The sequence below is a fragment of the Triturus cristatus genome, chromosome 5_2, assembly GCF_964204655.1.
Source record: "Triturus cristatus chromosome 5_2, aTriCri1.1, whole genome shotgun sequence".
Lineage (NCBI taxonomy): Eukaryota > Metazoa > Chordata > Amphibia > Caudata > Salamandridae > Triturus > Triturus cristatus.
Window position 1 is genome coordinate 362,856,855 of NC_140588.1, and position 576,716 is coordinate 363,433,570.

A 576,716-nucleotide genomic window follows, 5' to 3' on the forward strand; every position below is an offset into this window, starting at 1 on the left:
CAGTTATTGTTTATAGTTGCCTTGTACATGTTTTGCCTGTTGCATCACAGAGACATTTTCTCTTTCGTTCTTTCCATGTACGGCCTGATTCACAAAGGTAAACTTACACTTTATTATAAGCTTACAATTATTTGGTACTCACAAAGGTATTTATTAGAAGTATATTTACGACTGTGAAGTCTCCACACATAAAAAGATAGGACTGTGCTATATTTTTATGTGCAAAGGCTCTGCAGTCGCAAACAAACTACTAGTAACATACCTCTGTGAATAGAAAACAATTGTAAACTTAGACAAAAGTATAAGTTTACCTTTGTGAATCAGTCCCTAGGTCTCCTCTTGCAGACACTTCAAGAATTTTTCGGCTCGAGTCTCAGTTACTGTTTGCCCGATGTTTACTCATTGGTAGGTGCATATGTTTGTTTGAATATCATGGGTACAACATTGAATGGGATTTCTTGAACTGGATATCTTGGCATACTGTGCTCTGGGCAGGATGCTGGTTTGGTGTTGCTGGTTACCATAAGAAACATCATTCAGATGCCTTGGATCTCAAGATAAAGAGGCTGTCACTAGGGAGCTTCAGTCCTAAAAACCTATGATGCACTAATGTCACAAACGTATTCTTTTACCATTGTACCCCTGTGAGTCACACAGCAAAGCTCAAATTGTGAATGATGTCACTCAGACCACTGGGGTGAAAACTATCCCTGTAATTTATATGTTACACATCTACAATTCTATGTTAAATATGCCCCCCTTCAATCATCTGCCCATAAAGCCAATATATAGGGGGAGGCAGAGGAGTAATGAGTGAGTCATTAATAACATGTATATAAAAAATGGTAAAGAAAATGTGGCTTCCTACAGCCCACCCTCACTACAATTGAGATACCACCCTTTGCCAAAGTACAAAATAAATACCTGGCCTCCTACCACCCACTCACATCATCCACTGCATATACCCCTCAGATGCTTCCAATAAACTCTACCGAAAAAAACCTGGCCTTCTGTCATTCACTCCCACTGCTATCACCGCCCTCTACAAAATCTCCCCAGAACTGAAAAAAAGAAACTGGCCTCCAGCTTTTTTCTCTATCCAGTGATCACTGGAGGCGTTTTTCCTACTAATTTCAAGGTTCTCCTTTCTCTCCTCGGTTCTTCATACTAGAGTCTTATATGCTAGGTGATGGTTTACTATATTTTTTGTGAGCTAGCACCAGGATGCTCAGTAGTGAGTGACAATGCGCTCTATAAATACCTTGTATCATATCATTTGTGATCTGGGAAAGGCGTGCATAAGGAATGAGTGGGCTACAAGTAGAAGAGTGGGCACGTCGATACACATTAGGGATTCAGTGGATATTTAGAGCCTGTACCAATGCTTAGGTCACATGAGCACTGGTGGCCACCATCTCCATCTCCTGTATTTGTTCTAATTTGCACATCACAAACACAGCTATTATTTGTAAAATGCAAGCAAATTCCAGATTTAAATATATTTTTCCGGAATGGACATTCCCCCCCAAAATTAGAGGAAAATAATTTTGTGCACTCCTATTAATGCCAAAGGTTTTACATGTTTTACCCATCTGTTGATTTTTTAAAGTTATTTAAGAGTAGGACTGTAACTTGTGCATATATGTACATGTTTAGCAAAGTGTGCTAGGCTGGGTCACTGTGTCACTTTGATTGATTATAGTTGGGTAGGATTCAGTAAGCTAAGTTAATAATGTGAAGCAGTTTTCCTTGTTGAATTTAATAAAGGTTGTCATTAATAATTGTGTCAGTACAACGTTATATTTCTACAAGCAGCCCAAAATGTTGTATTTAAAAAAGGAGAGCCACTATGTTTTTCTACATTATTTTAGCATCATCTCTTCTTAAGACTCTGGGCAGAAACTTGTTATTAATGTCCTGGTTATAAATAACCTCTATTCAAGTGGTTACTTCAGGTTTATTGGTGCCAACATTATTTTCCATAATGAATACCGTTTTATCATAACACTGCAACATACAAATATTAATTGCAATCCAATCATGATCATAATCATTAAATAACAATTCACATTAACAATTATAATTAATACTCCATTTGGATAATTTATAATGAATGTGCAAAACGAAATATGTATTATTAATTTGCATAAATGATAATTAATTTGGACGTTCCTCCATTTAAAACACAATGAAACAGACAGGAACTTTTCTATCCTTAGTAATCAAGAGAACAAGGTTGATGAACATGGAGGTGATGGTAACAAATCTATTTCCTAATTAGCATATGGGACGACATCAAGAAGCGAGGGGGGAATGGGGACATGACATGGGATGAGAGGAGATGGTTAGGATTGAGGACAAGCCTTCCTAGCAACATTTTCAATAAAAAGAGGAAGCCTATATATCAAGCACAAGATGGCAGAGTAAGATTATGCATTGAGTATTTTTGTAATGTCATGGAGGAGGCATAGAATAATAAGGATGTTGCAAAAGTAAGAAAGGAAAGTGTCATATCATCATCCCCAGAGGTGAATGTTCTCCCATGATTGATCTATTCCATATTGTGCTTGTCTTCATGAGTTAGCCTCTGACCCCAACCTTCCTCTAAGCCGTATCCACCATAGGCGGCTGCATGACATTGGGAAACCGATCTCCAAGACTCCGGTGTTCAGTAGAAAAAATACTTTGTGACCTTAAGCAGTTTAAGTCCTTGATTAAAGAACTTGCTAAAATATGTACTGTGTGTGGAAACTAAGAACTCTTGTTCACTTCGGAAAGTGGAAATCCCTCAGTGCCCAAATAAGTCTCTTGGATCTTGCAGCACTTTTAAATTCCAGCAAGATCTCACCGCCATCTTGGGCTGGTCCCTATGCAAAGGGGAACTGTGGCCACATCGACTGCTAGTCAATGCGCTCTTTGTTAGATACACTGGTGGTTACAGTAGCAGTTCTTCAAGCAGTGATGGCATAAATCTCAGATAAGCGCAGAACAGTTTTTCTGCCTTTATCTGCCTTAGAGGGGCTGCTTTGCTGTACTAAGAAGATCTGGTCTTTTGCCAGAAACTCCAAAGGTCTGCCCTGCTGCTTGAGCTCTGTTCTTTTCCTTGAACCCAGGACTCCTTGAATTGACTCTAAAGCCAAGGTGGCTAGCCTCTTGATCAAAGCCTCATGGACAGAAAAGGCTCAACCCATATTTAACTCACACCTAGTGAGTGAGTCCTAACCTTTCAGGTGGTGCCATTCCTGTCCTGGACATTTGGAAGTGGTGCTTAAGGAGCCCAGAGTTGGAAAATCAAAACTGCTCTGAGAACCAAGAGGAGACTGGGACTTACTTGCTCTTTGATCAGCCCAAGGTGCCGGTTGGTCTGACTTTGCAGCAGCTCCCACTATGTTTTTCTCTGCAGCAGTATATCCTGGTCAGCCGCTCCTCACAGAAGGGGTATCCGGCCACTTGGAGCCCTAATCGGCTACAGCCTGCAGCTTCGTCCCACTGGAGATTTTTGACTTCCCCCAAAAAATGAAGCCAGAAAGTAGAAATATTCTCTGTGACTTCATACAGCGGCTACCCAACGATGACACCTCCTCCATGGACATCACCGGCTGCTTTCCCCTGCTAAACGTTACCTTCTCAAACTATTTTTTACAGAATTTCATCTAAGTCCAAAGGTAAGCCAAGATCGGGCCCAATCCACTCTTTGTATGCAAACTGCATTCAATTGCAGCCACCATAACATCCAACTTTGCACCAGTCTCATGGCACTAGACGTCCGCAGTTTGATCTTTTAGGTGCTAATTTTCACTATAAACTTTGAAAATTCATAACTCTGGATCTACTTATTGGATTTTTGAAGTTCTCGCATCATATAGTTTATTAAAATGTATTCTATTTTTCTAAATTGGCGTTGGAATTTTCTTTTGTTATATTTTCACTTTATTACTGTTTGTGTAAAGCATAAATACTTTACATATTGTCTCTAAGTTAAGTATGACTGCTTTTGTGCTAAGCTACAATAGGGTTAAGCACAGGTTAATTAAGTGACGTTTTGTGGTACACCCTGACAGAGATTGTGGATGTTGAGTGAGTAGGGTTTCACCTCCCTAAACCAACAACCCGATTTCTCCAAAGCCTGTCCATTGCAAGAGTTACATAAAGTAGCTAAGGCATAGCCAAAATAATCTTAAATTGAGGAGCCTCTATGAAATCAAAACAAATCTTTTCATGATGAGCCCTAAAACAAATCACAGTAATTTTTTGTTGATGAAATATCACTGGACCACAGAATAATGCAGAACCATCAGCTTACTTCTCTTCCTTTGAAACCTTTTTTAATCTCTGGAATTTGCAAAGGTTGTGTGAACTGTATATCCATGAAGGTAAGCTTTAAAACCTGAAAGTACTGGGATCATATTTTCCTGTCCATCAAACTAAATTATTTTCACTGAATTTATCAGATGACCTCCTACGGAACACATTAACTAGTCATCTTGGAGCTCACTTCATTACTTCACTTAACAAGGTCTCCTTCATTGTCAGGGAATCTAGTTTTCTACCAGTTAATGTCTTTCTATTAGTAAAGTTCCCTAAGCTTGATTCTTGAAAGATTTAGGTTTATTTCTACACATTTTAACAAAATGACCTGACCAGTCACGATATTAACACAAATCCTGTGTATGTCTTATCTCTATTTCTTCCTATGATCGATGACCCTGTGACAAGCAACACATGGTTCCTCAGGAGCAGTACCCTCAAAGCCCACCTTCCAGCAACACCGACTCTGTCTTGCATAATGTCAGAGGATCGGAGTGGCTAGATGAGGGGAAGGGAATTAGGGAGGGTACTGTGGGGAGGGAGACCTAGAACAGATAGTGTCTAATATTAGCACAATATTCCTGTTATTGCATAAAACCTAAAATAAGCTTGTAATGATAATCAGATGATAAGGCTTACCTAAAAGAAAAGTTAGGATGTCAACTGAGCTAGTGACAGTCTTTCACTGATTATTCTCAGAAGTCTAGATTGTCATACTTCAGGGTTTCTTAGAGTCTTAAGAGAAATGTAAATCTTTTCCATAATCTTTTTCTGTAGTAAACATCCTTTTGGAACTTCTTTGATACAAACATCAGCTGGTATCAAGTATATCATAAAACCAAAAACAGTATAAAAATACAGAAAGTCTAGAACAAGAAAGAGTCAGCTCAAATAGTAATATTCCAAAAGACCATAAATGTCACAAGGAATAAACAAACTTTAAATGCACACAAGAAAAGTCACAATGGTAGATCAGACCATTAATCGAAATGCGCACTACCTTCATTGTCATGAAGGAATTTGAATGCAATCTGTTCAGCAAGTTCTATAATAAACAAAAACTACGTGTCGATAAGACACGTCCTACTGTGTGCACATTACTCAGGAATGCTCTGGAAAGCCTTGAGTGAAGACTGAGCCTCTCCAAAACTCTCCGTCCTGTCGACCACAAAACTTCACTGCAAGCGGATGACAACGGGGGTGGCCGGTTTTATAGACGGGTGGCCATTGTCCTGTTAACGGTTCTGTCCCTGTTGTAAACTCCTGCTGCTGCAATATCGTGGGGGCCAACGTAGCAGGCTTTTTTGTCAATATGAAAGCATGCTTCAGAGCACTGCTATGAACAACAGGAACTATAACGCACAAACATATAAATAAAAGAATAAGGCAAGAACTTGGGAGTGTCTTATTTCTGAATATAATGAAGTCTCTGGTAATGAGTCATGGCTGCCTTCTGTCACTTCATGGCAAACATTTAGAGACAGTTGAAAATCAGCAATACAACAGATAGCAATAGTGTTTTGTCCAATATTTGGTGAGTGGACATGACATTACCCCCCTCTCAAGAGTCAATTCACACTGGACAGGGCATGTGTAGCTAATACTTTGCATGGAACCTACGAAGCAGTCGAGGGGAATGTATTGCATCAAGAGGTTCCCATGAATCTGCTTCTGGGCCATAGCCTTTCCAAGCAACCAGATACTATAGTTTACCTCAACGGTGGTGAATGTCTTTGATAGCGCTCACTTCGTATTCTGAGTGTCCCTAAATCAGGATTGGTAATGGATGTCGTCATGGACCTGTATAAGCAGGTTTCAACTAAGATGTATGAAATACCAGATGGATTTTTAGAGAAGCCGGTAATTTAATCTTTAAGTTTACCGGTGTTATTTTCTTGAGTGCTTCAAACAGTCCAGTAAACTTAGGACTAAAGAGTGTCTGATTTTTAAATTGTATGGTTTTCGTTCATAACCACATATTGGTACCTGGTTGATAATCGGGCTCAGGTTGTCTTTTTTGTCCGTAATTTTATTATATTGGCTCTTTGCTTTTATGATGTTTTGTCTCAGTTTAGTATGTATATGTGCAAGTTGAGTGAAATACGGAAGATGATTGTCAAGAGACGGGGACAGAATAGGTAAATAACGTGGATGACATCCATAATTGGCAAAAAAGGGTGACATACTTGCAGAAGAATTACAAAGATTGTTACACGCAAATTCTGCCACCCAAGGAAATGTCATCCATGAAGCAGAGGAGTTGTTTATTTAACACTGTAAATATTGTTTCAAATCCTGATTCACCCTTTCGGTTTGACCATCAGATTCAGGCTGGAAACATGTGGATAGGTGCGTTTTAATCTGTAAGGCATTACACCATGCTTTTCATAATCTGGATGTAAATTGAGTTGCCCTGTCTGAGGCAATTGATTTGGGCAATCCATGTAATTTTATGATGTTTTGTAATAATAAACGTACTGTTTCTGTAGCATTTGGAAAACCAGAACAAGGTATGAAATGTGCCATCTTCGAAAGACGATCTGCTACCACCCACACAGTGTCCATTTTTTGTTCTTTAGGTAGGGCAATGATAAAATCAAGAGAGATGTCTTCCCAGTTTCTGTTAGGTGAGGTAATGGTTGAAAATATCCTCTTTTGGGAGTACGATCTACTTTAGCTCGGTTGCAATTCTTGCATTCTGTAACATGACGTATAACGTCTTGTCTTCATTGTGGCCACCAGAAATTTATGTTTACCAATTCAAGAGTTTTTGTTTGACCTGGATGACCAGCTAACGGGTCAATATGACACCATTGACGAACCTGTTTTTGGAGATCTGTTGTTGGTAGGTAAAAATGTTGTCTATGAAAAGGTAATCCCTCTTTAATAGAATGACTAGAGTCTTTCTTTTTCTATGCCTTCCATTTTCTTTCAGGAAAGATTTTACAGATCTTATCTAAAAAAATCATTGGAATGTATGACACTAATAATTCTCATTGGTGGAATCATGGGGTAAGCATCTGCCCTTGTTTGTGGAGCAGATTCTTAATGTGAAAATGCATCAGCTTTATTGTTACTACGACCTGGACGAAAGGTTATGATGAAATCAAATTCTGCAAAAAACAAGGTCCACCTCAATTGTCTTGGAGTTAAAGCACGGGCACAACGAAGGAACTGAAGATTTCTATGATCTGTGAAGACCGTGACCGGATGTTTTGCACCTAACAAATAGTGTCCCCATTCTTTGAATGCTGAGCATATGGCCAATAATTATTTGTCTGCAACAGTATAATGTTTTTCAGCTGGTAACATCTTTTTCGATAAATAAGCCACAGGATGAAGTTGGCCTGTTTGGGTATCTCGCTGTGATAGAATGGCTCCCAGTGCTGAGTCTGAGGCATCTGCCTCTACAATAAAATGTTGTGTGGTATCCAGATGTTTCAGAACAGGAACTGACACAAAGGTTCCTTTCAAGATCTGAAAGGCTTGTTCTGTTTCTGTATCTCATTGAAATTTGGCCCCGTTTTTTAATAACTTAGTTAACAGTGCAGACTTAGTGGAGAAATGATCAATAAGACATCTGTAAAAGTTGGCAAAGCCAAGGAAGTGCTGAATTTCTTTTACTGTGCTAAGTCTGGGCCATTCCGTTATAGCTTGGATCTTTCTCTCAGCCATTGAGATACCTTGTGCTGTCAAAATAAACCCCCAAAATTCAACCTTGGTAGTATAGAATTCACATTTTCTTAATTTACAATATAATCCATGTTCACGTAAAGTGGTGAGAATCTTTTGAACGTGATAAACATAGATGTCAGGTGTCTCTGAATAGATGAGAATATCATCAATGTAAACAATGATGAAGTCTAAGTACTGATGAAGCACTTCATTAAAGAAAAATTAAGTGCAGTTGGTGCATTGCATAAGCCAAATGGCATCACACAATATTCAAAGAGCCCATATCTGGTTCTAAAGGCCGTCTTCCACTCATCGCCTTCACGGATCCATACTAGATGATATGCACCACGAAGATCCAATTTAGTGTAAATGGTAGCAGTACGTACTTGATCTTGAAGTACTAGAATGAGTGGAAGAGGATATTGATTAGGTCTCGCTGAGCCCAGCGCATGCGCTGGCTCGGAGAGACATTTTGTATGTGGCTTTATCATTGCTGCTGGCTGGCCTAGCGCTTGGCGTGCACGTGAGCATGCACGCGCGCTGCCGCCATGCGCTAGGCCAGCCAGCAGCACTCAGGAACGCCATTAGCACGTCATCGTGATCACTTTCGCTTTCACAGCGATCGTGATCGCGATGACTTTCGTAGCATTGGCCGCGCGTGCACACAACTCCCGCTTCTCCCCCTCCCCCACCACCCCGCGCGCGGCCAATGCTTGTTTGGTTTAGATTCCGTGCTTGTTAAGAGCTACAATCAATACAGATCGTGAGCACTGATTCACATCGCACAAACGCGGTGAATAAGGGCTGGATTAAATCCCAGTCTAGTGTGCTCTGTAGGATGGAAGGCAGAGTTGGCCTTACGCGGATTCAGACTTGTGAGCGTTCATACTTTTCCATCGTGCCTAAGCACAAACTGTGCCAGCATAACCAGGACACCACCAAAAAGACAATCGAAAACTTCTTAAACTAAGGCATCACACATCAGAAATGCTGAAACGTTTTGATAGCAAAAACAGTGTGATCACCAGAAACTGTGCACACCAGAATCTAAGTCAACCTGGGGGACAGCATTAGGAGGGGTTGCGGTGGGATCCCATTCCAATAAGAGATACGCCCCATTAGCTTCTTTTTGTTTCAAAAGTACATGCCATGTCTAAACCGGTGACCATCATAAACCGTGTCCTCCGGAAACATGTCCACAAGAAGTTATGCCCATCAGAAGGTGAACTCAAAGACAGCATGCCCACCGTGTGCCAGATCCCAAAACGATTGTGGTCACATGTACAAGTAATCACCACAGCTGTAACCCAAAACATTACAGTCTCCCCCCATGGATGTGCCCATGTGTGACAGTACCTCTCATGCTGTGCCAAGCAGAAGCACGGCCATTGGCATTCGGCGTCCATGGCACACCTTATTCCTAGGAAAGGGTTGTGGTCCAAATTCCGCGCCTCAGAAGATGTTGATGTACAACTGATACGGTGTGTCCCCTGATGCCGCGTGCTCCTCTAATACCTTGCGCATCAAGGCAGTGTGCTCCTTAGATTGTGTGTCTCAGATGATGTGCGCCTCAAAGGCAGAGTGGGTATTGGCAGCTGTGCCTCCCACATGCAGCGCGCTCCTTGGATGATGCACGTCAAAGGCTCGGTGGTCCTTAGCAGGCACCTGCTCAGATGTAGGGAGCTCCTCAGAGACTTAATGCTTCAAAGGCAGTGTGCTTCCAAGATGCTGTGCGCAACGTTTGTTTTAGTGTTTTGAGTGTGCCATTTATTGCAATTTTTTACCTCTGCGTGTACTTTGTATGCTTTTGTAACCTGCACATGTCACTTTTTCCTTTTGTAACGTATCGTTTGCTACCTCTTGTATTTTGTTTGCTCTTGACACTTGCACAATTGTCACTATTGCCTCATGTAACGTAACGTTTGCTTTTGTAACATGCTCACTTGTAATTTTCTCCTCATGTATCATTACTGTTCCTATTGTGAAGCGCTCTGACACCTTCGGGTAAAGTCAGCGCTATATAAAAACGCATTAAATTAATTTAAAAAAAAGGCTCTTCAGATAGCCCCCCCCGGGTGTTGTGCCCCCTTTGAGGCAGTGTGCACCTCAGATGCCGTGCGCCTCGAAGGCTCCTCAGATGCCCCCCCCCTCGGCTGTTGTGCCCCTTTGAGGCAGTGTGCGCTTCAGATGTTGTGCACCTCAAAGGCTACTTGGTGGCCCCCCTGGGATACCGGGTCCCTTTGAGGCAGTTCACTCCTCAGGCTCTATGTTCCTCTGAGGCAGGGTGCTTTGCTACTCAGATGGCCTTTCCCTCAAAAGCAGCGCGCTCTTCAGAGGTCATGGGTAGGTATATCTGAGGCAGTTTTCTCCCAGAAATCAGTGCCCCTTGGAGGCAGCCTGCTCACGTACGCCCTGCCCCTCGCAGGCAGTGCCCTCCTCGGATGCGGAGTCCCTCAGATAGATTTTGTGGTACTCGGGTGCCAGGCACCTCAAGGGGTGTCCTCCGTCAAAAGAGACGGGAAGGTATGTTTACCTTCTCCCGGGGAGAGTCAGCTAAACTTATCAGGGGTCTTCTATTGGTGAAGGACAATGGGTTTCCCCCTAGACCGCCCCCCACCCCCACCCCCACCAACTCCCCTCGGGGGAGGGGGCCTTCACACTTAACCTAGCCAGCATTAAAGAAATCTTCCGAACTTTTTTTTTTTAGCAAGAATAAAATATATCTGCCAGAAAACAACAGATAACGTATTTGCGGCTTATACTTGTCTACTTATGGGGTGTTTGATATTATTTTCTATTTCAATGTTGCTTTTAAACCAAGAGCCTGTCTGTCTTATTTCAATATATAGACCACGCTCATCCCCAGGGGCCTCTTACTACTCAAAACGTTCTTTTAATCAGATTATTGGTATTTGTAGCGCTCTGCCTGTCGTTGGTGTTACCTCATTGCGCTATTCAGTCATAAAGCCATTTCTCTGTAAAATTAGCGCAATGTTAGCACCGCAAAAAAATTAACTGGAAGCTGGCATTCGGAAGAGGGGCCGGGGTTTTATCATTATTGAGCCCCCCTTATCCCCAGATGTAAACCCATTGCCCCCTCATGTGAGGCCTTCGTAGAATTACTCTCAGTTCTGGTCATTCTGACCCAATTTCTCGCCACCTGTCCTGGCCAATTCCGCAGAGGGTGGATGGATCACAGGGTTGGGGCGGGATACCTTTTTTATGTGCTCCGGGGCAGAATTTGTTAGCAGCTGCTAGGAGAAAGCAATTAAGTTAACTGGGCTGACACTGGATGTAAAAGATGCAATGAATCCACCATAGTGCCTCGTTGTCCGTAGTTTCTATGTTGGCGAGCGCTGCCAATCATGTCATTGTGTGATCCTCGGCTGATGCAGGATAGTAGTTCTAGGTCTCTTTTTCTAGCATGTGCTGGTTTTAGTTTTTCAATTTCCGGTCACTCTAGATATATTGGTTACCAATGCGGTCAATTGCCCACCCCCACCCCGCTGATCACTTGTCTTTGCTAGCACCACCATCACACACCCTCCGGGGAACAGCCCCCAAAATCTTACCTTTCATGTGGGCGGTAAAAGAAACTGAAACAAGCATTGGCATAGCCAATAGGTCTTGCTTTTGGGACCTTATAAGTGTTTAGCCATGCAACAGTTGCATAACTAAATACTTATAAGGTCCCAAAAGCGAGACCTATTGGCTATGCCAATGCTTGTTTTTAATTGCGACGGCATTCAAGGCTCTATAGTCAATGCTAGATCTCAACTGACCATTAGCTTTTGGAACAAAGAAAAGAGGTGATGTTGCAGAAGATTTGGATGGTCTTATAAATCCATTCTCAAGCTATTTATCGACATATTGACGTAAATGTAGATTTTCTTTGTCTATCAAAGCGTAAATCCTGCTAAATGGAATTTTGGCACCAGGTACTAAATGAATTTGACAACTGTAGGTTCTATGCGGGGGTAGGACCTCCGCATCTGAAACATTGAATACATCCTGAAAGGCTTCATATTCTTTGGGTAGCTTTAGTCCTGTTCTGCTGCCGTGCCAATTAAATTATATCAATTGATGGAAACCAACTTCTCCATGCATTTGGTTGTAGGTTCTTACAAGCAATTCTTTTGACACCATTCAGAATCAAATGTAATACTCCGTTTGGCCTAATCTATTAACGGTTTGTGTTCCGTTAGCCATGGCATTCAAACTATAACTCCAAATTGAGGGGCTGCAATGACATCAAACTGAATGTATTCTTTATGTATCTTTGATTCCTGTGAGCACCATAACTCCAAGATATCAGTATGATGAGTAATGAGTCCTGGGGTCAATATTGAACCATCTACTGATCTTACTGATTCAGATTTAGTTTTCTTTGATACGGGTAACTAACTGTGAGCAATAATCAACATCTATAAAATTTCCAGTTGCGCCCGAACCCACCATTAGGACAATGTTTTTTTTCTTGTTATTCACTATGAAGGTGGCATTTAATGTTAGATGCCGACCAGATATTTGTAACGTGTTGGCCACAGCTTGATCAGGAGATAGGGCAGAGTAGTTCAGCCAAAACTCCTGTTTATTTCCCAAGCATTTTAGTTTCCTGTTTTTCTTGTTTTGTAGACTTATTTTGGGCATTGACTGTTTGAAATCATGCTGTCTTGGGTCATGTAGGACATTCTTTGATGAAATGGCCTTTCTTGCCGCAATAAAGGCAAAGCCCATTGCGACGACACTGATCTTTTTCTGTGGGAGCGAGAAGTTTTCTGATACCTCCAATGTCCATTGGGTCTCCTGTATCAACTGGAAGTGGTGTTATGCAATCTTTTGGTCTGATAAAAGGGCGAACGTCCGGTCTTTTACGTTTTCCTTTTCTTTCATGCGCTTGATGATCCAAAGTTAAAGATAGGGCAATAAGACATTCACAGAGGTAGGTTGGGGATCTATTTGAGCAATAACATCTTTAAGATCATCTTTAAGTCCTTGGCAGAAGAGAGAAGATCTCTTCTCTTCTGGCCATCTAGTTTCTGATACCAGTCTATTGAATTTAGTCAAATATGTCACAAGATCTTTATTTCCTTGATGGAGTTCTAATAATTTCCTATCAGCACAACCGTCATCGTTCGGCAATCAAAAATTATTTCGAATTCTTCTCTTAAGCTTCACCAATTATAACGCAGAGGATCATCAGATTTCACTAACAGCACTGCCCACATTGGTGTATCTCCACTTAAATAAGATATAAGGAATGCAATGCGGGATTGAGGATCTGGGAAGGCATTTGGATGCACCATGAAATGTAATTGCATTTGAGTCAAGAATGTATGTACTCGCATGGGATCCCCTGAATATCGTTCAGGAGATGCTAGAGGAAAGGGTATCATCATTGTGACCAAAACCAAAGGCTGTTGATTCTGCGAACTAGTAGTAACCTGACTTGGACCCAACGTTTTTGCTGCTTCCTGACTTTGTAGTTGGGTTACTTGAGTGGCCAGAGATGCTGTTTCCGTATGAGTGGCCAAAACCTCCTTTTGGAGGTTATGTAGCATTTCACACAAATCATCTAAGGTAGACATGTTGGAAATACTGCTCAGGAGGAACCAAATACCGTTGGCTTGCAGTTCGGACAAGCAACTCATGGTTCCTCTGGAGCAGTACCCTCAAAGCCCACCTTCCAGCAGCACCAACTCTGTTTTGTATAATGTCAGAGGATTGGAGTGGCTAGATGAGGGGAAGGGAATTAGGGAGGGTACTGCGGGGAGTGAGACCTAGAACAGATGGAGTCTAAAATTAGCACAGTATTCCTGTTATTGCATATAACTCGAAATAAGTTTGCAATGATAATCAGATAATAAGGCTTACCTGAAAGAAAAGTTAGGATGTCCACTGAGCTAGTGACGTTCTTCCACTGATTAATCTCAGAAGTCTAGATTGTCACACTTCAGGGTTTCTTAGAATTTGAAGTCAAACGTAAATCTTTTCCATAATATTCTCCTGTAGTGAACATGCTTTTGGAACTTCTTTGATACATATATCAAGTATATCATAAAACCAAAAACAGTATCAAAATACAGAAAGTCTAGAACAAGAGAGTCTTTTATCTTTCCCAGATGTGACTTTGCATAGTCAGCTCAAATTGTAATATTCCAAAAGACCATAAATGTCACAAAGGTTAAACAAACTATAAATGTGCGCAAGAAAAGTCACAATGGTAGATCAGACCATAAATGAAATGCGAGCTACCTTCATTGCCATAATGGAATCTGAATGCGATCTGTTCAGAAAGGTCTATAATGAACAAATACTACATGTTGATAAGACACATCCTACTGTTTACACAATACTCAGGAATGCTCTGGAAAGTCTTTAGTCACAACCGAGCCTCTCCAAAACTCTCCGTCCTGTCAACTGCAAAGTTTCACTGCAAGCAGTTGACAACGGACGTGGCCTGATTCATAGATGGTCGGCCGTTGTCCTGGTAACGGTCTCGCCCTGTTGTAAACACCTGCTGCTGCAATAACGTGAGGGCCACCGAAGCAGGCTGTTTAGCACGCTCCAAAGCAGTGCTACAAACAACAGGAACTATTAGGCACAAACATATAAATAAAAGAAGAAAGAAAGAAGAACTCAGGAGTGTCTTATTTCTGAATACAATGAACTCCCTGGTAATGGGTCATGACTGCCTTCTGTCACTTCATGGCAAACATTTAAAGACAGTTGAATATCAGCAATACAACAGACAGGAATAGTGTTCTGTCATATTGCTTGGTGAGTAGACATGAGTGGACATGATACCCTGTCACTGGTTAATTACATGGGTTCAGAAAAGAAAATAACTGTGTCGTACCTTAATTCCCTTAAGTGCATTCCCCTCTTAGCTGCTCAGCCAGCATGAATGTGATGACTTCGTGGAATGTTGGAATGCCTGATGAGAGAGAGAGTGGAATGTTGGTGTGCCTGCTTGCGTGGAGAGAGTGACAGTTGGAGAGAGTGGGCTGAGCAGCAACCATGCTGCTCCTGGTGGGGCCATTGCCATCATCCTGACTAATCTTATCATCTACTGAACTACCTTGTACCATCTGGTAACCAACCAATAAACCTACATGAAATATACCTCAAGGTTACGTCTGGAATTTACTACTATTTATCATTTCTACATTGGCGACGATCTGGTAGAAACCCTGCGTGACAAGGCTACTGAAGGTGATAATAATTACATGTATGCGGAACTTTATTTGTACAAGAAACTACTTAAAGCAAAGCAACTTTTAAAAACAAGGAAAAGAACGCCCTCTTAGGTCCCACCAGTGTCCTTCACCATCTGGACAGCCTACCCAGGGCGCTTCACATTCCTTATATTTGTGGATTTATTCTTCAAAGGAAAATAGATACAGCGTTAATCAATATATGTTTAAGACTGGCTAACTTTCAAAATCCTGCCTACCGAACCGTGAACTTTTTAAAAAAAAAAAAGAAGAGAAAAGTTTCTTGATCTTTAATCCACTGCCTTCAGCAGGATTTAGCAGTGTGTTCAAGCATTTGGAGATGCCCTTATCTGCAATCTTTTGAAATGGTTACGGCGTATTGTACTATCTATGGGTGTGTAGAGACCACCATCCACTCGTAAACTTTTTGTAATTCACCTGATGTCGGAAGACACCGTTCATCTTTGTTCATCTCTGTGGCTTTCACCTTGGACATTACTGTGGCATTGGATAACTTGTCTATGGCGTTTGGAGATAAGCGCTCCCTGACTGACAATGGGCTTTGTCTACTATGGCTGCTTGAATATTTCAACTGACATGTCAGCATTTGCTTTCCACCAGATTGGCAGCTACTGGACAAGTGTTGCGTGTCTTGAGTCATGGGCAATTTTGGCACTATACCTAAGTCTTGGGTGAGTTTTTGTCAGTGTTGTTTTTTTAAACTTTGAGCCTTGTGAGGGTGTGAGCCGTTAGCAATGCGCGTTGCTGTTTGCCATTTGAAATTGTTGCGCGTGGATTCCTCAGCGCGCTCGAGCTCACCTGCATTCCCTCGTGAAGCGTCTCTGCTTCCATGCCTGTCGGAGCTGCTCCTTGTCGCCTGTGTGCACGGACGTACTGCGAGCCATCCGGCACTGCGTCATGAAGCGTGCCGCCATATTGCGTTTCCACCAGAGCCAGGAGCATTAGCTGCGTTGTCTTCTGCTGTTCATTCAGCGGTGCTCCTTCTGCCAACCACGCTTGTTTTTCTTTTTGGAGGACAATAACGTTTTTTCTTTAATAAAAAACACCAGGACATCGTATTTCTCAATTGCTTGTCAGCTCAGATGTTCGGTGGAGATCGAGTATTGCGGAGTATTGAAGTCACATTAGTGAACTGTCGCATTGGTGGAAAAATCTTCTGAACTTATTTGATCATTTTTCAATCAGAAAGCAGAGAGCCAACCATTGAAGTGCACACAAAGCAATACAAATGCCGATGGTTTCCAGTCTGAATGATTTGGTATTATTGCAGTGAAGTATCCTTATAAGTGGAACTACGGTGACAACTTTATTTGTTTTAGTTTATTGTGTTTCAATGGACAGTGTTTCATGATATGTGTTTTGCACTGTGGTTACTTCAAATGTTTTCATGCTTCCTTTGAATGACAACTTTATTTGTTTTAGTTTATTGTGTTTCAATGGACAGTGTTTCATGACATGTGTTTCGCACTGTGGTTACTTCATATGATTCATGCTTTGTCTATGTGTAACGCATGCTTTATTTGTTATATTACTATGTTAGTGACATCTCACAGTTGTGAGTTGCTCTTTCTTCATAATATTTACAGTATGATTTTTGTTGACACTTCATTGAGAGTTACGCTTCGCCTTATTTGTTTTCTGACTTAGATACTTTCAGGGTATTTGGCATTTTCTTTGTAGGGTATTTGTTGTTTAGGAGCTGGTCTCCTTACACTAGTTTCATTCTTCAGTGGGGGTAGTGCGCACACCCTTCACACTGATTTCACCCTACACAGTCTTTGGTGCCTAGCAGCAGTGTTACGCTTGCATTACCCTTTAGATTGTTATCCATCAGTGGTTACTTGCGCAGTGGGCGGTGTACCCATCTTTAGTTAAAATGCGCAGTGGGCAGTGCACCCACATTTTATTAAGTAATATGTAACGGGCGGTGTACTCATTTGTAGTTTAGTTGAAACACGCAATGGGCAGTGTACCCATCTTTAATTTAGTTAAACGTGCAATGGGCAGAGTACCCATCTTTAATTTAGTTAAAACGTGCAATGGGCAGTGTACCCATCTTTAATTTAGTTAAACGTGCAATGGGCAGAGTACCCATCTTTAATTTAGTTAAAACGTGCAATGGGCAGTGTACCCATCTTTAATTAAAATGCGCAATGGGCAGTGTTTCCATCTTTAATTAGAATGCGCAATGGGCGGTGTACCCATCTTTACTTGTAATAAGCAATGGGCATGTACCCACTCTTTAGTTCATTATACTCAGTGGGGCTTTAGTATATTAGTACATGAGGCGTGCAAAAGAGGATGAGTGTATAGGTATTTACATCTCCCGGGGTTCTTATTTAATATATTAGTATATGAGGTGTGCAAAACATCTCCCGGGGTTCTTCACTCTTCCAGTTCTGCACTATTTCCTCCATTGTGCTGTGTGTAGAAATGTAGTTGGGGTGTCAGATCTTTTGGTTTCCTTTGCCCCAGCTGTCAGTTACGCTACCGCTTTGCACCTTTTTACCCACTTTATTTGTTCTGCCTTCTCTAATCTCTGTTATTATCTCCTTATATTCTGTTTTTCTCTTTACTTTAATCACACTTGAATGTTTTACATGCAAGGTTCCAACCTGTTCTATTGTTTTTCCCAAGGGAAGGGGAAGTGCTATTTGTATCTTTTGAACTTGAATCCTTGCTAACTACCACTCTTCTTTCATTCTTGTTGCTTTTTGCTATTTACTCATCTCTTATTTATATCTCACTGCATTTTCATATTTATTCTTCTTATTTATTGTGTGCGATGTTACATGCATACTTATTCTTATGTTTGCTGCAATGTCGCAATTATTATTGTTGTTTATTGTTGCCAAGGGAAGGGGATGTGTTGTACCTTAATTCCCTTAAGTGCATTCCCCTCTTAGCTGCTCAGCCAGCATGAATGTGATGACTGCGTGGAATGTTGGAATGCCTGATGAGAGAGAGAGTGGAATGTTGGTGTGCCTGCTTGCATGGAGAGAGTGACAGTTGGAGAGAGTGGGCTGAGCAGCAACCATGCTGCTCCTGGTGGGGCCATTGCCATCATCCTGACTAATCTTATCATCTACTGAACTACCTTGTACCATCTGGTAACCAACCAATAAACCTACATGAAATATACCTCAAGGTTACGTCTGGAATTTACTACTATTTATCATTTCTACAAACTGTATTCACCTCAGATTTTGACTGCGTTGCTGATTCTTTATTTATTTCTCTAAGTGCACCACAAGGTATGTAGGTTCAGCAGTCAGCACATTTAGTGGAAGGATTACCTATGTGCACCAGAACGCATTTCAATTCATTTTATAAACCTTGATGGAACAATGGCGCTCTTTTCTCTTCTAGCCACCTTGTCTTTACTACTAAACAACTGCATGTAGTAATATAGCTTATCAAGTCTTGATAGCCTCAAATCAGATTCAACAACTCATTATCTAAAGAAAGACCCTGTGATTTCCTGTCAAACAACTTTAACATTTGATCACAGAAAATCAACAATTTACACTACAGGAATACTCAAGCCAGCAGCATTCCCACTTAGATATGACACAAACAAAAAGTCACTTAAGTTTGATCATCTGAAAAGGTGGTAAAATTAGATTTAAAATGTGGCCAACATTGATTATGGACTAATGCAAATGTTTGGGGATCGCAAAATAATGTTTCAGTCAGTGCAAGGGTTTGGTCTAAGTCACTACTGACTAGGAATGCATAATGGTCTTGGCCTTTCTCATAGAATGTATTAGCATTAAAGGACATGAATCCTTTGATTTAGAAAGCAAAGTTTTTGACTTGTATATGTTCTATCTCCTTGTACCATGGTGCACATCTCTTGGTTAACAGTGACTAGTTTAGCCCTAATTAAACTAACCTCTTGCTACACCATGGTTAAGCTATCAAATATGTGAGACACTGTCGTGTCAAAATCCTTCACATTAGACAACCACATGGCTAGGCAATCTGTCAGAAAGCACTAACCTTGTATGTTGGATAAAACAGGAGTGGAGAGCTTTTCCTTTCTCTACCGCAGACTCTGCTGACCGCACATGATAGGGGAAATATAAATAGATAGACAGACAGACAGATAGATAGATAGATAGATAGATAGATAGATAGATAGATAGATAGATAGATAGATAGATAGATAGATAGATAGATCGATCGATCGATCGATCGATCGATCGATCGATCGATCGATCGATCGATAGATAGATAGATAGATAGATAGATAGATAGATAGATAGATAGATAGATAGATAGATAGATAGATAGATAGATAGATAGATTTGTGTGCCTTCTGTAATAGTTGGTTCTGTCCGACAACCCGATACAAATAAATGTGGAGATGGACGTCATCCGAGTAGCGGCATGCGCTTTCCAGTTGTGGCTGCCCCCCTACCTGAAGAACATTGCTGAGCCTGATAGCATTTTGCTGTTTTTGAGCTGCCGCTCCTGCAATGCTTAAATAAGGCAAAAATCCTCGCTGGGGGTAGTGAGTGAGATTTCTGGGAACCTTTCGGGTTGTGATATTTCACAATATGATGATATGTAACTAAATGAGGCAAAGGACAGAGTGGGAGTGAAAGGAGGATGACGGCACAAGGAGAGAAATTACGCTCTGTGGTCCAACCTGGCCTAATACTTCAGTGAAAGCCACACCCGGTTACTGGAGTGAATGAAGTAGTGGATTGCTATTACTGGAGAGAGCCGGAAGAGATGGTGGTAAAGTGTGGGCCCCTTTGTGATATTGTGAGATTGGGGGGAGATGCTGCCTTAACTATCTGCGTGATTTTGTTTCAATATATACATGGACATGAACATGATATTGCCCCAGTGAAGTAACGGAAGCTCTCCGTGAAATTGGTGATTTTCACTATTACTTTACTTTTCTGGGATTAGTTTGAGTAGCTTGTTTGCCGTGGTCACTATTAGTCCCAACATGTTGCCCTCCTGCTTGACTCCACCTTGCCCTATCCAGCAGACCTAGAGGTGGGATTAAGAGGCCAAACAGTGGCAGTAAATATATTTTCCAGGCGGCTGATACAAAAGGAACTAATATATGAAATTGCCTCATATCTGCAGGCTCTGCAGTAGAGAACGCATGCACAAACCATGCCACCAAAGGTCTCAAAAGTGCAAATAATGAAGAATGGGAAACAATGGCAGGAGGTAATCTCTAAATCACCCTCAAATTTATTTGAGTTCCAGCAGAGGTTAAAAGGCCTGGGTCAGAGCATGCTATCTGCTTTATTATGCTCCTCCCAGTCATCACAAACTTTGGACAAGACAAGAAGTTTAAGTCAGAAAATAATTCGATATCTCAGAGCCAGTGCTTGATGTGGAGGATATTGATGAAGATCCTAAAGAAATCAGAGCTTAAAAGATTCCTTTATTCGACTATGCTCGATTTTACTAATTCTAATATCATGCCAGCCAGAAACTGTCCCTAAATAACTGACCTTCCACATTTAACAAATGGAGCAGAGAGTACAACCTAATTAACTAAGCATGGTATAGATGCAGTGACGGCTCTGGGGATGACAGACAGTGTTTCTTGTTCTTCTGTGGTTAGTATTATGACCATGATTGGCTGGAAAGCGGTCAACAACAACACTTCTTCATTGTCTGAGGAGAGAATTCTATCTCAGCAAGACACTGATGCAGCTTTCACAAGTACAGCAGGAATAGAAATAGAGCTAGTGGCATCAGCTTTGAATATGCCAGACATCCTGGAATATTCTAGGTGGGAGCTCTGCAGTAGATGTTTCCAGTTTATTAATGTCATTATTAAGAATAGTTCTTAGAGAAATTAGATGTATGAAATAGCAAATGAATCAAGCAGCGGATGAGCAACATTGAGGGGCAAATGACTTAATTCGCAGGTAGGTGTAAGGAGTTGGAGCAGCCAGCATCCTGCTGCGAGGACAAGTTACAGACTGTGTCAGAACAAACTATTCAACTCGAGAAGCAGATCATGTCATACTTTAATATTCGGGACCGCGTAGGGGACAGGGCCCTACCCCTGTCTATCTTGGTATTAGCGAACCGCAAATGGTAAATGCGGCATGTACGAGTGCTTTATATACCGTTCTAGCTATGAATGCACTGTGTACACGCTATTCTGCTTCACTACGCGGGTTCCATTTTGGAAGCAGTGGCCATCTTGTCATTGCCCTCACATAGGCTATAATGGAGTAAATACGGGCCTCACAGTACATGGGCTTCTCTTCTGACTTCTCTGTGACCTGGGCAGCTGGCTCTGCTGCCCCGGGTCAAACTGGTCTCACGAGCTCCCCTTCCTCCGTCCACCTGTGATTAGCATCAGGGCTTGACCCGTCATAAAACCCTTTCATTCTATACAATCCTCCGGCTAATCTCTTTCACACCTGCTTGTTCCTGCTTTATGACTTGTTTCCCAAAACAGGAGATGCTCATGTTTATTGGGGGGTCTATTGACATCCGATGTGGGATCTGAACCTTACTGTGTAAATCATTGTGGGCTGGCCGAACTGGAATGTGGGATGGTCATCATGACTCTGCTTTTTCGTTTGTAATGTATACCTTTATATGGCCATATCGTAAACCAAGGAATGTGTGCCTGGAGCATGATATTTTGTATTTAAGATGAAGTCCGTTCCTATGATTTTCAGCAGTCTCCTGAGAACATACACGCTGTTGTACTTCTAGGATACCTGTAATTGGTCTGCAGCCAATAAACGAATCTTTGACTTCACCCAGAAGACTCTGTGTTTCTGTAGGTCCGGAACAGGGTGAACCCAGAAGTCATAGGGTGTGTGCCCCTGCACCGCTGGGTCTAAAATACCCAGTACTTCAGTTTGGCGCCCAACTCGGGACGATTTCAGCGGTACCAGTCCAAGCCAGAGGTTCGTGAGGAGCTTCGTGTGGAAATTCCGGAGGAAGGCCGCCACTTCATCGACCCCTGCATGTCGACGTGGTCCGAAAGTCTTTTCTGCGAGGTTCTCCGCGTCCCGACGGCTACGAAGGACTGCTGCCCTGATTAATCGACCTGTTTTGGACCCTTGACGAGTTTTGAGAGAGCGAAACAATTGAGAGAGTCTTCTGGTGACGCCATCGATCAACAATATTCAGTTAAGTATAAGTGGAGCGTCTCCTATTTGTTTTTGGTATCCTTCGGGATCGTTTGATTTGGTAATTTGGTACTTTGGAGTTTGCAAACGCCAAAACCAGAGGACTCGTGTATTCACGAGAATATCGTAATCGATAATCCTTTGACGTTTGGATCTAGACTAGTGAGCAAAGATGCCTGGTTCTGGACTATTTGGTAGATTATTCTGTTTGGGTTGTGGAAAAGATTTCCAGCTAGAGGAATCATGTCCGGTTCCTCCGGTTGGAACTCCAACTTATGAGCTCTATGTAAAACATGGCGTAGGCCCCATTGCATATAACGAAGTGTGGATCCACTACACCAGGAAAGATGGTGTTTTAAAATGGCCCCAAAATGGTAGTTTCGATACCGATATTTTAGATAATTTGGAAATTAAATTGTTTAAGAAGAAAGCCCGGCCGGCGATGTTTGACTCTTTCCGCTTATGGCGAAAGGAAGCCAAACAGAAGGAAATTAAGCTAGCGAAAAAGAATAAGAGAGAGAAAGGTATGACAGTAATGCAAGCAGCTGTACAATTTAAAGACAATGAGGAGGAGCAGATGAGTGAGCAATTGCACAGGCAGCGCAAGTTAGGGATTGACAAATGTTACCCAGCTTTACCACATTCTAAGCAGAATGAGTTAGAAGAAAAGGAGAAAGATCCCCTGATGTCACATTTGTTGAGTTCGCCACCCCCGTATGCTCAAACTGCCACGGCGCCTCCCCAGCTTGTAAATATGCCGCCTCCAGTGCATATACTGCAAGCCTTGCCGCAACCGCCAGTTGCTTTGCAGCCAGCTCCTATTCCTGTAGCGCAGCCCTCTCAAGCGCCGCCAGTTGTGCTTCCAACTGCCCCCGCACTTCCTGCGACTTTGCCTAATTCAGTAACTGCCTCCCCTAACACTCTTCCTTCCACCACTCCAGTACCCGTCTCTACATCCTCTTTTCTTCCCTCTGTTTTTCCCCCTGTTCTCGCCTCAGCTTCTCCTTCAGCGCGACAGCGCTTAGCTAATGTGGTTACTACATTAATGTCTCCTCTCTTTGAGTCATCTGGTGCGACTCCTGGTTTACAGCGTAAGCAGTTGCGCAGCCAATTGCCTAACCCCGATGAGAAAAAGGTAATAGATAACATGGCGCGTAGATGGATCGTTTTTCCTTCACTGTATAATGTGGAATCAGTTGTTAACGTTTTCCATCAATGGGATGCCCCAAAACAGAGATATGTGTTTGAGAAAATGTGCGAAATTCTCTGTGAAGAATTGGAGGATAGTGGTAAAAATCCGAACCCGCAGGAATTGTGTAGAGTGAGGTTCGATTTTGGAACTGGTATAATTGTGGACCGCGAAGTAGATAAAGCAGTTGCGGTTGTATTGTCCTTCAAGAATGATGATTGCCAACAATCATTGTTTGAACAAGATGTCCTTGTGGGGAAAAAGGCAAAAGCGCGACAATACCCTATGAGAGAAGTTCCCCCGGTATGGAAGGAAGCAGTTGCAGCTGCCGGTGGTAACCCCGCTGTGGCAGCACATTTCCAGCGTGTTTGGGTGCATGTTCCATGGAAGCGCTCTGAGGTGTTAGCGCTTAAGCAGTCCTTGCCTGATCCCCGTAAAAACCCAGCAGGTTATTATAAAGAGTTATCACAGTCGGCAGGGTCATGCATTATGAATCTGGCCGACATAGACATGTTGTTTGGTAATGTTGTTCCACAGCCTCTATGGGGATCAATTCGTAATGTAGATCACAATGCAGAACTAGGGGATACATGGGCTAACATTGTTGCTGCTGATACTAGACAAACTGGTGGTGCGAAACCAGAACCTTTGGTAGCTGAACTGCCTGGTAGAATCATCACGTATATGAAGACAATAATGCCTGCGATGCGCGTAAATTGGGACAAGTTATCTGCATGCAAGCAGAAGAAAGATGAGACAGTGTCAGACTTCTTTACTAGGTTTGAAGAAACGTTTATTGATCACAGTGGGCAAGATATGAGTACTGAGGGTGGCCAACGGTTATTTGTGGATAAGTTTGTGCAGAATTTACTTCCTGACCTGTGTAAAAAGTTAAAAGATTCAGAAAGTTCTTGGGCTGTTTCTTCTTCAGCGCAAATACTGGCTACTGCACAGTATTATGAAAACAGAGATAAGGACGAGAAAGATAGAACAGAGAAGAAAACGAAGGAACTAAAGACAAAGGTCCTTTTAAAGCAGGCCTATCCGCCACGTGGAGGTCAGAATAATTATAGGCAACCCCAAGGTGTCTATCACCAACCCCAACAGTTTCAGAACAATCAGCAAATGAACGGGTATTACCAACCACGTATCCCTGTAGGTCCCAACCAATGTTCATACTGCAAAGAGGAAGGTCATTTTAAATATAGTTGCCCTAAATTAATGCAGCGGAACGGTAATATGTATGGCGCAAGAGGTAGAGGTGGTCAGCAAGCTCCAAGAGGCAGAGGGCGTGGAAGTGTTCCCCAGAACGCGCGTCCTCTGCCGCCTCCAAGTACCATCAATAGCTTTGATCAGCAAGCTAACGCGAATAGTAATACGGCCCAGTATTATAATAATGATTACTATGCAGAGGACGATGATGCAGAGAATAATGATTACTAGGACAGCCGTAGACAGAGAGAGGGAGTTGTTTCAGTGCCAGTGGATCAGAGTGGACCGTATGTTGAGGTGACTACAGCAAATGTAACGGAGCCTTTTCTGCTAGACACTGGTGCTGCAAAGAGTTCAATTATGCATTCAAAACTCCCTGGCGCACCTTTGTCTGGTGATATAAATGTTTCAGTAGGTTTTTCTGGCGCCCCAGTTAGGAACCCGATTTCTAGTCCCATGTCACTTTCTGTTGGACCTTGCGAGCTGAAAGCACCCCTGATCCTGACAACAGGTTGTGGTGAGAATTTGCTGGGATTAGATTTGTTGAAAAGATTGCACGCTACACTGTATTGTTCTCCTTCAGGAGTACAACTTACATTAGGGAAGAAAGTGATTTCCCCAATGTATTTGTCCAAAAATACAATGCCACCTGAATTGTCATCCCTTCCGGATGCCCTTTGGGCTACTGGTCCCAATGATGTGGGCCTCTTGGAGATACCGCCATATGTGGTGACTCTAAAGGCTAATGTCAGACTGCCACGTATTCCCCAGTACAAGATCTCTAATGAAGGGCAGAAAGCATTGTTAGACATTGTCAGTGACTTGATTAATAAGGGTGTGATTGAAGAGACAAGAGGCAACGTTTGCAATAGTCCGATTTTACCTGTCTTAAAACGAACGGATCCTCCACAGCCACCTGTTTACAGATTTGTGATTGATCTTAGAGAGGTTAATAAGATTGTTGTGCCACAGTTTCCGGTTGTCCCCGATATAACTGCCTTGTTAACGATGATTCCAGCCTCTGCTGCATGGTTTTCAGTGATCGATTTAAAGAATGCTTTCTTTAGTATCCCAATTGCAGAAGAGAGCAGAGACATTTTTGGGTTTAGTCTGGGAGGCCGAAGCTTCCGCTTCAAACGCGCTCCCCAGGGCTACTGTGAGAGTCCATCCATATACAGTCAGGCTTTGAAAGCGCAGCTTGATGCACTTGTTTTACCTAGTGGCGCTATCCTGATTCAGTACGTGGATGATTTACTAATCGCCGCGGATACTGAAAAGATTTGTAAAGAAGCCACATTGTCACTGTTGCGCCATTTATCCGCTTTCCATCACAAGGTGTCTCTCTCTAAGCTACAATATTGTCGACAAGAAGTGACCTACTTAGGTCATCTCTTATCGAAGGAGGGAAGGAAACTGACCCCAGAAAGAATTCAAGCCATTGCACAGTTGAGTGTGCCAAAAACACAGAGAGAAGTGCGTGCTTTCTTGGGCATCACTTCATACTGTAGGCATTGGATCCCTAGTTTTTCTTTATTGGCAAAACCTTTAGTAGCCTTAACATGCAAAGACACACCGAATCCTATCCCATGGTCTGAAGAGTGCCAGAAAAGTTTTGTGGAATTGCGTAATGCATTATGTTCAGCACCTGTGTTGGGTACTCCTGACTACAGTAAGCCTTTTACATTGTATGTTCACGAGAAAGATGGATGTGCGTTGTCAGTGTTAACACAGCCTTTTGGCGACAGACCGCGCCCATGCGCATATTTTTCATCAACCTTAGACCCTGTAGCGAGGGCATTGCCAAGCTGTCTGAGAGCGACAGCTGCTGCAGCGATGTCTATCCGACAATCCGCTGGTTTGGTAATGGACAACACATTGATTGTTATGGTTCCACACGCTGTAGACACATTATTAAATAGGACCAAGACGCAACACTTGACTAGTGCGCGGCTATCAGGTTATGAACTTACACTGTTAGCTAATCACATACACATAAAGAGATGCAATAGGCTGAATCCAGCCACATTGTTGCCAATTCCAGCAGACTCAGATGAGATTGAGCAACATGACTGTCTGTTCAGGACAGAAGAAGAGACGAAAGGGAGAGTAGATCTAAAAGATACTCCCCTGACTGAGTGTGATGGCACTTTATGGGTAGATGGTTCATGTTTTAAACTCCCTAATGGTGACACGACTGCTGCATATGCTATTACTACTTTACACACGGTTGTGGAAACTGCACGAGTGCCACATAATTCGGCCCAAGCAGCGGAATTAATCGCCCTCACGAGAGCATGTGTGTTGTCTGAAGGAATGAGAGTGAATATATACACAGATAGCCAGTACGCCTTTGGCGTGGCTCATAATTTTGGGCGTTTGTGGAAGGAGCGTGGGTTCCTGACGTCGCACGGAGCTAAAATTCAGAATGGCAAGTTGGTGAATGATCTCCTTGAGTCACTGACCCTACCGTTGCAAGTTGCGATCATGAAATGCAGTGCGCACAGGAAAGTCACAGATGATGTTGGACGTGGGAATGCGTTTGCTGATGAGACCGCGAAAGAAACAGCACAGAATGTGAAGACTAGAATGTATGTTGCAGGCCCCGCAAGATGGGTTAATGATGTGGGAATGTGTGAGAACACAATAGAGAGTGTGAAGTCGCTTCAAGCTGAAGCCACAGAGGAAGAGTTAAGCAAGTGGAGAGAAAGTATGGGTAAGTTGGATGAGAATGGTTGTTAGATTGATCTGACAGAACATAGGCGATGGTTGTTGCCTGATGCATACGTGCTTCCAGTGGTTACTATGGCACATGGAATGGCACATATCAGTACGAAAGGTATATGTAAGTTGTTGGCTCCAGTATGGCAGAATGCTGGGATTCCCAAGTGTGCAGAGAATGTGGTCAAGAATTGCATAGTATGCTTGAAGTACAACCCTGGTAGGGGAACCCCAACTCCAGCTGGTCACTTTGCACCCCCATCATGTCCATTTGAAGTTTTGCAGCTGGACTTTATTCACATGGAAAGATGCAACAACCTGAAATATGTACTGGTGGTTGTTTGTGCTTTCTCAAAATGGATAGAGGCTTATCCTCTGAAAGATAACACTTCCCTATCCACAGCCAAAGCCCTTGTGAAGGAGTTTTTACCTAGGTTTGGGATGCCAAGAATGGTGTGGTGTGATAACGGAAGTGAGTTTGTGGGTAAAGTGATGAAGAATGTATGTGAAGGGCTAGGGATAAAGCAGAAGTTCCATGCTGCAAATCACCCCCAATCAGCTGGATTAGTAGAACGCTACAATGGAGCCTTAAAGCTCAAGCTGGCCAAAATCCAGGCGAGCACCGGTCTTAAATGGCCTGACGCTCTGCCTTTAGCACTCCTGTCCACCAGAATGACCATACACTCACGAGTGGGACTTAGCCCTTATGAGGTCGTCTTTGGCCGCCCGGCTAATGTATGGGGCGTGCCAAGACCGGCGAAATTTAGTGAGATAGAACATCCAGTACTGCTCGATTACCTGTATGATTTGACTGTTAAACTGCGTGTTTTGCACCAACAGGTACATGATACTCTTCCCCAAGCCTCTGAACCTCCTGGACACCCTATCAACCCTGGTACGTGGGTGCTAGTCCGAAATTTCCAGCGCAAGAGCAACGACGAGCCTCGCTGGATCGGCCCTCATCTTGTTCTTCTTTCGACAAGATCAGCAGTGCGAGTGAAAGGGAAGAAGCACTGGATTCATGGTACCCACTGTAAGGTAGTCCCTTTGCCTCTGCCATATGACCAGTGGGTCAAGGAGGGTATCGCCGACTCAGAGACAGACATTGTACCTCGTTTTGTACCATTCAGTGACGCACGCATAAGAGGCACAGTTTCAGACCAAGAGAGTGACAATATTCTGCAGGAAGCTGTGCCACCATCAAATCGACTGGACACCACTGAGCCTGAACTTTTGTTTCAAGACCAAACAGCACCTGGCCGTCTCCGCTATAATTTGAGACCAAGGCCCATGAACAAATAAAGATTTCCTCACTATTTTCCTTTTTAACATTTTTTGCTCTCCCATCTGAAGGACTTTCTTGATTTTTGTTTTTCGAACCACCATCCGGGTTCTGCCGCAGGGTCGCGGTGCCAAGACTTTGGGGTACAGGCCGAAGACGCTAGGTCAACGGTTCTGGTTGGTCTAGGGCGTTTCCCTGGATTGACAGGCGTACTCCTTAGCAGAAGAAACTCATCCACCGCGAGCGGCCCGAGTAGAGGATGGAGTTTTTTAAGATGGAGAGACCGATTGAGGAAATGAACTTTAACGCAAGGATGTGTAGAATTATGAAAAGTAAATGTTTTGTCTTTTTGTGCCTTTTTACACTGTGTAGTATCATAATGTTTATTGTAGGGTTTGTGTTTTTCTCCGCTCAAAAGCCCATTGAACCCACTGAACAGCCTATACCTCTTTCTACTGCCTCCTCTCACTCTTTTCACCCTTTGCCTGAGCACGAACAGACCAGACGATCAGAGTTCGTAAATAACTCGTTTATCCAGCTCTTGCACCAGCACCAACTGGTAATGAATACGACCAATTGCTGGGTGTGTGGGTTAATGCCACATACCATTAACAAGGGTATTCCCTACCTGGTGCTGCCGTATAGTTACAATGGATCGTCATGGGCATTCCAAACCATGTTTCTCTATGCTCTAGATACATATTCCCCTCGCCAACCGCGTACCATCAGACCTATCACCAATAATAAGGCTTTGATGAGAGGAGTTGCCGATATGAGTAGGGATATCGATGCCTACTCATCCATTCCCAAAGAAGAGCTGAGACCTTATGTAGGATGGAACGCGACGGGGTATAGTATTAGTCTGGGTGAAAAACAGCGAAAAATCTCATCTCCAATCTGGGTCGTACCCCACATGGGTCGGTTCTGCTTACAGGGTAATGGTCAGAATCCTAGAGCTCAACTGGGAAGGAGTGACTGTACTGAAACGTACACCTTCCCATCACAGTTTTCCCCTGCGTTTTTGGCTGCTAAGGGCACATATTTCATCTGTAATGACCGAGCATATACATGGCTGCCCCCTGATTTCTCGGGCACATGTTATATTGCGAACTTGCTACCGCCGACATTTACTGCCGCCTCTGACTATCACAAGACCAGAGTTGTGAGAGGTGTGATTAGTAAGGAGGACACTGCCGGTCAGGAAGCAGGAGACTTCTTCTTGGGTTTCCTGCCGTTTTGGGGACCTATGGTCAATAGTAGGAACCTGAGACAGCTGACACGTGTGGTTGAATCCACTGTCAATGTAACGGCTGGTGCCCTTAGTAATCTGACAGCTGAGCTCCAAGCGGATCGCCTTATGACTCTGCAGAACCGCATGGTTCTAGACGTTATTCTTGCAGACCGCGGTGGGGTATGCAAGGTCATCCAATCCAGTTGCTGCATTTTCATACCAGATAATGCTCCAACAGTGTATCAAGCCATCTCCAAACTCCATAAAATATCTGAATCCATACACGTGGATAAGGGAGACTGGTCACTGGTGGGGTGGTTCTGGGAATTGATATCTGCCTGGGGTTGGAAAGTTCTGATGGTCAATGGAATGATCTTAGCCATTCTTTTCCTGTTCTGTCTGTGTATACAGTGTGCTCCTGCGATATGTGGTCTCTGTGCTACATTATGTGTAAGGAAACCTGTATCGAGGGACGAACTAAGCAATAGGATGATGCTACAGCAACATCTCCATGACTTCGTGAACATTGACCTAGACTCGGATTAAGAAGAGCATAGTGATTGCCTATGTAAGGGCAAAAGGAGGGTCTGTCGTACTTTAATATTCGGGACCGCGTAGGGGACAGGGCCCTACCCCTGTCTATCTTGGTATTAGCGAACCGCAAATGGTAAATGCGGCATGTACGAGTGCTTTATATACCGTTCTAGCTATGAATGCACTGTGTACACGCTATTCTGCTTCACTACGCGGGTTCCATTTTGGAAGCAGTGGCCATCTTGTCATTGCCCTCACATAGGCTATAATGGAGTAAATACGGGCCTCACAGTACATGGGCTTCTCCTCTGACTTCTCTGTGACCTGGGCAGCTGGCTCTGCTGCCCCGGGTCAAACTGGTCTCACGAGCTCCCCTTCCTCCGTCCACCTGTGATTAGCATCAGGGCTTGACCCGTCATAAAACCCTTTCATTCTATACAATCCTCCGGCTAATCTCTTTCACACCTGCTTGTTCCTGCTTTATGACTTGTTTCCCAAAACAGGAGATGCTCATGTTTATTGGGGGGTCTATTGACATCCGATGTGGGATCTGAACCTTACTGTGTAAATCATTGTGGGCTGGCCGAACTGGAATGTGGGATGGTCATCATGACTCTGCTTTTTCGTTTGTAATGTATACCTTTATATGGCCATATCGTAAACCAAGGAATGTGTGCCTGGAGCATGATATTTTGTATTTAAGATGAAGTCCGTTCCTATGATTTTCAGCAGTCTCCTGAGAACATACACGCTGTTGTACTTCTAGGATACCTGTAATTGGTCTGCAGCCAATAAATGAATCTTTGACTTCACCCAGAAGACTCTGTGTTTCTGTAGGTCCGGAACAGGGTGAACCCAGAAGTCATAGGGTGTGTGCCCCTGCACCGCTGGGTCTAAAATACCCAGTACTTCAATCATCACTCTACGTGAGAAGCACAAACAGCTAGAAAATCATTCACAGTGATCACATTTGAGTATGATCGCAGTGCCCAAAAGAAAGGAAGACAATGTTTCATATGTTGTATCAACAATGTGGACTCTGTTTCCTATGTTGAATCTTTCATTAGATCGTATGTTCTCCTGGATTTCCCCAAAGATTTGACACTAATGTGAGCACATAGGGTTCCATCACATATCCCATCCACAGCAAAATCTTTATGCACCCTTTTTGACAATTTTGCGGATTACAGGACTAAAGAAGGGATTCTCATAAAGGATTTTAAGGAGATGCCCTTTTCTGCTCAGAATGAGTTTTCTTTCCAGTTGTATTCAGATATGACAATTGAGAAGGCACCCAGTAATAAATTAATTTGGAACTATGATTCTCCACTGTTTCAAGCTGCCTTCACTCAGGCCCCTCTTTTGTGGAGAAATCAAAGCTAAAAGTTCTCTCCAAGGGTGATTCTACATTTTTTCACAGGTTTTACACGCACATACCCTCTTTACTGAGATGAAAGGGGGAAATTGTCCAACTGGAAATGGCAAAGGGTGGGATTTCCTAAGTGTAGAAGTGATTTATGTCAATTAATGTGTGTAAAATGATTGAACAGGGCCACATGGATGTAAGGATGGACAGGGACCTGTTAGAAACGGGGTAGCGTGGTGCGGAGCGGTTAGGCTAAACTCCCAGGCATTGTGTAAAGCATCTGCGCAGCACACTCACAGGCGACACCCTAGGCACGCTACAAAAAGAGACCACACCAGGTGATGTGAAAATAACTTGTGTATTGTGAAATAAACACGTCAGAATGTAATCACAGTTGCATATACATGGTGCCAACCGGCACTGGGTAGCAATTTACACGGGGATTATTTACAGGGCAGCGCCAATTGAGCCGCTGCCAGAACATCACCAGTCCAATTAGGGTAAATGAAAGTCCATTAGTAGTAAAGAGATAACAGCTAGTACCTACTGGCAAGACCATGCACTTGGCAGCATCACATTAGCATTAGGCATAAACATCAAACATCATAACGTGGGCATAAATCAGATTAGCATAACTGCATTAGCCATGGGACTCAGGCCTAGAAACACATTATACATCACCACCATAAGTGTAGGCAAATCATAAGCATACCCCCTTTACATAAGGCGAGGCCTATATCAGGCTAGGCATAGGGTAAAAACATCGTGGCATGACATGCGGCATGAAACCATATTGTGCATTCACAATAGTATAAGTACACTAGGTATAATCACATGAGGTCAAGCACCATCCGTAGGTAGGAAAACACATTGGATCAGGCATCCAGTGAAACCATCGTTCCAGGAATACTCTAAGCTTGGAAATACATTAGGCCTACAGTGAGAAGGGCGAACCTTGTACATGTACAACCCCATCACAATACTAATCAGTAACTGTAACACCCCCGGCAATATATGTATAACAGCCAGTAACTACTGGCAAGATAATGAATTTAGCATCATGACATTACTGGGAGAGGCATTTACTCTGCATCTAATAACCAGCAAGGGGTAGACTGGAGCCCCACTCTGGGACTCTAACCATATAAATTGCCCAACATTGCAGCTGCCCGCTCCGGCGGTGCAGCCGTGTGAAATGAGGTGCACAAGTCTCAGGCCAAGGGAGAGCCCCCCACCCCCCTCTCTGGGACACTAAAGTACCAAACGTCAATGTCTTCCGGTGCAGGTTAGTTTTGGACGCCACTGCGTCGAGGGAGCCCCTCTCTGGGACTCTAAAATCAAAAATTAGGTGGCCCAAAAGAGTACTGAGACGTTGGAGTCCCTCTTCTGGTCTATGGAGGTCAAAAAACCGATGTGGCCCACAGAAGAATACTGGCCCAGGGGGCGGGCAGGGCAATGTGCCCCGACTCCACCCCACTCACTGGCTGTCCTGCGGGGACTCTGCTCCTTGGATCCACGGGGGTTCCAATGCGGTGGGGGCAGGCACCAACACTGTGTCTCAAGGCCCCCTCCGCCTTACTTCCTCAGGCGGCTGCTGACACGGTGGGGCTCTCCCTTCACTACAGGAGCCCCGCTGGACCTCCGCAGCACTGCTCCCGATGTCCGGGACCTCTCTCTTTGCCTGACTTCAACCGGGCCCCCTCGTGGGACCCGGGACTTTGACGGGGAGCCCGCGAGGCTCCAGGCGGCTTCCCCCAAGCAGGGGGAGGCGGAGATGGCTTCCACGAGGCTTCGACCCGGCAGGCCCTGCCCACCGTGAGGCACGGGCGCCTGTCTTCCGTCTTCTTCTCCTCCGTGCTCCTCTCTTTGCGGCTCGGCCGCAGCGTTGATTTAGGGCAGCAATGAGGTGTAGGCTCCCTCTAAATTTGTAATACCAAGCAGGGTGGGCACCCGCTTAATTTTAAGCATGAAGCGGGGTAGGCACCCGCTGTATACGATGCAGCCATGCGTGGTGGGCTCCCGCTGTTCAGGAAATAGCGCAGGGGGAATCCCCCAAGGCATGTCGCAGCCTCAGCGCTGCAGGACCCACGCTCCTTCTTCACTGGCCACTGGAATACAGCGTTCACAAGGCACCAGGTCCCACCGGGAGCTTCAGGGACACAAGGCAGCGCTCCTCTTCTCTTTGGAAAGGGCCATACAGCACTTCTCTTCTCCTTAAAGTACAGGCCAGCAACGTATAACGCTCCTCTTCTCCTGGCACTCCACATGTAGCTCTCACCATGCACTGGAAAGCTTCAACAGCTGCAGGGACAACAGATAGCGCTCCTCTCTTCTGGCACCTCAAATATAGCTCTCACGAGGCGCTAGGGTGCAGGCAGGCGAGTATAGTCACTTGAAATATAGCGCTCACGGGGCGCTAGGGGCCAGGAGACAGTTAATGCAGGGCAAGATCAGCAGGCAGTCGGGCAGCTCACCAGATATGAAGCAGCAGTTGCTAGGAACAGTCATCCTCCATTAGGATGGCAACCCTGCTAGCGCAGCAGTCTCCACTCTAGCAGAGTCTCTCACTAGCCATGTGGACAGTAGAGGGGTACAGATGGGCACAGGTCCAGAACACAGGCACTTGTGGCGGTACCTCCTGGCAGGGTGTCCCCTCTCAATCAAAGTCCACGCACAGTCTGAGCACATGGAGGCACAGCCCCCCTTTATATACCCCCCTCACCCCCCTTACCAGAAAGGGCTAGAACCTTCTAGGAAGGCTCCTGGCAGTTCCAGTCCGAACTGTCACTGTGGGGGAGGTGTAGGGCACGCTGTCACTTCGAACACTAGACCGCCAACCCACCGCAGGCAGGCGGCACAAAGCACACAGCAATGGCGTCCATTTTAAAAGTGACATTTCTTTAATGGTAGAAATAAAGGCGCGCACACCATTGCACAGCATTTATTATTTTCCTCTCACACCACACATGGCATATACATTTCCTACCATGGGGGAGATGTCCCCTAAAGGGGGAGGGGGTTCCTAATAGAAGCCTATGTAAGGCAGAAAGCACACACACTTGGCACTGCTAACCAGCGCTAAAGTGTCCCACGTCCTACAACCACTCATTCCACAACAGCAAAAAGGCTAGGGGGAAGGCAAAAAAGTTTGGGATGACCCTGCAAGCAGGGCCAGGTCCGACACGATCCCCTCCCAGCCAAAAGCCAGGGTAAACCAATCAATGCCTTGATGGGCTTCCCTGCTTGGGGCGAGAAAACATGGACGCGGGCCCACAACTGCAGGGGCACCCGTAGGTTCTCCGCCATTCTGGAACCCGGTGGTTCCCTTGGTCAACACTCCCTGGACACACTAAACCACCCCCCTGGCACTCTCTAGTCGGTTGCGGCCAGGACCGGCCCCTAGGCCATCCAGAGGTCTCTGGCCCTTGCTGTCTCACAGAGTGGGGGGCAGTAGCCCCAAGGCCGTAGTACCCGTTGGCCACTCTCCTCCTTCATGCAGTTCCAAACTGCCACTGGTCCTTCCACCTGGGGTCCGCACCGTCAGGCTGACCAGCTGTCAGGGGCGAGGCTCTCCTCCCCTACCTCTCCTTCTGGGGTTCCGCCCTCTCCTCCTATGCAGGGCACCCTCAGAACACCACTCTCTCACTCGTCCAGGGCCGTGACCCTGCAACTGATCTACTAATCCAGGGTCTAAACCCTTAGGTTGCACCGGAGCCAGAGGCGAGTCCTCCCTCCCTCTGCACCCCCTCCCAGAGTTCTGCCCCCTCCCACCTGGAGAAGTACCCCTGGAAGACAACTCCGGGGGGACACTGCTTGTAGACGTCCCTCCTGCCAGGTCAGGCAGTAACTGTCCCAGGCCTCCCAACCCAGGATCTAAGCCCTGTGGCTGAGCCGGTGCCAGGGGTGAGTCCTTCCTCCCTCTGCACCCCCTCCCAGAGTTCCGCACCCTCCCACCTGGAGAAGTACCCATGGAAGTCAAACCGGTAGGGACCCTGATTACAGGTGTCCCACCCTCCAGGTCAGGCAGTCCTTGAACCTGGCATCCCAGCCCAAAGTCATACCCTGTGACTGAGCAGACCCCAGAACCCCTGGAGCTCTGATTGCAGACATCCCTGGTGCTCCTGGCACTAGGGGCTCCCCTTCAATGGGCGGCCTATCAGGACAGCCTAGGCTCCCTACCTGGGGCTCCCTTATGGAACTCTCCAGGCCCTGGGACTGCCGTTGGGACACCTCGGGACACCTCCCCGTCTCACTCCTTCTTGTAGATAGGACATAAGGCCCTACAACCCACTCACTACCCCGGGACCAAGCTGGGCTATTCTGCACCTCTCCCACCTCACTGGATTTGGAAGATCCCTGCAGCACTCCTTTCAGGATCACTCCCCAATGCTTTCTCAGACTCTCTGGCACTCACCCAGAGGTCTGCCTCTCGTGCATGCTCCCCAGGGTCAGAGAGCCCACGGTCAAACAGGTGGTGGCGTAACCTTGGGTAGCAATTTCCTAGCATGTGCTCCTTGATAACTACATAGAACAGCCCTTCCCAATCATTCACCGCTCTACCCACCATCCAATCCTCCAGTGCAATCCAACACACCTCCACAAACTCCTCCCAGGACTGATGAGCCAGTTTCCCACTGCCCTTGAGCTCCAACCTGTCCCCCTCTTCCTGGGAATCAGGCACCGTCTTCCGGGCCCTGGGAGTGGGACTCCCTACACTGGATTCACTCTGGCTTCCACCTCTGGATCCCACCCTCACTGGTGAATCCAGACCACAGAAACCACTCTCGGGGGACAACCTACCCTCCCGAGCTAGACTCTCCCTGGCGAAGGCCCTTTCAGCCTTAGCCATCCTTTACTGTGCAAGGACCTTTTCGGTCTCCAGCTTTTTCTCTTGCACCCTCAGCCGCGCTCGTTCCACTCTGAGCCTTTCCAGCACCAGCTGATGCTCCCTTAGTTCCCTCCTATATACCCACTCTTCTGGGGACAGGGAAAGGGATGGGGCAGTGGCCCCGGGACTGGACCCAGCAAGGGACTCCCTATCTATGGGGTCCTCACTACCTACTGGTGTCCCCGCCCTGTCATCTTGCACCTCCTGTTCAGGATCCTTAGTGCCACCCACCTGGCATATACGGCCAGGGCCCTCTCTTGCTCATAGTGCTCTTGGTCCCTCTCATCCTCTTGCCATTTAATCAGGAATCCCTGAAGGCCAGGCTTGGTGTCTGACCCACTTACTATTATATCTCTCTCCTCACAGAACCCCCTCAACTCCACCACACTGTACTTGAACAGATGGACAAAAACAAAGGCAGATTCCATTTTGGCAAGACACCAAGACGCAGTGCAAGACAAGGGACCTAAGTGCAAGAGCTGCCTACAGGAGTTCACAGTTCCCAATGCCACTTTCAGGGCGCAACAAAATCAGGAACAATAATCCCCAAAACCTGTAATTAGTCTACGTGTAGAATTTGTAGTGCCACCAGTTGTCGCCGTGTAAATGCGCAAACACAAGCCCTATCCCACCGCTGCCACCAATGTTAGAGATGGGGTAGCATGGTGCGGAGCGGTTAGGCTAAACTCCCGAGCATTATGTAAAGAAAGCATCTGCGCAGCACACTCACAGGCGACGCCCCAGGCACACTACAAAAAGAGACCACACCAGGTGATGTGAAAATAACTTGTGTATTGTGAAATAAACATGTCAGAATGTAATCACAGTTGCATATACATGGTGCCAACAGGCACTGGGTAGCAATATACACAGGGAATATTTACAGGGCAGCGCCAATCGGGCCGCTGCCAAAACCATCAGCAGTCCAAGTAGGGTAAATGAATGTCCATTAGTAGTAAAGAGATAACAGCCAGTGCCTACTGGCAAGACCATGCACTTGGCAACATCACATTAGCATTAGGCATAAACATCAAACATCATAACATGGGCATAAATCAGATTAGCATAACTACATTAGCCATGGGACTCAGGCCTAGAAACACATTATACATCACCACCTTAAGTGTGGGCAAAGCATAAGCATACCCCCTTTACATAAACCGAGGCCTATATCAGGCTAGGCATAGGGTAAAAACATTGTGGCATGACATGCGGCATGAAAACATATTGTGCATTTGCAGTAGTATAAGTCCACTAGGTATAATCACATGAGGTGAAGCACCATCCGTAGGTAGTAAAACACATTAGATCAGGCATCCGGTGAAACCATCATTGCAGGAATACTCTAAGCATGAAAATGCATTAGGCCTACGGTCAGAAGGGCGAACCTTGTACATGTACAACCCCATCACAATACTAATCAGTAACTGCAACACCCCCAGCAATATATGTATAACAGCCAGTAACTACTGGCAAGATAATGAATTTAGCATCATGACATTACTGGGAGAGGCATTTACTCCGCACCAAATAACCAGCAAGGGGTAGACTGGAGCCCCACTCTGGATCTCTAACCATATAAATTGCCGAACGTTGCAGCTGCCCGCTCCGGCGGCGCAGCCGTGTGAGATGAGGCGCACAAGTCTCAGGCCAAGGGTGAGCCCCCCCCCCCCCCCCCCCCGGACACTAAAGTACCAAAAGGCATGTCTCCCGGTGCAGGTCTCTCTGGGACTCGAAATAAAAAATTAGGTGGCCCAAAAGAGTACTGAGACGTTGGAGTCCCTCTTCTGGACTCTGGAGGTCAAAAAACCGATGTGGCCCACAGAAGAATACTGGCCCCGTGGGCGGGCACCGGCAATGTGCCCCGACTCCACCCCCACCATGTAAAGCCTGAGCCCCACTCACCGGCTGTCCTGCGGGGACTCGGCTCCTTGGATCCACAGGGGTTCCAATGCGGCGGGGGCAGGCACCGACAGTGTGTCTCGAGGCCCCCTCCGCCTTACTTCCTCAGGTGGCTGCTGACACGGCGGGGTTCTCTCTTCACTATGGGAGCCCCGCTGGACCACCGCAGCACTGCTCCCGATGGCCGGGACCTCTCTCTTTGCCTGACTTCACCCGGGCCCCCTCCTGGGACCCGGGACTTCGACGGGGAGCCCGCTAGGCTCCAGATGGCTTCCCCCAAGCAGGGGGAGGCAGAGATGGCTTCCGCGAGGCTTCGACCCGGCAGGCCCCGCCCACCGTGTGGCGCCGGCGCCTGTCTTCCATCTTCTTCTCCTCCGCACTCCTCTCTTTGCGGCTCAGCCACGGCGGTGATTTAGGGCGGCAATGAGGGGTAGGCCCCCTCTAAATTTGTAATACCAAGCGGGGTGGGCACCCGCTTAACTTTAAGCATGAAGCGGGGTAGGCACCAGCTGCATACAATGCAGCCATACGGAGTGGGCTCCCGCTGTTCAAGAAATAGTGCAGGGGGAATCCCCCAAGGCACGTCGCAGCCTCAGCGCTGCAGGACCCACGCTCCTTCTTCACTGGCCACTGGAATACAGCGTTCACAAGGCGCCAGGTCCCACCGGGAGCTTCAGGGACACAAGGCAGCGCTCCTCTTCTCTTTGGAAAGGGCCATACAGCACTTCTCTTCTCCTTAGTACAGGTCATCAACTTATAGCACTCCTCTTCTCCTGGCACTCTACATGTAGCGCTCACCATGCACTGGAAAGCTTAAACAGCTGCAGGAACAACAGATAGCGCTCCTCTCTTCTGGCACCTCAAATATAGCGCTCACGAGGCGCTAGGGTGCAGGCAGGCGAGTATAGTCACTTGAAATATAGTGCTCACGGGGCGCTAGGGGCCAGGAGACAGTTAATGGAGGGCAAGATCACCAGGCAGTAGGGCAGCTCACCAGACATGAAGCAGCAGTTCCTAGGAACAGTCATCCTCCATTACGATGGCAATCCTGCTAGCACAGCAGTCTCCACTCCAGCAGTCTCTCACTAGCCCTGTGGACAGTAGAGGGGTACAGATGGGCACAGGGGCCAGCACACAGGCCCTTGTGGCGGTACCTCCTGGCAGGGTGTCCACTCTCAAGCAAAGTCCACTCACAGTCTGGGCACATGGAGGCACAGCACCCCTTCATATACTCCCCTCACACCAACTACCAGAAAGGGCTAGAACCTTCTAGGAAGGCTCCTGGCAGTTCCAGTCCCAACTGTCACTGTGGGGGAGGTGTAGGGCACCCTGTCACTTCGACCACTAGACCGCCAACCCACCGCAGGCAGGCGGCGCAAAGCACACAGCAATGGCGTCCATTTTAAAAGTGACATTTCTGTAATGGTGGAAATAAAGATGCGTACACCATTGCACAGCATTTATTATTTTCCTCTCACACCATACATGGCATATACATTTCCTATCATGGGGGAGATGTCACCTAAAGGGGGGGTTCCTAATATAAGCCTATGTAAGGCAGAAAGCACACACACTTGGCACTGCTAACCAGCGTTAAAGTGTCCAACGTCCTACAACCACTCATTCCACAACAGCAAAAAGGCTAGGGGGAAGGCGAAAAAGTTCAGGATGACCCTGCAAGCAGGGCCAGGTCCAACAGGACCCATGCAGGAATACGAAACATTAATAACACCCTGTCATGGTGTTGGTTCCTTCAAGTGTGGGGAGGGTGATACAAGTGGCAGGCAGTGCAGGACTTCTGCTATAGCTTCAAAGGGAGGGGTTCACTAGGGTGTGAAGGGATTTGGTTGTATCGCAGGGATGTAAAAGGAGGTACTAGTAGGAAAAACATGAAGATTAGGAAAAATATGAGTTGTACGTTTAGTATGAATTTTGATCACATAGAATATGTCCCATGTTGGTTTAATGTCTTATATGGTTAATGGGACAGGAATTAAGTCCAAACCAGAGTTTAGATGTGACACATTTATTTTTTATGAACTTTAATCACAGTATGTACTTTTACTGGTATAATTAAGCACTTTTGTATGCACACGCATCTATATGTATGTATACATCAGTACTTTCGACACTTCAAGCTTGTGGCAGGGGAATTGCGGCATGTCCAATATGGCAGTCATAGATTGCAATCAGAGGTGGTGTCTCTAGTTGCGCACGTCAATGAAGAACATGAAGAACGCTACGCCATGACATCATGACCAGAGCCGGCACAAAAGAAAGGAAGGACGATGAAGGAGTGCACAAGAAGGAAGACGCCAAAATGCCGAGGAGGACAGTTGAACCAAAAACAAGGACACAGCGAATCAGAAGATGCTGGGACAACGAAAAAGAGTGCTGAGACCAGAAGCATCCCAGGGGAGAAGGAACGAAGGAGAGATGAGGCGTTTATAGGAGGAGGTTGGGAGCAGCTGGAATATGCCAGGAGAGTCCAGGAGCTGAGAAGGAGTCAGCCGAACAGAGTGAGACAGAGAAACCTTGCACAGCCCCAGCAACCAAAGGGAAGGAGGTGTTGAGGTCCCAGTGGCTGAAGCCCGAAGTCAGGGCCATAGCACCAGGAGAGTGATGCTGTGCATATTGAATAAGTGGCCCTAACAAAAGCGGGTGTTTTGGGCTCATAGTAGGTACACCACTCTTGATAAACTTCCATTATTGGGCTCAGGAAGCATGAGTGATACCTTAAAAGCACCATAAATACACCCTACAAGTTTGAGCACAGAAGTGGTGGCTTGTGAAGGGAAGAGAGAGAGGTATAAAATAAAATACCTGCTCAGAATCTCTTTTATTTTCCTGCTACTATAGAGGAGATTCGGAGAGTGAATACCCATGGAGGGAGAGGACCTAGGGAGACCCAAGAAGAGTGAAGGAACTTAACTGTATTTTCATTACCTTTAGTCTATCATTCTTCAATGCTTCAATGTGAAACATACAAAGTGCCAAATAAAGAAACAAATAAACCATCAATGCTGGTTTGGCTCCCTTCTGACTAACCCTGTTACAAGCACTTTTTTATGGTTTAAATCTGTTTTTATTATCACAACTTCAGTACAGAATGCAGTGCCCATCTTTAGTGTTAGAGGAAACCTCTACAAGCATCAGTACAAGTGTGACATTACATTCAGCAAAGACGAAAAAGGAAAGAACAACAATACCCCCCAAATAACATCCCCCCCCTCGTACCAATGGCTATGCAATGTTCAATGTCTCAGGTTCTGAGTATAGGTCATGCATTGGGTGCCCTCTTTTCTTTCATCTTGGGCTGAGTCTGCGAGTCTTAATTATCACGAATAGCGTGGGCAGGTCAGTTCTCTAAATTTTTGGGATAGCAGAGCTATAAAGGGTCGCCATGTGCTTCTGAATGTGTCGCCTCTGGCTGTGAGCGTAAGGGTAAGTTTCTCTATCCCCAGAATGCCCACAGGCGATGCAGCCATCCCAGGTGTGTTGGTGTGGTGGCGGACCCCCAGAACGACAGGATGGTCGGATGAGCAGCCCCAGCGCAGTAACTATTTGACGTCTTTTGTGAGATGCAAAGGGGTAGATTAGTGGGTTAGGGCGACCCAGCAGTATGTACGATGGAAATCTTGGGAGCTGAGTTAAAAGGTGGGTGTCGATGTCATCAAGGACTGTGTACCAAAACAAGGTTATCTTTGGACAGTACCAGAGTATGTGAGTGAGTGTGCCCTTTGCCCCACACTGACGCCAGCATATGTTGCTATGAGCCGGGTTACCCCGGTCGAGCTGTACTGGGGTTAGGTACCAGTATGATGTGATTTTCATGGCTGTTTACGAACCTGCTGAATTATAGTCTCGTGTGTCAAACCCTGTGGTAGATGTCTCGCCCCTCCATCTGGGAGAGCTGGCGTACGATTTCTGCTTCCCAGAGGTGTTGGGCTAGGCATTTGTCCTCAGGTTGTTTGGGTCAGAGAAGAATATACACTTCTGAAAGGAGGCGTTTTTCTGAGTGTTTGCCTTAAATCTATTTCTTGTATGGGGTCAATGGTCGCTCTGCTCCGCTTCACATTGATGGGTGCAATAGACAGTGCCTAATTTGAAGATATCGGAACCATTCATCCTTGGGGATGGAGTAATCCTTCTTAAGGGTGTCAAAGGGGATGCGGACCTCCTGATCGAAAAAATGTCCTGCTGCCCTGCAGGCCGGCCCCACCATACCTGAAAGGACAGCCCAGTCCCGGGTTTGAAAGCAGGGTTATCGACAGCTCCGGTCAGAGGTGACAGAAGAGCAGTTAACTGCCCCCTGTGAGTGAACCAATCTCACACCCTCAGAAGGGAGCTTGTGACTGGGGCGATCAAGAGGCTGGGTGCCCGATAAGCTCGCTGTAGGATTGGAACCTTCTCAAACTAGGTACCGGCTATGGCCCAGTCCATACAAAAGCCAGTGTTTCTCTGACTCTGCTCTAGACCACTCAACTAAGTATCTAAGTAACTAAGTTGGGCTGCCTGAAAGTATTGGAGTAGGGAGGGTGCTCCGAGTCCACCCTCTACCAGGGGGGAGCCAGCTACGCTCCTTGCTCATCCTGGATTGCCTGCCCATCCAGACAAAGTGGTGGAACACAGCCTGCATGGCCGGGATTCTACCTGCTGGACGGGTCAGAGGCAGGACTTGGAATAGGAAGAGTATTCAGGGCAGGGTGGTCATCTTTAAGGTTGCAATGCAGCCTAGCAGGGAGAGTGGGTAGTACCACCATTGCTCCTGCTCAGTGTGTACTTGTTTCATCAGTTCTCAATAGTTGAGGGTGTTTGTTTGCTCCAGAGCCGGGTCTCGATGGACTCCGCAATAGGAAATGGAGTCGGCGGGCCAGCTAATCGTATAGGACCCTTTCAAGGTCTCAACTGAAGAGGGGGAACCGAGACATTGAGGGCCTGGGACTTGTGAAGGTTCATCCAGAACCCAGAGGCTACCCCAAATTCCTCCATCTCTTTTAATAAGTGGGGTAGGCTCTCATGAGGGTCATCTAGCATGACCATTATGTCATCTGCATACAAGCTGATACGATGTTCCTACCCGCCGAAAGGAACTCTCTTGATCCTGGGATGATCTCTCACTCGCTGCACGAAGGGTTTGATGTAGAGAGCGAAGAGGAGGGGTGAGAGAGGGAAGCCCTGCAGAGTGCCCCTACATATAGGGAAACTCTCAGAACTATGTCTCTTCACCCGCACTGAGGCTACTGGGGACCTGTAGCCATTCAGGACGCAGGATCAAAACCTTTCCCCTAGCTCGAAGTGCGCTAGTGTCGCTTCCATGAAGGACCAGTGATCCCGGTCAAAAGCTTTCTCAGCATGGACCGAGACTAACATGCTAGACCACTCCCTAGATGGGCTTTATCAGTGATGTGTAGGAGCCTTTTGGTGTTGTCCACGCATTGTCTCTGCGGGACAAACCCAGCTTGGCCCGGACCTATCAAACCCTGCATAAAGGGATTAAGGAGGGCTGCCAGGATCCCGTAAACAGCTTTGCATCCGTGTTCAAGAGTGAGATAGGGCGGTAATTGGCGCAAGAACGTACTGCAAGACGATTCTTGCATCGAAGGCGGGAGGGTGGCCGTGTGTGCAATATCATTAAAGAGCCGCGTGAGAATTGGGGCTAAGTCTGAGAAAAGGTTTTAAAGAACTCAGAAGAGAAGCCATCCAGACCTGGGGATTTCACGGTTTTCTGCCTGGAAATGGCAGAGATGACCTCCTCTATTCGGATTGGGTCATCAAGGGAGGCTGCTTGGGCCTCAGTCAGGCAGGTCATCGCTGCTGTGCGAAGATAGCAGGAGGGGGCTTCTGAGGGGAAAGGCTGCCCTGAGTACAGGGTTGTATAAAATTCTCTAAAATGGGCTGCTATCTGAGCATCGTCTTAGATTTGTTCTCTGGAGGGAGTTCAATCCATTAGACTGCCTTTGGGCTTGGAGCTTGGCCGCAAGGAGTCTCCCACATTTATTCCATTTACAGAAAAGGAGTGTTTTAAGACCACCTGGTCAGAGACCTGCTCTCTCCCTAGCAGCTCCGCAGGTGTGGCGCCGCTGCTGCCATGCTAAGGTAGGAGTTTGATGCCTGTTGTCTGCCTTGCACTTTGTGCCCTGTTTCTGGTTTTCTGTCTTGGTTTCTCTTCTGTGACTCTTGTTATTCTACCTTATATTCTATTACTGTATTGTTATTGTGCCTCATATTGTATTACTGTAATTGTACCTGTGTTCCTCTTTTGTTCCTGTGTCCTCCCTGCCTGTTTTTTGCTGCCCTTTTTTCGAAGCTGCTGCCCCCACGGCCCCTCCTCCCTGTCGTTTCCCGCCCCCACCTCCCAGCTGCACTTCCCTACTCCCTTCTCTATTTAATGGCAGTCGTACAGCAGGCGCGCTGAAGGCGCGCCAAAGGCAAACAAGTCTGCCCCCACCAGTGACCCGACAGCAACCAGCGCCAGGGACCCTGGGTCTCCAACCACCTACCCATGACTCCGCTTCCCTCCTCGCAATCAACCCCAGAAGGAATAACAACTGCCAGCTGTCCATGCCGAAAATCACCCACAGACAGTTCTACTGCCATCACTGCCGCCAAACATTCACCACCACGGCTGCTGCCCCTACACCAGATGCCAACCCCACCGAAGCCCTAAGGTGCATTATCCTCAACATGTGCTCCCTGCACAGGCATGATGTAGAGATATGGGACCTCCTCAACACCCTCTCACCAGACGTTGCCTTCTTCACCCCCGACATCCCCAACGGATACACGATCCAGAGGAAGGACCGTCCCAACCGCCCAGGAGGAGGATTGGCAATCGCACACAAGAGCTCCCTTCAACTCACGACCTCCAGCTCCAGTGACAGCCCGCCCGCCACTGAACACTTCCATTTTCAGATCCAGACCAGCCCCAGAATGACCCTTAGAGGCACCCTCGGCTACAGACCTCCCGGACCTTGAACTGCGTTCACCACTGCCATCGTCGACCTCATCGCGCCCCACTCCATTGCCTCCATGGACTACATGCTCATCGGAGACCTAAACTTCCACCTTGACAACCTCAGCGACCCCAACTCTGCCACCCTCCTGGACAACCTCGCCAACCTCGGACTGAAACGACTCATCAACACCCCACCCACAAGGCAGGACACACCCTCGACCCCATCTTTGCTAGAGGTAACAACATCCACTTCACCCACACTTCGCATCCCTCCTGGGCGGACCAACTCTGCATGCACTTCCATGCCGATAAACCCACTGCGGCCAAACCTGCACCCCACCCCCCACGAAGGAAATGGAGCAAGGTCACCAAGGAGCAGCTCAACTCCACTCTCAACCGTGCTTCCCCCTCCACCTCAACCAATGCCAATCTCTCAGCCCAAGAACTCCACAGATGGATCACCAAATGGGCAGACGACCTCGCACCCCTATGTAACCGCAACAGACAGCGCCCCAGAAAGGCCACCTGGTTCACCGTCAACCTCCAATAATCCAGAGGCACCTGCAGACGTCTCGAGAAGAACTGGAGAAACAGCAAATCCTCGGATGACCGCACCACCTACAAGAACGACCTGACAGAATACCACCAACGCATCAGAACCACTAAAAGGACCTTCATCCAGAACAAGATCCTCGCCAACTCCTGCAACTCAAAGGAACTCTTCAGCATCATCCAGGAATTCACCAAAAAACCCCAGCGAAACCACGGACATCACCCCCTCCCAGGACCTCTACAACAAGCTCCGCTTCTACTTCCATCTGAAAATCAAGGGCCTCTATGACAACTTCAATGACCAGACACCTGATGCCAAAACCACCCCCTCCTCTGGCAATGCCAGCCAGCCCACCATCTCCTCCTGGACCCCAGTCACCACAGAAGACACCGCAACAACCATGAAAGGTATCCACTCAGGAGCCCCTATAGACCTCTGCCCTCGCACATCTTCCAAAGAGCAGCCGCCGCCATTGCACCGAAACTACGGTGCACTATCAACGCCACTTTCCAAACCAGCATCTTTCCCGATGACTGGAAATGCACAGAAGTCAGACCCCTACTCAAGAAGCCCTCAGCAGATCCCATGGGCCTCTATGAACTACCAACGCATCTTCCTCCTCCCCTTAATGGCCAAAGTCACCGAAAAAACCATCAACACCCAACTAACAAAATTCATCAAAGAAAACTCCATCCTCAACCCCTCCCAATCCAGATTCGGCAGCAACCACAGTACTGAGGCCGATTTACTCGCCACCACAGACGACATCCAAACCCACCTCACCAAGGACACACCGCAGCCTTGATCCTTCTCGGCCTCTCTGCAGCCTTCAACACCGTCTCCCACTGCACACTCACCGTCAGACTTCACGACGCCGGCATACAGGGAACCGCCCTCGACTGGCTCTGCTCCGTCCTCACCGGCAGAACCCAAAGAATCAGACCTCCACCCTTCCTCTCCAAACCCACAGAGATCAACTGTGGAGTACCATAAGGATTATCACTCAGCCCCACACTCTTCAACATCTCCATGGCCCCCCTCGTCGCCATCGTCAAACAGCATGGACTCTGCATAGGATCCTATGCCGACAACACCCAGCTTATCCTCTCCCCCACCAAGGAGCCCCTCACTTCCAGATGCAACTTCCAGGAAGGAATGAAGGGCGTTGCATCCTGGATGAGCAGCAGCCGCCTGATGCTCAACCCGGAGAAAACAGAGGTCCTCGTCCTCAGACCCTCGCCCTCTGCATGGGACAACACCTGGTGGCTCACTGCCCTCGGCAGCCCCCCAAACCCACAAACCACACCAAAAACCTTGGCATCATACCCGACTCCTCCCTCACCATGACCTGACAGAGCAACACCGTCACTTCGACCTGCTTCAACACCCTCTGCATCCTCCGAAAGATCTTGGAATGTATCCCCCGCGAATTAAGGAAGACCGTAACCCACGCACTCATAACCAGCAGACTGGACTACAGAAACGCCCTCTACGTCGGGGTCAACAAGTCTCTGCCCGCAAACTCCAGACCATACAGAGCACCGCAGCCAGACTCGTCCTCGGCATCCCTCGACATGAGCACATCTCCCAACACCTGCGTAACCTCCACTGGCTCCCCGTCAAGAAGAGAGTAACCTCCAAGATACTTACCCATGCCTACAAATGCCTCTACAACACTGGACACCAATATCTCAATGATAGAATCTCCTTCCACTCACCCAAGAGGAACCTCCAATTCTCCAACCTCGTGCTCGCCAAACTACCGCGCATTCGCAGAGCAAGAACGGGTGGAAGAACCTTCTCCTACATAGCGGCCAAGACCTGGAATGCACTCCCAATCGACATGAGACGCGCCCCCACCCTGCACATCTTCAGGAAGACCCTCAAGACCTGGCTCTTTGACTGACGGCATCGCCGCGGAAACTCACTAGCACCCAGAGACTGTCTGGAGAGGAAAGATTCCATTCCGTGTTTTGCAAGGAGAGAGAGGAGCGAGAGGAGCAGAGGAGAGGCTAGTCGAGAGTGGCTGTGACCGGCTGTGAACGCCGTGGAAGCTGCCGAGCCGCTTACAGGATACAGGACCCAGGGACCCTGAGACCCAGGGACCCGCTTAACAACAACTGCAGCTGCAACTGGCGGAGCTGAGCTGTAGGTGGTATTGATACCACAAGAAAGCAGCAACTACTGGTCTTCTTTCTTTACTGTTTGGAGACGCAAGCTGGTTGCTGAATACAGATCTTAAAGTGTACAGCACAAGCTTGGACTAAGTCCCATAAAGTTCAGAAAACTGCGAAGTGTCATTTAAGAAGACAAAAGACTAAAGGCCCGTGCGCATGCGCAGTGTGTGGCGGAGGCGCGCTTCCGTCTGTGGTGGAAGCGTTCCGGTTGCAGGGGGTTGCAACGACCTGCGGGTCCCCGGCTCTCCGAGGGCCAGGAGCAGGGACTGCTGAGCCTATTCCGCCAGGGGGTGCGTGCGCCATTTAACAAGGATCGCGGGCGGCGTAAGATATTGAAGTTGCCGACAGATGTTCCTTCCTCAAAACTCGCGCTGTCACCGGCCCGCGGGCTGCCTCTGATAGGCTTCTACCATCGACACATTGCGGAGAAAGCGAGAGATGGTGGAGGGAGATTAGAGATGCTCCGGAGCTGAGGAGGAAGCTGTTGACCGAGGGAAAGGTCGAAGCATATGCAAGTCTCATTTAGATTGCAGCCTGGCAGCACCAGAGAGGAAAAACAAGTGCCCTGAGACGCAGCGCAGAATCACCAGGGGCCCAGCTGAACCGGCGATCCAGGACCACAAGCCCCTGCAATGGTGGTCCCGCCCCTTGAGGTAACGGACAATTCACACAGGCCCCACATCCCGCCACGCTAAAGCCCGGGCAAAGGGGGGGCCGTCTGTGGCCGTCCGGGGCAGGACGTGGCAGGGCAGGGCCACGGACTTTGGTGATTGATGCTGAGACTTATCCCTTTCTATGTGAGATATTTTTAACGTATTTAGTTTTAAGTATTTTGATTAATTTTTCTCTATTTTCATTTTTGTGTGTTTCGTGACAGCCTGGCCGTGTCTGGCCGTGTCTGTTTTAATATTTGTGTAGCAGGTTGTGTTTGTAGTTGTAAGTATGTCCAAACTAAAAACCTCTAAATCCTCTGTAGCGCCAGCAACGCTAGATAATTACTTAGTTAAAGTTGTTAACAAAATTAATAATGAACGTCGACTTTCCCTAAGTCGGGGTAGTCCCCCTGCTTCCCCGTCTATCCTGTCCACCTCTCTAGGTGTACCAGTGTTAGATGTTAGCTTTGACCATGGCTTACAGGTGGTGACAAATAGCGATGACTTAGTTTCACCGACCCTTAACCAGGCTGTGGTAAATGATCCCTCTGATACCCCTGGAGAATTTTCCTCGGCGTGTAGAGTTGTCAGGCCTTGTCGGAAAATACCTATCAAGCGAGGGGGGAACAAAAAGGTCAAGAGAATTCAATCACCACCCAAAAGCATAGCTGGGGGGGAGGAGACCCTAGAAAAGAACGGTTCAGCCCAATTGAATTCTGAGCAATTCAATTTGCTGGTTAGCATCATTGACGCTAAATTTGATAAGATCATCCTACCGCTGGTGGCTAAACTAGATCAGATTTCGAAAGAAGTAACTAGATTGGGTGACCTTTTGGATACCCACATTACTCGGGCTGGCACCCCCATGGCCTCTGATGTAGGTAATAATGTAAGGAAAGATGTAGTAATTCCATCAGATGAGGGGATTAAGGCTAACCAAATAGTTATACCACTTCAACAGCACACTGAGAGCCAAGAGAACCAGGCTACTACAGCAGCTTAAAGTAATGTGGGTTGGACGGAGGTGAGGAGAAAGGGTTCTATCAATCTTCCGCCAGATTGTGCCCCCTATGTGGTTGTTTTAACTAACGTTCCACGGGTTGACTCACTTATGACCCAGTCCCAGTATGAATCTCATGATTCTCTGAAAAATAAAACTGTTTCTTGGCTGCATAAGCAATGCGGGTTCCCAACGGCCTTTTCTAATGATATATTAACTACTAGAAGGGTCAACTGGGTTGGTAATTCTAGAAAGAATTGTAGGGGCGACTGTGTTATTACTAATTTTAAACACCCTCAACACGTCGCTACAGTCCTGCTCAGAGCAGCTTCCCTACCGTTCACTGACAATGGTGTCTGTGCACGCCCGCTTGGCTTCTTCTATAGCCACCTTATTAATATGCCTCCCAATGATAATAACCATCTATGGCTACCCCCGCCGATTCAGCGGCGGGGTTTAGCCATCCCATTGCACAACCGTTTTCATGCCCTAAACAGCTTGGATTCTAACGACTGACTCAGCCCGGAGAGCCCGATACCCTCGGGTGAGGCTATCAACAAGCGGGTTATCGAAACTACTAATGATATCTTGGTTTCGGAGTCAACCAGGGTGGAGGATTCTCCTGATAATGATTGTAGGGGTCCATCTAGTGGAAATCAAAGGGAGGAAAATAATCCTAGTGTAATTGTTACACTAGATAGGACCAACATAAGGGGTAAAGGAATAATTTTAGCCAGCTGGAACGTCACAGGATTGAAATCCAAGGGGAAGGTTCTGGGCTGGCTGAATTTTATCAACACCTATGATATTGTATGTTTCCAGGAGACATGGTGCAGGGAAGAAGTTAATTATGAGGGGTTTGCTTCATACAATTTGGTGGCGAAGGGTACTGGGTCGGGCAGAGCTAAAGGTGGTTTGCTGATATTAGTTTCAATCCACCACCCAATTCTAGTAAAAAGGTATATAACAGTGGGAGAACATGTTCAGATTCTTTGGTTGTTAGAGGAACAAGCCCATAACATCTTATTGATAAATTATTATAATAATATTTTTGATAGTTCCAGGGATGTAGTCGTCCGTGATTTGGCTAGACCCATTGAAAATTTAAACCTAGAAGTTAATGTCTTTTTTGATTTTGTCTGGGGTGGTGACTTTAATATCCCATTATGTGAACTGTCAACTGAAAAAGTTTGTGGATTTACCAATGATGCGGGAGTGGATGACCTGCATTTCTGTCATAACAACTATGGAGATGTACTAAATTATTTTATGGGTTACTATGATTTAGAAATTCTAGGTCTCCCAAAAGAGGAATCTGGACAAATTATCCCTACTTTTAAGGGCCATCATTCTTGCTCAGTTATTGATCATGTGATCGTTTCTTCTAATAATTTTTCTTGCTGTGCTCCCCCCAGGATTGAAGTAACCACTATAAGCGACCACAACTGTATTATTTTGGAAACAACTTTGTGGGGTGATAGTTGTGTTAAAGTGGGCGCTTTGGTCTCTAATATAGAACCACATAGACCAAATGGTGTTCGTATGAGATGGGTAGGGGACAAAGCAAGTGATTTAATTGGTTCCATTGTGAGGGATTGCTTACCAAATATTAGCCTTATTTTTGATAATAGTACTGATGAAACACAGGTTTTAAATGCTTTTAAGGATATTAACAAAATTATAGAGGCTAGATTTACTAAACCTAAGGGTGGCCAGCGTAGTAATGTACCAAGATGGTTTGATCATATGTGTACCCGTTTATTAACTGAATTAAAACTTGCTCTTGCTAAAAAGCCTAGGGACACTGAATCTGTAACCAAATTAAGGCTAGAATATAAGCTTGCCCTAAAACGGAGGAAGAGCGACGGCATGGGACTCTCTTAATCAAACATCTGAATTATCTAACAGTACTTTGTTCTGGGCTACTGTTAACTCTCCTTTTCTTAAGGATGAGAATATTCCAATGTTAACCTTAACGTCCCGAGCGACGGCTGGGTTGCCAATATTTTTGATTCTAATAGCTGTATGGGCACTTGCCATAATAGATGGCCTGTCTTACCCTTGAATATTACAGTCAGTGAGGTAGAATCTGGCATTTGTGCCAGCAAGGGGGGGAAAGCTCAGGGCCCGGATGGGGTGCCCATTGACGTGTACAAAACAGCCCCCGAAATGTGGAGCCCTCTGCTAGGCTACAGTTTTTAATGCTGCTATATGTACAGAGACCCCCGAAACTTGGGGGGAATCTATTATTATACCAATACATAAAAAAGGCAGCAGGTCTGATGTAAAAAATTATCGACCCATCTCTCTCCTTGATTCATCTGTCAAAATCATGAGCAGAATCATGTTAGCGAGGTTAGAGGAATGGGCGGAGCAAGAGGGTATCCTAGCTGACAGCCAGTATGGATTAAGAGTTTAAAAAAATATATATATATTCTGAACATAAGAAAGGGCAGGGGCACACTCGATCAGTGCTTAAATCTTGATTTATTGATCGGGAAATACACTGAAGCTAAGCCAGGCTCTCTTTACCTCTGTTGTGCAGACCTTAGCAGTGCCTTTGACATGGTTGACCATTCAACATTGTTACAGTTAGGTGCTCCAGAAGGTATAATTTATTTTCTCGCTAGACTGTATGGGAATTTAAAAACCTGTGTGCCTTTTGGGACTAAAGGAGAATGCACCCCAAAATTTAGTGTAAAAAGAGGGATTAGACAGGGCTGTGTACTGGCCCCCCTCCTTTTTATCTTATTTATTAACAGAATCGACACAATTTTAAAAACAATTAAAGCAGATGTCCCACAGATCAAAGGTTCCCCTGTGCCAGTGTTATTATATGCTGATGACGCTGTCTTGCTTTCCAGAACTCCATTAGGATTACAGCGCTTGATTGATAGATTTTCTACCTTTATTAAGGATAGGAAGTTGACTATCAATAAGAGTAAAACGTACATCATGACATGTGGGGCTAAAAGCAAAAAGAAAAGCAACGTTTTAAATTCCTTTTTTATAGATAAAGACAAGGTGCATCAAGTGGATACTTTTTGCTATCTTGGTATAACCTTCTCTAATGATAGAAAGTGGCTCAATGAATTTAAAAATATTCGTATTAAAATGGCAAAAAATGCCCATGGTGTTTTCAGATGTGCTGCGAAGATTGGGGACCGACGTACCAGGGACATGCTTAAGATCTATCAAGCTAGGTGCGTTAGTATTGCTCTGTATGGGGCGGGTGTCTGGGGACACTTTCATGCCCATACTTTGCAGTTGGAGGAAAATGCTTTTTTTAAAAAAAACTCCTGTCACTGCCATCTACTGCTTGTACTGAGCTTACCCATCGAGAGCTGGACACTAATTTTCTTACTGATCAACTATCTTTGAGGCCACTCATGATCTTGCGCTCTATCTGGCTCCAGAAAGAAAAATCTTTTAATAGATCGGTCATTAAGGATTGTCTCTCGTTGGATAAATTCCTAAATATACCCTGGTTAAATTATGTTGTTAGATGTTTTTCAGAGATATTTAATTTAAACATCTTGGTGGACCCTAACGCAGCATCTTTAATACCGAAACAAGAGCTGAAAATAAATTTCTTGGCATTTGCTGCAAGGAAACGGGCTATTGCTAATGGTTCCCTATCTACTGTTATGTTTTATAATAATCACAACGTTGTTGAAGGTTTACCCATTTATCTAGTATGGGTGACAAGGCCATCCCATAAGTTTGAGCTGACCAGACTGAGGTTTGGTATAGCTCATCACTTAGTGGCACTGCCAACACTTAGGAAACATCCGTAGGGGCCCTGCATGTGCGATGGCGTCTCCAAACAGAGCGCTAACAGGCACATGCATCAAGCACAAAACCGGTCGCAAACGGGCAGATTCTCAGAATCTGCCCCTTTGCGACCGGTATTTTTGCATTTGGGATGCATCATCCCAAATGCAAAAATCGCTATTTAAGGAATCTCAAAATAGCGATTCCTTAAATAGCGATTGCATTTAAGGAATCCCTAATTGAGATTCCTTAAATGCAATGCATTACAGTTTAAAAAATAGCGATTTCGCTATTAGCGTGAGCAAATTACCATGAGGCTGGACCTCATGGTAATTTGCGATAACTTAGAAAAATGCACTTATTTGCATTTTTCTAAGTTTCATGTTGCCCACACACATGCCCTTAGAGCATGTGTGTATGCAACATTTGTGCAGAGTGAACATACATGGGTGCAATAGGGTGTCATTATGACACCCTTGCACCATCGAAATTGCGGGAGCAATTTGCGAGTACCTACTGGTACTCGCAAATTGCTCCCGCAATCTCCAAGTCATTCCTATGGGCCCGGAGGCCCATAGGAATGAATGGGAAGACATTCCTTAATTGCGACTCGCAATTTGCTAGTCGCAATTAAGGAATTTGTGGGAATCGCTATTTCCTTAGCGATTCCTACATGCATAGGGTTTTGCTATTCCTTAATTGCGATTCCTTAATAATCGCTATTAAGGAATCGCAAAACCCTATGATGATGCATGTGCCTGTAAGCACTTTCTCTTAATCTGTAAACTGTATATGAATTTCCGTATTGCCTATTTAAAACCTATGTTTTTTAAATATGGTGTACGTACAGTTTATCAGGCTATGAGCCTAATTTTTCACTTACAACATGTCGATATCTGTTTTTATACTGCTATGTTTTTAACCCAATCTATTAAGGCCAGGAAAAGTATGTGTTTTTAACCTATTATATTTGTAATAATTAGGTTTTGTCTGCAAACTTGTTGTACCTGATACCCAAATGTATGTTTTATTCTTTTTTGCTGTGCTTTTATGGTCATTTTATATGTACCGAATAAAGCTTCATGAACTGAACTGAACTGAACTGACTGACGGGAGCTACCCCCAGCGCTTTCAGACACTCACGGGTAAGTAGAGCACTTAAAACTCCCTGATTGCTTGATTGATTGAAGGGTAGGAGTGAGTACTCAGCCCTAACTAGGTCCAGGCTCACCAGTTGTTTCCGTGTGGCCTCTAGCAGGTGCCATATCTTGGGGGCTCCAGTGCAGTGGTGAATGTGTTCCAGTTCTCGGACCTGCTCTTGGAGCTCCGCCCTTTTGAACATTCGTTCGTGGTTTTCAGCCACAGAAATAGCTATAAGCTCCCCCCTGATAACCGCTTTTAGGGCGTCCCAGAGGGTGTTGTTAAAGTCTATATAATCGCGAATGGCTTTCTTGATCTGCGTGACCACCTACGGTCTTTGCAGCAGGGTTTCCCGGAGTCTCCATAGCCACAGCATCTCTCTCTTTTGAGGATTATGTATCTTAAGTATAAGAGCTGAGTGGTTGGAAAGAGATCTCGGTTCAATCTCCACCGTCCAGAGTAGTTGCTGGATGTCATGAGTCCCTAGAAGTAATCTAGAGGGGCATACGATTTGTGGGTGTATGAAAAAAAGGTGAAGTCCTGTGTATGGGGATGGGATGCCCTCCACAGATCAATCAACCCCACCTACCTCAACCAGGATAATCCCTCATCTGACAGGGCCCCCGCCCCACCCTCTCTGAGGCCCGAGCGATCAAAGTTGTTGTTGAGGACTATGTTAAAGTCACCTCCTACGAGGACTAACCGATCTTGGGATGTGGGGTCTCTTCTAATTCAGCACAGATTAAATGTTCTTGTCCCTCGTTGGATGCACAAAGGGAACCCAAGGTGAGTATCCTAGTGCCCAGTTGTACTTGATATACCAGAAGACGGCCTTTAAGTTTGATTAGTTTAGGGCCAATCGATCCTTGAAATTTACTAGAGACTAACATTGCCACCCTAGCTGCCTTGTGTCCTATGGAGGAACGCCTTGGATTTAAGCCTATGGGAGTCCCTTGCAAGGAGATGAGTATCCTGAAGGATACAGATGTCTGCACCAGTGTGTTCGAGGTATAATAGGATGGCCATCCTCTTGACTGGACTACTGAGCCCCTTCACATTTAGAGAGATCACCGTCAGATAATCACCCGATGTCATAATGTGAGTATGCTGTCCTTCTAATAGCTCCTCGTGGGTCCCTCTGTCCCCGGGGGTTGTACTGTGTCATTAAGTAAACCTTTGAGGTGCGATGGCTTCTGTAAGTTAGGCACTAGTTCTCCTGATTATATGACACTCCATGATATTGCAGTTTGGTACCTATTTAACATAAACATTTGAACAAGAAACAAAAACAGAGTATTTGGAAGGGACAGGACATCCTGGTCGGCCTGTGCCACTTCTAAAGAAAAACAGAAGATGGGGTCCGTGTTGGCCATTAGCTTCCATGGGGGATCTCTCACCCGCTTGGCCTTGGGAAGCATCTGTCTTGCACCCATGCATTGATTGAGTTTTAACTTTGACCTCTCAGTCAGTGTTTCCTTGTGTCAGGTCTCCAGCTAGGCGCTCCATCACTGCCTTCCTCTCTTGGGCCATTGTGGCTGAGTTTGGCCTAGCGAGACCTCTGCCCTGAGATCTCCATCTTCATCGGGATTGTCTATTGGTCCCAGTTCCTTATTTTTCCGTTTTCCCAGGTAACCCCTCTGGTGGTTCAATCTAGAGAAGATTGAATGCTGATTTGAAGGAGCGCAGTTGGTGGGGTTCCCCTTCCCAAGTAAAGATCAGACGGAAAGGGTGACCCCATGAATATGTGGTATTATGTTCTCGGAGGTAGGCAGTCAATGGGCGAAACTCTCTCCACTTCTGCAATGTGATGCCGAGAGGTCCTGAAAGAGTTGAAGTGGGTGGCTGCGAAAGTGTGTCGGGTTGGCATCCCTGGCCCTACGAAGAATGCTTTCCTTCAGAGGAAAACTATGTAAACACAGCAGGATATCTGTGGGGGGGGGGGCAGGCTCGTCGCTCTAGGTGGACCAACCAGGTGAACTCTGTCAAGTTCAAAGTCAGAAGCCTGCTTATCCCCTAAGATCTGTGCGAAGAGCGGCTGTCGGGGCGTTCCTGATTCTGATATTATTGCACCTTGATCTGTTTTTGAGATCCTCAGCATGTGCCTGGAGGTCGATCTGTTGATGAGTGAGGCGAATGAGTTCCTGTCTGAGCTGCTCAATTTCTTTGTCCCTGGTGATCTCATGGTTTTCTATGGCGTCCGCCCTATCCCCTGCAGGTCTTGTGTCAGGTCTCTCTTGAGCTACTGTAAGTCTTCTCTCAGGGACGAGTACAAGGTCTCAATGTATGTCCGAATGACAGGTGCATCTCCCCCTGCTTCATCGGAGGGGCTGGGGCGATCCATGGAAGGGGGGACGGAGTGTTTGGCGAACATATCCTTCAGGGAGCAATCTTTCTTGGCACAGGGCGATGCCATAGCTTCTCCTGTAAGGGGGACTTCGGTAGCTGCAACATGCCACGTGTGAATAAGGAATCCCACTCGCTCTTCTATGTTCGGAGGGGGAAAGTAGCACCCGGGCAACAATTTCAAGTTCAATTCAGTGTGGCATGTTTCAACCCTTAGGGGTTGACGGGCGAGTCTAATTAGGTAGGCCGAGGATGTAGCAGGTTCTGGGGTCACAGCTATGCATGTGAATGTTCCTTTGGCAGATCCTGGGAGGGGGATCGGGCCACCTTCTTCATAGGGGGGATCTCCGGCCTGCATGCTCTAAATGATTACTTTGGCTGAGTACCAGCCTGCCCCACCATCGCTCAGCAATCACCACTCGCTGAATGCTGGCACACCCGGGTGATTTATGTAGGTCTCAGTGGCCCCCGTTCGGATGCCGGCTCCTCCGGTTGCAGCACTGGACCCCAACTGTCTCTGGGCAAGGGCGCCATGCTGCCTGTCGTCCTCCGGTGGGCTGATCAGAAGTTGTCACCAACAGTGCCGGTCCTCGCCCCTCGTTCATTAGGTGGGCACCACCCTGTGGGCCTCCCTGTCAGGCACTGATAGCCCAGTGGGGTCCGTGATGTCCTACAGGGGCTTCCCATGCTATCTATGCTCTTCGGGCTCACCACCCACCAGGGGAAGCGGCCTCCACTCTCTATGCTGCCTGGACTCTCAGCCTTTCGGCCCAGTGGGCACAACTCTCGTGGTCTGTTCTGGAGGTCCAGGCGACTTAGTTGGTTACCAGACTTCAGAGCTCCTCGGAGCCCCTAGATGGTGTCGTCTGTGGATGCGCCGTGTCCGCACTGGGAGTATCGATGCTGTGGCTGTGAGAGCCTCCCCCACTGCGGTGGGCCCTGCCGGTCAATCTTGCACACCACAGGAGCCCTCCCTCCACTTCCAGGTGGAGGTGCCCCATCGGACCGCTCCTCTCTGCTGCCTTTTGTCGTCAGCTAGGCCGGGTCATCGCGTCTCCTCCGGCAGCTCTCCTCTAGGTCATGCACACTCTTTGCCCGTTGCCTGCCGGTGCTGAGTCCACTCGCTTCCTCAGTCCTCCGGGGTAAGGCGCTCACGTTCTGGATGAGCACTGCCCCGCACGTCTGACTCCGCCGACTGAGTGCCCCCAGCGAGGTACAGGGGCTCCTTGGTGCTGCAATACTTCAACTGCCCCCTCCGGGAGGCATGGGTGTCAAGGATTCATGGAAATTTTTTACAAGTCAGTCGTACATTAGTATAAAGGGATACAAATTCTCTTGAAAGGTTCAATGTCCTTGGATAGTGAAGGAGGAGATAAACAAAGAACTTAAAAGGTAATAAGCATCACAATGAGCATTCTAGAGCAATTGCTGTCCCCCCTTTTTAATTATATATCATGGAAGATAAATGAAAGAATTTTTCGTTCAATTTCAATGGCATTAATAATAAGAGGAAACCCCAGGCTATTGAAATGTGGGGAATTTCAATGGCATTAATAATAGTGGTAACCCCAGGCTATTGAAATATGAGTTCTCACATAATAATCCTGCAATTATTTTGTTGCAGGAAACCCACAACCCCCAAATTAAGCTAAATACGTTTTAAATCTTCTCAGCCTGGTTGAACTTTAAGTGTTTTTCTCAATTGGTGCAGTATATCAGGCAGCAGCAATTTTTATAGCCAAGCAGGAAGACATGCAAGTGCATTCATGGTGCCATGACAAGGATGGCCATTGGGGTTGGGTAAACTGCACAAATATTGAAGTTCATAACTCTTTTGTTAGTTTATATGCTGTTGTAATGACTTTCATATGTTATTTTGAGAAATGCCATCTTTGACATCTCTGTGAGGTGTTAGTGTTCTAGAGTGTCAACTCACCATGAGCTGACTGTCAGAATGTTGAGGGAGTCTGGAGATGAGCCTGCTGACAGTTGGGTGGCTGAGCTGTTTCTACCTGCAACTTTAAATAAACTTCACTAGAAATCCACACCTTGATTCTGGTTCCTCATTCATCGCAAGAAGTCTCTATTTAACACTGGCGACGACTGGGTTAAACAACAGCTCAACTCCAAGCACCAGCAGCGATTTTGAAAATCAACAAAGTGAATTCACCTTTCTTATATGGACAAGACTCTCAAGTAAGACATTTCCTTATTTTAAACAACATTAGTCAACTTGTGACTCTCTAATCTCTGATCTGGCAGCATGTGGAGTGCAGGGCGCATCGTCTGTTTGCTTTGACGTCTGCGTTTTCATCTATCAACTATTACAAGCTTTCCTGCGTTTTCTCTGCGTGGTGTTCTACTTTTCAAGAGTACGATTGTATATCTTATGGATTTCATACATCACTGATGCACCATTGCATGCTTGCCAGTTGCGCTGTTTTTATTTGAATAGACTTACCCACCCTGGCACTCGCACTGTCACGCGCTCCATTCGTGTTTGTGCCTCTCATCGCTCCTTTGCTGACGTGCCTTCCATTCTGCCTTCCCTCTTCACTTTCGACTGCGACGCACTCTGTCTTGAACTAACTGCTTCGGCACACACGCTGCACATGGAACGCAACGTACAACGTCGCACATTAGACTCCTACTGTGTCAAGTACAGCATGTCAATCCAGCCTGGAACGCAACGTTACGCATTGCGTCGTACATTTTGGTTCTTCTCGTCTCCTAGCAACGCTTCGTTTTGCCCTGAATCGACGCTGACACGCACAGCCTTTCCTTTCCACTGTGTGACTCTTTTTGATTTACACCACATTCGTGGTCAACAGTCTTTGAGGCGGTCGCACCCATTTTGAACCCTGGGACGCACAATTTAGGAGTGTCAAGTCAGCGCTGGGATGCATAGTTGACTTATCAACTGTGTATCGTCTTCCCAACAAATGCAGGAACAGCGCTGACATGCACAGCTTATGTACATACAGCGTGTCTTTTGTTCTTGTCAAGGCCAGTACAACGCTGACACGCACAGCCTATGCATATACAACGTGTCCTTTGTTCTACCCAATACTGGTACAATGTTGACACGCAGGTGATGTACATATAGTGTGTCCTTTATTCTAATCAAGACCAGTACAGCGCTGACACGCACAGCTTAAGTATTTAGTGTGTGTTTTACTTTCTTTACTAGTGGTGCCGAACAAATGCACACAGCTTACTCTCGTTTTGTGCTACAGCCTTGACACGCACAACGTATGCATGTACTTTATTCTAATTAATGCCAGTACAGCGTGTCCTTTATTCTAATCAATGCCAGTACAGTGCTGACACGCACAGCTTAAGTATTTAGTGCAGGCTGTTTATTTTCCTATTATACAGCCCATGGTTTGGTCTCACCTTCTTGCGCTGTTTTTAGTTCTGTGTCTCATACACCTACACATTTCAGTCTTGGGACATCAAATTTTGCATCTTGTATACTATAAACTCCATTTTTTTAAAAAAGTTTTTTGTTAACGTTTTCTTTTGTTTCTCATTCCATTTTCTATATAAGTATACATTGAGTCATGCAGAATGTTACAGCTGCTCCGTTCTTCCTACAATCTCCAGGTGATCCACCTATCAAATGGTCAAAATGGAAGAAAGTGTTTGAGCGCTATGCTCGTGTATGTGGCACCTCTCAGTGTTCAGAGGAAAACTGCTCTGCTTATGCACTGTCTTGGATCTGAGGGACAAGACGTCTTTGATCACCTCCCAGACGTTCCAAGCAGTGCTGCAGCAAACTTGAACGAATTTAAACAGTGTGTGTATAAACTAGGCCTGGGCAAAAATTTCGTTCCGTTCGCGGAAATTGCGATAATTTGACATTTTTGCGTTCCGCGGAGAGCGCGAAAATGTCAAAAATTCCGGTTTCCGCAGCTTGGCGATAATTTGTTTCTTGCTCGCGCTGTAAAATGATACATTCTTGCGCGCGCGCGATCGCCTTACCTGAATCCCTGCGTTCGCCGACAAGTTTTCTTGATCCGGTCGCGTTCTCCATGAGATGTTGTATTGTTTTTAGCCATTTGCGCTGTCTCGCGACAGTTCGCGCCCGCAGTGACGTCATGCGTCGCGCGATCACGTCTTTCTTCTCGCGATCATGCACCGCGAGAACAACTCAAAACAAGATGGCCGCGCCCGCAAGCAACCACATGGGTAAGTTGGCGACCCGCAACCATGCAGAAAATCTCGCGAACATGCCGGAAAAAAACTTCCGCATCTTCGCGATATTTCTGCTTGTTTGCGATAATTTTAAACATTCTCGCGATAATTTGCGAAGGTTAATTCCGCAAATTCCGCCCACCCCTAGTATAAACATGATGCACATTACTTACCGAAAGTCAGTACTATTTTGGAGCGTTACCACTTTGGTAGGCGTATGCAAAAAGAGGGTGAAAGCATAGAAAACTATGTAACTGATCTTAGACGCTTAGCCTCCACTTGCAAATTTGATATCCTTATTGAGGAAAGAATAAGAGACCAATTCATGCTTGGTTGTGTGTCGGAAAAGGTGCGGGATGAACTTTGGTTAAAAGATGAACCGTCTCTTGATGAAGTTTTGGTAGTAGCCAAGATAATAGAACACTCGCTGGAGTGTGTGAAAGAAATCAAAAAAGATCTCAACAAAGAAGTTTCGGTGGTCAATACTAATGTACCCTCTAAGCCAACTGATTCTTTAATGAAATCTCAAACTGAAGATAAACTGATTAGCAAGTCTCGAGCTCAGTTCAATAAGGGAAGCAAGTGTTATAGATGTAACAGCACTAGTCACTGGGCCAATGATAAATCTTGTCCTGCTCTGAATGCCGTGTGCTCTTATTGCAAAAAAAAGGGTCACATTGTTAGTGCTTGCAGAATCAAAGCTTAAAAAAAAATGTAAATGAAGTTTCTCATGAAAATATAACCGAGCAACATGATTTTGAATGTGGACAAATTGTAGTCCAAGTCGGAGGTGATCGGCCTCTAGATTTTATATTAGTAGAAGGCCATAGAACTAAAGTGTTATTCGATTCTTGTGCAAAAATTACCATTGTTTCAAGTAAATTCTTTAGTGACAAATTGAGTGCGAAAGTCAAATTGTTAAAACCTGACATTCGTCCCACTGCTTATGGAGGGGACCCCATTGAACTGAGAGGTTATTTTGTGGGCTTGATAGAGTATGAGGGTCGTTTCACGTCTGGGAAAATTTACGTCTCAAGGAAGGGTGATAGTATTATTATCTGGTGGCATCAAAAAGATCTGGGTGTCATGTTAGACCCCAATAATACTCCTCCCATCATTGTCAAGGAGAAGAATACTATCAGGTATGTGGATAACTCTCCTTTGCAATCTCAACTTATGGAAGAATTTCCTCAAGTGTTTGGAGATAGGTTAGGTTGCCTGAAGGGTTACTGCCACAAAATAAAGTTGTCCCCGGGATCTGTTCCTGTATCTAGCAAGGTGCGTAATATTCCCTTCACTGTTAAAGAGGATATGTTTAAAGAGTTGGACAAACTCAAATCCCAGGGCATCATTGAGGAAGTTGAAGGAACATCATGGTTGGCTCCGGTTGTGGCCGCTAGAAAAGCTGATGGGTCCCTGAGATTGTGTGTTGACCTCAGACAGCTCAACAAGTGTGTACTTGTAGACAAGTACCCACTTCCAAACATATCTGAGCTGTTGAGTATGGTGGCTGGTGCAAAGATTTTTAGAACAATCGATTTGACGTCTGCGTATCACCAGATTTTGCTTGATGAGTCCTCCAGGGATTTGACTGCTTTTGTTACGCCTTTTGGGACATTTAGATTCATAAGACTTCTGTTTGGGCTAGTTTCTGCTGCTTCCATATTCCAACGAGTTATGGAGAAAGTGACTATACAGACACATTTATGGCCTGCAAACTAGGTAAAAGAATGTTAAAAGCACTATTAGCACCTTAATATGTCCTATAACAGGAACACTGCACTTGACTCCACAAGTCATTTTTAAATCATTACAAACAACTTTATGGGCAGGCTCAAATAACAAATCTGAAGAAAATTAGACTATTTTTTATATAGCTGCTTATACCAAACTTAAGCCAGGATCAAATGGGTCAGACTTGCACAGTGCAGAGCTGGAGGAGGTCATTTCTAGCTTGGCTCTTGGGAAAGCCTCTGGGTCTGATGGCTTTCCAGCGTCATTTTTTAATAACTCCTCCCATGTTTTAAATAAGCATTTATTTGATTTGAATATTTCCGTTCTGGCAGAAGGGGGGATCCTGCCATCATATTATGAAGAGGTAATTGTTAGGTTTTTTTTTTCAAAAAAGGGACAAACACCTACAAGACATAAATTCGTATCAACCTATCACATCATTACTCTCAGGTTATAAAATGTTTACAAACTTAACTGCAAATAGATTGAACAAGATTAACCATAAACTGATTCAATGGAATCAAAATTGTTTTATTCTGGGAAGAGACCTGTACACCAATACCAATTATCTGATTGAGGCCCTGAAATTTTTTCTGAACTTTAAACAAACCCCTGCTATGATTTGTATGTTACATGATGAATTCAGACTAGTGACCTGGGATAAACTTTGATATATTTTGCAGGAATTTAGTTTTCCTGAATGGGTTATAAGTATTAAGCAGAAGCTATATAAAGGAGCTGAAGAAAAACTAAAGATTCAGGATCAAAACAGGTACACGGAAGGTGGGCTGATGCCAGCAAATTTCAAAATGATTTATTTTGCCTATTTTGCTCAATATTCTGCCAGACTTAAACCAAGGCACTATTCAGGATGTTATTATGACTCTGAGTGAATTCAGATAATGTGGAAAGAGAATGACATAGGGACCCTCTTTGAGTAACTAAATATCAGGAGAAAGTCAGATACAAGTTTAAAAGTGGTTTATAAAGAGGAAGGTACAGTTCTTTATACATTTCAATATTTTATATGCTAAAGCAACAACTCATAGCCATTACCCAAGTGATAACAAGGTGGAAATCTGATATATTTTTGAAAATTACAGATTGTATGTGTGCTGACCGCTGGACAACGTAGATGGAAATAGAGTTAAAATTGGAGTGGATGGAAAGTCTTTCCAAAGATCAAATAATGTGATATGTCTAATTCTTAAGGACATTAGCCAGCAAATTTATTTACCATAGAATGAGCCTGTGCTATTTCTGAATGAAAAAGATGTGTTTGAACAAATCCTGTTGGATAAACAGATTTTAGCACAGATTAAGCTAATTGATTATTTTTTACAACTCTCATCTAGGTGGGCTCAAGTGGGAAATTATAGTATTAACAGCTCCAGTAAGGAACAAAAAAATAATTCATTTATTTTTTGACCCTGTGGGAAGCTAACTTTAATAGGATGCAGTTCTGTGCAAAATGATTGTTATGTTAGAGGCCCGCTCAAGTAAGTAGAATCAATCCAGAATATCCGATTGTGTGCTTTATATGCATTTGGTCTCTAATAATTGGCCAATATCGTAGATTAAATGCATTGTGGGACTCAATGTGACTTCACCTAGAAAATATTCTGGTTGTCCAGATTGAATTGGATCTAATCACTCCTTTATTAGGAATCCATTCTGGGCATGAGATTGCTAGTAGACACCATTAGCTAATTTATACTGTAGCTAGCACACAATGGCAGACCTGCTCGATTCCACTATTTTTAGAGTGGCTATGTAAAGTTTAGAGAGTTTGTAAACAAGAAGAACTGTGGGAGCTATGTCATATTTGGAAATTTAAAACAACAATTGCTTTGGTTTATAGACTTCTCATGAATTTCAGGCTACTATTTTGAGATATTTTTTGGGTCTGTGTGGATATATTGATGTCATTTGTTGCCTTTAATACTTTTAATAACTATTTATGGTAACAACTTAAATTGTGAAAGGACATGGATGTTGTGATGAATTGTTGATGTTATTTATTATTGTAATTTTCTTTAATATGTACCTCCAAGCAAAAATAAAAATGTTTTAAAAAACCTGATACAAAATAAAAGTAAGTGAGCAAGAAACCATGTAGACCCCTACCCTAGCAGCACTTATATCACTTTCTAAACATCATTGATGTCTTAGCTCCCCTAACATGTAAATAACATCAATAATGAGTGGCAAAATAATTCCTATTATTACTTCCCAAAACAATTCAATTTGAAGTCTCTCAGTGTTTCAAAACATCTCTGGTGATGATATAGAAAGCAAGTCTACTAAATGTTCTAAAATGTCTCTGGTGGAAATATATAAACAATCAGTCAAGAGTCCAAATATTTACTAAGCGTAGTTCAAAGTTCATGCTATTATCATGTACATTTCCAGAGTACATGATTGTAAATGTAGTTATCTTCAGAAACTTACAAGAAGAAAAATTCCATAACGGCGTATCCATGAAGCTAGGGTTCTGACTGCATCAATATAACAAGTTCGTTGTCTAACAAGGAGGCTGTGTAACATGAGGAAAGTTATACATAGTAAACCAAGAAGGAAAGCGCTATTAGCAAACATCTTGTCACTGACATTGCAGAACATGTGTGTATTCTTCAGCCAAGCACCAGCAACACTTTGTACAAACTGCCAGCCATTCTGTGAATGCCACAACCTAAAGACAGGTGGTTCTTCAGCCCCTCTCCCCAACGCTCATTGGACCACAAAGTTTTCCACCTTGCTTCTGACAGCAACATTAGGAGCATACACATTTAGAAAATCACCAGTTCCCCATCCAACCTGCCCCTAAGCCAGACATATCTACCACCCGAATCATCTTTAGGTGCGCTGCACAGGAGTCAGAACCTAAGCTCAATCCATATAATCACACTCCACACAAAATCAAAGATGTGTGTATAGTATATCTCAACCCTCCAGCATCTCTAGATATTTCACCCTTAGCAATATTGATCTCATGCAAGGCAACATGGAACCTCTTCAACTCAAATATGCATAAACTGTATGTGTCTTTGCTAGACTGGCCCTGCCAATAAATTCCAGGTTAGAAAAGTGTACTTGGTATTCCAGGCAAAGAATAACATCTTAGTGAGGCCTCTCTTGCCTAACGGGTGTCCGTCCATTATCAATTGTCAGTTTACCCCTTAATACCCTTCCAATAAACTGGAAGTCCATCTGACGTACATGTCATAATGCTTGAGACAATATTCTCCGCACTGGGCAGGGCAAAAGAAAGCCCACATCACACACCCCAACCTATCGTAATACACCCAACATCAATTCTCCAATGCATAATAATGAACAGTTCAAATGCGCGCAGAGATTGAATAGATGGAAGAAAGGAGAGGTGGTCGAGCCCACACTAGCTCATTCTAAACTGAGTACTGCAATAGTATACTGGTGTCATCATCTTCATGCTCATCTCTGGGCCCACGATAGCTGAGGGCACAACAACGCATTGGGCCTTATTACAAGCCTGGCGGTTCGCCAGACTCATCGGGCATTCCAGCTACCGTCGCACCAGCGGTCCAACCATCATATTATACATTTTGCGGTTGGACTGCCATTTGACCGCCTTAACCATCAGGGACCCACATTTGCTGGTCGTGGTGTGGCAGTCAGGGGCTCCGAATGGGCTGTTGGTGCTGCTGTGACACCGTCATGCATATTTTGAGTTTACCAGCCTTCAGACGTACATTGCGGTCAGCACCGCCATGTAAAAGCTGGCAGTGGGGAAAGGAAGAGGGCCCTGTGGGCCCCCCTTGCCTCATGCAGGTAGGTGCATACAGGAGGGCACATGTTGTGCCCCCCTGTGTGCAAGCACCCCCCCAGTACGGTCCGGCGGCAGTACAGTGCTAAAGGCTCATAGAGCCTTTTTACTGCACCACTGTGGGAGCACCACGCAGCCTGCCTGCTAGACAACGATTTGTATCGTAAGCTGGCAGGCAGCATTCAGGCTTGGTGGTGCGGACACAGGTTGGTGATGAATCGCCCTGCTCTTGCACTGCCAAACTCATAATGAGGCTCATAGTCTTGGCACCTTTCCAAGCGAAGAGGTCCCATACTGTAGACCATGTTGTCTGAAGTCATTAGGATTAGAACAGACCCCTCCCCCCAAGCCCCTTAGATACTGTTGTTGGACAGTTCTGACCAAAAGTCCCTGTCCTTCATGGAACCCTTCATTTTGCTTCTATCATCTCTTTGTGATTCCTGCCGTGCTTGTTTTATAGCTTCCAATAATGCTGCTCTGTCTGCTACAAGTTAAGCTGGGGGCAGTTGTTTGGGTCTCGCATGGTAGGTTCTATGCTTGCAGACCTTCTGATGGCCCTCACTGGGACAATCTGTAAATTCAACTTGCATGTTAGTGTTCTGATTCAAACAATCACTTGCCTCTGCTGGGCCTATGACAAAATGAGACCAAGCCAGTATCTTCAGTTTTACCAGAAACAGAATAAACATACCACAGTCCCATTTTCCACAGCCTCCTTTTCACTGGCAGGAAGGTTTTGCAAGCATTCTTCACAGCAAGCATGTAATCTGGGGATAAGTGAATGGTAGCACTGTAGCATGTGATGCATCCCACCTGCCTGACTCTCTGTAGGATAATATTGCAGGCTCTATTGTTTAGTAGTTTTTCAATGATCTGGCTTGTTTTGGCTACAGGTTTAGGAGGAGAATCCAGAGCCCTTTTAACAACAAAGAATTTTAACAGGCTTTTCTGGTCTGTCAACACTTTTTCAAGGAACTGTTTCATCGAGAAGCCCGCAACTTCCTTGAGCAGCACTGCAATGCTAATGTTTTTTCTCCTTGAGCATCCTTCTGCATCTTCTGCCTTATATTCAAAGTACCTTGACCGTTCCTGGAATAGGTCTTGGACCAATTGACATGATTCACCTACTACATGGGCTACCTGAGACCCCTTGGATTCAGTGTCTGTAATTGTGTCTGCCCGTTTCTACTGCTCTGCCAGTTGACTTAGATTGCAACAATGTCAATCTCCTGCTCCATTGCTGATCTGGCATCCTGGATGGCTAGAAGGATGTGATGGAGCTTGTTTCAAGTTCTTTGAGGTGAGCAGTGTCAGGAGCTGGCAATAGCTCCCAGTTTTGGCAAACATATCCATCAGAGGTTTAGAGGGGGCCACTTTGTGCCCCAGCATCCACATTCATAGATGTAGGTTTGACCCCAATGAAAAGGGATCACATAATTCTATCCAGCCTCTTCACCAATATGAAGGCAGATGTGGTTGTCAGGGTAAACAGTCCTAACATTTAAGCTCTGGAGAATAGCTGCTATAGGCACTCCTTTTTATTAGATATAGTGGGATCGCCATCTGCCTCCAGATGACAAAGGACTCCAGTTGTCTGTGTTTTGCAAAGTTTAGAGACTTAGAAATCAATCAATCAATCAATCAATCAGGGGAATTGTAAGTCACTACTCACCCGTGAGGGTCTCAAGGCGCTGGGGAAGGGGGGTCAGCAGTTACGTTTCAGTCGAAGAGCCAGGTCTTCAGAGTCTTTCTGAAGGTGTCCTGGGAGGGGGCACATCTGATGTCAGTTGGAAGCTCGTTCCAGGTCTTGGCCGTGATGTAGGAGAAGGATTTTCCCCCTGCTCTGGCTCTGCGGATGCAAAGCGTTTTAGCGAGGAGGAAGTTAGTGGAGCGGAGGTTTCATTTGGGTACGTGGAGGGTGATCCTGTCATTGATGTACTGGGGTTGGTGTTGTGAAGGCATTTGTAGGTATAGGTGAGTATCTTGAAGGTAACTCTTTTCTGAACAGGGAACCAGTGGAGCTTGCGTAGGTGTTGGCTGATGTGTTCATGTCGAGGGACCCCGAGGACGAGTCTGGCGGCGGTGTTCTGTATTGTCTGGAGCTTGCGGAGTAGAGACTTGTTGATGCCAGTGTAGAGAGCGTTTCCGTAGACCAACCTGCTGGTAATTAGTGTGTGTGTGGGTGACTGTCTTCCTTGCCTCTGGGAGGATCCGTTTGAAGGTCTTACGGAGCATGCGAGCGTGTTGAAGCAGCTGGAGGTGATGGCGTTGACCTGTCGATTCATGGAGAGGGAGGAGTCCAGTATGATGCTGAGGTTCTTGGCGTGGTCCATGAGGGTCGGGGGGCTGCCAAGGGAAGTGGGCCATCAGGTGTTGTTCCATGCTGAAGGGGTGGTTCCAAGGACGAGGACTTCAGTTTTCTCTGAGTTGATTTTGAGGCAGCTGTTGCTCATCCAGGCTGCGACGTCCTGCATTCCTTCCTGGAAGTTGAGTCTGGTGGTGGTAGGGTCCTTGGTGAGGGAGAGCATGAGCTGGGTGTCATTGGCGTAGGAAACTATGCTGAGACTATGCTGTTGGACGATGGCGGCGAGGGGAGCCATGTAGTGTTGAAAAGGGTTGGGCTGAGTGAGGATCCCTGTGGGCTCCGCAGTTGATTTCCATGGGTTCAGAGAGGAAGGGTGGCAATCTGATCCTTTGACTCCTGCCAGGGAGGAACAATCTGATCCAGTTGAGGGTGGTGCCTTGTATTACGGCGTCATGTATTCTGGCTGCGAGTGTGCAGTGGGAGACGGTGTCCAAGGCTTTCGACAGGTCGAGTAGAATAAGGGCTGTGGTATGGCCTTGGTCGAGGAGGGTGCAGATGTCTTCGGTGGCTGCGAGAAGGGCGGTCTCGGTGCTGTGGTTGCTTCGTAATCTGGATTGAGAAGGGTTGAGGATTGCGTTGTCTGCAATGAACCTTGTCTGTTCTGCGTTGACGGTCTTCTCTGCGACTTTTGCTGCAAAAGGGAGAAGCAAGATGGTCCTGTTGTTCTTGAGGTTCATCGGGTCTGCTGAGGTCTTCTTGAGCAGGGGCCTGACTTCTGTGCGTTTCCAGTCGTCGGGGAAGGAGCCGGTCTCGAAGGTGGTGTTGATGGTGCGTTGTAACACAGGTGCGATGTTGGTGGCACTGCCCACTCCAACGAGGAGTGGAAGTTCTTCAAATGTTCGTTTTCCAGCTTCACCGCTGCAGTCTTGGCATGGACTCTACTACTAGGATTAATTCGATCCTGCAATCGAAGGACCTATGGGCCTTCTTTTATGAAATATATCAACAAAAGACACTCATGAGGCTATCACAAGGGTTCCTCGGTGATCAGAATAATATAATCTGCACTCTCCGCTAGATGTTATGGATAAGGGTATGTAGTCTTTATTCCGCAGTCGTTACTCCACATGACCTTTACCCTGACAGTCTTTAACACACAGTTAAGTACCAAGTAGGAAAGTATATTTAATGGGTTTCTACCTTTAACACACATCCTTTACCACATGGTAATATACTTCACAGGTATTTTTTTTTTCTTTTTACAACATTACTCTAATGTTATAAAAAAAAACAATACCTGTGGAGTATATTACCATGTGTGATTTTTTATTTTTTTATAACATTACTCTAATGTAGGTCGAGGGTTTTCGTTCTAGAATCAAGGGCCACATCGAAGCCATGCATTTGCAGTCGCACATGCGCGTGCTTGTGCGATAGACTGGAGGAGGAATATGGCGGCCGCTGACTAACGGCCGCGGCCGTGCTCCCTCGGGTTCCGCATAGGGGGCCGAAATTGAAGCCCGAATGAGTTAAATATTTCTTTCACCTACACTATTTTTCCTTTTTCCTGCTTCCCTGACCTTTGTGGCATGCGGGGGACCCCGCTCCTTTTATGCCGAGACGGTTCGGCGATTCCAGCCGCCCTCAACACTCACGATGTTTGCAGTAGCAGAGGCGGCAGTGGAGCTGAGTCGGGAGCTCGGAGCTGGAGGTGGGGAGAGGCCGTGCACGAGAGGAGACGCTGGGGTATTGCTTCCCTGTTGCTCCAGTTTGTGGGAGGAAGGGTCAGCACCAGTCCATGAGCATGTCCGGGTTGCCGGTTTGAATGGCGTTTTGAGGAGGATGGTGAGCAGGTAGGGGGATCTCAGAGGCCGGCTCCAGATGAGGAGATTAAGGACACCAGTTTTTTCTTAAACCACCTACCTGACGGTAAGTCAGTATTGGGAAAACTGACTGGGAGAGACAATTTCACGAGCAGTAATTCTCTAGCGTCTTGCCAAGGGGGTGTACCCTCAGTTCAGGAGGGGGAGTCATCTTCAAATTGTATGGAGTATAGTGATGGGATTAAAGAGGGTATTTCCCCCCTAAAATAAGTAGATACACCATGCGAGCCAGAGCAGCTCACTTAGCATCAAATACAGTGATTACTCAGTCAACTCTCCCTCCAAGGGTCTCCCCCTCCCATTTCTGAAGTAAGAGCATTTATCAAAGACCGTAAGCAGGGTGGGAATACAACTAACACCGGTACTCCTGCAAAAACGAGAGGGACCAAGGGCAAGGGAAAAAACCGGGACAAGAAAACGCTAAGTATTAAAAACAAAATCACCCCCTCTCTAAAATCCTTCTATCAAGTCATGTCTTTGTCCACGACTTCACCAATATCTATGTCCACGTCCTCCTCCACACCTATGGTTTCAACAACTTTAACGAAGGGGGCATCATTCTCTAAAGGTAGTGAGCCGTCAAACAACATTACGCAGACAATCCGGGTGCTAATGGAATCTCAGGCGCCCTCCATCGCCAGTACATTGCATGATACCGAAACTGAGTCTGCGGTTCATTCGTCGATTAATCTTACTAACAGATACTCAGTTTTGGGGACACATGATGAACAAGTGCAGGAGCGGGAACACGAACAGGAACGAGGGGTAGAAATCGCTCACCAAGGCGGTAGCAATAGTTTAAATACATTTGGCCCCAAGGATCATATGGTAAAGGATCATATGGTTTCAGCTCCAAGTACATATTCATCAACTGAATTACTTCTGGCAATGAAAGAAGAGATGACCAGCAGGTTTACTGTGTTGGAGACGAATCAAGCAGAGTTGGCTAGTAGGTTCTCTGTATCAGAAGCGAATCAGGCTGGAATCCGTTCATCATGCGAGGTATTGGCTCAGAAGCTGGAGGAAGTCACTCTGAGGACTGAAGCAATTGAGGCTGAAATTCCCCAACTAAAAGAAGCGATCAAAACAACCTCTGCTGACCTGGCAAAATTATCACCCCAAACTAAGGAACTGAAGGACGATCTCGAGCGATTGGAAAACCACTCCAGAAAAAACAACTTGAAGTTTCTAAATATCCCGGAAGCTCTTGAGGGGGAGGACTTAAAGGGGTTTCTGATTTCCCTATTAAAAGGCTCCGTTAGCAAAAAATTTCCAAACATTGACCTAGCATATGAGATCCAAAGAGTCCATAGGGATCCCTTTAAGAGGAACCCAGGGAGACAGAAATCCCAGAAAATCCTAGTAAATTTTCTGCCCTATTCAGTTAAGGAGATGATTTTGACCGCTGCACTTAAGGAAGGGATATCTTCCCCATTCTCGGATATGCCCTCCTTTTCCTTCTCTATCAGATCCGATATCTCACACACAACGGCTACAAGACAGTGGGAGTTAGGGAAGAGGTTAACAGAGTTAAATAGTCTTGGGGCAAAGGCCCAACTGAGGTTTCCCGCCACACTACGTGTGATGTGGAATAATCATATGCATATAATTTGTGCAACTAAAGAGGTGGATGCCCTTATCGCTGGGATTCAACACAAAAAGGAGGAAGGGAAATAGGGGTAGGTTTAGAGGTTCAGGAGGGCTTGGTTTCAAGCTCCCAAATCTCGAGTTAAATATTAGTAATATAGAACCCGAGGGAGTGGTGACCGAACAGGCTTAGCCTATTTGAAGGGAGGGTTCCTCAGGGTGTAGGGGGTCACAGGGGGGGAGACGGGTGGGTGGGGGGCTTCACTGGGTGGGGAGCAGAGGGTGAAAAAATAATAAAAGATTCCTCATCTCATCTGTATTTTAAAGAATGCCGTATAATTCAAAGAAGGGGCGCATTAGCTGATGGTAGGTAATACTAAAAGGTACAGTAACATTTGTTTTATTTCTTGGAATTTGAATGGTTTGAGATGCCCACGCAGGCAAAGGTTGATATTCAAGTATCTAGAACTCTCCCCTGTCCAGGTCTGTCTTTTACAAGAGACACATCTGACCTCTTTTGAATCACAAGCAATTTTTTCAAAAATTCCCTGGATAAATTCCTTTGGTCATTCGCAGCAATTGATTAACAGCAGAGGTGTTGCAATCTTGGTGAAGAAAGGGACCTCCTGTGTGGTCAAATCAGTACAGACAGGCCAAACAGGGAGATGGATTGTGGCCCAGATGGATTTTGGGGGATTGGCCTTGACTTGTTCTTCCTATTATGGCCCCAATGTCGATGATTCCTCATATCTAAGTAAATTACAAGATAAATTAATGATGGCAACCTCTCCTTTAATAATAGGGGGCGATTTTAATGTCCGTCTAGATCCATCTAAAGACAGGACTAATGTTAGCCGTGTAGCAGGGACCCCGCGATCTCACCGAGCCATGAAAAATATGTTACTTGATTTGAACTTGGTAGACCTTTGGAGGGCCAAGAAGGGAGATCTCCCAGGGTTCTCTTTTTATAGTAAAAAAACACCACCATTCATCTAGAATAGATCTAGAATAGATAATATTTTAGTCAATAGGGAAGTGTTCGATAATCAATGTGATATATCTTTCCTACCCAGCCACCTTTCTGACCATGCCCCTGTCATGTTTTCCTATTCTAAAGAAGGCAACAGTCCACAAATTAGATGGACATTGAACAGATTAATGTTGTCAGATCCTGGTATTGTTCAGTCCATCAGATCCTCCACTTTAGAATTTTGTTCATTTAATTTGGGTTCCACGTCTATTGATTATGTATGGGATGCTTATAAAGCTAGTCTGAGAGGCATGCTGCATGGTCTAATAAGCTCTAAAAATCGAGCCAAGGCTTTGGAACTACATTCCATTGAGAGCAGGATAACTGAATTAGAAGTGGAAAGGAACAGTCTTAATCAGGAGAACTTAGGAAAACTGACACAAGTTCAGAAAAACTTGGAGAAGGCTAGGCAGCAGCTTAGGAGCTTGATCGACCAGAAATGTAAGGCACAATGGTTAGCGAAGAACATGGAAAATTTAGAATATGGGGAAAAAGCAGGTGCATTATTATCCTGGAAGGCTAGGACTGATTGTTCAAAAAATAACATCAATTAACTAATTATCAACAACAATGGAGATAAATCCAGCAAGGCAGAAGACCTACAAAAGTGTCTCCTATCTCTCTTTTCAGATCTGTATAAGGAAAATGTGGTTCCTTCTCAGGATAAAATACTCTCCTGGATAAGGAACAAATCTTTACCCACTTTAACTGAAACTAGTCGGGTCTCCATTGATGCCCCTATAACTACAGAAGAAATTAGGGATCAAATAAAGAGGTCTAAAAACAACAAAGCCTCCGGTTTGGATGCTCTTCCGAATGAAATTTATAAACTTATTTCGGATGAATTGACCCCGGTACTCCATACCCTATTTAACACAGTTTACAGTTCAACAGGTGTGATACCCAGATCCTGGAAGGAAGCCACTATTGTTCTGATTCTGAAGCCAGAGAAGGATCCTCTAAAGGCTGATTCCTACCGCCCGATCTCCCTGCTGAATGCCGATTATAAGATCTTTATGGGCATTTTGGCAGGGAGAATGGCGAAACTGGTTCAGAGTCTGATTAACACCGATCAGAAAGGTTTTATGGTAGGGAGGTTCATTCAGGAACAGACTCAACTCCTGATTGGGAATATTGACTTGGCTATGGTGAGAGCGGACACTTTAGCACTAGTGGCCTTGGATGCAGCTAAGGCCTTCGATCGGATCTGTTGGAGGTATCTCTGGGGGGTTCTTGAGGGACTGGGCATGGGCCCTCTTTTTGTCCAGACTTTAAGGAATTGTTACCAGGGAGCTTCCGCAAAGATCCTGCTGAATGGCACCCTGACTCCCAGTTTTGACATCCAGAGAGGGACTAGACAGGGGTGCCCCTTATCCCCCCTTTTGTTTAGTATCTACATTGAGCCCTTGGCGCAAGCTATTAGGCTAGATGATTTAATCTGTCCTTTTAAATCATTAAATTATCAGTGTAAAATAGCACTGTATGCTGATGATGTTATTATCTATACCAGCGACCCGGAGGCAACTATCCTACGGCTTGGAAATCTGCTGGAGGAATTCGGCTCAATTTCTGGATATCTAGCCAAGTCCGCTAAAACGGAAGTGATGTGTTGGAACATCGACTATAGGGGACGCCCTATTAGTAATGAATTTAAGTATCTGGATATAAAATTGTAAAAGACCTGAATAAAATTCCCCTGATTAATCTGGAGAAAACCATAAAGGAAATTGATCACCTCTTCACCAGATGGAAAAATCTCCCCTTGACGATCTATGGGAGGGTCAATCTGGTGAAGATGACTATTCTCCCTAAATTGACGTACCTGTTTAATGCTATTCCCTTAACCTTCCCCAGTAAGATCATTAGTAAAATTCTGGGGAAAATCGGGAGTTTCATTTGGGGGCATAAAAGTGCCAGGATGTCCTGGAAAAAGCTGAGGAGGAAGCTCTTAAAAGGTGGGTTGGCCCTCCCTGTCATCAGTTGGTATCTAATGACCTTTCAATTTAAGGGTGTTAGGATGGTGTTGTCAATACCAGAGGATACAACTTGGGGTAGGCTCCTGGTTGAGATGGCAATGGTCGAGGGGGGAAGCAGAGGTGAAGGGTTTCTATATTAGTTTGGGGCCCCAAGATACTTCAAACGTGTCCGCCTCAAGGTCCTTAAAGCCACCCTAGAGACATGGCATAAAGTAAGATGTATTGGATACTTCTCTGATTTTGCTCCCATATAGGATTCCCCTGGGACCCCACTCTGCTTGAGAGATAGCTTAGCGATACCAATCAAGAGATAAATGGTCTGATTTGTTGGATGTAGAAGGGATTCTTCCATGGGTGGTCTTAAGAGCCAAGATAGGCCCCACACTCTCTAAGTTCAAGTATCTCCAAATCAAATCATGGTATGAGGCAGAGGTGGGTGAAATATAAGGGAATTGGGAACTAGAGCGGCTATTACAAAATGTTCAGCCAAAAAAGAAATAAATATCCATGTGGTATACAAGGCTTCTTGAAGCAGATGATACAGATATTCCATCTCCATCATCGGTTTGGAATCAATCACCGCTTGGCCACAATATTGAAGACTTCTTTGAGCCATCTTTCAAATTACTTTATAAACATATCAAACCAGCCAGCTTAAAAAAGAATCATCTTTTTGTCCTTAATAGACTCGACTACACCCCGGCCAAGATAGCTTGCTCCGCCCCCCCCCCCCCACCAAAATACCCTAGATGTAAATTACCAAATGCGGACGACATCCACATCTTTTTTGAATGTCCAGAGTTAAGATCTTACTGGAAAGATGTGGGGGACTCCTTATCGGGCATCTTTGAAATTAACATCAAGACTAATCTTCATCTGGTGTTTTTGGGGGGTAACGACTCTAATAAAGGGGTGTTATCCCAGATTCATAGGGGACTGTTGTTATACCTTATACTACTCGCTCGGAGGGAGATTCGTATAAAGTGGAAAGACCCTACCCCCCCCCCGAATAGAGAGGGCTGGCTTAAAGCCTCATTTGGTATGGCATGCATAGAACAAGAAGAAAGCAAGGAAACCCCGCTTAGCATTTGGCATCCCCTGCTAAACTGAGGCCGGGATCTATGTTTGGTAACTTTTTAAGAGTGCTGTTTCCCCCCCCCCCCGGGGCCTATGATTACACCAAGCCTCTACAACCCGGGGCAGGTCGGGCCGACCTAGACATATGCAGATAGCCGTGAAGCGCCCAGTTGTAAAGTATGACGGCTTGTTAAATCTGCAGATGTCTTTTGGTGAGATGAGGAAAAAAATAAATAATAATAACATTACTCTAATGTTATGTTGTTTTTTTAAAATGGTAAAGCTGCACATAGAAGTAAAGAGATATTAGGGGTGATTGTAGGGTTATAGGGTGGGTAACGGTAAAGGTGATAAGGGTGATTTTATTGTTTCGGTGGGTAGTGGAAAAGGGGGATGGGTGTGTTGCAGCGCGGAAACCTGGATAACGGGAATCAAGACAAAAACCCCGTACCTCATATATATCCTCCCTTCGTCACAGACCAAATATCACATTAACACATTCACACGTATAATCATTGGTGGGGCCCATAACACCAACATTCACACTCCGTTTTCCACCGGCCTGTACTTACGGGAGGGATGACTGTTTCCAAGCGCTGACATGAAAGGAATACCTTATAATCTATAGAAAGAGAACTTATTTACACTTCTATACACTAATACCCTTATTAATATACATCTTACTTCTAAACATCAAGATACTCCTTCCACGTAGTCGACAGATCAATTTAGTTGTTTTGAGTTTAGTGATTTAGTCCAGCTAAATATACTAAAAATTCCTGATCTGCTCCCCTTTAATAAACGACTAAACACATTTTCTTGTTAATCAATAATTTGTTTATCTAAATAATGCAAGAATTTTAGTTCCATCTAGTAAAGTTATTAATCATTATGCAAATCACAGAACACCATATTTACCTATTCTGGCTATCGGTCGTCCTCTAAGTCATCAAATTTAGTCGTCAGCACGCTACAGTGCCAAAGATCGGGTCAAGGACCAGAGTCGTGCAAATATCAATCAGTGCCCAGAGAATGTTCGATAGTCCATAGTTAATCAAGAAATTGGGCAGCAATTCAGTCTGTCAAAGATTCAGGAGCACAGCCGTCACGTAACATCACCGTCGTCTCCGTCAGCATGGAATCATGCCATTCAGCATCAGCCAGAGCTATTCCCTCTCTATTCTACCGTCTTTTATAATAAAACTAATGACAAAATGTAACATTTGCTTAGTTTGGGCTCTTCCAATTGGTTGGTTAAGATCGTCCGTTTCGGTTTCCCAAAGTCTATGATGTCATATTGTCAGGCATGATCCATCCGGTTTTTATAAATGTCTATTGTCAGAGCTCTTGGCAGGCGTCCCGTCGTGACCTTGCTAAGGCTCATCGTGTTTGGGGTCAGGCTGAGGCTACTGGTACGGGTGCTTCGCACATGCGCACTTGGTCTGAAACCTTGTGGAATGGTAGCCGTCCCGTCGTGTGTGTCAGGCGGCCATCTTGTCTTTTAGGCCCAAAGGGTAACTTAAGCAAAACAAACACAAAAATTAATTAAAACATAGAAATAACGAATAAAATGTTAAACCCTCACTAATTCCCCTATGTGCTTGTAATTATCTAGCATATGGCGACATTTAAAGCGTTCATATTCACCCAGTGATGTCATCTGGTGCAACATACGAAAAACGTCACAAAAGCAATATATATCATGCGATATTCTATTTTTCTAGTATTAGTATGCGTCCATAGGTTAATTACAAATTATTTTAGCCATGCAAAATGCAAATCCCACGTATGTTTCATACATTAGTAAGGTTGATTTAGTTTTACACAAACACATTAATAATATTATAATTAATAGATTATTTTAATTAGTATGAACATGAAGAATGGGGGGGGTATACAAACTTTTGTACTACCCGCTCCATCAGGTGATTAGCAAAGGCTGGTAAACATCATTTTAGGGTCATGGGGCGGGTTGAGGTGAAGGGGTTAAGGGAAATTTTAGGGTTTACGGTTGGCGAGAGGTAAAAGGGTAAGGGCGATTTTATGATTTAGGTGTGGGTAGAGGTGAAGGAGTTAAGGGTGATTTTAGACTTTATGGGTGGGTAGGGGTAAAGGGAGGCAACAGTGATTTTAGCCTTTAGCGGTGGATAGAGGTAAAGAGAACTAAGGGTGATTTTAAGGTAATGTGGTGGGGAGAGGTTAAGGCAGGTAAGGGTGGTTTTGTGGTTAAAGGGGGTAGAGCTTAAGCAAGGTAAGCGTGATTTAATGGTTTAGGGGTGGGTCAAGTTAAAGAGCAGTAAGGGTGATATTATGGTTTAGGAAATGGATATCGGTAAAGGGAGGTAAGAGTAATTTTAGGGTTATGGGTTGGGTAGAGGTAAAGGGGAGTAAGGGTGATTTAAGGGTTAAGTGGTGGGTAGAGGTAAAGGGAGGTAAGTTTGATATTAGGAATGGGTACAGGTAAAGGGAGGAAAGGGATATATTAGGGTTCAGGTTGGGAAGAGGTCAAAGGAGATAACATTTATTTTAGGGTTTAAGCTTAAGCGGAAGCAAAGGGTGGTAAGAAGGGTTTGAATTAAAGGGGGGATTTGCAGGGTTACCCTCTAAAAATACACACACACACATCCCTTAGACGGTCGCCATGTCTCTGCGGTTTCCTTGCCATGCACTGCTAATTACCTCATATTACATCACTCATAACAGGTTCTATGACATCATTGACAACATCACTGCAGCATCTGAAATAACATAATTGATGACAATACTGTGCATGGCGGGAAGTGAGTTTTAGTTACTTTAGGGCATGATTATATTTACTTGTGATAACTATAGCGGATGAATTTTAGTGTGTTTTTTTATCCTTTAAAACTGTATGCTTTAACTGACATTTTCACCTAATGTCCCTTTAACCTTTGCTTTTTTTCGGTGAAAATATATATACATATATGTTTATATACATATATTTAGAAAAGATGAAAAACTGCTATTAAAAGCTTCAGAGAAATGATAACATTATTGAGTCATGGAAAAAAAAATGGTGCTAGTCAAGCTTACTGCAGAACGACGATGGTTCCAGTACTTGGGGCCAGAATGTTATGGTTCCGTGTCAGCAACAGGTATAGCTGTAAGCAGGTACCCCTTATGGGAGACACCAATTGTAGGTGGCCATTAAACAGACTCAATTCAAAGATGGCCATTTAAGATAAAGAGCTACACCTCATTTTGGAGAAAATCCAAATTGAAGAACCTAACCTGACTAACCGAAGATGGTAAAGCCTCATATTGGAGAACTTCATAAATAAAAAAAAACATTTTCCTGCAAAAAATTTAAAGAAATCAACCAAAAAGTCCAATAAAAGAAGGAGATAAGAGGGGCATGGAAATTGGGTACCAACACTATAAAACAGGCAGAGTTAGGGACACAAGGATATAAATAGGGCTGGAAGTACTAAGATAAAGATATTTGCAGAGGTATAGGGTATCGGGAAGGGCCGAAGTAGTAAGGCATAGGTAGTTGAAGATATACAGGGAGATATAAACTAGGGTATATGTAGAGGTGCTTCGGCCAACATGAAGTGGGGGGAGAGGTTCTAAGTAAAGGCATGGGAAACGATAAACAGACATAGGTAGTGGAGAGGGCAACACAAATGGATATAGGATAGTCTGGGGTATTGTAGTCTAATTAGGGGGTAGAAGTACTAGGGTATAGGTAAAGATACTAGCGACAGGGCAGTTGTAGATGTCCTAGGGTAGAGGTAGCAGTACATGGCTTATATGTAGAGGTACTAGGTCCAATGTTCAGAGGCACAGGAAAGGGTGTAGATTCAGAGGCAGTAGTAGAGGACGAGGTGAAGAAACAACTTTAGAAAGAAGGGGAGGAAGAAAGTAAAGAATAGGGGGGGGAGGAAGAGGGTAGACTGCTACGTAAAAGAATCTATGAGCTCCTGCAGGGATTTATTTCGATAATAGGAACACTTACCACAATGAATTAAACGTTTTAGAAATACCACTAATTAAAAGAATTTCAAAGAAACAGATTTGTGGACAAAGTTTCTGCAGAACAGGTTTCCTTGAGTGAGTTATTCTCCAGAATAACATACACCCAACATAAACACTGTCTCAGTATGTCAATATCTGAGACCAGACCTTTCCTTTTAACGTGATCCTTGGCCTGGCTCTGAGCCCCTTCCATTTGGGCGGCTCCTGTTCAAGGCTCTTCCTGTACGGTGGTTTCTGTTCAACCAGTACATAAATGATCTCTAAACAGTGTAGCAGTGCATTGCAACTCCTTATCTGCTGGGGTATTTTGAACTCCTCTCAGTTACATCTCTGTTACCATCCTACCAGCTCTATCGTTGTTCTAATTATAACAGCTCCAGCTGTACTCCACTCCTGCCATTTCCAGTTCTGCTTCAGTTCTGCCACTCTAGTTCTGATACAATATGCCCTCTACAGCTCTACTTCAGTCCTGCTAGATACAGTTCTGTTGTAGTCCTAGTCTTTCCCAGATCTAAAACGTCACCCTTGCAAAAACTGGCTTGCCTCTGGGAAGCCAGCACATTCTGGGGGTTGTGCCTTTGGTCTATTTCTTCCTGGTGCTGTCAGGTACTACTTTCAAGATGGTATCCCTTCTGTAATCTTTGTGACATCTAGGACAGACACTGTGGCTTCTGCAAGTGGTTGGACCTTTCTCAGATACACTAAGAAAAGGGTGAAACATTCACCCGCATTTTAGCCCACTTTAGCACTTGGCAAGAATAGAACAAGAGCTAAAATGGGAGGGGGCGTGGCTTGATGCAGATGGAGTGAGCGGCATTGCTCAGAGCTCCACTCGCCCGACCTGCTTCCAGTACCATCCTGATACAATGAGACCGGATCAAGAGCCCCAATATGAGTAGCCGCGGCAGCGGAATCCATTTCTGGGGCAAAATCACTGTGAGTGAGCTAAAATACTATGCCAGCAACGCCCAAGCAAAAAATGGCAGTGCTTTCTCGGATCAGAGATACATAGAGATACATGCAATGGGGAGCTCTGGCTGAGGATGGCAATGGCGTAGCGAATTCAAACTACCCCAGTGCATCAATCGAACAACCCTGTACCTGGCAAAGCTACTATGATCGAATCTGGAACCGGAATTGAGCTTGTATGACAGAGAAAGAAGCACTGCTACAAGAAGGTACACGCAGACTGCAAACTGAGCATAATTTGGCATGATGCCCAAGAGAGATATGCAACAGACGTAGCAGTGCTAACTCTGTAGCCTGAGTGCCCTCATTGGAATGAACACGACAGCATAATGGCCACAGTGAGCAGTGCAGCTAGATGTTCCGGCCCAAGTGGGGCCTTGCCGGCTGGGGACCACTTTGGTATTAGGAGGATTCATAGGGCCCTGTAACGAGGAAACACGGTGAGACCCCTGTAATGTAGCCCAGACCAGACGGTAGTGCTAAGGTGCAAAGGTATGCTTGGCGGAGAACCCTACATTGGATGGCGTAGAAGTTACCCGTACTAGAGGCCGCTAGGCCCCTGCATCCGTGGGGGTACCGTTTCCTCATCTTGGGCCTGTCAGGCCCTTGACTTTAATATTATGGGGATATCTTGCAGCAATATATAAGAGGCCTTGGAGATTACTGGATGCCGCGCCCTACCTCCAGATCTGCCGGCGACCTCGGATGGTGGCTGTGAGGTTAACTTAGACTCCGGCCTGAAGGAGCAACCTACCACTGCCCCACACATCACCATGCAGGCGACAGCTAGAGAGACTGTATCGATGAGGCCCTGCCCCAGAGCTGAGAGCGGGTAGAGGGCTAAAGGCTCATGATTTAAAAGCACTTCTCCGTCAACATTCCTTTAGAAAAATGGGACGACAGAGCTGTCCAGGGAACGTGAGAAGTTAGTACCTTTGAAGAGACTGCTGAGGGGTCTGCCCTGGCAATGGCTATGAAGCGCTTGCTCTGAGCAGGATATGAGGACTGTGCCTGAGGGATCCTTAATTGATATGATATGAGTTTGGGTCCCTGCTACCCCTGGATAGGACATAATTGCTGTGTGTGGTCCATTGCTTCCTGATTAAAGCTCCTTCTGACTCTCAATCAGCACTTCTAGCGGAGCGATGTGAGAAGACTCCTGCCCCGGCAGATTAAGGGGGCTGTAATTGGCTGTGTGGTGGAGAGCGGAGAGGGAGAGCAGAGAAGCATTAGCTCACTATTGAGAATCGTGGGCAAGACTACCCACAGGCACAACCAAGATCCTGAGAGCACAGCTGACTCGTTGGACAGATTTGAGAACATGTTCTAGACCACGGGTACTCACAAACATTGGCCTAGGGGCCACAAAATACAGTCTGTAGTGTGACCGAGGGCCGTATTGATGCCAGCAGGTTGGCTTTAGGGGGTCTGGGTGGGTCAGGGATTGTGTAAGGAGAACTGAAAACATGTTAAATAAACAGGCAAGCATTTATTTGTAGGTTAATAAATGCTTGCCTGTTTATTTAAAAATAAATCCTAAAAATTATTGCTCAACAACTGAACAGCAGCTGGAGCTGCTGTTCACCGGGGGCCGCATGTAAAGGTCAAGAGGGCCGCTGTCAGACTAACCATGCGTTCTTCTCCTCAAGGTTAAGTTTCGCCGAGACGTTATGGACCAACTTCCCAGTACCCTACCTTATAACCTGTGTATTCTTGGGATCAATGTATATGATCCCAAGACTACTCCTTTTTCCCTGGCATTGCCCGTACAATTTAAGGGAAGCAAATGCTCTATCATGAGGTGGGTTGGCAGACATGAGGTGGGTAATCATGACAGCCGCAAGCGCCCCCCCGGGCTGTACTTTGAGTATCACTGTTCTAGCCAGTAGAGTCTCCTAGAGATCCCATGCTACAGGACATACTACAAGACATACAACAACCTCCCGTGAGATACTGGAATCCAAAAATAGACACTATTAGCACAGACCTGGGTCTTCTACAAGATGTCAAAAAATCAGTAGTAGAGTGGATCACTGGTCCTGGGAAACCAGGGTATTGCATGGTTAGTACTTTGTACTGTTTAAGAAACCCTCATTCACGTTTGGTTAAGGATCGGGATTAGCGGTATATCTTGATTCTCCGCTGGATTTGGTATTAACGTGATCGCATAATCATTGGGTTAATCCAATGCTTCCTCCACCCGGAGGCTTTTACCACTGGTAATCACAGTAGTGATCGTGAATAAAAAAGGTGAAGTGATTGTGGTGAAGAAAAAAGTTGTTTAAAAATCTCGTAAAGCCAGTAGATTTCTTTATTAGTACTGGATTCGGGATAGGTTAAAAAAAGTTTTCTAGTTGTGCACGTATCCGACTTATTATGGTCAAGTGCACTTTTTAAAAAAATTGTGTCCAAAAAAGGTCGACATGTTTCAGCCCTCGTCAGCCCCTAGGGGTCAAGTGGGCTTTCTTCAGGACCTGGTGCAAAACAGAGTGACCTTAACTACAGGCACCCTTGTGGATGTGCAGGAATGTTATTTCCTTCTTGGTTGCACATTCAATCTGGTCTCCTTCGTTACAGGCCACAACGGGTACTCTAGGGGGGTCGCTTCACGCTCTCTTTGGCGTCGGTCTGTGACCTGTGCTGACTCTGCCTCCAGTCAGCACAGGTCACAGACCGACGCCAAAGAGAGCGTGAAGCGACCCCCCTAGAGTACCCGTTGTGGCCTGTAACGAAGGAGACCAGATTGAATGTGCAACCAAGAAGGAAATAACATTCCTGCACATCCACAAGGGTGCCTGTAGTTAAGGTCACTCTGTTTTGCACCAGGTCCTGAAGAAAGCCCACTTGACCCCTAGGGGCTGACGAGGGCTGAAACATGTCGACCTTTTTTGGACACAATTTTTTTAAAAAGTGCACTTGACCATAATAAGTCGGATACGTGCACAACTAGAAAACTTTTTTTAACCTATCCCGAATCCAGTACTAATAAAGAAATCTACTGGCTTTACGAGATTTTTAAACAACTTTTTTCTTCACCACAATCACTTCACCTTTTTTATTCACGATCACTACTGTGATTACCAGTGGTAAAAGCCTCCGGGTGGAGGAAGCATTGGATTAACCCAATGATTATGCGATCACGTTAATACCAAATCCAGCGGAGAATCAAGATATACCGCTAATCCCGATCCTTAACCAAACGTGAATGAGGGTTTCTTAAACAGTACAAAGTACTAACCATGCAATACCCTGGTTTCCCAGGACCAGTGATCCACTCTACTACTGATTTTTTGATATATTGAGACAAGGAAGCTGAGTGGACCTAAGCCCTTCTTTCTCCCTCCTATCTGATTTGTGAATCTTCTACAAGATGATCATAAACATCTTGCGGAGAGAGTAGCCATGAATGAAAGGACTCCGGAAGAACTCCCGCCTGCCATTTCTGCAATGAAGGAGCAACTGACTGTAGTGGAAGCTAAGATTGGGACACTTGAAATACGGGTGGAGGATGCAGATAATTGCTCCCGTCGCAATAATTTCTGGGTGATGGGACTACCTGAAAAGGTGGAGGACACCAGTACGATGGACTATCCTGAGAATTGGTTACGCACAGAGGTTGCGCCCTAAGGCTTTTCTGCCTTCTTTGCACTTGAGAGAGCACACCGAATCCCATCGAGACCACCTCAGCACGGGGCCCATCCATAACCAGTAGTGGCTCGACTACCATACTACGAAGATCGTAATCATATTCTGGCGCAAGCCAACTAAAATAGGAGCTCGGGATCGTAAATGCTGTTGTATGGATTTTCCCTGAAGTCATTCAGAGAAAAAGAGCATTGATCCAAGATGCTAATAAACAACTACGACAACTGGACTTCATGTATGCTATGCTGTTCCCCACAAAGCTGAGAGTGACAACCTCGGAGGGGGTGCAATTCTTCCATTCCCCAGAAGAATCTGAGACTGGCTTGACCGCCAACGAGTAATGAGTTCCAACCGGAGTCCTCAACAGCAGCGAGTTCTTCGCACCAGCCTTCGACACAAAAGATTGCAACACGGCTCTGATGCCCCTTCACAAACCAAAGTGGAACTCAGAGAGCAGAGCGCAATGTTAGTGGTGGCCAAGATGAGTGGGAGGAGGACGGGTCCTCCATCACTAGAGCCGAGTCTTCCCACACAAGATTCAGACTCTGATCACTGCTCCAATGCTTCGGACAGTTTGAGCCTAGAGATGCCATAGGTGACACCGAAATCATCAGATGACATCATCAGAACTGTACTACAAACTGGTAACGAGTTGGGGGAATAGTATAGGACAATAAAATACGGTTGTTTCTTATATGGGGCACCTGAGAAACGTACTGGACACTGAGCAGTGGGCTAGACTTGCAATGCTATTGAAATAAGCTGGATGGGGGTTTTGATAAACGGGGAAACTCATTGGCCACCCCCTTCACACATAGAGTCGAGGAACTTTCACAACCGGTTCAGTTTTATTTTACTGTTTGGATGGGTGGTATTGATCTGCTTGGCCTGGTGAGGGGGAGTTGGTGCACTATTGTAATAAATTGTTTAACATTGTGTAATATGCTTATACTGTGCATGCAGGGGCTGCAGGTTGGGAGACTGAAAGAGAGGCTGTGTAATGGATTTTTCCTAAATGTCACCCATGACAGGGCAGATTGCATATAAATGCTTATCGTTGAACATCCGGGGAATGCAAACGTTACAAAGTGTTCTCTTACTTGAACAGGAGAGCTGTCCAAATAGCACTCTTGCAGGAGACACATTTGACAGACAAAGAGGGAATTGCACTACAGCGCCACTGGAGAGGCCAGGCATACAACACAACATTTTCGACCTATGCTAGGGAGGTCCTAATCTGGATTAGAGCGGGAGTGCCCTTCCAACTGGTAGAGAAATTGGTAGACCCAGAGGGTATGTATGAGGTTGTGAGGGGGCGACTTGAGGGCCAAGATAGTGAACGTATCTGCCCTGAACGTAGAACAGAGCACATTCTTAGAGAGCTTTTCGGGACAAGGAGCACCATATCTGACTACTTTGTCCGTAATAGGGGGGACTTTAATTGCGTGTCCGATGCCCAACTGAACCAATCGCACCCTCCCCTCCCTGACTCCCAAACCGTCCACACAGGCCATGCGGTTAGGGAATGGCAACAACATTGGGGGCTCATTGACTCATGGAGGCGGCTATACCCAACGTGCAGGATTGATCCATCTTTTCTGGGCTCCACGAGTTTCATGTCCACCTAGATTTGTTTCTCTGTACCCCGAATTTTCATAGTTTGGTACACACTGTTGAGTATCTCTTCCTCACCATATCGGATCATAATCCTGTCCTATAACATCTGCAATTGGCTCAACCGCTACCCTCCATCCCTACGTGGATGCTTAAACCAGAGTCGCTGAAAGTCCAGGTCTTCTGGTAGACGATCAGAACCAAGATAATCCAGTATTTCACCGATAACACTGCTACAGCTTCCTCCCCACAAGTAGAATGGGACGCCTTCACAGCAGGTTCTCCGGGGATATTACTTGGCTGAATTGAAAGGTATCAGGCACAAATTACTGGGAGAAGTCCAAGCTGCTGAGAGAGTCCTGAGAGAAGTAAAGACCCGGCACGCGGGAAATCCTGAACTACAATCTGAGCTCCTGGAAGCTTAAGAGGAGATAGCGGTGCAGGTAGAATAACTTAGATGCTTTGACTACAAACAATATATGGATAGAATGCATGCTGAGCAAGATAAATCTGGTTCCCTACTAGCTTGGATGGACAACCCAGATAAGCGTAGTTTGACAATAGTGGAATTGGAAGACGAAGGGGGTAACAGAATATACTCGCAGGATTGTATTAATGACACTTTTGCCAGTTAGTACTCAACCCTCTACACTAGCTCCAACTTGCAAGACACTGCAGCAACACAGACATACTTTGGGGCCTTGCCTTGGCACCGCTTGGGGCAGAGGAAGCAAGAGCCTTTGGAGGAGACATTACTCCACAGGAGAAGCAGTGATCGTCCCCATCCTAAAACTGGGTAAACCTGCCTACGATCGATCAACCTATGGAGCACTATCGATTACAAAATTCTGAGTAAAATTCTGGCAGCTAGGCTCTTGTCCTTGATGCCTAAATTGATCCACCCAGATCAAGCAGGATTTATCCCAGGCTGCAATATTTCAGGTAACATCCGATGACTACTGGCTATTCTAGAAGCTAAAATCGATTGAGGGGGGCCGCAGTCTTTGCTGTCAACATTGAAGTGGCATTTGATAGCGTGGAATGGCACTATCTGTTTGAAGTGATGTCCTGCATGGGACTGGGCGAGAGTTTCATAATGTGGACTTGGTTACTTTATACTAGACCAACTGCTAGAGTATGCACAGGGAAGGCTATCTCAGCTCGTTATTTAGTGGGTTGGGGAACACATCAGGGATGCTCCCTTTCTCCCCTGTTGTTCGCCCTCGCCACGGAGCCCCTAGTGGCTTCTGCTAGATCTGGGCATATGTATAGGGGTTTGTATATTGGAAGGCATCACCACAGAATAGCGGTCTATGCAGATGATTCACTCATCTTGTTGGGCAACAGGGGGGAGGACCTGAGGGGAGCCCGATCCATGCTAGATGAGTTTGGTCTATTATCTGGCTTAAGAGTCAGCTGGCAGAAGTCCTAAGCTCATTCCTATGGTGCAGAGCAACGATCCCCCAGAAGGACTGACCCAGCTGCAATGAGAACCCCGATGATTGGCTCACCTTGGGGTAAAGATTTATCATGATAGGGCTGACCTGTCGGATGGGAATGTAGGGCGAGCTATTAGATCCCTGAGGACTTCCATTGATTTCTGGAGGACGCTACTGCTTTCGGTGGCAGGCAGAATAGCGCTCCTGAAAATGGTGGCTCTCCCTGCCTCCTATATTGTTTTATTACACTGCCCTTAGGGGTCTCGAAAGCATCCTTTAAGGAGCTGGACTCATTGATCACTGTGTTTATTTGAGGAACAGGACGCAAACAAGTTGAGCTAGCGATGATGCAATGTGCAATAACGGCAAGAGTGTTGGAAATTCTCGATTTCAAGACGTATTATATTAGAGCCCAATTACAATGGCTGATTCAGGGACTGGCACTTAGGCGGAATCCAGACCGGACCCTGGGCCCCTTTGTACTACCACTGCTTGACCCCCTTAAAGTGTTTCTGTGGGTGAAAAGGTCGCCTATAAATGACTCACAGGAGCTTATAGTGCTGGCTAAATGCTTGGGTAGAGGTTTACAGAAGATATGTACTAAAGCTTCTTACTCCCCAGAATTACCTCTAGGATTATTAAGGGCACTTCCGCATGGCGACAGCTGGTGGGGTCTTGACCTCTGGATCAAGGCTGGGGCAACAAAAGTAGGAGCTCTCTTTAGAGATTTGCAACTGCTTCCGTGCGAGGAATTCCGCACAGAATTTGATCCACCCCGGGGACATATTCTACTGCACAGAGTGTTCACAACAGCAATACGCAAACATTGGAACATGGGAACTACTGAACCTCCTATATCGCAGAGTTGTCAACATATAGCTCTCTCTGCAAGCACCATTAAGACTGTCTCCTGCTTATATAGAGCGTTACGTGCAGACCAACAACAGCCGTTAGAAAAGATGGGATCTAGGTGGGAGGACGAGTTAGGCATTCCTAATACTGCTCAGGACTGGGACAACATCCTAGACAGAACGCTCAAGGTCTCAAGGAATGCACGCTTCAAACTCATTAATTACTATGTTCTACATAGGTCATATCTGACCCCAGAGTGCATCGGCAGATATTTCCAGGTAGCTGATGCGGCATGCCCTAGATGCAGAGGAGGAGGAGCACACATCCTACACATGTTTTGGGCACATCCCATGCTGAACATATTCTGGGAAGAGGTCTTACACATGGTTGACGAGGTTATTGAGGGAGAGGTTCCCTCCACCTCGTGGCACTGTTTACTGGGATGGTTTCTCCATACATCTATGTCGAAAGTTACAAGCAAGTTTGAAGACTTAGCGTTTATACTTGCCAAACGCGAGATAGCAAGTAATTGGAGAACACCTGGGGTCCCCGAATACATATGTGGAGAAGAGAAATGATAATATGGGTGAACTGTGAGGGGAGAATACTTTTAAGAGAAGCCCGAAGAGGCATAGGAAAGATTCAAGTAGCCCGAGCCTAGGGAACAATGGTGGACAGTCTATCCAATTGGAGCCAGATACAACCTCACGGTAACCTGCAGGATTGCTATGATTATTCCCACATGGTGATATACCACCTGCCCTAGCCTGTACTGTGCACTCTTAGATACTTGCTAGGAATTGACACCTAATAGTGAATATTTCATGTCTCCCTACTAGGCATGCTGGAGCACTTTATTGATCATGCAGTTTAATTTCACCTCTGTAACTTGGGGGGGTGGAGAGAGGGAGTCGAATATGTGTTATTTACATATTATTAGAATGATTCTTCTCTTTCATTGTAATTAAACATACTCAAGCAGATGTATGATAACTGTAACTACCACATTGTATAAAAACCAATAAAATCTGTTTACAAAAAAAAGAGGTGAATTGGGAAGACACACAGGTAAAGGATAACAAAAATATTGAGAGACAGAGCAGAGAGACCTTCACAGTACATCAAATGAAACAGGTGAAGGCAGGCAATGGGGAATATGCCATTAATATATTTAAACGCAACATAAACAAAAATAGAAAAAGAACAAATGGAGTAAGCCAAATTATATTAATTGTCTAAAGAGGAATGGGAAACAGAAGACAAATGACTAAGGTAAGTGTGGCTCAAAGAGGGGCCATCACAATGGATCACTGAATTGTGCTCTTCGGCTCTAAGCTTTGCAATCCAGTATCATCGTCCATGATCTTGTTATTTTGGCCCTCATTGGTGCTGGGCGAGAGTAAGGTGACCCCCCTGTATCTCCTTTGACTCATTTACATCCCAAAGGGCGACGCCTGGAGTCAAAGAGGAGAGTGCAACAGACCACCAGGCTGCAGTGAGTGGCACAGGCCGCAGGCTGTGGTGCTTACCTCGACCGGTGTCCTTCCCTCACTGGATCTTGTTGGCGACAGCCGCATGGGAGGTTAGTCCAAGGCCGCAATCAGCCAGAGAGCTCACGTCTTGATAGGCCTGCCACTGACTTGCAAGGTTCAGTGAGGTAACTTTATACACAAGTGTTTGCCTATGAGCCCATAAATCACAACGTTATTTTGGCTTTCAGTCCTTTTTATTGACTGAGAGTATCAACCTTATTTTTCTTTTTTACATTTGCTTCAAACAGAGTAAAGACTAAGAAATTTGAGGACCAATCTAGTTAAGGTCCCTAAGGTGTAAATAGTTGGACATTTATGTACTGTATTGTGAAGAAAAACAAACCGTGGAGATTTAATTTGCACAAACGTCACACCATTTGTTTTATGTTTATGTCTTTGTCAAAATGTGTAAATAATATGTACAGGATAACTGTGTGAATAATGTAAGATACAAAAAAAAGTCTAATGATGAAGAGTTTACTCTGTTTGAAGCAAATGTAAAAAAGAAAAATAAGGTTGATACTCTCAGTCAATAAAAAGGACTGAAAGCCAAAATAACGTTGTGATTTATGGGCTCAGAGGCAAACACATGTGTATATAGTTATAAAACTGATTCCGGCCTCTGTAGTCCTTACTGAATCAATCCCCCCATTCCTTATCAGGTTCAGTGAGGTGGCAAGGCTTCACCCTCCCTTCAATGGGGCCTCCAATCACCGCAGGCCTAGTCTGTTCTCATCTGGACCTAGGTACAAGTAGGAGGGCCCACCACAGCCAACAATGCCAATCACCGCTTCTTAAAGGGAAGTGTTCTTTGGTCCTATAGTCCAGCTAGGGAGACGCAAGCGGTGACAGGAAACTGCCCATCCCCCCTACAGTCTTGACTGGGCCTACCCCATTGGGCCTTGTGTCTGCTTCACCCAAGAGTACAGACCCTGGGGGGGCATTTTGCGCAGGCTTCCTTGCTAGAGACTTCATTCACAGCCTTCACCTATGGGACCCTCACCACATGGTCAGCGCCAGACAAGGTTCAAGCTCAATGTAAATGGCCCACTAGTCATTCAACCCACCCAGGCATAGCTGTGGCTATCTTCTGTGTCTCAGCACCACCTCTGCTGCAGACTTCTGCCAGACATCACCATCACGGTACATGAATGAGTCTGTTGTGTGACTTTTGCCAGACATCACCATCAAAGTACCTGAATGAGTTTGTTGTGTATTGGTAGCCAAGGTGGTGCAGACTTTTTTTCTCCTCCCTTTGGACCCCGAATACTTGCCATGGACAGAGGCAGGCCAAGGTACAGGCTGCTCATGCTGAGCCACTAGGAAAAGTCAGCCTGGGTCTGTGGCGGCTGTAAGCGGGCCTGTGAGATAAATCACTTTGCTCCATCACTAGTCAACTTCCGAGATGGGACGCACTTAATCTCTCAGGATGGGTGCATGTTCCTCACTCCCACCTGTCTTTGAGACCCAGCCAAGCACCCCAGTCACTGATGGACATTATCCTTAGAGCCATTGAAATGTCCTGGGTCTTTGTCGAAGCAAAGGTGGATGCCATGTCTACCAATGTCAACCTTCTGTGCAATGATTATAGGAAGGTGGCAAAATGGGTTAAAGTATTCGTGAAGACCTTGTTCAATCTGCAGCTTCAAACTGCAGATCTCTAGTGACCACTATGGGAACTGACCAAAAGAGTCTGCTTTTTGGAGGAGAGGACGGAGGATGCTGAGGATCACTCCCACCACAGTAACATCTAGATAGTGGACTTGCCAGAAGGATTGAAGGGATGTGGCATGCTAGACTACCTAGAGTCCTGGCTTAAAGATCTTATCCCCCCCCAAACTTTATGCCTCTTCATAGAAATGGCCCTCTTGGTGCCAGCCCATAGGCCTCCTGTGGGCAGTCCCCCCACACCGGTCATGGCTAAAATACTCCATTCTAAAGACCCCATTTATATCCTTATAATAGCATGCTAATCAAACCCTCTCCTCAAGGACAACAACCGCATATTGGTTTTCCGGAATTACACCTTGGCTGTGCAATCACAGCAACCCTCCTTCCTGAGTTTCAAAAGGAAGCTGAGAGAGATACGGATACTGCACATTAAACTGTACCCACCTTTTGTCTATTTATAAAAACCTTCAATCTTGTGTACCCCCACTTTGTTCATCCTCATGTAATGTACTGCTTGTTGTAACCAGAATTTTGCTAAAACTAATAATCTTTTCTTTTTTTTAAAACGTGGATTGAGGAGGGGCAATGGTAACAGGCAACAAAAATGATAAGCAAGGATGAAGTATATTCAAGACAGGAAATAAAATGTTTTGTGATGTTAGAGGTATTTAGTGAACCTATTTGACAAATACTATAAAGCTTAACATGTCAAGTATCTGAAAGAGATTAATTATGCTGCGTTTTTCCAGTTACTTACAGATGGAGCCTCTGAAATGAAGGCAGGCAAGCTGTCATATCCAGTGAATACTGTTAACCAGAGAAAGAACCAGCACTTTAGCACTGGTAGTTGTGCTGGAGGATTATGTTGGCATTTCAACCACTGTCTATTTAGGGTTAAACTTCTGACTACTTCCACTATGACAGTGCCAGAGATCCATCAAGGAGAGTCAGAGGTATGGCAATGAGTTCTGTAAATGCCAAACGTAGAAAAGCTAGAGCTGGTAAGGAACTCATCTAATATGGAGAGTGCTCTAGTGGGAACAGAAGTTCAATCCCAGCTCACACTTCACTGTAGCACAGCAGTCAGAAGTCTGAGTATGACAAAGGAGTTTAGTGGTAAGCTGAAAGACTGTAGTGTGCAAATCAGAGGAAAGAAATATTTATGTCCTTGTGGTGGGAAGGTCCTTCACCAGAAAAGGTTTGCATACAGGATTGAGACATTATTCATAAGTAACATGGCAAAATGGTATTTTCAGTCTAAAGTAATCAGCAAGTGGATGAGAGAGAAAATGTGGCTAAGCTACTTGCTTATACTGTCATATGTTTAAGCAGGTTTCTACATAAAGAATTTAAAGCATATTTTGGTATTCCCTTTGCTGCTTTTGCTTGATAGTCCCTGTCATGAGCAGCAAGAATATGTAGTAACACTGACCTGTTTTCATCATTTTTACATCCTTGCAGTGGTGCAGTGAACACACCTAACCTAGGTCCTGTTGAGGTTTCAGCTCTTAGCTGAATAAAAGTTTATGAAACTGCTACTAACTCTGCCAAGGAGATATTTTCCTGGGCTGCTGGTGACGTATCTGTCAGTTGGAGTTCCTGATGCAAGTTCTGTGACAATACAGCTAGTTAGTAATGTTTAGACCTCTTCTTTAATAATGGCTAGAGATATGCTACTATTGTTTTCTTTAAAAAAGGATTCTGCCCTGCCTTAATTATTAGACTCTAATGTTAGAATAACAGCTCGCTAGCCTACTCCTGAGAGACTCCTTCTGTGATAATTCCCTTCCCTGCCCAAAGTTAATCAATGTATTATTCCTGTTCTCAGAACCGTTTTTCAATAACTAATATATTCTAGTCCATAGTATTTACCATAAATTAGCAAACTGCTGTTGCATATGTCCCGAACTATTAACCTAGACCATACCTCATTCGTGATACTACATAACCAAGCCAATCTTCAGCAAAACGTATTAGTGCTAGTTCACACTTAGTTTATACCAAGAAAATGCCTCACTGTGAAAGATGACAGTCACACCTGGGAATCCCTAAACTTCCAGGATTCTAAGTGAGTAAAAGCTATTTTCTAATTACTAGAAAGAAACCAGGGATAGAATAACAATACATGTGATAACCAGTAGAGAGCCAAGAAAATCCCTCTGAGCTATCATTGGAAGTCATCAACAAACCATGTAAGTTTTTAAGCATGAGACAAGCATAAGTCCTCAAAACAGAAAGTTCTGAAAATAATCAGGCACATTCAATAATGGGGTATAAAATCAAGGAAGTCAAAAGGTGAGGTAACTTCAGTTAGTTCTCACATGAGTGAGAAGACAAATCCAGTGTCTCTACTTAATATGGCAGACTCTGACAGAGACCAGGGAACGTGATACATACTGCTACATATTCTCTCAGGGGTTCACCCAGTGCACTCTCGCACAATGCTGCATTGCTGGCAACAGAATATAGATGCGGAAATGAAGAAACAAACCACATTGTTGGTTAGTAAATTACATGTTGCACAGAAACACAATTTCTACTAATTCAAATTGAAACTAAAGACCAGCACCTTGCTTACCCAGAGCCTGCCATTACAGACATTTCCAGGAAAGCTTCAATCAGTTTGCCATGTCCTAACAGGAAGTGCCATCACAAGGTTCTCATCAGAAACAAGTGGAACTGCTGAAAGTCAACACAGAACTAAACGGCAGCCATTTTCTAACAAGTTTTAAGCCAGTTCTTCCCACTAAAGGAGATTTTATTTTGAGGTGTTTTTTATGTAATCATTTAATTAGCCAAGTCGCAAGTACAATTTTTTGCAGGCTCTCATGATCGTCCTTCAGGACCATTGCCCTTCCGGTCGATCACATAGAATAATTTACATCTCACTATTTCTGAGTATAGAATTCGTTGAACCTCAAATTCTGGTTCCTCTTCCACTGTAACTGGTTCTGGCACTGTGTCAAATTGTGTGCTGACAGAGAAGGGGCCAATGCATTTAGGATTACATTTGCTTGCTCTCTTAATTCTAACAGTCTTTTTAGATAACCACATTTGGTTACCTACATTATATTATGGTTGGGGACTTCTTACTTTGTCATATGATATTTTATAACTAGCTTTGCCTACTGATCCATTTGATTAGTGTTTCTCAAATTGACCACAATAATTTAAGATGTTCTTGTGCAGCTGGTACCTTGTTTTCTTTACTAATTTTGAATTCAGTGATTTGATGATGATAACCTTGATCACAGAAGAATGGAAACAATCCTAGTGATTAGAGGCATGGTTATAAGGAAAGTAGGCCAACCATCAGAAGTATTCCCAGTTTTCTGTATCTTGACAATGTAGATACTGTTCTAGATTTTGAGTTACACTTTCTGTTTGGTCATCAGTTTGAGGATGTTAAATGGACGATAACCAAACATCAATTTCCAATTGAGAGCATATATTCTTCCAAACTTGGGATATAAATTGGTAATTATATCTGTAATCAAAATGGAGGGAAGTCCATGTAATCTTACTGTGTGTTGTAAGAATAACTTAGCTAGGTTAACAGCAGATGAACTCCTTTCAGAGGCAAAAAATGTGCTATTTTAGTCAGGCAATCTACAATGACCAAAGTGGTATTAAATCCACTTTTAGAGATGGATAATGTAACAGTAAAATTGACTGATATTGTTTACTAGGAACCAGTAGATCTTTGAAATCAGATGAAGGACCCCAGTAGATCAGGAACAAGGAGTATCAGCGTAAGCACCACTGGTGTAAGAAGCTACAAAGAGTTTAAATTCTCTTTTAACAGTAGGCTAATAAAGGTCTCTTTAAATTGGAAAGCCAGCTGAAGGGGAAGAATGGTACCACTTCAAGGCTTCCTGTAATATTTCTTTCTGAGCCTTCACTATACAGTAACCCAACATTAATATTTTGTTATAAATGCAAGAAACCTACAGGGTTATTTTTGTGATGTGCCCTTTGTACACCTTTGAAAAGATAATTCCTAATGCTTGCCATAATTTTTCAGATGTGGATTTTATATATGAATATCCATGTTTCCTAAATATCATATGCGAGGTAAGTTGTCATCATTCCCATTCCTACGACTTGGATGAAATTGTCATAATTGTGTGCCTGATGACGCTTCTGCGGATTTTGGAAATACCTAATTTCAATGTCTATCAGTAAAGTAACAATAGGCCAAATGTATCAAGCCCATTTACCTTCGCAAACAACCTGATTCACTGAATCAGGCCGTTTGTGAATGCAAAAAAGCATTTTGGTATGTAATAATCCCAAATTGTGATACCAAATTGCTATTTGGGACTGAGAATGAATGCCAATTCGGTATTTGGACGGGACGTGTTTAGGGTGTCCCTTCCAAGTGCCACATTGGAATTGTATGTATTATTGTTTTGCAACTCAATCCGGTGGCAAAACAGTAATACTTTACCACTAATTCTAAATTTGTGGTAACCCATTCGCAAATAAGAAGGTGCCCCTATGGAACCCCCTCCCCTTTGAGAATGTAAAAAAATTAAAATGTAAGAGCAGGCACTGGTCCAATTAAACTTAAACGTTTCACTTTCTTATTTTGAATGCATCCCATTTTGCTTTCATAAAAACAGGCAACATTTCAAAAGGAAAAAAATTGCTTTATTTAACACCAATCACAGACATGGTGGTCTGCTGAACCCAACAGGCCACCATCTCAGTGATGGCTGCAATTCCAAATGGGTCGCGAATTTCGACCTACCTCATAAATATTCATGAGGTAGGTCTATTTGCAACCTACTAGGAATCTCTATTTTGAAATAAAAAGGTTCATACATTGGGAATACTGATTTCCTAATCGCGATTTGCTGCTAATTGCAATTGGGAAATCAGTATTCCTAATGTTAGTGCGTCTGGCCCCATATGTCTAGCACCTTGTAAGTAATGATGCCACTCCTGAAATGCTGTTTTAATTGCTAATAGTTCTAGATGTGCAATAGTATAATTTGCTTCTGTTGGTTTTACTTTTCAAGAAAAATATGCTTCAACCAGAAATGGCGAAGGAGTGTATGGATGTTGTAACACTAGAGCTGAAGTGAATTTGACTTTTAATTGCTGAAACGTTCTTTTTGCCTCTGAGACACGTTCAAATGTAACTCCTTTTCTGGTGAGCCAAGTAATAGGAGCACAACCTCTGAGATCTAATTTAGTATAAAATTATAGCTGACTTGACTTGATCGAAAAATATAGAAATGAATGCCAATGGAATACATTTTTTATGGTTACCTTATTTAAAGCTATGTAATCGATACAGATACAAAGCTCACTGCCTTTTTCAAGGACAAAGAGTGAGGGAAAGCCGCAAGGGACTTTGAGTTTCTAATATATCAGTTAAACAAATTTACCTCTAGTAATTTCTTAAGATATTCATTTTCCCTCTCTATTAGAGCATATAATCTTCCACACAAAATCTAAATTGATTTAACAATGCACTCCACTTGCTTCATAGCTGCTGGACTTCATAGCTGCTCCTCGACTTGTATGCTTCCCAGTCCTCAGGTTCCCTAAGGTTTACCAGTACTATTGGCCCATTATTGACACTTTCTGACTGAGAACCTGGTAAGCCCTGGACTGGAATGGGAGTTATTTATGAAGGTGGTTCTGCCTTAGGTTAACTATCTCCTCTGTCCTTTATCTAGGCGGTATTTGGAGGACGTGTGCAAGTAGGTGTGTTCCTGAAGAATTACCAATACAGGTGAAGCTCGGTCCACTAGAGGAAGATGGCTTCTGAGTAGCACCTCACTCGAGACGCTGCTTCAGTCGGACTCCCAGCCACCAAACAACCAAAAGCTTATGCTGCGCTATGATGCTATGGTGTTTTACCTGAATGTTAAGATCAGGGAAACACACAGACATAGTCTTCGTCCTCGTGGAATCTCTGGAACAGGCTGCCCTGTGGCGAACCCCAGCTTCTGAGCAACTCACTCCGGCATCCACTACGTCCTTCTGCCTGCGACTGCTTGCCAAGAATCAGCTGTTGTCTCGGAAATTTTGACATGCCGGCTCAAGCGGAACCAACAGCTTCTGCCCTCATTTATCCCTACTGTATTGGGGAACTTGTGGCGCTGGCAAAGGGACTTCCTGGCCGTATTCTTATTTTCACAGCAGGGCACCTCAAAATCAGTAATGGCAGGATGTGGCGGGGAAGCCGCTAGGAGCACTCAACCTGCTGCAACCACAGTAACAGCAGCTGCACAGCCCCCCCACGGCGAGAAATGCCCCCAAAAAATCGCACCAGCAGCAAAAAAATGGAAGGTCGTGCCGGAAAAAGTGGACAAATTTGAAAATATTAGGAAAGTACCTCAAAAGAATCCCTGTGAGGTAGAAGGCTGTCAGCCTTTGATTACTAAGATGGCTGAAAACTGCCTAAAGTTGAACTCCGACAAAACTGAGGTCTTGATACACGGCAATCTCAATCCAGTCTGGTTCCCCGTCTGGTGGCCCACTGAATTAGGCCCACCACCCCCCCCCCCGGTGCCTAAAGTTAGAAACCTCGGTGTACTTTTCGACAATAAAATGAATTTCAGCTCACACGTCAACTCTATTGTCTCATCCTCCTTTAACACCCTAAGGATGATCAAAAAACTTCTACCCTTCCTTCCACTTAACGCAGGGAAAACCCTCATCAATACCCTAGTCACTTCCAAAATCGACTATTGTAACGGACTTCTAATCAACGCCCAGACAAAAGTCATCAACAGACTACAGATGGTGCAGAACTCAGCCGCACGACTGATAACAGGCACCCCCAAGTATCACCCTATCTCAGCAATAGTACGAAGCCTGCATTGGCTACCCATAACAAGCCGGATCAAGTTCAAGGCCCTCTGCCTCGCATTTAAGGCCATTCATAGCAGCGGACCAGTATTTCTTAGGAAAGCCCTATGTGGCTACACACCCAGTAGAACCCTCCGCTCCTCCACGGCCAACCTCCTGCACATCCCCCGAACAAAGAAAGTGGGTTGGGGTGACAAAAGATTCACGGTCGCTACCGCTAAACTATGGAACACCCTACCCCATCATATCAAAACATGCCCATCACTTCCAGCGTTTAGGAAGCAGATCAAGACCTGGCTTTTCAATCAATAGACCTTCCACCTCCGGCCTTACCTCTATCTAGTCCGCAGCGTGGAGACACTCTTGGGTATTTGCGTGCTCTATAAATTGTTAAACTAAACTAAACTAAACTAAACTTTTCTGCACCACGGGTGTTGGTCAGCAAGCTGTGGATGGCCAGGAGAAGAGAGATGGAGAGCAAACTGCTGTTGGTGCAATAACTACCCCCGGTGTGGAAGCCATGTCCAACTCAACTGCAAACCCGGCGCAGAACATACCTTAGATGGGTCAGATTCTCTTCACCTAGAACCCCATTAGGACCTCATAAATGGAGACAAAATAACCGAAAACAGGCAGGCAATAACCAAAACCACAAGCTCTCATGGGGATACGGCCGTTAGGAATAAAGTAGCAAACACCCCTTCATTACGGGCCAGATCCCCTGATATAAATGAAAAGTTCTACTCTCTGACAGATGAATCAGAAATCTCAGACACAAGCATATCAGCATCTAGTGAGGGAGAGGGGGCTAACTGGAACAGCAGTTCTGGGCCAGAAGACTCAATTAAGCCAAGGAAATCTCTAACAAAAAAGGGGAGGAAGAAAGGCCTACATGAGACCTCCGACAGTGGCAGCACAGGAGATCTGAAATGGGACTATTCAGCCTCACAGCTCACTGCTCTAACAAATCAAACAAATAGATTTGAAGAAAATCTCAAAATGGCAAATAATGGGGAGATCTCAGAGATTGGGAATCAGATCCATCACTCCCTTTCAATGGTTCTGCAATTGATTACAAGCTTCCAGGAGGAGTGAAGATGGACAATCGAAGAGCATGTTTGGCTGCAAAAAAACTGCAGGGTGCTGTTAGGAAAGTAGGCAGAACATGCGTGGACATACCCGAGAGAATGGCTTTCGTAGAAGTCTGGACTGAAAGCCTGGAAAAAAAAGTTGTGGCCCTAAAGACACAGAGCGTTGCGCATGAGGGGATTGTTAAAGACATGATGTGGAAAATGAAAAATCAAGAAAATAGGCAACGCCGTAACAATTTACGATTTTTGGGAATTCCAGAGGGGGCCGAAGGGAACGATCCCAGGAAATACATGGTCTCCCTATTGAGAGGTGCCTTTCCGAAGCTAAGCACTTGGGACTGGGATAAAGAAATTCAGAGGGCTCACAGATTCAGTTTAATGCTGACAAAGCGTTCATTGAATACTCCTGAATGGCCACGGGCAATGTTGTTATATTTTGGTAATTTTTTGCTGTGACAGGCCCTCTATGACCTAGCCTGACCACCACCCAAGAAGGAACATGAAGGAGTGACTTTTCTTTACCAGGCCGGATTTCGCACATGCCACCGTCGAACAAAGGTGGAGACTTAAGCAACTCTTTCCCCTTTTCAACAGCTGGGGGCAGAAGTTTACCTTCAGAATCCAGCCCGACTAAAAATTGTCTTCAGGGGGAAACACGCAGCTTTATTTCAGAAATCCAAGCCCAATCGTATTTAAAGGAAATTCCTGGTAGATCGGAGAACGGGGTCTAATGGTGTATAATAAGTCATATTATGTGGTAGTATGGTACTATAGTTTATGATTGTGGGTGTCTCTAGGTCTTACTCAATATGATTGGTGGTGGTTCAGCAATTAATTGATATATTGTTTTGGGGTGGCAGACAGCAAAGATTGGAGAAGTGGCGAGGATGGGATTACTGGATGACATAATCCTGGCCCGGGCTAAACCAGGTCACCTCAGGTATAGGTGGTGGGATGTGGGAGGGTATAAGGGGGGCAGGGGGGATTTCGGGGGGTGGGAGGCTGGCAGATGGGAAAGGTGTCCTATAAGAATGTTTTTTTTTATATCTTTTACCTCTGGCTTTTCTCTGTTTTTTGTTGTTTTCCTTTTCTTCCTTTTTTTTCCTTCAGCATATATGGTGTAAGCCATTGTCTAGACACCCTTATCCTATAAGATTTGGGTAAAATACACATAGCCACTATCAATATCAGTGGCCTTAATGATCCTAGAAAAAAGCGGAATACTGTGGCAGGGTTACGTCTACTGAATGCAGATATTGTATGTGTCCAGGAGACTCATATAGAAGGGGCCCAACTGTATCTTTTGAATTCACTACGATATAAGTTAGTTGGGAGGTCGACACAGAACACCTGGACACGAGGGGTAGCGATTTTGACACACAATACTAATTTGCAATTCATCCGAACATTAGCCGACCAACTAGGCCGATGGGTTATATCTGAATGTCTGAAAAGCCCTGGAGAATCCTTTACTATCTCTCGATCTATGGCAGTATTTTGGACAATCCAGGAGTTTTTGAGCAGGTAAACGGCGAACTTGTAGCTTGGCCTCTCCCAGTTGTTCTCGGTGGAGATTTTAATATAAACATACCTGCTAACAAGAAACTGAGCTCTGAAACAAATTGGACATATACTGGGAGGAAGCCTGAACTGTTTCAGCATTAAGGGCATTATGTAAGGATCATGGGCTAAGCGATGTATGGATCTGGCAAAAACCATTGGATCCTGGTTTTACCTTCTTTTCCATACCACATAAAGTTCATGCTCAACTTGATTTTATGTTAGTCTCCTATTCCCTGCTTCATGAGTGCTTGATAGAGAAAGCCCTCTGCGTACTTTTGGACCATAATCCCGTAGTGGTTGAGATCAGGGAAAATGGCTTTAAACCCAAAGAAACAATTTTGAGCTTTGAGAGACCCTTCTTAATTAATGAAGAGTATTGTAATCACATGAGGAGCTGGAGCCCGAGCCCGTCACATGAGGAGCTGGAGTCCTGAAATAGATAATATTTGGGATACACTGAAAGCCGGCATACGAGGGGAAACTCTCAGATACTCTTTGAACCTTATTAAGAAAGGCCGGCAGCAAATATACGATCTACAAGTCAGGCTGGCTCAAGCAGAGGAGGATTTAGTTAAAATTCTACAACAGGGTGGGGATTTGAAGGAAGCTCAGGCACAGGTGGCACTAGCGAAATCCTCTATTCTGGAAATAATAGCTAAAAATGCTGCAGATAGACTTACTGTCTGGAGAGAGAAAGCATATGAATGTAGTGAACAAATCGGGCACCACTTGGCGATGAAAGCTAGGCAAAAAACTACGCAAAATCTTATTCGGGAAATGTGTTTAAGGGGGTAAGCCTCCGAGCTCCTGGTCTTCAGCAAAAATAGTGACGTTTCTTAAAAGAAAAAACAGAAACGGATCCTAGTTCATATCACCCAATAACTTTGATCAATAGTGATAGCAAGATGGACTCCAAAATCCTGGCTTCCCACTAAGCGCCATTTATCTATAAGGTAATCCCAAACCGTCAGCATGGATTCATTCCAGGAGGGGGGGACAATTGATCATATAAGGAGGGTTATTACACTTTTAGATGCCACAACAACACTTAAGGCCCCAATGGCTTTAATTCTGCTGCATGCGGAAAAGGCCTTTGACAGGGTCTCTTGGACATTTTTATGGGAGGCCCTGGCAAGGGTGGGAGTCAAGGAGGGCTTTACAAAGATTTTACTACTGGGCCACCACACTATTGCATAGCTTGGTGCTGTTGCAAGAGAAACCGGCTGAAAGGAATTTTGAAGAGGTTCTGACCCCCCCTTGAACTCATAATGGGGGCAGAGGCCTGGGGATGTCTGTGGCAATATCTAAACGATAGCCATTATAAGAAAATAAGTTTTAAGACACTACTGGGGTTTTTTAAAGTGTAGAAGATAGTTTGGATGGTAATCGGAATAGGCAGGCTTAATTTTTACACGCCGCTACAATTAACCTAAATCTACCAGGGATTTTTAAGGATCAAACGACTAAAAGATGGGGGAGTCTGGCCTAGCTAGACTAGGGTCCTTCTTTTCTCTAGAGGGCTTTGTCTTCTTTGAGGACCTTAAGGATATGTCCGAGATAGATTGGAGGGATTTATTCAAATATCTTCAAATAAGGGACTTTTTAGCTAAGAAAGGAGGACGACCGATAGGATTCTCCAGAAATGTTATAGTTGACAAACTGGTAGAGAATAGGGATTTGTCAATACGGGTTATCTATAAACTCCTTAACTCACTGATGAAAGATGATTTGGAGCAATGGTCACTGAAAAGGAAAATTGGTATTTCGGATGCTCTATTCCAGCAATCATATAAAATGGCTCAGAATATTCGAATACCTGCTTGGCTACAAGCGCAATATTATAAGACCTGTCTTTCTCTCTACTACACTCCACACAAGATTGCTAGTTGGGGGAGGGGTAAAGGGACATATTGTCCTCGCTGCGCATTATACCAGGCAGACCTGGTTCATATTTTTGCTTCTATAATATGATCATGAAGTTAAAGCAAGATATCATCACATTTTTAAGGAAGCGTTAGGAGTAGAATGTACCTTTTCTTCAAGCCTGATTTTGTTAGGGGTGGCAGATGAGGGGGTGAGTGTCACAGGGCAAGATCTAGTGTTCCTTGGCATGGCGGTTCTGCTGTTGTGCATCACATCAGCCTGGCGGGACTCTAACCCCCCGGATTCCAGGAGTGGCTTGTCCGGTTTCTTGCAGTTTATAATCTAAAAAAGGTTGTTTATGCGAGGAGGGGGATCCAGGCACGAATGAAAGGCTTAAGAATATGGGCGCCACTGACAGAATGGGTAGAGGAGAATTGTTAAATGGCAAAACCTAGAAAGCAGCTGTTATGGCACATTGCACTTTATGGGTTACAGGGGGAAACAATATAAAGGGTCACTGGATATTTAAGATTTTTAGTCTTAAGAATGGAATACATATATATTCAGGATCTCACCAGTCATCGGGGGTGTGTTTAGGGTGGGTTTGGGAAAAAAAGAAAAAAAATGCACGTCTTTTGAACAATTCCTGCTTTGCAATCTTTTATCATGACCTTTGTTTCTAACCAAAGAATTCTTTAATGTACTTATGTATATGAAATATTGTGCAATAAAAAGCATTAAAGAAAAAGAAAAGTACAGGAGAAGCTCATATCGAATCACAGAATACTTCTCTGATTTTTCTCTAGCCCTTTCCCTCATTTCCCTAATCAACAACATGTGCTCAGAGCTCCTGTCACTCAGAACTGTATCACTCTCTAAGGAAGAAGTCTCAAGTAGTAGCATGGAAATCAACCAATTGTATCCTTTTCCGTCTCTAACATCACAGTGTGATCGCTTTACTGAGAGAGTCTCGTATTGCAGTCTTCCCCGAAAAAGAGGAGAAACCCATCATGATGCAATTCTTATAGGTGAAATACAATTATTAACACGTCTAAAGTTTATGCCAAAATGTTGGCCCATCATGAATGGCACAGGTTATTACTATTCATAAATACCAATCAACTTAGCTTTGTGAAGGGCAAGCATATGGAATTTAACCAAAATTTCCCTTAGCAATTATGGTTTTATGTAGTGTCAAAGGATTTCACCTCACGGTTATTAATATTGGTAGTTAAAAGGCCTTAACTATCTTATGCTATCTTATGGAGTGCAAAAGGATTTCCCCTCTTCTTCATTAATACTGATAGTGAAAAAACCTTTGATCAGGTAGAACGGTATTAACGCTGGACTGCTTAGATTTGGTATCAGTGAGCAATTTTTTCAGATGGCCCAGGAGTTATGTTTTTTCATCTTACATTAATTGGTGCATATGCTCAATAAAATAGGAGTCAGCCTCTGTTTCTTGGTTTAAATCATTGGGAACATCCCAACAGGTCATGACGTGTTATTTGCTTCTTTGAACATCATTATGATGCCGGACGGTCGGACTGCTGCCCGCCATCACAGTGGTCCGGGGACCACCCGACAGTCAGGCGGTGGTTCGACTGCCCAATCATGATGTGACTGCCGTGGTGGCAGTTGGAAACTGCTCCTATACACAGCATCTTGTGCAGTGACCCAGAAAAAGGGCCACAGCACAAGCCGCTGTATACAGGATCAGTTTGTGCACATCCATGCACCGTGTGCCAGGCACCACATGGTGCATGGATGTGTGTGTGGGGGGCACTTTGCAGTGGGCCACGAGGGATGGGGGTCATGTTTGGGACACCCCCAAAGTCCCTTTCTGATAGCTTTTTCATGGCACTCGGACCGTCACAAAATGTTACACGTCAAGCGACCTGTGCACTGTCTATGCTACAGCCAACATCACTACAAATCCCATAATGCACCCCCTTTGAGATTTAGTGTCCTTGATTGTGTACTCTTGCATATTACACCGGTGACATATGGTCAGGTGACTGTGTGGGTATAAAAAAGGCTTGGCCGTTAACCCAGATGTTTGGCTTACTTCCTTCGTGAGGACCACGCCCCTTGACCTGGATACTCTGTGATTGCACTTCCTGTGGCAACCTGAAACATTGCTGGACCCGCACTTCTGCTGTGGATACTCTGATCTATATTTAAGGACTGGTAATTACCCTCTTCGAGAATTCTTCTGCCTTGCTGCGTGGGATAACTGCTCTGGTTTTTTTTTCTTCTCCTCTGCGCTTTGATCAGCTGACACGCCGTGCTTTCACTCGCGGTCGTCAGCATCTCGTAGTGTGGCTCCGGGCCATTCTCTGCCTCCTTTAAACTGTTGTCAAAGGATAATTTATCAGCGTGAGGAGGTGCTGATTTGCATGGCGACTCCTTCCACCACCAAGCAGTGTATCGAACACCTGTCTCGCTGCGAAACGCGTGGCCTCCAAGGAATTCGCCTCTGCCTTCCAGCGGGAGTCCGCATTTAGTATTTCACAAACCTGTTCACCCCTATGGCTGTTATTTTCTGGTGAGCCTGGACAAGAGCAGCGTCTGAATTTTTTTTAAGATAGCGTTAGATTACGCTGGGCCCCGGGACATTGTCTTCTTTGTTTTTCTTATTTTTTTATTTTTGGGGATGCCAAAACTTTATTGGGAGCAATCTGTTGCCTGGCAAACAACCAAGGAAGCTCCTGTTAAGACTGTGCTAACTTTTCTGTCGACCCTTGGAAGCACCCTTCATTGAACTCCCCAGAAGACAAACGTATGTCTCTGGCTCTTCTATGGAGGATCATCAAGCGCTCTGCTAGCTGAAAGAGTTGCTCATTTGGATTAATTTTTGTTCATTTTTTGAAGAAACTTCTTTTTGGTTTGGACTCACCTCTGCCTTAAAAGTGAGTATGTGAGAGTACACAATCAATGTCTATTGAGATCCTTAGCAAACTAGTTCTCTTCCGCACTCTCTTAAGAGGAGTCTGGGGAAAAGTGCTTAACGCTTGTTCTTTCTTCTTTGTTATTTTAGGTTTATGCAGTATTGGGGCAAAGACATCAGGAATTCACCTTTCGTCCAACCCTGTCCTGTTGGAGGTTTTCCCCTGGTGGTCCTTCTATCGTCTCGTCTCTCCCATGAAGTATTAGTCATTTTTCTAGTCATATTAATTGCTTGGGGTGACTATACCTTGTAGGACAGTAGAGAAACATCTTCGCTCCTGTGGATATCGGTTCTTCTGCCATTCGGAAGTAAGTCCTGACAAGAAAAGTCTGTTGGAAAGGGGAATCGTAGTTCCGACGGCGGTGCCTGCCTCGGCACCGCCGCCATTGGGATTGGGATTCCAGCTGCAGCCCCACCGGGATCAGTATATCCTGTTGGAGGTATCAGTCATTCCCCTGATGGCTGATGGTCCAACTGCATGCATCCAAATGTGGCAGTTGGACCGAAGAGGTGGACTGCCATTGGCAGCCTATCGGTGGCGGTCCACCCGACATTCTAATCAGCCTCTTTGTTTTGAATACAAAATCCTGGGTGTCACACAATGTTTTGTGGGCTCCATGAAGTACCTGTTTGTATGATTAATTCCACCAAAATTACTCTTTTCTACATGTTGTTGGTTTCCTAGATTAAAATAGAATTTAGATTCAATGATATGATTAAATGTAATTATGGCACAGTCATTCATTAATTAAGAAAGAATATGAGATAATAAGACAAAATGTATGTTTGGTACAGTGAGCATTTTGAAAATGTGTGAACACCCACATATCTCATATTTGTTCCAAAGTTTACCCATCTGCTACCTAAGTAATGAATGAAATTAAATAAACATTAATTGGAAAGTTAAAAGAAGACAAGGACGTTAGCAGCAAATTACACATGAGAATTGCACAAATCATTCAGGTTTTTCAAGAATATTATGGTAAATTGTATGGGGAATAGACTATAGCCTCTTCAGCAGAGTGCCGGCACTATATATCTTTGGTGACTACGAGTATGATCACTGATTCTAAATGTAATATCACAGAATCAACACTTTCAGCCCATCAATACCAACAGGTAATGCTACCGGGCCAGATGTGATCCAGTTGGAATTCCACTGCGTTTTTTAAATACTCTTTCAATCCCTTCGCTTTCTGGGGGTTTTTGAGTCCTTGGAAGAAGTTAGGGAGATACCAGCCTCATGGTGTGAAACACTGATTGAAATATTTCCCAAAAAGGGGAAAGACCCCAGGCTTGCTTCTCGTATAGACCCATGTCTTTGATCAACTGTGATGCTAAAATGTACTTCAAAATATTAGCAAATCACATTGTGCAAAGAATTGTAGGCTGGGTTGACAGTATGCAGCATGGGTTTGTTCCTCAACGAGACACCACACTCCACATGAATTTGGCTATCTCTATTTTTGATGCAGCAGGCACTCTTGGGATTCCAGCAGGGATAATTTTGCTGAACAGGGAAAAGGCTATTGACAGGGTCTCCTGGTCCTTTCTATTAGAGAGGCCCTGTGAGTTATAAGATTTGGCATATAAATGTTGAGGATAGACTTTGAATGTATCTGCTAGGATAATTAGAATGGGAGCAATATCTGATAAGGTATTGGTATTGGTAAGGAAAGGGATCTATCAGGGATGTACCCACTAATCTTTGCACTTTATCACAAACCATTTCTAAGACATCTGAAACTTTTTACTAATCTGTATTTCCTTAAAATTAACTCCGCTGGTTTAAGACTGGCTGCTTATCCAGATGATGTACCAATCTTCCCCTCTAATCTGCAAAAGGCTATTTCTAAGCTCAAAAAAGCGGCCACTGATTATGGAGAACTATCTGGTTATAAGATTTTTCTATCCAAGACTCAGAGTCTTTACAACTTTCCTAGAACATCCGGGGACACCCATTTTGTTGATTCTGCCACCTATTTAAGTGTTCAGCTATCTCCTCAATCCTTGATATATTACCATTGACCTATAAGCTGTTAATCGCCCAGTATAAATTACTATTCAAGTGGTGGAGCATACTGCCCTTGGGTCTTATTGGTAGGTACAACCTCATAAAGATATTCATTTGTCCAAAATGTCTGTTCTTGTTTAGAGCCACACTGCTATATCTGCTATATTCTTTTAAAAAGTTAAGAACTCTTTGAGTAAGTATATTTGGCACTACAGACGTTCTCAACATTGACTTAGCTACTCCAACTTTCAACTGATATGGGCAGTTAGTCTCTACCAAATCTTAGAATGCATTATTGGACTTCCTTTGCAGATTGATTTAAACTTTTAATCTATCATGATACATGGTTTTTGCAACCAGTTTATCTTGAGAAATGCTGCAAAGTAGATTACATGAATCCCTCTAACTTCAAGTGCACCCGCTTCAAGACATTGTCTGTGTTTTGTTCAGTCTGGAACAATATTAGGGACAAAATGGATATACCTCATATTACAATATACATGACTCTTTGGAATCATCTGGATGTTCCATCGTTTTCACATGATTCTTTCACTTTGGAGTGGGTAAAATATAGCCCTCAAAATGAAGGGCAGCTATTCAAGGATGGGAAGTTATGTACCTTTTCCATTCAAATATTTCTATATACTATTCCTGGAATAGGCTTTTTTGAATATATGAAAATGAAGCTTTTTGTTCAATAAAATGATTGTACCCCAGTCCTTGTCCAAGATGCCATGCACTGAATTACTGTACAATGATCAACAGAAGCGAAAGATTGGCAAATTATACAGATTATTAACTCAAAGCCAAACTGGCAATTTAATTATTTTACCTCAGAATTGGTCTAACAAAATAGCTATCCAGGTTGATATATCTAATATCACTGAATACATTCGGCTTAATAATAATTGTGTAAATGTTTCCAGGCTGAAACTACTATGAAGTCATACAGGAATAGTTCATTTAAATGGGACTACTGGCCTAACTCTGTATATTTTTGCTGCAGATAAATGAGGGCTGATACGTCTCATATCATTGTTACATGTTGTAGTATATCTCAATCCTGAGAAAGGGTCTTTGATGAGATATCCGGAGATGAATATAGACCCAAATTTGCAGTTAATAATATTGAGTTGCTCTGCAGTAGAACAAAACCAAGGGATGCAGTTCCTCTAGGATAGAAGGGAAATGGGAGGGGGGAGAGCGATTAGTCTCTATAGAATGCCCTCACACACCTAGCAAGGTGTCATGCTTCATCATAGGGCTGTGCTCCTCGTCGGGCCGGCGCTGCAATGCCCGACGGGCTCCCGCGAAGGGGCTCTTTTTCGGAGATCTTTTATAGAGACAGCCGTATGGGTGCGTGGGGGTCAGTGCAACAGGTGTAGTGAGTGGTGGTGTAGTGAGTTAAAATAGGTATGGTATTGCCAGACAGTGAACCATTTTATTCTGATGGTATACCAGCCTAAGTAAAAATAGGTAGATCCCAAGAGATTATAATGATCCCTAGGGAGATCAGACGGTCGACATGTTTCTTGCTCTATGCCCAAACGGGTCGGTGGCAATTCATCAGGACCAGGTGAGAAGGTGCTCAAAAAATATATATGTAAACTCTACTACATAATTGGTGATGCATAAATTATAAATACATCACCATGCAATCCATTGGGTCCCTAAGAGGAATGGACCCGTTGTTGCGGTACCTAGAAGAAAAGGAGAAAAGAGAGGAGGACAACACATACACATAAAATTTAACAGAATTGGAGAAATAGGTGCTACTGGGCTCCTGAAGGGAACCGTGCGTATGGTGTGGCTGCCCATTCAATGTGTTCACACAGTGACTCAGAACAGAGTCGTGTCCAATCCTATAAGTGTTACCACAGATACGATAAGTACAGAAGCATGACGAATGCTCAAATGTGCAAAACAATGTGTACAGCTGGCCCAGAGGACTAGCAGACGTGGAGCATGCCTTAACGTAACAGACTTAACGAGATGCGTGAGGCTAGGTGCACACCATATATGCCAATTATGCACAATGCTATACTGTGCGTTACAACATGCTCTATGGTGGGCGGATAATGGTGAAACTACGTTCTACTGTTCAGCCCTTCGAAATCGTGGAACACACTAAATTGGAGGTGTTGGGAGATCGAAATGACAATAGTAGTGGAAACGCTGTATCCACGGACACTAATGCTCCTGGCTCGAAGACCAAGATCGTAATGAAAGTAGAAGGTCCCGTACGGGGCAAACTCACCCCCTTTGGGACAGAACTTGTTGTACGGGTTCACCTGGCAGCCAGGGAGCGCCTGTCCTAAATCGTAGGAAAAGACAAGGGAAGGTTTTGATGCCTGGCACGTTGAGGTACATGTAACGGAACCCAGGAGAGGAGGAGTACTTACAGATTGTGGGCGCATTCACGGCCGGAATCCTACTGCGGCTCAGGCTTCCGTAACGCACCGCTGGGGGTGTGTTACTGATATAGGACGCGATATGACGTTGCCCAGGCAAGAGACTAGACCGCAACCATTAGCGGCCATATTGGAGGTGTCACAAAACTTTATTGCGCACGGGGTGTAAAGATCGACAAATCGGCCCGTTTCAAGTCATGACACGAGCGCGCTGGGGGACAAGGCGTGTATGGGATATGTAGTTAATTAAAAAGTCAGAGTGTGATAATACTAGTGTGTGGCTAGATATCCCCTAGTCGCACATATGTATAGGCTCTGTCAGGAAATAAAAGTGTGTTAACTGAATGTCAGACTGACAGGCCCATGGGTCTTGTCTAGGGTATCCACAATAATGTCTGTAGATCTTTGCAATTATCTGCGCTAACACAGGTTAGTCACCTTAATGTGGTGTGTAAGTATCAGGTGGAAATCGGCCATCTCATGTATCCAGAAGTTCATGTATTATTGAGAGTGGCCCAAGGTATATCATCGTTGAGGCCGTTAGTATGGCTCGAAATTCTAAAAATCCATTGTTGTTCCTTGCGGAAGAGGGCTTCCTTACTGATCATTGGAAATGCTTGGAGAACTGTCCATGAGAGGTCATTGGCAGTGTGATTAGTTTCCAAGAAATGGGTGCACATTTTCGTGCTGATCTTTTTGCACCTAATGTTGCTCCGATGCTCGGAGATCCTGATCTTCACTGGACGTGTCGTCATGCCAATGTACATAAGGTCACACGGGCACTGAATTAAGTAAATGCAATTGCGGGTATTGCAATTGGTGTGGGATCTTTGTTGCCACTTCAGAGTCTCTGAGAAGGTTATGGATTTACTCATTTTAGTGAGGTTACATGCTGTGCATTGTCCGCAAGGATGATGGCCTGTCACAGGTGGGAGTCCCCACAGTCTCTGCTCAGTTCGTGGAGCTGGTTTTGGTCTGGTGCTGATAAGCATAGTTTTCAAATTGTCGGTTCTTTTGAATGCGAAACGTGGTTTGGGAGCTTCCCAGCCTCCTACCGATAACAGCTTCCAATGTCTTTTGATTATTTTTTGAAAGGTGTTTGATTCAGGGGTGAAGGTGCTAACACACGTAATTAGGTCGGTTTTAATTTTCTCTGTGGAGACAAGCAGGACATCTCTGTTGGTATTGCGTGCCCTTTTGTAGGCCGTTTGTGTAATTGTGCCCGGATATTCTCTGCGGGCCAGGTGGCCAGTGAGCTCATGTGCTTGTGACTTGAAGTCCTCCAGTGCGCTACAATTGCGTCGTAGTCTGAGATATTGCCCGTATGGCAAGTTGTTACGTAAAGCCTTAGCCTGCAGTAGGTCAACAAAAATTTGCAGGAATTGTATTCTTCATGATAATTTCTGCCAATCTGTGATTAACACATTTGTGGCTGGACCCCAATCCTTCTTTGGCTAATTCTTGGTGGCATCAATGTTATGATATATATGGGTTGAGTTATCCTTTAGCAAGTGTAACCCAGAAAGGAACTGCTTCAAATAGGTGTGGGACCCACTTGTTAAGTGGCTGGAATTTTTACACCTTTATGTTTAGGGGAAATCTGAACTTAATTTTGGACATGGCAGTCCCTTTCTGTAATTGCTTTTTATTTTTCTAGCCCCGTCCTTTAGTTCATAGTCACTTCCATGCTAAGATTAATTAATATATTTTTGCAATGTTGAGTATATTTTGTGTGTATCATCCTTGTACTCTTTCAGAAAAGCAATAAAAGAACTAAATGAAGAGTATGTTTCAGAATGTAAGCCTGTTGGTGGAATTTTCAGACACTCACCCCAGCCATAGATCTGGGTTGATTCAAAACCAGTCCCAGGATGCTTGTTTCTGGTCCAGGGAAGACCTGGCTTGGCAGTTCAGGCTGGACTGTTCCCATGAGGAACAGGGTGAAAACAGATTTGTATATAGCTGGGTCTGAACTGGGATGGCGAAGTGAGCTAAAGAATGATGATGGATTCAACCCAGATCTGTCACTGGGGGTGAGAGTCTGAAAAGTTGTAGTGCTCTGTCCATCATCTCCTTGTGTTTGCTTTGTTCCCCCTAAGTTGGTAGGGTATGCCCAAACGTGGGTCCCTTGCTCACTTTGCCACTGGAATCGAGCTAGCCTAGCTGATATGGAGTGTTGCCCCAAAACCTGTCCCAGGATGCTTGTTTCTGGCTTGGCAGTTCGGGCTGGACTGTTTCCTGGAAGGTCCTAGTTAGGACCCCGAGAGAGTCCCCTTCTGCCCCCTGGTTCTCAGCAGACCTCGGAGCAGAAAAGAGTAGATGTAAAGGGCTTGAGTGGCACTGGAGGAAAGATAATAGCTCAGTGTTCAGGCAAGCTTATAAAAAAGCCTTGAAGAAGATCCGTAAATTGATGGTGGCGGCGAGAAGGGAATACTTTGTCAAGCACATAGAGAGTGCAGAGAATTTTGGAAAGAACATTTTCAGGACTGTTAGATCCTTTACCAATCCATCAGCAATAGAGGGAATTATATTGCCCTCTCCTTCCATGTGTGCAAACTTATCTGACTTCTTTGAGGGGAATATTCTGAAAGTATATGCCTCTTTCACAGCTGGGGAGGAGACTGGGGAGCCACAACCATCTGGAATCACAAATTCCAATGGCACCTTCATGGATTTTCTCCCTATAACTTTTCAGGAACCACTGTCCAAAATCCTAAGATGTAAGTCTGGCTCCCCTGAGGATCCATGCCCAATTGAGCATTTTAGGTCCCTGGCGTACGTGATCAACCCAGTATTAAACCACATTTGGAACACCTCGCTATCCACCTGTACTTTCCAGATATTTGGAAACATGCATTCCTACTACCCCTTTTGAAAAAACCAAACACTGACCCTACGGAGCTTGGTATTTACCTCCTGATCTCACTACTGCCGGTGCCTGCAAAAATGCTGGAAAAACTGGTACAATGTCAACTCACCAATTTCATAGATGCACACGACATCCTGCATGACGCTCAGTCCGGAATTCGGTCAGGATATAGCACGAGTCAGCATTGGTGGAGGTGGCGGAATTTGTGAGACAGTAGACGCAGGGGCTGCTGCGCTGCTGGTCTTTTTAGATCTGTCGACAGCATTCAACATGGTTGAGCACCCCATTCTACTGGACGGACTCAAACAGCTGGGCTTGCGGGGGCAGTACACTCATGGTTCCAGTCCTATCTCAAAGGTCACTCTCAAAGGGTCTTTCTCCAACCCCATCAATCTGAACCCAAGCCACAGTGGTGCGGAGTGCCTCAGGGCTCTGTTTTGAGCCCATTGCTCTTTAACACCTAAATGGTGCCACTTTTTACATTCATTGCATCCTGGGAAGGGAAGGCAGTCTCCTATGCAGATGAAACCCAGCTGGTGTTTTCATTTAAGGATCACTCTCCTGATTTGTTTGCCAGATTCAAGGGGTGTCTGAAGGACATTGCAAGCTGGTTGAACAATAACAGCTTAAAACTAAATGAGGACAAGACAGAGGTCCTGTTCTTTGGTCAGGGTTCCCCTCCGTCCCCAGGGTGATGGTGGCCAGCAGAACTGGGTCCACCACTGTCCCCAGCAAATACAGCAAGGAATCTGGGCATCAAATGGGATACGGACCTATCTTTTGCGGCCCAAGTTCCCCACATTTCATTGTCGTATTTTGGAAAGCTGAGAAGCTTAAGAAAATTCCTGCACCTATTGCCAGAGGAAAGCGGCAGGGTGATAGTCCATGCAACGTGACCTCCCAGTTGCACTATGCAAACAGTCTGTACCTAGGGCTGCCTTCTTACCTCATCAACAGACTTCAGAGGGTACAGAATGCGGTAGCGAGATTAATTTGACGGGTCCCTTTCCGTTATCATATCTCCCCTCATATCAGACAACTTCATTGAGTCCCTGTTGTTAAAAGTATGGAGTTCAAGTCCCTGACCCTGACCTTTCATGCCCTGCATGACAGAGGACCAAGGTATCTCAGACGCAGGCTATGCCCATATCAACAAAAACGCACACTGAGATCCAACTCCCAGCACCTGCTTTGTGTACCTCATTATGCTAGGTCCCCAATGGGAGGCAGGTCCTTCACAGTGAGGAATGCCAGGCGGTGGAACTCTTACCCTCTCGTATGCGCTTGATTGAATCAATACTCCTGTTCAAGAAGATCTTGAAGACCTGCCTTTTTAGTCAAGACTAGCTCCTCTGTTGGACCTGATCCTCACTTACATCTACCACTAAGCGCCGGGACACCTCTGCATGAGATAGCTGCTGCGCTCTACAAATGCCAGTATTATTACGAGGAACAGAGTCAAGACTGATTTGCATATAGCTGGGTCTGAACTTGGGTGGTGAAGTGAGCTAAAAAACGATGATGGATTCAACCCAGATCTATGACTGCAGGTGAGTGTCTGAAAAGTTTTAGCGCTCCATCCATCATCTCCTTGTGTTTGCCTAAAATATATACAACATAAGAATCTCCTAGGAAAAACATATGGTTCTTAAAATATTTGCAGCAATTCATATGTACAAAAAAATGGTCACTCCACCTAAAAAATACTTGCCTAAAAGGACAATTAAACTGCAAATGCTACTTTGTTACAAGATAAATAAATAACATCAACGCATTGCTGTTAATACATGAGAGCTACACTAAAACAGACAAAAATAAAAACAGATAAAAATCCAAATATAAACAGATTAAAACAGCAGTGAATTCCTTCTTTTCATAGCACATCTTAAAAAGAGCATACATTAACAGAAATCATTGGGGTCGCCAAAGCTCAGAGGTACTCCAGTGAAACCAGGGAAAAATGAATGCCCCACTTTCTGATGAATAGGAGTAGGTACATTTTGCTGAGCTCTTGATAAAATTTGAGATGAAACTTCTTTACATGGGCATATCACATTGATGGGCATGTCATACTGACCCAGAGGAAAGTTCAAATGCCATCTTACAAAATCTAAGTGGAAACGCGTTAATAGCATTCTATCCCAGGGAGAATCAATCCACTCCAGATATAGGGCCATACCCAGGGTGTCATGCAGGGTTATGTACTCTCTGACAGTGTTTTGGAATGACTCAGTTGCGGCTCTAAGGTTGTGTCTATAAATTTTAAACATTGATTTAGCCCAAGCCACGTCTTGTTTAGACAAGGTTTCAGGGCTGTAGAAGAACTGCAACTCCCCCAAGTCCTCTAACATGAGCTTTACATGGCAGATCCAGGGGATATTTAGCCCTTTATCATAGAGAGTCAAGAACTATTTCTCTATTAAAGGCTGTGTGCAGATTACTCCATATCTAGCACCAAGACAACAGTGGAGCAAGATTAATGGAGTCCTTCGCATATTCCATCCCTAGCTCCTAATGCAAAAGGAAGGTGGAACAGGTAGGTTGAACACCCAGGAGTCTTATCAGTGCTCCATTCTGCACCCCCTGAAGTGGTTTGGGGTTACAGTAGCCCCATATGCCTGCACCATACAACAAAATAGGGAGGCATTTCCTCATATACACATCCATTTCGTGGGCCACTGTTTTTTTCCCGCCTGGCCAGTTAACAAAATAGTGAACCAAGCCGGAAAATTGATGCCGTCCTGGGCCCCCAACTCCCCTTGGACTTAAAGACCACACCCAAGTGGGAAAATCCTGGTTTAGTGCCACAGGGTGGCCTTCCAGCTTGTTACCCCTCATCTTAGTGTGCGTTAGGTTGCATGTCATGATAAAGGTTTTAGACCGGTTAGTAGCCAACCCCAGGGAGCCCATAAAAGTGAAAAATTCCTGGAATAGTATCTTTAAACCACTGGGTAGCAAAACTGCATCATATGCACATAGTAATATGGGAACTTATTTGCCACCTATAACAAGGGCATTGGAAACTGGCAGACAGGGCCGGCTCTAGACCATTTATGTATAACAGAAACAGCAGGGGGGCTAAAACACACCCCTGGTGTACCCCACATCCAATTCTGAAGCGCTTTGTCCTCTCACCAAAGGGGCTAAACTGAACTGAAGTTGAAAGGTCATAATGGAGAGCTCTCAAGAACTGGACCAGGTCGCCATCAAACTCCATGTCAGTTAATAGTTCCCAGAGCTTGGACCTCACCATGCTGTCAAAGGCACAGGACAAATCCATGAAGGCCAGACAAACAGAGCTCTACTTAGAGATGCTAAATTTGCTTATCAGCAGTTACAGGTTTAGACATTGCTCCGAAGTGCTTAGTCCCTCACAGAATTCATACTACATTTCTGACAGAGATGCAGTAGCCACAACCCAGGCCAGAACTATTCTACCCAGCAATTTGACAGCGCAATCCAATAAAGAGATTGGGCAGTAGCATTCCAGGGACTGGGGATTGCCCTTTTTGAAGGCGGGAACAATAACATCAGAACACCAAGATTGAGGTAGGCCCATCTTGCAGAGGTCATTGAAACTGTTACAAACAAAAGGGGCCCAAAGGTCCAGGTCAGTTTTATATACAACACTCCGTCCATTATTTCCTTTGGTTTTTGATTTGTTCGCCATAAGTTGGCAGGGTATGCTCAGATGTGAGTCCCTTGCTCACTTTGCCACTGGATTCAAGCAAGCCTTGCTGAAGACGGCTGCAATGCCAGAAACAGGTCCAAGGAAGCTTGTTTCTGGTCCAGGGAAGACATGGCTTGGCAGTTCGGGCTGGACTGTTCCCATGAGGCACAGGGTCAGACTGATTTGCATATGGCCATGTCTGAACTGGGGTGGCAGAGTGGGCTAAAGAACGGTGATGGATTAAACCCAGATCAGTTGACTGGGGGTGAGTGCTTGCAATGTTCAACACTCCGTCCATCATTTCCTTTGGTTTTTGCTTTGTTCGCCATAAGTTGGCAGGGTATGCTCAGACGTGAGTCCCTTGCTCACTTTGCCACTGGATTCAAGCAAGCCTTGCTGAAGACGGCTGAAATGCCAGAAACAGGTCCGAGGAAGCTTGTTTCTGGTCCAGGGAAGACATGGCTTGGCAGTTCGGGCTGGACTGTTCCCATGAGGCACAGGGTCAGACTGATTTGCATATGGCCATGTCTGAACTGGGGTGGCAGAGTGGGCTAAAGAACGGTGATGGATTAAACCCAGATCAGTTGACTGGGGGTGAGTGCTTGCAATGTTCAACACTCCGTCCATCATTTCCTTTGGTTTTTGCTTTGTTCGCCATAAGTTGGCAGGGTATGCTCAGACATGAGTCCCTTGCTCACTTTGCCACTGCATTCAAGCAAGCCTGGCTGAAGACGGCTGAAATGCCAGAAACCGGTCCTAGGAAGCTTGTTTCCGGTCCAGGGAAGACATGGCTTGGCAGTTCGGGCTCGACTGTTCCCATGAGGCACAGGGTCAGACTGATTTGCATATGGCCATGTCTGAACTGGGGTGGCAGAGAGGGCTAAAGAACGGTGATGGATTAAACCCAGATCAGTTGACTGGGGGTGAGTGCTTGCAATGTTCAACACTCCGTCCATCATTTCCTTTGGTTTTTGCTTTGTTCGCCATAAGTTGGCAGGGTATGCTCAGACGTGAGTCCCTTGCTCACTTTGCCACTGCATTCAAGCAAGCCTGGCTGAAGACGGCTGAAATGCCAGAAACCTGTCCTAGGAAGCTTGTTTCCGGTCCAGGGAAGACATGGCTTGGCAGTTCGGGCTAGACTGTTCCCATGAGGCACAGGGTCAGACTGATTTGCATATGGCCATGTCTGAACTGGGGTGGCAGAGTGGGCTAAAGAATGGTGATGGATTAAACCCAGATCAGTTGACTGGGGGTGAGTGCTTGCAATGTTCAACAATCCGTCCATCATTTCCTTTGGTTTTTGCTTTGTTCGCCATAAGTTGGCAGGGTATGCTCAGACGTGAGTCCCTTGCTCACTTTGCCACTGGATTCAAGCAAGCCTGGCTGAAGACGGCTGAAATGCCAGAAACCGGTCCTAGGAAGCTTGTTTCCGGTCCAGGTAAGACATGGCTTGGCAGTTCGGGCTGGACTGTTCCCATGAGGCACAGGGTCAGACTGATTTGCATATGGCCATGTCTGAACTTGGGTGGCAGAGTGGGCTAAAGAACGGTGATGTATTAAACCCAGATCAGTTGACTGGGGGTGAGTGCTTGCAATGTTCAACACTCCGTCCATCATTTCCTTTGGTTTTTGCTTTGTTTGCCATAAGTTGGCAGGGTATGCTCAGGTGTGAGTCCCTTGTTCACTTTGCCACTGGATTCAAGCAAGCCTGGCTGAAGACGGCTGAAATGCCAGAAACCGGTCCTAGGAAGCTTGTTTCGGGTCCAGGGAAGACATGGCTTGGCAGTTCGGGCTGGACTGTTCCCATGAGGCACAGGGTCAGACTGATTTGCATATGGCCATGTCTGAACTGGGGTGGCAGAGTGGGCTAAAGAACGGTGATGGATTAAACCCAGATCAGTTGACTGGGGGTGAGTGCTTGCAATGTTCAACACTCCGTCCATCATTTCCTTTGGTTTTTGCTTTGTTCGCCATAAGTTGGCAGGGTATGCTCAGACCTGAGTCCCTTGCTCACTTTGCCACTGGATTCAAGCAAGCCTGGCTGAAGACGGCTGAAATGCCAGAAACCGGTCCTAGGAAGCTTGTTTCCGGTCCAGGGAAGACATGGCTTGGCAGTTCGGGCTGGACTGTTCCCATGAGGCACAGGGTCAGACTGATTTGCATATGGCCATGTCTGAACTGGGGTGGCTGAGTGGGCTAAAGAACGGTGATGGATTAAACCCAGATCAGTTGAATGGGGGTGAGTGCTTGCAATGTTCAACACTCCGTCCATCATTTCCTTTGGTTTTTGCTTTGTTCGCCATAAGTTGGCAGCGTATGCTCAGACGTGTGTCCCTTACTCACTTTGCCACTGGATTCAAGCAAGCCTGGCTGAAGACGGCTGAAATGCCAGAAACCGGTCCTAGGAAGCTTGTTTCCGGTCCAGCGAAGACATGGCTTGGCAGTTCGGGCTGGACTGTTCCCATGAGGCACAGGGTCAGACTGATTTGGATATGGCCATGTCTGAACTGGGGTGGCAGAGTGGGCTAAACAACGGTGATGGATTAAACCCAGATCAGTTGACTGGGGGTGAATGCTTGCAATGTTCAACACTCCGTCCATCATTTCCTTTGGTTTTTGCTTTGTTTGCCATAAGTTGGCAGGGTATGCTCAGACGCGAGTCCTTTGTTCACTTTGCCACTGGATTCGAGCAAGCCTGGCTGAAGACGGCTGAAATGCCAGAAACCGGTCCTAGGAAGCTTGTTTCCGGTCCAGGGAAGACATAGCTTGGCAGTTCGGGCTGGACTGTTCCCATGAGGCACAGGGTCAGACTGATTTGCATATGGCCATGTCTGAACTGGGGTGGCAGAGTGGGCTAAAGAACGGTGATGGATGAAACCCAGATCAGTTGACTGGGGGTGAGTGCTTGCAATGTTCAACACTCCGTCCATCATTTCCTTTGGTTTTTGCTCAGTTTTATATAGGTCCATTGGCAACCCATCTGGACCAGGGGCTTTTCCACTTGGGCTTTTGATGATTGCTTCTCTTACTTCTGCTACAGAAAATCCAACTAGTTAGGGAAATACACTTCCTCCTAAATAGCCACAAAAACACTTAAAAAGCCATAGATTTTTTCAAGTGCTTGAGCCAGGATTCCTGGCTTATGGTGGTGATAACGGAGTTTAGTTTTACCCCTGCTGACTTGATATTTCCTATGACCGCCCAGAAGGCTCTGATGATGTTCAGTCTACAGGCCTTAATCAATTCTCCCCAGGACGCATCCTGAAGTTCCTTCCACCTAGCTCTTATCACATCCCTGTAGACCTGTCTGCAATTGTGCACTTTCAGCGCATCCCTTGGTTTGGCCTTTAAGGCCTCACTCAGATGCTTAGAGGCTTTTCTACAAGCCTGATCAAGCCATTTAAATCCAACAGGCCTTGTTCCAGTAAGTTTGGTCACTAGGCCACTCGCCACTAAACCTAATTCTACAAAGTGGGTAGACACTGTGTGCGAACAGTCGGGAAGCTTAAGACAAGCAAGTACCAAGGGTAGATGGTTGTAGCATAGTTTCTCCAGAATAGTAGACATGTCCACATTTCTCCGCACCAATTCCTGCTCTTGCGTCTTGGTTTCTAGGGATTGTGAGGTCAAGCTCAACAGGCCTCCCTCCCTCTTTGGGATAAATAGTTCAATTCACAAGGGGTTATGATCACTATGAGGGCTTTTGTCTATTTTGGCTACCGTGACCAAAGCACCAAGCTCCTGATTTGCCATAATATAATATATTACAGAGGAATACTCTCCCCTCTCAAAGGTTACTTTGGTTGGATATAGGGGATCGCAGATTTCAATTATATTTAACTGATTGTGCAATTTAGAAAGGTGGTAGAGAGCCTGCCCCCCCCACCCCTGCCTCTAGGTTGTCTATCACTCCCAAGTATTCCCCCTTGAACACTCTGTAACAGGAACAGTTGGGGCACACCGTGGAGCCCGGATACATATAATCTTCAAGGGCTGACCCCTCTCCTCTTGCAAGATTTCCCTGCATGCAGATCTCATGCAGAGGTGGGGGTGTTAGAGCCAGTCAGCTCCTGAACAACAGCATTTACATACCTACCCCTTCCACTCCCTACATCCTGCTGCAAACCCTTCTACAGTACATATCAACTAGTTTGGTCTTAATTCGCCCCAAACGGTCAAGCATCCCTGACATTTTACAATCGATAGCATCCACAATTTCTTACCCCATTTGCCTCAACATGTCCTCGATCTTCTCTTTTCAAAGAGGGGTGCCAAAATGTGATGGGAACAGAGGGGCAGTAACTTTGGAGCTCTTACAGATCTTGAAAAGTTGATTGGGGCAGGGCTTTTTTTCAGCTTCACCATGTGTGGAGATGATTTGTCAGATATAAGTACCAAGTGGGGCAAATCAGGGCTAGAGCAATGGGCTAAAGCCTCACATTCCGGTCCGTGAGGCTGACGTGGGTGTTTGAGGCAATGCCGAAAGATACTTCCCTGCTAAGGGAATTTCTTTGTTGAGTGCACCCAGCACCTTTTCAATGTAGCCGTCAAAAATACCTGTTTTCCTGGCTGCTGTCCCGTCCAAGTTTGGGCCGCCCAAAACTGATGATAAGTGCTTGCAAATGAATCAGGGCAAATGTACTAGAGGCAGGTGCACAACCAGATGAAAATCTTAAGTGAAATAAGAGAGGACCACACAGTACCTAGGGGGTAGAGCCAAGGGGGGTAACCCAGCACACCCTCCTCTGGACGTGGACGGGCATACCCTTGGCTCGGGCACAGCCCGCACCTGTCCCATGCCGCAGTACTCAGGATGCACTTTTGTAGTGCTACGGCCCCAGGACCAGGTGGCAATCATTGCAGGGCTCCTCCATCTGCCCTGATGCTAACTAGGACTGGTAGTCCCACTGTCCAAATAAACATGGCTCCCACGCAGCGGGACTCAGGTTGGGCTTTCGTAGTGCTACAGCCCCAGCAACAGAGGACAATAATTGCAGCGCTCCACCTCCTGCCCTGATGCTAACTGGGACTGGTAGTCCTTCTGTCCAAACAAACACGGCTCTTGCGCCGAGGGACACAGGATGTGCTTTTGTAGCGCTATAGCCCCAGGAACAAGTGGCAGGGATTACAGTGCTTATCCTCCTGCCCTGGTGCTAACTGGGACTGTCCAAATAAACACGGTTCCTTAACAATTTTTTAGGTTAATTTTGTAGAGGTCCGATGTAGGTTTCATAAGGAAAAAAACTGGCGAGTGTTTTAGAAATAATTATTTCATTAAAAAGGTTTTCTAAAAACATTATTACTTTTTTATTGAAAAAACATTTGTGATATGTTTTATATAAGTACATATTAATTATAAGTTTTAAATATTTGTATTTTATTTAAATGTTTGTTTGAAAATTAACAGTCAGTATAGTTTTAACATTTTGTATGTTGTTTTTAAAAAAAATATTGTAAAAAGTAAAAACAATTACATAAAGGATTAATATTTTTCTAGCTAACATGATATTTTTTTTTTTTTTTTTTTGAAAACCTTTATTTCAAACTTCAGGACACAGCTATTCAGCCGACAGCCCGGAGGTTCGGCAGCATTGAGAGTTGGATACAATGATGTGTCCCCAATACAGTTCAAAGAGTAATGCAAAGGTCCAATTTTAGGTAAATACAGAAAAAACTCACAACAAACCCCAGCAAGGCAAGGACATTGAAAGCCCATGGCGAAAGCCCCCAGGGGAGGCCGGACCCCACTCGTCTACTAGTTACAAAACTGTGTACGGAGGAAGAAGGGGGACAGCAGAGGCCCAAAACGGTTCCTAGAACCCAACTGTGCTGGAGAGTAGGTCAGGGGGAAAGCTGTTCCTCGGGAGGTTCCAGATCCGGGGCAAGACATATTCCCCCCCTGTATTGGTTCCACCGCCCCCAGATGGCATGCCACTTCCGGGGGCGACCTCTAGAGCAGTAGACCGTCTTCTCCCTAAACATGCTCCAGTCCATGTTCTCCTTCCACGCGGTCAGTGTAGGGGGTCCCGAGGAGCCCCACAATCGCGCGATATCCCTTTTAGCTACCATGTTACCCAGAGTCACCCATTGGGTCTGCGCCTCATCGAGGTCAGTGGGCCCCCAGACGTTCAGGAGGCAACACCGCGCCTCCGGCTGTACCGCAGTGCCCGTCACCTCCCCCATAACTGCATGGACTCTCCTCCAGAACTCCACAATGGCACTACATTCCCAAATGATGTGCAGGAAAGTACCCACCATACCACATCCCCTTCTGCACAGGCCGTCCTCCGAGAATCCCATGTGGACCAGCCTTGGCCCCGTCACATACACCCGGTGCAGTATTTTAAGCTGCAGCCTCAAACGCGACGGGATCGCAACCTCCTTAGGAGAAGAAACCGCTGACTGCCAGTCCTCATTATCCAACTCAAGGCCATCCCTAGTCCACTGTTCTCTCAGCCCCAAAAGCATGTCTGCCCGGACGTTAATCAACTTCTTATATATAAGCGAGATCGTGCTCTCGGGCATATGACCATCAAGGACTCGGTCCTCAAGGGGAGAGGACTCCGGCACCTTCTCACCCTCCACGAGGACTGATCGGAGGGCGTGACGCAGCTGGATATACCTGAAATACTCTGAGGGCCCTAGCTCATACTCAGTCTGCAACTCCTCGAAGGACTTCACCCTCCCCTTAAGCAGCACATCTCCCACCTTGGATATACCTATCAGGTCCCACTTATCAAAGCCCTTCGTATGCCAGAGTCTTCCCAATCTTTCCGATTCAAACAATGGGGTAGCGAGGGTGAGCCTATCCTTCCAGCCCAACGAATCAGTCGCCATCTTCCATACACGCACCGCCACACCTGTGGGCCCCGTGAGGGACGAGTCTAAGGACCGCGAATACAACGCCCTGTAGTAGGTGCCGCCACGCAGCAGCCACCTATCCATGGCATACCCAGGGCTGAGGGCAGGGCCATAAAACCCATGGTTGATCGCGCTCAGCTGCGTGGCCCAATAGTACCGTCGGATGTCTGGGAGCGCAATGCCCCCATCGTACCATGGGAGCGTCAACTTTGAAATAGCTATTCGCGGCCGCCCATCCCACAGCAACGTCCGTTGGAGGCCTTCGACTTCCCGAAAGTATTTGGCCGGTACCCAGTCCAAGGTGTTCTGGAGGGCGTAGAGGAAGCGGGGAAGAGACATCATTTTGAACAGGGCCGCACGCCCCACAAGGGAGAGCGGCAGCCTCCGCTAACCTTCAACATCTCGCCTCAAGCGTGCCAAGGGGGGGAGCAGATTCCTCTCGTAGCGCACAGCAGGATCCATGGATATAAAAATCCCCAAGTACACGAAGCCCTGCTGGGCAACCTGTATCGAACATGTTCTAGGGATCGGTGGGACCTCGCCACTAAGAACGTACAAGTACGATTTGCCCCAATTAATCACAAGCCCCGAGTTCCTACCGAACGATGCGAGTACGTCACAGACCACTATAAGTGACTTCTTAGGTGAGGCAAGATACAGCAGGATATCATCGGCATAAAGCGAAATACGGTCCTCGTGATCAGGCGACCACCGAAGGCCCCGTATATCGGGGTGCCAACGTATCCACGCAGCCAACGGCCAAAGGGCGAACAACAGAGGCGACAGGGGACAACCCTGCCGAGTACCCCTACCAAGCTGAAACGGAGTAGATGCCCGACCATTAACCACAACATTCGCTAGTGGCCCCTCGTACAGCAACCGAACCCAACTCACAAAACCGCGACCGAAACCAAACTTGGCCAGCACGGCCCATAAGTATGCCCACTCCACCGTGTCAAAGGCCATCGTGGCATCAAGAGATGCCACAATAGCCGGTTCACGCAGCGTGCCCGCCTTGGCGATGACGCCATGAAGACGCCTAAGGTTTAGTGCTGTGTTTCGGTGCGGGATGAAGCCAGATTGATCCGGGTGTACCAAATCGCCAAGTACCCTAATCAAACGGGTAGCCAGGAGTTTGGCCAGAATGTTCGGCTCAGCGTTGAGGAGTGAAATGGGCCGATAGGAAGCGCACCTATCTCGGGGTTTACCCTCTTTATGTATGACCACGATCGACGCCAGCCGCTGATCCAACGGAAGGATCCCATCCCCCCGCGCCTCCAAAAACATGGCGCGCAGGTGAGGGGCGACCCTATCCGGGAACAGTTTGTACAGGTCGATCGGCAGTCCATTCGGTCCAGAGGCCTTACCCGAGTTTAACGCGCGAATCGCCCCCGCCACCTCGTCAACCGTTATGTCACCATCCAAATCGTCCCTATCTATGTCAGAGAGGCAGGGCAACTCGATATCACGGAGGAGATCAGACGAGTCCTCGGGCGGCCTGTCCGACACCGAGGAATAAACCCTACGAAAATACTCCGCAAAACACTTCACAATCCCCTCAGGTTCCACAATCGCCTCTCCCCGCTCCCCCGTCAACTCTGGCACCACTCTATTGACCCGTTCTTTCCTGTCCAACCACGCCAGGAGTTTCCCTGCCTTATCACCAACGTCATACAGGCGGCCCTGTTGTTCCCTACTGAGGGTCTTAGCGGCGTCCGTCACCAGGTCCCTATACTCCGCCTGCTTCAAGCAAAGCTCATGCAGTGAGGACTCTGTAACCTCCTCCTCCATAGCCCCTTCAAGGGCCGCGATCTCCTCCTCCACTTGCCGCACCTCGCCATCCCTCCGATTCTTGGCAGCCACCACCAGGGAGAGGGCTTCCCCCCGAAGGACGGTCTTAAAAGCTTCCCACAGCGACACCGCCGAGTCCACGGTTCCCGGATTGTCCTTAAAGTAATTATCTACCTTCTTTACCAGGGCGCTGCGCATCTTGGGGTCTCGGAAATACCATGGGTTGATGGGGGCCACCCTCCCTCCTCCCTCCCGACCTAGATCCAGCCGGATCCACACTGGCGAATGGTCAGAGATACCGCGTGCCATGTGCCTCGCCTCGGATATCAACGAGGCATGTGCGGCCAGAGTGAGCAGGTAATCAATCCTGGAGAGGCTACCATGCGCCCCGAAGTGAAACGTGTATTGACTCTGTGTGGGGTGCCGGAGCCTCCAGCAGTCTATCAGACCAAACGTATCCAGGAAGTCTGGAAGCCATTTCTGAGCCCCCCCTGTGTCCCTGGGCGGGTATCTATCCAATAGTCCGGAGCCCACAGCGTTGAAATCCCCTCCCACCACCAGCATTCCCCCCGGGAGAGTCAGCAAAGCCCTGCCCAGTTCAGCAAATGTGGAGGCCTGCAGGGCCGGCGGGACATAAACCGAAACCAAAACCAAAGTCCTTCCTTTCCACCGCCCCGCCACCGCCACAAACCTCCCCCTATCGTCAACAATGGTGGAGTCCACCTCAAAAGGCAACGATGCTCTAACGAGGATGCCCACACCCCTAGACCCAGAAGAGAATCCCGAGTGTGCAATGAATTTATACCCCTTCCTATTCAGGGCATAGCACGTATTACCTATGAGATGCGTCTCCTGCAGCAGGACAACATCTGGCATTGAGCGTTTCAAAAATTGCAAAACAATCCCCCTCTTGATGCGATCCCCCAAACCATTAACATTCCAGCTTATAACACTTAAGCCCCTACCCCCCATCCTCAAACGGAAAGAGGCCCACCCCACACCCGAGGAGCCACCATGGAACAGCCCTGAGGATAATCATCATGCCTTGCAGAAATAAACCCCCCAACAACAAACTCAAAATCCCCAAAACTCCCCCCACCCTGCACCCCTGCTGCAGCTTACAAAGCCCCCCCAACTTGCAGTGTGCCTGTCGCCCTACAAAAACCAAAAAATCTACAAAAAGTACCCTAAGGGAGGAAAAGAGCACCCCTCGTCCTCCCGCAACCCTCCACAGTTACTGCACTCCGTTCAAATCTTCAAGTATGGTCAAATCAAGTCAGGCCGGCTCTGAGATATCAGCCCTGTCCATCCCGGCCACTGTCTCCATGCTCGGCTGTGTCGTCCCCCGTCCGTCGCCGGGGCAAAGCGTCCAGCCATTCGTCGGCCATAACAGGAGAGTCAAAAAAGAATGTCCGATCTTCATGCACCACCCGTAGTCTGGCAGGGAAAAGCATGGCATACTTCAGATCCAGTTCCCGAAGTCTCCGCTTCACCCCCAGGAAACTCTGTCTCTGTCTCTGCACCTGCTGGGTGAAGTCCGGATAAAATTTCACCGACGCATTTTGGAAGGGGACTGGGCCCGTCACCCTCGAAGCTTGCAGGATAGCGTCCCGATCTCGAAAGTGAAAGAGCCGGGCGACAATCGGCCGCGGCGGGGCACCCGCCTTGGGCCGCCCGCCCGGCACCCTATGGGCCCTTTCCACCGCAAAAAACTTTCCAAGGCCCTTAGGCTTCAGATGATTGAGGACCAAATCCTCCACCAGCAGGTCCGCCGAGGCCTCATCCGAGGACTCCGGGACCCCGATGACGCGCACATTGTTGCGCCTGGCCCGGCTCTCGAAGTCCTCCAGCCGGCGGGCGGCGAGGTCACTCTCGGCCCTCAACTTCCGAACCTCGGTCTGCAGATCCGCTACATCATCAGTGAGGCCCGTGGTCCTGTGGTCCAGGTTCCTAACGCGTTCGTTCGTCTTGCCCAGGTCCGAGCGGATCAGATTGACATCCACCAGGATGGTATCCACCTTATGCGCCAGGGCCTCGAACTGTCTCCCCATCGAGGACTGCATCCCGTCGAGCGCGCCCATGACATCCTGGAGGGAGAGCTCCGGTGTCCCAGGCGAGTCCTCCTTCTGGGCATCCGGCGCCTGGCTCGATCCACTCGGCGATGCTTTCAGGAGGGCGTAGCGGTCCATACTGTTGACTTGGGAATACGTTCCCCGCCTGGTGGACTTAGTCTTCAGTCGATCCCCTTCTGCTTTGCCCGACATAATGGACTCCAGGCAGTCCAATGCAGTTAAGACTGTTCCCTCTCAGAGAGAGGAATAAGGAGTGAGCAGGTCCGCCTTGTGCCGCCAGAGTAGCCCGCCGAGCGTCCCTGGGGTAATAAAGCCACCCAGAGCTCTACAGTGTCCGGGCAGACAAAGGGAACGAAACCGAAAGTGAAAGAGCGAGGACCTCCGTCCGACAGTTCACACCTCGCCAGGCCGTTGTTGATCAACTAGGAGTCGGGCATCCTGCCAACTCTAGCCCCTGGCGTCCCCGGGAGTTAGGCCGCAATCTTCCGCCCGTCGTAAGTCCGGTTCCCGATGGGCGATCCGACCGTGGGTAGCATCAATCGCCTCCCTGACAACTCAGCAACACGGTGCCATGCATACCATCAGGATTAGAGACAGGATAGTCGACGGAGGGCGCGAGGGTCTCGGGAGCTCTAAGCTCACGCGGCCATCTTGGTCAAGCGCTAGGCTCCTCCCCTCTAACATGATATTTTTAAATAAAGGTGTAATTAAGAAGTGATTGGTAATTTCTATAGTTACTAATATTTTAAACTGTGATGTTGAATTTGTTATAAAAAATATTAATACTTACACAATTATTTGGGATGTAATTAATACATGTATTTATTATATTTATATTTTTTATTGGATTAGATTTTTTACATACATTTTAATTCTAATCAAAATATATTCTTTATTTCTTCAAAATAATACATTATTTATATTCTGGTTCCTTTAAAATAGTTATAGTTTATATATTCCATTAACATTTTAATGTTTTTTCCAATTTAGCGTAGGCTGGGGTGGGATTAGTTAATGAAAGATTTTCCTGTTCAACATTTTCCCAATGTACCTTAGATTGGTGTTGGAATAGTAATTTTCAACCCTTTTATGCCCAATGCTTTAGCGATGTAGCTTCAATCGGAGTAAGAATAATAAATCTATCAAATTTAAAGTCCAACACTTTCCTCCATGTAACTTAGACTAGAGTAGGAATAATAAATGTAACCTCTTCAGTGTCCACAACTTTTTATCAACGTAGCTTAGAATGGAGGGGGAATAGTAAATGTAACCCCTTCAATGCCTAACACTTTCCGCAATGTAGCTCAAATTGGAATTATAATACTAAAAGTAACCCTTTTAAAGTCCAACACCTTCCCCAAAGCAGTTTAGGTTGAAGCTGGAGTAGTAAGTGTCACCCCTTTACTGCCCAACACTTTCCTCAATGTAGCTTAGATTAGAGGGTGAATAGTAAAACTAGCCCTTTTAAATCAAACACATTCCCTAATGTAACTTATATTGGAGTGAGAATAGTAAATGTAACACCTAAATTGTCTAACACTTTTCCCAATGTACCTTTGATTGTAGTGGGAGTAGTAAATGTTAACCTTTCAATGTCTAACACTTTCTTCTAAGGAGCTTAGAATTTAATTAAAATCATAAAATTCACACCTTTAATGTCAAATCCTTTACTCAATATAGCTTATATTTCAGTGGGATTAGTAAATCTACCCCTGTTAAAGTCCAACACCTTCCACAATGTAGGTTAGATTGGAGTGGGAATAGTATATTTGAGTCTTTCAATATCCCACACTTTCCCAAATGTAGATTATATCAGAGTGGGGATAGAAAACCTACCTCATTTAAAGTCCGAAACTTTCCCCAATGTACCATAGACTGGAGTGGGAATAATAAATGTAACCCTCTCAATGTTCAACCCTTTCATAAATGTAGTTTAGGGCCTGATTATGATGAGAGGCGAACCGATCGTCTGACCACCGTGATCCCATTCTGACTGCCGAGGCCAGCATAGTTCCCCCCGTATTAAGATGCACCCACTGCTACTGCGGAGGTCTCATTTAAGGTGGTGAACATACCCCCAAATATGCTGCTGCAAGTGCATGCAAACACAGTAAAAATGTGAATTGTACACACATGCCTGACATATGTGGGTATATGCTTTGTGCACCATATACCCCATTGCTGGAGTGTGGCGATCTGCACAGTTCAGTCAATGAGGATACATGCCACCTACGAACTTACCTGCATTCCGACGCCGACAGAGTCAAAGTCTTTGGGGTTCAGCTGTCGTGGTGTAGGGGGGACCTGGAGGAAGGGATCGATGCCAGAGACTATTGTGGAGAAGCTGATATGGGTGAGTATGGACTCCAAGTTCATCATTTCTAATGACTTGAGGCAGGCGGTCGGATCGTCAGAAACCCACATCGTAATCCGGACAGCGGTCGGGTATCCCTGTGCTGCCCTATGGATGCTGTTCTTCTCCAAAGGCTGATGGCGGTAATTCACCAGTCAGTTGGAGTACAGGAGGCATGCATCGTAATCTGGCAGTTAGATCGACATCACAAAATAAAATGATGGACTGAGTGTTTAAACTTTTCAAACACTCACCCCCAGTCACAGATCTGGGTTTAATCCATCGTTATTTTGCTTTCCACGTCACCCCAGTTTGGACCCAGCCATACGCAAATCAGTCTTGACCCTACTCCCCATGAGAACAGTCCAGCCTGAACTGCCAAGCCAGATCATCCCTGAATCAGAAACAAGCATCCTGGAACCAATTTCGGGGTATCACCACTCATCAGCCAGACTACCTTGAATCCAGTGGTGCAGCAAGCAAGGGGCCCATGTCTGGGGCCCATACCCTTAGCCACTTGGCAACATCACAAAATAAAATTATGGACGGAGTGATGAAACTTTTCAAACACTCACCTCCAGTCTCAGATCTGGGTTTCATCCATTGTGTTTTTGCTTGCCACGACACCCCACTTTGAACCCAGTCATCTGCAAATCAGTCTTGACCTTGCTCCCCATGGGAACAGTCTAGCCCGAAATGCCAAGCCAGGTCGGGCCGCCTTCAACAGAAACGCAAAAGTCGGTACGACTGACATCGTAATCAGGCCTGCAATTTGGAGTTGGAGTAGTAAATGTAACTCTTTTAAAGGCCAACACCTTCCGCATTGTATCTTAGACTGAGGTAGGAATAGTGAATCAACCACTGTTAATGTCCAACACTTTCCCCAGTGTAGATTCAATTGGAGAGGGAATAATTACATGTACCCCTTCAATGTCAAAGGCTTGCCCTTGTGTAGCTTAGAATGAAGTGGGAATAGTGAGTTTATCTACTATAAAGTCCACATTTCCCAATGTAGCTTAGATAACAGTGTGAATAGGAAATGTAACCCCTAGAATGTCCACTTCCGCCAAAGTAGCTTAGATTGGAGTGCAAATAGTAAATTATACCTTTTCAATGTTTAAAGCCTACCCCTATGCCCCTTGGATTGGAGTGAGAAGAAATTTGACCCCTTAAATTTTCAATGCTTTCCTCAACTTAGCTTACCTTTGAGTGGAAATAGTAAATACATCCTCTTTAAAGTAGACAGGCTTCAATTTGTAGGTTATGCTACAGTCTTGTTGCAATAATACAAATAATGTTAAACATTTGGTTTTGAATGTTAGTTTTATTTTTACAGTAGACACGTTTCTACATGCATTTCTGCACATCACATACTTTTAATGTATTTTTCATTGTTTATTTTTTACACACTATTTAACACGCATTGCAATACATTTATATTTTTACATTTGTTTTTCTTTTTTTAACAAAACATCTAACATGTACACTTCAGTATATTAGGTTTTTTATGTATTTTTAAAACAAATAATTCAAGCGAACATTTTATTTTTTACATGTACAATTTTGCAATTTTTGGGGAATCATAGGCATACTTATATATATATATATTAATAAGTAGTGCAAAATCAAAATATACATTTTTTGTATAATTTTTCATATATTTACATGTTTTACAGTGCATAGTATGTGAATACGTTTTAAACATTTTTTTTAAAAAATTATACAGAAAAATAAAATATTTTTACATTTTCGTTATTTATTCCCATTTTCTGTGGATTGGTAGTTTTTTTTTATTGCCTTATAGCGGCAAATGTTTACCATTAACTTGCTTTTTTAGTCTATTTACCTTGTGTTTGGATCATTCAAGGTTCTTGTTGGTCACAGTTTCCTGATGCTGCGCTACAGATCAGGTAAGAGTACTTTCAAGTAACTTTTTGGATAGCTGATGATTGGGGGAAGTGTTAGGTTTAGTATTGTTATATTGTTAGTGTAAGTTAGTCTTTTGTTGTGGTTTAGTAGTAAGGTTGTAGCTTTAGGTTTTGTGTTGGTGTGGTAGACCTTAGAATGTTATGTATGGTTTAATGACATGTTTTGGTTTTTGTATTCTTTGTATACTTATTTACAATGAATACTATGTTATTTGAAATGTTTATGGGGTGTTTGTTTTGTGAGAGTGGGTATTTCATGCTTTTTTATAGGTTTTTACGTCAAAGGAATTCGCCTATTTTCAAGTGCATTTTTTTTTAAAGGCAATAAGACCAGTTATATTTTAACCAATATTATTTTATATTTCCTTTATTTTTGTTTTCAATAAACTTTTTTAATTCACTCTTTGGGGTTTTTGAAAATGTCCAGCGATTGGATTTTTCCCTGTTGATATGTATTGTTGTATCTTTTGCTTTTTGGGGATTTTTTTGTGGATTTATTTCTGATCACGGACACCAGTGAAAAAACTGTAAATTATATTTTTATTATCAATGGGTGGGACATTTTTATTTGCTTTATAGCAGTTTCTGGTTTTGCAATAATTTATTAAGGGGCTTATTATGAGTTTGGTGGTCCTCTTGTGAGACTGCCACCTCTGCGCCCACAGGAGGACCGCCAAGTCCGTGGTGAACCTGCCTGCCGGAATCCGAGTGGAATCCAGAGTGGGCGAGCGGTGCAGTGGTAGACCCACGGAGGCATCCTGGTTTGGCTGAAGATTCCAGCCAGCAGTCATGCTACCACTGTAAGGCCGGTGCCACGTTGTATGCAATGTGTGGCTTGCACCATGTCATGCATGCCACACAGTGCACGCAGGAGCATGGACTTGTCTTATGCCGCTTGTTCCAACCCCCAGGGCCAGATTTGCCTGAGGGCCCTGCTTGGGTGCCTTTCCCTATATTTCTGCCAAGCATTTCATGGCAGACTCACTTCCAAGGAATGCTTGGTGGAAAGGCAGGTCGTAATTCGCTCTGCAGTGCTAGCATCGGCACCAGTGAATTCAATCCGCACTGGCCTGGGATCCTGGCAGTGGCAGCAGTCCTGTGGCGGTCCAACCACCACATTCCTAATAGAGTAGGTGGGCCCACAGGGGTGGCAGTGGTTGGACCACCACCGCAAGTACAGAAGTCCCAGGATAGCTGTACTCGTAATGAGTCCCTTAGTGCTATGTATTGTATTTATTTATTGATAATTGGCTATAGGTGTTGCATTCTTAAGAGGTGTGATCTTTTTATTTATATTTATTTATTAATATTTATCGGATTCACTACTCTGTTTATTAAAATATATAGTTTAACTGAAAAGTCAAAACAATTAAAATAATATTTATAAATAAATTAGTATGGTATGTTTTTTGTAAGTTATACTTTTATTTTTGGTGGAGTTTGAATATTGAGATTTTCAGAGCAGTGTTCTTGCCATGGATTAAACCCAAATCTGTAACTGGCGGAGATTGGTTGAAAAGTTTCAGCACTCCGTCCATCGTCTTGTTAAATTTGCTACGTTCGCCCTAAGTGGCCAAAGGTATGCCCAGACGTAGGCCCCTTGCTCACTGTGCTACTGGATTCAAACTAGCCTGGCTGATGAGGGGTAATACCCCGAAACCAATCGCAGGATGCTTGTTTCAGGTCCAGGGAGGACCTGGCCTAGCAGTTCGGGCTGGACTGTTCCCATGAGGAACAGGGTCAAGACTGATTTGCATATGGTTGGGTCCAAACTGGGGTGGAATAGTGAGCAAAGGAACGATGCATTAAACTCAGATATGTGACTGGGGGTGAGTGGTTGAAAAGTTTCAGCGCTTAGCCCATCATCTTGTTGTGTTTTCTATGGATTCTAGGAATAGCAGGCCTTGGTTGTCTAAAAACGTCTGTACTTTGCACTGTAGTATTTGAATATTTCTTTGGTTTGTTTGGATACTTTAGGTTGTAGTTGGGTAATAGTTTGTTTTATTCTAAGTTGTTGCCAGGTATTTTCTTTTTTTTCCGATTTTTAAGACTTGATAGAGGGTAGAGTAGCTTCAACCTAGTATACTTTGGAAGGTGTTGTACCACCCTTTCACTGTGTTCTTTGTTGTGGCTTCTTTAGCCCTGGTGCTGTCATGTATGTTCCACCATGGTATCTGATACTTGGGTTGGGGTTTGTAACCAGAACAATGTACTCTGCCAACCCAAGTATCGTCAAAATATTCGAGTAGGGAAATTAGTTTGTGTTCGTGTGTTTGGTAGTAGGGAGACTCTATCTAGAAGGTCTGGAGGTTTACTACTTCTGTAACTAGTACATACGATAGGTCACTTTTTTGGGGGAAACTTGTAGACAAATGTAACTTTTATTGACTATTCCACACCGTAGAGTTTTGCAGGTGTCTCCAAATACTCTGGTTGAAATGATAGAAACAGCCTTGCATAGCTGTAGGGGATATGTTTTTTATACAGAATTAATCATTCCTTATTTGAAGCCAATGATTATTTTTGGAGGATAAAAATTGTTTTGCCATTTATTTGACTGAGTAGTTGGTAGTATGGATCGTTTTGTTAGGCAAAAGTACATACACTAAAAGTATGATTGTGTTGTGACACTCATACGATTTAAATTTACTATCCATCATCCACACTCTACTCTGTGTCAATCTTAGCTGGTTGTTTTCTTTTGCATAGATTATTCTTCTGTTGTTATTAGTGTTATCATAGAAAAGGAGGGTTCCACATTGAGTGTAGCAGTTAGGTTATCAGGGATATTTATGTCTTGCAGTATTTAGGAGCAGCAGGGGCTTCAATTATAGATAACCTAGCTTGTCATACAAGTCATTTTAAGTTTTGAGATACCTGGGTGATGCCCTGTAGTGTACTTAGGAATTTTTAATATAATTTTTTTTTAATAGCTCAATCAGGTTCTACGGAACTAGTGCTTGCTTCCCTATGGTCTTGTAAAACATTTCTAACTTTTATTTCTGTGACTTTTGCAAGTGCTTAAGTTCTCTAATGTTTTGTGCTAAATCATTTCTAGATGCAGCTCTCTAATACCATTCATTTGAATAGTAGTTTGTGCGTTTCCAGTGCATGTTTTCTATGCTTGTACTCTTTTGACTGTTAGTATATCCAATATCAGACAATAACAGTTTTTTTTTTTAATGTGATGTAAGTGGATCTTTCCTGCACTTTATCTGTGAATTTCTGAGTTATATCTTAAAACGTTGTCATAACTAAACTGCAATTACTATTAATATTTTAATGTGCAATACATTTTTTTACATTTAATACTTAGAGATTTGCTGTCATTTTTTATACAATATTTGTTGAGGTCTTAGTTTATTTTTCCAAGTTTTGAAACAGTTGCTTGATTTATGACTGTTGCAAAAAGGTTTGTCAGAATTATGTTTTAAAAATAGTTTTACTTATTTCTAAGGCTTATTTTATGCTAGTTTCATTTTTAAACTATAAACTGTTAGGGTTTTATTAGCAATGTCATATTTACCTATGATAGTATGTTTGTGGAATATGCAGTTTAGAAAAGTATTGTCAATATTGTTGTTTTTGATGTTTGGGTAGTGTGTTATATGTTTAACCCCTTGAGTGCCCCGCCCTTTCCACGCCCTGTGCCGGGCGTTTCATTAGCGGGCGGGGTTCATGACGAGATAGTCTCGTCATGGGCACAGCGCAACCGCGCTCCATGACGAGACTATCTCGTCATGGGCACTGAAGGGGTTAAGGAGATGGCGATATTTTGTATTTCTATAGTTTTGCTATTGATATTAGGGTAGTTTAGATATCATTAGGAGTGATAGTTGTGTTTTTCTAGTTTGAGTAAAGGATGAGAGTATTTTTGTTAATGATATTATTTTGGTGCTGATATTGTAAATCAATATTGTTGTGGCCGATATTATGTCATACAACCAGACTGCTACAGGACAGGCACCTGCAGGGTGCCCAACAGTTCTGTCCTGGAATAACCCCATATTTATTTAAATATTTCTTCTATAAAATCTCAGGTGCCATTTTTTTCAAAAGGATTAGAGCTAAGGTGAGAATAGATGTAAAAGATGAGATATTTTGAATGTCTTCAACAAAGCCTGCAGAACCCTTTGTAGTATATTGAGTTGTTACCTCAAGAGTTTCACTAGCTCTTTTAAATATTCACAACCTACTGGCTATCCAATACATTGGCGATCATAAGAAGATTATCTCTCAGCAGTTTTTGTCTGATAAGATGGGGTATGAAGTGTGTCACAATATGTCTTGATTATTTCATAATCGTAAATACTGTATGACATTTTGAATACTTTAATGATTTTCAAAGAGGAACATTCTTGTCTCCGGAATATTCTTGTCTATTATTTTTCCAATACCAGAGCCTGGCATCGGTTTTTTTCTTATTTGTATTAGTTGCTTTCATAAAAACAAACATGTCACTACAAATGCCTGGGCCAGAGAGTTTAAAATGTTTCAGCTTTCAAATGTAGCTTATTATTTACAACATTTACTTGGTTAATTACCACCAATTTTGATAGAGCACTTTTTTTACAAGCATGAGAAATAGTACCCAGTAAAACTAAGTACATTTTTTACTATGCTCAACGTTTACAGACATAGTACCAGCAGTGGAGATGATAAAACGTTAACTGACCTCTTACTTTTTTTTCTGTTATCAATTTTTTGACTAACCCCTTTCAGAAGATTTTCAATGTATTTATTTTATAATCTATGTTTTTTAATTGTAAACAAGATCAAACATAAGCCTACATACACAAAAGAAAACAAATAATGTTTTGACAGACATTGAGAAGAATGCAGTTGTTTAATAAAAATGTCATCAATGAGCAGTAAAAATAAATGTTGTCAGACTGAGACCACATTAGGACAAATCATTGTACATTGCACCTGCAAGCAAGCAGTATTCCACAGTTGTCCCAGGAAACCAGCAGCTCTCGTACAAATAACAGATCAGGGTTTTTTAGATTTTTAAATTGTGCAGCGTATGTGGGCCAAGTATGCTGTTTGTTGGGCACGCAAGGAAGACAAAGGAGGCTGGGATTATATCTGTGTAATTATTACTATGAAAGTCAGATTTCTGTTGTAAAGTTATTGAGTAGAGTTTAATGAACCTTTGTTGAAGGAATGGTGGTGAATATCTGTTTCAATGGGCTACTGTGAATTTAAGTCGTAGGGGGAGAATGTTTAGGGCTAGCCTGTCATGTATGGAATAATATTTTTTCTTTTGATGTAGTGGTCGTTTCTTTTCAGTTGACTTTATCTATAATTTAATTCATAGAATAATTTGCCTTTTTAACTGTACTACTGTGTATTTACACCACTCTGACTTTATTATTCTCTTGTACTTATTCTAATTTAGCCGCACATAAAACTTTGGAAAAAATTGCAATGTGGTATTAAAAAGAATAGGCTGAATGGAAACCTTACTAAAAAGGAGGAGGAAGAGAAGGGACCTCAAGAAAGAGGCAGTTAATGAACAGTACATCCGAGTTGGTCAAAGAAATACATGACTAATGAGATAAGATGTAACTCGGAGGAGACAACAGAGACTAGTGAAGCTTTCTTAAATGAATGACATATAACAGCGTGCTTACATACATTTGGGAAGCTACAAGGTGAAAAATTAAGAAAATCTGTAAGGTAGAGAAGAAGAAAGCTAATATGATTTCCCTCTCTGTCCAGTTTTATGACACTTTACATTAGGCGCCATATACTAAATTGGAATAGTAGTTCAACATAGTACAATGCTCCTGGGTTCCACCTATACTAATATTGACACCTTTTAAAAATTGAATGAATCTGAGATGGAACTTTTTCTGATTACCAATACATGTTATCAATTGTAAACTCCTTGACAGGTACACTATCAACACATGAAGTGGCTTCAAATTCCAAACTATTGTGATTGCAATATGGAGCAGCAGTTCGTAATCTTTGGCTTCTGTGGCCACCCACTAAATTGCTACTGGAAACTAGGGACTTTGGCCTAAGCAATTTCTACAATCTGAAACTCAAAAAATTGCAAAAAATCACAGAAACAAGTATTCATCAAACAAATACACAAATTATTAAATAAATATTAAAATCACTAAATAATAATATATGAAAATGTACATTTTAGTTTTAATGGGAAGGTTGGAGCTTTTCAAAATATGGTTTTATTTCTAAAAGATTAAGCATTATGGTAAACTCCAGTTTATCACTTTGTCTTTTTTGCTGCTAATGCATGCTCTCATTTTGTCGGTGCATACCATTTGAGCCACCAATCATCCATATTACATTCTGTTACTGTACCTGAACTGCTCCCAAGATTCGAGCTAAGGATACCAACTTCATTTTTCAATTTCAAATGCCTAGATCTTTACAGAGCATATAAAAAATGTTAATCTTGCATTTAGTTTTTATGTGTACATACTTTCTTAATCTGCTAATATTATTTAATTTTCCGAACAGTCGTGGACCCACTGAATAATCTTCATGGACCACAGGTTAAAAACCGCTCACATGGACATTCACAGTGCAGAAGCTATTTCTGTGACAAAGTACACAGTGGCACAAAATAGCAAAGGTTCACAAGATTTATAGTAGACCACAGCTATCAAATGATTTGCGCCCGGCTGACTGGGGAGATTGATTTCAACTAAGCACCTAGGTCTGTATATGCACTATCAATCAAATTTTGCTCTAATGAAAATATGAATTTGGCTCACTGTTTAAAGTTGTGTAGTGGCTTTTTAAGCTTCCAGGAAAGGATGAAGAAAATGACTTCAAAGAATAACTGCATATGCCAATAAATAAACAAACATCAGAACGCTTTTACAAATGTTCTGCTAGACATGTTATTTAGAAAATGTTCATGATTTAGTGATATATTTGATGGATCTGCTTTCCTGAGCAAGACCATGAAAATAAAATTTTGGGGGCAGAAACGACTGTCAACATATTTCACTGGGAGAAAGACGAGTGTTGAAGGTAACAGATCATAATGCTGGTGACTTACCTAAGCCAGGGAGGAAGGGTGAGTGTTGCTCCTACTCCATTGTAATTACAATACTTTTTTTAGGGTGGATTGCTCTTTACACTAAAAAGAATTCTGTGATACAGTCATCAAAAATAATAGTACCACTGAAATATAATGATAATGAGTTTTTAAACTGGTAAATATTTGTATCTGTATTGCGCATAGTTTGTCTGATATTTAATTTCCCTATGGCTCCCAAAGTTTGGTCTGGCTCCATATTGTTTTCGTGTTAACCTTCATCATCTTGAAAACTGTATAGTGAGAAAAGAAAAGCCTATAATATGTTATGATATACCTGTTCTCTATATTGTGACAGGCATGGTATTCAAAGACAATTGACTAAACGGTATCTATCATGGGACCAACGTCGATATATATGAGATTTACTCAATTTTTAATAGGCATCAGTATTTCTTTGGATTGGATTTTAAGATTTTTTTCTAATCTTCTAAATTTGTCAACATCAGTCACAAACTTCCTAAGAAAAACAACAAAACAAAGAAAAAAAACAATGGATCATTACCCTGACATATCAGCCCAAAGGAAAAACACTATATTATTACTTATATTTGTTCAAGCACAAAGTCAGAAAAAAACGGCTGGAAAACCAGCTGATGATCCAGAGAGGGTAAACTGAGGCACCAAGGTGAAACAATCTTTAATTAAAAAAGGGAAGAGCACAAAAATCATCCCATTGAACAGAAATCCGAGGATAAATAATATTTTCCCCAAAATACATCACTATGGCACTTCCCTCACATCTAACCTACCCCCTTACAAGACCAACCTGCACACATCTATCACACTGAATGAAAATATGCAACATTCAAATGTACAATATGATAGTCTTATATTTTGCATACAAAGTTAATTAGGCCGAATGTAGAGACCTAGGTATCGTTAGTGTAGACGGTGCAGTGGCACTGGGGCCAAGGATGCGAGACGTATACTGCACCGAAACTATGGCTGTCTTATACTATCTAATGACAGTGCTTTAAATGGGCTGGTATTGTCCAGTACTGAGTACCACAATTTTTTTAAGAAACAGTACCTGCACTTCTCAAGAGAGACGTAATACTTTTAATTGGAGAGTACCGACATTTCTCAGAAACAAGCAGGTACTTTGATACAGATTACCCACACTTTTTTTTTTCATTTCAAACTGCCTATCAATGAGAGGGCAGTAAATGTCCCATGTTTGCATTATGGCTTAGAGGACCAATGGCGAAGTTTTTAATAAAATACGCACCGATAAACGTTTCGTCACATTTTTACATGAGTATTTCTTCTGGGAGGAAATAGTTTCCATTTGTCAAGGAAGGAATGCGCAATGTTGTTCGTAGTCTATACAAATGGTTAGTTCCACAATATTTGGAGACTTTTTTGAGTGCTAGAAATTGAAAATTGGTGCTGCAGGACCGCCATTTATTTAAAGAGTTTTGCAAGTGACCTTACCACATTTGGCGACCGAGAAACACAGATGAAAACCAAGTGTTGGTTGCTTTATAATGAGGGATCAATACAATCTGGTATGACTACGATTTTGTACTTGGCTCTTTCCAGAATAGAGAGGCGTTTCCCGTGTGTTGAAAGTGATGACTAAGCACAGAAAGATGACTCAGAGGAACGGTCAATCCCAGCACAGGAAGTGGGAGCATGCTCTCTTGAATTATTTTTGATTGAGAATCACTGGGTAGATTGTCATCAGGGTACATAATGAGAGTCTCTTTTTGTGTATTCTCAAAAAGACTAATCAAATCCAAATCACAAACACGCCTATCTCATTCATTTATTTGACAGTCCCAGCTTAAAAGCATTTCTTTTGATCACGGGGATGTACACGTTTTGGTGTCCTTTACATTTGGTGGGATTAACTAAAGGACTGCAGAGAACGACGTTTTTTTTAAAGTAGAATGTTTAACTGAGTAAATGTGGATCAAATGTTGATGAAAGTTAATTTGGGGACACATTTAGGTCAGGAATCATTTCAAAGGGTTATTTGGTGGTCAGAATGAGTGATAACTTATATCCCTGCTTCATTTTCAGTGCACGCAACGGATTTCCGGAAGAGGCAAAGGGGAAAAACTCAAGGACAAGGGCATTGATTCTAGAACTAGTACTCTTCACTGATATATCTTGATAGCAACACTTTAACTTCAAATCTAGTTTTAGGAATACCCATAATTTCCAAGGCGCCCGTTCGCGGTGTTTAACATGTGCCAGAATTATTTTAAATATGACCCCCAGTCTTAAATGCATCTTGACGTCGGGTGTTAAAGCATTCTGGACAGGTTTTACAGTGTGTGCTGGTTTTAGGGTTTTAACAAAGTACCCTGGAGCCACCATGTGGCGGGGAAAGGTAAAGGTGGCCACGCCGGCAAACATACAGCATACCATTGCATAAGTGACATCATTACGAGGTTTTATTTCAGGTGCCCAAAACAATTCCATTAAACATAGTGACGTCGGCTTTCGCAATATTCCATTTCTTTTCTTTCTTTACTGGTGAATTGACAGTAACACAAAAGTGTCATTGTGCAGAGTGCCACTACAGAGGGTGAGGAAAAGAGCTGTATATAGGGTGGTGCGGATGGCTCGCAACTTTTACTTGGCTGGCTTATACGCATTTACATTAACTAGAGGGGAGTCGGGTGTTGGGAGTGTCGGCAGCCGCGGTGCGTCCATTGGGGCGTAGGGGCGTAGCCCCACCAGCCCTGCTTGCCCCACTACACACGCGGTGCGTGCTGCTGTGTGCAATGAATTTGAATTGGTAGCTTCAAATGAAATCAATACCGGCCGGGAGTCGGGACATGAAGGGGGTGGGGCCGGGGGGCGAGCACTAAGGTTGAGTGACAGTTTCACCTCACCCACTGACTGACAGCGGCTCGCAATTTGCGCATGCTTGAGTTTGTTTCATGACCAGCACGAGCATGCGCATTCGCCGCACTCTCTGTCAGCCAGCCAGCCACTAGTTGTACTGAGAGGGAGGGGACCCGAGAGGTCGAGGGTTGCCTCATGCAGCAGCCCCCGTCTCTCGGTATGGGCGAGCCCTATCTGTGCTCTTTAGCCAATCCAGGGCAGGCGCTGCTAATGCAGCGTCTCTGGATTGGCTGAGACAGTCTCAGACACCGAGCGGCACTGTTGAAGGCGCCAACGGACCCGAGGTGGCGCGGACCAGGTAAGATTATTTTATTTACCCCCCTCCCCCGCGAACCCCCTCCCTCGCAACCCCCCCCAACCTCCACCCCCAAGATGTAGACTCTCCGCCATTTGAGTTTGTGGGCCGCTTAATTTCATACTCCAACCGTCCCAGGCGGCGGCTCCTCCGGCTTCCTGGAGGTGCCGGGCCAGAAGGACAGCGCACCGGGCCTCAAGCATGTCGCCTCCGAGGGAGAGATGGACTGGCAGGCAGCGAAAGCCTTCTACGAGAGCATGGGCACCAAGAAAAAGCCCCGGCCCGTGAGTGCGGGGAAGAAAAAATGCATAAATAAGAGCGGTATTATGTGGTAGAGAGAGGAGGTGGGGTGGCATGAAGGGGGTAGTGAGGGCGGAGGGATGCGGAAACGGGTGTTGGCAGAGAGTGAACTTAAAGTCTTTTGTGTCGTAGATAGATAAGAGTGGTGGGGAGATGTCATACGGTGAGAGACTGAGTAGTGGAGAAGGGGCGGGGGCTTTGGGGAGGGGGCAACACCAAAGCTTGCGTGGCTTCGAATGTTTGAGTTTGAGCACATTGAAGACTCTGCTTCCAAGGTTTCAGTTGGCCTACATTTCCATGCTTTCAGTGTGCGTGAGCTCCGAAGACAGCTGCCACAGTTTCACTCTTCTTATTAATGTTTTCAGTGTACCTTATTTTTGTGATTCACGTAGTGCCTTTGAGTGATACCTCATCGCGAATTGAATTTATCGAATTATAGATGGGTAGCAGTTTGCACTCAGAGCCCGGAGGTGAAAAACGTCCCTTGAATTTACTGTTATCTATCTGCTGTAATTATATGTTATGTATGGCCCACAAAATCATCTGCCTTTGCTTGCTACATGCAGGCAGAGGAGGGATGGGGGAGCTATACATCAGTCATGGCTGCTGCCAAAGCAGTGGTGGGTCAGCGGCAGGGGTGACAGGGAAGCAGCAGCGGCAGCTGGGGTGATCCTACCTGTTATTGTTGGACGGGTTGGTCCAACCCGTCCAACAATAACAGGTAGGAAAGCACCGCTCTTCCCTTCTTTCATTAACAGAGGCCTTTCGGAAATGGCTGGTGCGGGCCCTTGTCGCGGGGGCGCAAAATCACGGCACAAATGCCAGGGACCACTGGTCCCTCGCCAGCACTAACTTTCAATTTCCGTCAAACCTTTCCACCCTGAGATCTGACGGCGGACGACAGATAGGTTACCACAGAAACAAGACAGGCCTACTCGGAGCCGGAAAATCCAGCATGTTGCCCCATTGCACTCAACTGGTTTAGAGGCCGAGTTTTTTTAAACGGTGCCCTGCGAGGCCCATTCGCTAATTAATCGTTCCTAATCTCGAGAATGCCTTTTGCTTTGTTTGTGGTAACTGCCAGCGACAATTCACAGGAAATGGAAATATAGTATTATCTCGTTTTTTCTATGCATCGCGTTATTGTTTTTTCCCCCACTGTGTGCCCATGGTAGATGGCTCTTGATGAGTAACTTTGCTCCTTTCTTTTTAGAGCAACATTAAAAACTTTTTTTAAGGAAACAGTTTAATAGGATGTTTATGCGCTATTTATGAACTGGGATGCATTACGGTATTTAAACCACAAACGAAACTTGACGTATTTGTGTCAGAAGTAATGCTAAACAGCTTATGAAGGGGTCTCCTATACATTTAAATGGATTCTCCCAACCATAGGGTGACTAGAGGTTGAAAATCAAAAACCGGGACATTCTACTAATATAGAAGTAGGACTGCACTTTGCATAGACAGAGGGGCACAGAATGATTCAATTCACAGCGCTCTCCAATATAACACACAGTAGAACAAACAGAGAATGAGGCACTGAGTCCAATGTTGAAGATACTTTTAATTTGTTTGCATAAGGAATATTCTGTAGCCTGCTCACTTTTTCACATGACATTTTATACAGTCCCTCTTGCACGTTGCATTATGGGTTTCTAAGGCCATGTTTATAAAGCTCACATTAACCTCATCTCAGAATGCGAAATGTCCGTGGCTAAAATGCCGACATTGCTTTAGTGTGTCACAAGTGACGAGAACCCACTTGACGGCGATGTCTCGTGCCATTTTTTCGAGGCTAGATAGCCTTGCGAACCCGAGGGCAGTTTGGAGATGCTGTAATGATATTGGTTGAAAGTAAAAGTGCTTCCTGCTGTGGCTACAAAAGATTTGAGAGTTGATAAATCGAAGGCGTGGAAAACATCACTCCAGTCCCATGCAGCACACAGTCAATGGTTTAATCACCTTTTTTGTTGATTCAAATGCACACCTTGGGAAACACTTAAATAAAATGGCGGTCTTTCTGGGTAGATAATTACTTGCCCTCCTTCGTTTATTTGCAGTTGAATGTGGCTCAGGGGGAACTGCATCGCCCCAAGGTTTGAGTGCAACCTGAGGCATGAATGAATAACAATATCACGTCATTGAATGATTGGCAGTAGTATACGCCACATGCCATTATGGGCCAAAACTTTGGTGTTTGACTTTGTTCACCTGGGAGCTACTCAGAGGTCGGAGATAGGATTTTGGGAGCAATCTCCTAATAAAAGGTAAAATGTGAAATTGGCACACTCTACGTCTGATGCTTTGGGTCAATAATTGAATGTTGATTTCTTTTTTAATGCATGTTGTACTTGTACTACTAGAGCCAGGTGTGGCAGTGATTTCACACAGCAGCTCTTGTTTCCAGATGGTTTGACACAAGCCAAATGTAGCTTCTGTGTTGCTTTGTAACTGGTGATAGCAGTGGTGTGTTGCCGTGAGCATATTGGATATAATGATTGCTCTTCTATGGGTGTTCAAATATTAGTTTCCCTGGTATATACTTGCAAGTAAATCCTTTGACTTCATATGATGAGAATATTGTCCTATAGGCATCTTTTCTTGTTTGATGTACAATGCAGCAATGTACATAGCATCTCTTGATTAACCGAAGTGTATGTTTAGTGATGCCAATTAAGCATTATTGTGTTGTAGTTTATTTGGCACTGCCCAGTTCTTTTCTGTCCCGATCCTCATCCATGTTCACTTTCACATGTATTTGGTTTTCTCTTTCGATATTGTTTGCATAGCAACTTTCAGTTCAGCTCAACCAGAATCACGGTAACAGCGCATTGCGCTGCCTCTTTTATATTCAGTATATTGTAAGGCTGTTTTTCTTCCCCCGCCTTTCCTTGTTTTGTTCCCAGTTTTCCCCTTGCGTGCCATTCGTTACTCTAGAGTCTAATAGAGTCGGAAGGCCGTAGGGGAAGACTGTGGACTTTTCTTCAAGTTCCTGACGCTCCTGCGGAACGAACCTGGCAACCATTACACTGCTGTGCAACTTCTTCTACTCTTAGAGCTGAGATTTCCATGAGTCTTATAGTCTGAATTCAGCACCTGAGCATAATAGGACAGAATGTATGAAGCTCTGTGGTAATACTGAATAAGCAGCTACCTATGTTATGCCATCTATTAATGTAATAACTGCACTTTCACAATTGCTTTATTAACCTTCCGGCTTTCTCAAATTTGCTTGAAAATGCACGATTTTTCTTCTTTTTTTCAAAATTTTCTTGTGGGGGGTAACCCCCCCAAACCCCCCTTTTGGGGTTCGGGCTCGCTCGCTGCGCTCGCTCGCTACGGTGCTGTATGCTCATTCGTTTGCGCCCCACCACTTTCAAATCTCACCCACCGCCCCTGAGTGTCGGTAATTTGAACGGAATTCCACGCTCTACCCCGAGAGGGGAAAAAAACCGTCGAAGTTCCGAGACTGCCACGGGGCGGGTCATATGACGGAGAGGATCGATGTGTGTCGGTGAAAGGGAGGAGTGGAAAAAAGGGGAGGGGGTAGCAAGCGATACTTGTAACTATTATTTCGTTAATTAAACAAAGCTGGGCAGTCAGCACACTCCCACCTTCTTAAATAAATATTAGCACTTGAGACACGGAAATCAAGAACGACTTGACCCAACCAACAGCTAGACTCCGTCGGATGGGATTGAAGGACAATGGGACGGGGGATCGGGGACTGTAGGGGAGGAAGGGTGGGGGCCGGAGAGGGGAGGAGGAAGATGAGGAGGAGGAAGAAGGGGAGGGCGGGCTCGGCGGCGGCTGAGCTGGTAGAGGAGGGAGAGGGAAGGCTCCGGGGGGGCGGTGGTGCTGAAAGGAAAACGGAACCGTGTGCGAGTGCGCTGGCAGGCAGGCTCTGCGCTCGATTGAGGATCCTGGTGAGCGGCCGGCGGGCGCCACCACCAGTACCACCGCTGCATGGAGCTATGCGCCCGTGTATGCGAGCGAGGGGCAGGAGCTGCTGCGCAGCTGCCGTGCGCACTCACACCGCACACTGGCGCTGAGTGACGGAGCTCCGAGTTCCGCCGCTGAGCGAGAGTGGAGGAAAGAGGAGGAGGAGCGGAGGCCAAGCGCACAAGATCCACAACTGCAACAAAGTAGCTCCAAACCGGCAGCCAACTCCCGCCCGCCAGGCGGCCCCCGGCATGGCCTCCGAAGAACTCTACGAGGTACCGTACACCCGTCTGCAGACCACTAATACCCCTGCCTTCCCATGTCAAAAATCAGGGTTTTCACCGACACTTGCTGCTGCCCCCCCATCTCCTCGCTCCCCATTTTCTGTAGTAGACAGCCCCCCTCCCTGTTCATGCTCCTATTAAAGACGGTCATATGTTGTTGGTGCGGGTCTGTATCTCTGTCTTTCATGGGGGCGGCCTCAAAGTGTTAGATTGACCTGACATACTTCTGACTGAAGTCGAAAGGGCGGGGGTAGGGATGATCACTGCCTGGGGGAGCAGGAGGGGTGGGGGCATGCTTCTATGGTCCTCGCCATCAAAGAGGTTGACCACATTTGATTGGAGGGTAGGCGGAGAACTCGGCTGGTTGTACAGAGTGGGCAGTGCCACCCTGTTAATTGCGAAAGTAGCAAGGACGCCAAAGCGACGCAAAAGATGTGCACTAAAGAGCTCATAGTAATCTGTGTGCGGAAGCAGCAGATTCCACTGGACAAGCAGGAGTTACTTTTGGTGAGAGCAGGGCTGGGATACCCTTTGGGTGCTTAGCCGTGAAAGGTAACAGCCCTTGACTGCATCTCACTATTGAATCCTTTAGTGTGAATAATGAAGGCTTCGGCAGCTGAGTATCTTTCCAGTTGGCATTGGAAGAGGATACTGGACAAGCACTGTTGTATGGCGAACCTAACTCATGGTGCAAGTGAGGTTTTGGGGCCTGACACATCTCATTTGTGCATGTCTTTAAGTTATTGGGAACGCGCAACCTCATTATGATCTTTATTCATTTGGCCGCCTTTTAATTTAGTAGTAAACAAGGGTTGTAGTAATAGACACCTAGAGTAATGTATTTGTATTTTAATGTCCAAGAAGAAATGTGTTTTGAGTCTTCATTGTTGCTCACGTTGTCCCCAAAGAGTCTTAAAGAACATTCACTAAAAATACCAATATTGTATGGTCAATGACTGAGACTTTGACACAATTGCACTAGTCTGTTGTTAAATTAGATAATTATTAATCCTGTCCATGAACTTTTTAGATTCTGTTATCAATAATCATTTATTTTTGTCTATGTGCTGCGGATTCTGTCACTACCCAGAAATAATATACACAGTAAGATGATTTATTCAACGTGGCCAAATCTGTCTCAAGTGTAAAGCAGTAAAGGAACCATAGCTATCTCTGAAAATGTTAACCCATTTTATGTTGCATGAAAAGGAAGGATATGTTTGTTTATTAAACCCAGTAAGAGGATACAATGAATATGCAATGGAGAAAAATGCCCTGGTCATGAAGGATCTGGAATGACTTGACGAGATAGGGTATGGCTCTCAAATGTCATAACTAATATCATGGATAATTAGCTCTTGTGAAGAACGTTATAACATTGTTTACTCTTCTTTGAAACTGGGTGGATTGAAAGAGGATGGCTCAACTTCAGAGACCATGTGCAACTGGAGAAGACATGAAATGACCTGATCAGTTTTACACTTTTTGGATGGTTTTGTCAACAGTATTCTCCTAATGTCATTGTTTATCTTCGTGAATGTCACCAGACATTCTTCTATATGGTGGGTGGGAGGGGAGGGGGGGGGGGAACAACACAATCTTAAACACGAGGAATACTTTTTAAAATGTAATTCTAATAATTAGCTGAGAACAATCTTAAGTTCCTTCACAGGCAATGAGTGTTAGTTGTGTTGAGTGTAATGTTGGTCCTGCTTTGCTGAAGTAGGGCAGACTTATGGAAAGATAATCTGGGGACCATGCCTTTGTAGGAGTCCACATGTGTTACTACAAAGCAGGCTTTAATTTTACAGAGGCTAAGATAGTTTCAAACCTTGAATATTACTGCTTCTATTTGTGGACCAAATGCTGAACATGCATCTTATACCTAATTTATAAGTGTTTTGATATTTACAGTTGGCTTAATTGAATCCAATTTGCTTAAGGCTACACCGTGCTTCATAATAACATACGTTTTTCATTTTTTTACTGTGAACACTTTCCAGTATTTACAAAATGCTTTCAATATATCATGTGAACTTGCTTACAGAAAGAGTCAACAGCACACATAGCATAATATTCATAGTCCGGGTCTGTGGATTTTTATGGAAAGAACGTCTGTCACCTATGGAAGACAAAAATGAAAAGTCATGATTGATTCCTTGAAGATGCCTAAATGTGAATCATATAATGAGCTTTAAAGGAGAAAGAGAAGTCAATTCCACTTTAATGTCACGTCTGTGAACAAGAGGCGAGCATAAAACATGATGCCTATCATACTCATGGTCCTCAGAAATAGGGCAGGACAAAACTGTTGCTCTTTTATTTGTTTTGGGGACCAAAGAATTTGAGTATCATTTTACACCTTTGGAAATTTCTTGAGTGCAGATCAGGTTAGTTCAATTACTAAATCAATGCGTCTACAACACATTGACAAGTCTTTGATTGGCACTTATTGCTGAGAAAAGTAACTAGGACTTCAAGTTGCATTTTTCATGCCAGAGGTGGTTTTTTGTAAGCAAAAAGAGTCTGTTGTTTAAAACACCAAATTTGGTTGTTTTGAAAAAGGCCACATTTTTTCCAGCACACGATGAGACAAATGTTTGTCCTGGCTGGGAGCCGCAGCATAACAGTTGCTTGCCATCGCAGACGACGATCCCTGCAACACCTCACAGATTGGGTCAATTGAGCACAGATGATCTTCTGTATTATCTACAGCCAATGCTGGGGAAGTCTGTGACATCCAAGGCCTGAATATTTGTTGAGGAGCCGGTATCCATTCCAACAGGAGCTGAAGCAGCCTGCGGTGGCTCTAAGAATGCACACATCAACATGGGAATACGCTGAGGATACAGCAGAACTTAGGCCGTTATCAGGTCCAGTAAAGCATCAACATCCGGTGGCGCAACCAATGGAAGTGTTAGACAGAGATAAAACATGCATTCTTGTCTGCAGAACAGGCATCGGAGGACAGGCAGAATATAGTCGACCCAGATTGATCTAAATGACAGGAACCAAGACTAGCCCAGTTCGCGAAGACGAGGTATGGCCATATGGAGTACCCTGCGATCACGATATCTGCGTTCAAGGTTTGTTTTTTCCATCTCCTTGGTGACTGGGACTTCCATTGTGTAGCAGAAAAATTACAATCCAGGTTCCTGCTAATAGGATCAGCAGAAGTCCTCCAAAAATGCTTCAGAATACGGAGTGTATGAGGTTTGGAATCACTCCGAAGACTGTCTGAAAGGTGCTTAACAGTCCAGAACCTATGGTCTTAAATAGGTGTACTATACCCGTTGTATCAGACATGTTAAAGATACGTTGTACCATTTCTGTGAAATGGAAAGGGCAGTTTGTTCGTACTAGTGCGTGTATCTCAGCTGAGGACCTTGGGATCAAAAGTCTCTCGGGCAGAGGTTAAGGGCACGGTTTTCTGTAAAAGCATGGCTTTCATTCGGCTCCGAGTATTATACCGTATAAAGGAAACATTCAACAATAACGGCGCCTCCCTGACTGTGTGGATCAGTGGAAACAATACTTGCCTGCAACAAGTAACCCTGGAGTCTATAGTGACAAGATATGCGATGCCCGGAAGCATCCCACAACAACCTTGATCATTGGGCAACTCATAACTCCCATTTGAAAGCAACTTGAACACCGGATTAATCACGGCAGCGGGGGACCCTTTCAAATGACAAGATAAGTTGGCAACCGAACCGTTACAGGCCCCGTGAAGCATGATATCCTGGCATATAAGACATCCACTTAAAGATTACTCGCAGTTTGTACCGCTTAGAAACACTTCCATGTCCCCAACTCCTGCATCAAAATCTGTATGGCAATTTCTAAGATTCCTTGATGAATTCCCTACCCATCGCTTCATATCTGCCTGCCTGTTGTTGGTCTAGGCAATACTGAAACTGGAAAGTTGGGACCAGTAATGTTACATGGCCATGGATTAACCATTCCGTGTATGGTGACCGTGCCACAGTAAAAGGTAACAGGTCCAGTTTTTCAACATTGAGCATTGTATATTTTGCTCCCCTTTGTGCCATTGTTATCTGTTTTTTAGTTCTATTGTATGGCGAGAACAAGGACATACTGTTGATAAATCGCCAAGGCACATAACCTGCACGCAATGTATGCAGCTTCCAACTTAATAACATAATAGAACGTATCTGAGATTGTCCATGTTGTAGTATGGACAAGTCCTGTTCTAGTACATCTATAGAAGAAGATACAATGTTGCCCAGTGAATAAATCCTGAATGTTAAGGTAGTCTGTCAACTACAGCTAACACCTTTTCTAGGTTAATTCTATCTATTTCACAAAGACTCTCCGCAGTTTCTTGTTGAGAGATTTTCCAGATTTCATTATTAGTATAAGAAACGTTTCTGACGTGGCTTTCAGGGACCTAATAACAAATACCTTACATCCACCTCATCTGAGAATAAGGGTAAGTGCTGTTTCACCTGGGACAGTGTCGAGGGTTTTAGCCAATTGAGGCATAACTTCCCAACACTGTATGATGTAACCACCCCCGGATGTTCTCTTTGTACAAAGCTTTGGTCTGGCCTATGGATACTAAACCCTTTGGTGGTTCCCCTGAATCTTGTTTGACATCTGTTTGTGTCTGTGGGCCAAACTAACCATCCCTTCCAAATTGGGGTCTGATGAATTGTACTTTAGGACATCATCTATTGTGTACCCTCCATGTGAAGTAAAGTTTAGCCAACCCTCAAAGTGTGATGATGTTGGAATCCGAGGTTTGTTCAAATCCTTGTTCTTGGCTATTCCAAGACAGGAAGTCTGTTGCACAGTGTCATTCAGAAATATTTTCTGCTGTGGAATGAGGCACGCTCTAAATAGTGCTTCTGTTCCCTGAACTTGCCATTCCTTTGACCCCCCCCCCCCCCCCCGACCGATTTTATGTCTATAGCATCTTTTTGTAAGTCGAAACCCTGTTCAGACAGTTGGGAAATAAAGGGTGCAGAATAAATCTGTTTGGTGTTTGTCAGCATATTTTTCTGTGCAGTTGTAGGTGCAACCTTATAATAATGAGGTTGGGTCAGAAACGTTAAACCCTGAAAAATAAGGACATTTCTGTGCAAACGTTTCGAAACTACTTTATGGTGGTGTCGGGCAATGTTCCCATTGGTGGTATGTAAAAACATTTTGTGGGATACTGAATTTGTGTAAAAATTGATGACCATAATGATGGTAAGAGTACATAATATTATAGTCTGATGTGTCTTCTAACATTTCAATGCTTGAACATGTAGCGGATTGTTCTAAATCAGACAATATATTAATTACAGTTTCAAAATCCCAATCGTCAGAAAATGTAGTGGAGGAAATTTGATTTTAGAGACATTTTAAATACAAGTGGTGTTTTAAAAGTTCAGTGGGACCAAATACATCGTTATCCACCTTGTCCCAAATTATACCATCAGGAATTCGAACAGCTGTAATGTTCATGAAGGACAGGTCTCTTTGTTCACGATGAGAAGATGTATGAGGTTTCAGGACCAAGTTCACATTCGATACTGCAGAGCGTTCTGGGAGATAGTTTCCATTCATGAGTAAGCAAAAGACAGTCACTAGACCGATCCACAACAGAAGAAACAGTATTCCAGTTATTATCCAGAGCTGGAGCCAAGGAGATACTAGGTATGTCTTTTTCATAAAAATGTAGAAGTCTCAAATTTGTTGCTTACAGGAAACTGGAACTGGCGTTTCGGGTTCACTGGGATCCAGAGGAAGGTATCAAAATCGATGAAGTAGCCAGATGCAGTTTGATCTATTTTTAGCAGGTTTTGTTGAACTGCGAGACGTCTCTTGTAGAGGCGCATTGATGTAGACATCGGTGTTGGGCCGAATTGATATTTGTCTTTCATTTATGTTTTGAAGTTCTGTTTCTAGATGAACGAGTTTTATTTCATTGTTGGAAATTCTGTTATTTGGTATTGGTGACTCTTCAAACGTTACGAGTCTTTCTGTCTAAACTTCCTGTATGGTAGCACCGGCTACCCAGGAGCCCACAAGGCCTACTTTTCAGTATCGGCCACATAGTGTTGTTTGATCAGATAAATGGAGACAAATCTCGTTTCCTTTTTGCCGGCTATAGGCGGAAGAAGTACTGTTCTTGTTCCTTCGACAGCCATGAAATGGACTGGCTTTCTGTATGATGGCCCAAATTCTTTCTTGTCCACAATCTTTTCTCTGACCAGATCCCCAACTTTTGAGTTCCAGGCAGGTCTTGCAGTGACTGATTTGACTTCCCCAGTGGCGGTGCGTTTTACTTGCATGTTGCTTTGTAGAGCACGGAATTCTTTGAGATCCTGATAAACAGCCAAATGGTTTTTCATCCGCAACTGTGCTTTCACAATCGAGATCGGGTGCCCACCTTCTCGTCCCAAATAGGACCTAGTAAGAAGTGACCCCTCCTAGGGAACTTCTTGGCATATTGTTAAGGGCTGTTTGGACCCCGTATTAGTGATTGACCCAACTACCACCCGAACGGAATACCCTTGCTGTGGAAGATTGCTTTAAGTCTCGGGTTTTACTCTCCACGACTGAATTTCCCTCGGGATGGTACAGAGAGGAGTACCCTAATGCAACACCCAAACTTCCCATGGCTTCCTTCTAAGCCCTAGAGCTAAACGTGGGGCCGCGGTTAGAATGTAATGTGCCAACTGCATCTGTCCCTATAAAGACTCGCAAATCTTTGATAACAGTTCGAGCGTCAGCCGAGCGCTAAGGCCATACTATAGAAATCTAGAGCAAGAATCCACTGCCACCAAGTTATACTTGTAAGCCCCATCCGATTGTAGGGGGCCGCAGTGGTCCAAATAGACACTAGTGAGTGGTCTGTCTGATGTAAGTAATGGTGTCTGCTCTGGACGTGCCCCGGTGGAACCCTTCATCTGCTGACAGATATCGCAATTTAGGACAACATTCTCTGTCTGTTTAGTTAATCCTGGCCACCAATAGCGTTGCTTCATTAAAGAAACTGTTGCGGTAACTCCTGCGTGTGCAGAACCTAAACCCTCATATCCAGCTAGAATTAAACCTATTCTGCAATCCATGTTTGGCATTACTCTATTCCCCACTTCTGGAATTTGAGCATACTGAATATTATTTGCATCTAACTTGTAGAAGTACTTGAGTGGAAAGCCTTTCAGTAAGGCTGTGCTGTTTTTCGGTGAAGCAATGACAGCTACCAATATCTGTCTATTTTCATTTTTGAACGAGTGATTGCTGCTACGGCAGCAGTTCGTACTGCCCCCTTTACGGCTTCATCAGCCAATGAATTACCTTCAACGTGAATGCCATCACTGTAATGACTCAGCGTGTGTATCACATGAGTTCTTGGTAGTTAGTTTTTCAACTCCGCTACCTGTTCCCATAGCATTTTATGCCTAATTGTGCTGCCTTTCGAGTCTTTAACCCCATTCTGACCCCCTTATAGTAAAGATATTCATTGTTTGACTGGACACAGTAAAAAGAATCTCACACAATCAGTGTGGGGAATTCTCGATCCGTATTTATCAGTGCCAGTAATAGGGCTTTTAATTCTGCGAGCTGTGCAGTCTCCTAGAGACTGTGTCTTCGTACTACTAGGATGGAACTTGCCTTCCTGCATATGTCCCTTCACAATTGCACACACGGCTCTGTATTGCTGTTTACTTCTACGGCCAGTTGAGCAGGTCCGTCAGTGTAAATAATTTATTCATGCTGATCTAGAGGCATTATTTCATCCAGGAGAGGATATTCTTGTTCATATTGCAGGAATGCTTGTGTTTTAAGTGCAGAGTCATATCTGTATTCTACATCTGTTGCAGTGAGAGAATTAGCCCATTGTATCCATCTTGGATGTAAGGCTTTAGCATTAGGAACGCTAGCCTTTGTAAAAGCCTCCAAGGCTGGTACTGGAGTTACGACAATTATTCGTTTCCCCTGAGCCAGTGCTCTTTCACTCGCTACAGTGGTCTGTATTGCTGTCAGAAATTTTTATCTAGAAGCAAAGCGCATTTCAGCATTTGTGTACAAGTGTGATTTGTATGCAATTGGGACTGTATCACCTTTATTGAAAGTGATGTAGGTATATCCTGATAACCCTGGGATGACCCGTATCACCAGGTTGCAGACATTCACGCGTGTCTACAAGTGTTTTGATGCTATTATGTCAGCTTGTAGAGAACAAAGGATATCTGTGTGTTCCTATGTCCAATGCCTAACTGAAAAATTAGGTCTTATTAGGTCTTAGAAAGGTTTCACTTTTTCTGCGTAATCTAAAATGTATTTTCTGCGAAAATTTAGGAATCCCAATATGGATTATAGATTTTTCAGCAATTTAGGAGGTTGGAGCAGCGCACACTTTTCTAAAAAGTTAGCTGCCAGGCTTTGCCCTTCACTTGATAACCCATATCCCAAAATTTGACATTGAGGTGGGCTATTTTTGATTTTTAAAAAATTAAATTTGTAGCTCTCGGAGGCAAACCCCCAAATAATGTTGCTCACCCTGGTGAAGTGATCCTTTAAATCATCATCAGATAAATGATATCTACATAGGACAATGCATTTTCATCCAAATTCTGAAGTAACTCTGTTACCCTAGCGGAGAACAACCCAGAGCTATTCTTGTACCCTTGGGGGAGTCAACAAAATTGACTCTGAAGACCGAGCGCAAAGAAAGCTGTCAAATATCTGCTCTCGGGCACTATATTGTGGCAGAAAAATCCATTTAAGATATATAATGTGGTTTTGTATTTTTTTCGCACAATGTTATTCATTAATGCGGCACTGTGTGCATTCTGTACTGCAAATGTTTTAGTGTACAATTTCAGGCAGACAATTTTTTTCAGTGATAAGTATGTCATAGCCGTAAGTCAGGTTCTCCCAGAAGAGACCTTTAATTTTCCTGGGTTTTTCCCCCTCCATTTGGAGTGTTATTTCTTGTAACTTATGCAGGACACCCTTGTATCAGATGTTTCCACCGTGATATGCTCATTCAACTCCGCTGTCAACAGAAATTCCATCTGGTTCTGGCGAGCTATTGTTACTTTTGCTGCGTTGTCTAGCATCGTCAGAGCCCATTCCCTGTTCAGAAGTTGAGTCCTCAGATTTCTGGGCATTTCTAACTTTAAGACCTGTTACTTTCTTCTTCTTAAATTGAGGTTTTGATTTATCTTCTTTTTTGATATTATAGTCCGAAGTACGCTCTGTGTCTCTGGACTTTGTCTGTTCTTCTTGTCTGTGTTCTGACCGTCCTTCCCTTTCAGAGTTTTTTGATGAACCCTGAAAGGAACGAGAGGAACGTGTATCAGTATCCTGATACCTGTCAGTTTTTTTTTATGATATCACAATTCTTAAGGTTGTACCTCCTTTTGGAGGGCTCCTGTTGAGGAGACCCACCCCTGGATTGTGATCTATTCTTTTTTGTTATCCCATTTCTTCTTGGAATAATCGGGTGCTTGCTTGGTGTTCTCCTTTTCAGGACCACCCATGAGTTGAGGTTTTGTTGCTCTAGCTCCCAAACTATCTCTACCTAATTCATCACTGGTGTCTTCAATAATTTTAGGTAATTCACGTTCCTGTTGGAAAGGAGTGTAATCCCTCAGGTGTTGGCATATTGCCACGGCTGCTGCCTCCCCTTTTATGTTTGCTACTACTACTACTTTTATGTTGGCTGATTCCTTGGCACAATTTCATAACTATTTCATCCCTAAGTTCATAGCAGGTTCTACTCCATACTCACTCTGTATTTGTCTTAATACATCTGGTATTACTGCTAATGAAGGGATACCATGTGTTCTGGTATATATGGCAGTGAAAACTGTACCCCAAGAGCTACAATCGTCTATCTGGGGAGCTACTCCCATTGGCAAGCAGATTGTTGGCATTCTGTGTTTTCCTTGAGGGCTAGTGTGTGGAAATACTGCCTCTAACTGTGTTACTTTTTCATTTACTCACATCTAGTGGGCATTTTACCCATTTTACCCATAACTGCGTGTAGCATTTGTTGTGTTATTTTAGTTGTAGATCCCTGAATTTTTCCTGCTTGTATAGCCCTTGCTGGATGAAGTGTGAGTGTTCTCATCACAAACTTGTCAGGTTTCTGTAAAGTTTTATTATTTCCTTATGAAGTGAACGTAAGTCTGCTACTGGCATTGTGTTAATGTCTGGATGTGGTGTGTATGCAGCTCGGACTGGCCAAGTTGCACCATCTCTTCCGAGCGGACCGAGTCTCACTTTCCCTTTTGTGTGTGGGAGGGCGCCTTTAAACCAGTTTGTGCTCCTGGTAGGTGAGCAGAACTTCAGTGTCCTCATACGGACAGTATTTATTTGGTGTTTCATCTTCAAAGTAAGAATGAAATGTATTTGATTGTGCGTCTGCTTGTGGGAATTTAACCCATGAATAGAAAACCTCTGTTCTATATGATTTGTGTGCCTCAATCAGGAATGTTACTGTCCCACCCCTAGCTGTGACTCCATAGTCTGCTAGTTTTAAAGTAAGAGCAGTTCTAACATTTTCTGAAATGTTGATTTTCCCCTTCCTATTCTTCTTCCCTAGCTGCAGCACGTTGTGCTGGCAAACTGGCGTCTTCGACAGACATTATTTTGAAGAAGGAAAAAGTTTCAAGGAAACTGAGAAGGTTTTATGCACAATAGGAACTGTTCATCCTCAAGCTTCATAAACCTACAGCCAAAACATAGGATATGCCTACTCAGCTGTGGTGGATTGATCCCTTCCCATTCCAGACATCTCTGGGGAAATGTGAGTAGGGGTCTCTGAGAACAGCACAACTGAACTATTCAGATTTGACAGTTATGTACTAAACCAACGTTGGCGGCACCATGTAGTGTAGTTTCTATAAACCTATATAGGATCTGCACATTTAGACAACATACACCGTAGGATTGGTGTCCAGACTGATTCTAGACACCCCCACCGAGTATGTTCGCCTGTATACAAGCTAGCTCACAGTGCCACTAGAAACCCCTCTTATCAAGGAGAGAATAGTACCTAGCAACTATCGAACATGACAACTCTGATCCATCAGGGATCGTGGAAACCATGCAATACTTTTTGCTCAGTCACCCGTGCTCGCTTTGTCTCAGAGAGATACACAGAATAAACGGTGGGGATGTTTTAAATAAGCATTTATTGAACTAACGTCATTCTAGTGTAAAATAGGTGTGCTGAAACAACCATTAGACAGAAACATATATAAATGATTATAAGCACCAACACACAAAAAGGATGGTAGATTTTTACCATAGTGCTAAAACGATCAATACAAGCAGGTATAAAAATACATGAGAATAAAATGCGTACTCATACGATGCAACCCTAACTAGATGTACCTAACATGTATGTAGGTGTAGAGCCAAGAATCCCTCTAGGATAAAGTCAACGCCGTTACCTGAAGTGATAGACTGTTGGAACCTGTCTTGGTCTCGAGATGGACACCCCGTGAGGGATGTCAGACCACTGCGAGATGGTGTGTCTGCGTGCAGGAACCTCGTCATCATGGAAGACCTTTTTTCTCCTCTGCCTACCCCAGCAAGATGTGATGTTTATATACCCAAAATGGTAACCTCTGGGGTTCGACCTTGCTGTGTCATGTCGGACTTAGGATGACTGAAGGAATGAACCTTATACATAGTTATTATGCTGGAGATGGTAGTCCTGCTGAGGTTCCAAGAATCCTCATGCATAATGGATGAGGCTGGTTTTCAGGGAAAACGCCACGTCCTGTAAGCAGTACCGTAAGTAGGTAAAAGGTAAGTCCCAAGAACTGTCATGTAGTGTAATGGTAGGAGAAAATATAGGTGAAAGGTTAGGTGACTACCTGAGCCTATTGGGATACCTATATGAAACCTTACAGGTTGACTAAAATTATGTGGCAAGAAAATGCAAATAATGCCGCAAATTTTCTGGTTTTACTTCATTATTTAGATATTTGTACATTTGATAACACTATCTGGGAATATGTTGCACCTCCAGTTTAACACTCCGGCATAGCCATAAGCAACAAAAAGAAGAGTAGTCTACCTCTACACAGGGCCTTCCACTGCACAGCAACATGTGTTTTTAGTAACTTTTGAACCGTTTGAGCTTGAAACACATTGTGTCTGGGTTAAATCTGCAGATTATGCAGGAGATCCATAGTCTTGCGAAAACGCCACAGCCGCCCAATAGCATAAATCCTGTGCCTTTGCCTATATTCCAAGAATGAGCCCGAGTATGTAAACCACAAAATAGACCATGTAGCCACATAATTTATTATGAAATCTATAACATTTGTTTTTTGAATGATAGAACAATACATAAATTGTTTAATGGTGACAGTACTTTAAGAATGGAGATTATAAAGTGCTCTGTGGAGCATGCTGGGTAATAGGAAATGTTATGTTATGTTATGTTATGTTATGTTATGCACTTTTGTATTGCGCACAGCTGCCCCAGCTAAGGGGCGTCCTGGCGCATGGCAGGCAAAGTGCAACAGAAAACAGAAAACACAACACCAAAAAAGAACTAATTAAAAAGAAACGTTTTCAACGCCTTGCGAAAGGCCAAAAGGTCAGTCCGAAGCCGCAAGTCTACTGGGAGGGAATTCCAGAGTTCGGCCGCCCTCACCCTAAAAGAGCGACCACCCGCCCGACACAACCTGTAACGGGGGACCAGCGCAAGCGCATGGCTTCCCGATCTCAAAGCGCGGGAAGGAACATACCACGACAGGAGGTCAGCAAGAATTGGCGGACCAACTCCCCTCAAGATCTTAAACGCCAGACACAACGCCTTGAACTGGATGCGTGATTTGATGGGGAGCCAGTGCAAGGATCTCAAGACGCCTGAAACAGAGCTCCTTCGGGGTAGGCCTACGATGGCTCTAGCCGCAGCGTTCTGCACTCGTTGAAGGCGGGTAGTCTCCGCCATATTGGCCCCTACCAAAAGCGAGCTGGCATAGTCCAGGCGAGATAATACCGTGGCCTGGACTATCAGCTGCCTGGTACCACGGTCAAAGAACTTAAGAATGGGCCTCAGCGACCGCAGGATGCCAAAACAACCGGCCGCGATTTTCTTCGAATGGCCCACGTAACTTAGAGCGGGATCCATCCATACTCCAAGATTCCTAAGTTCAGTGACCGGGAAAGGGGCCGGCCCCAGTTCAATGGGCCACCACTTGTCCCCCCACAGTTCCGCCTTCCTGCCAACGATCATGATCTCAGTTTTCTTCGCGTTGAGCTGGAGACAGTTGTTCTTCATCCAGCTTGCCACCGCCCTAAGTCCACTCTGAAACCTGGGGGCATCCCGATCTGCATCCCCGCTGATAGTCACCGCTAGCTGAGTATCGTCAGCATACGAGACCATAGTCATGTCCCATTGCTTGACGATCTCAGCCAGCGGTCTCACATACAGATTGAAAAGAGTGGGACTCAGCGAGGAGCCTTGCGGGACCCCCTGTCTCAGAGGGAGAAATTGGGACTGGTACGGAGGCTGCGCAACGCTAAAGAAACGATCGTTTAGGAAAGAGCGGAACCACTGGAGGGCAGAGCCACCCAGCCCGACCTCCTCCAGGCGATGCAACAGGATAGGATGGGACACGGTGTCGAACGCGGCGCTCAGATCTAATAAGACGAGCGCCGCTGTCTGCCCCGCATCCATCACTGTGCGTAGATGTTCGGCCATGGAGAGAAGGGCAGACTCCGTGCTGTGACCCGCACGGAAGCCATTTTGGGTGGGATCCAAGATGTTAAACTGGATGAGGTGGGCCGAGAGAACTTTGTTGACATAGGCCTCCATTACTTTGGTAGGCCAGGGAAGCAAAGAGATGGGCCGAAAATTTTCAGGCTTGTCTGGGTCCAATGAGGGCTTCTTAAGGATGGGAGAGACCACCGCCCGCTTCCAGCTACGGGGGACCGTGCCCGACTCCAACGAGATGTTAATCAGGGAGTGTATCACGGTCCGACCCACGAACGACTCATCTCTAAAGAGAGCCGAACTGAGAGGGTCGGCGGGGGACCCAGATTTCACCTGCTTTGCCAAGATGTTAAACCCTTCTAATGTCAACAGGGGAAGCGAGTGCAGGGCTGCGACTCCACAGATGGAAACTGGAGACTCAGCTGGAGGTCCTGTGGAAGGAAAGGTCATATAGATGTTTTGGACCTTTTCCTGAAAGAACGCCGCAAGAGCCTCACAGTGAGCGGTAGAGCCCGTCGTAGGAGCATCGGGGCGCTTAGCTAGAAGATCCTTCATCAACTTGAAAATAGTTTTCGAGGGGTTAGAGCTGTGGCCTACTTCGGCCGTATAATACAAAGCCCGAGCACGGCACACAGCCCGATGGTATACTTTGACGGAGGCGAGATAGATAGCTTTTTTACCCGAGTCATACGCCTTCCGCCAAGCCCTCTCTGCACGCCTGCAACTGCCCTTGAGCGCACGTAGGGCACCATCGTACCATGGGCTAGATTCTCTGGCACTGGTCTTACAGGCAGTAAGTGGGATGAGCGCATCGAGCGCTTTAGAGATCCACGCGCAGAACCCATCGTAACCTGAATCAACGGTTACAAACGGCTCTAATGGCTCTGCCGCGAGGACACGGTGCAGATCTTCCAACCGTAATTTGCCCCAGTGCCGCCTTACAATCAACTTTGCAGGAGGGGTGACGGTCCTACCTGACAAAGGGGTACTAATGGCGACCAAAGAATGGTCAGTCCAACCCAAGGGCGAAACGGCAGTGACAGAAGCATTTGTCAGATTGGTGAAGAAGGGATCCAGCGTATGGCCACAGATGTGGGTGGGCTGCTGAACAAGCTGCAGCAGCTGTAAGGCCTCCAAATCCATGAGAAGGCCGCTGACCGCGGGTAGGTCAGGTCTATCGAAATGGAGATTAAGGTCCCCCAGAATCGAAAAGTTGGGGCACCCCACCACCAAGGAGCTAACCACATCCGGGAAAGCGGCGCGAAACGCCGCCTCGCTCCCTGGGGGACGATAGACAACCATCCCCGAAAGCGAAAAGTGAGGAGTGACCAGAATCTTAAACAGCGCACTTTCACATCCCGCAATGGTCAGTGCGGTCCAGGAGCACGTAAGACTAGAACGAATAGCCAGGGCAATTCCCCCTCCCCTAGACGATCGATTAAGGGTACGGACTGTATAGTCCGGGGGGAACGCCAGATTAATAATGGCTGCGTCCTCGTCTTTCAACCATGTCTCGGTGATAGCCACAATGTCCGGGCTTGCATCCTGCAGCAGATCAAATACTGCCTGATAATGTGCCACCAAAGACCTCGCATTAAAACTGAAAATGCGGAGAGCATGCTCCGGGCGGGTGTAACGAGCGGCTGCCACCGGACATGCGGGAGCGATAGAAATAGCTTGCTCCAAAAACCACTGACAGCCAGCACAAAGATAGGGGCCGTCCAATGGATGAAGGAGGGGTAGACTACAGCCAGCAGTCCAACGCCCCAGGTCACGCAGGGTGTCACAAGAGTATGTCAGCATGGCTGGAAGAAACCAACCGCACCTCGTACCAGCAGGGCCTAGCCAGAGTCCAGCGCGTCCCTAGCGCGGACGGGCGCAGACGGGCAGGACTCTGGCACGACTCCGGCCACGCGACGGCGTCCCAGCTGCGCGTTCTTGCTGCGCGGAGAGGACGACTTTAAATAGGCGTCCCCTGTACTGAAGCGAGCGTCAGGACGCTCTAAGATGGCGCCCGCAAAAGCGCCAAAGCCCCAATCCAAAATGGCGGCCAAAGTTAAGTCGACATGCCCCCTCGGGACCCGGACCCACCAAAACGGCGGTGCATCAAACAGTTTAAGTGCAGGTAAGAGGAGACCCTAGCCCCCCGGCCAAGCAGCAAAGCGCAGGAAGAAATACACGCTGATAAAAGCACTCTAAGTTAAAATACAGCGCTGAGGAGCAACGCGCTAAAACGCTAGGTCACAAGTAGCAACAGAGCCTGACCGCCGTCAAATCCCCGAGTCCGCCTTAAATAGGCGTCCCCTGTACTGAAGCGAGCGTCAGGACGCTCTAAGATGGCGCCCGCAAAAGCGCCAAAGCCCCAATCCAAAATGGCGGCCAAAGTTAAGTCGACATGCCCCCTCGGGACCCGGACCCACCAAAACGGCGGTGCATCAAACAGTTTAAGTGCAGGTAAGAGGAGACCCTAGCCCCCCGGCCAAGCAGCAAAGCGCAGGAAGAAATACACGCTGATAAAAGCACTCTAAGTTAAAATACAGCGCTGAGGAGCGACGCGCTAAAACGCTAGGTCACAAGTAGCAACAGAGCCTGACCGCCGTCAAATCCCCCGAGTCCGCCTTAAATATGAAATATGAAAATATCCACAGGTTTGATCACCAAAGCAAAAAACACACTCAACAGTTAGTTTTTATAAGTCATCAAAAGTAAGGAATCTCTACATCACATAAACTGGCGGAGGAATGTTTAAACATCAATCTTTCACCATAGAATGTTGATGGTTCAACTCTAAATATTCAATTAACAGGGTCTGCATCAGGACAGAATACTATGTAGTGGGTTATGACCACCATTACAATGGGAACAATATGACCATTAGTTAAAGTACTCGTAACTGACCTAATGTGATTTATGAAATGACACTAGTGTCTTAACAGGTAAGGATACATGTTTATTATAGTAGCCAAATAATATAACTAGAAAAGTCATTTATATAACTAGAAGAAATACATTATAGAAAGCAGAACAATACTATGTGTAGTAGATAATGTTTGAAGTTAGCCTATCATACTTCTTATTTTGAACATATCTGCTAGTAATGCCATTGACAAAAAATGTTGTATTGTAATTAGTGGGAGTTGGGTGCACACAGTATTAATGTAGTCTTATATTTTTGTGCTGCTGGTTAAGTTGCATACTAGATATTTGCCTCTTTTAAGTGTCTGTGATTGATTCTGTCTGTGTGGCAGTGGTACGCTGTAACCAGATGTACTTTTAAAATGAGAAATTAGGTCATTCAACAGGAAAATGCGAGGCTGACAAGATATTAAGGTGCTAAGGCAAATATTTTTGATGTAATTAGTTAATAGATTATCCCTGGTGACACGGACCAGTTAATTGTTTTCTATGCCTTGGCACTAATAAGTCTTTAAGGGGGCAAAATTAGACCCTAATACCAGCCCACCAAACAAGACAGCTCGAGTAACCTCTCTTGAAAAGGCATGTGAATACCTGGCCAGAAGGTAGACTCTCTCTCGGACTAAGAAGATACTGACTTGAGTGTTGTAAAACTGAATTTACTTCAGTCAATTTTCTGTACAAGGTAGTAGACCTCTTGTTGTCGGAGACCTTGGTCTTCAAATCAGCGTTACTGGCAGTTATCGCTACTTTGTGAAGAAAACTTTCAGTGCTGTGAATAATGAGCCTTCCCAAGAAGACCTCCATCTCCTAAGCCACACAAAATCATAACAATTACATCAGTGTATCGCCATGAGAACAGGATTTGCTTGAAAAAGTGTTATGTTCTAAATGCATTCAATTTACTAAAATTTGAGAAGAGGGCGTGGCCTAGCTGCCAATGATGTTGGGTGCAGTTGGATTGGCTCTGCGTTACCGCCCCTCAAAATCATTCAAAGTCCTTCTCTTAGGTGCTCCTCTGGGGTGCACCACTGACTGTGTTGCCTGTGGATTGATTGGTGCCTTAGGGAGAGACAGCGAGGTCTCTGTGGCAAGGAATGCAAAGACGGCGAGGCCTGGTGGCGTTGTGGCTGGCTGGGAATCCCTGTGGTGAAGTATGGGCCTTTAATTTTGTGCAGAAAGATGATTCAGCCTGTTGACTGGGTCTGTTGCCGAGAATCTGGTGAGAGGGGGCCAATAGTGGATGACTTTGGCCTTCCCAGTACCTGTCAGCCTGGCCGTATGGCCACCGAGGGCAAGGTGTTGGTCCCAACAGCCTCACACAGTGGCCGATGCCTCAAGGAAGGCCTAAAGACACTCGGATTGGTTGGAGAGGGTAGCTGTGCTTTTACTGTGGGGGAAGAGTAACCCCACTTGCTGAGACCCCTGCTTTCTCTTGAGTAACAAGAGATGTAGCCCCGGTAGTCAATTGTGAGCCTTTCTTGCCTCAGAACCCTCTGGTCACATTGTGGCTAAAGACAAAGTGTCCCTTGGCGTAAACAGAACAGATTGGATCAATACGCACTCACTGGCGGACCTGCTCAATAACACAGTGCAAAAATGGCAGCTTCTCCACCTACTGGAGATTCCACAATGAGCAAGGCAAACCCAGACACTACAGCAATACTTTCGGCCATAACTCAGTCGCAGGGCTAACTAGAGGCGAAGGTCAATGCTTTTGGGGCAGACAATATGCTGCTGCCCCTGGATCGTCGACCGGCAGTAGACAGGATAACAAAAGTGGGAGACTGAGTATCTGACCTTGAAGATAAAGTAGCCTCACTGCAACAGACAGTCTCCAAGTAGTAAGCAATGTTAGAGAACTAGTTGGGATGGTGAAGGATGCGGAGGGGAGAGCAAGAAGGAACAACCTCTGCTTTGAGGGTTTTTTGAGGGCTGTAAAGGGTCCTCCCCCCAAGAAATTCCTTGTCCACTGGTTGCGATCTATCCTCCCAGCGGAATTCTGATCCTAATGCTTTACAATTGAGAGGGCGCATAGAGCACTCAAACAGAAATTGCCTCTGGGAACCCTTGCTCTACTATCAATTATATGACAGTGACATGATTCTCCTATTTGCCTACAGCCAAGAACCTCTGCTCCTTGAATCTAACAAAATTATGCCCTTTTCGGATTACATGAGGCTTGTCCAGCAACAGCAGAGGTCCTTTGTCGAGGTCATATAGAAGCTCCGCAGCCTGAACATTCACTGTATGTGCCTATGTTCGTCAGAGCTTAAGGTACTCGTTCATTCTCGCTCTTTCTTCGTGAGGCCAGAGGAGGTGTGCTGAGGAGAGGGCGGACCCCCCCCACAGCTAAAGACCAAACTCCCTCTCTCGTCACCATTGTGGAGCAGGCTAACGTCTCCCCGGAACCGCACCAGGAACAGAAGTAGTTTCCTCTTTGGGTGACGCTGGAGGTAAGTTGCGCCACCCATCCAAAAAGGTGGATTGCCAGAGTGAGTGGAAGCCAACACTATGATTGTGGAGTGAGCAGGGTTTGGCTGAGGATACACAGCTGCTCTAACTTGATCGGCTTCCTCTATCTCTCCTTTAGCTTATTGTGACTTAATCCTCTCCCCCACCTGATCCACCCCCTGTTTTCACTCTGCTCCCCACTGGCCAAAGTCTCATCATTACATATATGTAATGGAGTACCAGTGGAACTCCAGGGGTGGACTGGTTGATGGACTTAGAGGGGCATGTACTGTGTGGCGTGGTGGTGAGGTCTCGCTCCAAAAGGCCATCCTTTAATGTTGTGTTATTTGTTCCCATTTACTTTCTTGCTGGGGGACTTGTTTTGGCCTAGTGACCACATCGGGCATAGTTTTCTATATTGTGGTACATTTGGAGTTATGAATCAACGATCGCCCGGTTGGTGGTGTTCTTTATTCTTTTCCCCAACAGTGCTTCTGGTTTTCTAGGTGTATGGTGGTGGTGTTGGGGTTATGTTGTTGTACTTTCATTTTGAGTCACTGTGGCTTCCCTTTCCAATCCCTAGGTGCAAGAATGTGGCAGACCTTACAGTTATGTACGTTGCTTCTAGTCTGTTTCCCCCATCTGATGGCTGACTGCAAACCGGGACAAAGCTGGTCCAGCTCCACACAATAACCTGGAAAGTAAATGTCTTACTGGATAAAGTCAAAAGGCAGCAGTGTTCGAGACTGCAAAGAGTCTTCAAGCTGAGGCGCTCTTTCTGCAGGAGATACATCTGGTGGAAACCAAGGTCCATTTTTTTTTTTTACTCAACAGGAGTTTCTTGAAGTCTTTCACTCTGGTTTGTGAGGAGCTCAGAATTTACGCTATACTCATTAAATTCCATGTCCTCTTTGTTGCATCACGTGGATAAATGTGGCAGATATGTGGTGGTTATGGGTCTTCTTCAGAGCGAGCCTCTGACTAGTCCATATCTATGCCCTTCTCCCTAAGATCCTTGTTCTTAGAGGTAATTGGCCATCTGATTGGTGAACTGCTAGTAGGCCCCTGGTTATGAGAGGCGACTGGAATGGGATAACGGATAACTCCAGAGACCCACCAAAGGGGACTGGCGTGTCCTCCAGAGGCCACACGCTAATAGCTAGTTTTACAGAGGCCCTGTGAATGTCTGACATATGGCACACGTTTCTTGCATGATGGACGGGTATTAACTTCTACTCCAGAGCCCAAGACACACACTCTGCCTACCGGATTATTTCTTGCTACCTAGGACGGAATGCCACAGTGTTATCAAAGTCTGAATTCTTGCTTGTGGCCTCTTCGATCACTCCAGTGGAGCTTTCCCTTGCCTTGGGTCGTCCACGGCCCAAAAAGAAGATGAAGATTGAGCACATGGCCCATTTGAGATAAGGCATGTAGCAAAAAATAAGAGATGCTGTAGATACCTACCTTAGACATAATGAGGCCTCTGTTTACTCTCCCGGTAGTAGTTTGGGAGGCTCTTAAAGCGACTCTCAGGGGAGATATTATAAGCCTCTTCACTGTAAATAAACACAGATGACACCAAGCAGTGACCAAACTTGAGCCAGAAGTATTGCAAAAACAAAGAACCCTCTGCTTAGAATCATTCAACGCGGCAGGGAACACAAGTTAAAATATACACGTGAAACATCTCATCTGACAGTATTCATTAATCACCATACATCTTCAATTCAAATTGCATGCGCTAGAGGCTCAGAACAGTTTTGATTAACATCAACACTTTTATTTCATCACTTCTAATGGCACATCAGTTTATTATTTAAATTGAGGTAATCTTTTCCTGTGCATACTATGCATGACTAAACACAGGTCTTTGATTTATGCAGAAAAATTAAAAAAAGTATTGAAACGCATGCATGTGCATTATGGGTTTATGTGTGACCCTCGGGGCAGGTAGGGCTGGTCCGGGCCCCAGGCAAGTGTGATTCCCCCAGTATTTCTGGTGTCCCAACGTCATCCCTTCCTACAATAGGTGGGAACCGGCAATAGGGGATCCCAGTGGGGACGGTATAGGAGTGTTGGAGTCAGGAGATTTGAATGTGTCCACTTGGTTATCCCAGGCTCTGGCCATATCCAATGTGTCCACTCCCCGTCTAGCTTTTTGTAGGAGCAACCTTCCCTCACACCCTGGCCATTTTTCCACCTCCCTCCTCCATGTTGCTGATCGGGGCCCTCCAATTCCTTGCAACTTCTTGCTTGGCTAGTATGAATGCCAAATCCTGAAATTTACTTGTGCCTTTGGTTTTGGCTGTGTGTGGAAACCATACTAGGAGTCAATGGCCTTGGTAATCCAGAATCTCCTTTCCCATGATGTCTGCAACAGTGGTTAAGATTCCCCCCTCAGCAAGGGACATGACCAGAGCATATGTAAGAATTCAGCTCCCATTTCACCACATCGGGTGCAGGCCCCATTGTCACGTAAAAGTATCTCATGATGCGTTCTGGGATGAGGTATGATCTGTGAAGGACATAATTGATCAGCTTAAAAGGTGCGTTCCCGGACACCTTCAAAGTTCTCTCCAGTATGGGTACCCAGTTCTCCCTCCCATTGCAATCGTAGGCGCTCCAGCGCTCGCTGGAGATCCTCCCGTATGGCCTTGTACACATAGGAGACCGCCTTTATGGTGTCAGCAGAGAGGGCTATATAATGGCAGGTTCTCAGCACCCTCAGCTCCGTGACAGTAGCGCCCCAGTGTTTCCGCAACGCTGACGTTAACGCTCTGTGTAAGAGGAAATAGCCTTGCAGTAGATCGAATTCTGCTTGGAAGTGCTCGAACGGAAGCATCACAAATTCTTGAACTAGGTCTCCTACTCTTGTTGCCCCTGCTTCCACCCAGGATTCCAGTCCCCACAAGCTTCCGCCCTGGGGCAGCTCTCTTAGAAGGAGACGGTATTTATCCGGAGAGTTAGGACCCCCCATTATTTGTTTTTTGCAAGCATCGGGTCCAGCATCTAATAATCACCTGCAGCTCCTGCGTGGTGTCAGGAGAGGTACACATCACTCTAAGGAACACCCGAGCGAGGACAGTGATGGTTGGCACAAACAAATTTTGGTGCCTGGTTGGATCTCGCCTACTTGCCATCCACTGTACCAACTGGGTAGAAGAGATGTATGGATGCAGTGATTCACAAGATGTAGTTGATCATCCTATGCAGCAAAGGAAGGAGAATAATACAGTTGGGGATTTTCTCAATTTGCAGTGTGGTAAGAGAAGTAGTCAAATGAATTGAAGAAATAAATAAGCCTTTGGTCAGACAAGAGTATTTGAGATTGCAAAATGTTTCACAAAAGTTCTATCAGACGTTTTACGATAACGGTAAGAAAGTAGACAAAGCATGTTACGTTTATCTCTTAAGCCATTTCTCTAAAATGGAAGCACTCTCGAACAATAAGTGAAATGGAAATGTCTATTAATATGTTGTTCATGGGTAAAGTGTGGTGAGAACAGGCTGGGAAAAAGTCTATACTAAATCTGATCTTCTTTGCTGGGGGCATTTATTTGGATGTTCCAGATTAGAGCTTACCCAGTCCTCTATAAAAGATGGATTGTACCAATTGTCCTTATGCCTGTTCAGGAGCTGGACTAATGCTATGCTCATTATTCTGTTACCTTGCTCAACCCTGACTCCAAAATACTCCTCAAAATGTTTGCGCGGACATGTCCACAGCAATTTAAAGGACTATATATTTTATCAGACTCTGTTAATTCAGTGGAGGCAACTATTCCCCCAATTACAATTTCCAATTGAGGCAATAGCCTAAGAACTAGAGAGCTTTGTCTTCTATATTGCCATGATGCTTGATGCCAAAAATACTTTTCACCTGGTGGACTAGTGGTTTCTGTAGATAGTGGTGTAGATAGTGAGATTATCACCTATTTCATTGGGTTCCTTTCAGAGATTTGTCATTCTTTGGTGGCGCTCATAATTAAGAAGGCTGGCGGAATAATCCTTGATAGAGGCAGGAATAACTGCTTTTCACCATGTTCAGTCCTTGATGATCTCTGTCTGGGATAATACAAGAATTAAAAGATGCATTGTATGCTGATGTTGTGGTGCTATTTAGCAGTGGTACAAGACATTGTGGAGGAAGCTTGCTGCATCTAAGTTTTTATATAGCTTCAGGCTATTAAATAAGTGTAGTCAAAATGGAGGCTACCACTGTATGTGTCTCAATAATTAATTGGCCTAATATAACATAAATGAGTCCCTAAATCCTATTTGGGAGTATTAGTGACATATGATATTGATGATACCTATAGGCTTAGTTATGCTTGTCTGAATAAAAAAGGTTTATGGGGATGGCTAAGATGGTGAGCTAGGCAGATATGGGTTCTCTCGCTTCTGTTTCCACCCCGCACAGTGCTGCTTCCATGGCCCATATCCGTTAGAACTGCGCCTAGTAAAGCTGGTGTATCTTTCCTGTCACTGCTTGGCATTAAAAGTCTGGGATCCAGTGCCTGCAGACCTGATTAAGATGGATTTAAGCTGGATCCGGTAGCGGCAGGGCAAGATGGCGGCTGCTTGCCCTTAACAAGAGACCAAAGATTGTGCGTAAGGACCACTAAAGCATATGTATGGGAGTTGGGATCGGCTTACCCTTGCAACGTGCAAGGAAGTCTGCACTGTCAGAGGAGAGGTGAAGACTGAGCTTTTGGACCCCGGCACACTACGAGGTGGAGTGGCTCGAACATCTAGTGAGTCATGGAACCGCTGCAAGAGGCCTACGTCTGGCGCTGCAGACGCCCAAGTGATCTGTGGAGCTCGGATCATGTGGAGGAATGTGGACAAAGCTGCAGGGAGGAGGTGAAAAGCGTTGTGGGGCCTCAAGTCTGGAGACAGATGAGGCACAAAAACCCAGACGGGTGTGGTGGGAGTACAGCCCTCTGGGAGGACTGACTGCAGGAACACATACTGTACACGGTCACAGGCATCTGCCTCTGTGCATTTATTGTCCTTTTGTTGATTTCCAAGCACCTATTTTAGGTCGAGCCTAGCGCAGCGCACATGCGTTCGGAGATGAACTTTTGGAATCGGTCTGCACCTTTCTAACACTCGTGCGTGTGGCGGCATCCACCTTGCAGGAGCAGGCAGCGGCGCAGGGGCCATCTGTTTCTAATTAGTGTGGCTGCGCTTGTTCTCTTGGTAACAGAAGGAAGTCGTTGCTTAACACATCACGCGTTTCCTATTGTAATCCCTCTCTCCTGTTGTGTTCTGCTGCCACCTGTTGGCGGAAAGCACTCTTGTACACAGTAGGCTACGACCTCGCATATCACGTTTGGAACAAGGGCATTTACTGATGTATCTCTCCATTCGCGAAAATGGATGTAAACTGACTCTTTCGGCCATCATTCATCATTATTATTATTATTATTATTATTTTTTTATAATGCGCGTACTTTACCCGAAGGTGTCCAAGGCACAATGCAGATTTTCCCTCGCAGTGATAGTGATACAACATATTTGCCTTTATGTACATTTGTTTTGCTACCATCATCTCATGGCATTTTATTTTTCTAACCGTAACACGTGGTACTAACACTAAACTCCAATTCTCATTTTATTGTCCTCGAAGCAGTTAACGACTGATTGTTTGGACTTCACGGCACTTGCCTGAAACTGCCGAGCTCTCGTTCTGGCTATCTTATAGGCTCTTTAGGAACCATTGAACAGGCACGTGCTTCCTCTCAGAAGAATGCATCTACTAATGCAGCAAATTACCATTGTTGATTTGATATTTATTTTTTCACAAAACGTGTACGAGCCTCCCCCCCCCCCCCCCCCACCCAAGTATAAATAATAATTCTGTGCACAGCATATTCGCAATGGTGGCTTTGTGTGAATCATGCAGCAGCCCCCTGTGAACTTGCTCGAGGATTTGGACTCCATTCACAAGCACAAATATGGACATTTTGCCTTCACTATCACCCCTACATAATTCAACTTCTTGAACTCCGAGTTAGAATGGATTAAAGACAGAAAATCAGTGTGTAAATCATTGCATGCGTGTGGTGATTGAAGTTAAATTATTATGAACACCATCTAAAATGCACACCCTCCTCCTGCTTTTTGCTGACATTTTGCTTTAAATTACCTGCAGGCCCATAACTGCAAAGGTGAAAAGTCCCAGACGGCAGAAAGAAGATTTCTTTATTACACACCTTTTATTGTTCGTCATGGAAAAAATGCGCGAAACTGGAGCAGAGTCTGTGGACAGTTTTTGCACGCAACTTTTTCTCTCTTTTTAGACCTCTTTGCAACCTTTGTGATTTAAGATATCTGGCTACCCATTTAAAAAAAATAAAAAATTAAGTGAACATGTGGCATTTGTTTATTGCAGTAAACTTTGTTGTGGTTGTTTGCAATCGCATTTTAACATGCTGCAGCCTCAAGTCATTGATAAAGGTAGTTAAGAGTGTCGGGGCCTATTGTTCTGTTATGCAATTTCCTGTGATGTCATTAGGGGGTAAGTGAAGCTTGATGCCATCAGCTTCACAGTCTGTGTACAATTAGTCCTCTTTTCTACTGACCGAATTCAGGGCCTATACTGTATTTTTGTTCCGAAGGCTAGCTAGCTGTGTCCTTGTGTCGTTCTGATTATGAAGAGAGGGACATGTTATATCCTTTGTTGGTAACTTCCCTGGGTACCTGTGAGTGCTGGCTGAAGTGTCTGGGTTCATCTGTCCCTTGGAGGTATATATGACGTCCGAGTGCACCATGTCATGGTATTGTAGGAGTATTACATGCAATTGTGACGTGAGCGCATACCATAATCATTTTGTGAACGAACACATTGTTTTATTCAGTGCTTCACATTATTTTATTCAGTGCTTCTTCCGTTTTTAAGCACTGTAAATAGGTTGAAGGGTTGAGTTGTCCTTGTCAGGATTCAAACCAGTGACCTGCAGATCACAGCAAGTGTTAGAAGTGACAAAGCTATCTTGCCTCCATGTCTGGTGATGTCAGAGGGATCGATGCCTTGGTAATTGTTGAGTATTTAATGCTTTGGTGATGACAGCATTCTATCTCATGGTGATGTTAAAGTTGTTCATGCAAATGTGATGGACAAGAGAGATCCAAGACAGAGTGATGTCCGAGTGTTGCCTGGCACGTTGATGTCAGGGGTTTGGTCCATGTCGATAGCACAGTGATCCATGCCACGTTTACTCAGACCTGCCAACTAAAACAAAAAGTTCACAGTGAGGAGGGGGCATGACCGAGGAGAAGGCGGTGCCTCGTGCCCAGAAGTACCAAAGGGGCACCTTTGCCCCTCCCTACTCCCAAATCCCCTCCTTCACCAAAAAACAGAAGCTTCATCAGGCTGGTGGCGATGTTCTGGGGGTGTTTTCACACTCCTTAATGGACGTCTGCAGTTCAAAGCCTCCCAAAACAAGCTGGAAAACCACTGTTTAGAGTAGTTTTCAGCTTGTGTGCCCTGCCACCATGTGATATTGGCTCCTCACCGGGTGACCGTGTGAATGTAGCTGATATTGTGTGGCATTAGGTGGCACCATGTGAGTTGCCAGGTCTGGCATAGTGACGCCTGGAAACAGGCCAGGGTCAAGGCACTTTAAAAAAAGACTAATCTTGGGGGCGCTAGGTGGCGCACATCCAAGATGGTCGCACACCTGTGAGGTTCGGGACGCTTGGTGAACATATCTGCAATTTATCCTGGTCTGCACTGCTGTGGCACGATGTATAACGCTGTCTAGTTGCTGCCTGACTACTCCGCTATCACTGTGCCAGAAACCGGGGGTCTCGAGGGTGGCTGGCTCCGGTTACGTGGTGGTTTTGATGGCGGGGATCCCTCTGGGTCTGCCTCCTGGAGCCTGGCGCTGGCTGTGGTGACTACGCGAGAGCCGCGGCTTACCACGAGGCAGTGGGCCTCATCCACATCGGCGGGCCCGTGTCGCGGCCCTGTGGATCCCTGCCCCTCGCCCCCGCCTACGGAAACCTGCCGTGGTCCCGGACGCCGGTTACCCGAGGCGAGACTCCTCCGTACCTGCTTCCCGCCATCTCTGCCAGTGGACCTGCACCGAGGGGCGCTTCTTCATTGCTGGCGGACCTGAGCTGTGACCTCGCGGCCCTGTCTCGGGCCTCTGCTGTGGGGACCTGCCGCTGTCCCAATCATGGGAGCGCCAGTGACCTGAGGTGCGTCTCTTTTCCTGCCATCCTTTGCCCTCGGACCTGGACCGGGGGGGGGGGCTCCTCCGTGTTTGGTGGACCTGTGCTGTGCCCCCGTGGCCCTGTTTCGGACCTCCGCTGCTCATCGCTGAGTCTGGGACTGCCGCTTGCCTGTGGCCGTTTCATGCATTGGAGCGTCTGGAGGAGCGATAAGCGGCGGCCCGCCCCGCTACCCTGCTGTGCTACAACTCTGCCACTTCGCCTCTGCTGGCCCCTTGCTGCATCAGCCGTTGCCTTCCCTGCCGCGGAGGAGCGGCGTGAGTGGCCCTCGGGTTGCTGGCTGCTCTGTGTGCTGTGACCTTGCCTTGCCTGTCGGCGCCATGACCTTGGGCCTCTGACACAGTCTACAGTACCCATATTGTGTCTCCTGCGGCCCGCTTGTTTGACAAGGCTCCCCCGCGCTGAGCTGGGTCCCTGCAATTTGCTAGAGTGGATCCTGCGGCCACCCCACCCCCCCCCCGTCGTCCTCTACGACAGTCGCTGCACATTGCGCTGGGTTCTCTGTGGTCTTTTGCCACGGTGCTCCGGCTGGACCTGCAGGCCACGCTGCAGGCACCTTCCTAAGTCCCGCCAGGGCCTCCTCTCCTACAGTACTCCTCAACAGCATCATTTATTGACACGCGGCCCCTTCATCTTCTGTAGTGCCCGGGGCCTATCTGATCGTCCCTGATGATCCCAGGCAGGTCCTGCTAGAGTCCTGTATTGACGCAAGACTGTGTGCGGTGGTGCTTATGGTCACCTCATTACTGCCCTGCCAGTTCAGACCCGCTCCACACACAGCGGCTGGCCCACTGTACAGCTTGGTCGCCTCACCGCTCTGCGCATCCAGGTGGCTTCCCGCGCGCTGTGGGGTTGCGGGCGTGGCTGCCGGCTGGGATGGGGAAGCCCGATGGACGCCAGCCTCGCTTGAACTTTGAGGCAAAAAAAGCGGCGACGAGATCCACTTCCGCTGGGGCAGAATCTGACACTATGGATCGCACGCAGCCCGCTCCGCCATCTTCGGAGGATGATGTTAAAGCACTGCTCTTGGCAGTCCAACATAGCTTGTCGGATTTATCGGGAAAAATGGAAACCATGAACACTAGGCTTGACTTCTTGGTGCACAAGGTCGACAAACATGATGGGCAGTTAAAAGAGGCGGAAAGGCGCATATCGGAGAACGAAGAGGTCACTACTCGGATGCAATCTCAGGTCGCTCAGATGGATAAACTCCTCAAAGTTATTGCGGCTAAGAATGAGGACATCGAAGCTAGGAGCCGCCGCAACAACGTCCGCATTCTAGGCATTCCCGAGAGCACCAATATTGGGCGCATGGAGGTATACATCGAACGTCTTCTGAAGAGCTCCTTTGGCGAGGACTCCTTTTTCGCAACACTTGGTGGTTGAACGTGCGCATCGCTCCCTGGGCCCACGTCCCCCTCCTGGGGATGCTCCTCGCCCCATCATCGCGCACCTTCTTAACTACCGAGATCGTGATGTGGCATTACAGAAGGCAGGTGAACTGAACCCGCTGCAGTTTGAAGGTAATGCTTTCACAATCTATCCAGACTTCACCTTGGAGGTGCAGGAGGCGCGCCGAAAGTTCCTCGCCGACAAGCAAAAACTTCGGAACGCTCAGATTGAATATGCTCTCTTATACCCTGCACGGCTTCGGATTACATACAAGGGGAAACTGGTCTTCTGCACCAACCCTCAGCAGGCCTAGGACTTCCTGAAAACTATTTCGAGACGCTCTCCCCGGCAAGTCAGTTCCTCTAGATATTCTTCTCCTCTGCTTGGTTAACCTTGTGCTGGGCTGCCCCCTAACTTGTACTGCTCAGTGCTCTACAATTCGTGTTTACTGTATGGTGGGCCACTGTTAATAACTATGATACCATTCTGGTATTGTTTATCTGTTTGGCACTCAACGGGCCGCCGCCCCTGAACAGACATTTGACTAGTTCAGCGTCCTAAGAGATTCCTCTTTTGATTGAGGCCCAGCCGGCCTGTTTGCATTGTCTGCTGCATGCTGTGTAGATGAACAAATAGCCGCTTTGCCAAGCACCCTTCCCGTTAAGCGCCACTCTTTCCCGCCATGGGGTGACACCCAGGGGCTGTGATGTAGCTAGAGTTAGGCACGGGAAGGGAGTACTGTCCCCTGGCGCCCTCCTATGGGAATTCCCCTATGTTGTTGGCTATTTCGTTGGGTTGTTTTTGTCACATGAAGTCCTCTCCATGCTGGCCGCAGTTGGTTGCAAGAGACTGCTGGCCATTGTTTATTTTTTTTGGGCGGGCTATGCTATGCCGGCATGTTTGGGGTGCCGGTGGGGGTGGGTAGGGTGGTATTGTTTCCCTGTAGGGACGGTTTACTTCAATGCTTTGTTGTAGGCAGGAAGGTATGTGTTGGAACTTGTTTTATTTGTTTTCACGATTGAGGGACACATACGGATGCGCAGGGTCTGATATGCGTAATTGGTCACATGTTTCTGCGAAACTTACAGCATTATCGTACTACATTATCACGCCCGCATAGATGACGCAACATGACTCTCCATGCCTCAAACTGCTTACGTGGAACGTCGGGGGACTCCGCGACCCTCGAAAGCGCCAACAGATATTAGCGTACCTAGATAGGCATCACATTCACATAGCCCTGCTCCAGGAAACGCACATGGACCCTCCACATCCTCCCTTTTTTGGTACTAAATGGGCCTCTACATGTGTTTATTCGTCCTACTCCACATACTCCTGTGGCACGTTAATTCTCATTTAAAAAAAACCACCATTTATTGTGGGGGGAACATATAGTGACTCCGCCGGCCGAAGTTGTATACTCTGGGGCACGCTGGCTACGCAGTCTGTCACGCTTGTTTGCAGTCATGGTCCTAACACGGACGATCCAGGCTATTTCACTGCCCTCTGGGGTCAAATACTAAAAATAGGCTCCACGCATGTCATATGGGGTGGGGATTTCAACACTGCTCTGTGCCTCTCCATGGATCGCTCTAATCCTCTTCCTCATCACTATACTAATACTCGAGAGACTCTCAGAATTATTCGATGACCATGGGCTCGTTGATGTGTGGCGATATGTACATCCCGCTACTAAGAAGGGCACCTTCTATACGGCGGGTCACTCCACATGGTCCCGGCTGGACTACTGGGTATGCTCCCGGGGGGTTATGCCCTGGATTCGCAGTGCTGCTCACTTGGCCCGCACACACTCTGACCATGCACCGGTATACCTCGGACTGTTACCCCCTAACTCTATTGCCACTCCCCGCTGCTGGAGACTCCTTCCCGAGGCACTTCGCGATGCGGTATTTCATGCAGAGCTGGGGGAGGAGATCGCTGCTTTCCTGGGTAGGAATAAGGGTACTATCGACGATATGGGTATATTTTGGGAGGCCTTCCAGGTCACGGTCAGGGGCGTTTGTATATCCAAAAGTTTTGGAGTGCTCCGCGACATTAGAAACAGACTGCGTGGTCTGGAACTGGAGATCAGGCAGTTGGAGCTTCATATGTGGGAAGCTAACTCTACCAATCAGCGGGCTACCCTTCGCGAAAAACTCACTGATTACATTGATACTGCGTCTCGGGAGGTGAAGTTTCGAGGCAAATACTTTACTGCCCGTAGGTACGGGGAGGGGGAGAGGCCTGGGCGGGCTTTGGCGAGTACCATCAGACAGCCTAGGTTCTCTAATTATGTGCTGGATGTGGTGGACGGCGATGGAAATAGACACAGGGACAGTCTCAGCATACTTAATGTCTTTGTTAAATATTATAAAGACTTGTACAGCTCGCAGCGCTCTTCACCTCCAGATTTTACTCCCTACTTGCAGGATATAGCGCTTGGTTGGCTGGGCGATTCTCAGCGTGAATTCCTAGCGGCACCCTTTGAGGATGATGAAATACATGAGGCCATAATGCAGACAGCGTCGGGGAAGGCTCCAAGCTCAGACGGCCTCCCCATCGATTTTTATAAAGCGTATATAGATCAATTACTTCCCGTACTGAAGAGCTTTTTCTCGAGGCCCAGAAGGCGCAGACCCTGCCCGCAACGATGAGAGAAGCGTTGATCACGTCATTGCTGAAACCTGGCAAGCCGGCAGATAAATGCGAATCGTATAGGCCGCTATCTCTTATCAATACAGACACCAAAATCTTGGCTTAACTGCTGGCTAACCGTCTCCGTCTTCTTATGGATAAACTGGTGCTGCCAGACCAGTCTGGTTTCATCCCTGGAAGAACCACGTCCCATAATCTCAGAACGCTGTTCTCCATTTTACAGGCGGTTGACCCTAGACTGCAACTGGCAGCGGTATTCCAAGACGCCTCCAGGGCCTTTGATTCTGTGGAATGGGACTACCTCTTCACCATTTTACAGAATATGGGCCTACCTGTCGGTTTCGTTTCATGGATTTGTTTGTTCTACACCGCCCCCACTGCTAGGGTCTTAGTTAATGGCCATACCTCCTCCTCCTTTTCGTTATCCCGTGGTACGCGACAGGGGTGTCCGCTGTCTCCCCTCCTGTTCGCCTTGATCGTGGAACCCCTAGCAGCGAAAATTCGACAGCACTACAATCATATGGGCCTCCGGTGCTTGTTGCGACCGATCCTCATTTCACTGTATGCGGATGATGTCACGTTATATGTTAAAGACCCGCAACATAATCTTAACTCCCTACTGCGGGAATTTATCAAATTCGGTGGTTACTCTGGTATTCATATCAATTGGACCAAGTCACTGTTGTTCCCCTTGACTAGCGCTGTTTCTCCCTTTGATATGGATTATCCGATTAAATGGTGTGATACCGAGGTTAAATATTTAGGTATCCGGGTACCGGCGGATCGTGATGAGTTAATGAGAGCAAATTATGGGTGTGCAATGGAACACATCACGAACTGCATCACTCGGTGGATCGCCCTTCCACTATCCATGGCCGGACGGGTTTCCCTTATAAAAATGGTGAGCCTTCCTAAATTTTTATACCTCTTCATCAATATTCCATATGATCCTGGTTGGCATTTTTTTTTGCCTCGCTGAGGTCGGAACTGATACGCCTGGTCTGGGGTGGCAAGCAGCCACGCATACAATGGGATACCCTTATGAGGCCATATTCCCAAGGAGGTTTTGACATACCCAACTTCGAACTGTATTATATCAGTGCTCAGGCCCATTACGCTCATTATTGGTTCCACCTGCCTCGATATACCGCCCATGTCGCCACAGAACATTGGCTGGCTGTTCCCACTCCGCTGAATGGTGTTCTACTGGCCGATGTCTCCCCTCGGACGCGCAGCCCCTCCTCAGTGGACTGCACGATTATGGCCCGGTCCCGTATCCGGGACCATATGCACGCTCCTTGCTTATCTTTGCCCCCCCCCCCTCCTTCCGCTCACGTATCATCCTGATATATCCCTACTACAGGAGGGTATCTTTAGGAAGGTAGCAGGCACAAGGAAGCTCCATTGCTGGGGAGACCTGTATACTAACGGTAAATTCCACACGCTCCCACAACTGTGCTCTGATCCACCGCCGTCTGTCATGGAAACATTTTTGTATGCTCGTCTCCGACATGGTGTTCAGGCTTGCACCCCATCCTATCCTTCTGAGCCGGCGACACTGGCCCCTTTACACCATGTTCTAAGGGAACCCTCTGTGTCACACCTTGTGTCCACTCTTTACCATGAGCTATATAGTGATGTTGAGTACCCTCCGAGTGCAGCGCGAGCTAAGTGGGCGCAGGAACTGGAACAAGATATTACTGACTATCAATGGCTGTTTTGTTGCAAACAGACAGAGCATATCTCCTCTAACTGCAGGCTTCGACTGATACATTATAGGTTCCTGCACCGTAGCTATCATACCCCAGTTAAGCTTCACAAATTTGGATTGCGGGACACAAATAGGTGCGGGATGGACAATGCGGACTTCCTGCATCTGGCTTGGGAATGCTCAGAGTTCCACGCCTATTGGGGCCATGTGCTTGCGGCTTTGGATGCTATGGTCCTTCTACAAATCCCCAGATCCCCTCTGGTGGCCCTGCTGGGGTATACTGCGCATATTCCCGCTCCAAGTCGTAAGTTTGTCTCCTTTAGCCTAGCTATTGCCAAGCGGAGAATAGCCTGCAGGTGGTGCAGGGGCAGAGCTCCGAAGTTTAAGGACTGGCAGTCTGATATGATATTTTGGCAGGATCAACTTCACACTTATGCTGAACTACTTCCACACTCTTCCCGCCCGCGTGACATCTGGGGCCCGTTGCAGGCATACTTACTACAACACCCCATTAGTGACACTCCCACAATGTAGGTATCTGCTGGCTTCCCAGTTTATGGTACCTCGCTGGACATTCTGGCACCGCCGGGAGGAGAACGCACCGTGCTACAGCTGCCTCCGGTGCTTCTGTGTCCAGCATTTGTCAGTTCCCCCCCCCCCCATCACCCCCCCAATCGGGGAACACTGCTGTACGCAGCGCGCATGTATTGGGTATATGATGATGGACCACCTCTTCTTGCTTTACAGGGGCTTATGGTTGCTCCCCCCCTAATTGGCTACTCAACCATGAAACTGCGCTGGATTCCGGATTGAAGGCCTCACGGCAATGTGACGGGCTGTGTGGGGTGGGGTAATTCTCATGTGTTATTGTCAATTAGTTTTCCTATCTTCGATATGTTCCAGTGCATGCTATATCTTTAACGCAGGGTGAGCTTACTTTGTTACGGGGCTACTTTCTGCAATAAACAGTCTTGTGGAGGGCGGAACCCTTTTGACGTCCACGAGAAATTGTAGCATTATGTGGATATACAGTGTGAAGGTGCTGCTGCACTTACGGCCCCGATTTACATTGTCTCCCAAATGACTTTCCGCAAATGTGGACATGTTCATGTACGTGTCATTGAGTGTTTGTAGGCCTTTAGGCTTTGAGCCATGATGTGGGCTATATGTAGTCCCGCTGTGTTTCAGTTGTGCCCTTATTCTTGCTGTACTGCACTGTCTACCCTACAAAAAATTAATAAATAAATAAATAAAAAAGACTAATCTTGACCCGGAGGACTGGGTGAACTACCGGCCCATTTCCTTGCTGCCTGGAATCAGTAAATTAGCTGAAAAACATGTCAACTCGGCCTTGTCTTCATCTCTTGAAGACAATAAGTGTCTGCATCCTTCTCAGACAGGCTTTAGATGCCAACAGGGTACTGAGACCGCCCTCATTGTTGTAATTGAAGAGACCAGGAAGATCTTGGATGACGGTGGCTGCACGGCTCTAATATTGTTGGATCTTTGCGCAGCCTTCGACACTGTCAATCACCAACTTATGATTCAGAGACTAAGGGCCTTATGTAGGTAAATTACATTTACCACTTCATAAATACCGAATGTTACCGTTTCGGTATTTATGAATCGGTAAATGTAATGTAGGTAAAAAAATACCGAATCGGTAAGTGTCGGTATTTTAGAGTCGGTATTTACCGATTCGGTAATGGCAACCTGTATCTCATTGATTCCTATGGGCCAGGAGGACCATAGGAATCCATGGGAAGCCAGTTACCATTACCGAATCGGTAAATACCGAATCGGTAATGGGGGGAGCTTAATCAAGGGTGGCAGGGTGTCACATTGACACCCTGTTGCACCCCTGATTTCTGCATGTGTGCACATGTGGCACACATACATGCCCTGAGGGCATGTGTGTCTGCCACATTGCACACATCTAAGGGCTAAAAAATGCATTTACTGAGTCATTTGTCATTTACCACCAACTTACAGTTGGTGGTAAATAACGACTCCCCACACCCACCACACACTCCCCCCTACATCTCATTTCTGTATTCGGTATTTACCGAATCGGTAAAATTACCGATTCGGTAATTTTACCGATTCGGTAAATTAACGAATACAGAAATGAACCCCCTACATGTCAAAAGCCTAAATACCGGTCGGTAACGGTATAATTACCGAAAATCGGCCGTTACCGACCGGTATTAGGCTACGTACATATGGCCCTTAAGGAGGTGGGTGTAGCAGGATCTGCGCTTGACTGGCTCCAATCCTTCCTTGAAAATCGCTATTTTTGTGTCTTTGAAGGCGAAGTTGCATCAGAGCATATTCCTTTGCAGTGTGAAGTCCCCCAGGGATCATCTCTAAGCCCCACCATGTTCAATATTTACATGAGTTCTTTAGCTGAATTGGTATATCCTTGGGGGATCCAGATCGTCACTTATGCTGACGATAACACAATTAGTGTTTTTTCTTAGCCAGAAGGGCAAATCAGAGCCTGGTCTTATATCATGTTTGGGAAAGATCTCTGAATGGATGGACTAGTCATTTTTGAAGCTAAACGGAGCAAAAACAGAACTTATGCTTCTTGGGCATACTGTTCCTACCAGTATTGATGTTTCATGGCCCAGCTGTTTGGGTCCCCCACCTGTACCAAAAACGAAGATTAAGAGCTTGGGAATTTGGCTTGACTGCAAGCTTGATTTAAAAGTACAGGTGCGTAAGGTTGCAGCTAGCTGCTATGGTCAGATCAGGATGATAAGGAAGATTCATCCTCTTCTTCCTTTTGATGCTAGACAGGTGTTAGTCCAGGCGCGGATACTTTCGCGTCTGGACTATGCAAATGCCGTGTGCCTTGGCGCACCCCTGGGTACTACCAACAGGTTACAAATTGTCCAGAACTGTGCTGCCCGCCTTCTAATGAACATCCCTAAACACAGTTCAGCCAAACCAGCACTTATTGCCCTGCACTGGCTTCCTATTCAGGACCGAATCAGTTTTAAGGCGATGTGTATTACTCACAAAGCCATCTCTGGGAAAGGTTCCCCTCTGATTCAGTTGCTGGTTCAACTCTATCACCCTAACAGGATGTTGAGATCTAAGCATAAACGCTTACTCATAGTGCCTATGATTAAGCGAGTTCGTTCTGATGGATACATCTGCCAGTGGATTCCTCACCTTGTGAATAGCCCCTGCGCCAGCATTCCACGGAACTTTTCTTTCCCAGCACTCCACGTCGACGTGGGTGACGTCATAATGCATCGGCTCCGCTCGGGACTCCGTACGACGTCACCGGAGCCATTAGAAGCCCACGTCGGCGTGATTACGTCAGTTCCCTTTTTTCCGCGCCGTCGACGCGCAACGGTTTTTTCCAGTGCTCTCTAGCTACTTTGTAGTGTTGCTGTGTTACTGTTGAAAATCTGGTATGTCTTAGACGAGGAAGTCGGGCTTTAAGCCCTGTAGGGAATGTGGAGGTCTAATGTCCATGACTGATCCGCATCAAGACTGCTTGTGGTGCCTTTCTTCGGACCACGATGGGGAAGATTGTGCGTGCTGTAGGAGGATGATTCCTAAAGCACTGAAGGAGAGGAAGACTAAACTCTTTATGAAAAATATCGGTGAGGAGAAGAGAGGGAGGAAGAAGGAGAAGTCGAGGCGGGAGTCGTCGACTTCGAGGTCGTCGAAGTCGAAGAAGCATCATAAAAAACGGAAGCATTCTTCTCGACGTCGGTCCTCGAACAACAGGAAATCGAGGTCGACTTCGCCCCGTCGGCGTCGAAGCAAGGACTTGTCACCTTCTCCTTCTACTTCGAAGTCTCCGAGAGGATCTCCTTCGCCGAAGCGGGCTCCAGCGCGTTCATCGGCGCAGTCACCGGCTCCGTCAAAGGTGTCGTCTCCGGTTCGAGTGGAGTCTGAGGTTTCTATTGATGAGCAGGAACAGGAAGAGCCTACTCCGGTGCCTGAATCTGCGGCTCCGGTAGAAGACACTGCGGAGCCGACGCCGGATACTCCACAAAGGGATACAGGTTCTGTTCCTTATCCACAATTCCCGGCTCCAGGTACCGATTTGACGCAATTTCTAAATGCCATGTATGGTATATTTAATAGGGCGGCCTTCCCATCCGGAGCACCAACTGGTCCCGTGGGTCCTATGGCGTATACGCTAGGGGTGCGCAGCATTATGCTCAGGCCCCCTTTCTGCCCTTTATGCCGATGGCGCCTTCGTGGCAGTTTCCGGCGCCGACTGGGGATCCGTCAAGGCTTCGGATGGATCATCCTGTTTCGGAGCCTTCTTCGACGCCGTCGGCGCCGCTTCCGGCGCCGCCGACTCCTTCTGTGGCTCCACCGACTCCGGTACCTCTGGCTCCACCGACGCCGCGTACAACGTCGACGACGCCGGCTCCCCGGATTCGATCAAGAAGGGAGGCCCAAAGGGTATTGGAGGAAGGAAGGTATAGAGCAGAGGTGGAGGAAGGTGAAGTGGACACTTCTGATGAATTTGAGGGAATAGAAGAAGCAAGTGGTTTGGATACGACCCCAGAGTGGGAACATACTTCTGCAAGATCTTCTTCACCACAGGAATTGGCACCCTACCATGTGATAATTAAGAAGGCCGCAGATCTGTTAGATTTGCAGCTGCCCTCTGTGGAGTACAAGTCTAACTTGCTTACGGAGGTGTTGCACTCTCCGACATCAACTTCGGAGCCTTTGTTGCCTTTCAATGAGGCCATCTTGGAGCCGGTTTTGGAGGTGTGGAGGAAACCTCTTTCTTCTCCGGCGGTTTCCAGACAGGTGGCAAGAAGGTACAGGGTGGCACCTGGGGATCCTGATTTTTTTGTCAACTCATCCATCTCCGGAGAGCCTAGTTGTGCAGGCTTCCTGTTCGAAACATGCTTCGGGTGCTTTCCCTCAGTCTCCAGCAGATAGGGAGTCCTAGAAAATCGACCAGGCGGCTAAAAAGTCTTTCTCTTCAGGAAGTATGGCACTGAAGTCATCCAATGCCACGTGTCTGCTGGGACGTTATGTTCATGCCTTGATGGACTCTATAAAATCTTTAGCACCTAAATTGCCTGAGGGTGATAAGACATCCTTCTTGGAGGTGGTTGCGGACACTCAGGCGGCTGACAGACAGGTGATCCAGTCAGGGCTGGATACGGCGGATTCGGTGGCAAGAATTATGGGTTCATCTATAGCCGCGAGAAGACAGGCGTGGCTCCGTTCCTCTGGATTCTCTGCGGATGTTCAGGCCACATTGGTGGATCTGCCATTCGACGGACAGAAACTGTTTGGGGAGAAGTCAGACTCTGCCCTACAACGTTTTAAGGACAGCAGATTGACGGCAAAGTCCTTGGGTCTGCAGGCACCTACTAGGGGTTCAGCTTTTAGGAAGTTTAGGGGTTTCGGAAGATCATCCTTTCGCTCCTTCCGACAGCCTCAGCAGCAGCAACAGAATCCCCTCTATATGTCCTATAGAGGGAAGCAAAGGGGTCGGAGAGGTTCTGGTCGCAACCCCTCTTCTTCGTCCTCCTCCTCTGCTCCCAATGAGGCTTCAGGGAACCAGCCCTAGATCCCCCATCCCGGATCATGTAAGTCCTGTGGGGGGTCGGGTGTCCTACTTTCTACGGGGTTGGAAATCTATTACAACAGACCTTTGGGTTTTGAACCTCGTAGAGACTGGGTACGCCCTTCCCTTTCGGGAGTTTCCTCCCCCTTACCCTCCTTGCCAAGGTTATTGCTCGGAAGACCATCTGCTTCTCCTGCAGAAAGAGGTTCTAGCCTTGCTTCAGAAGGGTGCAATAGAGGTGGTTCCGGAGCAGGAAAGGGGTCAGGGGTGCTACTCCCGGTATTTCCTGATTCCCAAAAAGGACGGCAGATTGCGTCCGATACTGAACCTCAGAATCTTGAACTTTTACCTGAAACAGGAGAAATTCAAGATGCTGACCCTTGCGCAGGTTCTTCAAGCGTTGCAGCAAGGAGACTGGATGGTGTCGCTCGACTTGCAGGATGCATACTTTGTCCCAATCCTGAAGTCGCACAGGAAGTATCTCCGTTTTACGGTTGGGTCGCAACACTACCAGTTTGCGGTCCTCCTGTTTGGTCTTACTACCGCACCTCGAGTCTTCACAAAGGTGATGGCAGTGGTGGCTGCTCATCTCAGGAGGTCGGGGATTCCAGTTTTCCCCTACCTGGACGACTGGCTTCTGAAGGCAGTGTCCCCAGAGATGGTGCAGCATCATCTGCAGGTAACATCTCGGCTGTTATTCGACTTGGGTTTCTCGATCAATGTGCCCAAATCTCACCTGGTGCCCTCTCAACGCAGCCTGTTCATAGGGGCGGTACTGGACACTACTGTGTGTCGAGCATTCCCTCCTCCTCAAAGGATTCTCGACATTCAGGAAATGGTCCCTTTATTCCACAATGGAGCGGTTGTTCCAGTTCTGAAGGTCCTTCGCCTGCTCAGTCTGTTCGCCTCCTGCATTCTGTTGGTCAACCATGCATGCTGGCACATGAGGGCGCTCCAGTGGTGCCTCCGCAGGCAGTGGTATCAGCACAATGGAGATCTCAGGGAGTCGATCAGGATCTCTGGAGAAGCTGCAGCGGATCTATCTTGGTGGAGCGTGGAGGGCAATCTGTCCCAAGGAAAGCCCTTCCATCTTCCTCCATCGGTGGCCACAGTGATAACGGATGCATCCACCCTAGGGTGGGGTGCTCATCTGGGGGATCTGGAGATCAAGGGTCTTTGGTCTCCAGAGGAGAGGTTGCTTCACATCAACCTTCTGGAATTGCGGGCGATTCGTTTGGCGCTCAAGGCCTTCCTCCCTTCCCTTCGCGGTCAGTCGGTTCAAGTGCTGACGGACAACACTACCGCGATGTGATATGTCAACAAGCAGGGAGGAGTGGGGTCGCGTTGTCTCTGCAGAGAGGCTCTGCGTCTCTGGTCCTGGGCTCAGGACCATCAGATTTGTCTGATGGCAAATCATCTGGCCGGGGTGCTGAACGTACGTGCAGACAGTCTCAGTCGGCAGTTCTCCACCGACCACGAGTGGAGGCTCCATCCGGAGGTGGTTCGTTACGTCTTTCGGACGTGGGGAACCCCTTGGGTGGACCTGTTCGCCACCTGCGAGAACGCGCACTGCCCGTCATTTTGCCGTCTCCAGTATCCGATGCAGGGGGCGTTGGGGGACGCGTTCCAGTTGAGTTGGGGCTCACAACTCCTCTGCGCGTTTCCTCCCATACCCTTGATTACTCGGGTTCTGAGGAAGATTCGCCAAGACCGGGCCCAAGTTATTTTGGTCGCCCCGGATTGGCCAAGAAGGGTGTGGTATACAGATCTTCTCCACCTCTCCTCGTGCCCTCCGCTCCGTCTCCCTCTGAGGGCAGACCTCCTCTCGCAGTCGGAGGGGCAGGTTCTACACCCCCACCTCCAGAGCTTACACCTTCATGCCTGGAGATTGAACGGGGCAACCTGAGTTCATTCTCTCTCCCGCCTGATGTGGTGGACGTTATTTTATCGGCCAGGCGACACTCCACCAAGTCCATTTACTCCTACAGGTGGTTCAAGTTTGTTAAATGGTGTGAAGAGAGATCCATTGACCCTTTAAAAGCCCATCTTTCTGATGTGCTCCAGTTTGCTCTTTCCTTGGCTCAGCAGGGCTGTGCTGTGGCCACGGTCAAGGGCTATCTTTCGGCCTTATCGGCTTTTCTATGCCCTCCTGATCAACCGTCACTATTTAAATCTCCGGTTGTTCTGAGGTTTGTCAAGGGCCTTACAAACATGTTACCTCCCACTCCTTTTGTAATGCCTCAGTGGGACCTTAATCTTGTTTTAACCTTTCTGATGGGGTCCTCTTTTGAACCTCTACATAGCTGTCCGTTGAGGCTGTTGTCCTTTAAGGTGGTTTTTCTTGTAGCCATAACCTCGGCAAGGAGGGTGAGTGAGCTCCAAGCTCTTAGTTCTAGACCCCCTTTTCTCACTTTACATGCTGAAAGGATGGTACTTAGGACCAGGGCTGCTTTCCTGCCTAAAGTAGTTACTCCGTTTCATTTGGGGCAGTCCATTACTCTCCCTGTTTTTTTATCCACCTCCTCATCCTTCCAAAGAGGATGAAAGACTCCATCGCCTGGACCCGAAGAGGGCTGTGAGTTTTTATCTGGACAGGACTAAAGACTTTCGTCTACATGATCAACTCTTCATTGGCTACGTTGGTCATTCGAAGGGTAAAGCGGTGCACAAGCGCACGCTATCTGCTTTGGCCCGGGGTTTTCCTGTGGCAGATATTTGTAAAGCCGCAACTTGGGCCTCCCTCCATACATTCGCAAAGCATTATTGCTTGGACTCTGAGATGAGGAGGGAGGGCCACTTCGCGCGCTCTGTGTTGCAAGGCTTTCTGGTATAGGAAGGTGGACACCCTCCTCCGGGAGTGGGGACTGCTGTGGGAATCTATTCACAAGGTGAGGAATCCACTGGCAGATGTATCCATCAGAAGAACAAGTTACTTACCTTCGGTAACGCTTTTTCTGGTGGATACAGTATCAGCCTGCGGATTCCTCACTGGCCCACCCGCCTCCCCGTTGTCCACCTTTGTATACCATGAAGTTAGTCTTTTTGGTATGCTGGTACATTTATGGGAAATGCTTGTTTATTTAGCATCCTTTTCCTTTGTATACTGTGTATATGTGTTGGTATTCTGTATACTGTGTATACTTGGAGTTGTTGTTGGTTCGCCTGTTCGCCTCGAAGGCTCGGAAAAAATGGGTGGAACGGACGTCATCACGCCGACGCGGGCTTCTTATGGCTCTGGTGACGTCGTACGGAGTCGCGAGCGGAGCCGATGCATTATGACGTCGCCCACGTCGACGTGGAGGGCTGGGAAAGAAAAGTTCTGTGGAATGCTGGCGCAGGGGATATTCACAAGGTGAGGAATCCACAGGCAGATACTGTATCCACCAGAAAAAGCGTTACCGAAGGTGAGTAACTTGTTCATCAGGAGGTCGTCTGTTCTCATACAATGTAGCCAAGCTATGGAACCGATTGCCTGAGCATATTCGCTTGGAACCTAACTATTTTAGCTTTAGGAAACAGCTGAAGACCTTCCTTTTTCCCCCCCGAGTTGTGCCTGCTGAGTGAGGCGTCATAGTAAGTGCTGGGATGCCTACGGGTAGCCATGCACTGTACAAATGCGTATTCATTCATTCATAGCTTGGCTGACAGTTGGTGCTTTTGGCCGCTGTGCTGAGTTGAAGTAAAACCATTGCCCCTTTTTGGGCGATGGCCTACCTGCAAGCTGAAGTAGCTTGTATTAAAGAAGGTCTGTGCCTGATATAGGGTGGTCCAAAAACCATAACAAGACACAATAGGGACCGGCAGATAGAAGTTGCCAGCATTAAAAGAATTTTTTAAAAAAAACAAGACATTATTTATTGTTAATACTTTTTTAATATGGTTGTTCGGTTGTACATAATGCTTTCTTGGTCATATATAAGGTAACAAAAATGCTTCTGATACTTCTTAATTATAACTTTTCAGCATGCTGCAGTCTTCTGTACAGCACAGTTTAAAGGCAATGTCAATATCTCTGGCTAATCACTTATAAGGTCCCAAAGGCGAGACCTACTGGCTATGCCAATGCTTGTTCTCCATGGAACTTACAGGCCCTTAAGTGAGGTAACTGCACCCTCTTAAAACACACCAATAGATTCGGGGGGAGGGGGGAGTTGTAAAGAGGGTAACGCCCCAGCTGACCCTCTAAACTAATCATGCAGGTGAGTACCTACAAGTGTGGGTCTCCACAAACTGTTGCCTATGGGCAGCCAGTGACACATCCACTGCTAGCTCAGCCCACATCATCAGCCCAACGGACCTGCAGGGAGACTGCCTTTGTTCATCCAGTAGAATGAGGTCCGAGATACTAGAAGTGGGAGGCAGAAGAGACTATTGTAGTGGATGTTGGTGCTTGTCAGGCTCTCACCCAATAAACCTTGTTCAGTGTGCGCAGTAGCTCACGTTTACACTTTATATTGAGGCTGGAGCCTCTCTTTCCTGCATCCCTCTGGGCAGTGCTCCTCAAGATTCCTTCAATGAGGAAACAACTGATGGTACTCACTTGGGGGCAACATCTTCACCCTCTTCCACAGCTAGGCATTGACCATGGCATGCCGACTTGAATAGGGCTCTGGGCCAATACAGTCCCAACCCCTGAAGCAGCACTTCCAGACTTGATAGTTGCTGAATTTCACCTGCATTTAGCTTTGCCTACCTACAAATGGCTGGAGTTCTCCTCATACCAGACTGATAGCAATTGGAGAGTAAACCCATTGGCCAATCCATAATCCTGTGGAGAAACAAAAACTGCCTAGATCCTGTAGAACCATTAACTAAGGTTCCTGCTTTGAAGCTTGTTTAACCACATAGCACTCGGGTTGTCGAATGCTCTAGGGTGAAGACTACAACATTGAGAAACTCTTATCCAAGAACACCTTAACTGATGCAGAATCATCTGAAAAAAACAAAGATAGGGAGACACAAAGTAGATCATGAAACACCACCATCATTCACCAATACATGGAAGAGCTCTTCACTGACATCAAGGATGACCTAGCAGTATTCACATAGGATCTGAGGCAAGAAATTCATGAAATTAAAGATGTTGAAGAGGTAGGGGAAAGAGTCTTCACTCTGGAGGTGCACAGAAATGAACAGGAATTTATTAAACCAGACATAATCATTCTGAAAGGGAGAGCACTGCTTTTCAGGGTAGATTAGAAGATCTTGAAAATGGGTTTCAACAGAAAAATATCAGCATTCAAGCCGTCTCATGAGACGTAGTGGGCAAGGACCTGAAAGGATGACTGTACAACTTCTTCAGAAGCATCATCGGCCCCAATGCCCCAGAGGTCATTGAGCTGCCTGCTCAGAACCTACAGACAAGCAACCCTTCCCACCCCCAGAAGTGCACAGTTTCATCTAACAGAGAGAATAAGGAAGTCTGCACTTAAATTTAAGATAGCACTTAAGGGACATCATTAATACAAGAGGGGGATGGTGTAGAGTTGTTCAGTTTTCCTTTTTTCGTGTGGTGAGGGCGGAAAAGCGAAAAAGGGACCAGCACCCGAGGAGGATAACCTAGGTATTTTGTAACCTCAGAGAACCAGTGCATACAAACTCAAACTGAGCACACTTCATATATACTGTCACAATCAAAAAATTCTCTAACCATAGATAAAATTAGTTTGAATGTGAGGGGTGTGAGTGCTGCAGTGAAAAGAAAGGCTATCCTTAACTTGCTATGAGACTTAGGGGGTGGCATTACTTTCATCCAATAAACACATTTCCTATAGACAGACTGTTTTGGACTCCGCTTATGCTGATTCCCTAGGCAGTTCTTTGCTAGTGATCCACTAAGAAAGAAAGCAGAACAACTGTAAATTCCTAGAGAAACAAGTAGGGGAAGTAGGGAGCATACACATGAGAACCGGGACATAAAAGTATGGAGGAAGCTTAGGGTGGCCAGAGAACTACCACCCACATTGGATAATGAAAGGGCAGAATATGCGCTACTAAGAAGTAAACAAAGGTTCTACAATGGAAGCAATCGAGCATACACCATAATTGATGCTTCAGGAAAGCTGTTAAGGGTAGATAGATAAAGAGATAACAGATTCCTTTGGCACATTTTATAGCAGATTGTACTTGCTGAGGTTGCATCAGATGACGAAATAGAACAATATCCAACTCCATCCTCCATCCAGCCACTGACATGGTGCCAGGTAAAAGTGCTAGATCAACCCATGAGGCCTGAAGAAATAATCACTTGTTGTCCTAAGCTAAAAACAGGAACGCCCGAAGGTAACAAGAATTTCTATCCATACTTTATAAGACCAGCTCACTACTGGTACTGATTCTATCTAAATTATGTAACTCCTTAAGTGAGGACGAACAAGTGTCCTAGTCCTCCCGCAGCAAGGAAAATACATCACAAGTTGTTGCTCATACTGTCCCACTTTGTTGCTGAACATTGATGTGAAACAGTTCATGGTGGTGTTCGCGTGCTGGAAGATAAGACACCCACAGTTAACAAAGTATGTGGTGGTCCTCAATTTGACACTCGCAGATCTGACAAACTCGATACTAGTACTGTTATTTGTTCTAAGATATTATGGGTGACTCTCTGGCTTCAATGTAAATATGGCAAGATTGGAGGGCCTTACCCTCTCCATCTCATAGAGAAAATTAGTAGAAAATGATTACATTTAAATGAGCTTGACCAAATTTAGACTATTTAGGAATCAAGTTAACATTCTCACTACACATTCTAATGGAAGCCAAATATGCCACCCCTGCTACAAAATATCCACTCTGACATGCAGGCATGCGCCTCCATGGCTGGGTTGAAACGCCATAGCAAATTTTAATACACTTCCTTGGATCCTGCATTATATGTACACAGGTCCCACCCTCAACTTTATCTAAACTTCACAAAATAGTTTCAAGCTTTATATGGGCTGGTAGGTGGCCAAGGTTAGTGAGACTCAACCTCTATAAACATTGACAGGGAGAACTAGGAGTCTTGGACATTGCTAAATACTACCAAGCAGTTCAACTACTTTTCATAGTGGAGTGGAAGAGACTCAAATCAGAGAAGCACTGGTATTTCATAGACCAGTTGATCTCTGGAACGCCCATATGGAAATTTTTCTGGCTCCATTACAAACACAGAGCTTATTGTGCTCTATTAGTCCATGGTAACTAGTGTCACAGGCTCAATTGGGCGCTGCAAGAAACACTGCCATGTTAAAATGAACATGTTTCTTAAGTTGCCTGCTCTTTCACTTGATTACTTTTGACACACATTTGCATGTGACAGTGCAGGGTTAGTTTCTCGGAAACCACTTTGCTTACAAAACCACCTTGCAAGTGTACACTCAAAACACCTTGAACATTTCGTACAAGGCCAAACACACATTGTGCATATGGTATTTTGTTCATGAGGCGACATGTTATCAAAGAGACAATCAAGAATGTCAGCTCAGCTGAAGCATCGGCACAGAAGCATGGATGCCATTGTTAAAAATACTTCCGTGCTCCACAGAGGATCACTTGGCTGTCATTTGCGAGGTCATCACTGTGTTTGCGTTTCAGCTTAGCTGGTTTCTTTTGAGCCCTCTGCGAGGAATGATTTCCAACTTGAGACCTAAATACTTTGCCTCCAGGTAAAGGGGAGTTAGATCATCCTATAGGGGATTCTTGGCAGAACACACACCCCCTAGACTACTAGGTTAAGGAACGCATAATAAAAGTACACTATACTCAGTACTTGTATGCCAGCATATTTACACTGTTTTAGCATGATGGTAGAATTCTTCATTCTCTTCACCATCTTTATACTTCTAATCACTTTTATCCTTTTCTGTCTATTGATCTTTGCAATGCATATATTTTATGCAAGCATCACAATGTTTCAATAAACATTTACAACGCCTCTTCTTGTCGTCCTTGTATATCTCTATAAGAGTGTACGAGTGACTGAGCGAAAAGGTGCTAGATCTGTTATCACTATTCCTGGAAGGGATCAGGATGGTCCTGTTCTGAGGTTGCCCAAACCATTCGCAACCCGTCTCGGATAGGGGGCTTGTGGAGCTAGCTGGCCTTTAGGACAGCGTATCCTAAGGGGTGCACGTAATCAGTCTTGCACCGATCCCAAAATGTATCTTGCCCAATAAACACGCTGTTCCTACTGGGAAAATGGGAAACCGTATGACATGGCGCTGCCAACGATAGTAGTTTGGGTTCTTATTTAATGGATTGCCTAAGTAGTTGTCTTGTGCACACTCAGAGACCCCCTGCTTACCTCCTAACTGGTGACATCCGTGGTGATAAGGAGTATTCTCCTCAGGTGAGAATGTAATACCCAAGTATTGGCTGTAAGTTGTTCAAGCTTGAACCCTTCAACAGATTTGTTCCTATTGTGTTACCCTCTTTGAAATTTATACAGAATATTGTCTGGAGATGAATGTGATTGAGCACTTATCATTGCTGAAAACTGCAGACATGCGGTTACTAGGAAATGATTACAACATGGTCTTACACTCTGCGGTGGAGATGTTACCTTCGTGGTTGAGGCACATGAAGTATATAGGACGGAGCTGTTCCATTCATGAGTTACACTCCCGGCAGCAAACAACACAACAGGGCTTTTTCACAAAAGAACTGAGATGATGTTCTAGACAACTACACATCATATGAAGAAATAGAGATACCTTTAACATACCAAGAAATCTGAAATTGGTTTGATGGCGCCCTTCTACACACAACAGAAAACGTTAGCCTAAGTCCCCTTAGCAATGATGGAGCCATATGGCCAATTTTAGCCCGATACACACCACTTCCTAATCTTGATCATTTATCAGCAGTAGACCTGCAGACAATATACAAACACTTAGTGACATTATACAGATGTTTGACATTCAGTACATGCTGACATAATAGCTCCGAAACACTTACACACACACACGTAAACATGACCAACCTGGTGATCTGAGTCATTGAGGGGTCATCGGGGTACACCTACGTGACATTCAATGAAGGTGATGCTGTACTAGTTGCATATAAATCACCTTTATACACCAATGCTGAAATACATTTTGAACCTACAGAAAAAATACTGACAGCAGTCCAGACTGCTGTGGTGAGATAGGGCACTGGCTCAGAGAAAACTCATTATTGTAGTGACTCCAGTAACGAACCTGGAGGCCGTTACCAGAGCAAGCCTTCCAAACGCAAAAGCACTACATCCACGTTGGATACAGTGGGCTAACTCATTCACTGCAACAGATGTAGACTACAGATTTGACTCTACACTGCACACAAGCTTTTCTGCAATATGAACAAGATCACCCTCTGCCTAATGAAACATGGCCCCTGGAATAGTATGATTACATCATATACAATGATGGTTCTACCCAGCCTGCTGTAGGGATAAAGCGCCAACACTCAGCAGCGTTCGCAGAAGTGAAAGGACGCATGCATGGTGTAATATTCCATCCTGAGAAAACCTACACGTAGTCACTTGATGACTGCACAGCTGGTTAAACTCAGGGCTCTAATTCTGGCACTAGAGAATACAGATCGTACTACTGTGTCCAGTCTTATAATGCATATTTACACTATTGGACGAAGAATGGATTCAGAGACTCAAAAAGGTGCACAATCGAGCACAAGATGCTAAGGGAACAGGTGGCAGAGCTGAAAGATTGCTTGCCATGGATTAATGTAATACACACATTGAGTCATCAACGTGCTGGTATACACGTTGCAGAGAATTCCATGACTGATGAAGCCGCTAAAGCAACAATGCAAGCTGCTGCAGTCACTGCAATACCTTGTTCAAGTACAAGGACATTCACAGATATAATGGTGGCTGTCAACGCTGTTCGCAATGACACCCTGTCGACAGGGTTTCCACTCAAGTACTCCTACAAGTTAGATGCCCAGATCATACCATATGCCCACATTCCTGGAGTGGGAGATAGGATAATACCTAATTCAGATCGCAGATTAGGATTAATTATAGCTGCACACGAAGGTCTTGTAGAGGTGGCTTCTACAATTTCACTATTGCAGCAACGCTACTTGGGACCTGGTCTTTGCAAACAGAACAAGGACTTTGTCCTCAAATGTGACATCTACCAGCAGATGAAGGGTTCCACCATGGCACGTCCACCACAGACACTTCTATTGATTCCTAACAAGTCTATGGCTTGTGTTCACTTGGACCACTCCGGCCCTTTCTCATCAGATGGGGCTTACAAGTACGTCTTGGTGGCAATGGATTCCTGCTCTCGATTACTACAGGTTTGGCCACAGCGGCCGGCTGATGCCCAAACTGTTATAAAGGATCTGCGAGTCTTTGTCGGGACATACCCTGGAAAGGTCCGTTTTTATTGTTGTACCTTTTAAATACGAATATTTTTAACTTTTTCTTGCTGTTTTATTATTGGGGGGCTTGCTACTATTGTGTATTTACATTGCATCCACCAAGAACGTGATTGGGAATTTATTGGGGGGCTCTGACAATTGTGTTTTGAGACTGATTCTAGCTCTCATTAGCTCGGAGTGTGTTAAACTCCGTTCTTCCTTTTTACTCGCACTTTCAGGAGGCCAGTTTTCGTCTCAGCGGCCATCTTGGGCCGTTTGACTTCTGCGGTTAGCGCTCTAGTCTCTGCACGCTACACGCCGCCCTGGGTAACGTTATTTTATGGCCTTTACTCGGACGCGCAGCGGGCGCGCCGGCGGCGTGCCAAAGGCAAGCCCATATGCGCCCAGTCAGCGGCCAGGGCCAATCATGCTACCCGAATAGGGCCCTCTGTTGTTAACCGCTTGCAATTACAGGGGGAGTTATTGAAGTCTCTTCGGCCTCCCCTGTGTCGTTCACAGGGAGGCCTTTCCTTGATCCCTCAGTTGGACTTTGTGTGTCCTGAGTGTGGGTTTACATTGATGCTGGCCAGGCCTCCTGACCAGCAGTCCAAGGGAGCTGTAAAGGCCTTGCGTATTAGTGCGGCACTTATTAACGCTAGATCTTTAAGGAAGCACCATATGGATGAGTTTGATCTGGTCGTTGACAATGCCTTGGATTTGTTGTTTGTCACTGAGACTTGGCTGGATTTTGCTTCCAATCCCACGGTGGCGCTGGTAACACCGGCAGGCTATAAGCTCCATTGCGTGGACTGCCCAGCTGGAAGAGGGGGCGGTTTGGCTATTTTGTATAAGGCAGGCTGGGTGTTACATGGTGAGGCCTCCGCCGTGTGAGGCGAGGCGCTGGACTTTAGTATATAGTTCTCACCTCACTTCACTCTGGGGGGGCTCCCTTATTTATCGTCCTCCCGGTCCCGCTGAGGCGTTTCTTAAATCTTGTGGGGATGCAGTGGCAGAGCGAGCATTACTCTTTTCTCGCTACTTGGTTTTGGGTGATGTTAATCTTCATCTCGACTAATCTGATACAGGAGACTCGGCCGATTTCCTTAGATCCCTTCATTTGGCTCATCTCTCTCAATGGGTCTCTCATCCTACCCATCTGGGGGGGCCATATTTTAGACCCTGTGTGCTCTAATTTCCCGATTCAGGTGGCTAAGCCTTTGCCGGTATCTTGGTCTGATCATTTTCTTGTCTGTTTCTCTTGGGATATTACCCAGCAGGCTACAGGTCGACTGCCATCATCTAACAATATTTAGAAAAATTGACCCTACTCAGTTTTCCATTGCTTTGGCCGTGTCTCGGCCTACTCCCCAGGAAGATCTCGAGGGTAATCTGTCCAACTTTACTGATTGGATTGCTGCCTTTGTGTCGGCTCTTTCCGCACCTTGCCGGCCCAAGTTGGCCAGAGATTCTCCCTCTAAACCATGGTTTACCCTGGAATTGAAAGCCTTGAAACACGAGTGTAAAGTACTGGAACGGGCATGGCGCACTAGCAACTATGGCCTCCCAGCAAAAATGTTACTTGGAGTCAAACAAAAAAGCTACTACACCGCTATAGCAGCCGCCAAAAGTTGCTATTTTTCTCTACGGATTGATCAGGCCAACAATAACTCTAAAGAAATATTTTCCATCGTGCAAAGTTTTATGTCCCCGAGTGCCCAAGCTCGAGCTGCACCAGTCTCAGAAACTTGGTGCAACACTCTTGCAAAGTTTTTCTTGGATAAGATCTGCTCTATACAAGCCAGCTTTAATCTATGTACTTCGGATTTCTCTGGCTGTTTGTCGGGCTGGCTGGCTGCCACTCCTATTAACACTGTTTATTTTTGAGCCTATTGAACCAGCTTGCTCGCTTAAAATTCTTAAGTCTCTGAAGTCGGGTTCTCCGACCGATCCCTGTGCCGCTAGACTTTTGGCTGCAGTTGCGGACATGATTAATCCCGAAGTCAACAAAATTGTTAATATGTCCTTGTTGGAGGGTCGGGTTCCTTTAGCTTGGAAGCAGGTCAAATCCTTCCCCTTCTTAAGAAGCCGTCCCTCGACCCAATGATAACGGGAAACTATCACCCCATATCACTGCTTCCAAGCTTGGCTAAGGTTTGTGAGAAGGTCGTCACCAAGCAATTGACTAATTTTGTTTAGGGATCAGGCCTGTTGCATCCGGCTCAATCGGGATTCCGTGCTTCGCTCAGCACAGAGTCTGCTTTGCTGGAGGTGACAAAGGCAATTCGCGGGTGTCTGGATGCCGGCGGGAGAGCGACTTTGGTTATGGAAGAACGCTGACAGCAGATCTGGCTACCACCTTGTGTTTCAGAGCCACAGCGGGTAGCTATAGGTGTCCCTCAAGGGTCATTCCTTAGTCCCCTTCTTTTTAACATCTACGTGGCTCCGCTGATTTATTTAGCAGAGTCACTAGGGGCTAAGGTGATGGCCTATGCTGATGATACCCAGCTCCTGTTTTCTTGGGATAGGGCAGTGGACTCAGTCCTTGCAGCGCAACATTGTCTTTCTTCGGTCTTTGGCTGGCTTGCTCAGGCACAGTTAAAATGTAATGAGGAGAAATCAGAGGTTCTCTTGCATGGTGCTTTTCCAGCTAACTTCCGAGAGATGTTATGGCCTCCTGGCTTCCCCATGCCTAATGCTATGGGTACGGCTGCAAAAAATCTGGGGGTCTGGCACAATGAGAATCTGCCCTTCTCCATTCAGGTCAAAAAGCTGGCAGGGACCTGTTTCAGCACATTAAAAGCCTTGAGGAAGTTCTTGCCTTTTCTCTCTAGACCTGCCAAAGAAACGGTTTTCCGTGCTTTAATTTTGTCTCGCTTGGATTATGCCAATGCACTTTATGCCGGCATCCCTGGCTACCTCCTGAACAAATTGCAGGTTGTTTAGAACGCAGCTGCTAGACTCCTGCTGGGTGTATCTTGCAGGTGTAGTGTGCGCGCCTTCTTGCGCTCTTTGCATTGGGTTCCGGTGGAGGCACAAATTAAATTCAAAACCCTGGTGATCGCCCATAGGGCCCTATATGGTCAGGGTCCTTCCTACCTCCAGAAGTGGTTTGTTTTTTTATAAACCGGCGAGAGAGCTGCGGTCATCTTCTCAGCTTCTGATGACCCTAGATTCAAACGCCAGAGGCTGGGCGGGAGCTCCTTCATGCACAAAGCTGCTTTGGCATGGAACGCTCTACCCCGGACTCTACGCAGTATTCATGACTCTTTGATCTTTAAAAAAAAAAAAAAAAGCAAAAAACTTTCCTGTTTGAATAGTGCTCTGGTCAGTGTTTCCTTTCCCTGAGTTCGCGCCGGGACACTCTACTGAGTATCTGCGCGCGGTACAAATGGATTTAACATAACATACCCCGTTGGCACATTACATTCCGGCCAGAGTCCAGCATTTAACTCTAGGGCTTACAAAGAGGCCATGTGAAGTTTGGGTGTGACACTGTGTTACTCCACCCCGTACTATCCGAAGGTGTGGAGAGGAAAAGCCATGACTTAAAGCAGCCTTTTAACAGCTAGGGTACTAGGCTCAGGCCGCAGTTGGACCCGTCATCTATATGGGGTCCAAAGGGCACTCAACATTCAGCCTAGAAAATCTCTAGGTGGTTGGAATCCCTATTAAATGCTGTTTGGGTAAAGATGTTGGCCCCAGACCTCGACGAGTCCCAGCACAGTGGTGGCAGAAACACCATTTGATCTAAATTAAAGTTTGGCTGTTTTACAGGAAGTTAACAAATGCACTACCTGGTGAAGTGAAGGAAGTAACTGCAAGGGCTGGCTGGATCTCGAAGATCAGGTATCTGGTCAGGGAGAAAATTGTGGACAAGAAAGAATTTGGGCTATCCTACAGAGTGCCTGTGCCTGTGCATGTACTGGCTGTTGCAGGTACCAGAACTGTACAAGCAACCAGTACAGAAACACAGGTTTCAATTTGGAATCCTGAAACTAATGCTGCCTACGTTAATGTACCACAGATTGAGTAATCTCCCAGTTCTACCAAGCCTGCTGAGCTGCCAAAAATAGATTGGACTGCCTCTGGCTACTTCATTGACTTCGACTTTTCATTGGATTCATCTGATCCACCACAACCGCCACCTCTTCCGTTTTAACTGAAACTGCGTGTTTTCTATCTTCTATCTTTCTGTCTGTCATCGTTGCACCAAGAACGAAGAGCCTTTCCCTGGTGAATCTTTTCAGCTGTTTTAGTTCCTGGTGAGCTTGTTTGAAATAGGGTATCGTACGTTCTGTATGGCCCCATTGAACTTTTGCAAATTTAGTATTCGTTCAAACTTTCTTTAAATGACATTGTCACCCTTAGCACTATCTCTGATGTTTGGGATGTAGATACAGTTCATGAAATTCCAGACGATCTAGGACATTCTACTGTTTTTTGTCTGAACTGTACGAAGGTACATCTAATTATGATGACATATTTTTTCAACATTACGGCCAATTATTTTCTGCATAAAGGAAGTACTCCAAGTGCTGTTTTTAATTATACGTAATGGGAATATTGCCCTACACCACCATGGGGTAGTTCAAAAACATTTGCTCAGACGTTTGCTTATTTTTCTGGTTATCATACATCTGACCCAGCCTCTTATTATAGGCTTACACCATCTCAGGCAAAGAAAAATATGCTGGCAAACACCAAACTGATATATTCTGCTTACTTTCTTTCCCAGCTGTCCACACAAAGGTTTGACTTTTGGATGGACACTTGATAAAATCAATTTGGAGGACAAAGAATTGTCAGGCTCAGTGGAATTAGGCTTTCTTTAGAACTTGCCTGATACCACAACAAATGATTTTCCTGAACAAAACTATGCAACAAACTTCATGTCTTGGTATAACCTAAGATAAAGATTTGAACACACCACACATTCCCACATTTGCACTTTTGAAAACTAGCAGCAGTTGGAAAATACAGGGAGAAAACATGCTATGCAATGGTACATACAATTAATCAGACACTAATTGGAGGAGATGGTTAGTGTGGCCGGTAAATACTGAGGTCAAGCACTCTTCCTGGGCAATGCTGAGGGCTTTAAAGTCCGTAGGCCTAACCAGCGTTATGTGCAGATGGAACACTCTCTAGGTTGGTGACAACTCAGTGTGGTGAAGTAGTTCCTTGAACCTCAACACTGTCCCTGTTGAAAAGGCACTTCTTTCTGTTGACCTGAAATTATGGGACTTCTGGTTAGGTCCTTTAAAACCATGTCAAAAACTCATCTTGTATGCAATATACAATGAAATATCGAAGGTTTCTCATCAGGAAGCTGTTGAAAGACTGAGATAAAATTGGCAGGGCTAATATAGAAAAGGCTTTAGTGGTGGTTGCAATGTAATTACAACATTATCCTTTAGAATGTGCTCCCTGGCAAACATAGTGTCAGCAATTGCATCATACAGCATGCTATGTCTGCTTTACAAAATGGGCATTCAAAGCTTAGATCCATCTTGCTACTGAGTTGAACGTTTCGGACACTTCGTTCTGGTCGCGTACCATGGCGACATATTAATGCTACAAGCTTGTTTTCACCATACCTTTAACAAAACAGCAGGTACTCATGGCACGCAAAGATGCGGCACACAGAAATTAGAGAGGTTGCAATTCACGGCCGCTAAAACATCTTCCGCAGATTGGATAATCCACGAATTTGTTACTCTGCCGATTTCGACATTTCATTTCCAGCACTGCTTTAAACACCAAGGCAGATATGAAGCGCTCGGGAAAGGGTATGTACAAGCGCATTGGGAATTACCTTTTAAATTCCGTTGTGGGAATAAGGATACTGAAGACGTCCTCAGTGGCTCGGGCTGGGGAATGCTTTGAGTGGTTCCTTAGTGTGCAAGGAGGTTTTGCTTCACAGGGCATGTAATGCTTCGGAGCAAATTTATCTTGCTACTTGAAGGGTTCTCTAGAGGCCGTGATTCCTCCAGCTTCAGATTGCTCTCGAATGGGAGTTATTTGATGTTGAATGATCAAGGTTGCTGTGGAATGAGGTGTGGCATAGCTTGTCTTGTCACGGTTTCTTCCATTGTGTCTTGTACACAAGTATTGTTTCCAACTGCCCATACAGTTTGGGAGGCAATGTTATGGCCTTCGATAAATCTTTTGAATGCGCACTTTGACTTCTTCAGCAGACTGAAAGCCTTACCGTTTCATAAAGATGTGGCCTTAAAATCTGAAAAAAGGGGATGTTTGATCTTCAAATTACAAGGGCTACATTCACAGCACCCTGCCCACAGGGGTACCTTGGGCCTAACTTAGGGGTGACTTATATGTCAGAAAAGGGAAGATTAGGGCCTGCCTGGTCGACATGGCAGTTACAAACTGCATGCAGACCCTGCAGTGGCAGGTCTGAGATACCTTTTCAGGGTTACTCATTTGGGTGGCACAAACAGTGCTGCAGGCCCACTAGTAGCTTTTGATTTATAGGCCCTGGCACACTCAGTGCACTTTCTAGGGGCTTACTTGTAAATCAAATATGCCAATCATAGAAACACCAAGCCATAATAACAATTTACAACTGGAGCACTTGCACGTTAACACTGAACAGCAGTGAAATAGTGCGCAGAGACACTAAAGCAGCAAAAACAGTCAAATGTGGGAGGTCAGAAAGTAAAAAGACAGGGGAAACACTGCAAAAGATGCAAAAGATGCCAGCTCTAACAAACCTTGACCTCCCTCTTGGTCTCCATGGGTGCCCTTTGCTTTCAGGAGATCTGTGGAGTTATTCTGAGCTGCCACCTAGCAGCTTTGGTCGTGTGCCACTTCGGGTATTTACAGCTCAGCAAGCACAACCCTGGGTGCTTACTCTGGGGTCAGTTCCCCTAGCACTGTGAGACAATGACTCTCTTGGCTCAGTTCTGGTTAGCAGATGACCGTTTACTATATTTTAATTTTTGTTATTTGTGAGCATCTCTTTGTATTGCCTGCCATCTGGTTGATCTCTGCCTCGCAGCCCTTCTGTTCCCTGCGTTATTATTCTGCATGAATGTACAGCTTTGAGTTGTGGAGTAGCACAGTACCTCTCTTTATGGCCTTCCTCGCTGGTTCTCAGCCAATAATGCATATGCATCTTCGGGAAGCTTTCATTATCTTTAAACGGAACTGGGACTGCGCTTTGAGTCCACATACACCAAACGTCAATTCTGCACTTAAATGGAGACATGTGGCACGCACGTGCAGTTTGCTGGATCACAGCAAACTCTGGGAGAGCACTGTCGATCTTGGGGTTACTTATCCCCTATTTCGTCACCAGTTGTATCCTGCTCCTAAGCCCTGGTACTTGCCAATGACAACGCCACACAAAAGGAGCTTAGTATAACATCTTTATTTTTCTGTGTGTAGTCGCAAACTCAGCATTCTAAACTTGTATTCACTTCCTATGCTCTAATGCTTACATCATAGTTCTACAGAGTCCATCAGGAGCCCAAAGGTTATCGTCATTGCAATCTCACACAACACAACACTTCCCCCTTGATTATTTTAAGGAAGCCCTATGCAAATTTATGATCCATGAAAATGTGTTTTTCCTCAAACGATGCATACAGTTTCACTGGTTGGGCACCCTCTCACTTATTTTATTCTTAAAGAGGGTTAGCGTTTTTTTTTTTCCAATTTCAGTTGCCAAGATCAGGGATAACATTCTGTGGTCTTTGGTCTTGCAGTTCTATCCTTGAAATGTCTCCGTCTCTTAAGGCAGACACTTAAAGATCATTGTGGGACCTCTATCTTCCCCTCTTCTTTTGGTCATTGTCTGTCAGATTTTATTTATTTTCTAAATTAAGGTTACAGTGGTCTGTATATTCTTATACACTAGGAGTACTGTCAAGTCCGAAGAAGATTGGAATACACACCTAAGGGAGTTCTTTGTTTGCTCTCCTCCCTGATAAGAGGAGACACATGATGGTGTAGATGATAATGGGTAATCCAGACTACTTTACGGAAGAGTCCTGTATGCCCCATTTGAAACTCCTGCCGTCACTAGCCTCCTGTTACTCTTCATTTTCACTATCCCTACCTTCTTGTCAAATTTGTGCAACATTTTCAAGATCAAATGCACATCCATGTATAATCTTCTTCGAATACAGTTCACCCAACATAAATAGAGTTACAAGCGATCAAAAAAAATCCTTTTTAGGTCTCGCCTATGCAGCGCGCATGCGCTGCATAGTACGACCTTTGTGCTTCGAAAAAGAGCAGAACGACAGCTACACTTGTGCTTGTGGCAGTATCCACCTTGTGGGAGCGTGCAGGGGCGCGCCACAAGCACGAGTATGTGCTTCCAAAAAGAGCAGACTGCGCACATGCACACATCACTCTTGGGCTTGTTAGATTAATTTTGTAGCAATCGCGGGTGAATTGCGGCCCCCGCGCTTTACTTTAACCGTGTTAAAGGTCAAGCGCGGGTGCCGCGATTGCTACAAAAGTAAAGAAATAGAAAATACCATCTATTAATTTACTTTTGCAGCAATCGCGGCACCCCAGCTTTACTTAGCACGGGTGTTGCGATTGCTGCACAAGTCACATTTGCACCCGCAACAAATTCAGACTGGTTCTTTTTTATTTTTTACTGCTTTCAACCAATTTTTTCTAGTCCTTACGGATTTTGACCATCGATGATTAGTACTAGTTTGGGCTGATAGCTGTGAGGGGTTCCTTCTTGCATTAGTCCATTTTAACTGATGTTCAACATTTTCTATCAGCATAATCCTGTTACAACTGCTTCTTAGTGGTTTCAACCAGATTCATGTTGTTTCGTCTGTTTTTCACCAGTTGCAACTGATTCTTACAAGTAATTATTACTACTTTGGACAAGCTACAAATAGTTCGTATGATTTTAACCAGTTTTAAAATTTTCTGGCTGGATACAACAAGTTATTCCATTCTAGTTTTATCAGTTACAGATGGTTCTCACACATTGTACCCAGTGTTTTCACTTACTTACAGCTTGAGAGAGGGAGTCTGGTCCCTACTGGTTGTGACCAGTTTCAACTGGTCCCTGATAGTTGAAATCAGATTCAATAGGTCTTCACTATATTACTCAGTTCCAACTAATTTGTACTGGTTTCAAGCAACTAGTTCTTGGCAAGTTGGGCCCTGCATGAAGTGAGAAATTGTGGACATGGTAAATGGCATGGTCTTAGTTCAGGCATCATGTCCTCATGTCATCAGGAGGAGAAGGGACAAGGCAGCAATGCAGACTCATTTTTTGAATGATGATCTAAAGTCTGTCATTATTCCACGTGGAAGACTTTGTTAATCAGTTACAGAAGATTATTATTCAGTCTAGTTGGTGGCATATGAGTTCTGAACATCTAATGAACGTCTATTAAATGAATTCCGGTTGAATAAGTTTGCATCTTGGAAACGTCTCTTGGTGACTAGTGGCTTTCCCTTATGTTTTGCTATCTATATAAATATATTATGCAATATTTAAAAACTCCACTAACACAACTGGATCCAGTAAAATAATTCTAATCGCGATGATGACATTTTAATCTGTAATAAACACAGTTGAAAAAATTGCCGGACGTTTGCAGGTGTTTTGCTGTTATTCTGTGAAACTTTAAAAATTGCGAAATTGAGCCTATTTCACTTTTCATTCAAATTTTTAAACTTAGTTAAAAAAAAAAGTTGTAGGGTGATGGCATACGTTTGGTTAATTATGGAGCTCCTCAAAGTGCAAAGGTTCCTCTAAGCAGAGTAATAAACAAGCATTTGCAATGCAATAGGTCTCGCGTTTAGGCTAGGTTAAGCGATTGGAATTGTAAATGACAATGCCTTTTATTTAGGTTTTAAAAACGAAAAAAAAATAAAAGGCATTGTTATTTGCAATGTCAATAGCTCAGACTCACGTAACTGCAAGACCTATTGCATTGCAAATGCTTCTTGTATGGAGTAAAGGTCAGAGTTTCTTTCACTGATGCTAAACATAAATTCATAAATACCTGTTTTCTTAAGCTCTTACAACCCACTGCAGCTTGAAGCACGGGATGACTTTTGTGAATGTATGTGATGGAGATATTTATCTGATTTTATGGAATTTAAAAGAGGCCTGTTGTCTAGATATCTGGGTTAATCATTCTACCCCTGGGAATTTAAGCAAGCAGTCTGATGGGGACTGGACTTGGATTGCTTCACTCCCACTAAGGACTAGATTCCTAACAATGCCAAGACAGGGCTGAGAGGGGCTTGTGACCTGTGCTAGAGAAAGATTTCTGCACACCAGTATTGTTAAGATTCTGTTTCTGTCGCACCTAGTGGTTATTCTTATAATTTTTAGTAGCATGGCTGCAGACCCTTTGCTTTCGCAGCCGGGCTGTCTACGCGTCTATTGCATCTAGGGCTTCTCAGCTCCTATGGCCAGCACTTTGAACCATTTATTACATTTTTATTGGGGTTTAGTTGGTCTGCCATCTGCAAAATACCTGGTCCCCAGCTCACATTGGCTGCACTTCCTTGGTAGGTCTTTCGGGCTTAGCTGCTATTTTTTCTTAAACCTCTCATACCAGTCCACTGCTGGTGTTTCCAAATTTGATAACCTGCCTCAGGAACATTATACCTTTCTACAAATTCCCCAACTATGATCATCAATGAGTCTGAACACTTAAGGTGCCCATCTAACTCGGGCCATTACAGACACTGTTCCTAGTCCTGGACTTTGTGTGATACCTAATACATTCTGTGTTGAGTGTTGTGATCTTGTTTTGCTACCATTGAACTGATTAAACTAACACACCTGAAATCATTGCTTTGTATGTGAAAGGTTCAGGACTGGAGACAGTGTTCATAATGACCTGGAATACGATGGTCACCCTACAAATACAGGGAAAAGAAGTGTACTCCTTTTAGGCTTGTAGGCGTGCCAAATACGTGGGCCCTGTGCTTGGCTTGTAAATCTTTTACTGCACTATAGAACCAACATTAGCCTACCAACCGATAAGACTATAAATGTTGTCTCCTTCTCCCATTCACTCCCTCCTTTTGGTATACCCTATATTGCTTTTTCTGTTTGTTTGTTTGTTATGCTTGCGTGTTACTTGTCAGGGTTTTTTCCCTTTCGGATATCTAGCGATTTGACTTGGCCACAGCCAACCCATCTGTCTGCAAGAGCATTATCTTTGGTAGTGAGGCACAGTCTCATGCAGCCAGTACCAGCGTAGGGAGTCCTGGATAAACTCCCCTGAAGGCGCTCTTTACATTCCTTTCTTCCTGCTATAAAATACTCATCCCTCGCTGGCCCAGATTTTCTCTATTAGAAGGTTAGGGCAGAAACTCGGTAAGTAATTGGTGATAAACAATTATGAAGCTGGTGAATGATCTTCCTTCACACAAGTGAATGATTCAATATTAGCGGGCAGTCACAGTGGTTTCACTGCTAAACCTAGCACAGTTCCCAAGGTTGACAGTAAACGTGTTAAACCCCAAAATTGGTTTTGAAGAGGAGTCTGAAGAAAGTGTAACAAGATGGAGTGAATTACACCTACTACAGCGCTCACCAGAGGAGAGTACCATTCCTTGGAAACTGTAAAGTAGTGGCTGCAGTGGCAGTTCAGACACGTTTCCTTTTTCAGCAGTTGCAGCCTGGCTCTTGAGGGTTGTAGATCAGCGGTGGCCGACTGGCTGCGGTTGATTATGCGTGTACGAGGTCTACTCGAAAATACTGCTGCTAATATCTGGTGAATGAAACTACCCGCTTGACCCGGCTTGCAATAAAATATAATTCTCACAGGAGTCAAAAGCTCTTTATGGTGACCTATTTGTAAACCACGGTTTCTGTTTTTTGTCTGTCTGACATAATGGACTTGCCTATTCTGCTTTGACATTTTGCTCCTAAGCCTGTTGGTGCTGGACAAGATAATTTTGCTGTTTAATTTTAAAAGAGCACAGGGACACAATAATAATAATTTTAACGTTTATCGTTACTTTGCATTGTGGACTGTAGAGTGCGGGAGCAAACTGGTAGGCTTTTGTAGGCCCACCGTTACAGAATATAGACAATTTTGCTAGAGCAGTTCATAAATATGTGTGTGTTGCCATTGCAGGGAGTTATCCATTGAGGTCCATGACCAGCAACTGTGGTGGAAGGCCTTCCTGTCAAAAATAAATATATGAAGTGGGAAGAGGCTGTGCAGTTACCTCGCTTTATATTAACCCGAGAGGACAACTGAGGCCTTATCCAACTGCACAATCCAAATAGTTTCAAATAGTACGGTACACGTTGCTCTCCTTCATAGGTCCGTTGTCCACAACCAACAGATATCCCTAGATGCAATACAGAATGGGAACGCAACAAAAACAAAATAGATACTGTTTCTTATTCGCATTCAGAGACCAGCGATTCAAGGTCTACCGCAAAAACTTGAGTCCACATCCTTATTTCAATTTACGTTCTTGATCATAAAAATAAGATGACAGCAAATGCGTTTCACTCCCACATCAATGATCAATAAGCATTGTCTAAGCCAGTAGGTTTTGCCTGAGGGAGTTCCTTTGGCTTTGTCAATGTTTTTTTTTAATGTTGCTCAGCGGTGTGAGCTGCTGTGCCACATAGTTTAAAGAAAAAAACAAAAGTGATATGACGTGGCCAGAACGTGTCATAGTGCTTGTTTTACTTAAAGCTGTGCAACTACAAACAAGTTAAGCATTTTATTTTCCCTATACTTAATATGCAGTTTATATTCTTGAACAAATATCCATTGCAGTTACCAGTGTGTCAAGGTGTAACTAGTTGGAACACTGAGCATGAAGAGGCTGTGGTGTTACGGCCAGAGCTGCTGACTTTGGAGCTGGCGAGCTAGGTACGAGTCTCTGCACCGACTCAACATCCTGTGATAATGAGAAAATCACTTAATTTCCCAGTGCCGGTAAATTTGAATGTGTCCTTGTGTAATGTAACTGGCGCCCATGTAAAGTGCTCCAAGTCCTTCTGGTCGACTTCCAGCTATAAAAAAAAAAAAAACTTCAGGATGTGGAAAGGGCGTGCAGAGATGGGAGTGAGATGGTGAGAGGGTCAGGCCAGCAACGAATGGGGAAGGGACATGCTGGGAAGGGGCATGAAGCGACCGAAATGAGGTGGTGGTACGGATGGGCAAGCAACGAACAGAATGTGGACGCTGGACAAAAAAAATAAAGTATGTTACAAGTGTGCGGCCAGTGGAAGGACACTGGCTGCCAGAAGAAGGGCTTGGTCCAAGTTCCACAGCAAGGACAAAGACGTGAAGCTGAGCAAGAAGCTGGAGGCAGGAGGAGGCACTGACCAACAGGAAGAAAGGAAACGAGTGACGTGGGAGCCTACAATTGATAAGTAAAGGTAAGTAATGGGTGGGCTCTAAACCCCCTTAAAAATTTTTTTACATTTAATTACAAGAGATTTCGCAAGTTTGGCGCAAGCGCCGTGTAGGCGTAACCTTGAAATCTTCCGATCATGAACCTAGTTTACATCCTATTAATGCCGGTTTTGCAAGGACAGCTAACCTGGTAATTCTACTTGTGGCATATTTTGTGCTGTTTATGGTACTTGCCCAAGATTTGTATAATTCTACGCCTAATCTGCAAAACCGCCATTGAATTTGGGACTCGTGCAATAAGAGCGTGTACTTTGTTGACCTACTATTAGTATCCCTGAAGAAACTCTTTAATGTGTTATTAGCTCTTGCCTGAAGCATCAGGACAAGTATCGAAAGGCCGTGACTTGTATGCCTTTAAGTGTCAGGAAAATAGCTAAAATATTGTTAGTTTTAGGAGTGTTCCCTTGTAGGTAAGGGCATATTTAAAGTCAGAGAATCGTAAAATATATATAATATGATTTTTGTTTTCTATTGCTTCGACCCAATGTAACTAAATTTGCCATGGAATTCTTAAATTTTATGTCAGTTGAAAACCTTTTGGTAATTTGCAAACTAAGATTTGATATCCATTTACTCATGTTGTATTGACTATCATATTATTGTATTATATGATTTCTATAGGATGTGTACTAATGTAGTTCTCTAACAAGAAAAGGTAGTGTAAGGTCTTCATAGTCTTCGTTTATGGAATAGCACATGCAAAACCTTACTTGCGTGATATTTTATTCCCGTGTAAGAGCTTAATGTTGAGTATTTGTAATTTGAGGAAGGAAATTGTCGGCCCCGCTCAGCACGTAAAGAATTCTTTTTTTTCTTCATGTTCTCCCCTTAACTTGTAAAATACTGTTGCAGACAATGTTTTGTTGGATAGTGAGTAAAGACCTACCTACCATATAGGTGTTCCATTCACAAGAGGAGAGAAATTGAATTGACCTTATGGCATCCAGTAACTGATTCACGGTAGTTCTATCATAACCCAGTATTTTGCGTGTATAGTGCTTTATAATACCCCTAAGTCTGTTTGAACTCTTTGTCTACATCTTGACAAAATCAGTTTTTCTTAACACATTTTAGTCTGCAGCACATTTTTAGCTTAAACTCATAAGTTTGAAAAGGTGTCATCACTGCGATTGCTAATCAAAATTTGTGTGCGTCCCTGTCTTTATACAGTAGCAAAATTCAGTGTGTCACATTGGTTTTATTTGTTTGCCCTTCATCTATTTTAGTTCTCTTACTTGATGTCTGAACTTCGGTCTGTTACTCTGCTACCTATGGACAAAACTGGAAACTACCTACTACAGCCTTTAATGCAGAACGCAGTGCAGCTGGCCCTGTGCATGCCTATTTTACTTATATGCAACTACATCCCTTTGTCCATGCACACCCACAACAGTTTCCCTTGTTTCCTCAATATGCTTTTAGTGGCACCTGTTTCCTTAGTGCTCCACCATTGCATATTGCGGAGTTTCTTCTCTGCATTTTCCTCTCCTTTTTAGGTCTCGCCTGAGCCAGCACATGCGCTGCTCTGCGAAACATTTAGTTAGTGGATTTTGAAAGTGCTACCAGAGACTTTTCCTGGCCTCAAGCTTGCGTTCACGAGCGCGTGCACGTGCGCAGCCGCCATCGGTCTTTCCTCCGTCACGGGTGATCACTTTCGCGCATGCTTCTTTCCTCCGTCACGGGTGATCACTTTCACTTTCGCGCATGCTGTCTGAGTGCATAGCAATGATGGCTGCTTTTATATCCAGCCCGACAATGCCCTGCCTCTTTAAAGCAGCGCTTTAGCGTGGCATCCCCCTCCCCTTTGGATTTTAAATATTAATAATTTTACGCAGCCCTGCATCCGTGCTTCAGCATTGTTGGCCGCGTATATGTTATATACAGCCCCGGGGACTCTGCGCTTGTTTTTATTTCCAGCGTGCCATGCACACATTCAAAGTGGCAGGAATGCACCTTTCTTTCTGCGTGGCTCGCTTTTTTCCGGTCCAGCCACAAGGAGCAGAGGCAGCGTCGGCTCCTTCATATGTGAGGAGGTAGGCGGGGCGTAACGCAGCTCTTTTCGCTCCCTCAATTGCAATGCAAAAGGTTTTGTTTCCAAGATGGCGTCTTCCCAGCTCATCAGCACTGTTGCAGATGGCTGTCCTTGAGGTATACAGTTGTCCTGGTAAGTGTGGGAATCTCCTGTCTGCTCGAGTGAATGGTGTCACTGCCTTCTGTCAAACTGGGTGCGCAAACCATGTCACCTCGATGTTAACTTTTTTCTTTTAGGCTGTTCTCTTGTCACGTTCATTCAGTCTCCTCATTTCCTCTTACCCAATATTTTTACCTGTGTGTTCCGAGCTTTTGCCGGTCCGAATGTTTGTAAATCATTTTACATTGAGTTTGCAAAAAGTTCAATCATAAAATCAAACAAACAAAAAAATAAATGACGTGTGTTTATGCCGGCCACGTTCCCGGGGAGGGTAACACGGATTACTTTCATTCTTTACAGCTTCCCCCAAGGGCGCTATATTAAACCTTCCAACAGACTCCAAATATATTTCGCATTCCTGCTCGCAAGAAGCTCCTCGCAGCCCAGGTATAAAGCACTAGCAAACGCCCCTGATAATTAACCCCTTCCCTCCTACCTCTCCAAATAAATGAAACCAGCATTGGCATAGCCAATAGGTCTCGCCTTTGGGCCCTTGTAAGTAAAAAAAAAAAAAACTGAAGTGGAAGACTTCACGTTTACATTTACTGCATCCAAAATATGAAGTAAATGTAAACGTGAAATGTTATACTTACTTACAAGGTCCCAAAGCGAGACCTATTGGCTATGCCAAATGCTTATTTCTTTGAGTCAGACCGATAATATCACAAAGTATAGTGTTCCAGCCATGTGTGAGGTGATACAAGTCATTTTCTTTGTGGGCTTGTTGCATGTTTTCTTTCTGGGTGTGTTGCCTAGCTAATAATCCTCTCCTGCACAATAGTGCTTCTTGTGTGACATAGGGACGAGGTATGTGAAGAACTGCCTTGTGTGCTTGCAAAGCAAGGTAACCCCCATAACGCAGGAGGGTTCTGATATCATTTTTTCAGAAGAGGAGTTGTGTAAAAATTGATATCATCAAATAGGCAAGTGTCCAAGTGAGTCTTACCCATTTGCTCCCTGTTCAAGAACCCCCAATGTCAATGTTACCCATACTTGTTCAACACAGTCTGTGTTACTAACCTTAAGAAGGGTGAAGGCACTTTGACAGGACCATCTTCACAGTTGGTACCTAATAACATGTTCAGTGGTTCTTTTTTTAAAGGAAGGAGTGTTTACTTCGTAGGAGCTGAATTTTTCCCCTGGACAAAATCTTCACTGGCTTCTAAGACTCCATTGCATCATGTGACGCCTTACTCCCACTATGAAATTCATCTGCCAAGTGTGATTTCCCAAATTACTTTATGTGGTGTGGGCTTGAGTTCTTTGCCTCGAATACTTGCGTTATCCTGCACATTACATCTACATACATTTCTCTGTAGGCCCCATTTCACTTGTGGCACAAATGGTGAACCAAGGTTATACCCACTGAAACCTATTTAGCTCTGCAAAGTACTATGATGGTGAGTGTCAATTCAGTTTCACAACAATTGTGACCTGCATTTCATCAAAACTAGTAAAATGGAGCACTTTTTTACTGAGAAGAGAAGCTTTCCCTAAAGCTTTTTTGGGGGGGTAAACAGTCTCTCCACCACTGAAACTCTTGTTCATTTTGGTTTGGGAGTGTTGCTCTGTAGAGTCAAGCCAGTGCCTTGCTGTAGGTGCCATACTTTTTATTTATAGCCTGATCAGTTACACCCAGTAATAAAGGTAATGCACCTTTTTTGTTCCCTTTTTTCCTGTGTTTATCAGTCCAGATATCTAGATCTCCTTTTAAGGATCATAGAGTATGTGGCACAACCTTTTGTACCTTTCTCTTTCCCTCACTAGGTGCCTTTGTCTTCTTCTCAATAAATACTTTAAGGCAGGAATTCTCTAGCACGTTTGTTTAAAGTGTTTAACCTTTCCCATCATCTTTGGTACAGGGATCTCCTTTGGCCTTACACTACTGTGAAAAGGTTTTTGTCATAGTGGATACTGACAATCCGTCCGAACTAAAAGTCCTCACTTCGCGTTATAGCCCTGAAGCCAGCCCTCCGTCCAAAAGGGGGATACGTGTTTACTCGCACCACTTTCTAGTAAAGAAAACAAAGGTGGACTACTCCCAAGCACTCGATTTAAAGCCATCACCTCATTCCAGATTTTTAGGAATCTGGATCTTGCTTGTTATGCTTGCTCTGTAGGCAAACTGGGTGTGTGCTGTCAAAATTGCATTAAGCCACCTTGGGAAATCAACCTATCTAGAAGAAAAGATTGCACTGGGGCCTCTGCTCTTTGCCTCAGCTCTTTGCGTATTTAGAAATATTCAGGCTTTTGTTCTCATTGAACTTCTCAAAACTACTCAATTCCATCCAAAAATTGTTTGTGTGGTCTGTTTTGAACATAGGTCTGTAAGAGCTTTCTCCTTCCTCAGAATTAGTGCGTCCATCAAATAGAACATGATCCCCTTCCTTAAGCACTGGTCCTCGCCACTTAGTTGTTCCTTAATCTCATGTAAGGAAATCCACCACTATGTCTCAAAAGCAAGTAGTGGCAGTTTTAATACTGATCTTCACCCAAAGCTATTAATCATCAAATTTGTTTGGTGGATGAAATCATGTTATTTTTGAGACGCACAATAATAATCATACAAGTGGATTTGTGTAAGATCTCTTTAGCAGATATTGGAGGCCTCAGTAGGTGGTTTTGTAGGGTAATGGTGCTCCTAGGCAATACGCAGGTAAGTGTAAAGTTGTACTGTTAGAATTGCTGTGCAAAGGTGGTAGGGAGAACCACCCTCCTCCCTAAAATGTGGAAACCCACTGATAGAACACCACAGCAATCCTCTGCACATGCTAAGAGTATATAAAACATATGAATAACAGTGTGAGAACATTCATGATTCGTTGCTGGATCATGTAATTCAATTTATTGTTCTTCTCGTGGTCAAACGTAATCAAAAGCCTTAGCCAACACATGTTTCATCGCTTTCTACTGCTGAGGACAGCGACTTCTTCAGGGCTAAGAAACAAATGAGTATACAATATGGGAACGATAGGCATCCAACAATTACAGCTAATAGCAATTTCCCACTGTGACATTCCATCTGAAAACGTTTGGTTCATGTTGCCTACTTGAACCTGTGGAAACCCATGCTATTGTAAACATATCACCATAATTGTCTATGACCAACTGGTACGGTAAAGACTCATATTTAATACATATTATTTATTTTTCCCCAGAGGTTTATATAGCGCGAACTTGACCCGAATCGGGTATTGGAGCGCTTTACATAGCACCAGTTGCATTACATGAGGACACATTCATTTTTTTTGTTAGGCACAGGCAGATTAAGTGATTTGCCCAGAATCACAGGATGTTCAGCGTCCTTGCCGATACTCGAACCCAGTTCCCCAGATTCAAGGCTGACCACCCTAGCCGTTAGGCCAACTCCTCTCTCCATATTGGTCTTTTGTTAAGGCCATGATTCACCGGTGTCATATCATGCATGTTCCTTTTTTAATAAAAAGGAAAACACAAGCGCTCTGAAAATTATAGTGTGACATTTGTCTCTGTCCAGTAGACGGTGATTTCACTACAACTAGATCAAGTGAATGACACCCCCTCAATGTTGCCTACTATCAAAAAGGTTGATAAATTCAGCAAAAAATACCTAAATCTCTTCGGGCCTGGTATAGACATATACCGGAAGTAGCCATGGTTTCTAAATGTTCGCCAACATACTCCAATCTATTCTTGGGGTGTTTGGAGGAAAATTGGATTTGGGGTACCAAAGGCAGTAAATGGTGCGATTCCATTCTTTTTTGGGGCAGGTACATTGACGACTGCCTCCTAATTTGGACGGGAAGACAGAGAGACTGAGTAAATTTGTGACATACCTCAACAGCAATGATGCTAACATCAGGTTCACCCACCATCATAGAAAGAGTTCTATAACTTTCTTAGATTCGGAACTCTTTATCTCCAATAACAAAATTGAAAACCGACTTTACAGGAAGGCTACGGCATGTAATATATATACTACATGCCACCAGCACGCACCCGAGACACCAGATTAATGCTATCCTCTACGGGGAGTTTTTACAAGCTAGGCGTAATTGCAACACTGATGGTGATTTTGTTTCTTAGCCCTGATGAAGTCGCTGTCCACAGCAGTAGAATGCGACTAAACACGTGTTGGCTAAGGCTTTTGATTACGTTTGACCACGAAAAGAACAATAAATTGAATTACATGATCCAGCAAAAAATCAAGAATGTTCTTACACTGTTATTGATACGTTTTATATACTCTTAGCGTGTGCAGGAGATTGTTGTGGGCTCCTACCAGGTGAGATGCTGTTGCACATGCTCTTCGAACCACTGTTTTTTTTTTGTGGCATAAAGCTGATTTCATGGAAACATTTATTGCCATTATATTGGACAAGGCCATAAGCAAGCTGTGAACTTTGTGCGTCAAAACTGCACGGCTTTTAAAAAATAAAAAAAAACTCGGAGAAGACGGCACTGTGGTCTGACTCCAGGATCATCACAAAGGTGTGCACCTAATATGGCTTAAATTACATTATCATCGATTCTTTTTTTTTGTCTGCACCCTCACTCTTCTGCTTAGGAATTGTTACAGGACTTTGGTGTATTGCAGGGTCTTAAGTTCTACCTGTACTGGACAAGTCATCTATGTTCTGCTGACTAAAGTTTTGCACCATAAAGAGTCTTAAAAGAAAGAAATCCTACTTCAAAATCGATCTTTGGTAAATGCTGTACCATTAATCCATTTCTTATATGGAAAATCCCATATGAATGTCTGTGGGGGTTTCGAGTCACTAGCTTTCTGTTTAAACATTCCTGTGGAGGAGATATGCATGAAACCTTTGTGGCCGCAGCCCCAAGCATTTGTCTGGTACTGAGGTCTTAAAGTCTCCTCACTGAAAGTAATGCACCATTGAGCCAAGAGGTCTTAAGAAACTGGTTTGCTTAAGTTATTGACTGCCCTGTTCAGCTTTTCCCCTCCTTCCTTTTTTCTGTTCACTTGCTCTGAAATGTACCACAGGTTATAAATGAGAGAGACAGGATTTTGGAGAAGGGTGACTGTTAGTCCTAGTCTATAACCTGTCTTAGTCGCAACACCTTCCTGGCTCCCTCCGCTTTTGCTGCTGCTCAAGTCAGTCACATCTTTAGGCTTCATTTTACAGAAGGAGATGGTTTTGGTGTACAAATATGCTGGGACACCCGTGCAGTGGTTGTGGAATTTTAATACACATAATAGTGTGTGGTTCTGGTGCTGCAAAGCTCTGTATTAACAGCTTTGAGAGGCAGTTTCTGACACAAGGTGGAAGAGTACCCAAAGGTTTGGAATAGGAGTGATAATATTGACCACGTAATTTAATTGCCATAAAGGTAACTTTATCCTTATTAACATGTCCAGTATATATATCTAATTGTTAATTTATGTTAACTTGAGTATCTCCATAAATCTTGAACTTCCCTCTTTTGTCCTTGTAACAGGTAGAGAGAATTGTTGACAAGAAAAAAAATAAAAAGGGGAAAATTGAATACCTGGTGCGGTGGAAAGGATACGACAGCGATGATGACACATGGGAACCAGAACAGCACCTTGTGAATTGTGAGGAATACATTCATGAGTTTAATAGACGACACAATGACAAAACTAAAGATGGCACATACACTAGACCTAACCGGACTTCCCCTAGCAATGCCAGAAAACAAATTTCCAGATCAACAAATAGCTCTTTTTCTAAGACTTCTCCAAAGTCCGTAGTTTTTGGAAAAGACAGTGAAGCTAAACCTAATCAGCTGTTTGCTAGTAGTCATAAGTTCCGTCGGAGTCCTTCACATGCACTCTCCAGCAGGAAAAGTATGGATTTATCTAGAACCGGAATTAAAATACTTGTGCCCAAAAGTCCTATGAAGAACAGGACTTCTGTTGATAGTTTTCAAAATGAAGATTTGCATAAATTGGACCATATGGAACAGCACCAGGACTCAACGGTTCCTGAGGTGGCAGCAGAAAAACCAGTTGGAGCATTATTAGGCCCTGGGGCAGAAAGAGCTCGAATGGGAAGCAGACCTAGGGCGCACTCATTAGTGCCACGGCTTCAGATGCCACGGACAGGGGCAGAAGCATCGACGTTAACCATGAATGGGAAAGGTAAGTGTACATTTCAGTATGAAGATTCATTTTTTAGTTGATTGTGCCAATATAGTAATTTGTTCCAGTCTTCTAAGGATTTAAATGTGTTGCTGTTATTGATTTTGTAATAAAGGGTTAATATTTTATTTAAAGTCATGATCACTTTGCCTCCAGGAGTTCTTGTTGTAGTCCACATAATGTCAATTTCTAGGAAACGTGTGTACCGGACAGTGTTTAAATATGCCATCGCCAACTTTTATATCAGGTGGTTTATATTTTTTCCAATGTAGTGAATTTAGTGACTTCTTAGATGAAATGTTTTTTAACAAGAAAACGTTAAGATTCAAACTATCTGAATTATGTTATAAAATGAATAATTGATGTAGATGCCTTATTTAAAAAAAGGCTACAAATGCCATAATATGACTTGATAAATGTACGGAAGCATTTCTAGTCCTATTAATTGAAAGCTTAACCTCTATAAAATCTGGGAAGGAAATTATATCGATGTTCAGACAGCAAAATTTCAAAGTAGCCATCATTTAATATTTAAATCCAGATTACCTTCATATGTCCACAAATACGAACTTGTGTTTATGAATTAGGCGATAACATGGAATAGCATATCCTCCAAGGCCCAGTAACATTCATAAGAAAAACAATAATCCACCTCAGTTAAACAAGCATTGGCTAAGTCTGTAGGTCTCGCCTTTTGGCTCTGCTGATGCTTTTTCCCTACTCTCTTTTCAATTGGAAAATGAAAAATCACAAAATTGTTGGTGCTGAAAATCAGGGCTGGACAGCCACATGGGAAAAATAGCACAGTGATCCATACACGTGCATGCATCAATACACTACAACGTCACCAGCATGATGACAAATACACACGCTTGCATCAATCACCATGCATGTATGCATCACGTTCCAAGATGATGAACATTTATTTTAGAGCAGTCAAATAAAAGAAATCTTCTTGCTACAGGGGATGAACAAACAAGAATAGGAAGTAAATCCATCAAATATGCAAGGAAATGAGTCTGATAAGGAAGCTAACCAATGGTAAGCAGTTGGCCAACCCACTCGAAGTGTCTGTATAGTACAGAGTAGGTCTTTCGACAACCGACCACAAAAAGCTGTGTGTAGATGAGATCTAAAAAACACCAGTGGTGGAATCCAAATTACATGAGCAGAACAAGTGATTATGAAATTGTAACTTTGATAGGCAAATAGTAATTTTGTTGTAGATAATCAGAATAGGGAAATATGTGGTTCCTCATTAGACTTTCTAGATTTGTGCACTCAAGGAAAGCACAACCACTGCAAATGTGAAAAGGTAGAGAGTCTCAGGAAAGAAAGACTTGTGAGAATTTTAATTAAAGAAAATTATTCACTATAATTCTAGAGGTTAGTTATTTTCATCCCTTACTGGAATTCTAAATCCTTTGCTATTAGTACTGTAATTCGTTGTACTGCAGCATAACAAAACAACGTACGCCAGTTCTTTGGCACTGCTTAATATTGCTACCTGCCGAATTGCACTGGAAGGCAGCCTACAAAAAATAGTGTATTTGTATCTTTGCCCTACTTGGTTTAATATATTAACATGTCGCATAGTTTCAGAAAAATCCTAAATAATATTTAAAATCGATCTGCTGCGTTTTGACAACCTGTTGCATTTGCTACTTACTCTTGTTGATAAGCAACAGGATAGACTGACGTTTTCTAAGTGTCTGGTGCCTATTTGTAGACTACTAGTTAGCCACTTCAATAGACTCCTAAGCATCATAACTTTTATTTAATGGAAACAATATCTCTTATTCTAGTGTCTCTCTTGGAGAATTCCTTAAATCAATTTTTCCAGTTCAGTTTGTTTGGGTATAAAGTTCTGAACGGACCTTTGATGCCTTGTTCTAAAGAAGTACAGGGTCCATTAATCTTTATTTGAACAATCGGAACAAGTGCAGATATGCTTGCTCTCTAGGAAGATCCTATTTTACTTCTTTGTTGGGTTCAACTGGATTCACATTTCTTCTTTTTTTTTTTTTTTTTTTTAATAAAAGTAAGTTTAAACCAATAAGGTACAACCAGAACTACAGGGAGTGCGCAACAGTTTAGTACTAGGTTACTTGGCTGGTTTAGCAAGAAATTACAAATTATATAGCCTCATTATGCCTTTAAAGGCAAATTATGTGACCATCTGAACATTTTAACACATTGATAGAAAATGGGTCCCAATGTAGTAGAGTATTATTAAAGAAAACTACAGCAGAACCATCATCATTGTAAACGCAAATAATTCATTTCCTCTTGAGCGGAAGCTCCGGAATCCCATTTTAATATGGTCTCGGACCAGAATAGAATATATATAATACTGCGTTCACAAGAAAAACAATGCTGCATGTTCATCCTTCTTGTGTAAAAATAGTGTGCCTTTTTTCCTAAATATAGCAATCAACAGGACAGTTGTGGCCAAATAACGTTTGCAAAGTGTCAGTTTCGTTGCTTTCAATGCACCATTGTTTCGTAAGTTATGCAGTATTTGCAAGCAAATTATTCAGCAGATAGGGGGTTATGCAACAAGCGTGGCAAGTCCAGAAACCGGTGAAACAAACTGTGCAATCACGTAACTTAAGGGGTTCAGGGTAAAACATACTATAAAACATGTTAAAGGGAAAACACAATAATAAACAATTTTGCAGCTATTTAAACAACTCTATCAACATTCTCAGATTATCTCACCAACATGAATAGAGCAACATAGGCAGTCTGTTCTAGAATACATACCTTATCGTATAGAGTAGAGAAAATGAACCGGGCAAACAGTTCTGCCATCACTATAACCGAATTGTAAAATATTCAGCTGTATGACTAGCCGCAGCCATCTTGCCGCATGTTGTGTGTACAGCCAACCGACACACTTGAATAAACATGTATGTTTAAACTTTGCTATGTAAGAATTAATTATAAGACAGAAATATATATTGTTTTTATTAGCCATCTTTTCTGACTAGGTAGCTGAGGTGTGCATTTGATACAGTCTTTTTTGAAGTGAGTACAAATTAGGATTCAGACATGTGCCCAAATACAGAAGGATACATTTAAGATTTTTACTTGTTTGCAGAGCCATGGATATGGTTTGTGCTAGCATTCATACTTCTGAGGCCATATGTCAGTTCAAGTTTGTTTCAAGTTTTTGATCTCCAAGAAGGTCCATAGAAACAACACAATGCAATTAATTAATATTGATACAATTTCATAAGACTTTTAGAAAATATATATATTTCCTTTATTGTTATTTCAACATATGCAACGCACTTGAAGAGCAAGCAACAGCAGGCACGGGGAAAAAATAAGGGAGGGCAACAATTCTTACATATAAATCATGTTGAAGGGAGAAACAGCATTCCGATTATAGCATAGTACACGTTTACATTTCGACAAAACCCACAGTCTCTGCACTTGACAACTCAGTTGTAATGCGGGAAACCCATGCGCCTATGTAACATCAATTTTGCTTAATAGCATTTTGTCAAAAACGATTCATGCCGGGGTGGTATTATTACTCCACTGGCATTGGAGGTGGGGTGGGGGTTTGCATGCACATAAACGATAAGAATGGATCCCTGATATCTTTCGGAAGGGACTGAAGGGGCATCATCTCCCAGAAATGAGCCAGCTGCTCCTTGCAATAAGCAGTGTCTTTCAACCATGTTGACACAGATAGCACCACTCTTCCACCCTAGTGCCTAGCTAAATTGCTCTTAGCTAATAGAAGCATTGCAATGAGAGGGCGTGAGGCTGGTGACACTTCTCTCGCATACCAAAGGAGACATAGTAGCGGGGAAAAGGGGAGTTGATGACCAGTGATTTGCTGAAGGGTACTGTGCACCCCACGCCAGCAGTTTGTAATTGAGGGGCATTCCCAAGCAAGATGCAGTAACGTGGCTTGAGGTGCAGAGCAGCGTAAGCACCTGGCCTCCTCGTGCAGTTCTTTTAGTTTGAGATGGACGGGAGTGTGGTATAGCTTATGTAAAAACTTGAAATGTATAAGGCGTAGTCGGTAATTATTGCTGCAGTCTGCGCACAACTATATAACCATTGTTCGTCAGGTCCAGATTCCATTCAGTCTGAGCGACCGTGGTGCACAACGGTGCTTTATCTTGCATTACCGTATAGAGTCTGGTGACAAGTCTGTGGTGCAAAATGTGTGAGTATATGTTTGAGTGCATGTAACGTCGGGGGAGGTGCTGGGCAAGTGGCATGAAGTGCACAGCGAGCGGCCCTGAGCGGAGTATAGAGAAGAGTATCCATCATGCTGGGTTTAGTGATGTCAGTCAGAGCAGGTATTGCAAGGAACTGATTGTTCGGGTAGAAGACTGCGAATGTAAAAATAAGTTTCTCCTTGTCCTGTCTACACACTCCGCTCTCCACCATTGGGGTTGTGTGCTATAAGTATAGAAGGGGCGTATAGACAGTTGTGAGCCTGTCGTCGCCACAAACGGTCCCAGGCCCACCTCAAGCACTCCACCGTATCCGCTGCAGTACGTGTGCGCTTGTAGGGCCGATAGAGTGCTGTAGCAAGCGGACCGGAGCAATTAAGTCTGGGCCTGAGCGCAGAGGGCACACAACTGCATGTCAGGTGTGTTGAGACCACCCTGACTGAAGGGCAACGTGAGGATTTCCCACGCTATCCTTGGCTGTTTTGCTGCCAAAATTTAAATATTTTAAAACCATACATTTCATTCACTGGTAAAATAGCAATTGTCGCAGTTGTCGGGCTTCATCAAAAGAACACACATTAGATTATAAACAAAAAGTGTTTTTTAAAGATCGACAGTATTGAAAGTGCAGTGCTGAACATAAATTACATGGTTTTAATCTTCTATACCATTACATAAATCGCAAATTCTATTTTAAGCTGGTATATTTTGCCAGACAGCTGTTAAATATCTTTCTGCAGTAAAATGTTCGTTCTTAATAGAAAAACAAAGGTCTGATTCTATGCTACAAATTCCATGTTAAAAATTGTTGCGGTCTATTCTGAGTTGAAGAGGCGGCAATAAAATTAAGTTAAGAAGTCAGTATCATGACCGCTACTTAAATTACCTACCCATTTTTTCAGCAGACATTTTAATTGCACTGCATACAACATCTTTAAAGTATTATGTTGAATCTGAAACATCCCCAGTCCATAAGGCAAACTTCAGACAAAAACCGTATTAACCAATACTTTGAAGAAACAATATGAAACATTAATTTCTTTAGACTGTGCCCCCAACAAATCACGACCTCTGTCAGCGCAAAGGTACTAAACAATTCACATTCCAACCTAATGGCTTGGACAGCTGTGTAAAATCTAGACAAAATATGACACTCAACTTTATCTATGAAGGGCCATTTCTCTACTTTGATTATTTCCATGGCATATAAAAGGGTCAAAGGGACCATAATGCGATACACTTAAATCATATGTTCAAAGTGTCTGTGGCCTAAAGAATTTATAGAGCGAACTGAGGCGATTAGCATGTGAAATTGCCTTACTTGAAAGATGTTGTACATGATCTTTTTCACTCAGTGAACTAGAAATTCTTCCCCTAAATATGGGTAATTTTTCACAACCTCCATGATCCCATTACCTAATTTCAATCTGAATTTAATTTCCTTCTTATACCTTTTACCTTAAAAGTGAAATCTTGACAAGCCCTATAGTGTGCAGGGAGTTGTGCTGCTTTGTAAGCTTGAAACTGCCCTGAGGCAGAATCAAGAGGCTCAAACTCCACCCATGAGTAAAACATCTCATGTTCAGCTAGCAGCAATTACTAACGTAACTCTCCCCTTGCCCCCTGCATCGGGGGCACCTCGTGACTTGAGATGCTTCCCTGGAATTGACTCCTATTGCTATATGAACCGCCATGAAAAACTGATTCAAGTTAAAATGGAATCAAAGAATTAGAACAGCCACAGAATGAGGAATAGCCTTTTTCTCTATAGAAATAGGTGCTCCCTTAGTCCCAGTAAGAGATTGCCTTAATTATTACAGACGTCTCTGTAATGACACCATAATGCTTCACGTGTGTGTGAATATTGAAAAAACTAGCCAAGGCATAATCCCACATAGGGAGCAAAATATTGTGTAAACTATGACTCTGGTGTAATTCTACAAGGTTTGCTTTCCCACCCACAGGTGACACAGGTGAACTTGGTTCAGAACACCTGCGCTGAATGCAAAAGATTGTTTTAGCCCACAGAACCCCACTCAATAATTTGTTTAAGTGTAATGATTGCTTTTGGGTTACTGACAATCCCTAAGCCAGGATCCAAGGGCACCGTGCCCTTTTCATTATCACACACATATGGTACTAAGAAGAATAGACACTTAAGTAAAAGTATTTTTTACAATTGGGTGAATCTGTTACTCAAATAACCACACAGAATGACATACGAACATCAAATAGAACAAATAAGAACAAGAATAAAATGCACATTTCTATCAGTTAAAATGTCATTTAAAACCTATTACCTACTTTTAGAACTTGGAGTCTAGACTTTCGTAGGGAAAAGCAGCACACTGCAAAACCTGTGGTTATCAGTGAGGCATGAAGGCAGTGTTTCCTGCAAAAGGTAAAAACATGCCGCAGTAATGTCCTTTCTCCTGGACTCTGCTCGTTATCCATATCAATCGATTTAGCATATTCTTGGTGTGCTAGCAGCAGTCACCACCGTCGGTGGCGGCCCTTTTATTACATCTTTCACATAAGTTTAGGAATTTCTGACATAAACTACGTGCATCAAGGTGTGCGTCCCAGACGTATCCATATGAACATATAAGGAAAGTGGGCACAATTCAAACTACACTACTTTTTGTTTGTGTTCTTTTTTTATTTGACCTTGACATTGTGATAACTAGACACTTGCCCCAGACTTGAAGCTGTATCAGGTGTGATATCTGTGTCAGCGTCTGAATGACTTGACACTTTCACAGTTCTTGGAATAAGGTAAGACTACATTTGAGTAAATGGCAGACATGACAATGAGTCAGTATTAATTGGGCTAAAAAGGGCGACTCATTCATGAAAATGGCGACTTCTGATAACTAAGATGGAGTTGGGGGGCTACTTAAAATTGAGTTGGACCTAAAATTGAGTTGGACCTAAAATGCTTTACGTCTGTACCAAGATGATTTGTTAAGGAACAAGTTGATTAGCATTTGAAACATTTGTACACTCCTTTTGCTAGCCAACGATCTATTTAATAGATTTTCAACATTCTGCTTCAAAGGGAAATACTTTGTTGTCGTCTGATAGTACAGAATGTAAAATATTATCAGCATTATTCATTATTTTTCTTAGTTTTGCGTCCTTTATTCATCCTTAGACAGATGATTATCTATACTTTCAAATACAAATACATTTTCTCTTTATTTCTTATATAAAATTAACATACCTATAGTTGGGATGGCAGTTCACTTCTTTAGAGCTTTAAACTGTACGACTAACAGTGTTTATCATAATTATGTGTGTTGCAAATTCAACATATATTACTTGTCTGAACATTTTTGAGTAGTTCAAATTGTACAAGATAAATGTATATAGATTTAACCATTTTTTACTCCATATTCAGTTTATAATAAAACTATTATGGATCTGAAGAATGTTTAACAGATTTCAAGGCATTTTTAGAAGAGTCTTATACAATTCAGTTCCAGTGGACAGTCCTTAATTGCTTGGAAAATATATTGCATCAGAAGCAGACTACTTCTAAAGGTTTATTAAACACTGATCCGGAACAGCCAAAAAATCATAATAAAAATTATTTTACATTGGGGAATTTCTTTGGTACAGAAGAATGTATTCAAGATAGGAAGATTGTAGGAAGAAAAAATGCAATTGGCAGAATCATGGGCAAGGGCTATATCAAGACAGTGATGGATAATGTGGCTTCTAGAGTTAGAATACCAGACTATAACTACCCAAAAATAAGAAACTTAAAATCTTGAGACAATACAATTAGATTTATTATTAAACTTGATATGGAAACAGTCAAACCTACAACCTTTAAAAAAAAAAATTGAAATTGTATTCAGTCGGAAGATTTGATAAACATTTTTTCGAAGATAAACCAACTTACTTATAATAGCGCAGGTACCTTATATTGAGTTCTTGTAACTCTAAAAGATAAGTGAAAAACTTATGTTGGCTACCTTTGTTACAAGTGGGTATCTTTAAATGTGGATTATCCATTAGTTGAAAATGCACAAAGCATACACATTTTCAATTTGTTTTGTGAAAGTACAAGTAAAACAGTGATTTTTCTTTGTCATTTTAACACTAATTGTTAGGTTTACCTTATAGAATGTATATGTGCCAATGTGTTGGTTGCACAGTCAGAACTCTAAATAAAGTCGAAGGAATACCAGAATGCTATAAATCAAAAGGGAATCAAATTATCTTTGGCTATACATGTTTGTGAATTTCATTTGTTCAACATAGAAAAATCTGATTAAGTAGTCTATAAAAATTAAAGAGGCAGTAATCTGAAACTTACATTACAGAGCAAAGAACTAATGTGAATTTATAAAATTCAGTGCAGTAGATTTGTGATCTGACAAGTAAATACAATTTTTTGATGATGGATGTAAACATCTTGCTGAAATTATTTTTTTTCAATAGCTTTCTTTCACGTATAGGTTATGTTATAGTGCTTGGTTAACAGGATATGTTGTTGCATCTAAAAAAGTAACCACGGTTTGTCAGTTGTTAGTTATGTTGGTGTAATGCTACATATCCCGGAGGAAACTTGAGAGTTCCAATAGTTCATGTTGTGATTAGTCCAAATGGCTAGCACATAATTAAAGTATGGCCACCAGTGTTGGATTTTATACCTCCAATGTCCACCTTGAAGAATATGCCCTTGTTCAAAATAGCGCCCAGACAATTTGCATATTCACAAGTGGTGTTGTTGCCCATAACGGCCCATCTATTTGTGAGTAACAATTGTCTTCACAATTGCAATCATTGTTTCATAAGATGGTCTGCAGAAATGACAGTTAAAGATATTATGGATGGTCAACTCAGGGTGGCCTTTTAACACCTGCTCTGATGTATTACATCCAAAGTAATATAGAGATCATGTACTGTAATTTCATCTTCTGTAAGTGTTTAAATTAGATTTGTTGTGTGTTTAAGTATTGTTGATATAAATGTCAGAGGATTCTCCAATACTGATCTAGTACCAGAGATTATCGATTTTTATGGTGAGTCATTAATGTGTTTAGTTACTTTGGGCAATCACTATCCGAGTGGGAATTTGGTGTTTTGTTTCTCACAAATCTTATTCTGACGATGTTTATGTCTATCTCTTCATTATTTATTGTTCATATTGCTTTGTAATTAATGATATTTTTGATATTTTGGAGTTCTCTTGATGGATCTGTCTAACTTTGTGTTGGTTACCTTACAATGTTGGCAAACTTGTGTTGACCCACCCTGTTTTATCCATTATGATTTATCAACTCCGTTATCAGCCTCCTTAATAATCAATGATTCATCTTTATTCTGCATATTGAACTGCTTGCAGTTCCTGTGGATTAAAGTTGGTCCTCCTTTTTGTTGCGGTCATATTCAGTCTTACGTAATTCCATCGGTAATAGGTTTTCAGCAGTGCTGATAGTTTAGCTTGTTGTAGAATAATCAACAGTACTCTTTTGTGATTGAGGATGGCAATTTATTGTTGGAGATTGTATTTGTTCTTTTTTTTAAATTTGTTTTTTTTTATTGCGAGTTCCTAGATAAATTGTATAGGGACACCTTTGTTTCTAGAGATTTTTCTAACCTTTATTTATAAGTTTCATAAAGTACAAAACTTGCATTGTCCAAACACATGCTTCACGTCTGCAGCTGTCGGTGGTTCATCTAATACATAGTAATCCTGCATATACAGTTACATGTGCAATGCTTGTCACTACAGTAACATATTCCCACCCATTTTGTACCCCTTTCAAGGTGGGCATCTCAGTCATTCGTGTCACCCGTATGTTAGTATCCTGTTCCGTTTGCGAACCAACAGATGTCTGTCCTAGTAGGTAAGATTTGTAAGGTTGCCATATATCCAGTGGTATAGATACCGGGTGCTGCAACTGGGCGTATATGTCACTGGTGGTATTACAATAGGACATACTGAACAACCATCCCTTCAATGTTGGCGGATATTTTTTCCCCCAATGGATCACCACCTCTCTTTTTCTAACAATAATGCCAGCATAGGTGACGGCCAAAGGCACAACCCAGTCATTTTCGATAATTCGCTAAATACTTGAGACACAGTCCTAGGCCATGTGTGCAAAATCGGCCATCGGGTCACTACATCTAGTGCAGGCATATGGGCGTAATGGGTCCATCGGATGGACCTTGGCAGGTGACACATAGGCTCGCCATAGGAATTTGAAAGGTAATATTTTGTGTTTGTGGTTAAAAGAAACCTTACATGTTTGCTCGCAACTTATCTGCCACTGCACATCAGTAAGAGGGGCACCTAAGTCTCGTTCCCAGGCCCCACGCACCCCCTTGTCCCTAGCCGGGAGCATAACCATTGCTGCTTTATACATCCTAGCCATTAGATGCTCACCGGTTGTGTCTTTTATAAGCAATGTCACCGGAGGAAACTCCTGCGGTTCCAGTAACTTGGCACTAAGGACCGAAATGCCCTCTGCAGTCTACACAAATTGAACTGGTCAAGGAACGTAGCTTCCTCGAATCTCCCACCCTCCTCCCTGGAGAAGATGTGTCCATCCTGGAAACCCATCCCCAAATGTGCCAAGAGCAAATGTAGTGAAGGTTTGTTGCATCGTAGCTTCTTTAGTATTAGGTACCCAGATGTTCCCAGCGAGTGGAAGAGCTGGGGAATACAGCAATTGGGCCCCCGTAGCTTGAGCCAGTGGCGTTCAGGCCCAGCTGGTCGTTGACAGTGTCTGTATATCCACCAAATCTTTTTAAATCTGCCGGGAGTAGTGCGGACAAGGGAGTGGGGTGTGTTAAGTCTGCTTCGGGGCGCAAATACGGGATCCGCCTGTCATCATGGAACTTGTGTTACATGCTACATTGCACAACCAGGTAATATATGCAAAAACTGGGAATTCTAACCCCCCGCACATACGGGAGCATCAACATGTCCCCTCTTACCCATGGCTGTCCACCACCCCACACCAACCGGATCAATTTAGAGCGTAGTGTGGCAAAGAAGGTCTTATATAGCCGTATTGGGATTCTCTGAAACAAGTATAGGAATTGCATTAAAACTACCATCTTAATCAATGCTATTCTACCAGTAATGGCCAGGGGTAGCTTGAGCCACCGTTCTATAACACCATTTAATTTCTCCATGGCAGGACCCTAATTAAGTTGGAGTATTTGGTCCGGATCTCGGTAGATTCTTATCCCCAAGTATTTGACAGTCATCGCACCACTTAAAGCCAATCCAGTAGTACAGTGGCAGGGTGCCTCCATCAGCGGAAAAATGTTGGATTTACCCCAATTCATGTGCAATCCCGATAGGGTACGAAATCGGTCGATCTCCCGCAGGAGAAGCCCCAAGTTTTCATCCGGGCGCCGCACATACAGAATAATATCGTCAGCATACAATGTGACCAACAATGTTCCTGTTTTGAATTGTATGCCCCTATTAAAGTGATTATCGTGGAGATGACGCACCAGGGGGTCTATCGCAATCACAAACATCAGTGGGGATAAAGGGCACCCCTGGCGCGTCGCCTCAACAAGGTGAAGGGTGCTGTTAACATACCATTCACCTGGATCCGGGCTATCTGGCACGTATATAGCAGCAAAATTACCGCAACAAACCGAGGCGGCATACCCAGCCTTATCAACGTGGCCTGAAGAAATGGCCATTCTAACGAGTCAAAGGCCTTCTCGGCATCCAACACCACTGCGGCTGCTGGAAGAGTAGGTGAGATCCTATGTATTGTGGAAAACAAAGTACGAAGATTCAGGGCAGTGGACCTATGCGGAATGAACCCAGCCTGGGCCGGCAAAATCAATTGATCTACTATCAGAGCCAGTCTGGTAGCCAGCATCTTGGCCAGTATCTTTTAGTCGAAATTCAATAAGGACAGCGGTCTGTACGAGCTGCAGCCTCTGGGGTCTTTGCCTGCTATGGGCTATGGGTAGTAAGGTGATAACTGCCTCACGATGAGTCGGGGGGAGCATACCTGTTTCTGTTGCTTCCTGATAGACCTCTATCAGATAGGGGGCCGGTGTTCATTTAAATGCTTTATAAAAACTACCAGTAAAGCCGTCCAGACCGAGGGCCTTGGACACGTCTATTATGTTTATTGCTTGTACTACCTCATCTGTTGGAAAAGGCTCAGCCAGGAATGCCCTGTGTGCATTCTCCAGCCACACCAATGCTATTTCATTCAAGTAAGCATCGCTAGCATCAGCCTCCGGGGAGACTTTAGTAGTGTACAAATCTTTATAATATGAGAGGATTGTGGTTTTGATTCCTTCAGTCTTATAATCTCCTCTCTGTCCCCAATCAAGCTGGTTATGTATGTTGGGGTCCTGTAGGGCCGAGTTAATCTAGCTAGTGTGTGGCCTGGACGCTCTCCCTCTCTGTACCTCCTGGCAACTGCATATTTCCCCAAATAGTGTGATTCCCTTTCCGCGGCTTCATGGAATTCAGCTAGAAGTACCGCCCGGCGCCTCAGCCTGGAGCCTGTCTGTACCTTGCCCCGTTCTCCGTCAGTTGTTTCTAACTGTTTCTCAATCCCTGCCAAGGTGTTATGCAGGTCCTTAAGTATGCCAGCCCCTTTTGAAATACACCCCCCCTTATGTATGCTTTAAATGCTTCCCATAGCATCGCTTTAGTGTCCACTGAGCCCCCATTAAGTTCAAAATAATAATCGATGGCCTGCCCCACTTCACTTGCAAATACTGAATTGTGCAATGCCATCTTGGTGAATCGCCACCGCTTGGCCCTAACGCCGGGGCGGGGGAGTCTCAGTCCTACCGTTACCATGGCATGGTCCAACAAGGTGTGTGGCAGACGCGCAGCTTCAATCAGCGATGTCGCTACAGCAGGGGTAAGGAACCAATAATCCCCGCCCATGCACACATGATCCACCCCCATCTTGTCCATATTGGCATGTAGGTCAATAAAAAAAATTCCGGGTCGTCCATGTTTGGGGCGTATACATTAACGAGCATAATCGTTTTCCCTTCCAGCCACCCCTTCACTAAGAGGAACCTACCAGCTTGGTCAGTGTGTACTTGTACAGCTCTAAATGGAACTCGCTTGTGGATTAAAATGGCAACCCCTCTAGAATAAGAGCTATAACTAGGGAAAAACCGATTTGTGCCCCAGCTGGAAGCGAAAGTGGGGGAACCATGTGGCAACAAATGAGTTTCCTGCAGGAAGGCAATGTCAACGCTATGTCGTTTTAAATAGTGTAGTACTTATTTCCTCTTCCGAGCATCATTAAGTCCACGCACGTACCAAGACATCAACGCTATAGTATCAACAGCATTATTACCATGCATCATTCTTCAATATTGTATCTAAGCTGCTATTTAATCTCACTTTCCATACATTTACTCCGCGCATGTGTCTACAAGGTTTCAATGACAACATATCTTATGAATTTAACCCAACCCAGCCACCCCCTCTCCCATCCCCTCAGGCCTTGCTAGGATTCTCAAACCTTCTAACAATTATAATACTGAAATCTGAAATACAAACAGTATAGGTGCCTAAGCACTGGGGGGGTGACAACGCTACGCCTAGTTCCCATTAGCACTATCAATGACACACATAACAGATTCGGCCCTCCACTCGAACAGCGCACACCCCTATATTCAGCAATGCAGGGAAGTACAGATAATACTCATCAGCCATGGTTATAGCCAGCAGTCCATCAGCTGGCGGAGATTGAATCGGCACTGGTAACAGAGTCCAGTATCCCAGGCGAGCGATCCGGTGTTGTGGATTTCCGTTGACCATTCACTTCTCAGGTGCGAAGAAATTCTTGCACCGTGGCTGGTGTTTCAAAAATTCAGGACTGACCAACCACGTCCAAAAAATGCTGTATCTCCGACCCGCCTTCCTCAAAGCGAGCTTGACCGCGACAAATTTCTTGCGTGTATCCTGTACCTTTACTGTGAAATCTGGGTACAAGGCTATGGTCGATCCCTGCCAGTCTAACGTTCCTTCCTCTTGAGCCACCCGCAATGCAGTGTCTCGGTCCCTAAAATTGAGGAGCCTCGCCATGATAGGGCGCGGAGGACAGCCAGGGTTAGATCGGGGCCCTAGGATTCGATCTGCTCTTTCTACCACAAATGTAGAGGTAAAGGTCTCTCGGCCAAACAGCTCAACCAGCAACCCTTTCACAAAGCCATCCAAGCGGCCCGTATTCGTAGCCCCTGGCACCCCCATAATACGTATATAATTACGCCGTCCTCTGGCCTCCAGATCTTCATTCTTGATAGCTATTGTTTTGAGCACATTTTCCATTCTTTCTATCTTTTTTGTGGTTTGTGCGGCGCCAACTTCCAGGTCTGAGATTCTGCCCTCCGCTGTCTCCAGTGTACTTTCGTGCTGGTACAGCCGGGTCCCCATTTTCTCAAGCCGTTCGTCCAGTGAGTTGAAGCGCGTTTCAAGGGCTTTGAACCCTGCTCGCAACTCAGTCATCAGCGCTTCATTGCTCTGGGGGTTTTTCAGTAGAGGGACTGTGATGTCTCTACCTTCTGCCATAGATGTACTCGTGGCATCCAATCCGCCACCCGGCTTCTCAAAAGTGAGCTTTCTCTGCTTGGGGTCTCCCTTGCCCATGACCCTCCTATCCGGTAAATGTGTTGGGTTGCCGCACGCTTCGCGGCCCACTAGCCTGCACTCATTAACGTTCCGATGTGGTCACAGCGCAAGGATGGGCCAGGCTCAGCAAAGGCCACTTCTCTCCCAGTTGGTCGATCCACCCCTTCCACTGGGGGTGTTAGCGCTTAGTCACACTGAACAACCAATGCTTTATATTGTTATTTAGCAGCTGCAATCGCCCTGTACCCACTCCAATACAGTTCAGTCCCAAAGGTCACAGTCCCCCACCGCACTGCCGCGTTCCAATTTAGCAAGGGGTCCAGGGCCTCACCTAGACATAGCTGGGCTCTCTTGTAGCCAATCTGCTGTGCACTTTAACCCCTGTACCTGGCGGAGCTCCACCGAGTCGTAGCCTCCTCTCTTATCCCCAACATTCAGCCGCACATAAGCGGGAGCTCAGGGACGGCACACCGCTAACACCGGCCTCCTGCTGTTGCAGTTCTCACCCACGTATTCGCCTAGGCCCCGGGGGAAAACCGGTGAAGTTCGCTTAGTTTTAAGGTAAGAGGGGGGGGTATTTCACCGTCTGCCGTCCCCGGCTTTAGCTGCCACTGCGGTCCGTGTCAGTCCAGTGTCACCGCGCGGCCATCTTGTGTATTGGAGCAGCGCCAAGCCTCATGTCAGTCTAGGCCCGCGCCTCCGTGCCCAGAATCTGCTCTGCAAAACCCGAGCCCTTTGGGCTCCACACTGGTCACGCCAATCCTCAGGCCAAGATTTACGTGAGAGCGCTGTTCAGTTTCGGCGCCTTCTCCTGCTGTCAGCGGGGGATCATCACTGCGCCCTTCCCTTCGGTGCGCTCCGGTGTCTCCATATGCTTTTTAGTGTGCCGCTATCTACCAGGAGGCCGACATTTGCTGGGGATTACGGCGGAGCTCTGAGCTACACGGCCATCTTAGTCTGCGGCTCAGCCACACACTTGTTTCTAGATAATTGATATTTTTATTAGGAAGAAATGATAACCCCTTCTATAAAACCTCTATTGTACTTCTTGGAATGTTTTTCCTGGATAGTTTGAAAACCAGGCTTTCTTAATTGCTTTTCTCACCTTCCTTTGTCAAGCGGCCATCTCTGCTTGTAGTTTTATGGCCTCTACAAGTTCTTCTGTGGGAATTGTGGCAATAGTTGGATAACCTGGGTGTAACTCAAGTGTTTGTTTTTTTACTGTTTGAAGTTTGTGCCTGATCATCTTCTAATGTACTTGTCTGCTGAGTGATCTTTATCACTGATATTTTTGAATTACTGATGTTTTTGAATTACTGATGTTTTGGGAATTCTTCTTTTCACATGCATATCTACCCACTTATAAACTTGTTTTTTTCTTGTAGTTATCTCTTTTAACCTTCCATATCCTTATATTTTTGTCAAGAATTGTATTAGTTTTATCCAAAAGTTTAGTCAATTGACATTTGGGTTACCCACTCTTTCTGAATATTCTTGATGTGTATGCTTATGCACTGCATTTCATCAATCTGTTGATGCATTCGTTTGAGAACATGTATAATTGGGGTTTCAATAGTATTCTTAGTACATGGGGAATTTATTTCTTGTGGTATTCCGTCAGTGTTAATGCATATATAGATTTTTACCTTTTTTCCATTTGGTAACCAATGTATTTATATATTGGTTTATCAAGATGCTTGATCTGTGGGTTTTGGTAGGGGTTCCGGCTAATGTGCCTAAAATCATTTCTGCTTCAGCATCAGAAAACACCAGGAATTATTCATATTTCACATCTTGTTTTTCAACTGTCATTTTTATTAGGTCTCTAGTGGGTGGGGTGGTGATTTATATGAAGGGATGATTATTGGTTTTCTAATGACATATGAACATGCCTTATTTTGACACTCTAGTGTTAGCTAAATGGTCCGAGTTATTTGGCAGGGACAATTATGTTTCTTGTATACATTACATTGTTAAGTTAACAAACATGATTCTTTAGCAGCATTATTTGTTCTTGTTCTGTTTTCACAGAGTAATATATGAAGTTGCATCTGAGGAAGGGTACTTTTCCTGAAAGTAGTTGGGGCTGTGTTATAAGGAATGTTTCAATGAGAATTAATTGAAATATATGAAAGATGCAGATTAAAATAATAGACTCTCTATATCAAAACAGATATGAATCCCCATTATTGCCACCACCAAGAAAAGATTTATTGGATTTAATTGCACATACTCATTTTCACCTAAGAGATAGAAGACCAGCATCCTGGAACGCAAAAACTGTATTAGAAGTAACAGAGTGCAGGACACTTAATTGGCCGTAGAGGATGTCACAGATTAGCATGCTTAATAGAAGAGGAAAAACTGCTAGCAGTTAAAGGATTGTGTTAAAAGCCATGCCTTAAATAGTTTTCTAAATCCAAGCAGATTGCAATTTTCTCTCGGATAGCGTAGCAAATAATTCCTAATGATGGATCCTTGTAAATGAAAGGATCACCTTCCCCAATAATCCACTGATGTAGCCTAGAGCAAATTATGCAATTCACCGGATCTGTTGTGAACAGCTAAAAGTTAATATTTAGAAAAGTTAAGCTTCAAGAAGTTTTTGCACATCCTCATTAGTGTTGCCTCCGTAACTAGGGAAAATGCATAAGCGAAGGTACTATTATCATCCAATAGATTAACAGTATATTGAAAGCCTTCAGAAATTCTTGAAGGGAATGGGGGCAGTCGGTGAATTTCTACAATATTTGGTGGGGCTGTCACATAATGTTTTCTGTTTGAAAGGAAATAGCATATATGTTGAGGGAGATCCTTGACTTTCCTCTCCCTGTTAGTTTGAAAGCTTTTGTGCTATGTTTAAGACTTGTTAACTGCGAACACATGTCCTAATCTGAATCATACCTAGCATTGCAATGCATGATAACAGAAAAATCTGCAAGTGCATTCCAGTGAAAGAAACGAGAACCCCCAACCCAGATAACCTAATATCATAGATTCCAGTACATTCTATTGCAGGCTAACTTTGAAATGAAGAAAAAGAAAGGCTCTTCTTGGCGATGTAAAAACAGCTTTTACGGTCACAGCCGGGAGAGTGACCGTCTTCACACAAGTAAACAGCCGATCTCAATTTGCTGCTTCACAGGCAGCTATTTTTATACTTATAGAAGATTAAACATTAAGTTAATTACAATTTACACATTGGCTACAAAACATGAAGTCACCTATGACCCTAAACGTTAACCTTATTCTCTACACAAGCTTTATTGCAGTTCTAACATTGCTTAACAAACTAAGTATTCTTCTACTCATGAATGCATGTGTATTTGTGTGTGTGCTTTATCATTGTGCTCCTAAGACCTCTTCTAGATTCTGTGTCTTGACTAATTCAGTCTCCTGCTCCTATTGTCAAACCATTTTTCAATCTATTGAAAACACAGAATACATGCCAGTGTGCCTGTGTGCTGTGGCCATAAATTCCCTCACGCTTGTCAATCATGTGTTTTCCTGTAACTATGATCTTGCAGGTCATGTAATCAAGTAACTGTAAATAACTCCTCCCACCTTTGTACCTATCCTTCTGCAATATCCTAAAACTAATTGGATAGCACAGTGCACAACTAGTAGGACCACAATAGCTGGCAACAAGGCTCCAAACAGTCCCGACATCCAGGATGGTAGAAAAGAAAACCACCTATTTAGCCAGTTGTCTGGGACACCTCCTCCATCTAACATTTTCTTCTGTAGATTGTGCAAAGTTTGTATAGCCTCTGACAAAGTTCCATTGTCCACATCATTTGCTGGGAGAAAAGTCAGCAAGCAGTTCCTATCTTGACACATACTCCTTTTTGCATATCTGTCATAAGGTCAAGTACATAACGGTGCTGCATTATCATCATTCTCATAGTACATAGCTCTTCCTTTCTGGCATTAAATCCACCTTTTGTAGTGTTGATGCGTTTGAGAAATTCCCATGGAGCAATCTGCTGTTATTGAGTTGTTGACTAAGCCTGAACAGATAGCAAAATGCTTTCAGAGAACAGCTATGCATCATTAAGCAACCAATATTCTTGAGGAATATTGTTCCAGGTAGTGGTACCATAATATTCTGCAGTTCTCATCTTTCGGTGATGATGTAGCAAAGTTGTTGGATGACTCATGGGGTGTTCATGTAAAACTTAATGTGGACTCCAAGAATTACCAAGAAGTGTCATATTTTGTTGAATTGACTAGAAATTGTGCTACTTTAACGTGTGTTAATTGCATTTGGGCCTTAATCCTACACAAGTAGAGATGCAAAAGGCATAGAGCTGTGCTTGGGGGTACTTTGGTTGAATGTAGCCTACCTGATCCTGTAGCATGCGGAATTAGAGAACAGACAAAACATGATTTATTGGTACTTTCTGAACCTATGTCTGACATGTGCTGATAACACATATTATCCGATAATCTGGTATGAACATTATGGCAAACATTAACATATATAGAACGTTCTCTTTGTAGGTGTTTGATGTTAGAGCTAGAAAATACTTTGCTATTGAGATGCGACAATAGAAAAGATAGCATTAAGAGACCAGAGAAAGGAAAACAAAAATACATAACTTCTATTCTATTAATCCCAAAAATTGCCCAGCGGCATAGGTGGAGGGGGGTATTCTTATGACGGCAATCTTCTCCCCCTCCCCCACTTGTTCCATTTACATCGTCTATGATGCTTGGCCTGATGCTGGATTTAGACCAATATCGGTGAGGTGTATCCAAAGTTTCCTGCCATGTACCTGAAGGGCAGTTGCGGTCACTATGGGCACAGTGAATGGTCCATCGAATCAGGGCTGTCTCCATTTCCGGACAAAATTGCATACAAAAACCTTTTCGCCTAAATGCACAACTAGGAGGTTGACCTAATCGGTGGTGCACGTCTCCTTCCCTTCGGTTACTTGTTCAGAAATTAACCTTGAAACCTTAATTAATTGAGTTGTTAATGCATTTCATCACTTTAGATTTCTGCTGTGCTTTCTCCCTGTACATTACTTCTAGTGGCACGTATTTGTACATTCATGGGCTTCCCTGTTACCATCTGATGGGGTGTCAGGTGGTGATCAGATCCAGGTATGTTCCAAATGGAAAAGAGTGCCAGTGGTAGACAATACAGCCACTTCTAATGCAACGTGGTCATTAGCTTGCTCACAGGCCATTTAGACGCTCAGCTAGTCCATTTCTTTGGGGATGATAAACTGAGGATAGTTTGTTTTATCCCTACCATTGTCATCAGATGTGTAAACATTGCATTAACAAAGTGTGTGCCGTTGTCAGATCTTATCCCTTCTGGAATTCCCCAGCGTGGAATCACTGCACAAATCAGGAATGTAGCAGCTGACTTAGCATCACCATGTACGCACAGTCCTGTTTCAATCCATCAAGAAAAAGGACAATCTACAGTTATAAGAAACTGGTAGTGGTTACACCGATCTAGCACGTCTACAAAGTTAATATGGAGGACTTCAAAAGGACCTTGTGGTCGTGGAATTGTAGAATTTATCACTTTGAATGTGGAGGTGGGGGAGAATTGTTGGCAGACAATGCATTTCTGAATGTACATGATAAGCGTATCTTGAAAATTGACTGAACCATTCTTGTTGCATTTGCATAGACAAATGATCTGTTGAAATGTGAGCTGGTAAAGGCAACTGATCAAGAGCTATCATAAGTAAAGTCTGAGGCATCACTGGTTTACCTGTAGATATTTGTCTATATATTAGGTCATTCCATGACTGGGAGCATTCTCTAGCCTCCCATAACTGACTCTTGTGTGGTGGAGCGGCTTCCTGCAGTTCTCATAGATGCAAATGTGATTTCTCGGCCTAATGAGGCGTGAGATTGTCTGTGGGAGGGTTAGACTCCGATTCAGTTGTCAAGGCAGTCTGAGTCACCAAAACAGGGACATATTGTAAACCTGATGGCACAGGCTAGGGTGTGCGTCAATCTGCATCTTTAGCTGCCCAATCTGCTAGTGCATTACCCTGAGACACAAAGTCCTGTCCATTTGAATCTGCTGCACATTTCACAACTGCCACTGCCTTTGGTAAGGTAAGTGCCGCTATTAAAGCCTCTAGGAGATTCCTGTGCATAGCAGGACTTCAGTCTGACTTTAGGAAACCTCTCCGGCTCCATCTCATAATGGTGGAATGTACACTGGTAGTCACATTACCTGAATCTGAATAGATTGTGAGGACTTTTCCTTCTTCTTCCTTTAGAGACCCCTTACTTCCAGTACTGTTCTGAATCTGAATAGATTGTGAGGACTTTTCCTTCTTCTTCCTTTAGAGACCCCTTACTTTCAGTACTGTTCTCAACTGTTTATCTGAAAGACTACTACTGTTTTCTTGGAATTGTCATCAAACAGTTGATCATCCAATATGTCCCTAACCCTTTTGCCTGGCTCAATGAATATAACACATACCAATGAAACTTGGTTATAGTGGCTGGCTATCTGAGCATCATAGGTTGGTGTTACCTCCACGGCCTCTATTTACAATATTCATTCAGTGTCCGGTATCCAAGAATCTTGCCCTTGTCTTTGGAAAAGGAACTCTTTGGGTAACTGGATCTCCCTTCCTAGTAACTCTGGCGTCTCTGCTATGATGATATACAGTGCTATGGTACATGCTTCCATATGTGCAGGCCACGCTCTAATTTGATCTCCAGAGAGGAATCTTCTGTCACTGTCATAATACTGGAAGGTGAAACTCCAGGGGTAGAACAAATCATGGTACCATCGGATTCCAATTGAATCGTCATATTTAACATGGCCATACGATCTCTCCCTAACAGATTGGCTGGGACAGTTGGAAAAAACAGAAAAATGCCATCAATGTACCTCCCTCTGAAGAAGGCACCCACAAGCTCATTCAAGGATAAAAATATTAGGGGTAAGCAGGAGAGGAGGAATGTACCATTATATAAATTTTTCAGAAATACAAAGATGCGCCTTAATTTCAACTAAGCATTTTACAGAGTTAAAATTAACACAGCATTTTGATAAACCCATTTTGTAGTCTGACTGCCAACATGGGGGTCGGCGATTTCTAGGTTCTATATCTTCTTGTGTTATGGGGGAAGCTCGGAGTATCCTCAGGGATTCCCTTCCCTATACTCCAAGTAAGACAATTCTCCAGTACCACAATGTTGCGTTTAACCCATCTGATTCTGTCTGGATTGGAGAATGATGCAAACATGTTATGGGTATTTTGGGGTCTTTTAATCACCACCCATTGTTCTTCCTTCCAGTCACATTTAATTGCTTCCCATTTATTGTTTACCAACTTCTATATCCCTTTTGACTAGTTAGGTGATATTTCAGACAGAGCATCTTTTCATCAGACGTGAACTGCACACCATTGTCCGTTACAATGGTGCAAGGTAAAACATCTTTAGAGAACGTATTAGATAAAAATGCAGTTAACGTGGAAGTATTAATGTTAGTGGTAATCCACTACCACAAACGTGTAACTATTAAATACATTAGACAAATTCATAGGTCCTATTATGTCCAGACCCAACTTGTCCCATGGTTTGTTTGGAACCTCTACTGGAATAAGTTGAACCCTACAGGTGATTTTTGTTTTATCACCAGCACAGCACACTAGACATTCTCTCACCTTTTCTTCCACCATAGTGTCCATGTATGGGAACCAATAGTCATTCCGGATCTTGCTCTTGGCCACTCTCCTCCCTAAATGTCCCTCATGGGCAATTTCAATTATGAGGCCATGGACCTTACAAGGGTGTACACTTTTGTTGGACCTTAATATCAATAATAAATAGCTCATCCCTTACGTTCCAGTAGGGCTGGAGGTTTTCAGGCAGTCCATAACATTTGTTCGCCCACCATTTAGTTGTCTTGTCATTAACCGCAGTGAGAATTTCATCCTCGGGGGCGTGGCCAACCGCCGAGAGTGATGGCCGCTTCTTGAGGCAGCTCCATCCGAGCGCGCTTGTTTCTGCAATCATCCGCCTCCAAGATATCCGCCAGACGGCATAAATACATGTGGGAGCACTGCGCACTCTCCAGGGAACAGGGGAGCCCAGATTCGGCCTGATCGGACCGGCGGTTCTGACGCTCGGACCGCCGCCGACTAACGCTGGAGACTCCTGCCCACATAGGAGCTGGGGCCTCCCTGCATCGCGGCCTGCGCCAGTGGACCGGCCCACCATCGGGGTCTTTGCCGACTCGACCAGCGTTGTGTGCCCGACGGGGCGCAAAATTGAAGACTCATCTTGAAGCTTCCCGCCCAAATCGGGGCTACAGGTGCGGAGACTCAGCGGCGACTGGGCCTGGAACCGTGTGGTGGGGCCCGTTCGGTGCTGTACACCGCGCCTGGAGGGGGAGACCGGTGCCCTGCCTCATACTGCACGTATCGGACACTGGAGAGGCGCCCGCTTCAAAACATGGCTTTGGACCTCCTGCGGCGCTGTGCCCGCTGCGGGAGGCCCGGCGAGACACCGCATTGTCGGGCCTGTGGGCCGCGGTCCGCGCCGCAGATTGGACATTGCCTGTTGGTCGCTGGGGGCGGTGCACGAGGTGCCTGGCGGCCATCTTGCGCCAGAGGAAAATATCGACGCTGCACTGCTGGGGAGAGTCGAACCCTGTTGCCCTTGGGATGCGTGATCGCTGGCCTGGCGTGCAAAGCCCGGTGCATCTGCCTGTGAGGGGTCACGGCTTGCCGCTGGCGCTCGACTTGCAGCCCTTCAACGAAACCTTGCCACACCGGGCCCCAGCACAGAAGATCTGCAGGTCGCCGCCTGGCTTCCATCGGGCCCAGTCTCCCGGCCCTACTGGACTTGAGCCGCGCCTGGCAGGACCGTCTACACCATGGCAGGGGGCCGCAGCTCAAAAGCAGCCCACCAGACCAAGTTAAACAAATACGCATGGGATGGGGATCCTGGAGCAAGCCCAAAAGGAGGGTCAGCCATGCAGGCCAAGTCCGATCCCGGTTGGAAACAGAAGGAGCAGATGCTGCAGGATATCCTTGAATCCATCATGACCGTTTGTACATCATTGGAATTGCGCATTGACACGGTATCCACTGAAGTGTCCCTTATTCGGGCTGATATGCGCTCGATGAATTCGCGATTGAAAGACATTGAAATTAAAGCGAACTCTCTTGTTGAGGACACATCCGCATTACAGAGGAGGATGGAGGAAATGCAGACAAGCCGCGAAACTAGAAGCACAGTTGGATGACTACGAGGGGCGCTCCAGATGTAAATGTAAATGTATGTGTCTTGTAAAGCGCACTGCTGCCCTGAGGCGTCCTGGCGCTGTAGACCGCTGGGGAACCCGTCCTGGCTATCCCTGTGAGATGGTCCCTCCAGGGTATCTCCAAGGTGAAACCAGGCATCCCCGGCGAATGTGGGGGGCCGTTGTGGAGATGAGGCAAGCTAATGCCCAGAGTTGCCGAGTGTGTTCCTGGTTAGAGTAGGTACCGAGGTGAGAATTATCGAGTCCGTTTTGACCCTGGTCCACGACCCTGCCGCGTTGGGAATTGAACCCTGGTCCCTGGCCGATTCTCTGCTTACGGATCTGCCGCCTCTAACCAGTGAGCCACACCTCTCCACAGATGCAACAACGTCTGAATAATCGGAGTGCCGGAGCGAGCGGAAGGACCGTCAGCGGACCTATTCGTGGAAGAACTGATTACTACTTACCCTAAGCCGAAGGGGCTCTCTAACTTCTTTTCGGTGGAACGAGCGCACTGGGTGTCTGGTGGCAGACCGAGGCCTGGAGCTACCCCGCGACCTCTTCTTGCCAGGATCTTCAATTTCCGAGACAGGGATGTTATCCTGCAGTGTGCCCGCTCAGCCCCACCGGTGAAGTACCAGAACAGACGTATCACTTTCTTCCCGGACTTCATCCTCAAGGTACAGGGAATTGAAATATGCTATGCTGTTTCCGGCCAAACTGAGGGTGGAATCGGATGGGAAATCTTGTTTCTTTTCCACCCCAGTGGAGGAATGGGACTGGCTGGATGGATGACGAAAGGCATGCCGCCACAACATCCATACCTGGGGTGCTAGGATGAACAGGGATGCCCGGTTCTCTGATAGCGGCTCGCCACCACAGGAATTGCATGAAGCGGCGGGTGGCATCGGATAACTGGTCTCTGTTTTCCTTTTGGGGGTTAGAGGGTTTTATCATGGACTGAGGACTGTGAGTGGAGTGTCTGCTCCTCTGAATGCACCAGACTTCTTTTAGTGTTGAGCCAGACTTTCATAGATAACTTTGTCGAACTGATCCCTTGCAGACTCGCTTGATCCCCTGTTGCTTATGTATATGCTTCCTGGTGTATTTCAGGTCCTGGCTGTTGCTCCTAGCATATTCATGTAATGTTATTGTGATTATCGTCTGACAATTTTTCAGGGACGGGTGCTCGGTTAGGCTACACAAACCCGTAAGTCTTTTGGGAGGGTGGGCGATAGGCACTCTTTGGGAGGCGGGAGGCTTTGTCACCGCCGACCAGGGAGGCGGGTATTGGGAAATGTTTTTTGGGTCTGCGGGGTGGGTGGGGGGGTGGTATTTGTTTTTGTGTTACAGTATTGTTCTTTCTCAGGAATGACACATTTGATTGGTCTCAGGTACATGTAGATGCAGGTTCGGCATTCGTGATGTTCTCATTGATGAAAGTGCTAAGGGAAGTATCGGGAGTTTCTCCCCATTTGCCTCTTGAAGTGCTTTTCTCTGGGTCACATCACACCTTTAGGATTGAGTGATGGGTACTATGAATTGACAGAAACCCAATTTGCTCTCTTGGAACGTAAATGGACTGGGGGACAAAATCAAAAGAGGGGTAGTTCTCCAATTCCTGAAGAGGCACGCGCCAGATGTTGTTCTCCTACAGAAGACCCATCTGTTGGGTAATGGCTGTAAGGCACTGTCACGGTGGGGTTTCCAGCTGGCAGCTCACTCCGCTTTTGGTTCCGGTTCCCGGGGGGTGGGCATCCTAGTTAATAGGTCGTTTCCCTTGACGGTGAACGTGGTGCATACTGACCCACTGGGTAGATTCGTAGCTATTTCCGGGATTTGGAAGGGAACCACCCTTAATTTGGTCTCCGTGTACATTCCACCCGGCTTACATACACAGGCCTTTATTGACCTTGGCGATCTTCTCCTTGGCTTGCCAGATGGGAGATTACTGATTGGGGGCAATTTTAACTCCATTGTCTCTGACGCCCTGGGCCCCTGGCCCCAGAAAGATCTGCCGCCCCCTCGCAAACGAATCCATAGCTTTCTGGGTGCTATGGGCCTTGTGGATGTTTGGAGATGCTTGCACCCCAAGGAGCTCCAGGACCCCATCGCAGTATGTCACGTATAGATTATGTGCTCACTCTCACACATCACCTCTATACTATCAAAGACATACAACTTTTGGCCAGGGGGATTTCTGATCATTCTCCAGTGCAGGTTGGAAGTAGGGGAACCCACGATCGGCCGAGTGGCGCCGATTAACTCTTGGTATCTCACGACCCCCTCCATTAGGGAGAAGGTTCTGAGTGAATCGGACCTGTATTTTCAAGAAAACTTTGGATCGGCTTGTTCATCCGTCATACTTTGGGAAGCTTATAGGACTGTTATTCGGGGGGGTTGTGTTGCGACAAATTGCTGGACAGCGCAAAGAGAGCAGCAGGCATGGTACGTTTAGAGGGCGAGAGCCTAGATCTAGAACGCGCAGTCCGACTGCAGGACTCGGAGGAAGTGCGTCAGAGGCTCCTTTTCAAAATCAAAGAGTTCTCTGACCTAGCCACAGATGCGGCCAAGGCACAATATAGGGCTACACTTAGTAGGATTTATGACGTAGGCGATAAAGCAGGCAAGTTATTGGCTTGGTTGGACCGTAGAGATGGGGCACGGTGTGTTGTGGTTGAAATTGCCACTGACCCACACTCCCGTATCACCCCACCGCAAGACATCGCGGATGAATTTGGTCGGTACTACCATCCCCTGTATACCTCCCGCACGACTTACTCAGAGGAGGAGGCTTCCTCCCTCCTACGTGATATTAGTCTGCCAGTTCTTACCACGGAGGAGAGCTCCGATCTGGATCAGGATATCACAGTAACTGAAGTAGAGAAAGCCATACATGATCTGCGGGGGGGGGGGAGGGGGGAGTCAGGCCCTAATGGCATCCCCATAGAATTATTTAAGATAACGGCAACCACGACTGCTCCTTTTCTTACAGACTTGTACCGAGAAACCAAAGAGATAGGGGTCCTTCCCGAGGATCATACACTGGCTAACATCATTGTCCTCCATAAAGCGGGCAAGCCCGCCGACCAGTGTTCATCATACAGGCCTATTTCGTTGCTCAATTACGAAACCAAAATACTAGCGAAAGTCATTGCCACTCGTCAGTTCTCACCCGCCTGCTACACCCAGACCAGTCCGGGTTTATGCCGGAGAGAAATGCATCTCTCAACCTGTGCCGGCTTCGCGGAGTATTTTGCAGGGCTGATACAATCAGAGAGGATGCCGTAGTGGTATCCCTGGACGCCGCATCGGTGTTTGACACTATCGAATTTCCCTACATGTTTGCTGTGCTTCACAAACTAGGATTTGGCCCTGAATTTATTAAATGGGTGCGCCTTCTATATTGTCAACCGTTGGGGCAGGTGTTCGTCATACACCGGAAATCTCCCGTCTTTTCTCTTGGTAGGGGCACCAGGCAGGGTTGCCCCCTCTCGACGCTCCTCTTCACCTAAACCTTGGAACCTCAGGCGGTATGGATCCGCCAGGATCTCAGGCGGCATGGATCCGCCAGGATCCCGCCATTAAGGGCCTTAAATGGACATATGGTTGGGAGAACCGCATATCGCTATACGCGGACGACATCCTGCTTTATTTGGCCTCCCCGGCAGCCTCTCTTAACGTGGTATTGGACATATTTCAAGTTTTTGGTAGATACGCAGGATATGAGATCAATTGGTCCAAATCGGTGCTCTGCGTTCTTTGCAGGCAGCGGCCTCTACTTCCTCGGGGTTGCCAGCTGACTGAGGCCGTGGAAGGCTTTAAGTATCTGGGAATCTGGGTTTCCAAAGACTTATCTCGATTCTATGACACTAACCTTCGGCCACCGTTAGCACGTCTCAAATCTGATGTCCAGTACTGGAATTCGCTTCCTTTAACTCTCCTGGGACGTGCGGCCCTATTTAAGATGATGTCCCTTTCCCGACTTTTGTATGGGCTACAGAATACTCCTCTTCCGGTTGCCGCATCGTACTTCAGGGAACTTGAAAGTACTGTTCGTGATCTGCTGTGGAAGGGTAAACCACCCGGCATCGCTACCCATAAACTTACACTGGGTTGGTTTGATGGGGTCATTGGGCTCCCAGACATGAAGGGGTATTATTGGGCCTCGCAGCTCGCTGCAATCAACCAATGCAGTTATAGACGGCAAGATGACCCGGCTTTTCGGATCGACCGGTGGCTCCTCCCAGGGGGTAGTTTTAAGGGTGCATTACATGCAAAGTCTTTGAAACCTGTCCTGTCTGGCCGACCAAGCATGCCGTGCAAGTGTGGAAAGATGCTAATAGAAGCCTGGGTTGGGGGGGGCAAACTCACTCAAGCCACACCGCTCTGGCATTGTGATCAGCTGGGTCGGCTGTCTCGTTCCATGGGTTTCGATAAATGGGACATCATTGGTATTTCCAGAGTGGGGGATCTTTGAAAATCGGGCGAAGTCATGCCCTTTTCCCGACTACAGCAAGATTATGAAATGGCCAAATCTGAGCATTTTCGGTACCTTCAAATTAGGTACACCTTGCTCGCAGTTCTCCCCAAAGGTACTGTCCTCCCTGATTTATCCCCTCTAGAGGACAGGATCCTGGATGGCGACCTACCCGAAAAAGCTAAATCTCTTATCTATAAGAAACTCATTAATAACATGACAGTTTCCCTGACCCGCCTAAGAGGTAAATGGGACCACGATGTAGCCGGCTTGGAGGATGAGGAGTGGTGGGCTGCGGTGGCTTCTCCCTGGGAGGTTGCCATTTCCTCCAGACTCCGACTGGTCCAACTAAAGCTCCTCCACAGAACGTAATTGTCAGGGCCCTCATTAGTCCATATGGGTTACACCCAAGATGGTGGCTGTGTACGACAGTGTGGGCGGGAGGGCACCTTTATCCATACACTCTGGGAATGTGCGACAATTCAGAAATACTGGGAGGGGGTGGTACTCATGATGGAAGAGGTATTCGGACAACAGATACAATGTAATATCAAATTGGTTTTGTTGAATGTATGGGACCCTACTGACCTTAGTGCCAAGGAGAGAATTTGGGTCACTTTAGGTGTCATGGTGGCCAAACGAAATATCGCACGACTGTGGAGGGCTCCGAACCCACCAAGGGTTGTTGATTGGGCCAAGGATATGGACTGGTGTATGGTGACTGAGAAACCCATTTATGTCTCCAGAGGATGTCCGAAAAAAACGGTTGCACATATGGGGGCCATGGAACACATTAGGGGGGATATATGTGAGCCACTGAGGATTCGAGACGGCACTAATGCTGAAATCTGATTGTACGAACCTCCTGTAGATAACCTTATATTACTGTGTTAACGAGCTTGTAGTTGTGATACTGGAATTATTGCTATTGACTACATGAGCAATGCTGTGTTCTAACTGTAACTTGCCATTTTTCAATAAAAAAAAAAAGAAGAAAAAGAGAATTTCGTCCCCTTTGTCGCATTGTTCCAATTCTTCCTTGCAAATAGCTGGGATTTCTATGGACAATATAGATTTTCCAGTGGACTTTTCTGGAGGGACCTTCCTCTCAATGGGTAACCGGGATAGGCAATCAGCTACTTGTGTTTTTTGTTCCTGGGACATACTGAAGTCGTACCCTTGCAGACCTTGAACCCATTTGGAAATACAGGGTGTGTTTTTTTTCTATGCATTTGGTGGAAAACATGAGAATGAGGGGCTTATGATCTGGCTTTAAAACAACTGGTATACTCCATAAGTAACATTTGAAGTGTTTTATGGCCCAGGAACATGCCAAAGCTTCTTTTTCTATTCTTGAGTAATTGTATTCTTCCTCCCTGATTGTTCTAGAAGCAAAGGTAATTACCCTTTCTTTACCTCCTGTTATTTGAGAAGGGACACACCCAACCCTTTTATACTGGCGTCAGTATGGCTTTTGCCTTGGTGTTAAACATACCCAAAGTAAGTACATTAACAATGGCTTCCTTTATGCAATTGAAATCATCCTGAAACTCCTCTGTCCACTCGAATGAGACGCCTTTCTCGAGTGGGGTTCTAAGGAAGTGAACCGTTTGGCATAGTTCCTTTCTTATTTGGCCATGTATTCTACAAGGCCTAGATTTGACTCCTTGATAGTAGGGAAGGTGCTAATTTAACTGAGTCAATCAAACAAAATTTGGGTTTAATACCATATTTCGAGATCATGTACCCCAGATATTAAACTGATTGGACTACGAATTTACATTCATCCATTTTAATGGTAACCCCTGCTTCATCTAGTTTGTGTAGCACCTCTTCAAGTGAACTGATATGCTCTTCTTTAGATCTACCATAGATCATGATGTCATTCTGAAAACAGAGTTTTCTTAGTGCCTTGTAATATGTGTTGCATCACCCGTTGCAACACTGCAGCAGCAGATGGCAATCCAAATGACATTATGCAGAGTTGGTATGCTCCAAAGGGTGTTATGAATGATGTCAACACCCTGGCGGTAAGCGGATGAAAGATCCAACACACTAAAGTAGCTAGCACCTTGTATGACACTCAACATCTCATTAATGTTTGACAGGGGGTGTTTGTCAATTCATATATTGGCATTTAGGTCTCTGAGATCAACATAAATGGATACTCTTACTCCGCCCCCCTCCCCCCCTTTCCCTGGAGACAATAACAATGTGAGCCAACCACGTCACACACTCAAACTTCTCAGTCACTGCTGTGGCCTATAGTCTATTCAGTTCTTTTAAGAGAGACTATCTCATAAGCAATGGTATCCAGCAAACCTTATGTATTACAGGTTTGGCATCTAGCTTAAGTTTGATTTTGTTAATGCATTTTTTTAGTAACCCCAATTTGTTAGTGAAACCCATACACTCCTCTCCGTAATGGACCTGTCAACTAAATAGACTTGCACTTCTACATTAGGATCTAGTTTGATCCACAGGTCTCACTGGTGCTTCCACCCTAGAAGGTTTTAACCTTGCTTGGTGATGTATACCTTTCCTAAGGTGGTCCTGTCCGTAAAATTATTGTGCATGAGCAACATTCCAGATAAGGGAATAGGGTCCTTGTTATACCCTCCTGGACTTATATCTGGAGTTAACATAGTGTACAATTTGTCTAGGAAGTTCTTCTTAAATGTTGTCTCATTTATCAAAGTGTATGAGGAGCCGAGTCTGCAAAAACCTTAATGAACTCCATTTAAAGAAATGATAGATATGTAGTGTCAGAAGTCATCATAGTATCAGAGACTTGGAATAATTTCTTTCCCTCTGAATCTTCCATAATTAACCAAATTATTGAATTTAAATCCCATAGCCTTACAAACCTTTGCGAAGTTCCCCCTTTTATTGCATTTTCTACAGGTTATTCCTCTTGCTGGACATTTAGGGTAACTTGCTAAATTGTTAACATTACCACATCTGAAGCATCTCAGTCTTCCACTTTTTGTCTCTAATGGCTCGTTCATACTTTTGGCTGTGTTTACCGCTTGTGACAAGTCAGGATTTTCAGCTAGTAATCTTTCTTGAACTTTCTTATTGCTTGTGCACCTCACCAGCTGATCTATTATTAAAGAGTCTATCAAAACACTAAATTCACATGTGGCAGATAATCCTCTTAAGGATGCACCCATAAATCGTCACTTTATCATTCTTTACTTGCACCCTCGAGAACAATTATGTCTTTCTAACACTATATTGATCTTTTCTCCAAATTGATCTTCTAGCTTGTTAGTGTAACATTATAGGCATCTAATTGCACATCTTCCTGTGCTTCATCCCCACCATCTTGTTCAGTAGTGTTTAAATCAGGCAGGTCATCAAAAAAACCCTTGCACGAGTCCCTAAGTTATGTAAAATTATGTGCTGTTTCCTTACAGAGGAGAACCTGTCTCCACCAATTGCGCTGAGATATAACTCCAATAACTTTATCCACCTCTTCCTTGGAATTATAGGTTCTCCTAGCTCATTTAGGAAAGGTGGTCGCTGGGACATTGCAAATTATCCATATTAAAAAACGTAAACAACCTTCTTACACTTTTACACGTAAGCAAATTTAAGCAGTACAAGAACAATAATGATGAATCGACACTAAGAAAACTGTTTCTGTATCCTAGTCGGCACCAAAGTAAGTTTAATATATATGCACTGAGTAGCGATATTTATACCCACACCTCTGTAATAATAGAATATGGGAATTTCCCTATGATTAGTATCATGTACTGTATTCTCATGTAATAAGATTTTATTCCCATAGTTACTTAGCTCTCATAGAAGTCGATAATCATGGACAGAAGTTGCCCTTTGCCTGCGAGGAATCGAACTGCAGCAGGATATGGCCTTTTCCTGCTTTGGCTAGAGCTGTGGAATCCACACTGGAGAAGGCAGGCGACAACCCTTTTACAATAGCAGTCAAAAGAACCACAATTTACAATGCCAGCAGACAATTCTCCTGATATTTACTTCCACTGAGGTAAACAACAGGTCTTGTTATAGACTCCACCTCTGGCGCTCTGTCACTTGATTTCAGCTGTTCAAAAAGAAGGCTGGACCCTGCCACAGGCTCCTCCTCTGGGGCGGAGAGTAGGCGTGTAGACATCGTAACAGCTGGGGAGGAGTCCATGGACTGTTTTCGGATTTTACAGTTAGCTTGTCTAGTGCAAATTGACTTGGCCCAGAGACCGGAAACATAGACCAGAGAGGCAAAGCCAAAACACCACCATCTGGGAGGCTCAGTACAATGCAGGTGCCTTTTAACGGGCAAAAAATAAATGAGCTATTGTCCCTAAGCCAGAGACATTCGCAGTAATGACTGTGGAAAGTCTTAGTTCCATCGCATCATGAGAGAATTTGTGAAGAGGAAACAAAATTTCCCACGCTGGAGTAAGGCAGGCAGATAATAATCAGGGGAGAGGACTCACAGCTGCTGCCTGCTCAACAACCCTATCCTTTTCGCCAAATATGAAGATGGCTCGCACTAGCTGAGGTAAGTAGAAAGCTTTACTCAAGGAGAGTACTCAACAGAGCTGCCTCAACTGCCGCCACTCTGTCTCAGCATTCGAACATGAGCTTCATGCCAACATTCTAATTCGGAACAAAGGAAGGGACAAGGGAAAGAAGGGCAGGGGGTGAGCAGAAGTGAAATATACTAATATATAAATTACAATACCCTCCTATTTCCATCTCTACTGGTTTGGTAAATGGAACCCTCATTACTTCTCCAGGGAATCTGTGTGTTCATTGATCTATTGAAGATTGGATAGTCTCCTGCTCTAATAAAAGATCAGGTTACTCCTGTATCTATGAGGATTGCATACCTCTTGCTATTGATAGCTACCGTCACAGTCGGTTCCTCATCTGGCCTATGCGTCGCTGATAAAACTGGACACCTGGAAATACTCTATGGGCACCTTCATTGCATATATCCTCCCTCATAATTAGTCTGGAGAGGATTTTCTCCTCTCACAATCGCACCTCCCTGTCCAGTTTGAGGTGCTTGTCTCTCCTTTGGGGGTGCTTTGTAACTTTGCTGTGGCAGCACTTTGTTTTAGGCATTACTGATTGCTACACATTATGTGGTGGCATCTGAGGCACATATAGTTTTTGCGGGTTTGACTGTGGCTGTACTGCTGTATTTCCTGGCTGATTGTAAACTCCTGTCCTTCCACTTTGTTCATCCCATCCCTTAGCTCTACAGTCTCTGATAAAATATCCATATCTGTGACACTAATGACATACTTGGTCCATCCTTTCGGGACCTATCCTGCCTCTTCCTATTCCTCCTCTACTAATTGCGCCCTTAAATTATCCTTCTGTTGTGGGTACTGTTGTTGGGTGGTCCCTGGGGCCAATCCCACAAACATTGCATATGATTGGTGGCTGCAACTACAGCTCCTTCCACTGCTCCTTTCTTTGCCAACTTTTGCTGCACCAACTTAGCTGTTGCTTTCTCCGTCACTTCCTGCTGGTTTCTCTCTTTCTCTTGCTTTTTCTGACAAAAATTAATGTGTGCCTGTATCTCTGTCCAGGGCTTGGCTTCCAATGCTACTATAGTATCAAAATTATCCGGTACTTCAGAGGGTAACCCTTTCTTCACTATGTTGTAAAATTACACAGCATTTCTTCTTGTTACTTCCCAACCCTGACCTACTTCTTGAGTCCACTTTTCTTTTATCCTGCTGTGAAACTGAGCAGGGTCCTTGTTTGGATGCATTGATTGAGCCATGAAGGACCCAATGTCTGGCCTGTCAGGATACATTTTCCTCAGCTGATCTCAAACTACTGTCCTAAGTTAAATGGAGATCCATCATTTCTAGCCTCAGTCAGGGTAACATTTCTCTCTCCAGATTTCTGAAAAAGTGTCAGTTTCATGTCCTTTAAGAGAGCCAAGCAAACTCTTTGTCTCCTACCAAGGTAATGACTGCAGTTTGTTTTTCAAAAGCTCTAATCCATTTCCCTCCTCCCTCTAAGTGCGGTTATCATCTCTTAAGATTGTACCTGTACATCTGTGGCCAATCAACATAATGGGTGCCCCAGGTCCCTTACATATCAGGGGTATCTGATTTACTCACCTGGCAGAATGTTGGGGATTGTGCTGCCTGGCATATTTTTGCCACATGCGCAAATATTTCCACATGTAGGGATAATCCCAGTCTGGATTTCCCTCCCCTTAAAGAATGAAATCCTCAGCACATGTCATATCACATGGATCAAAGAACCTTCCTTGTGGCCATGGACTCGTATGTGGAGCTAACCCTTCAGTCCATTCTGCCAAAGTATCGACATATGGCACAGCACTGTACCAAATATTCTTTCCTTCAGCAACTATCTCACTAGGGGTGAGATCTGTGCTGTGCTAAACTGATTGAACACTCATCTGCTGCATTGGCCTTTCATGTAGTGTCAATCCTTCCATAGTCTCACAAGGTCCCATCATGGGGTTTGGCTGGCCATGTGTCCTCTGAAACCGCTGTTGCTTGGGGTTTCCTAGCTTTGGAGAACATCCTGCTCACAGTATCTAGTGTCAATGCAATTAGGCAATCCCCTTGCACCCTTTGTGTGAGATAAGGGGCTTTTTTTGAGTGTTAATATCATAAGAGGAGTGCCTCGCCTTTTGGGATCTAAGTATTTCACCCAGATTAGCTACACATCTATGGATGAACTCTATTCTATATGTTATCCTCCCAAACCTTCCCTTAATTTGTTCTGAAAGATGCAGTGCACCAAATATATATTCAACTATTTCAGTGCCACTTCAGCTTCTTTTTGTCCTAACTGGTGGATCCCATACAGGATTATCTAAATGTTCTACATGATAATTCTTCGGATAGACTACTGCCAAGGAACATGTGCCATGTCACCCTCCGGGTAGTGTAAAATGTGCGTAATCTCCATAAACATTATAGACCCTGGAAATGACAGGATCCTGACTCCCGTGAATAATGGCCAATTTCTCCCATATTAAAAAATGTGATCACAGTACCTCTTTCCCATAAATGTAGTGTGAACTACAAATGTACATCTAAGCGCACATCATTTTCCTTTGTGTTTCCAATCTTAAATTAGTGCAGGCGTAATTCCTGAGGTTCTACTTATTCTTTAGCATACTTATTTCTATAATGTTAGTCCTTCCCTGATTTCTATCTATCATCAATTGTCCTTCTTCTATCCTCTACAGAATCCAAAAATGTATTTTCTAGATCAGTTAAGGAACACGTGAAATTGTTTTTGTGAGCATATGCAGCATCTAATGTCATTGTGGGTTGAAAGAAACAATCAGCCGTTCCCATCTCTTTTGCATTAGCACTAAATCATGAATATAAAAACTGGAAATTACTCTTCCCATATAGAAGAAGCCACATTCACTCGACTCTCACACCAGCTATGCCAGACATCACATAATCAATTTCTTGCCGCAATCTAGCACACAACATACACTCTAATAATACTCACTCCTCCGCTCGCCGAACATCAGACTCCGTTAGTCTCCACCTACTTCTGTCGCTCTCTGTTCTCGGTCATTGGGTTGTATTTTAGGGCTCTAGGTTTCTAGGTTCCTCTTTTCTAGACTGATTTTTGAAATCTCCCCTCGCTTCATGTGCTAACCATCCTATTCTGCTACCAACTGAAAGGGCCAGGCCCATAAGTTCTGGACCTATTCTAGAATCACAACCCAACAGGAATTTCTCTGAACACACCGTAACTATAGACAACTACGTAAGGTTAGTGAATTTATTACTAAGCCAAAAAAAAACTGAACATAAAGACACCGCAAGTTGGGGCGCTAGGTGGCGCACAAGCGGAATGGCCTTACTCTGGTGAGGCTCCCGCGGGCTGGCTCCTTTATCCTGCATCGTTCGACTAAAACGATTAATGGCCAGTGAATACACACACATCTTCCCCTGCTGATCACGGAGGTGTGGGGGCGGTGATCTGGAGACTCTGTTTTGCAGGCGATCGGAGGAGGAGGCGTGAGGCCCGGACGCGGCAGCTCTGTCTTGTGGAGCATTGCAGCGGCGAGAGACGTTACGCGAGGCGGGAGACCTGAGGCGCCTGGCAGGGCCGGAGGCGGAGGTCCATACCGGATGAGAGTGGTGACTGGGCTGCCCAGCGATCGGAATTGCCCTCGCATGGTGCGTGCGTCTTTGAGGGTCCTGTAGCAGAGCCACATCTGTGGAACGACATCGGGGGACGGAGGAACCGAGAGGTGGCAGTCTAAGACGGTGGTGGGGGCTCGGCTCAGCCAGACAAGCAGAGGAAATTTAACCCCCGGCGGCGGCCTACAGGCACGAGGTGAGCGGGGAGTGCCCTCATCCCCAAGGAGGGTAGAAGAACGGCTCATGCGTCTCTCGCAGCTGGCACAGCACAAACGGGAGTACGGCCCTGACTGTGGGGGCTGGGCGCGCTGCAGCGGATCGACGGGGAGAGGAGCTGCGGGCGGGCCCCGGGATCCGGCGGAGAGGGCGCATCCCGCTGCTGACTCCACTACGAGGCATCCAGGCGCGAACTCACTGTTGGCATTGAAGAGTTGGGGGTGGAGGAGCTCTCATGGCTCCCTACGAGTAAGAAGAGCAGGAGTGGGGGACTGCCACTGGAAGTTGCGGTTAAGCTGAAAGTGGGGCTACGGCCCATGCATAACTGTCCACCAGACGCAAGACGATCTGGGGAAGCTGGGCAGGCGAGGAGAAGAGCCCGGACGCTGGGTGCGCTGCGAGGCCTCCTCCTGAGAAGCAGTGTGGGGGCAAGCGGTACTCTCAGTGACCTAGGAGGCGGGCCGGGTGCGCCTCAGCACAGAGGCGCCAGAAGAGCACAGCCGAGCAGAGCAGCAGGGGAGAGCCCCAGAGTATCTTACCAGCACACCCCCTGAATATTGCGGCTGCGCTTGAGACTCGATGGGGAAGACGGACGCCCGCGGCTTATGTTCGACGCGAAAAAACCGGTGCGGCCGCCGACCTCGGAGACGGGCACCGGAGTGGAGGCGACCCAGGCGGGGCCGGAGCCCGCAACCACGGATACCATGAGTGCGCTGTTGCTCGAGATGAACCGGGGGTTTGTGGATATTGGCAGAAAAATGGACGCTATGGCGACAAGGCTGGATTCCATGGCGCGCACATTGGAGGGCCACGAGACTCTGCTCAAAGAGGCAGAACAGCGCATATCCAATGTAGAGGACACCGCAGAGCACGCACAGAAGGCCACGGCACAACTGGATAAGCTGCTCAAAATCATCGCAGCTAACAATGAAGATTTAGAAGCGCACAGTCGCAGAAATAATATCCGCGTTTTGGGAATACCTGAAAGCACGAACACAGGGAGTATGGAGGAATATATTGAGAAGATGCTAACCAAGGTGGTGGGGGCAGACTGGCTCTCCCCCCACTTTATAGTGGAACGTGCCCACCGCTCCCTCGGGCCGCGGCCGCCTCCGGGGCGTGCGCCCAGGCCCATAATAGCTCGCCTGCTGAACTATAGGGACAGAGATGTAGCCCTGCGAGTTGCTAGAGAGCGAAGAGACTTGTCATATGAGGGAGTGTCCTTCACAATGTTCCCAGATTTCACAATGCAGGTACAAGATGATCGCCGCAGTTTCCTGGCAGTCAAGCAGAAATTCAGGCAGGCGGGAATAGACTACGCCCTCCTATACCCGGCACGTCTCCACGTCACGCACCAGGGTAGACAGACAATCTGCACCACGCCGCAACAGGCGGAGGAATTCCTGAAAAAAATAAAGAAGCAACCGAAGATGGCGTCGCGTCTGGTGGAAGCTGGATCCACTCCGACTCCAGAAGAGGACTAACAATGGAAGCAATGGACGGTGTCGCTGACATGCGGTGGCTTGCGAGACTCCACACGTGCCAACTGCGGGAAAGGCCTGCAGAGGAGGAGGCAACCACCTGGAGAGGGCGGTGATTCGCCTCTGGGCAGGGGGAAAGTGCGCGATGATTCACAATGTAAAGACACAGTCAGCCACCCTCGACTGCTGCCCGGACGCTTGAGGTTTCGACAGGCAAGCCGGATGGTATCGAGGTAGCCGTGAGTCACCTGGGGAGTCACCCCATTGGGAAATACCCTTTTTGTATGGTTTACAGTTTAACTTGTTGGTACTTCCTGTGGTTGATCTCGTGGGTCTCACGCTGGTAGGGACAGTACTGGGATTGACACGGGGGGCCTCTAGGGAAGTGGGGTAGGGGCGGGATGAATAATTCTGGCATGATTGGGGTGCTTCAGTGGGAGGGGGAGGGACAGGGGTTGCAAAGAACTTCACAGTCAGACGAGAGACGATTTCGGGTAGGGGAGACGGTCTCCAAGATTATCCAAAAATTCAGACACAAAGATATTACACCAGCAGTTAGTATGGAATGGAGTAGTAATGGAGATGCAGGGTGATAACAGCACACTGAAAGTACTAACCTGGAACATCAGAGGTCTAGGAGATGGGAGGAAGCGAAGGCAGGTGCTAGCGTATCTGGACAGACAACAAATAGATGTAGCAATGCTACAAGAGACACATCTAGCTCAGAGTGCGGGTAACGGTTTTGCGAGTAAATGGGCAGGGCACCACTACTTCGCCTCGTACTCTTCATACGCTCGAGGAGTAGCGATAACTGTTTAAGAAGCGGATTAGATTTGAACAGGCTGGAGTGTTGGAGGATGCACAGGGCAGATATATTATAGTGTGGGGGAGAATGGGTAAAGAAACTGTTACCTTTGCAAATTGCTATGGGCCGAATGTGGATAGCCCGCTATTTTTCAACGCCCTGTGGAGTGAAATACTAACTATCGGCTCCAATCACATAGTTTGGGGAGGGGACTTTATTGCGGTACTCCAACCTCATCTGGATAGATCACACGCTGCACCACATCATTATAACAGAGCGCAGGAGGCACTACAAGGCATCCTCACGGAAGGGGGTCTCATAGATAGTTGGAGGCACCTACATTCCCATGGGAGGGAGGGCACACACTTCACCTCATACAGAGGGATCTGGTCCAGGATTGATTACTGTTTGCTATCAAGGGAGCTGGGAACGGGCCTACATAACGTGACACATTTGGCCAGAACTTTTTCTGACCATTGCCCGGTGAAGGTGACGCTGACCATGCCGGGATATGGCACCCCCCGGCCGAGGTGGAGGCTACAGCCCACGGCCCTCCTGGATCTGGTCTTTCAAGCTGAACTGGGGGAAAAAATTCAGGATTTCTTTAGGAGGAACAAGGGGTCAGTAGGCAGCGTGGAAGTGATATAGGAGGCTTTCAAAGTGACCATACGCGGCTTTTGCCTCTCCAAGATCTTCGGAGTGCTGCGAGACCTGCAACACACACTACAACGGCTAGAGCGGGACCTGAAGGGTTTGGAGCGGAGAATGGGGAGAGGAGAGGTGGGGCAAACACAAAAAGATTTCCGGGAGAAGATATCGGAATATGAGGAGGCGTCACAGCGGGAGGCGAAACATAGAGGGCGATATTGGGTGGCTCGTAGATACGGTGAAGGAGAGCGGCCGGGCAAGGCGCTGGCGGCGTTAACCAGAGTTCCCCGTCATGCCTCACACATCCTGGAAATACAAACCCCCAGGGCCGCACCCGCGAGGGATTCGCTGGCAATTCTAGACACATTCTATACACACTACAAAACGTTGTACACTTCGCAGAGGCAGGGATCGCTGGACCTAGAGGGGTTTCTGGGAGAGGTGGCACTTGGATGGTTGGGCGACTCACAGAAGGAATTCCTGTGCCTACCGTTCGAGCTAGACGAAATAAAAGAAGCAATCATGCAACTGCAAAACGGGAAGGCGCCGGGGTCGGATGGCTTACCAGCCAAATTCTTCAAAAGTTATATTAGTATAATGGCGCCCGTGCTCAAGGAGGTTTATGAAGAATCACTGGAGGTGGGCGAATTGCCTTTCTCAATGCGGGAGGCAGTGGTCACCTCTCTGCTGAAACCAAGGAAGCCACTGGAGTCATGTGACTCATATAGACCACTGTCTCTGTTGAATTGCGATATGAAGATTTTGGCGAAAGTATTGGCGAACCGCCTGGCCCTCCTCAAGGACAAGCTGGTGCTCCCAGACCAGTCCGGGTTCGTGCCAGGGAGGGCGACGTCCCATAACCTCCGGACCCTGTTCTCCCTTATACAGACTGTGGCACCGGAGCTCCCGCTAGCCGTGGTATTTCTAGATGCCACCAAGGCATTCGTTTCAGTCGAATGGGACTACCTATTTGGGATATTGCAAAGGATGGGCTTTCCTAGACTTTACCTCTCATGGCTCCAATTATTGTATGCCCGACTCGTAGCCAGAGTTTTAATCAATGGGCACTTATCTCAGCCGCTACCGATAACCAGAGGGACTCGTCAGGGATGTCCGCTATCCCCGTTATTATTTGCCTTTGCGGTGGAGCCACTGGCCTCCCGTCTGCGGCAAGTCCACCAGGATAAGGCGTTTCGCTGCTGTCTCAGACAGATACTGATATCACTATACGCGGACGATATCACGCTATACGTGAGGGATCCCCAGGTCAATATTAACCCCTTGCTGAGGGAGTTCATACGCTTCGGAGTGATGTCTGGGGTGGGCATTAATTGGAGTAAATCACAGGTGTTCACTCTCACGGACGCAGTGACCCCGTTCCCCCTCGATTTCCTGCTGGAATGGTGCCATGACGACCTCAGATATCTGGGGATACAGATTGCTAGGGACAGAGAAGAAATTTTAAGAGGGAATTATGGCACGGCCATAGAACGCCTGGGTACGAATGTGACACGCTGGATCTCTTTGCCTCTCTCGTTGGCAGGTAGAGCATCCATTATAAAAATGATTGTACTCCCACAATTCCTTTATTTATTCCTAAATGTGCCCTATCATCCTGGAAGGCATTTCTTCCAGCGCCTGCGCTCCGAACTAATCAGGCTGTTGTGGGGAGGTAAGCAACCGAGATTGAAGTGGTCCATACTGACTCGGCCATATGAACAAGGGGGGTTTAACATCCCTGACTTCGAGGTGTACTATCAGTGCGCACAAGCACATTACGCCTACTATTGGATAACTCCGTCTCGCTATATGCCGCAGGTCGCGGCGGAAGACTGGCTAGCGGACCCAATACTGCTGAATGGCTTTATTTACAGCGTGGAACGCCCCGAGCAGAACCGGCCACTACGATCACTGGCACGGTGGATGCCTGGCGCCAGATAGCGAGGCGCCTGAACATACCTTTCATATACTCCCCTAGGTTGCCCCTTACGTACCACCCTGACCTTTCGCTACTGCAGAAGAAAGGATTCCGGGACCTCTGTCAGCGTGTCCATGTTGCTAAGTGGGGAGACCTGTTCCATGAAGGTCGATTGCGCACGCAGGAACAGTTCATGCACGAAACGGTATGCTCCTCCCTGGACACATTCCTATACACGCGCTTGAGACAGGGAATGAGGGCGCTTCTCCTGGACTTCCCGCAGGAACCAGAGTATCTAGAGCCGTTGCATCAGATGTTAGGCTCCAAGGATGGGAAACACCTTGTATCTGGGTTATATGGCAGAATGCACACACACGGAGTGGAGATGTCTACTTCAGCCAGGCAGCATTGGGAGGAGGTTATAGGTCAGGACATCACGGATGAACAGTGGAGATATTGTTGCCTCCAAACGGCGCAGATATTGGCGAGCTGCAGGCTGCGAATAATACATTATAAATACTTGCACCAATTGTATTTCACACCAGTGAAGAAACTTAGATTCAAGTTAGCGAGCAGTGATCGGTGTGAAAGATGTGGGCAACCGGGAGTGGAATTCCTACATTTGGCATGGGAATGCGCACAAGTGCAGGACTATTGGGGTCAGGTGTTCATGGCACTAGAGAAAATGGTAGCAATCAGTATAGACAGGGACCCACTTATCGCGCTCTTAGGATACACAAAACATATACCCATTAAACACAGAAAATACATATCAATATCCCTCTTATTGGCAAAGCGGAGGATAGCGTGCCGATGGGGGAGGGGCCGCGCACCGAAATTTAAGGAATGGTTAGCAGACTTATTATTTTGTCATGAGCAGTCCACCACATATGCGGAGCTGCTACCGCACGCCTCTCAACCTAAAGACATTTGGGGACCACTACAGGACTATCTAGTGGCCCAAAGCACGGAAAGCGCATGCCCTTCACAGATGGAGGCATAGATGTAAGAGATAAATGTACAAAGGGAGAACGTGCACTGTTGGACTATGCTGCACATGGTTCCGGGACACTAATGTTATTGATTTTTGGAAATCTCCATTGATAGCAATATGAAGGTTTGTTATGCGCAATCAGACACGTTGTGATACATACGGAACCGACTACCCATGTAAGAAGTGGATTATAAGACCTACTGTGAGACAGAATTATGTTGTATTGTTAAATAAACTGAAAAAAGTTTTTTAAAAAAAGACCCCGCAAGTTGAGAGTGTAGAAATAATCGGAATCAGCATTAGGCCAAACCTGCGTATTCAGTATAAACGGTGTAACATAAACAAAACCATTAATTAACAAAACAGGATACAGAGGATCAGAAAGCATAAGTCCAAGTTTCCCTGCATCAAGGGTTGATGAATATAAAGTATTCATCTATCCCTACAAGAACCCTAAAAGGACATCCCTACTTAAGCATCTTCAGGGAAAAGAAATAAAAGGTGTCAGCATAGGGAGTCTTCCTAAGAATTCTCTCCACCATCCATGGGTCAGATAGCATAAAGCTATTGAGACAGAGCTTGTTCTAAGATTCTCTCTCTCTCCGAAGGCAGAAGTAGTGGGCGCTTTCCCTACTCTCAAGAAAACAATATTATGGTGAACTTTACCAAGGTCCTTTGCAGGTCTCGCCATCTGCTCTGGGTAGTATCCTAAAGGTAGTTTTCCATGGGACAGCTGTATTCTGCTTCTCACCACATTTGTCCTTGGTTCCCAAGCCTACTCCTGTGCGAAGGACAATGGCCTTCCTTTATCGATTCAGACCATCCGATGTACCTTTTTATGTTCTTGCCTGACTAATATAACAAAGACATTATTCTAGCTAACGAGCACTTAATTCACCTGCTACACAAAACGTGTGAAAGAATGAATTCCACAGCATACATGAAATTCAGCTATTAATTCTAAAGAACGAGTTTCCAGGGAAATGCATTTCAGGCCTACCAAATTAAGCTAACATAAGAAAATGGCATGAGAGCTTTACAAAATTGCATAGGAAAATAAGGGACAACTGCAACTGCCTACATTAAAATGACACAATTAACAAACACATTTAATACATGAAGAATAATTATCAGTTTCACAACACAAATTCTTCAGGTTAATGTCTTCTGCTGGTCTCATTCACTTTCTACTTTAATTCTCCAAGTTACTTTTCAGTGGCCTAAACACATCACGTTTCATGTTATTACATTTAGAAATCCAAACACTTCACGTTAATACGACAAAGGATTATATGCGGGTGTGCTGTGCACGTGTGATTATGATTTAGGGCTCCCGGTTTTATGGTATTTATTTTGGGAGCATATCTATCTGCATTTATCCATATTTATTTTTTGGCCATCTTATTGGTATTTATTCATATTTATTTTGTGTTTTGTAAACAGATGATGGGATAACTCGGATATTTCTGCATTTATTTAACGGGTGAACGTGGACTCATACTTTGATGCCCGTCAGGTTTTAGCACATTACACAGCCAAAAAGAATAAAATAATAAACCCACACCACAGAACTAGTGTAATAACACATATACACGTTGAGATATGCAGTAATTTAAGTACATCTCATTGAGCTTTCTAGCTACCCATGCTGTCATTATGTACAGCTACTGGCCTGAAAGTCATTAATCTCAGCATGGGGAATCACTCAAAAGAAGCTAAATTATCCCTATTTTCCGCTTTTAAATGTCAGGTTTGAGTGTTTTTTGCGTGTATTTATCTACAAAGATCTGTAAAAACGGAAAACAGGGAGCACTAATTATGATGCACCCCTATCAATAAAATAGGGTTTCAGCTACATCACAAGCGTAAAACAAAACGCTAAGAGAGTCAACAAATAACTTGTCGGCTCCACTCAAGGAATCAAAGTATTCAATCACACAAGAAATGGTCCAAATCACCACTTTTTGACCTATTCAGACACAGACTTGAGTGAAATCGTGACCAGCTAGGATCATGCGAACAGGTGAAGATTCTCTTTTGCGCAACAGGATACTCTACACCAACCACATCCTACTCTCAAACAAATGTATATGTCCCTATCTCAGTTGTGCAGCTAATTATACCTCAACATTAGCACCACAAAACTTAGCAGCCAAATTACAACACCGTGCATTCCACGCTTATATATCCATGAATCTTAGGCTACGTCCTGTCTGATATCACCTGCTCGGCATTAAGCGCATTCACATCTGTACCACAACTAAAACATCATTGCATCGCACCACGCAATCTTAGCGAAATACTGCAAGCTTCACATACACAATTACAACACGTGACCCTATTGATACTCACTCCTCCGATGTTAAAAGTCTATTCCGAACCGCTGGAACTCCGCTGATCCTCAGAATCAATACATGGGCTTTAGGGGGTAGTGCTGGGGTTGGGCAAGTCTAGAATTTCTACAGTGTATCCACTAACTACCTTTGCTTCAGTAACTAACCATCTGCAAAGCTACCATCTGGCTGGAGTGCTGGGCCTTGCAGCGTAATCTTAGTCAAATCGTTAAAGATTTTTCTCCATTGGTTGCATGGACCTATGGTAGCTGATGTGAAGCACTGAAAGGTAAAAAACATCAATAACAAATATATAACTTGTGAAGCCCATGTGACTCCACAATAAGGTCTGGAATCGCTGAATTTGATGAAAGGGTTTTATTTGGATTAGCAGCCAAGCCAGTAAATATGCAAGCCAAGCGTACATTCAAAAAAGTACATCAGTACAATAGGTAGCATGAAATATCTCAGTTGAGGCACAATAGAAGAAGATACAGAATTGTGATAGCCACAATAATACATAAGGCAAGCAGAGAGGTCTGTTGTTCTCCAAGTCTAAAAGGCCACCAATTTAAAATGAAAGGAGACTCGGTCCTTATCTCCCTATACACTATCAGGGACCAGTCAGACCATTACTTGAGTGCATCTTCAACATACCTCCACTTTCTCAACGCCACAAGCTGAGACTGCTGTTCTCAGCTTTGAACACCTTGCCATCCTGGTAAATGATGGACAGAAAGCTTCTTTCGACTGTTGTTTCACCACGTTCACTGCCAAGTTTCCCTCAAGCCTCTCTATCAGCAGTTTAATACAGACAATAACCCTTTCTCTAACTAACAAAATAATAAACGTACAAGAAAAAAAGCACATGCTGACAAAGTAAATGCATTTCAACTGAGGCCTGTAGTTAGGCTAACTTTAATTAAGCATTTAATGTGCACTTCGAATACATGGTTATACCTTTAAAAAGTTATGTAAAACTTGAGTAAAAGCATAAATGTTTACATATGCAAATATAAATTGAACTGTAGGTGTGAAAACGCAAATAAAGAATACATGCTTTCATGTTTAAGCTAAACAGTTCACACATATATAAATCTCTAGTTTCTACACAAAATAGATTTCATGAATGTTTTTAATGCTTCACGCACGTTAACGAAGTTAAGGCACACAGTGAATATAATGTCAAATGCATGTATATAATTGCATTTCCGTGGTGTGCAAGGGTGGCAGTAAAGCTTTTTTTGTAAGTGAGATAGACTTATGTTTTCTTATATTTATATAAAATGCCACTCTAATAGGTTTCCAGATCGAATGTTTAGTTCCGTTTTGGATTTTCCAGATCTGGTATTTACAATATTCTTGAAAGTATTTGCATGATTGATGAAACTGATAATAGTTTTTTTTTGTTTCACCAAGAGCTATACTTGCATACATTTCATGTAATCTACAGTAATTTGCAATATCCTGGGAAAATGGATGTTTGCATTTTTCGATCTTCATTAAGAGTTTAGTATGTGTTTTTCTCCGGGCTTCTATATGTTTTTGTGAGCTTAATCTTTCTACACAAATTTTAGGTACTGTGAAATTAACCTTATTTGATTAAGTTTAATCCTGCTGAAACAAGAGCTTAATTCCAGCAGCATTTATTTATTAAAAAAACATTTCTTTTTATGGGTGCATCAAATATTGGAAGTCCCAGGCGAATGTTAATACCAGAGATGATTGTCCAGCAAATTTCAGTTTTGGAACAAGTGGAAAAGTGTTTACAATTGTTAACGCTGTTGCTTTAAAAAGTAAACCTTCGCATTTCTGAGAAATTGTTTAACTAGTAATCCTTACATAATAAAATCTAGGTTATCGTTGACCTCTCCACAGCACCTCTGTTTATGTTCTTACTTCCCTACCATGTGGCTTTGGTCTGTTTACTCCCTGTATTAGTTATTTTGATATACACATGATTGAGACTTATATTAGTGATTCCTCCGTCTCGCAATTGCGGTACTACTGCCTTATGATTAACACTGGAAATGTCTATTACTTCTCACTGTATCGACTCATTGTAACTCTCCTTATAACTGTCTACTGCAATGTTAATACTATATCTTATAGAATGTATGCCATAGAATGCTCCAGTGATGCCTACGACCACATAATTTGCGACTTCTCTGATGTTAATTATTTATTATGCCAAAAACCTTGATAAAAATATATTTTAGAAAATCAGTGGAAAGTATTTACATGTTTAAAGCTTGTTTAAAACCTGTGTTCATGTCAAGGTCATTGATCTCTACTCTGTTTGATGTTTTCCTCTATATCAATCCATTCTAGTCTACACTGCCTTCAATGATTTTCAGAGAAAGGATATTTTGATTCAATGTTAACTATACCTTCATGTTTGGTACGGTAGTCATTGCGACCTTCCCTTTCATCTGGCACAGTTATGTTATTTATATTTAGATCAGTGGTAAAATAATTTTATCTCATGACTCTTCCCATTCCATTGTCCGCATTTGAATCACTGACAAAATCTTTGCAGTTACCAGTATGACTTGATCATTTTACTATTGAAACAGTCTCAGCACTGCTTAATTTGTGGTGGTGTTTACTGGTGCTCAGCCCTGGCATTTATTTTTAAACACTCTCAGCCTATTTTATTACCACAGCATGAGTAATTATCATTTCAATGTATTACAAATAAAGAACTCTCTTTTCCAAGTCATCCCTACAGCTTGGGATGACCTGCAATAGTCCTAAATGTTTCTCTTGTTAAACTGTTATGGTTATTAGGTAATGCTGGCAATGGCGTTCGGCAGCAGTGGCTGGAGCTGTTGGTGGTGCCAGTTTGAATACCTTGGGCCCTGGCACTTATATGTTTACAAATTGAGAACGGAGTCTCCGTCTTGCACACCTTAAGTTACTGTTCCCCATCCTGAGCGGACGTCTCCTGCCTAAATTCTGCATGTGTGACCTCATCACTCCTGCCTTGGCTGTCGATTGCTAAACCGGTCAAATGCATTCTGTCTGCACTGTTTTATTATATTTTTATCAGGTCTCGCCAGGCGTTAGCAGCGCACATGCGCTGCTCTCGCCAGGCGAGGGCTCCTTGGAAACGATACGATTCCAGAAGCTCGCTTTCTGCTCCGCTCGTGTTTTGCATTGGTGCGCGTCCTTTTGCATCACCAATTATGCAAAACCTGGTGTTATGATTGTCCAGGAGGCTTTTTAGTCCCTCCTGGTTACCACCCTGTCTGCTTTTGGCCCCGCCCACCGGGATTGCATCGTTTACTGGCGGCGGGAGACAGTGTCTCCTAATTAGCCGCTACACACTTTTTTGTTCTCATTGGGCTTTGGCAAAGGCAGCCGTGTGTTTATTTTTGCATCACACTTTCACTTAAAGTGAAAGCGCGATGCAATTATAAACAAGCGGCTGCCTTTGCGCAATGCAGAGAGCTTGTTATTTATTTTAGTTGACACGCTTGTCGTCGGGACAACAGTATGTTTCGTGAAGTGGCCGCTGTGTTCATGAAAAAAAGCTGCCTGGTCGCTTATTCCAATTGGCCATTGTCCTTAACAGTATTTACATTCTCGCGCTGCCAATGAATTGTTACGATTTTGAATGACTATTGCCCTAATGTAAGATGGTGGCTGTTTTATAAAGTTCATACGACAGCCGCGCAACTTTATTATCGCGTGCGCCACCAAAATGCTCTTCTTTTCAAATATATATGCTTTTAAAGTGCGGCACGCCAAGCTTTTTATTCATGGCGGCCGCACACTTATCTCCCGCTTCGGCATTAGTACGAGAGTTTCCCTGGCTCAGCCGTGGGGTTTGGCACACCCACCAGTTGCCATTGGCTGTTATCTGGGTCATTTACAAATGCTGGCTTGTTATTGGTGCATTTGCTTAAATTGCCCACCTTTGTGGGCTTAGCTCCCTCACTGGCGATTTTACTAAGAGATCGCTTTGTCTGGCCATCACACTATACAGCGTGTGATGGCCCCTCCTCCCTCCTACTCGCTCTCCCGTCACATGACATTGGTGAAACCTATCAGTTTTACGGTACCGTGATGTTGACTGAAAGCTTTTGGAGTGCTTTACATGAGCACCAGTAATGTTAAACTACAACACATTTTTTGGGGTTTGGCATGGGGAGATTAAGTGCTTTGCTCAGAATCGCCAATGTTGAGCGGACGCCGAAGCTTGAACTGGGTCCCTAGCTTTAAAGTCGTGAGTTTTGGCCGTAAGGCAATATTATCTCCTTTCAGTATTTTAAGTAATGAAAGTTGGTGTGAGCTTTGGCTGTAAGGCTATATTCTCTCCCTTCGATATTTGAATGTAATGAAGATTAGGATTCCACAAACCGAAAATTAGGACCACATTGAAAAAAGTTTACATTTGAAGAGTTTTTATTTTATATTTGTAACATATTTTATTTTGCGCGCGTATTCGACTGGAAGGTATTGGAGCGCTTTACATGAGCACCAGTGATGTTACACAACGACACCCTCCTTTTTGGTTTTGCACGGGGATATTAAGTGTTTTGCTCACAATCACTGATGTCGAGCGGACTCCAAGGCTTGAACCAGGTACCTTAGCTTTAAAGTCGTGAGTTTTGGCCGTAAGGCGATATTCTCTTCTTTCGGTATTTTAAAAAGAGATTCTTTTTTTTTTCATTTAAATACGGGCAGTAAGTTTTTTTTTGGGCTACGTGCAGCTGGTAACAATATTGTCCTAAATAACTATATAATATACATATCGTATACATATGTTTGCCTAAGTTGAAATTTTCTCACAAATCATGGTGCATGTACTTTTGAAATGAGCGCTTTATGGTGCGCTGGGATGCACACATTTGGTAGTTTTAACAATGCGTTTTACACATTGGCCAGCATCCACAATATAAACGTAGCCTGAAAACATACCAATACTCCCACACTCCCACCATACAATTATCCCACTTACGTTTATGCATGTAAATATTGCAAAAATGCACTTTTTATTTATCACAAATTCGACTGGTAGGTATTAGAGTGCTTTACATGAGCACCAGTGATGTTACACAATGACACCCTCATTAGGTCTCGCCTGACCCAGCGCATGCGCTGGTCTGGCGAGACTTATTGAGAGGGCTCCAAAAAGTGCTACCAGGCCAGCCTAGAGCTACAGTGCATGTGCGCGGGCGCGCTTGACCGCGATTACTTTCACTTTCGCAGCCGCACGGCCGCTTTGATGTTTGATCGCGATCACTTTCGCGGCCGCTTGGCATAGCCAATAGGTCTCGCTTTTGGGACCTTATAAGTATTTAGTTATGCAACTGTTGCATGGCTAAACACTTATAAGGTCCCAAAGGCGAGACCTATTGGCTATGCCAATGCTTGTTTTAGGTTTGGCATGGGGCGGTTAAGTGCTTTGGCTAGAATCACTGATGTGGAGCGCACGCCGAGGCTTGAACCGAGTTCCTTAGCTTTAAAATCGGCAGCTCTGGCTGTAAGGTCATAATATCTCCCTTCGGTCTTTTAAAGTAATGTAAATTTGGATACCACGGACAAAAAAGTAAGACCACATTGAAAAAAGTTTACATTTGAAGAGTTTTAATTTTATATTTTTACTACGGTTTATTTAGCGAGTATTTGACTGGAAGGTATTGGAGTGCTTTAAAGTCGGGACTTTAGGCCGTAAGGCGATATTCTCTTCTTTCGGTATTTTAAAGTAATGAAAAGTTTGATTTTATGGACAAAAAAGTAAGACCACGTTGCAAAAAGTTTAAATGTAAAGAGATGTATTTTTTTTTTTATAAATCTGGTCAGTAATTTTTTGGGGCTACGTGCAGCTGGTAACAATATCGTCCTAAATAACTATATAATATACATATCATATAAGTTGAAATTTTCTCACAAATCATGGTGCATGTACTGTTGAAATGAACACTATGGTGCGCTGGGATGCACACATTTGGTAGTTTGTAGTTTTATAACAATGCGTACATATTGGCCAGCATCCACAATATAAAAGTAGCCTGAAAACATACTAATACTCCCGCACTCCCACCATACAATTATCCCACTTACGTTTATGCATGTAAATATTGTAAAAATGCACTTTTTATTAATCACAAATTCGACTGTTATTAGAGTGCTTTACATGAGCACCAGTGATGTTACACGACGACACCCTCATTAGGTCTCGCCTACGCAGCGCGCATGTGTTGCATAGGAAAGGGACCTTTAGCCGTCGATTCCCTTTTTGAGGCTAAAACGTGCACGCGTTGCATTGCTTTGAATGGCAACGCGTGCACGTTTGGCGATTACCTTGCGGGAGTGAGCGCCGCCATCTGGTAGCAATTATCGCGCTCGCTCCCCAAGGTAAACGCTGCCTGCTCTCGGCTGCGCGAAGCCCCCCCCCCACCCCCTACTTGTGTGAGGCGCACGCACTTGCTTTTTTCTTTTAGCGCGTGCAACTCCCGGGCTTGTCCTTACTGCCACACAATATGAATGCTCAAACTAGCTTGGTGGCGGCTTCTTCCACACTCCTTGCGCGTCCGCTCCCTCACAAGCAGTTCCCACTGACCTCACCCTGTTATTGCGTCATCTCCTACGCCAGAAGCCCCTACTGTGCGCTGTTTAATGCAACATAGCTAGAGGCTAATTCAACGCACCGAAACGGTACCGAAGAAAACAGTATCTTCCCGGGGCTGGACTGTCAGACCACTTTGCTAACAGCAGTAACGCGGCGATGAGACTTGCCTCTTCGTGAAAACTGATGCTGCAAAGTTCAGTCACCCAGCACTTTTGGAAATGACAACCCAAGCCAACCCGGAAGCGATGGACCTGCCGCACGCGTGTTATGTTATGTTAAATGTATTTTGTATAGCGCAAAATCACCTTCAGGCATCCAAGTGCTTTTTAGAAAGAGTGACCGGAAGCACAGACGGCAGTCGGCAGGCAACAGAATGATACTGTGACTAGCGTCTCCCTAAATAGGAGCGTTTTGAGTTGTTTTCTAAATGTGAGAAGGACCGGTTCCCTACGAAGATGCTCTTGTAAATTGTTCCAAATTTGTGGAAGCATGACAGAGAACGCTCTACCCCCTTTGGAATTGGTGGTATAAAGGCGAGAGACTAAACGGCAGGCCTCAGATGATCGCAGCGTCCGGCCAGGAACATAGTTCTCCAGGCGTTCTTTTATGTATGCTGGGGCTTGGCCATAAATTGCTTTATGGGCAATACAGAGGCCTCTAAAATGAGCTCTCTGTCTGATTGGGAGCCAGTGCAATTTGTGTAGAAAGGGGGGTAGCACAAGTCTTTCTAGGAAGTCTATAGATGAGCCTGGCTGCATCATTCTGCAATACCTGCAGTCTCTTAATGAGTTTCTGTGGGAGCCCAATGTTAATCCAGCCTTGAGATGACAGTAGCCAATGCAATTGCCTGTAATGAGGCAGTTGACAGAAGGGGGGCAAGTTTCCGCAGCTGCCTCATCAACCCTATACAGGTTCCCACCACCGAGGTGATCTGGCTGGACATAGACAACTCTAAGTCAATTTTTATACCCAATTTTACAACCGGGACTGGTGTGGGGGCAGTCCCCAGTTCCGGTGTCCAGAAAAGATCACACCAAGGGCTAGTTTTGGTTGAGATTACAAGCACTTCGGTCTTATCCAGATTTATTTTCAAAGAATTGGCCGACATCCAGTTTACCGTGAATCTGAGTAACTTTTGCGCCGATTCCTGGGCATGGCTCCAAATTAAGCAGATAGGCTTCGCCCCAACCCACAACAAAGGTCATCTTCTTGACCCAGTCTTCAGTAACGATCAGAAGCTTACGGTCGGGACCCCCATCCCTTTTCCCTGGACAGACCACTCGTTAGTACCCCTCTACTGGGAGACCTGGGATCCTATACCCTTAACCAAGTCCTCCTTGACCCTAGAGAGGAAATGGTCAAACCTATCGGTCAGTCTATGGATAGAGGCTCTCAACACAACCAGACCCCTGGTCGCTCCTAACCCAGAAGCGGCTAACAGCAATTTTAATTCTTGGATCACTAACTCCCTGGATTTGTTGCTCCCAATAACACCTTCACTTAAAAAAGCCAGGATGAAAACCTCCCCTTGGTTCACCCCTCAATTAAGAATCCTTAACAGTCCTGTCGTCAGCGGGAAAGGAGATGGAGACAGAACTATGATGTAGCTAGGAAAATTGAATATAGAGACTCAATACGGACCTATAAGGCCAAGATCAAATTGGCACAACTAAAATTTTATGAGGGAAAAATCAATGCAGCCGCCAATGCCCCTAAAGAGATCGTCCGCATTACCAAATCTCTAATTTCCCTACCACAGGAACCCCCCAGAGAGGAGGAAGCCCCACAACGCTGCAACGACCTAGCAGAATACTTCTTAAACAAAATTCATCTGATCTGCTTGCCGTTCACCCCCCATAAACTCGACCCCTCGGCCATCCGCTCACTGGCCAACAATAAGTGCACTCTAGAAAAATTCCCTCTCATCAATGCTAAATCCTTGGACTCTCTTATGTCTACAGTGATCTCTGGCTCCCCTACTGATCCTGCCCCCCCTCAACATCTCTCACATGTTTTCAATATAATTGGCCCTGTCATTCAAGAAATACTGAACTCCTCTATCATGTCAGGCACGGTACCCATGGCATGGAAATGCGCCCAAGTCAGAGCACTTCTGAAAAAACCCAATTTGGATCATTCTAACTTGGCTAACTACCGCCCCATCTCTCTTCTCCCGTGGATAAGTAAGCTAATCGAAAAACACATCAACTCCACTGTATCCAACTATCTGGAAACCAACGACCTGCTTCATGGATCCCAAACAGGGTTCCGCCCCCAGCTGGGAACCGAGACGGCCCTGCTTGCGGTTACCGAAGAAGCTAGAAGACTTCTGGACCTAGGCGGTTCGGCAGCCATCATCTTGCTGGACCTCAGTGCCGCCTTCGACACTGTCAATCATAACATCTTGCTGGAACGTCTAGCGAACCTGGGTATAAGAAATGGGGCCTTCACATGGTTCCAGTCTTTTCTCAAAGACCGTTCATTCCAAGTGTTTGAAGGGTCCACGTCATCCATCTGCTGGCCTCTCAGCTGTGGGGTTCCGCAGGGCTCCTCCTTAAGCCCTACTCTTTTCAATGCTTACATGGCCCCGCTCGCTGAGATAGTCGTCCCTTACGGTATTAAAATCATTACCTACGCAGACGACACCCAACTGGTGGTGGCACTAAACCACCCCGATGGTTCCTCCAGCACGCTGGGTGTCTGCTTACAAGAGGTCGCCCACTGGATGAACCACTCCCACCTTAAATTAAACGGAGACAAGACGGAACTTATGTTCCTGGGCAAAAATTCCTCATCCCCCTGATCTCTCACTTGGCCACCCTGCCTTGGCCCCATGCCCATTCCTAAGCCTCAGATCAAAAGCCTCGGGGTGTGGTTGGATAACACTCTCTGCTTTAACCATCAAGCCACTAAGCTTTCTGCCACCTGCTTTGGACTAATGCGGATGCTAAGGAAGATCCTTCCTTTGCTACCTTTCCAAGCTAGGAGAATCATGGTGCAGGCCTTGATCCTGTCGCGCCTGGACTACGGGAATGCTCTTTATCTAGGTGCCCCACAGTCCACTCTTCACAAACTTCAGGTGATCCAAAACTGTGCGGCGCGACTACTGCTCCAGATCCCCCGTAGACACACCGCGAGACCTGCCCTGAGAAACCTCCACTGGCTGCCCATACAAGCCAGGATCCACTTTAAGGCCTTATGTCTGGCTCACAAGGCCCTATGGAAATCAGGACCCTCCATACTGCAATCCCTGATTACTCCCTATCATCCTGCCAGAACCCTCCGCTCCAGTTCTGCCTTCCTTGCCACCCCCAGGAAAGTCCGAAGATCTAGATGGGGCGGGCGCTCATTCTCGTTAAATGCCTCCAAAATAAAATTTCACCCAGCTGGACCCTCTGAGTCCGGTCTGATAGAAACTAATCTAGCCATTGATATGCTAGCCTGCTGATGCCCAGATCTAAAAAGCAGGACAACCGCTTTTTATGGCTGACCGTATAGAATGCCGATGATAGATCTAATAAAATCAGGGCACTCGGTTATTTGTTGTCAGCCATAGTTCTGAGCTCGTCAAGGACAAACATCATCACTAGGTCTGTGCTATGATGGGCTCTAAAACCCGCCTGCCATGCTTGGAGTAGCTGGTGGTCCTCCAAGTAGTTCGAGAGTGTCCTCAGTACGTGTTGTTGTGAAAACTGTTATGGTGGTTGGAGGTATACCTGGGGCAACCTCACCACAAATTACATTCTTTTGGAAGTCACTGATCACATAACATGCAGACCACCCAAGGATTTAGGAAGTGAGGTGGTCTTAGGCTACTTTATGTGCTATGACATCCCCTTCCAGATGGTACATTATTTTGTGCGGATCAAAACACCCCCAGGCTATCCATTCATTCTATGGCCAGGATGTCTCCTTGGCACTGTGCATGCCATATGTGAAGGATATTTCTGCTAAGACAGCAATGAGTCGTATAGTTGGTGAATGGCCCATCTGCACTCAGTGCAAATGTTTATTTCGTAAAATTACGCCAGAGACAAATGCTGCTTGGTGAGTTGTAATTTTTGTAATTAACTTACGTAAAAGAGGGTTGCAAGTTTGGTTTTATATGACAGGGAAGGAAGAAGGAGTGGCCTGTGCTTTCAAACAATGTGCTCTGCCCTAGCTTTCTGCTTTCTAAAATGGGGTTGTCACACACGTACCATCCTACAAGATAGTAAGCAGCAAGTGGCATACCCATTCAGTGTAGAAATATTTTCAGGATGTTGCTAGATTTACCAAGGACACGGATGTCATTGTTGAGGCATACGGAATCGGGAGTTTAAGCTCACTCAATTGAAAGCGGCATGCCTCTTAGCAGCACTCCTTATTAGGTCTCGCGCCTAGCGTTGCAGTGCGCAGCACTGCTCGCTCAGCGCGAGACCTCTTGTAAGGCGGTTCTGAAAGCTGCTCGTACGTGTGATCAGGCTTTCTCTGCCCGCCATTGGCTTTAGTGTTTGTTTGTTTTTTAAAAAGGCACGCGATTGGGCAAAGGCCGGCGCATGTCCCGCCTTTGCAACGGCCATTCCCGTCCGTGTCTAGCACGCGCAGTAGCGCACGTTCGCCTCGCTGCCGCGCTCCCTCCCCCCACTCCTCTGTGTTGCGCGCGCCCCACTGTTTATTGCTGCATTGAAACATCGGCTTGTTTGGGAAATGAAAGCAGCAGCCCTTTCCGCACATTGTATTTAGGCACTAAGCACTTTTAAATCGACATTTTCACCCGGCGCATGGCAAATAATTTAAGCTTGTCAGGGGCAGCCTACTGCATGTTATGTTCTGGGAAACAAAGTCCGTTTTAATCGTGTTTAATCTGTTTTCACATATTTACATGTCTTCCTTTTTACTGTAACACGAACACGGTAAGATTTATTGGAACCTAACGTGAAATACAAACGTAAACTTTCCAGAAGATATTCATTACTTAGTTTCTCGTTAGCGGTGGTATAGCTCGTGGGGGCGGAGGGGTCGTCACACTTTTGAGGGGCGACAAAGGACAGCAAGTAGTCTGCCCATCCTCTCCCCCCCCCCCCCCTCCCAGCCTCCCCCAACCCGGGCGGCATCAGGTCTTGGTACGTCACTGCTTCTATATAAATATATGCAGTGGAGTGTTAAAATGAAGACTGTTATTGCGAGGTGGACTTATTCGACACTTCCAATCCACTTGTCCGGAGCATATTTACAGAGTAACTATATTTAGATAGGTCGCTGATGTGTCCACGTGCCGGAGGATGAGCTTGGAAGTGAGGGCGGCGGGCAACAATATTCAGAGGCACAGGAGGTGCAATATGAGGGTACGAGTGAACTCTGTGCAGCAGGGGTGTTGCACGTTGCGCATACAAAAAAAGATGTGAGCAATACAAACCCAAGAAGCGGGAGTCACATAGTATTTTTTTTAAACTCAAGATCACACAGGCATTGGACCAAGGTGTGAATTACTGGCTGACATTTGGATTATAGGATGACAAGCACGTAACGCTTCAACAGCTGGCACTAGCCAATAACCCGGTTCCGAGCAATAATACCTGCTGGAACGGGAATCCTGCACGTTCTCACAACATAACAGCACTGCATACTGGACCAGTAAGTGAGATCTGGGGACTACGGATAATGGATGCCTTTTTTGCCTCCACAGTAACTGAGAACATCGAGCAAAGCTGCCAAAAAGTGGCACACTGATTATTTTGAATGGAGACTGATTTTGCCTCTCTGCCACTGACTAGCTTACTCCTCTCACTTACATAGTATTGTGAGATTGTGTCTTTCATTAAACGCTGCATCAGTAGCCACTCATGTAGAAGCAAAGTGGAATTCTCTTCCAAGAAAAGTACTGAAAAGTAATGCCACACTCCACGGCCTTCTAGACTCTATACTGGCACCCCTTAAAGGCATCCTAAATGACACAGCATGTTGCATCCAGAGCCTGAAGAAATATGATCACCCCACCTCTTTTGTGATGGAACTCCATTGGCTCCACTCATCAGTCCGGACTAGCTTCAAAAACAGATGCATAATTTACAAATTTATCACAGAAAGCACCCCGCTTATCTTGTCGACAAGCTCACCATGTCTGGTGGTTCTCAGTATATTCACAGACAGAACACCATCGGACTGTAGACTAATTAGCTTTGTCAATGTTTTTTTTTGACATGTTGCACAGCTGCACAGGCTGCTGTGCCAACATAACTTGAAGCCAAGTAAAAACAAGCATTTGCAATGCTATAGGTCTCACATTTACACAAGCTTAAGCTATTGGCATTGTAAATGACTGCCTTTTATTTATGTTTTAAAAAAAAAACATAAATAAAAGGCATTGTCATTTACAATGCCAATAGCAAAAAACTCTGGTAAATGCGAGACCTATTGCATTGCAAATGCTTGTTTAAACAGATTTAGGTGCACATACTATCAAGTATTAACACACTAAAGAGAGCCTGAGGAGGTTTAGAGACCTTCAGGGATCACCTCCCCAAAACTAGAAGTAAAACACAGCAGGGCCCCTGTGTCCAAGCAAAAATTGAATGAAGAAAAGTGAGAGTGCTGGAGAATTCCTTTTATAGGACGGTTCCCCTCACCCACCTGTATGTGGCATGCTTCATCATAGGGAAACCTCCTTGCATTGCGAGCCTAGTTGCAATGCGGGCTACAACCCCCTCTCTGAGAGGGAGGAGCTCAGGGATGTTTTCAATGTGATGGAAGAGGTCTTCTAAAACTGATAGAGTAGCATGGTGTGGTGAGGGAGGTAGAATGAAGTGAGTAATATGTGTGAGATAACATTGACTATACGGTACGTCAAACAGTTTTATTGGGGCGCCCATAGTTTAGATTAAAAACAAATGCTGTGAAAGGAGATAGTTCAACTTTTCATAGAGCAGTGGTGGTCAACATGTTTCTGCCTAGTACCCTCTGTGGAGGTGTGACAGCATTCATCAGGACCAAAAAAGAACAAGCATTTGCAATGCAATAGGTCTCGCAGTTGTGAGAGTTTGAGCTATTGGCATTGTAAATGGCAACACCTTTTATTTATAATGAAAAATAACAGGGACCCCCTGTCCAATTGATATGGCAATTCCTAGGGCAGGGCACTACACAAGTGAAATGTATATCCCTAGGCAATGTATACAAAACGTTCTAAATCTCTTAATATCTATGCCTATCTAGTGCAAATTAATTCCAATAATTTAATTTGCACTAGATAGGCATAGATATTTAGAGATTTAGAACGTTTTGTATACATTGCCTAGGGATATACATTTCACTTGTAACACCTTTTATTTATTCATGTTGGTTTTTGAAACATAAATAAAAGGCATTGTCATTTACAATGCCAATTGCTTAAACTCTCGCAAATGCGAGACCTATTGCATTGCAAATGCTTGTTTTAAAGAGTGACTGTCTCCCTTCCGGTCCTAATGCACACTGAGACTGCATCACAGAAGTTGTTGTTTAAGTCCAAATTCGCAGAAAAATAAAAATGTATTTGGAATACTCAATAAGTGGCAATCCAGAATGCACGTGGGGGATGTATAATCCTACCCTGTGACAGCAGATTGTCACCCTTGGCCAAGCCTGTATTTCTAGCCAAGATAAGTGTGCTTTCGTTGACCCATTACTTCACATTTTCTAATACAAGCAGAAACTGAAAGCCCCTGAATCCGAAGTGATGATGGCCAAACTGTCAGGGCATTGAATGGGTAAAACACAAGGCTGATGAGTGGCACACCTTGAAAAATCTCAGCTATTGGCAATCTCTTGGGACTGCACTTAAGTCCATCGTTTTTTTGCCCTCTGTCACTTCTCATAGGTGGGGTCACCTTGTTCTGCCCCAAGAGTACCATGCAGCCTGAACTGCCAGGCCAGGTTCCTGTGAACGGAAATCCAAGGAGCACCAGATCAGTTTTGACTTGAGTGGGCCTCATCATTGATGTGCAGCGTGAGGCCTGTGGCACAGTCCTCATGGGATCCCATGTTTTAGGCTTACCCGTTCTCTGTAAGACCGAGGTGATGGGTGGAATGCTTGCATACATTTACGCCACTGGCAATCATTCTACTGAATAGTCTGTGTGGAAAATATATTTTTTACGTTTTTCATGAATCGTTTCACAAATTGATATTGACTTTCATTCTCATGATCACCTTTAGTTATTTCTACTTTCTGTTGTTCACAATTTGTCTGTGTTGTATCCTTTCTGAAGCACATGTCAAACCAGATAACATATGTATTTTGTGACATAACATAGATAACATAAACTCTCAAACAATCATTTTAATCAAGACTTCCTGTAGTGTTTTTCTTTTTAGGAACATATATTTCACATGCATTGAACCCCCAACAACCAACTGGCCTATTCAAAAAGTTAAAAAGACATGTATTTACGCATTTGTATATTTAGTACTACATCTACGTGTAATTTTACACTTTTTTAGTATTAACTATTTCTGAGTTTAGATTTACACTTGGGTTCGCATATCTCCGCCCATATTTTTCATTGGCTTGTGTCATTGTCCTTTGTAAATGCTGGCTTCTGATTCAGTAATAGGCTTGTTAGTCCCTCCTTAGTATTGCCTTGTCTTTATATGCTACCTCCCCGGTGGACTGGCCCTTTTACTTCTGTTGTTACACAGTATGTCTTATTTAGTCTGTAAGCACTAAAGCACTATTTTCTTTAATTAGTTTCTCCTATTTCAGGCAGGACATGCTTTTCTGCAACATTCAGCATGCTATGCACGCTTTCACTTTCCAGGCAGGCCGGGACAATGGTGGCTGCTTCTTTGAAATGAAATAGGTCTCGCATTTACAAGAGTTTGAGCTATTGGCATTGTAAATGACCATGCCTTTTAATGCCAATAGCTTAAGCAATTGCAAATGCCAGACCTATTGCATTGTAAATGCTTGTTTTTGGTTTAGTATGGGGAGATTAAGTGCTTTACCCAGAATCACTGATGTGGAGCGCACGCCGAGGCTTGAACCGAGTTCCTTAGCTTTAAAATCGGCAACTTTGGCTGTAAGGCCATAATATCTCCCTTCGGTCTTTTAAAGTAATGTAAATTTGGATACCATGGACAAAAAAGTAAGACCACATTGAAATAAAGTTTACATTTGAAGAGTTTTCATTTTATATTTTTAACTACGGTTTATTTAGCGAGTATTTGACTGGAAGGTATTGGAGTGCTTCAAAGTCGGGACTTTTGGCTGTATATTCTCTTCTTTCGGTATTTTAAAGTAATGAAAAGTTTGATTTTATGGACAAAAAAGTAAGACCACGTTGCAAAAAGTTTAAACGTAAAGAGATGTATTTTTTTTTTCTTATAAATCCGGTCAGTAATTTTTGGGGCTACGTGCAGCTTGTAACAATACTTCCCATCGCAATTTTATTTTTGGGCGACGTGAAACAAAAATACCGATCGCAACTACATGGCGAGTTGTGCACTTTCTTTTCCAGGCTAAACTTTTTTTTCAAGCAAATGGAAACTCAATGTTACTCGTTCACACCATCAAAGACTTCTTGTCTCGGCCACTCTTATCTCTTTCAACAAAAAAGTCTCTAAATTACCTTCACAATGGCGTTCTTGCCCACCTAACACCACTATTAACCAAAAAATGTGGCTTTAGGACTTTAGTATCCAGGTGTGCATCACTGGAGAGTTTTTACTATTCGAACCACTTTTAGAAAAAAACATTTGTTGTGATTTGTAACCTTACTTTATTTATCTGTGCTGAGAAACAAAAACTCGGCACAGACTTTTTGTCGTACACAACCTTTTCTCTTTTAGTAACAAGGTGCCTGTGGCTTTGAAACAGCTTGTAATCACAGTATAGCCTGAGGAAAACTGTTACTATTGTAGTCAATACGACGCATATTTAAAGTAAAACCAACTGCTACCACTAGCATAGACTTCTTAACGTTGCAAGTTTTTTAAATTTTATTTTAACAATACGGTGCTGCAGATTGTAAATAGCTTGTAATGTAAAGGTTGACAAACGCAATCTGATAGCCAGAAATATACCGATTTTAACTACGAACACCCACTTCTTTCTACACATATAAAGACACAATTGAACTCCTTCACACTGCTACTAATGCTTGCAATGGCCTTTGCTTTCCTTGCACAGTTTTCAGTGTTATAACCTCAAACTGCAGCAAAGCTCTCCATATTTTGTATAGGAAGTGCGCACTTGCATATTACACTTTCAAAATACCTGATTTCGCTGTCTCAACAGCTTCAGTGATAATTTTATTTTAAACGTGCTAGCTGCCAGTGCTTTTGTATCTTGATGCTAGTAATAAGCAGAACAACGGTGTTCAGCTTGTAATAAACATAAACATCGACGAACAGACTCGAGTTATGTTTATTCTTACTGTTGTATACACACTAACTGCTTATTGAGTTTAATTTGTATTTACTCTTCCTTCCTATACAGTCAATGCCACAGGATATTGAGCACATTTAAAAATACATGCGTGCCCAGCCTTATGCTATATGTTATTTCGCTCTAATTTTTTTTCGTTATACAGAATTTTTATGGGACATGAATTTTTTCTTTGTCCTAAATGACTATATAATATACATATGTTTGCCTAAGTTTAAATTTCCTCACTAATTATGGCTTGTGCACTGTTGAAATGAACACCTTATGGTGCGCAGGGATGCAAACATTTCGGTAGTTTTAACATAGCAGTTTACGTGTCTTACATATTGGCCAGCATCCACAATATAAACGTAGCCTGAAAACATACAATACTCCTGCACTCCCACCATACAATTATCCCTCTTATGTTTATGCATGTAAATATTGTAAAAATGCACTTTTTATTTAGGACGAAATAATTCTTCTGGTGCTTTATATGAGCACCAGTGATGTTACACAACAACACTCTAATTCGGTCAAGCTTGATGAACCTGTTATCTCTTCTGTGGGGTTTGGCACACCCACCAGTTGCCATTGGCTGTTATCTGGGTAATTTACAAATGCTGGCTTATTTTTGCATTTGCCTACATGTCCCTCCTTTGTGGGCTTAGCTCCCTCGCTGACGATCTCACTAAGAGATCGCTTTGTTTGGTCATCACACTATACAGCGTGTGATGGCTCCTCCTCCCCCCTACTCGCTCTCCCATCACATGACATTCGTGAATCCTATCAGTGCTGGTGTTCATCAAGTGCATTTTCCCCCACGGCACCATCAAGTACTATTGAATTATTAGAGGAGAATTGGTGAGTTTGCAGTGCTTGTTAAAATGTGCGCCTCGCTTGACCTTGCACCTCTGCTAAAACTTGTTAATTAGTAAAAAAATGTTTACAGCGCAGCACACTTTACCAAAAGCGGCTGCGCTTTAGTTTTCTTCAGAGTAAGCAGTGGGGTGGGACCAGTCAATCACCACAGCTTGAGGAAGAGTCCTCAAAACACGCCTAAGGACGCTGCTACCCGCTCTCTTCCACGGCAGCTGCGGTTGTCTCGGAGCACTGCTATTGCCGCAGCAACTCTGCATGCCATGACCATGCAGACTCCACCGCCCTCTGGTTCTGACATTGTGGGAGCCACAAACTTCACGTTTTCAAAGCTACTGGACTCCAAACCAAAACACTGGTTAAAAAAATGAATTTACAACTAAAATAATTAATTTACAACGAAAATCCCTCTAACTCTCGCAAATGTGATAACTAATGTTTAATCTTGTCGCTCAAGAAATGAAAAACAAGAATGTTGGCGTCTTCAATACCATCCCTTGTTCTCTTCTCTCCTACTGCCTCATAGAGCCTCCATCTCGAGGAGGTCAGCTCTCTAGTTGCTTGGCCAAGTGTCTCCTCATTCCTCTCTCTCCCATATAAGAAAACCCATGATGCGGGACGGGTAGTAAGGGCTGCTGGCTCATTTATTTGTATATTTTTTAAAAACTGTATTGCGTGATTTAACATTTCTTTATTATTACTTTGTGTAAATCTGTGGAGGACTCTTATTTTCTTCGCTCTTCACTGCTCTGCACTCTGTGCTTCCTGCCTGAGAGTGTGTTTTTTTCCTTCACTCACTAACGCCACTTTTTAGGTCTCGCCTAGGCAGCGTGCATGCGCTGCTCTAGGAGATGACCTTTTGAAATCGATCTGCTCCTTTTCAAGCACACTCGTGTTTTTGCTGGCATCCACTTTGCAGGAGTGAGCAGCTGCGCGCGTGCTATTTGAAAGCATATGGCTCTCACGCCGCCGCTGCTCGCTCCCACAAGGCGGATGCCAGCACAAGCACGAGTGCTTGACTAGGCTTGTCATCTCTGCACGGCTGTCCTTGCCCTCACTTCTCCGGCCTCCCAATGCGCGCGTGCACCACTCCCGGGCTGGTTAATAGATAGGAACGTATGTAATCTAAGAGGCGCATCTGGTTAATTCTTATCATTTAAACACACACCCATTTGAGATGGCGTCATTGATCCCAGAATGGCCGCTCTGCATCTTGCATCCCTCTCATGTGTTCACAACTATTGGCTTTTAGTTTACTGTATCTTTAGGCTCAAGGTATGTGCATGTGCTTAGGCGCATGTGGGCTCGCGCACGTCAGACAGAGGCAATTAATCTGTCAAACCTGCTTCATATGAAGGCATGACAGAGGCCACACTGCACATTTTACAGGGTTTGGAAACTGCTTTACAAGGTTTGAAAAGCTCCTTTTCACATTCTCACTTATCTACTTTTCAAACGTGTGGTGCTGATGATGATTGACACTGGTTTTCCCAGTGCGGACGCTCTGCTTTCTCAATCAGTTGGATCATGTTTTGGTGGCAGATTCAGCGAGCACTGTACGACTGCGAGCTGTAGGTATGAGTTAAAGGTGGGGTGAATTATGGTCTGCTTTCAGCTAGTAGACGCCACTATAGGAACCTCGATGATTTCCTCAGTAGTTGACAGCCTCCGGTTTTGAGTTTGCTGTTTTGAGCCCCCAAACCGCCGCCTCTCCGTCCCATGCTGGCCGCCGCCTCATCCCCGACATCACACTGTGCACATCTAAAATCTGGGATCCTGGCCAAATGTTTCTTAGTAGCACAGATACAATCATGCACTTGCCTTGCAAGTGTCTGGTTTCTGGCCACCTGTTGAGATCTCAAGCTTTGTTGTTCATAGACATTTTGAGGAGCCAGCAACTTTTTTGAGGAACATAAAGCTCAAGTGGAAAAACTTTTCAGGTTTTTTTAAAAACGGAAGATAAAGCCCATGATTATAGGAATGTAAAGTGTCCACACTGCTGTGGATGCGCGCTGCTTCCACGTTGAATTATAGCATGGGAGAACGCGCCTTCAATAAGTTCGAAGTCAAAGTTCTGAGGGATAGGCGCAATGCAAACATACCTTACTTCAGTGCCAGAGAAAATTATCGTCTCTGCAAGTTGACAGTTTTACCGCCGGGAAAAGTGCTTTGGTCCGGTCAGCGCTATCATTACAGAAAATCATTACTAAATGTAAGGTAGTTCGGAATGCTGTACAGATGGCCCTATATGAAAACTAATAACTTGTAACTTATTTGGAGATCCGCGATTTTAAAGTACAATAATTGCTTTATTTTAGCTGCCTCCCACATAAGCTCCTTCTACATCAAAATACGTGAATGGTAAAAAATACATTCCCCGATTTTCTTTTTCAAAATCTCCCACTTTGCGGTTTAAGAATGTATGGGAATGAAACATATGGCAGCACTCGCCAACATATACAACGCATGCAACGATGAAACCATGACATAATAATGGTAATTCAATTAAACGTTTATACACAGCGTTGTTTGTGTTAAATAAACTGCTTGCCATAGGGGCTACTAACTGATCCTGCACTGGGACATATGAAAACTTGTCTTAGTCTGACTTCAGTCAGACCTCTCTGACAACCGGGTAATGAATCAAGTTTACCTACTGGATTGGCCAGGAGAGTCCTGGCAAAAATCCGTGACTGTCCTGACAAATCCGTGACACCTGGTCACGCCATAGATTGTGATCTAACAGTCATGCAAGGGAAGCCCCTCCCCCTAGAGTGCTTCTTGCCCAAGGGTCCCTTCCTCCAATGCCTCTGCAGCTTTGTCCTGGCAGGGTCCCCTCCAGCCTGCTCACACAGCTTAGAACACAACCTAATGCCTGTAATGTCCTAATTGTCTATCGATTCACAGAGCTGGCCTCCTGCTGGGTTTGAATTGGCCACAATCACTGTGTTAACGGTGCAACTACTCATTTGATGACTACATGTACCAGAGTGCACCGGGAACATTTATTTGTATTTTTTTCAAAACCTGTGAGCGTAACTGGCCGCTTCAGAGGGAGCTGGACTCCGCATAGTTCTGCTTTGGCTCTGCTGTGTGACACAAATAAAACAAATTCTGTGAGTTGGTCTTAAGTTTAACCTTGTGTTCATCCACAGCAGCCTGAAGGTCAGAGCTGGGTTTCTGTCCAATCGTCTGTCTTTACAGTAAACGCATGATGTAGCTGGGAAAGACGCTTGACAACAGATGTATCTCCCTTCGCTTAACATTATTTATCTTGGGTGTGTTTGGAAGAGCAAAGCAGAAAGGATCATTTTAATTACACAACACATACACAATTACGCTGCACATTTTCCTTTTGTCAATGTATTACTGTGGGACATGCTTGCCACACTGGTGCTTCTGTACACCTTACACTCAAGGTACGGGAAGGCAATGGTAGTCTATGCAGGGAACTTTCTCGTTCCAACATCGGCCAACATAGCTTAAAAACATTGCCATACAAGGTATCAGGGGCGGTAGAGTTTCAGGCGAGAAAGAAGCGCTGGAGAGGCCTGCTGGGAGGTCGGTGATCCTGGGCCTTACACCCTCTGTTTGAGATTCCTTTGGGTCCCATCCCCTGCCAGAGGACTGGTGAGGGGAGATAGGAACCTTGCACGAAGTTCGTCGGACCCCTTGAGGAGCGCTATGTCCACCTCCAGGAAGCGGCAAGACAAGACCCTTGACCTGTTCTCCAGGCCTCCAACCGGACAGATGGCCTTTGGTGTGGAAGCGGAGGCCCCGGGACAGGGTACGTCGGGGGCTAAGGGATCGGACCCCATCACCAAGGCCTTTCTGGAGTCGATGTTTGTCGCGTTGCGGAGCGACATTCATACTCTCAAGCAAGAATTTACGTCCGAGCTCAAGGAGGTCCGTCGTGACATGGATGGCATCGGGGAACGGGTTGCGGATCTGGAGGGCAAGAGCGACGGAAGGGACATGGAGATCGAGGCCTTACAAAGCAAAAACCAAAGGAAATGATGGACGGAGTGTTGAACATTGCAAGCACTCACCCCCAGTCAACTGATCTGGGTTTAATCCATCACCGTTCTTTAGCCCACTCTGCCACCCCAGTTCAGACATGGCCATATGCAAATCAGTCTGACAGAGATGCAGTAGCCACAACCCAAGCCAGAACTATTCTACCCAGCAATTTGACAGCGCAATCCAATAAAGAGATTGGGCAGTAGCATTCCAGGGACTGGGGATTGCCCTTTTTGAAGGCGGGAACAGTAACGGCAGAACACCAAGATTGAGGTAGGCCCATCTTGCAGAGGTCATTGAAACTGTTACAAACAAAAGAGGCCCAAAGGTCCAGGTCAGTTTTATATACAACACTCTGTCCATTATTTCCTTTGGTTTTTGCTTTGTTCGCCATAAGTTGGCAGGGTATGCTCAGACGTGAGTCCCTTGCTCACTTTGCCACTGGATTCAAGCAAGCCTGGCTGAAGACGACTGAAATGCCAGAAACCGGTCCTAGGAAGCTTGTTTCCGGTCCAGGGAAGACCTGGCTTGGCAGTTCGGGCTGGACTGTTCCCATGAGGCACAGGGTCAGACTGATTTGCATATGGCCATGTCTGAACTGGGGTGGCAGAGTGGGCTAAAGAACGGTGATGGATTAAACCCAGATCAGTTGACTGGGGGTGAGTGCTTGCAATGTTCAACACTCCGTCCATCATTTCCTTTGGTTTTGCTTTGATCGAGGCCTTACAGCAGGAAATCATCAGACTTCACGATCAACAGGTCGATCTCCAGGTCCACCTTGGGTCCACCTTGAGGACCTAGAAAATCGCTCCCGTCGCCACAGCATTCGAATCAGGGGGGTGAAAGTGGATGACACCTCGAGGGACCTTTTCACTTACACAAGGGAGCTCTTTCATCACATTCTGGGCCGGCCTCTGGAAACGGACCTGTGTATAGATCGGGCGCATAGGGTGGGTCCTCCTAGGGCGCTAACGGCTCCCCCGTTGGACATTTTACTGTGCGTGCAGGACTACCGCACTAAGGAATCGATACTGCAAAAAGCGCGTCAAATGCACCCCCTGCAGTTCCGTGAACAGAAACCGGTGTTGTACCAAGATTTATCCGCTCTCACGTTACAAAAAAGGTGCCTTTTCAAGCCCATTACTGCGCACCTCCAGCAACACAACATTCCTTATAGCTGGGGCCATCCCTTTCGTTTGGTGTTTCGTAAGGATGACAAACTGTACCAGTTGCGCTCTCTGTCCGAGGCCAGCAAATTGTTGGGGGTAGACCTCCCGGAGGGGGAGGGTGGAGAGGGGGACTCCCAGCATGAACCGGAGAACACTAGGCCTCGTTGGCGTCAGCAGGGATGTAAACGCCGTCCTAGGAAACCACCGGCTGCTGAGATTACGGAGGGCCGACAATCGGCGCTGGGGGCTGTGTCCGCGGACCTTTCTGGCCCCAAGCTTGGCTGAACTTGATAGTTCTACTGTACCCAAGGGATTTCTTTCCAATTGTACAGATCATCGGCGGGAGAAGGGCTTTCTTCCACTGTTGGTGGACACACCCCGATGACTTTTCTCCGGTCACTGACGAGTGATGGACTATGTGTTCTTCGTTATTCTAGTAGTTTGTTCCTTTTTTCAGGGTTTTTTGGGGTGGGTTGGGGAGGGAACTTAGTGCTCTGCGTCCACCTTTCCTTTAGGGTTAGTGCGACCCACTGTGACCACGCGCCCCTGGTGCGCCTGCACACCGGACTTCCCGATGCCCCATTGCACGCCTCCTCAATATTGCTGCATCTCCTATCTGATACATATCATGCCCCCCCACCACACTTAAGATATTGACCCTAAATGTGCGGGGTCTTATCAACCCAGTCAAGCGCAAGGCAGTTCTATCTTATTTAGAGAATTCACAAACAGATCTCTGCCTTTTGCAGGAAACCCACCTCCTACTACGCGATTGTCACCATCTTAGATCCCGAAGGTTCCCCACCCAGCTCTTCTCCTCTGGGCCTACCAAAACAGCGGGAGTGGCGATTCTGCTGGCTCAAAGGTTTCGGGGGGGAGGTCCTGCACAAGGTGGCTGAGATTAAGGGACGGCTATTGACATATCGCTTTGCACTAGCGGGAATGACGTTCACTATTAGTTCCCTATACGCTCCGAATGAGGGGCCCGAAAGGTTCTTACACGCCGCTCTTACAGAAGCCACGGCTACGCCTGATCGTAATATTATTTTAGGGGGTGATCTCAACCTGGTTTTCGATAATGTTCAGGACCGATCCAGTCAGCGCACTCACCAGGCGGGGGCACTTTCTGCGGAGGGGCTTGTGCGATTGCAGGACTTGGGGCTATGTGACCTCTGGCGTAGCATTCACCCTCAGGACAGGGAATACTCCTTTTACTCCAATGCACACAAGACCTATGCCAGACTAGACCATTTCTTAGTGTCTGCCCCGGTACGGGCACTCACGACCGTGGTCGACATAGGGGTGGCCTCTCTATCAGATCATGCTCCGGTACTGGCAACCCTCACTCTCCCGCCCATGTCACAACCGGCCAGGGTGTGGCGCCTTCGGGACGCCCTTCTGCACCGGGAGGATGTGGTTCAACGCATCCAGCACTCCATTTGTGATTATCTCAAGCACAACGCTAATTCGGACACCACGCCTGCCACGCAATGGGCAGCGTTGAAAGCAGTTCTTAGGGGGGAGTTTATCTCGATTTCAGTGGCAGATAACAGGGAACGAGGGTGCAAAAGGGAAGAGCTTACACAGCAGGTCCGGGATTTGGAGCGGATGCACCAGCGGACGGGAGCTCCGAGAGTGTGGCGGCAACTTAAAGCCGCTCGCCAACAGCTAACTGCAGTCGACCAGGATAGGCCAGAATTTGCAGCACTGAGGCTGCCGCATGCTTATTATGCGGGTGGGGACAGATGTGGGCGCCTCTTAGTTCATAAACTTAGAGAAGTCCGCCAGAGACACGGAGTCAAAACGATCAATAGGGAGGACGGTACATGCGCTACGGATGATGGTGCTATCGCAGAGACGTTCCGAGATTTCTACACCACTCTTTACGCGGGGGCCCCCTTGGAACGTTCTGCTGGGACGGCTCTTTTAGATTCTGTCACCTTGCCGGCTTTGAATGCGGCACAGGCCGAACATCTCGACAGAAGCATCCAACTGGAGGAGGTAGTATCCGCAATATCTCGTCTCAAACTGGGGAAGGCCCTCGGTCCGGACGGCTTTTCCGCTATTTTTTACAAGAAGTTTTGCTCCCTGCTCGCTCCGATTCTCACTCAGTTGTTTAACTCCTTTGCTGAGCAGGGGGCGATCCCGAGTGATCTCCTAGAGGCCTCTATAACGGTCATTCCCAAACCCAGAAAGGATAGTTCATATCCCTCCTTAACATAGATTTTAAATTATACACAGGGATATTGGCCGCCCGTCTTAGCCCCCATATGCCATGCCTCATTGACCCGGACCAAGCGGGTTTACTTCCTGAACGCCAATCTTCGGACAATACAAAACGGATTCTGCATCTTATCGAGAAGGATACCCGGGTTCCGAGGGAATTTATGATGCTGGCCATCGATGCCGAAAAGGCGTTTGATCGCGTGCACTGGCCGTATTTGGAGCAGGTGCTGGAGAAGGTCGGGATGGGAGAACGGTTCCGCACATACATCCTCAACTGTTACCAGTTTCCTACAGCTACGGTCTGGGTGAACAGCTATACATCCTCTCGCTTTCGCATTGAGGGGCACGAGGCAGGGGTGTCCGCTGTCCCCCCTTCTCCTTGCCCTGTACATGGAACCTTTAGCTCAGAGGATGAGGCAAAACCCGGAGATCACGGGGATACGATTTGGGGGCTTTGTCCACATGATTAGTCTGTATGCAGACGACGTGTTAATATCGTTGTCTGACCCGACGTCCACTCTCCCGGCCTGCTGGGCGGAATTGGATGCCTTTACTCGGGCTGCCGGGTTCAAGGTGAGTGCAGAGAAATCCTTAGCCCAGGACCTATCGTTGTCACGTCCCACCCGGGACTATTTGCAAACCAAGCTTCCCATTCGTTGGGCGACGGACACGATACCGTATCTAGGGATTCAACTGGCCCCATCTCTTCGTAAGGTGGTTCACACAAATTATACACTGCTGCACGGCAGAATCCGGCGGGAACTTGATCGGTAGCGGCACTACCCCCTCTCCTGGTTAGGCAGGGTTGCGGCGGTCAAGATGACCATCCTCTCACAGATCCTCTACCTCCTTCGTACTATACCTCTCAGACCGCCTGTCGGATGGATTAGAAAGATGCAAACCGACTTGGCCAGGTTTATCTGGAACGTTCCGAAACCGCAAATGCGACGGACTCTGGTGTCGTTAGCGCCGGAGGATGGAGGAATTGGGGTTCCGGATCTTGGACTCTACTTTCAGGCAGCTCAACTGAGATATCTGGTGGAATGGAGCAGATGGGAATCGGAGAAACACTGGTTGTTTCAAGCCCAAGTGGTAGCGGCGCGACCCTTGCAAGAAATCCCTTTCATGCGTAAACCTCACAGGCCTCCTAATCTGTAAGCCTCTTATATTACGCGAGTCCCTTTAGAAGTGTGGGATGCCACTAACCTCACCCACGAGCTCACATCTTTCCCGTCTCCACTTACCCCGCTGATTGGCAACCCTGACTTCACTCCTGGGATGGAGGACGCCGCCTTCGCAGGCTGGAGGGCGGCTGGTTGCCGGTTTCTGTATCATATTTATGGGAAGGAGGAGGTAAATTCGTTCACTCAGATGCGGAACGAATTCGGACTGCCGGAGACAGAGAGGTTGAGATATCTGCAGGTGAGGCACTGGGCGCTGCAGCCGCTGGTTTGCTCTGGGGCGAATAGACGCTTCTCCCCCTATGAATGATGGCTCATCACACGCACGTCAGGCAAAAATCTAATCTCTGATCTCTATAAGCGGCTGCAGCTTAAACACAAGCACTCATACAACCCTAGCAGGGAACGGTGGTAACGGGAATTAGGAAGAACACTGACTCACAAAGAATGGGAGGGTATTTATTATAGGTCTCGGCATTCTGCATACCACATGGGGCTTACGGAGACATTTACATGTGATGGATCGCTCCCGGGAGGCGACGTGCTGGAGGGGTTGCGGCCAGGTGGGAAGTTTAGTCCATTTGCTCTGGGAATGCACACATCTCCAATCTTATTGGACCCAGGTGCTGGGTGAAGTGGACAAACACTGTGAGACTGAGATACCGCGCTTTCCAGCCTATGTACTATTGGGACTTCCCAATCCTCTGACTTACCCACTGCGATCTAGGAGGGGCAGGCAGATGGCCATCGCATTAGGATCAGCTACACTAAACATACTCACGCACTGCCGCTCCCCACAACTGCTGACCTTCACTGGCTGGTTGCATCGTTTGTGGCATGTCCTGGGTATGGAAAAATTAGCACAGACTATGGCAGGGAAGGGGGACAAATTTGGTAAGTTGTGGCAACCCTTCTTATCGCTTTTGGCCTCTGAATTTCGGGAAGTCACGTGCCCCCGATATCTCCGATTGTTGCGTATCACAGAGGTCCGGAAGGAGGATTGACGATAGAAGTGGCAAGGTTTGGGGAAAGACGTGGAGCACTGGGAGGGGGGGTGGGGTGAGGGCAGGGTAAAGGGTTTGTCAGGGTTTCTGTTTTTTCTTTTTCATTTAAGAGTCTCTCCTGGTTGAGGTTATGATTCAGCTATGCGCACACTGTTCATACGATACTTAACAACGACCCGATCTAGGGTTATATCACTGCAGTGTATGATGATCGTTACGTGTACTTAATCTTGTTTTGATGTCTGCAAACCAATAAAAACATTTAAACCATAAAAACATTGCACACTGCCCCGCTTATGTGTGCAAATAAAAAGTTTTACTGAAAATATGCAGGTAGATCACAGTCTTTGACTCATGGCATTTCGACTCAAGGCCTTGTATGTTGATCAAGCTGCACCTTTACCACCTTCTACCACCTTCTACCCTCCTGCTCTCTGGCCCTCCCATGCTGTGTTGCTTTTCTAAATTCTTCCTCTTCTGCTCGCCCCTGCAACGTTTTTCCATGGCTTCACGTTCGTTCCATTCACATCGCTTTGTTCATATTCTCCCCCCTCTCTACCTCCTCCTTGTTTTCCTCCCCTGCTCCTCCCCTCTTATTTGCCTCCGCCATTCTTTCTCTCTTCAGCCGTCTTTTTTGCCTCCTGTCTCACGCCGCCACTCCTTGTCTCATGCCTCCCTTCTCCCACGCTTCCCTTCCCGGTTCTTTCCATCTCTCCCCTTCTTATCCCCCAGCTGCCTCTTCTCTCCCACTCTTCTTCCCCTTTCTTTTGACCTGGTTCTTCCCTCTCTTTCCCCGCATATTTTTTTCTTATTTTTTTTCCTCTTTTAATCCTCTCTCTGATCACTGCCTCTGCACATCCTGTGTTTTACTCTCCCATTACTCAGTCTCACCATTTCTCTCATTCTGCCTTCTTAACCATCGGTTCTGTTTGATAAGCAGATAATGAAAGTAAGCAAAACATATCTGTCCTGCTTACCATTCACTTTCTCCTAATGGTCTCAAGTTTAACTCCTTTCTTAAAAAAATGTTTGATTTTTTTAAAAAATTTTTTTTTACAGTATTGCTCCTTTCTGGTTACGTGTCCTCTGCCTCAACATCAGTTGGAGCCAGTACTATTTAACGGTTTTCTTCAGTGGCCCTGTGGAGTTGTAAAGGCATGTCCATTAGCCACATAAGGTACTTGTGCCTTAATGCAATCTTTCTCTTTATAATTGCATTAAGGGTGCAGTACCTTGTAAGGCTAAAAGAGGTGCCTTTATAATTCCCCAGGGACACCTAGTAACAGTCTATAGTACTGCCCCATTTCATTGCTTCATGCCTTTTCTTTGGTAACACAATCCACACAAATACACTCCACATCATGCCACATAATTCCAAACAGCATAATTTCACTTGATGCCACATACTTCCACGCAACACAATTCAACTCTACACATTTCCATTCGACTCCACATAATTTGACAACAAACCGCATTTTTCAAGTCAACAACATAATTGCACAACACACCAATACATCCAATCCACACCAAGGAATTCCACATCATGCCACAGCATTTAACAGCACACCACATAATTAAAGTCCACAACATACCACTCCACACCACAAAATGACATTCCACATAATTACACTGTATGACACACAACCCCACTCCACATAATTCCAGTACACTTAATACCACGTTATTACTATCCACATATTTCCAATGCACACCATGCCACATAATTTCATTACACAAATCCACTACTCCTCACTGCATACATCCACTCCACTCCAAAACACATGGGTAAAATACTAATTTACAACGCCAATACCTCTAACTTTAATAAATGTGAGACCAATTTGCATTGCAAATGTTTGTTTTAATTTTAAATTGTACCAAACACTCGGGGATCATTATTAGAAGCTGTGTAAAATGCTTTGAGTGGTAGCACTTCTTAGTCTCCTTGAAATTGTCTTTAACTCTTTGTAGGTACCTCTACACTCATGGAAGCATTAGCAGCAAATGGAACAACTAATATGCAAACATCAGTAACAGGAGCGGCAGGGAGCAAGCGGAGGTTTGAGGAGAGAAGAGATCAACCTTTTGATAAGAGACTTCGCTTCAGCGTACGACAGACGGAAAGTGCTTATCGTTATAGAGACATTGTTGTCCGGAAACAAGATGGTTTCACCCACATCTTACTTTCTACTAAATCATCGGAGAACAATTCCCTTAATCCAGAGGTTTGTTTTCGATCCATGCACCAGCATCTTTAAAACAATGTCAAATGATACTGAATGCAATTGAGAAGTACTAAGGTTAACTGTATGCCAGTGCAACGAGCACTGCTGTAACCACTCCAGCCTAGCAAAGGGAACAAAGTTTTCATTGCATCTCCTTAGTGAAGTAGCTTTTTGTATTCAAATATGAGTATGACAACAACTGCAGCAGTGTGGTTTTCTGTTGTAATCCATAATTGTCATTTTAATGGCTTTTGGTTTTTACGTAATGCTGTTTTTCATAACCCTGGCGTATCAAGTGGATGCTTTTATTATTATTTGTGAAACAGATAATGGCTATATTCGCTTCACGTGTTCCTCATACGACATACTGATTTTTTCAAAACAAAAGCACGCCATAATTGTACGACTGATTTTACATAGCTTTGCAAAAAAAATGGCACATTTGCCCACGCGCTTGCACATAAGCACACACAACCACGCCTTTTAACATAGAAGAAAATCACAGGCAAAAGGTGTAATAAGTGCAGTCTGTATTGCAAACAAAGCACTTGTGCTTTTATTGGTCCAGCCAGACCATCACACTAGTTGTGTTTTAAATGTTATGTAATGGTATGACATAGATTTACATCCTGCACTATTGCCAGCATCTCATCCCTGAAATGAATATAAATAATCAGGTCCTAGGTTCAAAGGACACAAAATAAAATTACAAAGACATGTTAGGAAATATTTTAATGATAATTCAGTGAAAATGTAATGGGTTCCTATTTGCAGCAAACCTTACTAGATGAAATCTACTAATAAACGTATAGTACCAGAAGACTTCTTAAAAATCCCGTTAACCCAAAAGGATGCGTACAAACAATATAGGAATCTGCAACAGAACATGCTACAAACTAATGTACAAGTAAGTAACCATTTACTTATTTAAGGCGGTGCGCAGCTTCCATTAATGGCTTACATACAGTAAACAAAAAGGTTCAGGGTAAATTTATTGCTCTAAAGCAAACACATACATTGTGAAAAGCACAAATTAAGTGTACATCTAAAAAGTGGAGAAGGACCAGACAAGAGTGTCATAACGAGGAAAGACGCATGGAAGCCGGAACAGGTAAGTGCTATTTATTTAATTATCATAAGTTGAGCCATCACGGGCAAAGCAGTCGCGGCGTCGACAACCACCAACTGACCTTTGCTCAACGCTCGTTGCAGAACACTCACGCAGTGAGATTCTGCGCCGATAAACATTCTTAATAAACACAGCACGGGTTACTACATGGGTCTTTCCTAAAAATATAAAGAAAGAAAGAAATAGAATATGGAAAGAGAAAAGGGAAGAAAATAGAGTAGAGACACCACTATAAAGAGCCGGAGCCTATAGAACAAGAAAAGTAAAACACCAGAATGTGCAACAAATACATAATGTCAAAATACACAGTATAATAACAGTTCCTGTGAAGAAGCAGACACAATCCTATTTAATCAGACTTTATAATGTGCAAGAACTTTTCTTATCCCAGAACTACGTTTCAAAACAGTCTGTCATGAGAGACACCACCCAGACTCCTACCACAAGATGGTTCATCAATCACACTAGATTTCACTAAAAAACATTTGTTCCACCACTAGCCATTCGCCACCTTCACAGAATCACCCATGACTTTTACCACCTCAATAGGAGGGCCAAACTTGGAACCACTCTTCCTCACATGAACAGGTTTCTTCACTCATACACAATCACCATCCAACAACTCAACCACCTTGACATTCTTCCTAGAATCATAGTACTTCTTTTGCTTTTCCTGAGTAAGACTCACTCGTTTATGAACACACGCATCAGACCACTGTCTGCCTTTGATCCATTTATTCATCCAACAAGGAGAGAAAGCAATGGTAGCTCTACGTCCCCGCAACAACTCAATAGGTGACACACCTGTAGAAGAATGTGGCGTGGTGCGATAGAACCACAGCATACTTCTGACTGAATTGGCAACAACACACTTGTTGGACAAAGCCCACTGAATACACTCGCCCAACACGCTGTTCATACGTTCTACAAGACCATTGGTCTGTGGGTGATAAAGTGAACTCTTAAGATGTTTAATACCACTATAAAGAAGAAAGTCCTCAACTTCACTAGCAACAAATTGAATCCTATTGTCACAAGACACTCGGGAAAACCTTCTTTAAAAAAAACATCTTTCAAAAATTCAACAACCTTCGTTGTCACCTCTTTTACAAGTCTGACTTCCGGCCACTTAGAATAGTAGTTTATCATGACTAAAGCAAACCTTGAGGAAGGATCAAGCTCATGGAAAGGACAAACGATATCAAGCCCCAACTTCACCCATGGTGCAGAAGGCAATTCTATAGGAGAGAGAGGAGGAGTGCGCAACTTTGCAGTTTTATTACAGCTGGAACAAACTACACAAGACATGACCAATTCATCTAACTCCTTGTCCATTGAGGGGCCACCAAAATGAAAGCCTGACACTTTTTTGTCATAGTAGCTCCCAGATGTCCTTCATGAGCACGTACAATAATATCAGATCTGAAACAAACAGGAGGAACCAATTTATCACCCCAAAGCAACAAAACCATCCTCAGTAGACAATTCGTCTGCAACTTGTACAAACGTTTTCAATTCAAAACTGAGGTTCCTCTCCTTGGGCCAACCTGTCTCGACATACTTCATGACAGTCAACAAAGACACATCTTTACTAAGGGCACTACGCCACTCATTCTCAGTGATGGCACACTACTGAGGGATGTCAACAGAAGCAACAATACATTGTTCCGTGTCCTCTTCATCAAGGACAAACTCATCTTCCACAGTGTTGGAAGAACGAGAAAGATAATCGGCACAGCCATTCTTGTTTCCGGGAAGGTACACAGGTGAAAAATCAAACTGGAGCAATTTAGGCGACAATCTAGCTATGCAGGGAGTAAAACCTCTGACGTTTTTCCCACTCAAGATAAAAACCAATGGCGTGTGGTCCATCTGGAGACAAAACCTTCTTCCCCAAATAAAATTACGAAACTTCATCACTGCCCACCGACAAGCTAACAGTTCTTTCTCTATGACAGAGTACTTCTTTTCAGTAGGAGAAAGAACTCTGGAAGCAAATCCAATGGTTCTGACTTCATTATCTTTAGTTTGACTCAACATAGCCCCCACACCTACATTACTCGCATCCACAGTCACTGTGCAAGGAAGATCTGGATCGTAATGTTTCAACACTTTAGGTGCGATAAGCTGCTTCTTGACCCACTCAAACACAGACTGACACTCCGAAGTCCACTCAAACGGAAATCCTTTCATAAGCATTTGAGAAAGGGGCCTCAATTTGGTTGCAAAATCCTGAATAAAACGGGAATAGAATTCACAAAGCCCTAAAAAAGACTTGAGGGTAGCCTTATCAGAGGGCGCTTTTGATTTAACAATATAATCTACCAAACTAGATTTGGGATGAATGCCTTGCCCCGAGATAAAGTGTCCCAAGTCTGACTGTCACGTGTTGATGGCCAGCACTCGTCGCCAATGAAACTGTGTCGTAACGAGGGAAGACACATGGAAGCCGGAACAGGTAAGTGCTATTTATTTAAATATCAGCTGATCCATCACGGGCAAAGCAGTCGCGATGTCGAAAACCACCAACTGACCTTTGCTCAACGCTTGGTGCAGAACACTCACGCAGTGAGGTTCTGCACCGATAAACATTCTTAATAATCACAGCACGAGCTACTACAAAGAGGACAAGAACATGTTACATTAGCTAGGACCACAAGTAAATACAATCATAGCATAAGATAGTAGAAGGAAACTGCTAGATCTGTCCAGCTCACTGAGTTGCACATCTTGTTTTGTCGCAGAATGCCCTAGAATTACCTTCAGTTTGTACCACAAAAAGATGGCATGTCTGAAACGTAGCATTAAAAGCTGGTAAACAATTTCTTAACTGTGCTTTTGTTGGAGGGAAAGACCCGTGAGTTCTGAAATTGGAATCAGTCCTACTGATTTAGTAGCGTGATATGGGGTTGTCCTCTGCACCAGCAGATGGAGCATTTCTGCTTTGCCGTGAGAGCAGTGCTTCATTTGTGAATGAATGAATGATTGAGTGCTGGTGATGAACACTCTGATCAAAAGCCTGCAGCAGGTGCAATTAAATGTCGGCGCACCCAATGCCAAGGTTGCCTATCACTTCATGCCTCTTTAATCAACTACCAGACACACACTGTTCCTTTATCTCACTCTTGCAGCTTCCTGGTGTCTTTCTCTTACTCAGTCTTTACGCTTTGTGCGTTTTACCTTCTCTTGCTATCAGTAAATGTTTGCTATGGAAAAATTAGTGCCTAGTGACACCCGGCTCAAATTAAGCAGTGAGAGGGGCCTGCCTTTATTTTACCAGCTTCGAGGTCGACTGCTCTAGTCGTAAGGCTACATCCTCTCCCCAATTAAATTAAAGCTTAAGCCATTGTATACCTGTTGTCCCTAAGCTGGTATTTTCAAATTCAAGTAGGCAAATGCAGATTGTAGATTTGATCTGAACTAATTTAGATGATCCTGCACAGAACATGCTTTGGCTATATTGATGTGTTATGCAAGAAAGGAAAGGTGTATTGATGAATCATTTTTGTGTCTCGTCTGCCAAACCACTTTTAGATGTCTGATAGATAAAAGCGTATTATGGACTTTACCAAAAACTTTCAGTGGTCTTTGGCCTAACCCATTACTTGCCAGTCAGTGGTTGTCTTTTTTTTGTCACTGTTATTTACTTGCTATGTATTTAATGTCGTCTTTGTCTATCTTCTGTTTACCTCTCCTCCTGTTTGTCCCTCCCCTGGAAAATAACCTCTTTACCAACGGGAGAGGTGTGGCGCAGCAGCCAGAGCAACTGACTCCAGAGCGCGGGCTCACGTTTCAAATCCCGGCGCCAGTGGCACCTCAGCTCAGTATCTTGTGACTCTGGGCAATAGCTTACTTAATCCCCCCAACCGCCCCCTGTGCCTTGAAACCCTTAAGGGGTGATATATCCGAGCTGTACAAATAGGAATTATTATTATTACCCCTTTTACTGGATTGCTTATATACTTCTGCTGTTCACATTTAGGGGTGATATTTTTTTCTTTTTATTTCAGCACTATACGAGGGTGTGGCTGCTTTCCAGTGCTTTACCTCGTGTGAAGCTTCCCTTCTCCAGACACCCGCCCCCAACATGTGCTTAGCGTCACTTCATATCCCTATCTCCAGTTGCTATCCCCACCCATCCCTGAATGTTTTGTTCTATTTTGCTCCTCTCACAACCTCGGGTGCCTCCATTGCTCTCTTGGTCCCCACCCCCTCCACGTTTCTTCCCTACCTTCACTGACCCTACTTCCCCGCGGTCCTTCCTTTTCTTTTAATGTTTTAGAGGGCTTTGCAGGAAATTGCTTCTGGCCTCCCTGCCTTTCAAAAGCACTGTTACGATATTCCTGTTTTCATTTTATGTATGCGTCAGTGCATCTTGGATCTTCTATTGAGGCAAGTATTCCACAAAACTGTGCCTAACCTATTTTGAATCTGGGATAAAGGCTATTTCTTTAATTTATTGTTGTCATTGAGTTGTGCTACTAGACTTCCTTTTGGACCTATATTGTTTCCCTACACATTTTCAATATCTTCAAACCAAAGGCTTTTAATTCCACTTTTTTGTGGAAGAAACAGCGAGCAACATATACACTGGGCATTCCTCAGCACCTTTTCTACTCATATGCTGGACTCACTTCCTTATTAAAGGTATGTATAGCACTGCAGTCCTGTAAGTGAGCAAGCCCTTGAATGAGGGTGTTCTTTCTATGTTTTCCCATATCTCACTTCAGCGAGTATTAGCTAGGAGTTAAACCACATGTTGGACAAACAATTTGATTGGATCTGATAACCTTGTAGGGTTAATGGAGCTTTTCATAGATTTTATTTCCATGTACAAACCCTCCAAATTAATATATGGCACATAAGGTGGCTAATGATGACAGGGCACACTAGTCAAATTTTAGTCAAAAGTTAACCTCAATGTCAAAATTTCGAGCAAGATAGCACCAGACCTCTCGTAGATGTGTTTGGAGAGTTGGGGGGTTGAAGGTAAACTCCCGGCAGACCAAAGACTGGCCACCATAGTGCCATCCACAAAAGTTGTAAACCTAGAAATAGTGCTCCTCATACAGACCGGTATCCCTGCTCAACACCGAGGTTAAAATCTTGGCTAACTTATTGGTCTCCTGGTTGCTAGGGGTCATCATGAGACTAGTGCACCCTGACCAGTCGGGCTTAATGCTGCGGTGGTGGCCACATTTGACGCCACCATGGCGTTTGATATGATTGAGTGGCCATATATGTTCGCGGTACATGAGAAAATGGGATTTGGTCTCAACTTTATCAGCTGGGTGAAGCTTCTGTATGGAGAACCACTGGCACAAGTAGTGGTAAATAACAGGAAATCTGGAGTGTTTAATGTGGAGAGGGGGGGCCAGACAGGGCTGCCCCCTTTCTCCACTGCTCTTTTCCTTGATGCTGGAGCCTCTGGTATTGTGGATAAGGAAGACCCAATCATGAGGGGACTTCGGTGGGCAGAGGGCTGTGAGGATCGAATCTCCCTGTATGCTGATGACATACTGCTATTTCTGGCATCACAAAGAGCCTCGATAAATATTGCACTTCATATTTTCACAAATTTTGGGAAGTACTCGATTCGTCCAAATCAGTAATTTACGTATTGAGGGGTGATTTTCCTTTGCTGCCTAGTGGGTATGTATTTGTGGAGGCAAGAGAAGGATTCAGGTACCTGGGCATATATGTCACCAAGGACCTCGTACAATACTACGATCACAACCTCCTGCCCCCACTGTGGAGACTCAAGATTAAAGTTTAGCACTGGAAATCTCTTCCATTGTCCCTAATGGGACGTGCAGGTCTGTTCAAAATGATGGCACTCCCTCAATTTTTGTACATATTGCAAAACTCACCAGGTCCAGTTCTCGCTATTTCAAATCCATCGAATGTGAAAAAAGGGAACTACTCTGGGAAGGGAAACCGCCATGTACAGCGACATAAAAAATGGTAAGGGGATGGTACAATGGTGGTGTAGGACTCCCTGATGTTAGAAGATGCTATTGGGCGGCTCAATTAGCAGCTATTAACCAATGCATATATAGACCCCGGTTACAAAATGAATAGGTGGCTTCTTCCAGGTGGGAAATATTCAAAGGTACCTTAAAGAGCAAAATTAACAGGCCCAACTAACCATGCAGTTCAGATATGGCACACAGTTAACAAGAGCATGGGATGGGCAGGGAAAATTACGCAAGCCACCCCCCTGTGGGATGCGGAGATATTAGGCACTCTGAGAAACACCAAGGGCTTCGATCGCTGGGACTTGATTGGACTCTCCCGGGTCAGGGACCTGTGGAAAGCGGGTATGTGATCCCTTTTGCACAGTTACGGGAAGAATATGAGATGGCTGAGATGGAATCATACAATTACCTGCAGTTCAAACACATGCTTCAGGCGGTTATTCCGCAAGGGCAGTCACTCCCGGAGTCCTCCCCTCTTGAGGACAGGATCTTCGAAGAAAACATGCTGACAAAGCGTTCTCTTTGACATACCGGAAGTCAATAAACAACATACCTGACCCCCCTCCTACAACTCCGCAAACATTGGGAGGAAGACGTTGTGAACTTGGAGGACGATGACTGGCAAGAGGCCTTGGCATCCCCTAGGCAAATTGCAATCTCTTCAAGATTAAGGGCGGTACAGCTCAAGGTGCTGCTTAGAACTTATCTATCAGTACTGCTCTGGTAAAAATGGGGTATAGAGACAACCCCGAGTGTGGGAGGGGATGCGGGCAGGAGGGAACCTTCATTCACATCATTTGGGAGTCTACTCATATTAAACGTTATTTTCCAAGGGTGACCCAGTGTATGGCAGAGGTGCTGGGGGCGCAAATAGAACCCAAGATAAAACGATGTCTTCTGAATGTTTGGAAGCCTACAGACCTTAATGGGAAAGAACTAATCTTGGTGTCACTGGGGATGATAGTGGCCAAGCGTAATACTGCCAGGCTTGGGAAAGCACAAGAATCACCTACATTGACTCCATGAAAGAGAGACATGGACTGGTGCATGGTAATGGAAAGAACCATATATGAGTCGAGAGGTTGCCCCAAAAAATGGTCAAAGATTTGGGGGAAATGGAATAAATACAGAGGGAATATATGTGAACCCCGCAGGTGGCACTGCACCCAGCCTTTGAGTATAGAAAGAGAATAAATCTTGATATTTGGGTGTAGTCTTTTCAGCCATAAATGCTAGAGATAGGACTGTTAAAACATGTTTCACCATAAATTGATTGATCTGAATGTATTTAGCAAGTTAATGTTGTCATCAATAAAAAGAGATAATAAAAAAAAAAAAGTCAAAGTTTGGTATCATGATTTTGGTTTTGCAGAGCAGTCAAGCACATGCCTAAAAGCCTAGTCTCAAGTTACAAATTTTGATTATTCAGAGTTGGCCAAACATTGAGCTTGAAACTTGCTTTTTCAGTTTTGAAACAGCCACAATACGCTCTTCCCTTTAACAAGTTGGCATAGAGTAATAACTCTACATTTTCAATAAACGTATAAGAAAAAGTAGTTGGCCCAGAAGACTACAGAGCTCTTTAATAGTAGTGGGATATTTGTATTAGAAAATGACATAAACCTGTTTCTTTTATAGATTTAAATCTTCTGCAGTAATCGTGATATTTTTAAAATGACATTTTCACACCTGTTTTTTATGATTGAGCCACAACAGATCTAAGGATATTGATGAGCTCCTCAACAGTATGTCCAATTCCTAGCATATCATCTACCTATCTATCTATGCAATATGACTGCTTTGTGAATTAGTTGCCAACATTTTCTTGATGAAAGCATTACATTTGCCACAACTATTGGTGTATCCGAAAGGCATTTATTACCAACAAAATTGTTGGTTCTGGAAGCTAAACTGGAGCTTATCCTATTCCCTCCGTGTCACTCCTTCTTTGCCAGTATCCATTTTTTAAACATAATGTATTCAATATCCTGGCACCTTGTAGTCGGAATGAACTTTGGTCTACATATGGGAGTGGCCACCATTAGGCACTGATTTTCTTGTTTGAGAAGTGAGCAGTTTCCATATCTCAAAGCTGATAAAAGCAATATTCATGGTTCGCTCAATATAATCCAGGAATTAACCGCGGTGTGTGGCTATACGTTCATCCACTCAAAGTCAGAAGTTTTATTGTTTAAGGGTGAAGCGAGTGATCTTCCCCAATATTTGCACCAACAGCTTGCTCCTCAACATCCAGTTCGTTACTTGTGGATTTTTGCAACTCCACTTGTTACATATCTGTTCCATCTTAATTTTTTTAGCTACTCTGAGAAAAATCAAGGATTTATTAAATAGGTGGGCTCTGCTTGTCCTTGTTGGACGTGTTTCACTGTTAAAAATTCAGATTTTAACATTATTTTTATTTCTTTTTGCTAATGTGCCAATGAAAGTTAATAGCTCATATTTCCATGAAGTCGACCCCCTCTTTAGCAAATTTATATTGACGAATGAGCATTCTAGGGTCCGATTGGCAGATTTACAACTAAATAAGGAGCAGGGGATATGAAGTGGTCCATGTCATGCTAGCTCGCAGCAAACTGTTTTTTACGAAGTAGGGCATTCCTTCATACCATGTATTTACATTGCTGAAGGATTACAGATACATGGATTTGGTGATCTAAAAAAGTCTTATAGCATGACCGAATACTGAAGGGCTTTGTTTGGTTGTGTTTTTCTTTTTTTTAATACCAATCAAATGTTGAAACCTAGGCTGAGCTAGAGCTGCAGTTTGCACATGTTACTCAGTCCCTCTTTTTTAGCTTCCGACATATAACTAGTTTTTTTTAAAGATAACTGTACAGTAATGAATAAGGGTTCTCATACAGTGATGAAGTCAATCAAAGTTGAAACCTAGGCTGAGCTAGAGCTGCAGTTTGCACATGTTACTCAGTCCCTCTTTTTTAGCTTCCAACATATAACTAGTTTTTTTTAAAGATAACTGTGCAGTAATGAATAAGGGCTCTCATACAGTGATTAAGCCATTTGTTAAGAGGAGAATACTGGGTGTAGGGTATTGGTATAGAGTTTTATAACAATTCAAATTCATCATTGATTCCTAACTTTTTGAAAAAATGTAGAAGAGCACTGGTTGTAGAAAAACACCAGGTGAATGGCAAACTATTGCAGATATGGGGGAGGAGCCAAGATGGCGACCGGGACGGCAGCGTAGACTCCCGGCTCCGTGAACCTCCGCACCCCGCACGGATATCCTGCCTGAGATCCTCAACTTGTGCTACGTGGTCGTGTTTCTGAAGGAGAGGGGCTCCCGACTGTGTGACTCCGAGGTTTCTAGCCGTGCTATCGCCGGAGAAAACTGCATCTGAACTTTGCGGCCTGTGCGGCCCTGGAGCCGGGACATCGAGTGGACGCCGTGGCCGGGTGGCAGTGCGACAACAGCGGCCGGTGGTGACTGGGTGGAGTCGGCCCACCGAAGCGGTGTTAAACTCGGCCTACATTTCGGCGTGGTCACTTCTACTGCCCAGTGTAGCTGACCGAGTGCATGACCGGGGGTGCAAATCTTAGATCCTCCGGTGACTGCCCCTGCCTTGCTGGTGAGCTGCCCGGCCGCCGTCCGTATCCTGCCCCGATCATTGCGGGCCGCCCCCGGATTTCTACGGGAGCTGGTCCGTGGTGGGGACGACTGTTGCCCGTGACCACGGATAGTTTTTTGCCTGCCCCCGGAACCCGGTCACCCGCGACGTGGACATCGCGACGCTTGTCCCGGGGTCCCGGCCCCGGTGAGGGTCGGGCATACTTGGCGGCCATCTTGGGTCGATGAAGCCTACCATCCTGTCCGCTGGGCCGCAGCGGGCCTGTGAGCGTACGATTCTTGGGAGTGTGGCGGCGAGATCACAGAGAGCTGAGCTGGGGTACGGCGACCTCCTCGAGGCTCTTGGTACTCTTCACTCCTCCTTGGTTCATGGTTTCGTGATCTTGGGGAGTAAGCTCGATGGTGTGGCGTCGGAGTTGGGGCAGTGGCGGCCCGCCTGTCCGCACGAACACAGAGTCTACCCACACTGCGCGCAGGAGGACGCTGTGGCGGCCCCCCCTGAGGTTAGTACACGACTGGACGCCCCGGCCAGTATGCTACAGTGTGTTCGACCTTCTGAGGGCCTGATCTGTCCCGGAGGCGTTGGACCTGAGTGGGATGTGGTGGCCTCATCCCGTGCATGCCCTCCTGCGACCCAGAGACAACTCCAGCAACTAATGTCTGTTTTGGCTGCTTCTGCCTTCCTGAGCCTTGCGTGCAGTGCAGACCCTAGGGCAGCACTGGGAAGCCTGTTTCCTCACGCGGCGGACTGTGTTGATGCTCAGAGACTTCCACCCCACCTGTGTGCGTCGCTTCTCTGTCGTTGTTGGACATTCCTCTGCCTAGGAACATTGGGTATGGTGCTGGGTCGAGGGGTTGGCATGGGCAGAATTCCACAGAGTGGTCAGGGATGAGGCTGGCCCCTCGGGGGTGGTCGCCTAGTGGACGGGCGGGCTTGGGGTGGTGTGCTCTCCTGACATGGCTACTGGCACAATAGGTGCATAATGCTCCCCATCGTGGTTTGAGAAGATTGTTTTTGTGCTGTTCCTTGTTCACTTTAGGGGAACCTTACCGTGCGGGAGGGAGAAGCCGGGGGTCTGTTATGAAGGCCCTCCTCCAGTTTATAAATGCTTTCTCAACCCCCCCGTCTGGTGGGGGTCCTTTCCTACTTCTTTTTCCCTATTCTCCTACATTTCGGGTCTGGTTCCAGGGCGACAGGCACACTGCTGGGGGGGGGGGCCGTACTCATCTGCAGAGGTGCAGGGTGGGGGGTTGGGGGAGGGGACTCTGTATTCCTTCATCTTTTTTCCATGGCCTCCTTTTTCTTCTCTGATTCTTTTTGTCTTTCTTTTTCTGGGATCAGCGTGATACACCTCCTTTTGCTATGCCTTGTTGCCATGTGTTCACAACTTCCGGGGTGTTCTTGGGGAGTTCTGGCGGGGGACTGCAGGCGCAGCTGTAGACTATGTTTTTCTCCATCCTGATGTTCTTGTGTTTGCGCCATTGACCGAATAGATTGCTGTAAATCGCTAACGTTCATTACTCTGCATATCCGTGATCGTTGTTTTAAAATTGCTTGTCACCTGATCCTTCTGCCTTGTTTCATCATAAAATGAAAACCTCTTTCTCCTGGTGCCCTACTTACGCTGTCCACAGTATAAGCAGTACGATTTTGCTCCCCGAAGTGCTGCCTGTGTTTATACTTGTCGTTCTTGCTCTGATTGCTTAGCGGCCGGCCCTGGGGGGTTGTAGGCCCATACTTGTTCTTCTTGAACTGTCAATAAAGGTTTTCAAAAAAAAAAAAAAAAAAAAAAAAAAACTATTGCAGATATGGGGTATAAAGCTCTATGAGCAGAGAATTTTAAGAGAATGTCTTTCCTTTCTAGATGGTTAGTATATTATCTTCCTGGTGCTCTTTCTGAGGATGTATCCAGCAACATCAGGTCAATGTTTCAGGGGATTGGCTTCCTACATTTTGTTCTTGTCCAGTACTGCATGACTTTTGGTATCACATTTTTCAATGCTTAAGCAAAATGCTAGGTTTGATTATCCAACCTGAGACAGTTTTAGCTCTGCTCGGAATTTTGAGAAATATCAATACACTCACTGGCCAATATTTTATTTCTATGGCTATATTGGTTGCACCTTCTTTGAAATTACAATGTTGTAAGGCAAACAAACCTCCTACTATACATCAATGGCATATTAAGATGTCTACAATTAAATCAGTGTAATATGTATATGCTTTGTGAAACCAGAGCTTATCAAAGTTCCATGTAATTTGAAGGGCTTTGGACTGTGATCAGCTGTATACTTCAGTAGCTAAGTAGATATTCTTTTTAGAATTGTATTGATAAAATATTCTTTTCTGGCATGTCCTCTAATTACTTAACTATCTCTTGTAGAAGCGATTTTAGGATGGGAGTTTGGGTATAGTCTCAATGTTAAGATTTTTAGAGCTGGTTTATCATGGCATAATTAACTAAAGGTACATTTTCCCATGCTATGAGCACAATGCACTTCACTGATAATATTTCTATAGGAAACCTTTCTGTGATTGGGAGTTTCAATGTTACATCAAAGGTACTTTATTTTTTCTTTCCTTTTATCTTCTGTATAGTAGGATTATTATTGAATTTTGATTATAATTCACGTTATTTGCACAATTTCACTCCTCCGCTTTATTCAGGTTTGAGTTGGTTAATTCAGGATGCTGTTGGTTTGGAAAATGTTTTGTTTTATGTGATTTGCTTCCAGTTTCCTTATTTAAAGGACTTGTCATTTGGTTACTGGTCCATACTGGTCAATATAAAATAAATGTTTTTTTTTTAAAAGTATGTCGGGTTCCAGGGTTCTAGAACACCACTGATAAGATTGTGAAATGTACTTCATAAGGGTTCGATTCCTCAAGACTTTAATCTCTTTCAAGCTGCGCAGCCACATATAGCTGTGCCTGCAATTAATCCAGTTATTTTTAATGCAATTATGGGTAAGTTTCCCACCGTACAGCAGGAGATTCTGTTCTAGATTGCACAAAAATCAAACCAGCTTGAAATAGTATTTACCTATACAGGACCCCAAGATAAACATAGAATTCTCACAATCTGTCTATCATATAGGATGATTCCCCTGGTAGTCAAATGTGCCACATGTGGCACATTTTTTGCTGCAATATAGACCATCACACATAGTACGCCCACCTATAGCTGTTTTGCCTGAAGTGCTAAAAGAGATTTAAAATTAATACAGGGCTGCCCCTGCCGTGGATTTAGGAATGAAACTTATAGACAACTATGCCACAGTCGCCTCAATTATTTTCAATAACATAAAAGGGAAAGCCGCAGCATTGGCACTACACCAACGGCTCGCGCAGATTCATTAGTTAACCAAGAGAATGAATTACCAAACATTATTGCTGAGACCTGTACTTCTATAGGTCGAGATAATTTGGGAGCCAGACCAAATAAGCCACAGCTTAAGGGTAACTCTGAAAAGGATAACTCTCGGACACCTGAGTCTTCTAAAAAGTGCTGGCATGAACAAAAGAAATAGAGAAAAAACAAAGACAAGTGGTGGATCGCTCCAACCTAGTCAATTGAAAAGCAATATAATCTGCATAGCTGTGAGACCCTTAAACAACCTGATGGGTATCAGTATACTAATGCACATTCATGTTGTTCATTTTAGGACTCACCTGACAAACCCTTGGAGAGAGTATGGTGATCAGAGCGCAGATTAGAAGAGTACGTGAAACAGACAAAGTAATCACAACTCTCGTCTGATATCATAAATAAGAATTTGCAATGCAATAGGTCTCGCATTTATGAGAATTTGAGCTATTGGCATTGTAAAGGACAATGCTTTTTATTTGTGTGTCGTTTTTAAAACCGATAAATAAAAGGCAAATGCAGACTTATTGCATTGCAAATGTGTTCACCTCATGTGCTGTAAAACTTTTTAAAGCGTTATGAGAGTGTGTCCTGCCTGCAACAGCAGGCAGGACAAAACTATTTGAGGAAATGGTGCTCGGAGGCTGTAATTCAAAACTACAGAGTAACAACACACGTAGCAGGGGGTGTCACCATGGGAGGTTACAAAATGAGACGAGGCGGCACTAAGGATGGACTATTAAGCCTATTGACCAATGAACAGCCACAGTTTACAGTAGACAATGACACAAGCCAATGAAAAATATGGGCGGAGAGGGGGCGAAGATTCAAGTCCCTACCTGAATACAGCATGGCTCGCAGAGCAACGCATGCGCTGCCCAGGCTGGACCTAAAAAGTTGGAAAAACTTCCACAGGTATCTATGTTAAATATGTCACACATATTGAGCACACTTCTTCAGAACAAGGAATGGGCACTGGCATTGCTACACAGCATGGCAGAGGTCACAATAGTTCACCAGACTCTGTTCAAAAGCTTCTGGTGGCAAGAGCAACTAATGAGTTTGTTCAGTTGGAAACACCAGATCAGTGAGTTAGCTTTCCAGATAGATTGTTTGATTTGGACATCCAAATTGAGGGTGAAATACCTCATACCATTGAAGTCATTTTTGGGGAAAATGTAACACTTACCTATTTCATTCTCTTGGCTGAAGTGGACTGGCCACTTGAGTTTGTTCAGAGAGTCCCACAAGGGGAAGATATAATAATATAATCTTTCTCTTTCCTTGTTCCTGAAGCTGTTAAACAAGTGTATGCCATGGAGTGTGCTCTTGCACAAGTCCCAGCCATGGCATTATACTGCAACCATGTAGACTGGAATAAACATTATCACATTATAACTGAGGTCCAGCCCGCAAGTGCAAGTACAATGCCCAATAAAGCATCAAGCTAAACGCCAAGTTAGAGAATTTATACGCAACTAGAATATTTAGGCATCATTAAGCCTTGTATCTCACCAATGAACAATCCTTTGTTTCCAGTAGCGAAAGCTGACCATTCATACCATCTAGTCTTAGACTACAGACATTTAAACAGTCATACACACACATTTGCAGTACAAAATTCACATAGTGCAGCACTAATGAATAACTTAGTGTACAAAAAATACAAAACGTTAGACATTTCAAATGGCTGTTTTCTGCCAAAATATAGAGACTTAAAGCAGGGATTTAACAGCATTAGGCTCACAAAAATGATTTTGTCGACACTCCAGGGGTATACGAACAGCCCTGGCCTGTTCTCTGCATGAGTAACATCAATTTTACGTGAAATTGACTCAGAAGCATTGTACGATGTCTATGCCATATCCCTTACGGATGTTGACTTAAAAACACATCTATCCAAGGTAGATTGCATTGTTGTGGGATTTGCCGAACATGGTTACAAATTCCCAAAAACTAAAATTGCCTTTCCCATTGTCCTGTTCTTGGGATACAAGCTATCAAATAAAGGCAAAAGGTTAGCACAACGATTCCTGGAGAAAGGTGCACTCCTACAATATCAAATACAAGTTTTCTCAACTTTGGTAGAACATACATACCAGATTAGGCACGAGGGTTAAAACGGTTTCATGAACTAATTCATCCAGGCGTTTAAAGCACACATTGGACATCAAAACATGCACAGATTCTGAGAACTCTGCAAACAGGCATGCTTGTATCCAGACACTTTCACATGTGGCAACACCACAAATTTGGTGATCCACATAATTGCATGGGCCACTGGCTACACTTCACTATCAATGAAGGTGATACTGTACCGATTGCTTATAAATCGCATTAATATTCAAACGCTGAAATGAGTTTTGCACCTACAGAAAAAGTACTACAGAAAAATACTGACTGTACTTTGAACAGCTGTAATAAAGGAAAGATCACTGGCTCGGGGAAAGTGCATAATCGTGGTTACTCCCTTTACAGCCTTAGAGGCGGTCTCTAAGACCAGTGTTCGTAATGCGAAAGCCATACATCCTAAATGGATACAGTGGGCCACCTCCTTAATGACTACTGATGTAGACTATTGGCCTGATTACGACTGCGGCAGTCGGACCACCATGAAACCGCCGGTAAAACCTGGGCTGGCTGTCTTTCATCAGCAGGAATATGCTGGTGGTGCTGCCGGACTTATTCCAAGTTGACATTTCACTACCCGTTTCAGGGTGGTGAACTTGCAATGAAAAGGGTGGGAAAATGACAACAAAGGGGGCCCCCTGCTGGATTAGGGCCTGGGGGTGCCTGCGGGGGTACATGTAGTATCCCCTGGATTTGCACCCCGTTTCTGCATGCTGTGGCATATATGCCACACCGTGCAGGAAGGTGCAGTCCGCTCACTGACTGTGGCGGTATGCACAATATGCTCTTCTACGAGCTTAACAGACTGCCATTTTCAGACTGCTGCAGGACCACCTGCCAGACCAGGATTTAACTCCTAATTTGGCAAGCAGTCACACCTAGGCTTTGGCGGTTCTACAGCAGATGATGCGTTGCACCATCTGCTGTAGGACTGCCAAAGTTGTAATCGGGCCTATATCTTTAACCCTTCACTACAAACACAAGAATTCCTCCAATATGAACAAGAATACCCTGTGCCCAGTGATGTTTTACCTCTTGGCTAGTATAATTTAATTGCCTTGGCTGATAGTCCAGCCCAGCCCGCTGTTGGACCAAAACAGCAATACTTCGCCTCTTGCGCAGCAGTACACAAAGTGATGAGAAATGAAGAATTCCATCCTCAAAAAACGTTTACACAATCTCTAACTCAAAGCTCTGATTCTGTTATAAGAGAATACTGATCCTGAATTGGCCACACTCATAGTGTGCAATTTGTATTATTGTGTTAAATCTTTTATTGAGCATCTACACTATTGGCGCTTGAATGGATTCAGAGAATCAAAACGCTATCAAGCATAAATTGCTTTGGGGAAAGGTGGCACATCTAAAAAGAATTCTTGCCACAGGCTCATGTTATTCATACATTGAGTGTCCAGCGTGTTGGAATACACTTTGCAGGGGGTTCACTGGCTGAACACAGCAGGTCCGACTGCTGTTGTGGATGCAATTACTCGTTCTCATACAAGACTGTCAATGCTTCATGCTCTGGCACACCATTACCTAAAATATTTCCAGCAAAATACTCCTATCTGCTGAGTGCCCAAAACATACCTTTTGCTCATATTCCCGGAGTGAGGGATTGTGTTATATCAAAATAAGACTGTAGGCTGGAATTGATCATAGATGCTCATGAGGGGTTAGCCTCTGCCCATGCAGGTGTGGCGGCTACAGTTTCATTACTGCAGTAATGCTATTGGTGGCATGATTTGTACAAACGGACAAAGCAATATGTCCTTAGTTGTGACATTTGTCAACAAATGAAAGCTTCCACCGCAGCTCGCCCATCGCAGACACCTCTCTTGGTGTCAAACAAACCATTGGCTTGCGTTTATCTTGACCACTGCAGACCTCTAAACTCGGACGGTTCCTTTAAGTTCATTTTATTAGCAGTGGATTCATGTCCTAGATTTCTGTGGGTGTGGCCACAGCGATCAGCTGACTCTCTGTTCTGAAAGATCTGCAAGTCATTATCAGGACATATGCAGTAACTGCATTTTGCTTGGACCAGGGATCAGCATTGGCCTCTAGGGCTTACAGGGGTACCATGGGCACCCTGGGTGGGACTGTCAATTATTCCTCCCCCCATCATCCTGAGGAAAATTTGATAGTGAAAAAGAAAAACTGTGACTTAAATCAGTCTTTAACAGCTAGGGTATTAGGTTCAGGTCATAGTTGGATCCATCATATGTATGGAGTCCAGAGTGCTTTAAATAATCTGCCTAGAAGATCCTTGGGCAGCGGACTCCCTATGAAGTCAAGTTTGATGTCCAGATCTATGTTCCAGACTTCATAATTCTGGCACCATGGCGGGAGTTACGCTTTTTGACATCCTTTAGTGTTTCGCTGTCTTACAGGCACTACAAGATTTGTTAGATGAACGCTCATATACAATCACTAAACGTTCTGCCACTGAGGAAGTGAAGGAGCAACCAACGACTCCTGTCTGGATTCCAAAGACTGGTGATCTAGTTTGAGTAAACCTTGTCGACAAGAATGAGTTTGGACCATCATATAGAGCACCAGTGCCAGTCCTGGCAGTTCAAGTTATCAGAACAGTGCTTTTGCCAACTCTTGCTGGTTGTAAAAACAAACGATTCGTCTCAATAGATCTTGTCAAACCCCACCATGTGGCCAGTCCTACACAGTAGGCCAAGAGGGCTTCTGGGTAGTTACCCATCTCCTCTCACTTCCACTCAGGAAATCCCGCTGCTAGCATTAATTAATGCAGAAATTGTTACTCCCTGGCTGGGAAAATCGGATAATGAAGTTCTACTACTTCCAGTTACATCTACTAACTTCGTAAACATTCCATGTGTGAATTCAGTCTTTGACTGCTACACCTAACAACGAAGTTGTTTATTATCAACCACCTTTGGAAGTACCAACTAGTTTCACTTCGCCCCATGAAGCCCCTGTTTTTGCACAGACTGCCGCTGGTGATTTTCTCAATATTAATGATTTTTCCTCTCATTTGTCAGACACACCATTGCATTGAAGTTGTGTATTTATGTTTTGACTAAAACAGACTTACCTTTTTGTACCATGGATATATGTTTGGATTGCTATTTCATTACTCTCTCTCTTCATTTGGATTGGATTTGTCTTACTTTTCATTTTGCTGCTGAATGGACATTATCTCCCAGAACGCTTTACTGCTAAACTGGTAGCTGACGTATTGAAGCCTCATAAAGGGTAAATAGAGCTGTTCCTCATGAACATTTATGCTTTTCCCTTCCCAGATGGAATTGTTTGGGATAAGGTCCATTTGATAATTTCGGTCCTACAGAAACATTACAGATTCCTTATGTATTTAAAATAAGTATGGATGATGCTATTACGACTGGCAGTTTGATGATTGGGATGTAACTACAGTGAAATCAATGCTTTGTGAACTAGAATGCTATACAGTATTCAATACTGAAGATATGTACATAAATTCTGCTAAATATGGTGAAATGTTTTATCATTACACACAACATTATTTAAACAGACCTAGTACTCAACGTGCAGTTTTTAATTATATGCATTGCCAGACACCCCCATGGGTAGTTCAAAAACATACCTGCAAAAATGTGCATATTTGTCTAGCAACATCCCTTTAGACCCAAAGTCTTGTTATTATAAACTTACCCCCTCGCCAGCGAAGAATAATATGCTGACCCAAATAAAATTGATCTATTCAGATTACTTTATTTCCCAACTGTCTGTACAAGGGTATGAATTTTGGAAAAGCAACATTGATTTAAAATTAATTTGGTAAACAAGAAATTGTCCAGGGCAATCAAGTTTTGTTTAGAACGTGTCCAATACCTAGATAAATTATTTTCCTGAATAAAATGAAAGACCTGAATACAGCAAACATTCCCTCCATTGCACGTTTTGACAACTGACAGCATTTTACAAATTGCACAGAGGAGCATCTCAACAATATGACACAGAATGGTACATATAATTCTTTTCTTTCAGGTTCAGAGGGATGGTTAGTTTGGCCAAAAGATAGTAATGGCTGTCATGCACATTTTTGAAACGCCACAAGGGGTTTAAAAGCTAGCAGACCAGACCCATGTTATGTGCATACACAACATTCAGGAGCGGTTATTACCTTTATCTGCAGTTAAGGAACTCTTGTCTCTCCTTAATGACATGGATGTACAGGATTTCTTGTTGGGTCCTAGATCACCATGCTCTAAACGGTTTCTGTGCAACATAAACAACAAACTTTGTACTGTTTCCCAACAGGAAGCTGCTGAACCTTTTTGAGAAAGTGACAGGGCTAATTTAGAAAAGACTATGGCTGTTGTAGATAACTGCATGACAACATTGTCCACTCGCACTTATTCTTTGAATAATATTGTTTGATCTGCATTCAATATAATACAAAGTGACATGTCCCTCTCAACATGGGATAGTCAGCTTAGATCGATTATGCAATTGAGTTGCACGTTGCAGATTTTAAAATCCAATTGCGTGCCTTGGACTACCTGAACTCGACTGATTTATTTTTGCCTTATAATTTAACATGCTCACAGAAAATATTGGCAAAAAAGGCGTGACTTACACCATGCTAAGCATTCAGCATTTAGAGAAATTGCCATTTACAGTAGTTAAAATACCTTCTGCCATGTTGTTGATCCATGGATTTATTTCACTACCAATTTCTACGTGTCATTTTATATCTTGTTTGAAACATTTTCAAGTGGGTAGATCTGAGGTGTGGGGGGAAGATTTGTACATGAAACATGGGTCCTGCCTTTCTATTACAGATGTCAGAATGGAGAAACTCAGGCCTTTGTTTGGCCATTCATTACTCTGTCAAGAGGTAACACTTGATTGTCCGTGTAATTTGTCCATAGCCAATTTGCTTGTTTTCTGAAGGGTGCCCCATCTGCCTTGATTCAGGCCAGAGTTCAAATTACTTTCTAATGGGAGTTATTTGTTCTGAATGACCAAGGTTGTTGTGTAATAAAACCAGGAGTACCATATATGGCGACCATTTCTACGATCGTGACCTGCTGCAACAATGTATTGTTCCCATCTGCACACACAGTCAGAGAAGTTACAGTACGGCCTTCAATTGCTATTTGTAATGTGAACTTTGATAAGTTGAGTCGAATGAAAGACTTGTTGTTTCAAATGGTCATGTTAGCATCTGCTAGAGAGACATTTGTCTCCAAGTAACAAGGTCTTCCTCTGAAATACAACCAATACTGAGCTCAAACCTCCCTCAAAATGTTACTTAACTTGTGCACCGCATATTTAATGCTTCAAATACAGTACAAGTGGTGCATTTTTTTTTAATAGCAATTAGGTCTGGCTTCGTCAGCACGTTCCAGACTGAATTTGGAGTGATTCCGTCCTTTATGCACTTTTTGTTTTCCAGGGTATTTGGAGGCATACCTTTAGTGTTATTCCGGATTGTTGGGATTGTGGTCCTATTTTTGTTGATGTGCAATAGTTGTTGCACCTCGAGGCCAAATGGTGATGCAACTACCATATGTCCTGCTGTGTCAGGAATAACCCCGGGCGGAGACCTCCGCTCCACTCACGGAGTGTGCGGAGATTTGCCTTTTCCGCGTTCCACGGAGAAGGCAAATGTCTGCACACTCCGCAGCGGAGCAGAGTTGGCCAGCCTCCGCCTCCACCCCCCTATTAAGAAGTAAGTTAACAGTAATTAAAAATAAACTTAAAACCACTTACCTCTATACTGCGGCGTCCCCGGGCTGCCCTCCTCCTCTTCCTCGCCATCCCAGTAATGCTTGAGAAAACTCACAAGAAATGCGTGGGCACGCGCGCATGCTCAGGTTTCTCAAGCATTACTGGTACAGCAAGGAAGAGGAGGCGGGCAGCCCGGGGACACTGCAGTAAAGTGGTAAGTGGTTTTAAGTTTATTTTTAACTACTGTTAACTAACTTCTTAATAGGGGGGTGGAGGCGGGCGGCATAGCGGAGCTCCACAGAGTTTGTTTGCAACTCCGTGGACCTCCGCGTAGCCCCGCTTTGCCCACAAGACCCAGGGTTAGTCAGGAATGAATGATACAGTACTTTGGAGCGCTTTCACTACAGGAAGTGAAAAACAACTTGTCTCTGTCCTTCCCACCTATATGGTTACACTGCGTATAGCCTGTGTTCTGCTGTGCACTAGATCTGTGTCTTGGAATGCAGTTGGTTAGATCTATGGATATGCAGGTGTGTCATCTTCAGTTTTGCCCTATAAGACTACCGTTGCTACAGGATGCGTACTATGAACCATTCCTGGATGCTTCTCTCTTGGATTTCTGGATCCTGTCTCTTCCCCTGCAGCTACAGTGCCGGCAGGCACACCATCAGCAACTGCTTATTGGACTGGATATGACTAGATTTGTTCTTTGGAACCTACAGTCTGGGCCGCCATGGAAACATTGTCTACGGCAGCGGGTTCCCTCATGGATTCCATTGACTCCCCAAACGTATAAAACATTTCGGGAGCTCCCATAATTTTAATTCGCCACCATGTTTTATTTCATATTGATTTTATTATTAGTTTATTTGCGCGTTTTAATTGCTATTTTTTAACTCAATATGGTTTTCATTCGCTTGTATTATTAAAGTGCATTTTATATTAATTTTATAAGATATATATATATTACCTACTGGCGGTCGCCAGTAGGTAGTTATAGTTAGGACCACGTTTCCATAGGAAATCCGCAACATTCTATTTTGAATAACTTTGGCGCCGGTCGACGAATCCTCGCGAATTTTTCAAAATAGGTGGGGCGCTACGCTCCGCTCCTACCCTGAAAGTCTCGGGGGGATTCGTCAAGCGGGGGCTGAGATAAAAGGGGGGTCCCAAAACGCGTTTTTCCCATGCATTTTTCCATAGGACCTTTAGACACAGCTACAGCCCGAACGGCTGAACAGAATTACTTGAAATTTGGCAGAGAGGTAGCCATAAGGTCAAGGAAGTGCCTTTTGCAGGTCTGGTGTAAATCTGTTCAGTATTTCCGGAGAAAATAGCATTTAAAAGCATATATATATCTATATGCGCGCAGGGTGCGCGCACCGTGCGAGCACCGTGCGAGCACCCTAACGTGCGCGAGCGTAATTCTGATTGGTGGTTACATGTTAGTCAACGTTCGAATCGGTCGAAATCAGGAAGTGTCGGCCGCCATTTTGTTTGTTTTCAGTGCGAGAGTGAAAAAGGAAGGTGGCGAACGTGAAAAGGGGGCAGAGTAGAGAGTTCCTGACCCCCTAGCCTTTGTCAGGGGGTCCCTGAAGGACCCCGAAGGCAAAACAATTTTTTTTTTTTTTTTAAATCGCGGGGGTGCGCGCACAGTGCGCGCACCCTGAAAAACACAAAAAAATAAATAATTTTTTACAAAAAAAATAAAATAATTCGCAGGGTGAAAACCAAAAAAAAAACAAAAAACTATTTTTAATACGTAGTTTATTGTAAAATAAATATATAAAAAAAAAATACATAAATAAATTAGCATTTAAAAAACCGTACAAATTCACTGAAAAAACCATAGGTTTCACACACGTTATAGTTAGGAATTAGCATTTAAAAAACCTTGCAAATTCACTTAAAAAACCATAGGTTTCACACATGTTATAGTTAGCTGGACATTTCACTCATAAAAAACCAATGAAATTCCCCCGTTATAGTTACTGCAGGCAACTATAACTCACGCGACCGCAATCCTCTGCTGATGACGTCAGATATTACATCACTGATGACATATGTGTCTTTCTGAAAAATAAATATTTGTAATATATGTATAGCTAAAGATTAATGGAAGAAGACATGGGTAAATAAGTGTCTAAATACAGTATTAGCATCAGCAGAGGATTGCGGTCGCGTGAGTTATAGTTGCCTGCAGTAACTATAACGGGGGAATTTCATTGGTTTTTTATGAGTGAAATGTCCAGCTAACTATAACATGTGTGAAACCTATGGTTTTTTAAGTGAATTTGCAAGGTTTTTTAAATGCTAATTCCTAACTATAACGTGTGTGAAACCTATGGTTTTTTCAGTGAATATATATATATATATATGTGTGTGTGTATATATATATATATATATATATATATGTCCTTTGCCACGCTGCTTAGAACAGCCGCCGCAAACTCCAAATCAGCGGGTGCGTCGTCGGGCGGACCTCCAAGCTTGGTCCGCTAAATATAAACCGCACTCCTCTCGTAACAAAAGGACACGACGCTGTGTCTTTGACAATTCCAACCAGGGTTTATTCAGTGGCTCTGTCGGACGCGTTTCGCCTGAACCAGCAGGCTTGTTCACCAACAAAGTTTTGCCAAACAACTTTCGCCATTTATGCTGTGCACGTGATACGATCATGTGAGGACTACAAATTGAGTGTAACAGAAAAAAGACTCGTAGTTTTTACCTATTACAATTGATAAAGCGATAACAGGATGCAACTTTAAGTAAAGTATAACGCATTCACGATTGATCCACATTAGTAGATCTCTATTTACAAATATATTATAACATATTTATACACTTTTTTATAAACCACGGTCCATTTTCTAAAAAAGTGCCCTGCAATCAGTGGCAATTGCCGTAAAGAGACCATTCACCCATGTGGGTTTGCCACATTGTTTTGACACTTTGCTAAAATTCAGCCCCAGTGGGCATACCTGATTTTTCTGGCTTATCTTGTCTAATTCAGCCCCAGTGGGCATACCTAATTTTTCTGACTTATCTGGTTCCTAGATACCTCACATGAATCAAAATTAAAGTGATGTAACACAATTCATTAATTCCTACTTAACAAAACTAATAATCCATACATTTATAAATACTCCAATGTGCTATTCATAAATAAATAAAAACGGAGAATCCAGAAAGGGTATAGCAGGCTCTACAAAGGCCCTATAAATGTGTATACAAATCTTCTTCAATGTTCAGGCCCATTGGTGCTTTACTATTCAATTCCACAATATAACGTGATTCTAATTTTCTTAAAGCTCTCTGTCTGTCACCACCTCTCACATTGGGTGGGATCGCATCAATGACAAAGTATGATAAGCCTGTCACATTACTATCATGGTAAATCGCGAAGTGGCGTGCTACCGGATATGTTTTATCCACGTTTTTGATGGCCCTTAGATGCTGCAATATTCTTTTGTGAACAGGGAGAATTGTGCTGCCCACGTACCGAAGATGGCATGTGCAACTCAGTACGTAGACGGCAAACTCCGTTTTACAATCGAACTGCCCTCTGATGTTTTTTTCAATTTGTGAGCAGCCTGTTGTGAACTTCTTGGTGTTCACACCATGCTGGCATGCCTTGCACTTCACGCATCTCAGGAAACCATCTTGTCGTTTTAACCATGAAGTTTTGAGGGGTTGTTTGCAAGATTTCGGTGCCATATTGCTGACCAGCAATTGTTTAAATGATTTGGCTCTTCTAAACGTTATTAGGGGTTTGTTTGACACAATTTTTCCTAAAATGGGGTCATTGCGTATCAGATGCCAATGTTTCGACAGGATGTTACGTACTTGCCCATGTTGCTTGTTATATGAAGTCACCAATCTACATTCATTAGAATCTAGTGATTGTTTCTGTTTGCGTTTATTTGTTTCAGAGGGCTCAAATAAAACTTCTTCTCTTGTTTTGCATTTGACCTTATGGATTGCACTCTGAATGCATTCAGCTCCATACCCTCTAGATTTAAAACGGGAACGTAAGGTCTGGAGTTCTTTTTCCCTCGTGTCTACTTCACTACAATTACGCATTGTTCTTAGACACTCCCCGTAGGGGATACTCTTTATAAGATTACTGGGATGGAAACTTGTTGCATGTAGCAACGTGTTTCCTGCCGTTGGTTTCCGAAATATCCGTGTCTGTAAATGGCCATTCTTCACATAGACTGTGAGGTCTAAAAAATTCACTTCATTTTGACTTATGGTACTGGTAAACTTTAGATTAAGATTGTTCGTCTGAAGTTTCTTAACAACATCATTGGCTGATGTTTCTGTTCCCCTCCAAATAATAAACAAATCATCAATAAAACGATTCCAATGGAGAATATTATTGTCCCATTCAACATGGCACTGCTGACGGACCACCTGCTCCTCCCACCAGCCCATGTGTAGATTGGCATAACTGGGGGCGAAGCAGGTGCCCATCGCAATGCCACAGAGTTGGTGGAACAATTCCCCATTGAAGAGAAAGAAATTGTTCTTCAAGCAATATTCTACCATAGAGCATAACATTTGACTATGAGCCCATAGTGAAATAGGTCTTGTTCCTAGATAGTATTTTATGGCATTTAAGCCATCTTGATGTTTTATACTCGTATAGAGTGTGGTGACATCAATCGTCATTAACAACATGTCATTTTCCCATGGTACATCATAAATGCTTTTTAGGAAATCACCTGTGTCTTGAATAAATGACGGGAAGAAGAAATACTCCAACTTGGTCTGTCATTTTGCCCTCCTGCAGAATTTAATTATGTTTCCACCAGAATTGACACATTCAAATACACCAGAATGTTGAAATTAAAAAAACATTTCGCAATGTATCCTAACAAATATAAAGTACCAGTAGTTCAAAGGGGCACTGGGCTCCAGAATGACATTCAGAACTTACAGGTTAACGACATGAACCTAATATTGGAACTAGGACAAATGGGCAATGAAGAGGAGTTTGAACAGGCAGACACTGCAGAAGTACCATTCCAACATGCGGAATCAACTGCATCAGAACAGGGTTTGGTGATCGGAGAAAGTGTGTCGACAGGTTTTAGACCTCGGTCTAAATTTATTCCCACTACTGCAAAGGATTCAGTGGACATTTTTCACGAATTGGTGACTAATGATTTAAAGAATTTGGAGAAATGTACAGGTTCCGTGCATAAAAAATGGTCACAGCAACAAAAAAATTGCATGGATCTTATTAAGAAACTATCTTTAAATAACGATTGTATTGTTCAGAATGCTGATAAGGGCGGCAATGTAGTCTTGTGGGGTAGGCAGAAATACCTTGATGAAGCGTATAAACAACTAAACAATAGAAATAACTATGCAAGAATAACATCGAATATGATGCAAAATAGCAATTCAGTGTTTAATACCAAACTACAGCAATGGTACGATCAAGGTCTGTTATCACATGACGAATTCCGTTATTTAGAGATTAAAAATCCAGTGACCCCAGTCTTTTATCTCATACCAAAAGTACACAAAGATCTCAATAATCCCCCAGGAAGACCGATTATTTCGGCTATTGGCAGTAGTTTGGAGAACACGTCTAGATTTGTTGATTCATTTTTATGCCCCATGGTGAAACTACTCCCGTCATTTATTCAAGACACAGGTGATTTCCTAAAAAGCATTTTATGATGTACCATGGGAAAATGACATGTTGTTAATGACGATTGATGTCACCACACTCTATACGAGTATAAAACATCAAGATGGCTTAAATGCCATAAAATACTATCTAGGCACAAGACCTATTTCACTATGGGCTCATAGTCAAATGTTATGCTCTATGGTAGAATATTGCTTGAAGAACAATTTCTTTCTCTTCAATGGGGAATTGTTCCACCAACTCTGTGGCACTGCGATGGGCACCTGTTTCGCCCCCAGTTATGCCAATCTACACATGGGCTGGTGGGAGGAGCAGGTGGTCCGTCAGCAGTGCCATGTTGAATGGGACAATAATATTCTCCATTGGAGTCGTTTTATTGATGATTTGTTTATTATTTGGAGGGGAACAGAAACATCAGCCAATGATGTTGTTAAGAAACTTCAGACGAACAATCTTAATCTAAAGTTTACCAGTACCATAAGTCAAAATGAAGTGAATTTTTTAGACCTCACAGTCTATGTGAAGAATGGCCATTTACAGACACGGATATTTCGGAAACCAACGGCAGGAAACACGTTGCTACATGCAACAAGTTTCCATCCCAGTAATCTTATTAAGAGTATCCCCTACGGGGAGTGTCTAAGAACAATGCGTAATTGTAGTGAAGTGGACACGAGGGAAAAAGAACTCCAGACCTTACGTTCCCATTTTAAATCTAGAGGGTATGGAGCTGAATGCATTCAGAGTGCAATCCATAAGGTCAAATGCAAAACAAGAGAAGAAGTTTTATTTGAGCCCTCTGAAACAAATAAACGCAAACAGAAACAATCACTAGATTCTAATGAATGTAGATTGGTGACTTCATATAACAAGCAACATGGGCAAGTACGTAACATCCTGTCGAAACATTGGCATCTGATACGCAATGACCCCATTTTAGGAAAAATTGTGTCAAACAAACCCCTAATAACGTTTAGAAGAGCCAAATCATTTAAACAATTGCTGGTCAGCAATATGGCACCGAAATCTTGCAAACAACCCCTCAAAACTTCATGGTTAAAACGACAAGATGGTTTCCTGAGATGCGTGAAGTGCAAGGCATGCCAGCATGGTGTGAACACCAAGAAGTTCACAACAGGCTGCTCACAAATTGAAAAAAACATCAGAGGGCAGTTCGATTGTAAAACGGAGTTTGCCGTCTACGTACTGAGTTGCACATGCCATCTTCGGTACGTGGGCAGCACAATTCTCCCTGTTCACAAAAGAATATTGCAGCATCTAAGGGCCATCAAAAACGTGGATAAAACATATCCGGTAGCACGCCACTTCGCGATTTACCATGATAGTAATGTGACAGGCTTATCATACTTTGTCATTGATGCGATCCCACCCAATGTGAGAGGTGGTGACAGACAGAGAGCTTTAAGAAAATTAGAATCACGTTATATTGTGGAATTGAATAGTAAAGCACCAATGGGCCTGAACATTGAAGAAGATTTGTATACACATTTATAGGGCCTTTGTAGAGCCTGCTATACCCTTTCTGGATTCTCCGTTTTTATTTATTTATGAATAGCACATTGGAGTATTTATAAATGTATGGATTATTAGTTTTGTTAAGTAGGAATTAATGAATTGTGTTACATCACTTTAATTTTGATTCATGTGAGGTATCTAGGAACCAGATAAGTCAGAAAAATTAGGTATGCCCACTGGGGCTGAATTAGACAAGATAAGCCAGAAAAATCAGGTATGCCCACTGGGGCTGAATTTTAGCAAAGTGTCAAAACAATGTGGCAAACCCACATGGGTGAATGGTCTCTTTACGGCAATTGCCACTGATTGCAGGGCACTTTTTTAGAAAATGGACCGTGGTTTATAAAAAAGTGTATAAATATGTTATAATATATTTGTAAATAGAGATCTACTAATGTGGATCAATCGTGAATGCGTTATACTTTACTTAAAGTTGCATCCTGTTATCGCTTTATCAATTGTAATAGGTAAAAACTACGAGTCTTTTTTCTGTTACACTCAATTTGTAGTCCTCACATGATCGTATCACGTGCACAGCATAAATGGCGAAAGTTGTTTGGCAAAACTTTGTTGGTGAACAAGCCTGCTGGTTCAGGCGAAACGCGTCCGACAGAGCCACTGAATAAACCCTGGTTGGAATTGTCAAAGACACAGCGTCGTGTCCTTTTGTTACGAGAGGAGTGCGGTTTATATATATATATATGTGTGTGTATATATATATATATATATATATATGTGTGTATATATATATATATATATGTATATATATATGCTCTCTCCGTGTTAGTTCCATTTAGTGGAAGGCACCCTTTATTTGTGGACAGTGTATTACCCCTCCGGCCAAACCACGCCGGTTTTGCATTCCGGATCAGTGCGAAGGCACTAACAACGGGTGCACTCCCAGGAGGTCAGCTTTACAACATTTTATTACAGCACAATTACCCAACGCTTTTCGGTCTCTCCTCAGACCTTGATCACGGGTCCCATGATCAAGACACAGAACCTTCAGAAAAAGTGATAAGTGGCCTATTGGTGGAGTTAATAAAAAATTCGTAGAGGTTGTTTATATTTTGCCCCCATTCTTTCAGTAAGCTAGGGAGGTGGACTAATCTATCTACTGCTGGTACATTTCACCCCATGATCTCAGGTTGAAATCCTGGTGGGTCCACTCAGCATTTCATCCTGCTGAGATTGATAAAATGATTACCATTGAGCTGGGCAATGAAAAAACACCACTGTCTGTCAGTAGCACGAAGAAACTTCTCAGGTGAATGTAATCTACCAATACTGAAGCCTTGGGTAGAGTTGCAGTGTCTTTCAGTAGTGCTAGAACACATTTTAGAGTGGGAGTGCAGGCCCATGAAATTACTTCACTAAAAGCATAAGGAGTTATGTGACAGTCCGTCTATAAAAATCTCAGTTCAGGTTTTATGGAGGTGCTGATGCGCCTCAGCACCCCTAGTTCCAGTGCCTTCTTCGTGGTTGCTGTTTGATAAAGTGGCCAAAGCATGAGTTAATTAGTATAAAGAATCCTACCTGAATTCTTGTCTTTGACTCACCAGATAAACACTGTCTCTGTTATAAGGTTTTAAAGGTTGCTCACGATACAGTATTGGACTGCACATGTATCCAGACCTGCAGAACCTCAATCATTTTTCAGAAACGTTTTAATGACACCGCCCTACTCGCCACCACAGACGACATCTGCACCCTCCTCGACCAAGGACACATCGCATCCTTGATCTTACTGGACCTCTCTGCAGCCTTCGCCACCGTCTCCCACCGCACACTCACTGCCAGACTCCACGAAGCCGGCATTCAGGGAACCGCCCTCAACTGGCTCCGCTCCTTCCTCGCTTGCAGAACACTAAGAATCGGACTTCCACCCTTCCTCTCCGAACCCACGGGAATCATTTGTGGAGTACCCCAAGGATTGTCACTCAGCCCCACGCTCTTCAACATCTAAATGGCCCACCTCGTTGCCATCGCCAGACAGCACGGACTCAGCATAGTATCCTACGCCAATGACACCCAGCTCATCCTCTCCCTCACCAAGGACCCCATCACTACCAGACTCCACTATCAGGAAGGAATGAAGGGCGGCGCATCCTGGATGAGCAGCAGCTGCCTGAAGCTAAACTCTGAGAAGACAGAGGTCTTCGGTCCCTCCCCCTCTACGTGGGACGACAACTGGTGACCCACTGCCCTCGGCAGCCCCTCCCACTGCTATGGACCACACCCAAAACCTCTGCATCATACTCTACTCCTCCCTTTCCATGACCCAACGGGTCAACGCCGTCGCCTCCACCTGCTTCAACACCATCTGCTTCCTCCGAAAGACCTTCAAATGGATCTCCTCTGAATCAAGGAAGACGGTCATCCATGCACTCATAACCAGCAGACTGGACTACGGAAACGCCCTCTACGCCGGGATCAACAAGTCTCTACTCCGCATACTTCAGATCATACAGAACACAGCAGCCAGACTCGTCCTCTGCATCCCCCGATGCAAACACATCACCCAGCACCTGCGCAACCTCCACAGGCTCCCCATGGAGAAAAGAGTAACCTTCAAGATACTCGCCAACGCCTACAAATGCCTCCACAACACCGGATCCCAATATCTCCATGACAGAATCTCCTTCCACATATCCAAGAGGAACCACCAATCCACCAACCTCGCTGAACCCCCGTGCATCCACAGAGCAAGTCTGGGTGGAAGACCCTTCTCCTACATCGTGGCCAAGACTTGGAACGAGCTGCTGATCAACATCAGATGTGCCTCCACCCTGCACATCTTCAGGAAGACCCTCAAGACCTGGCTCTTCGATTGACCGGAGCTGCTCTCCCCCTCCCCCAGCGCCTTGAGACCCTCACGGGTGAGTAGCGTGCTTATAATTTCCCTGACTGATTAATGATGAATAAGTCCAAAACGAAATTAATGAACCCCTAAGGCTTTTAAATCAAATGTCTTATTGAGTGGCACCATGTTAGACATAGTCACATAATTCAATTTTCTTACTGGATTGGCAATGACATCAAATGGTCCAGGCTGGTATCTAAAAGTGTACATTTCTTTCACATTGAACAGATGCGGTTAGATGCTTTAGTTCCATCATTGGGGATGATGCCAGATCAGAATTTACCTACAACCTAAATAAAGAAATCTTGTGGCTACCTGCTTATTATTGACACATGAGTCTCATACTAACTGCTGTATTATTTAAATCGTAAGCAGACAGATATATTGCTGTGATATGTACATATTCTAAGATGCCTACGGTAGTGTGCTACAGTATCATTCACTTGGTGATTGTAGTACATATATAAGGTTATTCATGCATGTTCTGATAAAATATTTTAACCTACTTTAATAGTAAACTAGGTTTAAGCACAAGTTTCTACTATCTATTGCTCCAAAGTTTGGGCTTTTGTGAATTTTGGGGTTGCGGATATAACCGAAATCAGCCTAAGAAGAATTTACTGAAGCTCCGAGTAAGTATCTCCAACTGATATGTGCACCTCATTCTGCAGTTTAAACCTTTGCAGTTGTAGTACGTGCAAAGGCCTTTCCTTTCTGGGTCAAAATTGTCTTAAAATAAAGGGTACTATAAAACTTGCATGTTTTTATTAGGTACTCTCAGTCATATGCGCATTAGGTTAGGAACACTTATGCTTTGACCCCCCTGTCTGTTTCTCCTCACACTATCGCTTTCTTAAAAAAAGAATGGAAAAAAAACTCTTGGGGTGAGGTTAAACCACTCATAACTTGCCATGGATTCTTGCATGAAAAGTAAATTACCTGTGAATCAAACATTACCTTATCCGCCAACCCTATCTAGATTGGAGACCCCAAGAAACTACACGTACAGCTCAGCAGGAGCACCATTTGTCATAATTGGGATGCAAATTTAAATGCATTTGCTCATTGCCCTAGGTGCGACCCTAGGGATGAGTTTTCTTTTCCGCCTGGCATATTCCGTACTACACTCCAAGTGGATCATACAGTTCCAGACAGCTTGATTCGGAAGACTGTCTTGTTTACTGTACTGGTTTTGCCTGGTCTATAAATGTATCTGCTTGGTCAGGTTTCCTTATGCATGTACAATTAGCTCAGTGTTAGAAAAATTATTTTTAACTTCATTTTTTTTACTTCATTCATTATGTACTATAATGCACATTTTGTACATTGGCTCATCAATGTTAGGGACTTTGATCCTGCAGTGTAGAATGTACTTTTTATCATTAACATGCACTTCATTTAATTTTTCCAGTTATATATTGTGCTTTTCTAAGTCTAACTCATTTAAAAAAAATCTATACTTAGTTTTTTTATTTATTATTTTATGAATAATTGAAGATTTTTAATGTGTGCTTTGTGGGTACACAACCTGAAATTAGCTTTTGCTGACCGACTGTAACCTTCATTTTAGGATCCCACTATTTTTGGGACTTGGAATGTTTAGTCAACTTTATATACTGATTGTTACCGCGTATTCTGCAGAGTAATTGCTCTTCTTTTTTTTTTATATACCTTCATTTTTCAACTGTATCATGTTACATAACTTCTCAGCATTTCCATGATACCATAGTTTCATGCATAACATCACATTTACAATCTGAATAAGTACACACATAATAAGCATGGACTCCTACTTTCTTAACACATTTCCACATTTAACATGCATCTTTCTAGTGACTTGCTCGACATGCTATGATTGTACATTTTTGTATATGACTTGAGTGCCCTCCGCGTTATCTAATGTTGTGCTGATTCTCCCTGCCTTGTTCCCCCTCCTCGTCATCTATTGTAAGTAGGTAGGACCTCAATGGTTGCCAAATGTCCCATGGTCTGGATGTGCATGGCTGTAGGGAGGGTTAAAGCTAGCTTTCTGATGGATACATCTGCCAGTGGATTCCTCACCTTGTGAATATCCCCTGCGCCAGCATCGTTCGGAAACTTTTGTAGAAGTCCACGCCGATGGGGTCGAAGACGACGTCACAGAGACACGGCTCCGCTCGCTGACGTCACCGGCTCCATAAGAAGACCTCGTCGGCCTGATGACGTCGGTTCCCTTTTTAACGCGCCGTCGACACCAAAGGATTTCGGGTATCGTTGCTAGTAGCTTTACTGATACTTTGTGTATTCTTCTGAATTTCATCTGTTTCTCTTCAAGAAGATGTCAACAAAGAAGTCTGGTTTCAAGCCCTGTCGGGAATGTGGCAAACACATGTCAATTACAAACCCACATGAAGACTGTGTTTGGTGTCTCTCATCCGACCACGATGTGGATGGTTGCTCTTGCTGCCGCAAGATGAGCGCCAAAGCTCTAAAAGAGAGGGAGGCGAAGCTTTTCATCGCTAGGATGAAAAAAGAAAAGAGAGGAAGAAGAAAGTCCAGATCGAGGTCGGCGTCCAAGTCGACTTCGGGGCATGCTTCGCGAAGCAAGAAGCATTAGAAGAAGAGGAGGCATTCTTCTCATCATCACTCCGATAAGAGTTCGGCTCCGAAGTCGAAGTCACCGGCTCGACGCCGGAGGGAATCCGTGTATCCTTCTCCAGTCCCGACTTCACCTCCAGTTCCATCTTCTCCAGTGGCTTCGCTGGCTCCGGCTCCATCTCCAGTTCCGTCTCCGGGCCCGGTTGAGGATCTTCCAGTCCCGGGTGAGCCTGCGACGCCGTTTGCTCCACCGTCTGCGCCGGCAGGCCCGAATCCGGTGATACCTGACCAGTACCCTGCATTCCCTGGACCAGGTTAGGACCCATCGCATTATCTAAATGCCATGTACGGGGTGTTTTCGAGGGCCATTTATACTACTGGTGCACCTGCGGGTCCGATTGGTCCAATGGCTTTTAATTTGGGAGTGCCGCAGGTCTATCCTCAAGCTCCATTCATGCCGTTCTTTCCGGCAACGCCATCTTGGCATCTACCGGCGCCGAGGACGTCGACGCCGCTTCACCGGCACCGGCTCGACCTCGTTCGACGCCGGCTGCTCCAGCGGATCCATGTTCGACGCCGGTGCCGGCACCGTCGGATTCGAACACAGCGCCGCCGACGCCGCTGGTGCGGATTCGATCCAGAAGGGAAGCGCAGAGAGTGGTGGATGAAAGGAGGTATCTTTTGGAAGAAGCTGAAGAGGGAGAGCTGGTTGAGTCTGATGAGGTGTTTGAGGAGCTAAAGGAGGCTAGTGGGCTGGATTTGTCTCCTGAGTGGGAAATCACTCCACCATCAGATGAGCCCTCAAAGGATGCAGCGCCGTATCATGCGGTCATCAGGAAGGCTGCGGAGCTGCTAGACCTCCAGTTACCAACCACGGAATTCAGGTCTAATATTCTTACTGAGGTGCTGCATTCGCCTACTGCAGTCTCGGAGCCTTTGTTGCCCTTTAATGAGGCCATTATTGACCCTGTATTAGAGGTATGGCGTAAACCTTTTTCAGCTCCCGCGGTCTCTAGGACAGTCGCAAGGAGGTATAGGGCGGCTCCAAGGGATCCTGAGTTTTTAACATCGCACCCATCGCCTGAGAGCCTGGTGGTTCAGGCTGCTTGTTCGGGAAAATCCAAGGGTGCGTTCCCTCAGATTCCGGGGACAGAGAGGCCAAAAAGATAGACCAGTCGGCCAAAAAGGTATTTTCATTGGCCAGCATGGCCCTAAAGTCGACAAACGCAACTTGTCTGTTGGGGCGCTATATCCATGCGCTTATGGACTCAGCGAAAAAATAGGCACCAAAGTTGTCGGAGGAGGATAGGGCCGGCTTCAATGAAGTTCTGACTGATGCCCAGGCGGCTGCACGCCAAGTAATTCAAAGTGGACTGGACACAGCGGACTCAGTTGCCAGAGTCATGGGGTTTTCTGTCGACACCGTGGCTAAAGTCCCAGCCAAGGGGATCTTTCAAGAGATATAGAGGCTTCGGAAGGGCGACTTTTCGCTCTTACAGACAGACCCAGCAACAGCAGCAGCAACAACAGCAAGGTTCTTTGTCCAAAGGATACAGAGGAAGAATCAGGAGTCGCTCACATGGTCGTCAACTCTCCTCTTCTTCTTCCTCCTCCTCTGCCCCTCCCACCACCGCAAAGCAGCCCTAGATCCGACATTCTGGATCATGCTGGTCCTGTGAGGGGCCGGCTTACCCATTTTCTACAAGATTGGGAATCTGGAACTACAGATCTCTGGGTTCTGGATCTTGTAGAAAATGGGTACGCCCTTCCCTTTCGGGAATTCCCTCCAAATTACCCTCCTTGTCAAGGGGCTTGCTCGGAGGACCACCGTCTTCTCCTGCAGGAGGAAGTCCTGAAGTTGTTTCAGAAAGGTGCGATAGAGGTGGTTCCAGAGCAGCAGAGGGAGAGGGGTCAGGGATGCTACTCCCGGTATTTCCTGATTCCGAAAAAGGACGGCAGATTGCGTCCGATATTGGACCTCAGAATCTTGAATCTGTTTCTAAAACAAGAGAAGTTCAAGATGCTCACCCTTGCTCAGGTTCTTCAAGCGCTGAATCGGGAGGACTGGATGGTGTCAATCGACTTGCAGGATGCGTACTTTCACATCACCATCCTGAAGTCGCACAGGAAGTATCTCCGGTTTACGGTAGGATCGCAACATTATCAGTTTGCGGTCCTTCCGTTTGGTCTTACTACTGCACCCCGAGTCTTCACGAAGGTGATGGCAGTGGTGGCAGCCCATCTCAGAAGGTCGGGGATCTCGGTTTTCCCCTATCTGGACGACTGGCTAATAAAGGCGGAGTCGCCAGAGAAGGTGCTGCATCATCTGCGGGATACAACTCCGCTGTTGTACAAATTGGGTTTTTCGATAAACGTGCCCAAATCTCACCTGGTGCCCTCTCAGCGCAACCTGTTCATAGGTGCGGTACTGGACACTACTGTGTGCCGAGCATTCCCTCCTCCTCAAAGGATTCTCGACATACAGGAAATGATTCCTTTGTTCGCCTGCTCGGTCTGTTTGCTTCCTGCATTCTGTTGGTCAACCATGCACGCTGGCACATGAGGGCGCTCCAGTGGTGCCTCCGCAGGCAGTGGAATCAGCACAAAGGAGATCTCAGGGAGTCTGTGAGGATCTCCAGAGAAGCTGCGGCGGATCTGTCTTGGTGGAGCGTGGAGGGCAATCTGTCTCAAGGAAAGCCCTTCCATCTACCTCCATCGGTGGCCACAGTGATTACGGATGCATCCACTTTAGGGTGGGGTGCACATCTGGGGGATCTGGAGATCAAGAGTCTTTGGTCTCCAGAGGAAAGGTTGCTTCACATCAACCTTCTGGAATTACGGGAGATACGTTTGGCACTCAAGGCCTTCCTCCCTTCCCTTCGCGGTCAGTCTGTTCAAGTCCTGACGGACAACACTACTGCGATGTGGTATATCAACAAACAGGGAGGAGTGGGGTCGCTTTGTCTTTGCAGAGAGGCCCTGCGTCTATGGTCCTGGGCTCAGAACCATCAGATTGGTCTCATGGCAAATCATCTGGCCGGGGCTCTAAACGTGTGTGCGGACAGTCTCAGTCGGCAGTTCTCCGCCGACCACGAGTGGAGGCTTCATCCGGAGGTGGTTTGTCACGTCTTCCGGACGTGGGGGACTCCTCGGGTGGACCTGTTCACCACCCGCGAGAACGCGCATTGCCTGTCATTTTGCAGTCTCCAGTATCCGATGCAGGGAGCGTTGGGGGACGCGTTTCAGTTGAGTTGGGGCTCACGACTCCTTTACGCGTTTCCTCCCATACCCTTGATTCCTCGGGTTCTGAGGAAGATTCGCCAAGACCGGGCCCAAGTTATATTGATTGCCCCGGATTGGCCAAGAAGGGTGTGGTATTCAGATCTTCTCCACCTCTCCTCGTGCCCTCCGCTCCGTCGCCCTCTGAGGGCAGACCTCCTCTCGCAGTCGGAGGGGCAGGTTCTACACCCCCACCTCCAGAGCTTACACCTTCATGCCTGGAGATTGAACGGGGCAACCTGAATTCTTTTTCTCTCCCACCTGATGTGGTAGATGTAATTGTGTCTGCCAGACGTCATTCCACCAAATCTATATATTCCTATATGTGGTCTAAATTTGTACTTTGGTGTGGAGAGAAGTCAATTGATCCTTTGTAGGCTCGTCTGTCTAACATTCTACAGTTTGCCCTTTCTCTTGCCCAGCAAGGTTTTGCTGTGGCTATTGTAAAGGCATACTTATCGGCTTTGTCGGCTTTCCTTTACTTGCCGGACCAGCCGTCATTGTTCAAGTCGCCTATTGTGCTTAGATTTCTCAAGGGCCTTACAAACCGGTTTCCTCCTCCTCCCTTTATTGTGCCTCAATGGGACTTAAACCTTGTCTTGACTTGTGTAAGGGCTCGTCCCTTGAGGCTGTTGTCCCTTAAGACTGTTTTCCTCATTGCAATCACCTCAGCAAGGAGGGTAAGTGAGCTTCAAGCTCTTAGTTCAAAACCCCCGTTTTTGACCATTCATGCTGAAAGAATGGTACTCAGGACCAGGGCTGAAGTTTTGCTTAAGGTGGTAACTCCCTTCCCTCTGGGGCAATCCATTACCCTTCCTTCCTTCTATCCTCCCCCTCACCCTTCCAAGGAGGAGGAGAGACTTCATCGCTTGGACCCTAAGAGGGCGGTGAGCTTCTACCTGGACAGGACAAAGGACTTCAAAGTTGATGACCAGCTCTTCGTGGGCTTTGTTGGCTGCAGGAAAGGTCGAGCGGTGCACAAGCGCACCCTTTCTAGGTGGATTGTTTTGTGCATCAAGATATGCTACTCTTTGGCTGGTAAGGAACCTCCAGAGGGTTTAAGAGCTCATTCCACTAGAGCAAAGTCTTCCACTTCTGCTTTGTCTAGGGGTGTTCCTGTGGAGGACATTTGTCGGGCGGCAACTTGGGCCTCCCTCCACACCTTCGCAAAACATTATTGCTTGGACACCGAGGTGAGGAGGGACGGACATTTTGCTCGTTCCGTCCTTCAGGACTTTTTGGTTTCGAAGGGTGGACATCCTCCTCCGGGAGTGGGGACTGCTGTGGGAATCTATTCACAAGGTGAGGAATCCACAGGCAGATGTATCCATCAGAAGAACAAGTTACTTACCTTCGGTAACGCTTTTTCTGGTGGATACAGTATCTGCCTGTGGATTCCTCACTGACCCACCCGCCTCCCCGTTGTCCATCCTTCTATACCTGCAATTCTATTATTGGTATTTCAAAATGTGTTTTGTTACTGTTAAAGGCAGTGTTATTTCTTTTGCCTTTCTACTTATTCTCCACACTGTGTGTGTTGATTTGCATATTGTGTACTGTGTTTGCTGTGTAAATATATTGCTGTCAGTCCGTCCGTGTGCCTCGAAGGCACGGAAAAAAGGGGCGGAACTGACATCATCACGCCGACGAGGTCTTCTTATGGAGCCGGTAACGTCTGCGGAGTCGCGAGCGGAGCAGTGTCTCTGACGTCGTCTTGGACCCCATCGGCGTGGACTGCTACAAAAGTTTCCGAACGTTGCTGGTGCAGGGGATATTCACAAGGTGAGGAATCCACAGGCAGATACTGTATCCACCAGAAAAAGCGTTACCGAAGGTAAGTAACTTGTTCGTTTGTGTCGCAATACATCAAGCTCTTTAGCCAGGTGTGTCTGTCTGGGATTCGATTGCTACCCCAGCATATGGCTTATTCTCTTTTCCGTAACAGCAGTGCTATAGCAGTATATCTACGCATGGATTCGGGAAGTTCATGGACATAGTCCGATAGCGCCACTAGTGGTGTGGGATCTAGATGGAACGGAGTCATTTTGGACAGAATTCTAAAAATTTCACCCCAGTACACGGCCACCCTGCGGCACGTCCATGTCAGGTGTAGAAAGTCAGCCAAGGGGCCTTGGCATTTAGGACAGCTGTTCGAGCGGCTATGGTCTATCCTATGTAGCTTGGCCTGTGTGATACAAGCCCGGTGAATACATTTAAAGTGTATTAGCTTGTGTCAGTGGTTCATTCATAGGAGTTTTGGTTGTGCGCAGCAGCTTCTCCACACTTGCTCTGATAGTGTGCCCCAAGTCTTGTTCCCATGCTTAGCAGAGTTTCATGTCTTGTGCGGGGAGTAGCGCTATGCTAAGGTGGTATAGCTTTGAGATCAGGTGGTCCCCCACATCATCTTTGATTAGCAGTGTGAGTGGTTGGAATGCCTCAGGTTCCAGCGGATATATTGGTACGTGCGCTGCATGCGCCTGAGCACGAAGTGGTCATTTGCTGGAGCGTTTCTGAAGCATGTGTCCTCAGTCACTGGTTGTGTTGCAGCTGTTGGGAAAAAGTTCTGATTTGCCCCAATTGTTTTAGAGGCCTGACAAGGCCCCGTGTCTTATTGCACGAAGCAGCGGAGCCATATTACCGCTTGGATACCGTACATATCGTATAATGTCATCTGCGTCTGCTGTGATTAATAGAGGGCCAGGCTTAAATTGTAGCCCTCTGTGCAAGTGCTTCGCTTGTAAATGTTGCATCCAAGGATCTAGGGCTATGATGAACAGTAACAGCTATAGTGGGCAGCCCTGCCTGGTGCCCCACGATAGCTGGAATGCAGATGTGTCGTACCGTTTAAACGGATGTGCGCTGTAGGTCGTGTATATAGCAGTCAAATTAGTGCGGTAAGCCCAGCGGTCATCCCCAGCTTTTGTAGTGTGGCATGTAGGAAGTCCCACTCCATTGAGTAAAATGCCTTTTCGGCATCCAATAGTGCCGCTGAGATGGAGGGCTCAATTCTGTTTATGACCACAAACAGGGAACAGAGATTCAGCGTGGTAGACCTGTGCGGAATAAACCCTGACTGTGCCGACGAGAATATTTCCCCATGAGCAGTGAGAGGCGTGTAGCCAGCATTTTTGCTAAAATCTTAATGTCAGTGTTCAGCAGTGATGGCAGCTGATCTAGTTAAAATTTTGAAAACATTGGAAATACTTTGTGATTGCGCTTCAAGCCATCTACCAAGGCTCATTCTCAGTCATTGCCTCCTTTAACCTGGTTTAGAAGTGTCACCAGAACCCCTTGATGACAATATAGGCCCCTGCTACACAGTTACCCGTTATGTATTCTGTTCCTCAGTGTGTGTGTGAGGGTGGGTGTGTGTATGTATGTATGTGAATATATATATATATATATATTATATGAATTTTGACAGCACTGTACTATGAGATCTAAATAAGGAACATTTTATAGTTTTTTGCAAGTTATTTATGGGTCTCCTCCGATCAGGGGAATTTTATATTTGTATTTAATGATTATTTATGAGTATTTTAGTAACCATTTTACACAATTTTATATGACCTTTTATACATGTGAATATGTGTAGGTTTCTTATTTTATTCACGGCCAATAGAGGGATATTTTATCTCCAGCCTGTTATTTGATGATCATTATCTATATTTACATTATATCACATTTCCTATATTGAGCTTTCGGGTATTCATACCGTCAATCTATGAAGTTCCAATTAGAGTGAGACCACCACCATCTACTAATAGGCATTGCACTTGCACTTTATTAGGTTACGTGAGTCCCACTGTTCTTTGAACAACACATCGCTGGGGATCCAGTGTGTATTCAATTATACTCACGTTTCCGGTTCCTTTTCCTACCCTCTTTCTTTCCCTTTTCCCCTCTCCAATCCTCCTTTTCTTTCCTTTCCTCCCTCTCGCTTCCCTTTCCAATCTTTCTTTTTCTTTTTCTTCTTTTCTTTTCTGGTGCTTCATCAGCCAGCAATATTTTGATGCATTTAAACAGATATACTGGTTTTTATATCATACCAAAATGAGCTTTGTATTGGCATTTATGCTGCTTAAAGAAAAATACAAAAAATATATGTTGTATATATTTTATTCACCATTTGCACCATTTTGCACTTCTATTATTTTTGCATTGATTTAATTATGGACGACATTGAGGGTATTAATATGCATGATGGTAAATTAAATTAGAAATTGTGTATGATTTAGTCATTTATGCAATTAATGAATATTATGGACTCTCAACAGAGATTCTATTGTGATATTTCACACATTTTCGCTTTTCAAAAAGACGTAAAGTGAAACTAGAAAAGGAAAAAAGACAGATTTGTAGTTCACAACGTGAATGTTTTCTATTTTCATCATGCTCGTATGCTTCTGTATCCAATGAATATGTCGTCATGCTCAAACTATTTAAACCAATGCATTGCTTTCACTGTGTCATGTGATAAAGGCCCGTGGGAAGGGCTGAAACGTGTCATGGCGACTAACCACTCGAAATATAATTCAAACACTGAATTTTGGTCCGTATCCGTTTGGTCTTTTTGCGCTGGATTGTGCATTGGAAGCGGAATATCAGGATATATATATACATATCTATCTCAACAACCCGCTCTCAGTCAGAAAACCAGTCCCATCTCGCTCGGGTTCTCAGTTAATGGTTTATTGCAGCTTGAGGTAACTCGTTTCGACCGTGCTTGCGGTCTTTTTCTCAACAATGCCCCATTGCCATTTTCTGTGTTAAATACTTCCCCAAATATTTAAAGTGACAGTGCAAATTTTCTACTCACAATGTGCAGAACAAAGTTTTTCAACAACCAGTTGACACTCAAATAACAACTCCTTGTTATCTTAAGTCTATTGATTTGGACCCCTTGCGTGCTCATGACGGCTCCACGCCGTCATGAGTCACGGTAGCAGTGTGCTCATGACGGCGTGGAGCCGTCATGCCTCTGCCGCTCCGCCGACGCGGCACTAATTCCCCGCCTCTGCGAGCAAATTACTGAATGGGTGGAGTCATGACGGCACTACTCCGTCATAAGCCCACGCCGCCCTGACTCAAGACGGCGTGGTGCCGTCATTAGCACCGAAGCGCCGCACTAGCCCCCCCGCGCCACAGCAGAATTCGCGCTGCGGCGAAGGGATTACATCACTGTTACTAAAGCCCTGAGTTTGAATAAATGCACAACTAAATAAATAAATTCCTCTATTAAAAAACTATGTTTAAATCTCTCTCTCACCCTGTGTGTTTACATCCTCAGGAGCAGAATCTGATACTACTTGAACGTTGTGAGTTCTTTAACCTCAATTTGCAGTGATTTCATTTATTATATTAGCACTAGATAGCACTGCTGTACCTCACGGGGTTCGGATTTCAGAATAATCACCTAGCAACTGTGCATTATTGTGACCCTGATTTGGTCCCCTATAAAAAGTGCCTAGTGCAATTTCAATCTTTCCCCATTATTCACTGCCAATCATTATTCAAGACATTTTACATCAAGAGCAAGTGCTCTGACTCCCCTAGGTTCTTCACTTCAATCATAACAACCCCTCGTAAGGTTAAATATCGGACAACAAGGAACATAGTTCCCCCATGCACTTTGTATCATAAATATACGGCAATTACTGCTTTCAGCACACGCCGCAGTGGAACTACAGCTCCCAAAGTGCACCTTTAAAGCGTGGGAATAATAAAAAATACACAGCATGCACAGGGGGAGAGGTGTTGTTTCACCCAGGGTTTTAAGTGGAAGGTCTCTCAAAGGGACGTGGTCAATATAAATAAGGACGTGGCTTAAAAACACATAAGCTAAAAATCTGTGCTTATCATTGTTTGCCGCCCAACTTGTATTTTGCTGTTTCTGTCATTGCATCCAGATATAGGATACAACAAGTAACATCATACCTACAACAAGTCAGGACTATTCGCTTTGTCAATGGTTGTTAATTACATATGATAAATAAGCAGCAACTATGGCTTGTATATAATATTGAACAAGCATTGGCACAGCCAATAGGTCTCGCCTTTGGGACCTTATAAGTGTTTAGTTATCCAGCACAATATCCTTGGTGCAACAACATCAACTGTTGCATGTCTAAACACTTATAAGGTCCCAAAGGCGAGACCTATTGGCTATGCCAATGCTTGTTGATACTAAGGTGCCACTCGCAAAACTCAATTTAACTGTCAATATACGAATTATCGGCCCATCTTGGGAGAAAGTGCCTTGTGCCTCTTTTAATGGACAAGTGTCCCAAAGTGCAATGTGATTGTTGTCCATCCCTTCTGCCCCGTCATAGACTTTTTTCTCATTATAAAGTGACATGTGCTCAAAACTAAAACTTAGTCTCCATCCTAATACTGATTCGCCTTTACGAGTTGGCCTACAGTCTCGGTTCATTATGAATTAATATTCATCTATAAATGTACATGTAGGTCCTCCTCAATATTGAGGCTTCTAGGGACCTTCGTATTAAATCTCAAAATGTTTTGATTCCAGCTGTCTCAGGCACGGTTCCCTGTCACCCCCTCTACTACGAACTGGTACCTGGTCTATGGCAAAATACTGCAAATTCTCCAAGTTGCCATCCTGCACTTGCTCAAAGTGTCTTGCTACTTGGTAGGAGGAATCCTTATTGACAAAATCGCCCTAATATGTTGCAGTTCTCTAAGTTGGATATTCAAAATTGTGCTGCCTATATACATCTTTTGGCAAATGCATCTCAAAACCTACTACATGGTCACTTTTGCAGTGAAATTAATGTCGAATAGTCCACTGTTGATCTGTCGGAGGTATTTGCAATTGTCTAATATTCACTCCATATTTACATGCTTTGCAACTGTGGCATCTTGTAAAATCTCCTCTACCATTCAACCATGATCCACCTACCCTCATCTCTGGGCTGCTCACCACCTGGTCATCTCTCATTGATCTTGCCCTACAAAATGTCATTAAGGGTATTTTACTTATTTTCTGGCCATTTCGCAACAAATGACAATACTTTAGAAAAAACTGTCTTGTGCTCAGTGTTGAATCTAGTTATAAATCTCAGTTTGTGTTCAGAGTTGTCCTGCACCCTCTCAGAGAACAATAATTTCTCTCTCTCTCTGTAATGTGCTTTAGCTTTGGCTTCTTTCAGTACTTCCTTACTGTGAATCTCTACTCTAGTTCTCATTGTGCAACCTCTAGTTGTGTACCCTCGCTGCAATTTCTTTGCACTCTTAAATTCTCTGCTTAGGGAATACTTTATTTTAAGTTGTTCGGAAGGGAGTTCTGTGCATGCAAAATCGTGTTCCCTGCTGTGCTCTTCCAAAAGATTTTCGTGTGCAGCTTTCCTTGTTCTATGTAGACAGATCTAAAAACTATACTGATTGTTGGCTTATATGTGAAGTGCAAATTGAGGGTATTGATATTTATCTTCTCCACAAATTGTTCTGCTCATCTCTGGGAACCTCACCAGATAATAAATAGGTCATCGATAAAACGTGACCAGACTATTATATTGTCAGATAGTTCTTCTGAACATGTGGCGAGTAGCACCTGCTCCTCCCACCAGCCTATATGCAGATTTGCATAATTTGGGGGTGAAGCAGGTGCCCATCACAGTCCCTCTCAATTGGCGAAACAGGTCTGCGCCAAACAGAATAAATGTTGTTAGACACCAGTGAGTCATGTCCAAAATAACTTCTGTGCGTCTATATAAAGTCAGGGGCCTTGAACTTAAAACATGCCTAACTGCTCTCATACCATTATCGTGTAAGATGCTTGTATGAAGTGACGTTACATCCAACGTCATTAGAATGTAATCATCCTCCTAGTCAATATCATAGATATTTTGTAGAAAGTCCCCTGTATCTTTTATATATGAGGACAGGTTTTTGACTGACTCTTGGAGAAAAAATCCACGTATTTTGTCGCGTTTCAAAAAGACTGCCAATGGCTGAAATGATGGGACGACCAGGAGGTTTTGTTACGCTTTTTTATGGATCTTCGGAATCCGATAACACATGAAGTACAGGTTCATTACTCTTGAGAAAACAGAGTTCATTCTGTGACAGCAAACCCATCATCTTCCAACGAGACAATTCGTTGTGGTATTCTGTTTTAATTCTTGCTACCTCACTTCTGGCTATTTTCTCATAGCAATCATTTGCTCTTAATTGCTTGCATCCTTGCTTCCTCCATATACATCTCCAGAGGCCAGAGAACAATATTGCCACCCTTGTCTGCATGTCAAAGCATTATGTATTCTGTTTCTCAGTGTGTGTGTGCGTGCCTGTGTGTGTGTGTGTATGTGTATGTATATATATATATATGAAAACGAACAGGTTGCCCCAAATGGAGTAGTCGCACGTTGAAGGGAAAACGCACACAGCCCCTGGCAGCAACATCGCAGCGCTCTCTGCTCACTTCACTGCAGTCTGCCAAACGCGTTTCGAGCCCCAATGGCTCTTGATCACTGGCCTGCATGAAAATAACGAAAGCAGCATAGTTTAGCTGGGTAGCCATTGGGGCTCGAAACGCGTTTGGCAGACTGCAGTGAAGTGAGCAGAGAGCGCTGCGATGTTGCTGCCAGAGGCTGTGTGCGTTTTCCCTTCAACGTGCGACTACTCCATTTGGGGCAACCTGTTCGTTTTCATATTTAGCGGCTGGTCCGGCCGCGGAGTGGTCCCGCCGCATGAAGTGCGGATCCAGTGCTCTCATTCGTGGGCACCTATTGGAGTTGAAGGGGCCTGACCCTTGGACTGATATTGGTGGTAGAACAGCGCTTTCACCTGCCATTTCCGATCATGAACAATTTTGAAAATTTTTCCACTTGGTTTTAACTTTAAGCGAGGACAGCATTACCCATACAAGGGTTGGTATTCAGGTCCGTTATCATGTGGACTACCGCTACCATCATGCAATGTTGTTACGCCCTGATGGGCGGGACTTATGGTGCAATAAAATGGCTACCCAGCTAAACTATGCTGCTTTCGTTGTTTTCATGCAGGCCAGTGATCAAGAGCCATTGGGGCTCGAAACGCGTTTGGCAGACTGCAGTGAAGTGAGCAGAGAGCGCTGCGATGTTGCTGCCAGGGGCTGTGTGCGTTTTCCCTTCAACGTGCGACTACTCCATTTGGGGAAACCTGTTCGTTTTCATATATATATATATATATATATATATATATATATATATATATATATATATATATATATATATCTTGAGAGAGATTTATTTTACTAGTAGTTATAGTTGGGACCTAAGTTCCACAGGAAAAGCATTTTTTGTTTTGCCAATAACTTTGGCGCCGTTTGACAAATCATCACCAAATTTTCAGAATTAGTATGGCGCTCAGTTCAGCTGCTCTGTTGAAAGTTTTCAGGGCGATTCATCAAGCAGGGGCCAAGAAAAAGGGAGGGCCCAAAATGCATTTTCCCCATCAAAGTTCCCATAGGGACTTTAGAAACAACTACAGCTCTGACCACTTAACGGAATTACACCAGATTTGGCAGAAAAAGTGTTCTTGGTCCAGAAAGAGGCCTTTTTCGATCTCGCCTGAGACAGCGCACATGCACTCCTCCGTGAGACTTTAAGTAAGGGCTTTTAAACTCTAAACACACGCTCGTGCATGTGCTTTTTTTTTTTTCACCCGCTATTGGCCTTTGCATGCGTCTTACTAAGAAAGAGAGCACACAATTGGCCCAAGGCAGGTGCATGTCCCACCTTCTGTATACTGTGGCCTAGGGTGCTAAAGAGCGAGTAGCAGCGTGGCCGGGTGCCAGCTGCATACCAGACATTCCTTTCAGTGCGAGTCTTTAAGCAACCAGAAACTCTGTCTCTTAAAGCAACCAGTTTATCGCAGCAAGTCTTCACTTCAGACACCAGAGCGCTTTTATGATAACAATTGCACGCTGCACAAACTCCGATCAGCAGTATTATCAGTCACAATGATCACCAAGATGGCGGGTCCAATGACGAATCGAGTGACGACTTGCGTTTGGTACATTTAAAGGGACCGCGTCACTTTACTTTCTGTTCAGCTTTCCTTATCAATTTCCCTGGCTGGTCACGACGTCTGCTGCTAGCGCTAAACTATCATGGCCAAAGGTATTTTATGTTAAGTGTGTTGTGGGTTGAAGGATTTTTGGAACTCGGTTCAGGTCCTTAAGTTGTAATGAGAGTCGGTACACTGTTCCCCAAAAGAGGACGATGCCTAAAGTGTGCGAATTTATGAATTGCTTTTGTTGCCGGACGCTGCCACTCGTAGGCATTTTTTAATAGCAGCTGCGGGAATTCCACAAACTGAGTTGATTCATTAAACGGATTATGTGTTCCTACAAAATGGTCCAGTATCGAGTGGGGCGCCATCGCCCAATCCTGGCATTTCGTGTAACCGTATTTTGTGTGTTGTTTTTTTGGCATGAATGTGCAATTTAAAATCGAAACCACGAGTCCCAGAATGCCACCTTCTGTTCGCTATAAATGGTTGAATGATAGAATAGCTTCTTGACAACTGCCGCACCCCGAAAAGCGCAAGCCTAGGAACATTACACGTGAAACCGATGCTGCCCACTTAGCGGGAAACGAGTTCCTCCTCCCGCCTAAGAAACTAATGCAGAGGACATTCCATGCGAGCATAGAAAACGTTTTGCTTTTTGTCCAGTAGCTGTCTGGTTTCGGTCGAGAATCTTTGCACGAGTCTCTGTTCTGTGAAGCAGCGCCCTCCTATCCGTTGCTTTGTTCCTGTGTAGTCTCCAGGTAGTCCCGCCTTCTCAAATCGTTTAAAGGACCATCTAGTGGATAGGAAACAGCAGTTCCCTTCTTCAAACCTACATTAATAGGATTGCATTAATTTCTTACATGGCGTATGTATAGAGTTTGGGTTGCTACTCTTGAGTATTCCCCCTCCCCCCCCCCCCCAAAAAAAAAAACAGGCTGTGGATGTGCGTCCTGGGGTTGCTTTTGACTTTCCAGTGAAACCAGTCAGAACTTTGATATTGTAAAGGTCTTGGATGCATAATGTTGGTTTTTGACATTTGTTTTTGTGAGGCAGTGTTGCAAAGTAGTTGCCATTATTTTTGGTCCTCCCATTCACACATTAATGCTGTCAGGGCTGATGATACAGTGCAGTAAGTAGTTTGCCACAGTGGAATGTGCGACAGTGTAGATGGCGCTAGCTTCTCACTAGTGATAATGGCCACCCGATTTAGGGATGTAATGTTATCTTACCACATTTGAGTATAAGAACATTGGAAAAATGCCTGATGACCAAGCAAGCCATTGTCACCTCTTTGTCTGCTATTTCAGATTTTTGCCCCATCGTTAATAAAAAGTTGGACTATAAACCTCGGCATGCAAGAAGCTAAATAGTCCAGACTGGCGTAATGTATTGAGCTATCAAGCAGTAGGGTGCTGTACAGTATTAGGGCCGAGGGTACCATGCATAGAGGAGTTGTCGCATCGATTGTTTACCCTTCTCGGTTGTTTAAGCTGTTGTTAGGTATGAGAGTACATTCTGGGAGGAGGGCTGTGGCAGGGCTACAAGATGAGCATGGGGGTAGGATCGAGGATGTGTTATGGCTGAACATAGCTTAGGTACTCGGACTGGCAGTTGATGTAGAGGAGTAGCTAGGAGCGTGCTTGGTTCACCTGAGTGAAAACTATTTTACTACTACAGTGCCACCCAACCACAGCTGTTAGTTAAAAAGCCAGAGGAACACATGGTGTCCTTGAAGAAATGGCAGGATCTAGTAACTCTGGTTTTACTTGATGTCAACTGACAGTCACACAAAGTTTTTGTTTTTTTCATGCCATTAGGTGACTTTACAAACACATCCGTGAGGTGATTAAGAGTGTAGGGAGATAGGCGAGGTTAGCTGAATAACCAGCATTGGCATAGCCAATTGGTCTCATCTTTGGGACCTTATAAGTGTTTTGCCATGCAAGGATATTGTGCTGCATAACTAAATACTTATATGGTCCCAAAAGCGAGACCTATTGGCTATGCCAATGCTTGTTATTTGGTGTATATCCGTTCAGTAGTTTTAGAGGGAAAAAAGAAAAGCCAAATTTGTATGTATAGATGCGCGGACCCTCTACAAAGCTTATCAATTTTGTGCAGAGAACTGATTGACTGCCAACACTTTAACCAGGATCTCAGCCGAGTCCCAAACAGAAACATTAAAAAAAGAGAAGGGGGCAGGGTAGCAGTACACTGACCCCGTAGGCCTTGTTGTGGGGTTCCCTCAGGGACCCTGCCAGGGCCAAAAACATTTTTCTTGAAATGTTTTGTGGTGAAAATCGTGGAGGTATGCGATTCACCATGGCGAAAAAAAGTGTGATCTCCCGTGCTTGTTTGTATTTCAACCCCCAGTTGGGCCAGGTTCCGGGGGACAGGAGTTAATTAAACAGAAGGGGAGTGGGGTTGCTTCTGACCCCCACCTCAAGGGCAGTTTAAGCCCCAGGGAACACCCCCTCCCGGGGTTTATTTTAATAATTTATGTGAGGGAGGCCGCACAGCCCCCCTACTTTGGCCGTTAAATGCCCCGGGGACCACGACCTCTCTGGGGCATTTGAGCATAAAGAGAGAGGGGGCTGCATTTAATAATGCCTCCTTGCACAGTAGTGTTGATGTTTACATCAGTCATTACTGGTAATGTTTTGTGCACTTAACCTTAGCAGGTGATGCGAGGTGAAATGTTTACACTGTTTCTCCTATTAAAGACCTGGTTATATGCATGTTCTACAGGCTGCACGATTTTTTTGATCATATATTTATTTTTGTATTGTATGTTCCTTGTGCTATTTTTGTGTACACCTAGACATACAGGAAGGCTTAATATTTTATTCCATTGTATGAACAATGAGACTCCTCGATTTCTAGTTCACTCGCCTATGTATGGCATGTATTTAGATTTGACTCTATGCGCCTTTGATGGACACATTAGCGCTTAGATAGTTTGAGGCAGAGATTTATTGGTTTAATATGTATTGGGCTCATTTTATGTGTATGGTTTTTATTAACTAATAAACTAAATTTGATTGGAAAAAAAAAATTACCCTGAGAAGGCAAATGTCCAAAATCATTTGCAAGGTCTGCCCATTTGACCCCGTCCCATTTTCCTTAGTAGTATGCAAAGGTCTTCCCGCCTTTTCCCACATTAACTGACAGCTTACCAAAATTCCTCGAGCACGGTTCCCTCTCATTTTGGTGATGCGTTCTTGATACAGAGGAATTTTTCAGACATTTCCACCAAACAAAGAAGCACTTACTTCATATAGTTAGGTGGAAGTACTCTTTTTTGGTGGAGATTCCCCTGTTTGTAGTTTCGACCTCTTCTGTAGACAAGGATTCATGTTATCACATGTTTGTGGATCAAGATGCTCGAGGAACAATCACAGTGCGGAAATTACATGCATACAAGGTCATTGGAGACATTTCCTGGTAGTCCATTACGGAGCTATTGTACATAATATGCACTAGTTTGCATTTACTAATTAACCAGTATAAAGTACTCCAGTTGGGAAGACCTTTTCTGCAAAACTGTGGACTCTTGTACGGATAAAGGAGCAGGTGAGGTTCCATTCCAGCCCAGTCGCTCACAGAGCTAATGACACCCACACTGATTCTCAGACACCTACTCACATACCCATTCAGCTACTCACACACACACAGCTACTCACAGACCCACCCACTCACCCACCCACCCACTCACACACGCACAAAACCACTAACACTACCCCCCTCACAGACCCATCCAGCCACTCACACCCCCAGAAAACTATTCACACACCCATACAGCCAACCACACACCCACTTACAGGTCCATAATCCTTTCACACACCTACTTACAGATCCATACAGCCAATAACACGCCCACTGACAGCCCCATACAACCACTCCAAAACTGGTCACTCAACAATTCACAGACCAATACAGCCACTCACCCAGTCACAACCTATACAGCTACTCACAGACCCATACAGCCATTCACACACCCACTTGCTGACCAATACAGCCATTCACACCCACAAAACCACACACACACCCACAAAACCACACACACACCCACTCGGCTATTCACACACCCACTCGCTGACCAATAGTCACTCACACACCCACACACCCATTCACAGATCCACACAGCCGCTCACACACTCACTCGCCGACCTGTACAGCCACTCGCACACCCGCTCTCAAAGGTTACAGGTTACAGTTACGCAATAAAATTAAGGATACCGTAGAAATTCACAAAAACAAATCAAAGGTTACAGGGCCATTATAGTTCTAAAATAAATTAACAAAACATAAAAATTCACTTTAAAAAAAAACAAAAGTTATAGTGATGTTATGGTTAGGAAATAACATTAAAAAACATTGAAATTCACTGAAAAGACCCAATGTTTCAGGGATGTTCTAGTTAGGCTCAGATTTCACTCCTATAAAACCAGTGAAATTCAGCGGTTATAGTTAGAGTTAATTATAACTTACGTCCCTACAATGCACTGCTTTTGACCTCCCGTATTAAATCACTCATGACCTGGTCAGTGACATCACTGATATCACTGATGACATCTCACATGACATCACTGATGATATCACTCACAGAACCACTCACCCACACAACCACTCACACTCTCATTGAACCACTCACAGATCCATACAACCTCTTACACATACAACCACTTAAAGACTCATAAATCCACTCATACGCCCAAAACAACCACTCATTTACCCACACAGATACTCAGATACCCACTCACACATCCATACAACACCACACACACCCAACTATAACTGCTGAATTTCACTGGTTTGGTATGGGTGAAATCTGACCTTAACTATGATGTCCCTGTAACCTTTGGGTTTATATCATCTCACAGTTCTCCATTACAGGGAGCCACCAGCCCTGACAGGATGGCCCAACTGGCAGTGTATGGACAGCTGCTATAAGTCCAAACGTTCTCCTAAGAAGGAACGCCAGTCACCAGTGAGTTTCAATGCAGGTTTAATTCTTCGTATTTCATGATTGGCAGAACGCCACAAAGTCCTAACTCGTTTCCGCTAAGAATGAACCTTGTTCACAGGATATCGTGCTCATCCCCCTTCACTTTTAAAGGTAACCACATTCGATTTAAACATAGATGAAAGACTATCCACTATGTCCCATAGTCTTTTCAAATCTTACATTTTATTCTGCGTTGTGCTTTTTACACAAGTAGCCTTTCTCTTCGACAGTTGTCACAATGTTCTCATTTTGTTTTAGTTACTTTCCTTGTGGATCACAATGCAGCGAAGATGTACTTCAGTTTTCACTTCCCACACAGCGTGCTTCGGGTTATTCCTTCTTTCATTTGGCCGTTCCATCTTTTGTGTTCACTTTTATCACCATTTTCCGAGAGTCACCGGAATACACAAGTGAGATTGGCAATCTCCTCCTGTGAACCCTTACCTGCTGCCACTTACAATTACGATTTGAGTACAGTCACAATAGCTTTGGTAACAGCAAGTGGGCCATGTGCTCCTATAATCCACATTAAAGCCACAGTTTTCCGTTACAGGGAGCCACCAGCTTGGACAAGACAGCCACAGTGGGCGGTGCACAGACAGCCACTATAAATGTAAACATTCTCCTGAGAAGGAATGGCGTAGGCCTGTCACTGTTGATTTTCAATGCAGGTTTAATTCTTAGTATTTCGTGATTGACAGAACATCACAAAGTCCTAACGTATTTTGGCGTGCATTAATGTAAATATTCACTGTATTCTGATCCACAAGGAAAGTAACTAAAACAAAATGGAAATTGTATCACAACTGTTGAAGAGAAATGCTACTAGTGTAAAAATCACAGCGCACATTCCAATGTAGGATTAGAAAAGACTATGGGACATAGTAGATAGTCTTCCGTCTGTGTTTAAATCGAATGTGGTTACCTTTAAAAGTGAAGGGGCGGATGAGTAAGTCTTCCTGTGAACAAGGCTCACTTAAAGCCAAAATGCATTCGGTCTTTGTGACATTCTGCCAATAACAAAATACTAAGAATTATGCCCGCAATGAAATCCACCAGTGACAGGTGAACAGTGTTCCTTGTTAGAGTGTTTGCATTTGTAGCGACTGTCTGTGCACTGCCTGCTGGGGCTGCCCTGTCAGGGCTGGTGGCTCCCTGTAATGGAGAACTGGAGCTTTGATATTGACTATGGGAGCATGGCCCGCTTGCTGCCACCAAAGGTATTGGGACTGTTCTTAAATCGTAATTGGAAGTGGCATCGGGTGAGGGTTCACGGAAGAAGATATTGGCAGTCTCACTTCTACAATATCACTTGTGTATTCCAGTGATTCTGGTAAAAATGGTGATAAACATGAATACGAAAGACGGAACAGCCAAATAAAACAAGGAATAACCCGAAGTGCTCTGTGTGAAAGCACAAATTGAAATAAATCTTTAATGCATTGTGATCCACAAGAAAAGTAACTAAAGCAAAACCAGAATATTGTAACACAACTGTAGAAGAGAAATGCTACTAATGTAAAAAGCACAACACGCATTACAATTTAAGATGAGAAAAGTCTATGGGACATAGTGGATAGTGTTCACCTGTGTTTAAATCGAATGTGGTTACCTTTAAAAATCAAGGGGGTGGATGAGCACGCCTTCCTGTTATTAAAGCTCACTTTGAGTTGAAACGTGTTAGGACTTTGTGGCATTATACCAATCATGAAATACTGCATTCAAAATCACTGGCGACAGGCATGCAGCATTCCTTCTTAGGAGAATATATATATATATATAATATCTCTCATGCATGCTCTGAGTCCCGTCTTACAGATTCGAAAAGTGGAACCCAAGAACATAGGTGGCACAACTCCGATTCAGTAACGAGTAATGTACTTTTTATTTATTTAACCATCACAGATAAGAGTAGACCTACGTGTTTAAGCTGTAGCCTTCGGCCGGCTCATATAGAGTATGTGTATAGATCGTCCCTTTGAAAAGGGAACTACCACAATTGTGATTTCAAAACAATTTAAAGAGCAATTACAATCTTTTGTTGTTTTTCAACGCTTCAAAAATTTCAACTTGGTTTACAGTTATTTTAATTTTGTTATGGTTTAACTTTTCACTTGTAAAGTGCTCACAAGGAAATTTCCCAACATGAATTCTGTGTGATTACAGGCAATGGAACAATATTTCTCTTCAGTTTGTCACAGTTATCAGAATTTATAGATACACTTCATTTCAAAAGTAAATCCTTTTGTCCTTCAACATGTATCAAAGTGGCAAAAAACAAAAATATTAAAAAGGTAGAGTGTTCCTGCAGTTGTTGTTATTCAAAATATCATGCAGATTATAAAATTCAATGGTGCGAAATGTATAACAATTGATAATGGTGGTATATTTGCAAATGGTGACCATTCAATTTGTTTGAATTTCACATTTGTCTCCTACATATTCTAGTAAAATACCAAAATAATTCCATGCATAAAGAAACAAAGAAACACATTCCAAAATACAAGGTCACACTCAAAAGTAAATCCTACTCTTTTTACCCAAAATAGCAATGTGCAAATTAGCCAAATAGTGCAAACTTGATGTTGGTCATAACAGTGCAAAGGTCATGGTTAATAAATTGATCATAAAATTATGCAAATTGGCAAGAAAAATGTGCAAAATAACAATCATATCACATTTGATGTCAAATATATCTTGCACCTCTCCAATTTGTTTACTTTCTAATCTGCCAAGATATCAAGGTAGTTCTATATATTGAAAAGCATTTAAAATGTCAAGATTAGATTAATATATAAAACCCTTAGTCTTGCACTGTTCCTGTTTTCAAATAGTTATATATATATATATATGTATGTGTGTGTATGAGTGTGTATATGTGTATATGTGTATATGTGTATATATATTTATATATATATATATATATATATATATATATATATATATAGTCATTTTTTATATTATCACACATATTGTTAAGGTTGTCATTTTTAAGACATGCTAAATAATGACAAAATATCAAATGTATATGTTTGTACAATGCTTGTTACTTTTCCTGCTGAATGACAGCAAATAAGGCCTGTGCAGAATTAATAAGGCAGTGACCTCTGTCATTCTCATCTCGCTAACTTGAACTCTGACCAACTTGGTTTCTCAAAGAGTCTCACAATTGCCAAAAGGATTATCTTGTATAGCTGGTAAGCTAAACAATTATTGCAACTTCTCGGACATGGCAATCAAGACCTCCTTGGAAAAAGTGGCATACGATATGTTAAAAAATCAATTTTACACAAAATTTGTGCCAGTAACTTGGGGGTCAGTGAATTCCCCACGTTTGCCTTGCTCCAAGATACTGTAACTCATGTTCTCTCTCTCCTGTGCTTATTTTACTTTTCCCTATTAGATATTTTCAGTTTTCTAATCCAATGCAACTACACCCATGCAAAGACACCCATTTGTAATATTCTGTTAATTCTTTGTAATCTGCACAGTGTTTTCTAAAAACGTTTGAATGTATGTTGTTAAAAGAAATTGGATGTGAAATCTGTTGATTTATTGATTTTTGGTATTGTGCAATTGTGACAAAATCTATATTAAAAAAGAATTAGTGAATTTGATTTTGTAAATCAAGCCATTTGAGTCTCTAATGACTGTTTTCAGCTTCATTATGGAGAGGACTGAAAGTCATCAATTGTGATTGCCAGTTTAAAGTCGGAGTATGCTTTTTTATTTTTTGTTTAAGTCAGAAATGTTCAACAGTTCATAGAAATAAATTCATATGCAGAATATGCCATACTATGTTTAGCATAATATGGTTTGGAGCATGGAGATGACAAAAATTAACAAATTAATAACAATTAACCATCATCTAAAGAAAAGCATAGTCAATGGCTTCCTTCTACATGATAGTGAAAAATGTCTTCTTAATTTTTTTTAATTGATTATAAATCATAGATTTGATCAAATTTCCTCAAAGAAAAGGGGCCTCTACATTTAGCCAAGGCCATCTCAGACTCTTAGACATGTCTCAGGAGAACCCACCATTCCACTACCTAAAGCCTTAATATGCTTTGTGTCCGTTTTTCTTACGCAGCTTTAGAGGCGACTCCAAAGGATCACATACTACTGCGGAAATGTTATCTGCAAACATTATTAGTTTGTGTATGTCACTACGATTGAGCTAGTGTCCCTGTGTACCAGTAGCTCCAAGAACCAGCACAAACGTACTAGAGACTAGACCCATATCAGTCATGTTCCCCTTTCAAGTTCACTATTATCAGAGAAAACGTACTTGAGCAGTTGGGACTTCACAACTGCCTTGGAAGAAGTGCTTAAACTTGGGACTAAAACAAACCGCTCTCAACACCAAGCTGTATATTCTCATTACATAAGATCAACTGTCTATGTGGCTTCTAGCAGAAGTTAAATTACTGGCATGTATTCTTACTCCGCCGTGCCTGAGATTAACCACGTTCCGAAGCCATAGGCCTAGTCGTGGAAGCATCCCCCTATAATACAATACAAAGTCTTAACATTTTACTTCCTGCCTGGCCCTGCCTTTGAATGTGTTACCTTCCTTTTATTGTAAGTCTTTAATGCTCTCTTATGATGCATTGTATTTTTGTAGGCAGGGAATTGATGGATTATTTTTTTAAATGAGCCATTGTTTATGAATAAATAATCATGAAGCTCGTGAGTTTTTAGAAAGTGTTATATATCAGGTCTGTTTTACAATGAGGTCACCAGTGCATTCTGTAGTTTAAATAAGAGGGACTTTAATTTGATCAGAGTTAAGATGCTTTGCGTACAATAAACGACTCGAACACAAGAGGACGACTAGAAATGTCTGACGCATGAAAGCATATTCTATCGATTTTTTGCAATGCTTAGTAGGCTGTTTTTATTACTTGTGTAATTTGCGTGATTTTATGCATTGTACTTGACAGTACACGTTTGTACTGCATTTTTTGCATCAGTGTTGCAGCCTTGCTTCTCAGCTAAAAAAAGAAAATATCTGCATGGTCTGGAAGAAGCACTTTTCATTTATTAGGGAACAACCCTTAACTATCCAAAAACCTGTAAAACCTCTTCCTTTAGTAGCTGCTTTTCGACATGTTCTCCATTCCACAATATTCATTGGAGGGCTGTCAGTAAATGAGGTGTATCAGTCTATTTATCGTAAAGTACAAACTGTATTTTTAGTACTATGATACTACGCTCAACTTTTGGGGCATTACATATTAAGGGGGTGGGAGGTTACATAATACCCAATTTCTGACAAATGTAATTCATTTCTTAGGTAATGAAGGAGGTCCAGAGTGCAATGACTACAGCAGCTGCAGACGACAGCAAACTTGTGCTGCTAAGTGCAGTTGGCAGTGTCTTCTGCGGTGGCCTTGATTTTATTTATTTTATACGACGTTTGACGGATGATAGGAAAAGGGAAAGTATTAAAATGGCAGACACAATTAAGTAAGTAAACTGTACGTAATCCTCTGTTTGTGGACGTTTTAAGTATTTTGAAAAGTAAATGCATTCCTTCATGACTGCAAAACATTATGGAAATTGTAGTGTCTAAGTGCCAGATGTACAAAGCCATTTTGTGGTTGCATACCCTGCGTTTCACAAAATTACATGATTTGCAACCCAAGTCAAGAGCATTTCCAACTAGGAAAATAAGTTTATCAACCCATTTCAAATTGCAGACAAGAAAGGTTGTTCCCTCCTAAGTGCAATTTGGAAGGGTATGTAGCGAAAATTTGCAACTGCAGCTGTAGTCTCATTTCATTGACAATTTCTGACTCATCAGATGAAGTGGTAAAAATGGTTTCAGAAAGGGAAGTTGCCCCCTTTGGACAGCTCCCCTTTGGAAATTGTGCCTGCTGACCTCAGAAGGGATATTGGGGGAAGCCGCTAGTGGTCCCAGGGTTTACTTCCTGCTTCTACTTATGTGTTTTCAAGTAGAAAACATTTTATGAAATAAGCACCGGATTCTTTAACAAACACAGGCATGTTGGTCGGCCACCACTCCCTATGCTTGTAGCCAATCACTGGAGGTCACAAATAGCGACATGCCTAATTAATATTCATTAAGCAAGTGGTTTTGTGACTGGAGATTTTGCAAAGCTTAAATCTATGCACTTCATTTTGCAAAACATTACAATAAAATCTGTTTATACAGACAATCATCAGCATAATATCCAGAAGAAAATTATAATTGGACAAAAATCATTCTTATATCTTTAAGTCAATAACCACGAGATTAATTCAATAATAACCCAATGTTTAATTTATCTGCCACCATTAAGAACCTCCATCCAGCATGGCAAATGAAGAGAGAGGATACTAGAAAAGGCTGAGCAGCACGTTCTATAATAATTCTGCCTTACCCCCTTCCCTGCTAGGCATCCCCCCCCCAAGCCTTTATTTGGCTATATGGGGTAGTTTGCACTTAGGCCTCTAACTTTTTGTCTACATAAGGTATACAAACCAAATGTGCGTCCTTTTCTTCCAAAATCCTGAGGATTCTAAAGATACTCAGGGTTTGTGAAGAAATTAGCCAAAATATAGCTACATTTTTTTGGGAAAGATGGGAAACAAGTGCTGAAGAAGAAATGTTTTGATTTCTTTTTCCATGAAAATCGTATTAACAAAGGGTTTGTGGTGCTGAAATCATCAGCTTTCTGGAACAAGCAGACTTTTGTCAGAAAACAAAAAATGTCCACACAGTTTTTGCATTTTATTTGAACATAGCCTATTTTTTCTATTTTATGTGCTTTGAACCTCCTTCTAGTAAGTGATTGGTGTGAAAGCAATAATGGATACCAGAAAGCTATCTATTTCTATAAAGTAGACAAAATTCTGAATTCAGTAAGGGATCAATAGTGTGTATCCTTCAAGCTTTTCCTATAGAAACAAAAATATTGCCATTTGTGCCAACGTTTTCACCTGCAACTTCTTGTAAGAATGGCAGATGTTTTAAAGCAATATACCGTTAAGTCTGCTGGACCCTTTTTGTTGGAGGGATATTGAGGATTTTTAGGTTCACCAAGAACCCGAGGTACCCAGAGCCAATAACTAAACTGCCCCATGCAATGGTTTTTCATTGTGTACCGGGTATATAGAGTAAAAAATAGGTATTGAGGAAACCTATGTATTTCTGAAATGGGAACAAAATATAGAGTTCAGAAGCAGTGGTTATTTGCACATCTCCAAAATTGTGGTTACCCATACTAGAATGTAAAATACAGGAAATGTTTTTAAATTCCTGCTTTTTCTCTTACATTTGGAAGGCATAAATGCACAGCAAGTCGATTGGTAATAACATTTGTTGTACTATTCTGTGTTCCCCTAAGTCTCCCAATAAAAATGGTACCTCATTTGTGTGGGTAGGCCTAGTGCATGCAACAGGGAACTGGCCAAAACACTGCGTTCACACATCCTGAATTCCATGCAAACCTCAAACTTTGTCCAAAAAACACAGACTTCAAAATTATCAATTACAAAAAGACCTTGCTTTGCGAGGGCGTCGCCTGCGTTTTTGAACCACAGGCTTGGCCGCCATCGTACGAAACCTACAAAACCCAGACATTTCTGAAAACTAGACACCCGAAGGAGTCCAGGGAGGCGTGAATTGTGTGGATCCTGCAACGTGTTTCTACCCAGAATCCACTGTAAACCTCAAATTTAGCTAAAAAAAATCTCATTTCTGTGTGGGAAAGTTGTGGGATAGCAGGGCTGAGACAAATTTCCTACCACCCAGCATTTCTCCAGGTCTCCTGATAAAAATGGTACCTCACTTGTGTGGGTGGGCCAACTACCCACAACAAGGGCCCAAAACATATTGTGGAGACATTGAAATTATCTGTCACAAAACAACCTGGTTCTGCAACGGGGGCATCCAAGTTTTTGGTCCTGGGCTCGGCGGCCATCTATGGAAACCTACCAAAACCAGACATTTATGAAAACGAAACACCAGGGGAGTCCAGGAAGGTATGGCTTGTGTGGATCCCCTAACATTTTCCTGCACAGAATCCCAGGCAAACCTCAAATTTAGCTGAAAAAAATCCCCTTTCATTTCTGTGTGAGATCACTGCGACAGCACAAATGTCCTACCACCCAGCGTTCCCCTTGCTCTCCGAGATAAAAAATTATATCTCACTTGTGTGGGTGTCTGTAGTATCCTCCGGTTATGTATATATGTTCCCTTTCTCTGTGTAACTAGCTGCTCAGCCAGTGTGAGTGTTCCGTGTAGAATGTTAGCGTGAGTGACATGAGTGGAATGCTTGGGTGCCTGGTGTGTGTGTTGTCAGTTGGAAGATGGGCTGAGCAGCTAGGAGGCTGCTTCTGGTGGGGCTCTGTAACTACTCTACTTATGGGCTTGCTGGAACATCTACTTATGGACTAAATAAACTACATCAACTTCAACTCGGCTAAGTCTACTTTGTCTCCTGTACACATGGGGCCAGCCCACTACAGTTTTCAATGCGGAGTCAGCCTAAAAACGCATTTATATAACATATAGTGCTTAGTACTCACTGTGCTATCCCCTCAATCCCTATGTTTTTGGTCCTTCCCAGTCCCTTGGCCCACCCACACAAGTGAGGTATAATTTTACTTGGGAGACTGAGGGGAATGCTGGGTGATATGACATTTGTGCCGGCGCGGTGATCCCAAGCAGAAATGTGTGTTGTAAATTTCATTGTTTAGCTATAGTTGAGGTTTGCAGGGGATTCTGGATAGGAAAACGTTGGGTGATCCACGCAAGCCGTAACTCCCTGGATTCCCCTGGATGTCTCCACAAAACGTTTGAGCCCTTCCCTGTCGCTGGTACTTGGCCCTCCAATGCCAGAGAGGTATCATTTTTATTGGGAGACCTGCGGTACTGCTGGGTAGTAGGACATTTGTGTCAGCCTGGTGATTTAACAACTTTCCCACACACAAATGTGTGAGGAAAATTTGATGTTTTTTATATAGCTAAATTCTGGATAGGAAAACGTTGGCAGATCCATGCAAGTCACACCTCCCTGGACTCCTAGGTATCAAGTTTTCAGGAATGTCTGTATTTTGTAAGTTTTCCTAGATGCACACCGAGCCCAGACCAAAAAAGCAGGTGACTCCCTCTCATAACCAAGTCTTTTTGTTATTAATCATTTTGAAGTCTCCACATTACGTTTTGGGCTATTTCCTGTAGCCGGCCCCACCACACAATTGATGTACCATTTTTATCAGGACACTTGGGTGGGGGGGGGGGGCGGAATGCTGGGTGGGTGGAAGTTTGTGGCTCACCACAGATTCCAGAACTTTCGGAAAAAATGTGTTTTTGTTGTTTTTTTTTTGTTTTTTTTTACAAGGTTTGAGGTTTACAAGGAATTCTGAGTAACGAGACCTGGTGAGAGCCACACAAGTCACCCCATCCTGGATTCCCCTGGGTGTGTAGGTTTCAACAATGTACAGGTTTGCTAGGGCCCAAAATCCACAGCTAGGCAAATTGCAAAAAAAGGTCAGTGCCTAGTGGCGTGAATATACAGATATATGTTGTAAGAATGGCCATAAGGAGCATATGTCTGCTTTTGTTGCTGCACTTCTTTTTGAGACCTTCGATGGACCTTGAACTAGTTGTTGCTATATACATTTCCACTCCCATTTCTAGAGGCTCTTAAGTTACATAGTCCCGGAGGCAGGTTTTCCCTCTGCAGGGGTTTTCTCCGTCTGAGAGTGGTCTTTCCCATCTTTCTCGGTTGATATTTTTTGCAATGTTTTTGTTTGCCATTGTAGAGGTGTCTCTCTCTTACGCTCTTTCCCTTGTTGTGGGTGTGTTCTGAGAATCATCTCCCGCTCTGATCTCAGGGAAGGGTTAGATTCCACAACAACGTGCTATTGACTTAATTCAGGGGTACAGGTTGATGTTCTTGGCCGCTAAGTTTTGTCCACTTGAAGGATTAGAGTTTGATCACATACTCAGTTCCACTGCATAGAGCTAATGCTCTAATTTGGAGGCATGGATTGATGTATTTGGCCTTCTAGCCTTGTACAGTCATGGGTTGATTACCTTTGACAAGGATACATTGTGTTATTTTCATGAAGTGTTTTTTTCAACACTTCCTTATCTCTCTGTTGTGGGTTGTGTTATCCGCATGTTTCTCATGAGTATTTCCCACAATACTTCTGGGGGAGCATTTTGTTTGCTTTGCTGGTGATTCTTTGGACAGCTTAGTTGCTATGACCGGCTAGTCTTATTTAGGGATCTTGTTTTGACCCACCTCCAAGGATGGTGTTGCTTGGGTATCTAAGATAAAGAATTTTCAGCTAGATGACTTTATCAAATGAATAAGTTACTTACCTTCGATAACGCCTTATCTGGTCAAGACAGGATTGAACCGCAAATTCCTTAACGACCCACCCATCCTCCCCGCACTGCGAACTGTTGGTCCTGTTACCTACAAGATCCCTGTCTTGGCATTCTAATGTCTCTTTTCAGGACTTTTCATTTGTTTAACATTGTATTTCTTTCTTTTTGGCACACTGTTTCTTTATGAAGTGGCTTCGCGTTGTGAGCAATAAGGGTAGTCACAGAAGAAACTGAGCAGCATGTTCATCAACATCACATCCGAAGGGCAACGTTGCTTGACGGCCCCTACTGGTATGCGGAGGTACTGCTGTACAAACATTTCCGGTTCTAGTCTGGCACCTGGGGAGAATTCTAAGATGAGGAATCTACGGCTAGATCCTGTCTCTACCAGATAAGGTGTTACCAAAGGTGATTAGCTTATTCAGCATGCTCATTCCATCAGATTGATCTATGCTGGGAGAAATTCATCAATCCTAACAAAGTGTCTAAGAAAGACCAGGTGTCTTGAGAAGCTAGAAAACGGAATTTGCCCCTACAGTGTGCCCACCCTTGTAGACATTCTTCAAGCCAGGCAGCCAAATAATCAGCATCAAAAAAGGCATACTAGCTACTCGGCCACCAAGAATGGCAGCAATATGTGTAAATGGTTACAAATATTCCATGAATTGAGGTCTACGTGTTGCATCTTCAACATGTTAACTCAGCAAGGCACAGTTGACTGTAGGAGCTTTACCCTGGCAATATTCAACTTGCTGGAGTCCCATGAATGGAGACCTAGCTGGAACAAGATGTTAAAGGCATGTGTGGCTGTAGATGCACATGCTGTGTATACTCCTACTATCTAGTATTGGGCCCAGATGTGTGCAAGTTGTTTTTCTCTAAGAAGTCTTTTGAGTCACAAAATATTGGGACTCCCCCTTTTGCTGGTAATGCACATGGGCATCAACTCCATTGTCTCTTCCCTCCTTCGGTATTATGCAGTGATCACTTATCTTTCCCTTTTTTGTCTCTGATTGACAACCACAGCTCTGCTCGGGAGACTGTCGAAGTCGGGCTCAGCCCCATGTGTGGGCTTCGCCCTGCAGGGCCTTCTGCCATCTCTCAGCCTTGTCTTCTCTACCATGCCTCCATGGTGATGGAATAGACGCCTTCCTCTACTGTCCTCACTGCTACATGAAATACCCTCGGACCGCTCTCCATCAGGTCTGTAATCTGTGTCTCTCACTCGAGCATAACAAGGTTGCCTGCGACATTCCACTTAAAAAAGACTCTCTGCGACTCTTGAGTGCGTTTACTCGAGATGTCGTGTAGGAGCAGTGAATGCTCTCAGGACCTCTTCAGCCCGAGGACACTGAATGAGCGCCACAACCATTGCGGTCAGCCACGGATGAATGAGTTTTCTCCTCCAATGACAGCTGTGGCTCCGACCTGGAGATTGAGGATATTCCAGCTTTTCAACAAGCCGCAAATATGGTTCCCACATGCCAAAGATTGTGAGTCGAGCAACCCACTATGAAGGTCCATCCAGCCTCTCTGCAACATCAGACAGGCTGCCGGACCACCACTGCCTCCGGGCCATGGTGGCACTGACCACCATCTGCAGGCGCAGAACTCAGCTCCGGCTATGAGCAGAAGAAATCGCTGAGGTTACCTGCTTTGGCACTGACCAATCACTCAGAGCCGGCATCGAAACCAAATGTGGAGTCGACACCTTATGTGGCAAAATCGAAATCCCCCGCAGAGCTGACACGCTTGACATCTAAATTGGCCCCGGATCCAAAAGCCATAGAGCCTACAATCAAGAATGGCTCAGACTGTGACAATGTCAAACCGATTCTCCACAGGCTCCAGGAGGAGATTGATGCTTGAATAAGACACGTGGTCATTCACCCCCATATGGGCGGCAACTATTCCCACCAGGGACTGCTGCTCAACCATTCAAACAGCAGTTGTCCCTCAAAGAAGCCCTCGACAGCACAAGAAGGTAGACCAGGCCACTAGTCCTTTGCCTGCGACACACCCGTCACAACCCCCTGTTCACAGCATTCACCTTTTCCTGCCAACTTCCCTTGAGGCCCCTCTCCTATACACCTCAGGGGTCTTCACATTCTGACACAGGGGAGTACAGGGGGCACTTTCAACATTTCTTCACAAGGTGACCCATGGAAGTCTTATGATGCTGACACACTGGGGCACACTGACCCTCACATGTACCCTGCACATCCCACCCCTCCAGATGACTCCACCTCCTACCAGAAGCTTATTGGTAGGGCTGCCCTCTACTATAAGGTGGATCTCCACACTGAACCTATTGCAGAGGACTTTTATTTGAGACTCTTTCCTCCACCCACCTCTCCACCTACTTCCTTCCCATACATAGAGGTATGCTCCACATATCTTCCAAGGCCCCCTCTGCGCCAGGGTCATTACACCCATGGTGCACAAGAAATACAAGTGCTCTCCTGCTGACCCTATTTACATACGTCGCCAGCTCCCAATTAACTCTCTGGTGGTTCCTACTGCCCACAAGGGAGGTAACTCTTAGGCCATTGGTGATGTTCCTCCACCAGAAAAGGAAAGTAAGCACACTGACACTGTATGAAAGAGGGTTGCCTTAAAGTCAGCTGACCATTGATGTATCACCAATTCCATTGGGTTGCATTAGCGCTGCAACCAAGGCCACTAGAACTAGTTGGAGGATCTCCGCCAACATCCCCCAGAGGAGCACAGAAAGAGGGGGCACAAAATTGTTTCAAAGGGCAATCAGATCTCTAATACCACCATCCATGATGCGTAGACTCTCCCGACACTGCTGCTTGTGGCGTTCACTCCAGCATCCTGTTGCTCAGGCATTCATGACTGTGCATTTCTGACTTCAAGCCTGAAGTCCAACAAAATCTGCTCAACCTCCCGTTCGATGGATACCTTAGCCTTCCACCTGAATGCATGAGCATCCTTAAAGAAGAGTGCAGGGCTACCACACAAGCCTGTTATGCTGCCAAATGGAAATTCTTTGTCCATTATTGCCAATCTAAGCAAATCAATCCTTTATACCCCCAGGTCCAGAACATAGTCTGCTACCTCCTCCATTTGCAGAAGTGTGGTCTGGCCTTCACTTCCATTTGCCGTCTCCTGATCGCAGTATCTGCCTATCTTCAGAGCAGACAACACATTTCCCTCTTCTGCATACCAGTCATCAAGGCTTTCCTGGAGGGCCTCAAGAGTCATCCCACCTCAGGTCCTCCCTGCCCTAACGTGGAAATTCAACATTGTCATCACAAGACTAATGGGTCCCCCATTTGAGCCCCTCCACGCCTGCCCTTTTCAATTTCTTTCTAGAAAGGTGGCATTCCTCGTTGCCATCACTTCACTCAGGCGTGTGAGTGAGGCTTCAGTTATAACACTAGAAGAACCTCTCTTTCAGGTGCAAAGGTACAGGGTTGTCCTCCTCACCAACCTTAAATTCCTCCCAAAGGTAGACTCCCCTTTTCACTGGTACCAGTCCATTAACCTTTCTGTGTTCTTTCCACAACCTGACTCGGTTGCATGGCTGGTGTTTCTGCCCTTGAATGCAAAAAAAGCTCTCATGTACTGTATCAATAGGACAAAACCTTTCTGGAAGATGCAACAACTCTTTGTTTCTTTCTCTAAGCCTCATAAAGGCAAGTCCCTGTCCAAATCCGGCATAGCTAGATGGTTAGTCAAGTGTATCCAAACATGCTAGCAAAAGCCAAAAGAGTTTTGCCCATTACCTCCTAGAGCCCACTCTACAAGGAAAAAGGGGCCTATAGCTGACATTTGTAAAGCAGCTACTTGGTATACACCACACACCTTCATGAAATGCTACTATGTGGATGTACTGGCTCCGCCCACAAGCCAACATTGGTCAGGCAGTACTCCGTACACTGTTTAGGTCCTCTGCAACACCCACAGGCTAGCCACCATTTTTTAGGAGGGACTGCTTTACAGTTCATGCACAGCATGTGTATCTACAGCCACACGTGCCTTTAAAATGTCACTATTTAAGCATCTGTTCATGGCATGAAGTCCTCTGGATTCACATTCGCCCTTCCTCCTCCCCAGATGCCTGTGGCCATTGCAGTAATCACTCTTTCATATTTTTTCTATCTTTTTTGCATGGACATCTCTCTTTTCATCAATTTCTTCACTCCATTTCATCATCACCCACCATGCAGGGAAACAATATAACAATGGAGTCGTTGTCCAATCGCATTACCAGCAAAAGGAGGAGTCCCAATACCTTGTGACTCAAAAGACTTCTTTAAAGAGAAGCAAATTGCACGCATTCAGGCCCAACACTAGCTGGCAGGAGTATGCACAGCATGTGCATCTACAGCACTATATTCCACAACAGATGCAAACGGAAGTCCATCACAAACATTGCACATACTTTCCTTGATTGAAAATATTGTTCCAAAAGTAGAAAGACCATTTAAGGCAGTCTAGTCTCAACAACATTGTACTACTCTATTTCTACATATGGGAGAACATTTCCTCGGGCAGCCCAGTAAATTTGAAGTGAAAGTACTACTGCTGCAACTTCATATGACCCAGCAGCAATGAAAAAGGCAGCCTGAAGCAATCTATTGTTACATTCAGAGAAGCACAGTGAGTGTGGTCACAAAATAATGCCCAAGGCAAACTTATATTAGTGGCATGGACACACTTACTTCTATGTATCTCCCATCTGTCGTTTCACTCCTTCGCACTCTGGGGCCATGGTCTAGTCAACACGCTTCAGAAATAAATGTGACACGTCTGCGAAACGAGAAGAGTGGAACATGCCTGCAAAGACTTGAACTTGAATAAAACTTTCATCAAGATCAGGGTCTTTTTTTCATAGATTTGCCCGCTTTCCTATTCATACCATTCTAATCTCATCTCTCCGCCTCAGCACGGGGAGGTTCCAATCCCCTTTTTTCTTTTTCAACTTGTTAGCATGTTCTCAAGCGTTTTCACGTTTTGTATGCTTGAGCGCCTGCCCTCTGTGTGATACAAAATAAACAAATATTTGTCATTTTTAAAAGTTTGAGATCTGGTACAGTTTATCTCTTTCAATCTACTTCAAAACCACTTTACAGTCACTTTAAAAGTTAGTGTTCAGTGTTGGCGGTGGGCAAATCTATTGTTCTTTGCCTTGTAAATATACACATAGGCCATGCTATACTGATGTTAGAGGTGTGGGTGCATTCATTTCCTTAACTAGAAGTTGTGGTTCCAAAAAGGACTTGTATTTAAGAGTGTTTTTTATAGTTTTTATTTTGTGAAATGTAAGGAAAACATCTGTTCTGTATCAAATATTAAACAAGTATCCTCGACAGGGACAATTATAAAAAGAAAACTATTTACACCACCTCATAAAGTTTAATCAATCAGGTTTCTTGTAAAGCGCGACTACTTACCCATTAGGGTCTTAAGGCGCTTGAGTTGGAGCCTCGGTTCAGTCGAAGAGCCAGGTCTTGAGGTCCTTTCTAAATTGTGACAGTGATTGCCTGAGATGAAGAGGCAGGGAGTTCCAGGTCTTCGCAGCGAGGTAGGAGGAGGATCTTCCTTTCACCATGGACTTGCAGATCTGTGGGATGGGGGGCAGGGCCAGAGCTACTTGGGCGGAGCGGAGATGTCTGGTGGAGTGTAAAACGAGAAGCTGTGGTTGAGGTATGCAGGCCCTGCGTAGTGCAGGGCTTTGTAGGCGTGCGTGAGGACCTTGAAGGTAATTCTTATGTTAATAAGTAGCCAGTGACGATCTCTCAGGTGGTCGGTGATGTGGGTGGGGCAGTGGATGTTCAGGATGAGTCTGGCTGAGGTGGAGAAAGTTCTGTTTTAACATTTCTGTAGTACCCTCCCATCTTAATTACACCACTGAACAACACTTTAGAGCGCCGTTAGTAATCTTACAATGATTACACCGAATTTTAGAATGCTATGACCCTATTAATTGTCAGCCTACCCATGCAGATTCACATCAATACAGGTGATTATTTAGTTCTAGAATACATTGCTTTTTCAAAACAAGCGAACAGGAATATGTGTATTTGGCAACATGAAATTCTCTACTGAAATACCAACAAGCATTTGCAATGCAAAAGGTCTTGCGTTTGCAAGAGTTTAAGGTATTGGTATTGTAAATGACAATACCTTTTATTTATGTGTTGGTTTTCAAAACGGATAAATAAAAGGCATTGTCATTTACAATGCCAATAGCTTAAACTCTCGCAAATGCGAGACCTATTGCATTGCAAATGCTTGTTTAGCCATGTCACCCAACTAATAGTCGCACACAAACACTACTTACGAATACAACCTACTACTTCCCTTTTAAAACCCATTCCCATCATTCTAGATCTATTCTAAACTCAACTAAACACACAGGTAATCAAGAGCACAAACCTAACACAACTAAGGCACAAAGGAAAGAAAAGTGTTTTACTAATCTATTAATTATTAACCTTTAATCTTGGGTTCCGGTGTAGCGTGCTACTTGCTGCAAAGAGCTTCAGCGGCTTGTCGGGGTAGTAAGCGCTATATAAATTCAATACACAATTACACTGACCAAAAAAATCCTTGCAAATGAAGCACTTTCTCTTGAGAAGAAGGAACTTATAATGGGTGATAGGGGTTTAAGAAGAAGTACATGAAACGCAACATCCGCCAGTTAAATACGATGAGGATATTGTAACGAGGTAAAACGTGAATGGAAAGGGCCAAGCGGGTAGAGAAAACAATTATAAGAAATTTAGAATGAGGACCATGGTCTCATAGGGGCAATGGCTTCGATAATGGATGGATTGCCAGAAACCGTGGCTAAAAAAAGGCTATAAATAAAAGGGGAGTGTTAAATGATAGGGGCCTTTTAAAGGCAGCAGACGAGGAACATGTTTGAATATAGAGTTTCGAGAGAGAATGGGATCTGATTAATAGGAATAAATAGGGAGGGACAGGGCAGCATACAGACACAGGGCTACTGGTGGGGGGGGGGGCTTTATAAATAGGAAGGCCTTATAGATGGAGAGAAGAGAAAAACTAACACAGTAGCCGAGGCTTATACCGAAAGACACGGTGAAGTAAACCATCCCCCTCTGTGCCTCGGTATCTCCCCTTGTTATAGTACCTCAAGGCGTCCCTGAGGTGCCCTGGGAGTCCAGCTCTACGGTCCCTAGGCGCGGGACTCCGCAGCCATGCGCCAACCTCAGTCCTCAAGACTTCGAGTTGGGGGCGGGGCCGCGAGGAATACGTTGCATTTCAAGCCTCGATTTCGCAGGCTCATTATGGAATCTACGGAAGTACTGTTAAGTAAGAGTCCAGAACAGCGGTCATGGAAGGGTCAGGCACTGTGACAACATTTAAATAATCCACAACGTCATAATTATGAACCAATAAATGCCTGAAAATCGTTAAGTAGTCCAATTCTGTCCCGGAAACAGTTGCTACATTGCAATAGGTCACTTTCACAGTGACACATACTGGTTTCATAGAAAGAGCTACGCAACTATGACGTTACTATGGCGGTATCACAAACTGCGCCCTGCAACATCACCCGTCACTGCATTTGAAGATGCTCCAGTTTGCCTCCAGCTCCATGCGCCACACCGATGATTCGGTATTTAAGCTCAGCGTTTTGAATCTTATGTGACGTCTAACCAGGAAGGAGTGTGGTGGTTGGCTTATGGATTTACGGTCTCTGATGAGATTTGTGTGTGCCTCAAGGTTAACTGCAGGTCACAACAATTAGTCCCTAAATGAATAGATAACAGCCAGCAGCGGAACTAAACTGTAGTTGGTCGGTGCTGCTTCCTGCAACACGGAAGAGACATTTGGGCTCAAACGCCAACCATAAGCCAGATAAAAAGACCAATGCCAGAATCAACCAATGGCAAGCGACAGGAGAAATTACCCTCCAAATTGTGTTTACTATAGGTCTTGCGACAGCGCATGCGCTGTCTACACGAGACCTAAAAAGGGGACTGTATTCATGGACGCTTCAAAGAACCTGATAAATGCTTCGACGTAATGATAACTGGGGAGAAATAGGAGCCAGTTAGGTCAATAAATAACATGGAAAATGAAAAATAATGGATTTAAAAATCTCATGGTACTGGGGAGTTTATATGTTTTGATCTGCCTTTATTTATAATTTGATAAAATGACTATAAATTATATATTTGATAAGTATTTTTTCTTGCCGCTGTTATTAGGAAATCCGAGATCACACAATGACGATAAATACTACTGTTTTATGTCCCATAAAGTATAATGGCAAGACACAGTTTGGTGTTTGCTAAAGGCAGAGAAGCAAGAATTTCACTTTAAAGTTCAATCAGGGGGGCTGACCACGGATATTTAAAATAACTTGTTTCTGTGACATTTTGACTTGGGGTAACAAAACATGAATTGCTCCATCTTTTTATTAGCAAAACAAAAGCATGAACTTTGTATATGCATATCTAGGTTATTAACTTGTTTCAAGGTGGGTGATGTAGAATATTGTGGCAACAGAGATTAACGAGTTGGAGGTACCCGTGTGTGGTTGTCACTTGTAAGATTGTTGGAATGGCAGAATACGAGCGACGTCAGCCCTTGTAATGTGCTTGTTATTAACGGCTGGGATGATTTCCATGAGTGAAGAAGTTAAAATGGTTTAATAATTACTTATTGTTTTATGCTCGTGAGGAAAAAGACCCCACGACTTGTTTGAATTGTGTTGCTTTCGAAAATTTGATTTTAGTTAACATTTTTGCTGGGTTACATTTTGTTGGCCAACAGCTTGAAATAATTGCTATCCTTTGACAAAGACTACATTTTGCAGTGAGTTACAGTGGAGGTAGTATCTTAAACCATTTTTCCACATTACCCTCTTAAAGCAAACCTGATTTTGTATTTTACAGTTAAAAGCATGTTTGCGTTTTAGCGACATTAGATACATCAGTCGTAATTGTATGCATCCTTACTGATACAGATAATCTGTGAAACCTCCTTAGCAATACATGAGTAAGCATAGCGAATGCTGCTGCATTCCAAGACCTTATGATAGTTTTCTGCCATTCTGCTTCGCAGTTAATGACATTTTATAGTTAAACAATTGGCTTACTTTTTATTATGGAAGTGTGAAGCTCGTCTTAGCTCCAGTTTTTGTTTCTTCTGTTTCTCTTATCTAGCATAATTGTGGTGTCATTGCACTTTTAATCTGTTTGGTTAATAATATTTCCTGTTTATTGCATTTCTGCACCACATAAGATGTTTTTTGGTGTATTTTAATATTGCTTGCAAATATTGGTTATTAATATTAAAATAAAGGTTCATTTGAAATGTTAGTAATATGATATTGCGGCACTTGTGAACTCTCACATTATCAATGTCTTCCATGTAAAAAATACCTTTTTTTATCCAGCTTTAGTTCTCCAGCTAAGCCGGTTTTGTTTCTAAACCATATCATGTATCGGCCAGATGTTGGGAATATTTTCCAGTAGCCAACTGTCAACTGAATAAAGATAGCAGTTCTTTTTGTCTTTCTTTTTTTTAATAACACATTTTATTGAATTTTCATGATACCAGCTGGGCCGTAGCCTTACATACATTCATTGACACCATGATGGTCTGGATATGCAGAAGTGTTATCCATTTTTAACTGCGGTTGAGACATAAAACTACAAGAACTTTGCGCGGACAGTTCCAAAACCTATACATTTGAGAAAGTTTAGGTGGGTATTCATGCATACAATATTAGTACGTGGTGTGCGGCCCGTAAAGGTCCAGGGAATACTAGTAGCATCATCCATCAGGGGGTCTGAGGAGTAAGGGGGGGAAGGTCGATACCCCGGTAAGTAGCCCATCGGGACCAAATTTTCCTATGTTTCCGGTGGCAACCGCACGCCTTGAAAACTGCCTGTTCTGCGTCCATACACCTGTTGAGTTCCTGCTTCCATTTCCCCATAGCCGGAGGAGAGACCCCCTTCCATAGTTGGGCGATGTCCCTCTTGGCGATAGTGAGGGCCAGGAAAAGCAAGTGCTGCTTGTACCTATTCCCACCCCCCCACCCCCATCCCATCTGTACTGTGTAGTAGGAATAACTGCGGGTCATATGGGAGGTCCCAGGCCAATACCCTACCCAAAACCTCAGAGACCCTGCGCCAGAAGGGCTGTAGGCCTGTACAGCTCCACACTGTGTGGCTGAAGGTACCCTCATCACTCTCAGAGCTTGGACATTGAGGAGATTGGACAACCCCCATCTTCCATAAACAGAGTCTTGTGTAGTATGCCCGATGTATATACTTAAATTGGATGAGGCGATATCAGGAGGACACCGCCGCACCCCGGGGACTAGCTATGACCTCGGCCCAGTCATCATCGGTTAAGTCAGGTATGTCGTCCTGCCATGACCTTCTGGCCTTGTGTAATGTTGTGTTGGAATGCGTCGTAAGCGTCTGATGGACCTGCCTAATTTTATGGGCTCCCAGTTCCCCCATGAGGAGACGACCCTCAAAGGGATGGAACTCTGGCAAGCTGTCTAGGGTAAGGATCATAGGAGTCAGGGCATGCCGCAATTTGAGATATTTATAAAACTGAGACTTGTGCAGCTGGAATTCCATTTGTAACTGCTGGAAGGACTTTCGAATCGTCCCCTTCATAACATCTCCCAACGTGGATATGCCCACCAGATCCCACTTGCGGAAACCCGTCAGAGCCGCAACTTGGTGCAATTGAGTCCCTTGCTAAACGGGGGGAGGTTTAGGTCAATCGGCCCGCCACCCCATTTGCTGAACGATATATCGCCATAGCCAAATTACCGTCTTACAAGCAAGAGGTAGGGAGTCCAGGCTCTGCGCATTATATAATAGTTGTAGAAGAGGGGTGCTCGCAAATGCCGGATCCAATGGTGAACAGTACCACCAGCCGTTTATAATCAGTAAGTGGGAGACGGCATAATAGGAAAATATGTTGACTGCACACAGGTCTGAAGCGCAGCCCGGACAGTCCCGCCATTCCATAGCAATTTGTTGTGGATGGCGTTAATATTCGCGAACCAGGATCATGGGATGTTGTTTGGAAAGTTTTGCAGCCGATATAGCAATCTAGGCAGGGAGACCATCTTAAAGATCGCAGAGCGCCTGTACAATGACAGCGGGAGGGGGGACCATAAAGTCGTCTCATCTCGGAGGCTAGTGAGAAGGGGATTAATGTTGTGTGCCCATGGGTTCTGTGGGCAGGGTGACCCAAGTATCTAAAACCCTCTGTTGCGTGGGTCAGCTGAGCTGCCCGTGCGCCTCTGCCCTGATTGCCACATACCGGGAATAAGACGGATTTGGTGGAATTGGCATGAAGCCCTGTGGTCTGCCCGAAATCCTGTAGCATCTGTAGGACCCGTGGTCCCGAGATCCACGGGTCCATCCTGAAGAAGAGGACATCATCCGCGTATAAAGCAATGCGGTGGAGTACGACCACGGCCACTCAAACTCCCGGAGCACCGGATCCCTGCGTACCCAAGCCATTAACGGTTCCACTGCTAAGGCAAATAAGAGTGGGGACCGGGGGCAGCCGTGCCGCGTGCCCCAACTGATAGAAAATGGGGCTGAGATATGGCCCGCTATGCGCACCCTGGACGTGAGGTTTGTGTACAATAATCGAACATACACGAGGAACAGCGGCCCGAAGCCAACGGCCTCCAGAAGCTGGAAAAGGTACTCCCAACTAAGGGAGTCAAAGGCCTTGTCAATATCCTCGAGTAGTATAGCCGCGGGACACCTTGACTCCGGAGCCATCGCCATGGCGTTGTGAACCCGACTAATGTCTCTGGTGGCTCAATGCGGCATAAAGCCAGATTGAGCAGGCTGAATTAGGTCGAATATGCAGGTGCGTAGGTGATCGGCCCGGACTTTACCCAGCAATTTGGGCTCAAAGTTGATAAGAGAGATGGGCCTGCATGAGGACAGTTCTTCTGGGGGATGACTGGGCTTCAGGGAAAGAGCGATCTCGGCCTGTCACCGGTCATGGGGTAGCTGGCGGTGCTCAAGTGCTTCTTGTATCACCTCAAGCAGGTGGGGGCAGAGGGCGGACATGTGGAACCGGAGGAATTCCTCAGGGAAACCATTGGGGGCAGGGGCCCGTCCCGGCAGCAGTGCCACAAGCGCCATGCTTAGTTCCTCAGCTGTAATTAGGACATCTAGGCCGTCTCTCACCTGGTTGCTAAGCGTCTGGGGGGGGCGATGTCTCTAAGGAACTCTGCTATGAGGGCCGGCAAAACTGTTCATGTCGTGCATACAGCGTGGAGAATTATCGTGCAAATTCAGCGCCGACCCCCCCCCCCCCCCCCATCCCCCGGGGAACGAATGTAGCGCACCGTCTGCGCCTCTGATGATGGGGACAGCAGCTGGGGACCTCCCCACCTGGCATAGCCTATGCAGCATCTTGCTCGACTTCTCCCCCATTGATAGATCCGGTATTGCGATGCCAGCTAGATCTCCTTAGCCTCATCCATGAGGTGGTGCTGCAGTTGTCGTTGTGCATGCAATAAATTACGTTGAAGGGTGGAGTCGGGATCCAAGGTGTATTGTGCCTCTAGAGAAGTCTGATGGGTCTCAAGCTCAGCTCGTTGGGCTGAGCATTAGCGCTTCTCTTGTGCACTGTAGCTAATGTCTACAGCTCGAATTGTGGGCAATAGGGCCTCCCAGAAGGTTACCTTGGATGAGGCGGTATCAACATTTATGCCTATATATTCCTGGCTCGCTCCGGTAAGTGTTTCTTGGTAATCAGGATCACAAAGGTGCCATGGGGATGTTCGCCACCTAAAGGGTTTTTTTTGGGAGAGAGTGTGCAGTTTAACAGAGATCAGGGAATGGTTCGACAAACCGCAAGGGAGGTGGGAGGCTTGCGAGAACCTATAAATGTAGATATGTGGTGTGAACAGGTAATCCAGCCGAGAGAGGGAACCATGGGCCGCGGACATGTATGTATTGGCCACTTCAGTGTGATGGTGGTATTCTCGCCAGATATCTGCCCATCCCAGTATGGAAGCAAGGGTGTGTAATTTGGATGTGTCGGTCACCGGGCCAATGTCAGATCGACGTCTTCTATTGGTTTCATTATGTTTTTCCAGTCTCCACCTAAGTGTTTTTCCATGTGGGAGTTCGCCCCAGAGGCGTGAGAGTTTATCAATTAATGTGTTCCCTAAAGGAGGGGGTGCATAGATGCTCCCGATGTTGATGTGTTCGCCGTATTACGTACCCGATACCAGGGTGTATGGCCCCCCTGTGTCCTCATAATGCTTCGTATGGATGAAGGGGACTTGGTGATGAATAAGAATAGCCGTCCCCCAAGATCCCTTAGTAAATCCAGCATGATATTTTTGGTGATATCCAAAGCGGGCCATGCACGGAGCTTTGGTACCCAGCAGATGAGTTTCCTGTTGAAGCAGGATATCTGCCCCATATCGTTTGGGCCGGCGAAGGACGGCTCCCCGTTTGACTTTAAGTAACCTCCTGATGTTCCATGATACTACTGTAAGGTCCCCGAGCGGGGGAGTGCTAGCCTGTGCAGCCATCGGGATCCATGTACGCTTGAAGAGTATAGTGTGTCGTGGGATTTAGTTGAGGTGTCCGCGCTTGTGAAAACATTAAAACAATCTTTCCCCAAAAAAGTAACCCCCCCCCCCCCCTTCCCCTTGATATTGCCATGAACAAGGAGCATTTATCGTGGTGAAGTAGATTAAGAATGCTCTGAGGCTGTTTCAAAGCACAGTTTGAGTTTTCACAAGCTAGTGGTGGTTGTAATGCATGCCCTGGCTCAGGTACATTTATCTACTGTTGGGCCGTTCACTGTACATCATCTTATCACTAGGCCTGGGCAAAAATTTCGTTCCGTTTGCGGAAATTGCGATAATTTGACATTTTTGCGTTCCGCGGAGAGCGCGAAAATGTCAAAAATTCCGGTTTCCGCAGCTTGGCGATAATTTGTTTCTTGCTCGCGCTGTAAAATAATACATTCTCGCGCGCGCGCGATCGCCTTACCTGAATCCCTGCGTTCGCCGACAAGTTTTCTTGATCCGGTCGCGTTCTCCATGAGATGTTGTATTGTTTTTAGCCATTTGCGCTGTCTCGCGACAGTTCGCGCCCGCAGTGACGTCATGCGTCGCGCGATCACGTCTTTCTTCTCGCGATCATGCACCGCGAGAACAACTCAAAACAAGATGGCCGCGCCCGCAAGCAACCACATGGGTAAGTTGGCGACCCGCAACCATGCAGAAAATCTCGCGAACATGCCGGAAAAAAACTTCCGCATCTTCGCGATATTTCTGCTTGTTTGCGATAATTTTAAACATTCTCGCGATAATTTGCGAAGGTTAATTCCGCAAATTCCGCCCACCCCTACTTATCACCCTTCTTAATGTGTGACGCACATATGCCTTGTCGATATAAGGAGGCATTGAATCTCTTTGTGTGTTCCAGTCCATGTGCACAAGGCTTTAAAGGTATTTTAAACAGATTTAACTCTCTAACTTTCTTGCAGGAGAATAAAATCAGTGTATCCTTATTCTATGTTCATGAGAAAACAGTTTTCTTCAATGCAAATCCATTTAAGGGCAAGTCTGAGTTGTGCCTGCAAATGTACATTCCTTCCTACGTTCTATCAGCAGTATGTGCAGTTGAAAACGTAATTTTTTGGTTGCTGTCATTGCTTCCTATCTTTTAATATTCCTCCACGATCAGTCTAATTCAAGAATTAACATTATATTTAAACCTGAGCTCAGAATCAGTTTAGCTATATCTACATGTCTCTTGTTTAAGTTTGAGTTCGTTCAGTATAAATTCAGTAAATACCCACCTGCCTCGCCTGTTGTTGAAGTATACTGAAACCTATCAAAAGGTTAGATAAATCTACAGTGGCACGTTCCAGTCACTGAGGCCATGGACCATTCTATTCCCATAAGTGAGTGCCTTTGGGTACAGCTTTGAAAAACGAATTTAAATTTCCAGTTGCACACGTCTTCGTGCATTTAAATTGATCCATATTTGTGTTCATGTTTTGTTGGAAGTGGTGGTTAATTTAAAAAGCACTATGATTCCACAATCTTAATTTTACCTTCCCAGTGTTATTGATGTGAATGTCTTTAATAAACGCTTCAAATTAACAATTAAATGATTATATATTAAGTATCTTTTTACAGTATTCATTTTCATTCAAATGTATTTACAGTACGAAAATTCATTTCTGATATTAGACCTATTAAATCTAACAATTTTAATGTGAATTTGTCTTTTAGGACTTTTGTGAACACTTTCATTCAGTTTAAGAAGCCCATCGTTGTAGCAGTTAATGGACCAGCCGTTGGACTAGGAGTCTCCATCTTACCTCTGTGTGATGTGGTGTGGGCAAATGAAAAAGCTTGGTTTCAAACCCCATACACTACTTTTGGGCAGAGTCCTGATGGATGTTCTTCGCTTACATTTCCTAAAATAATGGGCCTTCCTTCTGTAAGTAAAAATGTTGTCCGTTTAGTGCTTTCAAATTCAAAGCCTCCACTTGACTAGGTTTCCTGAAGCATTTTTGTTGGCTCGACTACATACACCTGTCGAATAGATATTTATGTAAAGATAATCATCATCACATTGTATGACAGCACTGCTGAACAAGAACATCCTCTGAATATTCAGAGACTTTAATTCAAATATTCAGGATGACGAGCATTTTCTGTGAATGCACAGCAAGTCACAGCAGTCACATTTGTATTAAGCTCATGTTACAAAGCTTTTAAATATAGCCGGTTGTTGGATCATTTTTCGAATAGAGAATTAGTTTGTCATTTTTATGATTTTTCAAGATAAACCTACAAACTGCTAATTCATATAAAATAATACAAGAAGATAGCACCATTTTCTCTCTGATAGGTTGTTCAGATTTTGATTTTGTTTATGGCTGAGCCTGCATTCTCACATTCCGTGTCCATGTTGGTACATTTATAACCTCTCCAAAATGTTTCTCTGTTACTTTGTGAAATCATAATGTAGAAATACAGGATCGAAACATCTGCTGAATGCTTAAAACCAAGATTCCAAACTCCCTTTTCTGCCAAGGCAAACAGAGTGAAAATGAAAAGCCTTTTTCTCACCAGAATAATTCAAGTTACTGGACTCTACCCCTTGATCCATATCCAGTACAGATGACTATGATGATCAGTTCTTCCCAAATACCAGGAATGTTTGTAATATGGAATTGATGGAGCTTTACATTGAACTTGACTTCTTACTTAAAACCTGGTTCTGAGAGGGACCTTAACAGACTGCTTTAGGCCACAGTAAATGAACTACCCATTCTGTTTTTTGCTCAAACTATTTTAGTGGTTAAGAACAAGGAGTTCAGAGGGATACCAATTAGACGGCACCACACACTTAATCTCAATCTACGCCGATGATCCTCTACCTACGGGACCTCTCTGCCCGGGCGGAGCCCCTCCCCACCATTTTTCTACCTTTCAACGTATCTCAGGACTTGCTATTAACGAAGGGAAATTGAATGCTTTCTATCTCCGTGACGGTCCTCACCCAAACATGTTACACTTTGGCACATCTACCCTACCAGTAACCACCACACATTTAAGTACCTAGGTATCCAGATATACAGATCACAGGCAGATTAACTTGATGGTAATCTGTCCAAGGCAATTACTGCAATACGCTCCAGTGTATCCTTTTGGACATCCCTGCCACTGTCGGTGATGAGACGTGTTGCCATCTCGAAGATGGTGGTGCTCCCCGACACTTATATTTTTTTGTGAATTTACCTCTAGTGATTCCTCATTCCGCCTTTCGCACACTCGACACAATCCTCCTAGAGCTTATTTGGGGGACGGGCCGACGCAGGGTGAGCCTCAAGAAATTGCAGTTAGAACCCCACAAGGGCGGATTGGGGGTTCCAGACTTTAGAGCTTATTATTATGCTTGTCAGCTTCAATGGCTATCGTATTGGACAGCAGGCAGGAACCTGCAGGAAATAGGGTATGAGTCCCGAGACTTAGAGAGAGGAAATTTACAGACCCTGTTATTGCCGAAGGTGAGAATTCCCCCTGCAGTGCCTCCACTACTTAAAACAGCACTTCACTGCTGGAGGAAGGCTCTATTTTACACCTCAGATGCGATCCCATACGCCAGTAATGTTCCCCTATTGGGAATACCAACCACTGGCGGCAAGCTTACTAAGGCTCGGCTATGAATCTGGGCGGACGCTGGCGTAGAGGAGGTGGGGTTGCTGTTTGGCGATGGAACCCTCCTTGACCATGATGCCTTTGTACAGGCCACTGGTGTGCCGGATCGTCTTTATTTAACTCATGCAGCAGTGTCTCACTACGTTAGGAAAACATGGGCACCTCAACGTAATGAACCTCCGCAACACAAACTGGTACTATCTCTCTATTTCATGGGGAGGGAAGCCATCTTATTAGATGGTTATACGTTGGTATTTGGTCACAAGTTTCCATCCCGCTCACTGACCTTAGAGCAAAATGGTCCGAGACAACTGAAGCTGCCCTGATTGATAAAGCATGGGTGAGTATTCTGGAACATCCCAAGCGTGTTTCCGCAATGCCAAATTTAAATTCATACAATGCATGATGTTACACAGACCCCACTTAACCCCAAAAAGAATTCATCGCATATTCCCCGACACACAACATCATTGCCCACGTTGCAGGTCCGAAGAGGTTGGCTTTAGCCACATGCTATTGGCTTGCTCTCATCTGCGTGACTACTGGGAGGGGGTTCGAACTACACTTGGGTAGATCACACATCTACCACTCATGGACAATATACTGGAGTGTTTGCTGGGTCTCCGCAGGCGCACGAGAGCTTTGAAAGTGCAACTGCGTTTCCTGAACCTTGCCCTCATATTGGCCATATGAGCGATCACCATGAGATGGAAATCCGCTAAATGCCCTACTCTATTTGTATAGCAGGAGGAGGTGGTATGGTGGTGCGGTGCCGAAAGTGCGGCACTTAGACGCGAAGAGGCTCACTGACTACGTAAACACCCCATCTCAATGGAGTGGGACCTTATGCTGGAAGGTTTTAAAACATTAGGTCTTCACCCCACACATATCACCCCTACCCCATAATGTATCCAGTTGTATGCGGTCCTCGATTCCAAGGGTTGGTGTAGGTCATATTCCCTTTTCAACTGCTCATTAGGAGTGACTCGCAACACGTACTAAATACACACACACTAGGTCGTATGGCACGTAGGAACCGACAGGCCAGGAGGGAGGGTGGGGTTGGGGGTCGTATGTTAACGGGTTTGTTTAGGTATATATTATGTATTGTACCGTAGGGTACTTGCATCTTATGTATGCACTCATCTTCCTTTTTTGTCTCCGATATAGTCACAAGGTTATCCTATTTATTTTGACATGTGCAAGATCTTTCATTTCCATGAATGGAAATTTGTATTACGATTTAAAAAAACACAAAAAAAACAAAAAAAAAGAAAATGGTAGGTTTACTTGCTATGACAACTTGAAATCACTTTTGGTGCTTAATAAAGATTGTTTAAAAAAAAAACAGAACAAGGAGTTCAGATTGTTAAATGCCTTTCAAAGGTGCCTCAGATGTACTTTCTCTTGGGCATATTTCTGTTCCAATCTCATCTGAAAATAAGGCCAGTGCTTGAGTGTCCAGTAGACCGTTAGAGCCAACACTCAAGAAACTGGTAACACTTGCTGGGTCTGGTGGCCATTTGGTCTGCTCCATGGTAGGCCCAGGCCAGAACATGTTGGAATAGATTGTTTTTCACAGAGTTCCTGTTAGCTCTGCATTTGTAGGAGCTCACATAGATCACCTTCCGATTCAAAAACTGGGTCTCGGAGAATCTGTTGGAAGTGTGAACAGTCCACCTAGCCCAAATGTAAACAACACAATGGTAACATATTGCTTTAACATGCTGGAAGAGACCAAGCAAGGTTGAGTACTTTACCTTATGGAGGTCTAAGCATTGCCATTGGTTGATGACTGCGGATCTCTACAGTACAGTCCACAATTACTTCAGCTGAATCATTTGCAAAGAGACATGCAGAGTTGGTTTGAAAGCCTTAATTCCAGACAAATGAGTGATTCTAAGCTAGGAAAGTATAAATAGCTACTCTCTTCACACCAATTGATGGAGTAATTGTCTCAACCATCGAATCTCAAATATAATACTTGCTAGTCAAGAAACAAAATATCTGAATTTCAATACCCTTGGGGGAAATGCTCTGAACGCTGTATCTAAACACTGCTCTGTAGGAACTTAATGTAAAAATGTCTTTTTCTACCTCTTCGTTTGTTTATCACAGTTCGCACAGCTTTGGCTTAAAAGCATTTTTTGATCTCTTTTTCCACTTTTGATTGCATTTTTTCCAAGCTTCCAGTGTTTTGTCTTAGTTCTAAGATTTGTCATCCATGTATTTATTTTGTATAAATGGTTCCATTTAAGATGCACAGGTGGTTAAGTTTTGTTAATGACATCCCCTTTAATGTTTGGTATATAGCTTTCCACTTATTAAATCTCCCATTTGTAAAGCTTTGATTTCACAGCAAATGTTGAGTAGGCACATTTTGAATCACTTATTAATTACAGTGGCAGATGCTTCTACAGTGATGGATACACATACTTTCTTTTCATTGCCAAAGCTTTCCAGTCATACTTGTCATAGTCCTTTCCAACTATTTAACCAGCACTTTCATTTGACCTTTTCTTGCCAATTGTCTGGTCTTCATACTAGTCCTCTTCAAGATTAAAACACATTTAAATAGCAATTTTTAAATGTTTCGTTTGCAGCGTTATCTTGTACTTGTGTTTAAGCACTTTTCACCCCAGTAAAGGCTTGTTCAGTCTTTCCGCTGTCAACTTTTTTAGGTCAGTTAACATTGAGGAGTTTTTTTCAGTATCTTCAAAGTTCATGTTAGGAGTTACACGAAATAGGACATTAAATGGGGTTATTTCACTTCAATAGTTGCTGCAGCCAATGGTGGCTATCTATCTGGCCTGACCAGTAGAATTATCTCTGGACAATTGTCTGCTTCCAATTGCACAAACAACGCCTGACTTGCTTGGCTAAGAGTCACATGGTACAGTTCTGTAAGCATGCCATCAGAATGCATGAATACTGTAATGATCGGACAGCGCTGCAGAAGACGCTGCCCACCACTGTATTTGTCTGCTGTACTAACTCCTCTCAGACTTGAATGCATTTATAGGATCTTTTAGTGTCCATCGTTGGAACGTTAATCTGTGCTTCACTATATGGTAAACTTTTAGAGATACCAGAACAAATGCGTTAAATGCAGTATTGGGAAATCAGACCCTATTAGTAGACCTACACCTACTCATGTTGCCTGACTCCACGAAGAGAATATCCCACAAATCATTCAGAAATGTAGTTGCATCCTCGTTTCGGTCTTGAAGTGCTGGCTAACCTATTCCCCGCCTCATGCAATTTAAGAAAGATAAAGGCAGATGTTGCTGCAACTGCAGCTTCTGTCCAAGGAAAGAAGCCCAGTCAGCGATAGAGACAAAATCCAAAAGAGAACCACTCAGGCCATTCCGCTAATAAATTTGCTTCTAGAGTGAATTACTACATCGTCATTTAGAAATAGCACTTCCTGGCTCCTGGTGCACATGTGCTAAATTTTGAAAATTATGAGGCAATACTCTGCCATGCAACTGCAGTATTATCTTTCAAAGTTCATGTTAAGAGTTACTGGAAATATGGCATTAAATGGACTTATTTCACAGCTGTTGTACAAAGAAGAAGATAAATAGTGCAAAGTGCCTGAGAGCAGAGTTTTTCACATCTGCATATCTTACTTCAGCGCTATGTCTCCTGAGAAAAGTCGAGAGTACGGAAGGATTCCATGTTTCTGCCTCTTGTTGTCCTGTCTACATTGAATATGACTGGGTTCTAATGGGATAAAATGTATGGTGATTGATATATTTTAGGAAGGAAAAAACTAAATAGTAGAATATTTGCTTATGGGTGCAACAGAGCTATGGCATAATGTTGCATGAGGTAACTAGACCGGCATAAGACCATGTGGGGTAACTGATTAATAATACTAGTGGGAACAAATGTATCTTGATGTCAATTTGGATGATAACTGAATGTGAAGTACTGGCATAAATCCGAGTGGGGGAACTGAATGCTCGCATGTTTCCTGAGGGGTTCATTTGAGTACTAGCATAATTCAGATGAGAGCAAATGAATAATCATTTCAGTTTGGGCAAAGTAATCCATTTTGGATGTAACAACTGAAAACTGGCATATTCACTGATAGGCAACTGAATACAGACATGCACACTTGGGACATTTTCTTTATCAGTAGATACTCTGATCGTTGTGATTACATTTATAATGTTTTCGGAAGTGACAGGTAGACACAGTAGGTCGACAGCCATCTGTAGATGGCCATAATGGTATCTATTGAAAGCATAATTTATTTGGAGGCCACAAATCCAAATATTGCTGTCTTGATAGAGGTAGTTATTATAAACTTAAATATTTGCCAAGGCAATAATTACTGCCATTATTCCTCTGCCTGTATGTGATACTTGGCATAATAATTGCTGAAGTCATAATTTGTAGCACAATGCCAGACATGATTAGTGAATAAAATGTTAATGGCATGATTACACTTACACAGACTGTATCTGGGGGAATGTTCAGAGGAAGAAAACTGTGCTGATAGCATTGTCAATAGCAAGAGGCCATTTAGGTCCATAGTTCCTGCCACAAATGCCAGTGGAACCAATAATAGCACACACATTATTGGGGCTTGATAACGAACACAGGGTTTGTTTGAGTGATTTACCGGTACAAATACTGCTGGATATATAATTACTGACATAACAGCTGTTTCTGGAATCTTTATTGGCACAATAAGGTCATATATGCTCACTGCAGAAGGCCATCAGAATTGCAGTAAATCCACCAAACCCTTTCCTCTAGTTTCTTATACTGCCATCAAAAGGTTTGTGTCACAACCTGCTACATACATGACTGCAGTGGATGGAATGGTGAGAAGCAGCCAAAATAAAACTATATGCACTTATGTTGATTTGCCAGGTAATTAACGTTAACCATTGAAAGCTGCTTTAATTTGATGACCTCAAGTTGGAATCCTTGTAGGGCCAACTCATCTTTCCACCCTATTGAGTTGGGTGCCAGAGAGTGCCTCTAAATTGGATAAAATGAACACCTTTTATACACATCTCTTAGACGTGACTGAAGTGTGGTCTGAAGTGATCCATAAAAACAGATTTTTATTGTATTTTAACGGTTTATGGTATTAGCCTAAAGTTGAGCTGTTAACATCCCCATAAAGGACCCAGCAGATGTTTTGCACACTGCAGTACTGTAGGTTATAGTGCAGTGCGCCAGCTTCTTTAAAAGCTCAATAGTTGTGCTGCTTGTATGTATAGTCCTCTAGCATCTGCTGAAAGTGCTAAAACACACCCTGCCACATTTGGTCAGTGTAGTGTCTTAAGACTATGAGCGCTGGCCAAACTCAATGAAAGAATTACGTAACCTTTTGGGAGCTGCTAAGGTGTGACTGTAACGGGTATGCGATAATGAGAAGAATAGTTGAATGTTGTACTCTGATGAATAAGGACGTCTGTTACGCGCTCCAAATGTAGTGTTTTTATTTGCATGCTCCTGGGCTGGGGAGGATGCTACAACTGGCGAGGAGTTTGGGATCTGTGCTCTGAAGAAACACAACAGTCTCCCTGGAAGTTTGCAAAGCTACAGCAAACTCCTCGTGTGTGCCTCGTGCACCTTTTCGATGAGGAGTAGTTTGAAGTTGGCATGTGTGTAATCGAAGCCCCGCTAGAGTCTACATACAGTTCTCAAAGAAGTGGAAGGCCCTTCAGAGCACTTTCAAAAGCACACAGAAAACCTCTGGTAAGGCCAAAGGAAGGATTACTGTTCCACAGCTGTAACGAGCCATCATCGATAACAAAGCAAATCGCTCAAGGCAGTAATAACCAGGTATGAGAGACAGAGATCCACTTCAAATCAAAGTGCATTACCACTTCAAGATCAGGCGAAACAATCCAAGTGCAATCACAGAGGTTGTGCTTGCTGAAGATGCAACTTCTTGTCGATGCCGTGAAGGCCTATGGAATTGTGGTATTTTTTAATGGCTGCTGAAAAAGCGCAAAGTATGACGTAGCAGCATTTCTGAAGCCACCACCACCATTCAACACTTCTAAGAAGCAGAATATTGGCGCCAGTGAACCAGCACTAATCATGAAGAGCAAACACAAGCACAAAATAGTTGCACATAAGTCGACATCCTCAAAGAAAGGAAAAGTGTGTTTTCTATGTATTCCAAATGAAAGTAAATAACCAGCCATCGGACAGACGTGCAAAGTTTGCCGAAAGGAAAACCACTTCATAATGGTTTGCAAGGCAAAAGAGAAGCCATTTGCATTACAGCGAAATGAGAAAATGGAAGCCAGAAAGTTTCAGAAGCAGTCTTGCCACGCCTACAGTGACAAAAAGCAAACTCAATTGCGACAGGTGGAAACTAAACGAAGTCGATCAATGTCAAGTTCATCCTACAAACGTTCTTCTATGTCACAATCGAGTGACAGTGAAGAGGGTGAATGTGCAATGATCATATTCGCCAGAAAGTAACATGCCCACGTGGGACTTGACATAAACAAGTGAGCCAATGAAACAAAAGAATTCATATGAGCGCTGCCCCAAAATTACACTAAAGGTCAACGCTTGCCCCATAACATTTATAATCGGCAGCGGTGCGTCGATCAACATCATGTCAGTCAAACAGTTTAACAGGTTGTCACCCGTACCACGACTCAACATGTCAAATACGAAGATGTACACATGGGCTGATTCCAAACTGTTGTAAAGTCATGGATCATTCACAGGGACCTTACGACAAAAAAAGTAGTTTGTGCAAGCCTCAATTCATGTTCTTCAGTGTACTTCGGCCAGTGCATGTCTACTCAGTTTTTCACATGACATGAGACTAATATCTATCAATTACAACCTACATGCGCAATTTAAAATTGTGAGTCAGTTCCCATTGTTATTTCATGGCCTAGGAAGGCTCAAGACAATGAAGTAACAACGTCATATCAATGAAGAGATCCGGCCTGTTGCACAGCAGCACCACAGAATAGCATTTCACCTGCAAGACGCTGTCTCAAAAGAACTAGAATCGCTGTTGAAGCTTGACATCATGAGTGCTCTACTGGTCCCACATCATGGGTGTAGCCCATAGTGGTAGTGCCAAAAAAGGACAGTGGAAGTGCAGTGCGCATTTGTGTGTCTATGCGTCAGGCCAACATAGCAATCAAGAGAGAAAGACATCCTGGTCAACACATTGCAGACCTGATCCTGCAGCTGACCGGAGCCAAAGTCTTCTCGCGTCTTGACCTAAACAAGGGATACCATCAACTCCAATTGGAAGAAAACTGTTGGTACATTACCTCTTTTTGACTCATGTTGGATTGTTCAGATACAAAAGGTTGAGTTTTAGAGTGTCATCTGCTGCAGAAATATTTCAAGATGTTATACATAGAATTCAACCTGTTTTGCATGCTTTCAACTCCAGTGATGACATACTGGTGTTTGGTACAACATGGAAGGAAAATGATAAAACTCTCAAACAAGTGTGTCTTTTACTTACAAATGCAGGTCTCACTCTAAATGCAGAAAAGTGCTAATTTCCCAAAACCAAATTCAGGTTCTTTGGACACATACTCTCTGATGGGGGGGATTACTCCTGACCCAGATAAAGTGCAAGCACTGTCAGCCACAAAAGCCCCACAAGATGTCACCATGCTACGATCCTTCTTGGGCATGGCCAGTTCAAGGTACATTTGTGATTGTCTGTGAAAGTCTGTCTGACACAGAACATGCCTATTCTCAGCCAGAGAAAGAGAATCTAGCTGTGGAGCTGTGAGCAACTTTGTGTTTCTTCACAGAAAACATTTCGCGATTGTTACATACCACCAAGCACTGCTCACCATATTCGGAAACCAAAAAGCCAAGGTGCCTCCTCTCATTCAGAGGTGGGGGTTGCGTTTATAAGAGTATGACTATACAATTGTGCATAAGCCAGGCAAGAACCAAAACCCTGCAAATTACTTCTCACAAGTACCATTACATCTGCATGGGTGAGCATCGAAAACAGCTTAAAAGTACATCGATTTCATTGCAAGGTCCACAGAATCCCAAGGAGAACCTCAACCCTGTGATACGTGAAGTTACTCCGTTCGGGGAACTGTCCGGAATAAATATCAACTGGTCCACATTGATACTGTTTCCCCTAACTGACGCCACACGCTCCCTTCACGCTGGAATATCCTTAAACTTGGGCTGAAGCCCTGTCAAATATTTGGGAATCTGCCTCAGCCGCCATACACACGAACTCTGGAACAGGAACTACGGTCATGCAGTGGATTGGTTGGAGGGGAGGATATCCGCTTGGTCTAAATTCCCTATGTCATTGGCTGGCAGTATCACCATAGCGGAAATGGTAGTGTTGCCAACATTTTTGTACTTATTCGTCAACCTACCCTTGCCACTCAACCACACATTGTTCAAGCAGCTTCGCTCCCTTATGGTCACTTTGGTTTCGGCTGGCAAACAGGCTTGAATAACCTCTGAATTACTGACCTTCTGCTTAAGCACGGAGGTCTAGGTGCACCTGATCTCACTTTATATGCTTGCTGCGCACAAGCCCAGTTATTACTCCACTGGCTCTACCCCGACCCCTTTCCAGCCCCAGGTTGTGGTGGAAAAAGACAGGGCGGCTCTCACCCCTCTACAAGTTGCTGTGTATCAGGCTTACAGGAACCTGGGGAGAGAAACAAACACTTGTGATTCCAAGATGGGCCTGGAATGGATTGCGCAAAAGAGCTAATCTTTCGACACTTTACGCTACATCTATTCCATTGGCATATAACCCACTACTTCCCCCATTACAAGACAGTGGACTACAGGCCGGGCGCACCGACTCTGCCTAACCACTTTCGCTGATGTACATCCTGATCTCCCCGCAGGCAACAAGGAGTCACTCTCTACTATTACAGATCTAGTTTTATACTACCAAATCCGGGCCTCCAGTCATCAGTTGCACAACACATTCCGACTCCCCTGAACCCGTTCTTCCTGCACTCAAGCACATGCTTAATGTCCTCTTTCCTCATACTCATTGCACACCTTTACAATATCACACAACGAACTTCCCCAGTGACTATGGCTATGGCACAAGACAGCTGGCACTCAGAATTAGACCCGCCAATCACTGACGAACAGTCGCTTTTCTGCTGTAGACCGATTAGAGCTCCTCTCCCCCAAACTATCCATTAATTAAGATTCATCCACTTTAAATTTCTCCATCGTATCTCCTGCACCCCACTACAGTTATATCGGATGGGTCTCAGGTCAGATGCTAATTGCTGGAGATGCCGACAACCGCAGGCCACGTTCCTACATCTAGCATGGCATTACCCCATTGCAGAGTTCTGGGTCTACAACGTCCTGCACGAGGTTACTGTGCCAGTTTTGGTGCGCACTCATTGGTGGGTCTGCTGGGCTATGTTAGAGATGCCCCACCTGCAGCCTGATACACCCCAAAATATCAGTTTTATATCAAATTGTTGTCTGCTCTTATACCTGATTTGATCCACCTTGGCTTCCGTATTCCACTTAGGATTTTCATGTTGCAGACGTCTTGGGCTCAAGCGTCGATCTGTTTGGAATATACTATTCCACTTTTGAAAACTGGCTCAATTCAGAGAAATATAAGAGATATCGTTCTATACCCCTTTTTCTAGGACCCTTTCATATATCCTTGTCTGGGCCATACAATAATAAGGACAATGTCTTGTTTCGTTTCTATTGCTGTGGACAACATTTGTCAAGGTTTTTACACTTTGTTGTTTTTAGAAATCCCAGTGGCTACTCCTGAAGAAGGCATTTTTGTTACGCAGTAACGCGCGTAGAGATTTACATCTCCATCTACTTGGATCTAGCCACCTCCTTTGTTTGTTCTTGTATTTTTTATGTTTTGCACAACAATATGTTTTATGTATGTCTAGCAATATTAACATATATGTATGATTCTATTGATTATTATAATATTGTCTTGCTATTTGTTTTTTGATGGTGTTTTATTTTTATTAATGGATAATCAAGAATAAAATGTATTGTTTTAATGAATTTTGGCAGTACACCGAGTCTTTGTTTTGATGTTTATTACCTGATCTTCGCCAGGTTCTGTGTTGCCTAGGAGTTTTTATTCTTTTTAGTATTATTGCCCTGTCCTAGGAACCACTAGTAATTACAGGGGGCCCTTGTTTTGTATGCAATTCATCCTCTCATGGTAGTCATTGACGAGTATTCCTGTTTTCCTCTGGTGGAGAAATATCATCAGCAATCCATGACAAAGTCATTGAGTGGCTGGATGACATATTTGCAGCCTGGGGCATCCCAGACTTTCTTAAATCTGACAATGGTCCACTGTTCGATAGTTAGGCGTTAAAGGCGTTCTAACTGGACTCAATGTCCAGCATCAAAAAAGTACACTCTTGTGGCCCCAAACTAACGTTGTCGTGGAACAATTTATGGGCACCCCAAAGAGAGTGGTCCAACATGCATCAATAGAGGGAATCAAGCTAAGTCAGGCCTTATGTCAAGCCCTCCGTGCGTATCATTCAACTCCTCACTCCACCACCGGTGAGAGTCTTGTCACCTTGTTGTTTGGGAGAGCTATAAGAACCAAACCACCACAGTGGACCGCTGAACGAACTCCGAATGCTAATGAGGTTTGTTCCACTGACACTGCTAGAAAATGTCAAATTAAGACACAAGCAGAAGGGGACTAGAGTTGTAGACTTAGGCTATGCGAATGTGGCAAACTGTGAATTAACTAGTCTCCAAATATCCGTAAAAATTGCAGACTATTAGGCTTTAAGTAAATAATTCAAAACATTTTTGATTTAGTTATTTCCTGTTTTTTTCCAGATGCCAGGTGATTTTATCTCTGCTAAAAAGCTATTTACATGTGATCAGTGCTATGATGCCCTTTAGGAGCCTTTAGCCTGACATAAATGTGAATGATTTTTTGATTTGGTTGCTGTAATTTCAGTGGGAATGTACCTTGTCACTGGAATTCTGATGGTTAGAATACATTTGTTGCAAAATTTTTATAAAGATATTGCCTTTTCTGGCACAGGATTACTTCGAATTCGTACACTACATACATTTTTCCTCTTCCTCAGATTTCTGTTTTTTAAACAACTTTATTTAAATTTTCTGATCTGAAAACAAAAAAGGTAGTCTTGTATGATCTTAAATCAATTAAATATGGAGACGCAAAGCAGCTTATTTTGGAATTCTCACTACATATTAACGAGCTACCTGTTGAAGTGTTCCTCAGTCCATCAAACCAGTATGTGTAAAAACCATCTATCAGTTACATCCTTTGATATCACTTCACATAGTATCTTCGGTACAGATCCACTCTGTTCCATCAGCGTAGCAGTAACTGCATAGCAAGTGTGAGCGGTTTACAGTTTTTGCTGTGCCTTGTCATTCTTTTGTAGCAAATGTGGGCATGATGTACCCCTAATATTACTTCTCGGTGGTAGCCCAGGAGTTGGGTGGCTTGGGGACGGTGTTAATCTCAATGTTGTGAGTCAATGTGTTCCAGAGAAAAGGTCCAAAAACAGAATTTCAAAGTGCAGTCAAATAAATAAAGGGCCGACTCAAAAAAATGAGTTATAGAGCAGAAAATTAAAAAGGAGTACAATATAGAAATAGTAAAGTGCTCGCATAAAATCATTGGCATGAAGGTTCTCAGTAATAAGAAGAATGCAGAATATTATATATATAAATGGATTGAGAGGGGCTGAAATATTATCACCCGGAGGTGTCAGAACACACTACTTACATAAACAGTAAATCATTGTGAATGGATGCAATACTGCATACAAACGGAAGGTTCTTGAGAAAGTGATTCAGTTGACTAGAAACCCTTCCTTTGAGAACATTGGCTTTCAGAAATAAACAAACCCGTATTTTGCTTGACTGCATGTAGCAGAAATATAAACAAAGAATGAACATGATGTAGCATATATTTTCAACAATATGGCGTCAATGCCTAAATGAGGCCGTGTTACCATAAGCCAGGAAACGCACAATTAGAAAGTCCTAGAAAAATCTTTTCAACTGCTTTAGCTCCATGTCAGGACACAAATGTAAATTCTCATGTGATTATTATGTACACCATTAATAATGCACTTTTAAAATGATAACGCATATGCACTTCGTCACAAGTATGATCTAAGGTGATTCTCCAGAGTGTCTAGATCAAGCCATCAGCAGCATCAGCCCAGCACACAATTCTGCATATCAGTCCTCAATTCAGAAAGTAGCATTTGGTTTCACACCCTTTCAGTACCTCATTACCAGTCACCCTTTACCCAGAGGCAGCGCTATTGCATCAGATATTTGGTAGGCGTGCCCCTTGTGTAGTCCACAAAACCTAAAAATTGAGTCAGATCTAGTGTATAGTTTATTATGTGGAGAAACGGCACTTACAGCCTAGTTCCATGCATTAGTACACACGTTAGTTTTCACATGCGCAAAAGCATTTCTCCATGTTAGCATTTTAACAAAATTTCTTCACAGCACTCTGTTAATGTATGTTACCGAGGGTTTAAGCAGACCAGGTTTTATTTACTCAAAATTCAGCTCCTTCACTAGCTATCAGCGCCACCTCTTGACCATGTCATAACCTTTTACAATGTGCCTCTTCCTCTTCATGACCTTTGACAAATGCCTTGTGGTTCACATGACATTCAGTCAGTGCTGTCGAGTTGATTTGTAGAAAGCTATATGCATTCTTTTTTTCTGTTTTATAGTTTGCACATTTCATTGTTTAGTTACGAAGAATGCTGTATCATATTTTCTGTTTGTTTTAAAAAAAAGCAAGTTTTTTTTTTTTTTTAAACTAGCTTTGTTTTGAAATAGGTCAGGTTTGTTTTCCTTAAAATGGTGGCACTCCGCCGATTCCTCTACCTGTCCTAGAATATCCAGATTCTGTTTTACATTAATACTTCTGGGGCATATCTGGAAGGTGTGTACACATATTGTTTATGTTGTGGTTCATTGAGTAGCCTCTGTGCATATTTGATGTGATGGAATTTATTTTAAGTGTGTGTTTGTGGCAACCTTAAATAATAAAATGGTAGAGAACTTTACTGATGCTGCCTAGGCCTGTTCTGACTGGGCTGCATGCTCATTTGCATTTCTTGCCCCCACCCAGCCTAAAGTGACCTTTGGATTGAAACTTGCCACATGTGGAAAGGAGGCCTGCTGCTAATTCTTTGAGTATGAGAGATGTCTTGTGGCAATTGCACAGAAACCTCATAAACTCTTTCAGTGCTAGTAAACTAACTGAAAGTATCCGAAGTGTAAGCATAGATAAATGTTTCTTGTTTGAAGATTCGGAGCTTGAGCTGATACCCACATCAACTGTATGGAGTGAAAGATTGAGTGTGCATTGCGCTTTTTCAAGTTGAAGCAGGTGCTTTCAACCACACTGTGAAATGATACCAATTGTCTGTCAGCATTGGTTCCATTGTTTGCAAAGTCTGCCAGTGACCCCGAACATTCCCCCAGACACAACATTAGAAATGGGCTCAAATGTGAAGGGAATTGTAGCGCTTAAGTAATGTAATAACATTTGGGGTCGGATCCCTGGGTAGGAAGTGCTAGAGACCTCTGTTTTTCCTTTGTATCTTTAGTCTGTGTATAATAATCTGATGATAAAAACAAAAGCACAGACCAGACGTTCATTTTGTAAAGAGATATTTTGCTGTTTTTACTCTGTTTGGACTGTCTAATCCTTATTACCTCCTTGAGTAAGCCTTGGACTGCTACATCTCATTACCATTAAGGGTCAAGTGATAAAGGGGAGTACTTGGATATCCAGATTTGAGTCCTATAGTATTGTCAAAAATATTACTCGCACCCCAAATTCAATGCTTATATCCTCTGCCTAATGTGCCAGATGCAATTACAAATATAATTTATCTTGCAGGTTAAAATATGCATCACATTAGCGTTAATACTAGTTAGACAACTGTTAATATGATGTTGTTTTTACTATGTTTTGTAAATTAATGTTCTGCTTTTACGTGTTTTTGCTTATTTGTATACATCTTGTAAGGCTTTTGTGCGGGCACTGCATGGTTTGCATGGCTAGTGTGTGAAATGTGGTTGCAGAGCTACCCATTTCGGTGAATTTCAGTGGCATTTTGGTTTTGATTCGTAACGACAACGGTGCTTTAGCTATATTTGTAAGTAAATTTTAGATTTTTAAACATATGTCAAGGTCTTATATACAAAAATAACCTTGACATCAATTTAGTTTTTTCCGTCAATTTCTTTTGCTTTGGTAGTACACTTCATCCAACTTCAATGAAAGCGCACACTTGATTTTGACCTTAATGCTTGCTGCATTGCACATATATTTTGCACAATTTTTGTTGTTGTAGTAATCTTCCATCTTTTTGTTATAGGGCTTGGTTTATGTTGTCCACTCCTGAAATTTGAAATACATGCAATGCAATACATAGATTTTTTTTGGGTGTGAATTGTTCTCCTGTGCAGCCTCTGTTCAGAACCAGTCTGTGTGTTTGAGCATCTGGCCTCTCTGGTGTTTGGTTTGTTTGTTCTTTCTGGAATTTTAGAAGCTGCTCTTCATGTTTTGACTACAGATTCCTTGATATTGCTGGTAACACTTCTTGCATTTAATTTCTTCTCTCCTGCAGGATGTGTGAAAAACTCCAGCCCTAAGGTGTTCTTTTGATGTTTTTCACACATACTCTCTCCATTGCAAATGCTTTATTCCTCTTCCTGAGATGCAGGTGATGGTCCACGAATATTGTCAGCTGTATCTACATGGTTCAATTGTGGAATAAATCACTGACACTAGATAAGTGATTCTCCTCCTTGTCATAGAATATGTGTAGCCCTTGTTCCTTTGAAACAGACACTTTTTCTTTTGTTGGAAGGCTATACTAATTGTAACCAGTGAAAACCTCAAATACTTTTAAAGTCCACAAACTTCATGGGGCATTCACAACCTTAAAAACCTTGAAGAAAGCCCTGCCCTCTTTGCAGGGATCAGACTCAGAACGGTTGAAAAGATTTAAGTTCAAAGTATGATATAATGAAGTAATCCTGTATTCATAATATTCTAAACCGCAATCAAATGTGCCCACAATTTGCATACTTTGAATTGAGTCTGTGGACTCGAGGAGCATTGAAATAGCAAGTGTAATGGTTGGGCTCAGCTCAGATTTTGTAAGCTCTGAGCAAAGATCCAACCTCCCTCCTGCGCCCCCCCCTGGGAAGCCGTTGCCCTGAGTTACAGGGGTGAGTGCCCTTGGAATTTCCATATCACAAAAATTTGACAGTGGAAGAGAAACAGGTTGAAAGTCTGGATGAATGATCAGTTATGAGTATATTGTAAATGAAATAATGCATGCTTGCATTTATGCATACCACATGTGAATGACACATGAGTGAAAGTATACTGGAAGTACTTTGGATACAATCACTAAAGCAAGTTGCTGAGAACTTGGGTTTACAGGGTGCAGTATACCCACTTTTACCACAATATTGGACCTAACGGGATCAGTGTGATAATGGTGGTCAAACGGAAATTCCAACTTGCATGTTTTGTGATATGCATATATTATGTTTTTTTCTTTCTTTACACAGGTAATTCCTCACCAAAACCAGTGCAAGTATTAGGCTTGTTCCATGTTTTTTACTCACGTAAGAGTGCTTGAAACAAATTGTTGACACGCACGCACGTCTTTGGGGAATGTTACTTATTTACATCCCACCCTGACGAAAGCCCAGGACCTATTTAGGCCAGATAGTTAGGGCTGAAACATGTTGGTCCTAGAATAAGGGTCATAGGACCATCACATACTTAGTCACCTTATTTGTGTATATATTTTAACCTTCTCTCCCACCCCATTGTTAAAGATTTCTTTAGGAGTAGGGGAGGAATTTTATCTTTAATAGTATGCCCCCATACACAATACCTTTAAGTGCCCCCTGAAAACCGGTCTAGCCCACCCCGACTTTTAGCAGTCTGGGTGAGTCCTATGATGAAGCATGTTACTATTAGAGTGAGTGAGGTCTATTTAAAGAAAAGGGTCTCTTTCCCTTCCCACCCATAACAACGGGTTGGACACTATTCTACTGTTTCTCTTGTGAACATGTTCATAAGAGGATCACCATCACACATTTTGGAACCTCCCACCCGATTGGGATTACTCTTGTGTCGTTTGATTTACATAGAGAGAAATCAACCATTCGACTGAAGAATCGACATTCTCGTGTTGTTAATTATAAACTAGGGAGGGCATGTCCTTTCTATCCTCCGATGTGAGGACCTCTCAACCCACATGGGAACTGTGAATCCCAGGTTTTGTGTATTTATTAAGAAAACAATACAATTCCTTTTCAATGTAACTCTGTCCTAACCATAGCTATACTGGCGCTATTGCAGCCCCTGTTATCATTATACATAGATCCATATGGATATATATATATATATATATATATATATATATATATATATATATATATATATATATATATATATATATATATATATATATATATATATATATATATATATATATATATATATATATATATATATATATATATATATATATATATATATATATATCCCCTACTGGCGGTCGCCAGTAGGTAGTTATAGTTAGGACCCTGTTTCCATTGGAAATCCGCAACATTCTATTTTGAATAACTGAAAGTCTCGGGGGGTTTCTTCAAGCGGGGGCTGAGATAAAAGGGGGGGTCCCAAAACGCGTTTTTCCCATGCATTTTTCCATAGGACCTTTAGACACAGCTACAGCCGAACGGCTGAACAGAATTACTTGAAATTTGGCAGAGAGGTAGTCCTCATGTCAAGGAAGTGCCTTTTGTAGGTTTGGTGTAAATCTGTTCAGTAGATTCTGAGAAAATAGCCTTTAAATCAATATATATATCTGAGCCAGCTTACGGTGCGCTTACGGTGCGCTTACCGTACGCGTACGGTGACGTGCGCGAGCGCGATTCTGATTGGCTCTTAGATCTTAGTAAACATTCGAATCGGCCGAAACCAGGAAGCGGCGGCCGCCATTTTCTCTCTCGCACTCTGAGTAGGGCAGCATAAATGAAGCCCAAAAATGGGTAAAGGGGCAGTATATTGAAATAATAATCACCCAGCAATGATATACGGGCCCCCAAACAACCCACAAGGCCCAAAAATTTTTTTATTTTTTTTTCGAAAAATCGCCGATTACGCTTACCGTACGCGTACGGTAAAAAAATAAAAAAATAAAAAGTATCCACACTCTCCCCACCCCATGTGCAAATGGTGCCCGAAGGGCACCATTTGTGCATGGCTTATGAAATAATTGAAATTAATAAACAAAACATTTCACAACGATGCGCATAATATGTCCCCCATGTGCGCACGGTGCGCGAAGCGCATCGTGCGTACATGGCCCATCTCGCATAATGTGGGCACGCGGTGCGCGCAGCGCACCGCGTGACCACCGTACGTGCATGGCACTAACTGCGTAAAGTGGGCGCGCGGTGCGCGAAGCGCACCGCGTGCTCACTGTGCGCGCACGGTGCGCGAAGCGCCCCGCGCGCTCACGGAACGAACTGCGTTAAGTGGGCGCGCACGCCACGAATGGCGCAAAGTAAGTTAGCATTTAAAAAAACGTACAAATTCACTGAAAAAACCATAGGTTTCACACACGTTATAGTTAGGAATTAGCATTTAAAAAACCTTGCAAATTCACTGAAAAAACCATAGGTTTCACACTTAGCTGTACATTTTACTGATAAAAAACCAATGAAATGCCCCCGTTATAGTTACTGTAGGCAACTATAACTCACGCGACCGTAATCCTCTGCTGATGACATATGTGTCTTTATGAAAAAAAAATATTTGTAATATATGTATAGCTAAAATTTAATGGAAGAAGACATGGGCAAATAAGTGTCTAAATACAGTATTAGCATCAGCAGAGGATTACGGTCGCGTGAGTTATAGTTGCCTGCACTAACTATAACGGGGGAATTTCATTGGTTTTTTACGAGTGAAATGTCCAGCTAACTATAACTTGTGTGAAACTCATGGTTTTTTCAGTGAAAATATATATATATATATATATATATATATATATATATATATATATATATATATATATTCACTTAAAAAACCATAGGTTTCACACATGTTATAGTTAGCTGGACATTTCACTCGTAAAAAACCATTGAAATTCCCCCGTTATAGTTAGTTCAGATAACTATAACTCGCGCGCCCGCAATCCACTGCTCATGACGTCACATATTACATCACTCATGACATGGTCAGTGGCATCACTCATGACATCACTGATGACATCATCCTTGTGATAGAGTGGCGGTCGCGCGAGTTATAGTTATCTGAACTAACTATAACGGGGAAATTTCAATGGTTTTTTACGAGTGAAATGTCCAGCTAACTATAACATGTGTGAAACCTATGGTGTTTTAAGTGAATTTGCAAGGTTTTTTTAATGCTAATTCCTAACTATAACGTGTGTGAAACCGATGGTTTTTTAGTGAATTTGTAAGGTTTTTTAAATGCTAAGTTATGTATGCTTTATTATATTTTTTATATATTTTTTTTTGTTAAGGTTTTTCACCGTGCGCGCACCCCGCGATTTTTTGAAAACAAAATGTTTTTTTCGCCCTTCGGGGTCCTTCAGGGACCCCCTGACAAAGACTAGGGGGTCAGGAACTCTCTACCCTGCCCCCTTTTCACGTTCTCCGCCTTTCTTTTTCACTGTCACACACAAAATGGCGGCCGACACTTCCTGATTTCGACCGATTCGAACGTTGACTGACATGTAACCACCAATCAGAATTACGCTCGCTAAGGTGCGCGCACGGTGCGCGCCTATAGATATTTATGTACTTTTAACTGCAATTTTCTCAGGAACTACTGAACACATTGACTCCATATATGGAAAAGGCACATCCCTGACCTGAGGCCAAATAAACTCTTTAAAAAACTCAAGCGGGGTAATGTGGTTTGATGTAAAAGGACTGCTGCATGGGCCTCTGATGAGAATCACAAGGATTCGAAACGCGTAAGGCAAGGGACGATACGTAGGAATGGGAAGCTGCAGGTCTTTTGAACAAAAAAAGTGGAAACTTATCTGTCGTGGAGCGCGACCCCAAATCTTGGGATGTTTTTGTGAATATATATGAATATATATATATATATTGAAAAAAACCATAGGTTTCAGGGGCGTTATAGTTAGCTGGACTTTTCACTCGTACGAAACTATTGAAATTCCCCCGTTATAGTTAGTTCAGCTAACTATAACTCGTGCGCCCGCAATTCACTGCTGATGACGTCACATATTACATCACTCATGACATGGTCAGTGACATCACTCATGACATCACTGATGACATCTCAAATGACATCACTCATGATATCATCCAGTGAATGTGTGTTTTTCTGAAAATTACATATGTTTTATATATGTATATCTCAAGGTCAATGGAAGAATAAATGGGTACATAAGTGTCTAAATGGATGATTTGTTTTTGAAAAATTGAGTGTATAACTGACTAAGTGTATTTTAGTGAATACATGGCTTAGTGAGTAATGTTTAAATATGTAAATATCTGTATCAGTCTCACTTTGTGTATAAGTGGCTGCATGGGTTGGTGAGTAGCTACATGAGTGTCTATATAGGTTATTAGTTGGTTTTTTGAGTATCAGTATGAGTGTCTGTATGGTTCGGTGGGGGGTATTACGTAGTGTATAGGTGCATGAATGAGTGACTCACTGTATGTGTTGAAGACAGCATGTGTGCAGGACTGTATGGGTGGATGAGTGTGTGCATGGGTGTTAGTGAGTGAATGACTGTCTCAATAGTATCTTTATGAGTAACTACATATGTTTTAAACTAGTATATGTGACTATTGGTGTATATAAGTGAGTATATGTGAGAGTGAGAGATTGAAAGAGTTCCTGTATGAATAAGTATGTGTTTCTATAAGTGATTGTTTAAAAGACTAAGTATGTGTAAGTTTCTGTAGAAGTAAGTGTGGTGGTGTGTGTATAACTGTATATGCAAGTAAATGTATGTTTGATTCTTTATTAGCATGAGTGACTGTGTGTGAGTAACTCTATGGATGAGTGGCATTGTGTAACAGGATGTATAGGTGTATGAGTACATATGATGAGTGAGTACATGTATGAGTGACTGTATAGGACTGTTGGTGAATGAGTGGATGTGTATGTGGATCTTAGAATTACTGAATAGGTTGTTGTAACTGGTATTGGTATGGCCATTGTTTTGAAAATGTTAGTTTCTATTTTTGAATGTGTGTTTCAAAGGTTATATTAGGGGGAGAGGAGGTCTGCCACTCTATCACAAGGTTGATGTCATCAGTGATGTCATTTGAGATGTCATCCGTGATGTCACTGACCATGTCATGAGTGATGTAATATGTGACGTCATCAGCAGTGCATTGCGGGCGCGCGAGTTATAGTTAGCTGAACTAACTATAGCGGGTGAATTTCAGTGGTTTTGTACGAGTGAAAAGTCCAGCTAACTAGAACGCCCCTGAAACCTATGTTTTTTTCACAGAATTTTTAAGGTTTTTTAAATGCTAATTCCTAACTATAAGGTGCCTGAAACCTATGTTTTTTTCAGTGAAATTCAAAGGTTTTTAAATGCTAATTTCTAACTATGCCTACAGAGATAGGACATGTGAAGAAAGAAGAAAAAAAAACAGAAAGAAAAAAAAGAAATGCAGAAAGAAGCAACAGAAGTCCTCAAAGACGAAGAAAAGTGCAGGAAGAAGGATAATGTGCAGAAAGAACAAACAGAAGAGGAGAAAGAAGCCTTGTTGCAAAATCATCCTGTACCCTCAACTTTTTCAGACGGATACTGGTGGTAACTGAGTCTGACTAACCAGTCCTAGAGCCAGTGCTATGTTAAAAGACACTCAGAATACAGTGAAAACACCTACATACACTAGGGACCACTATGCGTTGGGGTCCCCCTGTGATTAGCATGACCTCCTCTGTAAGCCCCTAGTATATAATAGGGCAGGGGATTAAAACTACCTCTTAAAATGCGCCACAGGGCGTGTTTGTACACGTCACCTCAGGCCCCATCCCCTCCCTTCCCCACTGTGTAAACACGCCCTGTGGCCGTTTTAAGTTGGGAGGTTAAGTCCCCTTGAATCCTGAGGGTCCCTAGGGTCCAAGTAGACCACTAGGTACCTCCAGTAAGCGCCACAGAGCTGCGTTGCAGAGAGATGTAAAAAGGGGCACGGCTTAGACCACATCCAGGGGCCCTCAGGATTGAAGGGGAATTATTTCCCCAACTTAAAACGCGCCATAGGGCGTGTTTGCACACGTCACCTCAGGCCCTGTCCCTTCCCTTCACCAATGTGTAAACGCGCCCTGTCGCCGTTCTAAGTTGAGAGATTAAGTCCCCTTGAATCCTAAGGGTCCCTAGGGTCAAACTAGCCCACTAGGTACCTCCAGTAAGCGCCACAGAGCTGCGTTGCATAGAGGTGTAAAAAGGGGCGTGGCCTCAGAACACCTGTCTGCAACGCAACTCCCTGGTGCATATTGGAGATACCTGTTGGGCTAGTTGGCCCTCAGGGACCCTCAGTGACCCTCAGTATTGAAGGGGAATTAATTTGCCAACTTACAACTGGCCAAGGGGTGCGTTTGCAGAGTGCTGCAAGGAGGGGGCGTGGCCTCCGGCGCGATGCTGATCTTTTATTTATTTTATTTTTTTAAGGAGGAGGGCTGTGTGGCTCCCTTCTTTTTCTAATTTATTGGCCCTGGGGACCCCATCCCCCAGGGCCTGCACCCTAATTTATTTTCTTTCAAAAATTAATTTGGTCCTCCCAAGGCCTTAATCGGCCCCGGGAACCCCAACCCCCGGGTCATGGCCTTTTTTTTTTTTTTTTATTCTTTAGGAGGGGCGCTGCGTTGCCCCCCTCCTCAGGCCACTTATGGCCCCGGGGACCCCATCCCCCGGGGCCGGCCTTTGTTTTTTATTATTTAAAAAAAATATATATTTATAGAGACACCTAGGACATGCTGGACAAACCTTATGTACCCATCACCATGACGATTTGCGTAATATTCATTAAAAGGCGACTATGCATACAATGAATCCACGTGGAATGTATTTACACCGCTAGTGAAGCTCTGACGTGTCTGACGCCCTACCGTGACTAATCCCGGCGCCCCCGCCGGTGGGTACTCTCCAAGTAGACACCCTTGTTGTTTATTTATACAAACATGGGTAGCTATTGACGGGCACATTTAATACACACGCACACCAAGCCATTTAAATGGGATTCGACAAAAATTTGACCAAACTATGCAAAAAAAAACCCTCACAGTTAATAAAACACACATCCACCGCCGGATGTGTAATACTTTTTATTTTACTCTCTGGAAAGGAGACAAACCTCACTTGAGTCACAGCGTGCTCCTGGCTGAGCCCAATGCTGTGTTACACCCACCAGTGCCCGCCAAGTGCCACACACCTCTGTGTTGTATTCCACCAGCTAGTGCGTATGCTATGACTCTCTCTAGCCCATGTGCACTGTAACACCACCCTGCAAATATGTCATACCACACTTGCCTTCGCACGGGTTATATTGCCCCATCTAACGTGCCTTCCTCGATGCCTATGTTATAACGCACAGCGCTATGCCATACATATTACAATCTGGGATCCATATCTTTGTCACACTGCATATGCAATGTTAAACTCCCCAGCACATATTTTATATTACAACTTTAGAGACTAGTTAGGTTACACAACACTGCCCTGTGCATATTACACTCCAAGGCGCATATCGCATAGCACGCGCTAGTGCCTGTGCTATCTCGCACTCTCCAATGAATCTGTCATTGCGCACAATGTATTGCATAATATATTTCACGCCCCGGTTCATCTTATATCACACTTTTTGGTGCATAGTTTATACCATATACTATATCTAGTTTTCATTTTCAATCGTGCTCTCAGGACTATGTTCTATATAACACTGCGTCCACCTACCCTTTTCACAGGCATTACATTTTGCGATGGGGGTGGAGGGTCAGGGGGTGTTTCTGCCAAGTGAGCCGGGAGTCAGTCACAAACGTCCTGTTCTTCCTGAATAAAAGTGAGATTATGCTACATACTTGTTCATGTTTTAAGTAGTTCGCATAGACACACATTTTAAAAACAATAAAGTTCCTAATACCCACCTTCTCTGAACAGTTAGCTTGCTGCCCCATCCACCTCCTCCCTATCCTCTGTTGTCTGAATCCTTGGACTAGCCTTCTCCCTCCTGCCATGCATGGTCTGATAAGCTGCCACTGCCCTCCATTTAGCATGATGTACCAGTCCACTCCTCTTGCCCTCCATTGCCCAATTCTATGGCCCATCATTGACCTCCTGCTTAGCCTCTGTGCATAGCTTGCTGCCCCTATTCTCCTTCCCCCTGCCCTCTGATGTCTTTGTGTATGCCCCTGCTCCATCCTTTTTGCCCAACATGTTCCATGGACCTGCCACTCCTATCTACTCTGAGTGTTCTGTTGAGCTGCCACTCCCCTCCCACCTGCCTAGCATTGTCAGATGACTGTAACCTGTCCCCGCCACCTCCACACTGCCTGTCCACATGCCATGCCCCTATCCCCTTCCTCCATGGTCCATTTTACTGCCACACCCTTCTGCCCTCCCTGGTCTGTTGTGCTGCAACTGCTCCTGCCTGCCTGCCCCGCGCGGTCTGTTGTGAGGCCCCTTCCCTTGAACTCTCTTGTCTGTGCCCAGGTCCTGACCCTCCCTTCTATCCTCCATGGTCCTTTGTGCATGCCCCTGCACCCTCCTTCTTGCCCATCATAGCCATTGTGCTGCCACTAACCCTCCCGCTTGCCATGCATGGTCTTCTGTGCTGCCATGGCTCCTCCCACCTTCCCTGTGTGGTCAGCTAGCTGCCCCTGACCCCCTCCCACCTTCCCTCCATGGTCTGTGTGTATGCCATCATAGTCTCATTGTTGCTCTCCATGGTGTGTCTGGTTTCTAGTGCCCATCCTGCCTGACCTCCATGGTCATCTTGCTGCTCCTGCCCTGCCCCTTGCCCCCAGCCCTCTGTTTCCATGTGCAGACCCCTATTCCCTCTCTCCTGGCTTGTCTGTTACATTGTAATGCCCCTGATCCGTCCCTCCTGCCCTTTATGGTCTGTTATGCTGCAGCTCTCTCTCCTGTCTGTCCATTATGGTCAGCTAGCTACCATTGCCTCTTTCCTCTCTGTTCTCTGTTGTCCATGTGCATGGTCCTGTCCCCTCCCTATTGCTTTCTATGGATTGTTGTGCTGCACTCCCGTCCCGCATGCCCTGTGTGGTGTATTGCGCTACTGCAAACCCTGATGCCTGCCCTGTAGGGTCAGTTTGGTGCACTTCTCCATGTCCCTCCTGTCATCTGTTATCCAAGTCCATGTCCCTACCCCAATTCCTCCTGTCTACCATGATCCAATGTTACTTGCGAACATTTTGAACTTGGTAAGAGGGAGATTTTGAAAAAAAACTGGGGTATTGATTTTCCCCTTTGAGTTACATTGAAAAAGAGGAGATTGTAGACAGGAGACAGATCAAATAAAGCCCATATGAGCTTAAAAACATTGGACGTTTCCTGGCTGAAACGGGTCTGTTGGCATGTATGGTTGTACTACCACTGCCTCTTCCTTCTGCCCACAATGGTCTATTACATTACCACAGCCTCTCTTGCCAGTCCTGTATTGTTGGTTTGTTGCCCCTGCCCCCCTTTCCACTGACCTCCTTAGTCTGTTGTGCTGCCACTGCCCTTCCTACCTGCCCAGTGTGAAAATTGAAGGCACGTAGGAGAGTGCAGAGGCAACAATTTGACCAGAGTCCGTGCCCCTGGCCTCTGCCTTTCAACAGTATCCCAATGAACAACTAGATTGCTAACATTCTATATTTATTACAAAAGTGTGGAACGCCTGACGTCATCTTGATGTAATCAAAACTGTAATACCTAGAGCATTTCCTTTAGAAATTACATATATGAGAGGGTCTTATTTGCTTCAAAATTATGGTTAGTGCTCTAAAAAACTAAAATGAGGACATATTTTCTGAGTTTTCAAATAGCGACAAAGAACTTTTAAATTATTTGTAATCTTTGTTTTGTTATCCAGTTGACCACTTGATTAAATGTTGCACCTAGGGGAGAGGATGTGGTGTTACTTCCAGAGCTGCAGACTTTGCAACTGGGGAACCAGGTTGGAGTTTCTGCTTCAGCTCAACATTCTGTGATTCTGGTCAAATCACTTAATCTCCCCATGTCTACAACCAAAATGAATTTGATCTTGTGTGATGTAACCAATGCTCATGTAAAGCACTCCAATACCTGACAAGTCTGCACTATACAAAACTGCAAATACACAAAAAATAAGTGTTTTGCACACTTCTGTCATTGGGCTACATTTGGGCTACATCTGGGTGATATTTGTGCTGCATTTGGGTTCTTTTTTCTCTGGTGGCCATCTTGGGAGATTTATTTGTTATGAAGTTTCCTAATTTCCTCATTTACTGCAGTCTCCTCAGTAGGAAATGCTTTCAGTTTTTTACTTTGATTCCATCAAGAAGGTATTCAGATATGTCACACATTTGCCATAAATTCTGAATGTTAGCACTCTAGTTGCTCATTAGATCACTGTAGTAAAGCTACTGCTCACCACGGAAGTCTACTGCTGGTATTAAAAGTGCATGTTTCACTCTGCCTATCAGAATTTTTTAATGAAATAGAAGAGGATTTGAGAAGTCACTCAAAATGTGCCCTAATTTTTCTTTCTTCAACACTAATCATAATTTCTATGGCAAAATGAGCCCCCTCACTGTGTTCCTTTTAAAATTAAATGTTTTAAGTGTTACCAGTTTATTCCAATCAAGATGGCTTCAGGTGTGCCATACTTTTGTCATAAGTAAGACAGTAAGCGCTCTAGTTGTTCTTAAGAACACTTTGGGACATTCTGTCATTGGGCTATACTTGGGCTACATCTGGGTGATATTTGGGCTATATGTGGGCTCTTTTGTCTCTGGTGGCCATCTTGGGAGATTTGTTATGAAGTTTCCTAATTTCCTCATTTACTGCAGTCTCCTCAGTAGGAAATACTTTCAGTTTTTTATTTTGGTTCCATCAAGAAGGCATTCAGATGTGTCCCACATTTACCATAAATTCTAAATGTTAGCCCTCTAGTTGCTCATTAGATCACTGTAGTAAAGCTACTGCTCACCAGGGAAAACTGCTGCTGGTATTGAAAGTGCATGTTTCAGTCTGCATGTCAGAATTTTTTAATGAAATAGAGGATTTGAGAAGTCACTCAAAATGTGCCCTAATTTTTCGTTCTGCAGCACTAATCATACTTTTTATGGAAAAATGAACCCCCTCATTTTGTTCCTTTTTAAATTAAATGTTTTAAGAGTTACCACTTTAATCCAAGCAAGATGGCTTCAGGTGTGCCATATGTTTATCATAAGTAGGACTGTTAGCGCTCTAGTTGTTCTTTAGAACACTCTGGGAAGCTGCAGTAGAACACAAAGGAATCAACTGACAGACTCTGCCCTTGTTGGATGTACATGTTTTACTGAGAATGTCAGACTTCATTCTCACATGACTGAGAAAGATAATGTGAATATACAGAAAATATGCTCTCAGTTTAGCTTATAGGTCACCTTCCAAACCTCTGTGGGAAAAGCATTAGAAAATAGTTTTCTTTCAAACATGATTCATGATATCACAGCTGAAGGCTTTTTCACATGGTAAAATCACCTTCGAACACACCACAATTCCTAAAATGAGTATGGTACCATCAACAAATGATTTATAATGTAACTAAAGTCTTAAATCCTTCTATTAACTGCAATGCTTTTTAATGAGGTGCTATCATGTATATTGGTCCCAAGATGGCTGCCAACACTTCTTGGATGAAGTACTGACAACCAATCAGATCTCACGATGAGATATGTGGTTAGGCTCCGCCCAGATGTATCTATCTTTTTAACTCTAATTTTCCCAGGAACTACTGAACGGATTTACACCATTTAAGCAAAAGGCACGAGTCTGAACTGAGGACTACCTCTTTGCCAAATGTGGTGTAATTCCGTTCAGCAGTTCGGGCTGTAGCTGCGTCAACAGGTCCTATGTGAAAATGTATGGGGAATACGCGTTTTGGGACTCCCCTTTTTTCTCGGCCCCCGCTTGACGAATCACTGTGAAATTTTCAGGATAGGAGCGGACCGGAGCTGGCCAAAAGTTTGGAAAATTTCGCGAAGATTCGTCAATCGGCGCCAACGTTATTCCAAATAGAATGTTGCGGATTTCCTATGGAAAATAGGTCCTAACTATGACTACCTACTAGCGACCGCCAGTAGGTAAGATATATCGATAAAGATATCTGTGTGTGTTTTTATGTACTCTATATTTATGTTAATCACTTGTATTTTTTTCTTCAAGCTGTTGTGAAATGATATTCCGGTATTTTACTATTATAGTCTGTTTGTTTTTCCCTCACTTTAATTTGTCCATCAGTGTCTTTCCCCGAGCGCAGAGGTAATTTCTTACTGTCCTATTCAGTTTTTATGAATAAACATCCCATGAAGGAGTTATCAGTTCTCCATGTTCTTTGAATACAGAAACATCACGTCAAGAAAAGCGTCATGATGATGGAGGGAGAATTCAGAGTGTAAGACTAAGCCTCTGTGGTTCAGCTATCAAAATAACAGAGCTCTGCTCTACATTCTGAGTTGGTCGAGGTCCGCATTCGCTGCCTTAAAAAAAACTGTGCATTTTGCCTTATTTTTGGAATGGTACTTACTGCCTATTGATCTGTTTTTTCACAACTTTCTTTACTTTCTCTGAGGAAGAGAATTACAAAAGAGGCCTGTTTTGCACCTTGTTTCCTACATCTAAAACGATGAAAGAAAAGAGAAGAAACCAGAACAGCAAAACATGCATTTGCAATGCAATCAGTCTCGCCTTTGGGACCGTATATGTATTTAGCTATGCAGCACATTAGCCTGGGTGCTGAAACATCTACTGTTCTTTAACATGGAGGCAAAGTAAGCAACAAACTGCAAAACACACCAGGTATGGAAACACATGGAAGGAAATACTGCCTAACAGGGGGAAATTGTATTGTCCAAAGCTCTGTTTTTAATATAAATTCAACCCCTTCAGTGTTCATATCACTGAAAATACAAGATTTAAAAGAATATTATTGTCTACGGGTGCTCGTTGAATAGAGGTTTCTATGGCCTGAAATCTAGGGAATGCTGAAGTGATTCTGGTAATTTACTGACCCTTGCTGGTCATTTTCTATCAAGAAAGTTAAATAGAGGCAGTTGCCAGAAAAATAAAAAAAGAAAGCACCCTAAGTAGAAAGCAATTCTGGTATTTTACTGACCTCTATGGGTCGTTTTCTATCAAGACAGTTAATTAGAGGCAGTTGGACAAGCAGAAAGCAATTCTGGTACTTTACTGACCTCTACTGGTCGTTTTCTATCAAGACAGTTTAATAGAGGCAGTTGAACTGACAAAAAAAAGTCCCAGAGCAAAGGCAGAAGCAGACAAGTCCTAGGGCTGAACTCCAGATCTCACAAAGTACATACAACAGATCTTCCAGACAGCGCAAGCGCTGTCTAGGCTCAACCTAAAAAGGCATTTGGATAGGCATTTCAAAATGTATGTTTCTATTTCACCAAGGTGTTTCGGGATTACACCCACAGGAGGAGCTATACGTTGTTTATGAATTCAAAGAAGGTACATGTGATGGAAAACGTTTATTACAGGTACGTAACTTACTTCTTCCATCGCTGTAATGGTGTCTTGAAGACTAAAGTTTATTTTGGATTTGTGCATACATCATTTTTTTTTTCTTCTTTCACTTCCCCTAAACTATTTAGGGGAAGAGAGGAATATCTGAATATTTGATATCAAAACAAATGGCAGTACCTAAGAAAGATCAATGTGGGAGTGGAGCTTGTATTGCTATGGTTTAGATGCATCTCTGTAAGGCTGTGCACTGCTCAAATTCTGGGGCTGGTAGATGCCATCAGACAGCTCTCGGAAGGTGAGGCAATGAACACCGGAACCTGCTGTCCTGATGGAGTGTGAGGACTTAGACGTTCCATTCTCCCACAAAGAGTAAAGCCATAGTTGTCCATGGTACGTCCTTCTACAATGTAGCTGTACAGCAAGAGGGTGCCAACCACACTGAAGCCTGTTCCTGAGCTGACCCTGACTAATGGTAGTACTGGAATCAGAGTGTGGGGTTAGATTCACCTTAAACATACTTCTAGAGGTGAAGAACATCTGCAGGCAATCACAGTCTTATATTAAGTATTGTGTGGTAGAAACAGAACTGTATCATGTTACCCACTGAACCCCTATCCAATATGTCAGTGGGAATAGCTGGGTGAAGGCTTTGCTGGAGGAATAAAATGGACGATGACACACAATCATCTTTTTTTTTTTTCTTGCTGATGTTGTTCTGCATTGGTAGACCATTATTTCTTTTCCTTCGCAAAACTCATTGGCAAAGTCAAAAGCTTGGCTTACCTCAACAAAAGGAGCGCCTTTTGACCTTGCCAATGCTTGTCTAATTAAGCATCAGTGAAAGAAGATCAATCCAAAAAAGCATGAATATACAAGTTCCAATCTTTTACAAGCAAAAAATATCAATCCCGTTAAACACAACTAATGAATCATGCATTGTTTCAAATTAAATAATCTGAGCGGAGTGAAATCAAAGCAAGGGACCTGTATGTGAAATACATACCTGGCAACACTTCTAACTTTTATTGCTCATTAGGTGCTTGAATCTCTGTATGAGGCATGGCATAAATTACTATAATTGTTATAATGTTTTTTTATTTATGCAGCAAATATATACAGCATAGTCTGCTTAGCATGGGTAACAATGGCTGTCTTATATGCCCCTAGTCCTCCTTCAGCTTGTATAGGACGTCATTATTACAGATGTCCATCTATGTGCTAAGTAAACAAAAAAGCATCAAATTACTTTAAGTAAACATACTTGTAAAAGTACTTTGAAGGCTAAAAAGTAAATATAAAATACACAATCTATCTCCCATCTTTAAAAAACATAGGTTTGAGTTTTTTTACTTTTACTGATGTTTCCACAAATACCAGAATTGAAAGATAATTCAAATTTCAAATAATACTACGAACTTCAGGATACTTTCTCATGAGGTGTACAAAAGTAAGAGAGACACATTTTGCAGACCACTAGTAATAACATAGTAACCAGGGCAAAAAAGAGGACTCAAAGTATTATAAGGCTAACCTGTTAATACATGGATACAACAAGCTGTAAGATGCCTGTCCTGCAACTGCCCAGCTGATCAGTGGCATTTGGACCTGGACTGGACCCTGCCTGCCTCCTTGTGAGTCTCTATGTGCCTCCCATGAGGTCCTTTGAAAGTCAGGGGGTTAGGAGGGTACTCCTGAGGTGGAATGTAATTCAAAGGACTAAAGCCAGAAGGTACAATCTTTGACCAGGACAAGCCTCTTTAGTGTATCCGACCTGCGCTCCATCAAGGTCATCGTCAAATTGAGCATAGGACCTGTTCCACTACCACCATTGACTATCGGTGTGCTTCTTTTCACTATTCTTACTTAAAACTTTAAAAAATCATATCTCTGGTTCTCCTTATTTGATTTTTGTCATTTTGTTGTATGCTTTCTACATTTTACCCTATTTTTTTAAATTAATTTTGGGATTTTAAAAAATTGTTGGGCATTGAAACTTTATTTCTGCATAAACACTTTACACATTGCCTCTGAAATAAGCCTGTCTGCTCTGTGCCACAGCTACAAGGAGGTTGAGCTTGTGTTTTTAGTGACTGCACTGAGTTACTCTGACAAGGATTGTGATTGTTACTTGAGGGGGTTACTCCATTCAACTAATAGCCTAGTAGCTTACAAGCGGTAATATCAGGAACTAGGAATCCAATTCAGGCCATCAACTTCCTATGGATAGACAGGACCACATCAAAGGAAATACCTACCTTGTGGAGGCTAAGCTCTCCCAGGAGGCAAAGCACATTTTCCTCAGCACACACTTAAATCCTCACTATTCCATAAGGCTAAATCAGGAAACTGACTGCTTTTCACTCTGGACCCTATCATTGGAGCAGGAACTCAACAAAGCACTTAGGACACATTGTCTACTGTTCCTTCAAAGATAGATGGGGAGTCTGCAAAGTAAGATAAGCCTTTTCTTCTTTCATATAATTTGCAGTCCATTGATAAGGGACATTCCATACTACCCTACACCAGTTACACAATATACTCTCTTACATGTCAATCATTGTGATCGACTTTCAAGCATAATTAAATCTTAATTAGGAGACACTCCAAAACAATGTGGATATGAATACATTTATCTGATAACTCCAGCTATTAGAAAAGTTACTTTTATTGATACAATAACTGGTTTAGCATATATCACAAACATATTAGTACAGCTGTCATAACTTAATCGCCATTATACTGACCTAGGCAGAGTCACATGGTATTGATTGTACTTTGACATTTACTAAGTCATGGTGTTCCAGTTACTCAGTGGAAAACACTGTCTCAATCAATTGTATTTTTACATCCTGTTTTATCATATAATTATTCACACCTATATATTTGTATTGTTTACTTCAGTCAAGGTGTGTACATAGGGAATTGATTAATTGAAAGAGCTTTCCTTCATCAGGACTGCTAAGGGCAAACACTTAATTATGAAAGAACCATGATCTGACAATGTAATGCAATCCCAATCTGGAATTAAAATATAAAACATATAGCGTAATTGGGGTTATTATTGACTAGGATTTGAGGCCAGGGCAGCGTAACCTTTCTCACTCCTGGATGTTAAGAATCAGGGCAGGTTTTTATTTTTTGCTATTACACAAGTCAAAATTGACAAAATTAACAATGAGTTCTCAGTGCGTGCCTGGTCAGCATCATCGGTTGTTAGCAGGGCATGGCTGGGCCAGCCCACACCTGAAACTTCCTCACCAAGATTCAGAAGGTGGTTGTACTGATCAGTAGTGAAGATAGTAGGAACTGGTTTGCACAAGAACAGATCTTATCCCTACAACTCTCTTTTTGCAAAATAATCTAAATTCTACCAACTGGAACCAAATTAAACTCTTGTTCATTGCATGTAACTATTAGTCCAGCACCTACTCCATGGCTTGTTCCATTTACACATTTCCTTACCGCTCAAAGATCGGAAAATCTGTGTATTTAAGAGGAGTTGTACCATCAGATGATCTTAAAACATCATTGCAGAAAATGCTGTATGCAGATATATAAAACTCCTCCCTGCTTCTCATGACAATGACTCTGCTTCTCTGCAAGCCAACATACTTTGTGTATTAAACACTAACATGTAATAAGCTTATTTCATTTTCAGATTTAAAATGTTACTGACATTTGTGCAGCCGAGAGAATCTGCAATGTCTCCATTAACCTTACTTTAGATACTTTCAGAAACGTTTCTATTTATTATTTTTGAGAAAGCAACATCGTTTTTTAGGAGTGCACTCTTTGATATTGCTGTTGCTTGTTTGTTCTTTGTCTTCGTAATGGCATTGTTTAACTATAGAATATTATGTTGATAGACTTTCCGAAGAGCTTATTTTTGTTGCGGTTAGACTTTTGTGCCGGAACCCCACATTTAGGAACAAGGAGATTGCTCTTACATTAGATTCTACATATTAATATTGTTCTTAAATTCTGTGGCCCTTCAGTATTCATGATATTTAAACAAAATCACGTTTTATGTTTGTTTCAGGCAAATGAAATGTTGTTCAGCGGAAGAAAATTGACTGCGCAGGAGGCATGTACTAAAGGTTTAGTCTCTCAAGTTTTTTGGCCTGGGACGTTCACGCAAGAAGTAATGGTTCGAATTAAAGAACTTGTGACTTGCAATCCAGTAGTAAGTCAGAATCTTTTTTATGTGTTGTAAACAAAATGGTGTGTTTGATTACATACAAATCATACCTTTGATGTAGGTTGATCTTACTCTTAATGGCCCCACTTTTATGTCAATAGTTCTGGACTCTAAGAATGCTGTTTGTGCAAAGCTTTTTCAGCAGTAGATACTTTCCAGAATATTATTGATTATAGACTTCTTGTGCTACAGGTCTACTAGAGCATTTTGATCAAGCACTTTGTTTGCTGTCACCGGACAATTATGTGAGAACCACCAGAAGAGGGACTTTAGCTCCACCCACATGTTGGGAGCCAGGAGTGCATGTCTTTATGAGGCTGAAGTTGTGTGCTTCCACAAATAAGTGCTTGTCCTCCACGCAGCTTTGATCATTTTGTTTATCCAGCTGCCTGAGATTTAACTGTCAGGGCACACACATTACATTGTAAAGCAGGCTGTGTTTTACACATGTTCAGTTATTCATTTCTGTTTGTTCACCATGTCCATTGTTTGTCCTGCATCTTTCAAATAAGGGAGAGTGGTGTCAGTACTTTTAAAGATGTATACTTTGTGGTGGATAAATAGCGCTTTTGTGGCATATGCTTCTGAATTGTCAAAAATCTCATTATTCCTCAAGAAATGTTGTTTTGTCAGTGACTACTGACAACCACACATCTCTTGGATCCCCCAGGTTAGGACTGCCCTTTGTTGCAAGATGGGATTGTACGCCAATGGCGTGATGTTGTGACCCTCTCATTGCGCAGTATGTCCCATCTCATGGCATGATGATTTCACCCCCTGGAATGTTGTCGTAGTCCCCAAATACCTGACCCTACTATGACATGTTGTATTGCCTTAATGGTAGTCTGTAGTGGTCCACAAAGGGCAGTTTACTGTGATGCTCACATGGTAGTACATTGTAGAACCCACACGGCAGTACAACATAGCCATTCCAAAGTACATTGTGCACTACCCCGTTGCAGTATGTGCTGCCTCCCCCTGCTTAGCAGTATGTATTGGGCCAAGTGGGAGTATTTGCAGGGTCCACATGGCAGTATGTGGTGGATCCCATGGCAGCTTATGGTGGGGTCTCCATGGATAGGGAACAGACTGCCTTTGCAGTGCTTTGTAGCCCTCTCGCAGCTGCCCATGGCAGTATGCTGTGGACCCTCCTATGGAATGAGTTTCACTCCACTCCCACCCCTGGAAAAGAGGGAACCCCTTTTTTAACCAAGAGGGATAGACTTGAATGTCATTGAGTAAGGAGGTCTCCCATTTGGAACCCAATCCACAAGGCTGCGTTAGAGGGAAAGAGAATGAAAAAACTGAAATCCGAAAATTATTTGCCCCTCCTCTCTCCCATAACACCACATACACAATACTGTGACATCAGTGAGTAAGTAATCTAAACTCTTTTGGATGATGTAGCCACTAGAAAGTTTTATTTTGACTGAGACCAATTTCGAAAAGTTATTTTAAAATGTTATAACTGAAATGTGAAGAACTCACAATGTCATAATTGTTCTGCATTCACAGAGAGGCTGAAGTTCTTTATTACAGTCAAATACACTTACAACTATTGTCATAACTACAGTTGTGTATTTTGTGAACATATACAGTTGTGCATAACTAAAAACTAATTTGGCTGTAGCTCACTCAATGTTTGTGTCTTAGTCTTCTGTGAATAGGTTGACAGTAAGTTTCTTCTGCACCAGATGGCCAATTTCTTATTGTTTAAGTTCAGTCTGACAGGAGAGCATGTATTGCAGTATATTTAAACTAGTCCTCTCACTCTCCCACTTTTTGTGGTCTGGCTTGACTACACAGCTGTCACCAGAAAATAATGTGAGAATCACAAGAAGGGTTTTTGCTCCACCCAAATGTTGGGAGCCTGGGGTACATGTTTTGATTGGGCAGAATGTATGGTATTACCTAAAAAAGTGTCTGGTGCTCTCATCGATTGGCTCATCCATTTATTTATTTCCGCCTCCTGTCCCATGGCTGAAAATCTTTTTGGCGTCCATACATCATAATAATTATGGTGATCTACGAGTGGAGTACTGTTGGCACATCAGCCGATCCTAGAGTGCTGCGTTCAGTTCTGAAGTGCCCTTTGGTTGTGGAGTCTGAGCCTATATCTATAAGGCATAAATAATGCAACGGTGCTAGTTTGTGGGAGCCACACACCCAATCAAAGAGTGCTACATAGAAATCTGAAGCACATATTCGCTATGGAGTCCGTGCTTGCCTCTGCAGTGTGTGTACGCGTGTGTGTAAAAACTGTACGAGCCACCCTCTGATTTCAGATACCCTTTGCATGTGCTTGAACTGTGTAGTAACTGGTGGAAGGTGGAGGTAGGGGACAAGTCCGGCAGAAACTGAAAAAGTAGATATGTACCCCATAACTTCCTGGTAGAGCAACCGCCATGAGTAGCCCGACCAAGCATGTAAATTTGTGTGCACTTCTAGGTGCCATGAATTCAACATAGTTGACACTGGTAAAACAAAATAGTTGACACTGGTAAAACTGTGTTTAGAGTTTAAGACACGCACAACAAACTTGAATTATGTCATAGTTTTAACAATAACTGTTATTATTTCTCAGCATCATAGTAGCCCTTTTATCAACCTTTGAGTGTTGAACAGATGTTACTCTGTTCTAGGAGACAAAGCTGTGCCCTAAAGGCAGGGTCACTTGATATTTGTTGAATGGAGGACCAGCTATTGCAGCAAGAAAATGCAAATATAATTTACATTCTTTGACGTATTAATTCACTGTTTTATTCTTTTAACGCATATTAAAACTGCATGGGCACAAATCTTAGCTCATAAGTACCGATTTAACAGCTATACAGCAGCCCCTACAACACAATACTCCACTGAAATAGACTCGGTTGTTCAACTTGTATTTTTTTCACCTCAACGTCCCTTGGAGGTGAATTCTTCAAGGTGAGAAGGGTAGCCTGTGAAGAAGATGCCGATATCTGAGGAAGCTTGACGTCCACCCAACGAAGCAGAGATGTGGGAGATTGGTTTGAGAGGATGTGAGTGCCAGTCTGTTTTTGTATATAAACCAACAAACTCTTGCTTTTAGGCAGTGGTCGAAGTGGGCAGGATTTGAGTGGCACAACGTGCCCTTACTTTCTCAATTTACGGAAAACAGTTCCCCCTACTTTTTGTAAAAAGACAGCTGCACCAGGATGGTTAATTCTGACAGTTGAAACGCCTTAGCAGAAGTGTAAGGCAGGGAGTCTTCTATGCCCTTAACCCCTTCGGTGCTCATGACGGAACGGTTCCGTCATGAGCCACGGTTGAGCTGTGCTCATGACGGAACCGTTCCGTCATGACCACGCCCGCGCAAGATTCCGTCAGCACAGCGGCGGAATCTGCGCAGCATGGAAGGGGTTAAAACAAGGGAGGAGCAGCCAGCTAAACAAGCCTTCTTGCGAGGGTGCTTGGAAGTCTGTATTGGCTTTAATTGATGAAATCTCTTGAAGCTTCCTAATGGCACAGATTTATTCTTTTTGAGTGGTATTACTAGGGAGTTACCAGTTGAACTGTGAAATATGTGCTTTTAAAGGACAGTTATAAAAAACAATTGCACTATGTACTGTCTGGGTAATACTAAAATCTATATTTTTATCTTAAACCCTTTTGTGCATTTTTATAGCAGCCTATTTTATACTGTGTGTAATGCAAGTTTAAAATAATGACTTACATATTCACGGTGCTTTATATCACAGACTGGGACCTCATAGCACTAAACATAAACACGTCACTATTCTCCACTGCACCAACCAGGATTCAATTCTGTGGCTTCATAATGTACAGTAGTGCATTTCCCACTGCTTAACTTAACTTGCATTTAAGCTGTGCTTTATTTTCTATGTGGTTACCTGAAGGTGAAGGCCAACAAAGTTACAAAATATTTTACACTCCATTGACTCCGCCCCCACCCTAAGGCCTCCCTCCCTCATTTAACAAGGCATCACAATTTCCATACTTTTTTTTATTGCACTTTGACTACTGAGTATATTTTACAAATGAAATCAGTACAATATGTGGCTTTCTTCAGCAAACCTTTAAGCCTGGGCCTCCTCGGCTACCCATGCCACTTCCTGACCATGCATTCACAATGGGCCCCGTTTGTAGAATAGTGGGCACAGTTGCCACTAAATTAATATATTTGCACCTGGAATACATTTTTCTTTATTAAGTGCCACATTTAGGGAACAGAATTTTTCATGCTATTTTTGAACCATTATTTGTGATGTTAATAGCCAAATAACTTTGGGCAGGTTGTAAGTTGCTACTGGTTGAAAAAAGTAGGACTGGCAAAAAGTAGGTAGCATAACGCAGAGGCACTTGGCAGCAGCTATGCAACTCTAACTTAACTACACTTTGAACTTGGCACATTTGAGGCACTTGGATACACTTTAACATGTTGTGGTTTTGGGCATTATTTGCAGTACATCCATGAAAGGAAGAGTTTGTTACTTTTAAATATTGAGGGTTTCGAAGAACAGGTGGTTTGTTTGCATACATGCCTCTAAAAATTAGCAGTCTACACCACTTTTATGGGGGAGGGTGGTTGCTATTTGGTTGAGTTTGCCACAGTTTGAAGAATGTAGTGGCAATTTCAATGTGTTATGTGTTTGCCTTTGATATTAAGTCCTTACCCCAGCTTTAGTATTGGTCATTTTGAATGGGTTTGCAGGTGTTTACTTCAGATTAAAACAGTTTGCATTTGTTAGCAGCTTATGCTGTATCAACGAAACCCTGTTGAAAACCTGTCTTCTCTGCTTGACCAACATGCACAACAGAAAACATGTTCTATTAGTAACTGACTGATGCATGTGTGCTGTAGATACACATGCTTTGCATACTCCTGCCATCTAGTGTTGGGTCCGGATGTTTGCAAGCTGTTTTTCTTCGAAAAAGTCTTTCCTACTCATGAGGTAAGGTGACTCCTCCTTTTGGTGATAGTGCGCATGGTTGTCAACTCCATTCTTAGATATTTTTTTTTTTCCACCATCGGGTTCTGACGTGTATTGTTGCGCTCTGGTTCGAAGCGGTTCTTCAGGTTCCCCTTAACGCACAGTCCTCGCTACCCTCAACGGTATTGTTTTGTACGCGTTTCCTACTTCTCCGCGTATCGTTACGGTCAACGAAATCTACTTTGCGATCGAAAAGCTTCGTGGATGGCCTTCGGGCCTAACTGCGTTGGTTCAGCTCTGTCAATGGAACAGACACCGTTCTAATTCTGCCCTCCGTGATACGCAAAGTATCCGTGCACTGACTCACACGAAGTGTGTAACTTGTGCTTGTTTCCAGAGCACAAAGAAGAAGACTGTGACGCTTGCAGATCGTTTGGGTCGAAGATAACTCTTCGCGATCATCGGACTCAACGTCGGGAGATGCAGTTTCAAAGCATCGAAGACACGCTGGATATCTTTGGTGAAGAAGCCGGTCAAGATGATGTTGGTGCATCAGCGACAGAGGAGAAAGAAGCCTTCTTCGAGCAAGACTCCGACTCGGAGCTAGAGATCGACCTTGATGCCAAAGAACTGCCGCAGTGACATGGTGACGTGATTACAGAAGACCCCTTGCCCCACCAACTCACCTACAAAAAACATAAGGCTTCGGCAGCACCTCTGCCTTCTGGTCAAGGTCGGCACCAAGGCGACGTTTCTGATGCTATGCCTCCGGGCTCAGCTCCGAAACACCCAGTCAATCCTTCTGGCTCCAAAACAAATCCGGCTCAGAGCCGAAGCCCTCGCTGAAATTGAAACAGCCTTCGAAGCCAAAATCTTCCGTACCAAAAGGCCAGCCCATGCTGGCACCTAAAACGCCGGCTCTGAAACCGAGGGATGTCCCTTCGGATCTGAATTTAGACATTGTTCAGCCGAAAACGGATCCCAACAAAAGAGACTGTATATTAACCGTGAAACAGGTCATTTTCATACTAAACTTCCTCAGAAACACAAGCTTCCTGATGAGGACACTCTTTTTATAAGATTCCTTTAAAAGAAAAAGTCTGTTGCTACCAGTCCTTTCCATCCACCATCACCATCCCCTCCACCACCCTCCAACCACCTTCAAATCCTTTGCAGATCACACCTCCAGATTCTCTACGATCTCACCATGATTACAATGATATTTATGATGGGGGTTCACATTTACCAGTAAATCCATGGACTGATTACACAATTGACCCTCTAGCAGACAACGATCCAGACCTTTACCCTGCCAAGCCCTCTCTTCCTGATGACAATGTATCTTATCAGGAACTCATTGCCAGGGCTGCACAATATCATGGGGTGGCACTGCACAAAGAATCATTAGATAAGGAGATAAGGATTTTTTGTTCAAGACTTTAGGATCCATACATAGGTTGTCATAAACACTTCCTATGCTTAAGGGCATGATGAGACACGCTGACGACATTTTTAAAGACCCCGTGCCTGCACGCATCTTGACTCGTAGAGTTCACAAAAAGCATAAGGCCTCCCAACAGATGCAGTATTTATCAAGGGCCAGTTGCCATTAGATTAACTGGAATTGTCCAATGCTCGTAAGCGGGCTAATTCCCAAACATCAGGGGGTGCTCCTATCCCCCCCCCCCCCCCCCCAGATAAAGAATCAAAGCTAATAGACGCTTCTGGCATGCGCATAGCTGCTCAAGCTGCCATTCACTGGTGTATTGCAAATACGCAGATCGTTTTAGCCAGGTATGACAGGGCACACTGGGATGAAATGGAGCAATTGCTTCAATATCTGCCGGATGAGCATAAAACAAAAGCGCAAGATTTGGTAAATGAAGGAAAGGTAATAACCAGAGGTAATAACCAGACCTCTTCCTCAAGAGGTTTTTTTCGAGGAGGTTATAGAGAGGTTATAGAGGGAACAACTCTAAAAGTAAGGGTAAGGGCAACACACACCAGAACTCCCCTTCCCCTAATAAGCAGTAACTTACCCATGCTTCCCCCCGACTATACCACACCTGTCAGGGGAATACTTCAACAATTTCTCCCTGTTTGGCAATCTACAAGAACCGACAAATGGGTGATTGGAATTATCCAACATGGTTATTGCCTGGAGCTTACCAGCAATCCTCCAAACATTCCAACACACTCTCACAAATTGCCTCCAGAACACATGCATTTGCTTGAACAGGAAGTGCAATGTCTCTTACTAAAAGGAGCAATAGAATCGGTTCTAGTAGAGTACCAATGTTCAGAGGTTTACTCTCTGTATTTTCTGATTCCCAAAATGGACGGTTCCTTAAGACCTATTCTGGATCTCAGAGAGTTAAACCAATATATACTGTCTGAACACTTCCACCTGGTACCCTTCAACAGATACTTCCACTTTTACAGAAGGCAAATGTTATGTCTACTCTAGACTTAAAAAATACACATTTTCATGTTGCAATTCACCAAGCTCATCGCAAATACCTCACATTTGTGATAGGCAAGCATCACCAATTCAAAGTACTTCACTTTGGAGTGACTCCAGCTCCCAGGGTATTTACCAAATGTCTGGCAGTAGTCGCGGCTCATCTCAGAAGACTGCATATTCACTTCTTCCCCTACCTAGACGACTGGCAGCAAAGCGAACACTTACCAAAACTGTCTACGGCATACTCAAATGACAATAGAACTACTTCATTAACTGGGCTTTATGGTCAATGCACAATAATCTCACTTGCATCCTTCGCAGATGCTATCTTACCTAGGAGCCACTCTAGACACAGCCAACGCTCTAGCCTCTCCGAATGTAGCCAGAATTCACAACATTGTCTATGATACTACAGTTTGTCCAACCAAGCCTTACCAGCCAGAGTATTCATGCATCTGCTGGGAATTATGGTGTCTTGCATTGCAATTGTACCCCATGCAAGACTTCACCTGCGTCCCCTACAAAAGTGCTTGGCACATCAGTGGAACCAGTCGCAAGGTCAATTAACCGATCCAGTGTTGATAGATGGCTGTCCCCATCTCTCTCTGCAGTGGTGGAACCCACAATATGTATGAAAAGGATGGCCTTTCATCAACCCTATTTCACAGATCGTGCTCACAGCAGACACATCTCTGACAGGTTGGGGTGCCCATCACCAATAGTACGCAATACAAGGTATGTGGAACAACAAGCACAAAAGTCTCTACATCAACTATCTAGAGCTTCTAGCAGTTTTTTTTGTGCTCAAAGCTTTTCAAACTCACCCGATAGGCAAAACTGTCCTAGTCCGAACAGACAACTTAACAGCAATGTATCATGTGCAAAAGCAGGGAGGGAGGCACTCTCTCCAACTGCCACGACTTGCTCAAACCATTTGGAAATGGGCAATCCATTACAGTATTTACCTTCTGGCAGAACACTTCCCAGTAGTAAACAATCAGATAGCCGACCACCTCAGCAGAAGGAGACCGCAAACTCATGAGTGGGAACTTCATCCCCAAGTTCTCCTTGCAAACTTTCAACAATGGGTATTCCCAAAAATAGACTTGTTCGCCACAGCTGACAACACAAAATGCCCAAGATTCGGCTCCAGGTTCCCACACCCGCTCTCAAAGGGCAATGCCATATGGATGAACTGGTCAGGGAAATTTGCTTACACTTTTCCGCCTCTCCCACTCATTCCGTATCTAGTTCAGAAGCTCAGGCAAACATCTCTCACACTAATTCTAGTAGCTCCCACATGGGCCTGTCAACCATGGTACACGACCCTGTTAGAGCGGTCACTAGTTCCAAGCTGCACCTTACCTCCAGGCTCCTCACACAGAACCATGGAGAAAAATCAGACATCCAAACCCAAAGAACTGAATTTAGCGATCTGGCTCCAGAAGTCCTAGAGTTTGGTTATTCAAATCTACCACCAGACTGTATGAATATTCTAAAAGAAGCACAAAAGCCTACCACCAGAGCTTGCTACACAGCAAAGTGGAAAAGAGTTGTTGTATACTGCAATAACAACAAAATCAATCCTCTAGATGCTTCTTTACAAAATATTACCTGTTACACTTACAGCAAATTGGACTACCTTATACATCTATTCGTTTGCACCTGGCAGCAGTAGCTGCTTATTTGCAGAACAGACATTTGTCACTATTTAGAGTTCCAGTAATCAAAGCCTTTATGGAAGGCTTGAAAAGGGTAATACCACCAAGGAATCCTCCTGCCCCACTATGGAATCTCAACATTGTCCTTACAAGGCTCATGGGTCCAACTTTCGAACTATTGCACAAGTGCCCTTTACAGTTTTTCTCATGTAAAGTTGCTTTCCTCATAGCAATCACATCATTAAGGAGAGTTGGTGAGCTATAGACATTAACCTTGGAAGTTCCCTTCTTTCAGCTACACAAAGACAGGGTAGTTTTCCTCATGAACTCCAAATTCTTTCCCAAAGTGGTTTCTGCTTTCCATATAAACCAATCGGTTGAGTTACCTTTGTTTTTTCCTCAACTTGATTCTGTAGCAAAACACGCTCTTCACACACTTGACGTCAAAAAGAGTTTTATTGTACTACATAGATAGGACAAAAGACTTTCTCAAAACAAAACAATTGTTTGTTGCATTTGCTCCACCTCACAAAAGCAATCCCATTTCTAAATCTGGTATTGTAAGATGGATTGTTAAATGCATTCAAACATGCTACACTAAAGCTAAAAGAACTTTATCCATACCCTCTAGAGCGCATTCCACTCGCAAAATAGGGGCTCCTTTGGCCTTTTTAGGCACATTCCTCTAGCAGACATATGTAAGGCAGCTACATGGTCTACACCACACACATTTACCAAACACTGTTGTGTAGCTGTGTTAGCACGTTAACAAGCTAATGTAGGCCAAGCAGTACTTAAAACACTATTTAAAACAATTGCAACATCTACAGGTTAGCCACTGCTTTGGGAGTATACTGCTTTGTAGTCTATGCAAAGCATGTGTATCTACAGCACACATGCCTCAAATGGATAATGTTATCCAGTAAGCATCTGTTCTTGGCATGTAGAGCTATAGATTCACATTCGCCCACCCGCCTCCCTGGATACCTATAGTTGTTGCAGTTCTTCATTATACATTCATGCGCATGGACATCTCCATACTACACTTACTTACTCCATTCTCACCGTCTTGTTGGAAAACAATCTAACAATGGAGTTGATGACCATGCGCACTATCACCAAAAGGAGGAGTCACCTTACCTCGTGACTAGGAAAGACTTTGTTGAAGAAAAACAACTTGCAAGCATCTGGACCCAACAATAGATGGCAGGAGTATGCAAAGCATGTGAATCTACAGATCTGCATGCCAAGAACAGATGCTTACTGGGTAAGTTACATTATCTTCTGTTGCAGCCCAACAGCCATTCCTTGGTTTGCATTCTGGTACTTGTAGTCCAAATTTAATAATGCAAAAATAAAACTACTGGGACCAGCGTCAGAAATGACGTGAGCCAGAGCCAACGTAGTCTGATTATCTCCACTCCTGTCAAGTACCACGCATCAGGCGTTAGACTAACACATGCTCCGCATCACCGCAATGAAATACATTGACGCACAAAATGCATATCACCTCAGCTGTCACTTAAGACAGGCCATTTTATCAGCGCTGCCAAAATAACACTAAATGTGAAGTGGTAGCTGAAAGTGCTCCGTGGCTTGCGTGCGCTGCTCCTGCAGCTTGGGGCTTGCTCTGCTGGCAGGCTGCTTTAATAATGCTACAATGTATCATGAAGTTGAAGGAGATTGTGAATTCCACTTCGGCGCGGCTTTCAGATGACATCGCGTCGAGGTAGTACCCAATGGTTGCTACTGAGACATGACAGCCCAGTCAGGTTGTGTAATACAGCACTGACTTAGGCGCCGTGAGGATCAGACGTCCTATCCTGCTGCCGGTTTTCAGTTAACTTGTGTGAGACAGGCGTTGGGCTACTTTGTGGCACATTGTCATAGCGCACCGGCAGTGCTCTCTGCTTACACTACCAGCTGGCGCTGCGTGGCTCAACTTGAGCAGCTGTAGTAAATTTGACCTGCGGCGGCGAATTCAGTTGCTAAGAGATGGAGTGAGTCACACTGCAGCAAGTGAAGTTGGTAAGTCATTGAGGCAAAGTGGAGTGCAGCCACGGCCCTGAGAGTGTGTATAGAATAGAATAGAATAGATGTGCATTTATAGAGCGCGAATTGCTGCCCAGGGGCGTCCAAGCGCTGGATGATATTAGAAGGAACCTAATATGGTGGCTGAGAGAGACTAGTAGGAATGGTTGAAAAGGAAGGTTTTTAACTCTTTACGGAAGGACGTGAGGTTGGAGTTAGCTCTGAGATGCAAAGGAAGAGTATTCCAGAACTTAACAGCGTTGTATGTGAACGACCTGCCGCCTGACCTGGTCTTTTTTATTCTCAAGGGTGTCGCCAGAAAGGTTTGACTAGAGCGGAGGTTTCTGGTGGGTGTGTAATGGGTAACTAGATCGCGAGTGATCATGGGGCCTGTGTCCCAAAAGGACTGATGAGCAATGCACATGGCTTTAAAATAGATTATTTGCCGAATTGGCAGCCAGTGCAGTTTGACCAGACCGGCCCTCACAGGGTGACTGCGAGGGAGTTCAAGTAGTAGGCGGGCCGCGCAGTTCTGCACTATCTGAAGTCTGCGTAGGGTGTAATCTGGGGCGCCAAGGTATAACACATTATTAAAGTCAAGGCGGGACTGTATCAGACCCTGAATGACTACCTGTTTGGCTTCCATTGGAAGAAGAGGCAAGATTATTTTGAGCATTTTGAGGAGGCCAAAACAGGTTGCCGAGAGATTGGTGGCTTGGGTCTTAAATGAAAGGGAACTGTCCAGCCATACCCAAAGGCTTTTGATGTTGTCTTTAGGTGCTGGAGGGGGGCCTAGGTCGGAGGGCCACAGGCAATTAAAAAGAAGGGGGTCGGAGGGGCCCAGGAGCATCAGCTCCGTTTTGTCCCCATTCAGTTTAAGGGAAGATGAGGACATCCAGTTAGGCAGTCTCTAAGTCCGCCTGACACCGGGGGATTGCCTCCCTGTGCCAGTGAGACCACCAGCTGTGTGTCGTCCGCGTAGGAGATGATCTTAATCCCAAATGGGCGGACGACATCAGCCAGTGGCCTCATATAGATGTTGAAAAGGGCGGGACTTAGGGAGGAGCCCTGAGGGACTCCGCACCCCAGAGATCTGCTGGTAGAGACGGCCTCACCGTCAAAGACTCAGAAGGATCTATCCTCCAAAAAAGATTTGAACCAAAGCCAGGCTTTGTTCTTAACTCCGACGCTGGACAGACGATGTAACAAGGTGTCATGGCTGACCGTGTCGAAGGCTGCACTGAGGTCGAGGAGGATCACTGCCACTGATCCTCCCCGGTCCAGGATTTTTCTGGATTCCTCCGTGACCATGAGGAGGGCGGTCTCAGTCCCATGTTTAGGTCTGAAGCCCGTCTGGGTGGCGTCTAGCAATTGGGCATTTTCCAGAAAATTTACCAAGTGACAGTTGACGTGTTTTTCTAATATTTTGCTCAACCACGGGAGCAGGGAGATGGGCCGATAATTACTGAGATCTGACGGGTCAAGATTAGGCTTTTTTAATAATGCACGAACCATGGCTTGTTTCCATGGTAGGGGAACTCGGCCAGATATGATCGAAGCGTTCAGTACATCTCTGATGATAGGCAGTGTGATTGAAGATACAGACATGAGAATGTCTGGAGGGGCTGGATCTTCTGGGGAACCAGTTTTTACTTTCCGGGCTATGGCTTCCAGGGTGAGAAGATCCAGGAGAGGGAAGTGGTCCAGAGTAAAATGAGGCTGAGGGAGGGAAATGGTTAAAACTGCTTTAGACTGAGTAGGGGAGGGGGTATTACTGGGAAGAAAAGTGGAGTAGATGTTATTGTTTTTTTGATGAAAGAACTCGGCTACATCATTACAGTGGGTTGAAGATTGTGTATCATGCAGACTAGAAGGGGGTTTGGTTAGTATTTTTACAATCTGTGTGTTTGTTTAATAAATATTTAACAATTATTTCATATTTAATAGGGTATTGTGCTTGTAATTGCAGGCCGGACGGTGTAGGTATAATATGATCAGGAGAATCCTTATCTCAGCCTGCCTGGTTGAGATACAATTCTGGGGCTTGAGCAAGAGCCCATACTGTAGCATACGTTGTTTTATTCTTCAGGAACAATGACCGAAAAGGAAGGTATAATTACGTCCTCTCCTTGTGGGTCATTTATGACAAACTCATGTTCCCAATCCGTCTCAGTCAAGAGAATGTCGTATTCACTACTTAAATTCTGCCAGAATATACTTTAATAGCACGCTGTATATCACCCTCAATTTGTAAGTCTATTTCATAGAGCCTGTGAGAGAGGGCTGAGATGCTGATGACATCAGAAGAGCAGTGCGAGTCAGTTTTCGGTTTCACATGTTCCTCCTGTCTGGTCGCCTCATCCCCTTCTCTAGGACTATCTGAAAAGAACGATAAGGACGTCTATCAGAATACTAAGACTTATCGTGCTGTTTAATTGTATCTCTATTACGTAGATTGTAACATTTTTAGTAGGACTCCTGTTGCGGAGATCCACTCAGGGCAGTTTCTTTAGCCATATTTTTATCCCATCGCTTTTTAGAAGACTCAGTTGTCTGCTTGGTAACTTTTGCCCCAGATTTGCCTTTAAGTTTTGACTTATTAAGCCTGGTTCCTAGACTGTCACGACCTATGGTGATATAGGTTTCAGAAATGACTTTAGGAAGCTCAAATTCCTGGTTTGCCTCTGGAACTGTGCCAAGCTGTTCGCCAATTGCCACGGTAGCTACCTCCCCCTTAATATATCGTAAAATAACTGAGAACAGAGTGGCAACGTTTCCAATAAGTTTCATCCTCAAATTGAGGGCAGGGGCTGCTCCATGCTAAGCCTGAATCGGATTAAGTGCTTTAGTAAAACCGCAATGGACACAGTATGGTATAAATAGCTGCAAAACCTGTACCCCATGTATTACATTCCTCCACCAAGGGAACCATAGCAAGTGGAAGACACATAGTGAGAATTCTGAATTTATGATGGAGTCCCATATGGGGAAACACTGCCTCAAGTTGATCTGTTTTTTGTGCAATCTAAAATGGACTTTTGTTCCGTTTGGTAGGGATTTTACCCAATAGCTTTAATAGTTTTAGGACTAAAAGTAGGCATATTTAATTGAGCCTGTCCAGCTTGAGGAGCCCTTGCTGGGGAAGTAGTGATGATATGGAGAACATACTGTAGAAGACGTTGCTACAGTCTAACTAAATGGTTTAAAAGACCAATTGTGTCACTCTGTTGCAATTGTTGTGCATTAGGATAAGGTGTAAAGTCTGCTAAGGCTGGGCAGGTTGCCCCATCATTACTGAGAGGACACAGTCTGACATTGTATTATCTGTGTGGGAGGGTGCCTAGGAACCAATTATGAAGTTTCTGATATGCTGAAGGAATTTTCATATTGTATTATTATATAGTTTTTTGGATTCAAAGATCATTAAAAACAATCCTAAAATCAGCAGATAAAAGAGAATCATACCACAATACGTTCATATAAAATCACCATAAACAGCATATTGGCAAATGTCACTATATCATTTGCACATTGACAACATAATCATGAAAATCCCAATGGGCTATTTGGCAGTGCTCTATAAAAATTATATTTAATAAAGTTTAACAGTCTTTATGTAAAACTCACCAATGCAACAGTATTTTGCACGTAATTAAAAAGCGCAAGAGAATAATATACTATAAAGTGTATTATTATAAAGTGCAAGAGAATAATATATAATTAAGTGCAAAGTATACAATAATATTAAACCCTGAACTAAATATCAATCACACTACTACTACTGAGCGCTAATATTTTCTTACGTTTGATCCATGCAGAAGATAAAAATATAGCAGCACTAATAAAAATCATTTCATTCGTACCAGATATCATAATTATCAATGCATGTTCATATTGCCTAATACCTGAAAGAAGACCCATTGGCTTAATCCATCTCATAGGAGGAATTAAATAAGCCTTGCAGAAGAAGAAGAACAGGTGGAAAGTTTCAGTCTCCAGGTAACATGATGTACAAAATGTGCTGACACAGTAATTCACTCCACACAAATGCAAAATCTGTTGATAGGTAAGGTTCCATGTCTAAATCTAATGTACAACTGTCTGGCTTAAAGGCAAGTAATCTTATCCTGGAAAGGCTAGAATGACTGAACCACTTTAAAGTCTAGCAACTGACTGCCCTATTTACATTTGTAAATATTCATAAGGTCTATATGCAGCTGGAACGGCTGCTTCATCATATGTGTAAAATGTTTTTGAATTGACATCAACAGCAGGAGGGTCAACCTAGGAATAAAAAAAAACTCACATCTGTATGCTTTGTGTGCCTCAACCATGAAGGTAGCCTTTCCAACAGTATTGGGGAGCCCATAACTAGTTAAGTGTGCAATTACTGCATGTCTGAAATTAAGAGGAATAAGTACTGCTTGCACGATATTCAATTTTTGGAATTCAAAGCAAGGAAACTACTATAGAAGGTGAAATATTTAAAATAATCAAGCTTGATTAACCTACAGGCATAAGCAAGTGCTCCCTATTAAGCTGAAGGAGGATAAAAACCCTTATTATCACAAACCTCTCTGTGTTGAGGTAATAAAGGTGCCTTGGTCAAGAGAACCATGAAATGGGTACCATACCAAGAACGTTGTTGATGCAATGTTATATGGTTCCTACAAATTTAGTGGGACTGTGTATTTAGAACAACACAACTTCATAATATAGAGACTAAGTCACCTTATATAATCAGTAAATGTTGGTCTATTTGGCTAGCTCACAGTACCACATCCAAACTCGTAAATCTCCACAGTTATAGATGTCTGTAACCTAGAAAATGACTCTGATTCCCAAGGAAACTGTGGAAACAAATCTACCCTTTCACTGTCGCTCACAATCGGCTATCGTCCTTCTCGGCATGAAGGTGAGAGGCTGTGGGACTGCATACTCTAGCAGCGTTCTGTGATGACTCTGCAGAAGTGCACCTCTCACCGACTTTCGCACAGATGCGGTTTATATAATAAAACATAAGCTAATCAAACAGTCAAAGGTGCAGGATATCATTTTATTTTGACTGAGGCAGAAGAGTTTGCGAGCACAGAATATAAAACAATGCCTCATGTTCTCAAATATCTGAAAGAGACAATTAGTTATGGATTCCTTACCATAGAATCACCCCCAGGCGTCAGACTGGATCTGGAGAAAGTTTTTCGTAACAGTACACCTGCGCGTCGGTAGGTGCCGTCGGTCGACTCCGCGTTAGTCATTGGCGTTGTGATCGCCGGAATGATGTTGTGGTATCTACTTGTACGCCGTACTTGCACGCTGACATCTGTTGTTTCTTTTTCACGCCATCCAGCGCAGATCCAGAGAGCGCGGTACCTCTAGTCACTTTTTGAATACTCTCTTTCGACTTTTGCCGACTTCTTTTTGAGTCCTGCGACTCCTGGTGCACTTAGGGATGTCCCGTCCTCGAACCGGCTTCTAGGCCTGCGACTCCTGTCGCAAATTAGTGTCAGTTACGGTCGAAAAAAAGTCAAAAAGTGACGAGGTACCGCTCTCTCCGGATCTGCACTGGCTGGCGCAGAAAAAGAAAGATCTGACATCCGTGCCCAAGGGGGGCGTCAAAGTAGATACAGCAACGTAATTCCGGCAATCACAACGCCAACCACGAACGCGGAGTCGACTGACGCCACCTACCGACGTGCAGGGGTACTGCTACAAAAGAATTTCTCCGGATGCAGTCTGACACCTGGAGGTAATTCTAAGGTAAGGAATCCATAACTAATATATGTCTTTTACAGACGTATAGTTACCGATGGTAAGTAAATTGTTCTTTGCGACCCTGGGTCTAAGTGTGCATACTACCAGGGGTAAATGGCTATCTGAAAAAATTGTGCATAAGGCCATTCTCGCAAAATAGATAAACATGAACAGAGCACTATTAGGAATTGAGTTTAAGTTAACACGAGAACTAAAATGGAAGCTAAATGCTATCCGCATAACCAGAAAAGCATGCCCTCAAAATCAGAAGGAGAGGGACAAATGCGTTTTACAAGAAAGTTTAGAATCGAGTCAAACTTAACATATCATTTTTCTCCATATTCTTTGTGCTTGGCCAATAAAGCTCTCTGTGACCAGACACATGATTATCCCTGTTCCGATGCTTCCAGCTGGCCAATTGCATAAGACTGGTCTTCCTGAATCACATTTCCCTCTCTAAAATGGAAACAAGCAGCAAGAGGCCTGCTTTACGTAGAACCTGAGCACATGATGTTCAGAAGAGCTTTTAAAACCAGACTGCTTGTCACTGAATAAGGCCTTAAATTCCCTGTGATCAATTGTCCACATTGTGATTTGGTCCAAGAGCTTCAGTGACCTCCAGTCTCTCTCCTTATTTACTTTAACTTCTTGCACCTGCTTTTAGTTTTTGGGAAACTCACTCATAGTATCATGGCATACACATATCTGATAAATGAAAGGGTAAATACATTTAACTGACACACCCTGTTCATACTCTACATTTAAACCTTGCATGAATCACACATGTCTAACGATCAAATATCTTTTATTTTTTTTATTTTATTTTTTTTTTGTCCTCATTTTGCCCTTGGAAAGTCGCATAGAAGCTCTAGGAGAGAAGAGAAAGGTAAAATACACTGTCGCAGGTAAACTGGTAGTGCTATCACAGGCAAGGCCAGCACTCAGTGTTATTCAAACAACTCTCCAGAGGATGCACCGCGAGATATGATCCATACAGGGGCAATGTTGCTGCTATTGAATACCCATGATCGGTTTATGAAAACCGTACTCTGAGTATATCCATATCTAGGAGGGAGAGCAGACCAAGCAGCGTTAATCATCGGACGATGGGGAAAAAAAAAAAAACCCCAACACACACCTAGGACCAATACAGAAGGTGCCAAAAATGTCGTTTTTCGGGGTTACCGGGTCTTACTAAGTCCATTTTTGACGTTCGCAGTACTGATGAACGCCAGTCTATCAAGGTGGGTGGCAGTGGATCCTTCCATTTCCTGCAGATCTCTCTTCTTGCAAGTAGGATCAGATCTCTCTTCTTGCAAGTAGGATACAATAAAACAAGAGTTTTTTTAACAGGACCTTGAATTTCCAATGATGTTCCAAAAATTACAAGCAAGATGTTGATTGCAATTGGATGCCCCACTGATGTTGTCAACAGAGAGCTGATAGCGTCCCAATAAGGTAACACCAATGGGCAGTCAAAAAACATATGTAAATCAGAAGCTTCTAACAATCCGCACTTAGGGCATGCCACAGTGGATTCAGTAGAAAATTTGGATAACCTTTGTGGGGAATAATAAGCCCTGTGTAGCGTAAAAAGGTGATTCCTACGCAACCACGATGGCTTCACTGTATCCCATAAGATTTTAAAGGAGGAATACCAAATGTTCTCAAGATCTATCCCGGGGAAAGAGGAAATCCACAACGTCTCAGGTAAGACGAACTCCCCATCAACCTCATCTAGTAACAAGTTATACCAGAACGAAATCTCTTTAGGTGCGGGAGGTCTGTCCATCATCAGGGTCACTATACTACTCTCACCACCTATTTGAAATCTACCCTTGGCAGAGCTCTGAGTACGGGCCCAACTTGCCATCTGTAAATATTTGAATTTAGAGAGACCCGACCCCACTCTAGCCAATAGGTGATCCCAAGATAGCAAAACTCCATCAAAAAAGAGATCTCCCCAAATTTCCAGACCAGCCTCTCTCAAAGGTGTTGCCAGACTATCAAGAAGCCATGCCGGGGAACCGGGAGAGTTCCATAATGGTGACCTACTTGAAAAGTAGCCCACCTTTATTGCACCTCTTAGTTTGACCCATGTTTTTATAAAACCCAACAAAATCTTCAACTTAATCTTTTTTAAAAACTTAGGATCCCCAAATTTAAACAGAAAACCCTGCTGGTCTACACCCCCTCTTCTCAATAATGCAGCAAACATGCTTCCTATACCCACGTTAATCGGCATCTTAAGCAGCATCCTAGCATGGGAAAGTTGGAAAGCCCAAGCATATAGTTGTAAATCGGGTGCTGCTAGTCCCCCCTTTTCTCTACGGCGCCTAATCTTTTTCCATGCTATCCGAGGTATACGCTCGTTCCAAATAAAAGAACTAATAAGACCTTGCAACTTTTGTAGAATAGAAGGTTCAAAATACAACGGGATATTATTAAACAGAAAAGAAATCTTGGGCAAAATAAACATTTTCACCAAATTAGCTCTACCCAAGATGGAAAGGGAGAGCAGAGACCACGACCTCATAAGCCTTCTACAATCTCTCATGACTATATCTAGGTTCAGCGGTACGATTTTATCTATGTCCCTAACGATAGTAAGTCCGAGATACCGCATGGAACAATTTGGCTGGGCCCCTGCCACTGGCTCAGCCTCATTCCATGTCATCATCTCTGTTTTAGATGCATTAATCTGGTATCCTGACATCCCACCATAGTCATTAGCCTGTGCAATGACCGCAGGTAGTGCTGTACACAGATCGGAGGAAAAGATGAGAATGTCATCTGCATACAGGGCTACCTTCCTCTCCCATCCCCTATAGATAAAAGGCTTGATATCCACATCATCCCTCAGTCGTTGGGCAAAGGGCTCGATGTATAGATCAAATAGGAGAGGGGAGAGTGGGCAGCCCTGTCTGGTACCCCGGGTCTGACAACTCCCCATTGACCAACAAGGAAGCTGTAGGGTTCCGATACAGCAAACTGACCGCTCCACGGAAAGCCTCCCCAATGTTAAACTTCACCAAGACCCCCGACAGGAATGTCCAATTCACCCTGTCGAAGGCCTTGGTGGCATCCAACGTGATGACAGCTAAAGGCAAGGAATCCGCAGTTGCCATGTCGATAGCACCCATCAGATCATAAGTCAGCTCAAAGAGCTGGCGACCCTTCACAAAACCTCGCTGATCCTGATGTAAAATACAAGGTGCCACCACCCCCAGTCTTTTGGCCTGGACAGATGTAAAAAGCTTATAATCTGAGTTTAGGATGGAAATTGGTCTATATGACCCACAACTATCAGCCTGTTTACCAGGCTTTAATAACAACGTAATAGAGGCATCATTCCAAGATGAGGGAGGGTGCACTCCCTCCAAGAAAATCTGATTAAACAACTCGGTTAAGAAGGGAACTATTGCTGGTAAAACCTGATAAACCTCCGAAGGGAGGCCATCCGGACCTGATGCCTTACCCTTCTTACTACCTAAGATAGCTCCAGTTACCTCTTCTTTTGTGATAGGTCTATCCAAGAGATTTTTCTGAACAGAAGAAAGAGAAGGAAGAGATACTCCATTCAGCCAGTCCTCGACTTGTTGTGCATCAATGCTCTTATCCTCGTGATATATGTTCTCAAAATAATCACGAAAGGCATTTCTGATATCCTTATCCGCTGAATGGACCGTACCTTCTACCGAAATTTGATCTATATTATTTCTAATACGATCTGTTTTCGCTTTCCAAGCCAAAAGCTTTCCTGCACTTTCTCCATATTCAAAATGGGCCATCTTACCGGCCTCTCATCTCTGAAGAACTCGTAAATTCAAGATGGAGCTCAGTTCCCCCTTTAATGCAGATAATTTATTTTGCCAGTCTTCCAATATCTCTGGTGGAGCGGCAGAATGTAGCAGAATATTCTCCTGCACCTTAGCCATATCAGCTTCCAACGAGGTGACCGTGTCTCTATAAATTTTTCTTTTATACGAGACCTTGTTAGTAAATAGCCCCCGCAAAAAAGCCTTGAACGCGTCCCATACAAAACCGGAGGAAGCTGAGCCAGTATTGTTATCAAAAAAATACTGTGATTCGGTTCTTAAAAAAGAGATATCGTCTGGAGCATTGAGGAATGAGCGGTCGAATGACCAAGTTCTAACTGTGGTCTCTGACAACCCAGCAAATTCAAGGCATAGAGCAGCATGGTCAGAGAGATGAAAGGGAAGATAATAAACCTTTTGTACCAGTTTAACTAGTTCCTGACTGACCAATGCTAAGTCTATCCTTGACTGATGTTGATATTTATAATTACGAAATGAGACGCCCTGTCTTAGACCAGACTTAAGTCTCCATATATCCACATATCCGAACTCCTTCATTTTATCAAGTAAAAAAGACCTAGTTTTAGATGGAGATATAGGTCTGTTAGATGAAGATTTATCAATAAGAGGGTCCAAGACCACATTAAAATCTCCAGCCAGGATAATCGGTTCTGGATAAAGAAGCAGATGGGAGAACACAGTACCTAGAACTGATGGGTCATCCTGGTTAGGCCCATAGTAACCTACTATGGTAACTCGGACCCCAGCTATAATTACCGAAACAATGAGCCACCTCCCACTAGAGTCAGTAAGTTTGTCAACTAGCCTTGCTTTTAATGATTTTTTAAAAAGAATTACAACACCTCTAGTATTAGAGTTTTGTGTGGTAGATACGCAGAAATCAACCCATCTATTTTTCTTAACTAAAGAAAGAATCTCTTTTTCTGTAAGATGAGTTTCTTGTAATATAAGTATTTGAGCATCGAAATCTCGAAGATACTGCATAATATTCCATTTTCTTGGACTGGAGCGCAAGCCATTAATGTTCCATGAAAGAACTCTAAACTTATCCATAACAGCAAATTCCACTCCCCAGCCAGGTGTTCACCTCATGGTCACAAAAAGAAAAACCTCTACCTCTACTAACAGTACTACCTTTCCCCTGCAAAACTATGATTCTCCATACCAGTGAAAGATAACACTGGGCAAAAAAAGAGGACTTTTTAAAAATTTTAACTTGCACCAACCCCTCGTGCCCCCCCAAACCTCCCCCCACCCCATGGAAAACCCTTGCCTTATCTATCTGGATAAACCAGTAGATAGCACTCTTACTGAGCTCCTGTCCTATCCTGACCTATCTTTGCTGATATATTTACGCCCTCAAGGTGTGAAGAAAAAAAAGAAGAAGAGTAGAAAAAATAGGAAAAGCCAATATATTATAAATCCTGCAGTGTACAAAAGAAATTCCTTTTTTTTTTTTTTTTTTTTATAGCCTTCCCTATAGCAATGAATGGACCCAATGGAGGAAAACATGGCGGCAGCTAGGTGAGCTGTCGCAACACTCTAGCCGAGCTCCTGTCCATGCGGATAAGCGGATAAACGTTGGCAGCAGGATAAACGCGAGGACGCGTGTTTGTATCGCGGGTCTATAAAATGACACCGCTCCTTCGTTAATACCTCGGTGTCTTATGCGCGCGAGGAGAAGCGTCTTTTTGGCTTTTGGCTCTGGGTCCGACGCCGTCATTGTTGCCGCCGGAGCTGTTGATCTGCGGGCTGATCCCCGCGGAGTTACTGCCACTGCATATGCTCCTCCCTCCGGTCTCAGGTCGGATGCTGCGGGGGAGAGGCCAGGACTGCCAGGACTGCTGGTTGACTGCCGAGTCCCGGGGCAGGCCATTCTCGGCTTGCAGCTGTGGGGTCTTGCTGCACTGGAGCTGCGCCGAGGAAGGAGGGCCCGTAGCCTTCTCCAGGGACCTCGCAGGGAAGAATTTCACACGGATATCGCCTCTGAGCTTGGTAGGAGGGAAGGGGGGGGTGTGGAGGAGAGAGAGTGGGCTAAACGCGCAAGAGATGTGTCGAGGTATGTGGAATCTCGGGGGGAGATAGAGTTGGTGCAAGGGGGTTCGGGCAGGTCTAGGAGCCCATAGGAACCAGTGGGATTTGTGCCTGCTTGTTTAGAAGCCCCTGACATTAGCTCTGTTTTCAGGTTGCTGCCTCCCCCGCAGGACGTCGTTAAAGCTAGTATTTCCCCTGTAAACTTGGAGCAGGGGGTAAGGAGAGCGGGGGAAGGTGCTTTAAATATAAGGTTAAAACTGTTGGTGTGACCGTTGAATCGATCGAGGGAGGTCTGATGCAATTGAATTCAGAGGTGTCTTTGAACTTGAACCAGACAACTCAAAGGACTCAAGGGGCCCTCTTTATAACAAGAGTCTCCTCATATCTCTCAGGTGAGGTTAAGACGAAATGTGTTTTTTCTAATAAAACAGTAAAAAACCCTAAGATCGTTAAAAATATCAAGGTAGCTAAAAATACAGCTAAGAATACTCCTAAAAGTACAGAATCTAGGATAACGCCGTCCTTGCGGTCCTACTTTAAGGCTACTCCACAAGTCCTGCGTCTTCCTGATCAGCAACTACTTGAAAATACTTCTTCCATGATGGCGTTGCAGAACAATCTTGAATTTTCAGTATTGACTACAGACCCGATTATTCTTTCAGGGCCTGCTAAAATAAGCGCCTCACTGTTCCCGGTTGGAAAGACAGATACGAATTTAGAGGAGGATGTCGAGGCTGGGGGTAATACTGGTACTCTTTTAGTCCTCCCTACTCAAAGTTCCACACCCCCTGCTGTGAGTCTCAGTGCTTTGGGACAACCGTCAGCCTTCTCGTCCAATATCTCGTCCAGTGTCTTGCTCCAAAGTACTAATGATGGGTCAAATTCGATGGGTTTACCGAGTGTCATACCGTCGACTACCTTACTACAAAACTAAATAGATCTTCCATGCTCCACAGAGCCTTTGACCTCCTTGTCATCCTCAAAGCATTCGGCTATGGAGCTTTTACCAACGATGAATATTCCTGAGTCTTCGTTATTAGGGTCATCACATAGTATCGATTTACCACAGGAAGATGGTCGAGGGGGTACAGCTTCTGCTTCTGCTTCAGATACGTACTCAGCTGGCGGGGTTGATCCATCTTTAGCTTCATACCTCCAGACGATGTTTTCATCTTTATCAGCAGACATTAAAAAAGGCTTCGAGGCCTCGGCAACTATCCAATCTGAAATTCGAATTTTTGCGAGTCTCTAGATAGTAAACTAGTCAGCCTCGCTACAAGAACGGAAAGATTGGAGGATAATATGACAGTCATGTCTTTGCATTTGGATGACGCCAAATTAGATATTGGTAAGCTTAAAAAGGAGGATCTGATGTTGGCTGAGAGGATGGAGTCTTTAGAGAATAATGCACGCCGTAATAACCTCCGTATTCTCAACATTCCGGAAGGTAGTGAGGGGTCAGATATTAAGCAATATATCACTCAACTGCTAAAAGAATCCCTGAGATTAGATCAGTCGCTTGAGGATCTATCTCTTGACATCCAGCGTATCCATAGAGACCCCTTCAGGAGGAACCCTCAAAGGGAAAAACCAAGGAAAATACTGGTGAACTTCCGTACTTACACTCTGAAGGAATCTATCCTGAGTTTGGCCCTAAAGCTGAAGTCATTGAGTGGGAAGGGGTTCAACTTTCAGGTTAGATCAGACCTATCAAGGGCCACTCTGGATAAGCAGTGGGAGTTCGGGAGGAGGCTGGAGGCATTCAGGAGCCTTGGCGCAGTTGCCCAACTAGTATTCCCAGCCGCCCTGAAGGTCATGCATAATAACACTATGCACAATATTCGATCTGTGCAGGCGGCTGATGAACTCCTAATTTCTCTGGGGAAGAGTAGAGATAAGAATAAAGATAAGGGGGCCTCAAGTTAAGAGCAGAGCAGAGTATGGTTTTTGTAAAAATGGGTCCATTCATTGCTATAGGGAAGGCTAAAAAAAAAAAAAAAAAAACGATCAAATATCTTATCAAAATTATTTTGTTTCTTTGTTAATGCGTGTAGTTTGTAATTGGAGGAGTGGGCTAGGTAAATCAACATTGAAATTGCAGAGCAGGTTGTTTAGGTGATTGTAATAAGAGAGAGAGGGGGAAAAGAAAACTAGGAAGCAGGAAACAAAGGTTGATTTTAAAAGTGGTTAGAGCTTTTCCAGCTTGCTATAGTGGTATTTATCTTTAAGAGTTGCCGTGGTTAAACAGTGTTTTTGAAAAATGTATAGCCATGTGTTTCATATTAAATATAACTGTTTTTGTGAATGAAATAACGTTTTTATTTTTGACGAGTTGTATCCTACTATTCATTGTATTTTATAATATTTCTGAATCTTTTTAATCAGAGTGCGCTTGCTTGCATCCAAGATTTGGATACAACTGTATCCAGGTGTGACAGTTAAGTCATTTGAACTCATTACACCACACGATTGTAGAAAATGTTACATGACCTAATCCATTCTTACCACATAAGCATTAGTATGTTATTGTATAATGAAAATAAAGCACCAAAGGCATTTTTGTATATTTCTATTTGAACTTCTGCTCATTTTAAAGTGTTACTGCAGCTTTCATTGTTTGTGTGTGTGTGTGTGTGTGTGTGTGTGTGTGTGTGTGTGTGTGTGTGTGTGTGTGTGTGTGTGTGTGTGTGTGTGTGTGTGTGTGTGTGTGTAGATATGTTTGTTTTCAAGAGTTTCTTAGGCTGCAAATTGTAGTATTTTTCATCTTCAAAATTACCATTATAATGAATACTTTCACAGAATACTAAAATAATGTTGTTTCATCTAGGTACTTGAAGAAACCAAAGCTCTAGTCCGTAATGTCATGAAAGATGAATTGGAGCAAGCCAATGACAGGGAGTGTGAAGTTTTAAAGAAAGTGTGGGGCTCTTCACAAGGAATGGACTCTATGTTGAAGTACTTACAAAGGAAGATTGATGAATTTTGATGGACTATGCAAATGTTCTTACGTGGAATGCCACTGGAATTTTATTAATTGGGCACATAGGACGGAGTGCCCAACTATATTTCAAATTCAAGAAGCAAGTTTAAAAACAACCCTAAAAGCTTGGAACTGTATTTGGAAAAACAACTTTCCGTTCTGTTCAGTACTGTAATAGAAGACAATTGCAGAGCTTCTTCCAGCCCAGTGCACACAAAACTTATATGAAATGGATTGCTCTAGCATTCTCATTGAGGAACTAGCTCATGACTCTATGGAGTACTGTAATGCAAAAAGAGGAGGATAATGAAGAGAGGATCAATTGTTTTGACTTTGGACTCTGTGACAAGAAGGTCTGGAATAATGTTTATTTTTTCACATGGAGTCTAAGATTTAGATGGGTATCTGCCAACTCTTACTTTTAATGCTCAACCATACAGTAAAAAACTGACGTTATGCCTTTAAATTGTGGGCAAAGGTTGAAATACCTCAAGCAATTACGCATTCTGGAAAAGTCTGCAGTAAATGCAAAATAAACCCTAATATTATATATTCTTTTGATATACATATCTGCAAAAAATGTATATGTGTGCTCAGGATTTCGAATAATAAAATGCTTCTCCCGTTTTTAAGAACGTCATATTCTTACCCAGTAAGCATGAAGAAACCACTGTCTCTAGGATGAAAGCTTGTTTTTTTGCAGTATTAGTGAATCACTGAATATCTTATCTATGAATATCTATAAGTTATGCATTAGTTTTACATTTTGTATCAACAGTTACACAATTTTTTAACTATAGTGCTTCAGTTGCTGGGTGAGAATGCTTCTTTATAAAACATAGTTTTTCTATTTTCAGGTTCAATCAATGTATTACACCAAAAATATCTTTTTATGTGCCTGTGTATACTTTTTAGGTTCATTAGAATATATTTTATTTAATAAGTTAAATTTTGCCACACTTATACAGATTTCATCCCAAAAATTATCTTATATTACATGTTAATTGTTCTTTTTTTCTCTGCATTTTATAAGGCTGTGCTATGTAAAAATTATGGTGTAGCAGTGTGCCCTTTGTACATATCCTTAGTTTGCATTCCCTTCCAGAGTTGTTTTCTGATTGATAACAGATATCCACTGTTACTGGAAGACTGCTTTCAATATGACGAATGTATGAAGAATTACAAAAAAACATTATTTTTGTACAGTTTTTAAGTTTATATCAGGATCTGACTTCCCTTCTTAGGGGAGCCCTGTACAGTTTGTAAAACTGCCTAAAGTTGGCATTGGTACAGTATTTTTGCATCTGTGGGACCTACTTTTATGTTGAGTAGTATGAACTGTACAATTTGTAAAGTTTTATAGAAAATGCAGCTGTGAAAACTGTTTAAAATAAACTAATATTTCATAACATGTTTTTTATGATTGTAACACAGATGTGTACTGTTGCATAAGGGATTTCCTTAGTAAATTCACATTAGGATGTACCCATTTAGTCCGCTAGTTCCCTCTAGTCAGCGGAAGCCATTTAGTAACTGGCTTTGCTCCCAGCCTCAGCAATATTTAATAGGGCCTCATTCTTAATCTTGAGCCAGAATATAATGTAACCTTTATTGTAACAAATATTGAATTTGTGACGGAGGTCAGCTGCTAATGCCAATAAAACTTTCATGTTAGAAATGTTTAAAATGACAATGAAAGTCATACTTACTGCAATCTTGTAGTATGCTTTTTCTACCCAAACCAGATATAATTTGTATTGTAGGAGGACAATCTCTAGAAAGAAGATTGGCTCTACCCTCAAGTTGTCTGGCATGTCATTAATTTGTTAGATCTTTAATGTTGCAGACCGTGTGATACCAATTTAAAATCACCATTGTGTGAAACATATAAAAGCCATCATGGTTTAAAAACACTCAAATTTTTTTCATAACATAACACAATTTAGACTAGGTAGAAAACATCAGCGACAACAATATCAGTCTTTCTACAATACTAGTCCATTCAAATCCATGTACTGAGTTCCTGATTTTGCATAAAATCCTCATTCGATGCATCCAGCTGTTAATCAGATTTAGTACAAAAAAATATGGCGATGCATTTCGGTGGTATGGATCGAATTTTGCCACCTTCTTGACTTAATGTCTCCCATAATCATACATAAAAACAGATATCTGTATAAAAACATATTAAACCTACAGTTGTTTCATCCCGTCCACTGGGGTCCTGTACACTACAGGTTATTCAACTTTTGATAATTTTTTTACCGCTTGCACATTTCCACGCCTCTAACCATCTATGGCACTCAAAGTTAAATATCGATAAACAACATCTTACCGCATGTACAGATCACATCCATACTCCACTTGCAGCTAGCATTAACCTTCTCCATGTAACCAATATCATACATCACTCCTGTTTGGTGTTCTAACCCACCCTCTGTCTTTGAAACTCACTTATATAATGAGTAATTACCCCTGGTCTGTACTATTACTTGTCGAGCAGATCCCAAGGTTAATGATCCTATGTTTAGCCCATTTTTTTCAAGGTAGAGCTACAGGAGGAGAAACAAGAATATATATGTATTCCAGTTGATATTGTTCCATAACTATTTAGTTTTACTACTCGCTCCATATATATAAGCTGAGGGCTCACATACCTTTGGTTTGAAGTCGAAACTAAGACTGTATCATTTTGAGTCTAGATTCCTGTATAAAATAGGTTTTTAAAATGTTTCCTCAATTTCCACCATAGGCTGCTCGTTAAAGCTCCTCTTCTTAACGGTCTTGGGGCTACTTTAAAGGCATCTTAGCCCTGAAAGGGTTTATTAATATTAGATATATGTATATATATTCAACTTGTCTTATATGCGTATCATGTCCTCTCAAATGTTTAAGGGGGACCCTCCAAACGAGCCACTCACATAGGGTCCAATTATGCCTCAAAACATCATAGTAGTAGCCTAGTGCACTCCATGGTGCGGAGACTACACAACTGGAAGGGAGACAACACTTTTTTTACGAATAAATGTTTCCCCAATACCCGCCCCCCCATTTATATATTTCAAACCTAATATTGTACCACTGCCTGTGTCTACCTATTTCCTGTAGCAACGCACTACAACTTCCGGGGAGAATAAACTTGCATTTGAAGGCATATGCTCACAAATGCCCTATTTAAATTGACTCCCCCTAGGGGCAGCGTATCACGTGCGGGCGTCCACGCTTAAACGGAAATCAGTCTGTCCCATTGCTTTGTCTCCTCCCATTTTTAAACTATTCTTGAGGTGCAGATTAATCATATGAGGTGTTCAGGCATCATCAGGATGAGTGCTGCCATCTTTGAACATTTTTGTACTCTATTGTCATTAAAGACACCCATATATGCTAAAGCACAGGGAAACCTTGTACCCTATGGGGCAAGATATTATATGAGGTAATCTGCCTTCATTGCAGTGTTTTCTCCATCTTATTGTTCCCACACTAGGGAGGTTACAAATTTCCCTTGCATAGAATAACATCTATCTCTGCCTCCCTCTTAGGACCCCCTCAGGTTTCAACCCGAAGTGTAGCCAGTTATTAAACAAAGCCTTCTAACAATACAGCCCTCCCATTTATCATTCACTGTAACTGAGGGATACTCTATTTAATACATTTTTCCCAATCCTCTCTCGTATTAAGGCCCTTACTGTATTTAGTCTGGATATAAACCATTGCTCTTTCAATTTTCTTTTTTTTTCTGTACTTCCGTCTCTTCTATTTCATGCAATTTCTTCCAAGATAAGCCAGAGGACGTCTATGAAACTTTTTTTTTTTCCAAAAGGTTCCGCACGGGGAGCATTTACTTTCGATGTCTTGATGACTGACTTGTGTTCCTGGAGGCATAGTCTTATTTCTGTACCTGTCTCCCCTACATAGCCGAGCCCACATGGGCAGAGTAAGAGATAAACAACATTGTTGCTGCAGCAGTTTGTAAGTGTTCTGGCTGCAGTCTTAATACCATCGTGCTCCATCATTTTGCTCTCCATGCACTGATTGCACACACTGCAGCCCCCACATTTGTGGTTGCCAAAAGCTAGTCCTATTCAAAGTAGCTAGTTGATTGTCTCACCTCTCTATATGTTTGGACCAGGGTGTTACGCAGATTTTAGTTTCACCAAAAAACAGTGTGTTTTCCAACTTTACCTCTTCATTGTCATTGAGTATTTTCCAGTTTTTATTAATAAAAGTTTTTATGCGGTTACTAAATACGGAGAACTGGCTGGCAAAGACAATCTCATCCATCTTTTTATCCTTGTCTGATTTATTGAACATATACTCCCTGTTAAAAACCATGCTTTCTTGAAAGAATAATTGATACGTTTTTTAGGGTAGCCTAGAAGTGAAGGAGGGTATTTTTATCAGTTGCTTTAGTGTATAGTTCGACTTCTAAGTGGCCAGATGTATCCTTAATGGAAACCCCAAATTCCACCAGATCAGAAACTCCTCTAGCTGTTCCCCCAAACCTTGCCAAATGAAAAAGATGTCATCTGTGAATTGATGCCTGCAGACTATATTCTCGAAAAAGGGTGCTAGCTCATTATAAATATGTATATTCTCAAATTCTCCAATGTATTGGCAGGCTAGACTCTGTGCACAAGTTGCTCTCATGTTAGTCCCCTTGCGCTGGAGATACAATTCGTCCTTAAAGAGGAAGATATTATTTTTAAGTACCATGATGACGCATTTGGGGATGAAGTGTTTGCTGCCACCCTGAAGGTCTATGTTCTTTTACGAATGTTATGAATGTTATCAATGACACCTATAGTGTCAACCTGTGGGAAATTTGTATACACAGCCTCAATATCTAATGTAACAAGGAGTTGTGTATTTTTGTTGAAGCTAACCCCTTCTAAAATAGAAATAACGTGTGTTGAGTCTTTCGCGTATGACCTCTGACTATACACCAATGGTTTTTAAAAAACAGTCCGCATATTTACTAAGAGGTTCCAATACTGATCCCAAACAGCTTACACTCGGTCTTGGGGATGGATCTATCTAATTTTTGTGGATGTTTGGTAACCCATAAAAAGCTGGTGTAATCGGTGTCCCATTGTTAGGTAATCGAAATTCATCCTCCCAGATCTACCCATTGTTCTTGGCCTCTTCCAATGCCTCATGGACCTCTTTTTCTTAGGGCTTCCTTTTTAGGGTCTCCAAGGCATACATGGGGACTCTAAGATAATGTTTCTCCACTGATCACAGTTTCATTATTTGAGCTTCATAGTCCCCTGTGTCAACATTACCAGCACTCCCACACCCTTGTCTGCCTGTTATATAGTTTAAACTGGATTCCTGTTTTAGTTATTTCATGGTCTCCCTATGTAGTTTCGATAGATTATGTTGTTGGTAATTTGGGCCCTCGAGTTTTAGGGTGTGAAAGTGGATTTGGGTTTCTGCCCAGAGATATTCTAGACAGATTGTTTGCTGTTGACAACACTCAAAAAATCTATTTGGTCTAACCTTCCTAACGAAGGCCTTCATATATTTTTCCAAGTCAAATGTATTCACAGTGCTTGGTGGGAAAAACTAAAACCTTTTTCTAAGACCTCCTGTGCGGCTCTAAAAAAAAATGTCTTGAATCTGTCACAGCCCTGGTGGTGGCTGTTAAGAAGCCCCAGCATTTGGTAGTTTTATGACCAGAAAAAACAATCTGCCTCTGCCATCTACACTGTGGTCCCTATTCCCCCCCAAAAGTGTAAACCTTGAGTTGTAAACCTTTATCCATCATTTGCATAGATCTATGTCCTTTTATTGATTCACAAACTGCAATAAAAATAAGCATCATCATCTAAACCTTCTGCAGATTTCCTGGCATAGTGCCAGTTCATCATGCACACTACTTCATCAGCTTGTCCACAGGGCAAAAAAACATTCTCTAATTTTAAGTGTTCATCCTTTGCCAGAGTGTTTCTTCTCGCCATGACTCAACAATTTCAATAATCATATTTCATTTTTCACCAGATACCCTTACAGTGAGCTGCAGGCACAAATGCCAACCACGTTGAGACCAGTAAAGTACCCAAAATGGGAGTGGAGCAATCAACTTTTAAAAAGGAAAATGACAACCAATCCAATGGATTGAAAATAGTAATATGCCAGAAAACATTGTGTTGCGTATAGAACAAAGGGAAGAGAAGGGGGTTCAGCTTCTGCACATATGCATTCATCTCATACTCCATGTTATTGTAAAGCCAGGAGGTAGATGTCCAATACTAACTTGTGTATAGTAATGGCATATATGTCCACCTAGTTGCACCCGATTGCTCAATAGAGCCAAGGATTTCACCATTTATTATCCCAAGTGTTCCTCCTGTATTGATTTTAATGTTTTTACGATGAAAGAAGGCTCCACTTCTCATCATGGGATTCTCTCTAGTGTTCTTTGACACTTGAATATCTCTGTGCATGCGGGACATCCCGGAACACATCTTTTAAATATATTTTCAATCATTACATAATATTAATCTGAAAATAAACCTCTTTAAGGCAACTTTTTCTCACTTTTTTCAAAAAGTACTCGCCCATGTTACAAGTTAAATGCATAAAATGAATGTATGACATTACAACACATACATTTACAATGCATGCCTTTACAACAGTTTTTACAATGCAACATCCTTTACAACACATTCTTTTGCAGCGCATGCCATTACATCGCAGTTTCAGAAACTATCTTTACAACGCATTCCATTACATCGCATTATACCTTTACAACGCATACCATTACAATGCATACCATTACATCGCATTTAAGTTAAGTGTTGGATAGTGTTGGGGTATTAATTACTATTCCAACTCCAGTGAGTGCAAAAGTAGGGTAAGTGTTGGATAGTGTAAGGGTACTATGCGTTGTAATGTTATGCATTGTAATGACTTGCGATGTAAAGCCTGCGTTGTAGTGACATGCAATGTAATGGCTGCGTTGTAATGACATGCGATGTAAAGGATGTTGCGATGTAATGACTACTATGTAAAGGTAGTGGGATGTAATGACTGCGTTGTAAAGGTTGTTTCCCGCATAAAATATTCAGTATGCTCAAATTCCAGGAGTGGGAGATAGAGTAATACCAAACATGGATAGCATATTGGGTTTAATTCTAGCTGCACATGAGGGTCTGGGTTCAGCACATGCAGGTATAACTGCATCGGTTTCACTACTGAAACAACTTTATTGGTGGCCAGGTCTTACCCAACAGACCAAGGGATTTGTCCTTCAGTGTGACATCTGCCAGCAGATGAAGGGTTCCACCGTACAACGCCCACCACAGACACCACTACTGATGTTAGACCTGGCATCTTTTGATGCATTTCCCCTGTCTTTTTGCTTTCTGACCTCCCGGTTTTGACTCTTTTTGCGCAGACACTAAACCAGCACTTTCTCACTGCTGTTCAGTGGTAAAGTGCAAGTGCTCCTGTTAACTGTTAGTATGGATTGGTGTTCCAATGATTGGCATATTTGATTTACTGGTAAGCCCCTAGTAAAGTGGATTGAGTGTACCAGGGCCTGTAAATCAAATGCTACTAGTGGGCCTGCAGCACTGATTGAGCCACCCACACCAGTAACCCTGAAAAGTTATCAAAGACCAGCCACTGAAGCGTCTGCGCGCAGTTTGTAACTGCCATGTCAACCTGGCAAGTGCACCCACATGGCAGGCCCTAATCTTCCCTTTTCCTACATATGTCACACATAGGGTAGGCCCAAGGTACCCCTGTTGGCAGGGTGCTGTGCAAGTTAAAGGTATGACATGTACTGGTGTGTGTGACATGTCCTGGTAGTGAATTACAGTGTATTTCATTTTTCGCTATAGAAAGGCTATCTGTCCCATAGGATAGATAGGAGTTTACTTATAACATCTTATGAGCATAATTTCCCATTGGGACAAGATAGAAAATTGAGTTTCATATGCCTGGACTCAAAATTTACCTTTTAGTAAAGATGATTTTTATGTTCTGTGTTTGAAAATACCACTTTTAGAAAGTAGGTAGTTTATTGCTCAGCCATCCTGTGTGCCTCTGCTGGGTTTGAGGATTGACTGTCTGGCTTTGGAGTGTCAGGGGCTGGGGCTGTGCATTCTCTTCAGACAGCCACTGGGGAGGTCGAGGTGTATCCTGCCTTTTCTCGATGTGTCGGACTGGGTTGAATAGGCCTGCGCTGCATTTAGAGTAGTGGGAGGAGAATTCCTTGCACCTGAATTATCCTGGTCTGCCTTGGACAATGCTGTCTCCACCTCCAGCCGGAAACCTGGGCCAGAGAGGACAGAACCACGGGTTTCAGTTGCCGCAGAGGTGAAAAGCAGCCAACTCCGTCACTGACTCTTTGCTGTTTCTGTGTCCTGAAGGCACAGCAGAGGGTACCACCACATCTCGCACCGCAACCCTGGTCTCACCGACGACCGACGCCGTCACCACCGATCTGCTGCTTGCACCGTGACCTGTGGGCACTGCATCCCATACCACCTCGCCGCCCTGGTCTCAACTATGCCGTCGCTGCTCTGCAACCGGCTCTGCCGCCTGCACGACAATCTGTCAGCACATAATTCGTACCGCTTTGCACCACATCCCTGGTCTCACAGACGCCGCTGGATGACTGTCTCCGAGCCACTGCCTGCACAGTGTCCTGATGCTTCACATCGCGACAATGATGGTTGCCACATCCGGCCACATTGGCCGCAACAAAAGAGGTACTGTTTACGACTGTTTATCCTACCGCTGACTAGCTCCGACGGAGTCAGCAGGAACTGTTGGATTCTGTCATTTTCAGTATCACGGTAGCACTGGATGGAGCTACCGACTTCAAGGAACTGCATTTTTTAAGTTATTCTTGCAAAGTGCATATTTTAAGTACTGTATGTTGGATTTTTGTTGTTTTGGTCGTTTTGGATATATGAAAATATTGGATATTTTTCTAAACTGCTGTGATTTCCTTTTGTAGTGTTTTCACTGTATTACTGTTGGTTATGTGCAAATGCTTTACACACTGCCTCTGAGATGTGCCTGATTGCTTGTGTCAAGCTACCAAGGGGGTGAGCAGGTTTTTTTTTTGGGAGTATCTCCAAGGGCTTCTCACCGCTTGCCTCCTGTTCACTTAGTCTTAGGGACAGCAAAGACTTCGCTCACCTCTAGGTACCGCCTCTGGAATTGTGGATTTCAGTTGCTGCAGAGGTGAAAAGCAGCCGACTCCATCACTTGCTCCGTGTCCTGAAGGCACAGCAGAGGGCACCGCTACATCTCGCACCGCAACCCTGGTCTCACCGTCGACGATGACTATTGCCGTCCCCACCGATCTGCTGCTTGCACCGTGACCTGTGGGCACTGCATCCCGTACCACCTCGCCGCCCTGGTCTCAATTATGCCGTCGCTGCTCTGCAACCGGCTCTGTCAGCACCGCATCGAGCCCCGCTTCGCACCGCAGCCCTTGTCTCGCAGACGCCGCTGAACGACCGTCTCCAAGCCGCTGCCTGCACCGTGACCTGCAACGTAACGCAACATAAAAAAGGTACTGTTTACGAGTCTGACCCTACCGCTGACAAGCTCCGACGGAGTCAGCAGGAACTCTTGGATTCTGTCGTTTTCAGTATCTTAGTAGCACCGGATGGAGCTCCCGACTTAAAGGAAGTGCATTTTTAAAGTTTTTCTTGCAAAGTACCTTATGTTGGATTTGTCTTTTTGGTCTTGCTTTGGATATATGAAAATATTGGATATTTTCTAAACTGGTGTGGTTTCCTTTTGTAGTGTTTTCACAGTATTACTGTTGGCTATGTGCAAATGCTTACACACTGCCTCTGAGATAAGTCTGACTGCTCGTGCCACGCTACCAAGGGGGTGAGCAGGGGTTATTTTCGGAGTGTAATTAGGAAGAAGGGTCCCTACTTGGACAAAGGTACCTACCTCTGCCAACTAGAGATCCCCATTTCTTACATTGGTTGTCAGAAGTGAGGTTAGGACTTGTGTTTACACTTGACCTACAGTGATTGGTGTACAGTACTACCATATCGCAGACCATGACGTACCACATACTGGTTCCTTTCATTTTTGACCTATTTTTGATCTTGCCAGTTTTGTTGAGAACTTGAACTTGCTACATCATGCCTTAATCAAGAGCATCATCTGTTGCATCCTTGGAAGTGGCCTTTGAGGAGGACAGGTTAGAATCCTACAACATGAAAGAGTTGAAGGCTATTTGCAAAAATCTAAAGGTCCTAGTCAGAGGCCTCACCACGAAGGAGCTACAAAAGGCCCTGAGGGCCTGGGTAGGGGCCAAACATGCCAGTGAGCAACCTGGAGATTTCAGAGGGGAGGCGGAGGAGCCTCTTCCTAGGGTGGATGTGCTTTAGGGACAGGCGCTCATGCTTAGTAATAGAGTTGTATCACAGTGATGACCCCGCCTCCCAGGACAAGTTGTTAGACGAAAAACTTCACCGTGTAGGAACGGAACAGGAGCACTCCCGCTTTCCAATTAGCGGAACCCCTGGCTTTCAAAACTATTGTTCCCACGGTGGTAAAGAGCAAGTGCTACTGTGGTAAATTGTGTTATGGATTGGTGTTTTCATGATTGGATATTTGATATACTTGTTAGTCACTAGTAAAGTGCACGGAGTGTGCCAGGGCTTGTGAATCAAATGCTACTAGTGGGCCTGCAGCACTGATTGTGCCACCCACATGAGTAGCCCTGAAAAGGTAACTCAGACTCGCCATTGCGGGGTCTGCGCGCAGTTTGTAACTGCCATATCGACTTGGCCAGTGCACCCATTTGCCAGTCCCTCACCTTCTCTTTTCTTACATGTCAGCCACCCCTAATGTAGGCCCAAGGTAACCCTGTGGGCCGGGTGCAGTGTATGTGAAAAGTAGGACATCCCCTGGTGTGTGTGGCATGTCCTGATGGAGAATTACGGCTAATTTAGTTTTTCACCATTGCAAGGTTACCTGTTCCCCGCAGGACAGAATGGGGAGTTTGTTTATAATATCTTATAAACATGACTGGCCCGGGGAGTTAGGTAGGAAAATACAGTTTAGTATGCCTGGACTCAGAATCTATAGATGCATCTTTTCGTGAAGGTGATTTTTACATTGTGTTTGAAACTACCACTTTTTGAAAGTAGGTATTTTCGTGCTCAGTCATCCTGTGTGCCTCTTTTGGAATGTGGATTGTCTGGGTTTTGGATGACAGAAGGCTGGGGAGCAGGAGTGGTTCCAGATAGTCTAGGTGGGTCAGGAAAGGGCTGAATAGGCCTGGGCTGCAATTGGGGAAAGGGGAGGAGATTTCCTTGCACATCAAAGGGCCTGGTCTGCCTCTGACCATGCAGTCTCCACCTCCTGCCAGGAAGTCACACCAGAGAAGGCTGGTTCTGGCTGGGCACAGACACACTCTGCCTAAGAGATCAAAGGATTTTGGGATATAAATATTGGGACCCAGACCCCTGAACTTTAGAACTCTTTTGGACCAAGAAGACTGCTAAGAGGAAGAGCTGGAGAAGCTGTGAGGAGGAACTACCACATTGCTGTGTGCTTTGCTGTGTCGGCCTGCAGTGGCTGCTTCTGTCTTGGGCAGTGAAAGGACTGGACTGAACCTTGTGCAATCTACTTTTGTGAGTTGCTCCAAGGGCTTGAGGTAGAGTCAAGAAGTCTCAGGAACAGCAGACACTTCAAGCTCTTTTGCCCTCAGCACTGGGGACTGTGTTTTGTGCTGCAACAGAAGAAAAGCAACCCAACAACGTCTCGGACGCCGCTGCCGACTTTGTGTCCTGAGGGCATCGCCGCCATGTCACACGGTGACCCTGGACGCACGACGACGCCTGCTGAAGCTGCCGAGCCTCTGCTCGCACCGCGTCCTGTGGGCACTGCACTCTGCACAGCCTCGCTTCACGACGATGCCTTGGTATCCCTGATGACACTGCTCCATGCCGAAATCTACACCGCTGCTTGCACTGTGGTTCGAGTGCACCGCTCGTAAAGTTACACGACGCACCACCCTATCCCGCACCGCAGCCTTGGCCTCCCGGCTCCATCGACTCCAGTTCGTCAGCAACGACGATGACGCTGCTTGCACCACCACCTGCTAGCACCGCGATGAGCACCGCATTCACTTCGCACCATGACCCTGGTCTCACCGACGACACCATCTGACGCTGCCACCGATCTGCTGCTCGCACCGCGACCTGAGGGCTCCGCACGTTGCACTGCTGCACTTTGCACCAACGCCAGCACTCCTGACTTCAACAGAGGAGAGATCGATCTGCAACACGTGTGACTTCGTGGACCCGACAACTCCTGCACCGACCTCCGGTTCCGACGCCTGCAGACACCGTGCTTTCGGATGCTCAACGAGAGGTCGCCAATGCCCTGCATTTCTGAAAGGTACTGTTTGTGGATCTTCCCGACACCGTAGCTGGCCCGCGACGCTGCGGTCAGCCAGAACTGCTATGATTTGTTTGCTCACGACGCCGTGATAGCCCCGGACAAAGCTATCGACATCAAGGGACTACTTTTCAAGCATATTTTGATAACTGAAGATTTTTAAGTACTGTATTGTGGATTTTTATCGTTTTTTGTCTTGTCTTAAGTATATAAAAATATTGGATATTTTTCTAAACTGGTGTCCTTTTGTAGTGCTTACACTGTATTACTGTTGGTTATGTGCAAATGCTTTACACAGTGCCTCTTAGATAAGCCTGACTGCTCGTGCCAAGCTAACAAGAAGGTGAGCAGGGGTTATTTTAGGAGTGGTAACTTCCTTTTCCTGACTAGAGTGGTGGTTTCTGCCCGTCTTTGGCACATGTCCTAGCCGACCAAAAATCCCATTTCTAACACCAAGAAACAATGACAGCAGTGTGAGTGCACAAGATAACATAGTGTGTATATGGACAGTGTAAAACACGTGACACACTCCTTGTTTTCCATAATAGGGTGGGACTACAAGACAGCACCAACCATGTGATCCACATAGAGCAAAATAGGAAACTTCCAGTAGGTAAGCACGAGATCTGATCCTACAATGAATAAGATGTGCACAGTGCATTAAGGTACAAGTAAAACTGTTCACCACTACACGTAGTCCTTATTACTGGACCTTATGTAGCACTAACACAATAACATGACAGAAAGGAGATATATAAAACACCCAGCCCATCATGAGTTTTTGATCACTATTGATGGAATTTTCTAAATATTTCATGATCAATATGAGTAAAATGTAGTTTTGAGAGGTTTGGGTGTGCAGTGGTACACACCACATACAATAGTTGTTAAAGTATAGAAAACACAGTCCAGTATATAGTTAAGGGAGGTATCACAGTGTAATCAGCCTATTAATTAGAGCTGGTTATTGTTTCTTTGTTCTTTATCTAGAAAATCTACTGAAGGCATGTAATTTGTGAACCTCTCACAAGCAGGGACATTTAAAAGTAGAAAACTAGCCCTGACAAAGGCCCCAGACCCATGTGGGCTCAGAGCATGGGCCTAAACATGTTGGCACCTTTAATGGGGTACAACTGAACAGATTTTAGTCGGTATAACCCCGAACCGTGCACGTTTTTATCTATACTCCAGGTACCCTCTTAATAAACATTTTGTTTGGGTATACCTGAAGGTATTTTTACGATCACTCATCTGGTTCCCTGCATGACCAACTTTTGCTTTATATAAGAACTCCCATTAGTTGAGTTCGCACAGGTAGTATCATCTCACCTGGGTGTGGTAGACGCCTATGATGAAGCATGTCACGATAAGTGAGTGAGGTGTCTATTCAAGTATCTTTGGATACCCCATCGCCCAGAGAACTGACAAGGGACAACACTATACTACCTAGGGACCTGGTACATTGCCCCTTCTTGCCTTTAGGAAATTCTTGAGACCCTGCAGGGAACTCAAGCGACAGCAGTTGCTCATACGTGATCAACATTTTGCCTGGGAGATTGCAACTGATCTGCTTTTCTCTCACTCTCTAGTGTGATAAATAGTATTTGTAGTGTGTCTTTCTGATGACCCAGGGGCACATAAACCTTTACCAGAAACCACTATCTCTCCAAGCACTGTAGTATACCTTCCGTTAGTATTCATCCACATTTGTGAGCGGTGTAAATTAAATGATTTATTAAGCAGAATAATCACCCCTCTGGAGACCGTCGGGCACTCAGTGGCTAAGCACCCTATATTTCCCAATCCCCATACATTGACAATTCTTACCTGTTAAGGGTGTCTCCTACAGGGAAACTAAGCTCGGTTTATGGTGTTGCAGGACTTTAGATAACAGTCCTCTCAATTTTATTCTCCAACATGTTAGCGTTCCACGCCATGAGTGTCAAAGCAGTAGCCATAACATTGTGTCTTTCTGTCCACTCACATGTGCTTCCACCTACCACATGGCGGTTGTGTACTTTTAAATGTGTTAGTAACAACAAAGAGAGAGTGAGGAAAGCTAAAGGGAACATCCTTCTCCCTAGATTTAATCAATAAACAACAACGTGGACGGACCCAGTGGGGGATCTAAATATAAGGTTGACACTGTCATACACAGAAATGAAAAAAAAACGGTTGTTGGGCGAGGGTTCTTCTAAAAAATCAACTTAGTTGGTGGCATGCTTCATCATTGGCTTCCCAGCTGGGCTGCCGAGTGCAACCCAGCTGTGCTGTGATGCCGGAACTGCAGCGGAGCGGGTTTGTTTTTTGGGCTGATAGTGTGAAAACAAGGGGGTGATGGAAGTGTGATTTAAAAGTACCCCTAGAATACACAATAACTGCCTTTACTCTGGAGTTTCTAGGGCACGGTTAAAAACAAAGTGGAGATACTGTGAAGATAAAATTGGTCTTCCTTATCCCACTTTAAGGGGTCGACATGTTTCAGCCTCGTCAAGGGAGCAGAGGCTTTCTTCAGGGCCGAATCAAGTACAAAAAGTGTGAAAATCAGCACACATTCTGAGGTGTGCTGTGGTGCAGTGAAGTTACTATACTTGCGGTTCCCACCATCAGGAAAATTATCTGGAACAACAATAGCACAACATGAAAAAGACAAACCATACATATAAAACATGAAATTAAAATTGGTGTAATGGTGGAGGTGCAGGCACCCGCTGTGGATTGTGAAGTTATGCTGGGGGTCATCATTCAAGTGCAGCCATCCATATCAAGGTGGGGATCAACACTTCACACCTTCACTCATAGGCATGCATGAATACACTTTGAGTATGCAGAGTCACGCAAAGTGGGTAGTGCACTGGAGCATGCCGCCTTGTGAAGAGATGCACACACAAGATGGCTGCTGACCCAAGGGAGAGACAGGCTGGCAAAACATGCAACAACCTATTGTTACATTTATCAAAGCGCAATAGGTAAAAATTAGCCCTGCCTACTAAACCCTAAACTGAAGGTTGCGGCAATCATTAGGGATTTTAATTAAATGTGGTGCAAATAGCCGCTCAAGTTTGAAAAGCAATAAATGGCAAGAGAATGTGGCTTACAAGGGCTACAAAGGTTATGTAGCTCAAAATGATACCGGAGGAGGTGGACGCCTGTAGTCACACACTGCAGGCGAGAAAATTATGAGAAGAATGAATCCTCCGGTCACAAATTCAGCCAGAGGAATTTAAGGAGAATAGAGAAAAAAAGCCTGGGAAGAGCTCAGAGGAAGCACTTATTTCGTCAAGGATGTCCACCCGCCTACGATACTTACTACGGTCCTGCTCTGCATCCTGATGGTATCGAAGTGCGGCGGCATCTCTGTGTTAAAAACTGCATCGCAAGCGGTCGGGGGGTGTGGCCACGCACGTAGGTCACGAGACCTGTGTACAGGTGTGCATCCATGCATCACCGGAGGTCAGGAGAGTGGCCACGGCTGGCACGCAGGTCCCGGGACCTGCGTACAGGCGTGTGTCCTTGTGAAGCATTAGAGCGAGTGTTAGTTTAATATTACGGCAAGCGAAAGTGAGGCTTGTGTTCAACAGCACTGGGGCTATTTGGGAACCATGCGTTTACCAGAGGCTCGTGAAATCAGAGCTTTGTTAAATATCGAAAGAAGGTTATGAATAATAAAAAGAGAATTACGCTCACATTTTAGACATGGAAAGAATTATGTGACCACCACAGGGGTCATTCTAGTAACACTAGACGGTGCTCTCTAGAGAACGTAATGCCCGACCTGGATATTGTATACTAATATGTCTACATATTCGAAGGGTGGACGAGTGTAAAACGGGGTAGAGAAAGCCCTGTAGATGTTAAATGACACTGGGCGAATTAAATAAAATAGATCATCTGAGGCTGCTGTGACCTGGGGTATCATAGGCAGTGAATGGTCAGAGATGATCGCAACGAAGATAAAAATAACTCAGTGTTCAGTCTAGTTTGTTTCCCATAGCTGTAGTGGGAATATATGCATTAAAGGGATACATTGGGATGTGTGTAACACAAGTATGTCATGCATGTGTGTAAGGTGTTACCACATACTTTTTAAAGGTTATTAACCTCTTCGCTGCTAGGCCTCCACCCCCCCCCCCCCCCCAAATCCCCGTGCTAAGCCTTATTTTGGCTATTTGGGGTAGTGCGCGCTTAGGCCCCTGTAACTTGTTGACCACATAAGGTATCTACCCCAAATTTGTGTCCTTTTTTTCCCAACATCATGGGGATTCTAAAGGTACCCAGGGTTTGTGGATTCCCCTGGAGGGGTCCCATAAATTAGCCAAAATACAGCTAAATTTTGGTTTTTTGGGGGAAAAAAGAGCTGCAAGTGAAAGCGTCTGGGTTTTTCCCTGCAAATGGTATCAAATAAGGGTTTGTGGGGCTGAAATCACCATTTTCCCAGCTTTTAGGAAAGGACAGACTTTTGTCAGAAAACCAACATTTTTTACACAGTTTTGGCATTTTTCTGGGACATAGCCTATTTCTGCTATTTTTTGTGCTTTCAACCTCCTTCCAGTTAATGGTAGAAATGGGTATGAAAGCAATAATGGATCCTGGAAAGCTATACATTTTAGAAAAGCAGACAACATTCTGAATTCAGCAAGGGGCCATTTGTGTAGATCCTTCAAGGTTTCTTTATAGAAACTAACAGTTAAATATAGGATTTCTTTTTAATCAGTTGATAAAAACAGCCTTTTGTGTCAACGTTTTCACCTGTAACTTCTTCTAATTATGACAGCTCTTTCAAAGCAATATACCGTTACATCTGCTGGACGTTTCTGGTTGTGGGGATATATAGGACTTGTAGGTTCACCAAGAACCCGACGAACCCAGAGTCAAAAACTGAGCAGCAATTTGCAATGGCTTTTTATTATGTACCGGGTATATAGCAATTATGGTGGGAAAAGGTATACATGGAAAAATTGGTATGAAAGACCCCTATGTATTTCTGAAATGGGAACAAATTATAGAGTTTAGAAACAGTAGATATTTGCACATTTTCGAAATTGGGAATACTCATACTAGCTTGCGAATTATCGTCATTTTTTAAAATGACTTCTTTTTTACACTATGTCTTTCATTTGGAAGGCAGAAATGTATCGAAAGTCAATAGGTAATAACAGTTGCTTTACAAATCTGAATTACCCTAAGTCTCCCGATAAAAATGGTACCTCACTTGTGTGGGTAGGTGTTAGAACTGGGATTTCTGGTTGGCTAAGACTTGCGCCAAAGTCAGGCAGAAACCACCACTCTAGTCAGGGCAAGGAAGTTACACGCCAAAGATAACCCCTGCTCACCCCCTTGGTAGCTTGGCACGAGCAGTCAGGCTTATCTCTGAGGCAAGGTGTAAAGCGTTTGCGCGCGCACCCAGCAACAACACCCAAGGCCCACCACAAAGGAAACTCCACACAAGGTATTCTATAAAAATAGCCTTTGTATTATACACAACACATCAGATAAAAACACACACTTTACAATGTGCCAACAGGCACGGGCAGAATTTACAAGGGATTATATGTACAGGGGACAGGGCCTCATGGACCACTGTCAGGAATTAGCACTTTTAGATATTTAGCACAAAAATATAAAATTACTGTAGCACAAAAATAACATTTATAGCACACAACCAGTACTTACTGGTAACAAGAAAGTACCACCTACGCAACCCTAACCACCTTAGGAGACTATCACGTAGGGACTCAGAACCTCCCTAGTACCACCGGTACCAGGGGAACACAACCACCTAAGTATCACAATACCTGTAGGGGAAAACACACATTACACATGATGCATAAAACATTCAGAGGTGTAGAACATGGCACATGACGCATAAACTCATTCAGAGGTGCCGGGCAGGTAAACACATGATGCATAAAACATTCAGCGGTGTTCTGAAAGAAAACACATGATGTAGAAACTACATTCAGCGGTGTCATAAAAGAAAACACATGATGCATAAAACATTCAGAGGTGCAGGTAAGGAACATTAGCGAGAAACTCTCAGGAGCCACCACCTGTGGCAGTCCCTAGGCCAACTGGCCTTGTCGGGGCTAGGACACCCTGTCCCAGTCAAGCTGCGCCAGCTGCGCAGGCCAAAACGTAAATATCCCCAACCTAAACGTGGCAGCTGCCCACTAAGTGCTGGGCAGCTGTAGAATGAACTCAGGCACCGGCGTGCCTCTGGAGCCCTCCCTGGGCTTTGCCAAAAAGAATGTCCCCCACTACGTGGGAGCCAGGGGGCTCTGATCACCAGAAAGGCGCCCCCCTCGCTGAGCCTCAATCGGCTCGGTGGAAATACAATGCGCCTCGTTGGAGCCTCAACCGGCTCTGAAATCAATGCGCCTCGTTGGAGCCTCAACCGGCTCTGAAATCAATGCACCTTGTTGGAGCCTCAACCGGCTCTGAGCACCAGACAATGCCCCCTCAATACATGCGCGGAGTCCCCCAGCCCTTTGTACTCACCGGGCTGCTCTCCGGGGACTCCCGCGTCGTCTCCTCTCTCGGCGGACGATGGACGCCGAGGCTTCTCTGCAACGCGGAGGGGCAGGCACCGACAATGTGCCTCGCACCCCCTCCGCACCAGCTCCGGCCGCACTTCTCCTCTCTCTCTGCTCCGGGAAGCGCGGGGTAGGCTCCCGTCCGCTTCCCTCCACCAACGTACGGCCTCGTTGTCCCGCCCACCACCAGGCGTGACTTCTTTCCGCTTCCGGGTCGCTGCAGGCAGCGCGGCGGCCCGGCTTCTCGGCGGCAGTACGGGGTAGGCTCCCGCAACGTAATCAGACAATAAGCTGGGTGGGCACCCGCCAACGATCACACAATGCGGGGTGGGCACCCGCGGTCGTCCTCACGGCCAAAGGCACGCAAACAAGCGGGGTAGGCACCCGCTATGGCAATAACAGCGCCGGGTGGGCCCCGGCTTCCAGAATTAAAGCGCTCACAGCGCTATGAAGCCAAACAGCGCGCCCAGTGCTATAAAGTCAAAAGAGCGCTCCCAGGCGCTTAGGAATAGCAAGTCCAGCCAAAAGTCTCTCAAGAGCAGGGGGGGCAAAGACTGGGCCCAGAGCCAGCTCACAGGGCCCTCCAGCAGGGAGGCAGTCCCCAGTGGCGGTCTCTCCACTGGCGTAGCTAGGGGGGGGCGGTGGGGGCGGTCCGCCCCAGGCGGCACAATTTTGAGGGCGGCCGCGCGGCACTGGTGGGCCATTGCGGCCGCGGCGGCCTTTATCATTTATTTGGGGACACTGTGTCCCCAAATAAATTATAAAGGCCACCGCGGCCGCAACGGGCTACCAGGGCCGCGCGCGCGGCCCAGTTTGAAAGTGCGCACTGACCTGCTGTTTATTAAACTGCTCGTGCGCCAGCGGCACTGGCAGTCAAAGTGCTTTCCAAAATCGCGGCTACGACGTCCCGCATTTCTATTAGCTCAGCTATAGACCTCTAGTCGCTACTATTGGTCCGTCCTAGCCTCCAGGGCCGTCAATTAATCTTGTAGCGCACAAGCGCTACCAATGACGGCCCTGGCGACATTAAAAAAATGATTTATTATGGCCAGCCCTGCCCTCGCGATGAGAACGACGTAGCAGTGACGCGCTACGCGCTCTCGCGCTCATTCTGGCCGGGGGCTGGGGGTCTGTGGCAGTGCTGATCTCTGGGCAATTTGTTGGCTCTGTAGACTGGTCTGGCTGCTGAAGTTAGAACCAACTCCCCCCCCCACCCCCCCCTCTGCCTGCCATAGAGACTCTGGAGCGAGTCACGAGTGAGGTAAGAGAATAGTTTTGGGGATACTTAGTGAGTGGCAGAGTGGCAGCATAGCTGCCAACAGGGCTTTAAGTGGGGATGAAAAAACTGGGGGGGTCTCTCAAAGGGGGGTGGCCGATTTAATTAAGGGCGTGGCTTTAAAACACTTACCCTAAAAATCTGTATTTAGTATAGTGTGCCGCCTGCCTTATATTTTGCTGTTTCTATCACTGCATCAAGTTATGTGATACAACAAGTAACATCATACCTACAACCAGGCCCGGTTCTAGAGGGTGGGCCAGGCCCACCCAAGGCCATTGTGAACTGGAAAATTAGCGTTTTTCATGATCATCCTAATGTCTCACAGTGGCTTGAAGCCCCATTGCGCCCTGCTGCTCGCTTTTTGAAATACAAGAGCAGCAACATTGTGGTATTGTCACCAGGGCTTTAAGTGGAAGCTTTTTCAATATTATATGTAACAAGCCATAGTTGCAGCTTATTTATCTTATGCAACTAATAACCATTGACAAAGCCACTAGTCCTGATTTGTTGTAGGCTAGAATAGTAGTATAGAAGGTTAATGTGCCTGCAAAGCACATCATGTAATATGCAGATGACAGATTTTTTTTTTAATGTAGCTAGTTAAGGTTACTGCTTTGAACACAGATCCTTTTGTTACTTGCAGTTCATAAATAGTAAGCCTTTTAATATAGCACAGTAAGCTATTTAGGATATGTGACTGCTACAAATTTTAACCCTCACTGACTCATGCGACACATCTTGTACACTGATTTACACGCTTGCATGATTTATATTCAATCTGTATCTTATGTAAATCGCTCTGACACTGCATTGGTATGTGTAGCGTTAGAAAAGAAAGTAAAATAGTGCTATTAAAATTGTGTGTAAATACTGGCACCGACCAACACATCTGAGATACTTCCAGTTCATGCACTTACATAAAGGGGCCTAACAAAGTCAAAAGCCTCAAGTACCTGTGAAGAAATAACCAGATGTGTGTTTTTTTTGTTCCTCCATTGTATTTACATTTAAGTGTGAAGTTCCAGGCCACTCTATCAAAAGGAGGCCTAATGGCCACTCAACTTGCCCTTTATCTTTGGTTCAGCTGGAGATAAATATGAAGAAAAAAAAAACCTCGCTGCCTGCACGTTGCTGCTGGGAATGAAAAGCAGTCACTGTGCAGGTGCTGCTGAACGTGTCTAGGACTCTGATAATGATACCTGGACAAGTTCAGCATATTTCTGTGGGGCCAATTTCTTGGCAGGGTGGACGGCGTTCACCCTGTGAAAATAATGGGTGGACGATGTGCACCCCGGAATTGTACCCTGGTTGGTGTCTTTCAGTGGCTGCATGGTTGTTTCAGTCCGAGTTCTGGCGATTCACAAATAGAAACTTACCTAGACTTTTACTGGCACATCTACTAATGTAACAGACAGGCTAAACCCCTGAGTAGGAACCGAATGGCTATCTATACATCATCCTGAGCAGTAGTTAATGCAAAGTTAATTCACACAACCTTTTGGACTTTGGAGTGTATTTTTATCCAAGGGGAGGGGTTAGTCGACTGGTGGCTCTGACAATTTCTTTTGGTCATAGAAGTCAAGGTGTATGAAAGAATGACAAGTTGGGATGTGTGCAAGCCTTGGCGTTCCATACTTGACACATTATTATAATTTTACTGTTCTTGTAGACTTTTAATACTGTTGGTTACCATGAAAGTAATGTGAAAACAAAATCGCAGAAAAATGTAATGTTCCTTGTTTCTTCTGAATATTCATGGAGTGCTGCAGCGCCGGAGCAGTTTGTCCTGGGCCTTGGATAGAGTTGAACATGATCCCATGGCCCCTACAGCTGTGTTTAAGGATTGTGATGATAATGTCTCACCCCCTCCCTGTTTTTTAGCTTTGGACCCCCGGGCAGGCTGTGCACCATGTGTGTTCTGAGGCTGCTATGAAGGAGAGATGCACTATTACAAGCTGGTTTTTGGTCCCAGGAGCACACGTCTTTTCATTCCCAGGGAGTTGGTTGCTGCTGCTTAGAAGTAATGACAGGGCGCAACCCCTGGTTGTTGCCTTTGGGCCACCAGAGTGGGCTTTGTATCCGGTCTGTGTTGGCAAGGTGGAGCTGATTGACCCCTTTGTGCTGCGTTTAGTTCTAAGGGCACACAGTGAGTCATTTCCTGTGAATAATTAATTTGCTGTTTTTAAAAGATAAAGAATTACAGGCTTCGCCACTGTTAAGTTGGTTTTGGATCCCCAGAGCACTTATTGTTTGTGCAGGTCCCCACTGCTTTAATGGGGGGACCATGATGTATGGTCATTTAATGTCAGCTGTAGATGATGGATCCCTGAACAGTGTCATGTATGTGCATGTTTGCATTGTGCTGAGGGGATTACCAGGGAATTGTTTATGTAGCTCTCAGATGGATGGCACATGTGGTTTTTCTGAGTCCCCAGATGGATCATGCAGTCTGTGTGTTCTCTTTTGTACTGCCAGTCGCCGGTCTATTCAACTGTGTAGCCTTGGACCGCGTCATGTATGTGCATGTAATTTGCATGATCGAGGTAACTATTAGTGGTGATACTACGTGTCTCTCGGACATCTTTCAAGTGCTCGCCGCCCTTTTCCCCCAGCACCCCCCCTCTCCAGGGGCAGCAATCTGAGGGGTAGCCCCGGGCGCCACAAGCTCTAGCTACGCCACTGGGTCTCTCCTGGCGCCCAGCAGCAGCAGGCCCCCCTCAAGTTGATCCTGCAAGAGAGAACCAAATGTAAGGGGACACAGCCCCTTTTTATACAGAAAAAGTCTTTGTCTGAAGGTGCAGGGAAGGGGCGAACCAGTTACAACAGGTTCCTGAGCACTTTGTTTTGCTCAGCCCCTCTCCCTATTCACTGGCAGGCCAGGGTCATCAGACACACCACAGGGGCCGGAGCCAGCAGTGTGTGGGGAAAGCCCTGTCCTATTCAGGACCCAGGTATACTCCTCCCCAGCCATCAGTATGCTAAACTCCCATTCACCACTGGGTGACTCCTCCTGTCCCTGGGGATTTCCCTAGTCCATCACATGACCTCCACCAGCCAATCGCCAGACAAGCCACACATTTCATAATGCACACCGAAGTGCCCACTTCTAGAAGTGGCACTTCCACACTAGGTACATGCACGCCGCACACATCATCGCGCAGCATTCAATCACACGAGTCCGCACATACCAAACTCGGGCCTGCACACCCCACGCATCAGGAACTACCAGGACACATACATTCCCCCATGCATTCCTATGGGAGGGCAGGCCAACCTCACAACACGCACGCACTTTACCCTGGGACACAGCGGTAAAGTGCGCAGAAACCCAAAAATCACTACACCCAGTCACCAATAAAAAGCAAAAAGTTTCGGGGTGAACCTGCCAGAAGGGCCGGGTCCAACACAACCCCCTTCCAGCCAAAACGCAGGGTAGACCAATCACCACCGTGAAGGTCTTCCCTGCTTTGGGCGACAAAACACGGACGCAGGCCCGCAACGGCAGGGACACTCTCCGGTTTTACGCCACTCTGAACCGATGGAATTCTTTCTAAAAGAACTTGGCGGACCAACTGGGCTACCCCACTGGTACTCCTCAGTTGTCCGCGGCCATGACCAGGCCCTAGGCCATCTAGGCGCCACTGGTCCTTGCCTAACCACAGAGTGGGGGGTAGTAACCCCTGGCACATAGTGACCATTTTCCACTCTTCCCCTCATCAGGGCTGTTCTAAACATCCACTGATCTTCCAGCCCAGGGTCTGTACCCTCAAGCTGACCAACAGTCACGGGTGAGGCTCTCCTCCCCCTACCTCTCCTTCTAGGGTTCCGTCCTCTCCTCCTCTGAGAGGCACCCTCAGAAACCAACTTTCCCACCAGCTCAGGACCCCTCCCTGAGAACTGGTCTCCCAACCTAGGGTTTAACCCCTCAGGTTGCACCGGGGTCAGAGGTGGGCTCTCCCACCCTCTGCACCCCCTTCCAGAGTCCTGTTCCCTACCAACTGGGGCGGTACCTCTGGAAGAAGAACCGGTCAGGACACTGGTTACAGTCGTCCTACCCTGCAGGTCAGGCTGATCCTGAACCTGGCCTCCCAACCTCTGGTCTAGAACCTTCGGTTGCATACTTGCCAGGCACTCCAGGACTTCTGGGGACTCACACAGTATCCCCCCAAGAGTAACATATGCCTCATATGTTGCATGACAGTCTGCCTGGCGCAGATCTCCCGTCCCCTGTCCACCTGACAGTGCGCGAAGATCCCCCAGGACAGACGTGTAGTCGCCATGGTCACTTCTAGGAGACTCAGCCCTCCCGGCTGGTCCCTGACCCACTGGCTCCTCCACCGGGGAACACAGCCCCATGCCACTCCTCTCGCCGGACTTCTGTACCCTCCCTACCGGAGCGGTACTGCCTGACACCAGAACCACTGGAGCTCCATTTACAGAGACTCCAGGTTCTCCATACCCTAGGCGAGCTTCCTCAAGTGACCTAACAGGACAGCCTAGGCCCCCAACCTGGTGTTCCCTTAAGAAACCATCCAGGTTCTGAGACTGGGTTTCGGGCCTCTGGGGACTCAGTCACCCGCTCACTCCTACTCCACTGAGATAGGCCGTGAGCCCCTACACCCCTCTCACTACTCTGGGACCTAGCTGGGCTACTCTGAACCTCTACCCCCATCCAAGATGAGAAGATCCCTGAGCCACTGCTGTTGGAAGCACTCTCCCATACCTCATCAGAACCTTGGGCCCTTTCCCAACGGTCTGCTTCCTCTGCCAGCTCCCATGGGCAAAAAGAGCCATCCCTCAACAGGTGCTGGCGCAACCCGGGATAACAACTACCTAGCAGCTGCTCTTTGATAATCAGAGCATACAGTCCGTCAAAATCCCGTTTCGTGTTTACCCTTAACCAATCATCCAGTGCATCCTCACATTCACCCACAAACGTGTTCCAAGACTGGTGAGGCAGTTTCTTACTGCCCCTGAATGTCAATCTACATTCCTCCTCTTGGAAACAGGTACCATACTCTGGGAATGGGGAATGGGCCTCTCTGCACTGGTCTCTCTATTGCTGCCACCACTGGACTCAACCCTCCCTGGGGAGCCCAGAAAATTAAAACTGCGCTCAGAGGACAACTTACCCTCTAGAGCTAATCTCTCCCTGGCGAAGGCCCTCTCAGCCTCCGCCATCCTCTCCTCCACACCCAGCTGCGCCATCTCCTTGGCATGCTCTAACCTGAGCTTCTCCATGGCCAGCTGATGCTCCCTTTCCTCCCTCCTATCTATCCACTCCTCTGGGGACAGGGAAAGGGATGGGGTGCTGCTCCTGACACTGGACATAGCAAGGGACTCCCTATCTATGGGGTCTTCACTCTCTACTGGCGTCCCTGTCAGGTACTCTTCCTCCTCTTCAGATTCCTCAGGGCTCCCCTCAGACCCACCACCCTCTCGGCGTGCGGCCCGGGCCCTATCCTCCTCACTGCGCTCACGTTCCCATTCATCCTTCTGCCAATTGATCAAGTTTTCCCTGAGTTTTGGCTGGGAGTCTGACACACTCACTGCTATGTCTCTCTCCTCACAAAACTCAACCAACTCCCCCATACTGTATCTAAACAGACCACAGAATTCAAAAGCAGACTCCATTTTGGCGGACGTTCCTGAGAAGAGTTTAACACAAGGAACCTGAGTGTCTGAGCTAGCACAGGGGTACATAATTCACAAAGGACACCTTTAGGAGAGGAAATAATGGAACTTCAAAAAAACAATAATCCCTAAAATGTGATTATCTAATGCAGAGTTTTGTAGTGCAGCCAGTCGCTGCTGCGGTACAGCGCAAACGCAAGTCCAAATCCCACCGCTGATCACCAATGTTAGAATTGGGATTTCTGGTTGGCTAAGGCTTGCGCCAAAGTCAGGCAGAAACCACCACTCTAGTCAGGGCAAGGAAGTTACACGCCAAAGATAACCCCTGCTCACCCCCTTGGTAGCATGGCACGAGCAGTCAGGCTTATCTCTGAGGCAAGGTGTAAAGCGTTTGCGCGCGCACCCAGCAACAACACCCAAGGCCCACCACAAAGGAAACTCCACACAAGGTATTCTATAAAAATAGCCTTTGTATTATACACAACACATCAGATATAAACACACACTTTACAATGTGCTAACAGGCACGGGCAGAATTTACAAGGGATTATATGTACAGGGGACAGGGCCTCATGGACCACTGTCAGGAATTAGCAATTTTAGATATTTAGCACAAAAATATAAAATTACTGTAGCACAAAAATAACATGTATAGCACACAACCAGTACTTACTGGTAACAAGAAAGTACCACCTACGCAACCCTAACCACCTTAGGAGACTATCACGTAGGGACTCAGAACCTCCCTAGTACCACCGGTACCAGGGGAACACAACCACCTAAGTATCACAATACCTGTAGGGGAAAACACACGTTACACATGATGCATAAAACATTCAGCGGTGTTCTGAAAGAAAACACATGATGTAGAAACTACATTCAGCGGTGTCATAAAAGAAAACACATGATGCATAAAACATTCAGAGGTGCAGGTAAGGAACATTAGCGAGAAACTCTCAGGAGCCACCACCTGTGGCAGTCCCTAGGCCAACTGGCCTTGTCGGGGCTAGGACACCCTGTCCCAGTCAAGCTGCGCCAGCTGCGCAGGCCAAAACGTAAATATCCCCAACCTAAACGTGGCAGCTGCCCACTAAGTGCTGGGCAGCTGTAGAATGAACTCAGGCACCGGCGTGCCTCTGGAGCCCTCCCTGGGCTCTGCCAAAAAGAATGTCCCCCACTACGTGGGAGCCAGGGGGCTCTGATCACCTGAAAGGCGCCCCCCTCGCTGAGCATCAATCGGCTCGGTGGAAATACAATGCGCCTCGTTGGAGCCTCAACCGGCTCTGAAATCAATGCGCCTCGTTGGAGCCTCAACCGGCTCTGAGCACCAGACAATGCCCCCTCAATACATGTGCGGAGTCCCCTAGCCCTTTGTACTCACCGGGCTGCTCTCCGGAGACTCCCGCGTCGTCTCCTCTCTCGGCGGACGATGGACGCCGAGGCTTCTCTGCAACGCGGAGGGGCAGGCACCGACAATGTGCCTCGCACCCCCTCCGCACCAGCTCCGGCCTCACTTCTCCTCTCTCTCTGCTCCGGGAAGCGCGGGGTAGGCTCCCGTCCACTTCCCTCCACCAACGTACAGCCTCGTTGTCCCGCCCACCACCAGACGTGACTTCTTTCCGCTTCCGGGTCGCTGCAGGCAGCGCGGCGGCCCGGCTTCTCGGCGGCAGTATGGGGTAGGCTCCCGCAACGTAATCAGACAATAAGCGGGGTGGGCACCCGCCAACGATCACACAATGCGGGGTGGGCACCCGCGGTCGTCCTCACGGCCAAAGGCACGCAAACAAGCGGGGTAGGCACCCGCTATGGCAATTACAGCGCCGGGTGGGCCCCGGCTTCCAGAATTAAAGCGCTCACAGCGCTATGAAGCCAAACAGCGCGCCCGGCGCTATAAAGTCAAAAGAGCGCTCCCAGGCGCTTAGGAATAGCCAGTCCAGCCAAAAGTCTCTCAAGAGCAGGGGGGGCAAAGACTGGGCCCAGAGCCAGCTCACGGGGCCCTCCAGCAGGGAGGCAGTCCCCAGTGGCGGTCTCTCCTGGCGCCCAGCAGCAGCAGGCCCCCCTCAAGTTGATCCTGCAAGAGAGAACCAAATGTAAGGGGACACATCCCCTTTTTATACAGAAAAAGTCTTTGTCTGAAGGTGCAGGGAAGGGGCGAACCAGTTACAACAGGTTCCTGAGCACATTGTTTTGCTCAGCCCCTCTCCCTATTCACTGGCAGGCCAGGGTCATCAGACACACCACAGGGGCCGGAGCCAGCAGTGTGTGGGGAAAGCCCTGTCCTATTCAGGACCCAGGTATACTCCTCCCCAGCCATCAGTATGCTAAACTCCCATTCACCACTGGGTGACTCCTCCTGTCCCTGGGGATTTCCCTAGTCCGTCACATGACCTCCACCAGCCAATCGCCAGACAAGCCACACATTTCATACTGCACACCGAAGTGCCCACTTCTAGAAGTGGCACTTCCACACTAGGTACATGCACGCCGCACACATCATCGCGCAGCATTCAATCACACGAGTCCGCACATACCAAACTCGGGCCTGCACACCCCACGCATCAGGAACTACCAGGACACATACATTCCCCCATGCATTCCTATGGGAGGGCAGGCCAACCTCACAACACGCACGCACTTTACCCTGGGACACAGCGGTAAAGTGCGCAGAAACCCAAAAATCACTACACCCAGTCACCAATAAAAAGCAAAAAGTTTCGGGGTGAACCTGCCAGAAGGGCCGGGTCCAACAGTAGGCATAGTGCACACAACATGAAATGGCTCAAAACGCAACGTGAGCACACCACATTTTCACAATGAAAAATTACCCTTTTTTTTGTGCAAAGTGCCTAGCTGTAGTTTTTGAACCCTAGCTCTGCTGGCATCTAGGGAAACGTAGCAAACCGATACATTTTTGAAGACTAGACACCCAGGGGAATCCAGGATGGGGTGACTTGACTGCCTCCCAGTAGGTTCTGTTACCCAGAATCCCTTGCAAACATAAACAATTGTCACAAAAAAACACATTTTCCCCACATTTCTGTGGTGGAAAGTTCTAGAATCTGCGTGCATCCACAAATTTCCACCCACCCTGCGGTCCCCAAAGTCTTTTGAGAAAAATGGTACCTCACTTGTGTGGGTCGGCCTGGTGCCTGCGACAGGAAACGGCTCAAAACGCAACGTGGACACACCTCAATTTTGCATTGAAAAATGGCCCTTTTTTGGCAAAGTGCCTAGCTGTAGTTTTTGAACCATAGCTCTGCCGGCACCTAGGGAAACCTAGCAAACCTATACATTTTTGAAAACTGCACACCCAGGGGAATCCAGGAAGGGGTGACTTGACTGCCTCCCACCAGGTTCTGTTACCCAGAATCCCTTGCAAACCTAAAACCTTATCCAAAAAACAAATGTTCCCCACATTTCTGTGGTGGAAAGTTCTGGAATCTGTGTGGATCCACAAATTTCCACCCTCCTTGCGTTCCCCAAAGTCTTCTGAGAAAAATGGTACCTCACTGGTGTGGGTTGGCCTAGTGCCCGCGACAGGAAACGGCGCAAAACGCAACGTGGACACACCTCAGTTTCGCAGTGAAAAATGACCCTTTTTTGGCAAAGTGCCTAGCTGTAGTTTTTGAACCATAGCTCTGCCGGCACCTAGGGAAACCTAGCAAACCTATACATTTTTGAAAACTGCACACCCAGGGGAATCCAGGAAGGGGTGACTTGACTGCCTCCCACCAGGTTCTCTTACCCAGAATCCCTTGCAAACCTAAAGAATTGTCAAAAAAACACATTTTGCACAAATTTCTGTGGTGAAAAGTTCTGAAATCCGCGTGGATCCACAAATCTCCACCCACCTCGCATTCCCCAAAGTCTTTTGAGAAAAACGCTACCTCACTTGTGTGGGTCGGCCTAGTGCCCGTGACAGGAAACGGCGCAAAACGCAATGTAGACACACCTCAATTTCGCAGTGAAAAATGACCCTTTTTTGGCAAAGTGCCTAGCTGTAATGTTTTAACCCTAGCTCTACCGGTACCTAGGGAAACCTACCAAACCCACACATTTCTGAAAACTAGACTCCCAGGGGATTCCAGGGAGGTATGGCTTGCGTGGATCCCCCAAAGTTTCCTTACCCAGAATCTCCTGCAAACCTCAATTTTAGCTGAAAAATCCACTTTTTCACACTTTTTTGTGTGGGAAAGTTGTGGCATCACCAGGCTGACACAAATATCCTACCACCCAGCGTTCCCCTGGTCCTCCCGCTAAAAATGGTGCCTCACTCGTGTGGGAGGCCCAAGTACCCGTGACAGGCAGGGGCCCAAAACGTATTGAGGCGACATCAAAATTGCCTTTTACCAAACAACCTGGTTTTGGAAGGGGGGTCACCTGGGTTTTTGGCCCCGTGCTCGGCGGCCATCTAGGGAAACCTACCAAAACCACACATTTCTGAAAACTAGACACTCTGGGGATTCCAGAGAGGTATGACTTGCGTGGATCCCCCAACGTTTCCTCATCCAGAATCCCCTGCAAACCTCAATTTTAGCTGAAAAAAACACTTTTTTCACCGATTTCTGTGGGGGAAAGTTGTGGCATCACCGGGCTGACACAAACTTCCTACCACCCAGCGTTCCCCCGGGTCTCCCCCGATAAAAACGGTGCCTCACTCATGCGGGTGGCCCAAGTACCCACGACAAGCAAGCGCCCAAAACGTATTGAGGCAACATCAAAATTGGGCCATTGCCTGTCGCGGGCACTTGGGCCTCCCACACGAGTGAGGCACCATTTTTATCGGGAGACCCTGGGGAATGCTGGGTGGTAGGAAATTTGTGTCAGCCCGGTGATGCCACAACTTTTCCACACAAAAATGTGTGAAAAAAGTGATTTTTTTCAACAAAATTGAGGTTTGCAGGGGATTCTGGGTAAGGAAATATAGGGGCATCCACGCAAGCCATACCTCCCTGGAATCACCCGGGTGTCTAGTTTTCAGTAATGTGTGTGTTTGGTAGGTTTCCCTAGATAGCCGCCGAGCACGGGGCCAAAAACCCAGGCGACTGCCCTTGCAATACCAGGTTGTTTGGTGATAGGCAATTTTGATGTCGCCTCAATACGTTTTGGGCCCCTGCCTGTTGTAGGTACTTGGGCCTCCCACATGAGTGAGGCACCATTTTTATCAGGAGACCAGGGGTAGGAAATTTGTGTCAGCCCGGTGATGCCACAATTTTCCCACACAAAAACATGTGCAAAAAAGTGATTTTTTTCAGCTAAAATTGAGGTTTGCAGGGGATTCTGGGTAAGGAAACATTGGGGGATCCAAGCAAGCCATACCTCCCTGGAGTCCCCTGGGTGTCTAGTTTTCAGAAATGTGTGGGTTTGGTAGGTATCCCTAGGTGGCGGCAGAGCTAGGGTTAAAAGCCTACAGCTAGGCACTTTGCCAGCGTAATCTTTGGCGTCTAGTGGGATTTTTGCCCTGGGGGGGAGATTGGGGGCTACTGCTCCCATCTTCCCCCAGAGGGGGCAGAAAGGCTGTAATTGGTGGGGGTGGGGAGAGTTGCATGCACGTTTTGGGCAGCCCCCACCCTAATTAAAATTTGCCCCAAAAAATCCCTGGTGTCTAGTGGGCTTCTAGCTCACCCCGGGGGGGCAGATTGGGGGCTACTGCCCCATCTGCCCCCAGGGGGGTAAGAAGGCTGTACTTTTTGCAGGGGACGGGGTGGGGGCATGGGCATGCACGTTTTGGGCAGCCCCACTCTAATTCAAATTTGTCCCCAAAAAACCCTGGCGTCTAGAGGGCCTTTTGTCCCCCCGGGGGTGCAGATTGGGGGCTAATGCCCCCATCTGCCCGGGCAGAAAGCCTACTAGATGCCATGGATTTTTTTGAGCAAATTTTAATTAGGGTGGGGGATGACAAAAATGCACTTGCCAATGCCCCTACCCTAATAAAAATGTTCCCCAAAAAATCCCTGTTGTCTAGTGGGCTTTTTGCCCCCCGGGGGGGCAGATTGGGGCTACTGCCCCATCTGCTCCCCAGGGGGGCAGGAAGGCTGCAATTTTTGCGGGGGTGGGGGCATGGGCATGCCCATTTTGGGCTGCCCCACTCTAATTCAAATATGCGCCCAAAAAAACCCTGCCGTCGAGAGGGCTTTTTGCCCCCCCCCGGCAGGGCAGATTGGGGGCTAATGCCCCCGTCTGCCCCCCGGGGGGGCTGAAAGTCCACTAGACACCAGGGAGTTTTTTTGGGCAAATTTTAATTAGGGTGGGGGCTGCCCAAAATGGGCATGTCAATACCCCCACCCTAATTAAAATTTGACCAAAAAACCCTGGCATCTACTGGGCATTCTGCCCCCCCTGGGGGGAAGTTTGGGGGCTAATGCCCCCATCTCCCCACCGGGGGGGGCAGGAAGTCTGTAATTTTTGGAGGGGGCGGGTGCATTGGCATGCCTGTTTTGGGCAGTCCCCACCCTAATTCAAATTTGCCCCAGAAAAATCCATGGCGACTTGTGGGCTTTTTTTCCCCCCCTCGGGGGTGCAGAAAGCCTACTAGACACCAGGGATTTTTTGGGGCAAATTTTAATTAGGGTGGGGGTTGCCAAAAACAGGCATGCCAATGCCCTTAACCTAATAAACATTTTCCCAGAAAAATCCCTGGCATCTAGTGGGCTTTTTGTTCCCCCGGGGGGGGGGGCAGATTGGGGGCTACTGCCCCATCTGCACCCCAGGGGGGCAGGAAGGCTGTAATTTTTGCGGGGGTGGGGGCCTGGGCATGCCCGTTTTGGGCTGCCCCACTCTTTTTCAAATTTGCCCCCCAAAAAACCCTGGCGTCTAGAGGGCTTTTTGCCCCCCCAGCGGGGCAGATGGGGCTAATGCCCCCATCTGCTCCCCAGGGGGGGCTGAAAGTCCACTAGACGCCAGGGAGTTTTTTGGACAAATTTTAATTAGGTTGGGGGCTGCCCAAAACTGGCATGCCAATGCCCCCACCCTAATTAAAATATGCCCAAAAAATCCCTGGCATCCACTGGGCTTTTTGCCCCCTTGGGGGGCAGATTGGGGGCTAATACAACCATCTGCCCCCCAGGGAGGGCAGAAAGGCTGTAATTTTTGTGGAGAGGGGTGGGGGCATTGGCATGCCCATTTTGGGCAGCCCCCACCCTAATTCAGATTTGTCCCAAAATATCCCTGGCATCTAGTTGGCTTTTCCCCCCACTGGGGGAGCAGATTGGGGGCTGCTGCCCCCATCTGCCCCCCGGGGGGGCAGAAAGACTGTAATGGTGGTGGGGTGGGGGCATTGGCGTGCCCGTTTCAGGCAGCCCTACCCTAAAAAAAATTGCGCAAAAAGAAATCCCTGCCCTCAAGTGGGCTTTCTGCCCCCCTCTGCCCGTAGGGGGGTGGGGGCATTGGCGTGCCAATTTCAGGCAGCCCCACCCTAAAAAAATTGCGCAAAAAGAAATCCCTGCCCTCAAGTGGGCTTCTGTCCCCCTCTACCCCGTAGGGGGGTGGGGGCATTGGCGTGCCCGTTTCAGGCAGCCCCCACCTCAAAACAAATGGTGCAAAACAAAATCCCTGGCGTTTAGTGGGCTTTCTGCCCCCCTGGGGGGCAGATTGGGGGCTACTGCCCTCATCTGCCCCCAAGGGGGGCATAAAGGCTGTATTGGGTGGGGGGGTGGGGGTATGGGCGTGCCCATTTCGGGCAGCCCCCAGCCTTAAAAAAATGCACCAAAAAAAATCCCTGGTGTTTAGTGGGCTTTCTGCCCCCCTGGGGGGGCAGATTGGGGGCAGAAAGACTGAATTTAGCCCATTTTTGTATGGGGGAGCGAAGGCCCTTGCCCAAGGGGCTGCTCCCCCCCTCCCTGGTGTCTAGAGGGTGGATCCCTGCTTGGGGATCGCCCTCCTGGGGTGATCCCCAAGCAGTGATCCACTGGGGAGGGGTACCATTGGAAAGGGGAGATTCTCCCCTTTCCAATGATACCTCTCTCGTCTTTCTACGTGCCCGGAGGGCTGAGATAGCCCCCTGAGCACATAGAAAGTGAAACTGAAATGAGCCTAAAGGCTCATTTCGGTTTCTGTGCAATGAGGACAGCACGACGTGCGCGCTGATCTTCATGGCACAGAAACTAGGGAGGGGGCCTCAGAAAGCTCTTCCCCAGCTCCCAAGGTCACAGGGGTTAAATAGAAATCCCACTGCTGTCGGCAGCAGAGGGACTTCGTGCCCCTGGCCTCATGAGGGAATGGTTCCGTCATGAGCACAGGGGCACTGATGCTCATGACGGAACCATTCCATCATGAGCATCGAAGGGGTTAAGTGCATTCCAAGGTATTTTGTAATTGAGGCCCTTCCTATTGGTGGACAGGCGGTAGACCCAGCGTTGCTCCTATTCAAAGAAACGGTTATGGAGATTAGGGATGTTGCTATCCAGCTGTTCAATGACCACCCAACTTAGGTCGTTGGTGGTATGTTCTGTTTCAAGGTAGTGATCTGTCATCCTGGTTGTGCTCCATTTGCATCTGATGTTCCGCCGGTGTTCATAAATGGGGACTTTAATTTTTCGTGTAGTCGTCCAAACATATCGGAGACTGCTGGGGCAAGTGATCAAATAAATCACGTTGCAGGAGTTGCAATTAGTGTGTTTGGCTATCTGCCATGTCTTTCCAGGTTCTAAATTTAGAGATTTCACTGATTGAGTCAGATGGCATACACTGCAGTTACCGCACGGAAAATGACCAGTCATGTTGGGTAACCCCCATGCATTTAGGTCCGTCCGCGTAGGATGTTCCTGCGTTTGTCGTTGGGGAGATACGAGGCTGTCCTTGAGGCACAGTGCTCTTTTGTAGGAAAACATAGGTTTTTCCTAATTAAGTTTCCCTGTTCCCAGGATCGTCCAGTGTTTTTGTATGATCTTTGACACCTGATTGGAGATGGTGTTATAAGTCGTCACACACGTGAGTGGTATAGGAGTTGGTGCCCATTCTGTTACCTCCAGTAATCCTCTATTCTGGTTTCTGGAATGTTTTTTAGCAGTGCGGATTACTTTTTCAGGGTACCCACGTTCTTTCAATTTCGATGAAAGAGAGTTGTTTGTAGTCTGTGATGTCACTACAGTTCCTGCGAAGTCGTATGTACTGCCCAAATTGTAGACTTCTGTGTAGTGGTCTCGGGTGGAAGCTGTTGAACCAGAGTAGTGAGTTCCTGGCTCTGAGTTTGAAGTGGTTCTTAGTTGTTAATTGTCCCCTCTCAGCTGTGATGTCTAGATCAAGGAATGTGATGGTTTTCTTATCTACAGTGTGGGTAAATTTTTGATTCCTATCATGCCCGTTGATCCAATTTAGGAATGTCTGTAGAGTCTCATCCAGGCCCACCCAGACCATGAAGATTCCATCAATGTATTGCTTGTTAAATTTGATGTTATCTTTAAAGGGCATGTCTGAGTTAAGGATGTGTTTCTTTTCAAAATCACATACATACTGGCCACACTCTGGGCAAAGGTGCTGCCCAACGAGGTGCCGTATGTTTATAGGAAAAGGTCACCCTCAATTTCAAAGAAGTTGTCTTTGAGGGCTAGGTTGGCACATTGCAGGATACAAGCCCTAGGTGTGTTGTAGTTCCAAGTAGTCGCTTCCAGGGATGTTTGTAGCACGTTCAGTGCGTCACATTGATGGAGGCTGATACACAAACTCTCAATATCCAAGTTAACCAGGAGTGAGGTGTCTGTATCAAAATTGAGAGAGAGAAGATGCCTAAAAAGGTCTTTGGTATCTTTAGGGTAGGTAGATGTGGACTGGACAATTGATTGCAGGAAGAAGTCACAAAAACGAGATAAGAGCTCAAGTAGAGTGCCGATGCCTGACACAATGGGCAGGCCTGGTGGAGGGTTCTTATTTTTGTGTATATTTGGGAGCGTGTAGAAATAGGGGATTCTCTTCTCACTAGTTTTTAGGAATTGGGCCTCGTGTTTACTGATGATGGATTCAGTTTCTGCATCCTCCATTAAAGCTAGAATTTTAGCTTTTAATGGTCCGCTTCGGTCTTGTTCCAAGTGTTTGTAGTTCTTTTCATCGCTGAGCAGGCGGCAACATTCAGCTTGGTAGTCATCCTTATTTTGGAGTACTATGCCTCCCCCTTTATCAGATGATTTAATGATGATATTCTCATTGGACCTTAATTTCTTGAGTGCCTCAAATTTGGTGCTGGTTGTATTTCTGAAGTGTCTTCCTTCAGATGTTTACTTGATGTAGTTTAATAATGCTTGTTCGAAAGTGATTAGTTCCACCGATATGGTCTTCGGGGGGAGGTGTAAATGTTGATTTGGTTCTCAAGCAGGTATCCCCTTGTCCTTCTAGGATGTCCCCTGTTGGGTGGTTCTCGAAAAAAGCTTTTATTTTCAGTTTCCAGAAGATTTCAGCCAGCTCACAATGTTGTTTGAATTTATCTAGTTTGCTGTTGGACACAAATCCCAGACCCTTATTGAGTAAATCTTCAGTAGGGGTGAGGGTGTGGGAAGACAAATTCATCACTAGGTTCTCGTGTTGGCCCCTGGATTCTGATCTTCTTCCCAATGAACTTGGTTTTGCAGCCTTCTTTGGCCATGTCCTCTTCTGCCTCCCCCTAAAAAAGGAAACCTTTGATTGCTGTTCAAGAAGAGCAGTTGAGGCTGTGTAAAGGGTGGATTCCACCCATATAGCATGTGTGGGTTTGGTGGGGCATACGGTCCTGGAAAATTCATCTGGCCTCCCAGAGGGTAATGGGGCCATAGTTGTTGCCAGTTCTCGGGGTGTCCTCTCCCCCGTTGTCTGTGTTGTTAACTCTCCTCACTTGATCCACTGTTGGTTGACGAGTCATCATCAGAGGAGGATCCACCTGACATCTCTGGCTGTGTGTTACCAAGTGTACTGGGTAGTGAACATACCGAAACATAACTCCTAATCCCCCATCCTACCTTACCATGCAGTGGTTTTCAAACTAACTACCACCCCATTGTATGGTATTTCCCTTGCCCCAACAACACAGCTAATGCTTTACCTAGGGTATAGTAAACATTCTCAAGCTGGATATATCACCTGTCATCTTCACCTCCAACTCTCTATGGGAACCAGGTGTACTCAAGCTGGATTACCTCAAGCAAGGTTGTTACAACATAAACATATGACATGAATCTACTGTATCATGACTGCACTGATGTCTTCTGTCTCAAGGCAGGTTCCAAATGTGGTCCCTTTACGTCTCATCCGTAGTATGTCCCCAGTCCCCTCCCTCTGAGGATGGTCAGCGTTTGCGGGGGTGTCCATACATTGTCTCCTCTAATCTGCGATGCCAGTGACTTTTCCGCTGTTGTTTTGCCAGCTGTTTTGAGCCACCTACTATGTCTCTTTTTTCTACGGGGTTAGGCAGATGCTGGGCAAATCTGTTGAGCATCAGGCTGTCCTTTTATCCAAGCCCATATGCTTTCTGCAATTTTAAAAAACAATGATATTTCTGTATATCTATATATGTATAAATATTTTTTTTTCCTTTTTTTTCCACTGAAAAAAAACACAGGTTTCAGGGACGTTATAGTTAGTTGGACATTTCACTCATACAAAACCAGAGAAATGCGGCTGTTATAGTTAGTTCAGCTAACTATAACTCGCACCCCGCAATGCACTGCTGATGACGTCACATATTACAAAATTCATGACATGGTCAGTGACATCACTGATGACATCATCCAGCGACTGTGTGTTTCTGTAAAGTTTAAATATGTTTTATAAAAATATGCCAAGGTTTATTGAAGAATGAGTGGGTGTATAAGTGTCTGGATAGATGATTTAGTAGGTGCGTGACTGACTGTATAAGTGAGGATTAAACGTGTCTTACTGAATGCATGGGTTAGTGACTAATCCGTGTGAATGTCTGTATCAGTCTGTCAGTTGGTGTGTAAGCGGCTACATGGGTTGGTGAGTAGCTGCTTGAGTGTCTATATAGGTTATTGATAGGTTGTCTGACTATCTGTATGGGTGCCTGAGTGTCTGGGGGGTGTGTGTGACTCTGTGCATAGATGTGTGAGTGGGTGATTTACTGGGTGTATGGGTTCAAGAGTGCATTTGTGAAGGGCTGTATGGGTGGGTGAGTGTGTGTATGGGTGTGTTGGTTAGTGAATGGATGACTCAGTGGTACATGTGTGAGTAACTACATATGTAAAGGGCAGTAATTGTGAGTATATACATGGCTATATGTGAGAGTGAGTGATTGTGAGAGTGGCTGTATGGATGAGTGTGTGCTTGTATCAGTGATTGTATAAGAGAGTAAGTATGCGTTTGTTTCTGTTTGAATAAGTGTTGTGGTATGTGTTTAACTGTATCGTTCAGTAAATGGAAGTGTGATTCATTCTTTGCATGACTGACTAGCTATGTGAGTAACTCCATGGATGAGTGGTGGTGTGTGAGTGTCTGTATAAGTATATGTGTGCATATGGTAGTGCTGTATTGATAAGTGACCGCATGTATGAGGGACTATATGGGTAGACCTAGGTATCAGTGAGTGGGAATGTAGTAACTGGTATGGGTGTGTCTATGGTTTTGAGTCTGTATTTTAGAGTGGGTGTATCAAAGGTTATATTAGGGTGTGAGGAGGTGCATCAGATTATCACGTGGATGATGTCATCAGTGATATCATCAGTGAGGTCATTTGAGATGTCATCAGTGATGTCATCAGTGATGTCATCAGTGATGTCACTGACCATGTCATGAATTATGTAATATGTGACATCATCAGCAGTGCATTGCGGGGGCGCGAGTTATAGTTAGCTCAACTAACTATAACGGCCAAATTTCTCTGGTTTTGTATGAGTGAAATGTCCGAACTAACTATAACGTCCCTGAAAACTGTGGGTTTTTACAGTAAATTTATAAGGTTTTTTAAATGCTAATTTCTAACTATAACGTCCCTGAAAACTATGATTTTTTCAGAAAATTTCAAAGGTTTTTAAATGCTGACTTCTAACTATAACATCCCTGAAACCTATGGTTTTTTCAGTAAATTTCTAAGGTTTTTTAAATTCTAATTTCCAACTATGCCTACAGAGGTAGGACATGTGCATAACGAGGAAGAAAGGCACAGAAAGAAGCAAGAGAAATGCAGAAAGAGACAACAGAAGTCCAGAAAGAGGAAGAAAGGTGAAGAAAGATCAAGAGATATGCAGAAAGAACCAACATAGGTGCCGAAAGAAGCCTTGTTGCAAAGTCATCCTGTGCCTTGGGCACCCCACAACGTTTTGCTGAATGGTACTGGTGGTAACTGACTCTGACCCTGGGCTCTGCCTAACCAGGCCCAGAGCCTGTGCTATGCTGAAAGATACTTAGAATACAGTGAAAACACCTACATATACCAGGGTGCACTATGGGTTGGGGTACCCCTGTGATTGGCATAACCTCCCCTGTAAGGCCCTAGTACATAATAGGGCAGGGGGATTAAAACTACCTTTAAGTCCCTAGCATATAATAGGGCATGGCAGTTTAGAGGCCAGCAGTCCTTTTCTGAGTGATTAAACATGTATTACTGAATGCATGGGTTAGTGACTAAACTGTGTAAATGTCTGTAGCAGTCTGTTAGTTGGTGTGTAAGCGGCTGCATGGGTTGGTGAGTAGCTACATGAGTGTCTATATGGGTTATTGATTGATTGTCTGAGTATCTGTATGGGTGCCTGAGTGTCTGTGTGGGTAGGTGGTGGGTGTGTAACTCTGTGCATAGATGTGTGAGTGGGTGATCCAATGGGTGTATGGGTTCACTCTGTATGTGTGATGGACTGTATGGGTGGGTGAGTGTGTGTATGGGAGTGAATGTATATCTCAGTGGTACATGTGTAAGTAACTACATATGTGAAAGACAGTATATATGTGTTTTGGAGTACTTAAATGGCTATAAGTGAGAGTGTGTGATTGTGAGAGTGGCTGTATGGATGAGTGTGTGCATGTATCAGTGATTGTATAAGAGAGTATGTGATAGTATATGTATGAATAAATGAGGTGGTGTGTGTATAACTGTATAGGTGAATAAATGGGAGTGTGATTGATTCTTTGCATGACTGACTAGGTGTGTGAGTAACTCTATGGATGAGTGGCGGTGTGTGAGTGTCTGTATAGGTGTATGAGTGCATATGATAGTGCTGTATTGATGAGTGACTGCATGGGTGGATGTGTGTGTGTACACCTAGGGATCAGAGTGGGTATGTAGAAAATGGTATTGGTGTGTCTATGGTTTCGAAAATTGTAGTCTGTATTTTAGAGTGGGTGTATCACAGGTTATATTAGGAGGTGCATCATATTATTACATGGATGATGTCATTAGTGATGTCATCAGTGATGTCACTGACCATGTCATGAATGATGTACTATGTGACGTCATCAGCAGTGCATTGCAGGGGTGCTAGTTATAGTTGGCTCAACTAACAAGTGAAATATCCAACTAACTATAAAGTCCCTGAAACCTATGTTTTTTTCCAGTGCTTTTCAAAGGTTTTTTAAATGCTCATTTTCTAACTATAACGTCCCTGAAACCTATGGTTTTTTTCACTGAATTGCAAAGGTTTTTTAAATGCTAATTTCTATCTATAACTTCCCTCAAACCTTTGTTTTTTTCCAGTGAATTGCTAAGGTTTTTTAAAAATTATAATTCCGAGCTATAACGTCCCTGAAAACCTATGGTTTTGTCAGTGAATTGCAAAGGTTTTTTAAATGCTAATTTCTAACTATGCCTACAGAGGTAGGACATGTGCAGAAAGAGGAAGAAAAGTGCAGAAAGAAGCAAGAGAAATGCAGAAAGAGGCAACAGAAGTCCAGAAAGACGAAGAAAGGTGCAGAAAGAAGCAAGAGATATGCAGAAAGACCCAAAAGAGGTGCAGAAAGAGGCCTTGTTGCAAAGTCATCCTGTGCCCCCAACTTGTTGCTGACTGGTACTTGTGGTAACTGACTGACTAACCAGGCTGGAGCCAGTGCTATGCTGAAAGACACTTAGAATAAAGTGAAAACACCTACATATACTAGGGTACACTACGGGTTGGGGTACCCCTGTGATAGGCACGACCTCCCCTGTAAGGCCATAGTACATAATAGGACAGGGGGATTAAAACTACCTCTAAGTCAGAGGTGCCATAACAGGCAAGAGAGGTGCAGAAAAAAGCAAGTGAAGTGCAGAAAGAGGCAAGAAAGGTGCACAAAGAAGCAAGTGAAGTACAGAAACAGGCAAGAGAGGTACACAAAGAGGCAACAGAGGTGCCGAAAGAGGCAGGAGGGGTGCAGAAAGAAGGAAGAGAAGTGCAGAAAGAGGCAAGAGAATTGCTGAAAGAAACAACAGAGTTGCGGAAGGAAACAAGAAAAGTGCTGAAAGAAGCGAAAATGGTGCAGAAAGAACAAGAGAAGTGCAGAAAGAACCAACAGAGGTACAGAAAGAGGCAAGAGAGGTACAGCAACAGGCAGGAAAGGTGCAGAAAGAGAAAAGATTGGTGCAGAAAGAGGCCAGAGAGTTCCAGAAAGAAGCAAGAGCAGTGCAGAAAGAAGCAACAGAGGTGCAGAAGGAGGCAAGATAGTTTTAGAGACAGGCAAGAGAGGTGCAGAAAAAGGGAACATGGATGCAGAAAGAGGCAAGACAGCTGCAGAAACAGGGAAGAAGGGTGTAGAAGAAGGGAACAGGGGTGCAGAAAGAAGTAACATAAGTGCAGTAAGAGCAGTGCAGTATGAATCCTACGGAGGTACAAAAAGAGGCAAGAGGAGTGCAGAAAGAGGTAGGAGAGTTGCACAAAGAGGTAAGAGAGGTATATAAAGAGGCAGGAGGGGTGCAGAAAGAAGGAAGAGAAGTGCAGAAAGAGGCAAGAGAATTGCTGAAAGAAGCAACAGAGGTAGAAAGAAACAAGAAAAGTGCAGAAAGAGGTAAGTGAGGTACAGAAAGAAGCAAGAGCAGTGCAGAAAGAACCAACAGACGTGCAAAAAGAGGCAAGAGGGGTGCAGAAAGAGGCAAGGGACGCAGAAAGAAGCAAGAGCAGTGCAGAATGAACCAACAGAGGTGCAGAAACAGAAAAGAGGAGTGCAGAAAGAGGTAGGAGAGGTACAGAAAGAGGCAAGAGAGGTATAGAATGAGGCAGGAGAGGTATAGAAAGAACCAAGAGAAGTGCAGAAAGAGGCAAGTGAGGTGCAGAAATAAGCAAGAGCAGTGCAGAAAGAACTAACAGAGGTGCAAAAAGAGGCAAGAGGGGTGCAGAAAAAGGTTTTTTAAATGCTAATTTCTACGTATGCCTCCAGAGGTAGGACATGTGCAGAAAGAGGAATAAAAGCACAGAAAGAAGCAAGAGAAATGCAGAAAGATGCAACAGAAGTCCAGAAAGATGAAGAAAGGTACAAAAAGAAGCAATAGATGTGCAGAAAGAACCAACACAGGTGCAGAAAGAGGCCCTGTTGCAAAGTCATCCTGTGCCCCCAACATTTTACTGACTGGCACTGGTGGTAACTGACTCCGACTAACCAGGCCCGGAGCCAGTGCTATGCTGAATGACACTTAGAATACAGTGAAAACACCTACATACACTAGGGTACACTATGAGTTGGGGTACCCCTGTGATTGGCATGACCTCCCCTGTAAGGCCCTAGTATATAAAAGTACAGGGGATTAAAACTACCACTAAGTCAGAGGTGCAGAAAGAAGGAAGAGAAGTGCAGAAAGTAGCAACAGTGGTGCTGAAAGAGGCGCAAAGGGTGCATAAAGAGCAGTGCAGAAAGAACCAATAAAGGTACAGAAAGAGGCAAGAGAGGGGCAGAAACAGGCAGGAAAGGTGCAGAAAGAGGGAACAGGGGTACAGAAAGAGGCAAGAGAGGTGCAGAACGAGAAAATAGGGGTGCAGAAATTGGCTAGAGGGATGCAGAAAGAAGAGCACTGCAGAATGAACCAACAGAGGTGCAAAAAGAGGCAAGAGGAGTGCACAAAGAGGTAGGAGAGGTACAGAAAGAGGCCGGAGGTGTGCAGAAAGAAGGGAGAAAGTGCAGAAAGAGGCAAAAGAATTGCTGAAAGAAGCAAAAGAGGTGTAGAAAGAAGCAAGAGAGGTACAGAAATAGGCAAGTGATGTGCAGAAAGAAGCAAGAGCAGTACAGAAAGAACCAACAGAGGTGCAAAAAGAAGCGGGAGCAGTACAGAAAAAGGTAGAAGATGTGCACAAAGAGGCAAAAGAGGTACAGAAAGAGGCAGGAGAGGTGCAGAAAGAAGCAAGAGGAGTGCAGGGATAGGTAGGAGAGATGCACGAAGAGGCTAGAGAGGTACAAAAGGAGGCATGAGGGATGCAGAAAGAAGGAAGAAAAGTGCTGATAGAGGCAAAAGAATTGCTGAAAGAAGCAACAGAGGTGTAGAAAGAAGCAAGAGAAGTGGAGAAAGAACCAATAGAGGTACAGAAAGAGGCAAGAGAGGGGCAGAAACAGGCAAGAAAGGTGCAGAAAGAGGGAACAGGGTTCAGAAAGAGGCAAGAGAGGTGCAGAACGAGAAAAGACGGATGCAGAAAGAAGAGCACTGCAGAATGAACCAACAGAGGTGCAAAAAGAGGCAAGAGAAGTGCACAAAGAGGTAGGCAAGGTTCACAAAGAGGCAAGAGAGGTACAGAAAGAGGCCGGAGGTGTGCAGAAAGAAGGAAGAAAGTACAGAAAGAGGCAAAGAATTGCTGAAAGAAGCAAAAGAGGTGTAGAAAGAAGCAAGAGAAGTACAGAAAAAGGTAGAAGATGTGCACAAAGAGACAAAAGAGGTACAGAAAGAGGCAGTAGAGGTGCAGAAAGAAGCAACAGAGGTGTAGAAAGAAGCAAGAGAAGTGGAAAAAGAGGCAAATGAGGTGCAGAAAGCAGCAACAGCAGTGCAGAAAGAAACAACAGTGGTGCAAAAAGAAGCGAGAGGCAGAAAGAGGCAAGAGGAGTGTAGGGAGAGGTAGGAGAGATGCACAAAGAGGCTAGAGAGGTACAAAAGGAGGCATGAGGGATGCAGAAAGAAGGAAGAAAAGTGCTGAAAGAGTCAAAAGAATTGCTGAAAGAAGCAACAGAGGTGTGAAAGAAGCAAGAGAAGTGGAGAAAGAGGCAAATGAGGTGCAGAAAGCAGCAACAGCAGTGCAGAAAGAAACAACAGCGGAGCAAAAAGAAGCAAGAGCGGTACAGAAAAAGGAGGAAGTGGTGCACAAAGAGGCAAGCGAGGTACAGAAAGAGGCAGGAGGAGTGTAAAAAGAAGGAAAAGAAGTGCAAAAAGAAGCAACAGAGATGCTGAAAGAGGCGCGAAAGGTGCAGAAAGAGCAAGAGAAGTACAGAAAGAACCAACAGAGGTAAAGAAAGAAGCAAGAGAGGTGCAGAAACAGGCAGGGAAGGTGCAGAAAGAGTAAAGAGGGGTGCAGAAAGAGGCAAGAGGGTGTGCATAAAGAAGCAAGGGAGGTATAGAAAGAGGCAACAGAGGTGCAAAAAGACACAAGAGAGGTGCAGAAACAATCAAAAGAAGTGCAGAAAGAGGCAAGAGAATTGCTGAAAGAAGCAACAGAGGTGTGGAAAGAAGCAAGAGAAGTGCAGACAGAGGCAAGTGAGGTACAGAAAATGGCAAGAGAACAGCAGAAAGAGGCAAGAGGGATGCAAAAAAGGGAAGAAAGGTGCAGAAAGAGGCAAGAGAGGTGCAGAAGGAGGCAAGATAGGTACCGAAAGAGGCATGGGAAGTGCAGAAACAGGCAAGAGGAATGCAAGGCAAGATTCCGTCTATTCTTTAAAAAATATATTTTTAGAAGGGGGATGTGTGGCCCCCTTCTTTTAGTATTTTTTGGGCCCTGGGGACCCGATCCTCCAGGGCCTGATAATTTTTTATTAAAAAAACAGGAAAGGGGCCACTTCTAGCCCCAGGGACCCCATCCCCCAGAGCCTGGCCAACCTGTTTTTTTGTGGGGGGGCCACTTGGCCCCCCTCCTCAGGCCAATTATGGCCCAACGAACCCCATCACCCAGGGCCTGGCCATATTGTTTTTTTAATAATAAAAAGGGAGGGGGCCGAGTGGCCCCCCTCCTGGGCCACTTCTGGCCTCGGATATCCCATCCCCTGGGGCCGGCCCTCACGTTGGGGAACGTGGGGGAGCCCAACTTCCCCCACGGTCCCTGCCGGCCTCCCGCCTCCTGCAGGAGCCGGGATTGCATTTGGCTAAGTTGAGCTGCTGACATGTAGCTCCCCTTGCCCAAAAGCAATTCTGCTTTGCTTCTCGGAAGTGAGAGCAGGATTCCTGCTCTTGCTTTCAAGAAGCAAAGCAGAGTTTGCTGTAGCAGGGCGGGAGCACCGCAAACGGCAATGTCCCGGGGGTGGCCATCCCAGGACATTGTTGGAGCCGGCCCTTGGGGGTGGTGGTCCCCAGGGCCATCGAGGGCTCCACAAGGGGGTCTGTGCGTCCCCCCTCCAACATATGTGCAAAGCTCTGGGGAGGTAGTGGTCCCCGGTTCTGGGGGTCCGCTGCGGACCCCGAATATAAATTACTGTATGCCCCGGGGAGGCGGTGGTCCCCGGGGCAGTGTGGAGGGGGCGGAAGCCCCCCCCCAGAACTTTAATTTAAAAAAGAAAGCCCCAGAGAGGTGGCTATCCCAGGGGCTGCGAAGGGCCGCAATGCCCCCCGCACTTAATGATTAAAGCCCCGGGGAACTGGTGGTCCCTGGGGCTGCAGGGGGGCTGCGAGCCCCCCCAGCATTTGAATAAGGATCACCCCGGGGAGGTGGCTGTCCCCAAGGCTGTGGGGGCCCCATGGCCCGTGCACCATTATTAAATATTGCCCCCAGGACCTGGCCCACCCACCGGCTTTAAGAAAACAAAGTGCGGGAGACCGGATCTGCGCACCCAATGTCTCCAGCCGTTAATGTTTTTAAAAAATGCTTTAAATGCTTTTTTTAGGCAGGGGGTCAGGATGTTTCTACCCTGCCCCCTTTTCTTCGTTTTTGACTTTCTTTTTTCTTTTTCTTGTGACTCGGTTATATATATATTTTAAATTTTATTTATTTATTTATATATTTATTTATATATATATTTGAATTGTGCCAGGGACAAAAACATATATTAAATTGACGTCCTCAATTTCTGTTAACCACCGAAAATATATTTTTTGTTGCTGTTGCTTTGTTGCTGTTATATAATCTCACAAAAAGGTCTTAAATGAAGGAATTATTACCATCCATGTTACCACTCCACTCTATACTACTCACAAAAGATAACCGGATACTAACTAAATGTAAATATAGGTATGAAAATTAGAAAGCAAATGCTTTCTAAATACGAGAACCCTCACTCACCCAAAGGTGACATGCTTCATCATTGGGTTTCCTCTTGCACACTGCGACCCCAAGGTACACAGTGTGGGCTACAACTCTCCCTCAGGAGAGGAGTGTGAGGTGTTTTTTTCTCCAATGTTTCTATGTGTGAGGGGCAGAGTGCAAAAATTATACTTCAAAAGGGAATTAAAATCATCTCATAAGAGGATTTCTTTTTAATGAGTATACCCTGTGGATAGAGTTAAAAAACAGTGCGAAGGATAGGGATATGGATGTTCCCTATCAGACTAGGGCAACATGTTTCTGCCTTGATGACCAGAGGTTCGTGGCATTCTTCAGGACCGACATCATGTCACTCTCCTGTCAATGCTAATCAAAAGAAAAAAAACATACTTATTTATATGGATGATCACAGAACCAACTGCAGTCTGGTCCGTTTTCTGTGAACAAAAAACACATTCACTGTATCACACCATATTCACATTCCATATATATAAAATGATAACCAAGTGTATGTGAAAACCAGTGCAAATCACCACACTACACACGTGAGAGCTGGTGCATTTCAAATCATCTCACCAATCTCGGACCAATTGTCTGCCTCTACCTTTAGACGGTCCTCTATGTATGAGTCTCGAGAATCTAAGAGGCAACATCAAAAGCACAGTTAAAAACCACAACCCTGTCCTACATAAAAAGTTTCTAGGTCCCTTATACATCATCGCTTAAAAGTATTGTAAACGGAAGGCTCACATCTACATTTCATTCTAATCATTAATGTTTTGATGCTTTTCAATTGTTCATGTTTGATCTTCATTCCTATTTGGCCCGCATACTACACTAGTGGTAGAAAGGCAGAGTAACCAAGATGCCTATGTCAGAAATGCATCAACGATGCATCGCAAAAAACGCCATTCACTTCCCCTAACAAGTAGTGGAATTCCGACGCGGTGTCTTTCCCATTTTGCCCACATACTAAACTACTAGTATGAAAGGCAGAGCAAACAATTTGCTTATAGTAACAATAGCATCTGCAATGCCTCGTCACAAAAGCCATTCAATTTACCCACCAAGTAGTGGATTACAAAACGCAGTGACCTTACCGACTTTCCCGGCTCTTGCAGCTATTACCTAGAGGCTGAAGGGAGACCGATAGGCAAACGCATCTGCTTTTAATTCTCTTCCTGCTTACTGCGTCACAACCCGGAAGTAGAAAACTATTTCCGGTTCAGAAAATAACATACAAATTGTTTACTTAGACACAGACAGTATCGTGACAATGTCAATAATGTTGATGTTTCCATTCCGCATATCATTTCGTTACATAGTGGAAAAGGGCTTACAAAGTGCACTGCTACTTTTCTTTTATAAATATATATATATATATATATATATATATATATATATATATATATATATATATATTCACTGAAAAAAACATAGGTTTCAGGGGTGTTATAGTTAGCTGGACTTTTCACTTGTACAAAACCATTGAAATTCCCCCGTTATAGTTAGTTCAGCTAACTATAACTCGCGCGCCCGCAATGCACTGCTGATGACGTCACATATTACATCACTCATGACATGGTCAGTGACATCACTCATGACATCACTGATGACATCTCAAATGACATCACTGATGACATCACTGATGACATCATCCAGTGAATGTGTGTTTTTCTGAAAATTAAATATGTTTTATATATGTATATCTCAAGGTCGATGGAAGAATAAATGGGTATATAAGTGTCTAAATGGATGATTTGTTTTTGAAAAATTGATTGTGTAACTGACTGATTAAGTGTATCATAGTGAATACATGGCTTAGTGAGTAATGTTTAAATATGTAAATATCTGTATCAGTCTCTCACTTTGTGTATAAGTGGCTGCATGGGTTGGTGAGTAGCTACATGGGTGTCTATATAGGTTATTAGTTGGTTTTTTGAGTATCAGTCTGAGTGTCTGCATGGTTTGGTGGGGGGTATTATGTAGTGCATAGGTGCATGAATGAGTGACTCACTGTTTGTATGTGTTGAAGACAGCATGTGTGCAGGACTGTATGGGTGGATGAGTGTGTGTATGGGTGTGTTAGTGAGTGAATGACTGTCTCAATAGTGTATTTATGAGTAACTACATATGTTTTAAACTAGTATATGTGACTATTGGTGTATATAAGTGAGTATATGTGAGAGTGAGAGATTGAAAGAGTTCCTGTATGAATAAGTATGTGTTTCTATAAGTTATTGTTTAAAAGACTAAGTATGTGTAAGTTTCCGTAGAAGTAAGTGTGGTGGTGTGTGTATAACTGTATATTCAAGTAAATGTATGTTTGATTCTTTATTAGCATGAGTGACTATGTGTGTGAGTAACTCTATGGATGAGTGGCATTGAGTAACAGGATGTATAGGTGTATGAGTACATATGATGAGTGAGTACATGTATGAGTGACTGTATAGGACTGTTGGTGAATGAGTGGATGTGTATGTGGATCTTAGAATTACTGAAGAGGTTGTTGTAACTGGTATTGGTATGTCCATTGTTTTGAAAATTTTAGTCTCTATTTTTGAATGTGTGTATCAAAGGTTATATTAGGGTGAGAGGAGGTCTGCCACTCTATCACAAGGATGATGTCATCAGTGATGTCATTTGAGATGTCATCAGTGATGTCATGAGTGATGTCACTGACCATGTCATGAGTGATGTAATATGTGACGTCATCAGCAGTGCATTGCGGGCGCGCGAGTTATAGTTAGCTGAACTAACTATAACGGGGGAATTTCAATGGTTTTTTACAAGTGAAAAGTCCAGCAAACTATAACACCCCTGAAACCTATGGTTTTTTCAGTGAATTTCTGAGGTTTTTTAAATGCTAATTCCTAACTATAATGTGCCTGAAACCTATGTTTTTTTCTGTGAATTTCAAAGGTTTTTTAAATGCTAATTTCTAACTATGCCTACAGAGATAGGACATGTGAAGAAAGAAGAAAAAATGCACAGAAAGAAAAAAAAGAAGTGCAGAAAGAAGCAACAGAAGTCCTCAAAGACGAAGAAAAGTGCAGGAAGAAGGATAACGTGCAGAAAGAACAAAAGGAAGAGCAGAAAGAAGCCTTGTTGCAAAATCATCCTGTACCCTCAACAGATACTGGTGGTAACTGAGTCTGACTAACCAGTCCTAGAGCCAGTGCTATGTTAAAAGACACTTAGAATACAGTGAAAACACCTACATACACTAGGGAACATTATGCGTTGGGGTCCCCCTGTGATTAGCATGACCTCCTCTGTAAGCCCCTAGTATATAATAGGGCAGGGGGATTAAAACTACCTCTTAAAACAGGCCACAGGGCGTTTTTGCACACGTTAACTCAGGCCCCGTCCCCTCCCTTCACCACTGTGTAAACACGCCCTGTGTCCGTTTATAGTTGGGAGATTAAGTTCATTTGAATCCTGAGGGTCCCTAGGGTCCAACTAGCCCACGAGGTGTAAAAAGTGGCACGCCTGGACCACCTCTCTGCAATGCAGCTCAGTGGTGCTTACTGGAAGCACTTGGTGGGCTAGTTAGCCTCCAGGGGCCCTCAGTATTGAAGGGAAATTATATCCCCAATTTAAAACGTGCCATAGTGCGTGTTTGCACACGTCACCTCAGGCCCCGTCCCCTCCCTTCACCACTGTGTAAACGCGCCCTGTGGCTGTTCTAAATTGAGAGATTAAGTCCCCTTGAATCCTAAGGGTCCCTAGGGTCAAACTAGACCACTAGGTACCTCCAGTAAGCGCCACAGAGCTGCGTTGCAGAGAGGTGTAAAAAGGGGCTTGGCCTCAGAACACCTGTCTGCAGCGCAGCTCCCTGGCGCATACTGGAGATGCCTGTTGGGCTAGTTGGCCCTCAGGGACCCTCAGTATTGAAGAGGAATTCATTCCCCAACATACAATCCGCCAGGGGGCGCATTTGCAGAGTGCTGCAAGGAGGGGGCGTGGCCTCCAGCACGATGCCAGTCTTTTATTTATTTTAATTTTTTAAGAAATTCCCCTTCTTATTCTAATTTATTGGCCCTGTTGACCCCATCCCCCAGGGCCGGCCACTGTTTTTTAATATTTTAAAAACATATATATTTATAGACACACCTAGGACATGCTGGACAAACCGTACGTACCCATCACCATGACGATTTGCGTGATATTCATTAAAAGGCGACTATGCATACAATTAATCCACGTGGAATGTATTTACACCACTAGTGAAGCTCTGACATGTCTGATGCCCTACCGTGCCTAATCCCGGTAGACACCCTTGTCGTTTATTTATACAAACATGGGTAGCTATTGACGGGCACATTTAATACACATGCACACCAAGCCATTCATAGGGGATTCTACAAAAATCCGACCAAAACTATGCAAGAAACCCCCCTCACGGTTAATAAAACACACATCCACTGCCGGATGTGTAATACTTTTTATTTTACTCTCTGGAAAGGGGACGAACATCACTTGAGAGTCACAGCGCGCTCCTGGCAGAGCCCAATGCTGTGTTACACCCACCATTGCCTGCTCAGTGCCACACACCTCTGTATTGTATTCCACTAGCTAGTGCATATGCTATGACACTCTCTAGCCCATGTGCACTGTAACACCACCCCGTGAATATGTCATGCCACACTTATCTTCGCACGGGTTATATTGCCCCATCTAACGTGCCTTCCTCGATGCCTATGTTATAACGCACAGTGCTATGCCATACATATTACAATCTGGGATCCATATCTTGTCACAGTGCATATGCAACGTTACACTCCCCAGCACATATTTTATATTACAACTTTAGAGACTAGTTAGGTTACACAACACTGCCCTGTGCATATTACACTCCAAGGCACATATCGCATAGCACGCGCTAGTGCCTGTGCTATCTCGCGCTCTCCAATGAATCTGTAATTGCGCACAATGTATTGCCTATTATATTTCACGCCCGGTTCATCTTATATCATACTTTTTGGTGCATAGTTTATACCATACACTATATCTAGTTTTCATTTCCAATCGTGCTCTCAGGACTATGTTCTATATAACACTGTGTTCACGTACCCTTTTCACGGGCATTACATTTTGCGATAGGGGGTGGAGGGTCAGGGGGTGTTTCTGCCAAGTGAGCCCAGAGTCACAGTCACAAACGTCCTCTTCTTCCTGAATAAAAGTGAGATTATGCTGCATACTTGTTCATATTTTAAGTAGTTCGCACAGTTCCACATGCCATGCCCCTATCCTCTTCCTCCTATCCTACATGGTCCATTGTACTGCCACACCCTTCTGCCCTCCCTGGTCTGTTGTGCTGCAACTGCTCCTCCTGCCTGCCCCATGCGGTCTGTTGTGAGGCCCCTTCCCCTGAACTTTCTTGTCTGTGCACAGGTCCTGACCCTCCCTTCTATCCTCCATCGTCCTTTGTGCATGCCCCTGCACCCTCCTTCTTGCCCATCATAGCCATTGTGCTGCCACTAACCCTCCCACTTGCCATGCATGGCCTTCTGTACTGCCATGGCCCCTCCCACCTTCCCTGTGTGGTCAGTTAGCTGCCCCTGACCCCCTCCCACCTTCCCTCCATGGCCATCACAGTCTCAGTGTTGCTCTTCATGGTGTGTCTTGCTTCTAGTGCCCATCCTGCCTGACCTCCATGGCTATATTGCTGCTCCTGCCCTGCCCCCTTGCCCCCAGCCCTCTGTTTACATGTGCAGACATCTACTCCCTCCCTCCTGGCTTGTCTGTTCCATTGTAATGCCCCTGATCCGTCCCTCCTGCCCTTTATGGTCTGTTATGCTGCAGCTTTCACTCCTGTCTGTCCATTATGGTCAGCTAGCTACCATTGCCTTTTGCCCCTCTGTTCTCTGTTGCCCATGTGCATGGTCCTGTCCCCTCCCTCTTGCTTTCTATGGATTGTTGTGCTGCACTCCCGTCCCGCATGCCCTGTGTGGTGTATTGTACTGCTGCAAACCCTGATGCCTGCCCTGCAGGGTCAGTTTGGTGCACCTCTCCATGTCCCTCCTGTCCTCTGTTATCCAAGTCCATGTTCCTACCCCATTTCCTTTCATGATCCAATGTACCATACTTGCGAACATTTTGAACTTGGTAAGAGGGAGATTTTGAAAAAAAACTGGGGTATTGATTTTCCCCTTTGAGTTACATTGAAAAAGAGGAGATTGTAGACAGGAGACAGATCAAATAAAGCCCATTTGAGCTTAAAAACATTGGACGTTTCCTGGCTGAATCGGGTCTATTGGCATGTATGGTTGTACTACCATTGCCTCTTCCTTCTGCCTGCCCACAATGGTCTATTACATTGCCACAGCCTCTCTTGCAAGTCCTGTATTGTTGGTTTGTTGCCCCTGCCCCCCTTTCCACTGCCCTCCATAGTCTGTTGTGCTGCCACGGCCCTTCCTGCCTGCTCAGTGTGGTTAAATTGTTGCCTTTGCACCCTCCTACCTGCTTTCAATTTTCAGAGTCCGTGCCCCTGGCCTCTGCCTCTCAACAGTATCCTAATGAACAACTAGATTGCTAACATTCTATATTTATTACAAAAGTGTGGAACGCCTGACGTCATCTTGATGTAATCAAAACTGTAATACCTAGAGCATTTCCTTTAGAAATTACATATATGAGAGGGTCTTATTGGCATCAAAATTATGGTTAGTGCTCTAAAAGACTAAAATAAGGACATATGTTCTGAGTTTTCAAATAGCGACAAAGCACTTTTAAATTATTTGTTATCTTTATGTTTTTTTATCCAGTTGACCACTTGATTAAATGTTGCACTCAGGGGAGAGGATGTGGTGTTACTTCCAGAACTGCAGACTTTGCAACTGGGGAACCAGGTTGGAGTTTCTGCTTCAGCTCGACATTCTGTGATTCTGGTCAAATCACTTAGTCTCCCCATGTCTACAACCAAAATGAATTTGTTCTTGTGTGATGTAACCAATGCTCATGTAAAGCTAGTCTCCCCATGTCTACAACCAAAATGAATTTGTTCTTGTGTGATGTAACCAATGCTCATGTAAAGCACTCCAATACCTGACAAGTCTGCACTATATAACACTGCAAAAACACAAAATAATAAGTGTTTTGCACACTTCTGTCATTGGGCTATATTTGGGCTACATCTGGGTGATTTTGGGCTACATTTGGGCTCTTTTGTCTCCGGTGGCCATCTTGGGAGATTTATTTGTTATGAAGTTTACTAATTTCCTCATGTACTGCAGTCTCCTCAGTAGGAAATGCTTTCAGTTTTTTACTTTGATTCCATCATGAAGGTATTCAGATATGTCACACATTTGCCATAAATTCTGAATGTTAGCACTCTAGTTGCTCATTAGATCACTGTAGTAAAACTACTGTTCACCATGGAAGTCTGCTCCTGGTATTAAAAGTGCATGTTTCAGTCTGCATGTCAGAATTTTTTAATGAAATAGAAGAGGATTTGAGAAGTCACTCAAAATGTGTCCTAATTTTTCGGTCTGCAGCACTAACCCCCTCATTTTGTTCCTTTTTAAATTAAATGTTTTAAGAGTTACCACTTTAATCCAAGCAAGATGGCTTCAGGTGTGCCATATGTTTATCATAAGTAGGACTGTTAGTGCTCTAGTTGTTCTTTGGAACACTCTGGGAAGCTGCAGTAGAACACAAAGGAATCAACTTACAGTCTCTGCCCTTGTTGGATGTACATGTTTTACTGAGAATGTCAGACTTCATTCTCACATGACTGAAAAAGATAATGTGAATTTACAGAAAATAAGCTCTCAGTTTAGCTTATAGATCACCTTCCAAACCTCTGTGGGAAAAGCATGAGAAAATATTTTTCTCTCAATCATGATATCCCAGCAGAAGGCTTTTTCACATGGTGAAATCACCTTAGAACATACCACAATTCCTAAAATGAGTATGGTACCATCAACAAATGATTTATAATGTAACTAAAGTCTTAAAACCTTCTATTAACTGCAATGCTTTTTAATGGGGTGCTATCATGTATATTGGTCCCAAGATGGCTGCCAACACTTCTTGGATGAAGTCCTGATAGCCAATCAGATCTCAGGATGAGATGTGTGGTTAGGCTCCGCCCACATATATATATGATTTTGTTCCTGCCTAGGCTACAACAACAGATTAAATCTCTTGTGGAAGAGACTCCAACTGGATCACCAGAATTGAGGCAGAATTTCTGATCCAAAAACATTCTAAGGTGTCGGCGTTCTATATTCTTCCCAAAATCCATAAAGAACAAAGACCTCCACCTGGCAGACCAATCGTGTCAGGCATTGGTTCTATTTTAGAACCTCTCTCCAGGTTTGTGGATAATTTTTTTCGACCTATAGTGGCTGAAATGCCCTTGTATTTGCAGGACAATAAGCACGTTCTCTCTCTCATGGAAACAGTGTCTTTTGATCCTATGGTGAACATTATGGTGACATATGACGTTGAGTCATTATATACAAACATTCCGCAGAATCACACTCTTGAAATTGTAGAACACCTAGTTGAGTGTCACCCACGCGAGGACAAAACACCTAACACTTTTGTCATGCAGTGTGCCAGGATGGCCCTAAAATAGAACTACTTCAGTTATGAATGAGATTTATATTAGCAAACAACAGCAACTTCAATGGGCAGTACCTGTGCCCCCAGCATGGCTAATTTGTATATGTATGGCTTTGAAAAGAAGTTTATATTTTCAAGTACCAGTCCATTTCAACTTCGCCTTAAACTTTGGAGACGATATATAGATGACATCCTGGTCATCTCGGAGGGTGACCAGGAGTCTCTGGATACCTTCACTAACTGGTTGAACTGTCGGGACACCAATCTCAAGTTTACTGGTGAAGCTAGTACCATGACTGTTAGACCTGTCCGCCTTAGGGTGATCTTCCCTGTTTTTTTCGCCCTTGCCTCATTTTTTTCCACCCTCTTTTTGGTTGGCTCTAGGTCTTCGGGCACCTTACCATTGCTGGTCAATGCTAAGGTGCAGGTGCTCTCTACCACTAAGATGGCTGCCACCGACCCCTGCTACTGCGGAGCGGTCTTTCAAGTAGCGCCCTAGTTGCCAGGAGCTGTCTAGAACCCTTAGGTATTGTGACATCACTAGCCTGGTTCCCCTGACCATCCCTAGAATGTAGAAGCCCCTGGAACCTTCCAGAATAGAGAGAGGTCACCTGACCTGGGAGTATAAATAGAAAGGGCGGGAAACTTTCAAGTCAGTTGATGAGGTACCACTGACCTGGGGGGACCCTGTGCTGGAGTTTTAGGCAGAAGGGGGAGGGGGCACCTATACCACTAGGGGTGACTAGGTCTAGGCCTTGCCCTTTAAGTTGTGTGAGGAATCCTGACCAAACCCACTGACCTGGCCCAGTGTGAGGGAATCCCCAGGGGACCATCCAGTAAGGCCTAACTGGCAGCAGCCTCCAACTCCACACACCCCCCCCCCTCCTCACTGCCTAAGAAACCTCTTGAAGCGCTAAACCGGAAACCTCCTGAAGCGCTATGCCAGAAACCTCCTGAAGCGCTATATAAGAAACCTTCTGAAGCGCTATATAAGAAACCTCCTGAAGCGCGATATAAGAAACCTCCTGAAGCGCTATGCCAGAAACCTCCTGAAGCGCTATACCTGTGGAGCGCCGTTATCCCCCTGAGGCGCTGACACCTGAAGCGCTAACTCTGAAGAGCGCCGTCACCTCCCTGAGGCGCTGAGCCCTGACGAACTATCTCTTTGGAGCACCGACATCCCCCTAAAGCATTGTGGCTGTGAAGCGCTAAGTGCCCCGATACACCGCCGCTGCCCGAGTCCTGCAGCACGAGAGCCAAGACGTAATACTGTGCCCCAGACTCACCGCTGCTGCCCTAGGTGACTGCCACTGTCAGGAGGGCCGGCCGCCCCGCTCGAGGGCCCCGCGTCAGCTGAGGAGAATCATCGGTGTTATCCCCTGACGATCGCAGCCGTTCCCAGGAGACTCCCCCTCTAACACGTGACGAGAGCGCCGGCCGCGTCTCAGGCCTCGCCCCCGCTCCCGCCCACGTCCAGCCTCCACAGAGCGCCGTAAGCACTCCCCGCGAGCGGCACTGCTCCGGCGGGGGTGAAGCGGCTCCGGGACTTCCCTGTCATCGTAGAGACCTGCGCAAGGGCCCCGGAGGGCCGAAGAGAACAGGTAACATCCCCGGGGAGGGGGGCGGAGATCCCAACAGCGCGGGAGGGCTGCCGTGAAGTCTCGAGTCTCACCGGAGGCAGCCCCTCATCCGCCCCTCCCCGGGAAAGACTAAGACTGGGCCGAGGGTGCCGAGGAGACGCCGGGAGAAGTGGGACATCCCTGGCCTTAGCACATCGAGCGTATGAGGTGGGGAAAGAACCATTAGGACAGCGCCAATGTGCCATAAGGAACCCCCCTTTCCACTGTGGTGACTGAAAGCCATACCAGATCGCTCCTGTTACAAGGGGATAAGAACCCCAGTTATCGTGTCACTAGTAGAGCGGGTTGAAGTGCTAGTGGATTAATGAATTCATGTTGATTTACTGCATAAGTTGTTCACAGATATTAATGATTTCATGCTGATTTCCTCTATATGAGTTACCTAGTGGATTAATGAATTCATGTTGATTTACTGCATAAGTTGTTCACAGATATTAATGATTTCATGCTGATTTCCTCTATATGAGTGACCTAGTGGATTAATGAATTCATGTTGATTTACTGCATAAGTTGTTCACAGATAGTAATGAATCCATGCTAATCTATTGCATATGTTATTCACAGATAGTAATGAGTTTATGCTAATTTATTGCATATGTTATTCGCAGATAGTAATGACTCCATGCTAATTTTCTGAATATGAGTTATTTATAGACACAAATGAATTTATGCTAAATTACTTCCTGCTACAACAGACTACATAAAAGGTTTTGTTTTTAAACCCAAGTGGTGTGGTGTGTTATCATTGCGTGCGTAACTCTGCTTGGTTGGATGTGCGTGCTGTACAACTACGTTACACCAAAGGCCTTCGGGAGCCTTCCTGCCACGAGCCAGGCTACCTTTGTGAATTGGCAACCCCAGTTCCAACATAATTTGGTGCTCAGCGGTGGGATTAGAACCTGTAGTTGTGCAGCACCCTTCAGTGAAGCAGAGTACGCCGCAATTGGACACCTATTGTTTAAGCAAGCATAGCCAGGTGGTCCCTACTGTCTGACGGTGTGCCCAGAGGATTGCCCTAAGTTGTTACTTACGTCCTGATATTCACTCATATTGTCTGGGTCCCCACCTGTCAGAATGGAGTTCCAGCTAGCCAACATAGAGGAATACTCGGTGGTTCAGCTGAGGAGTTTCTGTCAGGGGATGGGGGTGGCAGTGGGGAAGAGAGCCAAAGGAGAAGAGCTCCGTAAAGCCCTACAAGCCTGGGTGTTAGCCCACCCAGAGAGGAAAGGGGACGAGGAACCGGAGGGGCAGGGGGCACTAGGGGAGGCGGGCACGTCAGGAGAACTAGACCTGCTGCACATTGATGTCAGTGAACACCTGTCGCCAGGGAGACGTTCTGGGGCAGGCAGTAGTGTATCTAGAAGGAGTGCCTCGCCGGAGGAGTATGAGGACAGGAGAGAGGAGAGGTTACTAAGGTGGGAGCTTGCAAAGTTGGAAAAAGAAAAGGAAGATAAGAGGCTAGCAATGGAAGAAAGGAAGCTTGCGCATGAGCTCCAGCTCAAAGAATTGGAGTTGAGAGCATTACAGATCAGTGCGCAAGGGAATGTAAATGGTGGCAGCGTACCAGAGGTTCCACGGGAGCCTAAATTCTACCTCCCAAAAGATGTGATTGCTAGTTACGGGGTGGGGGATGACATCAACCGGTGGTTGGAGGCGTACGAAGTATCCCTGAAGGTCCATGGGGTGCCCACAAGCTACTGGGGGGGTGGCCTGTACAGATATATACCTCCTGTAGTGAGGGACACCCTCCTGTATTTAGAGAAGGTAGACCAAACCAACTATCCGGTGATGAAGGAGGCCCTGCTTAAAAAGTTTGGCCTCACCCCTGAGAGATACCGTCAGAGATTCCGTAGCAGTCACAAGCTAACCACGCAGAACTGGGTGGATTTCTATGATTATGCCCGGAAGGCCTTAGATGGATGGGTGCGTGGCAGCGAGGTGCAGGATTTTGAGGGTCTGTACAACTTATTTCTGAGAGAGCACCTCTTGGATAAGTGTTTTCCGGAGCTGCGCCAACACTTGGTGGACCGCAAGTTGACCGACCCCCGGACACTTGCGGAAGAGGCGGACACTTGGGTTAGTACCCGAGTGACCTTTAAGGGTTCCGGGGCAGATGGCCCGAAGGGTGGACAGAGCACCCCCCAGAGGAAAGAGGGGGGAGATAAAAAGAAGGAGCTCTCCCGAGGCCCACCAAACAGGCAGTTTGGGAAAGGTGTAGGGAGCCCCTCTCAGTCCAGTTTCCCAAAGTCCACTCACCCTGACAAGGGTCAACCACCCAGAATAGTCAAGTGCTATGAATGTGGGGAGGTGGGACACTATAAGGGGGATGTCCAGTGTCGCAAAAGAACTCCCGCCCCCACAGGAGGTAAGCCCCCTGGGGTGGCTAGTATAGCGCTTGGGGTGGAGTTGCCCCTAGATAGGGAGGGGGAGTGGACAGGCCTGACCCTTGTCTCACTGGGGGATAGGGAAGAGGTTCCAGTGATTTCCTTACCATCGAATACTGCCAAATACCGGCAGAGGGTGCAGGTGAATGGACAGGAGGTGGAGGCTTTGAGGGACACAGGTGCCAGCATGACCACCGTAGTAAGGCGGCTGGTGTCCCCGGAGCAGTTGATCCCTGACGTGTTCCATCCGGCCGTATTGGCCGATGGCAGCCTGAGTCATTACCCGGTGGCTCAGGTTTCATTTGAGTGGGAAGGAGTCAAAGGCCCCTTAAAAGTTGCCGTGAGCCCTGCCCTGCCAGTGGACTGTCTGCTCGGGAACGACTTGGAGACCAATATCTGGAAGGAAGTGGAGCTACGAGCCCACACAGAAATGCTGGGGTTACCAGGATGGGCCTGTGTGGTCACAAGGTCCATAGCTGCCCGGCAGAGAACTCACACCGGGTTGGAGCCGGAAGTAATAGCCCAACCCGAGGTTGGCCAAAAAGAGGAGATGGCTACCCCCCGTGTGATGGAAGGGGAGCCGGCGGTTGTGGCTCCAGAGTCCGCGGAGGTGGATGTTATTCCTGTGGGGGACCTACCTATCCCGGCCGATTGGTGCGTGGGAGGAGGGCCTACCCGGGAGGAATTTCGCCGGGGCCAGAGAGAGTGCCCCACGCTTGAAGGCATGCGGCGACAGGCCGCAGCCCAAGCGATCAATAAGGAGACCGGTAATTACCACGTGTACTGGGAGGATGGCCTCCTTTATAGCGAGCCGAAGGTTCCGGTGCATGGATCCTCAAGGGCCTTAGTAGTACCCCAATGCTACCGGACCTTTTTGCTGGAGTTAGCCCATGAGATACCTCTAGCTGGACACCTGGGCCAGGACAAGACTTTCGCGCGGTTAGTTCCGCATTTTTATTGGCCCAGGATGAGAGTTGCCTCTGACACCTACTGCAAGACCTGCAAGACTTGCCAGGCAAGTGGCAAGACAGGAACCAAGGTGAAGGCCCCCTTGGAACCGCTTCCGGTGGTCGGGACCCCTTTTGAGCGGGTCGGGATCGACATTGTGGGACCATTGGACCCTCCGACTTCTTCGGGACACCGGTTCATCCTGGTGTTAGTGGACCACGCCACCCGGTACCCGGAGGCCATTCCTCTGAGGACCATCACTGCACCCGTGGTGGCGCGGGCCCTAATGGGGATTTTTACCCGAGTGGGATTCCCCAAGGTCGTGGTGTCGGATAGGGGCACAAATTTCATGTCAGCCTATATGAAGGCCATGTGGAAGGAGTGCGGGGTGACCTATCGGTTCTCCACTCCTTATCACCCCCAGACTAACGGACTCGTAGAGCGTTTTAACAAGACCTTAAAGGGGATGATCCGGAGCCTGCCAGAGGACTTGAGGCGGAAATGGGACATCCTCCTCCCTTGCTTGCTATTTTCGTACCGCGAGGTGCCGCAGAAGGGAGTCGGGTTCAGCCCCTTTGAGCTGCTCTACGGCCATCCCGTTAGGGGGCCCCTCAGCCTTGTCAAAGAGGGATGGGAGAAGACTTCGATGAAGCTTCCCCGGGATGTTGTCAGCTATATGCTGGCATTCCGCAGCCAGATGGCCAAGCTGTGGAAGGAGGCCTCAACCAATCTAGAGGCCAGTCAAGCCGTCATGAAGGAGTGGTATGACCGCAACGCTCGGACGGTGGAGTTGGATGCTGGACAGAAGGTGTGGGTCATGGAGCCTGGGGAGCTTAGCGCCCTCCAGGACCGATGGACTGGTCCGTTCGAGATTGTGGAGCGACGAGGCCAGACCACCTATGTAGTAGACTTGAAGACCCCCCGGCAACCCCATCGGGTGTTCCACGCCAACCGCCTGAAGCCACACCATGAGAGATCGGAGATGACCCTCCTCATGGTGACGGATGGAAGCGAGGAGGAAGAGAGCGAACCTCTTCCTGACCTTCTGGCGGCCCACGAAAAGGATGGTACGGTGGAGGGAGTGGTCCTCTCCCCATCCTTGACCCCGGAGCAACGGAGGGACTGCCGCCAGGTACTGGAGCAGTACGCCTCGTTGTTCTCCCTCACGCCTGGAATCACACATCTGTGTATCCATGATGTGGACACAGGGGACAGCCCACCGGTTAAAGCCAAGTCTTATCGGCTGTCCGACAAAGTGAAGAATAGTATCCAGGGTGAGGTGACCAAGATGCTGGAGCTAGGAGTTATTGAGCCCTCCAGCAGCCCTTGGGCAAGTCCGGTAGTGTTGGTGCCGAAAGCGGCCCCACCGGGCACCACACCAGAACTTCGATTCTGTGTGGATTATCGGGGTTTGAATTCCGTCACCAAGACAGACGCTCATCCGATCCCTCGGGCGGATGAGCTGATTGACCGGCTGGGAGCAGCCCGGTACCTTAGTACCATTGACTTGACGTCAGGGTACTGGCAGATTGCCATGGCGGACGGAGCACGGGAGAAAACGGCGTTCTCCACCCCCGAGGGCCACTTTCAATTTAAAGTGATGCCCTTTGGGCTCAAGAATGCTCCGGCCACGTTCCAGCGGTTGGTGAACCAGGTGCTATCTGGCATGGAGTCCTTCTCAGCGGCCTACCTGGACGACATAGCTGTCTTCAGTAGCGGCTGGGAGGACCATCTGCAGCATCTCCAGGAGGTGCTGCGGGCTCTGCAGCGAGCTGGTCTAACCATCAAGGCCAGCAAGTGCCAGATCGGACAGGGATCTGTCGTTTACCTGGGACACCTGGTGGGCGGGGGTAAGGTGCAGCCCCTCCAGGCCAAGATTGAGGCCATATTGGCCTGGGAGCCCCCCAAGACCCAGACTGAGGTCCGAGCCTTTCTCGGACTCACTGGATATTACCGCCGGTTTATCAGGGGGTATGGAACCATCGTTGCCCCCCTGACTGAATTGACATCTAAAAAGCAACCACGGAAAGTCAACTGGACAGCTGCTTGCCAGGAGGCATTTGACACCTTGAAGCATGCGATGTGCACCGCTCCGGTGCTTAGGACTCCTGACTATACCAAGGAATTCATCGTGCAGACAGACGCCTCTGAGCATGGTATAGGCGCTGTGCTCTCGCAACTGAACCAGGATGGCCAAGACCAACCGGTGGCTTTTATATCCAGAAGGCTCCTTCCCAGGGAACAACGGTGGAGCACCATTGAACGTGAAGCCTTTGCGGTGGTCTGGGCGTTGAAGAAGTTGAGACCATACCTTTTTGGTTCTCACTTCCTCATACAGACCGACCACCGCCCCCTTCGCTGGCTCATGCAAATGAGAGGCGAGAACCCAAAGTTGCTAAGGTGGTCCATTTCCCTACAGGGGATGGACTTTCGGGTGGAACATCGGCCCGGAGTTGACCACGCCAATGCGGACGGTCTCTCCCGGTTTTTCCGCCTTAGCGAGGAGAGCTCCCTAGAGGTTGGGAAGGTCTCCCCACTTTCGGCTGGGGGGGACGCCTGTTAGACCTGTCCGCCTTAGGGTGATCTTCCCTGTTTTTTTCGCCCTTGCCTCATTTTTTTTCCACCCTCTTTTTGGTTGGCTCTAGGTCTTCGGGCACCTTACCATTGCTGGTCAATGCTAAGGTGCAGGTGCTCTCTACCACTAAGATGGCTGCCACCGACCCCTGCTACTGCGGAGCGGTCTTTCAAGTAGCGCCCTAGTTGCCAGGAGCTGTCTAGAACCCTTAGGTATTGTGACATCACTAGCCTGGTTCCCCTGACCATCCCTAGAATGTAGAAGCCCCTGGAACCTTCCAGAATAGAGAGAGGTCACCTGACCTGGGAGTATAAATAGAAAGGGCGGGAAACTTTCAAGTCAGTTGATGAGGTACCACTGACCTGGGGGGACCCTGTGCTGGAGTTTTAGGCAGAAGGGGGAGGGGGCACCTATACCACTAGGGGTGACTAGGTCTAGGCCTTGCCCTTTAAGTTGTGTGAGGAATCCTGACCAAACCCACTGACCTGGCCCAGTGTGAGGGAATCCCCAGGGGACCATCCAGTAAGGCCTAACTGGCAGCAGCCTCCAACTCCACACACCCCCCCCCCCTCCTCACTGCCTAAGAAACCTCTTGAAGCGCTAAACCGGAAACCTCCTGAAGCGCTATGCCAGAAACCTCCTGAAGCGCTATATAAGAAACCTTCTGAAGCGCTATATAAGAAACCTCCTGAAGCGCGATATAAGAAACCTCCTGAAGCGCTATGCCAGAAACCTCCTGAAGCGCTATACCTGTGGAGCGCCGTTATCCCCCTGAGGCGCTGACACCTGAAGCGCTAACTCTGAAGAGCGCCGTCACCTCCCTGAGGCGCTGAGCCCTGATGAACTATCTCTTTGGAGCACCGACATCCCCCTAAAGCATTGTGGCTGTGAAGCGCTAAGTGCCCCGATACACCGCCGCTGCCCGAGTCCTGCAGCACGAGAGCCAAGACGTAATACTGTGCCCCAGACTCACCGCTGCTGCCCTAGGTGACTGCCACTGTCAGGAGGGCCGGCCGCCCCGCTCGAGGGCCCCGCGTCAGCTGAGGAGAATCATCGGTGTTATCCCCTGACGATCGCAGCCGTTCCCAGGAGACTCCCCCTCTAACACGTGACGAGAGCGCCGGCCGCGTCTCAGGCCTCGCCCCCGCTCCCGCCCACATCCAGCCTCCACAGAGCGCCGTAAGCACTCCCCGCGAGCGGCACTGCTCCGGCGGGGGTGAAGCGGCTCCGGGACTTCCCTGTCATCGTAGAGACCTGCGCAAGGGCCCCGGAGGGCCGAAGAGAACAGGTAACATCCCCGGGGAGGGGGGCGGAGATCCCAACAGCGCGGGAGGGCTGCCGTGAAGTCTCGAGTCTCACCGGAGGCAGCCCCTCATCCGCCCCTCCCCGGGAAAGACTAAGACTGGGCCGAGGGTGCCGAGGAGACGCCGGGAGAAGTGGGACATCCCTGGCCTTAGCACATCAAGCGTATGAGGTGGGGAAAGAACCATTAGGACAGCGCCAATGTGCCATAAGGAACCCCCCTTTCCACTGTGGTGACTGAAAGCCATACCAGATCGCTCCTGTTACAAGGGGATAAGAACCCCAGTTATCGTGTCACTAGTAGAGCGGGTTGAAGTGCTAGTGGATTAATGAATTCATGTTGATTTACTGCATAAGTTGTTCACAGATATTAATGATTTCATGCTGATTTCCTCTATATGAGTTACCTAGTGGATTAATGAATTCATGTTGATTTACTGCATAAGTTGTTCACAGATATTAATGATTTCATGCTGATTTCCTCTATATGAGTGACCTAGTGGATTAATGAATTCATGTTGATTTACTGCATAAGTTGTTCACAGATAGTAATGAATCCATGCTAATCTATTGCATATGTTATTCACAGATAGTAATGAGTTTATGCTAATTTATTGCATATGTTATTCGCAGATAGTAATGACTCCATGCTAATTTTCTGAATATGAGTTATTTATAGACACAAATGAATTTATGCTAAATTACTTCCTGCTACAACAGACTACATAAAAGGTTTTGTTTTTAAACCCAAGTGGTGTGGTGTGTTGTGTTATCATTGCGTGCGTAACTCTGCTTGGTTGGATGTGCGTGCTGTACAACTACGTTACACCAAAGGCCTTCGGGAGCCTTCCTGCCACGAGCCAGGCTACCTTTGTGAATTGGCAACCCCAGTTCCAACAATGACAGTATCATACTTAGACCTACGATTGTACCCCAAAAATGGGAAGATCCAAACAGAATTATTTCAAAAGCCTATGGCGAGAAATTCACTACTTACCTATCATAGCTTCCATCCACATGCCTTATTGACCAATCTTCCGATAGGACAATTTTTAAGGCTTCGTAGGAATTGTAGTGAAGTTACAAGATATAAACAACACACCAAGAACTTAAGAGAGGAATTACTGGCAAAAAACGATCCTATCAGATTGGTACATGGAGCTGAAAAGAGAGCGCGTAATAACCATAGAGAAGCACTCCTTGAGTCATATGAAAAGCCTGAAAATAAGAGAATGGTTTGTGTGACCACTTTTAGTAATCTGACTGACAACATAAAAAAGGCAATCAACAAATCTTGGCACATTCTGAATAAAGGGACATTGACTTTTGGAGAAACCACTTTTCGCTTTGAAACAGAGTAGTAATCTCTGAGACCTATTGGTGCATACGAGACCGAGACTGAGACAACAGAGGGCTAGACAGAGCACAATATGGGGAGCATCACCAGTGACAGGGCACTTACCCTGTGGTTCTTGTTCTGTGTGCCCATTTACTAAACATGTGACACAATTGGACATGGGTTTGGAAATACCGTGGGTACTCAATTCACATACGAATTGTAATATGAGTGGAGTAATCTACACGATTACATACCCATGCTCTTTAGTATATATTGGTATGACAACACGCAAGGTTAAGCACAGGATGGTGGAACATTGAAGTGCCTTTCGATGCAAAAAAACAAATACGCGCATGACAAGACACTATGTAGAAATGGACCACACTTAGGATGACTTTGCATGGGTAGTTATTGACAAACCAAAATATGATATCAATATGGGACCCCTTGATAGAGTGCTTTTTCGAAGGGAACAGAGATGGGTGTTCCGCATTAGAAGTCATGTAACAGGACTTGATGAGGATATCCCATGGTGCTCACTATAGATGAACATCTACTTACAGTTAATATGTAAATGAAGTCCCTGCAATTATGACCAACACCTTTGCAGCTAGTAACACTACTACATTTATTCTGGTGGTAGGATACACTTCATACATACATAGGTGTTATTTATTTTGTAGCCATGATGGTTCATTCTATTTGAGAAAAGATGGTCTTTTCATTTTTTTGTGTTTTCTTGAGAACAATTCGTAGAACATGGGCTTTTAATTTGTCCGTTTTCCATTTTTGTTAGCAAAACTAAACTGCTATACTTGGACTAGTATGTGGACACTACTACTCTCATCACTCTTGTAGTTCCCGATATATGTATATATTTATAAAAGAAAAGTAGCAGTGCACTCTGTAAGCCCTTTTACACTATGTAACAAAATGATATGTGGAATGGAAACACAGACATTATTGATATTGTCATTAACTGTCAGTGTCTAAGTAAACAATTTTTACGTTGTTTTCTGAACCGTAAATAGTTGTTTACTTCCGGGTTGTGACGCAGTAAGCAGGAAGAGAATTAAAAGCGGATGCTTTTGCCTATCGGTCTCCCTTCGGCCTTTAGGTAATAGCTGCAAGAGCCGGGAAAGTCGGTAAGGTCACTGCGTTTTGTCATCCACTGCTTGGTGGGTAAATTGAATGGCTTTTGTGGCGAGGCATCGCAGATGCTATTGTTACTATAAGCAAATCGTTTGCTCTGCCTTTCATACTAGTAGTTTAGTATGCAGTCAAAATGGGACAGACACCGAGTCGGAATTCCACTACATGTTAGGTGAAGTGAATGGCGTTTTTTGCGATGCATCGTTGATACATTTCTGATATAGGCATCTTGGTTACTCTGCGTTTCTACCACTAGTCTAGTATGTGGGCCAATTAGGAATAAGGATCAAACATGAACGATTAAAAAGCATCAAAACATTAATGATTAGAAAGAAATGTAGATGTGAGCCTTCCATTTACAATACTTTTAAGCGTTGATGTATAAGGGACCTAGAAAATGTTTATGTATGACAGGGTTGTGTTTTTTAACTGTGCTTTTGATGTTGCCTCTTAGATTCTCGAGACTCATACGTAGAGGACCATCTAAAGGTAGAGGCAGACAATTGGTCTGAGATTGGTGAGATGATTTGAAATACACCAGCTTTCACGTGTGTAGTGTACCGATTTGTCACTGGTTTTCACGTACACTTGGCTATCATTTTATATATATGGGATGTGAATATGGTGTATAGCGACTGGCAGCCATCTTCCTTCTTTTATTGCTGCTGCTCACCAGATAAGTAATCCCTTCTTGCTCTCCTCTTGGTTATGCCTGTGACTAAGTTTGACTGAGTTTGATACCATCTAGGAGTTATTGTATGTTCTTTAGACATTGTTGCACTGTTCACTCTAATTTGTTCTGTTTGTGCCCTTGTCAATAGTATATTTACCTTCCTTGAGCTACTTTGCCTTTTCTCCCTATTTTGCGCTCACGCATATACCGGGATTCCCCCCCACCCACCCTCTCACCACGACAGCGTGATGGCGGTTTAGTAAATTAGCTCACATTTTCCCCCAACACCGCCATGCGCGATGTCGATGCATTTTGTATCGTCCGATCACACCGGGACGCGCGGAAGCCGTGTGTTGCCCTTCACACGACCACGCATGAAATGTTAAGTGAAGACCTTTCCCCATATTAGCATTGTTTGAATTCTGTCCTCGCAATACCGGACTGACTCTCTGCCCTCGCGCACAACGCGCATCATGCTTCAGCGCTGATCTCACCCACACTAGCATTCTTTGAATTGTGTCCTCGCAGTATCGTACTGACACTCTGCCCTCGCGCACAACACGCTTCACCACTGACCTCACCTCGTTAATCCCCGCGCGCATCGCATTAACGCTGGTCTCACTGTCTTTTGAGGTTTGGCTCCCGACCTCTCTTGGGGCAAACTCGATCCATTCTCTTCTGACGCTGCCTTTCCTCTAACCCGACGAGACCAGGAAGAGTTGCAAAACAAAACCCAGCCCTTCCTCTCCCATTAGAGGAAAGGGCCTTACGATTTCATCATCTTTCACCGTTTGAGCTGAAACGAATCTTCCACTCACCAAACAAGAGCCTTTCTATCAACTTCTACCTCATTTAACACCTGAAGACCCTCTTGCACGCAAGTAGCTTACTAATAGCAACTTTTAACCCCGACTCCATCATTTCCCATAACTTTATTGATAAAAAAAAAAATGTCCCTTAGCCAACCTGACCTAGATTCTTTAGTTCAAAATAAAGTAGAGGATATAATTAACAAGGCATTAGGTAAATTGATGGGGTCGCTCGATGAAACCATCAATAAAAAACTAGAAACCCTCTCTAACCAACCTGGATGTTCCTACTGGCCCCAAACCTCTCACAAAAAAAGAACATCAACTGATTTACCTTCAAAAATATCAAAAAAATCTAAAAGGGTCGCAGAGGATCTACCGGATAACGCCGGTGACAGACTCAGTGTACCAGACACTGTGGATGGGCAAGAAAGAGGCCCTATTTTGGATGGGCAAGAAAAAGGCCCTACTCCCCCTATATCTAGCGATTCTGAGGATGATGAAACCTACGAGCCAGAAATAGATTTATCATGTTCATCAGAGTTCGACTCTGAGTGTGAGGATTCATCTAGAACCAAACCAAAAAACTCAAATGAAGGTTCCAAGACTTCTGGCTCCAAGATGGAAATTCTGGATCCCTTTGGAGACACGATGTTCGATCCCCTCTTAATAAGACACCCATTATCATCCAAATGGACCCCCTCCCCCCACGTTGCCGATTACATCACCTTCTGGCTCAGAAGAGAAATCCCTAAAGAAGTAAGATCACGCTTATGCTCTGAATGCCCACGACCCTCCCTCCCAGACAAAATTACTACCACACCTAAACTCGACGCGAAAGTGGTCTCATTCATTAATAAGGAAGGTAAAGACCCAAGAAGAGGCCTAGACAGAGGCTTAAAATCCTGCCAGGATAGACTTCTGGATATTACTGGTCCCCTTACCAAAATATTTGAGATGGCTGAGATGGCCTACTTAAACGACTCCCAGGTCGACCTGAAAGAATTATGGGAATGGGTGCAAAGAGCTGTGTGTCTTCTCTGCAATGGAATACCACACTTTCAAATGAAAGAAGAAAGAGCATCCTCATAAAACTTGACCCTAAACTTATTGAACTCGCCAATAAAGAAGAAGGTCCTTCGTCACAAGGCCAACTCTTTGGCGAAGACTCCATTAAAGAAATGGCAAAATACGTCGGAGTTTTCAATTCAATACAGAAATCCCAAAAAGATATTTGAAAGGTCTTTCATGACCGAATTTTTGCGAGGGCCGGGCGAACAAGGGGTAGGTTCCCCGGGCGAGGTGCACCTTCATCCAGACCCTATATGCCACGGAGAAATAGGGGCTTCCATCAACCCTTCACATCCTATCCCAACTTTTCAAGACAAAGAGGGCGGTTCCGTAACTCCAGAGGCGACAGAAGACAAAGAGGCTTCTCATCAGGAACGCTACTCCAAACACCATTCAGATTCCCCTATAAAGGTGGGTGGGAGACTAGCCCTATTCTCTGGAAACTGGAAGCTTGTGACCCAAGACCTGTGGGTATTAGAAACAGTCAAAGGCTACAGAATAGAATTCTTACAGACCCCCTTCCAACACAACCCCCCGAGAAAAATCTCTTTCTCACAAGATCACTCAAAATTAGTAACCAAGGAGGTTCAAGGCCTTTTATCCAAAGGCGCCATCAAAGAAACTACAGACTTAAGTCCAGGATTTATCAGCAACATCTTTTTGGTAGAGAAGAAGAACAAAGACATGAGGCCTGTAATAAACCTAAAAGATTTGAACGAATGGGTAGTCTACCGTCATTTCAAAATGGAGGGCATATACCTCCTAAGGGACATCTTGAGGAAAGGGGACTGGTTAACAAGACTAGATCTAAAAGACGCCTACCTCACTATTCCTATTTGGCCCCCAGACCAAAAATATCTTCGTTTTACATGGCTAAACAAAACTTGGGAGTTCTCAAGCCTCCCATTCGGTCTTTCTTCAGCACCCAGGTGCTTCACAAAAATTCTCCGACCGGTAGCAGCGTGGCTCAGGGCCAAAGGTGTAAGACTAATAATTTACCTCGACGACATCCTTATAATGGGTCAGTCAAAGGATTTAGTTTCCCTACACACCCATTGGGCAATAGAAATACTAGAAAAACTAGGATTTATAATAAATCTAAAAAAATCATGTTTAACACCCTCACAAGATACACAATTCTTAGGCTTCATCGTAGATACCCTGCAAACAGAATTACGCCTCCCCATAGACAAAGTAAAAAAATTACGAAAGGAAATAAAAAAGATCTTACTGGAGAAACTTATCTCTCTAAAAGACTTAGCCAGAATGTATGGGCTCCTCTCTTCAACCATCCAAGCGATCTTTCCGGGCCCACTTTACTACCGGGCTCTACAAAGACTAAAGAAAAGATGCCTTCACAAAAATCACTCGTATTCCCAAATGCAATCCTTAGACCACGAATCGAGAGAGGAACTAGAATGGTGGCTCAAGAATGTACAAGCTTGGAATGGAAGGGCAATCTTCGGGGAAAATCCCGAATTAATAATAGATTCAGATGCGAGCCTAGAGGGTTGGGGTGCAATATGCGGAAACTCTTCAACAGGAGGCCTATGGTCTGATCAAGAGAGACACATGCATATCAACTGTCTAGAACTCCTAGCGGGCTCATTTGCAGTCCGGAGCTTCACTCAAGAGAGAATGAAATGTTGTGTGATGCTTCGCATGGACAACATTTCAGCAGTCCGATACGTAAGCAAGATGGGCGGAATACACTTAAAAGATGTGGCAGACCTGGCAAAGCAATTTTGGGGATACTGCTTGCAAAAAGGAATCTCGGTTGTAGCCCAACACATTCCTGGTCTGAGCATTGGAGTAGCAGACTGGTTTTCCAGGAACTTCAGAGATTCCAGCAACTGGAGACTGAACAGACAAGTCTTCCTACACATCCAACACCTATGGGGTCCCTTCAATTTAGATCTATTTGCAGACAGACTCAATTCTCAACTAACATGCTTTTTCAGCTGGAAACCAGATCCTCTAGCTGCTGGCATAGACGCTTTCCTTCAGGACTGGAGAGGTCACGAAGCTTATGCATTCCCTCCCTTCCTAATGCTACCCAGATTTTTACTACAAGTCCGGAGATTCAAAGAAACTGTAGTTCTAATAACTCCACTATGGAAATCCCAAGCTTGGTTCCCCATAGTCCTAGAAATGTCAATAGACTTTCCCCTTCTCCTACCCCACTTCAGAACTCTCCTCCTAGGCCCTCAAGGGGAAATTTACCCCCTCCTCGAAGAGGGATCCCTTACACTAATAGCATGGAAGATTTCCGGAGACAATGGGAAATCCCTGGCCTTTCGCCAGATGCTTTTAGACTCATTTCCGAATCCTGGGCATCAGGCACTAGGAAAGCTTATAGATTGGCATCGACTAAATGGATCTGCCGGTGTCTTCAATGGGGTATCAATCCCATTTCAACTGATGTAGTACACAAAATTAACTACCTCTCTGAACTCTTTGAGTCAGGCCTGTCATATAGAACTATTAACGTCTACAGATCAGCAATTTCTGCAGGCCACTGTCTCGTAAATGGTCTGCCCGTCGGACAAAATTCTTTAACAAAGAAAATTATGAGAAGCATTAGAGTCCTCAAACCACCCATACCCAAATACTCTTCCCTTTGGGACGTCAAATTAATACTTCAAGTTTTAGAAAATTGGGGTGACAATCAAATCCTACCTCTTAAAAAATTGTCCTATAAACTCACTACCCTCCTTTGTTTAGTTTCATTTAGAAGAACATCCGATGTTAAGGCTCTGGAGGTCACCAGTAGAGCCTACCAACCGGAAGGAGTATGTTTTTACATTAAAAGAAGGACTAAGACCCTTTCCTCCACCATCTTCTACCCTTACTTTCAGGGAAACCCAAGATTGTGTGTGGTACAATGCCTATTAGAATATGAAAAGAGAACGAATATTATAAGAAACAACGTCTCCCAACTATTAATTTCTCACAAAAGCCCTCATAAAGCGGTTTCTTCCCCCACTTTAGCTAGATGGGTGAAAGACGTAATGATTGAAGCAGGAGTAAACACTTCTATTTTTGGGGCTCACTCCCTTAGGGGCGCTTCTGCTTCCAAAGCTTTTATCCTAGGGGGAAGTTTACAAGATATCTGAAAAGCGGCCGACTGGTCCAATGAAAGCATGTTCAAAACTTGTTATTTCAAACCAACATTGAATGTAATTGATAACGTATTAAATGCACTTTGAACTTGCATAATATTGGCCTCCGTGTCGTGCCATAAAATGTAGATTTTCCACAGAAAATCTGAATTTTTTCAAGGACACGGAGGCTAAGATTATCCCACCTCTTTTCCCACCCAGGTGGATTAATCTATCTTATACTTTTATTTCAGAATGACGGAGATTCATTTTGGAAAGTTCCTCCTGTTGACTCGTTCTTCTGCTCTTCAGGAAATTGATTGAAGTTTACTTTGTTCGCAGCGCACATAAAAGAAGGAAGATGGCTGCCAGTCGCTGGACTACATTAATGTTCAGAATGTTTTTAATGTTCTAAATTCTTTTCTATTGTTGCTGCTGTGATGAGCTGGCAATAAAAGGAGACTGCATAATCTTAGCCTCTGTGTCCTTAATAAAATCCAGATTTTCTGCTCATCAGGCTGTGAAAAATCTACATTTGTCACTGGTTTTCACGTACACTTGGCTATCATTTTATATATATGGGATGTGAATATGGTGTGATACAGTGAATGTGTTTTTTGTTCACAGAAAATGGACCAGACTGCAGTTGGTTCTGTGATCATCTATATAAATAAGTATGGTTTTTTTTTTGATTCACATTGACAGCAGAGTGACATGATGTCGGTCCTGAAGAATGCCACGAACCTGTGGTCATCAAGGCAGAAACATGTTGACCTAGTCTGATAGCGAACATCCATATCCCTATCCTTCACACTGTTCTTTTAACTCTTGCCATAGGGGATACTTTAAATTCACTTTTGAAGTATAATTTTTGCACTCTGCCCCTCACTCATAGAAACATTGGAGAAAAAAACATGTCACGCTCCTTGTAGTTGTACCTTGCGGTCGCAGTGTGCAAAAGGGGACCCAATGAAGAAGTATGTCGCCTTTGGGTGAGTGAGGGTTCTCGTCTTTATAAAGCATTTGCTTTCTAATTTTCATACCTTTATTTACATTTAATTAGTACACCATCCAGTTATCTTTTGTGAGTAGCTTTGTTGCTGTTGTCAGCGTGTAATCTAGGACTATCATGACACACCACTTTTCCCATTTTGTGGGCTGTTCTTACGATCACCTCTCTACCTGCAAAACTAAGGATTCTGACAATCATCGGCAGTGGCAGCGCCACAGGAGGCAGGGATTTAGTGATTGATGAGCCTTTTCCTCAAGGAAGCATGGCAGGACCTCCTCTGCTGGTACCCAGGACTCCAGCTGCATGGCAACATACCATGTGGGGCATGGCTTCTCTGCTCCCTCCAGGATGCCCACAATCCAAATTTGGTTTAATCAGTGAGCAGCCCTCCGCATCTTCAGCATGTGCCGCTAGTGCTCCCACTGTGTGTTGTAGTCTCAGATCAGGTCTTGCATTATTAAGGCAATCTCTACACTGGGTTCCCTTACTTTTCCCTCCGCTGACTGCCTAGATTACTGAATTGCCTTCAGGATTGATATGGATTGTGAGGGGTCTTCCTCCGGTGTTTTGGAGTCCTGAGTTGCATTACGTCAGTTGGGGTTTTGGCTTTGTGAACCTATCTATTTTCCCCTGGACAAACTGCGAGTTCACTTTGTCTTTCCCCAAGACAGCTGGTCTCAACTCTTGTGTTTACAGTCCCAAGCATCCTCAAAATGATGACGGGAAGGGGTGGTTCACTTCTCGCAGTGGGCGATCGATGTACAAATCAGTTGGTAGAGATCTCCCCCTCTTTAAAAAGGGGTATGGGCTGTGATAGGTGCTTCAATGTATGCCCCCACTATTCTCTATACATTGCTTGTATCCACCATGGGGAAGCAGGGGTGGCGCATCCAGCACTGGGTGAGTCTTCCGCTAGCTCTCCCTCCCCTAGTTGTGCCCTCTCACCTCCGGAGCACTGCAGCGAATCACCCTGCTGGCCTGCTGTTCCTTTGGACCGGGCCAGCCTCGGGTGTTTCTTTGCCTTGGCTCTCTTTCAGTCCTCCAGCTGTTTGTTTTGGCCCCCAGCATCAACCACCAGGCCACTTGTGGTGCCTTACTCTCAGCAACCAAGTCCTCTGGGGTCCACTTCTCATTTCATCAGCCTCCGCCTCACGCCATGGATCAGCAGGTTACTCAGTTCAGATGCAAAAGACTGCACTATGTCAACTCCGGGATCACACCTCTTTGTTAAATGGGGTATTCGATGGACCTGTCCTTCATTGAATTCCTCAGGGCTCAGTATGGATCAAAGCAAGTGCCATGGGCACCCTTTAAGCTTGGCAGCTGTATAGCATCACCCGCTGGTGGGTCCCATGGCAAAACATCCCAGGGCTGTTCACACTGTCACCACAAGGGGCCCCTGGCACCCCATCACATTTCTCCTGGGCCCCTTAATCAGCTCTTCCCTGTCCATCAAGTTCAAGGAGGGGGCGTCCACAGCGCCTCGTCGACTTTGTCCTTGTCACTCACCTCCGCGGCTGCCAGTCTTATCCACACACCTCGGCACGAAGCCGCTCCCGGGAGGCTGCACTACGCTCTTCAGCTGCCGCCTCCAGCCTCACTGCAACCAGTCTGGGGAGGGCACAGGTCCCCTGACCGGGTCTCGCCCTCCCAGGCACTTCCTGCCAGTAGGCCTCGCCTCCTGTAGACCTCTCGCTTAACCTGGCCCCTGCCACTCTCCAGATGCCAGGCACCACCATCGTCTCATCTTTACCAGTCAGTGGACGCGATGGGGGATAAATGCACGTTACAGGACCATTAGTGCATTTTTGCTTTTATGGTGTTAAACTCTGTAAATATCTTTATCTATCAGTGCATCAAATTCTTACGGATTACATGAGGTGGATCATGGTACTCAGAGATATGTGTTCACCATCTTGGACTGCTTGGCTCCGCCCCTCCTTCCACAATATTTGATGAAGGTGTGCAAGACATTAAAGAGAGAAGCAGTGATAACAGGACTGTTGACTGCATCCACTGCACTGTTACAAGATACTACATCTACCAACACAGTTAAATGAAATAGTATGCAACATTGCTGGTAGTAGTTGATCCAGCGATCAGGGATCAATAATTTTACACAAACAAAGGCCCATACTTTACCCAACTAATCCCTTCACGCTGAGTTCAGTGCGCTGCAAGGTTTATACCCAACTTACCAAATACACAATAGAAACTGCATTTCTCTTTACAATATATATATATATATGTGTGTGTGCGTGTGTGGCGATGGTCTTGGTAGTTAATTAATCGATGGCAATAATATGCACTAATCAATGCTACTAAATAATAACAGACTCAGTATGTAATTTCTATTGTTTATCGAAAATAATGTGAAATAAATGCTCATCAAGTACCGCCATACAATGCAAATCATAGATTATCATGGAGAGAAAGTATTAACAATGTGTAGAAACAAACTCATATCAAAATTAACAATGCATTGAAGGAGTGGAGAGGTGAAGTGAGAAAAGTTTCAGAGAGAAAATACATTTGCAATTGATTATGCAAAATCAGGAAATTATCTATACTAACCCAAATAGAAATCAGGGAAATCTACTCTCTGGCCAAAGAGTAGCAAGGCCCCTCAAGAATAGTCAAGTGGCAAAGATTAAGCCAGGATTCAGGAAACAGGTAGGCCTCTATCTGGAAACAGCAAACTGACGACGGCGACAATCTCCCGCTACCTAAACACCAGCTGACCAACCAACACCCAACCCACCGGGCACCTCAATTATACCCTAAATCCCAAATGTCCAACCCATTTTTGTTTCAATATGAGAGCGAACTCCCTCTCTTATTGGCTAAGGATGGGGGTGTACTGTCACACCACTTTTAGCATTACTATTTTATTCAATTTTCTTTTGTCTTAAACTTTCAGCATTACGACAGATTCTTTCCCAGGAAATAACTTCGAATCACAATCATAGTACATATTTCCTGCAGCACATTTCATGTTGCAAGTCTTTGCGCTTCCATTGTTTGCCTCTGCCATCCTGAGAAGGAAGTTGCTCGCTTCCACTGGTTATCTCATCTTTCCCCGTGACTTAGCAGTCACACAAATTATTATGAAGGACACACAGCCTTAGCGTTCTCTCTTCTCTCTCGAATCCCTCTTTTGGTCATTTTATTTTTCCACCAATTATAACCCTGGACTGGCATAATGAAGAGTAGACCCATGCTTGCTTTTCTATAGAAAACAAACACAAACATTATTATTTTATGAAATGTAATTTCATTGCACACCATCCCAGCGTTGTACTAACCCATTATGTTGTTTCCTAGCAAATGTTATTTACGTGCACAAAAGCAGCATTAGTCTTTTTTATCTTCTTTAGCCAAAAGCATTTGCGGCCTAGTTCCATGCATTAGTACACGCATGCGCAAAAGCATTTTCCCTTATTTTAGCTTTCTTTAATTAAAGATTTTCACAGCAGACTGTTAATGAATGTTACTGAGTATTTAATCCGAGCAGGTTTTTTTTCACAAAACCCTGCTCCATCATAGTGAAAGTGGGAATCTTACAACTGAGGAAGACAGCAACGATACCTACATATGAAGCCTGGCTGAAAGTTATGTTTGACATTGCAACTTACGAAAAGTAACATAGAAGTTGAACGATCTAGTGACCACATTTGAAGAAACATGGGTAAGCTTTACAACAAAATGAGAGAAGTTGGAATAGTAATAACATAAATGATCAAGGATATGAAAATCAGGGTAGTGGAATGGGGGATATGGAGAAGAAGGGAGAGGGAGTCTACATTCTAGAGAGCATTGCGTAAATTATTTTAAAAACGTTTGAGTATATATTTTTTGGAGAAAACATTGGAAATTGGAATGGTATATACACTGGTTTCTTAAAGAATTGCTTAACAAAATGAAAGGCTGTTGCTCTGGTTCTTTGTAATGCCAGGGGCGTAACACAGGCCCCCGCAGCCCCCGCGGTGCGGGGGGGCCCCCACGCTCCAGGGGCCCCCTCACTCAGCGGAGTCTTCATGGACGCCCGGCCGCCCTCCCCATAAATTAAATGGTGCGCGCAGCATCGTACACCACGGCCAGGCTGCCTCTTCAGTAATTAAATGATGCCGTGCGCACGCCCGCCGGCCTGTTAATTAATTATATAGTTGGTGCGCACGCCCGGGCCCCGGAGGCTGTTCATAATTAAATGGAGCGCGGCAGCGCGCGCACAGTTGTTTCCGGCCGCGTTTGCGCCCTGTCTTCAGGGGTTTCCGGCGGCAGCTGAAGATGTTGTGGAAACCTTTTCCCTCTCTACTTGGAGGCCCTGCTGGTTGCCGTCTGTTGGGGACTCCGTACATGTATGGCCGTTGTGAGCAGAGAGGTGAGGGGGCATGGGTTTAGACTCTGCTGTGCTGCTCCCGGCAGAGAGGGGAGCGGCGTTTTTGTTGTGGGCAGAGTGTATCTCTTATTTGTTCGGTGCTTGGTTTAGAGTTTATTGCTGGTTTTGTGAAAAGTTGACGTAATAAATGGCAGTTGTTTTGCCGAGGCAGCAAGTGGTGCTATGGTGTACTTTTTGGGGATGTTTACTTGGCACAACCATATTACAGTTCTGAATAACCTGCTATGTTGTGAATTGTTTAATTCTTCTATCGTGCATTAATTGAAAAACACACGCACCTCTATTAATACCATATTGCTGGTAATTACAATGTTAGTCATGTTAAACGTTCATTGCCAGAACTTTGCATGCCCATTCATATAGCTGCACTGTACAACTGCATATGCCCAGATACTTTGAGCTGCTCAATTGTTATGACTTTTTGTTCTCCGTATGATTGCATTACATTGGATCCTTCAGACCTTTCAGGGGTCTTATGGGGCGTGTATTCAGTGGCACAAAACCAGTGGCAGCAATAAAGCTTTCTCACACCCCTCTGCTTCACTCAAAACACCTGAATCTGGGGCCTGACTTCAGCGACACACAGCCTCCAAGCAGCAAGCCCATGTATCTAGCCTTCTCACACTTCCTCCTTCCCTCACAACCCCTGAACCTGGGGCCTGGCTACAGCAACACACAGCCTTCAGGAAGCCCCCCCAAATAAGGAAACTAGTTAAGTGCTCTTCAATTTCTGGTGCTTTGCTGCAGTTTGAAGGTTTGTTTAGAGTTTCTCGTTGCACAAATTAGTGTCATTTCTTCTATTTATATGTTTTCCCCGTCTTCAATGCTTGATTTTACTTGCAAGAAAGTGTCACTCATAGTTGTTGAATGTCACTCATAATTACACTGAAATTATGAAAATGTCACACATAGGCAATCTGAAACCTTGGCAGCTATGTATTTTATTTCGGATCAGCCGGGCCGACCGACTCGAGGGCACTGGGTGAGGGAGAAGGCCCTGCTGCATCATGCAGTCCGGAGATGGCGGTCCGGTGAGAGGGCCGGTCCTCACCGGTGAAGAGTCACGCCGGTTCAGTAAGCCTGGGGGCAGAATAACAACAGCACAAACTGAGAGGATTGTGGTTTTGGCTTCCAGGAACTGTGATTCAGGGGATTCTGGGAGGAGAGACGAAACGTAAGTCGTCAGGTAACAGGAAAGTGGTGCATTTTCCAGTAAGGGCACATTAGTGCCACACGGTGAAATGCTGTTGCTGTATTTGTAGCAACAGTTGCAGAATGGTCATCCTCACCCGTAGTGAGGGCTGTGTCTGGTAGAACCATTGGTATGTGACTGTGCTGCTGCTGCATCGGGGTTGCACGCACTTTTGCCCACATCGATGTCTACTGTTGACATTATGTCACTGTCTGTGTCACATCTGAGCTTTACTTGACCATTATAGTGGTTCTGGTGATTACTCGTGCCAGACTGGGTTGCTTTTGATTGCAAGCAAACGCCTACTGAGGTTCTCTGCAGATGGCGCATTGATTATACATTCTTATTTCCCGGTAGGGGTGAGCTGTACGCATCTTGTGAACATGCACTTATCTGAAGGTGGGCATTATGTATCCATAGGTGGCGCGTGTGCACACATCACTCCTTTGGAGGTGAGCAGCTGAGCTCTGCACACATTGCCTCTGTATACGTGGTTTTTCAAATTGACACCTTGTGTATAGAGAACGCTCCTCTGTTTATGGACACTGTGTGTCCGCAGCACCCTCTGTAAAGGGAAAGTGGGGCGCATCCTCTTGCTAACGAACTCCCGGGGACCTTTTGTTATTCATAGGTGGGCACACATTGTACAAATCGTTTTTCCAGATGGGAACCTTCGACATTGCAATCATCTGCATATAAGCATGCTGCGTACACAGCACTTATTCACAGGTGTCCCACCATCTGTGCACAGCGCCTATCTACAACCAGGGCCCCTCTACTACATAAGGTGCATCCTATGTACACCGCAACTCCCCACAGAACAGAACCTGCACCGAGAGGGCTTTAGAAAGATAGGGCACTGTACACAGTTCTTCACTGACTCGGACAACCTTTCCAAGGTGAAGGAGGGCCAAATATGAAGAATGGGCTCTCGGGGTGCCAGGGAGGGGTGACTAGAGAGTGAGAGGGGGTGAACACAACAAAGTGATGGCAGCTACAATTAGTCTATCAGCTGTGGGGCTTCCCACCCTTGGTGGCACTTACACAGACTGGAAGGAAGGTGGCAGCAGAGGAGAGGCAGACTGAGCATTGCCCAAGAGGAGGAGGTATCCCCCTACATGAAGGTCATCCAAACTGGGATAGTACAGGAGGACGGAGATCCAGTCCGGGATTTGGAAGTGTGACCGGCGAGGTCTAGACCATGCGTGCATGCAGGATGGCAATCCATGCTGGTGTGAGTGCAAGCTGGGTTAGTGCATAGTGATGGCACACCAGACGCTGCCGGCAGTGAGTTTCGAAATGTACAAATGTTAAAAGTGGTGAGTAAAGAAAAACGGAATTTTGTAAGGTATGGAACTCGTAGAAAGCTATATGAGGTAGGGTAGTTTGGCTAGAGACTAATGAGGGTCTGTTTGTGCTACATATGTAGGGATACGTGCACATTTGCAGGCCCCGGGGGTCTTTTTAGTTTGCAATGAACGTTTGAAATGCCTGTTTTAATTAAAGCATCAGTGTATGAAGCTAATAGTGGTACCCAGAAATTATGTTTAGCTCTCCAATAAAATATACTTACTTCATTGAATGTCTGTTATGGGAGAAACAGTGCACAAGAGACCGCTATATATTCATTGTCGGGTAGGAGTGTTTCACGCTGGCTTTGAATTTTCTTTGCATTGTGATGTTTGTCATTATTCGTACAAAAATGCAAAAAAGGAGAAAAAACAGACCAAGGCGAGACACAGTGAATAAGTAGAAAACACTTTACCCCCCCCCACCCATTACAAGGCACTAGGGTAGTGTCCTTTCATTTCTGATGCTTTGCAGATGTTTTAAGATCTTCTTAGAGCTTCTCTTTGCTCAAATGGATGCAATTTCTGATATCTATGTTTCCCTTGTCTGCATTGTTTGATTTTGCTCGGGAGAAAGTGTCACTCATACTTGTTGAAATGTCACTTATAATTACACTGAAATTATGAAAATGTCACATATAGCAATCTGAAACCTTGGCAGCTATGCAGCAGTGATGGGGCCTCCCAGGCCTGGCACTGTGCTGATACCCCCACCGGGTCACAGCAGCTGACCCAGTGGTGGTGAGTGCAAAGATGCTGCACCAGTGATCCTCTGCACCTGCGTGGGGTCGTGCATCGCCCAGCCCTGTCCCACTTTGCAAGCGTGTTGAAGCCTGCTCTGGTAGTTCAATGAGATTAGTGACTTCTAGGCGCTCGAACGCAGCCCCCTGTAGCAAAGTCATCGACTCTTACAAAACAAGCCATTAGTTTCAAACCTGCCCTAGATCTCGACTGCCACCCGCGTTGGACATGCAAAGCAAAGTCATCATGCCAAACTGTATGAAGGCTCTATACCAACAATTCATGGGCACTGTGCCAACAATGCATATACAAGCCCGAAAACCCATCTAACAAGGCAACACAATCACTTAGAATCTATTTACTAAGGATGCTTATGCCCATGAACACTAGCATAGTAAACCTATATAGGAAAACACAAAGAACATCTCTGCAAACACTGTATATACGAAAAGCTGCCCCTAAATAGGTACTAAATACTCTGTCCGCCAGTAACGTGCATGCCAAAATGTAGGCCTTTGCTTATAGCCCTATAGGTAGCGTAGAATGGATATTTTCCTTTAGCAGTATATCTGTTTGAATGCGAAGGTCTATTCCTTCATGGGCTTATGGTACATACAGAGGCCAGCTATCCCTAAACACCACCTTCAAGAGACAATAGGGCTTTACACACTGCACATATTCACATACTAGAGACTTCTTCACTGCACAAAAACAATCACTGGGGGGAGTGAGGGTCATAACTGAAAACACCATGGGCTCTCACTTACTTCACACAAATAAACATATGGTGTACGGCAAGGAGGGAGCAACGGGGCAGATGTCAAGGATTAGCTTTTAGCAGTTAGTTTGCAAAAAAAAGTGGCAAAATTCAGACGAATGGATGATTTCGGGATGTTGTGTTTTTAGCAAGTCAATGCCCTTAAATCGAATTTGTTAATGACAGAAGTTTGCAACAACCTCGAATATTTTATGGGTTTGGGAATCGTACGTGTAACAGCGTAAAATACTTTAATGCATAAAAATGCCTGTGTGTATAACTCACACACTGGTATGTCACCCGATAACTTAGCACAACTTTGCTTCTAGCAATATGATTTCCAGCCTATATTTAACTGGCAAATAAAAGTGACTTGTACATTTTAGTTAATCTTATAAACTAGGGGTTCAGTTAGCAATTTCACTATGGCTGTCATTCTGAAAATGTTATACTATTTCAAACCCTAAAATCCCTTTGTGCCAGCATTCCTGCCCCGCCCTACACCCCCTCTGACTAACAATCTACTCCTGTGTTTCTAGGCCTCTTCTCTCAGCCTTGCATACAAGGTGCACATGAATAATACTGCTAGGTTATATCATGAGAGAGGGGCGTAGGTGGTAGGCTGGCATGGAGCAAGGAAATAGACAAAGAGAAATTAGGGGAAACACCTTGATAAAGGGGCACATAGAAAAAGTGATTATGAGCGAAAGAAAAATTAAGGATGTGAAATAGCAGATGGGTATATAAAGAAAAACAGAAAGAAAGACTGGAAGGAAAGAAACATGAAAGGAAATAAGGGAGAAAAGGCAGGATGGAAGGGTGAAAGGAATAATGAAAGAATTAATGAATAGAGTAGTGGAAGAATTGATAGAGGAAATGTTGAAATGATGGATGAAAGAGTGAAAGATCAATTGTTTCAAGGGTGAATGAATTGAAGGGTGAAGAATAGATAGATTGGGAAGAGTGAAGGATGAATAGTTTAAATAATGTGTAGATTGATCCATGTATATAATGATTAATGGATGCATGAAAGAAAGGCTATAAATATGTATATATGAAAGGACTACAGTCTTCCGATTGCATCCACCTGTCAGGGATGGTGCTCAGCAGTGGGAGCATGTCCCACTATAAAAATGCAAACAGCCCTGCATCATGGCCACACACAGAGGAAAGCTCACATTCTCAGATATAGTTGCCGTAGTAGTTTATTCAAAAGTTTATTCAAAAGACTGACGTGTTTCTACCGGAACAGTCTTTGTGGTGTTATTTCTGATATTTATATGTGTTGATCGTCTTCATTGCTTAATTTTACTCGCAAGAAAGTGTCACTCATAATCGTTGAAATGTCACTCATAATTACACTGAAATCATGAAAATGTCACACATGGCAATCTGAAACCTTGGCAGCTATGCCCCCAGCAGCCCCCGTTTTCCAGCCTCCAGGGGCCCCATCAGCGCTGTAGCGCACACAGGCAGCACTACACTCTCTCGCCGGCGTTAGTTGCACCAGTGAGTTGCCTCATAACAGTCCTACTTCATAAATTGTACATTTACTGCTGTAGTGTGAGAATGCATTTCATGAGAAGGAATATAAAGTAGGGTTGCCAAAAGAAAAATGCCAGCCATGTGTTTAAAGAGCCTGGAAAGACCTCGTCTTGGCACTAAATAGGGTTATAAATAAAACAGTTTGTAATGTGACTTTTCTGTCTTTGTTCCCTTTAATTATCAGTCATGGATCTCATCGTTCAGGCAGCCCCAGAAGACCATTAAAGTGCATTCTATTTATATTTGCTGTTAGAGGTATGCACAGATAAGTGCTGAAAATACGGCTTTAGGTGACTGCTTATTTCGTTGGTGGGGCAAAGTGGTAGGTGGTGGTCCGGGCCGCTGGGGGGGCCCCCTCATGGTGCTTTGCAGGGGGGCCCCCTCAAGTTTCGTTACGCCACTGTGTAATGCCAGGTATTCCTGCTTCCTCTTAAATGGCTCTTCCCTGCTAAGCGTTTCTAAGTTTGCTCTGCAGTTGTCTTCTTGCCTTTAGAAGATGGTGTAGTAGTTCCTCGTAGCACCCCATTTCACACCTATCTGGTATTCTGTTTCCTGCTACTGGAGGAAGGGAAAACCCAGCTTTACGGGTTCAGCCCTGCTAGGCTGCTATGCATCACAAACTATGATTTTTAGATGTCGCCTTTCCACTTTAGAGGTCACAAATTCACTTTTACAATTGTATTAGAATTTTGCTAAAATAAACAGTAAAAGGGCACTTTTATGCAAGTTTTTAATATTTTCCTAGGTGAAACTTTGCGAATAGTCTTTTATTTATAAGCAGGTCATCTCATGGTAACTGTACTTTCACAGTGACAACCACCATCAAGTAGCTGTTCACTGTAGATGCATACTTTTCTTTAATAAATAATCTCCCGTTGACTTAGGTGTGACGTATACATATAAATTGTTTTTTCCATATGGCAGGGCACTTTGACAAGTGTTGCATTGGTGTTTTAAACTGAACCAGCTTGAACACAGTGGTGCATCTCGATTTATAATTGTTTTTGTCATGCATGAGGGTTATATACACACTGTATCCCACATGTGATATGTAACTTCCATACAACATGTGCATTTCCTGCACCAATTTGCTTCTTGAAAGAGCAATGGGTTTTGTAGCAAAGGCGTATAAAATGATAAAACCTTCTTGGGCACTCGTGCAGTAAGATGTCTTCCTTTGTATAGCAGCAAACATATTTTGCAGGGAGCCTTTTTAGCAATCCTTATCAGATCAGACCACCCTGGCAGACTTCGATTTGAGTGCCCACATGGATGATCTGACTCATGGGAGGTGGTCACCAAAGTAACAATATCCCATGAACATGTTAGAGTTGAGGGTGGCCAATCTGGCTCAAAATATGCTATCTAGCAGCTATCAATGTGAATTTGGTAATCCTTCAGTCCGGCTTTACAACAATTAAATATAACCTGAGCTAAAACGGAAGACCAAGGTCCAGAGTCCTCTCATGAGAAGCTCAAATGATCTGGCACTAGCTGTATTCTCACCTCAGAGCAGTCCATTTCCCAGTACTTCACAACATGTAAGCAGACGAATTCTCTAGCTACTTCTTGGAATGTGAGTTTGTAAGCAATTAAGAGCCAAATGTACAACCAGTGTTTGCATGCGCAAACGAGTTTGCGACTCGTTTGCGCATGCAAAAACCTACATGGCCAATGTACTAAAACTATTTTGCGAGTCGCAAAAAATTGTGAATCGCAAAATAGTGTCTTGCGACTCGCTACTAGGAAGGGGCGTTCCCTTCCTCATAGCGACTCACAAGCCATGAATGAATGTTTTGCAACCACAATTGCAGTCGCAAAACACTTGCAATATACCGCCCTCTTCAAGAGGGTGGAATGGAGTCGCAAATGAGAAGAGCGTCTCTAGGGGTCCCCTTCCTCTTTGTGACTGGCTCTAAAAACATTTTTTTAGGGGATGCAGGGGTCCCAGGGACCACTACCTGCCCTGAAAAAATGAAACGAGAACATTTCAATTGTTAAAAAAAAATGCATCCCATTTTCCTTTAAGGAAAATGGGCTTCATTTTATTTAAAAAACTGCTTTATTGAAAAGCAGTCCCAGACATGGAGGTCTGCTGAGACCAGCTGGCCACCATCCCTGCGAGGGCCAGCCATTCCCAATGGGGTCGCAAATTGCAAGTGGTTCATTATTATTCATGAGTCTCGCATTCTGCAAACCCATTGGGAATCGCTAACAGTGTCTCAGACACTGTTGTACATTGGCTTTTGCGACTCACTAATTGTGACTCGCAATTTTTCACAATTTGCGAGTCGCAAAAGCCAAGGGTCGTACATCTGGCCCTAAATACTCTCCCTCTTCACTAACATCTGTATAACAGCTATGCGAGCATGAGCGTTTAAAATATGCCCTCGTGAAAACTGCAGTTGAAGCCTTGACTGGACTGGTGCACAGGGATTTTTCAGGTATGTTATATGGGTTTTTAGATATTTTTAACAAAACATTTTTGATTTTTGAATAGTTTCTCTGATCTTAATAAGCTTGCTCCAGATAGCTAAATATGATTCGAAGAAGATAAAATGACATTCCGAGACAGTAGCTAGACGATGGAAAAATATAGCAAGCCTATATGTTTTTGTGACTTATTTGTAATTGCATTTTACTAAATTGACGTCTCATTTTTTTGCCTTTTGGGGGCTCATCAAAAGCACAAAGAGCGCAAGGCCATTTGAGGTCTTTATATATATTTACATTTGAATTTTTAATTTATGTTACGCAAGTCAGTTTTCCGAAAGTCCTCTCTGAGTAGGGTACTGCAGATGAAGATCGTTTTGCCATGGGAGGAGAAATTATAAAAAGCTTACTAAAATAAAAAACATTAGCAACATTATTTAAATTACATATTACTATAAATCATGTTTATATATTTATATTAAATGTAGAGCAACATTAAAAAATGCTACAGCACTAACAACTTAATTTTGAATTTCATATTTTTAATAATTTTAATATATCAAATTAATATTATGTTTGTACATAAATATTAAAATACCTACCTAAAGTAAAATGGTTATATTTATTTATAATGTATTAAAGATTACGTATAGAATTAATTTCCTTTCATTTAAGTATTTAAACAATAGTTACATTTGCTTTTAAATTTAAAAAGTTGACATATTTTAAGACAAAATATTTATTTTTTATTTATATAAACAAATCAATAAATGTAGATATATTTTTATAATGTAGAAATACATCAATGTGAAGATTATTTCTTTTGGGTTCTATTTTTAGTCTGATACTCTATAATATTCTGTAGGGGGTGTTGCAGTGTCAGTGGTTGACCATATGTTGTGTTGCACTTACTCCAAGTCAGAGCTGAATTACATTCAAAATTGTTTTTGGTCCTTTTTGACTGTGGTAACTTTAGAATTGCAGTTTGTAAATAGCAATGCATTTACTCGTGGTTGGATGCATGTTCCTCCCAAAACCCCTCCAATTTTGTAGTAAGTATTCCCTTTTTTCTAGCCACTACCTCCTGTTTCCTCCCACATTTACTGCTAACATATAGGTGTATGTGTGTGGAGATCTCATTTGGGGGTGAAGATCTCTGCACAGAAAAGATAGGAGAGGCAGAGGCCTCCGCGCTAGGTTAGTGAATAGCATTTTGTGGTACATGAGCTTTAAGCTCTCAGAATACTTCTGTAACAAAATCAGCTCCCTATACAGCAACTTTGACTCTTAAACGGCCCCCCATCACTGTCGCTACAACTTTCCATCATAGCCAAAGACATACTCTGACCTCATGGCCCGCCATCACCATTGCTGCTACCATGAAAATTATCCTCTTGCGGGCCACATCAGACCCCTGTCCATTCCATACTCTCAGCAACACAAAAAGATGATGGCTGGAATGTTGAACATTGTCAAACATTCATCCGCAGTCGAAGATCTGGATTAAATCCATAATTTTTTTGCTCACCGTGCCACCCCAGTTTGGACCCTGCCATATGCAAATCAGTCTTGAACCTGCTCTACATGGGAACAGCTCAGGCCAACTGCCAGGCCAGGCCAGGTCCTCCCTGGACCAGAAAAAAACATTCTGGGACTGGTTTCGGGATATCACCCCTCATCAGCCAGGCTAGCATAAATCCAGTGGCATAGTGAGCACAGGGTCGACGTCTGGGCATACCCTTCCCACTTAGGGTGACTATAGCAACACAAAAAGATGATGGACGGAACACTGAAAATTGAAAAACATTCACCCCAGTCACAGATGCGGGGGAACTGCCCCATTAGGGCGGAGAAGCGTCCCCTAACTGCTTTATCGCAGCGCGATAAGCATAAACATAAAATGGTATTTTAAATACCATTTAATGTTTCTGCTTCTTGCGCTGCAAAAAAGCAGAAGGCAGGGTATGCCTGGTTGGGAGCGGGTGGGAGGGTATGCCTGGTTGGGGGCGGGCGGGAGGGTATGCCTGGTTGGGGGCGGGCGGGAGGGTATGCCTGGTTGGGGGCAGGTGGGTTGGCGGGTCGGGCTGAGTGGCTTGCACCACTCTGAGTGCCCTGACTATTTGGTCGGCCGACCAAAGCAGTCATGCACACTCTACATTTTCTCTATGTAGGCTGCATGCAGCCTACATAGAGAAAATGGCCTCCCCGTAGGTGCCTGGCTGGGCGCCGTCCAGACCAATCACAACGCTGCCATTGTAGCGTTGTGATTGGCTTGATGCGGGGAGGGGGGCTGCCTGCTTCCTGTTCCTGCCTGAGGCAGGAGAGCAGGCGCATCAGGAAAACACAGCCAGGAGCGGAGGTGGCGCGGGACCCGGTGCGGTACATTTTTTGTATTTTTAAATTGCCCCCCACCCCTGCATGAACCCCAGCGTGATTGCCCCCACCCCCGAGTCATGCGAGCCGCGACTGGTTAAATGCATTGCATTTTGCTCACCATGCCACCCCAGTTTGGACCCAGCCATATGCAAATCAGTCTTGATTCTGCTTCCCATGGGAACGGTGCAGCCCTAACTGCCAGGCCAGGTCCTTCCTGGACTGGAAAACTAGCATACTTAGACTGGTTTCAGGATATCATCCCTCATCGACAGACTAGCATGAATCCAGCTGCATAGGGAGCACGGGACCCATGTCTGGGCATACCCTTCCCACTTGGGGCAACTCTAGCAACACATAAAGATGATGGACAGAATGCCGAACATTGCCAAACATTTACCCCCAGTCACACATCTGGGTTAAATTCATCGTATTTTTGCTCACCAGGTCGTACCCGTTTGGACCCAGCCAATGCAGATCAGTCTTGACCCTGCTCCCCATGGGAACATAGCACGCCTTCATCAAAGGACTCTTAATAAATCAGCAAAGCACTAACACCCATCTTCAACACCTCTATCAACTCAGCCACATTCCTGGACACATGCCACCATCACACCCATGCTCAAGAAACCATCCAATGACCCAGTCACTCTTTCAAACTACAGACCCATCTCCCTCCTGCCATATCTAGCAAAGATCTTAGAGAAAGTATTCAACCAGTGCTTCACCGGTCACCTCTGAAACCACCAGCTCCTCAATGCTATGCAGGATGGATTCAGGCCTAACCACAGTACAGAAACAGCACTCATCACTCCCACAAACAACATCCGCATTATCCTTGACAGATGAAACATGGCAGCCCTCGTTCTCCTGGACTTCTACACCATTTGACAATCTCACCTCGCAAATCCTAATCAGGCACCTGCACGAGATTGGCATCCAAGGATCTGTTCTCCGCTGGATCTGCTCCTTCCTAAAGAACTCAAGTTTCCAGCCTGGCACCTAATGCCTTGGAAGCCTGCAAACCTATCTGTGGAGTGCCTCAAAGTCCATCGTTTAGCCTCTCCCTCTTCAACGCATACATGATCCCTCTGACCAATGTCATCCACACACATGACATCAACACCCTCTTCTATGGTAATAACACTCAACTTAAACTCCTCTCAGTCAAGACCCTCAATACAAGAAACAGCTTCACCGCCTGCATGACCCAAGTCACTGTCTCAAGCTCAACACCGACAAGACAGATGTAGACCTTTGTCAAGAAAACCTAACCATAGGATTGCACCTAGTGTCCAGCCGAACTCGGGGCCCATGCCCAGCACCCACACCATCGACTTCAGAATTATCATCAATAGCAAACTGGACATCACCACGTAAGTCAATGCCATCACTGTATCCTGCTTCCAGACCCTGAAGATGAAATGACTTTCAAGCAACACTAGAAAAACTATTTCTCATGCCTTAGTCACAAGCAAGTTTTCTATGGGAACACCCTCTACACTGGGATTACCAAGCAACTCACTTGAAGACTACAAACTATCCAGAACCATGGTGGCATCCAGAATTCAACAGCCAGACTCAAACTGAACCTTCAGTACTGTACTCACATCATACTACACCTCAGAGAGCGTCACTGGCTCCCAATACACAAACGCACTAATGTCGCCTATACTTTAGGTCTAATAAATACATTTGCCTGCAATTACGTCTTACTGTAAATGCTGTTCTCAGGCATTTTTTTCATAATTCCTGTGAATAAAGATGCCCTAATTTGCTTTAAATAGCTTTATTTCCCCTGTAAGAAGGCCTTTCCTTAGATTGGAGCCAAATATTGTAGAATTAAAAGTAGTGGGATAACCCTTTGAGCCCATGCACAAGTTGGCTCTCCAACATCTGTATAGGAAGATGATTTGTGTATCGTACTGCTCCTAAGTATTCATTGATTTTCAAAAGAGTAAGATGATATCCCCTCCAAGTTTTCTACTAAATTCATTCTATCCTGCAGAAGTTTCTTGCACCTTTGATTTCATAAGGGCATTGTGTCACATCTTGCACAAGACTAAAGGCGTGTACAAAATTACACAACAATTTATTGCTTACAAGGTGGTTCATACAGGGCTCCCTACCTCAATATAAACCATAGCCAAGCTAAATATTCTCCTGCATTATTTATTGTGAGCTACCAGAAACCCATTGGAACCTGTATGTCTGAACCCAAGGCCCATTCTACTAGGGAAAGGAGGCCACTGCTACATTATTGAGGGATGTGCCTAGTTGACACACATGCATAGATGATACTTGGAGATAAGTATATATCTTTGCCAAGCAATTCTGTATTGATTCTGGTTCCAGAGCAGGCTGCCTAAGAGAGCTGGCTTCCCTGTGTAATCTGTTTATATAAACCATCCCTCTGTGTTCCTGGTCATCCACCTAAGTTGGGTAAATCTTGCTGCTTTATAAAATCGCACATGAATCGGTGATAATCCCAGGACAGAGCAGAAAACATTTCTTATTCTATTATTGATATTCTCTCCACCTACATTAATATCTCACCCTCTACCATGGGGACTAGTGGCACATTTGTTTTTGTGGTCTATGTAGCTCTTTCTGAATCTGACCTCCAAAAACAAATTGTTACACATATCCTGCTATACACTTTGAAACAGCATCAGTCTCTGGCGAGTATTACATCTTAAAGGGGCAGTGCCAGTTTAGCTTTGCACTGACTTGCCATACTCCATATCTTTGAGGCTATTTATTCAAAGCCACACAGGTGGCTCTGTGTGGCCTCAAAAATCTGATTTGGTGGTTTGCTCTGCTGTTGTGTCACTAAAAGTGATGCTTCAGCAGCGCAAGGGGCTCATAAATATGCCCCTAAGTTTTAAAGCTTTTTACGCAAGAGGAGCCGATACAAATAATTTCTACGGGAAGAATCTCCATAGAGAGGGGCCAGGACAGATAAAGCTCTGCCACCCATTCTAGATCTTTCAGAATGAGGCGTACGTAGGAGCTTTATGTAAGAAGAGAAAATGGTCATAAAAGTATTATACCTTATTATTTTGTCATCCAGAAATACTGGAAGATTATTGTAGAAGGTTCAATATATCAAACATAAGACTTTGAAGCCGATTCAATGCCGGATTGGCAGTCAGTGCAGAGTACACAACATGTTAATATTATTCATTCCTTTAGGAACTCACAAAGCAAGATGGGATACTTGATTTTGGATAATTTGTAGGGGGTGCTGTAAAGAAGATTTTATTCTTGGGTAGACCAACTTGCAGTAGCCCAACCTTGAACTAAGACAAATGTTTTCTTCTTTGAAAGGGAGCATCTAAGATATGTGACTGATGCAATGCATTTAAAAGGAACAGAATTAGACAACGGTGAGGGCCTGGAATGGAGTGTGACAATCTAAGTTAATTTTGATCCCAAGAGTCTTAACCAATTTTACTGGAGAATGACATTTGCCCATACAGGGTAGATTAAAGAAACCAAGCTATAGAGTTGGATGGCCCTCTGTCGGTAGTACTCCTGGCCTGTCCGGATTTAATTTAATTCACTGGTTGTTCATCCAAATATTACTACTGCATGCATTTCTTTAAAGAGCAATCAACGATGGGTTTTGAGTCAAGCTTAAATAATATTGATGAATCACCAGCAAAGGTGAGGAGATGAACACCAAAGCAGCAAACCAATTTCGGGACTTGGGTGTATATGTTAAACAAATACAGGAAAAGGAGAGAGCCTGGAGTAAGTCTGCACAGTAATGAGAGTCTGACAAATAGGAGTCTAACATCACTCTTTGTAAGATATCAGACAGGAAGGAATTGAACCATTTGATATACAATTTCTGGGATGCCAACAAAGCCTACTTTATTAAGCAAGATCTTATTGTGGACAATGCCAAATGCTTCAGACAGATCTAGTAAGATCAGGGCAATGACACTGTCGCCATCTGCTACAATACCCAGTTCATGCAGGATGGAACCCATCAAAGCTCAGTCCCTCTGCCTTAGCATAAGCTTGCTTAAGTATCAACAAGCAAGCCATTGATCTCTAGATGAAAGCAGATGGTCAGATGTACAAAGAATTTCTGAGATTGCAAGCTGCCATATTTGCACATGTGCAAACACAAAATCTCAATTTGAGTTTGCAAACAAATAACGATTCAGAAATGTAAGAGGCATGTTTAAAGTGTTTCTCCCAAATACCAAATTGATATGGTATGTATTATGATTTTGCATATTTTACTACCATATATACTTTACTACCAGTTTAACAGTTGTGGTAATCCATCCCCCTTTGAGAATGTTAAAGAATATTTTTTAAGAGCAGGCAGTGGTTCAAGAAACCATTCCTGCTCTTAAAAAATGTAACTTAAATGTTTCATTTTCTTTTTATGAAATTAATTCAGTTTTCCTTTAAGGAAAACAGGCTACATTAAAAAAAATTGCTTTATTAAAATGTAATCACAGACATGGTAGTCTGCTGATCCCAGCAGGCCACGATCCCTGTGAGGGCTGTTATTCCTAATGGGTCACAAATTGTGACCTACATCATTAATATTCATGAGATATGTCAATTTGTGACCTACTAGGAATCGCTTTTTAGAAATAAAAGGTTTCGTACATTCAGAACATCAATTTCCTAATTACGATTCAAAGATAATCGCATTTAGGAAATTGGTATTCCTAATGTTAGCACATCTGGACCATGGTTCTTTGGCCACTTATTATTATTATTTTAGAAACTGTTTGTAGAAGGGTAATGGGTCAGTAACTTGCTGTATTGGAAATTTCAAAACCAGATTTCTTCAGCAGAGGAATGAAAGTACCCATGTAAGTTCAAGAGACTCAGTAGCTGATGATAATGCAGAATTAACAATAGGCAAAATGTAAGGGGTAGAAGATGAACTGTATTGAGATAGAATGTTGAAGGAGCCGGGTTCCATGTTCTAGATCCACTGTGGAACCTCGAGTCGATGGTTCTTTTTTCTCTGCATGAAAGCGTGGGGGGTAGAGAAATCGTTAGCAGATCAATGATTTCAGTTCCAATTCACAGACTACCAATTAAAGGTAGTTGGTTTATTACAAAGCCAAGAATAACTGTATGTACAGGCACCTCAAAGTGAGGGTGTAGAACTACATTGGAACTAATACAAAGCCAAATCTACGGATGAAGTTAAGGCAGTGCAACAAGCAGAAAATGATGCGTTCAAAAATCAGGATACAAAAGATTATGCAGCAGACGTCCAGATTCCCCTTCAGCAGAAGTTTGTGGATGTAAAGCATTAATCTGTCCTTACACTAGCACTAATGTAACATCCATACATAGCATTTCCCAAGGCATAATCAGTTAAGGTGTCAGCGTGTGAAGCCTTCCTAAGAAGTCTCCCCACATTACTTGGGTCACATAGCATAAAGCTACAGAGCTCGTTCTATGATGCTCTCCCTCTCAAGGCAAGGCAGGAGTCCCCAGTCACTTCCCTAGTTATGATACATCAATACCACAGCATCCCAGGGTCCTATGCAGATCATGCCATCTAGTCAGGCCACCTCCTCATAGGTAACTTTCCACCAGGCAGCAATGCTTCCAAGCTTGGTAAGATGACCCTGATTCCCAGGCTTGCTCAGATGAGAAATTACAACAGTTCTCCACTATCAGTATCAACGCTCAATATATCCTCTTCTCCCTAAGCCTAACTCCTAAAAAGACATTATTCTAAATAACAAGAATGATTCTTCCACCTGCAACAGAAACGTGAAAAAGAACAAATCCAACACGCACATGCAATTCACTATTAAATCTAATGCTAGAGCTTCCAGGGAAAATGCATTTCGGGCCTACAGAAATCGTTCGACATTAGAAAATGGCACACAGGCATTATATAATTACATATACAATGAACACTCTTTACCAAATACTTCTAAATTAACACATTACATAAGCACATCAAATACGTGAATAATAGTCAGCAGCATGTACGAATTCCACATATTGATGTCTTCAGCTAATCACGTAAGCTTTCAATGTTAATCTCTTCACGTTTACATTGAAATGTCCCTAATACCCCACAATTCACGTTATTACAGTTCACGTTCTACTGTCTCATGTTAATAAAATAAGGGATTATATGTGGGTGCAAACTACTCGTGATTAAAAAGTACCCCTACAAAAAGAGAAGTATATTTTGTACTACATTAGTCCCCCCTCTGATGACTAGTGTAATCACACCCATCACAACTCCCTGTAGAGAGGACCGATCTAAACAGATGTCGTAGCCAGTCTCTCCTGTCGAAACTTCTTTAAGCGCTTAAGATTATCATAGTGATTATCCAGCAGTCTTTCCATTCTCCTTTCTCTTTCTCTAATAGAATTTTCAACTTGTCTAGATTGGTGCCACTTGTAGGCTCTCACGATCCCCAACAACAAGATGACAAAGACCACGATTATGTCTATTGGTTTCAAGATATAACCAAGAATTCCCATCCCAAGATTCGTAAACCAACTTCCAATCTTTCCAAAACCTTTCCCAACCTTATCCCAGATTCCCTCAGATACCAAGTCATGTATCTCGGTGATGTTACTTATGTATTTCCTCAGATCCTTACTATGGTCTGGGATATAAGTACAGCACTGTTGGACCTCCAACATTTTACAGACTGCCCTCTTATGCTAATAACACGTCTAAAACAAGACTGTTTTGCATCACCATAGCTCTTATCAAAACGATCTCTCCATCTACGAGTAACAACGACTGAGCTGTATTGACTGGCAATGTATCTACTATAGTTGACAACCTTCTAATCTTGACATCATTTAAAACCACTCCCAAACTAGGTGTCATTGCTCCAAACACATCTCGTACAATCCCTCCTGCACTGGTGCTACGTTTTGCTCTATGTGATGAGTTCCCTTACAAACCCTACAAATCTCCTATGTGGTATATCTTAGGAAATATAACAGTCACATAAGAAGTACCATACCATTTGTCAGGCAGTCGGACATATGCATTTCTCCCACATACAAAGTGGACATTTCGCACCACCTGTACTGCATCTTGCAAAACCGTCCTCGAAGAAACATCAATCAGAAATGTGTGTTCACATGCACTCTGTCATACAAAGATGGTGTTATAGCGCATCTGTACCTATCGAATGCAAAGTTTGCCTTGTTGTTCCCAATCTAGAGCTATTTGACTATAACTTCCCTTAGCCTTGTGAGATAACTCTTCTTTGGTCCATTTGAAAACAAACTTCCTCCCTAGTATCAAGTATAACTGTTAGTCCCCTATGTCTATCTTCTACTTGATCTACAAACTTCTTCTCTATCTTGGTTAGTGTACAGGTTAAGTTGTGTCTATGTGCATATGCTGTGTCTAGGTTAACAGTATGTACAAAATACTTTCCCATTCTCTTCTTGCTTATAATAATCATATTTGTTCAGATATTTGTAGACTGGAACTTCTGAAAGCACCAGATCATAATTCAAGAAATAGGTCACATAATGACCCTTTCCATAAAACATACTAAGAATCAAACTGCAACTAATGCCATATGTCAAGGGCAGGTGATGGAACCTAATACCCTGGTCGACCCAGGCAGGCAATTGCATGGACACAACAATCTCTCACATCCATGGTATTCACATACTCCTACAGCAATGTTGCATAAGTATTCAGCGTACAATCACCTTTAGACAAATCAACATGTAGTAAGCGACTATTTGCTCTATAAAAGCACCATCAGATCCTAATGTACCCACTTTTGTGCTAGAGATGATAGGTGTGGATGTCTCATGTACTTCCACTCCCTTAACCTCAGCCTTGTGTGAAGTTATAGTGGATATAATGATGACTACAGCTATTACTTCTGCAATAAGTGTACCCATTATACATTTGTGCCTACGGTTCGGATTTCCAGACTCCATTTTCAAACTGGTTCGGATTGTAGCTGGAAGAGGATTAACTCAGAGTCTCTTTCTCTGCCACTTGCTGTTGCACAATAAAGTTCGTAAACAGTTCCTTGAAATAGTGGGAGCAGTTATCTGTTTGTGGCACAATATTTACACAGCTTGAAAGACTTCCCTAGCCCTCTTTCTTCTTCAACGGAAAACTCCCTATTTTTATTCTTCTTCCACTCAGGCCTAGGTTATCTTCTTGAGCAAATAGGGTTTTTATTTACAGGTCAAAGTTCAATTTACATCCTTTATTAGATCAGAGCCAACTTCATCAATGAGCCGCTGCTAAAGTTCAATTCGAAATGCTGCAATCTCCTGAGGAAGTGGCTTATTTCCCATGGTTGGAAAAGTGATATCTTCCAAAATCAAACTCTGTAAGCCACTCAGGGGTATATTCACAAGAACGTGTGATAACTATTGCAAGAGTAGCTTAACGCAACTCTCAACATCACAGCCCATCGCGGGAAAATAACCCCGTGCCAACGTGGAATTCACAACAAGGCGGTACCATGCGATAATCTGCCTAAACCGCGGACAATGTACGTGATACAACCACCTCGATGGAGATAAAAACACAAACCACAACACACAAAAAACCTGTGATGGGCCAAAGCGTGATGGGGAAATCAGCGATAAGCAGCGCCAGGCCTACAACACACACCTGGTAGGTGGGAAAAATCACCATAAAAGTAGAAAAAACACCGAAACACAAACTGACCAACACCCAAGCACCATGGAGGCAGCCGGTGCAGGCGGAGAGGACGAGCGCAACCCCACAAGCACCCCGGACGACCAGCCCGGGACCTCGGAGACAGGAAAGGGCATGGACAAGAAGAAGAGGAAGAAGAAGTTCAGTCCGCAGGCGGACAGGATCATAATCATGGAGGTGATGGAACACCATCAACAACTGTTACTCACCTCCCACATTCATGTCATTGGGCACCAAAACTGGAATAAGGTGGGACATCGTGGACAAGGTGAATGCCATCGGAGAGCACAAGAGGACAATCGACGAGGTCAAGAGGCGATGGAATGATATCAATCGGAAAACTAAGGAGAAACTCGCAGCCAACCAGAAGGCAGCAATGCAGACTGGAGGTGGGGGCCCAGCGCCACAGCTCGTGCTGGATGACATGGAGGAGCTGGTGTCGACAGTCATCAGTGTGGATACTGTGGCTGGAGTCGGGGGACCAGAAACTGCTCGACAGGACACAACACAACCGCAACAGGGTGAGTGACCACCAGGTACTGGGGGGACGGTGGAGATGGCCACGATGGCACACATGCACAATCAAGCAGAGCACAGTGCACCCCCTCAATGACAATGCCATGCTGTCTGAATGTCAACATGTACCATGCAGCTACCTACATGTGGACACATTGCAATACACCATTTCCCCTTCACATTGCAGGGTCACCGTCAACACCCCATGCAGAGCAGTTCCAGCCACTCTTCACTGATGACGAGGAGGACAACCCCAGCATCGACGCACAAGCTCTCCTAGACATCATTTGTGACTCACCTCCAGGATCAGGGCTGACCAGCGGCATCGAGGAGACCCCACCCACCACCCAAACCACCCAGCAGGAGGCACCACGGCCCCGGCAGTCTCCCAAGACCCCCAGGAACAACACACAGGCTTCCAACGCCGTGTGCTGGAGGCCCAAAGGAAGACGGCTGAGCAGGTGCGGGTGGGGTTCGACCTCATGGCCACCAAACTGGACACCATCCATGGGTGTCTTAGACCCGCTCCATGGTCTCCAACGAGCCCTGACTGACCGCTGGAGTTCTGACGCTTAGAGAAGAACACCTGTCTGCTCAGAGGGGCACCATAGATACAAGCCGTGAGCTGGCACACATGCAGAGGCTCATGGAGGACATGGTGCGGATGGAGGCGGAAAGGATGGCAGCCACCGTTGCACATCAGCAAAATGTAGCTGGGATCTACCATGCCCTGCAGATCATCATCATGGCACAAGGCGTGGTGCAGATGAATGCTGCTGCCCCCACACCATCCACATCTCTGCCCCCTGGTATGCCAGTGCGGCAGATGTATCCACTCCGGCACCTGATGTGTCAGTGGCAAACAGTGCCTCAGCCGGTACTGCAACACCCACAGGTGGGGCAGAGCACACATCCGGGGACGAGGATGTGGATGGGTTTGTGATCAGGAGGCACTAGCATTTATTTCCGCCACCTGGTCTGTTTCTACTTGGTGCCGCACATGGCCTCATGAACTTCCACTGACCCACGATACACTCCGATGCACTCACCTTGGACAGCGACATGGCCTGCCATATCCTGTTTGATGACCAATGACACGGCGACCAGACTGCGGACTGTACCCTTCCTCTTCTGCAGTACCTGTCATTCCCCGATGGACTCTGGCTGGCCCTCCACGGGCCCATATTGTGTAGTGTGCTCAGCATTGCCCTGTACCGCTCCAGCTGCAGAACTGCACTGGATGTGCAATAAACATCCAGTGACACACTACTGTGTCATGTCTTTCATCATTCATGTATGAATGTGTGGATGAATGTAGGGACAGTGATTTCCCTTGCATCAATCATGCTCATAGTGTGGGATGCCAATCAGAGGGTGCTACATTGCATATTGTGTACCGGGTCCCGTGAACACGACAACAGGGACACACGCATCAGTCACTTCCATGTCCGGACATGGACTGAACCACGTCCAGAGCCCGCGAGTCATTGTTGCAAGCCCTGCGCTGGTAGGGCGTACGGCAGGCCAGACCACTCCGCTAACGCTCCGAGGGGGGCCCTCATTGCTACCCATCACAGGCATACTTGCTGGTGGTGTGCAGGTCACTGGTCTAGTTGTCAGCATGTCACAGCCACTCCCTGAGGGCAGATTTGCACGCATACCACACCCATCCGGCACAGGCGTCACAGGCCATGTGACTCCGCCAACATAAGGGACCGACGATGTCACATTCTCCTCTGCCGGAGGTGACTGGATGATGGACGCTCCACAGTTCTCAATCATAAAGGGCCCATGAGTTGTTGCGCACAGGGTAAATGGCACCCAAGGCCTTGCGGCCGTCACGGGTCTATCACCACGTGGCGCTGACTGAGGTTGCACAGGGTTAGTGGCACCCAGAGCATTGGGGCCGGCACAGGCATCCCTCAATGGGACGGTGACACTGGGGGCACTGAGTTAGTGGCACCTTAAGCAGTTGAGCGGGTGTGCAGCCTGTGATGATGCCCCATCCCGGCGGTCCAGACAGCTCAGGTTTTGTGTGCCCAGCTGGACCGCAGTGTAGGCCAGAGCCAGTGGGCAGTGTGGGCCTACCGCCACGTGGCATCGCTTCCAGGATCCAAGAGTTAGTGGCACCCATTGGGCTGAGCGGGTGTGCAGCCTGCGATGATGCCGGGTGCACTGGTATGTCCTATGCCATGGAGTAATCAAGACCCAGCACCAAACGTGAGACCCGGTGGCCTGCGGAATGGGGTTGCATGGTGTGGAGGGTGCCATGTCAGCGGGCCCCGGGCTTGTGGCTTGCAGTGGTATGTGGTGGGACCTCCTGTCTGCATGCCGGTGGTTGTAGGTGAGCAGTGAGGCCTGGGTGTGCATGGGCGAGCATGCTCCGATGGGCGGCAGGAGGGGCTGGGGTGCCTCTGCCTGGGTGTGCATGGGCAGGCAGGCAATGCTGTCTTGTGCAAATGGGTGTACTGTGCCAATCATGTATCTGGACTCTGTTTCAGATGACGGTTCTGTCTCAGATGTGTGACCTGGTGTACTGCTATACACACCAGCAAGTGGTTGGAGACACACCGGTGGCAGCAGGTGAGCAGTGTGGCCTGGGTGCGCAGGGGCGGCACTCTCTCTCTCTCTCCCCCTCTCCTCTTCTCTCTCTCCCCCTCTCTTCTTCTCTCTCTCTCTCCCTTTCTTCTTCTCTCTCTCTCTCCCTCTCTTCTTCTCTCTCTCCCTCTCTTCTTCTTTCTCTCTCTCTTTCTCTCTCTCTCTCTTCTTCTCTCTTTCTCTCTCCCCCTCTCTTCTTCTCTCTCTCCCTCTCTTCCTCTCTCTCTCCTTCACTCTCTCTCTGTCCTTTGATGTGCGCAGGACACACCTTCTCATCATGATTTTTGTCTTGCAGGCTGTGACCTACGGATTATCCCGAGAGGAGTCGCCATGTGTCTTCATTTCATTTCAGTGTTCATTTATAATAAAGTTTAATTTTTTGCTCAGAAAGTGAATGTGTGATGTTCATTTTTGTGACGACACCTGCATGTCACCAGTTGTGATTGTGCAACATCAAGTGGATTATTTTGTACATGTTTAGGTGTAGCTGATGTGGCATGTCTTTGGGAGGGGGGTGCTGGGGAGGGGGGGTCCTGGGGGTGGAGGCGGCGGGTGTTGTTGCCCTTGCGGCCCTCCGGGCTGCATGTTCAGTTGCCTGGGTGCATCTGTTGTTCTTCAGGTGTTGCACTGGGCTGGGCTCCCTTTTGTGGTGCAGGCTGTGGTCCGACTTTGCACCAGGTCAGAGCAGGTGTTATTTTCCTGATACTAACGCACCTTATCGCCAGTTTTGTGTTCTTATCGCAGTTCTGGCTGGCCGTTGTGAATGTTGTGGAGTGGTGTTGTCGCGGCTTTTGGCACGGGAACGCCTACTCTGCATATCATTAGCGATAGTTGCGGGGGTCATCTGTGGCGATGTTTTTTGCGGCTGCTATCGCGAGTAAATTGGTGCTGTGGGCTGTTAACACCAGCTTGTGATTGGGGTGATAAGTTTATCGCAACTTTGGCTGCGATAATGTGCAGTTAACTCGGTGATAGATCCTTGTGAATATCCCCCTCAGTCTTGGTGGATATGGTACAGTCAATTTCAGAACACCATTAGCCTCTACTCCAGGAACTCTCAACTCAATCTCAATTATCAGTATCGATGTCCCGGACCTTACTCTCCCCAGCATTTGTAGCAAGGTAAGTCCACTCCGGAGAGGTGTATCTCTTTCATGGTACTCTTGCCCTCCTTGATCTCCTCACGCTCCCCTGAGCTTGTTCTGACTTACTTTGGTTGGATTCAGATGATTCAGTTATGGGAGCAAGATCTCTCTTGGATGCAAGTCTCAAGTTCTGCCTTTTCTGTCTCATGTCCCATGATTCTAGCCGTCTTCTTTGGCAGCACATGAGCACTTTCCACACCAGTCTCTTCACTTGAGTCAGACTCTATACCACTCGCAACATTACCATCTCCCTCAGAGTCTATACCTGGGCCTTGTGTAGTTTGACCCCCCTCAGCTCCACTTGGTGGGTATCCAGCCTCTTCAGTAACCCCCACAGCTTGGCTTGTCCTCTCCAGTGGTCTTGCATCCACGGCTGGAGTCACTTCTGGGAGAGGAGCTGTTTCTTCCGAGGGCCTTGAGACTCTGCGGGTGTGTGAGGCATGTGTCCAGTTCGGTAACCCTCCAAACTTCACAGCAGTGTTCGTCACCAAGATCACCTGGTATGGACCTTGCCACCATGAATCAAGACAGTTCTTCCTTACATGCTTTCGGTCAAGTACCCAATCTCCCAGATCCAGGTCATGGCAGAGGCCCTTTGAGGTCGGTGCAGTCGCAGCTTCAACCTGGTGAGACACAGAACAAACCACATCAGCCAATCCTTTGCATTAGTCAAGAATCAATTAATCTGTGATGTTAATTACCGCTGTGGATGTCATTGCAGGTAGGCGCATTGCTCTCCCCATGAGGATTTCATGAGGGGATAGCCCAGTCCTCCTGTCTGGAATGCTGCACAAACTCATCAAAACCAAAGGCAACACATCAGGCCATTTCAGAGATGTCGAGGCACACACCTTAGGTATTCTAATCTTTAAAGTACCATTATTTCTGTTCCACCATTTCGTACGCCTCTGGCCCTATAGCTACAGTGCAGTCTCTGATCAACGTTTAAGGTAGTGCACAACAGTTTGATGATCCCACTGTGGAAGTGAGTTCCTCTATCTGACTTCAATGTAGGTGGAAATCCAAAGCGTGGGATAATCTCCCTTAGCAATAACTTTGCTACCGTTAGGCTAGCATACTTTCGGGTCATGAAAATATGCACACAACAACCAGAATTTACCTCAACCCATTACATACAGGCATCTCGACAAAGTACAACTGTATTCGGTTGAAAGGAACTCCTGACCTTCCAATGTGACTCAAAGCAACCACAGTCTGCTTTGCAGCATTCATCTGTTGACACATCGATGGCAGACTGCATCAGCAATCACAGGTTGAACCACATTTGTCTGAATAATCTCACAATTGCATCTCTCGCTATGTGAACTGCTCCAGGAATATGCCTCGCCATACGACTCAGTAAACAATCTGGCAACACTGCTCTACCATCAGTCAAAACCCAAATGTCATCTTCCCGCTTTTCGAATTCTGCTTTGATCTAAACAGGCTGTTCCTGATTTGACGCTTTTCCCTGCATACGCCTCGCCTCCTTCCAGGTATCTGAGAGGGCTAGCATCATGGTGAGCTTGGTTCTCTCTGTGCTCTCGCCAGAATATTCACCATTAAAAATACATGCATTTGTTGCACAATAGCGGGTCCACGTATCGATTGTCCACAGTCACAAAGTCTTCCCCTTTCCTGTGTGCGGTGCATTTTATGACAGTCACCACTATTGGTGGCTGCAAGGCTTCCATCAGTTGTCTCACATACTCCACGTTTCTTATAGGAGGTCCTGGTGACCATAGCTGTTCGAAGTCTTGAACTACTCTGAAGTTTGACTGGCTATCAGTATAGATGGTGACTTGGACTTCATCAGAAACAAGGCATGCATGGGTCAATGTGATGATTTCAGCCACTTGTGCGGTGTTTACTCCCAAGCAGCTTCCACTACTCCAGAAATGGTACAAACAGCAAAAGCCGCTCTTAGATAAGTCTCATTCTCTCTTGAACATGAACCATCAACAAAAAGGATTTAATCAGAGTCAGGCAGTGATTCATCAACAATGTTGGGTCTCGGTTTGCTGCAAAGTTCAGTTACATCCAGACAGTCATGCTCCTCACAATATTCCCCATCAGCATTTGAAATAGGCAACAATGTAGGAGGATTTAACACAGAACATCGCTTCAGTTACATTTTCAGTCGCCAACAAGATCTGCTCACACCTCGTTAGCCTATTATTCGTCAAATGCTGTGTGTTTTGGTTCTCGTCATCAGAAGCTCAACTGAGTGTGGAACATATACCGTTAGTGGATGACCCATCACAATACGTTCACATCTTTCAATGCTGATACCTGTTGCAATAAGGGATATGAGACATCCGGGCAACGCTGAAGCTACAGGATCTAAAGTAGCTGAGAAGTAGGTCACTGGTCTACGGACACCCCCATGTGTCTGGGTGAGCACAGATAGAGCACAACCCTCTCTCTCACTGCAGAATACCGTAAATGATTTGATGTAATCAGGCATTCCCAAAGCTGGAGCACGACAAAGGCACTCTCTCAGCTGTAAGAAGGCAACCAAGCAATCGTTATCCCAGGGTACCAGATTGCTCACATCTTGGTGTGTCAGCCACTGTAAGTGCCTTACTTTCAAGGAGAAATTCAGGATCCATTGTCGACAATAGCCAACCATTCACTAAAAACATCCAGACTTCATTTTGAGTAGTAGGCGCATTCATTTTCATGATCGCCTCAATGCGGTCTGGTCACACCTTTCTCTTGCCTTTCTCAATGTGATGACCCACATACTGGACTTCTGTTAAGCAGTACTGAAGCTTGTTTGGCGACACTCTGTGTCCCTTCTCAGCTAAATGGTTCAGTAGGGCAATGGTATAATCCCTACAAGCCTCTTCTGTCTCCAATGCAATTAGGAGATCATCTATGTACTGCATGAGCACTGAATTCTGTGGCAAAACCAATCTGTCAAGGTTCTTTTTTAGAATTTGGTTAAAGAAAGATGTACTCTCAGTATACCCTTGTGGGATATGACACCATGTTAAAACGTGATTCTCCAGCCAGAAAGCGAATAAAAAGTGGCATTCCTCGTGCAATGGAATGGAGAAAAATCCTTGACACACATCAATCACAGTAAGCCAAACAGCTTCGCAAGGGATCTGAAACAGGATCACAGATGGATTCGGTACCACAAGACAACATGGAATAACAATTGCATTAATCTTCCTAAGATCCTGAACTATGCAATTTTTCCCGCTCGGTTTCTGCAACCCCCATGATAGGTGAATTGCCTAGAATTCCTATTAACACCGTCAATATACACTGTGCAATCATGGAATCAATCACAGGCGTAATCCCTGTCACTGTCTCCGGAGGCAGGTTATATTGGGGCGTTATCGGAAATTCTGCATTTGGATTGATTTATTTACAGACTGGCTGAACTGTTCGAATCAGCCCTATCTCTTCTCCTGTGAAGTCCCACACCACTGGAGAGATGTTGTCTCTCAGATCCAGTGGCATGTCTTCTACTGTCAGGACGGGAAACCTGTCTACACAGTGATTCTGATTTGCCAATTTGAAGGTAGGCAATGCCATCATTAGTCTGCAGTTCAGTTCCCTTTGGTGTGCAATAAATGTTGCAATTGAATTTACATAAGAGATCATGCCCTAACAAACAAACTGGATTTGAATCGCCCCCCATACATTGGTGCTGATCCTGAAAGGTTCCCATTTTCACTGCTACCTCTTCTGTCAAAGGGTTTGTCATTCTCTTCTTGGCAACTCTTACAAATTGGATTGATTTTCCTGAGAGTGGTAGGTTTGGGACTACTGCAGATCTTACAATAGAGCGGGTAGCTTCAAGGGTACAGTCTTCTGCTCCCTCAGGCACCATCATTGTGACAAGTCCTGATCGAGTCTGTCTAATGCTGCCATAAAGGGCATTTAGTGGTATGCTCGATTACTCTGCAGAACTCTTGCAGATTTTGACACTTGCACTAACCGGTTTTGACTTACTCCATTGTAGGATCTTGGCCTTGTCAGGTGCTTATCACATCTGGCACTTGCGCTATCTCTCCCTCTTGCACCTGATTTGCTGGGTTTAATTGACACATGCTTCCAATGCCTGTTTTTTGTAGCAAAAATGGCAAGCGGTCATTTTCTTTAGCTTGGCAATGTCTATACATGTTTTGGTGTCTGTAGGGACCCCTCTCCCTTTTCCCTGTCCGTAGTTATTCAGACCGTTCTGAACCCCTCCTTAATTATTTCCCTGATTCCAACCTATTGTTCCCCCATTTGTCTGAGCCTGAGCTATTCTGGGCGCATTTCTCATTTGGACCAACATCAACTTGTCCTATTATCTCCTGTGTTTGTAATTCACCTCATCACTGCAACACCTGGCATATCGTAAAATTTCAGCAACTGACTTGTTTTGCCAGCAGCTCAGATGTTACTGGATCATAACGTTTATCTCTGGTCTCAACTCCATCACAAATTTGGAAACAAACTGTCCCATGTCCTTTGGATCTAGAGTATCTAACCCACTGTATTGCTTGAAGGCTTGCAAAAACCGTTTGTTGTAAGCATGTACTGATTGTTTAGGTTCCTGTGTTGTTTGATCTATTTTAACCTAATAAATACATTGTGGGGCTATTTTAAACTGCAACTATGCAATCACCTGTTCAAACTTTTTCATAACCAAAGGTGAAGGACCGTGAGTTATACGACCCCTCTCTGGTTCAGCAGAAGGCCAATCAATAACAAGTTTACAAGCAGACCATAAATCCCTGGGAACCACAATGTCAAACAGCATGTTCAGATTTATCCACAACACCTTCAAGATCTTTACAAAGTGATCGACTTGCTTGTACCATTCAGCAGGCTTCTCCCTCAACCACGGAAAATCATTCATGAACACGTTTAAATCACCCCTACATCAAGGAACAAAAACCTTCCACTAGGCACTTCTCGCAGTGAATATGCTTCAACTCCTGCTGTTTCCCCTCCTGGGGGTGGTGTTTCCCCCGTCACCTTCCTAATGCTCTTTTTCTTTGACCGTCTTTCCTCCTATTAATCATGCATGCTCCAAGCGCGTACCCTATGATCATCTCTCAAATGTTAGTTTTCAAACCTGTTACTCTTTTCTCTTCCAGTTCCTGATCACTGTAGTTCAACCTTATGTTTCCGTGTAGCATTTTTGTCTTAGACAGATCAACATCATATGTTTGAGCCAATTCTGTAAATTTTTCATGCACTCGTCTCACGCCACAAACAATAGCTCCTCTTGCTCATAAGTCTCCATCATCTCCAATGGCAAGTTCCCACTAATTATTTCATCCACTTCAGCCTTCAGCCTTCAACCTCACCACATCCAACAACTTTGCCTTTACCGCAGCCTTGATCGTGCCCTGACTCAGCATGCTATTCTGTCTTTCTCTATCAATATTCCGAATTTCTCAGCCAATTCTCTAACTTTGTGTTCTCTAGGACATGCTGGTTTCCAGTGGTTCCCTGATCTGCACTCACTTCTGGTGCACTTCTCATGGGTTCTCTGACTGGAGCTTCTCAAATCTGAATTTGAGTTCACTAAGGATACAGATCATATGGTACTAGACCCAATGCATATTCTCTAAGGATCTGCAGTTGTCAGCAAAGGGGTACTAGATTCCACAGGCACCAAGGTCGGACTGTTTCCGTTTGTGTTCGCATTCCCTCCTAAGTTATTCTTTACTCCAGCCCTGACTGTTGCTGACTAGAGTTCCTCACAAAGTTCGGGTCATACACAGAGACTACAAGTCCAATGGTGACCAGTTCCAAAAGGGCTTCTGGTAACTGTAAAGCAGCATTGACTCCACTTGATTCTGCAACTCCTAAAGCAGGTATCCCTGTTCCTACTACTCCAGTTGAAATCCTTCCCACTATCCCTAAACTAGAGCCGGTCTGTGATGTTGACACCCTTTCTGTATTTCCTGCATGCGCCATCTCTTGCCTTCCACTTGACACTCCAATAATAACCTTTTCAATAAGCTGTCATCTGTATCACTCCCACCAATATAATTTTCTCCTCCATTCCCATCCTGAGTATTTCGCTCTCTCACCAGCATCAGGTACAACCTATTTCACTCAATGTTGTCTACTCTCCATCTTTTAAGTTGTGCGTCCCATCGTACATCCTAATATGCCTTCATTGCCTTTTTTATCTTTCTGTGGAATCTCTCCCTGTTCTTTGCATGTGTTGCTCGCATCCACACATCTAATGTCTCAAACTGTGTTGATCTTGGCAGAGGCCGTAGCGCAGACATCATTACCCTCAACTGATACAGCACCTCCAATAAAAATGAGCCATAGCATGGAAATGCCAAATCCCCTTCCTTTTCAGTTAACCCAATGCCAATTTTGAAGCAAAATTATTGTATGGAGTCCTACATTTGTCGTCACATAATGTGCTGGAGTATCCTCGGGTGGTGCTTCCTCACCTACTCGAGTAGCAACTCCTTGATCTTCCCTGAACAAGTCCCATAACACCCTAAAACATTGCATGATTAGAGCAGAATTTCCCCTTAATAGACAGTTTTCTCAATCTGATGACTAACAACCAATCTCAGCGCAACGTTACACCTATCGCAGTGTGGCACACTCTGATGTCACCTTCTTTCTCCTCACAGCAGTTAGCCCTCCTTCACATCGTTCACTCAAACAATCACAACTCCGTAATTGTCTCCCTTCTACAAGATCGATAGAATTCAATCACCCAAGAACATTCACACACAGCGACCCTCGACCTGCACTGGTCACCTGAATCAGTATAGTCCATCACTGTACACAAGGTTTACCACACAATTCCCACACGTCCCATTCACACAAAGTTCCATGTCTTTGATGGATATGCCGATGACTTCTCACAACAACTTGACAAATCTGGGTTAGACAATCACAATAAATCAGTGTCCTCTCTACTATTTAATATATCCCGGGATCTTAGGCCACTTCAGGACCTGAAACTCAAATCACAATCCTTGGACCATGTCTGGCTTGAAACCACATTCACTCGACTTTCACACAAACTCCGCCAGACATCATACAATCCTATCACTCCCGCAATCTACCACACAACGCATCCCTATTGATACTCACTCCTCTGTTCGCCGTTGTTCTTGCCGCACCGTCAAACTCCGTCGGTCTCCACCAAAGTCTGTCGTTCTCAGTTCTCGATCATTGGGCTCTAGGGGTCTAGGTTTTTCTCTACATTTTTTCTAGATTCTCCCCCCGCTTCACGTGAGAACCATCCTACTCTGCTACAAACTGAAGGAGCGGGTTCCATCTTCGAGACTATTATCAGCTAGGGAGAGGTTGCTGTTCACTTCCTTATTTGTGGATGCTAGGGCTCCATCTGTTCTGACGGCTATGGTGCCTTTTCCATGATCTTTATCTTTTACCAGGGGTAGTACTTGGCTCATTTACTCAGCATCCATAGTAGGTGAGGCACCGGGTCAGCAGGAGTAAAAGACCACAAACCCTCACAGTTCGGCCCAGTAACCCCTGCTTGCCATGTGGCCCTCTGAATGGGGTGTTGACACTATGTGTATCTTGTATCTTGACTTTTTATATAGGATGTAGTGTAATGCTGATCTAAGAATGGGTCCTAGCCCAATCCCTAACTATGCAAAGTCCTGACCCTGTAATGGGACCTGGAGGGGTATAACAAATGTACTCTTTATAGTTGGCATAGTACTAATGTCCGTATCCCAGTCATTGCACATAAAGTTATGGTGTCAGCATTACATGTTTGTGAGACCAAAAGTGTGACCACACCTTTTTGCTTGTTGTCACCGAGTGTGTGGCCTACAGGCCACCTCTGTCTACAGTTGCTGAGTTAAATCAAGGCTTTGGCCAAACACATGACATCCCGTGTGTGTTGGGTGTGTATGTGTGTATGTATGTAGCACATATGCTTTATTTGACTCTGTGCGAGTCAGTCTGAGTTTGCTTAGCATAACACAGTAATCAATCAAATAGTCTTTACTCGGTTATAATATAACCACTAAAGCACATACAAACAAATATAAAACATTTCATAAATAGACCACGTGCAAAACAGTTAAAATACACATTACAAAATTAATAGATAAAAAAACTAAAATAAAAAACCCTAAAATCAGCCTTCAGATTATAAGAAACAGAGGCCAGCAGCATGATTGATCAAGCATGGAATCTCTTACTCTCAATACAACTCTTAAAAAACTGTGAGGAACACGCGCTGCCGACCCGAAAAAACCTGGTAAACTTCCTGTTTACCGCGCTAAATCGCTCGGAGACTACATGTCCCATGAGCGTTAGCGGTTACACGGCATGCGCGCGAAGACGCGGAATGCTTCTAAGAGCACTTCTGCGCTGGCGGCATTGCCAATTATCCTGTGAGCGGAGAGGTCGTGGTGTGTCCTGCGTGCGGTCCTCGTCCTTCCTTCGTGCTTCAGTCCAGTACACTCAGGGGCATTGAAGTTGCGCTACGCGGTAGCGTTTCCTGTGGGTAAGAACTCGGTGGGAGTTTGCTATACTCCTACAACCTTTGGCAAAACAACCGGCAGACGCGGTAAGGGTGCTGTGCACCGCATCATTTCCTATCGTGTCCTCCTTTGAATCTTGGTAAACAAAAGGAAACAAACGATTTTCAGGCTGCCAGGTTGCGCATGGATATATTCATTGGGTGCAAGCAAAGACACATCAGAGCTGGGCATTGCGTGTATAATCAGCACCTGGTGTTCCTCCTCGTTGGAGAGCCACACGTGTGTAGGCTCATGCGAGTCGCAGGAATACCGGTGTATGATAGATATCCGTAACTTGGGCATTTAAGTACATGCTAGACTCTTAATGATACCGTGTGGGGTATAACACGGAACATTGTCCAGTAACGTTCCACAACCGTGTGTGTTGATATTGGAGTTTGTATTTCTCAGTACATTGTACATCGCAGATAAAGAGAGATCTGCATTTAAACTGTTATGATTATGTTTCCCTAGCAGGGGATTGTGGTTGAGTCACGAAGAACTCATACAACCTCTGCGATGCCCTGACCAATAACATTTGGGTATGTTTTGTATCGGAAGAGGAATGCTTGAATAGTGAGAATAAACCGAGTGTAGCTTTGGCGTGTGACTAATAAGGTCTTCTTCATTGTAGTGGTACATATAAATTCTTATCTGATACGAAGCCTTGTCTTACGGACCCTCGAGGTGGGGGTGAAGCACAAGACTTAACACCTGATGAATTACGCACCTTGTTATTTTCCTTTACAGGTAGTTATCCGTTACTAGAGAGGCACACTCACACAAGGTCTGGGGGTAGAGTGGTGGGAGGAGGAATAGTGTCTTATAACGTGTTATTCTAATATCTCATTAAAGGACTCCTTCCCTGCTGTCCTCTCCCTTTCCTTCCCTCGCTCGATCGCTTCACTGATCTGCGCTATAATAGCCCTCAGACTTGAAGCTATCGAGAGGTGGACCATAATGAGCATCGTTCCGATCCTGAGGAGCTGAGGAACCCAGCAAAAACAGCACACTTGACAAATCTTATGATCATCAGATAATAGCTGGAGAAACATCAGGGACGATTATGCTTGCCTAAAGTTCAGTAAAGGCTTAATAAACATTTTTCCAGGTCCAGTAAAATAACTATGGAATAACATGAAGTGAAGGGTATCCCAAGGAGACTGATGGTCGCAACTACAGTGACCCACGAAACCCAGAGGGCTCCAACCTCTCAGTGAACCCAAAAAATGAATTATCATGTTGAATCTGAATCTAGTTAGTAAAAATCTTTCCCCATCACGTCTCAGACTAAGCAGGTATGGTTCCATATAGCATACAGTTTTTAATAACATATGCCCCTTTGGGTTTCAGTAGTTTAGTCAGTTCTCTAAAAAGTGCCTAATGTTAAAAAAAGTTTCTCTAACCAATTTTACCTCTGCGGTGCTCGCTATCTAGGGACTACAGAACAAATCCTCCCTCCCTGGGTTACTAAAACACCCTTGATATAGGCAATCCATGGGATCTTAGTGGCATGATCCCAGGATAAGCAATCCTTCAGAATCAGCCTATTTAGCTGCGATTCCCTTCCCGTTCACACCTTGATCCAACATGTTATTAGCCTAAGAGCAATCTTTTCAGCTATATACTGGACTCCTAATCCCTTGTGCACAGATAGTGCCGGTGTGCTATGAGAAACCTGCAACACCCGCTATAAAAACAAATTTTCCATAGGCTGAATGAGGTCAACTCTTGTGTATCCCTACACTTCACTGCTATATAGTACCTTGGACGCACACTTTGCATGATACACCTTAATTAAGGTACTTGATGGGGGGTGACCCCAATCTCTGTGCAAATCTATGGACAGCGGCAGAGGCCTAGATGAGTTCCATTTTCTTGCTTTCAACCAGGAGCTTCCAGTTCCTATAACAATCAACCAAAACCCCAAGATATGAAAAAATAGGAATTTTGGATAATGTGTGCGAGTCCATCTTAAATGTTTTTGATTGTGTACTTCTGAGGCCCAAGACTATCACATACAATTTAATAAAGTTAACCGCGAGATCCAAGCTGGCCATAAAGTCAACAAACTTATCCAGTAACAACTGCAGACCCCCTGCAGTCTCTGCCACCAGGACTCCATTATCTACATATAATAAAACTGGTAGCAATCTCGACCCCACCCTCAAGTAATTGGCTCCAACAGACAGGAGGGCTTCCTCCAACCCATAAACATATAGCGTAAACAGAAAGAGTGCAAGAATACATCCCTGACACACCCCCTGCTTGTTCCAAAGGGCAGAGTACATGCAATTATCAAACAGAAGCTGCTGTGTGGACACGTAGGTCACTCAACAGGTGGACAATATTAGGGTCCATCCCCAGCGCAAGTAACAAGCGCCAGAGTTTTTCACAGTTGACCCTGTCAAACGTGGACGTTAAGTTCAAGAAGGCAAGGTAATGGATTTGGAACTAGAAACAGTATATTTGTAGATTATCAAATATAGATAAAGGCATTAATCTGCCTGAAACCATATTGGACATCAGAGATAATGTTCTACTATTCCGCCCACATCATCAGCCTATTGAGCACCACCCTGCCCATAACCTTTACCAGTGCATCAATCATGGAAATAGGTCAATAACATTGCGGATTGTCTTTGTTCCCCTTGTTAAAGATGGGCTACCCAGGGGCGTAACACAGGCCCCCGCAGCCCCCGCCATGCGGCGGGGCCCCAAGCTCTATGGGGCCCCCTCAGCACAGCACTCTTGCCGGAGAGCTCTTGATTGAGATCGGAGGGGGCCCCTTCACATTCTTTGCAGGGAGGCCCCCTCAATTTTCGTTATGCCAGTGGGGCTACCTTATGCATATTAATAAGCTAGGTCGAATTGTCACCCACTAGGATTCTGTAGTTTGTGAAATGACCTATTAGAACATAGGTTGGTTCACCAAATACAAATGCATTCGGTAAAAGCTGGTACACAAACTGTGACCACTTTTACCGAGTACATTTTAGTACATTCCAAATAAGAAACTGCAAATTGTGAATCGTTATTAGTCACAATTAACAATGTCTTATTTTGAAACTTTCTACATGGCCCGCTGGTATATGCATGCTTTTGAATACGCCTTTACATCAGTAAAAGACTTCAAAGTACTCGAGGCATAAGAATGAACGAGAAATGTGGCACTTTTCAATCCATGAAATTTCAGGTTCTCGCAAAGATGTTTTATTTTCATTTTTCACTGTCTGGCTAGGTTTTCTGCATGCTTTGACTGCAGTGGTCAATGAACAGTATTTTGTACCACTTGATTTTGTCTGAGAACTTTCATAATTTGTTGCATTATCACAATTTTCACCATGTTTTCTTTTTTGCAATTGAATCAAATATTTTTCAAACACCAACTTTATCTAGCCCCTTCGCATAGACTGAATTGCGAGGGAATATACAACAGCAATACCTCTTTAAATATTTGCATTTCACCATCCATTCACACAGAAAATAGCCCAAGACCTTGCTCAAACAACACTTTGGTGTTATGTAACCCATCAGTAATTGCACGCCCACCTACACCTTGGCCTCACATTGTTACCCTTGTTTGGATTGCTTCTGTTCTGCTAACTGGAACCCCAAACTCTACATGTCCTGCATCCTGTTCCCTAGCTCCTGCACATCTTCTATGATTCTACCCAACCTCTTTGTACTAAACTCTCCCCAGTTGTCACCCCATGCCTCCTCATGTTGACTTGCTGCAGCCCCTGCTTTACTGCCACCTTCCATTCACAGGGGTGCTGTTCCATCACCCTGTACCTTCCTCTGCATTAAACTTCTGCTGTATTGCGACTTCTAGTGTCCACCCTCCATAGACCCAATGCTCTTGTATTGTATCCTGTGAAGACTACTGTAGATTTCTCAGTTGCTCTATAGCTTGGATTGTGCTATACTAGTCCACATAAATATATGGATACATGTCAGGGTGTTGTGATGTGTCAATTTTCTGTCCTCTTTTACAAGATTGCCAAAAAGCACGGGGAGCTCAATCCATTCATGGAGACAATTAAAAATGTAGGGATATAGGCGCAAGTTCTTTAGACTGTAAAAACTGAACGCTCAATGGGATAGTCATTTCCAATATTGCACAGACACCAACATGGCAGCAGGCATTACTGAACTCAGTCTGTGAAACCCGATCCCCAGCCAGGTGCAAAAAGAGGGCACCTAATTGGACTCTATATCAGGGATAATGTCACGAGCTGGACTGATATTGACTCAGGGGATGATAGGTTTCACTTTGGGCAACAGAACACAAGAGGTTGGGCATATCAAAACTAAGAATATAGTTTGAGTATAATGATGTTTTGGGTATGTCCGAAGGATGAAATTGTGGAATTGAGGTAATATTCTTGGCAATGCTTAATGTGATTAGTTTTTACGTTTTCAAATTGTTGATTAACAACTACAGGATAACTCATCCACTTTAAATGGACAACCACATATTATCACTAAGTATGAATGGTCCTAATAATACACAGAAGGTAAAAGCCTTAGAAAATTGAATTTTAGAGTTCAAACCTTTTGTTATATCACCAGGAAACTGATTGGACAATGAAAAAGAAAAAAAGATCAATACAGGAAAAGTGTTTAAACTCTGGGCCTCCTATACATTCTTTTTCACAACTGAGGCAGACCATAGAGGTGTCGCCATCTTTTGTACTAAAGAAGTTGGTTATGACATTATTGCTGGTGCATCAGACCCCTAGGGTAGATCGTGCTGGGTACATTTTTGGTTACAATATTTCATGGTGCACGTGTATTCTCTTTTTTAGATTCAACTCCTTATGTTGACATCTCTTCCTCGTGCTTCCCTTTGCTACACTTTCTGATGATGCATGAATGTGCATCTTTGATAGGAACTGACGCCCAGTAGTCTGTACAGTTAGTTCTGGGGTCGTACTTGAACACAATGACATTGCTTTTCTATACAGTAAACTCTCAACAGCGGCTGACCAGAGGTTCCGCAACTCAATCCCTATAACAAAGCAATGAGTGTCCTGTGCATCCACTTCCTGAGCTTGCCGCAATTAAGCTCAACTAGCATCCAGCGAGACAAATTCTGTTGATAAAAGGAAGGTGCACCAGGGATGGAGTCAGGGACATCAAGTTAGTCCAGCAGTTTCCTTTATTGTAGAAAAAAATCTTTAAAATTTGGACATCAGCCAACGCGTTTATTTCCCTTGGGGGAACTTCATCGGGGCTGAAAACATTTATATAAAACATAACATGAATATCAACATACAATACCAAAAAATATAAACACAAACACAACATCTTGACAATTTCAACGATTTTTAAAAAATGACGCACATAAACCATATATAATACCATTCAAATTAAACAATACACAAACCTCACATTTAAAAGACTCATCCTTATAGCACATTGGGGTACCTAAATTGTCAAAAAACAAATAAGCTGCGATTCCTTATCTTGGCAACTACAGATTCGCCATCCCAGACTTGTGGATAGTGCCATTATTATTCATGTATTACAACATCTTTGGAGAGAGATAGCATACAAAGTAAAATCCAAAATCAAGATAACATAGCTAATTACAGCCAATATGTATATCCAAAATATCTCAGAATAATCTGAAACATACATAGACAAATACAGAGAAAATGCAGAAGAACACACAAGAGAGAAAATAACAAACACATGGAGAGAGAGAAGGTAAGCACATAGTATCATATATACAAAACAAAAGAAGAGAGAACAAAACAAAAACTGACCATATACTTAAAACAAAGTCAAAACTCGTAATCTTATCTCACTTTAAGGTATACAGTGAAAGATATTGTTTTTTCAATAAGGTGTTCCTTTTGAGAAGATAGTCTCTCTGATGTAAGTCCACAGTAAGCTGATACAACTCCCTAATTTGAGAGAGATCATCAGAATATACAAAGGACAAGGCAAATGTACATGAAACAACCCTTAGTAGTGACACAATATCAATCTCACCTGACAAAACAGGTGGGAATCTATTTTTCCAATCGCAAAAATTATGAGTATACGTATAAAGGGATCCCCCACAGTCAGGGTAAGTAATGTCCCGGTCAATCCCCTGAGAATAAAAACATAGCATCCCATTAGTCACGGCCAAGAGTTCCAAAAATAATAGCGCTTTAAAATTAGTAGCACACCACCATACACATGGCCAGAAACGTGCCCTCCACTATGTTATCCACCTATGTTCAAAGGACCCAACCAACAATTGCACCATGGCCAACTATTTTAAGACTGCCACAGTTATATATTAGCCCGCCTTATGTGTATTTTGAACACCTGGCGAATGTTGCCTTTACTGGTATTTGAGATCGAAAACCGAATACAGTCACTGTTATTCAACACAATAAACTTTTAGCTAAAAGGGAGTGCTAGCCCCAGTCACGCCATGCAATCAGTACTCATATTGATATTTCCAACATTACATTAGCCTCATAGACAGTAAACAGTGACACTGACACATTGTCAGTAAAATCGTATTCCGATGCATTGCAGCCAACGGTACCTCTCAATGAAAAATTAGCGCCCAACCATAACCAAAATGCACCTCATTCCGATGTTTTACAATCAACTACACCGCCCTTTGCTTACCCAAGAAGAATAGGGCACACAATATCACTTAAACCACATGGCGTATAATGCACATATGTAATGCACAAAACATAGGAATCACGTTGTGTCACGTAAAATTACATTATGCACTGTTCATCCACATTCGGCCGTCCGTATGGATAAATAAAAATCCTACATGGCAAGTAACCCGTACCTTTATAAGGAAGATATACGTTCCCCGCAAATCCAAGTTCGGAAAAACGAAAACTTGCGCCATGTTCGCGGCTTAATTTGAACCAGCGCGTCATGACGTAAATCCATATGTGTGCCCTCCCATCGCACTGTTGCAGGTACAGGGGCCATTTTGGAATAACAAACCATCTGAACCCTATAGCACAGAGTAACCATTTGTGACCTCCCATCGCACTGTTGCAGGTACGGGGGCCATATTGGAATAACAAACCATCCGAACCCTATAGCACGGAGTGACCATTTATCTATAAGGATCATCATGACTTCTGAATCAGAGTAGCACATGTTGTCCACAGTTTTTAATCTTCGATCATAAAGAATTGTTGTTTAATGGAATACCAAATCAAATGGCAGTTGTTAAATATTGTGTGCGTTCCTTATCCTTTGTTATATGATGACAGGCAGTCAATTGCGACTGGAAACATGGCGGCCATATTTTAATGTGGAAATATCCGCCCTTTGTATAAAAAACAGTCAAATGTCCTCCAATAAGCAAAATAAATCTCAGATTAAAAGTATATTTTACCACATTGTCAGGTGATCGATTAGAACTGAAAAAACACACACTACGATGTTTTATGATATGGAATTGCCCACACTAGTCCAGGGCAGCAAATAACGACTGAAAATGACTAAAAACAATGCAGCCATATTTTAAAACGGAATTCACCACCCTTCTCATCATTAACGGCTAGATAAACTTTAGTAGGCAATACAAGTGACAAATCCAAAGACTTTGCCACATTGGCTTATTGTAATATATTTTGGTCAAAAGTGGTAGAATTGATATCAGTAATCGGCCATGTTTTAACGGAATTAGCTACACTTTTCATCATCGACTGCCAGAAAAACTTCAGTAGGCAGTGCAAGTCACAAATTATTATAGTATATTTTAGTATTGGGATGCTCATACCTTGTCTTAAAACGCGGGTAGATGGCTATCAACAAGTGGTGCAACTCCCGATACAAAAACACTCCCTGTCACGTTGCATTTGAGTGCATAGAAAGCCAATCAGGTCGCAATTAATAACAATACCGCAAAAATGTGTTTCCTCGTTGCCAATGCACAAAAGTCAAATCATATTGCAAACTAAAGAGATACATCTAACAAAAACTACCATGTTACCATGTGCACACACCTTCCCTCATGATCGCAAATGTGATGAATATTAGATGGAAAAAGGAAAGGAGTACGATGAGAAGGAAGCCAAGAGTAAAGATAAACCGTCAAGTCTGTGTTTCGTCCACAATCTAGGTAAGAAATGATAAGTAAAAAGGAGTACAAACAGAAGGAAGCAGAGTAAACAAAACCATTCAGATATCTGGAAAATTAGATGACAAAAAAGCTCCTTAATCTAATATTACAAGACTATATCATCAGTATCCACAGGATAACGGCTCTGCCATACAGCCTTGTGGAGCAAATCCTCAAGGGGCAATTTAAATCGATAGGTATGTTGATTTTCCTACGGAAAGTAATGCATTTCACCATCTGTATGATGTCCCAGCTGTGTTGCTTTCAACCAACATATCCACTTTACTTCCCTCTGTCTTAATAGTAGCTCCCTATGACCTCCTCTTTTGTTTACCGGGACATGATCAATGCCATAGAACAAAAAGGTCACATCATCAGGGTTCTTGCTGTAATTATGATCTACCGTAGGGTACCTATTATCCCCGTTTCTCAATGCCCTGCGATGTTCCTGTATACGCAATTTTAGGCTGCGAACCGTGCTGCACCTTTTTGAAAAGACAATATCTTTCACTACATACCTTAAGGTGAGATAAGATTATGAGTTTTGACTTCGTTTTAAGGATAGGGTCAGTTTTTATTTTGCTCTCTCTTCTTTTGTTTTGTATATATGATACTATATGCTTACCTTCTCTCCATGTGCTTGTTATTTTCTCTTTTGTGTGTTCTTCTGCATTTTTCTCTGTATTCGTCTATGTATTGTTTAATTTGAATGGTATTATATATGGTTTATGTGCGTCATTTTTTGTACATCGTTGAAATTGTCAAGACGTTGTGTTTGTGTTTATATTTTTTGGTATTGTATGTTGACATTAACCGCTTCGCTGCGGCGCAAATTCCACCGCAGCGCTCCCGCAGTGCTGACATTCCGATCGCGGGCGTGGTCATGACGTCTCCCGGCCGTCGTCCGCAAACGCCCATCGTGACTCATGACGGCCGGGAGGCGTCATGAGCACGGAAGAGGTTAATGTTATGTTTATATATATGTTTTCAGCCCTGATGAAGTTCCCCCAAGGGAACAAAACACGTTGGCTGATGTCCAAATTTTAAAGATTCTTTCTCCAATAAAGGAAACTGCTGGACTAACTTGATGTCTCTGACTCCATCCCTGGTGCACCTTCCTCTTATCAACAGACATTGCTTTTCTTTCTTTCTGTGCTCATTAGGAGACACATCATTTTAGCTAGATGTAACCGAAATGAGCTGCTTTGAGCCTCTGCCTCAGTTGATGAGAACAGCATTTGAATATTTAAATTACTACCATGCGCAAGCTCTTTGAGAGAAGCCACTGCAAACACAAGGAGATGATGGACGGAGCGCTGAAACTTTTCAGACACTCACCCCCAGTCACAGATCTGGGTTGCATCCATCATCATTCTTTAGCTCACCTTGCCACCTCAGTTCAGACCCAGCTATATCCAAATCAGGTTTGAAACTGTGCCTCATGGGAACAGTCCAGCATGAACTGCCAAGCCAGGTCTTCCCTGAACCGGAAACAAGCCTCCTGGGACTGGTGTCTGGGTAACACCCTTCATCAACCAGGCTAGCTTGAATCCAGTGGCAAAGTGAGCAAGGGACCCACGTCTGGGCATACCCTGCCAACTTAGGGCAAACAAAGCAAACACAAGGAGATGATGGACGGAGCGCTTAAGCTTTTCAGACACTCACCCCCAGTGACAGATCTGGGTTGAATCCATCATTCTTTAGCTCACTACCCCACCTCCGTTCAGACCCAGCTATATGCAAATCAGGCTTGACCCTGTGCCTCATGGGAACAGTTCAGCATGAACTGCCAAGCCAGGTCTTCCCTTAACCGGAAACAAGCATCCTGGGACTGGTTTTTGGGTAACACCCTTCATCAGCCAGGCTCGCCTGAATCCAGTGGCAAAGTGAGCAAGGGACCCACGTCTGGACATACCCTGCCAACTTAGGGCGAACAAAGCAAACACAAGGAGATGATTGACGGAGCGCTGAAACTTTTCAGACACTCCCCCCAGTCACAGATCTGGGTTGAATCCATCATCAGTCTTTAGCTCACTTCGCCACCTCAGTTCAGACCCAGCTATATGCAAATCAGGCTTGACCTTGTGCATCATGGGAAAAGTCCAGCATGAACTGCCAAGCCAGGTCTTCCCTGAACTGGAAACAAGCATCCTTGGACCGGTTTCTGGGAAACACACTTCATCTGCCAGGCTAGCTTGAATCCAATGGCAAAGTGAGCAAGGGACCCATGCTTGGGCATACCCTGTCAATTTAGGGCAAACAAAGCAAACACAAGGAGATGATGGACGGAGCGCTGATTGATGGATTTAGGCCCAGATCTCTATACTGGGGTGAATGTATGACATTGTTATGCATTCTGTCCATCAATTGTTCCTTTTGCATTTGTCACCCCGAGTGGGACAGGTATGCCCAGACATGTGTGAGTCAAGCTATCCTGGCTGATGAGGGCTGAAAGCCCAAAACCGGTCCAAGGATGCTTGTTTCCAGTCCAGGGAGGACCTGGCCTGGCAGTTTAGGCTGGACTGTTCCCATTGGGCGCAGTGTTAAGACTGATTTGTATATGGCTGGGTCCAAACTGGAATGGCATGGTGAGCAAAAGAACAATGGATTTAGGCCCAGATCTCTGCACTGGGGTGAATGTATGACATTGCTCTGCATTCTGTCCATCAATTGCTCTTTTTGCATTTGTCACCCCGAGTGGGACGGGTATGCCCAGACGTGGGTCCAGTGCTCTCCATGCCACTGGAGTTAAGCTATCCTGGCTGATGAGGGCTGAAAGCCCGAACCCGGTCCTAAGATGCTTGTTACCAATCCAGGGAGGACCTGGCCTGGCAGTTCGGGCTGGACTGTTCCCATTGGGCGCAGGGTTAAGACTGATTTGCATATGGCTGGGTCCAAATTGAAATGGCATGGTGAGCAAAAAGAACGGTAGATTTAGTTCCCCAGATCTCTGTACTGAGGTGAATGTATGACATTGTTATACATTCTGTCCATCAATTGTTCTTTTTGCATTTCCCAACTGATCCGGCAGAGGGTACTTCCACTATGGTCTCTTTAGCACAATATTAGAAACAGATAGGAGTTAGTAAGCAAACATTAGCAATAATTAACATGGTTAAATTGTTCATCTTGTTTACCATGCTAATAATACCGATTACAGTAATGTCTCATCTTTCTAATAATCATCTCATGCCTTTGTTTGCAAGAATACAATCATTTTATTAAATGTTTGAAAATGTATTGTTGTAACTTTCTTATGTTTACCTTGGGCATGCATGAGTGACCAAAAGAAAAAGTTAGATCTGTTCCCACACATTCCTTGAGAAGAGTGTCATGTTTGAATTTGCCAACAACATCTGTTATCCTGACTAGTTTAGGGGTTAAATGTGGTACTGTAAGATAGCTAAAACCCACCAATACTTACTGATAGTATACAACATGTTACCCTGACTGGTATAGGGGTTAAATGTGGTACTGTAAGATAGCTGAAACCCAACAACACTCACTGATGGTTTACGTGGCCCGAGCCCCTATATTGTGAAGTTTGTGTTGGTCTGATACACAGCCCTGCTATATTTGTAGGAACCGTATGACATTATTGTGTTGCTTATATAAAAATTATCCTGAACTATTAAATAAACTGTTTATATCCATCCCAACTCCAAGGTTTTTTTTCCAAAACCCTTCAATAGATTTCTCAAACCAGACTCGTAAAGAAAACACATACAGAATAGGAAAAATTCTTAAAATGTATAAAAGGGAGTTAAATCTTGTAGATCTCTGTAGGATTGTAAACAAAACAATAAAGGAGTATACCTGTATCTCTGAAAATTAGAAGATGGCCACGAGGCTAGATTTGTTTCCTCACTACTTCCACTCTGCAGGTTCTGGAAACCAAAGGAATTGCTTGTCTGTTTTTAGATAATTTTGCTATTTTTCTTACTTATAGCAAATGGTGTAAACCACCATGGAAGAGATATAAATAGCCCCTGAAAGATCAAGCCTGTGTGAATCAGATTAGATAGCTTATTAACATTTGTTTCATATATATCTAGGTACAGCTGAGACCAGAATAATATTGGACGCCTTTAAGGCAGAGGTCTTCAAACTGGGGGGGGGGGGGGGAATCCGTTGGGGGCCCCTCAATTGATCCCGGGGGGCACCAGGCTTATGGCCAAGAGAGGTATCATGCTGATATGCTGATATGCCTTGACCAAAATAGTATGTTTGGCAATCATACTTTTGATTTCATTTTTAAAAGGGGTAACTGAACTTAACTGCAATGTTTAGACATATTTAAACATTGCCAATTTAATAGAATAATTGTGAAAACTTGTGGGGGGGAGATAATGATGATTTTGTATTTATTTTTACACGGGGCACAACATTAAAAAGTTTGAAGACCACTGCTTTAAGGCAACATTGTAAAGCTAGATTGCAATGACAACTATAGCCGTAAAAAGGGAAAGACAATTGAAATGGGCTGAGCAGAGTGGTCTACAGCAAGAACGACTAGCTTTTTGGCAAAACAGATCTGATTCCAGAAGACTGAAATGGGAGCTAGAAAAGCCAGCCCTTACAGTACATCATCTTCAAAGGGACCAGCTTCAACCGACTTCTATTGGCCGAAAATGGTACGAACATGGTGAATAGACAGGAAAAATGTTTGTCCAGTCCACTTAAACTAAAAGCCTCCAAATTAAGAAATCCCTGCTCCAATATCCTAGTAACTGAACCCAAATATGTAAATCAAGCTTTTTTTGAGCACTAGAATTTTTTTCAAGGTCTATATGAAACCAGCAGTAAGACCATGTTTAAGGTCTATATGAAACCAGTTGTAAGACCAATGTTTGTGTACATTTACATGGCCTTCCCCTACTCGAATTATTTGAGCTCGAAGCTGATCAACTCACTTATCCCTTCTCAGGTTCAGAGACTAAATGAAGCCATTAAAGATGTAAAGCTGCAGGTGAAGATGCAATTCCTTAAGAGTTCTATAAAACCTTAAATCACGTCATAACACCATTCTTAACATTATTAGCTAACAGTCTTAGCTGGTAAATCCCACCCACCCTCCTCTTTTTTTACAAGGGAAAAATAAAGCAAGAACCCCACACAGGTCAATTCCTATAGACCCAAAACATTACAAACACCAACTACAAAACAATTACCAAAATCTTAGCTACTATAATTATCAAAATTATAGACAGTTTAATTGATAAAGATCAGCATGGATTTATTTGATTCTTGTGTTAGTCTTCCCATAGCTTTGCGCACCACATATTTCTGTTCCATTGAGTTATTATTATCCATGTTTATTTGGGGGGGGGGGGGGGGGGGAAACTTGATAACTTCACAATTTCTTTCCTTCCCAAGGCAAGATGGCGGCCGCTTGAGCACCGAGTGAAGGTCACTCCTGGCTTTTAATATGCCTGAAAAGAGATATAAAGTTTGATCAGGGATACTAACTGGCGTTTTGGAGAAAATTAACTCTGCTCACAATCGGGGGAAGAATTGATGTGAACCTGTATCTTGTGACCTGCTTACCACGAGAGCCGAAACCTGCTCTATGCTCACCGTTTTCGGCGTCCACGAGTCTTGGCGGCGGGTGATCGCCTCCCTTCTGAGCCGTGCACACCTGAGAGCTTGGCGGGTGTGGCTCTCAGTGGAGGAACAGAGGAACGGGGGTGGCGAGACTCTCTCGGTCGCCGTGATGCCAGCTCGTAGAGGACCGACCTCCTGAGTTGCAGGCACGAAACCGGGGAATCAGCCACCTGCGATTACCGCTGGTATCGGGGGAAGGAGAAACCCCGTCTCAGAGAAGCTGGAAAACGCGGACAAGACGGATAAGCCGGAGTCGGAGGTAGAGAAGATCGGAAGACTGGCTGGGAAATCTACGGCAACGATTGTGAGTAAAATCGCCTTAACCAAAGGGAGATATGGAGGGAAGTATGGAGATAAAGCAGATAAGACTGCTGAGAAGCTGCTGCCCAGTAATTCTCCTAAGGGGGTGTTAGGATCGGTTCTTCCGGTTTTGGATAACCCCGAGCAGGGGAAAATACTAACAGTCCCGGGAATGTTTGGCGGAGGTAGTATGGTGACTAAAAGCCAAATACAGGACCCACCAGTATCTACAAGCATTTCCGCAGGCGTATCAAAGGTGTGCAATGAGGACCCCCCAGCCTTGATGGCAAAAAGATCGGAGGGGGCATCCAAAATTATTGGAGATTTAGCTGACCCTACATCTTTTAAAGAAGCTTCAAGTGCGGCACTTACCCAGTTAAATGACAAACCTCGCGATGGAGAGAAACTAGTGGGCTCGAAGGATTCTGGAGCAATTCCTTATACTTTTCTAACCCCGATTGGGGGAAAGCTAGAAAAACCTGAAAAGATGAAGGGTCCGCTACCTGATCTTATGGATGGGGACAGTTTTTTTTCTGTAGCGGAGGAGTCTGATATGGAGTCTTTGGCTGGCTCTATTAGTGATAACTCCACCTCAAGCAGTGAGAAATGTAGCCCCCCAAGAACTGCGGGCACGAAGGCTTCTTTTTGCCGCGATCATGGCCTGGGAGGAATCGACAGTGATGGCTCCGAGGTTAGTGACAAACTTCAATGGGATTACGCTCAGGCTACTATTAATCTTGCAAGTCTAGGGGGGCCCGGTGTTTCTAAAAATAAAACAGAAAAAAAAGGTCTAGAAGAGTCGAACTCCCCTCCTTCTAATTCTGAGATTTATGCCTTGCTAAAATCAATACAAGGGGAGGCGCGACAAGAACACAAGAGGGCCCAACTAGCTACCAAGAAGATTCAGGGTGCAATTCGAAAAAATACTAAAGCATGCTCCGAGGTAATTGCCAGGACTACAGCATTGGAGGAGAGGATTGTCGACATAGAGATGGGGCTACAGAAGACCGATCTTAAAACTTCAGCAAACGATGACAGACTAACTGACCTAATGTGGAAGCTGGAGGATTCAGAAAATAGACTTCGTAGAAATAATCTTCGACTACTGGGAATAGAGGAAAATGTGGAGGGGCAGGACATTAGAGGGTTTGTTCTAAAATTGTTTAAAGCTGCCTTTCCAGAACTTTCTCATTGATCGTGGGATACGGAGATACAAAGAGTCCACAGGTTCCCTCTTATGTTGAAAAAGAATCCTGATATAGGAGCTAAACCGAGAGCAATCCTGATTTCTTTTGGCAATTTTCTTTTGAGACAGGCTATTTTTGAGAAAACTCGCCCTGATGCTAAAAAATGTGTAGAAGGGCATACCTTTTTCGTGCGCCCAGATTTCTGCCACACTACAGTGGAGCGAAGGTGGCGGCTTCGCTCACTGATTTCCCCTTTTCAAAAGAAGGGGTGCGAGGTGTTCTTAATGAATCCCGTGCGTTTAAAGGTCATTTGTGGTGGCAGAGTACGAGTTTTCACATCAGAGGTTCAGGCCGGAGAATATTTAAAAGGATTGGGTGAAGGTTAAAAAACATAGCTAGTACACCAAATAGGCTATTTCTCTCCTTTTTTTTTTCTCTTTTCACTTCTCTATGTGCTTGATAGGGGCTGACCTTCTGTCACTCGGGTAGTGGCTGTCATCACATGGGTCTCGCGAACTATTTTGCCTATAGTTGGGGGGGGGGGAGGGGGGGAGGCGGGGGTGAGGCCCACAGAGGGCGAGAGCTGTTTGGGTGGATTAGTTACGGGAGGAGATGGCAGTGTGTTTCTTTTGATAATTTAATTACATTTGAATATATGCAAAGGTTTATAAAAAGGCTACTGGAATTTTTTTCTTCTGTATGGCCAGTTTAAGAATTGCATCAATAAATATATGTGGGTTGAATAATCCGTCTAAACGACGCCAGATTGGCGAAGACCTGCGCTTCTTGCGGGCAGATGTTCTCTGCCTACAGGAAACACATATTGAAGCCAGTCGGCACAAGTTTTTGGAGTTTGAGGGATTCCAACTTCTCTCTTGGACTAAATTTGAGGCTAAGAATAGGGGTGTTGCAATCTTAGCAAAACGAGGAAAAGCTAATGTTATGCGTTCTGCAGCTGATATCTTGGGTCGTTGGGTAATGGTTTATGGTGACTTTCAGGGTAAAAATCTTACACTCTGCTCTGTTTATGGCCCTATATTGGATGATCCCGAATTAGTTAAATGGCTTAGTTCTGAGTTGGTTGGGTGGCCTTCTCCGACCATTATATGTGGAGACCTGAACATAAATATAGAATGTGGAACTTTAAATAATATAGAGAGTGTATATATTGGGAGGAAGCCAAGGGTTTACCAAGCTCTGCAGCATTTATTAGATTTACACAGCTTAACTGATGTATGGGCTTTTTTTAATCCAGATGATCCTGGCTATACATATTTCTCTGCACCGCATAGAATCTGTTCTAGGCTCGATTACTTTTTTGCCTCACCTGTTCTGCTTCAAGGCTCTGGAATCACTAGATTTCCGCGAGTAATGTCGGATCATAATCCGCTTCTGCTTGAAATAAATACGTCAGTGTGCATGAGTAGCCCCAGAAACTGGACATTTAATCGGGGTCTGTTTAAGAACACAGAATATGTTGATTGTATGTCTATATGGATTCCTCGATTTCTGGAAGAAAATATTGATAGTACTAGTATTCAGAACGTCTGGGATACGCTAAAGGCAGGAGTAAGGGGTGAGACAACCTGGTTCGGCTGGGAATATCAAAGGAAGGAAAGGGACAAGCTGCAGCGGTTATATACAGAATTGGCAGAAACAGAACAAAATCTGGTGGTTCAGCTACGGCAGGGCGGGGATAGTGATTCTGCTCAAACTCAGATCATTTTAGCAAAAGCAGCCATAACTGAACTCTCTCAGACTAAGGCAGCTGACAAATTTTTAATTTGGAAATCAAAAATGTTTGAAAACAGTGAACGAGCAGGGCATTTGTTAGCCGCAAGAATTAAAGAGAGGGTGACCGCTAACCGCATTAAGAATATCCAAGATCCTGATATCGGTCTGGTATCCGGGGAAGGGCCCATTGCGCTTGCCTTTCAGAAGTTTTATCAGCATCTGTACAGCGAAGACATCAGGGATAATGACATACTACAGGAGGAAATATATGAGTATATGAGGGGGATAGGTGTGGATTCATTAACATCGGAAGACCGTGATCTACTAGATGCTGAGATCAGTTGGGATGAGGTTCAACAAGCTATAGACTCTAACCCGGGGGGCAAAGCTACGGGACCTGATAATTTACCAGGTGAATTTTACAAAATATTCCGGTTGCAACTCACCCCGGTTATGTTGGCATTATTCAGGACAGTGCAGAAGGGAGAAGTCTCCCCCGAATCATGGCAGAAGGCTCGGATTATCACCTTTTTAAAGAAAGATAAAAATCCAACAGATATGGGATCATATCGCCCAATCACGTTAATTAACAGTGATACTAAAATTTATGCCAAGGTTTTAGCAAGGAGATTTTCTGGGGTGATTAAGAGGTTGGTATCGGTGTACCAGCATGGCTTTGTCCCAGGACGGGAAACCATTAATCACATTCGGCGCACAATTGCCTTGTTTGATTTTACTAGGGTCTCAGGGGACCCTATGGCCTTAATTCTGCTCGACGCGGAGAAGGCCTTTGATAGGGTCTCTTGGCCTTTTTTATGGGCGGTTTTGAGGCACTATGGGTTTGGAGAAGGATTCATTACAGCAATAAAGATCATGTATAGACGACCAACGGCGCAAATCTCAATTATGGGGATCCAGTCAGGAACTATCAATATCTCAAGAGGTACACGACAGGGTTGTCCTTGTTCTCCCTTATTATTTGCCATTTATATAGACCCTTTAATTAAAAAATTTCTTTTGAACAATCTGATTAGTCCAGTGAGATCTAAGGGTGGTGAAACTAAAATATTAGGCTATGCAGATGACCTTGCCATTTTAACTGATTCTCCGGAACGTGCACTGTTATTCAATTCGGAAGACTGTCAGGTTATCATGTGAATGAGGCAAAAACCCAAATTATTTGTAATGATAAGATTTTAATTTCCGATCCTAGGGTTATTGATAAAGCAAAATATTTAGGAATACTTATAAGTGCAAACTCCGAAGAAACTGTTGAGATTAATATCAAGCCACTGTTATACAAAATTGAAAAAGATGCTCGGAGGATGAATAATCTTCAGCTAACTCTTATGGGGAGATGTAATGTTGTAAAAATGCTTTTTCTACCAAAGATTTTATATCTCTTCAGAGCTATCCCTTTACTGTTTGATGTATCATGGTTCAAAAAAATAGAGCGTATAGTCTCATGGTTCATTTGGGCAGGGAAAAGACCCAGACGAGCTTTTAAATTGACACTTCCAAGGGAAAGGGGGGGTTGGTCTGTACCCAACTTTCAGATCTATTATTGGGCAATTACTTTGAGGCATATAGCGGAGTTGTTGGATTGCCAAGATTCTGATGACCCGGAAAAATCAATATATAGACTTGTCTATGGATAAGAAGTGTCTGGGGTTTTACTTAGACATATAGATTTTGCATATTTTAAACGTGTGAGGTTTAAGGGTCTCTTTGCCGCCTTTAAAATTTGGACCTTTACCCGGAAATTATTCAATATAGGAAGATTACATATATACACACCATTTAACAGAAATCCCCTTCTCCCTCAAATTTTTGCAGATGGGTATTCTAGAGAATGGAATGCCCGAGGAGTCATTAGGTTAGGGGACTTAGTCTCGGATAATGGGGTCAGGACCTTTGACTATTTAAAACAGAAATTTAATCTCAATAATCAACATTTCTTTAAGTTTTTACAGATTCGGGATTTCCTTTCTCGCAAAACTGTTAGCTGGAGTACAATACCTTTAGTTGAAGCTATTAAAAGTGGGCATTCTACGATATCCTCAATCTATACATTGATAAATGAAAGAAGGAAAGATGATCTAGATAAACATTTTAATAGATGGCAAGTTGGATTAAATGCCAGGCAGGAAGTTTGTGAAGAGTCTTTACGGCTCAGTCACACTGCCACGCTATCCGCAAATCTCCAGGTACAATGTTTTAAAACTTGGCATAATTTGTATATAACCCCAAAGCGTATACAACAATGGGGGGGGGGGGGGAGTACGGGAGTTAACTGCCCCAGATGCGGGGAGATTGCGGTTGATAGCATTCATATGTTTTCGTCTTGCCCTAATTTAATTCCTTTATTAGATAAAATCAAACAATGGTTAGAAATGTTGTTTATTCGCCCGCTTCAGCTCTCATCTTCAGCAGTTATATTGGGGGTAGTGGATGCCAATATGACACTTTCCGAACAAAAGTTATTTTTTATAGCCATGGCTACGCTGAGATTATGTATAACTACTGTTTGGTTAGACCCTGCCCCCCCAACAGATCATGAGTGGTTAAGCAAATTTATTAATGTTGGGAAATGGGAGCTGTTGATCTTTAGAAAAAGAAGTCCCAGGGCTCGAAGAAATGGCGAATTAATATGGGCACCAGTAATCAATTGGCTGAACCGGATAAATTAGTGTTCTTGAATCAGCTAAGAATATTAATGTATATATATTGCATATATTGTGTTATTCTTTTTGTTTTCTGTTCTTTTTTGTTGCTTCATTTTCTCTTTGGAAGATAATTGGTTTTTCTAATGGAGTTTTTTTAAGTTTATCTCCTCTATGTAACTACCTTGGGATCGCTGGGTGAGGTTCTTGGAGGGTGGGTTGGGAGGGGTTGATAATTGTTAAAACCGAGAGTCATGATACAGATGTATCTATCCTGTGTTAGGTTGTTCTGTTTTGTTTTGTTTTGTTGTTGTATATATCTGTCTGTAATGCTATTTTATGGATGATTCCTGTATCATGTTACTCTTAAATAAAAAAAAAAATTGCAACATCTCTAATCACGACCACCTGGAAATCAGGCAGACCATCCACCTACAAAGGCTGACTTTAGAAAATGAGAAATTAGTCAGAGAGAAAGTGATACTATAGGAATTGGTACAGTGAATAAATATAATCAAATATGGAAGTTCTGGGAGTTACAAAAACTGATTATGTAATCTGTTGCACAATAATGCATTAACACATTTGTAAGATACTATTCATCTTGTAGCAATAAAAAAATGTGTCAGTATGTGAAAGTAGGGGAGGGGCATAGAAAATTATTACCACCACTATATATGTAAAATGATGCATTTCTTCTGCTTAGAATAAAAATTAATTTAGAAAGCAGGGATGAAGGTAACTTGAAAATCACATTGCAGCGCATCTCTTCACTTTCATACACTGCACTCAAATAAACTTTAGTCGTGAACTTATATCTCATGACAGTTTTTTTCTTCCATACTTGAGCAATTGCATCTTTCAATGCTCGTTTTGAGCAATTCTAGGACATTTAATTTGTTCAAATTATCAAATTTACTCCATAAGAATATTGGAACATATGTAGAACATCTAGCCCCTTCTCTCTTTATGTGGAGATGCAGTCAAGAGTATTATTGTCTTTGGGTCTTTGCTTGCTTTCAACGGTAAACATGTATTCCCTTCCATACAGAAGATAAACAGAGAGCATGAGACTTTTCAATACCAGAGCACCATTTCCATTCCAGCACTAGTAAGGGTTTTGGCGTGGCTATGAAGACCAGGAATTGGAATCAATGGGTGACCATGACAACAAAGTAGCCTATTTCAGTAAGGTTACGTACGAACCAGGAAAAAGATAGGATGTACGGAAAAATGTGTTGTATGTGATTGAAGGGGAACCACATTATCAATGCTGCCGGAACCACGAATAGCCGTAACAATGACCCTGGAACAACTAAAGCGTTTTAACATCGAAAGTCTTTACAACAACTTTTTTAACCATGAATATGCCTTTACTATATGTATGTATATATATATATATATGTATTTTTTTTTTCCTGCAATGTGGTTTAATGCCAACAGCGGGTGCAGACGTTGGGCCAAACCAAGGCCAAGTTCAATTTTCCAACAAAGGACGCCGCACTCTGGAACTTGTAATGTTTAAAGTTTTATTTAAACAGAGCCCAGTCTGACAGACTGGGCTCTGTTTAAATAAAACTTTAAACATTACAAGTTCCAGAGTGCGGCGTCCTTTGTTAGAAAAAAGCAGTGGCTTTGGTGGGAAACGTGGAAAGAGATATATATATATATATATATATATGTATAAATACATATACACAGTCATGGATCATTTATTCACAAATGTTTATTTTCTCACCGAGAGTGCATAAAAAAGGGGACAGTCGATGCGTTTCACTGTTTGCCTTCCACAGGACGTCGGTATCTCTGTATGTTGGGACAACGGTATTGGATTTCAAGGATATTTTTAGGGTCTAGGGTGGGTATAGGTTTTTGGGTGGCAAGAGTATTTTGAGTGTTTAGGGAGGGTATGGGTTTTTGGGTGGCAAGGGTTTTTTAGGATTTAGGGTGGGTATTAGTTTTAGGATGAGAGGGGTAATTTTAGGATTTAAGGTGGGTATGGGTCGAGTGGGAAGGGAATTTTTACGGTTTAGTGTGGGTATGGTTTTTTGGGTGGGAAGGCAATTTTTAGGATTTAGGGTGGATTTAGGGGTTTATGGGTTAATAAGGCAACATATATATACACACACACACTTACACACATATATTTATATATATTTGAGGTAAGTATATATATATCTCCAAATGCCCTCACCCTGATGTGCAAAGAAAAGCCGCCCTCCGGGATTTTACGGAGAAAAAGTATTTAATGACGGACGTGTTTCAACCAGCACTTTGTCAAAGTCATTTTGCACATCCGGAAGTGTTCCATTTTCTAACAATTCATTGCATTAGTGATATACATGAAAGAAAGACTTCTCTGAACATGATAAACTTTCAGTTCATGGGAAAACAGACTGCCGCAAATGCTGAGGATTTTTATATAATATTCCAAAACATTCCATGCATCTTTGCTTCATCATTATTATCTCATTAGTGTTACTCATAACAGTATTACGCATATCTTAGATGCATTTTAAATGGAGTAATTACATGCTAGCAGCATCGTATTAACAGTTCCCTTCCAAGTAGCTGATTACTAAATGTTAATATTATTTCTAACAGCAATACACTTTTATTTTATGAGACAATTGACTGCCGCTTGTATCGAGGTTATTAGGATATACTTTATCAAAACATATAGTGCAAATGTATTTGTTTAAAACCATTTCATGAGCGTAGCACCCAGCAATGTTATGCATATTTCCTATACAATTGTAATTAAGCAGCATCAAGTTTATTTTCAGTTCACTGATGTTTGCCAAGTGGCAGAATTGTGAATTCCATTCCAACTCGTGGTTAAGTCCTCTCCTTGTCACTTCCAAATTTTCATGGCATGTCCCTGAGCTCAGTACAAAAGAAAAATATACGCCAATCTAATCAAGCAGTAAAAAATAATACAAAGGGCATATGCTATCGGATTTCATTCTCTATCCCTACTACGCCGCACATTATAAAAACGGTTTATGTCCAAACATAGGAAGCCACCATGGGTTTTCTACCTGGCTACTACCCTAAGTGCACGTGGATCTCCTCATCATGATTGAGGCTCACCCTAACCAGGAGGTCATGCATGTGAAAAAAAACAGGAAAAATGGTTAAAACCTGTTGTTCCTGCGGTAGGGATTGCATAGGTACCGAGTGGGTGCCTGGCTTTGCTGGCGGTGTGCCTACTAGCCATCACCTCCCTTCTGAGACCCATGGAGTGATTAATGAACACTCCTCATATAACTGTCGGGTTCCTACAAGGATCAGGTGCCCGCAGGAACAACAGGTTTTAACCATTTTTTCCAGTTTGTTTCACATACATGACCTCCTGGTTAGGGTGGTCCTGAAGAATGCCTAGCTAGTCGCAACATACAGGCAGAAACATGTTGACCACTCACAGTGAGACATCTATCCAGCATATGTACCGCTCACTTTACTTGTAACTGTGCCAGGTTGGCCGACGAATAAAATTATTTTTGGACACAACCCAGACACTTTTTAACTCACTTCACATTCACTTGCAAAACATACAATATCAACAAGCTCCGCAGTAAGTCTGGCGTTGAAGCACACCGGGGAGGTATACGACCTTCCTGGTGGGGCCCGATGATGAAGCATGTCACCAACTAGGTTGGTGAGTGAGGGCTTTCTAAAGAGTCAAATCTGACTCTTTATGCTCGCTCTTCTCCTAAGAAGGCATACTCTTCTGTTGTTTTGACAAGTAACTATAACGTCTCTGAAACCTATGTTTTTTCAGTGAATTTCTAAGGGTTTTTAAATGCTAATTTCTAACTATAACATCCCTGAAACATATGGTTTTTTCAGTGAATTTCAAAGGTTTTTTAAATATCGAACTACTATTGTGCTATTTGTCATTAGTAGAGTTTTTTCTAACTTTTCAAATACATAAAATAAACTGCAAAACTGCTATGTAATGTAATATATTTCACAAATTACAGGGAGTTTTTAAATAATGCAAAATAATTTAACATTCAATAAATATTTTTCTCCCTTTTTTTGCTGTCATCAGCTTCTACTTAACTTCACTATTCACAGTGATGTCAGTGTAGTTTCATCAAACAGCAGGGAAAAAAAAACAATCAACTACATTGTTAAAAAAAAAATCCCTAATTCTCGCAAATATAATACAAAATCAACACATCCAATACTATTTCTAATCTTCAAATCTTACCTTTACTTTGTAGTTTCACATTTTCCCAATTAATACACTTTAAATAAACTGTAAAATGTCCACTTGTGGTAGTACTTCAAGCATGGAAAACAATAGCAACTGTTGCAAAAGTTCTTCCAGAACTAGATACTTGACAAGCAACAACATTTTTAATTTTGGTTTCCACTTTTCTCCCATTTGGTCTACAGCGTTGCAGCATTATAATCAAATATTTTTCATATCTTTGTAGGCATAATGTAGATAGCATTGTTGATTTACAACGAGCACAGATCATCTCGTGATCATCTTCTTTTACTAATTTGGAAAATGGTACAGATTTGCAGTCAGGTATTGTTAAACATAGAAATCGTTCTCTATCAACTATAGTGCTTGAAGTTAATGAACACTGTTCACATTTATGTTCCCATTTGTAACTGAGTCCAAATAAACTCTCAATCTGAATTCCTTCATCTTCTAGTACTCCAAGCATAACTATCACAAATTCTTGTGCATCTTGTTGTATAATTAGCACTGAACGTTAAAGATCCAGTGCATGTATCCAACAGTTGGCGAATACCAGAAGCCAGAATGGATCTTACTTCTATCAGTTCTCAATTCTTGAAATACAGTATAAAGTGCCGAACATAATCTTTTTTCCTGACTTTCCATATTTTCACCATAAACATCTTCAAGATAAAATATAACGTTTAAAATAACATTACCACAGCAGTTGACACCAGAAGCATTTTCTAATTGGTATCCAACAACATCATCACTTCTTTGTATTTTCTGCTTCTTTACATCTTTTCTTTTCTCTTGATTTTGTTTCTGCTTTTCAACCATAGTTGATTCTTCAACATGTTTGCATTTTGAACACACAACACGTTTCTCATAAATAGGATATTCACCTAAACTTGCAGCATAAAGCCTACTCAAACGATTATATTCTGTTACACAATTAACATCAGCACTAACCTTGTTCTCATCAAAATCAATGAAATACAAACCAGACAACGTTCTAACATGAAATAATGCAACATATACCATTCCCTCTTTAAACACAGTTCTTCCTACCTTTACCAAAGCATTATCTACACTTAAAGTTTGAGATTTATGAATAGTTATTGCATATGCTAAACAGAAGGGAAACTGTTTCTACGAACATTCAAGTCTTTTACAAGCAAAAAACGTGCAGCAGAACGCGCAATCTGTCTTATCTCTGTAATCTGATCAAATTTAACTTTCAAGAATTAAATTCCATTTATATTTTGATATTTCACAAAATCAACAACTTTCCCCATTGCTCCATTCACTAAACCTTCTTCTACATTCAGATTACGCCTCAAAATTACCCGACAGTTTAAACATACATCTAAAAAAGATTTTTAATCCAGCAGTTTTTGATACAGACTTTTCCAAAGAATCCAATTTAGTCTGTAGTTTTTCTAAAAGAAGAATTGTTATTCCTTGATGCTCGATTTTATCAATAGCTTCAATGTGAACTATTTCTTGATTTTCCAATTTCATAAGCTCTCTATTAAATGTATAACACTCTTCCACTGTAGGCATTAAGCAAACTATAGACTTTTTTTCTTTCATTTTCTTGTACATTACTTCTGCTGGTGTGTTTTCATTTGTAAACAAGTTCTTAAGTAGACAACTTTGAAAAGCTTGTTTACCATGTTTGCTTAGAACACCTATTCTTACATCTATTAGAATATTTGCATAATCTTCATCTCTTGCTTGTCGCATATTCTGAGTGAGTTGTTTATATTCAAAATGTAACCACAGATTCACATTTCCAATACTTCCCAAAGATTTCTTAGTGTCTTCATGTAGAAGAGTTGTAAACACTGGTTCTCCTTTTACAGGGGTTAGTTGTAGCAGATCTCCAAATACAATTAAATGTTTTCCTCCAAAGAGAATGTCGTAATCTGTTTTTAATACCAGTTGCATTCTTAAGTGTACAGAAGCAAGCATTAAGTTTGAGACCATGCTCACCTCATCAATAATTAAAAGTTTCATTTTCTTCAGCACTCTTGATACTTCAGAAGAAGCTTCTCCAGACAACTTCTGATATTCTAATTTATTATCATGCTCAACTGGTAACATCAGTAATCTATACAAAGTAACTCCTTTAACATTGTGTACAGCTAATCCAGTTGGAGCTGTTACCACACAACATAAATGTGAACCAGTAGTTTTTGAAGATAACTGGTCAAAACTTTAATTAAAAAACTTTTACCTGTCCCAGCTTGACCACTGATGTACATCAAAAGAGGTTTAAAAGACGAACACACAGATTCTTTTTTTTATGCAACAAACCATGTTCTATCTGTTCTCTCACTTGTACATATATTTCTTTCTGTTCAACATTTACTTGTTCTTCTAAGTTTTCCAATGTAATATTCTCCTTGTGTGCTTGTTGCATTGCAATTTCAACTTCATGCATAGCAATCGCTGCTTCATTTTCCAGTATTGGTTGTCCAAGAGGATCTTGACTACATGGAACACTTCTTTGACTATCGTGAGAACTTTCATTAGCTATTTCAGCTGTAATAGTCTTTTCCTGTTCAACTTCATCATTCAACATGTTTAAATATGTAGGGAAAGTTGTACATGCAATGCTATCTTTACATGCATTACAAGAATCTTCGTAGCAGTCAAAGTCTCCAAGTAATTCACTTTCACTACGCCATGGTTTAAAGAGTTGGAGAAGTGCTAAATAGTAAAATTCTCGCTTATCTGGAGTTTCACAACTGAGTTTCTTGTGGTTTATAAGATTACCCTTTGCATGTTTTACTAAACAACCATGACATCCAACTACTGCATATTTTCCTTCTTCTAAATTTCTTTTGAAGCTGTAATGTTGAAGTACTTCATACAGACATAGCTGTTCCAGCTGTTCCAGATGTCGACTCCTTTTCGGATAGTATGTGTCCAACATATTAGTTTTAAGAATGTCTCTGTCTGGTTTATTTGCTGCTAATTCTTCAATTTCTTCAAATGATTTCAACGCTCTATTTCGTTTGCAGGCAAGACCTAAACTTACCCAAATAATTCCTAGTGACTTTGAATATAAAGTTGAAGAGCACAAGCGGTCTGAACATTCATAGGATCCAATTTCTCGGTGGGAAAGCATTTTCAAAGTAAAGCTGTACAATTTTTTGCTAAGGCTTTTCTCTTGTGCAATTTCTTCCCACATTTGTTTCATCTCTGTTTTTTCTGATTTTGTTATGTAAGATGTAACATAACGTGCAACGGCAATTGAGTTATCTGCAACATACTGGATGTCCATGTTCGCATTCCACATTTTTAAAAGGACTGGATTGTAGTCATTGATATACTTTGACACTTCTGTAGGTATTCTTTGGAGATTTCCGAGTTATTGTGTGCCTTACAGAAGAAAACATTTTTTACTCTTCCTTTACAAGTGACTGGACGTGGAAAACCAAACCGACATTTGGTGTAAAATGTTCCTTTAGACTTGTATTTTCCTCTGCAGTACTTTCCACAACGGTGAGTTTGGAAACGTAAAACATGCTGTCTCAAGCTTCTATCTCCTTCTTCTCTTGGAATCTCACATGTCACATACTGTTCGATGAAAGACAATACTGTTTCATCAGAATCAGTTCCAAATTTAGGTGCATCCTTGATCCATAGTAGCATATGTATATGAGGTGCACCTCTTGTTTGGTACTCCCTTCTCCAACAGAAATCGGTAACTTCTCCAAGAGGTGGATTATTTTTATTGCAGATAAAAGACATCATAGCTTGAAACCTATGATTAAAATATCTGCACACATAACAGGGTCCAATGAACACAGTTCACCAGGAGTCTTTATTTCAATTTTTTTTATATTGGAATTCACTATCTTAGAAACTCAAGCAAATGTTCCCATACATACTCTGCACAGCTAAGTGTGACAAACCATGTTGGTGTACCTAAGTTCCGTAACATACACTTGAGTTCTCCATGACGACGATACCAATACTCATTTGTTCCACGTTGACATGCCATCAAATTGATTAACTCTGCTTCTAAATTTTCATCTGTTTCTTGAACTTTCTCCACAAATTCTTTTGCAGAAAGAAGTGATTGATGAACTCCAGTTTTAAGTATATGGCTCACTGCATACGACAGAGAAGACAGATCACTTTCAAACAAAAGGTGAAATATGTATGGAATGCACTGTCGAAATCTAGGATCTTCAGAATATAATCTTGTTGACCAATATTCTGAAGCTGGAATCCATACAGGTCGGTCTTCATATCGTCCACCTTCTCCAGAAGAAATCAGCTGTGGAAAACAACGAGCTTCCAAGCTTTTCTCCCATACACTCATTGGAGTTCCCTGTGCTTCCTATTACTTCTTTTGAATGCAAAGGACATACTGTGTAATGTTCATAAATCTCTTCAGTCCTTGACTTGTCCACTTTCTCTATTTTACCACTTGAAATTTCAGATTCATCTTCTAAACTTATTACCTGTTCATCCACATTTACAGTTTTGTAATAAATATTGTTCTCTATAAGATATAAGGTAGCCTTTTCAACTTTATTAACATCCACAAATACTTGCCATATTTTCCGACTCTTTGTTGGTACACCATTTACTAGAATGACTCCTGCCTCATTTTCCTCTTTCTCTCCAACAATAGTTTCAATATTATTCTTAAAATCCAAAGGTAAGTACACCACTCTTCCTTTCAGCCTTCTTTGCAAGTCTGTTGGTGGCAGTTTACCTGTTTTAGTTTCCATCCGAATTATATTTTGAAAAGGATGAACAGATTGAATTCGAACCGACTCATATGTATTTAATTCTGCCAGTTCCTCCGGAATAGCTACTAATTCTAAGTTATTATTTACTGCTCTAGCAGGCATTTTGTTCTCTTCTAATTTGTTACATATACGTTGATCACTACCTAACTCAAATCGACCTTCCACCAACAAGTATGTTGCAAATTCTTCCTCCTTACCATTGTTCTCCTTTTCACTTTTCAAATACAAATCAACATTCCTAGTTTGACTTTTATAATGAGTAAGTCAACAATAAACACAAACATTGTTTGGTATTTCAGAGCACACTACATTAAACTTTCCAATTTCTTCTTCAACTGATCAGTGCTAATCACTTTCCCCATCTCCTTCAACATCTGTAATTGTCAAACTTTCACTTTCTATGGACTGCTCTTCTGAACCAAAATATCTCATTTCAATATCATCACACTTTTTTTGAACATCTGATAAAAAACAATGTAAAAGTCCTGTATTCAGTTCACTTAAACATAATGCAGGACTTTTTACATAGTACAGTTTCCTTACAAACTTCCGCATTTCTGAATGGTGTACTGCTAACATCCTCAAGTGATGAAGAACACTTTTACACACTTTTCTTGAAAGACAAGCCAGAGAATGCCCATGCTTCTCAGTATATTTTCTTACATTACATGGATCTAGTCCTTGTAACAACTTAATCTTCTATTTAATACTTTTCTGTGTATTTTCTCGTAGCAAATTTCTTATTATATCAATAAATTCCTGTTGAATACTACAAATACTGCTACAACCCCACTTATACAAAGGAGCTTGTGTACGTTTCCCTTGCACTTCTTCAGCTATTAACTCTTCCGCACTTTTACCAACCATTTCCTCTTTTGGAAGGGGACAACCATCCTGAACTTCGTAGCAACGACCTCCAGTATCAACTGCAAATGGTAAACTATTTTCCTGGAAGTAACTTTCCTAATTAAAAAAAGGCTCACTAGTAGAAGTATGTTTCCACTAAAGATTTTTCAAAAGTTGGTTCTGTTCACAATTATTTTTCTTCTACTTCTCTCTTTCAACACTTTCATTATTTTATCCAACACTTTGATCCTCTTCAAAATCACAATGAATAACTTCTGTTTTAAATTGAAAGTAGTATCCACTATACTTTCAATACGCTGCTTCTGTTTGAATTGCAGCACTTTCTTTTTATATTTGCAGCATGTTTTCATTAAATTCTGAATCACTCTACTTCGAAAAAGTCTCTGACGAATTTCTTGAAATTGTTTTTGTCTCCGGGTAACAGATACTGTTTCTTTATCATGTTTTCGTTTCCTGGTATTTGAAATTGAAGTCTGCTTCTCCTTACTTGAAAAATTCTTATTTTTGCTTTGTGTCATGTTATTTTCATTAAATGTTCGTAATATTTTTTTCAGAAATTGTCTAGTGTTTTTACCAGAAGGAACTGTTTGTGTAGTACTCTCATTTTTTTCTAATTGATAATCTTTCCTTTTGTTCAAATATATATTTTTTTTCTGTTCTTCTCGGCATTTTCAAATTTTAATCCAAATGAAATAATTTTCTGAAAAAGAAAAAATAGATTCAATTATTTTTTACATCTGTTCAATATATTAAAATAATAACATACAATTACATAAGTTCTACTGACTGCTTCCAGAGGCAGTGCTGCAATATGATGGAACAGGGCAGGGGAGCAGTAGGATGACGGGTAATGACATAGAACATACAGCAAGTATGTATTTAATTATTTACATACACCTTTACAATTTATATGTAACTGCACTACCTCGTACTTTTTACCTCTCTGCCGCACCCCACAGCACACCCTCTGCAACCCACCGCTGACAACTTTATAGATAGTTTTTTAAACATTTTTAATCTATGTACTTAGGATGATATTATCAACCAAACGGCACACACACAAATTTCCATTATTAGCCTAACAATTTTATCTACAACTTCGCAAACATAACACTGCACCCAGGGCTTTAAGTGGGAGGGGGGGTCTGAGCACCAGCAGTTTATTTTTAGGGGCCTCGAAACGGGTCTCTGTGGGGCTCTATTTTCGGGCCTAGGAAAGGTAGTCCATTTTTTTTATTTTTATTGGACAGCACTGAGACTGTGAGAGCATGCACATTGCTCACTACTGAGACGTGGAGACATCATGCCAGGTGAGTCGCGCTGTAGGAGAAGGGAAATCCTTTAAAGAGAGCCATTTTCTCTCAGGAATTCCCTTCTCTTTTTGCAGCGCAGGGGCAACATCATCGTGGGGTGATTAGCAGAGAGACCACCAGGCGCGCAACGGCCATTGCCCCGGACTCTCTGAGACAGCTTCCCGTTCGCACACACAGAGCCGCACCCGAGTACTTCACAGGTCTTCAAAAGACCATTTGCTTGTAAATGAGGCTCTGTTCTTTTTCACCCCTTTTTAGAGCCCCTACATCCCCACTCTGCCAATTGCTGAAAGAATTAGTCTCCCCCGAAATTTCGCTCTGGTTGCGCCTCTGGAGACGACCACAGGCACCTAACTCCAGCACGACCCTACTCTGACCTTTCAGTGTCTTGTTTTAGTGCTACAAAAACACACGCTTTGCCTGGCTCACTTAGTTCTCACACCCTCTCTTTAACATGAAGATAGTAGCTTTGGAATTACCTTTACATTCCTATACTGTGCTTCACATGGAAATATAGAAGTGCAGGTTCTCAGCACCCCAAATTAGATGTCTGGTATACTCTCTCAAATGTAAGAACTACAGGTATTCAGTATCTGTCAGTCACGGCCAGTTTAACCCCTTGAGTGCCCATGACGAGATGGTCTCGTCATGGGCCGCGGTTGCGCTGTGCCCATAACGAGACTATCTCGTCATGAGCCCCGCCCGCTAATGAAACGCCCGGCACAGGGCGTGGAAAGGGCAGGGCACTCAAGGGGTTAAAGCAGTGTTCCTATATAGAAATGGACAAAACGTTATGTTTCAAAATTAACGTCTTACACTGAAAAGCTGCTTTACATTTCTTTCGCTGGATCAACCTTTGTTTAAAATACCACCAGAGAAGGGTGGTGAACTATGGTCCACAAAGAGCAACTCAAAGCTTTCTTGTTCTTTATCAGAAACATCTGCCAGTTAATGCTTATCACCAGCCTTTTCGGCCTCTTAAGAGACTGGGTGGATGAGTATAATACGCGGTATTTAGGATCGGGGCGGAAGGTGCACGGAAATAAGGACGGATAGTTGAATAAAGGGCGAGTGACTAGATGGCCAGATGGATGAATGGATAGTTGTATGGATGGATGGATGCATGGAAGGATGCATGGATGCATGGACCAGTACTTAGGATAGACGGTGGGCTTATAAATGCTTAGAATTGGTTCTGGGACAGATGTATGTATGGATGTATGGCAGGATGGATGGCACAGTGCTTACCATAGGCGAGTGGGCTGATAGATGCTTAGGATAAGTGCAGGGACAGATGTATGTATGTATGTAGGTAGGAATGTATGGATGAATTGAAAGATGGTTGGATGGCGCAGTGCTTAGGATGGATGGATGCAGGGCTTTAAGTGGTCCGGGTCTGAGCACTGGCAGTTATTTTCAGGGGGCCTCGAAACGGGTCTCTATCGGGCTCTATTTTCAGCCCTCGCAAAGGTAGTCAGTTTTCTTTTTTTATTGGACTGCAGTGAGAGCATACACATCGATGTGCGCATGCTCATTTTGCTCACTACTGAGAAGTGGAGACATCATGCTAGGTGAGCCACGTTGTAGGAGGAAGGGAAATCCTTTAAAGAGTGTGTTTTCCGAAGGTAGGATAATTGGAGGGGATTTTCTTAAGTACACAATGCTAGTTATCTTGATTTAGACCACGCCCCTACTTGGATAACCCACACCCCTTTACGACGTTTGCCCCGCCCCTTTTAGAGCACCCCCAGGTTTTTTTTCCCCACTTAAAGCCGTGACTGCACCATAGTAACAAAGAAATGGTCCAAGCTTCCATTTAAATCTACAATGGCACCAAGTTTCATAATTTGCCATCAACGCTGGCAGCCTTCTACCACAGTGCAAGAGTGTCTATCAGCACGAAGATTTGTTATCCTCAGAAATGTTGTGTGATTTGCTTAGCTGTCTGCTGGAACACTCATCACCAAAAGGTATTAAAACATGCAAATTTGCGAGTAAAACATATACCATACCATAAAGTGGTTCATAAATGGGCCCAGTGCCACTACACCACCCTCATCCCCATCCTTGCTTAACCTTACGAAATCAAAGAAAGAGCCCCAGCAAACCTGGTACAGCCACTATAACAATACAGGGACTTAATTTCAACAAGTGTCTGCCGGAAAGATCAGCAACAAAAGGTATTTAAACATGCAAATTTCCGGATAAAACATATACCATGCCATAGAGCGCTTTATAAATGGACCCAGTGGCACTACATCACCTTTACTAGCTACACATGTGCACGTTACAAATGTCCGTGTGAAAATCAGCAACATAACACCCCTGCGCTTGCTTAACCTTACAAAATCAAACAATAAGCTCCAGCACTCCCGTTAGCGCCACTATAGCCATACATAGACTTAATTTCAACAGGTGTCTGCCGGAATGCTCATCAGCAAAAGGTATTAAAACCTGCAACTTTGCAAGTAAAACATACACCATACCATAAGGCGGTTTATAAATAGTTCAAAAAACCAAGAGAGGAATCCGAGGTCTAATCTACAACCCTTGATCAATGATTCAAGAGAGTTGGCTAATAGCAATTTTTATGCCAATAGTAAAATAGGTAAACATGTGATAGGACAATACAGCAGATGAAAGGTGCAGAAGGTGAAGCAAAAAAGCTTGATCTAAGGATAATCAGTATCCCATCATTACACTCTTATAGTGCCCAGTGTCATCATCTGGGTTACCAAACAACTCTTCACAAGGTCCTCTTAATGTATCGAGGTTAAATGAATGAGTTGTATCCTCTTCTCAAGAAACATCCAAAAGAAGAGGAAAAAACGAAAGTATATAGAAGAGTGCAAAGAAAACGAACAAATGTTTTTGTATTTTTACCAGTGCTCATAAAACAGAATACACAATTGATATGTACTAGATATACGTAAGTACTGAACTGTGCCCCGTCAATCGTGTTTCTATCTAAAATAGTGAAAAAAAGGAAAAGAAAGGCAGGTAACCAACGTTTACTGCCCACTGTTTGGTCGACATGTTTCAGCCTTCCGGAGAAACTCTCCTTGGCTTTCTTCAGGACCTCATAAACAAAGTCCCTAGTTTGGACTTTGAAAAAAGCAACTGGGTTGCTACCATACCCTTCACTAAGTCTTCAATTCCTCTATGTGATTTGCTGATGTTAGTTGACATCTACAAGACAAGAGAAACAACAGTGTAATAAATTAAATGAACAAAAAACCACATGAGACATTTTGCTTCTGGACATCTGTAACCTCATTCTGCTGAAGAATGTTTTGAAAAAAGAATCATGCTTACCGAACAAAATCTGAGGAAAAAGCCCCACCTCACTCGGCACCAGCTTGAGTCAAGGAAGAGGCCCCGCTCTGTAAGTAAACGTGAGCCAATAAATAGACCAGTCTCAACCACTAGAGAACGGTACATACGTCAAAATCATATGTTTTTGCAAAGGAGGGAATATTGTCAATGCTTGACGATGTCTCACACTCGTAGTACTGACCGGGACATGTCAGCCGATTTTTTTAAAAAAACCATTGAATAGCAAAGCTAGATTTGGCATAAGAACGGAATGCAAAACTCCATTTCCAAAGGGACGAAATGGTCCAATAAACCACCCGATCAATATAGACCCATATCATCTTTTGATGACTTGTAAAATGAAAAACTCTTATTCATAGCACTCAAGGTGCATCGTTATTGAGCGAGAACAGCTTCGCAGAAAACAAAATGCGAGGCTGTGAGTTTGGGAATGGATCTACATGCAAGGGTAAATCTACATGCAAGGGTAAATCTCCTGAGCCTTACCTGTCCGTCGGTACCTCCGGCTGGGACTCGTACTGGGATGGAGGTACCCGACGTGACAGGATCAGCTGTTTTTATGTGGAGTCGGGAAATGGACGCACCTGTCTACAATCAGTAAACGCCCATCTGACGAAATCTGGCGCGCTGAGTGTGACGTCTCTAGGACTACAAAAGGGATCTCACGAGCTGGTCTATGTAGTTCTCGGCTAGGGTTGTGTTGTTTTCGTAAAAAACTTTATTTTAGAGTCGGTAAGAGACGCACCTGTCTACAAACAGTGACGCCCATCTGACGAAATTTTGGCGCGCTGAGTGTGACGTCTCTAGGACTACAAGAGGGATCTCACGAACTGGTCTATGTAGTTCTCGGCTAAGGCTGTGTTGTTTTAGTAAAAAACTTTATTCAGACATACTCTGTGGCGCTAGATAACAGTGAGCGCCTATCAGGCGAAATTCTGACGTGCTGAGTATGACGTCTCTAGGACTACAAGCGGGATCTCACGAGCTGGTTAATGTAGTTCTAGGCTAGGGCTGCGTTTTTTTGGAAAACTTTATTTAGTTCTAGGCTAGGGCTGCGTTTTTTTGGAAAACTTTATTTAGACACGTTTTATAGCGCTAAATAATAGAGAAAGGTGAAAAGGAGAATTAATGCGGGTGTAGTTAACATTAAAACACATATGCTGTGTAGAAGAAATTAATATTGTGCCCAGCAAGCGGAAAACTAGGCTGGATTGCAAGATAGAGAGTTCTCTAATCACAACTGTTAAAGGAGGGCCCAGTGATGGTAACATCAGTTTTCGAGTGTATCTTGGGCCAGAAGCTAACATGTATTCTAATCACCTATAGTTCTTAGTATACACTATTTCTTTAGCGACATCCATGGTATCGCGTCGTTCAAGCCCTGGGTGTCGCTGGACAATTTAAAAATCCAACGTTGTTCACGTAAGAACAGAAAATTTGATACATCACTCACATGTGGTGGGATGTATGGTTTTTCGAGTACAGTCCAACTGAAATCACCTGCATCGTAGTTTTTTTCAACGAAGTGTTTTGTAAGTTTCGTAATGTTTTTTTTACATCTGAATGTACTCTTGTGTTCCTGCATCCGTAGTTTTACCTTTCTCGTTG

The 576,716-nt window shown here is 44.4% G+C and overlaps 1 protein-coding gene across 2 annotated transcripts; it reads left to right on the forward strand.

Annotated features, from left to right (window-relative positions):
- The first annotated feature begins 147,151 nt into the window (after positions 1-147,151).
- On the forward strand, positions 147,152-433,537 carry CDYL (chromodomain Y like). 2 transcript variants are annotated; one of them, XM_085607192.1, is made up of 8 exons: positions 147,212-147,611; positions 158,194-158,397; positions 217,659-218,322; positions 292,793-293,046; positions 351,197-351,369; positions 371,520-371,730; positions 406,287-406,430; positions 431,972-433,537. In XM_085607192.1, the coding sequence occupies exons 2-8, from the start codon at positions 158,281-158,283 to the stop codon at positions 432,128-432,130; spliced, it is 1,722 nt and encodes a 573-aa protein (XP_085463318.1). In that variant the 5' UTR covers positions 147,212-147,611; positions 158,194-158,280; the 3' UTR covers positions 432,131-433,537. The 2 variants fall into 2 exon arrangements, with proteins under 2 accessions (XP_085463319.1, XP_085463318.1); XM_085607193.1 differs by lacking the exon at positions 158,194-158,397 and having other exon boundaries at positions 147,152-147,611.
- The last annotated feature ends 143,179 nt before the right edge of the window (positions 433,538-576,716 follow it).

Bases quoted from the DNA above. Each gene is read 5' to 3' on its own strand.
- CDYL (XM_085607192.1), top strand. From the start codon at position 158,281: ATGCACAATAGGAACTGTTCATCCTCAAGCTTCATAAACCTACAGCCA. The intron at 158,398-217,658 runs GTGAGTAGGGGT...TCCTTGTAACAG, and splicing joins CCAGACATCTCTGGGGAAAT to GTAGAGAGAATTGTTGACAA. The intron at 293,047-351,196 runs GTTTGTTTTCGA...TTCATTTCTTAG, and splicing joins ACAATTCCCTTAATCCAGAG to GTAATGAAGGAGGTCCAGAG.